The following is a 453,203-nucleotide window of genomic DNA, read 5'->3' as shown; positions in this document are numbered from 1 at the left end:
AATTTAGGAAAGTATGAGGATTGTGTTTTTCATTTCCTGATCGCGTCGGAACTAATAGGACTAGTTGTAGGAACAATCCCACGCAAGCACATTGGTAATGTTTGTATGTATTTTCCATGTGTACCCCATTTCCGTGGAGGTCTGGTATGCAGACAGCTGTTACCTCTAGATGAGTTTTGTACATTTGTCTGTATTACAGGTTCTTGTGCTGGGAAATTACTTTTGATATAAACCCCGTCACCTGTGCTGCCATCCGTGCCGACATCTTGGCAAAGAAAGATAGTTTCTTACTCCAGCATGAACAGGGAAAGGGCACGACTGCCTGGAACCATTTTGCCAGTGCACTGACATTTCACCAACGCCCAAAGTGGACCAGAAAGGACAGGTTTTTTTTTTTAAAAAGTATGCCTACGATGGGATTCCTAAACCTCCATTTAATTAATCACCTAATTTAAAAGAAGCCTAAAGGCTCTGAGGCCCAAACCTGGCTATATCATCCCTTTGGCTGCATTTGTACTGGTGAATAAAATGTGCCAGGGGCCCCAGAAGGACTCCCAGCCTCAGCCCCAAGCTGTCACCCCCGAAGCAGGGCGGCCACCCCAAACTATCTCCTGGGACCGGCCCCTGCAACCCTTGTGTTGTGCCCGAGTGCAATTCGGGAGGCTGCTCGCAGGCCTCGGCCAAAACCCTTCCAAGCGTCACGCCAATGGATTAACAGAGGCAGTAGCAGTTTCACAGATCGTGTGCCAGTGTTGGGGCCTGTTCTCTGCCCAGTTTAATTTATGCGTGCAGATGTTACTGCCTGTGTTCAGACCTGAGATTCTGGGCCATATATAAGGAGGTAAAGAAGATACATCGGGATGTTGGGACAGAAGAGGTGGTATAAACAAATGCCAAGGGCAAATGAATAGTTAAATTCAAAGACGGATGAGAGAATACTATTTTTTAATCATCTTCTATAACTTCCAGAATGACACTGATTCTGACCCTATGAGCAAGGCAATTAAAATCAATGGATATACTAGATGGTCAAAACCCAGTATGAATAGCATAATTAGTTACTCAGGGTGTCTGATTTCCTTTTTTGTGTAAGAGAATGTGATTTTGATCTGCAATGAAATATCTTATAATGTATTATAGTGCATTTTCTCCAAGCTGAGAGACTATTTGATGGTGCAGTTCATTATTTTATGGCCATGGTAATCCAACTGAAACTGTGGGTTTCTGTGTGGCAAGTCAGAAACGGTAGGTTGCTGGTGCTTCTCGGTAATGTTTGGGTCTGTAGATGTTCTGTGAGGCATTGCCGGTTGTTACTGTTCAAAATTGCTGAGAAACTTTTGTTAAGCACATTATGGGTAGTCGTAACTGAGATCTGCGGTCCCAGGTACAGTTCTAGGGGCAGGTATGTGCAGAGTTTTCCGTCTTGCTTCGGGAGAAAGGGGTGAGTATTTGCCTCTGCTGCATTGCCCCCGTGTTGTCATCTTAGTCATGGGAAAGAACCATTCATTAGTGGGTCTCAAAAGCCCTGATGGCTTTCCCAGAGGGATGCTCTTGGGACTCAGGGTTTGAGGCAGGAATTGCAGAACCGGTGAGGGCACCCCCCGGCTCTGCCTCCAGAGTCCTCAGTCCAGAAAACATCCTGCGATCTGGGCCTGGACAGGCCAAACCTGCCGTCCTTTCCAAAAGCGACGGTGTCTGACCCACCAAACCTGCCGTCCTTTCCAACAGTGACGGTGTCTGACCCACACGTGAAGGAGCCCGCTGAGGAAACCCCTCGGCGGGCTCCATCCCGCTCTCCTCTGGCAGGTTTTCCACAGGGCTGGGGGGCAGCAACCTGGCCCTGTGTTTTCAATAGTAAAGTTATGTGGGGAATGTGTTAGGGGTTTCATGTTTCAGTGTAGGTTGTGGGTTGTGCGGCAATGAAGGGGTAGAATCCAGGCTGGCTACTGATCCTAAGTACGCGCTTCCAGATTTGGCTGTGTTTTAGCTTTTCTGAAAACGAAAGCGTTGTTTATACACATGTTGTTGTTTAAGAGAGCTCAACGAGCAATTCTGTTATCCCGGCTGTATTTTTGTTGGTGCGGCGACAAAGCGAGCGCGATTAGCGCTGGGGGCTTTGGCTTTCTGCGCCCTGACGGGAGCGAGCCTTTTAGAGAGAGCGAGGGAAGAGGCACACTCACACGCCTGCACTACTTACCGGCACGGTACGAAAAGACCCGAAAGCCACTTTCGCCAGGTCAACCTCCCACCCCTCCGCGACCACAACCGCGGGGCCACGGCGGGAGGTCGGTGGGCGCTGTCCGGGGCCGGCGGACCCCCGCGGCTCGCCCCCTCCTCGCCCGGCGAGGATGCCCGGGGAGGGCGGACGGAGGTGGTGCCGGGGCTGGGCGTGGGGAGGCAGCGCCGGGGAGAGAGAGGGAGGTGATGCGGGGGAAGCGGCCGGGAACTCCAGCTCGGCGCTGCCGCCCGCCTCCCCCGGCGCGGCCCCGCTCCTCCGCCCGCCCCTCGCCCGCCCGCCCGCCGGGAGCGGCTCCAGCGGGGCCGGGGCAAGTTTGGCCGTCTCCGGCCGCGCCATGGGCTTCGACCCGTCTCGCTTCGCGGCTCCGGTGGCGGCGGAGCTGCAGTGCAAGCTGTGCGGGCGAGTGCTGGAGGAACCGCTGTCCACGCCGTGCGGGCACGTCTTCTGCGCCGGCTGCCTGCTGCCCTGGGCGGCTCGGCGGCGGCTCTGCCCGCTGCGGTGCCGGCCGCTGGCGGTCGCCGACCTGCGCCCCGTCCTGCCCCTCCGTAGCCTCGTCCAGAAGCTGGAGGTCAAGTGCGACTACAGCCCGCGGGGCTGCGGCCGCACCGTGCGCCTGCGGGAGCTGCCCGCCCACCTCGCGGCGTGCCGCTACGGGCCGCCGCCGAGCCGTCCCGCCGAGCCGGAGCCGCGGAGCGCGGTCCCCCTCCCCGGCCGCTCGGGGGGAGGAGGCGGCGGTCCCGCGGGGCGGCCGGCCGGAGGGCATCGCTGCCTGCGGGGGCTGCGGAGCGGCGGCGGCGGCGGCCCGGAGCCGGGTACCGAGGTGAAGAGGGAGGCTCTGCGCTGGAGCAGGAGGGAGAAGTCGCTGCTGGCGCAGCTCTCGGCGCTGCAGAACGAGGTGCAGCTGACGGCGCGGCGGTACCAGGCGAAGTTCGGCCAGTACGTGAGCCACATCAGCAGCATCACCCGGGACCTGGCGGGCAGCCAGCCCGGCAAGGTGAGCGCGGCCGCGGAGGCCAGCGGGGCGGCAACCCCCCCCCCCCCCACGCCTCCACTCCAGCGATGCTCTCCCCGGACCTGCTTTTCGCCGTGCCCAACTTGGGAGCCACCGGCCGAGGTGACGGTGCGAGCGGTGTCCCCCGGGGGAGGGGGTAGGAGCCGGCAAGTCACCCCCGAGTCCCCGGCGGGACCCAGCCTGATCCCCCCCCTCTCCGCCCCCGCCGCGCATCCCCCGGGCGGTGCGAGCCGCTTCTGCCCGGGGTGATGGAGCCACCAGCCCCGACGGCGACCGCGCTCCTTGTCGGTCCCTCTTTCGGCGGCCGAAACATCGAGGGCGGCTGGGCGCTTGCTTGGCCGGAGAGGATGGGGAGGGGAAGGGGTGGCAGCCGGTGAGCGGGTCCCGGTTCCTCCGGGGGGGGTGTTCGCATTCCGCTCCCCCCCCTCCCCCCGCCTCGCAGGGACCCGGCTGCCCTGCCTGCTCGGTTTGCTGCAGTTGGGACAGAGCTGAGGGGCAATGGAGCTGGCTTTTAACTCCTCTTTGAGGAGCCGGGAAGTTGTCTTAAAAAAACCTGGAGCGTAAAATTATTGTGAACTTCGGGAACGATGGTGGAAGGACCGCAAAGTCTCTCTCGTTTGGTAGAATGGAGTAACAGTTGACGCTGTCGATAGCAGAGACCGGTGCGGTGCTTCGCTCTCTCCTCAGGTCTGATGGCATTGCTCAGATAGGGACTCGCCTCCTTTAGGCTAAATAAACCATCCGAGAGCACTGGTGAGCTGGCTTAACTCGCTAAGGGAGCTGATTTTTTTTTTTTTTTTTTTGAGCGTTAACTCCTGGCTGTAAGATTGCTGTGCTGGCTGTGGCACTGATGGTTGCAGCCGTGGTGAGGAGCGTTTTAATGCAACGAATTTTTCTTCTTACCCAAATCTTCACGGACCCTTGGGAAGCAAAATCCCAAGTGGAAAAGGTCTGAGCAGCCAAACTTGCTCCTGAAGCAATGTAGCGTGCTGGGCATCTGACTGCTGCACTGGAAATGGGAAAGGGGATGCTGTTTGCAGGACACCTGCGTGCCTAGAAACATGGGTCTTCGTGGCACTGAGCAACTTTGTGTTTGGAGACTTGAATATTTAATCTTTTTCTCTTTTTTTTTTTTTTTTTCCTGATTTCCTTTGGCTAGCTAATGCATGAGGTGTAGGTTGCTGGCTCTGGGAGGTGTGCTCATACATCTGCTGCATCTCTTGGCAGATGGGGTAAGGTCATACGAAGAGGGGCAGCAGTGACTGTTAAGGAGCGTGGGGTGTGCGAGAAAAGCAGTGGCTGTAGAAGGGAGGAGAGAGATCTGGATTTTCAGTAAGGAGTTGGCAGGAGGTGTGGGGATGGACGTGGAGGCATCACTCCTCCTGGGCAGGAGCGGAGGATCTGCCATTTCTGAGCAGTGCCAGTAGGTGCTGCTGTGTGTACTGCTGCTCAGAAACCCCTTCTACAGATGGGACCAGGGTAGTGGAGAAAACAGGCGTTTGGAAGAAAAAGTATCGATAAAGTAAAAAATGTACTTCGTTAAAATCAAAGGTATCGTGCGGCACTAAAACATTTCACTGTCGCAGTTAATAAAACATGGACTTCAGCGTTAAGTGTTGTATTTTGAACGTTTAGAAAGATATACCTTATTTAGGTGTCAAATTTATGTTAACCAACTAATTTATAGAGACTGGCAAACACAAACACCGAACAGTGCTGGATGAATACAGATTTTTTTTTGTGGGGAGTATGGCCTCTGAAATGTAACTATGATCATATGTGAACAAGGTAAAATAAGCTAACTTGCTGTGCTAGACACTTGAAATATTTTTTTGCTCATAATTTTTTTTTTAGAAAATTATTTACCTGTTCACTGAAGGAAAAGGTTTCTCTCTCTTTTTCATTTTTAACTTTGACTCCATCACTGTTGTTGAAAGTTTGCTTCGTATCTTAAACCTTGTTTAGAAAAAACTACTTTTTTACAGGCATGGTTTTGGATTCTTTCTTTTGGGGAGAGAAGTGAAAGGTTGGGATGAAGAGTAGGGTTTCATTTTCTGTGTGTATCTTTCCTGAAAGTTGCTATGAAATGTGTACTGATATGACTTTGGAGTCTGAACATTGTAATGTGGTGTATTTTAACCTGTATGTTTCATGTCTGTAACATTGACGCACATAGGGGTTTTCAGCAGTGCTGAGGATTCCTCCCACCAAAAGCCTGCACTTTTTTCTGTTCAGCACTGAAGATAATTGGGTGTTACCTGTTACTTTTTAGTGGCATGTGACTTCTCCTTTGTTTTTTTTTTTCCACTGCAGAGTCTTTTGTTATCTTTTCAGCTTAATTTCCCTTTAAGCCTTATCTTATGTATTCTCCAGCTAAAAATCTTTTGTACATTAGTGCTTTCACTTAAGATCTTCTTTCTGAGAGTGTATTCTTAAACAATATTTCACCTCTTGCTTCTTAGGGAGGAGAACCCAAACCATTAACGATCATGCTACACCGAGAAAATGATACTTTGGGATTCAATATTATAGGAGGACGACCCAATCAGGTAACGAGAAAAGTAACTGTAGGTTATTTTGACCATGCTTTCTGTTACTATATACACTGTTAGTAATTAAAGAGTTACTTTCGATGACAGTAGGTATGGAATCAGCTCCGTACATAGAAGAACTGTATATTCTCAGGTGTTATTAGAGTAATTGTTTTGAAGACATAATCTTGTGAGAATTGGATTATTCTCATTTTTCAGGAAAGGTGTTCCCATTTTTTTTGCTTTAAAACTTAAGGCTGATCTGCACTTAGTTCCCGTTTGAGTAATATGTATTCATGCAAACTGTTCAATGGAAATCTCTGGGACTACTTATAAGAGTCATTGCTGCAGGATTAAGCCATTGGAATTTTTGGAAACAGCTTGCCCTTTTTTTTTTTCATTTAAAGGAGAGATGAAAATTTGCTTCTGTAGCTCAGATAGTTTAAGCACATGTGCAGCTCTCACATGCCTGCTTTCAATTTTTCTTTCTTTGTGAACTGAAACAGAGTTTTCATCGACCTTGTATCTTAAATCAATCTAGTCTCATCAGTCTAGGTTTAGAAAGTTCATTGGAAACCATAGAATATGCATAAGGATCGCTAACCCCCCTTAGAATATGCATAAGAATATGCCTTTTTTTTTTTTTTACTTCATCCTTCCAAAAGCATTAATCAGGACTGTCATTACATATGAAGGGTAAAGAAACCTGTTAAACTGGAAAATTAATAGTTGATTAAAAAAGGCTTGGTAATATGCACTGATCAGGTTCTTGCTACGTGGGAGAATTGTAACCTCCTACTATTATTGAGGAGGGGAATGGGACCCTGCATATTAGTTTGGCAATCTTCTGCTCTAAAGCTATATTTAGTGGTGCCAAAGAGTCTGTTCCCATTAGCCTAAGAGGTTCACTGTCTGCGCTGCAGAATTACTGCTCCCTGTGGGTAAATACGGAGACCAGCAGTTATCAGATGTTGGTGCTGTAAATCCAAAGCAAGAGTTTCTTCAATTTTTCTAGTGGAAGGATGAGACAACAGGTGGCTATAAGATAAAATACACGTGCTTTGATTATATCCATATTTTGAGTATACCAGTAACGAAGTCCAGACAATCTTTAGTTTGGATTGCAGTGTGACTTCTGTTATTTACAGCTGTAGGAAAACTGCAGGGAAAGGGGAGCGTGGTGTTCAGCTTTCTTGGGATGGCAGCTGAGCTTCTCTGAAGTACTTACATGCTGACAGTGCATACGGGAACAGTTTTTTATATTACAAACTGTTAGGGTTTTTGAATGAATATTCTGGAAGTTTAAGGAGTAAATGATAAGTATATGAAGGTTCATAGCACTGTCCGTGGAGAGAACTGCTGACCGGAGAGAAGGAAATGGTCATGGTCTTCCATTAACACTGATAGCTGGAGATGGAGAAGTTGGCAGAGCTGTCAGGCAGAGCTGGGTCTTGGGGTTTTTTGAGTCTTTGAAATTTAATTTGGAAATTCTGTTTTCTTTTGTTCTCGTCGTGATAAATGTGTATACCACAGACGTTTGACTGGCAGTTCCCAGATATCAGTATAAGGTCTCATTCAACATATCTGGAGCCAAAGGAGATAACAGGAAAACAGGATTGAGTTGACTCAAATAATGAAAATAAAAAACTCTCCTCAAAAACTTAAATAGTGGAACAGGAATTTTTTGGTAACCAGACAAAAAGAGTTCATGAAGGTGATCTGCACATTCGGGTTGTTCAGGGAAAAAGTGCCCTTGGGTGAAGCGTCGGCTCTTGCAGCGGAAGAGCAGAGCAGTGGTGTCATGACATTAGTCACCTACGTGGGAATGTGTTTCTTCACCACGCACTATTGGTGTTTTATAAAGTACAGCGTAGGTTTTTCCCATTGGAAAGCAGGTGACTCTTGGTGACCTGAGGAACGTACACCCATACTTTCCATTGGCTGTGTTTTGTTGCAGTCCATAATGGGCTTCCCCGCTGTTCGCCTTCTACCTGGAGGGAGGAGGAGAGGAAAGGAACGACTCACCACAAGCTTGTCTTTTATTTTGTCAGCAAGGGACTCATTGACTCATTTCACATGAGGTGATTCATTATTCTAATGGAGCAAGGCTGCTTTGATGCCTGCTTTTGTCCTGGGCCCCAGCTCTGGCTGGCTGGAAGGACTGTCCCGCAGAGCAGGCTGTGGGGGCTGTCCCCCCCAGCCTGAGGACACCAGGGCAAAGCCGGGCTGGAGGGAGGTGTGTGCTGCTGGCACGGCTTGGGGCTCCTGCGGTCACCCAACCCCAGGCTCAGCCAAAGGTCGGCTGCACCGACCATCTCGGTAGCTGCCCTCCGTCCCCTGCCGCGCTGGCGGTGGGCTGCCGGACCAGGTGCCGGAGCTCTGTGTGCCACGTGCTGCCTTTTTGGGTCTGGTGGATACCGGCACGTGCTACCGATGGGGACCACGAGCCAGACTGAAATATCCTTCTTCATACCGGGTCATACATTACTCTTGAAAAAGCCAGTGAAATGTCTTATGGAAAAAAATATGGGTTTATGTGGGCGATGGTACTGTAATCTAGCTTTTTGTTCTCTTAAGGGAAAACAAACTGTGTCCCTCCTGTGTTTTCATTAATGGCTATTATGCTTCTTTCATCAGGGTTTCATTTCTTACTGCTTAGATGGGAACTCGGTGGAGGTCTGTTTGTTCATAATTTCAAAATATTGCTGGAACTGTTAATAAGTTTCCCTTTTGCTTCTTACCTGACAGCTATGAATCTCTGTGACAAAAGGAAAAAAAAAAGGAGTTTATGAAATAGTAGTCTGAGTAACATCGTGTTGAGCAAATATTTGTTATCCTGAAATCTACCTGGGTTGAGTCTCCATAGGACAGTTGCCACAGACTGTAAAGCATGGTTTACAGTGGCTCCATTTTTTGTTATGCCTTTATCATTTCCATAATAGAAGAAATTATAAAACATTTTCCTCATGAGCATATAGGACCTAGACCTAGAAACCTGTACACACATGAATTGTGCTGTTGGCCAGGGATTCACCAGTCACAGAAGGAAAATAAGCATCATATAAACTGCTATACAAAGCATAAATCATCTGGAAAAAGATGCCTTCATTTATTGCTGTCTAGGTTATTATTTGTATGAACACTTAAAAATACTTCAGGTAGGCAGTGTCTGCTTGGCATCGTTTCTTTATTAATAATGATTTAGAACTATTTTAAACTATCATGTGATGAAGTAATTTTAGCGTGTGCAACAACATCAGGTGTATTGTTCCAGCTGTGGTAGATAACTTACCTGCTTTAAGTTTGACCTTCATGCGAGTTGTGCTTAGCAATGTGTAAAGATCAACTGGAAGCGGGTTCTCTTTTTGTCCACAGCTGTATGGATTTCACAGTTGAGCAAGTTCTCAATCTCCCATGTGAATAGGATTTATGAGGTTAACCAATTCCAACCAAATCCTATCACTGTTACATGCCAACTAACTAATGCCACTTTGTTCCTTGGAGCTTTATTTTCAAACGCGGAAAAAAAGTTTTCAAGCAGCAGTACTGCAGGAGCCCTTTCCCTCCTGAGAGAAGCACTTGTACATCCATTTTTATGAGTATCTTCCTCTGTGCATTTATGTACTAGTCACTGTCTGCTGTGAAGTCTGAGGTCTGCTTTAAATATTTTAGCTGGGATCTGATTACCATTGCACCCTGTGTCTCATTTAGACTAAAATAACCAGAAGTAAATGGATAATCTTATAAAAAATGCTGGAATAGTTCATTAATTCTGTCCTTTTGATTAATGACTAGTTTGTGTTAAGCAAGCAAGTTTAAAAAAAAAAATCCCAAGGAGCTTAATGCTTATTTAGAAAAGCAAGCTGCATATTTCAGGTGGATTTGCATTTTTCATTCCTGCTGATTTTAGTACCATCTCATTTCTTGTACTAATGTGGCCCTTTTTGCAACTTCCCTATTGCCTGGTACAGAACAATCAGGAGGAATCTGCTGAGGGAATTTATGTGTCAAAGATTTTGGAAAATGGACCTGCAGACAAAGCAGAAGGCCTGCAAATTCATGACAAGATTATTGAGGTAAGGAAAAAAAAAACCCCACCGGTGGATTAGTCTGTTATATTATCAGATTAATCAAGGATTTGATGGTTTTTACACTAAGTATGTTGTAATTTTCCTCTTTTGCTGTGTCTAAACATGATTCTTGTACATGGAACTGCTTGAATATTTCTCAGATATGAAGACACATGATGGATTTTTCCAACAACTAATAAACGTATTGGTCTTGGGCTTAAGCTGATTTAAGTGAGGCAAAGGTGTAGACACTGAAATAGCAACCAAGAGGGGCATTTTGTATTTCTTTTCATTAACTTGAGAAAGAAGGCAAATGACTCTATGGAAGTTCACAGGTTTAGTGAATTGATTTTGCCCTGGGTAGGGGGTATTACTGGTGTGACTCTGGGACACTGCAGAGAAGCTGTGCTGGGAAGCAGTGCCGTGAAACTTCTTAAACAATTAGAGAAAATACTTTCTGCTATATGAGCAAAAGTAGATCATCTCTTCTTCTCACCAGGACCAATATAGCTCTTTCCCAGTCATGTAATATGCTGGCATGGATATTTTAAAGTTTATTCCTGTGTTGTATGCAGTTTTTTCCTGTAAAATAACTGTAATTTTAAAATTATAGTTATAGGTTGCTGCCTAGCCTACATATGTAAGCATAATTAGCCCTCTAAGAAATCTCGAAGGAACAGTTTCAAACGGTCGCTGAAGTAGATTCCTTCGGGTGCTGTCAAAATGGCATTTCGCATCGCAGCTCTAATACAACTCTCTGAATGACAGCACGTACCAGTAGCTGCTGGGTTTGTTTAGGATACATCACTCCAGCCTTGGGTTTAGGGGAGGCTTAGAAGCATGGTGTGAACTTGCCAGTTGGACAGGGTTTTGAACAAAGACACATGAAACAAGTGGATTGGGAGACAAAAGCAGAGAGCTGCTGCTGGCTTCTTGCATTATTTCGCTGTTAAGGACTAGAAACGTAAGCCAAGAGCATTTGAGTGCTGGCGCTGCTCTTAATGTTGGGAGCCTAGACCAGTGTGCAAAATCAAATTATATTTTCTTGTAAAAGAAAGCTCACGCTGTTAGCTGGCAGATACATGTATCTCCAGTAGAAACCAAGCTGGCTGAGCGGAACTGAACTTGCAACATAACTCTTATCTCCGTAAGACATACAAAAAGCTTTCACATCCCATTTTTTTTGTAACAGCAGCCCTATGCTGAAAAAAATCTATTTTCTTCCGACATTACTATTTCGCATACCATGTTGTATTTTCTACAGACTGACCAGCTATATAGTTTTATGCATTTGCTCAACACTTCCTGCTTTATTTTATTGTTCTGTTATAGTACCTTGATTTTTAGGGCAAAATGGAGTGGTTTTGGAGGAAGGAAGAATAAAATCACAAACCAGCATTTATTAAACGTGAGGTCATTTCTCAAAATGCCACCATAATTGGTGCTTGATTTTTATTTCGTTGTAAAATTCTGGCTGTATAAGATCATACTGAGATTTAAATTGCTACTGAGAATGTACAGATTTCAGTTCTATGTGAAACTACAGATCAGTCTAGCATAAGTATTCATACAGCTCTGAATGGAGTACCATTTGCACCATATTAATGTACAACAGCTTTGTATATAATTTTTTGTATTCAGGGAAGCATTTAAAAATGTTCAGGGTTAGGCCAAATATTCTACCAAATGTTTCAGTGTTTCAAAATTTGTTAGACTAAAATAAAAAGAGGAGGAGAAATGGTTAACATTAAGACTTTCTAAATGAAATGCAAAAAAGTAATTATTCCTCCATGCTAGATATAGGAAGCAGCTGGAGGTAAAAGGTTGAATTTTTGCTTGCCCATACATAGCTATCGAAGTCTTCTTGCACCAGTATGCCCTGCCAGCACTGCTGCGGTTTGTTGTGAAGGATCGGTATGAAAGCTTTTGCTGTGAGGAAATAAGTCGGATGGTGCAACTGTTTCAAAAATGTTGGCAGATACACAGAATATGAGCTTTGGTGAAAAGTTGATAGGAAGTGGGACTTCTTATTATTGCTTGCTTTTCACTCATTTGGTGATCTGATCTAATGGGTGATGTTTATGAGACCATTTTTCAATAATCAAGAGCAGAAGGGACTGATGTTGTTCGAAGAGCTTTTAATAGCTTCAGTCAGTTTTTTGGCAATGTGATGCCCGGGGTGTTTCTAGCAATGCGTAGCTAATGGGATAATGGACAGAACTATCCCATTAAATCAGGAGAAAATCTGTTCTCAAGGCGTGTTGCTAAATAAAGAAGGTAATTTGTTTCAGTGCTTTATCAGATGTTTAACAAATGTTAACTGCATGTGGTTGACTACAGTGAGTTGTGCACATTTCAGATGACCATCTCGTGGGTAACCTAGTGCAGCAAATGGATTTCACAGTCCTATGGCATTGGCAGCTGGGATTGGGAGCCAAGCCTGGCAGACATAAGTAGTGCTGCCTTTTACTTTATATACGTCATTACCTGTGGCACCAACTTTGCCAAATAATTGTTACGGTATTTGAAAGGGTGCCAAGGGAAGAAATCAGATTTCTTTCATAAGGTTATTTATGCTAAGTGTAACAACGCCACACAAATGACTTGAGTACCTGGAGGGTTTTGAGATCAACATGCCCGGAATATGGGCCGTAGAGCCTTTTTGACACCTTCATCTGAAAAGGGCTGATGTTTATTTGGGCTTTACCCTCACGCGAGGGTATTTTGTGCTTGAGGACCTGAAAGCTGAGGTGAGGTGGGTGAGGGTGACAGGGCGAGGTGAAGGGCGACAGCCCCAGGGACTCTGTGTGAGGGGCTGCAGCTCTTCACAGGGTACGGTCACAGGGCCCTCGCCGATCGTTTTCACTGTTCCGCTGAGGAACAGGAGATTTCAGGCATAGCTTTACCCTCTTTATTCAAAGTTAACTCCTCTGTGAGAAGAGACTTGTTTATGGCCTGTAAAGCTGGCTTGGGACAGTGATGTGCACAAGCAGCATTTTGGCGATGTGTACTTTCAGGAACCCTGTTACAAGCCAAAAATGATCATTATTTGTTCATCAAGGAGAAACTCTTCCTCATGAATTACTTCTATGTAGCAGGTTCCTCCAGATGTCATGGTCTTCTGCTGCTTTCAGAAGTTTTTATCCAGAAATCTAGCTCCCTAATTTAACACAGTGCAGCATGTGTTCCGGGACTAAACACTGATCACATGCTATAAAAAGCATCTCATAAAACTGGATGCAGCATCAATATCTGTGACTCCCAACATGAAAGCCTTGGATATGAGCAGTGGTATAAAGCTGCCAGACCTCTAACTTTTAGATCTCTGTCTTCTTCCTTTCCACCCTGCCTGTGAATTCCGAGAGGAGGAGGCAAGCAGCAAGCCATGCACAGGACTGTCTATTAGTCTGTGCTGGTTCAAAGAATTCTGGTTGCTGCTGGGAGAAAGTACAAAGTATGTTTAGAACGGTTCACAGTTCTATAGCTATGCATCATTTCATCTCCCCCTCACTTCATGCAAATCCTTCCTACTGAATAAGTTCACTGCTCATCTTTGCTAATGCTAATAGGCTCCTCAAGGCAGCATAAACCAGCTATGATCCTTGGCAATGTTGCTGATACACAGAAGTGTTTTACCTGCTGCTTTTTAAAATAGATATTTATAGTTCTGAGCAGTAACCCTGGAAGTAGCTCTTTCTGTATGGAGGAAAAATTTACTCTCTCAGTTTGCAGTCAGTTCAACTTCACACCAGAATGGCACCACGTTGGCCAGAGCTCCAAGTACACTAGTTAATGCCTAGTTAACAAGCCATTCAGAACTAGTTCTTTATACTTGATTTGGGTTGTTCTTTATAAAATATTAAATTTTACGGAAATTGGTATGTCATCTCCTCTGGTTTTGAGCCTGACTTTAGAAAAAAACAGTGACCGATTTTCTCAAGTCCTCTTTCATTCTGTAAGTCACAGTGTCTTGCAAAATACCATTGCATTACTGAAGTGGGATATGCTGATTTTATCTTTTTACTTCAGCATTGTACATAAAATACATGACCAGGACAGAATTTGCAGTCCCGCAAAAAAAAAAAAAAACCAAACGCAAGCAATATTTCATCAATTTGAGGAAAAAGAGCTACTGTTAATTCACATTGCCTAGGAGACAAAGCCCTGTAGTCACAGCTGAACCTTCTGTAGTAGGTTTGCCAAATAATAAAACAGCAGTGAAAAAACTTGTGTGCAGGTAAAAGGGGCTTAGGCTGAATACCAGAATATTCATTTGAGGAACTGCGAGCACGTCATCGTCTGGAAGGATCAAGTGTTTTTCTGTTCCTTGCACTGCAAGGCAAAGGCTTCTGTTCTTTTACTCTCAAGTGAAATGAGGATATTGGCCCTTTTGCATTTTAGTCAGTTGATTCTCATTAATTTGATGGCTAAGAAGCAGGCATGATGGAGAAGAGAGGAAAGAAAAACATTTTTAGTCTGGGATCTTTAAGTCTTTTTGAAAAATGAGATGGATGCATATGTATCGTGACTGTGTATTTTGTTTATGCAGCCTGAGCTTCATAAGTATGTAATAAATAAGGCTTCATCCCTTATTCCATGTTTCCCTTTGTTCTTTTCACTTTTTTGGAGAGTACACACACAATGGCTTTCAAGCGCATGTCGGCAAAGCCAGTTCCAATAAAGATGAAGTCTTGAGGCTTATCCTGGCAGAAGTAACTTACATCTGCAAAGCGCCTACACAGAAACTTTTTTAACTATTGCCAGACTGCTGACTGTGCTGTGTGTCAGCCTTGTGATGTTTTATCTTCTGCATGTTTCTGTCATTACACTCACTATGTTGCTTAAGCAAAATCTTTGATACTAGTCATGTTTATTTGGCTAAGAATCTCCACTGTCAGATTGTGGCTGTAGAAGTAGTGAGCTTAAAAACTGTCTTCCTGGGATCAGAGCTAGAAGATTTGGGATGGCTTTGAACCAAAGCTGCACATGATGTGGCCAGTAAGATCTGGGTGGTGGCTCAGGAAACTTTTATATAGCTAATTTTAGTGGTGTGGATTTCAGTGTATCTAAATATGCCCAAAGTAGCCTTAGGTACATTAAGTTCTCTTAAATCCTTAACAAATTCATAATGTTATGTTGCAGGTAACCAGGTCTGGCACCTGCATTCATTAGATAACTCCTAATTAGTCTGAAAGATCCCTGGCTTAATAAATTAGTTATACCGTAGGCTTAGAAATGTCTGTAGCCTCTTTTCACCTCTCCCTCACCTGTTGAGATACAGGTTTTTTGACACCTAATTTCTTTCATCTGTCTGCAGAAACTTTAAAAAAGTCAGGTGCGACCAGGTCTGTACATAACTTCATTTGAACAGGAGCTACTGCCCCCACCGACTTTTTTACTTAACAGAAAGTCTTGGAGTGCTTCTGCAAGAAGTGAGCCATCTGGGTTGTGGTCTCTGCCCTGCCTGCAAAGGATTGAGCTTACCTATCCAGGTGATTGCCCTCCTTACCAGGGCAGAGGCTATCCTGTGTGAGACCAGCCTCCACCCATCCTCATCCTCTTCAAAGTGAGCTAGGTGCCAGCAAGCATTTGAGAGTCAGGACTATCCAGCGATAACCTGCTGTGAAATACATGCTGGCTGCAGGGAGCTGTATCTGGAATACCGGTCCTGCCCTTTTCTAGGTAAGCGCTTATGCCAATACATGAGAGTTTTCCTCTTTCTTGCAGTTTTGCGTCTTAGATGACGCTTTCTTGAATGATACTTGCATTTCTGACTTCATAGTATCTTGACTTTGAGAGGGGAGGTAGCAAATGCTGTTAACCAGGATATCCTCTAGCTAGGATACTTCCCTAGATACGAAAGATGGGGTTCCCTGACTGAATAAGTACCAGTAGCTGGGGTTTTCCTCCTCCTGGTCTTTGCTCTAGCTACTGTGTTATCTAAAAGGTGTTTACTGCTCCTGATGCCCGCTCTCAGAAGGCTGTGCAGGAGGGATCAGGTGTAGGTGGAGGAGCTTAGCATTCAGTGTACTGGCTGTGCTAGAAGCCGATGTGTGGGCACCCTGGAATGCCTGGATTTTGTACTTCGTTACCTGAGTTCCCAAATATCGGTAGCCTAAATTTGACTGGACTCGCTATAGGTCTTTAGAGGTGCCTGCGTTCCTCTCTATTCACTGATCTAAAATGCAAATGTTGTGTATAGGAAAACAGGTTATGTTCCTTCTAAAAAGCACTTAAAATTCCAGCAATTTACTGTCTGTGTTTAAAAAGAGAACATGAGACTTTTGTTTATACGTGACCTAAAATTTCTGTATTTTTTGTGGTGAAATATGTTAGAGAATGGACTACTGAAATAATTACACTTTCATATATAATATTTTCTTGCAAATCTTAGTAAGACTTCACAAAATACTTTCTATCTGAAAGAGAAGGGAGAAATAAACCAAAACAATATTTAAGAAAAGGAGAAGTTGGTGTCAGTAGGGTAATAGTGAATAATGACTGTCGTGGTTTAACCCCAGCCAGCAACTAAACACCACGCAGCCGCTCACTCACTCCCCCCCACCCAGTGGGATGGGGGAGAAAATCGGGAAAAGAAGCAAAACCCGTGGGTTGAGATAAGAACGGTTTAATAGAACAGAAAAGAAGAAACTAATAATGATAATGATAACGCTAGTAAAATGACAACAGCAATAATGAAAGGATTGGAACGTACAAATGATGCGCAGTGCAATTGCTCACCACCCGCCGACCGACACCCAGCCAGTCCCCGAGCAGCGAATCCCTGCCCCCCACTTCCCCGTTCCTATACTGGATGGGGCGTCACATGGTATGGAATACACCGTTGGCCAGTTTGGGTCAGGTGCCCTGGCTGTGTCCTGTGCCAACTTCTTGTGCCCCTCCAGCTTTCTCACTGGCTGGGCATGAGAAGCTGAAAAATCCTTGACATTAGTCTAAACACTACTGAGCAACAACTGAAAACATCAGTGTTATCAACATTCTTCGCTCTGAACTCAAAACATAGCACTGTACCAGCTACTAGGAAGACAGTTAACTCTATCCCAGCTGAAACCAGGACAATGACTTACGGTTTTGTGATCAGAAATTCAGTATTTGATCCCTTAGTTGATTGAATGGAGTCTTATGTTCATAAAAAGGCAAAATATTATTTTGATACTTGTGTAAAGCAGCATCATGAAAAATTCTAAAATGCCTTGGATTTTAAGAAGTGATTCATTTTTTTTTAATCTGAAGTATAAACTGAGAAGTTTCTATCTGCTGAGAACTTGCTGTGGACCCAGCTCTAGAGAGGTGCAAGCCTGTAAGAGGGTGTCCCAGCTGTGTTCGTTTTGGGCTTGCTCTCACAGACAAACCAGGCATGTGTGCAAGTATAACGCTACCTTGTTTTTGTGGAAATACGTGTGCTCACAGTGCTTTCATCTAAAAAAAGTGGAACTGCCAGACATGTGGTTGGAATATGACCACCAGACCAGCTCTCCAACTGGTTTATTTGCAGAATTGGTATATTCAAGAGATAAGGCGGTATCATCCTTTTCAGCAAATCTCTTCGGCTTGCGAGTCATAGCTCTTTTGAGATGCAGCTAGCTGGTGTACTGCACATTTGTATGTGCCTGGATGCTCCTCTGTGAGGGGCTCCCAGTAAGCAAAGCAAAGGAGATACTGGGGTGGCTGGAACAGGGCACAAGGCAGATGGGGCAGAAGGAGCAGTGTGGGAGTATTTCTGAAATGTGACCCAGCGTGAAAGGAGTCAAGAGAGCAAGCTAAGTGGAAGTGATGAAAATCATCTTTTACAATGGGTTTTTATGCTACTTCTACCATGTTGGGTATTTGTCTATGTGGCTTAGGTTAGGCATGATAGGCTTTGGGATCTTGCATGCATGTGAGTGTGCGTAACCCCCTCTCTCCAACGAGATATTTGTGTTTTACTCTGACTGTGGTGGATCTCCACAGCAGCTGGATCACTGTAGGAGCAGAAGGGGAAGAGTGAAGGAGAGTACGCAAGGAAGAAGAAAAATGGAGGAACTGAGCTTTACAATTAAATAGTACAAAGCACCGATCTTATGTTTCCACAGGAGTGCTTTCCAGTGCTTGCCCATAAAGAGGCAGTGTGGGAGAAATGGAGGGGATGTAGGAATAGGGGTAACTGAATTGTGGAATAGCATCATCTGTGCACACTGCCATGAACCCTGATAGGGAAATAAGGTGGAACGGTACTGGAGCAGAACTATGATAACTGTATTGTGTCTGCAGAGTGGGGCAGTAGCCAAATTGGCAAGTCAGCGGTGCTGTTAGGTAGGAAGGATTCTGGTTAACCTGTGGAAGAGCTGACTAACATAAGAACCTGCAAGATCCCATAAATGGTGTTGCTACCATGCACCACAGATCCTTAGGCACCATGTGAAGGTCTGATCACACCCATCTCCTCCGTAAAGTGTCTAATCTCACCCCTGAGGGATAACGTGTTAGAAACTTGGCAAGCTGAAACTCAGCATCTTCCTAGATGCCCTGTTTGAGCTTGTCTTTGCTGCATGTCATCTTTCTGTTCCTTCCCATGTTGTTTTTATTTTTTTTTTTTTTTAAGCTTTAAGGTAAACCTTGCAAAACAATGGAACTTTAGCACACTTCCATCTCACCTGGCAGCAGGAGCAATGCAGTTTTATATGCAGCTGAGGTAGTAGGTTTGGAGGAAATTTTTTGTTTATATGAGGTTTTAGAGGTGTTCATAAGCACTTTCAGGAATGCATTAAACTACTTGACTAACATCTGTCAAATGCTGCTGCTTTCATCCCCTTCCCAGGAAGAGAAGGGCATGTGCAGGGGAGTGTTTTATTTAGGAATTTTTCAGATAATTACATACACACATATTTACATGTTGGTGTCTGTTTATGTTAGGGAAGACAAGGTCATAGAAAAGTGTCTTTATGTTTGTTGTTGAAGGTGACAAGGTTTTGTGATGGTGATCCTTGCTCTTTGGTCTTTGCTCTTGGACATGATTTTGGGTCGGCCCTGAAAAAAGTGCTTTCTCTTCCATTGACAAGCTGAATCTCCATGACAGTTGGGCTGCAGGTGTGATTGTGTATCACTGCCTTGGTCTTGGACCAAGTCTGTCTTATAGATATGGTGGACTTGATGGTTGGTATGGAGCTGAACTATCCTAACCTGGTGAACTCCGGAAGGTTTGAGAGGAGAGGCATTTTCTGATGACTTTCCTTAACCTTGTCAACTATGTAGTGAATAGAAGAAGTCAGAAGCTTCAGAGACCACTTCACGATGCCTCAGGGGGAGCTAACCCTTTGAGGCTCATATGATGAAGACTAGTGGGAATAATTGATGGTAAGCCCAGCTATGGAACGCTCTGATAAAGTCTGAGACCATGCTGAGTTTGTTGCTTAGAAGTGAAGGATGTGCGAGAAGCTGCACGTCCCACAGCACATGCTGCTGGCACCCCAGAAGCTCTTGGCGTTTTCAGAAAGTGAAAAGAGCCTTCTTCAGCCTTTCATGAAGGTTGTTCTTTATTGTGGTTGAGACAACTTCACAGTTAGAGAAGATGACAGCTTACATATGTTGTGTGAATGCAGTGTTTTATCCTCTTAAGTCACCAAATTGATTGTTGCAATCCAAGGATATATGCTCCAAGAGCTTTGATCTCTTCTGCCCTTTTTCTTAATTGGCTGATTATATTTGTAAGGAGTAGCTAATCACTGTTCTCTATAATTGGAGGCTGAGTGAAAAAAGCCATTAGTGTCTGCCAGCGCAGAAATGCTCAAAATGAAGTCATCATTCATGGCTTCACTTAAAAAAATTAATAACCTAATTTTTAAGAAGCTGTGAAATGCAGCAGTGTGCTGAATGGGAGAACGCTCCTCCTTAGCACTTGTGAATAGGTGTAGTCAGAAGCATGTACAGCATTGTGCTTTCCAAATGCTTTGAAAATTGAAGTGATAATGTAAAAAAAGTTGTTGTTTGGAAACTGCTTCTCTCCAAAATGCAAAATTCTGCAGCATTTAAAACCATACTGTAATTGAAAAACTAATTTTCAAATTGGCAAGAGCAGATGTGGTCTTTTCAAACCACCATCAAAGACTATGCTAAGTAAAATCAAATATACTAAGTTAAGTACATTTGTTGCTAATACACAGATGTTTTAGTAAATGGATGTCTTGTTTGGAATTGCAAATCTAATGTAATTTTACGACTTTTTATGTAGACCCAACTTGATTGAATCACTGCTGCTGCAGGAAAGGAGTGCAGAATGACTCAACACTGTTTCTTTATTCAAATAATTTTGGAAGGCATTTTCTTTATGAAATATTGTTGACAAAATAAGTCATGGCTGCTGTGTTTATTTACATAGTAAGTTCATGTTATGTTATTTACAGGATATGATTTACATAATATTTTCTTTAGGAATATGTTTGTCTTTTCAAGTAGCAAGACTGGGAAATAGAGAGGGGGAAATTACAGAAAAAAATTCATTCATAACTGTTGACATCCTGCTGTTTTCTACTTGTTTTTAACTATGAAAACCTTATTTGAACATCAGTGTATTCCACACACCCATCAAATAATTTAGCTTCTTTAAAATCGGATAAATTATGAGGCTGTGTGTCTAGAAGTGGTCATCTAATGTAGGAGAAGGTCCAAAATAGGTTGATGTAGAACATGAGGGGTTTTTTTCCCTTCATCTCTCTTTTCCTGACCCTTTGGAGCATCCAACATTTGAGGGACCCGGTGGCTCAGAGCTTGCCCATCTGTTTCTAAGTACAGTCTTTCAATCTTGCATTTGATTCTTTAAGCATGCTGCTCAAGTGGGTTAATATCTGAAGTCCTTCCAGCAGCTCGCAGGAAGAAGGCATGCTATTTTAAACGGAAGGGATTTGCTGTCTTGCATGAATTAAAACATCTGGATCCCTACACTTCTCTGTTACAGGCTGATTGAGTTGGGCTAGTCTTTGGCACATGGCAAGTATGGAGCCATATGGTCTTCGTGCTGTCAGCAAGCCTTTTCAGCACATACCTTTGCCTGCCCCCCCAGCCTTCTTGGAATGGTAGCTGCTACTGTGGCCCAAAAGATAAATATTCCAGGAGCTTTCAGGCTGTCGTGCCCTACTTGAATGGATTAATTGCATTTTTGAGTGGTGTAACATCCAGCAGTCTGGAGCAGAAAGCTGAATCCTTCACTTCCCCTGCAGTGCTCAGAGCCCCGATCCAAACTGGGCACCTCGTGCTCTGCCAGGTGTGTAGCAGCACTTTCTGACTTGCACTTTGGGTCCCTTGCATCTTGCTTTCTTAATGTCTCCATGAAATCTCTGTGCTCAGCACAACTGTTTTTTAGCATGCTCTAGACGTGTGGTTAAATGGAAAACTGGCTGTTTTGAGAAGTTTCTTAGCAGAAATTTACTTTCTAGTGACCAAAAGAATGGTGTTAAAGTCATAATGCACTTGCTAGCATGTGTTTTTCTTTCTTTTTTTTTTTGAGTGGCGAGCAGGAACCTTTCCTTATGAGAATAAGTGTGATATTTTCTAAAAATATAGGGATTCTTCCTTGTTTTCAAATATTCAAAATACTTTAAAATTTATTTTTTAGATAAGTGTCTAATTATTTCTCTATTTTTCATTTTTATTTAGAAAAAGAGTAGGAAGAGCGTGAGGGACTAGGAAGAACATTTGTATTTTTTCAATATAAAAAGAACCTGTGCAAAACAAAAATGGTTTGTATAATTTTTTGTAAAGAACTCTTACTATTCCTAGAATTTCTCATTAAATAAATGTCGACCACTGTTTTCAGCCTTCTTTTCTGGGTCATTTAAGTACCGTACCCTTGTACGAGGAGTGTGGGGTTTTTGTATTTTTTCCCTCCTCCCTGCTATGAGGTAATGGAAATCTAAAGAATCGGTATTCATCACTTAATCCAGAGGTTTTATCTTTTAATTAACATAAACCATGGACAATATTATAAAGATTAAAGAACACGTTGACATTTCAGAACACAATTCAGAGAGTGAACTGCTCAGAAAGTGCTGTTAATGTCTTAACTTAGCAGAGCAACTTAAGACTAAAGTTTTAATCTGATTGCTTAAACTTGTGTCTTATGTTAGTCAGAGTTCCACAGCCCATTATGGCTCTTCTGCCAATGTCATTAACAAGTACTTTGTGGAGTTCCAGTATAAAATGAAGAACCACATGTGTACATTAGTGACTTCTTTCTATGTGTGTTGCTTTGCATTTGTCTCTTTCTCTTTTGTGTTGTGCTTGCTGTGATTTTTAAGTTCTGTAGTTCAAGGAGCTACCTCTGTGTGTACTTTGAAGCACGTCTCATACAGGAAACAGTTTATACTAGCTATTAAACTTATTAATTTGAAAGCCAGCATGTTACTTGTTAGCATGGTGAGTTAACTGCTCTGCTTTGAATTCTCAAATCTGCTTGGCCATAGTTATCAGTTTCCTTTTTAATTTAAAAATTTGGGGACAACTTGTTGGGCTCGTCTCAGAAGACCTAAGTTCTGCCTACAGCCCTTGGGCCACTATTTACTACTGATTGGCTTTGCAGCGGGGTTGTGGTCCTTCCCTCCCAATGAGGTTGTTAGAATGGCAGCCTTCAGGTTTTCTTGCAGTAGAGATCTACAATTACTTTTGAAGTTAAAGAAACAGGAGAAAAAAAAATTGAATTGACAATGTTGGAGAGTATTTTCAATGAGATAAACATTGATGAATTGTAAGCCATTAGGTTAGTTGGAAATTCCTGTATATTTTAACTTAAATCTTTTATCAGAAGAAAAATAGTTCCATCGCTTGTTTTCTAAACACAGTCAAATAAGAATGTTAAATGCCTATGCTTCATCTGGTTACCCTAGTCTCTTAATCAGTTGGGACAGAGGCACAGGCAGAGGGCAGTTTGAGTTATTTTAGCCACTATGTACAAGATGCCTTTTCATCTGAAGTTTCCTGTCTGTTTTCATTTATATACTTTAAAAACAAAAAGTAGCCCCTCCTGCTTTCTTAACCCGAATTGCTGCTTAGTGTACAAGTACCAGCATCTTCTCTGTCATCTCAAAGTCCTTGTTGTCTGGCTATGCTACCTTGAGTTATTAAAGATCTGTTCTGGGAGGAGAAGCCTAAACTCCATACCCAGTTGCTAAGGTTTTCCTTTGATTCAGCCACTTAGAGATGAAATGAGACCTTAGAGGCTAATGGAGCAGATAGAGAAACATGTGCTAGACTACCACAAAATCGTGGAGTCCAGTTATAAATTGCATGCACCGTCATCGATGTTGCTGTTTCTGATGAGTGAGCTGAGTTTTCCCTAAGTTCATATATTGTACGTTTTATAAGTGACTGGCCAAACCGTGATGAATCCATGTTATTAAGTAGGAGAACAATAACAGGTCATGTTAACAAGCCTGTGCCAAGCCATCTGCCTGACGTTTACTTTTTTGAGTACTGATCATGTGTTCAACAGGGTACAAAGCCTGAAAACAGAAATGCCGATCTAAAAATAGTGTCGGAGAATCTAGAGCACACAGGACACTTAAGATGAGATTCGTCTTGCCTAATGCTAAATGTCTTAATGTTTTCTCATTCTGTAAGTATTGAAGATGAGTTAGGCACCTATTTTTAGCAAAGGTGATTAGTTCAGGCTAAAATATTTAACTTGGTGACATCTGAGTTAGGATGAGATTCTCTGACCCCTCAAAGAAGAAAGTGGTAGTGATGCATCTTAAACTCTTCGGAAGTTTCATGTGAACCAACTTCTTTTTATTGTTTTTTTTAGTGCTTTTGAAGTTAGATTGTTGGGATAAAAGGCCCCTTTGTACAGAGTTCTTCACTGTAAAGCCAGAACAAAGCTTACTGAATCTTGTGTCATCCAAGAACGAATAAATTTAAAGAGGAAAGAATGTAACTTGTTTCATTCACCTTCTTGCATTATGTTTCACATAGGTCTGATATTCCATTCTTCTGGAATTACATATTTCACTAATCTAAATGGGAGCTTGAATGTACAAGGAATCAGTTTCCTTGTTCATAATATGTAAAATGCCAGCTTAAGTATGAGAAGAGAAATTCAGGTACGAAACAGGGCTTGGAATCCACCTGCTGTGCTGTGGTACTCCTATTTGAGATGGCCTGCTCCAGCTCCATAGTCTTAATGACTCTCTCAATGTTATATTTTTCATTAAACAAACAAAACAAAACAGGCATACAACAACAAGATCAAGCCTTATTCCATGTTCCAGATATTTCAATTGCTAAATTTTGAACATTGTTACTGAAAATCTGGCAGGAGTTAGCATGAGAAAAGATGGAACTTGAATGTAAGCCCTGCCTATTTAGAGACTAGCTTTGAAATAATTTAACACATGGTTTCATGTCATATCCAGTCTCGTTAATCTCTGTATCTTTGGGACTGGAATAAAGTAAACCCAAGCGTTAGAAGGCCATCAGTATCCCATAAGAGGCTGGTCAGTGTACCACTGGTTTAGCTAACTCTGCTGTAGTGGAAGAAATGATGTGAACAGCTCTGTCAGCTGAGCGCACTCCTACATCTCAGCTTTGACTGTTCTCTGCACCTTTTTAGAAGTCAACAAACTCTGATTTTGGCAGTTTCGGGAGGAATCTGAGTAGCTGTTCGTGGAACCTTGGTGATGGGATTTAGCGAGCAAAGATGCAGGTGTGTGTTTGACATGGTACAGAGCGCCAGCCATCCAAGCAGCGGAGTGATGCTTCGTTTTTCAGCAGTCTTCAGAGGGATGGAGTTTGTTGAGAGAAACAGACCGTACAAAGACTGAGAGACTGGTGACATTCTTTTGGCAAGAGAACAATATGAATTATCTCATTGCTCCAAGTAAGAAATTCCAGTCTACGCTTTTGTTGCTGTTTGGTTTAGTGTGTTGTATGGAAATCTCAGGTACACAAGCGAAGGAAGGCAGTGTCTTTTATCAAACTAAGACAGTTGTAAAAGGTAAGCAGGCTTTGGGCAAAAGGTGCTTTCATTAAATCTGGCATAGAAGGATTTATTTTATATATATATCTTTAATATAAGTTTTTGGGTTTGGTTTTTTGGTTTTTTTTAGGTTTTTTTTTGTTTTGTTTCCTCAAAACCAGGACTGAGAAATTAAGAGAGGTGGGCGTTGTTTCCTGCAAGATGTCTTTTTTTCCTGTTCTTAGTCATCTTTTTTGATACGAGTTTATTCTGGTGCTTCATGGTTGGGTGTTTCCACTCAATTTCAACAAGCATATTTGCACAGTGGATGAGCATATCAGGTTTTAGGATGCACACATGTGAGATGCATTGATTCTGAGGGTGCCTCTGTGGGGAGGCATTAAAAGCTACAGTTGGAAAGATATGTTGGCTGTAGAAATACCTTGAAATCTTTTTTTGGTTGGTTTTTTTTTTTTTTTGTATTTTGGGGTGTTTTTTAGATTTGTTTTTCAGTCTCTATTTGGTGTTTATTGGTCTATGGCACACTTGTGTCTGGTTCTGCATTTGGTGAAATTTGGGAGATGGGGTGTTGTTTAAATGCTAACAGGGGACTTCTTTTTCAAAGTTTTGTGTATAAGTAGTTGGCTAGCTCTTAGAAAGCTGTTGCACTTTTTCCTACATCAGATGAGTATAGAAAAGTGCTTCTGTCAAAAAAAAAAACAAAACAAAAACCCAAAAAACCACCAAACCTAAAACAAACCACACCCCAAACCGAAAAACCTCACTCCTGTCCAAGTATACTGTGTGTATATATATAGTCTGTATATGAAAATATAAATATAGAATTTAAAAAGAGGCAAATAGAATGGTCCTGTATCCCTTCTATATAGGACTGTAGTGAATCAGTTGTTGCTATTAGTAGTCAACTGGCATTGAGAGGCTACAGAGAAAACAGGGAACACTATTACAGCAGATTCCCAAACACCAGTGTAAAGTATAATCCTTGCCTCATGAATTAACAGTCTAAATAAATGAGTCAGACTAAAAGAAAGTGACAAACACTTAATGTTCAGTATGGTGGTTTTCAAAAGCCCTTTTAAGTCCCAGATTTCTTAAAATATTCTTTAGTGGAAAGGTTTGTAACATTTTATTTGATACAGTGAAGATATTAATGGGCTAGGAGGTAAGGCGCAAAGGGATACTGTAAAAGGAACATCTGAAGTTTTATCTATTAAACAGACTTTTCCAGTCTTTTTTTTTTTTTTTTTTTTTTTAACATGGTTTTTGAACTGTGCATTCTGGATATCATTTAACTTTCCCTTGCAACGGTTTTCCAACTTCAGCTATTATATGACCATAAAGCTGTGCTTTTGGGATGAGATTTAAAATTTCTTTTTATAATTTGTGAGCTGTGTCTTCCTGTGTTCAGAAGGCAGCTACCATAGTTTCTCAAACTACTGCTTTACATGTGAGGATTTGGAAGTGATTATGCTATAAAAGATGCTGTGAGGAGCAAACTAGAGTCTCTTCTCTCATGGCTTGAAACTGTAATCACTTCAGAGATAAATTTTTTTCAAATGCAAATTGTTTCTATGAATACTACAGTACAGCCTTCGGTCTCTCAAGGCACTGTAAAGTATGTTTGTAGTAAGAAAGATCATTCATCAAGGTGAAGAAAGTGAATGACAACTGCTTTTTCCTCCCTTCTGTGTCATGCAGTTCAGAGCGATGCTGTTAAGGAATGGGGGGGGAGGGAAGGACAGACTTGGGTGCACATGCTCCTTCCTGCAGCAGTGCTTTAAGAAGCTGTGAGCTTTTTAAACCGATTTGTAGAATTCTGGTGAATCAAAATTTTTTTGCTCAAAACTGGGATAGTAGTGTGATGGTTGATTCTTTTCTTTTTGTGGATAACCAAGGGACTGGCTCTGAACGGGCAGTGATTATTGTCCACATTAAGACCGAACAGTGAACACAGGGGGGTTCTTTTTCTTTCTTTTTATTTATTTTAATTTTTTTGCAGCTGACTCAGCCAGCATCTAGAAGAGTCGCTAACAGTAAAAGTTGATTGTATTAAATTTGATGAGACATGATAGCAATAATAGCTCTGTACCTAGGTTCTGAGGCTGTCTGCTGCTTTTGTTAATGCTGGGGCATGCTGTGGCAATTAGGACTTGGTACGGCAAAGTGAATATAGCCATATGGCTGTGGTTATTGTGCCAGCTCCCAGAAGATCTTACAGGAGTGAACAGTGTCTTGTCTTTGTCCTGGTTCCCCGTCCTCTCCTCTTCTCCCATTTGTCCTGCCAAGGAAAGGGTAGCATCCACGATGTGCACCAGTGTGGCAGATGACAGCACCAGCACGTTATGGTATGCTGCTGTCTGTGACTAGGTAAGTCACTGTGTGGTTTTATTCCTGTAGGGAAAACAAAAAGACCTCTGGCCTTCAGAAGTCATCAACTGGGCAGACAAATTTGATATTAACTGAAATTAAATTACTGTGCTTGTCAGCACACACAGGTGGTGTGTGGATCTGTGTGATGTGTTCTCTATTCATAAATGGCTTCTCTGAAGAAGCTGCTGTTGATTAGGCTCAGTAATAGTATAGACAAACCTGAAGTGTATGCTTGAGCAGTCTAAACCAAAGCTGTTCTTAATATGCCTTGTTGAAAGATGGGAATCCCTGACGATCAGTGTCCAACTAGTCAACTGGGAGCTGCACCCAATAAAGCCAGATTTCGGGGCTGTGCCAAGCCCATTTACAGAGAGCACATGTATTTTTCTAAGGTTCCAGGTCAGTATTGATCTTAGAAAAGTTTGACTGGAGTGTCTGTAAATTTTGGTGTTTGGGACTTGTATAGAGGAACAAACTACAGTAAAGTCAGCTGCAAGTGTGTATCTTGAGGTAGATTAGACACACTTTAACATTTTTTAAGTATTTCATTTGATATATCCATAATGATCTCTGAATATAGAACAAATGCGTGTATATATAAAGCTTTCCAAAATCACCTTGATCTGATGAAGCTCAGTCTGGCATAAGTCTTTGCACTTATTTTTAAAGTTTATGAAAAAAATGTTTCTGTCTCAATTTGCATAATAGGTCAAAGGTGTTCTGGTTGTTTTCTGGTTTGTGGGGTTTGGGTTTTTTTGTTTGTTTGTTTGTTTTCTAAAAAAGAGCAGTCGGTAGTTTTTTTCTCTCAAATAACATTGTTCAGTTAAATACCAATGTTCAATACTAAATGAAAGCCTTGAGTAAATGCAAAAAATCAACTTGTGTGTTGATTCAGATAGATATTACTGCAGCCGTATGACTTGAGTCACAGCTGGGAAATACATTTTGCAACAGTTGAGAATAAAACCTATCTCAGTAGAAAACAAAGCAAAAAAGAAATACTTGTGTGTCCTACTGGTTTTAGTGCTGTTTATCCAAGAAATCCAGTTTAGATAAGTGAGTTTTTTTCCAAATTTAATCATCTTTCCGAACAGTTAAGTGTCAAAAATATATTGCTGTCCCTGACAGGCCAATAATCGTTGCTCTACACACTGGCATAGTGCTTGTAAACCAGATAAAAATGTTGTTTCAGTATGCTGCATCTTTACTATGCCAAATGTAGCTCAAGACTGTCGTATTTTTCAGGATACAACCTTTTTCTGCCCTTAGAATTGTATTTATTTATTAGAGGCCGTGTCTAGCTCTTTTTCTGCCACCTGCTCCAGCAGAGACCTGGGGTAAGTTCTGGACGGAGAAACACCCCACTGGCCTCAGGAGCTAAGGGGAAGGTGGTGGAGGAGCTCGTGGCCTGGGAGAGGAGGGGAGGTGCTGAAATATTGCAGTAGGTGTGGGGAGCCTGCAATAGAGGAGAACTAGTGGGAGAAGTAGGGTGTTGAAATGGAAGAAGCTGGGGTATTTTGGAGCGGGTGGCTATTAGGGTGAACTTTAGAATGTGGGATGAGTGGGAAAAACTGGGGTAGAAGAACCTGGGGAATCAAAATGGCTTCTGACGACCCCCTTTTTTTTGGAAGGTACTGTATTAAACATATTTTTTTGAGGTTCACTTTCAAATATGTTTTGATGCCTTTCTGTACACTGGTGAATTTCCATCTTTCACAACTGTTAGTTAGACAGTTAATACCTGAGTTAAAGGCACATTGTTTGATACTCTGAAGTTGCAGACTTTGTTAAATAAACATGATTTTGCCTGGAAGTATTTTATTACCTTTTTTCCTTAACAATAGAACGATCCATCTGTAGGGTCACATTTGGCTGTCTTTGCAGAGAAGCATGCTACATATTTTTTCCCTTTCCACAATGCTCACAATTTGCAGGAGGAAAAAAGATTCAGACTTTCCTGTTTGTGAGACAAGGAAGGTATTGCTGAGGAGATAAGATTTTGGAAGATCTTTTGGCTAATGCAATATGAAAAAGTCATAGAAATGTATGTGCTTTTTCTTCCTTGTCTGTCTGTGTTTTAACCCAGCAAAAATGTGCTTGCTTAGTTGTTTTAATTTGTCATCATAAGGTGCAAGTGATCTCATACGTGAGCTAAATCAACAACTTCACTTGCCTCAAGTTGACTCAAAGCATTGTAAAAACTCTCAAGCACAGTGTACTGCATAAAGAGTAGTTTCGGTGAAATGCAACTTTTAAACAAATGTGTGTGTATCAGGAACTCAGTTCATTGCTTACAGTTGTACTGGAAAGAGACAACTGGTTGTATTCACGTCGGCTCTGCAGGGCTTGTCAGAATCTAAGTATCTTGGGACAACGGTTGGCAAAGCCAATAAACCGGTGAAGTCAGCGAGAACTGAAGTAAATAGGCTAAAACTCTGGACAGAACATTTTTCCTTCTTACTTCATACTTTTATCTGAAATCTTACTTTAGGAAATATTTCTCACTTGATTTTGAGAATAGAGAAAACGGTTTCAGTATTTTCCTGTAAAATCCTGCTGAAAATATTTTGAAAACTTTGCTTCCTTCTTGCACGGCTGTAATAGGTTCTGTTTTTCATGTAATGCTCAGGTCACTGCATGTTGATGTCAGTTAGTTGAATTAAAGAAATAGTGATGCTTTTATTGTATCTCCCTTTATCTCCTGGAAATTAACTCTCTATTTCTCCGCCATGCTGCTCATGCATCTCGCACCTTTTCTCGTGTTCTTGGTGCAGAAGCCTTCAGATCCGAGTCGGTGGCTGCAATCATCTGAAAGCAATCAGTCTCCTCTGTTCTTACTTTTTCACGTATTTTTTGCTGCTGTTTGATAATGCTGTTCAAGAAAATATTAGAAGTCAAGGGCCAGGTGACTGAAGCCATGAGCTGCTGTCGGTAAGAAGGGGAAAGTGGTCGTGCTCCTGTCTAAAGAGCAGGGAAGGAGGTGGTAGCAGGGAATGTGCTTCGTGGATTGGAGAAGAGCCGGGCAGTCTCCGCTTTTGTTATCTGCACCTTTTATGTAGTTAATTAATGAGTTTAATTCTTGTCATTTGCTTATCTTCTGTGAGCTTAATTGCTTGGCAAAGACTTTGTTTTACTGTGTATTAACTGCTGTCAGAGTTTTGCATTGAGAACATGACATTTATTAATGTTTTACATTATTGTTTTCTCCCCGGTCTCATAAGCTGAGTCGAAGCACAAGAAGTGGAAAAGGCTTCACAGCAATGCCAGGTGGAGGGTCTTGGTTAGTTCCTGATAATGTTTGAGTCACACTTAGTATAGAGGTAGGTTGGTGAGCAGCTGGTAGAGTCTGTGTCCTGTAAACTAATTCAGAGATGCTTCCTCGGAGGGAAACTCAGCTGACAGGGATCTGTGCCCAAACAGTTGGAGCTGAAAGGTGGTGGTTTTTTTCCATGTTGACTTTGAAATAGTAAATGTCCAGCTTATCCAGGAAAATAAATCTAAGGAAGACTTATCAGCATTGCAGACACCTGGATCTTCTTAATGACAATCCATAAGATCTCACTGATTACAATCATAATTTAAAATACATGAAAAAGACCAAAGTATTATGGTTTAAACTGATTTTGTGCTTGCTCTCTAAATTCCCGTGCAAAACAGTGAAGTCGGAATCACAGCCAAGGGCAGATAACAGTGCCTTCAGGTCATCACAACCCTCATGAATGCAAGAGTTACTATCTCCTAGTTTATAAAGCTGGGAAGTGCTGAAATGCAATAAGCTAGAGCTGAGATGAAAGCTATCCAACGTGCAGGAGCTGTGAAATGTGAAACTGAGGTCTGCCGCCTTATATGTGGGACTGAAGACCCTGCCATCCTTGAAGCCTCTGGGATGTCCGACCCTCATGGTAGGGGTTTTCGTATCATCTCCTTCAGCTGTTGGGAGGTCTGTTAGTTTTACGTTAGGGACTGTTTGTGTGCTCTAACCCAAGGAGAGAAGGTTTGCTACTGTGTCTAGGTTTGTCTGTTAGCCAGGAAAAACTATCACAGTGTTAGAGGCCAACTCAAACCACAGTCATGTCGTTTGCTCTGGTTCCCCGAGTAGGAGCCTTGCCTTACAGCAAGACTTCCCTTGATTTTCTTACTGGGCTGGATCAATGGCTAATAAATAACACTCTGAAATAGAGAAGAGCCACGGCTACTCCCCATTGACAAGCTGGGTATTTTATTAGTGATTCTGTCCACAGAATGCTAGCTGTTCAAAATAGTCACACAACCTCCTTGCTATACCTGGAGAGATGCATTAAGAAACAGAGGACATCAACAAGCCAAGGACTGTTCATTAGGGATAGGCTCTGCCTTGTTTTTCCTCGATGCTGTGTTATGCACTGCTGCTTAAAGCAACAGTATATTGTATCCTCAGAGGCTACTGCTTAGACTTATACAAATATTTGCAATAGTGGTGGAGATGATTCTATAAAAACTGTTCTTGGCTGGTTGGAGACTTCAAAATTTGAGCTCCCAATAGTGCCTTTGTCTGGGGCAGGCTTGAGAGTGTGTTGGGTGGGACTGATTCTGCTTGAGAAATATGAGGCTAATGTGTAATTTTTGTCGTCTTCCTTGTAGTTCCAACAACTGAGAAACTGCTCTGCAATACGGAGATTATAATGGGTCTCAGCAGAGAGTTGGAAGAACGCAGTCTGGAACTAGTAGTGTATAACTTCAAGTTCAGGGGTAGGAAATAAATTTAAATATGCAGGTTCTGCATTTTACGGAGGGTAAGAGTGCTTCTGAATACCTTTGCAGTTCAGTGCCTTCATACTGTGACCTTGTACAGTGAGTAACGTTATTTTATATAAACTTTTTTGCTATACTAGAAGACTTGTAAAAAAGACTTTTAAAAATCAAAAATAGTGTCCTCTCCTTACTTCTAATAAAAGTCACTTAACTCTAGAGTGATTATTACATGAAGCATTAGCTGCCTTGTGATAAAATGGGAAATGGCCATAGTAGTACATTTTATTCATTCTGTTTCCTCCTCCTGAATGATTAAATGCTTTATTGATGAATGAATTTGCCCTTTCAGCAGAAGGTATTTATACTATGAATAATTCTATTGCCATTAGAAAATTCCAAAGGAAATATTTCTGCAGACATTGCTGTTGATTTTTATTTTTTTAGAAATAAAATATGAAACATTAGAGTTGTAAGTATATGTTTGGGGTTTTTTTTATTTTAGAAGCTTTGTTGAATTCAGAGACTCTTTTTGAAAATGGCAAATGTGGAAAAAACATATAATTACTTTCTCCTTCAGAAAAATAGTGTGCATAATTATTTGAATGCATGTATTTATATACACATGCAAGCTGTATTGTGTACCTTAGTCTTTCATACCTGACTTTCATGTAGACTAGCCTGCTCAGTGGGAAGTCTGCTGAGGTCTGTGTGGTTTCACACTGGGTGCTGAGCATTGCAGGTGACGGACCTGTAGGATTTGCCTGTAGGTGTGAAGTACCCCGTGTAGTGGTTGTGGCGGTGTAAAAAGCTTCCAGGAACAGCTGCCGCCATGCTCCAGGGCAGCACCCAGTGCCATCAGCAGCATTGCCATTAGATTGCATCAATCTGGGGTTGCTCCCAAGGGACTTGTGTACAGAGAGAGAAAATCAAGGTGTACAGAACCATGGTTTTACATATGTAACCATAAAAGGAAGGCTGAGGAACACCATGATGAAACTAGTGTGAAAGCAGATGGGAGACTGATAAAAGGATGTAAAAATGGAGAAACTCAGCTAATGCACAATGAAATACTGTTTAAATTGTAGTGCCCTCATGATTAGTGTCCTCTGATTTCATGTGCTGTGCAGCAGCTGTGAGAACCAAATGATGATGGCTCTTTCCTCTGGCCTCCCATGCCCAGGCGTGGAGTACGGCTCACCTGCTAAATCTACTCACGGAAATGCTGAAACTGCTCGGGAGGCAGTACTATAACTTACGCTGTCCTACGACTGTGCTACTGATTAAGTGCTGCTGATCTTCGTGTCGGATCAGAGCTTTCGCTCCGTGTATTTTGTCCTTAAAGAATACAGATGGTTTTCAGCAGCAGGATCTACAGGCCATGGTGCACGGCTCTAATTCATCAAGATCATGACTTGAGCATAATGCAGCCATGCCTCCCTACCTCCTCTTTTTCGATTTACTTTATTCAATAATGCTAGCTGCCGGTGATGTTTAATGATGTTTAATTACTGTTTGTTGATCCTGTCAGGAAGTTTCCTTGGGCTGGTGCAGACATTTCTAATCCAACTGTTTAATATTGGCTCATGGCTGATTATAATTTTGAAAATATTGTAAGAGCATGGGAAATCCAGATAATAACACTTAATAATAGTTTTAACGCTTAATCAAGCTGAGCATTTTCATTTACATATATTACCTGAAAAGCTAATGTAGGCCAGCACTGATTGGCAATGACAAGGGTTAGTTTCAGGTCCCAGAGGTCCTTTGAAAATTATGAAACAATTGACTTCTCTGGGTGTGGACATCCAAAAATTTGGGAGGCAAAGCTATGCTGTTTAGTCACTCAGTGAATCAGATTTACCTGTTGATAAGAACTGGGTTAATGAATGTGTTTTAAAAAAAAGAACTTTTTGGAGAGCAAGGAGAACTAATGCTGGTGAGGCAAGACCAATTCCCTGTTGACCTCAGCTGCCTCCCCTCCTGCTCCATCAGCCTGCCATGTCTGAACCCTTCATTGGGTTTACTGGGGCAGTACCCGCAGCATCTAATCTTTATGGTTTGCCTGCAATTACTCCTCATTTACAGGTTGTTGTACAACATAGAAGAGTCCCACTGTCTGGCGGGTTGATTTGTTGCACCTGGAAAGGGCTGTCAGTTGTTGGGACTATGCAGTTTATCCCACCTTTAAATAGTTGGTGTTGTTTTTCAGAGGAGGCCCCAGAGTGCTCATCTCCAAGGCTGTGCAGTCAGCTGCTGCCTGCTGCCCTTAGCCTTGCCTGTGGTAGAAGCACATAGTGGTTTTGGACTTGGACAAATGCTGTAGCAATTCCCAAGATCCACGCCAGTGCTTAGCCACAAACAGAAGATGTCTTGAATGATTTTTGTTTCTTTCTCCATGTTTAAAAAGCAAACCAAAAGCTTCCTGGAGTCCATCTGTATTTTCACTACTGGTGCTGCAAAATACTGCAAGAGTGCTGTAGGGTACATCCAGATTGACTTGCTTATCCTAGCTATAATGGGTACAGGTGCGTTGCCTGTATGCTTTGCAATATGGCGATCATATTTATGTTTATACCAACTTTAAAATTTAGGTAGCCTTAACAGATATGCTTCCCAACTTTCACAGCTCATGCACATAAAGAAAACCTGTTTAGGCCTGGGTAATTATTGGCTGATTCACCAGCCAATACTGACAAAATAACTGTTCCAGTCTTTAGTTCTGTAGGAAAATACACATGTATTTATGCAGTATATGTATGGGGTACGCTTATGGGTATGTTATGTAGAATCATAGAATAGTTTGGGTTGGAAGGAACCTTTAAAGGTCATCTAGTCCAACCCCCCTGCCATGAGCAGGGACATCTTCAACTCGATCAGGTTGCTCAGAGCCCCGTCCAGCCTGACCTTGAACGTTGCCACGGATGGGGCATCTACAGCCTCCCTGGGCAACCTGTGCCAGTGTTTCACCACCCTCATCATAAAAAATTTCTTCCTTGTATCTAGTCTAAATCTACCCTCTTTTAGTTTAAAACCATTATGCCTTGTCCTATCACTACAGGCCCTGGTAAAAAGTCTGTCCTCATCTTTCTTAGAAGCCCCCTTTAAGTACTGAAGGGCTGCAATAAGGTCTCTCCAGAGCCTTCTCTTCTCCAGGCTGAACAACCCCAACTCTCTCAGCCTGTCCTCACAGGAGAGGTGCTCCAGCCCTCTGATCATTTTTGTGGCCTCCTCTGGACCTTCTCCAACAGGTCCACGTCTCCTGTGCTGAGGACCCCAGAGCTGAACGCAGTACTGCAGGTGGGGTCTCACCAGAGCAGAGCAGAGGGGCAGAATCCCCTCCCTCGATCTGCTGGCCACCCTTCTTTTGGTGCAGCCCAGGATACGGTGGCTTTCTGGGCTGTGAGCACACATTGTTGGCTCATGACCAGTTTTTCATCCATCAACACCCCCAAGTCCTTCTCGGCAGGGCTGCTCTCAATCCCTTCATCCCCCAGCCTGTATTGATAGCAGGGGTTGCCCCGACCCAGGTGCAGGACCTTGCACTTGGCCTTGTTGAACCTCATGAGGTTCACATGGGCCCACTTCTCGAGCTTGTCCAGGTCCCTCTGGATGGTGTCTCGGCCCTCAGGCGTGTCAACCGCACCACTCAGCTTGGTGTCATCTGTGAGCTCACTGAGGGTGCACTCGATCCTACTGCCTATGTCACTGACGAAGATATTAAACAGTACTGGTCCCAATACGGACCCCTGTGGGCGTCCATATGTATGTATAGTATATTATAGAATGTGTGTATATATATTTACATTCATAGATCTCAGTAAAATCACTGAAAACCACGCAACATAAAACATGTCAATTTTTATTGGTTAAATTCTGGCCTTTAAATGAGAACAAGAGTTTTGATGCTGACTGCAGCTGCTCTGAGACTTCACTCTGTGCTTAGTATCCTGTTTGTTGGTATACCTCTAATCTTGTACATACACGTGCATAGCTTCTAAAATGAGGTAAGTGTAATTACAATATTAGGACATGAACAATCTCAGTGTTAAATATTTCTGTAAAATTTTTTGCAAAATGTGGGCCCCATGCATTATTACAAATGATCTTGTAATGATACAGTACCTTAAAAGTAGAAAGATGAAGGTTAAGAAGAAGGGGAAACGTAGGATTGGTCTTTTTTTTTTTGCTTTTACTAGATTTGTAATGAAGTAAAAGCTTCCATTCACAGGCAAGCATGTATGTCTGTTCTTTCCATTTGGAAACAGCAATATCTAATACTTTCTCCTGTGTACTGGAAGACTGGAAGTGTTGTAGACTTTCCTCAGCTTTCACTTGAAGTATATGTTTTTATATCCTGTACCTTTTCTTCTTGGTCAGCTTATCCGGAATTTCAACTTAGTAGATATTAATAAAAATAGTAAAGATTTCTGGAAGTTCAAAAAAACCCACAACCAAACCAAACCACCTCTTCAATATTTGAATCTGAATATATTTTATCCTTCATAGTTGTTTCTTAAAGTCATTGAGCAAAATAGGGCAGAAAAGAGCTGGTATATTTAAGGTAAAGAAACCCAGACAATAATAGTACATAGAAAAATCTCTTCAGGTCCTCTTTGCTGATCAGAAAGAAAGAAAAATTGATGCAATTCTTTATTTTTAATGTGATTTTTACAAATTTCATTTGTGATGAATTTTGATAAGCTTCTACCTGTTGTGATTAAGCCCTACCTCTCTATACTAACCATTACAGTGAGAGAAACAATTTTTATTAAAATACTTGAAAAACAAGTTGCTATCAACCTATTATGTGTAGGTACCATTCATAACATGTTTGTTGACTTTTATGATTGCAACTTCGTTAAATGATTTATAATGTTATGAAACATTCAGAAGGCTATTAATGGCACTTCTGTCTTGTAAAATGAGCCAAAAATCATACGTCTGAAATTTGTTTTCTTTTTTTATAAATGTTGTGAGAATAGACAATAGCCTGGACCAAAGCAATAATACAGCATGGAGCCAGACAGACTGAATCCTGTATTTGAGGGTAATACGAAAGGTTATTATCCACCCTTTCCTTAATCTTCCTGTACCAGAGAGCACAGATAAGGCGTTTTCAAGCTCTTTTCAATCTATTGAACAGTGGCAGCCATTCATCAGGATCTTGCCATTTACTTGTCACAATAATGATCTTGCAATGCAGTAAGGAAATTCATAGTTTGATGCTTTTGCTTTTTGGTTAACTTTAATTAACTGTGCCAGATTGCTGGGTCAAAAGTTTGACTGGCTGACTGCATGCTTTTTTTTATAAACATTTTGAAAACGTAAGATAACACACAAAAAAATCAGAATGGCATTATCTGAGTAGCTTGGTAAATTTTCTGATAATGCAACAAAAGGAATATGCTGGAATGACATCTTGTAGATGCCTGCACATAAGAATGTGGTTTGAGTTAAGCTCCTAATTAACACAAAAACGAAGTCATTTGTTTTTCCTCCTGAAATATCTTTGCTTGCATCCAAATAAGTGTGCAGGCTGCCTTTACCTGGTACATGAAAGTTTCCATTTCATGACTTGTTTGTAGGAATAAGCCTTTGTGGACAGCAGAGAAGCCTAAAAACTGCTTCTTTTAAAGTACTCCTTAGCCTCAAGTCCTTCAAAGAAAATACTCTTTCACTGTGCATCCAGTGACCCTCTGGAATAGTTAGTGACATGTTTCAGACTGAAATAATTGCTACTAGAGTCGATATCTCAGAGTTTGTTTTCTCATATTGGAATGGACAAAGGATCTAAAGACACACTAAAAATATTATTTGAAAATTCATTTGCTTGACAAAACAACTTCCAGCAATTTCCAGATCATTACATTTAAATTGACAGGTGTGATTGTAACCAGTCTGAAAGGAGAGCATGGGTTATTCCTGTTCATGTCAGTGGTGGTTGAATTTGTGTTTTGAAATGCAAAATTTGGTCTTTGGTGCACATCTGTATTTTGAGGAAAAACATGCTATCCCTGTAGTAAGTAATATGAAATGTTTCCCAGTAATCCTGCTGTTAAAGGAAGCAGGATGACTGGGTTTTAGTAAGTGAAGTCTGTGGAGAGTTTGGATTTTCTTTCGCTGTGTATGCGGTGTCAAACACTACCTGGGAAGTTACAGCTAGCATTTTCTGGGCCTGAAGTTGCAAATCAGAATCTCCGATTCTCTCCTTGTCACTATTTCCCATTTTTCACCTACAGCATTTCTGGAGAAAGGAAGCTGCTATGAACACTCCTGCCTGTCCCAAGACAACTTTATCATGAATGGACAGAAAATGTTTTACAATTTTCTGTCTAAAAGTCAAATGAGTTATCTCTCTACTAGAGTCTGCTTGTGTTGGAGATGGCAGCAGTATTTCCTCTGTTCCTTGACTTTGCCTTTGATCAGTGGGTTTAGGGGAGCATTTTTTTGGTAGGCTAGAAAGATAAATTTTCTTCAAACTCAGTATTAAACTGGCGCTTCTAGGGTGGAGGAAGCATAGTCTTGGAAATCACCCATTATAGACAAAACATAAGTAACTCATAAATATGAGGATTAGTCACAATTGGATTCAAATTCTAGTTTGGACAGCACCATATTGGTCCAAACCCATTTTTTGTCTGCGTTTTTCCCTTGGGTGCTAAATTCTTTCCAGTTTCCCCACACTACATTGTTGTGTTGAGCCATTTAATCTGTTGTCCAATGAAGATTTTCAAGTTCTACACCTAACTGTAAAACTCTTAACATGCAAACACCAAAGGCTTTGACTAGAATATAGCCAAAATTTCATTCCAGCATTTTTCAAAACCGTCATTATAAACTAGTTGTTAGTACGTTTATTTTCACTTGGTATAAATGAAACAGAAATCCATAGATCAATGGAGCAAAATACCCGCAAAGACTGTAAACCCCACTGTCAGCCTCTTCCCAGTAGAAGCTGGGAGAGTGTACTGGGGAAGGTATGCATTTGCTCTGCTCTGACCTTCTTCCCTTGGCTATGGATACTCATCAGCTGCAGAAAGGACCTTGCGCTTAATGGACTTTTGGCTTTAGTCAGCGTAGTTCTTATGGGAACATTTTGTGTTTGGTGGGGTTTTGGTCAAATCACGCTCGTTAGCAGTCAAAGTCCCACTGCTGCCTGGGGTGTATCTGCACAAGAGCCTGACATCCTCCTCCAACAGCCTGGCTTCCTGCTCCAGCTCTGCCTCGACCGTGCGAGCATATTCAAACCCAAATGTCTGTTTTTGTATTGTAACCCTACGATAACCTTGAAACAAATCGTTTTTCTGTAGGCCACTGTTTCCAGTGCCAAAGAATTAAATTTTCCTAGTTAACCTCACAGGATGTCTAGGCGGGTGGTTTTTTGTTTTAAGTTGGGTAAAAAAAATACCATTTTCTCTGTTGGAGTATTACTGAAAGTGTTAAAAAAATGTTTTTGTGTTCTTTCCTTATCTGGCATGTTTGATAAAGACTGCTTTTTAAGACTTGCTGGTGAAGACATCATCCTCTTCTGATGGTTTCGTTTTGGTTTTGGTTTTTTGGTTTTTTGGTTTTTTTTTTCTGGGTGAAGTTCCTGTTTTGTGTGGTGTCTGTTTGTGTAATGTTTTAGTAGTGTCCAAGGCCTGTTTCAGATAAACTAGGCACAGTGACTTCCTTCAGTTGGGAAGGATACACACAAATTATACTTCACATTCTGCTGAGCCAAATGTGCCACTACAATATGTTTTAAAATGTGATTGCTCTTTAACTTACTTCTAAAAACGTGACTGCAGAGAGTGGTATTAAAGTGGACTATTTGGTCAACATGTAAAGGGAATTTTGCCTGGTGATAGCTGGAGAATGGTGAGCAGTGACAAAGATTTCATTATGTATAACACTTGTTGAGTCTTGAAGCAAACCTTGAAAGAACCCCAATGGTTTTCGTTCCACGTTTGCTGACTTCAGCACTCTCATTAAGGGTGATCTTTCACTGATACCATTGACAAAAACTATTGGCGAAGGAGAAAAGCCAAAGGGACTGCCATCCTGCAGCACTAGCCATTGTGAAGGATGCATTGGGAAAGTTTGTGAACGCCCAGCATCTGTACAAGCAATGCATTTTGCTTGCGTAGCCAGCCTCCTGTTGACTCACTTATGGGGAGTGATAGCAGAAGAGTAATGGCACTGATTAGCAACGAGGCTGATGTTACTTAGTGTCTTGGACAGGAGTATAATTTATCTCTAAATACAAAAATCCTGGAAAGCAGTTTATAAATTATGCCCTCAGATTCATTGAAAATGTCATCTCTCTCTATTCTAAAAAACATAAGTGTTTATGATTTATTATTCTCCCAGTTCATGGTTAAAAAATGTATGTATATGCTTTAGTGAAATGTGAGTATTAAGATCTGGATGGATGGCAGGATGTCTTTATTACAGAACTAAGAGCATCAGCGTCTGTACTGGCATATCTGAGCTGTAATGTCATGTCGATTAATGTATGAAAAGTTGGACTGATGGGAAAGTGCATAGCGAGTAGAAACAGTAAAATATAATTAAGAGGAGACAGGCAAGTGGGGGTTTTAGGGGTGCATACCCTAGCTCACCAGACTGTTATGGTGAACATCTTATTAGAGAGCATTGCTTTCTATAGGCTTTCAGAATGGCTCAGTAGCCAAACACATTATCAGATTTATGATGTTTCCTGCAGTTAGAAAACAACATATTGCCGTATTCTAAGCAATAATGAATAGTAGTCTACATAAGTTAAAGTATTCTTCAGCTTTCTTTTCCTAACATAACATCTGGTGATTATATGTTTTTAAAAAGCAGAAGAGAACACTTACTATGTGGAACTGTCATGAAGATAAATTAAGTCTGCCTCTACCTCCATTGAAACTCAGGCTAAACTCTACTTGCCTTCAGCTTGGAAGGGACCAGTTAAAAAAAGAGAAAAAACAAGCAACAAACCAACAAAAAACAAACAAACAAAAAAACCAACCCCCCCCCAAAAAACCCCAAACCAACACCCCCCACCCCCCCCAGCCTCTTGAAAATTTTGATTGGTTCAGGGCTCTATTTTGCAGTTCATAGAATCTACTGAAATCAGAGGTGGTTATTTAACCCTATGACAGATGGAGCCAGGATGTCCGTATCATCAAAGAGAGGAAAAATGAATTGTGAGTGAGCACAGAAGTCAGTAAATATGAGAGTAATTGGAGTGAGCATGCTGAGAGGATAAGGAAGGATACATTGCTGTCAGGTTTTTTTCAGCCATCAGCTTTGAAGCCAGCTACTGGTCTGTGGAAGTGACCTCTCCAGCCTAAGCTGAAAGAGGTTAGAGGGTTATATAAACACACAGGTCTATATAAACCTTTCAGGGACACCTATCCAGAGTGTTTTTCATGATGGCAGGACAGATGTGCTTCTTGCAGAGGATGAACTGGATGATCTGAATTTGTCTTTACTTCTGGGGGTATTTTACAGCTTGACCTTGGTTGGGAGCTGGAGTTTTCAATATACTTTGAGGGTTTCCTCTGGCTTCTGTTATTAAGATCAGGAAAAAAGAGGCTTGATTAAATATATAATTAAATTCTGCATCTTTGAAATGCTGAATGTTACTCATTATTGGAAACATGAGGCAGTTAAGACAGCGGTGGACTGGACTCAGGCTGTCAGGCTATAATATCCTTTTAACTATTGGAGATGGAGCTTAAAACTAATTACCTAGTCTGTAATACTCCCATTACAAAGCTGTTCCAGAACCTTGTTTGTGTGGTAGTCATAGATGGTCTATCAGTTTCCAAAGTAAGTGATTTTATAGCCATTACTGTCAGCATTAGCCTTTAGCTTAAGTGACTCCTGTCTTTCAGTTTGTTGCTGCAAAGTGTTTTTTAGCCCTTGGAGTTTTTGTTTTGTTAGGTACATCAAACAAGGCAAGTTCTTTTGTTTTTCTGGCAAAATTGAGAACTGGGTCTGAGTATGTCTAGGCAAGGAAATTGGGCTAGGATAAAGCATAGCAATGAATTAGAGCAGGAACTAGAACAAGCTGAATGAGATGTACTGGGAACTGTCTTGTGGGTAGTTAGTAAAGGCTCTTGTATCATCTACTCAACCTCCTTCCTTTCTGGCGTTTGGAATAGACAGAAGATTGTGAGTCTTTCCATTACATGGATGTCAGTAACTATCCGTGAAACCTCCCGGTAGAGTGTGTTTCTCTTTCCCTCCTGCTAATTCTGTGGAGCTCAACAACCTCCAATTGTCCTCAGTTAGACTAAGTGCAAAATATTAGTGTAGTGAATCTAAAACTCACTGTTGATGGTCCCTGTGACATGTGATACCAGATGGTGGAATTTGGAGTTGGGTGGGCTTCAGCTTCTTTTTCAACTTCTAGTATATAATTTTATACATTGATTATACTGAGAAAAGGAGACTGCGGAAGGAAGTTGAAAACTCAAGTGGCCAGGAGTTAAGGAAATGTCAGACTTCTAAGTTTTGTGCATGAACATACAGCATGATTTGGCCTTCCGTTATAGGACTACAGCTGTGGGATTTGGGAGGAAAGGGGTTGTCTTTTTTCTCTCTTTTCAGATGGCAGTGGTTTGCAGAATTGGACAGAACATGCTAGATTTCATTTTCCTTTGATATTAGAGGACTACTGAATTGGAGCTCTTTTTTTTTTTTTTTTTTTTTTTTTTTTTTTGAGCAGTTGGTCTGTGTGTGTCCCTTTGAATATTTTTTGCTTGTAAGTTTGTACCACATCTTGAGATGGCATAAAATAGATCTGGAGAAGCATAAGAGGGTAGCTGACATTACTTAATCAAATTACCAAAGCTGTTATTTGATGGATTGCATCCTAACCTGGCTTTCAGTTTTTCAGTTTAAGTTGTCTGCTTCCAGGCATCATCTTCAGTTTGTTGGGAAATTGGTTTAATGTTGCTTTGGAGAGCACAGGGGACCTGGGGAACGCTGGTCAGAGGTGAAGACGTGGTGTACACCATCAGCAGGTGTCGGGCAGCCTCCTGGAGCCCTGCCTTAGAGTTGCCTGCACCTTTTCCGTTACAGCAAGTTAGCCAGCTCGCCTGCCTTTGCTTACAAGAGCTGTGTGAGTAGATGGCTGTGTTTGTAGAGAAGGAGTAGGCAAGTTGCCTAAAGAGATCTGGTAAAGGAGGAAGAAGATTCTGGCAGCAGGTGAGAGGTTAGGCTACCTGGAAATGCTTGCTAAGGAAAAGGTTTTTTCCCCTCCCTATCCTGGCACATTAACAACACGCGGTGGCTGTATGCTGTCCCTGTCCATATCCTCTGTCCCTCCCAGTATAAGCATGCATTTAGGAGAATGGGTCCCCTCCCAGGCCTCTGCCCTCCTGGTCTGAGGACTAGAGGTGCTAACCGGGGCTCAGCAGACAGTCAGGCTCTTGGTCCTGCAGCTGGATTTCAGCTGCTCATTTGTGCTTGTTTGCCTGCTGCTAACAGTATCTCGAATAGCACAGGAACATTGCCTAAAATCACAGCTTCCATGTTAAATTAAAATTGATTACTGATTCAAGAGCTAGTTAAAAGAAGGGGGAAAAAATCAGCTAGAAGGCTTGGCTGAACTACATGGCTTTCATATAGATAGCTTTGCTCCTGATGAGCTGAAAAAATAGTTCCCCTTAAGGTAGGGCTTGAGGGTTTTATTTTTCAACTGTTAATCTTGAACCTTTAAAGTTAGCCTGAAAGAATGTGTTTATTTTTCTTGTAGAACTTGAAATGTCCTGTACTAAATAAACATATTGAACTCGAGGCCACTTCATATCGTGAGCTTGAATTATCAGCAGAGCAGTATGAAAGATCTCCGTTCCTGTCCTGATAACAGTGATAGATGCAAGAGACCCTAAAGAAATCTATCTTCTTCTTTTTGTCAAAGAAACAAGAGTGCCCCAGGTCAATTCTGGAAGTTAAAAACAAAGCAAAAAGCAATTAACTATTCATTACTTGTGCGTGAAAAAATAATTTGTGATTTTTTAAATTTATTTTTTTTTGGCAGAAGAAAAATGAATTTGAAAACAATGCTTAGAATACAGGACCAGTTGCCATGTGTTATATTTACTGTTTCGAGTGAGCAAGCTCAAGGGGAATATAAACAACTTCTTGTTTTTTGTGCATGTCTGTATGAGTATAGTTATTTCACAGAAAGATTTATTGCCATGTAATCTTCCATGAATCATCATAGGTTTGTAAAAATAAAATTAAATAAGTGAGAAGGTTTGACTGCCAGAAAAGCAGTGAAGTGAGGACCTGGCTATTGAATTCATTACCATTTGAACTGGAAGATTTCTTAATAAAATATCTAGTGTATCTTTTAAATTCTATGCAAAGTTGTTGGTTTTATACCCACAGTAACATTTTGCAAAAGGCTAAAAATCCAGCCAAGTAATGCGTAAGCTGACAACATCTGTTTATGCATGACAGCAGGAGCACTACTGAACTCTTGTAATGAGTTTTCCTCTCTCCTTACCATGCCATAAGCCACTTCTTGCTTTTTGGTGTTCAGTGTAACTGCAGAATTTATTCCCAACATCTATTGTATTTCAGTTTCAAATAAGAGGTTTTGAACACTGAAGAATAAGTAGCAGCATCTGTTTGACCTCATTCATGATATAATTTCCATTTCATGCATCTCTCAAAGGATCAAAATGTCAGGAAAGCAAAAAGTGTATTAAGACCAATCAAATAACACATAGCTGTGCTGAACTCGTTAAAAAGCTAGAAGTGCTTGTAAAGGAAATGTACCCTTGAAGTGATTTGCTGCTGTCTGGTATATGTTTAACTATACCCCTTTCAAGATCATTTCTTTACCTCTGTTAAATGGATTTTATCACAGCTAACCACTACAAAAAATTGAGGGGTTTATGAAAATGAGATATGATATCTGGCTTTCAAGGATCAGGTGAGACCACACCTTTTGAATTTACAGAACTAATAACTCACATAGGGAAACACTGATAGAAGGCAAGCATGCAAAGACATGTTTAGGTTTAAGGGTATGGATGGCATTTGAACTCTAAATGTTTCCCACCAACTGAGCTGGATACAACCTCTACTCAGCCGAAATGTTGTAAAGTAAGACTAAAGATGGCCCAAAGTAACTAATTCTACTTCATGTTTCAACTCAGCAGACAGTTTCTGCATCTCACCTGCGGAGACCAGCCGCTCCGCAGCAATAGCTTGCAGTTGCCTGACTGTACCAGAGGAAGGGCATGAATAAATCCAGTGTAAGCGATGAGTGATTTTAGAGCCCTTGAGCTTGCTGCTAGAGCCCTTTAGCTTGCTGTGGACAGTGCTGTTACCTGGCAGGTTTAATTGCCTATTTAATGGCAATCTCTCCCCCACCCCCCTTAATTGCACCTTCTACAATCTTCTTTTATGATGATCTTGAAGGCCAGACATCTGTTGTTAAATAGAAGAGCTCAAATGGAGCTATTCTGAGATGCAGGTAAAAATATCAATGTTATTCTGGTCCTACAAGACTGCATTTGAATTATTCTTTCCAATGTTGGAAGAGATGTCCTTTGAGAGCCTGACGTGGATTAGTGCTGGGGATCTGCCCTCAAAGAGAAGAGAGGCTCCGTGTCTTGCAGTGTCTGAGGGTGCTTTGCCAAATATTCGTCAGTTTAGTGTTGCAGTCCCTACTAATACGTATTTATTTCACATTTGGCAACTGTGAGGGGAGAAAAAAGCATCCTGGACTCATAAAGCTTAAATAGCTTTAGCAGCATGAAAAAGTCAGGAGAATTTAAATTCCTGAAACACTACTACCTCTTCAGAAGCTCTGCCATTGTAATAAAGATTACTCTGTCAGGGAATCCTGGATATTGCATTCATGGATCTTTTAAGTCAGTGCTGCAGCTGTGTCTGAGGAACTCTTTCTGAAAGTGAAATGAAGTCCTTTTTTGTCCTAGGTATATCATAGAGATCTGTCATTCTCATTTCCCAGAGACTTGCAAGAACAACTTTCCCTGCTGACACAAAACTTTTACTTCCTAGAGCCTTCATTTTTTTTGAGGGTAGCTGAATTGGAAACCTTGTGCCTATAATACAGTTGTAGTCGTGCTGAGTAGCGGGTGCCCAAGAAGGGAGAGCAGCTTCCTTAGGTGCAACGTGCTGTAGAGGACACCTTCATAGAGCTTCCATTAATCTGGGCAGCACATACCAACTGGAATTGCAACCAACAGACAAATCTCTTGGATACTGTTGTGGCATGTGCATTACATAAATACGCCGCTAATAAATTGGGTGTGGGGAGAATACATTTCTGATTTCAAGGGGAGGGAGGGGGCATGGGTATGGGTTATTTGACGTAGAAGCAATGTGCTAATGAGGCGCTAAAATCTCCGTAGGCTCTACCCCCTCTCTTTACTAGAAAATTCATGCCTGTGGCAGTAATTTGAGTGATCCTGGGATCTTAGCCTGAAAGTGAGCTGCCTTTTCCTGTTCTCTCATTGCTGGCTGTATTTGTGTGCCCTTTGCCACAAGGGAGGGTGAGATGTCCTACTATGTCTTGGCTCTTTTCATAAATTTGCTTCATATTTGGATGTTTTCAAAGTATTTTGCTACTTTTGCAACTTTTTCATAAGTCAGTGGCTAATTCCTCTTCAGCTTTTGCTTGTATGGGTAATCAGTTTCTTGATACACCCATAGAAAAGGCTGAGTTTATATCTTTGGGAGTTGATCGCTGACCCCCCCCCCCCCCTTTTTTTTTTTCCTCAGGACTAATCCAGTTCTTTAATGAGTTGCCAGAGGATGTTTTAGGCACTCCTTGTGCCAATTTCTAATAACACACTGTTCTTTACTTGCAACAGCAAGTATGCCTATCTTTGTTAGTCATGAAAAAGTTAGAAGCATCCTAGCAATTAATTCCTACTAATACACATCCGGCCTCTCCACCTTATTGCAGCACTCAGGGCATGCATATTCAGCCTAAATACTGTACAAGCTGCAAAAAGACACTAAGACATTTATAATATAGTAGCATAGTTATTACCAAAACCTGTCTAGAAATATGAGGGGGGGGCTTGTAGCATTGTAAACATAACAAAATTCATGTACCAATATTTACTTTAGCATTGTAGAGGTTTAGAGAACAATCCTGTTCTCTACAGCTTCTTGTGCTGTTGTTCCTGTATTGCCTGGATATTCCTACATGAACAAGATGAGAGGCAATCAAAAGATTTCTATATCAAGAAAGGAAGGATGGCCAATAATGCAACATGAGTTGCAACATGGAATTGATCCATGCTCCTATCTGTCAGTATTATGCAGTCATGAATCTATCAACTGATTTTCAACTCCTGAAGTAATGAGTTAAAAAATATTTCGCCATTGTTAAAAATAAGACAGAATCTTTTCTTTATTACTTTTTGTTGAGTTTTGGGGGATTCAAACAAAATTTCTTGCTGTATTGCTGATCAAAAAAGGAGGTGAAGGTCAAAATCTTCGGCATGCAGCATAGCAGTCAAAAGTGAAGAGTTTCTGCACTGTGGTCAAAAGAGCTTACAGCTTGGCTTTTAGGTACCACAATGCAGAGGAGTAAAGGTTGGAATTCAAAAAGAATTTGTAATAATGAAAGTACTAGAGTGTATAGGAATCCATGTAGTCAGCAGTGACATAGCACTTGTGTGTGCTTCTGATACTAAGCCTCTCTTAACGTCAGGGAGAACACTTTCTTCTGTTTGCTCTGTTCCTGTTGCAGAAATTCCTAGTTTAGTTTTTCTTACTTACTCCCGCTAGCGACATTTGCTAAATGGGTAATGCAGCCTGCTCATTTTTCATCCTTGTGTTGAATTTTTCTGTGCTGTAAAAATTTCCGGGTAAAGACAGCAGCGTGTTGTCGCTCAACAGCCACAGAAAGTGCTTTCCAACCTGGGACAAAAGTTGGTGTCCATGATTTGTCATTACTTTTGAAAATTAAGAGATATTGATTGGTGCTTGAACAGGCTGCTGCGGTAGGAGCTTTAGTGGAGTGTCCACCAGGACTTTGACCCTGCCCTGCACCCACCCCCCACTGCTGTGGTTTCTTTTAATACCTGTTGCTTCACTCTGTCTTCTAAAATGCCAGCACTGTAATGTTATTTTATGTAGTTTTCTGACCTCATACTGGAAAAATCTATTAATCTCCTCGTTATTATTATGCCCCGCCAGCTGCTAGCTCACTGCAATTTAGGCTATTGCTAAACCCTGCTGCTTTACACTCCCTCTGGACTCTTTTGTCTTGTTGTTGACCACTTCTTCTAAAGGTGCTGGCTTCTTTCCCACTCCGCCCTATTTGAGCTGCCTGTCATCAATCCTCCTTGTTAGTCTTATGGCTAGTAGCGTAGGTATATTTTGACTTTTTAAAAAGAACAATTGCTACTCCTACATTGGAAGTTAAGATTGGAAAATCTGTAGAGCGTCTGTAGTCCACGTAATGCTTTTGTGTTGATTTTGTGATTCAGTTTCTGCTGTGATACGCAGCAGCACCTCCGACGTGATGGGGATTCCACGGCTAGGTGCATAAAGCAGTGTTTCTGCCAGTTCATCAGCAAGGAGCCACCTTCTCTCTATATTCTTACAAGATCTTCCTGGCAGGTTTTCAACAGCCACTAGTTAAACAGCTAAATTTTTACTGACCATCGTATAGGAATGATGAGAGAGTACCCCAAGATGTGGACAAAGAAAGAGGAGTTCCTGGAGCTGTGGGAACGGTTTTCACTGTCTTGCCCTCTTTAAGGTCTGCAGTTTGACTGTGTGTGCTGGCAGAGCCCAGCAGGTGATCCCAGCTGGGATATGTCTGCTCATGGTACCCTCCTTGTGGCACAAAAATACCTGATGGTATTTTTCCTTCTCTCTTCTGTTTGTGGGAGCTGGGACATGCCTGCCTTCCAGCCACTTGTTGGGATTTTCTGCTTTTTGTTAGTTTGTTGTGGGGGAGATTTTTTTAACACGAAGATGCCCAAATAATGCCAATTGCTTCGGGCAAGGTATGGCATTTTTGGTGTCAGAGCAGGACACAACGGAGAGACTCTCTTGGTGTACAGTATGTTACTTGTGGTAAAGACTTGATTCCCCCCCCCCCCCCCCCAGGCATTTTCAGCTACGTTTGGCTGTGTGTGGGGGGGCAACCTCAAGGGGGATTAATAAAACCCTTCATCCAGGTGGGTGTGGGTAGGCACTGTATCAGTAGTGCGCGTGAGAGCCAGTCGTGATGACAGCCCCCTTCCCTGTGAGACCGAGGTCAAGATGACCATCAGGCAGGTGTCACACCATGGGGGACACGGTCTCTTCTGTGACCGTGGCCAATGGAGCCGCTGCCGGGTGAGCGGGAAAGGCTGGAGCCGGGCTCCTCGTGATGGATGTGCTTGGGCAGTTGGAGAGCAGCAGGGAGGGCTGCGGGGGACGTGCATCCCTTGGGGAGATGCTCCCTTCTATTCTGCACATAATATTAGCTGCTTCCATACAGCACAGGATTCAAAATAGTTTTGGAAATAACTTTTCTTTGTGAAATAATTCATCTGGCCGCAGGAGCATGTCATACTTCTTTCCTCCCGCACATGCCACGCTGGTCTGCGGCTGCGTTTCGGATGCCGATGGCTGTGGGATGGGAGACTCGCCCTTGGCCCAGACTGGGACATGGCAGGAGCGCTCGGTCAGGATCTGACCCCTGCCCCTTGCTGGGTGATGTCTGTATGGGCATGTTTTCACTTTGGGTCATTAAATGCATGCAGTGGCCTGAGACGCAGAGTGTTGGAGGCTCTTCTGCTCTTGCTTTCTGGCTGTTATCCATAGGGATTTTCAGACTAGCCCTTTGGTCTAACACTGCTCTGATACTTTAGAAGGAAATCTGACATGGAAATCTCTGATTTTTCTCATGGCCTTTTTGACCTTTCAGGTTATTTTATCTTGAACTAGTCCCTGTCTCCTGAGGGTTTCCTCACCCACCCCTGTTATTGTCCATTGCTCAGTGTTAACCCTACTCCCTCCCTACCTTCCTTCTCACGCTCTCACAAAAAGCTTAATGAATTTTAGAAAAAACAAGGATTTCTTAAACACTCTGATAATTTTCATCTCGTGACTTTCTCTTTTTCCTTTAAAGCCTTTTTCAATGATAGAGGTGATCACACAAAGAAGTTCTCGTTACTCGCAGCGACCTGCTTTTTCCGAAATCTTACTGAACCGCTCAAATATTGTTCCCCAGAACAATATAGCAATAAATCTCTGACTTCAGCACCTACCAGGCAAAAATCTCATTGTATTTGAATGAAATAACAAAAGGTCCTTGCGTGACAGGTCGGTGTTTTTCTCCTGGCAGAGTCTGGAAGCAGGCAAACAGGATGCCGGGGCTCTCTTTCTTCCGCGATGCGAAATGAAGTTCTTGGGCTTTTCATGAGAGTAAAAGCTGTCTCACAAGTTTCATTCTTCCCCAGCAGCCTTCTGAGGAGCATTGCTGCTTCAAGCTGGGGACATGGAGGAGCCGCAGCTCCAGGCTGTGCCTGGGAAGCATCCCCGTTGAGTTGCACGTCTCCAACCAAAATGGCTTTTTCTCTCCACCTGCGAAGGGCCGCTGGTTGGCCTCCGTGAGCCTTGCTGGTCAGGACAAGGGGAGGGAGACAAAATGATGTGCTGTACAGCAGAAATGCCCCTACTTTTAGGGGGCAGGCAGGCAGGAGCTGCTCCGCTCAACCTGCGTCTACTTGGAACAAATAAGGTGCGTGTTGGGCTTTGTGTAACCTGGGTCACGTCATCTGGCAAGTAAACAGCTGAGCTGAGCATTCAGGTTTTCTGCAACTCAGTCCTGTGCTTTAATCGCTGTTCATCACTGTTCCTTTCATTACTGGCCAAAACTGTAGCTTAATTCCCTGTTGCAGTATTTCTAGCTCAATTTTAATAACTTTGTGTTCCCCTGTGAGTGTGAATCAATGGCATTGTAGAGGCTTTGAGGCTCTTGCTACAGTCATCTTAAAGCTTAAGTGATTATCCTTGCTGCTATAACTAGATATGTTTTTAATCATATATTGAGCAATGTGCCCAAGTCCTCCACATACGTGCTGAGACCTATATGTGATACAATGCTGCTCCCCGTAGTAACTCCAGAACAGCCCTGTACTAACTCCAGGACAGCGGTTGTGTGGGCCCTGGTGAAAGCCTTTGGAAAACAGCAGGCTCAGGAACAGGTCTTCTCCATCTTGTCCTCTCTCACCCTCGGCTTGCTAGCAGCACCGTAGCTTCTGCCCGGATATCTTTTTCAGTATTCAAACCTGGATGGTTTGTGAAGTTCTGGTTCTTTTCCTCATTGCTGAGCTAATTCACAGGGATAGATATGCAAATAAGACCTGATTAAGAAGAAAGTAATGCTTGCTACTGCTTTATTTAATAGAAGTCTTTAAGGATCAGGGGCTATTTACAGTATAGCGAGGCTCTTGTGGCTTTACTTTTTTTTAAGAAAACAGTGTGTAATGAGAGTTTTGCTCACTGAAAATGTAATTCCAACATGATTAACTCACAGAGAGTTAATCTTACTGTAATTAAAATGTACTGTTGGTTTTTTTGAAACCAAAGTCATTTTGCAATTAATAGCATTGACCTCTACATATGTGCAGGTTAAATGAAGGAGAAAAGCACCATAACCAGTGTAAAGAAATGGAAAAGAAGCATGGATCCTTTAGAGGGAGAAACAGTAACTCTTGCGCTTGCAGAAACTCATTGGGGAAGTGCTTGTTTTGCAACCCAGGGCAGAAGGCAGGCTGCAGCTCACAAGGTTAGAGAGCTTGTACAGTCACTGGATATTTCAACTGCATGAGGGGCTGGCACCGATCCATTTGCTGAAAGATTTTACAGATGTCAGCTAGGCAGGACTGTTGTTTTAGGCAGCCAGTGTGAAGCAGGAAATGACCTGTGTGGAGCAGGCAGTTAACGAAGAAAGATGTGAGCGAGTTGCACCTCTCAGGGACAGCTGAAGGCATGTCGTTCTGAAAATTAACCTTATATCCTTCAAGTTCAACAGATCATCGCATCTGGTGTTTGCAGATGATACAGCTGAATTCTTGCTAAAACCCTCTGAAAGTTGTCGTAAGTGTAACTGTAAGCTGGCTAGGAAAGGCTGGATGATGTCATAGCGTTTTGATGATACAGAATTCTTTCTGCAGAGACAGAGATGAGATACGTCTGCATGTTTTGTGTTGTACTCATGGTGTAGGAAAAGTTGCGCTGTGATACTATTAGTCTTTGACTAGACTTGGCACAACTTTTACAAACTCGGAAAATATTGTTCCATATGTGTATATAAATGCTTCACGATGGAGCAGGGAAAATACAATTTGTATGTGTAGCAATTTATATAAAATGGGTTAAAATAGCCTTAAGCAAGGGTAGATCCAGTATTAAATTAATCACTACCCCTTTAGACATTCTTATTTGTTATTTTATACTGTCAAGTACCTAGAGGTGATGAAGGTAAGTTGTGTTAATGAGTGCAATGTGCACTTTTTTGATGACTGAAGTGGGCTATAACACACTTGATAAGCAATAATTAGCTAAAGATGCCAATAGATGGAATAAAGTGTGTATTCTGACAGAAAGGCAGAGCATAAACAAAGCAGAGACCACCATGTTACTGCAAGGGTGGTGTGTGTCTCTATTCAGAGTAAAAGAATTTTGAGAAATGTAGCATAAGTGATTAATAGAGCATAAAACGATCCTCTGCAAGGTGATTTATATAATGTCAGAGGTACCTGTAAGCTGGATTTCATACTGCTGTTCATTGGGTAATGGTCAGGAAGTGTTTATATGTCACCGTTTAAATACAGAAGATGTGTTTTACTCATGCACTTTCTGGGAATGTTTTGAAACACTTGTTTTAGGTCATATTGAAGTAAAAATGGTGTTTTGCTGTAGGCTTTTTTACTGTTTTGCATTTCCATGGCAGATGGCAAATCTCCCTTTGATCACTTGACACCCGTAGAAGTGATCTGCTCCAGAAGAACGGATGAGATGGTAGAATCTCTGTCGTATTTAGAACGCAACACAGGGAAATCTTACCTTTGTTCGTCAACAGTTTGCTGATAAGAAAAGCTACTAGTAGTGAGAGCATCAGGGCCATAAAAACTTTTCTGTCACGTGGAATCCATAAAGCAATGTCAATTGCTTTAACTGACAGATTTGCTGAGTTTGCTGGTCTGACACAGTCTTCAGTGCAATCCTTTTGCATTCTCTCATGTTGCATCATTTAAGCGGAACTAGTGGTACAATTTTCATACCAATTTTGTTTGTGTTTTTTCTTTTTTCTGTCCTTTTTTGCCCTTTTTTGCCTTACAGGAAAGAGAGACGTGATCTAAGTTAAAAGTTAAAATTCCTATTTAAAATATATTCAGAAGTTCAGAATACTAATTTGCAAAATGGGAAGGCTATCTAAATGACTTCCTATCAAGCAGGTAGCAAGTTTTATGCCTTCTTGATTCAGTAATCTGAAGTAAACAAGGTATGTGCTACTCCACCTGCATGAATTTATTGGATTTAGCAAATGTATCTTCAACAGTTGGCCATGCTCTCTGTACCAGCTTTATGGGTGCTCCCAGACTTCAGTAACTGCTTTTTGGGACAACCTCACATGCTGCTTCCTCCTCCTGTAAGGCTTCACTTGGCTGAAGTGTGTCTATCTGATCACTAGCTGAATGCCCCGGTTAGTTTTTTTGTTGCTGGGCCTTTGTTCCTGAATTTGTTTTGTTTCCTTAGATACAGGGCCCCACAAGGTCAGGATCTGCACACCATGGTGGCAGCTGCTAGAGCTTGGCTTATTATCAGTGCTCTTACCTACGCTGTGTATTTTCAGAATAATGGCAGTCGATTAGTTATAGATATGTCCTGTTAAATAGCTTGAGGAAATGCACCCTGTGTGGCTTTAACTCAGAAACCATAATGATAAGTTTTCTCTTTTATGAGTGCTAGAAGTATGCAATGAAGACAGCAATAAATTAAGCTTTGTTAGCTTACAATTTATTTTATTAGTCATTCATTTTTATTAACTTATTTTACGCACTTACTGTAGGAAAAATGTTGTGGTCCAAATGCATTATGAGCAATTTAGAGAGTATTGTTAGTCCAGAATTGTTAAGCAGTCTGAATTCATAAGGATCCTTTCTTGGCTGAATTGTGTGGTTGGGTTGGGGTTTTTTGTTTCTTTTTTTTTTTTCCTTTTCTTTTTCTTTACACATTTTCAGATGAGACTTGCTCTTAAATCTCAGAAGCAAGTAGACCCTATGGTAGCAATTTTTTTCCAACTGTATGAAAGAAGTAACAGCACACTTGTGTCTTTTGTATCATGTGGGATTCTATCCACATCAAGGGGCCCTGTTTGTCACCATAGTTTCGTATCTCTGAAGTTCAAAGGGAAATGCAGTTAATCAAATCCCAGACCCCTGGCTTAGATCTGCTGTGTTTGATTTCCATCAGTATTCATGGTTATGTCATTTCAGTGGCATAGTGTTTCTTCCAGCTATTGCATATTTCCCCAATATTCAGTAACCACAATGCCAGTGAAGGTCAGCAGATGAGCTTTCCCTTATGTTGCCTAAATTGGGAAAACAAATATGGGAAAGGGTTTCTCTCACTGGAATTGGAACTTGCAAGAATATATTATATTAATTATACCTAATTTTATAACCTTAATTATGGTATTTGTCTTTTATTAATTTTTATTGAGACATTCATGGCTATGGTTTTGTAGATGCAGGCGAAGTAGTTTAAGAAGCCAGAGTTCGGTGCCCCTTTGGGCAGTAAGCCTTATGGCCCCATGGTTGGGAAGCAGGAACTCGACTTAGCTGTCAGGCTAGATTTAAATGACAGACTCCCTGCATGTTTTCAGTTCCATTACAGAATGTTATTACAGTTATAAAGCAGTGCAAAATCCAAAATGTGTATTTTCAAAAAGTGTTACTGAGCTCAAAAATATAATACTCAAATTATATTTCTGTGTATGCTTATTTTTCTGATTCAAAAATCTGATCCCTGTGTTTGCAGTATTATAGACCACATACACATTTACTGTTTTTATTCATGTGTGTCTTCCTCTCTGGACTAATGGTTTTGTGCTCAGGAACGTTTGATTCGGTCTTTTTTTTTTTTTTTTTTTTTTTTCCTTCTGAATTTACTTCTAATATGTCATTCCACATATGCATAACAGCACGTCTGAAATTCCTGGAGCGATTGGAGGGTTAAGCCATGGCCCACATAAACAAACATGCTGCCTCTTCAGTCTCATGGCTGTAAGTCATTTTGTCAGTTGTCTTATCTGCTATCTATCTGAACTCACTTGCTCTTTCTAGCAGATGTTGCCAGAACAAGGGCTGATATTCATGACCAGAAATTGAAGCTGACAAAATTTGTAAAGAAGCAGCAACACAAACCAGGATAAGCCACTATAATTTGCTGTATTTGTCAATACTGCGTTAGAAGGAGGTATTTTGCAGCCTGGTGACATGGATGATAAATGACTGTTCGCTGCATTGTACCACATAATCTTGATGAACTGACACGTCATTGGGAATTTGTATCCTCAGGGCAAGCCGCTGAGGAAAACAAAGTTGTTGAATGAAAGTGCTCTAGACAGTCAAGACAGTCAAGTCTTTTCATATGTAATTTGAAGGTGTACTAAAAGCGCTGACAAAACCAGAATGATAAAGTGACTGCTGTGTCTCAGTATTTGCATTTGATGGGTGTGTCTAGAAAGAGTTATTTCCAAGAGTGTCTGAAGGTGGGACTAATTACTGCTGTTATGCTAACTGATTTCATCATGGAAAAGCTAAGGATAGGAATTCACAGCCAAGTCATTTGAAGTCATTACTGCAAACAGGAGATAACCTATATTAAGAAGCTGCAATGTGTAATGGTACGGTGCTGTTGGAACCCAGCAACAGTCCACCTGATCTTCTGGCTCCTCTTTAGCAATGAGACATACGTGGTGTAAGGTTGCTTTTGTTGGCATGTATTAGCAGGCAATTTTTTTTTTTCAGTGCATCAATTTTGTTCATTAGTATTTTTATTAATATTGTCAGAATTATTGTAATTCTGGTATAGCCAGGAACACCATCGCCTGTAGAAGTATCTGGGTTAATTTAATCAGCATATGCTCATTGGTGCTTGCCAGCTTGGAAAAAACCAGCTTGGTTTATCAAGTGAATCCCGCAATGTTAAGCAGAACAGATTTTCTTGAGTTATTGCCATTGGCTTTCAAGCTCAGACGTCCACAGCAACTTGAAAGTTTTCTACCTATGCTGAGAAAATGTTAGCAGACATATCTTTTGGAGAAGGTTGAGGGTGTTCCTCAGGGTAGCAGAGGGAGTTTATCTTCTGCTGTGGCTACCAGCTCTGAAGGTTAACCTGAGATAGCGCAAAGTTGCTAAAGATTCAGGTGTGTGTTGCCCATATGATGCTTTGTTGAGAAAAGCAGTCCTTTCTCTCGTGAAGAATATTTTCTATAAACTTTATAACTAAATCAAAAACTTGAGAAAATGTTAATTGCATCAGAGGGAAATGGAAAGCCTTTTTTTCCTGTCTTCTGATTTAGTAAAGGTATAGGAGTTTTGACTACAGATTTTATGGGTTCTCCCCAAATACCTAGCTGTTTAGCTCTTTGAACCACAGGGTCAAAGCCTGCCTGCAGCTACTTTTTTTTCCCCTTCTTTGCAATGCCTCCAGCAGCACTTCAGAATATGCAGCCCACATTAAAAAAAAAAAAAAAAAAAAAAAAATCATCTCCTTGCTCGTGGCTGGTCAGGTAATCATTGAACCTGTGCATCTTTGTCTCATGAGAATACCAAGCACCTTCTCTTCTCAAAAAAGACAGACTCTAAATCTATCATGTTGACTTCAACTTTTACCAGAAGAAAACATTAATAGAAAGCTGATGTAGGAAATACTGGAGCATGCAGACCTTGAATAATGTTAGCGCTTTCAGGGATAATAAATACATTAACACTTCTTCATTGGCAATAACAAAACATACCTGCTCAGGCACATCACAGCCTGTGAGCCCTAGAGCACCTTTCCTGGACGATTAAGCATATTGAGTGTGGAGAGACTTACATTGGTAGTCACTATTTTTTCCATCAAATGTGTGTGTCTGCTTTCTCTTTCTTCCTTCATGTTTCATTGGGACAAAGACAAAAAAATGTTATAAAAAATCTGAGGAAACTTAAGGCTACTAAAAAAACCAACTCCTCTCTATTAAAAAATGGACTTTGAAAGCTTCTTCACTGTTGTGTCATGTGTGCCCACTTCATGTGAATGAATCTGCTGAAACAAGATTTCCCCACATAGGAAATCTATGCATGTTTGGGTTACTTGCTGAAATGCATGAGAACTGTCTGAATGCAACTCTTATTATGGTTTTTCACAATAGACTGTAACTTGGTGGAAGTGAATTTGCATCTTCTTTCTATGTTTTTCTCTATGCAGCAGTTGCTGAACTTCAGAGTAGTCTGTGCCTTTCTGTAAGAAGCAGCTGTAATAGTTTGGGAAATTAGGAATATTTTTCTTAATTATTAAGGTTGTCTCTGACTTTAATTAGCTAAGACTGTATTGGTGGGGAAAAAATAGCCTTACATACTGTAAAACACAGGAAAAGCTCTTACTACTTATTATTGTAATCTATTGGAACTGAAGTCATAGTTAGTGCTCTTGGGCTGGGCAGTGTTCAAATAAAGAGCAAAAAGATAGTTTCAGCTGTAGCTTGCAATTCAGGTATAAGCCAAATTAAGGGGGGGAAAAAGGTTGGAGCACAATGAAATAGGTCATCATCATAGGCTAGATATTTAAATTCTGTTGTTTGGTTTGTTCTTTTTTTTTTTTTTTTTTAAAGTTGCTTTACTGTTGCAAAGGAGAGTTTTAAAGAGGGACTTAAGAAAAACCCAACTGCAACAGGGTTGAAGAAACTCTTCTGATGCAAAAAGAAAAGAGAAAGCACATCACCTATCTGGAAATACAGCAAACGGGGAAATGAGGCTGATGCCATGGTTAGTTAGAAGCATCTTGTTTGATGCAAAACAAGTCTTTGCAAAAAAGGTAGTTCACAAAGCCAAAGGAACAGGCTTGGAAAGTTTTATTTTCAGCCACATTCTGAGTGGACATAAACAGGGAAAGGTTGAAATTACTGCTCTGTTGTCTCTCTTCCCCCCCCCCCCCCCCCCCCTTTTCCCCCTCTCTGCTCTTCGATAGCACACTGGAGGTGGGATTTGGCTGAAAGAGGTCAAATGGGAATGAAAGAGAAAAAGGAGACAGAGGGATGGGAAGGGAGAAGAACACGATAAATAAAAAGTGAAGAAGGTAGGTAAGAATTTGTTACAATTATTTGAAAAAAAAAGTTATGTAGTTATGTGGGAAAAGTAGAGAAAGGGTCAGGGCACTTCGTATATGTGTGCTGTAAATGGAAGGCTGGAATAGTACATGTAAACGTGCTGTAAATGGAAGAAAGCAGGTGAGAAAGCGTGTGCCTTGAGTTTCACATGAAAAGAGTGAGAGTGGGGCCAGAGCCCCCGTAGGTCAGAGAGTCTGCGCTCATTTTGGCATATACTTGTTGACACTTCCAGAGTTTTAAGAGCTTTTGCTCCTACAAGCTGGCTTTGAGGCAATAAAAACTATTTGTTTATGCTTTTAAACATTAAAGTCAAGAAGGTGTTATAAGTTTGTAAAATTTTGCAGCTTCAGAAGCAAGCATTTAAAGATGGAAATATGTCTAGAAAAGACTTCCTTCAAAGCTACGTGATTGCCAACAGCTTCTACCGCTTCTCCCCACCTCACAAATATGCACAGATTTTTTTTTTATTTATTTTTTTTATTTATTACCTGGCAACTCTTTACAGGTATATAACTTCTTCTGGCTCTCTTTTCTTTTCCTGTCATTTATCTTTCATTACCTGATGATGTAGCTTTGCATCTTTGACTGTCTGAGACTTGCAAGAATCGTTGCCAGAATCACGTTGCTCCTTCCTGTTTGGATCCGTTTAAATGATTTCTTTTAGCTCCTTGGAATCGCATGACTGGAATATAATTCGTGATGTCTAACATTCACCTGTCCTGTAAAGACTCTCCAGGCTCATCCTCTGATTGAACAAATAGTCTTTCCCCTTCTCCAGTTAGAAAATGGTGGCTGAGGTGAAACCAAATCAGAGGCTTGCTCCCAACCAGACTAAGTGTTTCTTCTGAAGCACCCTCTTAAGTCATCACCTGGTTTATATACAGGGATGCTGAAGCAATCCATGAGGTCAGGCTGGTTGGGGTTTTTTTGTTTGTTTTTTTTTTCTTTTTTCTTAGTAGCACCATTAGATATGGATCTCAAAATGAGGTGGAAGAAGTGGAGGAATGCATTTCTAACAGGAGAAGACGAATGCAACCTGAACAAAATCTCGGAGATGGTATCTCCCACCCACATAGGGTACAATTAGTAGTCTATTTGAGCACCTAGTTGTTCTGTGGAGTAATTGCTTTTTCTGATAGAGGTTGGTGAAGAGAAGTGTGAATTGCTAGTCATGCAATCAAATTAACCTTCAGGGTTTGGGGTTTTTTTGCTGAGTTACAGTTTCCATCCTTAAGGCATTAGAGTGCTTGAGATAAAACATCCAGTCCTTCCCTGTCCTTCTTGTTAGTACTTGGGAAATCTGTTCACCTTGCTTTAAACTGAAATTAACTATAAACCTACAGGAATTTTTTTTACTAGTGCCAGCAAATGCTTAACATGCAGTACCTTCAAATAAGTTTCTGGTGTGCAACAAGAGCTTTCAGGGGGCTTAATTCCTTTAGATTAGCTGGACACATCTAGAGCTGGATTTGTGTGAGCAGTGGTATATAGACGTGGGGTCTATGAAAGACATACGCGATGATGTGGTAGGCTCTCACTGAAAGTGGCAGCTGCTGTTTTAAGGGTACGGGTCATTTGATTGTGTTGGTTGCCTTACCAGAGATGTGGAGGTGAAGTACTACTTTTCATCTTCAGTGTGAATCAACAGCCCTTTGGGATTTTCTGGTTCCGCTGAAGCCAGCTGCTCAGGTGAACCACCCCCCATATGGCACTTGAGTCATCCCAAACCTGAACCAGATTCCACAGTAATCCATAATGGTTTCAAAAGTTCTCCCTTCAGTTTGAAAGAAACTTGAAGTATTATTAAAAGATGAACAGTCTGCTGCTTAGAAATAAAGACAAAAGGTGCTATAGCCAAAAGCGCCCAGAGGAAAAATACTCTCTTGATCCATTTACTTTATTTGCCAGTACTTCTCATGTCATGTGTTCCACCATTTCCCCTGGAGTTAGACAGCTTCCTCTACTGTTTGCAGAATAAACATTTCTGCTTCCTATTGATCTGTAAAAGACCTATGCAATCGTTTCTCCCCCCCCCCTTTTTTTTTTAAAAGAATAACAAGAAGGCTGAAAGACAGAAGCATCATCTGCAAGCCACTCTTGACACAGAAGCCCCTGCAGAATCCTTCTCGATTACTAATCCTTTAAGACAAAGATAACACTTATTCTGAGACTTGTGTAACAAATAAAAAGATCAGAGCTATGTATTTTTCTAAATTGTTTTGAAATTTCTCTTTTGCCTTATAGTGGCTGTTGTCAGAGACCTTTCTGCAGCCTTTCTAGCAGGTCATTGAACCTTCCCCGCTTTGTTATGCACTTCTCTGTCGTAGCCACAGGATTGTCACATTGGTTAGCGTTGCTATGCGTCTGCCTCCTTGTTTTTTCTTTTCTTTTTTATTTTTTTTTTTTTAACACTTCCCCACCCTCTATGGAGTTTGTACCAAAGAATAACTTTGATATTGGCGTCTCTCCCTTTATACTTCCAGTTGATAATGAGCAGTCTATTTTGAGGTTTGAGGCAGGATTTCAAAAATTTTTCTTTAAAAGCTGATCGAGTGTTGTGCCTCTATGTGTTTTAGAGTTCCCTCTTTCTTACGGAGTTTGCTGTTCTCAGTCTCAAACATACTTTGAAGATAACTTTATAAATGCCAACTTTCAGTTCATAATCTTTTCTTCACACAAATTGTTCTTCTGTGCTTGACAACATTTTCTTTCAGCCTTTGAATATTCCTGAATAGATACCTGTCACCTAGTAAAGTTTTGTTGCTTCATTAATTAATTTCCAGTCCTCCTCATTTTTCTTACGGAGAATAGTAATTTTTACCTCTTCTTTGTGTGGGTTTTTTTTTAGTTTTTTTTAAAAATACTTATCACCATAACCTGTTTTCTGTTAGTCAGCTGGCTTATTTAGTTAAACTTCAGTCATTTAGAAACTGTTCCATTAGTTTTAGTCGAAGTTACAACTTTGAGAGAAGGACAAAGGAAGAAACAGCCTTCCTGAAATGCACTTTTCTTTGGGTAAGTATATTTCTGAGCACTTGAATATGCAAATATATATCATCTTCAGTACTTTAGTCTTTGTTTCTGCCCTAATCAGATAGTCAGATGCTGGGTGGTCTGGGTGTAAAAATCGCTTCTGTTCCTGAGCGCAAGTGCCAGAAGTCGTTATGTTCAGGAGCATTGGTTAGACCCAGTTTCATGGGTGAAAATGTCATAGCCAGTTTAGTGGATTTCTCTTTCATTTTAGTTTGTGTTAAATATAATAGCTCAAATCTTGGTTCAACCAGCACAGGACAAGAATTGTTACTTGAAATTACCTAGCTTTTCTGGAGATGTTTAACCTTTGTAAGCTTTGGAGAACAAATCCCAAAGCGAGTGGTTAGGGCTTTCGCTAGAAAACTCTGTTCTGTGGTACACTGGTTGGATATTATCAGAAAGGCTTATTTGTTTTGTTTGTTTGTATATATATATATATGTGTGTGTTTTCAGACTTAATTAACTTGCGCCTCATTATAAGAACAAAAGAAGAAAATGTAATTTTCTTCAATATCATCAAAATCAAATAACTCTTGAAGCAAATGAGATGTGATTACTCAAACATCTTTAATCCATAGTTTTTGCTACAACTTGTTTTAGCTTCATGATGTAGATCTAAGCTGGTCTCTTGTTCTTCTGCTGTTGGATGCTGACACTTGTCTGTATTTTGCTTATACTTAATGAATTTAGCAACCCAGAAATGCCTTTTGTCTCTTTTTTCCTTGAACTCCCTTTATCCTTCTCCCAAGAAGATTGTACAGTAATGTTTAGAGATTCAAGTCTCCGTTTTCTTCATGTTCACCAGGTCTTATTCCTCACACTTTAAAGATAAATAGTTTTAATTTACAAACGTTGATTCTGGTGGTTTTAAGGATAAAGCTAGGCAGCTACAAGATGATAGATGCTGTGCTTAAACTTGTGCACTCCTGCTTTTTTAATATGTTAAATATTGCATTAAACTGAAATTTATTCACTGTTTATTGGTTGGTATTTTTTTTAATTGGTGAAATACACATTGTATATTTAGCATTTTGAGAACGAAGATAATTAAAAATTATCACTGGAGCAGCATTAAAATGTCTGAAAAACAACAACAAAAACCCCTCACCTTTTACTTAAAGGAGCATGTGTATTTTGAAGAGTTGCGGAGGTTTGGAGAACCTGTGTGTGTATCTTATTAGATATAAAGTCATATTAGATTATTTGATATAAGGTCAGTGTGGATACCCCTTTTGTGGCCACTGCTGTGCAGCCTCCAAGGGCTGACTTCTGCAGGGGTGGGCCGTGTCTCTAAATGTACCAAATCGGTCCTCGGCACTGACGCAGACCTGCCGAGCCCCAGGGAGAGAGGTTGCCTGTCTTCACTTAACCTGAACTGCGTGACGCTCTCTGCCGCTCTTCTGTGCTCAGGGTGGCTGCCCCATCCGCATCCACCACAAGATCTTTGGATAATATGGAGTGAGGAAAGTGCTTAGTGAAGAAAGTGTTTGGTTTATATTTGTGTAACACAAATCTCTTACTGCTCTGTAGGATGGGATGCCTCCAAGGTGGTCAGTTCCTTCTCCCTTCTAACCAAGGCGGCTGCACTTGGGCTTAAGGGAGTGCGTGTGCATTTCTTTATTAAAATGCGTGAAGATTTTTTTTTTCTTTGAGCCACACTACGGTATTTTAAATTGGGTATTTAGTCTGGAAATAGTGAAATCTTCAGTTCAATTATTTTATAAGCTCTAAGAATAGAATATCTTCAAATAGCTATGTAGTGTAAATCCATATGTCCTTTGTTTACTTTGGATGTCAAGTTTGGGTATGTTTAGATCTCTTCTACAAAGTTGTCTTTTTTTGGAAAATGTAGTTGTTTCCCATCTGGAAGAGATACGCACTTTCATTTCAGGGGAGAAAAAAGAAAAGGGCAGGCAGTCGTGCTGGCTGATAAAGGAGGACAGCGGTGGAGTCGGCAATTTTAGCGTCCAGTTCTGGGTAGGTAATTGAGTGCAAAAGTAGAGTTGGAGTCTCTTGATGAAATTTTCTTGAAAAATCCTTTGCTGGCTCAGCTTCTACTTTAGTATTTTATAACCAGCTTTCTGACTCTAGGTTTCAAATTCAGCTTGCAGTCTGAGACTATTTTAAAACCTGAAGGTGCAGTACATGTTACTTCATTTTGCAACTGAATACAGTAAAATGAATAGGTTGACAATTAAAATTTTGCAAATCTAAAAAGATAGTTAAACAAGAGTGGAAACAAAACAGCCTTAATTTTCCCATTCCTAGTGCAACCATATTTACTTCTTAAAGACTTTTAACAGCAAAAACATGATTGTGCAGTTGTGCAGGTAATCCATTAGAGGGCAATCTAATATTGCTCTGTTTGGAAAGAAGTCATCGGTGAGAAGAGGAGACGGAGAGTAGTGGGTAGACAACAGGTACAAGCTTGATAAGGTTGAACTTTAGTTTTCTATTTGAAACTAAGCTGTTTTAATTGCAGAATGTATGTTAGCTCAGTAGTAGAACAAGGAAAATAATTTGAACAAAGAAACTTATTTGTTCTTGTTATGACGTGTAAGTAAATATAATGGATTTGCATGTTATAATAGAACCTCCTTAGAATCTGCCTAGTTTAGGGAAGTGGCAGAAGGATTTGGAAAAGCAAATTCCATCTCCTCCCTCTAAGTTTACTTAGCATCTGGTTATGGCCAAATTGCTTGGGCAAGAATTTTGTAACCTTTTTGAGGAAAAGCTAAGCACGTAAATTCTCTTTAAATAAGCAACTTAAGGCAAAAATTCTATTGAAATCAGAGCACTTAATATGTGTTTTTAAGAACTTGGACGTTACTACCTTTATTCTCTCAGATTTTAGAAAGGTAGTAAATCATAAAACCTCAGAATGATGTTTCCAATTTTAACACTTAAACAAAATACTATCCCATAAACATACTGCTATGAATGTAGTGTCACTGCCTGCACTGTGGAAGGAAGTGGTTTGTAAACTTCATTCGTCTTGATCTTTCTGCAATCTCCTGTTAAGTGCTGGAAGTGTGAGAAGGTGTGCCAGCAAAAACACTGCTTTATATTTTCTCTATTTCTGAAGTATGTGTTAGCAACCGCTGCTGAAAAGAGAACACTGACTTGGCTCAGCTTTTGGTTTGACATGATGTGGTGCCTCTTATGCTGAGATAGGCAAACAAACTTTATATTTCATATTTTATTATGTTACATTTTTGTTCCTTGACAGGTAGGAAAGCAATTTACTTAATTAAGTCAATGGATTGGGAAGGTTCCTATATAGGGTTCAAAAGTGCAGATGTGATTACCAGACTTCAAAGGCAGTTCTGGAGAAGTTTTAGGCTGATAAATTTCCTAAGTGTGAATGGGAATATTTAAAGTGATTTGCAAGGCATCCATTACGATGGAGCAGGCCATGGAGAAAGTATGGCACTCACAGTGGTGTACCGATCAATGATAATTGTATCATTTCATATTTCAAGGAAATCTTTTATATTGTATATTAATAAAGATAGTCAGTTTGTGTAATGCTTAAACGCATTGTTTTCCATTTGGAAATTCAGCAAAAATAATCTAACTATGCCTACAAATTTAAAACTTTTTTTTATTATGAAATTTTCCTTTGCAAATATGAAACAAACTGGTAGTAGTGATTAGTATTACTGTAAGATGAAACGCAGTATAATATGTTCATTTCTGCAGCAAGCGGTGCTTATTCCCTGCGGAGTGAGACTGCAGAGCTGCTTTATTTTGCTCTGAAGTACTGAAATGGAGCTGGGACATCCATCCAAAACCAATGCTTGAATGATCCAGTCTTTTATTAATTGTACACAGATGAGGAACTCTGGCTTTCCTTTTTCGTTTTTTTTTTTTTTTTTTTTTAGTCCTTTTTTTCCAGAGCTGCACAGAGCCAGCATATATAAATAGCCCTAAAGCTATTCACTTTCTCATCAGTACTATTTTTATCAGTGGCCTCTGGTTAGTGCTGGTTCCATTATGAAAATGTTTGCATGTGTTTCCCAGAGTGTCTACACACTCTGGAAAGGAATATGCAGCTCTAGAGTGTTGCCTTGTAAATATGGCTAAATATCACACCTAAAGGTAAAAAAAGGTGCTTTTTTCTTAACACCACCACCCCCCCCCTTGCGGGACTACTGCACGGGAGTGCTTTCTCTGAAGATTTTGTCAGCTTCCCTTCCCAGTGGACAGCAAAGTCTAGCAAAGTGCTCTGAACTGCAGATGGACCTGCTGTGTCTGACGGTGTCACACCTTTGCTTGCTGGAGGTTTGGGAGAGGGACCGGGTCCCTCGGGAGTTCAGAGCACAGGTGGGAGAGCAGAGCTCTGGTTCTCAGGGTGGAGGGTCCCCTGCAGAGGGTGGGTTTTGTGCAGCTTTTTACTTTTTTTTTTTTTAATAGATGGAGCACAGGGGAACAAAAGAAAAATATCTGTTTTGAGCATTCAGTTGGCTGTTCACAAAAGATCCATGTAACAGAGAATTTTGCCTTAGATTTTTATTTACCTAGAGACTTTTTACAAGGTGTGACTAGCTGTTTTTTATGTGATGCACAGAATCTCATCTTAACAAGATAAACAACATTAATAGCCTACTCAGCTTTTACAGTGGAAAATGCTGTTGTTGGTCGGCTTTCAGGGGTTTCGAGTATGATTGATGAGACAGGTTCAAGTAACTGAAAGTTAAAAATCTACTTTGTAAAACCTGTCAGTCATTTGTTTTATGATGCCTTTTCATTTTCATGAGCCCAGGTAATACTGAGTTGTGAGCAGTATTTAATGGCTGCTGGTGACAGGGAACTTGGCGGAGCACAAGGCTGATCCCACCACTGCCTGCCTTGAGTGAGGCTCCAGAACTTTCCTCTGATACAAATCAGAAGCACAGGCAGAGCAAGTAATCCAGAAGGTGGAGTTAGCTCTGTTTCACTCTAATTCGGTAGTTAGCAATTACTCCGTGAGAGTGATGATATCGTGAGATATCAAGAAGGAACTATATATTCATTGCATATCATATTACCTGTGCCAAATGTCCTGGTCTGAAATAATTCCAAGTGGGTGGCCTCCTTGGTGTGCTACTGGGGCCACCCCTGGGAATGGTTTTCTGAAAAAGTGGCTTTCCCAGCTGATGAGGAACTGGGGGTGGGGAGGGGAAATCTGTGGGTGAATGACTGGCTCAGGCCCCGACTGGATTGATTGTACTGGCATAGATGGTTATCATGTTTAATTGTTTTAGATAGCTGTGGTGGTAATTGTTGCTTACAAGTCTTGGAAAAAAATAATTATATAAAATCAAAGCCACATCATATGGGAAACAACTGAGTTCTCACAGGAGAACACCACCAGCTTATTATTTAAAGTAAGAAAATTGTGTAATACATACAGCAGACTTTTTTTTCTTTTCAGTTATTCCCTTCTTCCCCACCCTTTTTCCTCAAAACAACTAAAGGAGGGGAGGGGGGAAAGCAATTCTTGAAAAATGCTCTCATGCTTGCTAAGTTTAGCAAGCCTGATTTTCCACCCCCTTCTCTCTCCTGGGGATTATGGAGTGGGAAGATGCAAATTTGATAGTTGAGTAGTTTCTATAAAGAGTCCCCATCGCTTTGCTTGGAGGTCTCCACTGATTCCAAAATTGGAAAATGCATGGGGAAGCGTACAGTTGTTCAGGTTCCTGGTCTGTGATAAAACAAATTGAGTGTGCAACAGATGGTGACAACCTAGCTAAAAGATTAGTCGCTACCTATGACAGTCCACTGTAGAGACTTTGTCAGTATAGTAGGAGGTGGAAGAAACTATGCTTCTCTAATTACAGAGACACCAATTTCATAGGTGTACTTTTTTCCTTTTTTTTTTTCATGGTTGAAGGTCATTAAAATGACTCAGGGTAATGTTTTCAGGCTACTAACTGGTTAATGATCTGTTGGTGTGAAAACTTACCTCCCTCCTCACATTGGTAAGGTGGCTGCTTCATCTAAATTTTAAAATGGTTACAACCAATTCATTAAGGTTTGAAGCAGAGCTACTGCATACTCACCACCTACAACAGTGAAGGGAGGTTGTAACCACCAAATTTTGTTGCTACGCATGCTGCCTTCTGCAAGACAGATTGCAGTTGCAAGATCAAGGGGTCTGACTCTTGGAGATCATCTGAAAATTGTACAATTTAAGCACCACAGAAGTTAATAATGTTAATGCTGTACATGTGGTCTCTGTCAAATAAGTTTCATTAGCATTTCCAGTGTAATTCAAAGACCAAAAAAAAAAAGTGCTTTTTGCCTTTTGAGAATGGCTTCATGGGAGGGAGTGCTACTTAAAGGGTTTCTTCTCGAAGGACCCACAGCAGAGGTTCTGGGTTGGTGGCAGTTGTTGCTTGGGGACAGCCCAGTCTGTGCTCCTGAACGTGCTCTGTCTTCTGCTGCATGTCCTGCTAGATGGGCGTATGTGATGTTCTGTATGTCACCTGGGCTACGGAGTGCATGTCTCCTCCTGCCATGAGACCTCGGAGCTAGGTAATGCACATCGTAAAACCTTTGATTCTAAAATGATCTGTATCTTTGCCAACTGAAGGAAGGAGGAGAATGACTTGAATGTCTGTCGTCTTGTTTTGAAACTTGCTCAGTTCAGGCTTTTCATTCTTGTTTCTGTAGGTCGGCATTGGCCCTGCTTTCCTATGTATGGGTAGGTGCGGGAATGGAATGAATGTTACTCATCATCATCTGGCTTGTGCGCATCTTGTCTAAAAAGGCAGTTGTTTGGTGATTGTAATGTATTGCAGGTGAACAGTGATGAGGGCAGAGAAATAAATACATAAATATGTCTATGTATCGGACTAGACAACTGAATACCAAGATTCTATAAGAGATTGTTGTCCTTTTTTTCTTCTTTTTTGTTTTGTTTTCCTTGAATGCTTAAAAGGTTTCCAGTTGTTTCAATGTTTGGAGCTTCTATTTATTTTTTTGGAGAAATCTGCTTGTGTTTCAAGTCTGATTGCTTGGTAAGATATAATGACATAAAGACTTATCTAAAACTAACTTTTTACTGTTTCTCAAGTCAGTATCATTTAGTCGTTAGCTTGTCTTATAAATAATTCATTCGTGTTAACATTCAGCTGTATACAGCAATATGTTAATTTCTGTATCATTTGCAACCGCGCATCCAAAGGATGGCGAGATGCAGATTAAAACGAAGGATTCCAAACATATATTATAGTCTGTGTTGACACAAGCTATTTACTGCGTTAAGAGCAATGTGGCAGTACTGATGGAGGTTACCTAACATTACTTTGCCATTTCCAATGAAATTCTAGGTCACCCTATTCTCTGAGTGCTGCAGAGAAAAGGGTACGATATTTAGACAGATCAAGCCAGTGGAGCACAGAGTATATGAAAAAGATGGTAATATATAACCAGTTCTTTCTCAGCAGTGGTAGGAAAACTGCCAAGCTTCTAGGCAGTTTACACTGTGGCTTCTGTTTTAGTTTTCTCAGTTGAATAAATTAATGAGTGGTCAGCATTTTTCTGAAATGTACTTCTATCATCCTGTTTGATCATGTATTTGATTATCTTACAGAGCCAAAGAGAATGTTTGTGATACCTAAGTAAGTCTGTAGAAGTTAATAATAACCATTAATGAATAGCATTAAAGACGTTTTTTCTGAAATATGTTGAATGTCATTCTCCCTGCTTCCATGGTAAGAAATAGAAACTACACTGAGTCTTTTAAGCCTTTGCTTCAGCCAGTGGTAATAATTCAATTAAAAAAATGGGAACTCTGGCAATCCTTGCAGTAACATTTACTTAATTGGCTCTTGGGTGCAGCCACCACTAAAAAGCTGGAACATTGTAAAGGACTTCACTGTGCTTCTAAATAATTGGTTTCTCCTCTCTCAAAAATGTAAAGGCTTTTCAACCTGTGTGGTTTTGTTTTGTTTTTTTTTTTTTTGTATTTATGCTATACCAATTAGAGCCTTACCCCTTTGGCCCTTCACTTCCTTTTTCTCATTCCGAACCAGCATCTGTTTTTTCACATTCTCCTAGTTTGACTCTGAATACCATTCAGCTGGGATTGATCCCATTTACCGACTGCAGCCTGGAACCCAGATCGGTGCTCACCTGCAGCCATTGTGATTAATGAACATAAATCAGGGGTGACACACTCCTGGTTGCAGCTGGAATGCAGGTTGTGACCGGAGATGTGGAAGGGTAGGCTTTGCTGTCTCTGCTCCAGTTGCATTGGAAACAAATGGACATAAAACACATACTCTGAGCCAAGTTTTGCAGCCGAATGCATCAGATGAGTGTATGTGAAGCACTAATGTTCATCAGTTTGTATTGCTTAGAAGAAATAGAAGTATGTTTGAAAGGTTATTTTAGGAACTTGGATCAGCTGTCTTTCCATTTTTGCTGGGGACTGTGGAAGGTTGAAGGTGAAATGAGTTCTGTTCAAATGCTAGTGTATATAATGGTGGGACAAAACCATGGGATATAATCTGATTTCTCTTTAAGAAGGGCTCTACTGGGCTTACTTTTCCTCTCGTGACTGATATTAAACATGGATTGATGGAATACTTATGGCAACATTGTTCCAGGGTTTTGTAGACTGAAGGTCATCTTACACTAAAGACTACACGCATTATGATTTTTTACAGCTGAGCTTTGTCTGTATGGCTCTCCTAGCTAAGAATTTAAGCTCATTATTTTGCAGTAAGATTGTTTGCTTCCTGACACTATAACCTGATTTACAATGAATGCTATTAGTAGTCTGTTCTTTCTTAATGAATATAATCAGGCTGAAGACACATGGAACACAATTGACAAATGCCATGTATTGATTTTAAGCCTGACCTGATTGACGTACTAGAAGAATAACCAACTTGCCAATAATAGGCTATTTGTCTAGCAAAATAAGTGTTAAATCTTGGCAACTATTTGAAATTGCTTCAAGGGTCACCGCTCTAAGTGCCTCTTAAAGCAGATCACTTACAAAAATCTATGCATCCCCTTATCGCTCATATGCACATCTGCAAGCATATAAAGGAACTGTTACAATACACAGAATGAGAGCGAGTGTAGAAGAAAGCATATCTCCATCATAAAACCAGGAATTATCACTGAGTTCTGGGACCATCCTCTTGGAAAGACCTATTTCACTTTCAATATGCAAAATTCATTTGATACAAAAAAAGTTTCTACTTTTCATTGATTTCATATGAGACTTTACTACAAGTCGTGTTTCTTTAACGACTGAAATAATATTTTCTTAGGAATTTAATTTTATATAGTCTCTTGGGGTTTTTTCCCCTGTTTTAAATCAGTAGCTATCATTAATTGCATCTATTGGAAAAGAGCGGCGACATTTACAGAGTGCAGAGGCTCTGCTGCAGCTCCTACCTATGATACTGTCTCCCATAGCTGATTTGGGTTTTCTGCAGTTGTTTCTGTGATGATGGTCCGTGCTTTGCTGACTCAGAATCCCTGCTGCTGAGAGGGTTAATTAATTTGGGGTCTTCTGAAACAGCTGAGGGGCAGAGGGAGGCTGCCCAAAGGGCTATGGGCAGGGGAGACTGATGCCCCAGACTGGGCTGAAATGGGGTCCTGGGCCATGGGGGGGGGTGTCAGGGCTGGTCAGACCCCCTGGTGCCCTCAGGGCCTGGCGAGGTACGCTTACCGTAGCCTGTTAACCGTGTGGATGAATCTTGGTGTACGCTAGAGGCTCACATATAGCCGATGTATTAAAAAGTCTCTGTGGGAAATACGTTGTGCGCCGTGGTTCTTGTTTTGATTATTTCTGACTTGTCATAAAGGGTCCTGCTTGCAGTTCAAAGGGCAGGAAATTCAATAATTTAAGATAAATCAGTGGAAGTGTGATACTCTGGAGGTTTTTTTGTTTGTTTCAAGAATTAATGTGATCAGTTTGACTTGAGTGGCATGGGCCACCCAACTAAGTGAAGTTACAATTATTTCCTGGTCTGTTTTTATACTGAACATACTTGCAGACTGTATTTCTTCATTGCTTTGAGCTTTATCTGTAAAGTTGCTCTTTTTTCCCCTATGATGTGTTTTTCTGTAGGTGCCTTTTTTTTTTTTTTTTTTTTTTTTTGGTACCCTGTTGCTGCCTGCTTGCTGGTGGCACTTCGAACTGCGGTTTGAATTAACACTGACACAAACACAGGAGCTTGGAACTTGCACAACTTCAGCATATTCCTTTTGAAATACGTTTAAACTGCTGTATTGCACTTAGAGTTTTGTGTAATTTTTAAGCTTGGTGTTTAAGCAGTCTGTGTCCTTTAAGGCAGCATGCGAGAGGGAAGCACTTCATGGTTAGATGTGTCACTTCTCACATTAAATGTAAAACTGAATGGGGGACTCCAGTGGCAATTAGATCAGCAGCTTTCTCTGGACCAGAGGCATCATCTCCCATGTTCTGGCCAGATTCCAGCTCGAGCAATTGTACTCTGCTCAGCTACTTATTTCCACTGGCTCCAATATTTGAGTCTGCTTTGCTTTTTAAACTGCTATTGTGTTACTCCCCAGTGCAGCTAAACTTTTTTTTTTTCCTTTAGTTGGCAGCCTTTCTTAGTGGATATGAAGTAATCACTATGAATAAACCTGTTTATAGTAGATTTGTTAAGTGGCTGGGGTTCCTTGGTAGTCGGGTTATTTGTAACGTATTATGTGTATTCATATTATTTCCTCTTGTAGGATTACATAGGAGCGTGCATATTTACAGGCATGGCCCATGATATTTAATGGTGCATTTTCTGAATAGACTCTAGTGTTTTGAGAAGTGTTAGAAATAACAGGACTATTTTGACATCGTGCCTTCCCTGATGTAGGCAGAAAGATTTGTGTACCTTCTGGAGGCTTTTCTTAAGTTGTAAAGAACCTATGTATGCTCAGTCAGTCAAGTGGGGACTCTGGTGTCACCTTGTTTAAATGACGTGTTGCATTCTTCACTGATTATAAATTGTACTGTTGCTGTTGCAATGGGGAAAAGTTTGTGTTTGGTTTGGGTGGGTTTTTTTTTAATCTTAAACTATTTTTTGTAACGTGGAAAGTACTAAGCCAACAGTTTTTAACAGATCAGCATGCACAGGTAGTGCTTTTTTTCCACATTGTGGTTTTAGCAAGTTTGTTAAAACTGCTTACCTTCGCTTTGTGCTCCTCTCTGCCTCGCCTAGCCAACTTTCTGATTGCAAAATACTCCTGGACAAGTATTTTGCATATTGGCGTGCTCCTTCCTCTCGGGGTGACCCACCTTGCTCCTCATCCTCGGCACCTCTCAGGGCAGTAAGGCAGGACGTATAACCCCACTGCAGTGACTGCAGTGCTGTGACATCCATGGATATCCCGGAGCTTTCTCCACGTGGTTATCTTAGGGTGGCATGTGTGTTATCTTGCCAGCTAAAAGTTACAGCTGTCTTCAGCGCAGTGTGGAAGCATCTGTCGTGAATTGGCTTGTGGACGTGCAGCACTGAATGAATTAAATCCTTAGCTATCCGGGACTCCACACCTTTAGCTGCGCATCTGGTTGGAGTACGCTGCAGTGGTCCTCTGGGAAACGAGCCAGAAACTAAGTTATTTAAGATTATTACAGTGGTGCTAATGATTTTGCAACCTGGTTGGTATGGGATTTAGGTAGCTGTAGTGGAGTTGCCTCACTCCTGGCACTAGAGGTGATCCAAATTTACTGTCTTCAAAGATGTAAGGGTATTTCCTAGTTTTGTTTCCATGCTTCCCCACCCCTTTCTTTACAGAAAAGTTTCTTGAACTTGTTTACTTGACATTTGCTTGAAAAGAATGAGAAGGCTCAGATTCTTGTGAAATCTCCTGAATGCAGCAGCTGGGGTTTTAACTGAAACAAAACCCATCCCCTAACCCTCCAAAATACCAGAACGCTTGGAATAAGATTCTAAAAATAAGGAAACTGTTGAAAGTTATGAAGTGACAGTTTATCACCAAATCTTTCTGGATTACTGGCATATTGAAATGTTTCTTTTATTATTCAAATAACGAACAAATTCAATTATGCAAGAATTAACGTGACTGATAAAATTTACAGTGTTGATATTATTAGAAGAAATTATTATGGTATTATATAAAATGATGCATACACTAGAGGAGATCCTGGCAAACAAATACACCTTCAAAACATATACAATACTATGTATTTCACAAATGACCTGTGTGATGTGTGGAGTGATTTGCGCATTTTTCATACCTTTACGTGGTGTCCTTGGATTTTAAAAAGTATGTAATTGCGTATGTGGTGATAAATGGGTTAAAGAGATGCAGCAAGCTGCCTGTTCCCAGCAGATGGCAGGATATCCTCGTCTATCCCACCCAGCCACATGTTGGGTGCAGCCCAGGCTGCCTTGTGTGCATTTTGGCTTTTGATACATTATCTCATTAATGCGGTATACTTCCAACCTGGGCAGGTGCCTCTAAGGCTATGGAGTACTCCTGTACATTGCTTTTGGGCAACTTTTATGAAGATTGACCTTACTTGGGACTACTCTGAGTCAGAAACCTTTGTACCAGGGTGAGAGGAAGCATTTGGGAGCAGATGGTGCCCAGGTCCCTTGGGTGGAGGAAGGGTGCTCTGTACAGGAGGGTGGTAATAAGCTTGCCAGGTCCGTCTTGGCTGTGCCAAGTCACCCAGGATGGTTGTGAGATGGAAGAGTTTCCGCTGCTCCAGATGCTGCTGAGACTTTCAGAGAAACTAAGGCCAGGTTGCGGCGGGGCTGCGTCCATGCTCGGCACTGGGCAGGCAGCGCTCGTTAAAGGAAATCAATTTCCCTTTTAACAATTTAAGGAACTCAATGAGTGTGAGGTACAAATTCCTCTTCATGCGGGAGAGAGCATGTTATTTTTAGAAAGACCATTGAGTAGAAGGTGGATGTTAGTTAGATATTTTAGTCTGCTGCTAGGATTTTAAGGCAAACAACCCTTCATCTGCTCCAGAGCTAATTATGTTAATGGTCGCGTAGATCTAAAAGCTGTGGCCGTATGTCAGGCATAGGCCTCTCGCACAGAATATCTGTGTGCAGATAAAAGGGCATCTTATGAACGCTGTGTGCACACCACAGATGAAAGTAGCACACTTTCTGTTGGGTTTGTGCTGTGATCTTTCAGTAAATATTAGTAACGTATTTTAATGAAGTAGCAGAGAACTGACTTGCATTTTGTATTGATAATAGTTGTTTCAAGTTAAAACAGAATAGTATAAAGTATATGGAATAGTAAGATTTAAACCTTCCAAAAGAGAGCATAGTTTATGAACTGCAGAGTTTTGGGGTTCGTGAGAGCTGGTATTTTTTAAGGTGATAATTTAGATGACTGTGCTCATCTGTTCTGTGTGTTATGGTATTAACCAATAGTGGGAGGAAAAAAACCCACAACTGTCATGATACCCTAGTATCTGTAGGGCTATCCCTGTTAACTACGTTCTGTGGAAGGCACTAGAAGTGTTAACATCAGGTCAAGACTCCTGTAAAACAATTTAATAACAAGCAAATAGTTCAGCTTATATCTATCAGTATAGATGGTGCTTTTGTGAATAATTGAACGGGTTTGAGGGCAGGGTGGTGTATTTTCAGTTTTCGCAATATTTTTAGTGAGGTGGTTTTACTCAGGGCTGATGAGCAGTGGTGGAGGGGGCCATGTGTGCTCTATGCTCACGTTACCTCCAGCTGAGAGAGGAAGAAATGGACCACAGCCAGCCAGAGAAGTCAAAATAACCCTCGCTTCCTTTCAGCCCCACCTGCATCTGTAGTTGTGTTACTCAGCAGCACCCATATCAGCTCCTGTAGAAATTAACCTCACCTTGATCTAGGAAATGAAATTCATCTTAGGGAGCCGCTCTGTTAGCAGAAATCTACCTTTGAAGGAAAAATTATGAATACCACTTTCTACCTTTTGATGGCTTTTTTTTTATCCTTTGTACTGTTTCATCCCTCAGTGCTCCCCGATTCTGGTAGCACAGATTTTTTCCATAGCCTCCTCCAAATATTAAACCACAAAAAATTAAGCAATGAAGGTGAAATGATAGCTGTGAGTGAGGACGATCTATGCAGCCCTTTTGTTTTGCCTCTGTTGAGGTGAACATGTCAACAGCTGTCAGCAATAATGCTTAGTCCTCCTACAGCAACGTGATGGATTGATATGTGTACCAAAATATGTTAGAAATTGAAATAAAATATGCATTTTTTCATAATTTATCAGCATTATGATGGCACAAAAAAGCCAGTCTTATGAATAATACAGAGCTCTGCAGCGGGCATTATGTTCCGTAGGTAATAAATGCAATGTCTCTCCTAGACTACCAGGAGAGTTGTAAAGCAGAATGCATTAGTTCTGCTTTGTGATAATAAATCATTTTAGTTTGTCAGAAGGCTCTGGCTAACTTTTACTCCTGAGGTACGAAAGAATGCAGTGCCATACGGCTCTGGATGGCTTCTGAAGTGTTTAGGCTGGTTTTGAATCTCCTGGGTAATGTTTTGAGTGAGCGATATGGTTAGATAACAAGTGGCAGTATTTTTCGGGTATCGATGTTGCGATGCCTCCTGTTGTTTTATTGCCTAGAGTGGCTGATTTCGTCCTAATTGGAACTGTAGCTCTTCTCTGATGTTTTGTGTCTCTATTTGCAATATGGCTCTGTGTCTCTCTGAAGAGCTGTGCAAGAATGCTGAGTGGCAAGCTGCTCCGCTGCTTGGGCATCTTTTGGAGGGGGCAAAGAATTCAATTACACTTTTGTTCTCATTTTACACGCCTAAGCCTGGGTTTAGGCAGTCACTGTAAAAAGCTACCTTTCCTTCATCTTCTCTGCATATCGGCCGATCCGATTGTTGCTGCAAACAGCCCAGATGATGGCAACACAGAGTAGGTAGAAGCAGACCTGGACTGATTATGCAAGATTAGAGAAACAACTACTTGCGTAAACTTCACTAAAATATGCAAGTTATCTCAAGTTCGTTAATTTCAGTTTAATTTTCAGAGTCTTATGTGTTGTGGTGTTCTTAGGAAAGATAGGCGAGTCTTTCTAATCCGTGTTTTCCTAATTTGCACAATTTGTTATTTAGATTTAAAAAGATGGAGTCTTCCCACTTTCTAGCCAAGATTTAACAGCAGAAAGTATAGTGAAATGTCATTAATAAGTTTTATCGTCTGTACAAAATATGCTACAGTGTATGTACAGCATGTCTTGAGGCATCATCAGAAAAAAATTAAGCTACATTTATCTAAACTGACTAATATTATGTGGAGTGTTACTGTAGCCTCTCTTTTATTTTTGTATGCTTCCTACTTAAAGAAACCTTTATGAATTACTGACTGTGTTTTTTTGTTGTATTTACAAAATTTTAATGGACTTTAATATCCCAAGCGATTAGAAGACTGGTCCTGTGTTTCTGGGTATAGCTTGCAGTGTTTTTGTAGAGGTTGATACATATGAGGAACCTGAGACACCCTGAATAAAGTTAGCCCACCAGTTCTTGGAGATGTTCGCTTCTGCCGTCGGCACTCTCTGACCACCGCCTCCTTTCCCTTTTCTTGTCTTTGGTGAGGGGGAGCGAGATCTTCCATCTTCAGACTGTAATGTGCTTTGGCAATGGCGGTGCTGGGCTTTTAGAGTTGCCTGTTCCACTTTTTGTCATCGTTGGATGTGTCCTTTCATGGAATATGATTCTCCATTGCATAGTTTTCTCTGGAGACGTTGGTACCAAACCCAAAGAATGGTTTTACATACCGTTGCTGCTGCTGCATGCCTGGGATGCTGCGGGGGGGGCAGTGGCACTTCAGGTTGACCCAGTTGTTTGTTTGGTCCTGTGTCTGGTGCCACACCGGCACTGTCACCACTCAGTTGTCAGTGGAGACAACAGGGAGCTTCTGCACGGGCTGCACAGAGCATCAGTTCCTTCTGCTGCCCGTAGAAATGCAGGAGGGGCAAGGAGCTGCTCGTGTTTACGTGGAGACTTCGTGACTCTCTTTGCCTTGCCCATCACAGACCGGGTGCTTCCCTGATCCAGGGTGCATCTGTGTACGTGGTGTACTCCTCAACATACGTGACGTGTAGCTGAGCGCGTAGGAGTAGCTCGGCTCTCTTCTCCTGTGATGGGTTAACCCTGGCTGGATGCCAGGTGCCCACCAGAGCCGTTCTATCACTCCCCCTCCTTCTCAGCTGGACAGGGGAGAGAAAATATAACAAAGAGCTTCTGGGTCGAGATAAGGATAGGAAAGATCACTCACCAATTACCGTCACGGGCAAAACAGACTCAGTTTGGGGAAAAATTAACTTGATTTATTACAAATCAACTGGAGTAGGGTAATGAGAAATAAAACCAAATCTCAGAACACCTTCCCTCCACCCCTCCCTTCTTCCCAGGCACAACTTCACTCCCGGATTCTCTACCACCCCCCCAGCAGCACAGGGGGACGGGGATGGGGTTTACGGTCAGTTCATCACACGTTATTTTCTGCCGCTTCATCCTCCTCAGGGGCAGGACTCATCACGCTCTTCCCCTGCTCCAGCATGGGGTCCCACCCATGGGAGACAGTCCTCCACGAACTTCTCCAACGTGGGTCCTTCCCACGGGCTGCAGTTCTTCACGAACTGCTCCAGCATGGGTGCTTTCCATGGTGTGCAGTCCTTCAGGCACAGACTGCTCCAGTGTGGGCCCCCCACGGGGTCACAAGTCCTGCCAGAAAATCTGCTCCGTGGGCTCCTCTCTCCACAGATCCGCAGGTCCTGCCAGGAGCCTGCTCCAGCGCGGGGTTCCCACGGGGTCACAGCCTCCTTCGGGAACCCACCTGCTCCGGCGTGGGGTCCTCCCCAGGCTGCAGGTGGATATCTGCTCCACCGTGGACCTCCATGGACTGCAGGGGGACAGCCTGCCTCACCATGGTCTTCCCCACGGGCTGCAGGGGAATCTCTGCTCCGGCGCCTGGAGCATCTCCTCCCCCTCCTTCTTCACTGACCTTGGTGTCCGCAGGGTTGTTTCTCTTACATGTTCTCACTCCTCTCTCCGGCTGCCGAATACCGCCGTCCCAACTTTTTTTCCTTCTTAAAAATGTTATCACAGAGGCGTTACCACTATCGCTGATTGGCTTGGCCTTGGCCGGCGGCGGGTCCGTCTTAGAGCTGGCTGGTATGGGCTCTCTCGAACACAGGGGAAGCTTCCAGCAGCTTCTTACAGAAGCCACCCCTGTAACCCCCCCCGCTACCAAAACCTTGCCACACAAAACCAATACATCTCCACGAAGAACGGCGTCTCCCAGGTTTTCTTCTGTGGGTTGGTACAATTGAACGTGCTGCTCTGTATTCTGGCCTGTCTACTGAAATTACATTGCCCAGTCCTCAGCTAAAGTTTTCGCCAGAAGATTTTGTGGCTCTTGACTTACATCCCTTTAGAATAATTGTTCTGTTCTTACAGAGCTCTGGATGGTGTAATTTGTCTCATATTTATGGTAGTTGATCTGTAAACCTTCCGGCGTCAAATAATTTAGTGATATTTTACTCTGGAATTGTTCACAGAAAGTATTGTGTACGTTAAAGAACAGCAATATCTTTAAAAAGATTCTTTTGCAAATTGAAGTTTTAATGTGATTACTCAGTGTTGTGACTAATGGGCTTTCTCTTGTTTAGAAGTTAAATAATAATAAGCAGTTCCATTAGTGTATTTAACAAACAACAGTGCACTTTGTCTTACAGAAAAGCAAACAAAATGTGTGTGTGTGGGGGTGTTGCTTGTTTTAAAGCAGTGGTGTGCTATAACTTTCTTTGCTTTTCACCCTTTTCAGTCTGGCAGTGTGTTCTTATTTTTGTATTTTTCTCAAGTTACCCCACAGCCGCTGGCTGTGCACCACAGTTCTACACTGCAATTTTATTTGGTTTTTAGGAGCCATGTGCCTAAACTGAAGTTCTTAGTTCTAAATGTTCAGTGTAATTTTCACAGGAGAACCTGACGGAATCAATGAAATGTTGTAGTCAGTCCTGTCTGATAACGGGAAATGAAGAATTTGCAGAACAAGCTTTGTTAGCTCTTGGTGTGTAGAGCTTCCTCTGAAAATAAAGGGAAGCTGATGCAGAGAAGAATGGAACGACATTGCAAATCTTAGTGATTATATCAATAACTGTCAATCATCATTTCTCCCTACTTGGGAAACTATCCCTGAAGCCTCAAGACTCTCTGAACAATTATCTCTCTTATTTTGATTTATCCTCAGTCCAAATAAACAGCAATTTCCTTGTTACTGGAAATGGGAATTGATGGAAGAAAGCTCTGTTTGGGGTGGTTAAAAGAACTGCTTGGGCCAAGTCTCTGTCTCTTCCATGCAGCAGTCTGGTGTGCTCAGTCCAGCGTGCAAAGGCGCTTGGTGGCAGAGCCCGTATGTCTGGTGGCAATACTGAGATCCTACCTGCACATGTGTGTTCACTGCACGATCACAGCATCACTGAGCTGGCTTTGAAGCATTCGTTCCCTTCCTTAGAAACTTTTGCCACAGTATTTTGCTTGACGGTTTCTGATTTTCCTTTTCAGGATACCTTTTAATGCTTTCTGTATAGCTAACGCATTTTGAAGTCTTTGGTTATGGCTGTGGGCTTTTGGTGAAACAGGAACTGATCTTTCAAATCCGGCTGACTTTATCGTAATGCATCACAAAGTGTAAGAAATGCTTCATCCCTGCCAGAAAGAAGTTGCTTTGGAAATTACAGGAGAATGTGACATAGACTATTTGATCTAATGGCTGAATGTGCTTTCAACAAAACGTGGTGTAGACTCTGTTCTTTGATCTCATTTGTCCTCTTAAAACTCATTTCTCTAGTGTTTCATGTCTGTCTGTTCATTCTGTGTGTCATGCAAAGTAATGCAGTGCTGCAAAAATGAAGCCAGTAGCACAAGTTTTAATGCTGAAAACTGAAGCTGCAGAGCATTATCGCCTGTGAACAGCCTTATCACAGACAGCCCTGTTCTTACAGGTGCTCTGTAAAGCTGTTACGGAGGATAAAACACCCAGAATCTTCAGATCAGAGTTTGAAGAGTTTGGCACTTGGACGCATTTGGTTTTTCCCGACGTCTGTATGCCATTTCAGCTTGCCTTCGTCAGACAGTAAATACTCTACTTGCTGTACGTAGTCTTCACAATAAAACGCAATGTGAGAGGGAAGGAAGAAGCACAAATGAAAACAGGGTCTTTCTGTATGTCTCCCTAAGACATCAAGTGTACTTGCTGTCACTGATGAGATTTTTGATTCCAGTAACCGCCTTGATGCATTAACCTGCAGAAGCTCCCTTGAAAGCAGAAGAAATAACACCTCCTCAAATTTAAGAATGTCGTAGCATCAGGATAAGTGCTGCCTGGTGGAAAGTTGAGGAGAGGGGTTCAAAGCAAACATCCAAATACACGCTAAACTCTTACGAGTATATGGTCTGATGTAAATGGGAGAAATAACTAAAATCTTACTCACTAAAGGTTTCTCTTTATGCTTTGTGGGTGAGGGGAGAAGGAAGAGGCACCAGGCAAGGGGGCTGGATACAAGGAGCTAGATTAGATGGTGTGAGGTGAAAGGGAATAACAGCTTTAAGTCAAAGTGAGGAAGACAGACGACCAGGAGCAGATACATAAAGGCAATAAGGAGCAGTAAGAAACAAGAGGGAAATGAGGAGGGTGCAGACCACATGTGAGACGTGGGATCTGGGCTGAGCTCCATTACACTGGGGTCTGCTGCACTCTCCTGCTCAGTGTTGCACAAAGGACGTTGAGACAGGTTCACACACATGTGGAGCTTTCTTCACAGGACCCATAGCTGATGAGACACGCTAGCTCTTACCAATGAAAGTTACTTTGGGCAAAAATGGAAAGAGAAAAGAGAAAGAAAATTCTGCCCAGTGGCCAGCTGCACAGAGCAGAGACAGGGTCCTTGGGTCAGCATCTTCCCCTCTTGGGAAGGGTACAGAGCAGGAGTTAAGAGGCTTATGCAGTAACAGTGGATAATTTTGACTTTTTCAGAGACTAACAGCAATTCAAAAGACACAGCCTAAGCTTCTTGGCTCTAATGAGGAGATTTCTGTTAGCAACCCTGTGTATCAGCTCAGCAGAGCTGTAGTGAGGTGGGTACTGGTCTCTTCTATCAAGTAACTAGTGATAGAATGAGAGGAAATGGCCTCAAGTTGCACCAGAGGAGGTTTAGATTGGATATTAGGAAAAATTTCTTTACCGAAAGGGTTGTCAGGCATTGGAACAGGCTACTTAGGGAAGCGGTGGAGTCACCATCCCTGGAGGTGTTCAAAGAACATGAAGACAAGGCACTTCAGGACATGGTTTAGTGGGTATGACGGTGTTGGGTTGACTGTTGGACTTGATGATCTTGGAGGTCTTTTCCAACCTAAATGATTCTATGATTCTATGAATTTGGGTGCTTCATGTGCCCTTTTTTCTCCGTGGCCTGATGCCGCAGCAGAGCTTAATTCCCCCATGATGCAGGACAGTCCGACATCATCCCCCAATGCTGACGTCCTGTCTGAATTTCTGGAGGTGAAAACGCTTCCCATCTTCCTCACTGTGATGTGGTATCACTCCTGAGGGCTTCCTCCCTGTCTGGGGTTCTAGGAGAAGTTTATTCTCCACATGGCTATCGTTCAGGTAAATATTTGCTATTTAAACTTGATTTCAGAGTAATTTTATGGAAATAAGTCTGTCTATAGACATGATTTAAAAAAGTTTCAGAGTAATTTCAGAGCATAACAAGAATGATGAATACAGAACTTTAATGGTACAAAGTCTGCCTCCCAACTTACCTTTCTCTTAGCTTGGATGTAAGTCTGGGCTCTGACAATGACAAATCCCTGCTTCTGCCTTACTGCTATTTATTTTCCTTTGGTCAGAGTTGTTTGGTTTCTGACTTTTTTTTTTTTTTTCCCCCTTGAAATTTTTGTGCTTAAGCTTTCCATACGAATTATTTGATATGACTATTTGCATGAGGAAAAGTACCTAAAACTGTAAAACACAAATGCAGAAATAGATATGCAGCACAATGTGTCACAACAGTACTCTTTCATAAACACTTGCTTTGCAGTGGAGTAGAGGGATCATACATGAGTAAAAGAAATACTTCCTAATCCCTAAACACTTCTAAATCTTCAGCAGGAGCTTGGTGAAGATTCTGTGTAGCAACATATAATTAGAGTCAAACTTTTAAAATAGGAAGTCCATGGGCTACTTCCCAAATTACACATATGCTTGCAAGACTGCATTTGGGTCTATTCTTTCGATGGTGTTTGCAAACAGCTATTTAAAGGTTTAACCTCTTTTATGTGCAAATATACCAATACTTAAACACTTAGCTGCTTTCATCTGCAAGCTAATGCATAGCTTACAGCCCACACTGAGTCTGTTCCAAGTGGTGATGGTGGTACAGAGAAATGGCTCCACCGCGTTCAAGACGGTTCTTAAAATTCTTGTTTGTTACAGTATTTTGGGTTCAAACTCTGAATACAAACAACAGACTTGATTAGTTTTTAAAAATGTTGTATTTGCTCTGCTGTTAGGTTACCACCTCCTTCTTTTCTTGCTGCTGTATCCAGCCTATTTATGAAGGCAAGTGAATTAAATCACTACACAACTGGAGTATATATTTGGATTTCACTCTGAAGTGACTTGCAACACCTGATGGTTTCTGGCTGATAGGTAAAAGAAGGTCAATGTACAGGGAAAAACAAAAAGTAAATTTTGGCTTTGAGTTTTCTGGATTCCAGTGCAGATGGAGCCTTCTGGGGAAAAAAATTAATGGTATCTTTATATGCTCTCTGCTATAATTCATTCTTCGCATGTTGCTTAATGCTTCTTGTAAAGAGTCATTAATTGCCCTCAGTCCTCTTTTCAAATACATGAGTTAAAAACCTCTGTTCTTCCATCTTTTTTGGTAAAGCCACTTTTAAAGTCTTCAGAATTATTTCAAGATATGTAAATGTATCGTATCACCTTGCCATGCAGCTTTGTAATTAACTTCTGCAGCCAGTTGTTTTGTTCCTTTTTTCTCCTAGTTCCAATTCCTCTGTATTCTCTTGCTCTGAATTCTCCCAACTCCTGCAGCACTGCCTTTGTGAAAACACAGTGACCCAACAGAGTCACAGCTAGTATTGTGTGTAAGTAGGGGGCAACGGGAGTTTCTTAAAGCTTTTCATAATGTGAGACCCATAGTGGTGGAGCATTATTGTTTAGGTATGTTTTGTGTTTTGATAATAGAACTTTCTTTGGCTAAAAACCAGAGTATTTTGACCTAAATGTCTGTGCAAGTACGTTTAAGCAACTCTGTGCCCAAGGGATTCATTCTTTGTAGTTTACACAGTGTGGAGATCTGGAAATGAAGAATGGCAGAAAGCATTGTTACAAAAAGGACAATTTTCCACTTAAAACATGTGACAAGTATAGACTAGACTTGTTTTCATTTCCTGTACCCATCAAAACATCACTTAACTATTGTTTGTATTAGAGAAATGCACTGTCAAAGTGCCTTTTCACTTAAGACTTGAATACATTTTATATTTTCATGTGAAAAAAAGACTATACCATGGCGCTTACTATAGGTGTAAGAACCATTCATTCTAAATCATTTGATGCTATCTGGTGATAGCTCCAGTGTGGATGTAGGCTGCTGAAAGGGTTCAACTAGCTCTTCTGTTTAAACTTCCCTGTTGTCCTATTATCCAACCTGTTCTTCTGTTAGGAGCTCATTTGAGCTCTCATGACATTTCAGTATCTGCCAGGCCTGCAGCTGTTGAAGTTGGACTCATAATGGCAGGAGTTCAAAGTTAGAGAATTAATTCTGTAGGAAAAAAATTCTAACAGTGCTGAGCATGGAGAGGGAGCAGTCATTTGGTGGATCTATTACTAATGCCCACATGACCAATGTGGACATTTCTGCTTAGCCTGGTCCAGCACAACTGTTTCAGTTCAAAAGGTTCAGTTCTGCAAGGCAGCCAGAGCCTTAAGTGCCCACCTCCTCTGTGCAGAGATGGGGCCGCGTTCTTTGTTCTTTGTCTTGAAAGATCTTGGGAGTAAAGCTCTGCACACCCAAGTTTCAGCTCCAAAGAGTTAAATGAGATAACCACATAGATGATTTCTGGGAATGTAATTAATAAAAAGAATGCATAATTTTGAAGGTCATGGTCTCTGGCTTTTTTTTTTTTTTTAAACTATACCTGTTAGCAGTATTTATCTGATTATTTGTTGTTCTGTTGGATTTGCAACTGAACTATGCATAAGGTCAGCAGTTTTTATTGTTAAAGACCATTTAGGATCTCTTATTTATTGATATCTTGCATAATTTATATTTTCCATTTCCAGGTAGTAATAACACAATGTAATAGATAGTATTGGTTCCTAATGTACTGAATGGGGAAGCTGTGCAGAACAATGGGTTGATATTATGTTAGTAAATGTAATGACTGGATGTGTATCTTCCTTTAATCGTTGAGCTGTTTGTTGTGACCCACTGCTGACCTCTTTAAGAACAATTTCCTTTTCATACACAAACAGATAGCTGGCCTAATACCTTTCCTAGGTAATTATGCTGCATGTAGGCAGTGTCCATGCCAGGCAAATCAATGAATTGCGACTTGACCTGTTTCACTAGTTTCCAAAACCAGCAATCAGTTTCTAGTGGTGTTTTACAATTGAAATGGTTCTGTAACTGGAATAGGAGCCCTAGAAGACCTCTAATTAAAATAAAAATCTATTATACACACCTTGTTATATGCAGCATTTGCCTTGGGAAAAACACCAACAGGTTTCCAGTTTTCACAGTGATCATTATGATTTCTTTGAAAATGACCCCATAGAAAGAGTCCTTCAGCCAGGTGCCATATGAAGAATATGGAGGGGGGGAACCAACAAAAAAACCTCAGAAGCTGTGAAAAGTCCCCATGGGCCCATACCTTAATTTCAGAAGATATTTTCAGAAATCTCTATAGTTTCTCAGCTAGTGGCCATTAAAAAATTGTATTGAATATGTTTTGTCTCAAATACTTTGACAAATTCTTGCCATCCACATTAGTAGTCCTGTTGACTTGATTTTGTCCAAACTGATGCATTTTGAACCATTGCTTCTTGCTAATCTTCTGTAACCATTTTCAGGAAGTCTCAGAGAAGAAGGGAAATATCTTCTCCAGACAAAACATTCAAAATGGTGCAGGTTACCAGACAGTCTGCTTTTCTTGGTACTGAGAAGGGAAGGTTTGGTGAAAACTAATTTTTAATACATTGAAATGCCTGAAGGACTGTGGTTTATTTGGACTATTTTGTGCCTGCTTTTAAACATTGGTTTTCTGCTCACCCATGAAGTGGATGAATCTTGAAAACACGTTTCTTCCCTTCCTGTTTCTGATGGAAGAAGGACATTCAGAAGGAAATGGCTGTTGTGACATTTCCAGTTCTGAAACCTCCTGTCAAAGCTGGGAGAGAAAAGCACTCCCATCTGCATTAACATCCCGCTTGAAGGAAGATATGTCTTGCGCATTCATGTCCTGCTGCTTCAGTATCAGTATTTCTGTAGATCAGGCAAACAGAGTGATGACAAAGCCACACACATGCAAGAAACATAGTGCTACAGCTAAGATGATTGTTATTATTCATGTGTCTTTTGGATTAGCTCATTCTTTCTTCATGGCCATTGCAGCATCTGACTAGGGTCCTGCATGCTGGAATACATCCAATTTGTTGGCATGTTTGTAATGTGTCCTCTCGCTGTTTGTTTGGTTTTTTTTTTTGTCTGCCTTGTGTTCAGTTTCACTGTGTTAAGTGTATGGTCACAACTTGTGACAAGGTGTAAGGAATGCCATTTTTTTCCTCTCTGGTCTTCTATAGCCAGCTGATCGTGTCTGGATTTTGTGTCCGTGTGGTTCTTGGCTGTACCTGCTCAACCAGGATTTGGTGGGCAGAATGGGGAAAACTGGCCACCAACTGTCAAAACTACTGACCAAATAATGTCCCCTTCCCCCAAGATCCAAAAGGTAATCATATTCACAGCAAGAGGTAAAACACAGGATGCTGAACATGGATTTACAGTGGTTTAGCTGAACTAGTTTATTTAAACTGTTAAGAATCTGTCTGTAGGTGAAGCCGTCCTAAAATGGAACATTTTACTTCATATTTGGAGGAGTTTGCCTTTCCATCTGCTCCTATTTAATTTGAAAACTGGTCCCTGCGTGCATTGAGAAATCATTACGTGATTACGTGCCTTCAGCTTGTACTTTCGGTTTCACTGATGCTGACATTAAGCAGATAGAACTGACACTTTTCTTTTTCCATTTATGTACTGGTGGTTGGCTAGATGGATGTTTTTGCTTTTGTGTACTATGCAAATTTTTGCACCAAGAAATTCACAACTAACTTAAGGTAGGTCGCTCATTTTCATGAAAAGTAGGATCTCTTTGCAACTTACTGGCTGCTACGGGGCCAAACTTACTGTCATACAGTGAAAGACAGTGCTGCTTCAGTTCTTCTATTCTTCTGTTCTTTATTCTGTTCTTTAAATTTATTTCTGTGCTTACAGGGGTTCCTTATTAGTATTAAAACTGTCTTAGTAGTAAAACTACTGTGGTGTATAAAATACTACATATTAGCCTGGTTTAAATCAAAATATGAACAACCTCCAAATCTTGCCCTTGTTTAACTGGACTGTTTTAGAACTCCACAATCAGTTAAGTCATACCTTTTGGTTAAATTGGCATAACATTGCATACAGAAGAATGTTAATACCCTCTTACAATTTCTTCATAAAACATTAAAGCAATCAGGATGGTAAGTGTGAAGAGAATGCAGAAGAAAAGTGCAATTATCCTCTCCTGTGAATTTATTCACAAAGTAAATCTGACCTTGTGGATTGACCCATGTCTTTACTCTGCAAATTCTGTCTGATAGCCTAGAACAAAGGCAGCCAGTGAGTATTGGGCATGTGAAGCGAGTTGTCTCAGGACTGTAGCAGCCTTCTGAAGATCGTCAGCTTGTTTGACAGTTGTGTGTGTCACTTCACTTGTATACACTGTCTGCATTTCTTCAGTTGTGCTCGCTGCTTAATCTGAAACTTAGAAGTTAATTCTGTCCATGGAAATGTTGGCCACCCTTTCTCTGCAATGCAGCTGTGGATTACTGTAAATTCAGATTGGTGGCTTAATAGAAAATTTGCTCTCTTTTAAGGCTGAGATTAATTTTTAAGGGTTTGACTTTGTACATGTGTCTATACCAGTGTATGTGTGTGATTTTCAAATATTATAAAGCCATGGTGCATTGCAGAGAATGATCAAAATTACCCATATAATTATTCCTTTGTATCTTACAGTTAATGAATTATCTGCATCACATCTGTCAGTACACTTACAGGAAAACCTTCATTTCTTAATCGGAGTTTGTTTTCTATATCATTAATGTTGTTTGCCACTCTTTTACCATCTTCAATATTCTCTACTAAGACAGCAGACAGCTGATTGTTGTTTTTGTCAGGTCTCTACTTCTGCTCTCCTCTTACTATCACCTCGAATGAAAGCTTTCAAACTCTGTATTGATTAAAGCAACTGAAGCTTGAATTAAGTCCAACTTTTGCTAATACCCTGCCAAGTACTTAACCAAGACAATCTAGAGATCGCTTTATAAGTCAAATTGTATTGTTGAAAACGTATGGGACTGAAATGTCATCTCTTGTTGACTATAACTATACGCAAAGCAAAATCATGAATCTTTACTAGATCTAGGTTATCCTTTGGGGTATTAACAAGTATGCTATGGTGTTGGATCAGGCCAAGTCATATTCCAAGTTCAACAAAAAATTAAAGAAAGTGAAGACAGCATTACACCGTAAATGCACATAGTTAAGGGTATATGTGAGTATGGCAGAGGACTCAGCTGGATTTTAAGTACATGAACTGTCTGTCTGATGACCTATATTCTCATTTTTAAGCTGCATTTAACTCTTTATGAAACTAATATTACTTGATATTGACCTTGGAATGTAATTTTGAAATACTATGGGACACATTTCAAATGTAAATCTAACATTTACCTATTTGCTTCTATCACTGAAGGAGCTGACGGGACAGCAGAACTGCACAGGGTCACTTTGAGTAGTCGTGCTTAAAATGTTAACCCAATCAGTTCTCCAGCAGCCAGCCCATGAAATTGTATGACAAAACCACTTAAAACATTGAAAGAGAATGAAGTGCACTTTTAAAATACAGTATATTTTTTTTACCTCTGTAGGAAGGGAGGTCACGTTTTTTTTTCTATGATCTTGATTTCAGAATACAAAGTGTCTGGTTTGATGGATGAAGCATGTGGGTGCAGAGATCTGCTCATAAAAAGCATGTTGAAGGCAGAACCTAGCTGAGCTGCATGTATGAACAGCATTACTTTCTGTACATAATCTCTCCAGTGAAAGTCAGTATGACTTCAAATCCAAAACCAGTGCCCCAAAATAATAGTGATATGACTGAAAGCAGGAGCAGCTGGAGACAGGGACAAAGGCAGGTTGTTTGGATGAAAACTTTCCCAATTTTACACACGGATTTGAAACATTTTTCATAGGGGGAAAAGAAAATAAACCTCAAATGTGTGTCATAAAAGCTCCAGAGAATTAGCCCTAAAAATCACCTTTTAAATTATGTTTCATCATATTTCACTGAAGGTAACAATCAGCTAGAGGTTTATTGATTTATTGTCCAATTTCAGCTAAGTCAGAAAATAGTGGGATATTGTGGCAGCTGTCATAAATGCATGAAGTCCTTTTCCTCAGTTCCTTGTTCTTCAGTATGTATCAGTACTCCATTTTAAAACTGCCCTGATGGGGAAAAGCCCTCTCCCTCCTTCCCTGTAAAGAAGAATGTTCCTCTGGCAGGTGAGCTGCTGCTCTTCACATCTGGCTAGCACAAGGTCAGTCTTCTGAGCTGTTTGTTCAGAGTACGTTTTTATCCATCACAGAACAGATAAACACCTTAACGTTTTACTGTCAACATATTTATTATCTGAATGCCAGAATTTAACATGGATATTTTTGTCTGAAAAAAATAAACAGTGCAATGCATGAACATTTCATCATAAGCTTTAACATAAATTTTATGGAAGAGTTCCTTCTAGAAGCTCTGATCTGATACCCCTAAAATGAAAGCCTTTTGTTTAAGTGTAAAGTGAGTAGAGAAATGCTGCAAGCTTCATTTAATTTCCTTGCTGACTTTATACTTAATCACTGTTGAAGGATTTTTGTGTATTTTCTTTGATCCTGCCGTCAAGTCTATTCATTAATTCTTAATGCAGACCAAACCCAGAACTCACTTTATCTTCCAGCTAGATTTAACAAGTTGCCATTGTGCCTTCTGGTATGCTCTTCTGCCTAGAAAGTGACCCTCTGCAGCTAAAATGGAATACTGAAGCAGCGGTAATTTGAAGATGCACATACAAATGTGACTTGCTTGTTTTTCACTGGCTTGCGGGGGGGGAAAGAAAGAAATTACGATAACGATGGTGACACATATCCAACATTAATGAAAGCCCAGTCTAAGACAGCCATAGATACGTGACACTGTTCTTCCTTTTGTGAAATGCTAGGATATGAAAGCCCAGAAGAGGCCTCAAGAATTTCTCATTCAGGTCTCTGTTCCAAGGTAGGATTAGACACATCACCATCCTTGACAGATACTAGCCAGTCTGGAAAACCTCCTGTGATGATATTTTCCTAATCTCACTAAACTAAAAAGCATTGGAAAGAGTTGTTATTATACGTATGGGTTTGTTGTTTGGGTTTTTTTGTTTCCCCCCCCCGCTCAGTCCCCTCTCACCGATGCAGATTAAGATGATGGCAGCTTGTTCTATGATCAGTGAACACAGAAAACAATTAATGGTCACCTGTCTGTAACAATTTCCTATATTGTAAGGCTATTACTGTCTCTCTTCTTTTTCTGGTAAAATGCTGTCACCCCAGACTTGCTGTAGTGTTGATGTCTAGCCAGTTGTTCCCAATACATTTGTTTGCACGTGCGTTGTCCAGTTCATCAAGGTAGTTCTGATTTTTAAAGTTGTTCTTAAAATTGCATAAAATTTTGTTCAACTCGGTAACATCTGCAGGTTTTATACGCATACAAACTATTCTTTTGTCCAAGCCATTCATGAAAATGGCAGATTTTCCAGGATGTGAGACAAATCCTTGCAGATCTCCTTGATACCTTTTCTCAGCTTGATGAAGAACAACTGATAACTGTCCTTTAAATTGTGTGCAATTCAATCTTGGCCATATTTCCCTCTTCTGCTTCTGAGAATGTCACGTGTGACAGCATCAACAGCTTTAGTGAAGTCAGGCTATATCACATCTACTGCCTGTCCCTTATCCACTAGACCAGTTGGTCTGTCAGTGAAGGAAATGAGATTGGTCCGACTGATTTCTTCTTGGAAAATCCATGTTGTCTGTTCCTTATCACATTATTATCCTTAAGGTCTTTAAAAATTGATTGTTTAATAATTTGTTTCAATATCTTTCCAGTTACGGAAAGTAGAGCGACTGCTTTTCACTCCTTTCTGACTGTTTTTTCTGTTTGTAAGGACAGGTGCTGTGTTTGCCCTCCTGTCTCAAAGTTCTTCATTCTCCGTAAATTCTCAATGAACTTCAGTTGGTTCATTATATACTGTGCAGTGGCCACCACGAGGTCTGGCCAACCTGAGAACATCAAACTTACTAACATATTCTTTGACATCTCCCCCCCCCCCCCCCCCGTCCCCCCCCCATGCCAATACAAAATCTGTACAGGTATGTTGGTTTTTTCTTCTTTTGTGCCAATGATTTGCTGCTTCTTTTGAAGGGCGTGTGTGTGTGTTTTAAAAAGAGATTGTATTATGGTCTGTTAGAACTGTTACATTGAAGATGCTCTACTTGGATGCACTGTGAATTGCTACTGAGATAAAAGTAAAACTGGCTGTAAATCAAGCTTTCAAACAAGTTTAAGTTCTGTTGAGCCATCCTTCATTTTGCATGGCTTCACAAGCTGAATCGAGGCATTATTGTTTTGAAATGTGTTTAAACTAGGCTCCCTGTAAAGCCTGTAAGGCAACAGCCATCCCTGCCAGAGCACTGTAGTTGGGGTAAACAGAATAATCTCCAGAGATGCCCATCTCTTTCCACAGACTAGCTGTGAAGCCTAGATAAGTATGTTGGTTACGTAGGCACCTATATGATAAAGGTTAGACTGGAGGAATGCAGATGTTTAGGACAGGCGTTTAATGGCACTTTGGTACTGAGAGATGCAGATAGGTGCATCTGCGATGCCTGTTTATTTCTTTATGTGTCAAAGGACTTTAAAGCTCTGTCTGTTAGATTTCTGTGAGCCCCACTATGACTGTATTGGTGAAGCAAACAGGGCTATGGCCTGAGCAATGTGCCATGATTGTGTATGCCATTTATTTATTGACTACTACGTCACTGTTATATAGCACAGTTTTGGTCTATGCCAACCAGCATTCTTGCAGACCGTCTTGCTCATGTGTCCTGGTTTCAGCTGGGATAGAGTTAACTGTCTTCCTAGTAGCTGGTACAGTGCTATGTTTTGAGTTCAGTATGCGAAGAATGTTGATAACACTGATGTCTTCAGTTGTTGCTCAGTAGTGTTTAGACTAATGTCAAGGATTTTTCAGCTTCTCATGCCCAGCCAGCGATAAAGCTGGAGGGGCACAAGAAGTTGGCACAGGACACAGCCAGGGCACCTGACCCAAACTGGCCAACAGTGTATTCCATACCATGTGATGTCCCATCTAGTATAGGAACGGGGAAGTGGGGGGCAGGGATTCGCCGCTCGGGGACTGGCTGGGTGTCGGTCGGCGGGTGGTGAGCAATTGCACTGCGCATCATTTGTACATTCCAATCCTTTCATTATTGCTGTTGTCATTTTATTAGTGTTATCATTATCATTATTAGTTTCTTCTTTTCTGTTCTATTAAACCATTCTTATCTCAACCCACGGGTTTTGCTTCTTTTCCCGATTTTCTCCCCCATCCCACTGGGTGGGGGGGGAGTGAGTGAGCGGCTGCGTGGTGTTTAGTTGCTGGCTAGGGTTAAACCACGACATCATGAAATACAGCTTGGTCCAAACAGGCATGGTGAATGAAACCACTATTCTGGGGATGGAAAAAGTACAGTTGTTTGGATCTGAGCTGAGCCATCCATGCCCCTTGCAATAAAGAGGAGAAGCGAGTCGGGTTGTGTCTGGCGTTTTGTTTTGGGTTTTTGGTTGTTTGGTTGGTTTTTTGGTGGTTTGGTTTTTTTTTTGTGGTTTTGTTTCAGGGTGGGTTTTTTGAGTGTGCTTCAGATATAGCCAGCGAGGTTGGGTCTTGGATCCGTCTGCTGTTCATGCACGTTTGTGACAAAGGGTAGTATTTACAATGTTGTACAACTAAATAAGTACCTTTGTGATATTAATTATATCCTCATGATACAGAATGGCTGATCTGCTCTGTGAAATACCTCTGTATAAAAATCCTGACCTGTAAAACATGCTAATAGCTTAGAACATAGTCATTTACTAATTTCTAGCTATATTATTACTGCAAAGTAATAAAAAGAAGGAAAAGACACGAAAGATACTTATTACTTTGCATTTCTCCATGGAAAATCAGTTTAAAAGTTACTGTTAAATGAGAAGAAAGAAAATGGAAAAAAAAAGTGTGGCATCGGCAATATTTAATTTAATTTAATATAATAATGTAGCACAAAAGATCAGTGGTCAGTGAAACCTCTTTGTAACTTGCTCTTTTTAAAGGTACGTATTCAATCTTTACTAGGCCTTCCAGCCTTGCAGAGAAGCATTGGGCTGGAAGGGAATGTTGCTCCATTTGAAACAGCTATCTACAGAGTGTAAGTACATTATAACTGCATTGATAGTTCCATTATCACAGCGTGACTCTATCAGACTCGGTGAGGTTGCTAAGTAATCAGTCAATTGCTGGTCTTTCTTAAGAAGTAGGGTTCTGAAAAATAAAAGGAATGCTGTATGGAAAAGTATTGCTTTTGGTGTTTATTTCCAGTGGTGGAACTTATTTTAGTAAAATACTGGCATATTTTATTCAGAGATGGAACTGCATGGCAAATCCACACTTACAATATTGATGTTTTAATGTGAAGCCCTGCCATACTGAATAGCGCTAATGTACAAGGTCACTTCGAGATGCAAAAGAAAAATGGATAAGAAGAAAATAGAGATGCAAATCTGATGGGCATGAGAGAATGATATCTATCACATTTGAAACAGGTCATCTGTAGCAATAAACTGCTAGTTTCAAAACTGATACCCTTACAGATATAATGATGGTTCAGAAAATAGCCACCATATCAGACAGAAGTCAGATTGCCTATTACAGCTATAGCCGGATCACCTTTACAATTGCCTGTTGCAAGGTGTCATTAAAAAGATTAGTTGAATCGTTGGGCAATCTGAACACTGATGCCAACATGTGAAAAATCCAGTCTAGAGCCATTTTATTTCCTCTGAAGCATTTCTGGCATTAATATCGCCAGACATTTGCTGTTTGGAAACTTGGCTTTCAAAGCTGTCCGGTAAATCTTAATTTCAGAAGTTTTTAATAGAAATTTTAAAGCATTATTTTGAGAAGAACTTGATCATTGAGTCTTAAGGCAACAGAAAAAAACCTGGTAAATCTATTGGGCCTACTCTTGCTGCCTTAATTCCATATACACAAGTACAATGTACACTGAAAGAGCTAGCCAAGTGTGGCAAAAGGATCAGGAAATAACTGACAAAGAAAAATCTTAGAGGAATATTATTTAGAATATTGACTATTCCAGCTGATAGAACATCTTTAAAATAAACTTAACTCTTTATTTGCTTATATACACTCTTCTGGGAGAGCCTAAAGCTACACTTGCTAGCAGATACTACTTATGGTACAAGGGGATGAAGATTTCTGTGGCCTTGTCTCAAAATATCTTAGTAGATCAACTTATTCCACAGTCTGTCCAAGCTACAGTAATATCTGTTCATATTACATATTTGCATTGGATATTCACCAAGTGAAATTGATCATCGTAGTTTCTCTCTACAGTGGGTAGCTAGAGAGCAACTCCTCTAGAAGATGTGTCAGAGCAGCTAAGTTTAGCTCCTTCTCATTGACTTTTTTAGGGAGACCCAGGAGGCACATCCTCTAAAAGCAAAATTGCTGAGGCATGCTCCCTGTCCATTAGAGCAGTGGGTACGTGATGTTGTCTGGGTCTGAGTGAAAAGGAAGCTTTGTTTGCCATTTCAGAAATAATGGTTATTCCTAGAGTGGGTTACGGGAATGGGTTCTTTGGACTTGTTTTTGTTATGTTTTTATAGCATTTGAGTGTGGACTTTTGGAGCAGAGCTGTAATTCAGATTTTGGATTCAGAACTGCAATGTTGCCACAACTGATAGTGAGAACCCAGTTTTGAGCAGTCTTGGTGCACCTTTATCAAGACAGAGAGGTGTATGAACAGCTCTGCCTTTCCTTCTCGGACTACACGTAACCTTCTCAGAACCCCGCTCTGGTATCCTTGTGAGGAAGAAGTGACAGGAGATACAGCCGTGGCACACTGAGAAGTTGAGGGTATGGTGTAGCACCATGTACATGTTTTGTGCAAAGAAGTTCCTGGAGAATCCAAGGTACTTCTGAGTCTTGAGCTCCTTCCCATAGTCCAAGAGCGGGCTTGTGAAGAACATGAGTGTGTGTAGTAAATGTGCTTTTTGGAGTAGGTGACATTTGTATCTGTGCATTTATTTATTTATCTGTGGATCTGATGGCATATGCTGGAACTTGTGTGGAGAACACTAAATTAATAACAGCCAGGTGTGTGATCCCTCTAAGTATCCCTGCAAGGATATTTAGGGGCCTCGTATTCTTAGACAAACACCAAATTAATCACAGTGCTAAACTAAAAGTGAAGCCCATACAAAATTTACTACATTTTTTTCATCATTTTAAAAAACGCCCAAAAAACATCAGTGTGCAGTATTGATAGTGGTAGCTTTGTTTACACATGTGGTCTAAGTTAATAGTGTATATCTATTTTTAATACAGTTCTACAGTAGTGTTTACTGCTTTAAAAAGAAAGGAAAACAAAATGAAATTAAAAATCGCTGCTGGAATCCGTAAAGATAAATGTTGCAATATGGTACCATTTTCAGGGGAGGTGAGTATAAGGATCAACCTTTAAATCCATTTAAGAGTTGATGAGAAATATGCATATCAGACAACATTGTTATTACTACTGCATAAAATTTGGCAGAGAACCTGATGCATGTTTCCTGTATAAAAACAGTTCACTGCTGTGCAGTTCAGAGCATTTGGCTGTTGTATAGGAGGTGCTTTTAAAATAAGGAAGGGTTCAGATTGTTGCCTTCTCTCTATGTTTTTTTTTTGGTTTGCATCTTTGGTTAGAATCAAGTTGTCCATGTGTGAAAAGAAGGTTTTGGGAGGATGGTGTCACTTCTAAATTCATTAATAAGTAATGATGCATTGATATTTTATGAATAATACTTCCCAGTAAATTTTCAGTACAGTATAAGGGAATTGCATATTCAAGCATATTATTTTTAGGCAAGAGGTTTAGCAGCCTCCACTTATAATGGCTTAAAGATTTGTTGTTGTAAGATTTTTTTTTTTTTTTTTTTTTGTAGCAGATGCTCTAAGTTCTAATAGTTTACAGCCATATGGTAAAGTAGTGAACAAAATGTGCTGCAACTTTCTGTTCGTGTTAAGCAGCTGTCCTGTAGTGTTTTAATATCAAATAAGCCTCAAACGTAGAAGAGGAGTTTTTCCTCATTATTGCTTATGGTAAAAATGGCCTCAGAATGTCAATCTCCACCCTTGTGTACTCAAATACTCTGAATGTAAATATGTATATTATTTCCTTGCAGAGTGTCATTTTGAACTCTGTCTGTCCTTGTTCTCACATGTTTATTTTATCACAATGAGAGAATCCTCTGCTAGACAACTTACAGAAATTATTTTTTCTACTTCCATGGCCATAACAGTGAAATAAGCAAACCGACATTTGCATTTCTCATTTGCTGCAATATAAAGTTTTGATCCACCCTCCAGGCATCTGCCCTTTGGGTTGGGCTGAAGACATTTCAAGAATCTGCTATAAAAAAAATAGACTTGTAAGACTCTGCAATGAAACACAGAGGCTTCAGTGCCCTGTCTGGAAGACAGAGAATTTCACAATTTATTGTCAGTTTTTCTAATTGTATTGAAAATGCAATTATACACAATGATACAGAACACATTAAAATATGCTGTTTATTGCAAAGCAGCATCCTAAAAAATACAAATTCGCCTTCATTCATGGCACAAAAGTCTCTATGGCTGCATCATCAGTACTGGGCAAGTGTTTTGAGGAATTTTGCATGTGTTAAAACCCAGGCAGCTGAAAAGAATAATGAATGAGTTGGAGAAGGTAGGCCAGGGAATTTTGGTTTTCCCCTGTCATAGTACAAAAGCAAAGGAATGTCAGAAGGCAGGAAATTCAAGATGAAGATATGAATTTTTTTTTCATGCACTGTGTATTTTAGCTCTGGAACCTCTTTCTTAGGAAATTGTGAAAACCGAGAGTTTAACAAAATTCCACACTTCATTTGTTATTTAAGTCGCTATCCAAAATACCCAAGGTTGCTACTAATTATGACAATATACACTTGTGGAAGGTGTATTTAAACTACGTGCTATGTTCTTTACTCCAACTATTGACATATATCAGCATAAGACCAGATGTGGCAATGACTTATCAGCCATACTGCGATGCTCTTGGAAGACCTCTTTAAAACATCTAGTGCTGTCCCCTAGTAGAGACAGGGAGCAAATTTAGGAGGATGATGAGGTTGCTCCACATGACAGTCTTTATTTCATTTGTGGGTGAATGGGCAACTGCAAGCTTGCATAAGACAATGAGAGTGTTACTCCAAATCCATTCAGAAATCCCTTTTTGCTAATAATGTCAAAAAAATTGCTACCATGAATGGTTGCCTTGTAAGATGTATATAGACTTAGAAACTAATTTGCTAAAGATTATCAACTATACGTGATTTAGAGTTGAGTATGACCACCTGCCTACCTTTTCTAGTTCTCTAAGCCATTAAGTTTCCTATAAATAGTTGTAAAATACAAGGAACTGTGTTTGTCATGTCATCTTATATATACTTTAGAAACAAAGTACATTAACATAAAATATGCTATTTTTAGACTGCATGTATATAATTCATCATGGGTAGAGTTGGGGTTTTTTAAAGGTTTAGTAATTTAACTCACAGGAGGGCAGAGGTGGAGTCTTAAATTCAACGGGAGTTCCAATTCTTAAAAAGATTTCCTTAGCACCTCTGCAGCAAAAGAGCAACCACATTCTACTTTTAGATTTATCCATAGTAAGGATAGAAACTCTACTCTGTATGTAACCTTTTAGTGGATTGTTACCATGAATGTGTTTAGTAAAACACATGTAAAAAGCATGTAAAAAGAGATGAAAGGTCTGGTCAGAAATTTTAGCTGGCAGGCATTTTTAACACTGCATGGGTTCATTTACTGTTGCTGTCTTGCAGGTACTTAGCATTTATAGACATCATACCCTTGTAATTGAACTTGCATGAATCATTTATTTACTACGCTGCACTTACGGGTAATATATGTCAAGGGAATTCATTTTTTATTACAGCTGATGTAGCCATTATGATGTCATAATATATATAAGGGTAGAGATATAGCTTGAGCAGAACTTCTGTCTCTTAAATCTGTGAAACTCAGCACTGTCTACATTTCTGTTTTGGAAGCAGAAGTGCAAGACTCGGTGGTGTAGCACTCTGCCAACCCTTGACAACAGCTTTCTGGTCAGGATAAAGAAATATTTTATCTAGATATGGCAGTGATAATATCTGCATTTAACTCTGTATTTAAAAAAAAAAAAAAAAGACAAAATGTGGGAATTTGCCAAGTAAGAGTAACATACACTGTTTTCCTGTAGGAGTTTAAAAGACAGCATGTGTCTTTTAAGGTTCAATTCTAAGAACTGACTTTAAGGAAAAATACAAAAAACATATGCATTATGTTCATTAGAGTAACTGAGCTGAATTGCCTGATTTCAAGTCTAATCTTTTGTTTTCATTGGGGATATCACAAAATATCTCATTTCTATAGCTGCTTCCTAGCTGGCTGCTCTGCCAGGTCTGGACAGAGTAAGCGAGCTGGTACACAATGCCTACCGAAAGCTTCCCCCATCAAGACATTCCTAATTCTTGCGATCTTCATGTCTTAGAAGTTCCAGTGTCTGAGTGAAGGAGGGGGATGCGTGAGTTCCTCTGCACTGTGATATGAGTGGAAAGTCGCTTGCTATAGACAAAAAGCAGCTTGTTGGTCAAGTTTAATGAAATGGAAAATGTTCAATAGATCACCTCTACGCTTTTATCTGTGGTACTATCAAGCAAATGCTGTGATACGTAATTAGAAGATGGAGAGTGGTCACTTCAGAAAATAAAGACCTTTGCCAGCCTGTACCTATAGCTAGAATAGTTCAGGTATCATTTTGTGGACATAATGGACACAGCTACATATTTAAAAGCAAACCACTGAAGTAGGAGCAACTTGTTTTTAGAAGGAAGCATACAATGGGTTTTTAGAGATAAAAACTGGCTTTTGAATACAGAGTGTCTTCTGATGCTTTTTACAGTCCAAGAGGGATGGGCTCATGCAGGAGGAGTGAAAGGTTTGGTGCTGAAGAGTAATATATTTATGTTAGCCAAATCTCCAAAGAAGCGTTTCCTTAAATACAGCACATAAATCTCTAAGAATGCTTTGAGAAGCTTATTTCTGAGTTGTAATATCTCTGGTCAGAATGCCTTTTTCTGAGTAGCCTAGTGCTATGTTAATTGCTTAGTCGGATGCATCCTTTCAGCACTCGGACTAGACTGCCAGGAAAAAACCTGCCTGATTTCCATTAGTCTTTGTCTTGTGGAGAACTGGATTTCCTAGGTTAGGGTTTGCTGACTCAAATTTTAAAAATTATTTCTAGACAGGCATACAAGAAAATGTAAATAAGAGCTGTCATAAATAAAATAATTTGAATAATCCTAGCTTAGAAGTCCATCTCTTTTTAGGAGAAAGCTTGCTGCTCTGTTTAGTTGTTTATGTGGTAGTCTATATTTCAGCAAAATTTAGAGCTCATTAGGAGCAACAGTTCAATTTAAAACAGAGAGAGAAGTTCTGTACCTGTGTTCTTAACAATCTACGATGTTCACACCAGTGTACAGGGTGTCTAGGCTGGGTGTTGTTACACAGAGTATCTAGCTCACTGTGCGTAGAGCGGTGGCATCCTAATGTTTGTTGTAAGCCTATAGTTGTCTGATATCTATTTTTATAAAACCTTACATACTCGCTACTAAATAGTAGCAAAAGTGTTATAAGCTTTATATATACGCGTAACAGAGTTGTGGAGCAAGTCTAATAGCTGAATCTCCTGAACACTGCTTATGTTGATTACGTTACATTCCTGAGATGCATCTTCTCGGTAAAAACAGTAGGTTTTGAATCAGAAACTGAGTCAGACAACCCTTTTGGAAAGTTTTGATGAACAATTTTACAAAATTCTAAGTATCTGGAGACAGTCTAGTAAGAAAAAATGTCAGAAAACCTTAGATTTGGAAGAAACTGCTAGGCCTTTCACTTATTTGTTATACATATTGCCAGAGCTTCACCACAATAATTTGAAATAAAAGAAAGATTTTTAGTGCTATTTTAAAAGTGAAAATTCTAAAGAATCTTTCCACTGTGCTTTTTTTCAGTAATATGTTATTTAACCTACTAGGTAGAATAATAATTTATGAGAAAGGAATTAATACATCATCTGAGAAGCTGAGCTCAGATACGTACTTACTTGATTTCTGTAGCAATCAAATCAGGTACCTAAGATACTTTATAACCATTATTTAGTTCCCAGTTCAGGTTTGATGATTTTTCACTCCTATTTATATGGCAGTTAACTATGCTAAAGATCCCCTGCCAATGTGTCTAAAGAAAAAAAAAAAATACAAAGCAGTTTTTCTCCAGAGGAAGGCTAAACCCATCTAAAATTGAAAACAGATCAATCAAGCGGTTCATCAATAAATATATACCATCTTCTGCAGTGCTACATGTGACCTGAGGCTTTGGGAAGCATGAGCTCACTCTGAGGTAGACAGCCAAAGCACAGTTGAGTTATATTATCTTTTTAAAAGCGAAGATTGTCTTCTAATTTATTGAGGCAAGAGATAATTAATTCTCAGATTCAATACAGGGAGCCAAAGAATTAGATTCCATGTTTCCATCCCTAAATATGGCTTAAAATTAGAAGTTGAGAAAGCAAGAGGCTGTATAACAAAGTAAAACCGAATGCTGGGGATCATCAGACTTACACTCAAAAGTTCGTGGAGAAACCAGTCTGCAGATGGTCTCTAACTCTCATGTTACCAAAAAATTTACAAAAAATAAAATCTCTCATTCCAATTTTGTTCCACCCTCTAGGGGGGAAGCAGGAGCATCATTTTTCTTTTTCTTCCTTCCTTTCAGTCATCTTATGGGGAACTGCAACCTTTTAGGTGATGATACTGCCAAACTGTGTTTCCACATAGCTGAAGATCTTGACTGCAGAACAGTGCAGCTCTTACGGCTGTGAACCTCACATTTTTTCTTTTCATCTGTCTTATCTTTTTGAGTGCATCAATGCCATTGCATACCAGGTTTCTATGATGGTATGTTTTATCAGCTTAATGGGATAGATTGCAGTGCAGGCCCTCTAAATCTCCAGCCTAAAGGTAATTCTCTTCCTCCTGCTGCCATCCTTTTCTGTAAGGTAAGAATATGCCTTTACAAGAATAAAGAGGTTGTTTCTTATTTGTCAGAACAGAAGAGAGACAACTAGCAGATCTATGTTAAACATGCAGTTCTTATTTCACATTTAGAAGCTTTTAAAAAGCACACTATTACAGTCTTTTAGAGGCTTTTGTTGCACATGGTGGCCTTCCTGACTGTAGGTTTTCTTTACGCAACACTGACTGCATGTTTTCTGTGTTACCTGTATTGCATTTTGATGGAGCAACTGGATGAGGGACAAAACAGGACTCAGACTGGACTGGATAAGCAAGGTCAGTAATTCAGGGAAGTCATTTGCAGCATTGCTAGAAAACCCTAGAACAGCAAATTGTCTTCTACATATAGACCCAGATTAGTTGTGCTTTGTTTTCCTGGGATCAGGGCTCCCTCTTGCCTCTTCTTTTGGCCTTCGTGTTGATGTGAAGTGTTGGAGTAACAATGTGCCCACAAATTTCTCTCTCTCTAAATGGATAACTGGCTGGTTGGCAAGTGCGAACAGGTAATCTGAAAAAAATTATGCAAAATCTCATCATTTCACTCTAATTTGAAAGGTGTCTTCAAATAATCTGTGTAGCCTGGATGGTTAATATGATTCTGAATTGAGCTTTCTGTGTAGGAACTGAAGTTTCATTGGACTTGTGCATGTTAAGTGCATGTAAATTCTCCTCCCTCTCCTCCATTTTTAATTAAACATCCAATCTTGTTTTCAGCAGTCAATTCTCTGTGTAGTTTATGGTACTAAATTATATCAATAGTCATTGTTTGGTTGTGCAATAAGCTATTGTTAATTGGCATTTCCTCTTTAATAGACTCTGTTAAGAATTATGTTAAAATAATTGCTGCCAGAAAGCACAGTACAGAACTCTTAATTACTGGCTAACAGTTCTGTCCTTCAGATCCTTCCTCCAAGCTATGCTTTCACAGAGCATGTGCTTTTAATTTGAATTCAGCTCCATAAAACTCAGGAGAATCTATTGTCTATCAAAGCCAAACTCATAATAACAAAGGATTTGTCACAGCAGATCAGACCTCAGGTCTCTGTAGTCTGGTGCCATGCCTCTGGCAGTGGCTATTTCTTGATATTTTAAAAGAAGGTAAATCTCTTCCCAAATCACTAATGCATCTTATCCATTTGTGTGACACTGCACATTTCTTTCTAAACCTTGCAGTTCATTGTCTTACACCCTGAAGCATGAGATTTGATTACCCTTATTATCTTAGCTTGCATAGCTACAAATGTTATTAGCAGTCATAAAATTATTCAGTTCTTTTTAAAAATGTAGCTATGGTTTTTATCTCAATGACCTGATCTGGCAGCCAGTTCCATTGACTATGTAAAAGAAATGTTTCTTTATATTGTTTCTGTGTTTACCGTTCTTTCATTTAAAACTCCTTTTATTTTATGTGATAGAGAAAAGAGAGGAACCTGATCAGATTTTAATATATCCATCCTGATTATGAATACCTGTATGAAATTCTCTTTAAGTTGCATATCATTTCGGGTGCTATAAAGTTCTGAACTTTGTTATTTCTTTTATTCCCTAGTATTTCTTGGTTCAGCCTTAGAACCAATCAATTATTTTTCTGTGATCTCCCCCCCGTTGTAGCTGTTAACTGGACACACTAATGGACACTAACATTTACCTGTTGTATGATCTGAGGCCTATATTTTTTAATTTTATATCCCTCTACTGCTTTTCATAGCCAAAATTCTTTTGTTGTTTTTGGTGCAAAGAAATTTGTAAGAGAAAAAGAATACGTATTTTGTCTTCTGAAAAATTTTCTTTCTAAGTTAATGACTGTAGAATAATTATAAACTTAAAACAACTGAAATTGATGGTCCTTCAGTCTTTTCAACAGATCTTTTGTGTCTGGTAATCAGTATGTGATACACTGTGGGAATTATGTAGACTGTTTATGGACTTTCTTTCTAATTTGCATCACCTTGTGTCTGTTTAAGCCAAATTTAGTCAGTCATTGTGACAGATGCTTTCTCTTACATATTTACTAGAAAATAAAAAAAGGGTAGTCGCCATACTTGGTATATCCAGAAGCAAATTGAATGACTGCTTGTTATATAGCATATCTGCAAAAAACTTGCCCCCTTTTCATTTTTTCACTTTGAAAAAACTACTTCACAGTCCCATAGCATGCAGTGAGATCTGCTTCCTCATGTTTAGCCTCGTTTTTCCTAATTAACTTTCATTTTGCTGCTTGTAGTATCATTGTAATTCTTCAGCTATTTGAAGATAGTCATTGTAAAACTTACCAGTATTTACTTAAAAAACCGAATAAACTCGCGCCGCCACAGTTCCTAACTTGCTGTGCAGTTCCATTTCCAAGTCATTAATAAATAGCGCTCATCTCAACAGCAGCCCCAGGAGCATTCACTCTTACATTTTCTTCATTTTGAGGGGCAGCCATTTGCCATTACTCATTGTTGCCTATCACTTAACAATTCTTGAATCAATTCCAGGACTCTGTCCGTTGCCCCACAGTTATTTATTTTCCTGAATAGTCTGTGACGGAGGGTGCTTATGGAAAGCCCGTTGAAAACTCATGGAAATTAAGTAGCTTGGGTCATTTAAGCTACCGTTTCAGCAACTGTTTCAAAAAGAGCTCAGGAAGCCTATCTTTGTTTGTTTGTTTGTTCTGAAAATAACTCCGGTCATACCGTGTACCACCAATGTCAATGTGAGGTTGAGCTCCCCCCAGGTGTGGGCATATGCCCTTGGGCTAGTGGCCAGCCTGTGGCCTTGCCCGGCCCCTGCGGGGCGCCCGGCGCTGTCCGTGGTGCTGAAGGTCTCTGCGAGGGGAGCAGCGTCCAGACCCCCCCGGGTGTCCCAGGAAGGTGGGTGCGGGTTGTGGTCACGCCTAACATTCGGGGGTCCTGCTCAAGCTTACCAGAGAGAAATGTGCAGGCTTAGTGTTCAGGCTGGCAGAAAGCTGGGTTAGTAGCCGGATGGTGCTTGAAGTTCAGCAAAGGTACCCATCAGCAGCGAGGCAGTTACAAAGGAGGTGAGGTTGAGATGAAGGCTGTTAACCAGACAGTTACTCATGCAGATAGTCACTCGTGGGGATGCAAATACTGAATATAGGATAATTCTGCCTTGGATCAGATTCGGGTTCTAAGAAATTCTGTATATTTAAGTTATTCATTTTAAAAACATGGCAGTGGGTCTTACGAAAATAAAAATCAACTTGATAGATGTCCTTCTAAATGCAGATGAACTGATTATTTGCTGATATTTTTCAATGTAAAACTCCAGCACCATTGCTGTCTTATCTTTGAATCAGTCTTACTGCCAAAACTGATGGCTAGAACAATAGAGATCGCTCTGGAGCAGGAACTTCTCTCAGAATCCAGGTCTTATCACGGCTTTAACTGGCAAAGACTGCTATTCATACTGTCACTCACTGATGGTACATAATGGATGGTGTCTGCCTTGCACGCCATAGATAACTCACCAGATTAGGAGTCGGATTTAATTCCACACACTCAGCTGACCCCCAAACCACCCAATCTCCCCAAACAAAACAAAAAATCCAACAACAGCAGAAGATAAATCATTGATGATTTAGGATGTCTGAATGTATGACTTCCTTTTTCACACCGATAGTCATTGGGAATGTTGGTATACCCACTTTTGATTAAGGCTGTTTCCCCATAAAAATTATGACAATGTAATCGTATCTATAATTTTCCTACAAGCAAGTAGCATACAAAACCACAGTCTGTGTGCACTTGCAGTGATTATTTTTTTATTAACATGAAATAATTATTCCTGATTTTATTCCCTTTGTATGTGTGAAATGTGCCATAAATTAACAAAATACATGTATGTATTCACTGCCAGTAGTGCATGGTATTTAATGGTTTATGATTTTTCATGAGTAGGCCTGTAGAGATAGTCTGAAGGTGGTGTCAAGAGTACAACATGCTTTATAGGACACTGACAGGGAAAGTTATGCAGACAATAATAGCTGCCATTCGATCACCATCATAATTTTTCGAATTGTTGTTGCTTAACTGATGCAAGATACACTTAAAATGAATAACAGGCTCTTCTTCTTGTTTATACCTTTAAATAAATAACAAATCATGTTCCCTTTGAAAATTTTTTTTTTTGTCTATAAAAGGATTGAAACAATGTAGGACATTTAAGGAGAGAAAGTCCTTCAGTATGCGATTCAGAGCTTCCCTTCTGAGTCATTGGTATTTATTTAATTTTTTTTTCATCAGGAAACTAATTGCAAAAGAGCTCCAGGGACACCATTTTTTTAAGACCAGGGAGACAGAATCTTCCCAGTCCTTTTTCTTGTCCTGGGAATTGAAGTGTGGGCTGAGAGAGGCTGCATGTAGCTCTCCTTCCAGCTGGGCAGAAGAAGAGGGTCTGTTGTGATATGCAGCCTTTATTCCCTGCACCTGCCTCAACCTACCAGCTACTAGAAGAAAAGCAAAATATACTGCAGTCTCTATTTAGTTGCAGTAAATTACTTCCTTCCTCTGTCACAGTAATGGAAAGAATTCTTTATCTGAATCGCAGTTCCTTCCTAGGACTCATCTTGGACTGATGCTATGGACTGCTTGTTGTATGTTTTGAGTAAAAGAGGCTTATGTTCTCTGTTAATTGAGATTGAAGCTATAGGACCTTCATCCAGCAATAAAAACAGTGTATATGTACATTATCTAGCTAAAAGCTTTAATACTTCATATCTTTAAAAATGATCAAAAATGGGTTTTATGTGACATGCAAATGATAAAGGGGCATTTCAGGTACATGTTTAATAGTTCCCCATTGATCTTGTCAAGTAAGTAATTGCTCTACAGCTAAATAATACATATTTTTTTCTTCTCTGTGTTCAGTTTAACCAGTGTTTAATTTAACCAGTACAGTGGTGTCCTGCTTGGTCAGAATGTTGCGTGGCTATTCCTACACACACATATATATTTTTTTTGTCCTGTTAAATGCACATTTTATCTACAGGAGTTTAAATGAAATTTCACTTGCAATTAGTTCCAGTGTGCCTCACCCACAGGAGCACAAACCTCAGCCTTTCCCAGGAGTTACACTGAAGCCTGTTGGGGGAGGATGGCTGCAGCTCATCCTTTTTTTGCTAAAAAACAAAGAGGTTATGCTGGTTTTGGCTGAGGTACGGTTAATTTTCTTCATAGTAGCTAGTATGGGGCTATGCTTTGGATTTGTGCTGAAAACCGTGTCGATAACCCAGGGATGTTTCCGTCACTGCTGAGCAGTGCTTACCCAGAGCCAAGGGCTTCTCTGCTTCTCCCCCCACCCCACCAGCGAGGAGGCTGGGGGGACACAAGGGGTTGGGAGGGGACACAGCCGGGACAGCTGACCCCAACTGACCCAAGGGAGATCCCAGACCATAGGACGTCATGCTCAGCATATAGAGCTGGGGGAAGAAGAAGGAAGGGGGGACGTTGGGAGCGATGGCGTTTGTCTTCCCCAGTCCCCGTTAGGTGTGATGGAGCCCTGCTGTCCTGGGGATGGCTGAACTCCTGCCTGCCCATGGGGAGTGGGGAATGGATTCCTTGCTTTGCTTTGCTTGAGTGCATGGCTTTTGCTTTCCCTATTAAACTTTCTTTATCTCAACCCACGAGTTTTCTCACTTTTACCCTTCTGATTCTCTCCCCCATCCCACTGTGGGGGGGGAAGTGAGCGAGCAGCTGTGAGGGGTTTAGTTGCTGGCTGGGGTTAAACCATGACAGAGGTGTTGTCTTTGTACACTAATTTGGGCAGCCATGGCTCCCTCTCGGCTCCTCTGTTGCTTTGACAAAGGCAGCTGGAATTCTGTTTTCTGTTTCAGGCTGCTCTAAATTCTATCTCCCAGTGTTATATTATAGCATATTTTTTCCGAAATGTTGCATCATAGTATTTCCACAAAACTGTTCTGATCAGAAACACTAAGCCTTGGTTCACTCCCTCCTGTTGTTTCCCCGGGGTCACGGTGGCTTTGAGACAGGGTTGTGGCAGTGCAGGGCTTGTTTGTCAAAGAGGGTAGTATGGTCTTAAACTTGCCTTGAACTCACAGTTTTTAACTTCTTCTCTTTTTTTGGTGTTATTTGAGACCTGTGCCTAACAATGTGTGCAGTACAAGGTGGGTGAAATACCAAGCTGTTTAGACTGGACAGCAGCGTACCCTTCACTCTTGAAAGCCTATGGTTTGATCTAGGAGGCATTCTAGATGTTTCTAAGGCTATCATACACTGCTGAAGGCAGCAAAATACTTAACAGAGTAATAACATAAATTGGCAGTGGTGGGGGAGGGTGATGAGTGCTTTGGTAACGACTTGCAACAACTCATTCTTTGGCATGTCTGACTTGAGAAGGGCTGTCTTCCTCCTCATTATCAATACTGAGAAAAATATCCTCATTGCTTCACTGCAGCCTTCTCAAGCTGGGAGTGCTGAAGATCAAGTAGTCTGGGCGTGTTGTGCTGGAGCATGCAATCGGTATGCAGAGTTCAGCGAACCTTTTAATTGTAAATGGTGTATTCATTTTCACCTTTGTAATAAAGGTCTGTCTTCTACTTCTCATTCATTCTTTGATTTTTTTTTTTTGTTCTTCTTTGGGTTTCTCTGGCACTCCTAAGCTCTCCCTGATAAATCTTTTTACACAGAGAATTCATTCTTTCCAGTGGTGGCGGTGCAGTGAGTTGCGCAGTGTACCCACTAATTGTTCCAGGGGATCCTAGACAAGATGCAGTTTTGATTTGGTGATGATTTTTAAATTTTTTTAATGTCAAAAAAATGTATTTGCTTTTTTTCTGTTTTGAAAACAATGGGAGGTTGTTACTATGCAAACAGTAAATGTCCTTGTTAAAGAAATGCTAGTGGATGTGTTTCTCAAATTGTGACTACATTTAATGCAAAAGTATTAAAATACATGTTTCTGTGTCTGCCCTTAATGTGATCAGTAAATGAAGGGGAGGAAAAAAACAACTCTTCTGGATATTAAACTGGTTTCAAGCTTTCTTTATTTTTATATAAACTAAAATTGTAATAAGATGAGCTAACTACATCATTAAAGACATCTACTGGAGAGAAGGTAAAACAACTCGGAGAGAATGAAAAGAACAGGGCTGTTCAGCCAGGACCTTTACAATTAACTGAACATATTTCTAAGTACCAGGCATTACTTTTTGAAAGAAATAGTTTTATTCTAAGCTTTTTCTGAAAGGCTGTTATATACAGATATATAAAAAAAATATATATATACACATAACATACACACCAAGGGTAGTCTCCCTAGGTTCTTTCTTGCTTTGAAGATGGGAGTTGCATTAAAATAAAAATTCCATTCGGGTTATTATCTCCCCAGCTGTCTGTGCAGACCATGGGGTTGGCCTGAGAATATTCTCATTACATGTGCTGAAGCAGTTAGTCAGTGATTGATGCTATATTAATTCACAGCACAGACACTTTGCCTTTGTTACCGAACATTAGACAAATTAGTTCTTACAAATTCACATCCCGGCCCCACTGCATCTAAGCTCACCCCTCCGGCTGGTTAGTATTGCTAATAACCTTCATTCAGAGTGAACCGAAGCATTAGGAAGGAGGAGTTTGCTAAAAGAAGGGGCAGAAAACGGGCAGCAGCCGCTGGGTCTAACAATATATTGCCGGGCTCTAGTCGTTTGCTGGCACAGCTCAGCACGGTAATGACAAATGATCTTTTCATTGTCAGACCCCCCAAATTAATTTTCCCTCCTACTTTTCATGAGGCCACATCCATCACGTAGATTGCGTTAAACGTACTTTTGACAGGACAGAGAAAGATGAGTAGTAAAATAATTTGATTCTAGTAGCTTCTTATCTGGGGAAGTAAACCAATGGGATGATACCTGTAAAGGTAAATATTTCTGTAAATTTTCCTGAGATAAATCTGCATTAAGATTTTTTACAACATCTGGGCATAGGGTGAAGCACAAACGAATGTGCGAAAAAGCAGTGGAAGGAAGGTGGAGGAACATCTTAGCTGTTCCTACTAACCTGGGAGTTAAGTCCTGCTTTGTACAGAGGGCATGGCAGCTGAAATAGAGTGCGTACAATTTATGTTTGTAATATTATGGAGAGAATAAAATTGCTATTTTTTTTATTATCTTCTTTGAAGTTAATTAGTCAGAGATGGTTTTCAAGTATGCTTTTATAACTCCTCATTAAGTTTTTGCTGTACATTGTCTCTTTTTGGCTGTTTAGAAAGATGTAGAAAATTATGTTGTATGGAGGATAACCAAGAGATTTGTCAAGGTCAGGAGAAGCACTAGAGCACAAGGAGGCAGGGGAATCCCAGCACAATCTAGTTGTCTGAAATATTCTGCTTCTGGCTGGATTAAGTCACATTAATTGAGCGTAAAAGCAGAGTGTTTAGCGCTTAGAGTGCGATTGGAGTTGCTCTAAGGATTCTTGTGCAACAAAATGCAGAAAGTATGCTTACTGCAAACTTGTCTCTAATATTTTCAGTATGCGATTGTCCCTCTGTGTTTTGCTTGTGTGTGTTTAAAATAGCTTAACGAATTGAACTGCTGTCTGGCCGCAGATCATATTCAGCGCAAGATGCCTTACTGTTAGCCTAGGTTCTGCACAGATCTAGGACTGCTTGGCCTCTCTTCATGCCGACCAGCACTGGCCTTTGTTAAAGTCATCCCAAATGTCTTCCATATTGCATTGGCACTTCCTTCATCCATGTGGTCCAAACATTTATGAACACTTTCACGTTTTTCAGCTGGTTTCCTGATCTATTGCTGACATACCACGTAGTAGAGCTGCTTGTTATTCCCCTGGAACCCCGCTGCTCATTTTCGCTAGTCTGATGCTGATTGCGCGTGAGCCACACAGTTTCAAGTGTGGTGCAAATGTGAATTAAATACACAGATGCACTTTTCTTCAGGGAAATACCGTTCCCAGGTTGCACTGTTTCACTCATCTCTTGCCACTTCTGCTCCTATACCCGAATATATCACTTTGGAATTCTTTGGTGTTTAGTATAGCGCTTTGGAGATAACATACTTCAGCAAATTTTATATAAAAATGTTGACATAATTCATATTTTAGCAATTAACTTGACACTGAGTATTATTAACACTTGTAGACAGTCTTTGTGTCTCTGGTAAATCTTCCGTGCTTCTTTTCAATAATGGCATCTGTGCTGCAAGGGAGGTGGAAAAAGATGGAGTAGAAAAGTTCCCATGATCTGTACAGGTTGTCTATTAATCAGTCGATTGCTTAGAAAACAGAATCTTTGAACTTTTAATGTTATAGGAATAGCTTCTAATTTTTGTTCAGGTACATTTGGAAGGATTGTATTTGTTATGAAGACCATTGTATTTAATGCATCGTTAAAAAAGTATGCATATTACAATACATATTTATGATAGAGATCAAAAACATTTTTTGTTCTATTTTCCTTCAAAGTTATAGGAAAAAAACCTGTCATATTGTCATAGACCAACAAGTATTTCAGCTTTATTTCTCTATTGCATTAGTCTTTCGCTGGTGACAGCTAGATAATACCACATTAGTGAATGGAAAACATATGTTTACCTTTATGCATAGCCACAGTATTAAACAATAAGGCTGTGAAGCCAAGGAAATAGAAATGAAAATAGCTTCCAGGCAAAATTAATAAAAGGGTGGCAAAGCAGAATTAGAGTGAGTTGCTCACTTGCTCTAAAGGTCATTGCCCATCTTCTTGCCAGAAAAGATATAGGGCAGAAGTGATTGCTGCAAAACTTGTCTTTCTTTTATGGAGAGGGGGTTGGTGGGTTTTTTTTTGTGGTGGGAGGAAGCATTCTGATGTCTGTCTTGGAGTTCTCCTGTTTACCTTTTTATGTAATTAGGCAGACCAGATTGGTATTTAGTCTTGTTCTGACAACAGTAAATTAGGCTTAACTCTTTAATTACAACGAGAAGGAAATCACCTTTCTGATATCCTTCAATTAGCTCAAACAGCTGTTAAGTTATAATTAAAATTTCACATGGATCATTTGAGGTTTTGGAATGTTTCCATTTAATATAAAAAAACATTTGCATATATGCATTTGCTTTTCAACAACCTTTTCTAATCTGTCAGTGCTATACCAGGAATACTGATATTATATTAAGCAATATCTTTCTGGCTTTATGAATAGACAGCTGGTTCTAGGAAAATGAAAAATGGAAATAGAAGAAGGTAAACAGAAAATATCAAAGCTCCAAGGTGCACTGGACCTCACTCAAAAATAAACTTCCTTTCTTCCCAATCATCTTTCTCTTTTCTCGTGCTCTTTGAGATTCTAATATCATCTTTAAAACAAGGAGCAATACTGTTTGGAGATGAGCAATAACCTAAACACCTATACTCATTCTTCTATCGCAACCTCTTGCACATTTTAAGGACCCAGACCTGTAGATATTTTAATTTAAATAACTGTGAAGAAATATTGCACATCCTAAAGAGAATTGTATTCTGATCTTAAACAGCAAAAAATCCTAAAATACTACATTTTACTCAATGGGTAGAAGTTTGCTTTTGTAGTAGCTCTTGCTGCTGTCTGCATCTAGGTGCTCAGCCGGTGGCGAGGACCTCAGCAGTGTGCAGAAGTGGATTATATCAACAGTGGGAAACACTGCTAAAACCTTGCAACAAAACATTTTGCGTGTTTGAAAGTGAAACACAAAAGTGAAACACAGTTTCACCAGAAACTGAATTGGACTACTCAGCATGGTAAGATAAGAAGCGGTCTCTGTACAATTTGTTGCTTCTAAATTACATAGAACAGTAAGTTCAGAGAACATCACAGGTGGGAGATTTGCCAAGTGTGAGAAAAATTGAAAGAACATCATATGTTAGATAGCTTTTTGTGATGCTCTTTTTTTTTTCTCCAGTCTCACTGCTTCACTAGTGGTCTAGTTTATCATGACTTGAAGATACTTTACCACATTCTGAATTTGGGGTCTACAAGGCCCTCATTGAGTCAGTCATCACAGTCAGTTTCCTAAAGAATGTGTTTTTTACTATTTCACATCTGGTATTGGTTTGTCTGTGTGTCTTTATATGTTTTTCACTCTAATTTCTGCTATTTTCACCAAATAATTCAAGAATTAAAGCTAAGTTTTGTTCTTTTGTATGTGTGTGTGTTGGGGATGGGAGGGTTTAACAAAGTTATCTTTGCTTTTTTTTTTATTTTCCTGGATGGAAGCGAACTTCTTTTATGTGGCTTTTCCTGAGCCTGGTTATTTGAAACAGTGGAAGTTCAGGGGTCTGGCAATATGCGTGATAGCTTGCAGAATTCAGTTTTCTTGTGCACTTTGACAAGGTAAAAGCACACACAAATCTAAAAGGATGGAATTACCATAACATTTATTCCTTTAGTCAATCTCATCTCCTGTTTTCTTCATTTATTTCTTTCTCTTCCTGTATCTAATGCTGAGATTAGTTTTGTCTTAATTTTCTTTGGAAGTATTATCGTACCATGGGGTGCTATTAAGAATTACATACTAAAAATATATTGATGGCTTAGGCCAAGTCATACACCATCAAGAACTTCCACTTTACCAGAGACAAGGAAAATTTTGAAGTCTTGCTTCTAGAAATTGTGCAGTGTGATTTCAAACTGATATTTTATCAATTTTATGAACCAGTTGAGTCATTAAATCAATGGCTTTTTAATCTTCAATTTTTTAATATGGGAGGATGGTGGTCTGTTCTTCTGTGTCTCTGTTGTACTTCTATTTGCATTACAACTTTGGTGTCTTCTTTAGAGTGCCACATTTAGCCAATGTGATTTTTGGCTATTAAAAAGCTCCCAGATTGGATCTTCTAAACCTGTTATTTCTGTTATTTTAGGAGTGTCCGTCTCTCAAAATACATTACTCGAATACTTAATTTTCAAGATTGTATATCAGGTTTTTAAATTTCTGCATATGCAAGATTTTCTTAAACTCCTGGGTTTGTGGGAGCTCTGCAGAGGTGTATATGTAAGTGTGTAGATCACTCTCTCAAGCTGAGTTGAGGTAGCTGTAGTACACTTTTGGGGAGTGTAGAGGAAGTGTGTGAGTAGTTTCAATGGTATTTTCACCTCATGGGAAGAGGTTTTTGCTTTTTGGAGGATATCTGTCACCTTTACTGATATTATGAATTCTTGCTCTACGTTTTTTACCTTTTCTGTGGATTGACTGACTTATTTCAGAGCTATTGAAAGGTCCATGGAAAATGACAATGTGTCATTTGGAGTGGCTGCTTTTATGAGCTTTTGCAGTTAATTTTCAAACTTGGACATAGGCTACTGTGTGTTTAACTACTCAGGTAAAGGAGGGAAGCTGAACTTGGATATAACTGCAGGTGTCTTATCTTAAAATGCAGAGTTTCTTTGGTACGAGTTGTGAAAAGCACATACCTGAATTAGAAATGGGCGCATTATTATGCGGTTACCAGCTGTTATTTTTGGAGGATGGAAAAAAACCCCAAGAGTAAAGGCTGAGAGAACATGTATTCAATGAGGCATGAAGCCTTAGCACCCAGCTTTTTGTTTCATTTATCTGTAGCTCAGTAAGCTTAGGTATGGGCAGACATAGCAAGCACAGTAAAAATTTTGCTTGGATTTTCTTTGGGTTTTTTTTGCCCTGGGAGCAATGACATTTTACATGAACTGCAAGGATTGCGTTGCTAAGTTTACAGACATCTGCTTTCTTAAGTATTCCTTAGAAACTCTTGAGTTGACTTAGTTCTTTAAGTTTTGTCATTTTTGCTCTATTAAACAGTAGATTTTTATGTCACCTGGGTGTTTCTCCAGAGCTTGTACCACATAAACTCCTGTGGACGAGGATGTTGCTGTCGTTTGCCTAAATCAACTTAATAGGGCAATGTTGTTACAGATGTGCAGGGTGGCGCGTAGGCAAAGCCTCCTATTATTGACTGCTTAACAGAAAGCAACAAGGTGCTGGTTTTCATATGGAAAGAGACTCAGCATTATGTTCCTGGATTTAGATTTTTGATGTTGGTGCACAACATAATACTTTAACACTTGCATATCATCAGTTTTATCATAGTATAACACAATTATGACAAATGGCATTAAGCTAGAGTAACACAGTGGAAAGTCAAATGAGATGTATTTTGTCTTATTTAGTACAAAACATGAGCATTTAAAAATACATTTATCAGTGTAATTAAGGGGCATGCACTGGGACCTTGACTTAAGTCCTAAGCAGGAGATAGTTGAAAATGGTCTGCATGTATATTGTGTGATTAAAGATTTTTAAATAGACTTTGATTACATCTCAAACCCAGTAAAGATCACGAGTGAGTGTAAAACTGCGTATCTTCATTTTCCAGTGCCTACATTGCATTGATTAGCAATACCATTTGCAATGTGCCACACAAACTGATGCAGCTAAATTGACGGAAAGGAGAAAACAGCATTAGCTAGCATCTTGCCATGTTCCACAAGACAAACTTTTACATTTTTGATGTCCAAAGGCTTAAAATATTTTAATAGAACCCAGGCTTGTAATAAAATTTGAAAGCCAGGCATAAGTAATTATGTCTTATATTTACGTTAAGTCATTGAAAATGCTAATAAAACATATTTGTGGGTTTTCCCTTTTATGAATATAACAATAAAACAAAATCATTGCACAAGTCCCCCACTAGCTTTAAAACCCTAAAAGAGGAGGTTCATCAGTGTCTTGATATCAATCTTGTTTGTTGTGAATTGTGGCCATTTTTTGCAATAAAATTTGTTTTGGTGGAAGAAATGGATGTGCAAGCCTGGCTTTATTAGTGTGACTAAATATTGTGGAACTAAAGCAAGGAAATTCTTGCGTACTGTCACAATTTGGGTCTACATGGATCATAAACTCCTCTACGTATATTTTACTCGCAGACTTCAAATGGCATTATCTCATCACAGAGAGGGGAACAAGGAATACACTTAAATTTAGAAATTGTTCTCATTACTGAATGTCAGATAAAGGTGAAGCTTTTAAATAGGAGTGTCCCTGATTTACTACCTTTAATGCGCACAGGAAGGGATGCGCAAAGCACATCATTAGTGTGACAGGGTGAAAGGGGCAACATGTTTCTTCTGTTACAATGGAAAGAGGATGAATCTGGCACAGCTCTGATGTCAGAACCTCCATCACCTTTCTCACAGATGATGTAGATTTTAATTGTACTCCGGGCTGATTCACATCGCACCAGCTCCTACGTGACATTGAGATAGATGAAGCCATTTGTTGGCATTATCAGAGCCAGCTGTGTGCTTGGCTGCAGCTACAGTAGGCATTATATCTCATGCATAATCCTCTCATTGAGAGAGGATCACAAGCATCTGAACCATATGGCAAATAATTTTATTATGATCAAAAAAAGGACTCCTGAAGCTAGTTAAACAGAAGAGTCCTTGAAATTCAATCAGAAGAGGTTTTTATTTTCATGTAGCATTATCATCTTAAATTAATTTTTAGCTCTGCCATCATCTGTGAAATACAGGAATTTTATTTTTCCCCCAAAGTAAGAAATTCGTGTCGTAATTACAAGAAACGGCAAGCAGAATTGCATAGCTTGATTTTTTTTGATGTCTGAAGAGTGCCTTGTAGGTGTTAATGTCTTTTTTCACTAATTACACACTCATATCACTCAGAAGCCCAAATAGGAAGTGCCTGAAATTATAAAAGCTGGGGAAGGGGAGAGAATCGCACAGATTAAGCATGGGAGTGCTGTGTTGATGTCTTAATACCTCGCTTCCTGAGGGCTGCTACCATTTCCTAGGGATGAAAACATAACAGCCGTAGTAAGAGCCTATAAGTCATTGTTCTTTACATTTAAAAAAAAAAAAAAAAAAAAGAAAATCATGTTTTAATTAAGTCAATGCAAATGGGTGATGAGGAAGAAGAGAGAGGCTTCAGCTCTGCACAGAGTTACTGCCAGGCAGCTGGGAGGGGATATGGGCATTGGAGACAACAGCAGCCAACCTTCTTAGTCTAGGAATGAGCAACAGCAACTCTTATCAGGATGAAGGTATTTCTCAGAGTCCTGGTCCTGTTTCCTTTTGAGTATGCAAGGAAAAAATCTTACTGATATCTCTGGCCACCCCTGGACACACCAGCCATCGTACTGAAAGGCAGCCAGAGCAGGTACCAGCTCAGGACAGGGGTCCATGGCTGCTGGAGGATGCTGTGTTAATGGGGAGGCAGTGGCTGCTGTTTCAGAGATACAAAGGCAGAAAGCGATAACACGAATCGCGCCGCATGTGAATAGACTGCTTGCCTACTGGAAAAGACGCATGCTATTGAGGACTTGGCCCTGGGGACACAAGCTGTTTCCATGGGGCATCTGGTAATAATGCACATGGCCTATCAGCAACTTTCATGCTGCAAACTTATGGAACATAAATAAAGGCTCACCAGAGCCAAATGGCAACAGCTGCCTTATCTGGAGGATACCTTTTTTATTTGGTACTTTATTGACAAATAATAAAGCCTTTAATTGGGCTGTGGGAGGAATATAGCCATGTAATTTACAGGACCTTTAATTTTCTAGTGCTGCATGCCTGAAGCAGATTGGGGTTGTTATCGCAGTCTCGTGAGTTAAGCAGAGGTCCTGGCTGAACCGCTGAAGTACCGTGACATGTGCATCCTTATTCTTGCGTTTAAGAAGTGCTTGTGTGTGTCTTGGGGGAGGAAGAGGAACAAGGGGAGGAACCCCTGTTCTGCAATAAAGTGGTGATGAAGAATTTGCGACTTCAGTTACTAAAATGAGAGTCAGCGAAAAATCCCTGGCCCAGCTATCGCTCTGGAGGCTTCTCCTGCAAACCGCCCATCACTCTCAGCAGGATGCGAAGCAGAGCTGTGCTTGCTGAGCGGGCTAACAGGGAAGGATTGCCTTTGCTGCAGCAGCTGCTGAACTGAGACTTTCTGGATCATGAATGTATGTAAATATGTCCAACTGTTTGCCCTTCACACATCTTTGGCAAGTTTGGAGTAAAAAATGCTCCATTAGTTTGCTTGCCTATTACCACAGCAGATGCTGTTAAGAGCACTGAGATGTGTTTCTAGGTGAGCCTTCCTGTCTAAAATAGGATAAAGAAATAAAGGCTAGAGGGGTCCCAGATAGCATCTCAAAATGGATATAAAGCAAGATTTGGCAGCAGGGCATGCCACAGCATCCACTGCAAAGACACGGGGGTGGGTAGCTCTTCAGTCCATTAAGCAAAGCAGAAAATGGTTGTGGCTTCTCTGCGTTTGTTCCTTTCTGAACTCTCTCTCCAGCAGAATACCAGCTATTTTGGAGAGTTTGTACAGGTTTGATTCCTGACTGTATCTGCTGAGTGGCTAAAACAGCTGCATTCGGATACCAAGCTGTACTTCACAGGGATTTTCACTGGCAATGAAGATTGTGTATAAATAATGGATGAAGAAGGGTGACAGGACCTGAACACTTGGGGCTTGACAGATTATCTTGTGATGTATTACAATTAGATATGCTTCAGTGTCACTTCATTTATTCAACTAGTAAGGGTGCGTAACTCTTAGATCCATTTGGAGGTGGATTTATTAAGAGCCTTAGTCATGTCCTCTCGAAGTTTGGAATTGATTTTTGAACATCCTTAGCAGCTTTCTAAATCACTTTGCTCTTAACATGTATGTGATTTTTTTTTTCCTCACCTTTTTTAAGTACTTGGGATTTTATTAGCACATATAATAGGTGAGTTTGTTCATTTTTTTAAAATCTGTGGTTTGTTTCCTTTGCTTAAGGGAGGTAGTTGCAAGAGGAGAGACCATGTTGTCAATTAGCTGGCCAATGGATCAAATTAGCCTTTGGGAAGGAGTTGTCCAGGTTGGTTTGTACAAGAAACGGGTAGATAATAAACTCCAGCCACCTTACGCTAAACGGTTATTACCTAGGGTTGGGACATCTAGTGAATAAGAAATAGGACTGGCAAAAATGTTGTATGCCTTTTTGCTTTTTAAATAGTGGTAATGAAAAAGCCTGGCATGGAAAGCTGCAGAATAAAATGCTGCAGGAAATGCGAGAGCTCAGATCTGACTTTGTTGCAAATGGAGCCTCTCAGACTGTTGGGTTAAAGCACAAAAGTGATTAGTGTTACGACTGCTATAACTTTCTAACCTACGTGAATTCTTTAACCCTGTTTTTTTCAAGGTGTGTTTCTCTCTAGCATAAATGTAGATGGAGAACAATTTGCCTCAAATACTAGTGGCGTAGGTGTGCCCAGCCTTTCCAGGCTGCTGTAGGCAGGACCTTTTTTTCTTTGAAGTCACCATTTAGAAAACAAACTGTATTTGTCTGCTTTGAGTATTTCTTGGCAAAGGGAGCGGGTGTAGGACAGCAGGTGGCCACAGAACCCAGCAGAAGCTACAATCCTCCAGATAATCAACAACGTCCCCGTCCCCCCCCCGCTGCCTCCCGTCCCAGCACGTGCCAACCAACAAACATGTTTCTCACTCCATAGCAACCTCCTCGTTCTTCAGATAGGAACTTAACATGGTTTGGGGATAAATTACGCTCATAGCAAAGCTGATCCAAGCCAACAAGGTTTCAGAGCATTTGCTCATTCTTGTAAAAGCTGATGATAATTGATGGATGACCTGCTTGCAGGACCCTGACAGGCTGGTTGCCTGCCCTTTGCACTCTGCCAGTTCAAGCCTTACAAGTGTGAAATAGCCAATTACTGGAATACCTATTGAAAGTAATAGGCCAATGAGCAAATTGCTACTGTGGGACGCGGTGGTGGTGTAGGTGGAAGAACGCCAAGATAAAGTTCTGCTCTGAGCAGCTGCTCCCACCGCAGCTTGGTAATGCTATTGGATGACCAAGTGATGAGAGAAAGGTATTTCCCCATTCGAACTGCAAGTGTCCTGCCTTGTATTGACTTAAAGTTTATGATGCATGATACCGTCTTCTTACCCAGATCCTAATTTGCAGAAATAAATCCTCCTTTTAAAAGGTAGTTAAATAGGTAATAGGGATAGTCATGGCCATAGATTTTGTGCAAAAGCATTAAATACAATTTTTGCTTGGAATGAAAAGTCATATAGTGTGCAGAGTGTTAATACTTGCCAGCCATTTGCTATTGACAGAACAATTTATCTTGATAAAGAACAGTGAAAAATTCCAATCTATTCACTGACATCACATTATCAGCAGTAATATATGACTGCATCTAAATATAAGGTTCAGATCTGATACAGCTGAGGGGTTTCTGGTAATTTTCCTGTAAATATATTGTGTACTGGACAATGAAAAAATGTCGCTTTTACCATGTAATTGGATGACCTATTTTTATGTGAGATTTGAAGTTTTACTGTGTTTAATGGGATAGACCATAATGTTTCCTTTTTGGGTAACCTGTTTCTTTTTATAAGACTTTAGCAATAAAATGGGTATTACTGGGTTTGACAGAGCAGAAATAGCAGACAAAGAAAGATAGAAGCTTAAATATTAGTCTGGTGAAAGAAAGGTTCTGTGACCACAGAAACTTGCCGCAGCGGGGAGGGGGGAAGCCTGTGAGAAAATAATTGTTGTGAAAATGTCTGCTATCAGTAGTTAGCTTAATGTAGGTAGTATGTCTTCTTTTTGCCAGGATAGGAATGCTCATGGGTAACTTTTAGGCATGTGGTTCTTAGCTTTCTTAGTAAAAAGATACGATTCATAATTTTAAATCATATTAAGAACCTGGCTTATTTAATTCAAAATATGTTAGAAAGAAAAGTGGCAAGTAGCTTTGGAGGAGGAATTTCAAAACTGGTTGGCAAATTCTTTTATGCAGTCCATGATTCTGTAATCAGAAAGCAACCATTGTGTAAAGGCCAGAAGTGTAAATGAAGGCAGTGCCAGTGCTCTGTATAATCCATTTTTTCAGTTGCCAGTCACTTGTTTGGTGCTGAAAAGAGAAATGACAAATGACATCTTGCTGTTTGCTTTGAATCTCCTATTAACAATTACCAAGTCCATTTTAGATGGAAAGAATAGAAGATTGATTCATTCGATATTAAACAGGGATCAGCCTCAAGGATAAGATTATCATTTCAATCAGGGCAAAGCATCAAAAAAAGTATGAGCTAAAGACACAGGCATTTTGATCATGATTGCTTTATTACCTTTAAATAACATGGCATGTTTTTACACTGTACTTAAAACTCTGAGGGGAAGCCTATTATCCATTTGTATTTTTCACACTGTATTTTCTCCTGAGCATATCTGATTGTAAAACCCCTCTGTGTGGCACTCTGCATGAGGAAGAGAGCCTCTCTGCTTATCTCCTGGAAAGATAGTAGATTTAACTCACCTTGCGAAGATTTCCACCAGAGGCATTTGTACCTTTCTGAGGTTCGAAAAAAATTATTAGGCATGTGCTAGGCAGAGAATTAAAGTTTCTAATGACTGGAGCAGTGAAAAAGCTTGCTAAGGAAGACCATATCTGAATAGTTCATTTCCATTTTAAGGAACAAGACGGGTGCAGGAGTGTCTACTAAATTTTTGTTCGTGGACTCTCTGCATAGCTAAAGATTTTGTATACTTCAGCAGACTCGGGACAGTTAGCCCCACCATGGTTCCCGGGAGAAAGGGAAAATGTTATTAATTTCTCCCTCCTCTCTTTCTTCAACCCTAGAAGGTCTAGTATTTTGCTTTCCAAATACTTGGCTACCCTGGGAGGAGAAAGAGTCTGGTATTACACCCCAAATCATTTGTCCTTCCGCAATAACTGTACCTGCTGAGTGCTGTTTTATTGAGCAAGGCTGATATCTCCAAATTAGAGCAATTATTCTGCCATTCCCTGGTTTGTTAACTCCTCTCTGTTGCTCCTCTGAGAAGTTATGAGGAGGAGCGGGAGGTATCACACTTGCCTGGCTGCAGATCTAGCGGTGAATAGAGACTCACATGGGGCAGGTTGTCTACCCAGCCGTGAGAGTAGGGCTTGCTGTCACCGAGGGCATCTATTCCTCAGGAATTGATGGCCTGGCTCTCAGCAGGAAGAGCTTCCTATTCTCCTCTGGCAAATGGGTAGTTGGAGTACTCTGGGGATTTAAGGGCTTTTGCTCTATATCCTCCTGCTTCTCCATTTGTTAAAACTGTGTGGCCATTCAGTGTCAATGGTGTGACATTCAAGCAAGGGAATAAAGGCTGATCCATGTTAGTAGTCCTGTTTGGTGTTAAGGGTAGAGAGGGAGGATCTCAAGAACTGTTCCGGCTGCTTGAGATCTTTTTGTTGGGGACCCTATAATCAGTTTTAATTTTTTTAGCTTCTTGACCCAGGCCAGAAAAATGGGCTATGTACCCCTCCACTGAACGTCCAGGTATGGCAAAGGAGAGGCAGTTCCTTTTTCCTGGTAAAACTCTGTGTCACCTTCAATGAAAAGGCTTTTACGTGTGTCAGGGAGCGAGTTCTGCCATAAATCTGTCTGAGGAGATCACGAGGTACAGGCAAAATGCTGCAACCAATCCTGCAGGAAAAAAGGTGAAGGATCCCCTGGGCATTTTTGACCTGAGGAGGATGATGGACACTGAAGCTATTAGACATGGATAAATGAGGAATATCTGGAGTTGTGCATTTATGTGCCTTTAAGGACTTAATCCTGAAGTAGTAGTGGTAGTCCTGTGCTGGTTTTGCCTGCCATATTATAGTATTTTCTCTCTTCCCTTTCCTGGGTTTTTATACATTTCATCCAACTTTGACTTGACTTGTGTCAGGCAATTTTACTCGAAAGATGAAAATATCCCAAAAGGCGGAAGCAGATACATCGTCATTGTGTCCTTATTTCGTCATCTTTCACCAAAACTGTCCATTTAATTTTGTAACCTGTGAAACTGTGGCATTGCAGTGGAGTTTTGGCTGTGTGGTCTAGGAGAGCTTCCCAGTAGGTCGTCTTGGCACAACACGGGAGTTGCAAAGTGGTGAATCAGACTTCTCGTTTTCAACACATGGATTGACCGCACAAATATCCCCCTTATTTTGTAGGTTGTCCATTGCGAGTACACGTATCTCATGCATGTTGCGCCTGGGCTGTCAGCTTCTCCCCTGCCTTCTGTTAGTGTAGCACCACAGTGGCACGTTAATGAGAAGCAACCACTTATGTGTGAAGAAGTAGTATGCTGACGGCTTACTAACAAGCGTACTTCAAGCTGCGGCAAAAGAGTCACCCCGTGCCGCTGATGCCTAGCGCGTCATGTTTTACAGGAACACAGCACGGGGCAACTTTTCTTTCTGTTGCTGGAAGGCGTTTCTTTGCAAGGAAGCCTAGGCAGGGCAGTACAGTGTCACTCGGAGGCTGCGGCCGTGGTGGTGGCTACGGGGACAGTGCCCCGCTGCAACGCCGGCGCTGACTCCTCATCTTGCTGGAGGGTGCTCCTTTGGCACCCTGTGTTTTTGAGGAGCGTGTCTGTCACTTGTGGTTTGCCCTTGCAGGCACTGTAGAGCCTATTACCAGGCCAGCATCTCTTAATTTCGAGCATCCAGTTGTAAGGCTCTAGTATAGCGTGTTGGCCAAAGGCAGTTCAGCAAGGAAATGGAGAGAGAAAAAGTGTGAGCGCAAGGTGCTTTGCTTGGGTTGCACTGGAGACCAGGCAGTCACTAGGGCACGTGGCTGCCTCTGAGGAGGGAACCGTACCACCAGACTCTCTTGCATCTCTTCTGTCTGCAGCCTGAAGAGCCTTTGTGACTTTGGGAGGAAACAAGTTGCTTTCCATCAGGGAAACAGGTTTAAATTGGGATGCTTGTAACACTGATTTGGATTGCTCTTCTCTTCCAGTGATTCACCTAATAAGCTCACTAATGAAAGATGACGTTCATGATTTTTGGCATTGGGGCAATATTCTGTTCAAACCTACTTCAGCTGTCGTTTAGGCTGGTTAAAAAAAAAACCAATCAATCAAAACCAAAATCCAACATTTTGTATTAGTTTATGGTAATTAATGATACTATGCTGAAATAAATTAATTTTTTCTGATTACCCCTTTTAGCAGTGGATTTCTTGTGCTGAGATAATTTTCAGCTACTGTGTATTGGTTGATGGAATCAATTGGATAGAAACAGGAGGAATAATTTGGGATGATCAGCTACTGCTAAATTGCTGCCTGCCTTAAGTTTTTTTTAAGCTACCAAAAGCTTAAGAAGCACCATGAAATATAAATTGGGGGGGGGGGGGGGGAAGTAACCTGAAAAAACTGTTAATGCTTGTGAATTTTAACAGTCTCATTCCAGACATGATGTGATGAAGTAGTTGAGCACATGAGTAACATGATGTGATGAAGTAGTTGAGCACATGAGTAACATGATGTGGTGAAGTAGTTGAGCACATGAGTAACAAAGTAGTGGAGATATTTGGACTGAGGGCATGAGGATTTAGTCCTAGCCAAACAAAAAGCTACTTTAAATGTCTTGATTAATCTAAATCTATGTAGACTGAGTCAAAAAATACAAGCTGTATTTGTATCTTGCCTTTCACCCCAATGGCTTACAAACTGCCTTTCAGTCTGTGTAGGTGAACTGATCACTCTCAAACTACTGCACTATAGCTGTTCTAGGGGTTTTCGTTTTAATATTCTGGGAGGAGAATGGAAGCTCAACTCCTCTATGCAAAAATCAGAGGCAAGTTTTCAGTGTTTGAAATAGAAAGATAGTAGTTTATGAAAAATAAGTGGATGTTGCTATGACGTGAATTTGCACCAATCATTTGCTAATGGTGACAAACACGGATTTTTGCACTCCTATATAACAAGCATGCCCAATTAGCTGCTTTCATTCACCATCACTTCATTTCAAACACTCAATTTTGACTTCTGTGTGAGAAGTGTCTCACACACTTCTGTTCATTTGGCTCTTCCTCTCAGCCACAACTAATTTGACCATAGTTGCGTTTACTCTCGTTCTGTATTTTGCCTATATTTTTTCATTTCACTCAGTTCCCTTGCATATTTGTGGGTTTGGTTTTTTTTCCTCTTTGTGGTGTTGGGGACTTTCCCCAGTGTAGTACTGCTACTTAGGACATTAACAGGGAGTTTCATTCCTTTTCCCAATACAAATAAAGATGTCACTTTTAAAAAAGTGGATAAAATCCCACAATACTTACACTTCTTCTATTGCTTGCTTTGTTTTGCTTTCATGTCTTTTTACCTTCATCCAGTCTTTTCACTGCATGGTCTTCAGGCCATTTTCAAAATATTTTCCATTTTTTTCACACCAATGTCAGAAGTGGAGAAGGTGTGCGTGGGTCCAGCTCCTCCTGGCCCAGCACAAACAGGCCAGGCGGATGATTTCCTCCTCTTCCTTCCAGCCTTTTTGTCAGCACGGTCGCAAATCCTGCGATGAGGGTCCCCTAGATAAGCAAGAATGACAAAATGATTAGGCTTTATGCTGTATATAGAATTAGAGCAGGTGTTCATCAGCTGTGCCATGGCTGACAGACTGCTGTATCTTTGAATAGAAAGCCTGTCTCCACTTACAAGTATTTGTTAATTTTTAATGAAATTAATTACAAACAGTCACTTGATACAGGATGATATAATTTCATATTTGTTTGTGTATGCATTCAGATATGTATCACCCCTTACGTCAGTACTTGGCAACTGCCATCTTGTAAGGAGAAAACTGCTCTTCTATGAGGTTTTTCAAAGAAGAATGAAACCTGAAAGAAACGCTTCCTTTTGCATGCAATGAAATACTGTCCCAGTTAGGTAAAGCAGTGTTTTCATAAAAAGACTATCTAAATGTGGCAATTAACTTGGGAAATCTTTGCACCCCCAAAAAAGTTTAAATTCGTTAAGCATTTCAGGATGAAATAAAGCTGAAGTCTGTATTCGGTAGCCTGAACCTAAAAGTGGCCTTTTGCAAAAGATAATGCCAACAGCAGCTGACCGTGCCGCTAATGGGGTTGGTTTGACTGCCTTTAGGACTGAAGTGACCTTTTCGGAAACTTTCAAGCAAGTATGTGAGCGTCTCCTCTAACTCCAGTAGTGTCTGCATGTATGTTATAGTTACCTTTACCTTTACAACTCGCTGGAACCTAGCAATCTTGCACATCTTGCCTAAACAAAAGACGACGGTTCAAGAGCTAATATACATATCAGAGGTTTGATTCCTTCTGGAATCAAAGGGAGAAGAGAGGCTTGCAGTAGGAGTTGCACAAGGAGGAAAATTAATCTGGTGAGTGGTTAACCAGGCCTTTTCTTTTAACAGAGCCCTTTATTTGGAAGAGCTGGGCATGATATATCATTGAAGTACAACAGAAGGTACGGAGTAATAAAGAATTAAAAAAGATTGAAGAAATCCAGTAATTCAGCAGTTTGCACATTAGTTACAAAATAAGGGCAGTAAATGTTGAATGGATGACTGACATTAAAAGCCCTCTTTACGGTCCAAAGTTAATTTGAATATCGTTAATTTACAGTTGACAAATTGTGTCTTTTTAGCATTGGTAATCCAACCATTTATTAAACTGTAAAAGCAATGGTAATTAAGTATTACTGCCCAGCAGTGCTACTATGGTTAGTTACAGCGGGGGCGGGTGTGGAATAACTTGTCTTACGATGTTGGGGAGAATACAAACGTTGGCTCTGCTAGGGAGGAAGCTGGGAGAGGCATGGTGCTGCCCCGTGGTCCTTGCCAGCTGCGGCATCTTCTTCCTTTGCTTTTACCTGCTGAATCCTTTTGCAGTGAAGTGAGGGAGGGATGCGGGGGGGGACACAGGGGAACAGGGTGGGTGCTCTGTCTTTTGCTTGCTGCTGAATGGAGCATAAAAAACACGTCCGACGCCGCTGATTCCCCTTCATCCCTCTGCTGCCAAAGGGCGAGGAAGCAGGGAGGTCTCTCTGGTCATCCTGCCTTGGCTCTTCATTCAGCCAACGCTCAAAGGAGGTCAGAAACAAACCCCGAGGGACACTCGCTTCCCTTCCCCACGCTACCACCCCAAATTATGTCAGCCTCTGACAGGCGGCATCCCCAGCCATGGAGGCACGGTCTCGCCCAGGCATCCCGCGCTACTTTTCTTACACAAGCAGCAATGCGACCTCCCGCCAGCGTGTCGCCCTGCCTTCCTGTAAATTCGGTCTCCCTTGTGAAAGTGAAGTATTTGGAGCACAGTCGCAGAGCGTGAAACCTCCTGGGGCTGGAGGACGGGGGAGGCGAAGGGAAGGATTTGCGGACGCGTGTGAGCCTGTCGAAGGAGCTGCTGTGCCAGGATGCTGCTGGCCACGTGGCGAGCGTGCGTTGTCTGAGCTGGCAGCACCGCGAACGCGTCCTCTCACCGAAGTACTTGGGTTTAGCACTGCGTTACTTGACATAGCGCTGAACCTGACCCACAAAGCTCACGTTTTTTCCAAAAGGTTCTCAAAAGTGTAGTATTTTTGTGATGAGTATTAAGCGTCTTTCTGGGTGTCAGCTTTCTGGAGGAGTTTCAGGTCAGGGCTTGGCTGAACGCACGGGGAGACCTGCGCCCGAGGGTCCCCCTGCACCCCCCCCCCCCATGCTGCAACCGCTCTTCCAGCCACTGCGGCTCGGGGGGGGGAACAAATGTTTGGTTTGCTATCAACAAGCGTACTGGCAGGAACGACCATCCTCCTGCTTGTTTACGAGGACTCTCGTTCACTGAGCTGCTTTGTTTGACCCCAAGCATAATTCCTTAAATAGAAATAAAAATTCCGATGTTAACCTGGGTAGTAAAGTAAGTTTTGTAAGTGGCATTTATGTCTTCTCCTAACGATTACCCATGGGCTTCATGTGCAGTTTAAAGTGTCAGGGATCAGTATTGTAATTTCCATCCCTTTCATGCTAGCGCAGAGGTCCCTGTCTCTCATTAAAATTCTCAGCTTGTCTGCTGCATATTTCTTATACCTCCACCTGTTATGTCACCCAGACTTCTGATAGAAACTTATTTGGATAATGTCTGCAAGCAAAGAATTTTCCCCGAAAAGGTTGAAGATGGAGACACTCTGTCAGGACCTGACAGGTGTAAATTTCTTAATGTATGAGGAGTATATGAAAATACAAATCATCACTGAGCGCCAGCCTGAAGCAGACTGAAAAGCTGTCAGAAGCAATTTTCAAAAAGTATGAGTTATTTGGTTCTCTTCCAGGAGGAACAGCTCCACAGGCATAAATTCGTGAATGGTACTTGACAATCTTAACAAGTCCTCCTCTCCCAGCATTGAGCGTGTGACAGAGATGCAATAGGGACTGTGCGCTCTCCTCTCTCCTCCAGCTGTGGAGGAGCTGATGTGATAATCAGGGGCTGGATCCTGCTTTCCTGAACTTGAGGCATTCCTCCACCGAAGCAAACTTCAAGGAACTGATTAATCTGACAGAGCCACGTTGGAGCTGATTATTTGCCAAAAGACGTTTTATAGATCCTCTTTGTTTCCATTTACGGAGAGCAGTGATAGGAAAGAAAATAGCAGATGCCTTGTGACAGGCACTTTGGCTATTTTGTATGCCCCTTGGTTTTATACATTTTTACTCTGGGCATGTGGAAAGATCATTGCTAACTGGATGGGCCTATTCACTGGTGTATGGAAATGGACTTTAAGAAGGGTTGTGCGTGATTGGCAAATCAGTTCTAATTGAATAAATGTCAAGGTCAAAACAAACAAGTGATGAAGATGAGAAAGCCCTGGAGTGGTATCTGCTTCAAATCATATTAAAGGCTGTTCAGTAGCAAAGTGCTTCAGGGGGACTATGCGAAATTAAAGAGCAATGAAGTTGCTGCACAGTATTAAACCAGAAATATCTGTTTCCTCAGCTGAAATTGAAAGCTGGTGCTTAGAAAACGTCCTGACTGAGGTGGCAAAATTCATTTCTCTCTAGCCTGTGCGTGGACGAGGACAGATGGGGTGGCAGGTTTCTGACAGGTAGGAAGGCATGTGGCACTCCCCGCTTAACGCTCTGCACTGGGGGACAGTGGAGTGCCACGGTGGCCTTGTGCCCCCGCTCCGATCGCAGCAAACTGGATACGATTAATATGATGAACATCTTATCGTGGTGGTTGTGGACATATATCTAATAACAAAAGCTTGTTACAATATCATTTGTAACTACAGTCCCAAATCCTAAAAGAAAACTGTGTAAGGATCTAGATTTGTTTTTTTAAAGTCATCGTGAAACTTGCATGTAAACAGGCTACGGGAGACATCCAAAGTTTTTTCTGACTCTCTTACCTCATTAATTTTCACCGATGACTGAGGCTCCCTTGTAAACTAGAAATGTAGGTGAATATAAAGAAGTATGGTGCAGAGCCCAACAAACTCCTTTTGTCAATGTGATTTGCTTTAAACTAAGCGTCATGTGCCACAGTACGTCAATAAGTGCAGACTGTGTGTTTTTCAATGTCAAGTCTAAATATTATAAAATATCGATACAGCAGCTGCCTTAAATCATTGCAGAGAGGGGACGAGCGAACACTGATTTGTTTCAGGTAGAATATAAATTGTCAGTTTAAAGAAGTATTGGAAGGTTGTTTACTGAGTTACCACTGTATTTTTTAAGCAACTAATTGTTGTGGTCTGATTTCAAAGTCATTTAGGTGCTTGGAGATATGCTTAAAGTTCAGGAGGAACTGGTCAGATACTTAAAAAACTTAGAGTATGTTTCTGAACCTTTAAGTACCTGAACTTCTTGCAAAGATTAGCTTTCTGGTATCCAAAGGGCGATTCTTTTTTCATACCTTTATTCTCCAGGTTTTGTTTTGGATCCTGGAGGGGGCCATCTACTTAAAGTCACAATACCAAGATCAAATTATTTAAGTGTGAAGAATATCAGCCAAGTAATGTCTCATTAGTGGTTGATGTTAACAATAAACCATGCTGCTGTCTTTGGGGCTTTTCCAGCCAAAGTAGAAGAGCTACTTTATATAATTTTGTTGCAGTGGTGGCAAGTATGTGAAAAGACCCATCTGCTTCATGTGAATGAAATCAGTCATACATCTGTTGTTACAGGGTAGTGAGATGACCAGTTCAATCTTGACTTAACTGGTTTTAATTTATTATTCTGAAGCCAGTTAATCATTTGGGTACCTGTGTCCATATGAGAAAATGAGATGAGTTTTCAGGCATCCAATGATCTGGCTTTAGGATTCTGCTTGACATTATTTTTATCTTTAGACAAAATGTTGAAAATGAAATGTCATCACTGAATTTCTGTATGGCTGTCAAGGCCAGGTGAGGTGCCACAGAAGTAGAACGTATCAGCTGTTACGAAAGTATCGAACGCTTTTAAACGATTACTGTGAAATGCAAACGCCAACACAACTGTGTAGTCATCCAGAAGGTAAGAAACAAAACAGATGTAGGTGACTTATTTTAAGGTATTTTTGCTGTGTGCACTCACGTGTCCTGGTGCATTGAATGCAAACTGCCCTGGGGCACCTTCTGAACCATCCGAGCAGCTCCTTACCCGCTCGTGAAGGACTAGTAGGATTTGTTATTCTTGTGCAGCATTTGCCATTGCACATTGTAATGAGCTTAGTTTCAAAAAATGTACCTGATGACAGGTATAAACTTGATTTTGAAAGTCTTCGTGTTGGCGCTCTTGTGTGGCACTGTAGCACGGCGAGGGAAAGCTGCTCACCCGAGTAACAATTTGTGAGATTGGTCTCCCCTCTCTCATAGCAATATTTGGCCTTCCTTAGTCAGAAGCTACTTGTTGCAAGCGTGATGTGGAGAAAAGATTGCCAAGTCTTAATAGTTTAGATATTATTATATTGTTCAAAGTAGTTTATAGTTTCCAAGCTAGCTGTAAGCTGTTCCACCTATCTTGTTCCTGTTTTCAGATGTTTTCATGCCTAATTTGATCACAAAGGAAAGCTCTGTTTGTTTATCAAATATGTGACAATGACTGCTGATCTTACTGTATCTTTGAAGGTAATTTCTACCACTGTAACAAGTCAGAATCAAAATGACTAATCAGTTACAAGCCAGTCCTCATTGACTTGCACTAAATTATTTTCATTTGGCAGATAAAATAGCCACTTTTCCACCCTTAATTAGAATTTGGTCTAATAGGATTGACAAGTCAAGCTGGGGGGAAAATGCCCTGCTTAATTGCTTTTAGAATGGAGTAATTTTTTTAACAGCAGATTGAATTTCCTATTTGTGTTATAGGAAAAATCTGCCTGGTGAGCAAATGTATTCTTTTTGTTTTTAAAGCTTGCTGGGATTGCCCATAGCAAAATAAGCTTAACTAGTGTTATCTTTAAACAAGTGTGTTTGTACAGTATTCCATTGTACTAAGACTGTAATCAGGATTTTAGAATGGAAGGGGTTGAGGGAAGTAGCCTTTCACTTCATTCACTTTTCAGTGTCATCATCAAATGAGATCACTTCAAGCAACTTTCAGTGAAGCAAAAAAGGGATATTCCTTAGCACCCCTTTTCCCAACATAGCAGCGTTAATTTTTTTTCCACTTACGGCTTCAGGAACGTACTGAATCTCTCTTTTGAAAGCTGTTCTCTATACATTTTTTTCTCTACTAACTTGGCCAAGCATAATCAAATTACTATTTTCTTTCACATCCTTGAAAATCTCACTCCTAAAAACTTTGCCAAGTGGGGGACAGTCGGTGTGTATCCAGCCAGCTCCAGTAACATCCTTCATGCTTCCTTTGGCCCATGAAGTGGACCCTGAAGTGCTCATCAAAACAGAAGAGATGGAGATGGAGATGGAGATGCGATCATTCAGCTGAAAAGGATGCATCTAATGGCATAATACTGCACCACCATGACGTAGCTGTGAGGACCTGCCTGGCCCATAGACACAATTGATATCATCTGGCTTTTCTCAGATTTCTCATGCAAATACAAACCCAGTATCAAATGCATAGAATTTTTAACTGGAAGAAAAGGCAACAAGTGTTTTGGCAAAATCCTCTCTCCTTCTTTCTTCCCAAACAGATTTTCAAAACGCGTCCCTTCTGAAGACATTTAAATGGCTAGATGGTTGAAGGTACAGGTAATGCCTACAAAGCCCTTCATCTGCAGGTCACAGGTTTGAATTCAAACCCAGCTGGTAGTGACTGAGCATTATTATGATGACACAGCTGTTCAACGGTCTATCTAAAACAAGCTGGTAGTTTCAGTCCAGTTCCTACTGGGCAGGTGTTTGCATCATTAAAATCACACCACTTCATTCAATAACCTTGTTGGCAGTGTCAGCAAAGAGGCCAAGGACAGAGTGAATGTGGGGCCTGGGTAGGTTCTCCTCAAGGAGAATCAGAGCTTTGGCTACTTTAGGATTGACGTATAGTGATGAGTAACAGAGAAACACAAGCTATCACTGACTTCACTGAACTTGTTCTAGACATAAAATAGGAGTTCTCCACCTTACCATAGCATCTCAGCCAACTATTTCTTAAAGATTTCAATTCTTCTTAAGAATTTCTTATTTCATATGAATTCTGTTTTTCATACTGTCTTATACACTATCAAAAGAAAGAACTCAAACTGCAGTTAAAGAAAAAACAAATTGGAAAAGAGCAAAAACTGTGAAGCCTTTGTATAAGCATATTTTTTGGGGGGGGGGATCTCCAGGGAAATAGTCATTGCTTTATTGATTTATGCCACAAAAATTGTCCAAGAGACTACAGCATTGAAACAAAACTCTATGTAGAATTGACCTAACTATTAGCTTTAACCACAAGCAGTGCGGGCACCTCGCAGCCAGTGTCCCAGAAAGCAGGGGATCAGCTCCAGTATTTTTAGCTACAATTAAACAGAACTGTGGCAAGCTGCTCATCAGGGTATCCTGATGGAAAACCCTTCCAAATATTTATAGACTCTGTGACATTTGCCCTTTGGGTTCATGTAGCAGGGAGTATGCTGCTTCTGTCTTGATGAGCACCTCAGGGTCCAGCCATTCATGGGCCAAAGGAAGCATGAAGGATGTTACTGGAGCTGGCTGGATACACACCGACTATCCCCACTTGGCAAAGTTTTTAGGAGTGAGATTTTCAAGGATGTGAAAGAAAATAGTAATTTGATTATGCTTGGCCAAGTTAGTAGAGAAAAAATGTATAGAGAACAGCTTTCGAAAGAGAGATTCGGTGTGTTCCTGAAGCTGTAAGTGGAAAAAAAATTACACTGCTATGTTGGGAAAAGGGGTGCTAAGGAATATCCCTTTTTTGCTTCACTGAAAGTTGCTTGAAGTGATCTCATTTGATGATGACACTGAAAAGTGAATGAACTTCCCTCGATGATCACATCTCCATCTCTCTGTTTAAAAAGAAGAGTGTGTTGACATACTGTCTTTGTTTCATATAGATCCTGAATCTGCAGTTTTGTAGCAGCTTTCCAGTCCCTATTGTGCATTTAACTTAGATTTAACAGAAACCACAGAATGGTTTTGTAATGGATATTATCTGTGCCCCTGGTCCCTGAAATGCCTTTTGGATGGGCTAATATCAGCAAAATTTTAGTGGGTAGTCAGGGAATTATATAGAAAACATGTAATTGGACCTCATGAGAAATTGTTGACTAATACCCTTCTGATGGTGCCTTGGTATCATCTATGGCTGAGTAATCTGTGTAAAGCGATTTGCATCACAGCCGAGTTAGCGTCAAGGGTATACTTTGGACAGAAGGCACAGTTTAGAAATTAGGATCTCCATTTTTTTTTTTCCATGTGAAAATACACTACATATGCTCCCTGTTTTTCTCAGGGACTATCACACAGCCCTAAAACATTTACAGCTTTGCTTGTGCTAGAAGGAGGGGATGAGAGGAGAGGAAATAAGACAGTGGGGGCTGGTGGCAGTGTGAAGCTGCAGCTCTCCATGTGCTTTCAGTGCCTTGTTTATTGCTTCGTGCAGCACAGCCTAGATGAGACTCATCAAGAGCCAACTCTAATTGAAGCTGTCCTATAAAAGTGCTGTTATGAGCAGATGTGGCGTACCAGGAATATATTTTTTTTAATGCACTAAAAAATATTTTAAGACCTAAAATATTTCTGGCCAGAAACAAGATACTCGGCGCAGACCGAACATTTAAGCTTCATCGCAGAAACTTATCTCAATTTTCGCACTCCATTCCTGGTCCTCAGTTTCTCCTGGGGATCTGGTCATTACTTGCCCCCATTAATGCTGTGTGCTTTAAAAGGTTTTATTTGGTGTGCTTTTCCATCTTGACATAAAACACACCTTTTGGGATAGATTTTTATTGGAGATTGGAGGAAAGAAGTCTGTCACGTGGTAAATATATCAGGGAATATTTGGGCACATTTTTAACTTATATTTTCACAATGGGGCTTCTTTCAGCTTTCCCAGGTGTACTTTTCCACCTTCAGGCGTGATAACTAGATGCCTGTTGAAAATACAGTTACATTCCATAACCCTTTTCCCTCCTACATATCGCAACTCAAACGATGCTGCTCATCTCCACTCAGCATGGGAACAAAGTACAGAAAAATTCATCGTGGCCTGTGCAGGGTGAAAAAAGGTGGTAACTGTGTACGGTGAAGAGCAGTTACCAACCTGGGCAGCAAAACTCAAGCACATGAGCCTTCCTGGCTGCAGGTTTGTGGTACCTCGCTGCAACCGGCCAGAGCTGCTCAGGCTGTCCTTTGATAATTCCCTCTTCTGTCATTATCTTGCTGGAAAACTGACCAGTGAATGAAAACATGGGCGAGTCAGTTTAAGTGCAATAACCTATTATTGCCCATAATTTTGGATTCACATTTAATTATTTTTTTGACTGAAGCAGCTTGCTTTGGGCCTCAGAAGCTCGAAAGAGAGGTGTTTTCTAGAATGATCAGAAAAGTTGAGCAAATGTGGTGACACTTGGAGAAGGTGGGTAGCTGAGTTTTATTTTAGGCTATTCAGGCTATGTCCTGCTAGTAGAAAAAGGACTTACGAAAAACCCCAAGAGTCATGACTTGAAGGTGAAGAAGGACTATAATTGAATGAAAAGTTTAAGCAGGTATTCCAGAGGTGTAACTCTTCTCTGTGCTTTGCTTTTTGTTTGATCTAAGCCTTTGCAACCTCCCTGCTGTGTTGTTTTGATGTGGAGTTGTGGTTCTGTGCTCCTTAGAGAGCATTACTTGTGAATTCCTCCCTGGCAAGGAGGCCGCCACGGTGCAGGGGCAAAGAGGGGAGCTGATCTGGGGAAAGGGGGAGCAAGCATAACTGTGCTTTGGACTGTGAAGTTACCCGTGAATGAAGAAACCATTCTGTACCAAACCCTAATTTATTACAATTAAAAAACAAACAAACAAACAAAAAAAAGACATAAAGGAGAAGCTCACTGTATCCCTGCAACAGAAGTGACATGTTGGCAAGAAATTATTTAACCTTTAGCTGTGCAAGGCGATGGCTGATTGGTGAGCATGCTTCCTCCCAGGCTTTCAGTTGTGGGTCCTGATGCAGAACTTGTGTTCCCCATGGATTCGGCACTATCAGACCTATTACTTTATCTTATGAGGATCAACATTATCTTGGGCAAAAGCATCCTGGCCTGCCACCAGCAGGGTACTCTCCTGGAGGGCTGATGGCTGGCGGCGGTGCTGTGCCCTGGTTGGCGCTGGAGCAGCTGGCTGGAAGTGTGGATCGGGGAGGCGTTGAGGTGATGCTGCTGGATAGGGCTGGGGAGGATGAGGTAGGAAGCTAGGAGCTATTTTGTAGCTGAATTCTGAGCAAAGACTTCTTTGTCATAAGCGCTGTCAAACAGCCTTGTTGCTACGGCAACGCCGGCTAGATAACCCATTTGGGAAAATACTTGTAGGACCTAACACTCTATCATCTGTCATTCAATAATTTCACGTTCATAATAACTAGGAAATCAACGGCCCTCCTCCGAGACAGTTTGCTGAAAGGGTAAGCGCGCCGCTGCCAGGGCACAGCCCAGCCTTGTCTCGGCTGGCTGGGAGGCTCGCGCCCACCATGGAGCGCGGGGCATCGCCGCTCACTTGCGTGGACCCGCTCAAAGATTAAAGGCGGGTTGAGGTTCGTGATCTAATTGAACCGTGCTGTTGACACCTATATGAGAGAGAAGCAACTGGCATATAAAGCAGTTGTTATAGTGTGAGAAAACAAAGGTTTAGGTAGAATTAGCATTTCATATTTTAAAATACCAAGGGAAACTATGTGCTCAAGTTATCACGTGGCCAGCGTGAACAAATTCAGTAACTTAAAGGCATTTTTTTTCTTATCTTGGCTTTCTAATTAAACTGCTGTCCTGGTTTCAGCTGGGATAGAGTTAACTGTCTTCCTAGTAGCTGGTACAGTGCTATGTTTTGAGTTCAGAGCGAAGAATGTTGATAACACTGATGTTTTCATTTGTTGCTCAGTAGTGTTTAGACTAATGTCAAGGATTTTTCAGCTTCTCATGCCCAGCCAGTGAGAAAGCTGGAGGGGCACAAGAAGTTGGCACAGGACACAGCCAGGGCACCTGACCCAAACTGGCCAACGGTGTATTCCATACCATGTGACGTCCCATCCAGTACAGAAACGGGGAAGTGGGGGGCAGGGATTCGCCGCTCGGGGGACTGGCTGGGTGTCGGTCGGCGGGTGGTGAGCAATTGCACTGCGTATCATTTGTACATTCCAATCCTTTCATTATTGCTGTTGTCATTTTATTAGTGTTATCATTATCATTATTAGTTTCTTCTTTTCTGTTCTATTAAACCGTTCTTATCTCAACCCACGGGTTTTGCTTCTTCTCCCGATTTTCTCCCCCATCCCACTGGGTGGGGGGGAGTGAGTGAGCGGCTGCGTGGTGTTTAGTTGCTGGCTGGGGTTAAACCACGACAACTGCTTATCATCATAAAGGCTGTGTTACCTGCATGTTATGTACTGAATATAAAGCAATCATGGAACAGTAATTAAAATTCTTAAACATGCACCCGTTGACTTTACATACAATTAGTTTACTGCAGTGTGTCATTTATTAATAGCGCAAGTTTTCAGAACTGAGCCTCTGGTTGGCTATGCAGGGAAAGATGTGTTTAGTAATTACTTTGGCAATGTTTATCTCTTTTGAAAAAAATACGCTAATACATATCTCTGGAAAGTAATACTGTAAATAAAAAACATGTTAAATTGAGACTTGGGGAGAGAGGAGGTGTCCTTGCTGGCTGGGGTATTACAGACGTGAAGAAAAGGTAATTCTTATCACTCTATTAACAGTATTCGAAAGATGCTTATTCTCATAATTCACAACAGGAGTTTCTTTTTCCTTTTAAAAATTCTTTTGGAGCATAAGATAAGGTGGCTCTTTTCCAGCTGACTGTTTCAGCATGTTTTAGGTCCAATTAGCAGACAGTGCGGGGCAGACGCACACAGGGCCACGGGCCAAAGCTTTGGAAACAGTCGTCTTCTTTGTGCTGGGGAATGTGGTGAGTACTCAGGTCAGTTTTTATGGTTTTCTGTGAAGAGGACGTGCCTTTTGAAGGGAAATTTGTGGTTCAATCTGGAAATGTAGTAGTCGGTAGTCATGTGAAATTATGCCTTAGGTATTAGTATGGGAAATGAGAAGGCATTGCGGTCCTCCTTGTTTTGTACCCTGAGGTCAAACTGAGAGCTTCCAGGGTGGTGACTTGAAGCTCTTTGTTATGTGGTGTCCTGCTGTGGTTTCTTGAGGTAAGCATTTGCTTCTGCAGCTTTTGAAAACTTGTGATTACAGCACATCCAATTACAGGCTCAGTGTGGGCTTTCTGTGTAAAATGTTTTCAGTTGTTCAAAACAGCAGAAATACTTGCAGGTCCTAATTCCTGGCTCTGAGTTGTGTTAGCTAAGTCTCAGAAGCAGGGTGTATTTCATTCGTCCACTTGCAGTTTAAGTTTAGAGTGGCTTGGATTCCTGTATTATGTCAGGTTTGGAAAAATAATTTCCTGGAATAGATCTGTTCGAAAGTGGGAGAAGAAACCTATTCTTTTGATGTTCTCCAACGTATTGGGTTCAGAGAAGAAGACAGAGGTTCGGGAGGGTGCCGGAGTTGAAGATGTCACAGCCCAGCTGTGGAGAAACCTAGAACTCAGTTCAAGCAGAAGGGGAGTTGAGATTTCATTGAGAGGGACCTGATGAATAAGGACTCCCTGAAGGAAATAGATTTAAGGAGATGTATGAACGAGATCCCAGAAGAAGTTTGGCATAGAAGAAATAGAATAGTTATCCCCAAATTATAGAGCTTCATAAATAGCAGTAGAGAGGTGCAAGTGGAAAAGTTGAGTTGGATGTGTTAAGAAAGGGCTGTGGGAGCAAGGGCAATGATAGGAGAGAGTGGCAGATGAGCTTTTAATGTCTGCTGAGTCTCTGGTGGCAAAGGTGTGCACCTTGAATGGGAAGCGATTAAAAATACGTTATCTCGGCAAAACTACTCAAAATGGAAGTATTCAATCAACAGCAGGCAGGATTGACAATAGTCAAGCTGTGATGTGGCTCAACCTTTCAGGGGCATTTTTTGATTCCATATGGAAAAACAATCTGGACCATTTGGAGAAGGCACCAAAGGGCTTAGCAATAGACCCACCATTGAAGACAACTGAGAAACTGTACTCAAGAAAAGTACAGCAAGATAACAAGCTAAGAAGGAATAAGAGTAGATGGCTGGAGAGGAAACAAGTAGGTGCTTGAAGTGGCACAAGTAACTTTTCACACCACATCCACGTGGCAATCCTTGTAGCTGTCAGTTTTGTATAGGAAGTAATCTTCTCACCTGCGTGACGAAATGACAAAGTCTTATTTCTTCGCGTGCACGGCTGCTAGGTACCTCCTGCGTGTGCACTGCGGGGGCAATGCTCCCACAGCCTCTCCGGTTACCTCCATTCACACAGGGGCGTTTGGCAAGGGAAAGGCTGTCTTGTGTGGGCAAATGAACGTGTTCTGCTGCGTTATTAGTTGGCGACTTTTATTCAGATTGTTAAAGAAATGCAGGGAAGCAGTATGAAAGTTCGTTTATTTGCCTTTATGCGTGGAATCGGCACCTTCCATGACTTCCTGTGGGGATTCTTATATTTACCTTGTGTGGACTTGAAGGAAGGCGTTGTAGAGATATGGATGCATTTATTATTTATTGGTTAGGTCTTGCGCTTTCCCCCAGCATTTGTCAGTAACTGCTATTTTCTGTCACCCACTGGAAGATGGAAAGGATGAGAATTTGCAAGAGTGCCGAGGGAGCATGAACTCTGACTGCCTCTTCCATACTTAATGCAAGTGGATAAATACACAACATCAGTTCACAATGCTGGCGCTCACTTCGGCCGTGCGAGTCCTCCTTCCCTCTCTTCCTTCCCCACCTCTCCTAATAGAAGAGGAAAGCCAGGAGAAGTTGTAACGTGACTTTCCCTGTGTGTCAAAAGGGTAGATATTGCCTCCCATGGTGCTGCTTTGATGAATGTATTTTTAGTCAGGGGTTAGATCAGTAAAGCTTGCGCTGGACAGTGTGAAACAGTATTGATCAGACTGACTTCTGCAGCAGGGTGAAAGACAAAAAAAATCAATTAAACCTGTGACCCAGGCATCTTGGTTTATTTTGCTGTGTGCAGAAAAGCAGGCGTGCAGCTGTTGCTTGCTTTAACGCCCGAAATAAGGTAGAGAAGAGCTGGGAAGGAGCAGGCCACGATGGCAAAAGCAGCATACAGCAGTCGGGGCCTGTCTGGAGTCGTGAATGGGGAAATGAACGTAGAGTTGTGGCAGGGCACGGAATTTAAGCTGGGCACAGGACACAAGAAAATACGGAGCAGGATATGCAAAAGTAAAATCTCACCATACAGTAATGGAAGGAGAGGAGAAAATCAGATAAAACTGCATAGGTTTGTGTTGCCGGCTGGAAGCTAGTGCGAATTTTGTTACGTGTGTTCTCTGCAGGTTATTGTAAGAGCTACCTTCAAAAAGGTTTTTTTGTTTAAAATTGGGTTTAATGTCATACTATTTTGTTTCTTTGCAAGGTGTACAAAGGTCTCGAAATGTTTTTGTTATCCCAAACAATTGCTGAAATTCATTAGATGCCATCCTCTGGTGTGTTACTGCTCTGCCATCACCTGCTTGGTGCTGGGTAGCTCCCTCCCCACCGAGCTCCTTGGTGCTTTCTACACTGGTACTGAATTTTGAAAAATTATTTGTCACACTTCATTATTATGCATTGCTAGATTTCTGTGTTATTCACACATTTGTAAAATGGTGGTAGCATTACCTGACTTTGTGAGGTACTTTGATATCTCAGTATGAAAAATTCTGTGTGAAACTTGACTTCTATTGTTATGTAAATAGTTTACTGCCACGTAGATTATTTTTTTTTGTACAAGTTAAATCGAATGATTTTAAAATAATCTGTTTTACTTGCTCAGAATTGTTTGCTCTTCTGCTCATGCCTGAAGGAATAAAAAGTATTTTCAAACAGAAAATAGACCTTTATATAAATTGGTCTCCTCTTCACCAATAGTACAGAGGGTTTAGACAAACTAGCTGAGGATGATGGTTTTTCAAGATCTTTGCTTCTCATCCTTATTTTATCACTTAACTTGCCATTAGGATAGCATGTGTTTGGAAGAAGCACCTAAATGATTAATTTTACCAGTTGAATTGTACCTTTTGTGAAATGTTTATATGGTGAACTACAGTAAGAAGTAGAAAGATGACACAAGCGCCTTCCACAGTCCTTCCTAGACATACGGAAACCTGAACATTTCACATGCTGATTTTGATGTGGTCATAGCTGTGTCTGCACCCTGTCACCTCGTGATCAATATACATACTGCTTGTAACTTAAAAGAAGGAAGACACTCTGTAATCAGAGAAATTAACAACTGAATGAGAGATTGTGGTCAGCCGGTGCCCCCTTTGAGGTCAACGAGAACACAGCTATGTTTATGAGTTTTGCTGAGAAAGCCAGGAGAAGCTAATTTAATTTGAATTTCTGACACGTTTCCAGGAGGAGTAATCAGTGAAGTTGTCAGGATTACCACGCAAGACTTGCATATTTTCTGCAGCAAGGATGAGCCCATCCTGATTTAGGTTCTGAATACCTTGCATCAGGAATGTACCCACACATTTTACTCACTCTAAGGTTTTGGTCTTTGTGCAGGAGAGCTCTTGGGTGCATGCTTATGTCTTGTTGACAGAACTAGCTGTTAAGGATGCTTTACTAAATTCTTACAGGGGTTTGCTCTGTTTCTTTAAATGTATCACTGATTTTCTGCCTTAGGAGTTCCAAACACCATTTTGGGTGAGACGTATTGCTGAAAATATGGGGGTTTTCCCATGATTTTTATTCCAACGAAAAGTGGGAGTGTTTCTTAAAAAGACCCTGTTCTTACATGATAACCCAGTTCTGAGGGATGCGTAGCATCCAGACTTCTGGGTAGCTAAAATACTTGACTTTTTAGTTCACATTTCTAGCTTGAGACAGGACTCACTCTTGTTTTCCCTGAGCTGACAACATTGTTGCTCACTGCATGATAAAGTATGTTTCCTAATTTATTTGACCATCACTATTTGGATCCCTGAAGCATTACAGTAAATCCCAAACGTGTCTGCTGACGGGGAGGAGAACAACCTTACAGCTTGTGGCTAGTCACTCCAGTGACACGGCAAGGTCACTCTCGAAGGCAGTAACTTTTGGAGAAGACCACAGTGGGACAGAGAAATGTGTCTTGTTACATGCAGGTAGCATTTAACAGTAGAAAAATTGTTGTCTTTTGCTAGAAGTCAATGACTCTTTCAGAAAACTTGTGATTCAGGAGCTGGGGGAAGGAAGGCATTGTTTGCCAGAGCAACCTTAACATCCCCTTACAGTATGTCTGTCAGCTGTGCGAGGGCTAATTTATCATGTAAAGTGTATGCTACTTATGTCACATTTTACTGTCTGTTCATTTGTTTTGATAATCAAGATCTTGACAGATTTGTCCCACGTGGTAGGATTTATAGTAAGGATTTTCTTATCACTGAATTAAGTTGATACATCTAATCCTAGTGTCCTGCACAAGAACTGAATAGAAATGAAAGAGATTCAGACTAAATGTGAAGGTCTTGCAGACAAAACACACCCACCCACCCCCCAATCCATTACTCTCCTTGATTTTTTTCTCCCCCCCCCCCCCCCCCCCGCCCCATGATTTGTTTCATATCTCTACAGGAGCAATCACAGAGAAGAGAATAAGCATTGACTTTGAGAAGGTTAAATATTTCCCCTTCTGTTAAAAGATCTTTCTGTTTTATACGGTGAGAAGTGTAATTCTGTAAAAATGAAACACAAGTGAGTTTTGGAAATGTGCTGCTTTTCCCTCCAGTGTACACGCTCACATACTTACTGCCTGTAGTTTGAAACCTGATAAGTAAATTCATTTTTCACAGATGTCACTTCTGCCCCTGTGGTAAATGAAAGCATCTTTCTCTCCTGTCTGAAGACAACAAGTTGAAAATGTGGGGGCTGACTTCTTATGGACAAGTAGAAACGTGGACAGATTTAGCCACATGAGATGCCTACCTGGCCTGAAGCCCATTGTTTTCCTTTTGAGGTTAAATGATTCGGTAGTACTGAAATTGTCTCCGGAGAATATGAGATTAGGTTTATCTATTTTTGTATTACAGCAGAGTGCTTTGGCCTGAGTGGGTAAGTGGATGGGTAGGTGCGGGGGCACAGAGAAGGTACGTGTCTGTCTGTGAGCATCTTTAAACTCTTACAAGTGTAAGTACAGGATCTGGCTTACTGGAGGAGCTGACAACGGTTGTGCAAGTGGCCTTGAACTTTTTGAGATAGAGAACTCCAAACAGTAGCTCCTAAAATATCTATCCTGCAAGGATATAATTTTATTTTATTATTATTTTTAAGAAATAGCATTGTTCACTTTTGGTAAAGTATAAGGGTACCAATGGCACTTGCTGCACTGTTGGACAAAGGAAGGTGGACATTTCCTAGTAAGTAAATACATTCAGATAAATCACAGAATAACGGAATGGTTTGGGTTGGAAGAGGCCTTTAAGGATCATCCTTTTCCCAGCCCTAGGACTGGAGAGAACATCAGTGGAGAATTACAAAGCAGAGATTCTTTGAGCAGGAGACTTCTGTTTCATTTCTCATCGTATTTCTCTGTCCTAGACTCTGCTTTATCTTTATTTATGACTGATATTGACAACCGAAATACACTAGGGAGCTCGGGTGTGTATTTCAAGAGGAGCATATTTTGGAATCCAAAATGCAAAACTTCAGGGAGATAATGTTTTCACTGCATGAAAGTTTAATTGGGAAGGATTTTCATCTCTGCTGAATTGCACTGGTGTTGCTGCTATTTCATCTATTAATACTTACCGGTGAGGAAGGTGCTAAGGGGTTCATCTTCAGAACACACTGGGGGTTTTTAACTGCTTCAGTCTTGGTACAGTGAATGAGCCCCACGCCTCTACAATTCCTGCTTCCCACCTGAAAGTTTCTTTTAAGTGATTTTGGTGTTTGTAGGGTTTCAGATGGTTTTTGTGCCAAATACTAGTTAAGCGCTTGGCTTTCATTTGCACCATTCTTTGACTGTACTGCGACTGAATGCTTTTCCTCTGCTGTACATTGTCCTTTGGCTATTTTAGGAAGCTGTCTTCAAAAAGTCGTTTTAATGCCACTGTCCAGAGGGCTCAGACAGACCAGAAGTCCCTCCATGCTGCCGAAACGCTGAAGTGGAGCGCGGGGGGGCAGCGGCGGAGCAGAGGCTGGGCGGCAGAGGTGTCCCTGCGGTCGGGGCAGCAAGGGCCAGGCAGGCACCCACCCCTGGAAACCGCTGGCGTGTGACAAATCTCCCCTCTGAAGCTGACAAGCTCTTGCGTTTGACTTTTTATTCCAGGAGGAAAGAGCGGATTTCAGACTAAGGATCTGAAATTTCCTTCAGAGATAAAGCAGGATTTGCTATGCTAATTTCTTTTCCACAGGACATCAAAATAGAAGAAAAAAAGGCATCGTTAATCGGATTTCATTTGTCTGCATCCGTGTGGCTCTGCAGGAGTTTTTTCACTCTCTCTATCATTTTGCTTCCTCACTCCTTATACCTGAGTTCAGACCTGGTGTTGCTGTTTCACGATGCCCTGGGTGAGCACTGCAGGGAGCTGGGGTTTGGGGAGGGGGGGGGATGCATGCTGGCGAGGCTGAGGTCCGGCGTGCCGCAGGGGCTTGGGGCACCCCAACGCCAGCGGACCAGCTGGCACGGGGTCCCAGCGGTGCCAGCACCCGGCTCTGCCCAGGCAGCCAGCCGGGTCAGCGTCCAGCAGACCCACGCACCTCCCCGACAGCTGGCAGGGTAACAAAACACCAGCAATTTTCAGAGAAAGAGACATCTAATAACATTAATTTTCTTCTGGAGCAGACGGTAAGGTAACTAAAGCCAGGTTGTTTGGGCTTCATTGGGATTTTTACCTAATGATCTTCTAGAAAGCAGGTGCACTGGCAGTGATTTTAAGCTTTAGAAAGCCCAAACAGTGTACAAAGTAAACCTTTGACGCTGTGGGGATTTCATAGAAGGGGGAGCCACATTAGTTTTAGATCATTACAAAGCATTTGCTGACTACAACAGAATTAATGGCGCTTTTATGGTAGTCAGCTAATGACTGTCAACAAACAGAGTTGATTTCAGTTCAAATTGTAATTTTAAATCAAACTAGCCAGCTGTCAGACATGAGAGTGGTGTGGATGGTTCCTCCTGCAGTATCGTGTGGTGCCGCTCCTGCATCCATCATTCTATCAGGTGTGTGTGGGGAGCCAGATTTGAGATTCAATCACATACACCACCTAATACTAATTTTAGGGTGATGAAGTCACGATAAGTTACACAAAACCAAACAACTCGCCTCTGCCTCACTACTCCTTTGAAGACTTACGTCATTTCTATGCTGCAAAATTATTTTTTACTATAGTAACATGAACTTCTGACAGTTATATTACAACATCTTTATGCTTTGGCAAAGGAGGAAAGCAGCTGCTTTTATGGTCTGATTTGGTACAAGTCTCCTTTTGAGCTTCAATACCGTGAAAATCCATTCAAGGCCATGAAAACTTCCTTAATCCCGGGGTGTTTTCCTAGGGCATGGTAGGCCATTTATATGAGGAAAGACAGAGTAATCTATTATATTGTATGTATCCCTCAACAGTTCTTCCAGATTGTCAATTGTATGAGCTTTGAAACTGAACAGTTAAGTGTCTGTATTGGTAAATATGTCTCTATAATGGTAGTGCATTATTCATGACAGGCTACTCCTCTCAGCATCTTTACCTCACTTCTGAAATACTCTGATGTGCCAAAACTACGCTTGTAGATTAATCCAAATAATGGTACTTAAGCTGGAAGGCAACCGAAAAGGAAATAGTCCGATCGACCTCTAGCTAGTATATTTTAGCCACTCTGGGATGAAGACATGTTCAACCATCACCCTGGCCTGAGTATATCTCTTGTTTAGTTTTTCTAATCCCTCAAATTGCTGTGATTGTCATTTTTAGCAAGGGACTTTTTCAAGTCCTGAGTAATTTTTCTTTTGTACTTTTATACTGATTAGCACACCATGAGTATTACTTAAAACTTTTAATTAAGAAACCACACAAGACATTTTAATTACATTTGAGTGCTGGAGACTGCAAGGGTGGCCCTAGCAGGAGAACTTGGATGGGTGTAAGAGCCCTCCATAATACATTCTTTGAAAAGCTCTGAAAAGTCTTAGAAGGTTCATTGAATTAATGCTCTTGCAAGATAGGTGTTACTTATTTTATAAGAATGTTAAAAGGAAGAGCTTTTCTAATGATGCAGGTATCAGAGGAAAGAACAGAGCCAAGGAGTCCTCACCACTGCTCTCATCCTCTGAACCAGTTCCTGCTGCTTCAGCATTTGAATCAGAGTTTTGTACTGTGAGCTTAGTTTCTCACTGAGGCGTTTCATTGATATTTGCCTTTGTTTGGTCTGGGCCTGAAGTTGGCATGTAGTATCTTAGTTCCAGATGGTCCTTCTTTCCCACACAGATATAAAAAAAAAAGGTCAGATTTAATCTTCAGGTGTGGAGAAAAATTCCAATTTTTTTTTTTTTTTTTTTTTAAACAGATGTAGCTTGAAAATCTTTGAAAGCAGTGAGGACAATAATAAAGTCTACTTCTATAAATATGTTTGAAGTCCAAAGTCGTTATGCGATCATTAATAAAGCCTTGTAATGCGGTTGGACTATATGGTGTATTACCAGCTAACGTTAGCTAAGGAACTTTCAGTATAGTACATATTCTAGCTTTTTGTGCAAGAACTGGTAAATTTGGAGCTTTAGAATTGAATTAGTAAAGGGATCATATTGCCAATATTAGATTTCTGAAGAGGTCAACAACAAAACACAGGCAAGCATCAGCAAGGGGATGCATGGTGAGAAATCTTGTTGTTGTACTCTCTCTCATAGCTCCCAGGAGTCAGTGAATTATGGGCTTCCTAAGCAGGCAGATGACTACTGACAGTTATCTGTCGTAAAGTTGTCTAATACCTTTTTGAACCCTTTTTCCTGCTTTTTTGCTTCCAGTGAGTTTTGGTAATGAGTTCCACAGTCAAATTACTTGGAAAAAAAATCCAGACTTCCTTTTATTGCTTTAAATGTATTGTCTGATTATTTCATTTTGTATTGTGAGAAGGAATGGCTTCCATACGAGTAAAAAAAAAATATAGATTAAGATGAAAGATGCAGGGAAAGTGAACTATTACACATCTGTGTTTCTCATCTATTCTTCATAGGTCTTCCGTTTCCATTAAGTGATTTAGAGATGGAAAGACCAGGACTGCTGGCTGTATTCAAATGTGGGTATTGCTGGAGTTTGTGCAGCTTCATGACGATGGTTTCTGCTCCGTTGTCAGTCTTTTCCTAAAATTCCTCACATTCTGCTTGACTTCTTACTGTGGTTAAGCATTGAACCTATAGTTCAAGGAAACTATCCACAACTCCATATCTGTTCTCTGAGTAGAAATAACTACCTTAGAGACTCTGGGTATTTTAGCAACGTTTCCTAAGTGCATTATTTAATGTTTATTGACGTGGGACTTCGTATCCCAGTTTATCTATAATCAGAGGTTTTTTTCCACAACTCTGTTCAGCCATTTTAGGTTCGGCTCTCCTGAATAAAATTTTGTCATTTCCTTTAAATCCTTTCAAGCTCATTTATGAGTAATTCTACTCTGTACACTCCATAGTGTTGAAACTCTCTAGTGCAGTAAAGAGCTATCGATCTGGTTTCACATGAGATCACATGGTTAAAAAAAAGTAAAGATGTGTCAGATAGTTTCCTTATAATTAACTGACGAGGCAGAGAAAGCCAAGAGAAAGTCTAGTTTCTTTTAGAATTTGTGAACCCCAAGTCCTTAGTTTAGAGAAGACTCTTAGGGCCAGCATTGGCCAATTTTCTCAATTTAACTGACACCATCCATTTGATGTCTTTATGTATTCCCAAGGCCTTAAAGTTCAGTATAGACATTATCTGGTGTTCTGCAACACTTCTGTAATTCATTATGGCAGCAGTTTAAGAAACAATAAGGAAGCCACTTGGAGTAAAAAACCTGAGAAAAGAATATCCTGGATGAAACTTTGCAAAAAGAGAAAAAAAGGTATCTTAGTCTGAAGTTTGGCCAGTAGACCTGGAAAAGGAATGGTACTTTTCCCAAAGAAAGCTAGCCAGACCATTCACATGGGAGTGGTAGATAAACAGAGGTTCATTAGATTTTTTTTTTTTTTCCCATGTGTAGGAAAAAAGGGACGAGTAGCTCTTGTGTTGTAAGCAATCATGGCAGAGAAGGTGCCTTACGTGCTTGCTTTCTATTTCTCTCTAGACATGTATTTACATTTTGGACCAGGAATCTCATAGATCTGTGTTAATTTAACCACGGATGGCAAAAAAAAAAAAAAAAAATCAATAGACTGGACTTGTGTCGTATGATATTGTAGGTGCTCCCTACCTTCCAGGAGGCATCTGAGCCTAATGGAAGATTTCACACACGAAGCCCATTTCATTTACAATCAGGTAGACCTGGATAGTCTTCAGATAAACTACAATCCTTCTGGGAAATACAGAACATGGGAATTCCATGTCCTGTCTTTTCTCCTACCACCGTTATTCTTGCTGTGACTTTGAGCAGTGCGCAAAGTCTCAGTGGCTGTGCTAAAGGATATGAGTTTAAGCAAGTGTCTTTCCTATGGATGTAAATTAATGTTCCTGCAAATGTTGCATTTTATTGTAGATACACATTTTTATGTTTTTTAATCATGCATTTTGTAAATATGTTCTGATGTCTGTGGAAAACGTGTAGTGCATTTTTACCTTGAGATAGGTTTTCATTATCTTTTGTACAGAGTGTGGTTAAATTTTCCGGTTTTTTATATTTGCAAAAATCCATTTTAATGGAGCCTAGGCCCATTTCAATGAATCCGTACTTCCATACTTTGCACCTTCATTTAGCCTACTGCGTAATATACATTATGTTATTTTAGAGTTCAAGCTGGTTAGCTTGTATGCAAATTCTGAGTCTTTGGGTTACATTTACTGAAGGTTTTTAAGTTTTTCTCTGCAATCATAGGGCTGGAAAATTCCTTGTTTTTCTAATATGCAAACTGACTATGCATACAATCACCTGATTTTCCAGCAGGTGGGGCTTTACGAAAAACACTAATTGTCATGATGAACTAAAAGATCTGGCCAGACTGAGGTCAAGCCTTAAGAGTTCAAGCCTTTGTTTAGGACAGGGGGGATAAGCAAAGGGTTTCTCCAACTCCCTTTTTCTTATGATATTTTTGGTTTACAGGTATGCAGCTCTAAGACTATAAATTGCATTGCCATCTATTCTGTGAGCTAAATTTCTGGTAAATCTTCCAAATTTATAGAGTAAATGCAGTGTGGTTGGTAAATTCAGGAGGAGAGTGTCCATTCAAGGGATGCAAAGGAAACTTGGAATTCTGCATTTGCCTCGCTGGGTTTCACCACTGAGTTTGGACCAACAACTTCATTATCCTCACTTAAAAGCAATGTTATATTTTATTATATGTTTTTTAGCTGTGTGATAAAGAAGACAGAAAGGAGTGAGCGGCCTTTAATTTGTACTGTCATTGCCTTGAATTTTTTTCAGTGATCAACTTTCAAGCATGGGTGCTTATAATTAGATGCTTCTATATCTCAATGAGGAAACTATATACCAAATGTGTAAGTCATCTCCTAGATACTTAAAATGAATTAGGGGATCTAAACAAGGGCACCTTGTTTGAAAATGTTAACAGAAATTTTGCTGTAACTCTCCTGAAATTAAACTCTATCCCTTTGCATTATTGCATTCCTGGTTTGACTATAAATTATGATTTTAGTCTTTATGGTAACATTAAATTGTAGGTGATGAACATGGAGAACTCCACAATCAAGAAAAGCATTGAATTATTCAAATATCTTTGAATTACATGTAGAATAAGAATTACTTGATTATATTTTAGTACCTTTTTGGTCCCTTTAGCTACAAATTTGATGCTGGAGGTGGATTAAGAGGGGGGAGAGAAGGAAGGAAAGAAAAAGATTGTTTTCTCCCCAACATCAAATTCAACTTGACGAAAGCACATCCTATGTTTCATTTTAGTCATTAGTTCAATCAAGTTTTGCCTTGAATGTCATTCTGTGCTGTACAAAGTTTGGTATTTTGACCTCATGTAAAATCAAAGCAGGATGTTTAGATGGTGCTCAAGAACCTGGAAGTACACCTATCCTTCTCAAATAAATCTGTTCAGCGCTGCAGACTGTGGCCATTAGTGGCTGCAGAAGCAGAAGACGGAACCCTTTTACTCTCTGTATGGGCAGAGGGCAGGCACTTGATAAATGAACGGAGAAGCCTATGTCGGCTTCAGAGAAGGAAACAAAAGAACCAGAGGAAGAGCAATGAAAAAAGAGACTGTCAGGGGAAACTGCTGAAAGATTAACTCTAGTTTTCCATTGCTTATTTTCTCTGTTGGTTTTTGTTGTTGTTGTTGTTTGTTTGTTTCTTGTACCTATACAACTGGATTCCTGTAGTAATATATCCTCCCCCCCCCCCCCCCCCTTTTTTAAAGACTAATTTTAAGGGACTATCAAAAATATAGCAGGGTAAATCAGGTCTCCTTTTACAAATGTAGTTTAGCTTTCAGACTGTGTACGTGTCAGAGGGAGAAGTTGTGTCAGTGGAAGGAAGGAACACTTTCATCGAAAGATGGCATGGTTGTCCTTGGATGACTGTTGTCTAGTTCATTGATCTGACTTTCTTAAGTTCAGAATTTACACATCTGAGAATCCTTCTGCACCTCACAATATAGAAACCTTCAAAGATTGAGTTGATGTTTGCTTCATGGGTTTAAACCTCTCAGCATGAACAGCATTTCATGGGAGTGTGGAAGAGGAGAACAGAGGTTTATTCTTTCTAACAATGATGAACCCGCCTCTGTGGTTCGGCCTTGAAACCCTTGGACTTTGGGAAGCTCAGAACCAAACTTACCTGCTCAGGTTCTTCCACCAAATAAAAATTAATCTTGCTGTTGTGCCTCAGGACAGTGCTGGAAGCCGATACGAGAAGAGCTTGCTCTGTTAATGGTCATTATTTAATTCTTCCTGACTCTGCTTATTTATTAAAGGAGATGAAATTTAATTAAGATTTAGTCTCAACCTATCTGTAATTTTACATAGAGGTTCTAGGAAACTTTACTAATATGCAGACTTCACAGTAACGTTCCCGTTTTTCCTGTAGGTTTCTCTGCTTGGCTTTCATCCCAGCTGTTGGTAAAATTAAGGCCCAGAAAATCGGATTATTACATCCCAAGGGGCAGGACTGATAAGCAGCATGTGATTGTTGATCTGCTTGCCTACCCGGTGTTGGTGGTGTTTGAGGTGCTGCTAGATGCAAAGCCAATTTGTTAACAATTAGTGCTCATTAGAATAATTTCCTGTCATCGATTTTAAATGTTTGACAAAGCACTTTTAGGAAACTGTACCCCTGCCCCCCCCCCCCCCCCCCCCCCCAAAAAATAGTAGCTGTACATCACTGCTTAGTAATTACAACTCTTTAGGGCCCAGTGTCAATCTTAACTAACTGGTTTCATTGGTTTCCAAGTAATTATTTCTGCTTTGGATCCCCACCTGCTATCCCCTCCAGATTAAAGATGCTTGGAAACAAGGACATAGTTCTTGATTAGCAGAGTTGCTGAGAAAGGAGTGATAAAACAAAACCAACTTTTTTTCTGTCTTGGTTTGTCCTGGCTTGGGTATCTTGCATAACTACCAATGGATTACATGATATACAATATAGGAATTAATGTCAGCCTGGAATTAAGTGTGATTTCCATTGGCCTTAATATTTAACATGTGGGTTTAATTTTAAATGCATCCTTGCCTTTATACACACATTGAGAATTGTGGACCCATTAAAATCTAATTTACAAATGGTAAAATTAGATATAATGGCATGTTATAATAAAAGCTTTGATATCTAGGAGTCCAAGAGGGTATATCTGTTGCGTTTCTTAGAAATTGGGGCTATAATTACTATTAATCTGTTTTACACACCAGAAGAGACTTGAACATGAGATTATTTAATAAATAGTACAATGTGAGTATATATGCAAAAAGCACCAGATCAGGCACGCCTGCATTTCCACATATACTGGATACGTATGATGAGTTGTTATAGACACATGCCTTTTATGAGTACACTGGAATTTTGGCTACATTTGGCAATGTCAAAGGTGAAGCTAGCAGTATAGCCATCTGGGTTAATTTTCTCTTCTTCCTTCTTTGCTTTAAATTTTTAGCAACATCAGCTCAGGTTTCACAAGCACTCTCCTAAAACGCTTGCCGATATTCTTAAATATATTCCGTGATCCCTGTTGCACAAGGTGGAGACCTAACATAAGACTTGACTTGTGCTTTCCCACCCCCATTCATTAATTAGTCTCCCAATTACTGTAAAACTTAAGGCAAGTGCGGGTGAAATACATGAGGCTTAGTCCCTCTAACCTTAATAAACAGAGATGGTATTGACACAAGTGAATTTTGTTTAACCACAGTACATTTGCTTCTTAATTAGTGAAATTCATCTGTCATCAGCAGCAGCTATGACACCCCTCCCCGCTAACACATTCTGTCATAAATAATCAATGAGAGGCTATTAATATTCATGAGTGAGAATCTGTGTAGTCATGTGCACTGATGCAGAGACAGGGGGAGTGTTGCCATGAACTGAGTCGAAACTCTGTGTGTGTATACGTGAGTGTAAGATAGTTAGGGAAAGGGAAGAAGAGCATGCTGCTACACACTGCCCTGCCTTGTGCTTCCAGCTAACAGTGGCGTGCCTGTGTTTCAGGGCTGGAGTGACTGATGAAAAACAGTAGTCAAGTCTGGAGGGTGATTCCCTGTCAGTGCATTTGCCTTTCAGTGCTGGGGAAATTAGAGGCTTTGCTCTTGTGTTGCTTATTAGGATGGGCTGCAATCTGTGCACTTTTCAGAAGAGAGAGGAGCACTACAAACTGCTCTATGAAGTTTCACAGGTGAGTGCAGAGGATATTACTAGCATCTCCAGAGTAAAAATGGGTGTTCTTTACAGAGAGTAAGTAGAGATGCTTTTGTTTTGCTGTGCCTTTTTTTTTTTCCTTTGCAAAATTGCTAAGTTGTTTTGAGGGGGGGGTGGGGGTGGTAATTATTAGTATTTTGGGTGCCTGTTGTTTTCTGCTTGTTTGCCACTCCCCCTTCAGATGACTTCCTGTGGGATTCTTTTAACATTTTTGTGCATCTTCTGCCAAGATGTCAGTCATATAGCAGCAGTCTCACTGAACCGTATCGGTGATGTTTTAAGGGAGCCCTCGGCTTTGGTAATAAGACTGATTTCAGATAAGTTGCACTGCTGCCTCTGAAAGCGTTAGGTCTGTCATCTCAGGTATTTCTAAGTTAAGGAACAAAGTTTTTATGGCATGTCTGTGGTGGCCAAGAAGTATGTTAAATTTCGAGATTAATTTATTAAAATTGAAATGATTCTGAAACGTGCTTGTCACCTTTAAACAGGTACTGAGTACAACAGGGTTTCCACGGGTGAGGTGTGCTGCTTGTTCTTTCATTGTGTGTGTGTTAATTCTGTTTACTACTAGACAAAGATCTTAATCCCATCTAGATATTTTGGTGTCTCTTTCAGCATCATAGCAGTGTGAGTAGCAGTGTGCTGCTACCGTGGTCCCAGCTCCTTCAGAATAAGACGAGAAAAGATGAAACAAGCACTTACCATAATAGCCCCTAATTTTTGCTTGGATCCTATTGAATCAGTATTTGATTTGCAGCTTTTTGTTTGTTTTTTCCTCTTGGCGCAGCAGACCCTCACATACTAAAGTTTAGTGCCTTTCATCATCTGTTCTCTCCCTCTCTATAATTTGTCCTGGCTTTGACACATTGCTGTTGACGGAGGCTGAACGCTTGCAGTTTTGGACTGCGCTGCTGCTGACAGGCAGCGCGGAGGAGAAAAAAACAGCTTACGGTGTTGGTGGTCTATTGGCACAGCAGCAGCTAAGTGCCCATTGCCGACTGGTTCCCTCTGAGTTCCTCCTGACGTGATTCATTTCACAGTGGGCTAATTACAAAGTGGATTCTCTACACATGAAGCAGCCTCCTCAGTTGCGGTGTTAATGCACATTTTCATGGTAATGTGATCAGAGCCTCATTAGCCAGTTTCCAAAATGATCCTCTGCATTAATTAAATATAAAAATGACTCTTTTTATCGCCATAGAGAGGAAGAAGAAGATTAACATTGTTAATTAGTACTGGGGGCAACACCTCTGCATCATTTTTTACCACTGAACCAGCAGGTGTATTCAATCCTAAAAGAGTGTCCGTTTGCAGGTAACCTGCCCGTTGCCTTGCCTGGTGAAGACGGTCTCTAGGTGGAACACTTCCCTTTAGTCATAATACCATCGTTGTGTTTTCGTGCAGCAATAGCACAGGGAAAAGCATAGCAGCACATTTTTTTCTCTTCCCTTTCCCCCTCCCCAGCTCTGGATTGCCAAACTGATGGGAAAGTATAAAATGGTGAGACTGGAGCAGGTCGGTGTCTGCTTTTCTGTGCCAGGGAATAAGAAATGCAGGTTGTGCTATGAAGGGGATTAGACATTTCTTAAAGGGCTGCGTGCGTGTAGGGGAAAAAGAGGCTGTGCCTGGTTTAGAGCGAATGCATTTTCAAAATATTCCTTGCAGTAATGTTGCATAGTAATAAATGCTATTGAAATGGTCAGCAAACCCAAAGGTGGGGGTTTTAAGAGATTCTAGAGGAATTCTTCCCTTTACCTGTTATCTCCTCTGCTGTTGAGTTGGAGCGTCTGTGGCTGTGAACAACCAAGGTGCAAAATGAACGAAGGCTTTCACTTTTTACTCTGGTACTTGCCAGATAAAGTGTAATCCCTGGGAGGATCTGAGCGAGTTTCCTTGGGGAGTTGAAATGCAGTGAGCCTGGTGCTGCATCTTGTGCTGTTAGGGAAATGTCACCGATAAGGTGCAGGAGGAGAGCAGAGAAATGACTTAGTGTGCTCGCTGCCAGATCCTGTGTTCATCTGTAAACTCATCCCTATCTTTGTTTCCGTGTATGCAGGTCAGAGCCCAAAGGATACTGAGCATGTTTTTAACCAGGTGCTACAGTAGAGATCAGGTAGTATCTCGCACCATAACTCCTTCTGTGTACAATACTGATTTGCTGCTATGGGGGGGAGCAGCAGTAGAATACGATAAATTAAATTAAGCTGAGGCAGGCATTACTACTTGATTTGCAAATCCCTTTTTAACTCTCCAGTCCTGTAATTCCTATACCACAGCCTTGGATCTTTCATCTGCATGATTTCTGGAGAGCTTGGGACAAGTTAGCCTGTCAGGGACATGAACTGACTGAGGATGAGCTGTGGCTCACTAGCATATGTGGATCAGATAGATTAATTTATATTCATATAAGGAAGCAATCCTAGCCTCATCTCTCACCTTTCCCGCACTAGGCTACCTGATCCTGTGGGTGGTCTGTGCACTCATGTACTTAAAAATACAGTAAACAAAGGAAAGCATGTTTGCAGAGGAAAACCATGCAAGTGCTTACAGTGAGGCATGTTTTCTGCTACTGTTTGTAGTGAGGTCAGATTCAGCACTGGAGAGCTTTTTGTTGTAGAGCTGCTGGGAAATGAAGACACTGTTAGAATATGTATAATTCCTCGCTTTTTCCCCCACCCCCTTCCTCCAGGCTCGTTTGCCTTTCACTGAGATAGCAGTTTGGAGACCACGGAGGCCCCCTCCAAAACCAGCATTTGCTTGCGTGAGGGAGACTTTTATTTTGATAACCGTCTCTTGCATGTGCACATTGGGATTAAAACAAAAAGTCAAATAGTCATGTTTTAAGAATGAAAGCTTTTGAGATACCACTACACATTGATGAAGGACCCTTGTGCTTCTGAGTGCCTCTTCACCTGTTCTCAGGACATGAGGATGGCTCAGCTTTGCTTCTTGACTTCACCGTGAGAAGGTATCAGGCGCAGCACCCCCCCAAATCCCCTTCTCCATATGCCTACCAGTGGAGAAATGGAAGATGTCTCAATTTGAAATTTATGGCCCTACATGCTACTTTGTGGGGCACTTTATTATTTCCTGTGTGCTGTATAAGCAGGATTGAGCTAATGAGCGTGCAGCCAGGAAGTCTATGCCGAGTCACTTAGAGAAGGTGGGACCTGGTGTGTGCTCATGTCCATTAGTAGCAGACCTCTGCCATTCTCCGCTGATTTTTTTCTTGTGCTGTTGGGGTGAAAGAAGTGAGCTTAAGTCATTTGTTAGCTGCATGATGAGGACTCTTCCTGTTTAGCGGAAAGGGTAAGAGAAATATGGCCAGGATTGGAGGGAATGAAACTGAAACACCATCTGATCAATTGTCAGCAGTGATCTTCAGCAGCCTTGTGTGAGACTCAAGGAAATGCAAATTTTTCAGAGAATTCTCTGGATATCATATGGAAATCATTTCCGTTTGCTGGAATTTTTATGCTTTGTTTTCAAAATGTGCAGTTAACCCAGAGAAAAAGAGGGGAGAGAGAGAGAGAGAACACAGTACTTCTGGAGGTCAACTAAAGACCAGTGTGAACTTCTTTCTTGAGTTACCTGTTAAGAAGCAGTCCTGGCTCAGGTGGGCTCAGAATCGAAAGGGAGAAAGAAGAGCTAGAAGGGTAAGCAGAAGCAATCTGGGATGGCTCACAAAGTCAGTGGCAGAGCTGGGATTAAAACTAGAAGGTTGCACATTTATATTTTACATTTGACCTCAGTTGATAGTAGAGCCTGCTTGCAGTGTTTTTAAGTCCTCTGAAGACTGATTATGCAGTTTGCTTCTCATGTTGGTTTCCATAATTAGCATAAAGCTCAAATTTTCACCAGTTCAGAGTTCTGATTTTATGTTCATTTTGATATCCCCTAGGGTACTTGAAGTCCTGAGTTCTAGTGGTACACCTCTTGAATTTCAAAGGTGTTCACAAGAGAGACATCAAGCCTGCCCATTGAAACAGCAGAGGCACTTCTGTATTTTTCAGGAGATGCTGCTTATAGCTGGCATTGGAATAGGAGAGAAGACTGGGGACCGAGCAGTGTTCCCTGTCACTGGCACCTGCTTTCTCTGGTCTTGGTGAAGTTTGGGTTTATTCAAAGGATTAAATAGACTAGATGATGTGATGCTCATTTTCCTTCTGAACCAACCTCCAGCCACTAGCATACATTTTTGGTACTTATGCCATGTGAGGTATTTACATGACAACTCCTCGGTGCGGTGTTTGCCATTAGCTCTTATTCTTTTCTGGAGATACCTGCGGGCAGCTTTTGCGTCATCTTTGTTTGCTGGGTATCAGTGCCACCTCCAAATGCTCCTCATGAATTTCACCAGCAATGGGAAAGTACTATCTTGTGCTGCATGCATCAGCACAAACACATTTTTGGGTCCATTTCTATCTAAGTTCCATTTTTAATAGAAATTCCGTGGCAGGACACTTTTACCTCTGCAGAACATGAAAGGAGAAAATTCTAAATTCAATTGTCTGGAAATTAGTTGAATTATCTGAGTTGAATTAAATCAGTAGCAAAAGTAGATCTGGTTTGATCTTACTGCATTTCCTAGCTTTTCCTTCTTGCTCCTCTAAATTTTTAAACAAAACAATTGGGAACCCCCTGATTCGTATTTTTTCTAAGAAGCTCTTCTGAATACTGTTTTATCTGTTTGAGAAGTGCAGAAATTAATTTTGAGGTGTTGAAGAAGTCAACAAACTTGTAGGAGTACTGTTTCCTCTCAGTTTAACTGAACAATTTTAGAGCTCTGCTCTATGTAGTTCCCCTCAAAGCTGCAGTCTCGTATTAGTAGAGCAATGTATTTATGCTAAAAAATATAATCAAGTAAAGCTTGTCATGTTTCTAGCCACGTCCTAGAAACTTGCTTGGAATTTCCTTAAAGAACCTCTGCTGCACTGAAAAGACTTTAAAAACTGACTTCTCCTACAGATAAGAGACGGTCTTTGTGGTTAGCAGACACAGCTTTCGTGGTTCTTCTGTTTCCTTGCTTATTTACTTTACACTGATAATTGAGCAGCATTCATCCAAATAACTAATGCCATTGCCATAGCGTTTCTATAGGCTGTACTCAAAGAGACACCAGTGTTGGGGCATTGCTAACAAGTGAGCTCTCGCTCTTGGTGGAGGAGCTCACCATCCCACACTGGGTACTGGTCCGTGGACCTAGGGAGCGTTGGCCACCCAGCGGTAACCGTCCCCAGAGCCCTGGGCACCCACGCCTCTGCTCTGTGCTTTGAGTCACCACATGCCAATTGCTTAAAAGAGAAGATATGTCTGAAAGGCCACCTCTTGTCTGGATTGAGTCTCTCACCACAGAGCTGTGTTTAGGTGGGAAGGCTCCCTGAGGAGTCCTTGGAGGATTGTGCCATGGGGATTTGGGTCTGGGGACATGTAGGCTGCTTAAAATAACCAGCTCTGGCCGCCCGGATGGATGGTGGCTGTGGAGAAGACACCCATGCATACAAGTAGGCATGTAAGGAAGTCGTCATCTCATTTCCTAAACCCCTTAGCAGGATTTTGGGGATCATTCTTTTGAATATGACACCTGAATTCTATGCTAAGTACCTAAGTGATATTTTGGATCTCACGCCAACTGCCTTTGATAAAATGCTTTTTTTTTCCTGATAAAATCCAGGAAACTCTGAAGTGTTGCCACTGACTTCACTGGGGCCAGACTTTCATTTTCTGTCCTTGTTTACTGTCTTGTAAAAGGCATATAGTTCCTGCGCATACCTCAAGAGTAAGAATAAAGAAAGAGCCCTGAGATAAGAAAGCAGACAATGGTATGTGAGATAAGAATTCAGGGGATGGGTACAACAGAGGCAGCTATAAAAAGCTGCACCAAGATTATATCAGTAATCTGCAGGGATATGCAATGCCATGAAAACTAAAAAAGTGGTTGAGGTACTGAATAGCATGATTTTCTCTGTCATTTTGCTGTTCCTGGCATCTTGAATTTAACAGTGGGGATTAAGGATTCTTCTAATGATCAACTTTTTATACATTTTTTACAGAGGTATCCTTTCTTGAGGCTTGCTTCCTGATGTGGTTTGGTATGGATATAATCCTCAGGCCTAATGCAAAACGTATCTTTATGTGAGTCTTATACATCAGCGATGGGATGTGATCTTGCTACACTGAGCATTCACAAACTGGTAACTGCTGAAGAAGTGTATTTTAGGGGTTCAGTATTTTTGTTTTGTGGTTCATTGAAGGGGAGTGCATTAAAATGTCAGCCAAACACTCTGCCAAGTGTATGTCAAGAGTTAATTGTGAGTAGGTTGTTTCACCAGTTTGCTCTCAAGAGCTAAGAGCTTAATGGAGACATGTACAGCAGGGCTTGCTGATAACCAGCAGTTCTTCCACCCCTAGGGATTTGGCGAGGTCTCATAAAAATAATTAAAAAAAAAGAAGCTGAAAAATGCTTAGATCTTTGCCTTTAGGGCTATTTAACTTCAGAGTGCGTTTAACCTGTTATTTTAAAGGACATGAGCTTCTTGTAATAGTACTTGCTTTTCTGTCTACCCCATAACTTTGAACCCACTGGATAGGTTCAACCACAAAGGCTTTTCTCACCTTCTAGGTTCATGCAAAGTAGTTTGATGATACTATTAGGAAGATCTTTTTGTTTTGTTTCATTTTGGTTTTTTTTCAGGAGCAAGAGGATTTCCTAGTTTGCAAACGTCACCTCAGAATATCAAGACATGAAAGAATTTAAAAATTTAGATGTGGATTATTCTTTATACACTTACTTCGTGGTTGCAGTGAGGATAGTTACTTGCTATTTTGTGTGTGTAATAAGCTTGTCATTTGTTTTACTTTGGTCAATAATTGTAACAAAAATCAGTCTGTTAAGAGAGGATATTAGATCAGTAACTGTTAAAAGGTTATCTATAATTCTTTTATCATAAACAGCGGGTCAGAAGGATGCTTTTATGCCATGGACTGAACCTAGAAATGGAATTGCAGTGTCTTCATATAATGCACTGCAAACTCTCTCTTATAGTTGTTTGTATTTTAGTTTAAAATACTGGTGTGGACACGCAGAGGACAGTGTGGCTATTTGGCTATAATAGGATAATGTAAACTTGCATGACCCTCACTGTTGTGGGTTTTTATTGTTTCACTCTGAGGAAGTTAGGAAATTCTACATATCCTTCTTCTCTCAGGTGGAAAAAATAATTCATTCCTTTTCCTCCAGGACGAACGTTGGGGTTTTTTTTGGTTTTTTGTCTGTTCTTTTGTTTGGTTTTTTTTTTAACCAACAGAAGTAAACCCTGATAATCAGCAAAGTGAAGCCAAACAAAGATTCGTTTTCCTTTGTTTTGTGGTCTGATTGTGTACAGTAGCAGTTTATTCCCTAGAGGTTTTAGCCATGAAGTTTAACCTCTGAAACAACATAAGCACAGTGGAACGAGTAATCTGCTAAACTATCATGTCATATGTAGAATTCCTGTGCTTCATGTGTATTAATGTCAGAGTTGAACCTGAGAGGGCTCAATTTGCGAAAGACTACAAGCATCTTTAATTTGTCTAGATACAACTTAGTTTTTGTGTTCTTCACCCAGCTGGAGAATTTATTCTGTTTTGTTTCATATCTCTTAGTGTTTGGGGGGGTTGTGGTGTTTCGTTTGGGTTTTTTTTTTTCCTAGCGCCTGGAATCATACTGTTTTCAAAAAAACACTTTTCATTAAAAGTAGCCTCACTTACAATCAATGAGGAAAGTTTGCAAATATCAATCAGGTTTAGTTTACAGTTTAGGAAATTTAAAAGGAATTGGGATGAACTTGAAAAATAATGTTTAGAAACAGTCTAAATTCTTGAGCGTTTGGTCGTCTTCTGCATGTCTAGGGTAGGCATCATTGCCTGAGAGGTGAGGCTGAGACCCACCCATGTGGGGCCAGCAGCTGTGCATGGCCCTAAGGAGGAGGAAGATGTTTGCCTCTGGACTTTCAGGGCTTGTCCACAGACATCAGTGCCAACAGGAGCCAGCCGTGGCTGTGTCAGCACGTCACGGCGTGCTTGAGACCCTGGCCAGTTTCTGGCTAGGACGGCAGGTTCTGCCCCTGCATCCGCAGCCATGCCTTCAGGGACCGTCCCGCTTGCAAATGTCAGCGCAGCTTCTGTGTCCATGTGCAGCGAACTGGTGAGGCTCCTGGGAAAGATCCACAGACTTACTAGGTGTTCAATTGCCTTCTGATGTCAGAAAGAAAAATGAACTGCAGTGCCAGGACCTGTGTCCTGAGGACCAAGGGGAGTACGGGAATGGGTGAACTTTGCTAAATCCTTATGAGCGCTGAACAGCTGAAATAATCCGAGAAAAGGATTATCTTTGGTTACCTGTGATATAACAGAACAATTGACTGACCTATTTAATATGTTTGATTGTATTTGTAATGTGCTTTTTGCATATTATAGTGATGGATTTGCAGGGAAAGCTGCTCAGGGAGTAATCATTATTCAGGCCTTCGACTTCCTCATGGCTAGAATGTGAAATATTCAGATTCCTCATGATATCTGTGGGCATATGAACTGCCAGCTCAAAACAAATTTTAGTGGCAAGAAAAGATGGAAGAAAGGGTCAATTATTAGTTAGAGTTCAGCATTTGGAATGCTTTCTCAGAGGTCAGGGTTACTAAAAGTGGGGGTGGTATCTCTCATTGCAACATGGTTTTATGCATTTTTTTAATTTAATTCGTCATGTAGTCTACTAATACAATCAGGAAAGACACAGATCCATAAGTTTCTAAATGGGGAATTCCAGAAACTGTGTGTGGTGTCTGTATTGTTTTTCACTGAGGAATATAATTCCATCAAAATCAAAATGCTTTATAGAAAAATATTTCATCAAAATGTGGTCTTAGAGGAAAAACATGGGAAAGAAATTTCCAGAAATGTCTGAATATTATTTATATATCATCATAGTGAAATATTTAGGTTGACTAACTTTTGAAACATCTTATATTCAGTAGTTTTTAAACTGGTGTGTTATTTCATATAGTATGACATTTGGAAGCCAAAAGTGAGTCAAGTGTTATTTTATCTTAAAATGTTTTGTGCTTTCCAGAGCTGCGTGTACCATTTATGAAATTGCAGACCTTCTTCTGACATGGAATTTCCATCCTTTCTGGATTTCCCATTCTGAGATATGTGACTTACTGTGGGAAATTCCTCCCTATGTATAATCTTCTTTACCAGCGTACACTTCATATATAGATTTTGTTAGGGAGCAGTCTTGTATCTTGTGGGAGAGAAGGAAAGTATATATAGGAAGAAGCGTTTGTATAAACAGCTTCCAACAAGGTACTTGTCAGAAAAAGAAAGCACCATCACCTTCACAGTGTATGTTGTGATGCCAGAGAGGGATGTTGCCCTGTTTAAGAGAATTTGCCAAAAGCTGGCTTTTTGCTTTCTGGGTATCAGATGCCACTGGATGGGTGATTGTGGCATATTGAGGCATAGGGCCTATTTATTGTGGCAGCAGGGCTTGGAAGTCTGGCTCTAATTCTTTCTCTCCTGGGTATATTTGAAGAGGTCCTGGTTTCTCTTTTCCCTTTCTGGTATAAAGTTCTGTATTATTTAAAGCTTTAAAGATTAACTGTAGCCATCTTGGTAAATGGCTAATGAAGAAACCGGAATGGTATTGTCTAATAATGATGATGGTGATCACAATAAGCATTGTAAAATGCTAGATCGATCCAGTTAGCAATTATTGGTAAAGTTATAACACAAGTGGATCATTGCAGTAGAGTATAGATCTGCCTGCATTTCCCAACAGCTCTGGAGTCCCATGCTTCCTCAAAGTCCAGAAAGGGTTTGGTTCGGCTTGTTGGATGACTGCTTTTTCCTTTGCTGTACACTAAAGGTCAGTTTTGATAGGAATTTCCTTTGCAATTTCCCCAGAACCTCTTCTCAGATAACTAATGGGGCATGTTGCTTTTTAATTCATATGTTTTATTGTACTGTGCAAATTAGAAGCTTTTTAGTATGGAGCAATTTCTAATTACTAATTTATTGGTATTGCTTTCTTCAGGCACTAGTAAAAATAGGGGATTTTTGCTATTTGTTCATCAGTAGTGGAGTCCTGTTGCTGTCGATGAGTTCAGCATAGGTATAGTGTCTCCTCACTCCTATAAGCGTAATATATTTCAAATCTCAGCTGTGAATCTTACTAAACCTTTTAAAACCTTCTTGATGAAGTAGTTTTAAGTTCTCAATACAGGAGGTTGTTCCCATTTATCTCTAAATGACCTCTTTGTCCCCAGATTTACGTATTTCCTTGAATTAAAAATGTCATTTGGTCATGTTCAGTAGGAGAATGTCTTTGAAAGTCTGACCTGTGGGAACATGATTAATAGTGACAGGGGAAGGATTTTGCCCAGTGAGAATACCAAATCATGTAGCACTGTAGTTTCACTTACTAAATATTGTCCAGGCTCTATTGTTGAACCGTATGCTGCCAGTGTCACTTTGTCAGGATGTTTTCTGTCCTGTGACTAGTAGCTTCAAATGTACTCATCCATCTTCTTGTCCCATTACATTTCATGTGACTGATGTTCTGCACCCATTAAAATTGATGGGAAAGAACAAAGAAAAAAAAAATGTGCCCTTCAACTGATTATGCTTTTGAAAGAGCAAATGAGACTCTACTGCTATCTGGAGTAAATTGAACAGTTATTTCTGTTTTTAACTCTATTACTTAATATTTATTAATCCTTATTAACAGTAGGTCCCTTATTTTGTTATTTCAATGTTATATTGAGAGCAGTAAGTTTATGTCAATATTTTCTCCTTTAATTTTGTGACAATAAGTGAACATACAGACTCTTTTAGATGTATCATCTGCCTCTGGTAATCTTGCCCATGAGATATTGCTAGCATGCCTGAATATCCTCTCAGGGAGAGATGGAGGCATGTTTGACAAGCCCAGGCCTTTCCTCTGAGGAAAGACCCACAGAGCTTTGCTCGGCCACAGCTCCTGTGCGCTGGGAGAGCGCTTGTGTGGGGTGTCACAAGGTTCTGCTTGGTGGTAAGTGCTTGCTCACCTTACTCTAAGATTTTCAGGGCAATTAATGGGAGACTAGAAATATAAGAGCCTTTGTAGTATCGCCTTTATCTTTATTTCATGGATACAGATGGTTTCCCAAAGTGCTAGTCCAATGTTTCAGAGTTAGACGAGGGCCATTAGCCAGCTGAATGGAGAGAATAGATGTCATGTTTACTGACAACCAAAGACAAAACACAGAGGAAAATCAAAAGAGAAGGCTCCTGAGTGATCGGTATGTCTGATTATTTATAGCTTATATGACAGCCTTCTCAATGCAGCAGCCAACCATTCTTTCCCATTTGTGCATAGTAATGAGACTGTCATTTCTTTTTTTCAAGTTTGGGCTTTGACCATGGGCACTTGCGTGCCCCAAAAATGCAACATAATGGGCCCCTTTAGGCTCTCTGATGTTCTTGTAGAAACTTCAGTAAGTGCTGAATGCAGCTGTTCACTTCCCTAGCTGTACTTGTATGCATTAAAGCTTACTTCCATGCAAAGTTCAAATATATTCTGGGTTTGTAAAAGTCTGTGGCAGGAATTTGGGTTTCTTAGACTTTGTCTTGAAGTTAATGCTTTGTCTTGGCAGTTCAGGCTTAGTTGGTGCTCTGTCTGAAGTCCCCAAAGTGTGTTTGGCTTGGAGGCTGGGAAATGCTGCAGAGACCCCTGAGTCTTGAAAGACTGTTTCCTATACCATTATCTACAATTATTTGAGACTGCTGGTGGGCTTGAAGGCCTGTTGTTTTGTCCAACATTTTTCTCAGGCTGCAGATGGTGTACTATGAAGTGGATAATATTCTTATGCTGGCAGTAGATTCACTTGCGTTATTATTTATCCATGTTTTAAAGACAATTGTTCACATCTGTAATTTGTGAAGTGGAGCTTGATTAAGATTAAAATAGGCAAATAAGACTTTAAGAACCTTAATTTAGTAATTTCTCTGTGAGCTCTCCTGCTCTCTTTAGTTGCTTACTTGACTTCTAGCTGAGAGTGGATTCATTAAAGGAACATTCTTACAGATAATGAACTGCTGAGATGAGTGGAAGTTAGGCAAAAAATGCAAGGAACCTTTAGTCAGGTCCTACTTGTGCAGGACAGCTTGTCGTGGTTTAACCATACCAGCTACTAGGAAGAAAATTAACTCTATCCCAGCTGAAACCAGGGCACAGCTCCGGACTATTCAAGCATATTGTCACCCTTAACATTAGAGGCACTTGAGCAAATAACCCCAGGATAATCAGGGGTATAAACTTTATGTGCAGGGATATATTGCTACTCTTTTACTCTGTGCTAAAATGAGTTGAGGGAAAGGGACTGGTGGCAGAATGCACCCTGTATTTTATTTAGGACAAAAGTATGCAACAGATAGCTGATGCTTTGAAATTTCCACCCCTGTAATGGTAATTCTTTCCCATGCATATGTCTTCAGTGGGATATGAAAAAGGTGGGAAGTGGGATAGAAACCTCGGCTTACCCTTCTGGATTGCAATGACTGCAGCAGCTGCTGGGAATAGGTCCCAACAAATAAATTCTGTTGCCAAAGAAAACCACTTCTTAGCGCTATGCAGAAAGGTCATCATTCAAATAATAGTGCTGTTAATTTATAGCGTGACTTGAGAAGGGATAGGTCTCAGCCTCCCATCTTCCCATACCTCAGGAGACTTTAGTTGGAAGCTACCTTAAGCCTCAGGTTACAGATTTTCAGAAAAGCTGTTGTTCCCATGTTTTTGCTTTGGAAGACACTGAGAATTGCTTAGCTTTTTGTTGTGAGGAAAATCTGAATGCAAGAGGAGGGATGAGAAAATTGGATTTCCTTTTATTGCACAGGAACACTGTAAAACACTGACAGGGTATTTACTCCTGTCTCTTTCTTCTAATTTGATTCTCCGACTACCATATCAATCTTTGTTCATTGGTGAAACAAAATTATAAAGTATCATAGGTGTTGCTGCTTGTACCTCAGCAACAACTAGAAGATGGGAAAGAATGAAAGATCTGAGCCATTCTATAAGATTTATTTGCAAATCTGTCCACAATGAAATGCGCCGGGTGTACAAAGTGTTGTGAGATGGCTCCTCAAGCCATTTCAACCAACAGGTCTTTATGATTCCTATTTTTCTTCCTCTAGTGAGACATTTTCTATGTATGGCATGGATGCGTTCAATACTAGTAAGTATTGAATTCTGATTGACTAGCTTGCTTTCCACTCCTCAGCACATGTATAGTCATTTGAATAATACAAATTGCACTGGCATTACTAATATATACAGCAATGTAGAGTAAAACTTTACTGCCTGCAGTTAAAATACTGTGAATATTGTTCCAGTGATAGGCTGGTGGTTTGTTGTTTTTTTTTTTTTTTTCCTAGTGGACAGTTATGTCTTTTACCTTGCTATTAAAGAAGCAAATATAGCATTGCACCAGGGAAGTTCGCCTTGCCTCCCCGTACTGGCATGGGTTTTGTTCAGCCCACACAGAAGGAAGAGAGGATCGTGCTGGCCTCAGCTGAGCAGGACGTGCTACCAGTTGCAGTAACACGCTCTCACAGTTTTTCTTCTGGGATCTGAGGATGATGCATAAGCAAGTTAGTCTCATGGTCACGTTTGTAGAATAGGGCTGTATTGGTCGTCCCTTTCCAGGTAGGTAGCTGTAGGCAGAGTGAAGTTAAAGATACGCGGCCAAAGTTTCAGGTGTTGTGAGATGTTTTTCCCTCTGTTATTTCAGGCATCTGTAGAAGTGTGCTTATGGAAAACAATACGCGGTATTAAACCTTTAAGTAAGGACACTTCTATACTTTTAAGTGTAGCGGAGATTTGTATTTACAGCAGGAAATAGTCGTGCTTCCTATGGATTGGCATTATGTTGGGCCCATTTGGAGAGCAGAGGCAGAATTCATCTCCAGAGAGTTCCTAGCATGCTGCTGGAAGCCCAAGGTACTATGTGTTTCCTGTTCTTAGAAACAGGCCTGTAGTTTTTAATCTATTTAGCATTCACAGAGCACCTGACACACCAAGATCTTTGTTAAGTGCATTATAGGCTGTGTAAATAAGTTAGGAAGAAAATAGTGTATTAGGGATAATCCACTGACTAAAATTACAGGGCGGCATTTTTGCTAGGACCTCTGTGAAAGTAAATTCATGGGAAATACTTCAAATCTCTCTGTGAGAAGAGCGTTAATTTGTATTTCATTCACAAACAGCTTCTAGAAAATACAACGTGACGCAGATAAATAAAGTCATCAGAATAAGATGATGCTAAAAATTCATAAATATGTTTACACTTGCGAGTGGCAAATGTTACAGCTTTCAGAGCTGAGAGTATACTCAGGAATATTGTCCATATGCCTCTATTGGCTGACAAAGTAATGCAGCTTGCGTTACTCTAAATGAACATTCAGAGATTGGAAACTTGCCGTTGTTTGAGAATTTAGATCTTACGTGCACCTGTCTACAGAGTATAAACTTCTGATTATCCTTTACAAATGTTTTAGCTCTAAGAAGCGTTTTCTTAAATTATGGATACTTAGCTGTTTCCACATTTGCAGCTAAATAGTTGCAGTAGCGGTAGCGTGGATAGTATGGACATAACAGGGGTTAGATTTTCTTCATTTTTGTGAACTGTTATAAAAAAATCCCAAAGTTTAGAGCTGTGGCTCTTTATCCAAGAGTATAAATCATTTTACAGAGCAGGAAACTTCAATTAAATATTACTTTTTATGCCTTGATATATGTAACTGATTGATACTGGGGGACTGAGAAAGCAAAGTCCTCCGTCACCTGTATCCAGGAATGTGGAGAGAATTCACATTAAATTAACATTAGCTTAAGAAAAATGAAACTTCTGAGCCAATTACAGTTTACTGTTTAGACTAAAGCAAAAAAAATGACCTTTGTTACAGAATATGTGACTTGAACAGGCAGTTCCATATAAACTTGAGAAGTTGCAAATGTCCTGCACTTGAGTGATGGTGTGCGTGTGATCTTAGTTCTGCTTCATTAGCCCCTAGTGAATGAGTGGTAAATTTTTCCTATTTATACATCTTCTGTCAGGGGATCATAACCATAGCCTGACTAGTGCATGTTTTCACTGCAGCAATTTCATTTATATATTTTGTGCAGCTTTGATGAATAGTTTATATTCCACTTGAATAAATTTTTCTTCTTTTCAAATATTCAGGTAGGTATTAGCAGTGGTTAATTATGCACTCAGTACCTTTTGTAATAGAACTATCTGTCATTATGGCAAGCTTTTACGTTGTATTTGAGGGATTCAGTCTTCTCAGTAAAATACTGCTTTTGCAGTATGCATGGGAACGATCAATTCTATTTTCTGCTGATTTGATAATTTTCTACTAAAATTTAATCTTCTGTGCTATGGAGTTTGTGGCCAATCGAAAGATTTTTCCCTCTGCTAATAGAATATCTAATGCTTCAGCTTTTTACTTCCCATTTCTGTAAGTATGTGTTTAGATTTTTCTGCACTATGATACATTTATGTCCCCTTTTAAGGGTAAGAAATGTGCAGCTAGGTTATGTTTTCTGTGTCATTCACTAATTCAGCATACCAGGGATATAAACAACAATTCCTTTTTCCTAGATATTTCACCAGCGGTGATGTTTTGTTAGGTAAGCCACTGGACACATTACAGACATGATGAATGTTGTATAGGTTGCTGAGTAGTTTGTTCTACTCAGTCTTTTTTTATACAGATGAAAATTATGTTGTTGATCTTGGATACAGTAAGTTTCGCATGATCCTATACCTCTGTATCATTGCCTTTCCTGCTTTCAGCTTTTGTCCAGGATTTTTGAAGGCCCTATCAGGAGTTAGATACTTGTCACAATTGAACTTCAAGCAATTTCGGCAACTTTCTTAGTGTTCTATAGACCCTTCGGTCTTAAACCTTGTTAGATGGAGCCAACCAAATTTAAGTGGAAAGTGGTATCTTTGAGCAAGCTTTCCCAAAATGCTCCGCCAGTCCTATCGCACCACAGCCACCTGTAGGGATGAAGCATGTCATTTCTCCAGCTCCTGGCAGCTGACTGAAGGTGCCAGCAGGCATTTGGCACTTTTTTTCTGATCATGGTCTATCAGTCCTAGAGGAAGAGCACGAAAAAATGTCTGAGCTTTGGATGGCCATATACTCAGTGGTGAATTTTACATCATTGGTAAAAGACGAGGGAGGGAGAGGAAAGCAACTTGGTAAATGACAGTTACTAAAAATACGTAGCAGATTAACACAGGCATGACTTAAGGGCTATCTTTTTTTATTGTTATTGTAAATGCCTGGATTCTCTGCTACATTAGAACTGCTCTCCTAATCAAAATGAGATAAGATCATAAATGGGAACAAACTTGATAACAACAACAGATGTTATCAAAGTCTAGGAGCAGCTTTTGGAAACTGGTTGCTGATTCCTTACTATTGGCTACACATAGAATCATAGGATCATTTAGGTTGGAAAAGACCTTTAAGATCATCGAGTCCAACCATTAACCTATCACTGCCAAGTCCACCATTAAACCATGTCCCTAAGCACCACATCTACATGGCTTTTAAATACCTCCAGGGGTGGTGACTCTACCACTTCCCTGGGCAGCCTGGTCCAATGCTTGACAACCCTTTCGCTGAAGAAATTTTTCCTAATATCCAGTCTAAACCTCCCCTGGTGCAACTTGAGGCCATTTCCTCTCATCCTATCACTAGTTACTTGACAGAAGAGACCAGCACCCACCTCGCTACAACCTCCTTTCAGGTAGTTGTAGAGAGCGATAAGGTCTCCCCTCAGCCTCCTTTTCTCCAGGCTAAACAACCCCAGTTCCCTCAGCCACTCCTCATAGGACTTGGGCTCTAGACCCTTCACCAGCTTGGTTGCTCTTCTTTGGACACGCTCCAGCACCTCCATGTCTTTCCTGTAGTGAGGGGCCCAAAACCGAACACAGGACTCGAGGTGCGGCCTCACCAGTGCCGAGTACAGGGGGACGATCGCTTCCCTGCTTCTGCTGGCCACACTATTTCTGATACAGACCAGGATGCCATTGGCCGCCTTGGCCACCTGGGCACACTGCTGGCTCATATTCAGCCGGCTGTCGACCAGCACACCCAGGTCCTTTTCTGCCGGGCAGCTTTCCAGCCACTCTTCCCCAAGCCTGTAGCGCTGCATGGGGTTGTTGTGACCCAAATGCAGGACCCAGCACTAAATCTCATCCAGTTGGCCTCAGCCCATCGATCCAGCCTATCCAGATCCCTCTGTAGAGCCTTCCTACCCTCAAAGCAGTTCAACACTCCTGTCCAACTTGGTGTTGTCTGCAAACTTAGTAAGTGGGAACTCCATCCCCTCATCCAGATTATTGATAAAGATATTAAACAGAACTGGCCCCAACACTGAGCTCTGGGGAACACCACTTGTGACCAGCCACCAACTGGATTTAACCATTCACCACAACTCTTTGGGCCCGGCCATCCAGCCAGTTTTTTTACCCAGCGAAGAATATGCCTGTCCAAGCCATGAGCAGCCATTTTCTCTGGGAGAATGCTGTAGGAAATAGTGTCAAAGGCTTTACTGAAGTCTAGGTAGACAACATCCACAGCCTTTCCCTCATCCACTAAGCGGGTCACCTTGTCATAGAAGGAGATCAGGTTAGTGAAGCAGGACCTGCCTTTCATAAACCCATGCTGACTGGGCCTGATCACCTGGTTGTCCTGTACGTGCCACGTGATGGCACTCAAGATGATCTGCTCCATAACCTTCCCCAGCACCGAGGTCAGACTGACAGGCCTGTAGTTCCCCAGATCCTCCTTCCAGCCCTTCTTGTAGATGGGCATCACATTTGCTAACCACCAGTCACCTGGGACCTCCCTGGTTAGCCAGGACTGCTGATAAATGATGGAAAGCGGCTTGGTGAGCACTTCCACCAGCTCCCTCAGTACCCTTGGGTGGATCCCATTTGGCCCCATAGACTTGTGTGTGTCTAAGAAAGTGGTGTAGCAGGTCACTAACCTTTTCCCCTTGGATTATGGGGGCCTCATTCTGCTCCCTGTCTTCCAGCTTAGGGGGCTGGCTACCCGGAGAGCAACTGGTCTTACTATTAAAGACTGAGGCAAAGAAAGCATTAAGTACCTCATCCTTTTCCTCATCCTTTGTCGCTATTTTTCCCCCTGAAATTCAACCTTGTAAAGAATAAGATAGATGAACAGCTGTGTCTACATTTTTTTTCTGATGTAGCAGAATTCTTCACCATCTTGGCCGTGCAAGTGCCATGGCTTGCTCATCAGGCCAAACACTCTCATGGGATGGGATGTGCAGTGAGGTCTAAGGAAATAAGTGGAAATAAGAGTCAGTTGGAAATTCTTGTATGCAAGGAAAAATTTCTTTGATTGTTACCATTGCAAGGCCTCTTTCTAATGGTGCATAACAAACCCACATCTGACCTATTGAATTTCCAAAATCTTCACTTGAAATATAGGAAATTCACAGGTAAGTTTAATAGAAGTCAGTATAAACCTTTGATATGTTAATAATTTTAATTACCCATTGATGAGAACTCTTGCTCCATTAGTGCAAAACAGATTGAAGATTCAGCAAGGTGAGAGGGCTCCTGAAAACTGGAGAGAACAGATGACTGGAAGCGTGAGAGTTTCCGTTGAAAATTGTCTGTCCCACGGTGTTAAATATCTGCTATTTTCTTTGTCACACTAATAAGTTCCTAGTATTCTGTTCCTCTTTTAGCCTTTGGCTTCTAGAAATCTTTATGTACTGTTTTTTTCCAAAAAAATATTTACAGGAACCTTGCACTTAGTTCATGAAGTATCTAATAGGTACATTGCAGAGGTTGTGTAATAGTAGTACTCTAGGTCTATTACCCTAACTAGAGTATCAAAGCACCTATCAGTCTCATAGAGTAATCTTGATCTGAGACAAGGAAGCAAAGGAGAAAAAGGTATACAAAAAAGTTTTGCTCAAGGTCACACAGAGTGCCAAGAACATGAAATTAGAGCTTCTACCCTCTTCAACACCCCACCTCCCCCCGCCCCCAACGATAACAACAACTCTGCTGAAGATAAACAGAAAAAATACAATTGGAGTTATTTGGGGATTATGACTCGTGGTGTTACAGCAGTTCTTCGGGTAGGGAAGATGTCTCTTGCTTATGTTTTCATGGAAGGCTAGGTACATGTGTAAAAATAATTATGCTTGGATCAGCATATTTGCAGGTTAACAATCAACTGCTGATTATCTGCTGATTCTTGCAAAACAGAAAATCTGTTCTTATACAAACATTAATTATGGAATATCTGACAGAATCATTCCAAACTGGTTTAATTATACACAGTTTTTATACCCTGTTTAACTGCATTTTACACTGAAGAAAGATCCAGACCAGTCCTCTTACTAAAGCTCTTTTTACATCTTTACATTTGCTTTAGAGGTTAAACTGACTGGATGGTTCTGGATGCTTCACCGTTGTGGTAGACAATTTTTTGAGTAGCTCGCCAGCCTCTATTAATTACCATATTGGGATGAGCCTCCTGTATCACATCAAATGGATTGCATCTATTACATCCAATGAAATTGGTGTGTGGCGGTTATTGATGGGGCCTCAACCATCCCAGTTTTATTAAGACCATTTTTACACCTAGGTTACAAGCTAACAGTGCCATTATCTCTGCCCAAAATCCCTTGGCAGTTAGTACCGCTAGCAGCAGTAGAAATTACAGAGGGATTAATCTCTGGCTCCAGCCCTCAAAAGCTTTTCTCCGGAGGTACAGAATGATATGTTGAACTGTGTTAAGCAGTGAAAGATTTAATGAAAAAAAAGCCCCGAGTGCCTGCCTGCATCAGAGTCAGCGTCTGTCCCTTTCCAAACTTGTCAATACTGTTTTCTGTCTGTGCAGGCCTGCTGGGCTGCCGAGATACGCACGATGGCTTGGGCTGTTTTGTGGCGGTAGTTGTTTTTAAAAGCCCGACCCTGCAGGAGGTTGCTCGGAGCAGTCGATTTTGGAGGAAAATGAGGAGATGGGGTAGAAGGAGGGAATTACAGATCTCTCGAGAGTCCCTTTCATTGCAAATCATTCTTCCAGCTGTGGGAGAGGGTCTGGCATCGTGAGCAGAGCAGGGGGAGACGGATCCCGCAGATGAGGACAAAGAGCGACACTGGGCACAAAAGGGTGAGGGAGAGGAGAGGGGACGCGGTGACTTGGCAGGTCACTCCCGCAGCGCCCTGCTCGGCCTGATAAGGGTGGGTTTTACAGCGGGGATGCTGCCACGGACACACCTCCGTGCGTACTGCAGAGGCACCGGGGTTTGGGGAAGGAACGATAAGGAACACAATGAATAACTAACAAAGCTCATTTGATGAATGCAGTCATTTGCATTACAGTGCCAAATAGCTTTGCTCCTGGTGGCTGAGTGTCATACCCAGCTACAAATATTATTAGTATCGTTTCAATAACATCTAAGGGTGACAGTAGACAGGGTGGGGGGAGAGGTTGTTAGGAAGTTTCAAAGTTTGCAGAAGAAAAGGCAGCCTAGAGAACAGTGAGCCGAGCGTCCCTCGCTTTTTTTTGGTTTAGGGAAGTTATGGCACGATTGCTAAAATAGGCTGCTTTGAATTTTGAAGAGTGCATACAAGTAAAGGAAAAATAGAAGAAAAGGCATGGTAATTGGTGATAGCTTCTATGCATAGGTAATGCCCATAGGTGCAGCATCTACATGTCAGCAGAGCAATCCTCATGACTTTCTTGAAGATGCAATATAAAATGTTAGCACCAATCAGAGATTTCATTGTGTCTGGTTTTTTGGTTTTTTTCACTTCCATTCACGATGTTTTCCAGTGAAATATAAATGGATGCATTTTGTGCTATGTTTTGTTCTTCATGCCTCATTCCCCGGGGGGGGGCGGAAATCATTACTTTTAATGACAGAGAGATCATACAGGTAAAGCATATTTCAATCTTTAGCCTAGCACAAGCAAAGAATATAAAAATCCATGACCCAGAGGCAACTGCAGGCTTCAGCTTCAACTCAAGTTATGATCTACCACCAGATCCCTGACCTGTATCATCTGCTTTTACAATGCAAAAAAACTACAGGACATACAGGACTTGTACAATGTATCTGAACGTTAGTTGCAGAATTAGTATCCATTTACAATGCATGGTCTTGATCTCAGACAGAGAAGCCAAGAACACCCTTAATTTAATAAATAACCTTTGCCTTCAGTGTCCTTTTTCCTTCCTAGTGTTTATTTCCCTGGTTGTTTTTCCTTGGACGTTAAATGGCCTGAACTCATGCGTATTGCACTACTTATGTGTCTGTGGTTCACGTGTGTTTATATGCTCTGTTTTTCCACTAGCCAATAATATCTAGTGGCAATATAGAAAATGTATGTGCTAAGTGTGAGAAGGTGGAAAGGTGGTGAATATTAGCAAAGTACCTGTGTCACTCTTACAAGAGGGCTTTAATCTCTTGTTCTCTTTGGGGTACTTCCTTGCTGGAATTACTTCTCAGAAATTACAGAGAGAGTCAATGGAAGTCGAGAGACAAGAGAACCACACTTGAAGAGAGCTAAAAAACATTAAGAGCCTCAGACCTAAGAAGTTTGGGGATTTCATCATTCCTAAGAAAGCCAGCGATTGAGACTATTCCTAGCAACACGTGAGACAGAAACATGTTTGCACAGCCTGATGGAATGGCCAAGGTTTATGTTAGCAAGGGCCCCATCAGACTGTGGGCAACCTACAGCAGTGACTAATCCTTTGCTGACTTGGGGATCAACATAATCATTTTCTGATTCAGGTTTTACTGTTGTATGATCATGTTTTGTTATTGCTGCTGTAAAAGTTAGTTAATAATTTTCTCTACCTCTCTTGCAGTTGTGAAATAAAGATACAGAAGAGGAAGGGGGGTTTGGGGTTTGGTTTTTTGGTTTGCTTTTTTTTTTTCTGTCAGTGAGCGTGTAGATTATGTTTTGGATGTTCAGTTAACGTGTGTAAGATATGATCCGAATTCAAGCTAAATCAGTTTTGAAGTTTGGTAGGTATTGATCAGCCTACAGAAATACTTAAAGGAGGTAACTGCTGTAGAATTTCAGTATCTTGTAAAGGAAATCCGAAGCCTCTGTAAGAAAGCAGAATAGTCTTTAAGCCAGTACTTTGTAACAGTGTTATGTCTTCAGATTTTTGCAAGTGCATCTTGCATATGCTTTGATTGCAGTGAGTGTCCCAATCCCAACTGGGAGCACATTAAGGAAATAATAACAAAGCAACCAGAAAAATCTGAGCTATCCCAATCCTTTAAGAAACCTTTTAGCTTTGACATAGTTCAGCAAAAAGTTCATTCATTAGTAGGAAGCATTTTGGTTAAAAACCTGACTTCACAATTTCTGTTTCCAGAAGTAATAAAAGGAACTTCTTAATTGACAAAACCTTTTCCCCACTGAGGTGCTGACTTTCCGATCCATCGCGGCGTCAGAGGGTTATTGGCTGGAGTCTGAGGAGCCTGACTTCCAGTTGCCATTATTCATGTGAGCTGTGACAAGTTGTATGCTTTCTGCCTTTAAAAGCCTGTAGTGTGTGTAGATTTATTTCCAATTAAATAAATACAATTACGCATGATTTCTGAAAGTGTGTTCAGAAGCAGAAAGTTTGCCCTCAAAGAGGAAAGAGTATTTATTTAAAGCATTAATGGCAAGATAGGATCAACTCATTAATCTGAAGAGGCTTAACCTGCTGGTAAGCTGGCTGGGGAGGAAATCCCAGTTGTACACTGGTTCAGCGCAACTGGGGCTGTGATTCCTGATGGGGCCTTGTGCTGTCTCCAAAATGTGAATGTAACTATAACGACATAACAAAGCTGTGAGATTGCATCTGAACAGCACGTCACCTCTTTCCTTCCATTGCTGTAACTTACTCACAGGCTGTACTGGGACTCTCCTAGAGCTGAAAATGCTAAATGCATAGAGGCAGTTTTTTATTTTGGAGATTTGTTGAGTGATAAGTGGTTTACAGTGTTTTTTCAAGTAAAACATCATTCTTACAGTTTTCCAAGGCACTCTACTACTGGAGGGTAATCCATTGTCACTACCTTCAGTTTTCATTCTCACCTCTGTGTGAATGTCCTTTTGTAATTTAGTCTCTTGCCAGTGTCAAACCAAAATTGAGGCATTCTTGCTTATTAATGTGTTATGAATATACTACACTGCCAACAGAGCTTAATCTCTCAGATTGACTCCTAGTCATCTTTCAGAAGTGTACAGAAAGCGAAAATGGGCCACTTGAAACATTTTAACCTGATTGGAAAAAAAAATCTTTTTTTCTCCTTATCCTTGCAGCTCCCTGGTTAAAATTGTGTAGACTGCTGAGCTGAATATGGAAGCACAAAGCGTTGTTCAGATGACCACCCATCACTTCGTGCTTATTGATAGGCTTTGAAGGAGAGTGCTGTGTGACTGACAGATGCAAAGCAGCACGTGCTCTGCTTTAAATTTGGCATTGTCAAAATAGCGAAGTACTCTTGGAGCAAGCCCGTTACTGCTAGGGATATGAAGCATGGCTCAGTGTGTAAAGCATCATAATTTACGTGAGGGGGGGAAAACAGGGGAGGGAGAAAGAGAGAATAAATACGCAAGTAACTGAGAATTACAGGGCTGAAGTCGTACCTAAGGGTTGACAGGAAAGTGAAGCTCAAGAGGTTTGTTATCCTTAGGGACGGGAGAGGTCTGTTTTTTTGAAGGTACATAGAGGAGTATCTCTTCTCCATGCCTGTGAAGGGTGAGATAATAAATAACGTGCTTAAACTGCAACAATGTAGGTTTGGGTTTGAGTCCAAGAAAAACCTTACAGGAGTAAGAAGGATGGCTTGGAGCTGCTAGCAGGCATCTGTTAGTAGCAGGTTTTGAGAACAGATTAAATAAACTCCTCTCAGGTAAATCCTTGAGACAGGGTGGATTAGGTGATCATCTGAGGTCTGTCTAGGCCTATTTTGCAATGATTTTACATCGTGTGCGCATGTGTGTGTGTGCTGTGCTCATGTGTATGTGTGAGGAAGGAGAAAAAGAAGAGGAGAAATGATGATTTTTACTTCATAGGGAGCTTGCAAAATATTCCTCAGCTCTCTGATCCCTTTCTCCAATTGCATATATTATAGGAGCAAATGAAAAAATGGACAGTTTTTTAAATTTTAGTGAGCTGTATCTTCATTTGGTATTCTGTAAAGCAGCGTAGAAGCGTGACGAGAAAAAGTGCAGTATAGCATCCCTTGGAGGTGGAAAGGGAATTGGAAAGCAGTAAATATATGGCTTCGTTTATATGATTATGCTTATTCAACCTGGGCAGCAAATTCTTCCGATAGGGCAGAACTTGAGGACACTGGCTTTCATCTGGCCGAACTGCGCGTGGCCTAGAGCCAGTGACAGGCAGGGAGGTGACCAAGCCCCAGACAGTCCCATCCCATGGCTCATAGGAAGCCCTGTGATCTCCCATCTGGCTGCAGCGGGACATGGCAGTCAGCTCCTCGGGCAGGGACTGCTGCCCTGGGGCTGTGGGTGCAGCGTGCTCTGGCTGCCCTTCTCCCCGCTCGCCCGGGAGCACCCGCCTGCAGCAGGGAGCAAACACGTTGGTGTCTACGTGACCTTACAGAAGACAACTCTATACGTTTCCCATCTGAAACTTGACTAAGGGCATCTGGCCCTAGGTTTTCTGTGTCAGGATGATCCTACTTGTTTGACTGTTGTCCTGGTTTTGGCTGGGATAGAGTTAATTTTCTTTCTAGTAGCTGGTATAGTGTTATGTCTTGGATTCAGTATGAGAAGAACGTTGATAACACACTGATGTTTTCAGTTGTTGCTAAGTAATGTATAGTCTAAAGTCAAGGACTTCTCAGCTTCTCCTGCCCAGCCAGCAAGAAGGCTGGAGGGGCACAAGAAGTTGGGAGGGGACACAGCCAGGACAGCTGACCCAAACTGGCCAAAGAGGTATTCCAGACCATGTGATGTCATGTCCAGTATATAAACTGGGGGGAGTTGCCTGGAGGGGCAGATCGCTGCTCGAGAACTAACTGGGCATCGGTTGGGGAGTGGTGAGCAATTGCATTGCCCATCACTTGTTTTGTATATTCCAGTTCTTTTATTATTATTATTGTCATTTTATTATTGTTATTATTTTCTTCCTTTCTGTCCTATTAAACTGTCTTTATCTTAACCCACGAGTTTTACTTTTTTTTGATTCTCTCCCCTATCCCACTGGGTGGGGGGGAAGCGAGAGAGCGGCTGCATGGTGCTTAGCTGCTGGCTGGGGTTAAACCATGACAATCACGAGCAGCACATTGTTGAAGAGTCGATTTGTCAGAAAAGAGGGATCTCAGTTAATCATTTTACAGTTGTCGTAGTCCATCGGTGGTCTGTATTACCTCAGGGATAGAATCCACTAAAAAGGTCACACATTTCAGTAGGACTCTTCTCCCTGCCAGTGGACCATAGCTATTAAGTTTTGGTGATCATGGTGCAGCAGTAAAATACTATTTTTATGTAGCAGCTGACTGAGATTTCACTTGCAACTGTTTTAAATGAATGGGTCTTCTTTTTGCAAAATATTTTATATAAGGTAGTTTTTTCCCCACCTGCTGGGTGTCATTTATTCCGTTGCACAAGTGAGTATGTTAATGCTGCGGTTTGAAGGGAAGACAACAGCCTAATTGCTTGTCTTATTAGCCCACTGGAAATAATGGAAGACTATAGCATTGAATTGCCATTTAGCTACCATAGCCCTGAGTCTACATAGAGCATGGCATAGCAGACTTAAATCATTTATTAACTCCTTAACAACATATATTTAATCAGTTTTCTGGTGCTTCAGACCTTGCAATCGATAAATGCCTTTTACTTCTTTGCCCTTAATTAGTGTATGTTTGTCGAGATTGGCTGATTTGTAAGCCGCAAATGGTACAGGGTAGTAAATTCTTTACATCATTAAACGGGACAGTTGTGAATTTTTGTCAGGATACCCTTGTAAGAGAAAACAAAATGAGTCTCACTGCTTGACATGAATCCAGTGACTTTTTTGTTTGTTTTTGCTAAACCAGTGAGTGAATTATCAAGACTAAAACTTGCAAGGGAGAAATGTCTTGTAATAAGGCAGGGTTCACAGGTATCATCGTACTTTTGTTTCTCCATGTTTGTAATTAAAAACCTGGGGTGTTGGAGCAGTCATCCATTCATACAGAAGACTCTACACAGGTGTAGAGTTTCTTAAGGTAGTGCCCACGTTTGCATTAGAAATGATGTCCACTGAGGTCTGAGACATGGTTCCTTATTTGGATCAGGCAGGAGCATTTGATAAAACCACACGTGAGCAGACAGATCTCTTACCAAGATCTAATTATGCAATTTTAGTCAAATCTGCAACAGATGCCCTTCTGCTTACCTATTGTTGAAGCCATTTGGTACCACTCTAAAATTACGCTGACACCAGGCAGGAAGGCCCTTTGTATTCCCCACTGAATCAGATGCCTTGGGTGCTAATTTAATAACTTCACAGTCCCGGGAACCAAAGGCAAGTTTGCAGCACATACGCGTGCACCTCTCCCTACGAGGTGAGCTGGCTGCCATGAGGAAGAAGATGCATTTGTTTACGTCAGCGGTATATGAGAGGGGAATTGACAAGCAGGAGCACCTTAATGGCTTCAAACTACCTATTAATGATTGTGGCGCTGGTGCCTGCCTGGCAGCCTCAGTCTCCAATTAAGCATCTGCTGGAGCTGGAAGCAGAGCTCTTAATTGGAAGGAAACAGATTCAAAGCAGGTTGCATTTTCTGCCAAGACAGATTTATCAGCGAAGCCATGCCTTAATCCATTGTATCTCTTTTCCCACCCCCACCTGGCTTTTCTCTCCATGTTCCCTACGGCTGCGGGCGCAGCCCTAGAGCAGGGCAGGTAGCGGATGGATGCTCAGCACCTCGGGGAGGTTTGGTTCTTCCCTAACCTTTCGCTGACCTGGGGCCCGGTGATGGATGCTGTCCTAATTGCTGACTTTTCTTCCCCCAGACCCTTCACGGCATGCATACGCCCATTAAGATATATTGTCTAGTACACATTCAGGAGATCTGTTTGCAGCTATCTTTTACATAGAACTGATTGTTTAATTGCAGATTAAAGATTAATGCAAGTATAATGATTCCATGAGGACACTTCAGACAAAAGCATCCTGCATCAGGCAGCCTGCATCCATTTTTCAATTTGGCCATAAATTTGGCTGGGAATTAAATAGTAAGTAGCCGTGATTGCAACACTGGTGTCTGAAGGCACTCATGGGAATGAAAAAAATGAACAGGCTCTCGCACAAAGCATGTTTCATTATGGTCATTAGTGGACAGATCCTCAGCAGGGACTGAAGGTGAAATTGTCTACAAGAAATGTTGGCACATGTCTGATGAAATTGAAATAGTAAGGAAGCGAGTATAAAAATGTTCAGGTCGCAGAGCCTACAGATGACAAACTTATTTTCTCTGAGCTGTGGGCATAAGCCACAGGAGGTGCAGACATGGAGAGACCCCTGGTACGCATTCCAGCATAGCTGTATCTTATCTTTTACAGAGTATGAGCGTATTGGGGGAAATGTTTACAATGTCATGAATGCATAATTGTGTGTGTTATTTATGTACCAGGAGTTACTACAATTCATTATCCCAGTAATTTTGATGAATTATCACAGTTTTGCTTTCTGTTATGTTTTTCAGGTAAGGGCCCTTTTATTTTCCTTACAATGCCCAGCTGGCTGGTAAGTCGTTTATTTCTCTTCATTTCTCTTCCCTCGCGTGACATGCTGTGAACAGAATCGTAGACTAGTTAGGTTGGAGGGGACGGCTGGAGGCCGTCGGGTCCAGCCCCCTCCCAGAGCAGGGACACTTTTGGGCAGGTCACTCAGGGCCATCTCCAAGGACGGAGACTACCCAGCCTCCCTGAGGAACCTGTCCCAGTGTCTCACCACCCTCGTGGCAAAGCATTTTTCCTGCTGTCTGACTGGGATTTCCCTTGGTTTGGCTTGTGTCCCATCCTGCTGCTGTGCATCGCTGGGAAGAGCCTGGCTTTGTCCGATCTGTACCTCCCTACGAGGCTGTCGGACCCATCACTAAGGTCTCCCTTAGCCTTCTCACAGTGCTGGAACCTGTCTGGTGAGATGGGCCTGAGTTTCAGGCTTCTGGGTATAGAACAAAGCACTGAAGTTACAAATTATTTCAGCTCAGTTTGGTTAAAACAGCTTTCTGGGGACTCCCCGATGTCTTGCGTAGCTTTTGGAAACCTTAGCAGCAGCCACTGATTTTGAGTGATAAAACCTCCTATTTCTTCTGTGTAAATAGAGTTTTCAGTATAATTGATGCTATTTTGAGACTAACTGGCAATCCTAAAGTTAAAATTGTTCTTCTTCTGAAAAAGTAATATATTATGATAAAATATTTCCCCTTTCTTCAAGTAACTAAAGGAATCCACTTGGGCTTTACTGAAAAGTAACTAAAGAAATCCATTTGGGGATTACTGAAGTGTGTTTGACTCAGCTTGCTAGGCTTTCAGTGTAATTAGAATAAAAGTGGTGATATCTTTAAAGACGCTCAGTGTTTTGGGTTTTGTTTGTTTTCCATTAGTTGTAGAGTCAGGGGCATTTGTTGAATAATAAGGTCCAGTTGCTCCAGTGTTTAGCAGCTTTGTTGCCTTTTGTTGCATCCTTGAAGTTGCAGTTATTTCTATAACTCGTTAAAGGGGTACTCATAGTCTCAAAAACAGAGATATGATTTAACATCAGTAGTAAGTTACAGAATGAGATGATGACATAAATAATATGCTGATTAAGCAAATTTCACAGTCTTATTGTCAATCTGTGTTCCTCCTTCTGTTTTTTTTTTTCTGTTTGTTTTGTTTATATACTGATATGCAAACTCTTCTAGGCACAGACTGTTGGTGATGCATTCAGATGAAGACAGGACAGCACTTTCCTGATAAATCCACCACATTTTATAGCTGCTAACATGATAATATAATTAATAATGCTAATCTGTTTTACTTTCTGAACGTGTCGGTGGAAATCTACCTGCACGTGCACACGTCCCTGTGTGTGTATGAAAAAGCAGATACTTTTGGGCAGTAGTGTCTGAGTGGCAATGCAAAGCCCTATGTTTTGCTGCATTCCCTGAGAATAGCGTAAAAGCCAAGGCGGTTGTAGCCGCCCACTGTTATCTTACTATCTGTAGCATCAAGAGGGAATCGTGCTTGATTCCTCCTTTAACCCATTTCACAATTTTTGGTAGGGATCTCCTCACCGAGCCCCTGCCTGCCTGCCCAGCCACATGCCTTGTTGGCAGACCTCCAGCTCATCCTGCTTTTAGCAGACTGGTCTGTTCCTGCCTGCAGGATGCTCCACTGTACAAATCCTTCCCTTTCAAAAGCCGAAAGGGCCACTTAGCTCAAGCTGCATCTACTTAACCAGCCCATACAAATCAACTTGGATACAGAAGTGATGATCATGACTAGGGTAAGGCAAGATAAATTAGTACTACCTAGCGCTTCCTCAAAACCCTTCAAAGATCAGGCAAGGAGGACTTTATCAGCAGAGAGGATGGCTGGCTCAGTGCTGGGGAGGCTTCTGTTATGGTTTTACTTGTTCCGGTGAAGGCTTGATTTCAAGGCTTCTTGTATTTTGATATTCCCAGCAGCCTTGGTGTGGTCTTTTCTTGGCACTGGCAGTCCCAGTATTGACAGCTCCAGCTGTCACCAGTGAGCCTGGCTCTTGCTCATGCACTAGCAGAACAAGTAGCGAAACAGTCACACTTGCCTAAATCGTTGCTGGGACTACAGCATACATATTTATTCTGAGTTTAAAAAAGCTTTCAAGTCCAGGAGGAAGTATGTTACTTCCATAAGGACAAAGCCCTGAAGCATCTGGGAAGACCATGAAATTAGAGGAATTTCTGTGACAGAGGTGTATAGATACTGCTGTTCTGTAAACCGTAGAAGCCTTCATAACAATGCATACGACAATAAGGGCTCCATCTCTGTAGTGGGATCCACACTGGCACTTATTTGAAGACTCAGAGGTAAGGTATAATAGAAAGAAGGGTGTCTTGCATTGAAGAGACTGGTATGTGAGTTGAAAGAATGTGAGGCACGCTGTGCCTGGGTTATGCTCTGGAGAAAATAAACAGTAAAATGCAAATGGATATACTGTGATGAGTTTCTAAGCAATCAACATTGTGCCCTAGATAAATAAGAGATTTGTGACTTCTGCTAGATTTGGTTAATGCTGGTCTTCACAGACCGAAACCTGACGTGGTTTGGTGGGGAATAAAAATGACTGGTCCTTGTGAGTTCATGTCAAAGTTTGTATTTCAGGTATTCACCAACTCACTGTCGGTCAACCAGGTTAGAGACTTGTCTTTGTAATTGGAAATTAGAAAGCCAGCTACTTCATTTGGAGTATTAGCCTTGTTCTTTGATGTCCTACACATTCCCTTTTCTATATAGAGATGACGGTTCTGGTAAAACTTTAGGGACTAACTAGGTCTACCCCAAATTTGGTGGCTTATTCTGTGGTTAAAAGTTAGCTCACTCTTTAGTAGAGCAAAGTAAGGCAGCAGGCAAAGAAAACTCTCCTCTAATACATGAAGTAATGCCCATGGCATGAAGAATAGGGCCTAGATCCAGCGAACTATTTAGGATCTTGAGTATTTTTTAAACTCCACATTTTCTGTTTCTTTAAGGAATTGGGAGCCTTTGAACCAGCATCCAAGTGTTTTCCTTCTGGGGAAGGAATAAGGACTCTGTTTGCTAAATAAGCTAGAATGAAATGTAGGAAGTCCTTGTGAAATCAGAAGCAGATTAATGTCAAAATATAGCTCAGCAGAGCTACAGTTTCTCAGGTACTGTGTGATCTACCTGACCTGATCAATAAAATTTATTTCTTTATATTATTCACTTGTCTTTGCTGAATTAGGGCACTGTGATGTGTAATACTAGATAACATCACTGCGTTTTTCAAGGATTCTGTGTTTATCAAAGTTGCTGGAGTAAAATGCTTTAAAAGGAACAAAAAGGCAATCTGTTACCATACTCACCAATTTTTTATGATGAACTTCTTCAGAGATGTAAGTATTTTGTAGGATAAACTTATTAGCAGTCTCTGTTTTGGCAGCTGAGAAAATAATGCATGAGAAGGTGCTCTTCTTCAAAAGACCACCAGCTCTTTGAATATATTGCTCTTTTGGTTTTCAGAAGGTAGCCTTACTATAAATAAGTTAGTGCCATGCTTCTGGTAGTGAATTCAGAAAGAGGAAGAGAGAAAGAGAAGATTATTCACCCTGGGCATGTTTTATTTGTCTATGTGATTTATTATAAGGTTTTAACGATTCATAGTTGTTAGTAATCTGTTTGTAATTGATCAATAATTCAAGTAGCATAGGGCACAGGCTGTTCCAGTAAGTGTCCGGGCCTTTACAACAATCACCTTGTATAGATGCGCAAATACAACCCTGATAAAGGCTGTTTGCATGGAAGTGCTAGTACTTCAGGTACAGTGATGCTGCACTTGGCAATAGATAACTCCAGTGATGCATAGACAGGGCGAGCTGTTAGTGCTGTGAGCAGGCAGAGGAAGGCATCTATCTTGTTTCATACAGAACACAAGACTCGCTGAACTAGTTTCAGAAATATCAGTACTCTTTTCCATCCCATTGTTTCTTCAAGAAGCTGGTTTGAATATCCAGGGTGAGCTTTCTATTATTACTAGGGTATTTCTTTTGTACTGAGCCAACAGTGAGATTTTATAGAGCAAGCCATCAATCATGGTCCAGCATTGCTTCAAGATAATTTACTTAGGATGGATTATTAAAGAAAGATTAAGGACGTGTTAAAATAGTTTATTTTATATTAATAGCACTCCTGAAAGATGTGTGGTCATTCCAAGGTGCTCCCATAGGCTATTTATATGAAACAAATGAACTCTGCATAGTACATCGTTACGATCGAACATCTGGAGTTATGGAGGTCATGGAGGGAGTTCCAGCATGTTAGCTGGGGAGAAGGAGACTGAGTTAGGACACAAAGGTGCATAAATGGAAACATGAAAAAGGTGTGAAACAGAAACAGCTGCGGTTATTCTGTTTCTTGGAATCAGGATGTGGAAGGGGAAATCTTCACGAAGAGAACTGAGGAGAGAAATTGTATTTTTGCAGCAGGAGACACAACATGAGCAGTCCTGCTCTGGGTGGACTGTGCTGGGTGGGAGAGAGCGAAAACAATATAGGCCAACAATGTGCTCGCTTTGGCTGTGGATCAAATCTTTCCAAGCAGGCTGTTCTTTCAGCAGCAGCCTTCATACTCTGCAGGAACTGAAGGAAATACTTGCTTTTCCATTGGTGGCGTTAAGAATATATTGATGAGTGAGGAGCCACGGAATGGGTAAGAGTAGCTAAAAGATTAGCCGTCTAGGAGACCCTGCCAGGGTATCAACATGTAAACATTTAAATGGGATGGTTTTCACTGTCTAGAAAGTGAAACCACTTTAGCCGTGGTTTTCTCCCAGATATACGTCTCCCTTACTGCTCTAAATCAATTTCTCAAGTCACAGGAAGCAGGACATGACTCCAGTCTGGAATCGGTGCTGCTGAGAGCAAATTCCCTCTTCACACACAAGTTTCCCGTGACCTCTTGGTCCAGTAAATTCCCCTTGTGATGCATGCGATCTCAGAGAGAGACCGGGAAAGCCAGTTCCCCGCTCCAGGAAGGCCTTTGTGAGACTTCTGGCAGTTTTTAATTTGTCATGTGTTGCGTGTAATCAAAACAGAAATTGCTCAGATGCTGAAAGATTGGTACCTGATGAGATTGTGACAGGAAATACTTCTAGCTCTGATCTGGTGTTTGCAATGTGTGAGGGAGAGAAATCTGTTCTTGTGGGGTCTTTTATTCACTCTGCTTTCAAGAGCTGGAGCAATCTGTCTTTCTGCTTATTTAATGAATGTGATGTCAACAGCGATAATGTGTTAAATAATATAGAATGAGTTGTAAACAAAGCAGGATTTGAATCTTCCAAATATACCACAACCAAAATTAATTGGCCAACCTCAGGGGAAACTGTAGTGCTGAACCTTCTTCTTGGGCTTTGTTTCCTTTTTTATGAGCAGTAAATTAGTTTCAGTTTTGAAACTTGCTGAAATATTACCAGTTTTGCTGTCTCACTTTGAGAAATAGCTCACGCTTTCTCTCAAGAAAGAAAAGGGGGGAGGACCCCCATGGCTGTCAGAGGCATAAAGCCAGATCCTGAGCTCAGTATCAGTCTGAAACGAGACTGGAAGCGGTCCTGTGTGAACAGTGATAGTATTCAAATTAAGCCATTAAAACACTGGAAGGTGATCTTAATTAGCAAATGTCTGCATCTAGTTAGCAAAATGTAAGTGAAAGTAAGACCACTTGAGTGAAAACTTCTGGTGGCTTGTTAGTGAAGCTATTTTTATTTTATGATACTCTTGCTGGATTTTTTCACTATATATTTTCCTCTCCGTGGGGGCTAATGCCCAGTTACCCCCTAGACAAAACACTAGTTCATTGCGGTCAGCATCCAAGCTGTCAAGAAATGAATGAAGCTTGAATGGGATTCATCTGCCCTATTTCAGCCATGTGCCTGGACTTGGGAAAAACAGGGTAAGAAACAGGCACCATCAGAGAGCAGCCAACCTCTTCCTTAGCAGAGATAAAATGGATCAGATGCATTGGCTTGAAGCTGCCCTCTTCCCCACTTTGACTTCAAAGGAAGCCTGCAGCCGCTAGACATATACCTTTGGATATCTAAAAGGCAGCTGAGGTGGATGCTATCTCGTGTTTGTATGGTAGTATAAGCCCGTGGTGGAATAAACCCGCCAGTCCTCCCAGGCAGGGTGGACACAGTGGCCCGAGGGAGCCTCTTTCCCCTCGATGCCTCTCCTGTGCTTATTTATTTGAGCTAAACCCTGCTATTGTCTTAATTATGACCACCGAGACCTGGCCTCGTGTTGAAATGTTTGTCTGCTTTTCTGCCTGCATGGGCACATTTATCCTCTGTTTGTGCTGCTGTGTTTCTGTTTTGCCGCTCTGAAGCAACTGCAGGGAAGAAAGAAGGGAGAATGGGAAAGTTTCTGTTGTATTTTACATTAATCTGGGGGTTTATCTATCCTGACTGTCATTGGAGAAAAAAAATGATCTTACCTCCTAGAACTCCTGAAGTCTTCAGAGGAAGACAGAAGGCACCCTTTGCTTTTAATTGTTTTCATTTTATTTTATATGAACAGTGACTTTTACCATGGAACAGTAGGCAATCTGTAAGATTAGTCCGAAAGGTGAGGCAGACCTCAAACAAAGGAAATATGAAAGCCCTCTCCGGGTTGGGTTTTTTTGTGGTTTTTTTCAGATTCTTGCTGTGCCTCAGGCTTGCAAAAGAGTGCAGAAACCCTAACACCTCACTTTCTCAGATGACAGTGGAGGCAACAAAAAGCTGTTTTTTTCTTTTGAGAGTTTAGGTGCAACACATAGAACTGATGTATGACATGCTGTTCCTTTGTAAAAGTACCGAGAATATTAAAATACTCCCATTACCAGTGCTTAGCCTCAAGCTTCCTTTAATGATCCTACCACATCTTGTAAGAGCTAGAACTAAATTGAGAATGTAACTTCAGAAGGTAGCTACACAGTGACAATTAATGGTTCTTGTCAAAGTCCTGTGCAGTCAGTATCCATGAATTATGACATCTAACCACTAGCCCTTTTAATCTCCACTAAGGGTTTTCGGGTTTCTTATTAAAGCATCAATCTGTGGCTCTGATGTGTCCCCTCAAAAGAAAAAATAAACAACTAATCAAGTAGACAGTGTTCTTTGTGGTTTAATTCAAAGGCTGCTGTTGTACATATATTGCATTTATATGCTAATATCAGTTCATCAGACGTTTAGATGTGTATTCTTTTCATCTATATTTTGTGTCCTCGTTATTATGTCAGTCTGCTGTTGAACTTTCCCCGTTCTCCATTCAGAGAAAGTGGCTAATACAATCAGCTAAGCAGATGAAAGAGTTATGGGGATAGGAGTTGGATCCTGCTGTTCTTGCTTTACTCACCGATAAAAGTCGTGCAACTTTGGAAAAAAAAAAAAAAAGTAAAATAACTCTTAACAATAATGCGAATAGCAAAAAGAACTTATAAGTGGTCCATAACAAGAATGAACAAGCTTTGCCTTTCTCTACAGGGTTTCTTTTTTAATGTACTGTGTCTGATCCTTGTGCCTTATATAATTTAGAGAATAACTATAGATGTGCTTGAAACTTGTGAGAGTAAGAGCTGAGACACATTTATTCCTGGATTTGGTTTGAAGAAGCAAGGCTAGCACTTTGTTTCCCCTGCTCTCCAACACTGCCTCACGAGTAGCTTGTCATTTTTCTGTGATGTATACTCTTCCTCCATTTTAGCTTGCGGTCCTGCCATTTTCCATCTAAATGTTACCATCTAGACCAGTTCACACCAGCCAACCCTCTGGCTTGCAACACTGACCCAAGGGATACTATGTGATTCAATCCAATATACCAGCCAGGCCGTTGCCACTAGGGTGGGAGATAGCAAGGGCTGGAAGCAGATCTTCCTCTGAAATGTGGTGTGCCCTGCATTTTGAGTATCACTTCGTCTTGATCAAAGCCCTGTCATGGCAGGTTTGAAGTCTGGGATATTTAGCGTGGTTTTCCCAAGTGTGACTCATTCTAAAAAAAGGTGCAGCAAATCCCTTGTCTCTTCTCCTTGACTGAAAAACGGGCTCACTGGGGCCCTGAGAGGGGGCAGGTAAAATTGAGTTGAAATCTCTTTCCCCAGTGCACGACTGTCATGAAGTCACAGCAGATACTCTGGTTGTTTTAATCCCTTTCCTTTCTGTTTCCTCTTCACCCTCATCCTTCTCCAGCAACATGATGGTACTTCTAGCCTCGACTGACATTACTGGATATGCTGGTGATTAATTCTGGAGGCTTTCCAGGCCTGCGTTCATATTTCATTAGTATTTAATTTTTTTTTAAGGTGGCAAAAGATTGATTATGCCCAGTAGTTTCAATAGTGAGCTTCTGTCTTTGGCAGAGGACGTTTGGGTGATGGACGCAAGCTTCCATGAGCAAGACTTCTGCATAATAGCTGGTGCTAAAAAGCTAACACTTCCTGAGTAGAAAATCTGCAAAGAGTTTGACCTTCAAACATATCCTAAAGAGCTTTTAAATTCCTCATGAGTTCAGGAAGCTCAGTTCAGCGCTAAATCCAGAAGATCCAAAGCACCTTTGTGATGTGTCTGCTTGTCCAATTTATCTGAGCAGGTACATTCCTAAACTAAGACAGGAAATTGCTCAGAATCAGGCTTTCACATGGGATTTATAGTCCTAGTCATACACCAATGGAAAAAAATGCATTGATACACCAGAATGGAAAAGATGAATCCTTTCTTAAAAAGTAAAACATGGAAACTCTTTTGCATAGATAAGTGCAGATGAAAGCATTTCACCCTTCAGTTCCTGAAATAATTTTAGCATCCTAATTAGAGGATTAATTATCTCTGTATACTTCATTCAAGTCTTGCTGTTATTTTCCCTATTCTTAATTGGTGATGTTGTTTGACATTACCTTGTGCTAATGTAGTCAGTAATATTTTAGAATTAGTTAAATCCAGCTTTAACTGGTATTGTTCTGTAATAGCAACAGATTGATTTTGATTTTTTTAAAATTTTTTTTTTCCACTTCTTTTTCACAGAAACTCCACTTTTGGAGTTGTAGGGAAACAATAGCTAATTTTTGATCCATTTTAATGATGGATCCAATCTCCATCAATCAATAAGAAACATTTACTATGATAACTTATTCTGCAAATGAAATACAATCTGTTATGTAAGTGGACCTGCAAAACAGGAAGTTCTGCCTCTGAGACAGACGAATGTCACTCATACCCAAAATCATGAACTAGATAGAGAAGTTTGGGCATATTATATTATTTTCTCATAATCCATGCCTGACTAAGGTAACCCTTCAGTGTTCCAACCTGCTGATTCCTTGTTCTTCTGTCTTTCTGGGTTCTTACTCCTTGCTTACACAACCCATTGCTCTATATGTGCTAACTACCCTTTTGTTAGCCTTTGTATAATTAATACAGCTCAGTTTAAATCAGAGCAACTGCTGCAGTCCTCATTTCATTTAAAGTTGCTGTGTCTGTTTTCGATGAGAAGAAAGGCTTGCCTGGCTAAATTCCATCTATATTCCCCAGGTCTCTTGGGCTGTCATTCAGTGATGTAGTAAATGCAGCTTTACGGTTCATAAATACAAGAGAGCAAGATCTGTGACTGCATTGCACTCATCATTGATTGGGTTAAAATTCATCTTCCAGTTTTGTTGAAAAAATGTTGATTGGCTAATTTTCTTCCAGCAGGCTTATGCTTAATACCAAATCAGATATCATCTGTCTGCACCATTCTAACTTTATGCTGGTTCAACAGTTGTCTGTTCTCCTACAGTGTCATGTAATTGGCCTTGTACCATAAACTTGCTATCATGCACTCTGGCAATACATCAGAAATGTGATTATAACGCAGGGTGATACAACTGTACATATATTTAGGATCAGCAAATTGTGGAACCACTGCATGACCTTTTCTTGTATGAGATATATTATCATGTTCTACGTACTTTACCCTGATGTCTTTAGATAATAGTAGCAATAACACCATGACTAACTTTGTGTTGTGTGTCATTGAAACAGAAATGCTCTGTTATTAGATCATTTATTGAAAACAATGGAGGTGAGATCAAGTCCAACTCCATCTCTTTCAGTAGAAATGAGATACTGCATATTCTGATGTTTTCAAAGCCACCTGTTTTGTTCTGACTTTTTTTTTTTTTTTTTAATGTACAGTTGCTCTGGTACCTTCTTAAAGCAGATCCTGAAGGTATGCATCAGCACTAGGACATATGAAGCAGCATTTGATCATTTTTGCTCATCAATCAGATTGCCATTTCTATTGTTTTGATGCACTTTTATTTTCACTGAGTTTGAGGTAGAGAATCTACTCAGAGCAGAAGAGATGAATGATTTCTGCTGTGATAATACCTATGAAAACAAGAGCAATCCAAATGTTTTAATGGTTCCATTTATTAAGCACACCACTTTCTAGTCTCCTTCCCCATGAAATATGCAGCGTGAAGAAATTGTGTAAAAGAATAGAAGGCAAAGCTCAAGGACATACATAGTAAGTGTTACATATGAAGATTTCTGCCATTTCAGGATGTGGAATATGAAATGTTAGTGATACCATGTGTAGGTGAACATACTACCTCATCTATCTTTATTGCTGCTCTTACATGCACAGTTGTTGATCAACACAGCTGATTTTGACTACTTTAAATATCACCTTTATCTTTTGATCGCTGCTGCCTAAGGTATTACACCTTGGCAGCAAGTGGCTTGCTGTGGAAGATTCACAGGTGGAAATGAAGGGGTTTATACCTCAGATTCCGTGGTTATAGCATGATTTGTTCTATTCCAGCATATGTCTACTACAAAGCAGTTTCTTCTCTTTACTGTTTATAGAACAAACTGCCTGAGTAAGGCTAGCGTATACATAAGCTGACATCTTCTAAAAAGAAGGCTGCATGGAAAATACTAGGAAAGCTTGCCATCAAAATGGAGCCCAAATACAAATTGTTGACTTGTGCTTTTTTCTGCATATTCTTGGTGCACTTAACCAACATATGTATTTATGTCTTTATTCCAAAGGTATTCAGTATCATATAATTTGAGGATGTCTTGAAAAATAGTGATGATATGTTGGGCAATGGAAAGTGTGCCAAATGAAGTGCAACTAGCAACAGCAAGGTCCAACAGAATGAAGGAGCTTGTGGCTGAATACTGAGAATGGTTTGCTATTAGGGAATGCTAGTTAAGGCGTAAATATGCAGAGTAAGCCCCTTTGTAATTAGAGTAGTTTTCAGAATCCTGTTCCAGAGACATTTTTGCATGGGCAAGAACAAAGCTGATGGTTTAGCTGAGCGTGATTAGGACCTGTTTGCTAACTATAACTCTTGGAAGGCAACGAGGGAGTTTTGTAGTTAAATGCATTTCCCACCTTTCCTGAAAGGAGAAGGCCATTTAAATCACTATACCTTTGCAGACAAGGTACAGCTCAGATGTAAAGATGACTTCAGAGCCAATGTTTCAACACTTTGACTAGAGTGCTTAAGTTTTTTGGTGTCCTGTTGAAAGAGCAGGCCATGAAGATGAAGTCCTTGGGAAAGAAAGACTTCCAGAAATCTGTCTGCTGCTAACTTACAGCTTTAAGTCTGTGCAACATGCTGAAGAAGATAGTATTTTCTTCATATATATCATGAGTATCAGGAAGAGCAGGTTTTGATTCCTAGACATGAAAAGGAGAGAATATACATGTAATAGATGCACAGAAAGTAGAAGAGAAGACAGTGTAAGAGAACTGCAGTGTTAGGTTTTCCTACAGGAAAAGTGCTTACAGCTAGTCTTCCCTGTAATGTTACAAAATCTATGCAGATCAGCTGTACTTGTGTGTGTTTAAAGAAAAGCAAGGATCTGTAAATTTACTGTAGTCCAATCATAATGACCAGAGCTTGCAGTGTATGTATATACGTATAATATAAATGAAGCATCCATTTCTGCTTCAACACTAATTCCCAATAAGCTGGCATTCATCAGTTTGCCAATTTATTTGTATCAGAAGGGTGCATCAGACTGATAATTTCCTACTCAGTCTCTTGTGTTAACTGAAAAAAAAAGTTAGAAAGTATTTTTACTGTTACAAATGCATGAAATATTTCAATGCAGATAAAATGCTTTGCATTCTGATCTAACTAAGCAAGCAGAGTCAAAGCTGTTATTTATATTAGAACATTAGATATTTTAGGAGCAGAAGATGCATCGTGTTAGATTAATGTAGCTGTTTTATTTGAATTTGCATCTACCCAGTAAAGGAGCGCAGATAATTCAGTGCGGGACCACATGAAAAACATGTTACAGCAGCACAACTGGGAATTTGTGTCATATAAATGAAAGGAAGTGTGTAGTAGAAAAGATGCTGTAGCAGCTCTTTGCTTTCACTGTGTGAGTAGATGGATGAGTATTTCTGTGACTCCCGAAGCTGGAAGGTTTATGTTGCATTAATGGGAGTGTTTTCATCTGGTTGCATGGATCAAATCCAGCATTTGGCCGGGATGGCTGGAGCTGGAAATCTGCCAGCTATTATACTCTACTATTTAGAAACAAAGTGAAAAAGGCTTTTTTTCAGGTTCTCTGTGCAACTGACATTTTTAAAAGATGATCTGTAAAATTCGCTGAGCTCCTGGGAGGGAACGTGGGAATGGATTGCCAAAAGTAGCTGGCCTCGCATGCTCACTCTTAATAGCATTTCCCATTGCCGTTGCTGGAAGCAGGCTACCTAGATGGAGGTGGTTGGTCTGAGCCGGTGGGACATTTCTTGCATTCTCTCTATGGTTCACTGGAGAAGTCAGGTTCATTCAAACCTCCTGTCACTTTAGATTTTGGGGCATCTTTTTCAGAGATTGTTGTTATGACATGACATTTAAAGCTGATTTCAAAATAGCCTTACATATATAAAAGGAAAACAACCTGCTCTCTGAAGGTTGGCCTTGCAATGATCTCTTTTCAGCATGGATCTTCTGTACGTATGGCATTCTGCAAATTATATATTCTGTTTCACAGAATTACTATATTTATTACCAGAGGAAAATAGATTATTAATTACAGCCAAAGGCTGCTTTGATTAAATATACAATTAATTAGCTATGCTAAGCCCATCCCAAAGCTCCCAATATTTTCAGCTGGATGGTTTTTCTAGTACTTTTAATTAAAATTGTTCTAAAAAGCCACAAGTTAGCTGCCTGTGCACTTAAGCTGAAGTTAGCTCTTCAGTGTTTTGCTGGTTTCTGTACACCATCTAATTAATCTGTAGTGATTAAATGTACATAAAATCATCTGAAATACAAGGTAATTTGTGCAGATATGGAACAGCAGAGAGCTTTTACTAGTCCTTGGCATAATTGTTTTATCTTTGGAAAATAATTTTGAAAGGCCACAGATGATAATTGTTTTGACAAAGCAAATGTGGAAAACAGTGTACCAACCCGACACAGTAAAAAAAGCAGCAGCAGAGACTTACAGAAATGGGCGTGTTTGCTTTTCAGTGTGCAGCTTGTCTTTGTTTCTGGAGGTGCAGGCTCCTTGTCGGCTGTCCTCAAAGTTTGGGAATCTCACCTAAATTCCTCTGTGCTGTCTGGCAGTTTGCATCCCTTTCCTGTTTTGATGAACTGACTGTTGCATGGCTAGGAGGTGGCTTAGAGCTATGTTTTCCTTCATGATTTATGAATAAAGTTAGGGTGGAGTTTTCCAATGGGACCAAGAAAGCAAAGAGCTCCTACAAAAATCCACAGGTTTTGTTTTTCTGCGTGCCATCAGTACTCTTGAAATCTCTCTTTCTCGTTACTGCTGAACTATTTTCAGCGGAGATCTCTGAGAAATTAGTTTGTAGATCGTGAAACTTTCCTTAAAGGGAACAGGGTGTTTGCCTTTCGGAGCCCAAATTCTCGGGGGTTTTGGCAGCTCCATGCATGTGTGTGGGCGCGCATGGGGGTAGCAGACCCTTTATGTCACGTTAGTGAAAAATTAAAGAAATAAAGACTGGGGTTGGGTCAGGGCTGGAGCACGTGTTGTTCCAGAGACTGGAAAGGCAGCCCTACAGATCATGGCGATGAGCAAGGAGGGGATTAGAGCACACGTGTCCCAGCGCACTTTGCTCAGGGAGGTGCCTCGTCTTGTGTCCCTCACCGGCATTTGTCCTTTTCCTCTAGTGGCAGCAGAGCTACCCAGAGCACACTAACTTATGGCCCTGTGGTTAGAGCAAAGTCCCGTAAAGGTTTGAGCCCTCCAGACTGTGGAGGGCCTTGGATTCAGATCGTCTGTTTCCTGGTGGACACTCCGGCTGTGAGGCTATCAATTTATCAGACCCGTGAGCCTCAAGTGTTGTGGTCACTTGCCACAAGGTGTGTGATCACAGGGTAATGTTCTGTTGCTCTGTTGGGTTTTTTTAATTCTCATTTGTTGCCTTTTGTCTTTTTGGTTTTTGTGTGGTTCCCCGTGAACGAGATGGGGCAAAGTTGCAAGTGATTTTTTAATGGTAAAAATATTTATTAACAAAAAGGTCAGAGAGAGACTACAGAGGAGGGTCGTAGAGGCAGCATGGAAGGAAATTTGATTTTGTAGCTGAAGGTGGAGACAAGCAGTGCAAAGGTAATCTCCAATGTCCTCCATTGGAACTTTACAATTATACCATTCTGCAATATAAGCTGCTCTTCTATCTTACTCCCTCTTTTTCCTTCTCCTCCTGAAGGCAGCAAAATTCCTCTGGACGGCTTGATGAAGTTCCTACAGGGCAAGGAACATAAGATCCAATATAAGGAAGAGCTGTGCATCGTAACAAAATGATATGTACTGTCTCCAGAAGTACTGCCTCTCATTAGGCTTCATACCTTTTTGCTCTTTTTTACCCACCGTTAATTCCTTTTGCCAAAAAGAAAGCACACCTTTGTTTGGAGTAATATTAGTGTTCAGAAAGCTCATCCTAAATATGCCACAGGAGAAGCAGCAGGTTGATGTTTGAGTTCCTAGCTGGATGCTGGATCATCCCTGTCATGTCTCTGCACAGATAGTTTGTCATAGCACAGTCCGTGTCCTAATCTCATGTTTTTAATGTATATGAGCCGCCAGCTTTTAATGGTACATTAGCTTAATTTGTACTTGGCAAAAACAATGTTCCAGTTTTGCACATCTTGGTCTATAAATATCTTTCTACTTCAGGCAACAATATTCTGGCCTCCCATCAAATATGCCTCTAACTTTTTTCACAAAACTTTTTTTTTTTTTTTTTTCAAATTAAGATTAATTTTACATGTCACAAGCCTTGTTTTACATGTGTGTTCCAGGGGGCTAGTTAGTGTATACAACAACATACATTCTAGCTTTTTCTATTTATCCTGAGGACTTCTCCAGTCCATTCTTTTGACACAGAAGGGGATTTCTGAATGTGTCAAAATGTCCTGTGAACGATGGTTTAAAAGCCTTTCTCAGGCCACTTGACAAAGAACAGACTCCAAGCACAAACAGGCATATGCTGCATGTCGCAAGTTGAAAGCAAACCAACACGGTAGTGTCCTGACCCAGCCGTATCCACGTGCTACAGCGTGAAAGTGCGCAGAGACTCCAGTTTTGTGATTAACTCTGCCTGTATCCGCTGTGTTACCAAAGCCGAGAGTCCGAAACCGGAGGGCAGAGCCGTTTCTGGTGCCAGCAGTGTGCCAGCCTGCTGCAGCGGGAACATGCCGGCGGCAGAGCTGAACAGAGCCATGCGAAGCGCTCCCAGCTGGGAGTTGTTCTTTGCAGCCGTCCTATTTTCCAGGAGCTGTACCTACAAGCCGTTTACATCTGTATCTGCCAACTGGTGTCCAGACCTTAAATGGAGTCCTTCAGATGTCAGATAGATTGGAAATGCAGATGCTCTGGCACAAGAACTGTCCTATTTCTGCTAACGCTGTTCCGTGGTTCCCCTCTCGGTAACGCATCCAATACCAGTCTTAAACACTGGTGACATTTGGCGATACATGAACGAGAGTCAAATGTCAGTCATAACTTTTGCCTGTTATTGCTTTGTGCTGTTGCTGCAGGTTTTATCAAACTTCAACATCTGTCCTTATTACAATTTGCTTTGCGAGTGTGCTCTTTTTTGAGGTTCAGAAGTGCTTTGCAAACATGAACTCAGCCACGTAGTGTTTCTGAGGTGTAGTGCACCAAGCAGGCATCATGCTTGGAGATGGGGCTCTGCGTATATGGCAAAAAAAAAAAAAATCTTATGTTCTATATATTAAAAAAAAAACAAACCCAATGGTTTATTATTTAAGTCAGACAAGAACTCTACTGTTTTACCTTCAGTGTAACAACAGGCAGAAAAAAAGTCAAAATATAGTCAAGTTAAGTGGCTGTGCAAAGATGACAGGGCCAAGCCAGTGACAAAGGCAGACCATGGACATTCTTAGTCCTGTACTGTCCAACTCAGGGGTCTGCTTCCAGTTTTTGTAACATAACTTTTAAATGAAAAACCACTCATTGTCTGAGTGCAAGAGCTGGCACAATACATATCTCCATCATAGCTGGTCTGGGCTTCAGGATAAATACCTCACACCTTTACAGCCTCTTTCAAACCCAGCTCATTACGATCTTTTGTGTAAATCCTTCTAAATTCACAGATAATTGACAAGACAGGCTCTGAGGGGCTTACAGCCAACTATGTTAGTGAAGCTGCTTTAGGAAGTCCAATGGCTGAGAAGCCTAACATATTATGGGAGAAAAATAAATGACTGCCCATGCACAGCAACAGCTACACTAAATGAAATACCTCAGTTGTTTTCTATTTTATTTTTTCACAAAATACCCAAAGGCAATAATCCACTTTCTGGATTAACAGCCTGTAAAATATTACTCTCAAAAAATAAAACCATCTTTGAGCTAACTTATGGCAACACAGAAGGCATCAAGAAGCAGTGGAGTCTCCGCTGTGTTGTACTTGTGTAACTTGAAGCCATGCTGAGTGAACGCTTTTTTCTGCTTCTGTAAGACATGGGAAGAATAATTTCTGTCCAAGACTATAAATCAGACCTCATCCTGGGAAATATGTTTACAACACCCTTAAATACTGCTATCTATTAATTGAGATGTTCTCCTTGGATTACCAAAGCCATAATAAAATACATTTATATTTTTTCAGCATTTAAAAAATCTGTTCTCTTCCTGTCTTCACCCATTTTATTTTAATGCCTGATTTTTTTGTCTCTAAATTCTCCAAAACTGAGGTCATGCCATTTGGTAAACTAAAAGGATGTTCACACATCATCCAAGGTGCTGAAATTTATAACCGGCTGATTTGTCTAGACTCCCTGTTGTCATTGGAGAGAGGTGGCCATTTCCAGAGGGTGATTCAGCTTACTCGTAGCTACAGTTTACATCTCTGTCTCGCCCGCTCCTCCCATCCCTTGTCCTTGACTATAGAAGGAGAATAGTTGGTTAAATTAGGTATCTACATTTGATGGTTCTCCCATGCTGTATATTTCAAATTAAAACTAACAGGTTTTTTTTCCTGCATAAATTATGTGAGTAATACTTGCACAGTAGCTCAAGACCTGGCTTGGATAAGTATTTGCAGCTATGCACCTAGATAACCCTACTTACCCTCTGTGTATGGAAAATCCTTATTTCTATATCTCTCCAGGATTTTTTTTCCCCATATATCCCCAGTTTTAATGTCTTCTGGAATTTGCGAAGAGGCAGATGTACCACTGCTTCCCTTTTCTTCTAGACACGTGTTTTGGATTTAAGTGTGAGTGGATGAGGTTGGTCTCCCAGACAGAAAGTCAACGTGGTCAACTGTTGGCTAGGTGAGCAGTTTGTCTGGTTGCTCTGCAATTTGGTCTAGGTGATACCACCTAAGTTACCTGAAGGCTGGTCTTCCCTAAAGCTTACAAAAACTGCTGTTAGGTTGGTGGAACCGGTAACTTTCACCCATTGACCAGCAGCTGGTCCATGTCTTCAGATGGACATGCAGAAGATTAATGGTCAGAATAGGTAGCTATGGGTTTTGTGTGAAAGTTAGATGATACAAGGGGAATACAGATTTTAATTCAGCTTGTGTCAGATTTGATTGTAGAATCTGAAGAGCTGCTGAAGCATGTTACTGGCAGTATTATAGATGAAACTGAGACGAAAGTGAATGCTGGACATTTGCTTCTTATTCTCATGCTGTCAATGTTTCGTGATACCAAAGGATGTCCAAAGTGTAGGCTTTTGGATTTTGTTATGGTGAAGCACAAGTCTCTCTATTTTTAAGGTTAAGCGTGCTTATGTGGGAAACTCTTAAGGACTCTGAAATTCAGTTTGAATTTTCCTGATAGTTGGTGTGCCCCGTAGAAGATGATTTGAAGGTTAGTGTCCCAAATTTAAGGTCACTCGAGGCTTCTGAGGTGTATTCCCATAGAAAGGTAAATTTTCTTAACACCAAAAGGTCACATTACATTTTTGTGTGTGTTCAGGAATCAGAGCTCAGTTTTGATTGTGTTGCGTATGCTTCATCCACTCGATGCCCTATCTTACGCAGGAGATGTCTACTGCTTTGTGGCAAAACTGAAAACAGCATAAATAGTTATTCTTGCAATATAAACATGAGCCTAGTGTAGGTCTGCATCAGAGGTGTTTAACTGGAAATGTGAGGTGTTTAGTAGTAAAGAGCAATGGCTGTCTTCCTCTCCAACCTGAAGACCTGGTTGGCTCTACTGTACACCAACTGTGCCTTGTGTCCAGGTAGTTGCATGAAATACAACCTAAGGAGATGGGTCATTTTATCAGTCTGCCCCTTCTAAAGATTTTCTTCCTTTTGGGGAGATACAATCTGCATCAAGCAGAAAAGTTTAAAAACCTCTCAGAAGGAGTTGCACAGGTACGTGTTTTAAGTGGAGGGGAAAAGCACCTGAAGAGTGAAGGGGTAGGAGAGGGGATTTGAGTGGAACACGGACAACATGGAGGGAGAAGGCAATTGCCTGTAGTGTAAATAACCCTAACATTTTAATAAAGATGATTTCTGAAGTGGGTTTTTTCAGTGATCCAATTTTTAGCACAGCCCCCAGAGGTAGTTATACTGGCATAACTGTGAGGCAAGGAACACCAATGTTGAGAGAAGTAGTAGCCAGCATGAATAGGGCAATTTGTTAAACTAGTTTAGTATGCAGGAGATGGTGGAATAAAATTAAATGTTGTACCTATGCTTAGGATCATCGTGGGATTTGCTAGCCTTCAAGTTCAGCATACACAGTGTGGAAGGTGTTAAAGTACAACTTGAAGAAAAGGATGATTACAGATAGGGGAGGCAAAGGGTAAGTGGGATACAATGAATTGCAGACTAAGCAGGGGTAAATGGTTACAAAGCCAGGCTAACCTGATAGACTTTGATTAGCAAATGCCTTATCTTGACAAAAAGTATGTGGTAGGTCCTCTTTATCTGCACTTCAGATAAACAAAAATATCTGATGTGGTATTATACAGGAAAATAGTAGCTAAAGTGGAACAGAAATGGTTAGATAAGTGGTCGTAAGGATGATACGGAGTTGAGTCTGGAGGAATATCTATCTACATGTAGTGTTAAAAAGGAAAGTGAAAGGCTAGAGAGAGGTTACTGGTGGAGCTCCAGAAGGGTTTGTCTTTGCAGTGATCTTGTTTAATACTTTTATTAGTGACCTTTCCAGAAATATCAGCAAATTTCACCTACCAATTCCTAATGACATGTCTAATGTCTTCTAAAATACCAACAGCTTCAGCAGGACTGGGAGGTTTACCTGGGAACACTGGGATGGGAAAGGAGGAGGGCAGGAGGGAAGAAGGCTAAATATTGAGGGAAGAAGGTGGAAGAAAAAAAGAGAAACGCTGTAATGAGTCATGGTTTAGGAAAGTACAATAATCAGAATATAATATAAGGAGAAGAGAGCCAGAGATTGTGACTAGACCTGTCATTTCTCTCATTTGCTCCACTACCAGGAGGTTTCTGAACACAGCTGTTGTGCCCATTTGACTGGGATGGAGGAGGTGTTTCAGAAAAGTAGCCTTCATCTACCCACACTAGCTCCTTAACTCCAACCCTACTTAATAACTGGTTAGATGATACTTAATTACTTCAGATTATAACTTCAGAAAGCGGTGTATAACTTCTTGTGTTCCAAACTGTTCAGTAACCTGATGGAAAGACTCCCTTGCAGAGTGAAAGACATAATTTCATACTCATGCTGAGTTCAGCTTTCCCAATTTCTAAGCAAATGACTTATTCGTTAGGCTACTGTGTCAATATGCAGCTGCTACTGTCCCCAGTCCTTATTATCGTCATTTTTTTTAAGGGAAAGTCTTGTGTTCCATTGGTTTCGTTACTTTTAAAGAAGTCTGGCTGACTAGCCTGGGCCTGGAGTAAAAGGGAAGACCTGCTGGGGAAAAATGGCTGCTTAACTACCAGGCTTCAATGGCAGCTCCAGAAGTGCCTTTTGAGTTTGCTTCCAGCCTGTTGTGCACGATGCCTCTTCACTTGCCCCGTAGACCACGTGCATCTCCTGCTTTACAGCTTCTGAGGGGCTCTGTGCCTCCTCCTACCCAAACAACGGTGGGTGAAACGAGGATACTGAATCCCTTTTGGTACTCATGCACCTGATCCGCTGATCACACACGAGGGTGTCAGATGGGACAGCATTGCCCTCTCTGGGATCACAGTATCACAAGCTGCTCCAAGTAATCCCTCTCTCGCTCGATAGAGCTGTGAGATGTACTGGATGTGATGGCTTGCCTGCAGCTCGTTTCCACTGACTGTGGCAGGTATCAGGGGGAAGCTGGAGATTAAGATTTCATGGCTGGGTACCTGACTTCGCCGTTCCTGGGTTTTCCTAAGGCTGAGTTTTAGGAAAGGGAAAAAAAATGCATGTTCTGGATATGTATAAGATAGCAGTGGCTACCTTAACCGTGTTATAGCGAGAATTCTGCACTGACAGCTGAGCGTGATGGTATTTCCATTTGGTATTAATGAAAGCACTCGAGGCCGGTATGCAAATTCTTTCCCACAAAAATCGTCTTCTCTGAGAATCTCCATTAAGAGCAGATTTGTCTCCTATGTATGTAAATACTGAATTTTCACAGAATTTGAAACCTGCAGTCCCTTTTCTCAGACATTTTGCTTGTTGTCTAACAGAATATCAATAATTAACTGAAAAGTAGGCACAGTGAGAAACAAAACCATGAATATTAACTTGGCAGGTTTATTTTTAAATCGTCTGCCTGAAAAGCTACCTGTGCCATTCCTGGCTGGAATCTCACCCAACGTTTCCCGTCTCTTGTACAAATAGTAATCAAAGAATTTTCTTTATACTGAGATCTTAGAGGCAGAACTGAAACGCAGCGGACAAAATGGTTTGTGCTTGGAACAAAGAACGGTGCTATGAGGGTTGGAGACCTGCAGTTGGGTGGTTTACTCTCAGATGTGGAAGCTGGCCAAATTTCCCTGGTGGCCTAGCCTTTCTGCCACGGTTCCATGTCAGCGAGCGGGCCCAACAAGTGTCAGGACGAATTCAAATCTCAGAATTGATTGCCGGGAATGATTTATGCCTGTCTGCCTCTCCTTGGGTGGGGAAGGTTTGTTTAAATTTTGCCTTGCCATTTTGAACTGGCTTCAGACATTTCTCAATTTATTGGAAGTCTCTGCTTTTCAGCTGCAGTTCTTTTCTCCAATAACTTTATGCTATGACATTTTACTTGACTAGCTTGTAAAGCCAGCCTACCCTGAAAGTTTAAAGGAACCTGGCTTTCTTTAAGAATATCAGCAGTAACATGAAAGCTACTCTCAAGTCCTACATGATGTGGATTTTGAAACAGGAGCCAATTTGATTTTAAATTTAAGGGGAAAAATATGCTTTTCTCCAGCTGAGCCTTTCTAAAACATACCTTTTCAACAAGTGAGCTGAGAAGACATCCTTGAATCCAGGTACATCTGAGCTGTAAGAACATCTAGAATTAGGTCCCGGTTGAAATTTGCACTTTGCTACAATATACCCATCCAGTTACAAGCCTATGCTGCTCCTCCCTGCCTGCCTCCTATTTAAAGTACAAATACAAATTTTACAAGCTTTGATGTTGCAACATCATATTTTGGTTTCTGTGAGAATAGAATAGAATAGAATAGAATAGAAAATTTCAGTTGGAAGGGACCTACAATGATCATCTAGTCCAACTGCCTTACCACTTCAAGGCTGACCAAAAGTTAAAGCATGTCATTAAGGGCATTGTCCAAATGCCTCTTGAACACTGACGGGCTTGGGGCATCGACCACCTCTCTAGGAAGACTGTTCCAGTGTTTGACCACCCTCTCGGTAAAGAAATGCTTCCAACCAGCTGGTTATCCTGTGTTTGATGCCCCCCAGGATGGGGTTTGCCCTCTTGGCTCCCCGGGCACACACTGCTGGCTCACGTTGAGCCTGCTGCCGACCAGCACCCCCAGATCCCTTTCTGCAGGGCTGCTCGCCAGCCACTCCTCTCCCAATTTATACCTGTGCCCAGCATAGAAATTTTACGTTTTGCTGCAGTTTCTTGCCTCCCGCTGAAGAAGGTTGCAGAAGTTAGTGTAAATAAACACTACAAGGTAGAAGTCATGGTAACGTGGCATATATGACATCTTAAAATCTGTCTGTGAGGTTTAATTAAGAAGTTCCATTGAGAAGTGTTACCTTTCAGTGTTGTTGATTGTGGTGAAATGACTTCAATTGCTCAGGAACTTTGTTTTTACAAACACTATGCTCTTTGTAAAGCTTATTAAAAGCATTTCTAGGTAGTCAGCTGTTACCCAGTCATTCTTTTAGAAGCACATATATAACTTATATCTCCCTTTATAAAACAATCCCGTGTATATAATTTGTATATTGCCAGCAGGAATTTATGCACACCTAACACTTATCTTTTAATATATAATGTAAAAAATAAAAAGTGCTTTATTTCTTCTTTTACTGGTATCTACCTTTTTCTTTTATGAAATGTCTTATAAATTAAAAAACCACATTTTTAAAAGGACTTTATTGCCAAGACAAAACAAAGATGACATTGCCCTTGTCTTGATATCCCACAGTGTGCCATGGTTAAAGTATTTTCATTGTCTAGGCCATAAACTTTATTTTCAAGCGTGTCTATTTTAATTCATGTCCCCTTATAATTCATTGTCTAAATTCTCAGCACAGATGTATAATCATTGTTTTTACTGCAGCAATATCTAGAAGGCCCTCCTTACTTTGGGGCTCTGTGGTGCTTGGTACTGTATAACCAAAAAGACACAGTCCTTGTGCCTAGGCATTTTTTTCTAAATGCATAAGTATAGGAGGTATAAAGTGTGGATTGCAGTATTTTCTTCAGTGTTTTAACTAAATTGTTCATGCTGCTTTTCCGTAAGACAACCAAAAGCCTGTCAAATAATCTCATTACGTATTAAAGGATAACAGTGTTGCTCCAAACAGAAAGAATTACTCTGTTCCTGATGTTAAAAGGTCTTTTCTGCTCTGTGTGCTAAACTGCACCATCTGATGTCGGTGCACGGCAATTGAAAGCAGCAAGAACTGCCCACATGTATCCAAAGGCCAGGTTTTTCTCTGAATAGTTAACACAGAGATTCTTCAAAACCTGCTTGGATTTCCGTGATATTTGTAGAATTGCAAGGTAATGGTACAAATCTGATTCATGCAACATGTTCAGCGGCCAGTCAACAGCACAGCCTTGGCTACCAGCCGTGTGTAAGCTCCCTGGCGTATTTTTCAGCCATTTGGTCCTTATTAACAGCCTTGCCGTGCCTTGGAGAGCTGGAACGGCAGCTCTGACAGAGTCTTGCCATACACCCGGAATTGCCTGGGAAAAGGAAACTGATGAGCGTTGTGTGAACTTCCTCGGTAATTGCCCTTTGCTGATTTATTGAGAGTCCATCACAGGAATGAGCCGGCTACTTCATGCTCTCCTGAAGCCAGTATGGAGCGGCTTCACGTGTAGAGTTTGTGCAGGGAAAGGTTCCCTTTGCAAATGTTACGTACTAAAGCCTTACAGGAGTGGCCACTGCTGCTGACGCTGCAGAGACCAAACCCAAGAAGATAAAGGAAGTCAAAGGAGCAAGAGAAAGATAAGGGAGGGAAGCCAGTGAGGCAAATGGAATAAAACAACGGAAGGAAGTGGTGAGGGAAGGCAGAGAGATGGAGAGAGGAAGGAGAGAGACACTCCAGAAGGAAGAACAGACATAGAAACACTGGCACAGAAATAGCAGCTGTAATTGATTTTCAGACAGGAAGGAGCTGCAGCTCTTACTTCTGAAGACATGTACGCACCCATGGTGGTGTGTAAATAAGATAGAATTAAGCTGGTCCTAATATTTACATCCCTTACCATTTTTCCTGCTAAGAAGGAATTTGGCAATTAAACTTTAGAAACAACAACTTAAAATATTTCTGTGTCAGTGCAGTAAGCCATCACTCAGTAGAAAAATAAAGTAATCCTACATGACTAAATAGTCCTTAAAGGAGGATCAAAGTAGGAGAGAAGCAAAAGGCAAGAAACAGACACAAATAATATGTTTCATAAGATCCCTTTTCTATGCATCTACATGTAGTTTCTTCTGTGTTCATTGCATGTAACTAAATGTGTACAAACATGCTATCGTTAATATTACCTGCTCTCTTGATGTTCAAATAAAAATTGTTGTGAGGCTTTCCTAAGAGCTACTGGGAACTTTCTGGTACAAAAGCATCCGATGGACTTTTGAATGGCAGGTAAGGCCCCACTGCTTGCCTTGTTTGATCAAATGAGTGGTTCCTCTGAATTTCTGTTTTCTTCTTCTTTGAAAAAGAGATCAAGGAAGTTGCCATATGCCATGTTCCGGAGGCAGGATGAAGTTAAACTTCATTGTAATCTATTGCTGTGTCAGCCCCCATGGTTGAGCAAATCTAAATACATGTGAACTTGTCAAAAGTATTTTTTAAATGTTTAGTCCTGTAAAAAGTTGGAAGGAGTTTTTGCAAGTACTATTATGCCCCCCAAAATTGCCAATATGCTTCTTCTGGAGTAAAGCCATGAAAATCAATGGAGAACAACAGTGTCAAATTAGTGTTAAGGCAGCATGAGAGAAGAATGGAAGAATAATGAAAGGGACCCTCCAAGTTTTATGTCAAGAGAGGAGGAGCCTTTTCTATTCCTTCAAGATGAAAATTAAACCAGACGCACAGTGAGAAACGCATGTTAAAGTAGAGCAAGTCTGTTGTATGTTCGTTAAAGGAAAGCAAGCGCAGGTGCTTTTAGTGAGCACTAACCTTAGCATTTTGTGTGGTTGGCACCCCAGCAGGACATCGGGTTGGGCTAGATGTGTGGCAGCACATGGGAACTGGCCAGGGTTTCAGTCAGGGTCGGGACCAGGCTCAGCGCTCTGATGTTGTGTTTAACATCACTGCTGTTTTGCAGTATGAAATGCTGGCACGTGGAGCACCCTCTTGGCCAAGGCAAAACTCTACTTACCAGAGAGGCTGGAGGCAATGTGCTGTTGGCTGCTCTTCTCTGCAGCTTTCGAAAAGCCAGCCCAGTGCGCTGGTGCTTGCTGGTGGACATGCTGGCAGAAACGCGCTCCCTTGCTGGGGCGAGGGTTGCTGCGCGCAGGGGAAGGAGGTTCCTGGTGCTGGCACCGCAGTTGGGAGCGGGGCGACGAGACCTGGCCAGCTGCATGTACTGCCACAGCTGGCTGTCCTGCTCCAGCACAGCTGGAACGGGCGGGAGTTAGTCCTCAGCTCCGGGAGAGCTCTAGCTCTTGCTGTGCTACCTTAAATTGCATTGAAAAATAAAAAATAAAGTCTGCCTTGTGCTTAACTACACACCTTAAATGGGGAATTTTAATAATGTGCCAACAGCAGCAGTTTGGAGTATCTTACTGAGGAAAAGGTCACTATGCCCATAAGTTATCCTAGCATTTGATCAGTGGACTCTTTTCCAAAGACTTTAAGTCTCATTATTCACTGCTTATAAAGTCACTTGAGATATAAAAAGTCTTTTTATAGTAATGAAAGAACTCCCACAATTAGCCAGAAGGCAGCCATCTATCTTTTTAAACTACTCTGTTCGGAGGAGACCAGGAGTTTCAGGCGTCTGTACATGGATGAATTGTTATGACAGTGATAAGTGTAACATTCATGAGGCGATGCCAGCCGTGGCTGAGTTCATGGAAGGCTGGGGGTTTTTAGAGGTGAAAGAGAGACTTTTTTTGTTAGTGAAATGTAGAATATGATTCCCTGAAAAGAAGGAAAGTGACTACACGTTATTTAGAGAGTCCTGAAATCTGCCATTCAGCCTCTTCCATTATTCTTTGGGAACTGCAGATGATTAAAGAAGGTCGTTAATTTGATATCCTAAAACTTTAATGGCAACTACCTTTTGAAGCACCTCTTCCCTGAGAAAAATACATACCCTGGAAGAGAAATTGGAGACGGAGCTTGTGGCAGAGCAGAGACACTGTGAAGTTCACAGGAGAATACAGCATTCAGTGCAGGGGCTTAGAGATAAAAATTATTTGTTCTGAGCATACGCGCTGGCCTTTGGTTGTATTTTTCCCCACTGTCAAAGGGTTGCTGTATGTAGTAGATCTCATGAGAGATTTATATAATGTCCTCTCCACAAATAGAAAAAGTTTGCCATGATTAATGTAATAAATGATGGTCTAATTATATCAAGAAGTAATTCAACGTATTTTATGCATGCCACAGCTAGTTTAGTCTTTATTGCCCTCAGGCAGAATCTTAATATCATCAGAAAAACTGTTTGTCAATATTAAAAGCAATTTACATAGTAAATACACGCCGGCCTTGTTACATTACCATCTGGGTTAGCTGAGCATTCATGTGGGTTCCAGGAGGTGCTGGTGAAGGCAGACCTCACGAGCAGTCGGACTGTCCAGCTGTCACTGTGGGAGGATGACAAGTGCTGGCGTTCCCAGCCCGCGGGAGAGGGACAGGTTCAGTGAGAGGGCAGCGGGAGGTCTTCGTGGAGAAGGCTTCGGGAAAGGAAAGGTGGAGGGCGCTGGAATCGGCGGCCATGAGAGGAAGGAGGTCCCTGGGGAGCAAAGCAGGGTCCGCACTGCAAGGAGAAGGCAGAGTGAGAAGAGCAGACAGCCTGAGAGAGGAGGGAAGAGAGAGACCAGAGGTAGCAAAGCAAGGGAGAGGAGAGCGAGGCTGGGAATACCAGCTGGAAGAGGATACAAGAAAGATGGCCATAGCAACTAGTAACAGGTCTGCCAGGCAGACTGAGGGAGTCAGAAAAGGAGAATAACAGCTGCTCACAAATGCACGTCTACCAGCACTTGTCTCCAGGCAGCTCACTATGAAACTAATGCAGTGATTCTTAAATTTATTTGGTGTTTTCATTTCACTCAGGAACCAAGAGAATTGCAGATAATGGTACATTCTCTCTTTCAAAACTCAAGTGAATCTTTTCTTGTTGCTGTGCTTTCTGAACAGTGCTTTCCAAGCTGGGCTTTCTGAGCTGTTCTGATGTTGCTGAACATCAGCGCTAAAGGACTCGAAAGGGTCTTTCTGAGATGTGCATTGCTCCAACACCCAGTGAGGAGGTGGAGGGGGTAGTAACAGATTTAACTCTCTCCAGTTACACATAACTCTCTCCAGTTATGCAGACTGCCAGGCCTCATGTTATGAAGTACAGGAATTCAGGTCGCGTTTTGGCCACAGATTAGAACTGCTAACTCAGTAGTGCTTTTAAACTTGTTGGAGTGGGCATAGTTATCCTGGAGGTGTGAATTGTAGCATCCAAGTGTTTTTCTGAAATATATCCCAAGGTGAGGGCCCAGATCCACAAAGAGACTTTACGCATGGAAATGTCAGGTGTCTGCCAGGGTGGACTTTTCCGTACACTATCAGAGGAGATTGAAATGCTCAAAGGTATTTGTGGTGAATGATGGTTGTGCCTACCCCAGCCAGCTGGAAGCAGGCTATAGGTATGCGTCTAAACCACCATCCTTTTCCTATACTCAATACCTTAAATGCAATTATGCAGTCAGTAGATTTGGGATTTAAAACCCCCAACCTCCTCCTAAAGGTGGGGGTGATCTTCAGTGATTTCTTTGCTTACAATGGACTTGACCTTTCTTTCAAAATACAGAGCACAGTTCTGCACACAAAGTTTTGGGAGACACTTCTTGTAGTAGCAGTTTTGTTTTAGTTAGAGATGACTGGCTAGAGAAAGCAAAATCATGGAAAAAAAGATATTAAACTAGAGGTTGTATTTGTTGGAGAACCAAAGTTGCACAAGCACTTCTGTATTAGTTAACTTGCTCACTGGTTTGCTGTAGTTTACTGCAGTTGTGATGAGAACTATTTCTCCATTCCCTGTACCTCTACCTGGGGCACTTTTTCCTATTCAGTTTAAAAATCTTTTGAATTTCCTAGGATAGCTTTTTAGACAATACTTCCAGGCAGTGTCCAGCTCCTTGCTGGGGTCTTTTGGGGATGTGTCATGTCCTTCATAGAGAGGAGTTGCAGCTGTCAGACCTGCCCACAGATGCACTGATCGCAGCGGACAACTCTGACAAAATGAAGAATCGTCTTGAGGTCAATTGAAAGAAGGGTGCTTTTTTCTGACAGCTGCTGTTTAGATAATCAAAATTGCTGAGAAGTCACTGGGTTGTCTCCCTCTGGAAGGAAGCATTACAGAGTGGAAATACGTATATATCTATGTTTTCCCACTTTTTGTAGCATTTTTTTTTGTCTTGCTTAGATTAAGGCTTAGCCATAGGATTTTCAGCCACAACAGATTTCTGCTAAATACTGGGAAATAGAAGTGGTACTGGTTACGCATAGGAAGATGCACAGAAGGCTGCAGTACTGGGTATTGCCTGGGTCTATTCAGTATTGTTGAACCAGCTACACAAACTATCAAGCAGGACAAACCTCACCTCTACAGGTAATGCAGATACAATTCTCATTACAAGCCTGTGGTTCAGCCTGAGGGAAGCAGCCAGAGCCCACGCTTTCAGCAGCTTGTGTAGCTTTTAGGAGGGATGACAAGATTTTGCGATCAGGGCAACAAAGGATCAAATGGGAACAAGCGTCGCTTAACTCATCTGGCTAAGGAAGAGGAAATGTCATTAACCAGCATAATAAAAGTTGTCCCTTTACTGAACTTGCGTGAACCCTGACTGAGATAGTGGTATTGGGTAATGGCTGAATTTGCTACCTTTCAGATTAACTTGCTAAAGAAATGCAGCTTAGTACTGAACTGTAACCTAAAAGGTCAGCGTGTTGAATGCCCTTTCTGTAGATGAGGTATCACATTTGCGTTAGCAGAGGAGTTGCAGTGTCCTCTCCAGCATGCGTGTCACTGGTAGCTCACATGTCCTGTGCCCCCCTGTCCTGCCCGGAGAGCTTCACAGCTGGTGGCTCTCAGCGGTAGAAGTTTTCTAGAGTCCGTACCTGCCAAAAGCTGCAAGTCTGGGAGGAAGGTGGTGTGTTTTTGTTCTTTTTCTGTGGCTTGCAGTTAGGGAGGGCTTGAATTCCTGCCCTAAAGAAGTATTGGTCAAACTAAGAGGCAGTGTTTGCTCCATTGTGCCAGTTTGCCATGCAAGGATGCACTCGAGGTGTGGTAGCGTGGATGTATTTAGTGTGAGGGATTGGAGGTGAAGAGACTGCTGTGATGAGAGCAGATTTAGCACCTGTCAGGTCAGAGGCATCTTCTGTATGGGTGTTGAAATCTCCTAGGACAGTGAGCCTTGCGTGAACTCCATCACCACGTCAGACAGCATCTCTATCATTTCGCTGGGAAACCCTTATGTCTGGACATCTCTGCTCTAGCAGAACACTCCGGTTATTCTTCCCTTTGCCTTTACTGATTAAGCGGAGGGTCTCCTCCTCAGCAGAGCTGATCTTAAATTTCAACTTGTATATGCTGGGTATTTGCTGAGGATAAGAGGTTATCTCATCAGCTGCTAACGTGACACCGTTTGTGATGGTTGCATTCACATGACTACACATCTTTTTTCCTTTTTTTTTCCCTTTTTCCTTTTTCTCTTAATATGGAGGAAGTAAAGACTACAGGAAACATATCAATATTTCTGGCCATCTTCATTCAAAGATTCTGGCCAGTGTTAAAAGAAATTATTAAGAGCAGAAGAGTGTTAGAAGACAGGGCCCAAAAGAAATTATCAAGAGCAGAAAAGTGTTAGAAGCATTTCTCAGTCACAGGCACTTAAATCCTGGAAGCAGTCTTCATCAAAGGACTGATTTTTCTTTTTTTTTTTTAGAACTCCAAGCATGAGGATAACCTAACAAACATTTGTCACTGTTTTGTTATTTAGTCACTGTTTTGTTATTTAGTCCTGTCCCTCCTTCCTTCTCTGCTGTCCACCTCTGTGTGAGTGGGAATAAGCATCTGTACAGTGGTGCTGGCATTAGAAGTGGCAGTTGGCCAATGTCAGTTGATTTGTGCATGAAAGACAAAGCCCGTTTGCTTATTTATTTTCTGACACTGATGAAGTTTTGCATGTGGCTGGATTTAGAGCAAGAATCCAAAGGAGATGGCCAGGATCCAGGCAGTGGCCACCAGTCACTCTGGGGGAGATGTTGACAAGTGGCCCAGACTTTGCAGTGTGTCCAAAAGCGGGGGGAGAGTGTTCATTAAACAGAAGCTTAATCACACAGGGCAGGAGGATGGTTTACATGAGAAAAGATATATTCTTTACTTAACATTCACAACTTGCTTGTGGATTAATTAGCCCATCTGCTACAACAAATGTATTCCCATGTCTTTGTGTTGACTGTTAAAAGTGACTGATTTCTCTATCCACCTAAAATAGTACCCTGGATTCCACTGAAAGTAACCTTTCTGAGGCAAGGAATTTATTTAATCATCCACTAAGAACCTGTAAGTGGCTTGCTGTAAATAAGTGCTCAGCTGTCTACGGCTCCCAGGGTAACTATATGTGAGTGTTGAGGGATAATGCAGGAGGCAGAAAACCCTTAAAGAAGCTACGTGAAGAGAGCGTCCAACCCCATCTGTAGTATTGGCTTTAGGTTTTAAAATAAATTCTCTCTTCCCGGCCCCAAGTGGGCAGGACAGCTGCCAGCATAGAGGAATTCAGCTATAGATTTTCTTCTGAGAAAGACGGCATTCATAAATTAGGTCACCTTTATGCAGATCGACAAAGTGTGTTGATGAACTTCAAGTGACAATTTAAACAAGTATTGGATGTCCGAAGTCCTTGTATTTCACAAGAAACCAACGTAAAGGATGGAATGTTTTTAAAGTCTTTAAATTAAATAGACATTTAAATGAAAATAGAGGTCAGCTATAGGTTCCCAGGATAAATGAAAATGTGTATCTTTTGTGATTTTTCACACTCATGTGATTTTAAAACATTATTATTCTTTAGAAATAAAATTTGCATGTAAATGGCATTGTTGTGAATTTATGTCTATTTCCTCAGAATAAGTGATAAGTATTGACTGATGTGAATAAACAGAGCTTCTGGTTTTCCAAAAAAATCTAATAATGTATTTTGTATGCTATCCAAATATCTTTTTGCCTTGCTGATGTGGGTCTGTGATAAAATGGTCAGCTTGTGCCAAAAACCATGTGGTTCAGCTGGGATACAGAAGGATTGTGCATTTTATACTTAAATATGGGAAAAAAATTATACAGTGCTATGTGGTATTTATTCCCAAGCATTTGCTTTTAGGAGAAACACAGTATAGTTATCTGAAACTTAAAAAGTATTGAAAGGGTTTTGGGCGGCAGGAAGATAATTTTTCTGTTCCTAGGGCCTTAGGAGGGAGAGTTACTCAGAGGGCCTATAGGACGCTCTTGTTACACAAACTGCAGAAACTGTGGAAAATTGTGTTAGTGGGACTGTAGAAAATCTGAGTTAGAAGCAAGAATGAAGCAGAGGCTGGAACTGAAGAGCGACTAGAAGACCCAGGCTTGAAGCTTTATCTCTAACTGCCTCTATTAGATGGGGCTGAGTCAGAATCCCCTGGCAGTACAACTTGTGCTATGGGAGAGGGTTTGCAGAAGCTGACTGCTTGGGAAAATTTCTTTTATTTTCTTATAACATAACTTGTTCTTTGACTGTTCTGGCTCTTCCTTTTATATACCATTGATATTTTTCCATGTAACTTAGATTAAAGTAACCCAAGGTTTTAATTTGATGGATGGTAATTTAAACAATAAAATCTTAACATGGAATCTTAACATTTTTTACTTCAGTCATCAGAGAAGCCATACATATGTATTAAACTTAGGGTGCAAAGCTAGCTGCTGTTCATATTATGTGATCACAGTCTAGGCTGCAGTGGTATGGTACTTCTGGGGTTCCCAGGCATTCAGCACAGGGAGATTTGAATTGTTTTGTGTATAGAAATCTGTTCAAATAATTTCTAGCCTTCTCATCACTACACAGAGCATCAGGGCTAGCTAGAAGGATCAACTGACCTTTGCATTGGTGGTTACGCTACGGTGTGGTTATTTTGAATGTCCTCATGAATAATGTGGCCGTGAAAGTGCTGCTGCTTTGAAAGTTGTGTTAGAGGAAAGCTGGTTCTACCTCGTACTTGAGCACATACTCTGAAAATGTATTAAGTTGACATATACATGTAATTAATAGTCAATGGTATCATAGCCATCCACATAAATAGACAGGACTGTGGTTATGCGTGTTGCCTCAAATACAACCTTTTTAATTGCAAATGCTTCTCCTGACAGACTTAAAGATGTTACTGAAGGCTGCTGAATAGCACTTTTGAGTTTGCTGGCGTTGTTCTTGTTCACGTGTTTTTCCTTTTTGACAAGAAAGTTCCAAGAATTTCTTGAATGAAAGAGTGATGCGGCAAGGAAATTTTAGTTTCAATCAGTACTTGCGGGCATTGGGGAAAAGTCAGTTATAGAGTCTGTCCTGTTTCTGGGGAGGGTTTAGACTTAGTTCGGTAAGCAGAAGTTTTATGACTTCATTGTCTATACAACAAAGTTAATTTGGGCATGAACTTGCAGTAGAATCCTATTTCTGATTTGCTGCCAGTGTAGAGATTTTCCCAGGGATATACATTTTAATCAGGTTTTGGTACCCTTCAGATATTCACATTTCTTACTAGAAAACTCTGCCTTTCTACCCCAGCACAGGATCATCTCATCTCCACAGTAGCTCACAACAGTTAGGTCCTGTGCAGCAGTCTACAGCAGTCCCATTGCTCTGGAAACAGCAGAATGGTATTTTCTGTGTAAGGATGTTGCACAGCTCCAGTGTCCAAGGGCTTAGCTACTGACTGCCATTGACAAATTAGCCCTCACATTTTGTAGCAGGCTGATACTTGGGAATTTTGCCCTAAACACCTGAATTCATATGAATTTAGCATCATCCAGCCTTGCAGTTACCTTTTTTAATACCCTAAGGCCTCATCTAGACTGGGAGGAATTTGCTGCTTTGCCTGTAGCAGAGAGGAACCTTGCCACAGTCTTTTAGTTTTGCCAAGCTATGCTGCATTTGCAGCATAATTTTCTCTGGTTTATTACTTGTCTGTTTGTGGCAAATTATTTCTTCAGTTTGTTTGATTTAGATTTCTCTTTCCTTAAAAGAGCAGCAGCTGACTGTTAGTGAAATCTTCCTATCTTTGGTCTTAATGATTGTATAATGGCCAGAGCAGATAACTGACAAAACATTGAAAATTGGCCTTGTTTCCTTTTAGACATCAGAGACATGTTTATTGACATCTGCATTAATAACAATGCTGTGCCAGAAATCCTTTAAAACAGTTGCATACCACGGAAAAATGCTGAAATTGAAAATTAAAGGCAGCCCTCCTTTTTTATTTGTGTTTTATGAGGTGAATAAAATAGCATGAGAGAAATAATTTTAAATGTCCTTTTTAAATACTGTAGTTTCTTTGCTGTGTTCAGATTCCATTGGGACAGTTATGGAAGAGTTCAAACCATTTCTAATTTCTAGCAAAGATTAAAAAATTTATTTCTCCTCCCAGCTTTCTCTTCCCTCTTGCATGGATGCCAAAATACGGTCCAGTCAATGTCAGCACTTGGCGTGATGTACTACACAAATAATTCATCCCCCTCTATTTTACACCCACATTTTTATACTGCCTTTTCTCTTGTGAATAAGCTTTGGTATATTTTTCTGGTTTTCTCTAGGTCAATGGAAAGGACCTCTCCAAGGCCACTCACGAAGAGGCAGTGGAAGCTTTTCGCAACGCCAAGGAGCCTATCGTAGTTCAGGTTTTACGACGAGCCCCAATTAGCAAAGCTCATGGTAGCTCTCAGGATGTTCGCCTTGTGGATGCCAGCACTCAGACTGACATCACTTTCGAGCACATTATGGCTCTGGCCAAACTAAGGCCTTGCACACCACCGGTTCCTGATATCTGCCCTTTTCTACTTTCAGACAGGTATGGCTTATCTTCTCCTGTTTACCTTTGGGATTGAGGCATTGCAGTGGTAGCCTTGTAGCCTTCTTTTGAAAAAGTCTCAGGAACACTTTAAATAAATTAGAAATGTCATTGATAACCACTGTCCCATTCAGGCTTCAGTGACGGTTTTCCTAAACTCTGCTCATGGATTAGAGCTACAGGAAGGAATCTTGGCCATGTTTACTTTGTGTTCATCTGTTTGTTCTTCCAAAGCTAAGCCCTAGTCAAGAAGAAAAACACTTCTGTGTTCCAAACTATCAAAAAGGCTTCTTCAAACCTAGAAAGACCTGTCTTGTTGCTTTCTGGTCCTCCGAAGTTCTTACTAAAAAAACAAGGAAACAAATTATTTAATTTAAAGGTCCCCTTATCAAAAGCAAAGCAATTCCAAAAATAAAGAGATCAAACGTACAATTTCACCTGTCATATGGCAAATTATATGAATTAAATTATCCCTCAGTTGAATTCTTTGAAAGTGAATTGAATGCAAATACCAGCAGGCGGTGCTTATACAAAAATAGGTTGTAGGCTTCTTTCTCTTTGGACTCCACCTCATGAGCAACATCATCTAGTGGCTGACCCTTGCCATCTGTCTGTAGCCGGCAAAGCTGTGATAGCCCTAGAGATTTTCCACTGACTTCCTGGCATGCCGTGCATCTCTGCAGAATTGATGCTAATGGAGAACATACCACTTTTGACTTTGATGTAGCCCCATTTTTAGGTGTTCTAGGTAAGCTGGGTAGATGATTATCTCAGAGGTAACTTGCCAGCCAAATGCTGGATTGAGCCTACCTCTTATTGCTGCATGGCCAGGAACGTAATATGTGTATATTTTTAAGTTGTTACTGGATATTACTAAACTGTGTGCTACTGTGATTGAAGTTCCCATGCCCTCAGCATGGGGAAAAGTTTCCTACCTCTGCTAAAGTAGATCCACAATGGGTGCTGTGTGGTTGGGATCCAGCCTTGGATCTAAGGCTGTACCTAAGTGCACATTGTAAAGACCTCATTCTTTGTGCCCCAAGCCCATTTAACAGTGCAGTTTTCTGACATTTTTAAGTGTGCAATTACTCAAATGCACTTCACCACCCTGTTATCACTTTAACAGAAGAGGATAATGCAAGTTGTTTTGTGTGAGTTCTTGAACAATTTGTGAGCCTGGTGTAGGTTGTAGATTGTGGATGTTCAAGACTTTATAACCAGGTAATTAGTGAGTTGCCCCCGGCCATGACACAACACGTGAATCTGGAGGTAGGTACCTTTATGAGCATGAGGAATCCCAAATTGTCACATTTAAGCAGTTTGGCCCAAAACAGCCCCTTTTAAGAAATCACTCTGTGTAAATCTGACAGAAGATGAACCCAGCAAAATGAACTCAGCCAGAGTATGAGCTTTTCAAAAGAAAACAGCCTGTGCTACTTCTTGGTACAGTTCCTTTCAGGCTGTTAGGCCATTCAGAGTAGCATTCCAGAGATGAGAAAACTACAGAGAAGTGGGGGGGGTTTATCACTTTTTAATTTAAAAAAACCCCTATTGTCTCATCTACTGTTGTTGTACTGCTTTGTTCCACATAGTTGCCATTCTCTTCACCCGGTGGAGCATGAATTTTATGAAGGTAATGAGTATCTTTCCAGCCTGCCTGCTGATGCAGATAGAGCAGAGGACTTTGAGTATGAGGTAAGATCACTGGCACACTGCAGCCTCTCTTTCTGTTATTACAGATATGGTATTTGCAGAGCTGATAGCAGGCTCCTCTGAGAAATATAAGAGTGGGAATACTTATTAAAAAATCTGCACCAAAAACTATTTTATTTTATACCTGCGTAATGTCACAGGCTTTACTGGGGTTAGGCTAAACACATGAAATATGAAAGCAGAATTCTACAGTGGGTGGCTACATACAAGTCCAGGAGGCTTATTAAACATGTTCCCTCTTTGTGCAGTGGAGACTGTAACTCAAATGCTTTGCTTTTGCAGTTTTAACACTTTAAAGCAAGCCTTTCCAAAATTAAAAATGGTAACTGGAAGCTTAATTGCTTTTTCCCCCCCCTAATTTTAAGAATTAATTGGCCTTGTATCTCATGCCTTAGGGATCAGTCTTCCAGATACTTGGGTGTGTACTTGAGTGTAAGATCAGGCTACAGCTTTGAAAATGAATATAAGTTCTATTACTTGCTCTTTGATATTTGACATTGTAAGTATTGTAATTATAAGAAATTGTGCTCTGTACCACAAACCTCCCTTTGCTGTTAATGCATTGTACTCTCCAGTGACAACGGTGGATGCATTTCTGAGTCACTAGAAAATCATGATGTGAGGCTTCCTAAAATGATAACGTGATTGGTGATGTTGCTCTTCATTAGATTTTCATTTCAATGTCTAAATCGTCTTCTTGTTGGCCAGTCACTAGCTTTTCATGTTTTCCACTATCATCCAGTAACAAAATATTTGTAGGGACAGGCATAAGAAGCAGATGGTTCTTTTTATTATTAAACAGTGCTGAGTCTTTGTGTAAGTTCAAGTTACTGTATTTTAAATAAGAGTGATTATAAATAATTAAATATCTTTAATACAAGGTTAAAAATATCCTATCCTCCTGTTTGCTCTACCTTAAGAAACCTTTTTAAAGGTTTCATATAACTGGTTGACATTTGGAAATGAAATGAATGGCAAAAGCTTTGGCAAATATGCAGTGTGTTCACTTTTATCATGTCTTTAGCAGCTAAGATGCTCTATTGCAAGTTCAGCCCATTGTTCTTTTCTTCTAGCAGCCCGGGGAATCTGAAGTTCTTCCCCAAGGAAGCAGAAAAATCAAATAACATCTACTTAGTGAATCTCAATCAGAACAAGCAAACTTTTATTTGAACTACTCAAAAAATCATTGCTAGGGATTAGTGAAATCATTATTTCTTCCCACTTGGGTTTTGGTGTGATATCTCACAGCACAAGAGTCTCAGAGCTTAAGTTCTGTTTTGACTCCCCATGTATAATATAATATTAAATTTCTCTGTCAAATGTGTTTGTTGATGGTACTTCTTCCTTAAATGTAATAGAAACTATTTTTCTAGTAATATTTAAATAAATTAGTAATATAAGCATCCAGAAAGAATATTAAAAAAAGGGTTAGATAAAAATAATTTTCACCATTTAATCAGAATGTCAGTGACATATTAAAATGCTAACAGTTTTTAAAGAGTCTACCTGGTGGAATCAAGTCCTCTTTATGACCATTATTAATCCCTAGTAATAGCTGGCATAAGTGTTGTGACAACAGCAAATGCTTGGGCAGGTTCTAAGTTGCCTGTAATCTCTACTAATCACACCATCGTAGTCATTAATTTGCTGTCAGCTGCGATTCAGTTGCCCAAGGCAAATTCACTGAGTGACTGAAACAGTGTGTTTCATGTGAAATTTAATAGGGAAGGAACTGTCTATCTTCCTTTGAGAAGAATGCTTTCTACTAAATAGGAAGGTTTTGAAGGAGAAAGAACATCTCAGAGCCTTTAACTAACAGAGCTCTAAACATGAAAGACATTCCCAAAATTTAAGCCTGTATGGCAATGTTATGATTGAGGTTACTCATTGGTTTATGTTATTTCAGGTCCTCATAAGACATACTTAAGCTCCCTTGCTGTAACTAGGTAGCTGGAAAAATTGAGAGCATTGGCCTCAGAGATATGTATCTCCATCCCCAAAAAAGTCTCATAAAGGACAGAGTTAAAAGGGATTTACTGGCTGCTGTTGCCGATCCAGGGGAAGCAGCAGGACAGTGAGCGGAGCAGAGGCTATGGTCCAATGCTGTCAAGGTCTCTACAACAGTATTGGCTTAGGTGTACCCTGCTGTGGCCACTCAGTCCCACCCTTGCCCTGATGTTTTCTGGCCCCTCAGTTATGCCAGCGTTACTTTTTGTGAAACAGATGTGAGAAGTAATCCAAATTTTTTTTTTTAAATAGATTTTTAGAAGGGTTGTTTTTAACCTAGCCCAGCTGCCCGATCTAATTTCCAGCATAGCTCCACAAGTTGCAGTGCTGTGGCAGCATCATCAGGGAAGGAAAAAATGCTCAAGCACTTGGGAAGACAACAACTTATAAAATCAGCATTGTCCATCCCCCATCTAAGGGTGAAAGCAGCAAGAAGAGAGGGTGTAGAAGCTCTGCTCATGCCACCCTGCGGGCTTCAGGCTGGGTGGAAGAAGCACAGAGCCTTCTCTGTCTCCCACCGTTTGATTTCTCCTGGGTTTAGGGGAAAGAGGTTTACTGTTACTACTGTGCTTTCTGTAGAAGGAGGATTGTATCAGTGCTCCCTGATTTTATCATTGTTTTTTTTTCCTCATAACAACTTTCTGGTGTGAACATTAGCTAATCACACACAGCAAAAAACCTACCTGGTGGCAGGTGTATAGTCCCATTTCCAAACTGCACATTAGCGTTCCTGTCGTACTAAAAGGATACAGATAAGCGGCTCACAGGTCTCCATGGCAAACTTAATAAATGGATTCAAAGCCAAACCTGGAGATTTCAGAAAGGGATTGAAACAAGATAGTGAGCAGAAAAAGAACTAGAGCAACACCTCGTTATTTCCTAGAAATGGTTTGTAAGTGAAGAATTCATCAGTTCTGAGACACAAATGCAAAAGACTCAGCCAAATTAGGAAGTAAGGAAATAAGATGACTAGCAACTGAGGTGCTGTAAACAAGAATGTTTTCCAAGAAGGGGAATGTCTTGGAAAGCTTTGATCAGCTTGGAACTTGCTTACAGATATGTGCTGACGTTTAAGTACGTGAGTTACCACCATAAGAAACAAACAGGAGGATCACATAGGATAGCCAGCACTGGGGATATGGACTTATACTTGCCAGTGGTTTTGGTAGGATTAGACACTTACAAGGCTCTTCTATTCCATTTGTAAACTAAAAAAACCCAGTGGGTTGTGCTGAGATTGTTGCAGCGCAATAAACTCAAGTATGAGCCAATCGTCTTGGAAGGATGAACTCCCTGGGAGGCTCATTAGGCACCACACAGTACCATGCTTTAAACAAATGGCTGGGAAGGTGACGAAGCTGGGGCATTGCTGATAGCCAACTTGAGCATCCTTATGTTGCTGCTGCAAAACTTGTCCTAAAAGGAATCCGAATTGTTGGTAGATACTGAGACAGGGGTCAGAGGCAGCATCAGTCAGTGTTGGCAGAAAGAGATCAAAAGATTTGCAATTCTGACATAGCCAGATACCCATGAGGACTTTTAAGATAAAGCAGGAATTGACCGATTTGTAAATGCTCAGTTGGAATTGGAGTCAATATCAGTGAAAGAGAGCCGAAGATATTCAGAACAAACGCACCCAGTCTGGCTGTGAGTGGCTGTTGTGCTGCTGGAATTACATCATGTGATGTTAGAGTGTACATCACGCTCTCTGGTACCAATGAGGTGAAAGGACTAAAAGCATCACAGCCCCCAGTAAATCTGTGTTAAACATGGCTCTAAAATTTGTCCTTGTATGAAGAACAGAGACTACTGGTGCTAGAGAGGAGTAAATCAGCTAATGGGCATGCACTTCTTTAATACTATTTCTGAACCTACTATCCAGGAGGAAGAAACATCATATACTTGGTTTGGAATGTTGGCAGTAATACAGAAATTAAAGAGACAGTCACTTAAATGGTGGAAGAGTGAAAAAATAGGTTAAAAAAACCCCCAAAGAATGTTGTAAAGACAAAGCTGAACAAAAGAAAGCATCACTGATGTCTGGCCCTACATATTCAGTCTGAGGAGACTGCCTTTCAATAAGAGGGGCAGAAGAAAATAATATGTTACAAGCAGGCAGTGTCGTTTAGTCAACAGGTCCTTATCCAAGGGCAGAGACCTTCATACCGTCTATGTACTGAAGTAGCTTTTGAGCAAAAGCAAAACAGGAAGTGATTGGTTTCTGCTGTGAGAGCCAATATCTCTGGGGAATTACAGCTTTTAAAGTCTCGTATATGTGAGATAGGAAAAGATTCTTATTTCTGGCTGAATGCTTCTTAGAAACAGCAAAAGTAGACATTCTTGAGAAGAAATAGCAGTGGGTCGAGGTAACTGTGTTGTTGCATATATGAGGAAGAGTAGGCTAAAGTTTGCTCTCAGAATCGAGGGGTTTTTTTGGGGGGGAGATTGGGTGTTAGTTGATGTAGATGTGCAAAGGAGACCAGCATAATTGCCTAAAAGACTTTCCAGCTCTGATTGTTCTCATTTTTAAGCAAAGGCACAAGTAATTGCTTCAGCCCAATGACATAGCTTGCAGGAGCCTGGAAGACCACATCAACGGTCCCCCATGCCAGGATTAGCATTTTCAGAACAAAAAAGGCAGAATGGCAGCCATTGTGTTAGCCTGCCTGTGTCTGATGACTCCAGTTTTAATGCGTGCAACTGCTAGTGCTGATAGATTAGGGCGGTGTTAAGACCAGTACCTGGGAGAAGTTGCTAAGGGTTGAGTTGGCCCTATATGAAATTATGAGGTACTCTGATGCTCTTCACTTAAGGTCTTAGAAACCATTGAGCTTCTTTATTTTATTTATTTGCTCAGAAGTTGGTGCATGTCACTAAATCAACAGACAACCACGAGGCATGTGCAGGTGAAATCTTTCTGTGGTCAGTTTTTGTGAAGCCTTTTGTGTCCAGACAATGAAAGGATCAGAGGTCCTGCAGGAAACAGCAGCCACAGAAGAGCATAGTATTTTGAGAAAAAGCCATGTGAGATTTTTCCCCCCTGATGCCTCTGTGAAACTTCGAGCGTGAGCTAGAAACTACACACCTGCCGTTTTGATTCCTTCTATGCTCTGGAAAATAGAATTTCTGGAAATTAGAAGATTAATATGAAAGTTGCTTTACTCCATCATTAGTATCTTCTCCTAAGTGGAGCAACCCATAGTGCTCTGAAGGTTGGTTAATACCTCAGGGCAAAAGTTAATACTCTTGAGTTCATGTTCTGCTTTGTAGACCCAAGAGACAGATTTTCAGTCAGAATAAGGAAATAAATGTGTGTGTGTGCATGTTGAATGTAAGTGCTAATTTATGGCTATGCACAGCCATTCATTTAAATGTTTTGAGAAGTATTTGCACTCATAAATCTGTTAACTGTAAATGTAGATTAGTCCTTTAAGTTTACCACTGACATGATCCAAACCCACTGAAATTGCTAAGGTTTCCTATTGACCTGAGCATTTCTGGATCAGATGCTGTCGGCTGTTTTCACAAATGACTAAAAATGGGCCTTGAAAGAGAAAAGCTAGAAAACTTTGGGAATTGGCCACAAGTAAGGTTTTGTGTAGACGTCTTCTCACTGAACACTTAAAACTCCCACAGGAGAGATTTTATCCTGTTCTCTTCATTTCTCTTACCGTATCTGAGCATTGCAGCAGATGCAATGCAGCGGTAACACATTAGTTTACTTTTCCAGTAACACTCATCCCATCATGATGAGGGAAGGTATTTTAGACGCAAATTCAAATTTCCCATTTCTGTGACATAACGCTTTTGAAGTGATTGATTTTATTGGTATTTTTTCCTTAGAACAAAAGGAGTAATTTTGTTCAGGTTAGCAGTCTGAGTGAGGCTGTTTCTCTGAAAAAAGTTACTCGAACGCATGAGTGTTTGTGGGTTGAGGCCCTCATGGGCCAGTAAAGTGTGGTCTCTGGTGACTTTCTGAAAGGCCCGCCATTGCTGTAATAGGCCAAGAGAGACCTGTCTGCCTTGTGAATTCGTATTTAAGGCCTTTTCAACACATGGATTATAGAACCAGTAAACCAAACAGCTCTGTCTATCTTGTAAATACATATTTAGGGCCTTTTTAACATGAGGATTACTGAGCTGATAGCCTGTAACAGCTCCCTTCAGAGCTGTGATAGCCTGCAAACACCCCTGCGTGAGCATTACAGGCGCTTGCGGCAATGCAGTTGGAGCTCCTGCTTCAATTGCTAACACCTGAATAAACAGTTTTTGTGGAAGCAGCTTCTGTGCACACACTGCCAGCACTTCCGATCGCTGCCATCAGGCTCTTTTGTTTTGTTACCTGATGAGTGTTTCTGTGCAACGAAGCTAAGCCAGAAGATGGATATGTAACCGTCAAAATGGAAAACGTTTCTTAGAGAAGAGGTTTTCTAGAAATTCCTTACACGTAGCATGGAATTTCTCTGCATAGCTATTAAGTCATGTTTTTTATTTAATAGTATAAAGGGGGGAGAGAGAGAAACCTTGTTTTGGCAGGGATCGCTCAAGCCAAGTTCCAGCCATGTTCAGGCAGGATGACAGCGATGTGAAGGGGCAGAACCACTATAATATCTTTGTGACTTGCTATCAGGTTGTGCTTGTTTCTTCTGTATTTTCTACTGCGATGGGATTTCTTTCCTGAAGTTCTTAAAACTTGGGATGAATCAAAAAAAAGCCTTTAGCAAATAAAAGGCAGTTTTTGAATTCAGCAGCCACTAAATGTAATTTAAAAGAGGTTTCAAGAAATACAGATCCTAATAGAGATGTGGGTGTTGCAGTGTAGAAGAGCTGAAATGGTGGACAAGCTTGTGTCTTTCCATTGTCATCAGACCTGACTGGTGTGGTCAGGGGAGCGTGAAAAGGCTTGCTGGTAAGTGTGGTGTAGATTTTCAATAGAAAAGCAGATACTTCTCACCACGTGCCTTACCTTATGCAGCTGCTGTTGTGGTGGAGGGACTGATCTGACAGCTCAGAGTGGGCGTAGGTAAACCGGGACTTACTGTATTATGTTTATTTTCTGACCATCAGTTAGTAACTGCCTAGTGGTTATGGCTGAATCGTGGATGCCCCATGGTATAGAGACATTTTACTGACACCATTATTCTGATTTTTTGTGGCAATTCTTAATATTATATAGCATCTGCTGTTAAGAAGTATCATGAAGGAAGTGAACAGGTATGTATGTGCCAGCGATCTGTGGTCTTGGTTGCTTAGGAGAGTCTTTCTGGTTTGTGGGGTCATGGGGTGGTTGGTTTTTTTTCCATTCCTACCTGTCGTATCATACAAATCCAGAGAAAATAAAGGGACTGTATTTTAAAGCTATTAATTGAAAAGCTTGTGAGGAAGTCTCCTGGACAAGTAAATAGATTATTGGTGTTGTTTCACTTGGGCCTGAGAAAACAGTCCAGTGATCGGGGCTTCTAAAACCCTTCATTGAGATTTTTTCCTTTTAACTCAAAAGGAGTTCTGAGCTGCTAACACCTGGCCTGTGATCCCGCTGACTGTCACTACGGACTAAAAATGGAAAAGGTCACAGTTAAAATGGAGAAGTGACACTGGAATATTTTTTTTGTTGTACTTCTTTGAATAACACTGTAATAATTAAAAGAAGACTCTTTTGGCATACTACAGCACAAGATTATGTACTTCACTGGCTTTTTTATTTTTAAAACACCTGAGGATTTAAGTCAGCATAATTTACACATAGACAATAATAAATATGTAATTTGTCCCTGTGGCCAGTCGTACACTGTAAATGAGCAAAGGAGTGGTAAAAGGAGCAGTCCTTTCCTTTTACTTTTTCATCTGTCTTTTAAGAATTGAAGTCACTTTTCAAGTATAAATTCATTAGACTTAACACCATTCCACTGAGGTTCTTCAGTGTTACGATGTCCCGTATTGCTACAGGAATTCGCAAGCGGGTGAACTAAGGACAGTCGTATTGAGAGACTTGCCAAGTCAGTCAGTGACAGAACTGGCAGTGAAACCCAGGAGCCTTTATTGTAATGCATCTCTTTTTTGGCCATTAAATCTCTCTTCTTCCTTGCTAGTCATTGGATCATTAAGATGGAAGAGGATGTCAGGGTAGTTTCTGCCACAGTTGTTTGTTAATTTTGAGTGTGTTACCGTATGTCATCACAAAATTCTGACATTTAAAGCAGATGAAGTTGCTGTCATCTCACCTCCCCTAAGTAATGAATATCCCAATTTAGGGATTTGAATTGTGTCCACAACTATAGAGGATCATGAGAGAGTGGGGAGAAAAAGACACAAAACTGACATGGGCAAATTTATCAAAGTTATTACCATTTATTGTGTTTTAAAACAGGAGGAAAATATATCAAGTCAGTGATATTCATTTTGTTTCATGATTTCATAAAACAAACACATGGTTACTCCTCACTTCACCTGAAAGCTAATAAAAATTCTTCCTTGTTGTCAGAGCTTATGTTTTTACAGGAAAATGAAGAAAAGTGAGCTTAGTTCAGCAGCACTTTATTGTTGGGCAACATTACAACATATGGTATGTGTTTTTCACTCAGCAAAGGAAGGGAAAGGTGCTGGCAATATTTTCATATTTATGGAAATCTGTGGCGTATAAATCTTCTGTTTTGGAGAAATGCTTTGTTTAGATGGTTTTTATACTATTATACCACATGCCTCCATATATGGTTTACAGTGAAAATGTTTGTAAGGGTTTTATTAATGCTATTTTTCATATGCCTTCTGCTTGAAAGTTTGTGTAGTCTGTCTTGGAGACACGGGATTTAGCTATACAGACAAAAGATGGGAGAAAATAATTCCTTTTACGTATTCTTTTAAAAATAACCTAAGTCACATTAACAGCTTATTGTAATGTCACTATTTTAAAGCTCAGTATCCTAGGAAATTCAAGAGCACAGGAAGCAAGGGACAAATCCCCCTAGCAAGAAGGAACATTTACAAGAAAATGGACTTTAAACAAGGTTTCAATATTATGCATGCTGGGCCTTCAGAGGAGAAATCAGAAAAGCAGGAGAGGTCTTTTCTCTGGAAGTTTGCTTTTTTTATTTAATGAGGCAGCTCTTCAAAGAGAATGTGATAGTCATTCCTGGAGGGCATGGTTTGGTGAGCAGGAATACAGGTGAAACTGTATTGTGCATCAAAAAAGCAGATGATGAGTTTGCTTTGTATTTCATCTCATGATTTCATCAATCTATACAAGTATGTGTTTGGGGGTGGAGGACATTTCCATGTGCAACAGAAGTTTGAACAGCTGAAACTCAGCATGGATATGGTGCCCATAGACCTCATTTTGGTGCCAGGAAAATAAAAACATGTTTTAAAAGTCATTGCCTATCGCTTCATGTGCTTGATTTATAGGCACATGTATGTGATTAAAATTTGCATATTTTAACTATACATATTTTAATATGTACGTATCTCAAAGTAAACAAGAGCATGGATGGGGTGGAATTTTAGTGTTTAGTGCTTTCTAAGAATTTCTAATTTTATAAGCTCAACTTTAAATTTAGCTTTTTCATAGCATTTTGTCTTTACTGTGTCTGAAGGGCGTAAACTGAATTACAGGAAGGTATATTTCTCACAGCTGTCTAAAATTGAAAAATTAAGTTTTCAACTTGATTTTAATTAATATTCCAAAATAGCCTTCACACAGTTGTAGATCAAGGGTGTCCAAACGTGTGGAATTGTAACTGGTTAGGAGTTTGAATCTACAGCTACATGTTCTGCTGTCCAGATAAATGCTCACTGCAGCAGATGTTGGCACATCTGTTATGCCTCCCCATTTCGATTGGCTGCCTGGGTGTTTAGAAAGTGCTGATGAGGCAGATAAATCTTCTGACACGTTTCAGGCCCAAAGCAGGCAGGCAGCAGTAATAATGATGTTTACAGAGCCAAGTGCTGGGCAGTAACATTTTGAAATACAGCAAAAAATAAAGTATGATTTTACCTGCAATAGGTGAAATCTGTTGTAAAAAGTGAAAGCTAATTATGCCAAGTGATTTTCAGCTGATTTGAACTGCAGCTATGACAGCCCATAAACCTCTGAACTTTGTGTATCTAAGGTTCATTGGCTAGAAAAAGGCACTTGCTACAGTTTAGAAGGAGCTCTAAGCTATGAAGGGGCTCTTTAATAAACTTAGGAGAGTTGGGAATCAGGTTTAGAAACAGCTGCAGCATATGTGTTTTTTGGAAGGGGAATAGCTATCTTCTGGGGGCTTGAAGTTCCTGATCTTATCAGAATTCTTACTTCCAATAGGTTTTCCTCCACCCTTTGAAGCATGTCAGATTTAAATGTTTTTATACCATTAGAGTCAGGAAAACTCCAGACTTTGGGATCTTCTCCTGAGAAGGTCCATGGTGTATCAAAGAGGACATTCGTGGACAGAGAAGGGTGTATCTGACAGTCTCAAGTGAGGAGACTGGTTTCCAAGTACATAGAGCTTTTGCAGCTGTTGGATCCCTTCCAGACCTTAATCTCCAGCACAATGAATGGCAAACAGAAATGTAGAAGTCACTGTAAAGATTTTGGCACTGCTGTCATGTGCTCATATTGTCCCATTCCATCCAGTAGACGTCACCACTAAATTGTCCAAGTTGCTTTCAAATACCACTATTTGAGGCAAGTCCATAAATTGCAGAGAGAGCCTATCATAGAGGGGCAAAGAAGTCAATGCTCATTATATAGCTGATATAGTTATAGTTGGTTATGTTTTATAGTATGCAGTCTACAACATCTCTGGACAGCTCTCCCAGTGTTTGACTACCCTCATGGTAAGAAGCACTTCCCTAAATATCTAACTGGAATTTCCTGAGTAGCAACTCATGTCTGTTGTCTTGTGTGGCTGTCACAGTGCACCTCCATGAGGAGTCTGGTTCTGACTTCTCTGGACCCTTGTATTTGGTACTTGAAGGAAGCAATAAAATCTCCTTTTTAAGAAGATACTTCTCCCAGCCTCCCCTCATAGGAGATGTGCTCCAGCCCCTAATTAGTTAATAGACTTCTAGCCAGACGTGGAGTGCCGTATTCCTACCTGATAACCAAGAGAAGGTTCATTCTTACATTTTATGTCAAAGCCATTTTCACTGGAAAACAGTTTAGGGAGCAAATTCTGGAAAGCCCCAAAACCAAAAAAATGGGACTGGTAAAGTTTGAGGGATTTCTCCTCCCCACCCCTTAAATGGCACAGACCAGTGATTCCTTAGCTTTATCTCTTATTTTTCTATGTTGAAAGCCAAAGAGTTTCAATATGGGGGTCAGGATAGGAGCTTTAATGAAAAGTCAGAATTTTTTTCTTCAAATACATGTAATAATAAATTCCTTTCTTTTATTTTTTGTCAAAATTGTCCAAAAGCAAAGGAATCCATTGGAATACAGAGGCTGTTAGCCAATTTGACAGTTTAGTATTCACAGACTACTCCAGTCTGCTTATCTCATTTTACCATAAGGTTCAGTTTCTGCCTTGTCTGTGCTATTCCCACCTACTTTGTTCAATGAGAACAAAGTGAGAATGTAGAATCTAGGATTAGTGAAAAAGAAACCCTTCGCTGCATGTCATCAGCTAGTTAATTATACTTTAAACTTTTCTCGTATCCTTGCAACTTCACACTTACATTGAGTGAAGGACCAAAAGTGAGGACCAAAGCTGACTGCTGAGAAATACTATATATAAGCAGTTCATCGTGGATCTCTCTGCTCAGAAAGCAAGAATTCATGGTTTTCTCAAGTGCAGAGCATACCAGAAGGGGTGTTGGGTCTCAAGCAGGTGAAAACATATATGCATATATAACATAAGAAAATATATGTATATAGTTAAGTACTTCTAATAAATTAGCATTCATACTGCACCATGGGGAAAGAACAGAAATAAAGAGAATGAATAGGGAGGTAGAAGAATTAGGGAGCAAAGTAAGACCATGGCTTGTTTGAAATAACAAAGTATGCTGAGGATATTTTACTTTCCAGTAAGTGTGATCATCCAGACAATAGGAGGAAAAAATGGGTTTTAATAGCGTTTAGGGTACTTTAAGTTTAATACTTCCCATAAGGGTTGATTTTTTGATTTATCTTTCTGACAGGGATCTGAAGATTTGGTATTATGCCTGCTAGCTAAGGGGGAAAACTCAGGTTCGAGTGGATGTTTGTGACTTCCTGGAGGATATACTGTTAGCTGTTGAGCCTTTTGCAGCCAGGAAGCCTGTAATCTGTAAAGGGTTTTTTTTCCCCCCTCTTTGAGTTCCTTAGGAGATATGCTCACTGTAAAGTCCACCATGTGTCTTTAAGCTCAAGACTTAAAATACCCTTTAAAAGCAAGTCAGAAAGGCCACACCAAGCCTGCGAGGCCCACAGAATTAAAAGTTATGTTTATCTCGTCCCCATATGCTTAGACCCTTCCTCCCACTGCAACACGAAATTTGTTCATAGCACAGTGAGCAAAGGTTTCTCACATTCGTAGTCCAGCTCCGTCGTTCATCCAGCCCAACCAGTTCCCCCATCTGCTCCGCGACTGCTATCCGTCCCCCTGTCCTCACCCATTGAGAGTCTCAGCTGACACTTGGGTGTCTTCCTCCTCCCACTCGCAGCCATCAGGCTGTTACTGATCATCACACATCAGACTGCTGAATATGCACTGGCAGGCTTGCCATGCCTTAAGTTATTCCATTGTTTGATTTCCTACATAGAAGTCTAGCGTGCACCAAAAATTTTCTCTCCAGGGCTGCAGGGAGAGGATGAATTCCCGTATCCAATGGAGCTTCTTTATTATCAAAAGATTCGTCAGCTACGGGGCCAAATTCTGCTCCCACAGTTGCAAGGTGGTATTTTATTAATAGGTGCCTATATGTCAGCGTATTAATTCTGTTTTTTTCTGCTACTACGTTTTTCTTTTTTTTTTTTTTTCTTTTTTTAACACTGGTATCATTGTCTACAGCATCCTGCTGTCCCAGAGCATTCTTTGTCTGGACACAAAGCAGCATGTGGCTCTAAGTGTAGCTATAAAGCAGTGATCAGCAGGAAAGTGATCTCGTTTTTAAATATTTCTCATTCTATGTTGTATTTGCTTTTGGATTATGCATTTGAGAAATGCTTGCTGATATTTTTCCTTTCTGCTTTGATGTAAACAAATCTTGTGTCAGAGATTCTTAAATCTAAACCAGACTTTAAAAAACGAGGATTAAATGAGACTTTAGCCTATAAGGTAGAGCCCCCACCCCTTGGACAGAGCATTGTTTTTCCCCACCATGTGGAATGGAGATAACCCTCTGTTTCTTTGTGGTAAGCTACCAACCAAATCCATTCTGGCAAATCTGACACCCAATGTGATTTGTCCTTTTCGATGCTGTTTATGAGAAGTCAGGACAGTCTTCTGTCAAAATTGATAAGTGAGAAGACAGTGGGGAATGCAATTTTATTTGTAACAGCACAGCTGCCAGCAGTTCCAGCTTGTTTACATCTAGGCTGGCTCAGTCTTGCTCCATAGCTTTTCTATTTCCATCCAAATAGCCCCCAAGTACATTGTGGATGTGCCTGTCTATGTAAAATCTGCGTAACAGAGCATACCGGGAATGTTAGAGAGGGGAAAAAAGAACTGATTTCTTTAGGTTATTTTCACAACTCGAGCATGTCAGTCACTTCAAAAGCGAAATCTTGAACTCTACCAAATCTCCATAGGCATTTACAGAATGGGTTCTAAAACTGAACTATAATCTGCTAAAATCCTGTGATGCTTGTTACCTTCCATGGTGAACGTACCAGAGGAGTTAAGAGCTTTGCTTTTCTGATGGAAGCATTCTTTTTCTGGTGGAATTGGCCAGTGTCTGTAAATTAAATCCACTACAGGCATTTAAATACAAGGTTTTTTGCTGTGAAAAGAATGCAGTAGGACCCTGCAGTGACCTCTGAAGGGGAGGGCAGTTTCATTGCACTCTGCTTCACACTGAATACTTCTGCTACGTAGCCTACAATTAGCCTGTGTTCCGTAGACATTAACATATTTCCTGGAAAATCCTTTTGGCAAGAGAGCATAACTCCTGATGGCATTAGGATAGTTCTCAGGTCTAGGAAGCCTTTGTTTGCCTGTGGTATTACTTGCCTTCAGTCCGGCAGTCCCAGAATCCCAGGCGGTGTTGATCTTTTTTTATAGGTACACTTAAGAAAGGTACAGTGGTAGGTGTTTCCTCCATATAGTCTCTCCTGTGAGCTGTTTCTTTACAGTAGCCCACCCTAAACGTGCAGTTATCATGGAGGTAAAGTGAGAGAGGGGGTTTATGTTTGACTGATCTAGCTTAGGACAGACGAGGTTTTCTAGCAAACTGAAAATTCTTGTTTCCTTTTGCCATTTCTGTTTTTGCAGTTATTAATCAATAATTAGTCTTCTACATGGTTTGTCATTAAAAGGTAGAGTCCAGAGGTGGCTGTAAATGTCAGTGCTCTGGTTCTGTGAATTGTGGGGTCATCTGACACTTTTTCTTTCTCATTATAAGTGTATATCCTATCACTGTGTTTTCAAGAGTTGCAATCATGCTCTTAAATGAATTGTTTGGTGATTGCCAGGGGAGACTCTCTGCAGTGTAACCGGCCTGCGCGGCATGCACTTACACACAGATATATACGCACTGTATGTACCTATATACTCATATACATAAATTTACACACACATACTACCTCCCCTCCTCACACAGAGATACATATACACTCAAGTAGACAACTAAATATTTAACGCCCACCCCAAGCCTGAAAACAAAATATCTACCTTCAAATTAAATGACTTTGTTAAGTGTACATTGGAGGCACCACAGACTCTCTTCATCTAGAGATAGGTAGCCCATAGGAAAAAAAAAAAAAATCATTATATTTGAAATAGATTGGCGTGATGACTTCTACTGATGCTAGGATTTACACATCTTTTTTCTGAGTTTCCTCAAATTACTTCTGGTCATTGTTAAAGACGTGACTGCTAAACAAAGCCTAGCTAAGAGAGTTGGAAACATGATTTGGGTAAGGTGAAATGTGATACTTGTTTGAAACACCAAGCGTCTGTTTTAAGTGTGTAGTCTTACCCATTGTACATACCCTGATCATTTGTACGTGACAGTCACAACTCCTACTGCTTGGTACCAATTCAGAGGTGAAATAAGTGGTGTTATAAAAGGAAGTCTAAAGAACACCATTCATTCTGCTGATGATGCTTTTTTGTTGCAAACCCAGGCCATTGTTTCCCCTGTTTTACAAGCATTTGCAACGTATGCTTTTATGTAATGTATAATACCATTCTTATCACTTCTGAATTTGAGATGAATTTTTCTTTTTAGTAGCTCCACTGATAGCTCTCTACCCTCCTAGGACTTCATTAGATTGAACTGTTCCTGTAATAAGAGTGAAGGGATAGCTCTGGTTCTGTTTGTATTATTTTTTTTTATTTCATGAGCAGAATTACTTGCCAGTGATGACAAGTGTGTGATATTATGAAGATTAAATATTATTGAAGGTAGCAATGTAAATGACCAGTGATTTGGCAGCCTGGAAAAGGTATGTCCTTTGAGCAGCCAAAATTCAGCTATGCATATAAACTGAAAGTTGATCTCACCCATAAAGATGCAGAAACAAGATGATACTGAAGAGTGAATCTTAATTTTAAGGTGTGTGTAGTCCCCATAGTCCCCATGCATTTCTGTTTGATGCTTCAGAAGGGTGACACTAGCTCAGATGGATGAGGACTTTTTTTTCAGTATAACCAGTTTATTAAAATAAGTCAGACCTTAATGTACTTTCTCAGTTAATTCTTCATTGAGCTATTCTGTAAGTACTCTGTTCTTGGCCTTTTGTGCTTTATTCATTCAGTTAATCGTTCTGTCAATTATAACATTAGTGGGATGAACATTAAAACAGCTTCTCAGCTATTACTACAGGTAAAAAGGAAAAGCAAAGATAAACGTAACTACTCTGTTCTTATTTTGCTTTATTATTTTGGTTTTGTTTTCTCTTTTTCTTAAAATTCACGGTAAGTACTACACACTCCTCCACCTTGGATCATCAGGTATTGGGTCCACTCATTGCATTCAATAAGACTTGATTTCTTCCAAAAGTGCAGTCAAGGCTACAGCACAAAATAACTAGCCTGGCATAAAGGCGCTGCTTTACAAGTGCTGGTGAAAGAAACTGAGGAAAACAAGGACATAATCACAAAACCTGTCAGCTAAACCTTGGTGTATTTTAGCATTTGCAAACATTTAGGTCATCCCAGCTATGAGGTAAATTGTGTAAAGAGTTTGGAGCTCTGCCTGATAATGGTCCGTAAAGGGGTAGAACATAAAAGTGTTTCAGCCTACACCTGGGGTTGTTTCAGAGTATGTACATAGCCACTTATTTAGTGATGGGCAGTAATTCACTAATTGGTGATAACTGCATTGTTCTGGGTGGCTATGAAGATAACAACCCCCCCCCCCTTGATGTTGCAATAATAGCAACTAGTAACAATTCGTAATCTAGTTTTGATCCAAAAGGTACTAATAATCATCCTATGGTACAGAAAAATTGCTGAACCCAGAGAGACCTCCACAGACTGGCTCCCTCTGAATTCTTTTGCCTTAGAACACATTACATTACTGTGGGCTTTGTAGATGCAATTTGTCAGCCACCTTAGAGACTTGAGCCAAGATACAGCTCTTTTGTACCTTTTAGGGTGAAGATAAAGCATATCTGAATTGCATTGTTTGTTTCACCACACAAGGACTTTTCCAGACTGGCAGCTTTTTATCTTTCTTCTGGTGAAGTAGGACTCCTTCTCCAGTACTCTGTGGTGACTTCCTTTTCTAAAAGCTGTATGTGTACTGTTGAGTTGGCTCCTAATTTAAAACCTGGCCATTTCATACTTGTAAATAGCAAAACTTCCCTTCTCCTTTCTGTCTTTTTTTTCCCCATTCAGGAGTGTTGTTTGAAGGGGAGAGGGAAGAAAGCACAGTGTTTTGGTTTTACAGGCTGGACTGTACTGATATATAACCAGCACGAAAAGCTGACATTCTTTTCCTCTAGGATAATGGAGACAGGATAGATGCTAGTTAATGCTAAGAAATGAAATAGTTAACTGTATCATAAACAGAACAGGTTTAGGATGCTCTATCTTGCCATGTCACAAAAATACAAACCCTGAACTATGAATCACAGGTTCTGTTACACTGGAAAGTAACGCTAATTAAAATTAATTTGGTATTTGACTATGTCTCGACAGTGAGATGATTTTCTCATTGTAATGAGGACTTAACTGTTAACTGAAATGATCACACACTGTCCATTTAGGAAAAATACTGTTGTGTTTTGATTCCATGCTGTCCCTTCTAATGGTGTTACCAGAGTTCATGGGACCCATTACTCTGATATACCGTACGGGTGAAGGGAACTCAATAGCTATTACGATTTTGATAGTCTCTCTTGGTCCTTTTAGTGGTGTGCAACAATTGCTATAAAGGCAGATGGGGAATATTGGAAGGATGTAGAGTATTTATAATATTTCTACAGTGCCTTTCAAACACTCCGTAATCATTTATTCTTTTATGTCCTGCCACTTTGGTGGTGTTTCCATTGTTTTCTGCTTATAGATAAAGAAAACAAGTCACAAAATGTTACATAAGGTGACTGCACCAAAGCAGTTACAACCGAACAGGGAATAGGGACTTAAAGGCAGAAGACTTCTGGAAACCTGCTAAAAAAATGCCTTATGAGGCAATATCTCACTGATTTTTTTCAAAATTATGATAAATTTGAGAAGGTAGGGAAATTTCCCTTCCTCACTATAGAGCATCATCCAGGGAAGAATCTCAACCATATGCTCAGTAATGTAAAATAAACCCAGTAATTTTTCAAAAAATTTACAATTCTTGATCTTGCAACCAGTTACTTGTATCAATGAGTTCATCCTCTGTCATTTGTGATGGTAACCTTTTTTTAAGGTTTCCTTATTAAAGGCTTCCATTCTGGAAATGGGTCGGCGTGTTTCTGTACACAAATAAATTGCAAAGGGGATCAGCAAGTTTCCTTGTCAGCACAGTCTCAGGAGACTCCCAGTCCTAAGACAACATGTTTGGACATGAGGTAGCCAAGTATAGAGTTTACCTTTGTCATGCTATAGAATGGCGTTGAATAATTGATTAACTTTTATTAGTTATACTGGTCTACATTACATAGAGAAAACTAGTCTTATTGCATTTCACAGCTAGTAAGTCATGAGTTGACAAAAATGAAAAATGGACATAGAATGAGCCAAGACAATGTTATAGTGTCCAGCAACTGGACTGTAAACCCTTTAGAGCTGAGGCAGTGTTTTTCTCCTTAAACCTCCATTGCACTAGAGCAGCCCAAGAGTTACACTTCCGTGGAAAGAATTCGATCAATGTCTTCGCTAATTCTGTGAATATAGTAGGTCAAATTCAACAAAAATAATATTATCATCCCAGAGACCATCAGGGATTTCCTGAACCTGCTTACTCCCTGGCAATTCCCGGGCAAGGGACACATCAGATCTCAAGTTTATTCTGAGTTTCAAAGCCACCCAGTTGCCTTCAAATACTGGGGGTTCTTGTATGGGCTTTGAGACTCTCCTACCTTGGGAAGAGGGTAGCTTGCTGTTCACCCCAACTAATTTGTATTGAGCTCTAATTTCTTGTTTACCTTATTTCCCACCAGTACAAAAATTTCTTCTCATCACCCAGAAGCGTGAGAATGCAAGACAAACAAAAGATCAGAGGATGAGGGAAAGGAAGGAGAACAAAGTGGCAGTAATAAAAGGTTATTTTGGTAGTGCCTGACTGTACACATGATTCATAGGTAGTGAAGCAGTCACTTTAGTAAATGGGACTTCCTGCTCTACCAGGCAGTAATTTCTTTACAGATTTCTATAGGTGAGATAACAGAATGGTTTATAAGGTGAGAGTAGAAGGAAGGTGATGCAGGGGCTGTGTGGATGCGGGCACTTATGGAGAATGGAAATGTTTGGGGGGAAATGGAGAAAAGTGTGAGTGAGGCTGCTGTCTGAATATGAGTGAAGGGTCACTTAGGGAAAGAGTGAACTGAGAAGGGCTTTGAAGATAAGGACAGAAGGATTGTATTGGTGGAGAGGTGCGATGGTTCGAATGGAGGTGAGAGAGGCTGACAGGCAGTGATGAGACAGGGGCAGAGCTCAGCCACGCTATAAATGGGTTGAACAGTGTTGGACAGGGAGTAGCTAATCCTGACAGAAAGTGGGGGGAGGATTCAAAGGTGTGCATGGCTTAGTAGAGACCAATCGCAGAGTGGTCAACAAAGAAAAATGGGGCAGAGTAAGCTTTCCATGTGTGCAGTTATTCCAGCACAGGGTCATCACATGAATAAGTCTTGTCAACATCTTCTGGGTGCAGTGAGAAAAAACTTTACCAACTTCCCTCTTAGGCTGTAACCTGTTTTCCAGTGTGTGGAGGGAAAATGTGAACAGTTCAGATCTCTTTTCGCCCCAAAAAACTGTTTAAGAATGGTCACCGAAGTGCTCATGGGCTGTTTTCTAACAGACCATCAGCTTTACTCTTTGTAATCTAGCTTTTAGTAGAAAGACCTACTATAACTGCAAACTGATGCAAACTTTTCCAAGGTCTCTTTTAATAGCCCTTAACCTCTTTTCAGCAATTCTGGAAAGCCAACAGCCCAGTTGGTGACATTTATAATCTACTTCTCTAGCACTTGAGAGAAATGACAGTATTAACCTAGCCTTCCCTCCCCAAAGAGGTGACAGCTCCTTGTTTGATCTTATGCCTCCTGAGGCTGACAGCCTGTAAACTGGTTTTCCATCATTGACGCGAATGACGGCCTTTAACTGGGAGCCAGAGGCTACAGGCACTACTCCATCACTTTAGAGGATGACCAGTATAACCAGTTTTCAGTCCTTCAGGAGCACGACCTGCACCTCTTGGCTGTCTTTTCTATGTTTGAAGAAATGACCTACCTTGGAAACTTGCATCCCAGTCTTTCAAGACAGGATAGTCTTTATTCTAATTTCCATGTCTATCTTTTAACCAAATAATTTATGGCACAACACTTTAAAGTATTGTCTTCACTGTGGCAATGCACTGAATTATTGTTCTGCCCACACAAAGAAAAGAAGCAGCAAGTCAAAGATTTAGCAATTTGGCATTGAATTCTGTCACTTGGCAGCAGAAAACTCTTCGTGTTGAGAGGCGGCTGCCCCCAGAGTGCCCAAAAGAGGGGGAGGCTGTCATCTCCCATCTCCTCTCCTTCCACCATCTGTCTGTCAGCACACTTCATGAATCTCCAAATATTGTTTCGCACAGATTTTTAAAATGCTGAATTTTGAAGACTGTCAGTTCAGTCCCTACATGCATACACACAAAACCCAAAGAGAAGGCAACTGTATGCATGCGTGCATGTGTGTGTGCATGTGTGCATGTATCTAAAGGGATTTCAGAGAAGGAAATTACATTCTTAGAAATTCATTACTGCTGCCAAACTTATTGTTTCTTCTGTTAAAGACCAGTTGGGAAAAAAAAACCCTAAAAAGTGTCTGTCGCAAAAGGCAATGTTCAATGCATTTGACCGTGATGGTCAAGGTTCTTTAGTGTCTCAGTTGCTGTTCTTCTGTTGAAGTTGTTTCAGATGTGCTTGTTATATAGAGTTAAAGATCAGGCTTGTGAGCTTTTGCTCTGAGAGATGATTTAATATTTTATTCAAAGTGTTTTTAAATTTTCCAAAGAAGTTTTGTCAACCCTGATTTGTTTGAATGTGACCAGGATGTATCATGTTTGCTGTAAAAAAGATGATGCCGTGAGGTTAGTAGTGCAGATGTGCCGTGGGAAAAAGGCAGTTATCTGGAATGACTTCCAATGCAAAGTAAGAGACCTCATCCAACTTCTCCCTCATGCTGAATGAGATACTACTTGAATATGTACTTGAGTCTAGGCTGAAAAGCATGAAATGTTTATTGGGCCTTCAACACTAAGTACCGCTATCTCAGTTGTAGGTATCTACAGCTTCTAGTGGCTACAGCCATGCGCAGTCATCAGACTATGCCTCGTACAGTCATTTAGGAAAGAGGTAGTCCCAAGAAGACCAAGTACAGATCTCAGCTTCAAGCTCTGTTACTGGGCGGAGAAACGAAAGCTGTGGCAACTCAAGCACTATGCGCAGCCAGGGCTGGTGTATCCCAGTCACTGGTATTTGTCATCAGCTGGTGCCCAGAGACAGTTTTAGCAATCCTCTTGGACTCCCAGGATGGACCCTCTAGGGTCGTCCTCATTTTCCTTTGCTCTTTCATGCCCTGAACGGTTAAATTATTCTGCTCATTGAGCCAGCGCACTGAAAGGATTCAGTTTGTTTGCAGCCTGAAACATTGGTACAGCTTTGTAGCAACATTTTGAGAAAAGTCATCCACAAGAACTTCAAGTTCATTCCCGATCGAAGAAATTATGTTCAGAGCAGTCCTTGGGGCCCCTGTCCAGCCTCAGCGCGGGGAGACGGGAGGTTGTGCCGGCAGGACAATGAAAGTCAATGGATTTCAGCTTGTGCACAGCTCCTCATTTGCCTTGATTTAAAGGTCCCAGTCTCAGTCCTTTATGGTGTATTTAGGCTTCCTTATAGGCCTCCAAGGGACCACAAGCTTCTTTATTCCTTAAAAGTATACCTTGTTGCTGTAATTGAAGCCGTTTTGTTACTGTAATTTCTCCCTAATATTACAGCTCTAGTCAAGTGTTCTTTCCCTCTGGAGGCATCAATTATTATGGGGTTTGAATAGGCCTCCTTCCAGTACATATACTTTTGCTCCCAATGCCAAAATCAGGTCACTGCGATTCTCTTCCCTAATAAAACATGGTCCAGTGTTTCTTCTTTCAAACCCCACGTATAATGTGTACTGGCGACTATTCCACTTCTCACCACCCTATTTAAAACTCCTGCTGTATTTAAGAAAAACTAAAGAATACTACAGGTTTCATGGTATTTTCCACATTTCCTTAGTTTCCATTAAGATGTTGAATGTCCAAAGTCCAGGGAGAAGTTTATAGGGTTTATGCAGGTACTGAACCCATGTAGATGTGAATGTTGGTGAGGGAGCAGGGGAGGAAGCCATAGCAGTGCACTTCGTGAAGGATGTTCAGCTGAAATGAAAATGGTGTGGGGTTCATCGGCTAACCCATGTGTGTGAACTGCAGGTTTTTCTATAAGTTGTGGTATTTTGACAGCTGGTCCCAAGTCAATGGGACTCACTCAGTAGTGAGTCCTCACTGCTGTGCGCCCTGCGCCTGTTTATGGATTAATCTGCATGACATCTCTGGGGATGGGGAGGAGCAAGCTCTGTACCACAGACTGAAAACTGAAGCGTGGGTTTGTCTCTCCTTTTTTTGTGCAGCCATGAGAAGCAGAAACTCTTAAGCTCTAAATGTCACCTGCAAAGTCCCTTTAAATACATATATCAACTACAGTTTCCCATTTGCACCCAAGCTAATACTCTGTGTTATTGGATTCATCGTGCTTTATTACAAGTATTTGTTTCACAGTGTTCAAACCAAGTGCAGCTTTGCATTTTAGTGAGTGATTCCCCCATGAAACCCTAAAGACGCTTAACTCAGATGGGTGTATGTAGTAGTTATCGCTGCGCCATCTGCCCTAAAACTTGCACTTTTCATGAGATGCCACTGCTGGGACATCTGGCACTAAAAATATGTTTTCTGCATCATCTCACAATTGAGGAGGATGCCACGGCTGTTCAGCTCCACAGGAGATTCCTTGAAGCATCCTTCTGTTATCTAATAGCTTCTGCAATGAAGCTATGGCACTAAACTGGCCAGGGAAGGAGTTATGCTATTAAGGGAAGGCTGTGTTTTTGCTTTATGGCTTGGATTGCTGTTAGAAGGGAGTGGCACTTGTGTGATGGATTGATTGATGTGTAGCCAGTCTGTCTTATATCCTATAAATCAATAGTTGATGTGATAGTACTAAAATGCCTATGTAATATACTGTAAGTCATCTTCTATTATCCAAAAGCAAAAAACCTGCAAAATCGATGCACAGCCGTATTTCTCAAAGTTTGGCATGTCTTACTGAACTGTTTCTGTATAGCTTGAACCTGCAATATACTGGGATTTCCTTCTTAATTTACAGAATATTTTCCCCCTTAAAGCTGCACACAAAATATTGTGTCTCAAGACTGGACCGTATGAGTAGGTCATACAGTATGAGTATGTCCTACGGTATGAGTATGTCAGCAGCTTGGTGCTCCCTTGTGCTATACAATTTTTTTCCACCCTTGGCAAAAGCCACCACACGAGCCTGTGTGTTTTCTTGTAGGAGGTGGAGCTGTGCCGCATTAGCAGCCAGGAGAAGCTGGGGCTGACTGTCTGTTACAGAACTGATGATGAGGAGGACACGGGGATCTATGTCAGCGAGGTAAGGACGTGGCAATGGGGAGGAGCATGGGAGATGCTCGTGGTGGAGGGCTGAACTTGCCAGGGAACGTAAGAGCAAGTGCTCTGAGACCAGAGTGTAGAAGTGTCGGCTGTCAGCCAGCACGTGTCACTTTCAATTCGTTTAGATTATCAGTTTAAATTATGTTGCCCAAGTAGTGTAATTATTACTAGTGAGCTTCTTTAATGTGAATGCTTTTAACTACAACTTCATCGTTAGGGAAGTACAAAGCAGTCTGAGCATGGTCTGAATTTTGAAAGAAGTCTGCCCTTATAATAGAAATCAGGCAGAGTTTTTAAGGAGAAAAGCACCTTCTCCACACCCTGCTTGCATTCTCCCCCTGCCACAGCCTCGGTAATCATAACAGTGGATAATCATTATTTTACGTTTTGTTACAGTTGTGGTACACACCGACATACCACAGGTGGGTGGAGAGAATAGCTTGGGAGAGGAATATGTTGGAAAGACTAACAATATTTTTTGCCAGACAAAAAACAGAATACTGGATACTGAGATGGGACGAACCCTCAGGTTTTCATTGGCTTCACCAGCAAAACATGGCATCCAGTACATATCACAGGGTGCTAGTGTTTCACAGGTTCAGCCCACAAGACTTCCAGGAACACTAGCTCCCTTTCAGTCTCCAGCCATTCAGAGAGGGTTGTTTTTCTGGGTAAAGCGAACTCTTGTGAGTCCAAGGTCACTGGTGATTGTCCTGCATGAACCGCGTTTCCAATTTCTCACTTTTGTGGCACATTGAACCAAATTTGGACACTAGGAAAAGGTTCTTCACTGAGAGGGTGGTCAGTCGCTGGAACAGGCTCCCCAGGGAAGTGGTCACGGCACCAAGCCTGTCAGGGTTCAAGGAGCATCTGGATGATGCTCTTAGTCATATGGCTTAGTTTTAAGTAGTCCTATGAGGAGCAGGGAGTTGGACTCCATGATCCTGCAAGCTTGAGATATTCTATGATTCTGTGATTCTAAATCCTGAGCGAAGCTCATGGACAGAGGCAATCAGTAGAGAGAATTCTTCTACATATCAGTGAACGGGGATGAAGGCAAGATTGCACGTTCGCAGGCCAGCAGCAATGTCAAAGAAGCAGAAAAGCACAGCCTTGGAACAAGAGTGAGGAATTAATATAAGACTACCCAAGAATAAGTCTTCCACCAGTTGTATAAACGCTGCTGTTAAAGTCTGTTTGACCTTGTGAGGACAAAGAAAGTGCAGGAATCTCTTTAATACACTCCAGGGTTATATCTGAAATGTGCTGGGTTTCCTACATGGCAGAAATTTCTCAGACCTTTTATAGTGAATGTAATTATATTGTCTTTCGTACTTGATTAAGCACTTCAGAATCATTTTTTTTTTCTGTGACAATGCACAAGAAGGAAATAATATCTAACAGCTGTAGAGGATGTAACCTGCAAACCAAATGCTCAACACAAATGTTTGGTTTGAAAAAATAGCTTATGGCATGATGAGGCAAAATAAATGATTTAAGATAACCATCAAGTGAAAGGTGATAGATCGAATTGCCCTGCAATGAACAGTAGGTCATTGCTCAGGGATGAGCTATAGTGACTTTGATAAACTGTTAATGGAGCCCTAAACATCTATTTAGGTTAAACTAACTTAAAATTAACTGACTCAGACCAGGAACAACATACAATACCTGTGAGTGATCTATACAATATAGATCCTTTGGGGTTTTTTGCTGTTTCCTTGCAAGCTGCAAAATTCCAGAGGAAGTAACAGATTGATAACTGAGATAATCATTTAATAGTAAATGTTTCCATGAAAGAAAAATAAACCTGCTCTTTTCCCAAAGACAGGCCCATTTGTATAGAGGTATCAACTGCTGCAGAAGCACCTCAGTCCATAGTGAACTTCCAGAGAAGAGGGAGTCTGTCATTAATTCTTAGTGCTCTGACAGCTGAAGGTTAATGCCTGACAGTGGCATAAGAAAGTATTAATCTGAAAATCATATGCTCCCAACCCTTTCTGTCTTTAGGCTTTTATCTGAAACAAGCTCATGTGATTATTTAAAAACTGTTGAGTTCATATGACTCTAAAGGAAACTTCAGATTGTCTGTGTACAGAGTAAAAATGGTACTTTTACAAATTGTGCAATTACATGGCTGTTACCATTTCCAGTAAAAATCTTTCCATGTTCAGTTACTGGATGTTGTCCTGTGCAGGTTGATCCAAACAGCATTGCTGCCAGAGATGGCCGGATCCGTGAAGGAGACCGCATTTTGCAAGTATGTGACAATAGACTCTTCCTTAAACTCTTTCTTCAGACAAATGTGCAGTGCCGTGTTCTCTGTGGACTGTTAATGAGGGAAGGTAGTTCTCTTTGTTGCTGTGATCGATGAGAAAATCCATGTCTGTCTGTTTTTTAACACAATAGCCGGGAGCTAGAGTGCGTGTACTGAAAAATGAGAATGACTAACTCGTTCTGGCTCATGCCCTTATGTCCCATGTCTTTTTTTGCCATATTTATTAGCAAATCTCATTTCCCCTATGTTCATCTCAGTGTCAAATTCTAAACAGGGATTCTGCAGACATAAATATGGGTGTCACAGACTTGCTGATCATTCACTGATCGCATAAATTTGGGTAAAACTCACTTGTGCTGAGCATATATGGTAAGAGTTTTCATACAAAAAATGTGCTGTTAGTGAAGGATGATATTGAACGTACCTGAGGAGGGGGTTCATTAGGCTTTTGTTAATATTTTCTTTCCTCCACCAATAAAACATTGGTTTTCTGAGTTCCTTTTCTAATCCACCATCTTGGCTTCTTTTTCCCCCTTTGTTTCTGTTGATCCGCTCATTTAAAGAGCTGCCCCACAGATAGGTTTGTGTGATACAGCATAGCCCCTGTGGGTACGGGTGGCCGGCTGCTGGCTCGGGAGGAGGGCAGTGTACCTCTACAAAGAGGGAAGTAGCTAGAATAGCAGTGGATTTCCATTTTCAACTGGCAGTGAATAGCACATTTTTTGCCCTAGTGACAAAATCGCAAAACAGCTACCAAAAATCAGTAGATTGGAAACTCTTTGCTGTACTGTAGCATTTTAGTTCTGGTTCCCAGTCGATGACCCTTGCATTTTAACCTTTTCTCACTGGAGCCCCAGAAGTAGCTCCTGGTGATGACAGGTTGCTTTTCTGTAACACGTTCCATAATTGCCCTTCATTAATTTAGGCACGTGAGCTTTCACGTTGTCACAAGATCAGCCTCTTCCTTCCCTCCAGTATTTTCATTTCTGCAGGAAATGTCTTTGCTGAAATGTGTACCTATATCTCTTACCCTGGTATCAGCTTTGGGAGTCTAGCTAACACAACAGGATCTACGAGCTGGCTTACCAAGTGGCCCATCTTTTGGAGGGGAAATAATAAGTTACATTTTAATGTCAGGGCTCACTCAGGGGCTGCTGGTTTATTCTCTGTGTGGTTGGGAACGTGAAAACCTTCACAGGACTGATGGTGTTCCCCCCCCAGAAGACCCAGACGCCATGGTGCGAGGGCAGTGAGCTCCTTGGTGGTACTGGGAGTGATGGGACCACATCGTGGGGTGCGGCTAGGAGAGGAAAAGTCAGTGCACTGCCTTCTGCGTCTTTCTGTAAAATACCTACTGAAGAAAGCAAACAGGATATAATGACATTTTTAACTTTGAAAAATCAGAAAAAAACCTAGTTTATTTGACAGAGTAGAAACAACTTTCATTCCTACTCTGTGCGTTTCAAAATAAGGTAATAGAGGGTAGGTCCATTTTCTGCTCCTTTCCTTGCTTTCTAAAATTTCTGAGCGAAGTGGAGAGCCAACAGCAGTTCAGACAAATGTTCTCCAGTTCCTAATGAAATTCATTTCGATTGTGAGTAAAGACTCGAGGGGCGAGAGAAAAGCATAGGTAATTCTGCCGTCCTTTTGTAGACTGGAGCATTACTTTAATGTCAGTGCTGATATATAGCTATGAGTTTGACCATTAAAGTTAACACCCAGAGAGTTACGTGGGGTTTACTTTCATATCTGAAAACACATTGACCCTCTATCTGCTCTTATTGATGAGATAACTCAGAGAAATAGAAGGTGACAGTGCCATTACGGGGGGATTACTCTGAGGCTGGGTGCGAGCCGGATCCTTGAGCGTGGGGAGGTTTTCTGTGGGTGGCGGATGGCATTGGTTAAGGCTGGGAGGGACGCGCTGCTTTGTGTATTTCTCGCAAAATTAGGGCAGATTTCCTCACATTTTTGAGGCTGAAACAGTCCCCTTCTCATTCTCACAAACCTCACACCTCTCCCATCACCTTCGCAGTCCCCTTAAGCACCTGAGAACAGCCTGAGTATTTTACATGAAATGTTACAAAGTCAAGGGAAAGGTTTGATAAGGATGGTGCCTAAACTCCTGCTGTTTTTAACGGCGAACCTCCAGGCTGATGAGTGCTCCCCGTGGGAGCGAGATGCCGTGGGGCAGGCTGAAGTCTCTGCTTTTCGGGTTAGGGCAGCTCTGCGTTATCAAATGGTCATCTGGTCTCCCACAGACCACTGCTATCCCTTAATGTAAGCTTTGAAGGGTCTCAGGCATTTTACTTATTGCTGGTTAGATAATGAGGGTACACACTGGGCTTTTCTTTGATCTGAATTAAAGCTGTGTTTTCAAGTCAAGGCTTTCAGGCCAAACATACATGGAGAAATGCAACTTCCTCTTTACTTTTCAATCAATCAGGAAGTTCCCTCTGCTTTGAAATCAAACCCTTACAAAATTTTATTTCCCCCAAATATTCAGATCCCTCTGTCTTCCAGTTTTGTTTTCACCCATTTTCAAATAGACCAAGTTTTTTTTTTTGTTGCTACAATGAGAATAATCCACTTCTTGTGCTGTGAACTGGACAAAACCAAATACGTATGGAAAATAAGATTTCTATTTGATTCCCTCAATAAAGGGTTTGGACAATGCAAAAAGTGTTTGTTACCATGTAGTCATGGACGTGGCTGGTTTAGTGAGGTGACAGATAGGAGGAAGGTAGCGAGAAAAGCACATTCGCATTGGAGAACCACTTTTATTTTGATAAGGGGGATACATATGTTTTGTGTGGTTCTGGATACTAAGCTGTCCACACAAATATGAAATGATTAAATGGAGCGGCAATAAGCAGTGGCCTGTAAGTATTGCCTGGTGAGAGATAATACTGTAGCTCTCTAATTGGCTCACTACCAGCATACAGTGTGACTGATTTCATCTGTAGCATTACCAGTCTTGCTTCCACCAGCACTATTATCTCAGAGTGACACTTCCATTACTCTGAACGGAGAAAGATGAACGTCACCTGTCAAGGGCTGGTTAATTGTGTTGCTAGATGTATGTTACCAGGGCGCAGGTTGGACATTTATGAACATAACTGCTTCCTCTGATGTCCACCATCCTTCAACGATCGATACAGCTCTTACAGTAAGCGCATAATTGAGTGAAGGCACTTACCACTGAGGGGCTGAAGATGAGCCCGTTGCGCGAGTTTCATTGTCCATACATTCAGCACAAATGAGCTGATATCTGCCCTTTATTGTGTGTTGCTTTGTGGAAATAGAAACTAATGTGCCACTTTCATTTGTTTTCTAGATAAATGGCCAAGAGGTCCAGAATCGGGAAGAGGCAGTGGCATTGCTCTCCAGCGAAGAATGCAAGAAAATTGTGTTGCTGGTCGCAAGACCGGAGATGCAGGTTAGACTAAATAGGTGCACTGAGCCAGAACCTGGGTTATACTGTACATTCACTGTCACTGTAAGTAATGAACTGCTGAGAAATAGGAATGTCAAAGTTCTTGACAAAAGGAGGAAACAGATAATTGCTGAGCTTTGACCCTGTTTAACCAACAAAGAAAATAACATGGTGTTACTAGGGCTTGTTTTCCCCAAACTAAGCAATTGCTTTGCAGCACGCAGAGTAAGTAGGTATACAAATCAGGCTGGCAGCACTAGTATGACATTAGTAAAATATGAAGTAGAACTTGAAAACTATGTATTACTCATTAGATGGTTCTATTTGTTCTGGGGGTAAATTTCCCATACTTACCTCACTCATTTATAGGAACTTACACAAAGCTGTAGTTGGCCATCAGTGATGTCTCTTTTTATCCTATGCGCTTATAAGCAGGCATGTAAACTATTCATTTATGTACCAATTATGGGACTTTCACTACAATACCATTCAGCAAACCTGGATCTAATTGTTTTCAAAGCAACTTGGCCACAAAAATGTGCTTGTATCTTGGGAGGTGCATTTTCAAAAGCTTTTAGAAACATTTCTATGGTTTTAAACATAAAACGATGCCAATGCCAAGAATCTTGCCATGCCAAGAATTTTTTATATCATTGCAGGGGGCATATGTTAGGTTGATCATCAGACTAAAGGAAAGGTAGAGTGGAAGGAGAATACTGTTTGTACTTCCCTTTATATTCTGTTTATAGGCCATTGCAAAGCAAAAGACAATATATTGTCACTGTTCTCTCCATCTGCCAACAATTCAGAGTTGGTTATGTTGCCATTTGTCTCTCATGCTATTGATCTCATATTCTCAGTCTCGCTAGCTGCATGCTTTGTATAAATTAAATTGAGTAAGTGTAATTCAGTGCCACTTGGAATCTCTACTTGCATACGGTAGTTATAAAAGATTCACAGTTTCAGCATTCATTTCCTTTATGTTTTTCAGGAATCTAAACATTTCCCATAAAACCAGTGACACAGTACAGCAAAAAAAGCCATGTGTCAGTTTGTATTGCAAAATTGTAGCCCTCACTGGAAGTTGCAGAAGTTTTGAAAGAGTTGTTTCAATATTATTCTTACTATTTTTCACTGGGATTTTGTTTTTCAGTAGGGAACAGAAACCCACCCACTTATAAAATACATGCCCAGGGAAAGTTCATTCCCTGTATTTGTTTAGACTAGTCAACATGAAAAAGTTACATCAATATGAGATAAGGGGTTCCTTGGCTGTACCAATATAGCTTCCCATGTGGATGCTCCTTTCAAATTATAGAAGTGTGTTTTGGTTTGGGTTGGGGCTTTGGTGTTGGTTTTTTTGTTTATGTGTTTTAAGAACATATCCGTACAAAACTGAAGAAAAAGCCATAGTATGTCAGAAATCAAGCTGTCCACAAACTGGTTTCTGCTAGTTGTGTTGCTTTGACTCTGGTAAAAGACAGCAGGATTAAGCAGGCTTTTATTTCTAGATAGAAGATGGTAATGGCAGTATTGTAATCTTGAAGGGTGACTGCTGAGCACATTCATTTGGTAACAGGGAAGAAAACCTTCTCTGACCATTTATTTGCGCAGTGAATACCGATGAATAATTAAGTTTTGAAACAGAGCACCGGAGGAGCACACAGCCTTTGTTTAATATGTAAACAAATGGCACAGGCATGTGCGTTCATATGCGTGTATGTGCACACAGTGTATGTAGTGCACATGTATACTAAGCCATATACTATTTTTATTCTAAAAGCTGTAACAGAAGCATTCCCATTAGTTAGGTACTGGGTCTGCCACAATCAAAGCAGAAGATTTGCCCAAGTGAGATTCATCTTCCATCCTCCAGCTTTGTTAATCTCTGCAGTTCCCTGAAATGAGGGAAGTTCAACTGCGTCCTTTATGGTAGAGGAAGGCTGTGTTTGTGCTTTCCTTGAGAAAAAAAAGCAAACAAGACAAGTAAACAAAACTAGTGGCCAGTACCAGATGTTTCAGAGAATGGTTTGAAAGTCCCATTAAGGACAAACATAAAAATTACGTGTCCTCAAGAAAAAAAGCCTCCTTCTAATCCCAAACTGTTAGAGGCTGTCTTTGCCAAGGGAAATGGCAAAAGGCTTAATGTTCTTTATAAGAGGAAAGAGTTCATTGGCACGGGCAAAAACACATCAGAGCTTGTGACGGAAACAGTGGTTTCCTGCCAGTATTCAGTCAGAAGTACCACAGAGCATCAATCCCTCCTTGTGCGGCTTTGAACTACTACCTGCTGGTTTGGTGTAACATTTCTGACCGGCATCTGTGGCCAGACCTCTCCTGGCTTTGAGGCAGTGGTACTTCTGCTGGTGGTGTTGGCCTGTGTCACATTGCTCTTGCTGTCTTGGGACATGAATAGTTGGCATTCTTGTAATTGTCTAATGCCGAGACTTTTACCTTTTAGCATCTTTTTGTCAGCTTCTTCCTCTTGTTTCCTTCACCAGCAACAAAACAATCAGTGTTTCCTTCTGCCACGATCTTGTCGTTATAGCCAGGATTGCCACTGACCAATATTTTCCTTTTCGATGCAGCATGCTATCCAGCAAGAGATTACAGATACAAATGGGTGTGTGCCACATGCACTCATGTGCGCAATGAACAAAATGGGAAGAATAGCTTTTTAGGCCGGGGTGCCTGTTTTATCAGTTTAGAAAGATGTGAAGGGTGCAAAGTGGGTGCGGGAAGAGGATATACTCACTTGACAGAAAACGTAGCATCCCCTCCTGTCCTTTTTTCAACACTGTCTTCACCAAATGTCAAAGTATTGTTTTACACTTGGGGGAAAAAAAAACCAAACAGATAAGCCTTGCTTCCAGGCACACAGCGAGAACAAAAATAACCTCCCTTCAAGTCACCGCATCTTTCTGTCACCCTACTCTGTTTGTTTGTTTACCTGGAAGATCAATGGGAAAACGGTGACAGAAACACAACATAAGGTTTCTATTGAGGTGGCAGCAGCAGGGCACAGCGCTGGGACAGAGGTTGTTAGAGGAAAGAGCCCAGTTGCCTCCTGGCCCTATTAGTAACGTTGCGGCTCTTTCAGTGCGGGGGCTCTCGGCGGTAATGAACATGACAGCTTCAGGATTATGTGCTGCGCCTTTCATACCTTTTGAAAGGAAATAATGTCTGTGCTGTGCAGTCTCCTTCATTACGAGAGAAAATCAGTCATACTGTTTCAAGAAAGGATAAAAGGCATAAGAGTCCCATTTTTTTTATCCTTCTTTTTCTTCTTCTGCTTTTGAGACACGAACTCCTACTGCCTGGCTTTCTGAAGAGAATCATTAGGATAAAAAGGACTAGTCAAGCATTGCCATTTGGGTTTACCCTGTTTTAGCATGTGTCCTTGCTAAGATAATATAATGTACTAATGTATTCTTTGCAGCTGGAGGAAGGGTGGCTGGATGATGAAAGGAATGAATTCTTAGAGGAGTTAAACTTGGAAATGTTGGAAGAGCAGCATAATGAAGCGATGCAGTACACAGCGAACGAGGTGGAGCAGGTAGGACTGCTACTAAACGCATCATTTGAAATTTTGCTAGGTATACTTTTTTATTAAGAGAGAATAAAACAGTACACTGTAAAATGGAGTCAAAGGCTTCGGTAGAATTCTTTAAAATGCTGTGAACTCTGGCACACTGTAGGTAAGGAAAAGGAGAACAATAGGTGCTTAGGCCCAGTATGACAAGACAGCAGACAATTTAGGAGGCTATGATAAGTGCAGATTTCTCATTTTCTCTGAACTCTCAGAATAATATTGCTTTCCTTTTTTAATTCTGAAGTGTTTGGCGTTTATGTTGTTATATTTTATTTCAAGGAGGTTTTCTTAATGAATTGCATCAGTGTAGCACCTAGAGCTCCAAGCTGGGATAGGTGCCCCTCTTGTTGTGTGCATGCAAGGTATGAACCAGCCCTTGCAGCAGAGAGCTTGCAAAACAAGATGGAAGAGATGTTTAAAATAAACAACAGGTGTTTTGGTAATACAAGTGTATTTTTCTTATACCGACAGCACACAGCTCGGCATTTGTTTTGTTAATGGAGACAAATAAGCATATTGTTAGCATAGTCTCAGCTTGCTGCTATCCCGACTTTTACCTGCCCATATGTGCTGTAAGCTGTGTGACTGTGGCAAAGAGGCATGTGCACCCCCAGCCATACAGTTTTGTCAAGGGACGGGTCTTCTCAGTTGTACTTCATTGTGGAAGGCATAAGTGACCTTATCCACTCCTGGATCAGATGATCTGTCAGCATGCACACCTGTGCACAGCCAAAGAAATAAAATCCAGCTCCATCTCCTGGCTTCTGCATATATGCAGCTGGGGAGAAACTGTTTTTCCACCCACAGAAATCTGTGATTTACAATATTTTCCCCATTCTGAATTGCTCGAAAGCAGAGCCTGAGGCATTTTTCTTTGAAGCAAAGAGGGGGAGAAAGACTATGCGAGCCTTCCTTCTTCTGGAAACCCGGGAGCTTATTTGGCTAACAGGAGACCTGGCTTCAAGTACCTCACCGCTTGGTCCACATTGGGGGCCTGAACGTGCATCTAGCCTCTTTCCTCCCCACCTCCCTTCCAGCCTCGAGGCTGGGCTGTCGACTAGGTGATAGCTCCTATTAAAGCTCTTCACTGTACATAAATTAAGTATTCATTGGGACAGAGACACTGACAGAATAATTAAGTCAATTATCTGGAATATGATAGATCAGATTACAAATCCTTGATCTTATAAGCATTTAGTTATTTACACAATGTGAAATAACTGCAGGGTCAGAGGTGAAGGAGGCCTTGTAACAGGATTTATAGTAGCCTTTTAGTTACGACCCTCTTTTGCAGGCAGTGAGCCAAGCCTCAGTTTCCCAGGTTAAATGTGCTAACTGCTGCACTGCTAGCTACTTTGAACTGATATTTGGCATCTTGTCTATTTTTTTGACCACAAATTTTATCTTGGATAGCAAAAGATTTCCTGTCAGAAAGAACACTTGTTCTTTGCAAAGCAATTCCCTTTGCACAGTGACATTTTCACACAAACACCCACTTCTGGTAGAAATTCTTGATCAGGTCTATCTACAAACCCCTCCTAGCCCCTCTCACGACGTGTTGGGACCTCTGAAATTACTTCACAGTTGTGACCTTCCACTCCCGAGTTCTTGTCAAACTTTGGCTTTTTCACTGAATTTGGGTTGCGGAGAATGTTAATTATTGAACAGTGATGTTCTGTGAAGTGATTTCACAGAACCCATTGAGATTGTTTATTCCCCACTGGGATTTTATACTATGGATAATTTTTTTTCCCCTACTGAAATTTTATATTACTGTAGAAGAGAGCTACACTTGAAAAAATTATGGTCACTTGTGCTCTGTCGGTGTCTGACGTTGGGTTGCATGAAGTAATTCTAGGACAGCCAGACATTTCTTTGCCCTTCTGAAGAGTAATCGAATCAACCAAATGCAGCTTGGTGTGTAATGGGGCGTCAGTAATTTGTGACAGCTGCTGTCTCTCTAGGCTCTATGTAGTGACTCAGCAAGTCGGAAAACTGGTTCTTTACTCCTTGTTAGGCTGGGAAACCTAGCAGTTTCCTGAGGTGAATCACATAATCCTTTGCAGCAATGAAACCGCTTTCATTGCAGCTGCCAGTGGCCAAGCTGAGTATCTTCAAGCTCCCCAGCTGGCCGTGGAGATTTCGCTCCAATGCCAGCCTTGATTTTTGTGAACCAAAACACGGTCCTTTGGCTTCATAATCATCTGTCATCATGAATCTTGTGAGCTGCAGGATTGAATGCACACTATAGCAGAACATCCTTCCAAATATGAGTCTGTTTTACAGAATGCCATTTTAACATTTAGTGTGACCTGTCACAGAAAAAAATGGTACAGTTTGTAATAGAAGAATCAAGTAGATAGTCATGTCTTTTCTGTATGTTTTTGAGCCACTCTATAGAATTCAATCAAGAATTGTATCTTCTCTGTATAGAATAGTCCAATAAACCTCAAGGAAAGATGTAATTCTCCATTTTTTAGAACTCATTGTATTCCTTCCCCTTTACAACTTTGTGGTTCATTGTGCAGCAGAGATAACTTTCAGACAAATACCATACATTTGCCATGCAGAAATTCTTTTTGGTATCATGGAATATATCAAAACCTATTAAGAAGAGAAAGAATCAGATAAAAAAATTTCATTCTAGTTCATTCAAAGCTGAAGTACAGTGAAAATACCTGGGGGAAATTCTTTTTTGAGAGAGGCCTGTTTTAAAAGAACAGCATTGTTTGCAGAAGAGCATGTTCCCTTTTAGTGCACCAGTGAAATCAATCCCAATCTTCCCTCGTGGCTGGAATACCTCATGGTTAGCCTGCCACTGGAGATTCCTCTCGCTGTGGTCAGTCATCCTCTCGCTGTCAGAGACTGACCGGAGAGCCCAGCGGCTCTGTTTATTAAACCCTTTGACTGAATCTCACTGCCTTCAGACTTTAGTAGCAGTCTGGGTTTTGCATCCCAATATACATTGTAAATTGTAAAATGAGAATAGAACAGTGCCTGAATTCCTCCAAGATTAGCCACTTTATAGGCATCAATGCTTGCTGGAGCTGAAATGCAAAATCTTTTGAGGTTCATTTATTGCTTGATTGTACGCACCGCCAGGTTTGCCTTCTCATTATCTGAGTTCTCACTGCAAAGATGAGGCCTAAGGAGCCCTTTGGTATTTGAAACAGAAGTAATTGTAGAAGAGATTGACAACATACGTTTGAAAACAAACACTTTGTTTGGAATAGATAATAGATAACACTGACAAAAGCAACGCACTGACAATGGAGACTCTCTCTTGTTTTTCAGAAGGGACTTAACCTGGAATTAGGCTTGCTACCTTTCAAAATAAAATTAAAACAATCTCATGCTGTAAAAGACTGCTCGGTCTGCACATGTTTAGGAGCTCTGGCAAGCATGACAAGTCCAGGACAGAAATGCCACGGGCTACCTTACTTGAATCGCAGTCGATTTTTTAAAAAATGTATCTCAAAAACATGCAGTACAATAAATATCTGTATTACTTTTCATTTTCTTAATTGACTTAGCTGCAAATATCCACATACTGAGGAAAGATTTAATGTGATATGGATGTCTGCTTTAGGTTGAGAAGAATCTGATTGTACAGGGACTTGTTTCTTCCTGACAGGGAGGGGAACCCAAAGTGACTACCTGACATTCAAGTGCCTGTACTATAGACACTTATATTTGGTCAAATCAATCCCACTCATCTGATTTCTGCTAGGCTGGAAAGATGGATTTTGCTTTGTTTACATCTTTTGTGTGTGTGTATTAATTATGGATAGTGTAACTTGAGTAGATGGCAGCGTATTATTTTCACTCAGTCTAAATCAAGTGGAAGTTGAAGGAGCAAAGTTTAAATTGTTGATAAAAGCAGTGTGGAAAACAAGAGCCACTAATTCTGAAAGTGTTGATTGCATGGGCCTGAACCGTAAAGTCTGTTTCCAACACCTATACAAATAGATACGTTAAGGGATTTTTCCACAAGTGCTCAAATATATGCCTTGGTGGTGTGGCACAATGCTGGAGACATCAGAGGAAGCTCCTGTAAGCTGTATAACTGTGCTAACACATCATGGATAAGCCACCCTCTTTAGGGGGTTAAGATGGACAGAAGTTGTGCTATGTCATCACCCTCAGGGTCAGAGAGCAGATCCCGGCCCTCCTCATTTGCTAGTGTGAATGGAGCCCTACATTTGGGACAGGCACCCAAATTCGTGGCTGTTCTGCAGCACGGCCCTCCCAGTGTCTGGTGGAGATGTTCTCCCTTGTGTCAGTAGTAAATATTTCCCAGAGCAGTAAGAAACATGGGGTGCACAGTTCAGTCGCTGGGGTGCAGTGTAGGTGACCCAGACTGGAGTCACTTCTCTGCTGAAAGGTTTTGGGGCAGAGGAGGTCGATACAAGCTGGAGGAGCTCCAAAGCAGGTGAGAGAAGGGACCAGGATAGCTTACGTAGTGGCACTCACCTGGAGGAGGTAAACTAGAAAAATATGAAATTACACCTAAATCTCCAGCATTCCTGTGAATACCCTGGCTGCTTGGCTGGTTGGGGTGCTCTTCTTTCTGGTTACTCTTGGTTTTCATAAAGAATTCTCTAGACATTGGGGGTTTTCCTCAGTGTAAAATATGACATTTTGGAACTCTTAAAAAACAGGTGATGTGGGAAAACATTGCATTCCCACTGCTTCTCCAGCTACTCCTGAAAACAGAACTAAAGTGTTGCAGCCACTTTGGAAAAATGTAACAAGAGCCTTAATAAAAAATTTTCCAATATACTGTATACACCTTCACAGCAATGCATAAGCCGAGGAAAGAAAGAATAGATGAATGATAATTATAGAACAATTCTACAATAGTTAGTTATTTAGAGTGTAATTGGTACTACCCTTCATATTGCTTTTTCCTGTGACAACAAGATACCATTGGTTTTTAGGTGGATAAGTAGAAAGATCTGAGAGGATCTTACATGGGGAAAATACATACCACTGAATTTTTAAAACTTCCAGAATTTTCATGAAAGTCTGCCTTTGTCCCTTGCAGTTTCAAAATCTAGTTTGTAGAAAATTCTGACCCAACAACATCAAGAAACATTGAACCTTTGCATGATACCTTGGATAACACTGAATACATTCTGTCCTATGGCATTTAAATTCAAGGGGTGAGTTTCTCCCCATTTGGGGAGAGTGAGAGATAGTAATTGGCACATTGCCATTGTGGCTGCCAAAGCTATCTGAGAATTATGCATTTATTGTGCATTTTGTTATCAGCTGCACTTTGTATGTGCAAAAGGATGAGCGTAAAATGTATGCTACAATTTTAAAGAGAAGATTTTCTTTGCAGGTCTTGTCTGACAACAAATTGCTAAAACATCTTTTCAGAATTGTTTAACTGGTCTTGTCACAGACACTGAATTCTCCTGGTGTGTTTCTTTCAATATTTATTTTATTCCACTATTATATTGCATTTGGGGGGTGGAGGTTATTTTTGGTTTTCTGAGACTAGGCCATTATTTTTTTCCTAACAATTGACGAGAGGAAACCAGATGAAGGGGGTATGATCATGAGGTGCGCATGAAGAGAGGAGAAAGGATGAGATAGGAGACACATTTTCATCCTGTTTTACTGTCTGTCAAAGCAGAGAACAAGGGAATTATGACAGTGGCCTCTTTCTTTGAGTTTGTTTCCTTTCACTGGGTGCACTGTACCTTTTTTCTCCCTTGATTATTACTCCCGTTATACATAATTATGCAATTATACCTCCTAAAAGAGAAATGGTGTTTGGTTGGTACTAGGTACACTTAGATATTTGGCTAACAGGCCATACAAATTGCACACTGCCTCATTCTTTGCTTATCCAGTTTGAAAAATAAAAAGTGCCTGTCTCTTCAGAGAGGTATTATCTCGCATTCTTTGAGAATATAAATAGGTTGGGAATATAAATAAGTTGGGAATATAAATAGGTTAGGTACAGTGAGTGGAGTGTGAATTAAAAAACAAGAGCCTAAAAGCTTGACATTATGTCCATGGCGAGCACTCAGTGTTGTTCTACACTTAATGGTAAAAGGGTGGTTTTATTTCTAAGGAACATAAACTCTAAGTAGGGAACAAAAATGGTCTCCAGGGATGCAATGGAGAGAGGTCTACTTGAGCAAAATCCTAGAATTCAAAATGAAGAGTCTTTCAGAAAAAGACGACTGAAAACAAGAAGTGTGAGAGGGGGCCGTGGAGGGTCTAGTGGAGCAGGCTAGTCCTCCGTAGGCTTCAACCCTGCCCGCCTCCATGGAGCAAACAAGGAGTTCACTTGTTAAAAAAAAGCAGTATCTTTTTGCACCCTCTTAGATGGTACTAGTCATTGTTTGATTGGCTGCTTGCTCTATTTTTTTGAAGTGATACCAGTACTGAAGCTTTTTCCCAAGTTTGAGAAGATTTCAGCTCCGTCAGTCTCTGGCCATAATCCAGAATCAAAAACAGTGCACCATCTGGTGATCATTATCTTTAAGCGCTGCAAAGAGATGGCTTAGCTAGAGAGGGAAATATTTCTTTCCGGACTTTAGAAGATATGTCACTAGTGCTGTAATTCATCTATTCCACTCGGTATGGCCACTGCAGCATGACTCTCAGAAATGTTTAAAAGCTATGAGCAGTAGGAGTGCTGTTTGGTGATCTGTTTTAATTCAGCTTAAATCAGATCCCAGCTGTTTAAGCAAAACAGAGCTGGAAAATATTCTCATGTAATACGGTCTGCATTTGATAATCATTTTGGTTTGCTCACTTTTTTTAGCCAAAGAAACATGAAGAGGAGGATGGCACTACAGACACTGCAACCTCATCATCCAACAATCATGAGAAGGACAGTGGGGTGGGACCTACAGATGAAAGTCTGCGTAATGACGAGAGCTCGGAGCAAGAAAACGCACCTGAGGAGCAGAACAGCACTACCCTGCAGAGCAAACGGGAGCTGGGCCACAGCCAAGATACGTTGGGAAGTGTAGAGCTCCAGTGCAATGAAAGCTTTGTGTCTGGGGAATACATTGAATCGGATTTCATAGGAAACCCAGAGGAGGAATGTGAGAGGTTTCGGCAGCTGTTGGAACTGAAGTGCAAGATTCGAAACCACGGGGAGTATGACCTGTATTACTCGAGCAGCATGATAGAGTGCAACAGGAGAGAGCAAGATGGAGTGGAGCATGAGCTGCAGCTACTCAATGAGGAACTGAGGAACATTGAACTTGAATGTCAGAATATTATGCAAGCTCATCGGCTCCAAAAGGTGAGGGATCAGTATGGAGACATTTGGGCTTTGCATGACGAAGGGTTCAGGAATTACAACACCAGCATAGATGTACAAAGAGGCAAACTGGATGACATCATGGAGCACCCAGAGAAGTCTGACAAGGACAGCTCCAGCGCCTACAACACGGCTGAAAGTTGCAGGAGCACTCCGCTGACAGTGGAGCGATCCCCCGATAACTCTCTCCAGAGGATGATCAGCATAACCAACAGGAAAAACCTGAGGAGCACAGTTGTGGCTAATCAGTCATCCTCAGGACAAAGCAACAGGGAGACAACCTCAGCCAAAACCAAACCCACTGAGCAAAACGGTGCTGCTGAGAATGCGGTGCTGGCATCAGAAAGCAGCAAATTCACAGACCAGGAAAAGCAGAGCAGCGAGCACATTCCCTACCTGTCTCCATATCACAGCTCTTCGTACAGGTACGGGAATATACCTGCTCATGCAAAGCATTATCAAAGCTATATGCAACTGATCCAGCAGAAGTCTGCTGTGGAGTACGCCCAGAGCCAGCTCAGCCTGGTGAGCATGTGCAAAGACTCGCAGAAGTGTGCGGAGCCCAAGATGGAATGGAAAGTGAAAATAAGGAGTGATGGGACAAGGTACATCACAAAGAGACCAGTTCGAGACAGAATCCTGAAGGAACGTGCCTTAAAAATTAAAGAGGAGCGCAGTGGGATGACGACAGATGATGATACGATGAGCGAGATGAAGATGGGTCGCTACTGGAGCAAAGAAGAGCGGAAGCAGCATTTGGTGCGAGCTAAGGAGCAGAGGAGGCGGCGGGAGTTCATGATGAGGAGCAGGCTGGAGTGTCTTAAGGAAAGTCCACAGAGTGGCAGCGAGGGCAAAAAGGAAATTAACATTATTGAACTGAGTCACAAAAAGATGATGAAAAAGAGAAACAAGAAAATCTTGGACAACTGGATGACAATCCAAGAACTGATGACACACGGTGCTAAATCTCCAGATGGCACAAGAGTGCACAATGCCTTTTTGTCAGTTACTACCGTATGAACGCAACTTCTTTCAGAGAGTATACTACCAGTTTAGGTAGAGTACGATTGCCTCGTTCAATGTGGCATTTTTATATATTTCGTGACTGTTCATAGTTTGACCTTTTTTGTAAGCAAAATTACCTGGTAATTTTTCATTTGTTTTTCATATAACGGTACCTTCTTTATCTGGCAGTCTTTCTTTATCCTGCAATATATTCATATTATTCATTTGTAGAAAAAAAAAAAAAAGAAAAAGAAAAGCAAAACAAAAAAAGTGGAGAAGCCAATTAATTTCTTAACCTAATACATAGCCTGTAAGTTAAGATCTGGATTTATTTCTCTAGTTTTCATTTTTTCTACTTTAGTAACAATACAATACCAAACCAAAACGCTTTATACTGTATCCTTGGCTTAACAAGTTTTAACATTTTACATCTTAGATTGCATCTGTTTATAAATCATATGCCACATCCCATCGTATAGATAAGAATGACATTTTTCCAACTACACATTGTACAGTACATTTAATCTGTAAATTGCAACTGTATTTGTCCAAGTAAAGTGTAGGTGGGCAATTCTCCTGTGTTATGTAGTGGCATTGGTCATGTAGCTGGGCAGTATGTGATAATTGTGAAGATGAAAGAGAAATAAATTATTGCTTATCTTTAAGAAAAAAAAAGTCAAGAGTTCTTTGATTTAAATTGAGCATTTGCCTTTAAAGTATGAGTCATTTCACTATGCATGATATTTACAGCATATAAAGATTTCAAAAACATGGGGGACAATTCCATAAACTAGTTCTTATGAATTAGCATTTCATTTTGCAGAATGTATAGCAGTGAGTGGGTCTCTCTGGCTTTTTCTTACCTGCTATTACTATTTGGTTGCTTGATTCATTGATACATTACTGTGTTGTATGCTGTCAGGTAACCACTGTGTGTCCTTTCCCTGGTTGAGCTTGATATTTGTTCTACACACAGAAACCATAAACAAAGCATCTACCTAACTTGAGCCAAATCTCGTGCAAGAAAAACTAGCAGTGGCTGTCGCTGACATTTTCATAGAAGGTGAGTTAAGGAAAAATAGAGAATGAAAAGCAACTAAATGACGTAAGGGTTTAACTTTATTGTTGAGGACCATCCAAGTCTTTTAGAAGAGCCCCAGTGGGAGCTGGCTGGGGTTCAGGAGCGAGGGCAACTTGCTGTCTGGGTGCCTGATGGAGTCCTTGTCTCTCCACGCAGCAGAGGCACCTCAGCTGCCACTGGGGCATCTTCTGAGCTGCTGCTGCTGCTGGCAGTGCAGTGATGAGTTACGGCAAGCTGAAATGACTGCTCTTGGGCAGTCAGCGGGGTTGAAGACTTTGCCTAGACTTTGCCCATTTTTGTTGTCCCTGCGCATGACTCCCAGCAGTTCCTAACTGATGGGAGTGCTTTTGATAGCAGGATTAGGTGCTGAAGTCACTTGGCATCAGGCTTTAAAAGATATGCTTAAAGATGCAGAAAGGCACATTACGGTATTTCCAAATTATCTAATTCTGGAAATCAGTCATTTGTTTTCTAACCACTTTTGGCACCAGTAGGCATTGGCAGTGCTCTCTGCATATCCAGGCATGTAAATACCGTAAGAACACTGCTCCCCAAGTGCTTAAGAAAATTATGCCACTACAGTTCACAGTTTGATAATCAGAAAATTCTCCCCACCAGACTCAGGGAAACATCATGTTAAATCCTCGCTAAACATACAGCTGTTCATGTGCAATGAAAAATACTTCCACTGTTTCCCATTAAATTAGAAAAAGTCTGGCATCCAAGGCCAGAAAGGATCACAGGGTGATACAGTATTGCTTCAAGGGGCTACTACCAGATTGTCCCTCCAGCTGAGCCAGGGAATTGTCTTTGACCAACCTAAGTCATCTAGAAAGGTACACATTCTTCTTCTGGAGACATCAAAGCACAGCGATTTGGCTGTTTCCCTCGTTGCATTCCAGTGATCACACTTGTAAAAACAGGTCTCATTCCTAATCAGACTTCAGCTGCCATCAGCTCCAGATAACAGCTACTGTTGTGCCTTTCCCTTAGACACAGTGCTTACTATTTTCTTCCCATTATTAAATCATGACTCAGAGCTCCTCTCAAACTATTACGACACCCAAATTCAGAGGACAACATGAATCTTCAGAAAATGTAGTATCATTATTTCATCACTGAGAAATAAAAGCAGGACAATCCATGTCTAATTAGAGAAAAGACCTAACTGGATGGGGTGGGGGAATTAAGTAATAAAGAATAATTAGAGAAACAAATAAACAATATTTGTAGTGACAATATATTAATAGGCTGTAAATGGAAATGCATCCAAATCTGAGATCTGTCAAAATCTAGTGAGAGACGAAGAGAAGACTGAGAGGTGATACAGTAATACTGCTGGTGGCACACCGTGACGTGGTTTCTAGCTCGGCACACACCTGCCAGAGCCTAGCCACCTTCTCCCTCCTTCTTCACCTGCTGGAATCGGCACATCCCTGCCCAATCCTTCATCCGGGGGATTTCCACCAGCCCATGGTTTTCTTAACTACAGTTATTAAGGGACATTTCCTTTCTTCCCTAAGCAGTCTTTGGGAGAAGCAGTGTTGTGTTTTGCCCTGATGAAATGCCTCGAGTGTGGAAAACAAAGACGCGACCCCAGAGCAGGGCTGCGAGGCCACCCGGGTGGTGATGCGGAGGGGCTGAAGGGCAGGCGAGTGTTTTACTGCTCACTGCTCTCAGCTGGTTTCTCTGCAGGGCAGGACCCGGCATTGCGCTCCTTCATCCCAGCAGCTCTTTATCAGCAAAATCCAAGGCTGAAATCCCACATGCCGTTTATTCCTGCATATACTTTTTTCCAAATGTCATAATTTTTAATGAGGAAAATAACATTTTAGCACCAAGGCAAATTAAAAGAGGAGAAACAAAATACATTTCATGTTGTCATAAATCCTTAAAGATAAAAGACTTGTTTGTTGTGAGAACTATTTTTTTTTTCATATGAAGGAACATAAAAATAAAAATGCTTTCCAACTGGAACAAGACCAGATCTTGCTTAAGAGGATTGCTTGCAGTTCTGGGATAAAGAGCAAAAGGCAGGGAAGAGGAGCTGCATAGGTGTGTTATGGCCATGTCACTGCTGGGGAAGGAGTTAATGTCCCACTTGTCCTTCCCCCAACCCTGGTACCCAGCTGAGACCAGTGGGAGGTAATTTTTCCTATGAAGCCGGCAAGATTGCCTTGTAAAAAGAGTTATCTTGTATCACTTGACAACTGTATTGCCAGCTGATTTAGGAGCATTGCTCACCATAAATAAGGTTAAAATCTGTGGGATCCCTGGATCTTCCTCTCCGATGTAAGTATTCTTAAAGGGAAAATGGTATTTTTGGTATGATCTTGACAATAAACTAAACCTACTGCATCAGATTATTATGTTTTTCAAAAGAAGGAAACTGATGACACTATCTGAATTGAACAAGAGCAATCAGAGATGAAATCTAGTCTGTGCTCGATGCATTGCCCTGTAAGAGGGCTACGAGGATCTCAGAAGAGATGATACAGCAACTTTAACATTATGCTTTCTGAACTTGTGGGGATTGAATTATTCATTAATATCATGACGCCTGACTTTTTATTTAACTAATGTTCATTTCCAACCCCCATTTCTTGGTACAAATTATAGAACAGCACCCTTGGTGCATGACATGGCTTCGGTGCTAAAATATTTCCTGACTCAAGCCTGGAATTACTCCAGGTTTTGTTTTACTTGGGTTCTTAACCTTTAAGCTGCTAATCACAAACATGTATGTGCTAAGTGTTCTATTAATATCCATCTTATGGACCTACTGTTTTTTCAGAGCATTAAATGCTCTTGAGGAACCAGGATGAAATGAATGTGATGGGGGCGGGCATTTGGCTAAAGCAAAACAGAGCAGCTGTCATAAACTTGGTGGTGTTACTCTATGAGAGAGGCCGTTTGGCTAATGCCTGCTGGAAGAGAAAGGATATTGCAGAGGGATCGTGAGCAAGTTTGTTTTTTTTTCTTTAAATGCCTTTGCTCTGAAGCACGTTTCTTTGTTTAAAGAAGAGCATTCCCCTTGGATGGCTATATGCTGCATTTGTGAGGCTAAGCACTTTGCTCCACTTTTTAGTTACAGGTAACTGCATCATGTATAGATTTTGCCCAGGTTTTCAGATGTCATTAATCTTGCCTTAATGTCAACTCCTACACGGACAGCTGACTGGTTTTGGATGGTGCCTCTGAGATGAGGCACAACCTGGGGTTTTGGGATGCATGTGGCAAGGCAGCCAGCCCCAGCATAGTGCTTGGGCCCTTCTCGAGAGCAAGCGGGTTCCTGTCCTCCTGGGCAAAGGGTCCAGCTCTTGTTGCAAGAGCCTTCAGCTATGTGCACCTTCTCCTGCTCCTGGCAGTTAAGGATCTTGACTTCTCTGAACCAACTCATCTGGTTCTGAGCCAGGAAAAATGGCATTTGTGTAGTGGTTCAAAACATTGATACCAGTGAGGTTAAGAAGTGAAATTATTTTGTTGTAAAGATTGCTTAGATGGTGAAGACTACTTGACAAACAGAAACTGTTTGGGCAGTGAGCCACGTTAGACACATACACCTTTTGGGCTTGTGGGGTTTTTTACAAAGAAGAAGAAGTAGCTCAAAGGAAGGGATTGTCTCGTATACCATTGTCAGTGTTACAGCTGTGGGTAGTGGGGCTGAGCTACAGGCATGATGTTGACTACTGATATGAACTGTAAAGTAAAACTGACAGTTGAGTTACATCCAGATGTATGTGCTGCTTTTCACACTCACTAGACCATGGGGAGGGGGAGAGCACAGGATCAAGTCCTCACTCATGTCAATATTCCCTGCTGAAAGCTGCTTTCTTGAGTAAAAGTACAAAGATGTACCAAAACAGTATCCTCTGGCACCCCAAAATCCAGAAGTGACAGTGTCATCCAGGAGATCGGGGTGTCCCAGCACGACGTGTTCTGGGATATACTCAGGGACCAGGGAAGGGCCATCAGCAATGTTTCACACAGGCCTTCTCCCACTCCAGACTAGTTCATGGTGTAGGTATGAGCTTCTAACTTTTCTTTTTTGCATTTGGATTTTAAATTTAGTTTAAAATTCTGATTTCCTGGATCTGTAAGCTCATGTTGGACTTTTAAGTTTCCTTCCTTCCTGCCTTCTTTCTTTCTTTCTTTGTTCCTTTCTTTTCTTTTTTCTTTTTCTTTCTTTCTTTTCTTTCTTTCTTTCTTTTTCTTTCTTTCCTTCTTTTTCTGTTTTTCTTTCTCTCTTTCTTTCTCTCTCTTTTCCTCTTTCTTTTAGAAGCAAGACTTTTCTGAACTTGAAAGGTAATAAATACTGGAGGGGGGATTTCACTAAAAGAAGCCATTTTTTTCTCACAGATATCAACACAAATGCAAACTCTTGTCATTGTAGCTGTAGGTTTCCATCTCTGGTCAATTTTAGGTGATTTGGTTCTTTTGGTACGTTTCTTATGCCGCTTGAAGCTCATTCTGCTGAAGTGCCGCAAATGTCTTTGGTGACGTCTCTGTACAAAGTGCATTTTTAAGCCTTGGAGGAAAGGAAGACCTTTTAAAACATATGGTCCCTTGTTTGTGAGACACACAGTAACATACAAAATGCATAGTAACCCAAATGCTTTTATAATGAAGAGACTTGCTACAAACAGTAAATTGTCTATAGATGTATACACAAAGGAACATTTCACTTTCTGTTGAATTTCAAGGACCTCCATTGCCCAAAACTCAATTTGAGAAGACATTGGTTCTACTCTTTTGTATATTTTAAACAATTCAGTTCCTAATGTTAAATGCTAAAGGGGATTAGGAAAGTCTGTTTTGGCCTAGGAACAAAACAGTAAGCGTCAAATATTGCAACAATGTCTTATGTCGATCATTTATTGAGATCAGGTGTTCGTCATCAAGCCTCATAGCTTTAATTCCTTCTCTTACTTCACTTGGAAACATCTGCACTGCAATAAGCATTGGACATACTGTGGTATTTGTTCTCCCAATACATTCCCGATAGAGTTTAATTTATTGCTGAGCACTGGGAGCAAATCAAAGCTGATGTCTGGCTCCAGTGACAAAAAATTAAGAGAACAGAGAATTTTAAGTGTGAAGTGAATATAGGAAACTCTCATCCTGACAGTGGATAAGAAGCCAAAAGAAGAAAATTAAAATTGCATGATGAAAGATGAAAAGGTTGAAGTCACTGTTTTGACTGCTGGACCTTGCAGGAAAGATATCTGAAGAAAGAATGAAATAGAAAGTTAAGCGGGCAAATATCATGTAAAATTTACCACAGATCAAAATATTACTTTTTTTGCACATCAAAGGCAGCCTTCTTATTTTCATAGGTTATTTAACCCCACTGGCAATCTCTGCAATGCATAAATATTTTTGATGGCACGCAAAGTGTCTTCTCAATGGTGTATAGACACTATATAGTGAGCAGGTTGAACAGTATAAATATTCATGTCAGCAAAGATGCTGTCAAACTCCTGACTTGATGTGATATCAAAAATTAAAATATAAAAACGATATTCTGTTTTGTCGCCTCCTTTTTCTCCCCAACTTTAGCACCTGGCTGCATGGTCAGGGGTAAAGAAATGCACCTGGAAGATTGTGTTTTGGTTCAGATACAGGGAATTCAAATGAAAGCTCCTCAAATTCGACAGTTTAATTTACTTCTCTTAAGCTCTTTAATACCAAACTTATCAGTTCTCTCTGTTAGGCATTAACTTGTTAAATGAGTCTTAATTATACATAAGCAGATGGAGATTTGAATTAAAATTACCTTACACTCGAGTGGCTTTAGTTCATTATAACATATCTTCCTCTTAATCATTTAGGCAGTCTCATCATCTTTCATACAGAAAGTTATTAAAGTATTCCAATTTCCATATTTCTTCAGATACATCCACTATTAAATGGCACGTAATGCACATTAGTTGGTGACTTATACCATGCAATAGTTAGTGAATTATTCATGTCAGTAACAATTTTTAGACATTTATGTCATCTGTATCATTTTATTTTAAAGGATTTATATTTACAGAATGTCTCATATTTTACCTCATCTCAGTTTTCAGTGCAAGGTTGACTGCCTCACCATTTTGCTGGCGTGAAAAGGAATAATGTCCACTCTAGTTTTTTGCACTCCCATTAACTGAGGAATCAAAGTGGATCCAAACTGGCTCCCAAGTCCAAACAAGTGGATGTTTACTGGGAGCCTTGGAAATGTTTGGGAAAGAGATACAATTTCTAAAGGAAATCACAGTTATTCTCCTTTTCTTTTGTCTTGCTTTGGCACTATCATCATCTCTGGATTCTCCAAAACCAAGAAGACACTCCTCAGGATTTGCCTGGCCTCCAAAATTACGAGAAGGTTTTGCCTAAAGAGAGAAAATTATTGAAAGCTTTTGCAGGCTTCAGTGGACGTCACCTCACCTAACTGTAATGACCTCAAAGTTGGGATACTAGTTAAATTAGTCATCTAGGTTAAGAGTTTAAGTTGGCTCCAGGAATAGAGAGAAGACAATTCCAAAAGACAGCTGATTTCCCTCTTTAGGAAAGGTGTCCTGTGGAGGACACTTGTCCAGCTAATTCAGACCGGGCTTCTAACTTTTACACAGCTTTAGCAGAATGAAAAAAGTCTGTCTTAAAGTATGTTAATGCCTTTCAAAAAAGGCAATGGACAACAGATAACTGGGTATGAAAAAACTCTTTTCTTCCCCTGTTTTTAAAGATTCCTGAATGCATATGCTAAGAGCGTCATGTGTCTTTTCTAGACAGAGAGCAACACCAAGCAATTTAATCAACCGCTGCTATGTACCTCCTGGGTAAAATCAGGAAAGAATTGGACAAAAAGTGGCATTTTCGTTCCAGTAAGCAATTTACAGCCATTCACAAAGGAAAGACCAGTGGGATTTTTCAAAGACAAAAGCATCCACTATTCCCTGCTAAAGGCAGCAGACGATTCTCAGCATCCCTTTAGCTAATATATTAACCAGGTATCTTCAGTGTCAAATAATGGGTCTATAACACAGAAATAACTGTGTTAGCTGGATGATAGAGAATGACAGCTCAGCCAAAAGGCTGAGTCTGCACTGGCAAATGCTGCAGCTATCATCAGGCAGTGGGACAGGTCTACAAGCAGCTTTTGCAGAAATAGGATACTGCCATTTACATGAGCATGTTTCAAAGGAAAGGGGACTCACTGCATCCTGGGAGCCTCAGCAAGACACTTGGCCCACACGGCCATTTCACTCCCCAGCTCCTCTGGAAGCCTTGATACACTTTAGGATGTGGATTTATCATGGTTAATCTCAATGAATTCCAGTTCTGCTTCCTTGAGAAAGAAAGGATGCTGCTGCTTGCCTTGCAGGAGGTTTATGAGAAAAAATCACCAACGCTTGTGATGCCCTGAGGAGCTGGGGATCTTGTCTAAGGGCATTCTGTGAATTCAATGTGAGGAGTTTCCTGCACTTGTCAAAAAAAACTGCAAAACCTAGCTTGAATTTACAGCTTATTTGAATTTTCTGTTGTTTTCTTCACATCCCCACAAGAACTCTAAGGATTAGTAGCGTAAAGGTGAGCAGAAAAGCTCACATGAGTTGTGAAACTAAATGTTCCTCCACTGAGATCTAAGTGCTCTAAGTAATAAGCCGCAAGTGACCTGCAGTTCTCATTACCAAATCATCTGGTAGGAGCCTGTTTTCTCCTCTTGAAGCATTTCAGAAAATTTTAAGGAACTGGAAAGTTGCAAAAGCGCTGGGTTTCCTCTCCTGAAGGGCAGAGTGAGAGAGTGTGTCTGTGTGTGAACACGCGTGTGTGTGTGTTAGGAGTAGGGTGGAGGTGTAATATCTCAGGAAGAAGGCATTAGGGAAGCCAAGTGAAGCAGTTCCTGCTTTTCTGCTTATCCAAAGACCATGCCAAGGATGTGCTAAAGCTTAGGGCACCATGTTCTGCACATGTGCTTTTTCAGGTAAAAAGCCATAAAAATATAAACCGCTCTACAGAGTGTTCCTAGGTTGCTCACCACATGCCCCTAAAGACTTCATGCTTTGGACAGAGTGGCTATGCATCTGAATGTCTGGAAGAAAGTGTGCTTAAGCTAGGGTATATCTTTAAAGTCATTAATGCTTCTGGTGGCTGGTGCTGCAGGGCCTGTTTTCTTGAAGACTCTTTCTGTCTAAACACAAAAGCTTGTGTTCAAATATCAAGTCAAACAAGCAAGGGGCGTAATCTCTGATGTGGCAAGTTTAGGAAGCTCAAGATAGGTCCATAATGCCTGTTTTACAGCCTATCCAAAAAGCTGCTTCCCGTGTTGCTTTGTATAATGCATAGCAAGTCTCGATTATTTATGTCCATGCTGTATGCAGTGATATGCATGTATGCTACTAGGATTTTTGGGGACATCCCTCAGGTTGATAGCACCCATGGAAGGGCCTTGCAAGGACCTGGTCTGTGGTGGGACACAAGCTTTTGAGAACTGTCAGGCAGAAGGAAAAAGGAAAAAAGGGAAAGGAAAGGAAAGGAAAGGAAAGGAAAGGAAAGGAAAGGAAAGGAAAGGAAAGGAAAGGAAAGGAAAGGAAAGGAAAGGAAAGGAAAGGAAAGGAAAGGAAAGGAAAGGAAAGGAAAGGAAAGGAAAGGAAAGGAAAGGAAAGGAAAGGAAAGGAAAGGAAAGGAAAGGAAAGGAAAGGAAAGGAAGAGAAAAGAAAAAAGAAAAAGGGACCTAAAACCATCATCTAGTCCAACTGCATGACCAATGCAGGGCTGACCAAAAGCATGTTATTAAGGATGTTGTCCAAATGCCTCTTAAATGCTGACAGGCTTGGAGCATTGACCACCTCTCTAGGAAGCCTGTGCCAGGGTTTGACCACCCTCACAGTAAAGAAATGCTTCCTCATGTCCAGTCTGAACCCCTTCTGGCGCAGCTTTGAACGATTCCCACACGTCCTATCACTGGATCCCAGGGAGAAGAGCTCAGCACTTCCCTCTCCACGTCCCCTCCTCAGGAAGCTGTAGAGAGCCATGAGGTCTCCCCTCAGCCTCCTTTTCTCCAAACTAGATGAGCCCAAAGTCCTCAGCCGCTCCTCACAGGACATTCCTTCCAGCCCTGTCACCAGCTTTGTTGCCCTCCTTTGGATGCATTTGAGTACCTTCACATCCTTCTTAAATGGTGGGGCCCAGAACTACAGACAGTACTCAAGGTGAGGCCGCACCAATGCTGAATACAGCGGGATGATCACCTCTTTTGACTGTGTTTGATGCCCCCCAGGATGGGGTTTGCCCTCTTGGCTCCCAGGGCACACACTGCTGGCTCACGTTGAGCCTGCTGCCGACCAGCACCCCCAGATCCCTTTCTGCAGGGCTGCTCACCAGCCACTCCTCTCCTTCAGCAAGATGCCACAGCACAGAGCTGTTCAGTTGTGAACATGGCAGTGAAACAGAATTGAAACACGAAACTCCTTAAGAACATGGCCTAAGAGCTTTTGATGTGTGACAGCCATGCAGAGAGACAGGGAAAGCCCGCCAGGAACTGCTAAGGTCAGGGCATGAGGAGTAAGAAGGAGATCCATGGATGTGGAGGAGCAGTGGATGCTGTGATGGCCCCTGTCCCTCACGGTGATGCTGAAGAATAAATGTCGTGCAGTGTCTTGCAGCTGAAGGATGGAAGCAGTAATTCCAGCACTTCTGCATGAAGAAAGTGATTTCTTGTATCCTCTGCCATGAAGTTGGCCTGCACGGCTTAGTATCAAAATGCCAGTTTATAGGAGGTTGTACCTGTAGAGAAGCAGCACTGCTTATCATTATGAGCTTAATGATAGCATAGACTCTGTGGTGGGTTAACCCTGGCTGGATGCCAGGTGCCCACCAAAGCTGTTCTATCACTCCCCCCCCCCCCCGCCTCAGCTGGACAAGGGAGAGAAAATATAACAAAGGGCTCGTGGGTCGAGATAAGGACAGGGAGAGATCACTCAGCGATTAACATCATGGGCAAAACAGACTCGACTTGGGGAAAATTAATTTAATTTATTACCAGTCAAGTTGGAGAAAGGTAATGAGAAATTAAACCAGATCTTAAAACTACCTTCCCCCACCCCTCCTTTCTTCCCAGGCTCAACTTCACTCCTGATTTTTCTCTACCTCCACCCTGCCAGCGGCGCAGGGGGACAGGGAATGGGGGTTGGGGTCAGTTCCTCACCCGTTGTCTCTGCAGCAACTTCCTCCTCAGGGGGAGGACTCCTCACTCGTCCCCTGCCCCACCGTTGGGTCCCTCCCACGGGAGACAGTCCTCCATGAACTTCTCCAACATGAGTCCTTTCCACGGACTGCAGTTCTTCACGAACTGCTCCAGCGTGGGTCCCTTCCATGGGCTGCAGTCCTTCAGGAGCACACTGCTCCAGCATGGGTTCCCCGCAGGGTCACAAGTCCTGCCAGAAAAAAACCTGCTCCAGCGTGGGCTCCTGTCTCCATGGGGCCGCAGGTCCTGCCAGGAGCCTGCTCCGGTGCAGGCTTCCCACGGGGTCACAGCCTCCTTCGGGAACCCACCTGCTCCAGGCTGCAGGGGAATCTCTGCTCCGGCGCCTGGAGCACCTCCTCCCCTCCTTCTGCACTGACCTGGGGGTCTGCGGGGTTGTTTCTCTTACATCTTCTCACTCCTCTCCCCAGCTGCCATATCTGTGCCCCCTGCAACTTTTTTTCCTTCTTAAATGTGTTATCACAGAGGTACTAGTACTGTCGCTGATGGGCTCAGCCTTGGCCAGTGGTGGGTCCATCTTAGAGCCGGCTGGCATTGGCTCTGTCGGACATGGGGGAAGCTTCCAGCAGCTTCTCACTGAAGCCACCCCTGTAACCTCCCCGCTACCAAAACCTTGCCACACAAACCCAATACAATTCACAACCCCCTGCACAGTCTTGCAACCACATCAGCTCCTCACCATGCCACAGTAGGACCTGCTGTAATTGCAGTACCATTTTCTGCTGGTGAGAAAATGCTTTTGATGATAACAAAATTCTGGGGAATATGACAGCACATTGAAGTCCCCGTGATGCTTGAACTGAGGAGGCTGTTAATTCATATAGGACATTCTGTGCCTGGTTAGCGTTGTGGACTTTGTTAGGCACGGCAATGCATTGATGAATTTGTTTCAGGTCAAACCTAACACTCTGGGACTATCAGTAGTTTTGGGCTGTCAGCTGTCACTCCCTCAGGCTGTGCAAACCGCTTGCTTCTGACAAAACGGCTGCCTGCTATGTGGATCCAAACCCATGCTTAAACAAGTACAGAATTTTGTTAACTTCTTAAATACACTCAAGGAAAAAACTTAAAAGTAGTGTAATCTGACTTTTCAACCACCAGTGGAAAGTAAAAATGTGACCTTGCTTATCGTGTATGGTCTAGAAAATGTTAAGATATAGAATGTCAAAGATAAATCCTATAAATACATGGCTTTTATGGCCATTGGCAAAAGTATTATCCAAGGCAAAATGCGCTTCATTAGCGAAACCCCTGTACAATATGGGGAGGGATGTTGTTGTATTTATTTATACTCACCTTGATGGGTGAGCCATCAAGGACACTAATCCAGGAAAGAGGAGAGAAGAAGCTGCCCTCACAGCAGGAGGATCTTTTCATTAGCCCATTGACAGTGCAGCAGAGAGCTGGACAAAAGGTCCCCTCTGCTTGCAGAGGAAGACCAGTGAAGCTGGCTGCATGCTTTTTGTCATCCAGTCATACACCTACAAGGGTGCCTGGACCTGTAGAGGTCCAGTGGATTGGGCCTCAACAGAGCAGCTTAGTCAGCAGAGAGAGCTCAACTAGATTTGTGACTGTCTGAGAATACTGTGATAGGAGCCATATAATTTCCTTAGACAGTGTTTTCCCCCCATCCTCTGTTTAACTTCTTCATGCATGACCTGGCAAGTGTGCCTGAGCGCACCCTCAGCTCGTCTGAACTGACACAAAACTGGGAAGAGTGCTTCACACGCCAGCCGGTTGTGCTGTCGTTCAGAGGGACATGGGCAGGCTGGAGAAATGGGCCGACAGGCATCTCCCGAAGGTCAACAAAGGGAAATGCCAAGCTCTGCCCCTGGGAAGGAATAACCCCATGCCCTGAAAAAGCAACCTGGGTTTCCTAGTGGACACCAAGTTGAACAGGAGCCAGCGATCTGCCCTGACCACATCAGTGGAGAGTGCTGTGTCCAGTCCTGGGCTCCCCCACCCCAGACAGACATGGACATACTGGACTGGGTCTAGTGAAGGGCCACAAACCTGATGAAGGGACTGGAGCACCTGTCATAAGAGGAGAGGATGAGGCAGCTCAGCCTGGGAAGAGAAGGCTCAGGGGAATCTAATCAATGTGTATAAATACCTGATGGGGGGAGTAAAGAAGATGGAGCCAGACCCCTCTCAGGGGAGCTCTGCAACAGAATAACAGGCAGTGACCAAAAACTGAAATACAGGAAAATCTGTTTAAACAGAAAAAAAAAAGCTTTTTATGATGTGTGTGGAATCAAACACTGGCACAGGTTGCCCAGAGATGTTGGGTAGTCTCCAACCTTGGAGATAGTCAAAACCTGACTGAACACATCCCTGAGCAACCTGCTCTAGCTGATCCCACTTTGAGCAGGGTGTTGGACAAGGTGATCTCCAGAGGTGCCTTCCAGCCTCAGGGATTCTGTGGTTCTGTGATCAATGATAAATTACAAGCACAAAGTTTGCGAGTTCAGGGGAAGACAATGAGAGCCAGTCAGTCCCGTGGGCTGTATAATTCATCAAGTGCTTTGGCTCCTGGCTGCAGCCCACAGACGCGGAGCTCTTGGCACATTTTATGTATGAAATCCAGCCCATTCCTTTCAAATGATGAAATTCAGCAGTATCCTAAAGGATACCAGCAGCACTGTTCCAGAGCATCTGACCTCGCCAACAAGCAAAGCCCATCTTCTACCAGTCCACACCTCCATGAGGGCGGTTGGATTAAGTGCCCAAACCCACAGCCCTGGGGTTTCTGGAACAAAACAATGTGTTTTCGGTTGTTGGGGTTTTTTTTCCCCACAGGCAACCTGCAGCCTGTATGTGAATGTAATATTAACTTCTAATTGCATCATATTAGCAGTTTGACATTGCAACTTACTAATGCTTGTTTTTCCGGGATGTAGTGTAGAAATATAATCATATTAACACTCTGAAAGCAAACACAGAGGTGGTATAAATTGTTAATGCAATCTTCTTTTAAGCAGCTTGTTTGAACAGTGCATTGGTGTGTGAGAAAATGCCAGCCTTTCAGTCTTTCCAAATAGTGCAGTGCTTGCAGTCCGCTGCAGAATAAACATATACATTCTGTTTAAGGTAACAGATGTTCATTTGCTGTATGTTCCCATGAGCACCCAATCTTTCGCCTGCATTCTGCTACCATTTGTCTGAGACCCACCTGTGAGCCAGCACAGCAGTTTCTTAGACACGAGGTTGCCTCGCTGACATGTCATGTACAAAAATGGTGGGTTTTGTTGACGTATATTCCTGTAAGTCTTTCTCTGTTTTTCCTTCCTATGAGTGGGACCATTAATTCTTCTGACTTGCATCATCAGACTGAAAATGGCAGCCTCTGTGCAGAAATGCTGCAAAGCTGTTTGGATTCTTCAGACGCTGAAATCAGCCTTTAAACCAACTAATTAAGTTTTCTGCTTGCTGCCATTGAAAGCCTCAGTCAGATATAATTAAAACTGAGCAGCAGATGACAGCGGTGGCATTTGTCAGAATCATCCAGTGGTTCAAATACCAGTTCTGACAGAAATGTCAGACTGATAACACTCCCGTCTTCCCCATGCATACCAGGAAAAACAGGAAGAACTTCTTTATTATAAATGCCTGACTGATAACCTTTATGAATCCCAGAACACCAAATGCAACACGCAAAATTTCATTATCCTAAGAGAGGATGCTCATTTCCCATGAAGTAGACCCTACAGCTCCTTGGGATTCCTTGTAGTGTCTGTGGCTTTTGGGACACCCTTTCAGAAATTCAAAGAGGAAGAAAGCCCTGATCCCGAAGTATGGGTGATTCCAGCCTCGCAGACAGCTAAACTGGAAGAGATTCCTTAGAGAGTTAATGAGCTGAAACCAAATCAACATATTCCTCATCTACAAAGGGCAAAGTCGTAACACGGCTGTGTAAGCTATCCTTGAGCTGTACAGAAAGGTGAGAAGACAGAGTCCTTTCCCTACAGAGTTTGAATTGAACTGTTATTGCTAAAGATAGCAGAACAGCAGAGTGAACAGCAGAGTAAACAACAGAGACAGCTGAGAACAAATGAATAAGGAAAAATTACTTTTGGAAACATTTTGAGATTACATTTGCTGCAGCTTCATACACAGGTTTTCCCTATTTTGTCTCATCAGTTTTGCCAGCACATTTATAATACGCTCTTCCTGCCACTCTGTCTTTCTTGCTTGAGAGTTTGGGTGTTTTCTTCTTTTTTCTTTTTTTTTTTTCTTGTTTTAACTAAATGGAGAGCAAAAAGGAGAACGTGTCGGAAAGGGAATCAGTGGCACTTTGAAGCAGCAGCGGTGCTGATGTCGTCTCAAAGTCCCTCGGCTCTACTCTTGCCTGTAGCAATAGCGTGTTGTCTGTGCGTTGGCCAGAAAGCAGCCCTCCTCACAGCAAACCGAAGGGGAGGGTGCTGGCCAGTTGTATTTGTGGAGGTGAACCTGATCATTTACTCTTCCACCTAACTACTCTGTCTTATCATCAGTCATACCTCCTGGCCATTATCAGTCCTGAGGCCATGCTTTGCCCTAACTATCCTGAGACATTTTCCTGCTGGGGATGTGCAAAGATTTCTTTTTGTATGGCTGGTGAGCAGGTTCCTATCCCATCTACCCACGGGGTACTTGCATTGCATTATTACCTTAGCTTTGCAGTAGTTTAGATTTGCAGATGATGGTCTGTGATCTGATCAGGATCGGCGTTTCTTTTTTGCTGTTGATCTCAGCAGACCACATCACGCCGTACCGTGCACTGAATGCAAGGGCACCATCTTCTGTCTGAGCTCTTTCCTTTGTAGCAAGTAATCAAAGAACATTTACGCTTTCCTTTCTGTTGACCTTTATTAGATAAGTGGGCACCTTAATCGGGATGTTTTGAGATGAGAGTGAAGTCTGGAAGGATTCTATTCTGGGATGTAAAGGTCTCAGGGATCACCCTTAGTATTTGTGGCAGAACTGCATTGAAATTAACATATTACAACAGATTGTGTCAGGCTGGATTGCAAACTTTTCTGAAGCAGGGTGAGCAGAAAGGTCATATTCCTCATCAGCTCATATATCAGGCTGCATGAGGGTATCCGAAGAGGTTAAATTCTTCTTCCAGGAAATAAAATCAGTGTTTCCCATTTTCAGGTCCCAGCTGTGCCTCTGAATTTCCATTTACTTTGAGCAAGGCAGCTAGCTTCATTACATAGGCATATTATTTTGGTTTCAGAAAGGGTCCTTGTTTAAATTATAACATGCCATTAGCAAAGGTCCTTTTGTGGTGACTGCAGTTAATACAGAGCTCTTTCCGTCTTGCTCACCTACACACCAGCGCATATTGTGCCCTTTGTATTCTGTCAACTGGAGGACCCGTAGAATGATCTCTTGTCCCCAAAACTGATTTAACACCTCTCACTATTATGCAAATAAAATGGGAAAAATAGTTTCCTGATTTCTTTCGACGGGCTGAAGCTGGCAGCTCAGGACTGCTTACACAGGTCGCGGCGTATAATGGGAAATGCCTACACATCAGTGCCTGTCAAGCCGCACAATAGGAGAGCAGCCAAGCACTGTGGCACCCGTCCCCACTCAGAGCCAGGATAATGGCATTGCAGCTCAAGTGGAAGGATGAGCTTGCCCCAGCTTCATGCTTCAGCGTGCTATCAAAGTGATAGGCTATTTTCCATTGGTGGTTGGAAAGTCTTTTTATTTTATTAATCCTCTTGTCAAGGAACAAAACCGGAGTTTTCTCTTCTGTTAAACACTGCCGCAAAATCTCACAGCTCCTAGGGGCTTTGTTTGGGCGCACACTGCCTTTGGGCAAGCCAGGTAAATACAAGAGCTCCGCTTTCGTTGTGCGTGCCTTTGCCGCCGCATGCCTGGGCCGGTGAGCAGTGTCAGCAAGCCAAAAATGCCAGGCCACTGTTTTGGAGATGCAGCCTGCTCTTGTGGAAAGAGAGGTGGCCAGCTTAACTCGTGCAAGGGACATGCGTGAACATCTGCCATGCTTCATGGCACGGTGAACAATGAGGGGTTATCACCAAAAAGCCAACGAGTTCTTTTCAGAAGATATCTTCTCTCTAGGACATGTCCACAGAACTACAGTCCAATCCTAGATAAAATACTGCATTTAAATATTTTTTTCTTTTTCATTTCATTTTGTCTCTATCCCTTTTTTCTTCTTTTTTTTTTTTTTACAAAAGCATGCTGTCTTTCAATTAACATAGTAATGACCTATTGTCACCTGTTACCATGCTAATCCTGAGCTGGTGTGAAATTACTTTATAATAAACACTATGGAGTTCTGACTTTCAATTAATTTTTCACATGCTGTGCTAAATCAGATTAACTGTACCCCACCCTTTTGACCACAGACATAATTCCTTCCTTATAATGAAATAGAGGATTAATTTATATGAAGCATATCTATACACATTTGCAAATAAATGTAAAGATAGACTTTGTACCATATTTGCATTGCTCGCTGTGCCAGGTTGAATACAGACTTTCTGAGATTATTAGTTTTTGTGTTCACTGGGGTGGTGAAGGATATTGCTGGGTTTTTTTTTTTAATTATTATTATTTTCACTAAATGTCTACAACTAAGAATGGGTAAATAAATGGAGTACTAAGAGATTGGTACCTTCCACAGGGAATTACACATAAAGCTGTACAGCATTATGATGAACTGAAAAAAAAGTAAACACTGCAAAATTAACCTGATCACCATTAATTTACTAAATTGCCTGTCATCCTTCTTGGATGTACATATTTACAACCTGACCAAATATAATAAATGCAGCTGTTTGGTCTTTTTAATAGTCATTAGCATTATGAAGATGGACGATAGCTTAAGCAAGTCTTCCAAACCCTGTATACCAGTATGGGGAAACTGTATAAGGCAAGTTTTTTAAAACATGTTCATCTCCAGTGCAGAAAAAGCTTTCAAAAACTCCTTCTGATTCTGGTAACTTCAAAGATGCAGTAGACTACTACCTACTGTGCTATTTTTGTAATCAAAAAGTAATACAAACCCAGAGTTGACCCTTGTTGTTTGTCCACACGCTCTTTTTCTCTCTATAGCATAATTTTGAAGCCCAAGGGTGCAGAATTGTTGCAGATATGAATTTTCCCCTTGGAAAAGTAACAAAGATGAAAATGGGGTATTTCTGGAGGTTCATGGATGCCTGTATCTGTCTGTGCTAGTTGCTCCTTGGATTCAATGCAGCGTGCTTACCTGGTCCCAAATCTGAAGGTTTCCAGCCAGTCACTTGAAGCAATTTAGCTCCTTGAGAATCATGTGAACAAACTGTCTGGCCAAAACCCATTCCAGCCAGTTGTTGGTTTTTTTAACTTGCTGCGCTGAACTTGAGAGTTCAGAGCTAGGCTGGAGCACCCCGCACCCGGCTGGATGGCTCTGGACGGACCCGCTGGCTCCTTGCGTCCGACCTGATGTGCCGGAGCAGCACCGGGACTATGCCAGAGGTTCAGGTTTACCTCCCACCCACAAGTTTTCATTTCTGAAGCAGCCTGTGGACCACCTTTTGCTGATCCAGCAGCTAATCCAGGGGAAAAAGGTCAGGCGCACGCTATGCATTAGCTAGGGTGAATTTACTGGCCAGTGGTGTACCTTTGAGACAGCAAGTGATTGACTTCAGGCGGACGAGCCCATCTCACAGAGTCTTTCCAAGAAAAGCCCCAACCTCCCCCACCACAGGAGCAGATGGTTTTTACAGATTGCCCAAACTGCGTTTGAAAAAGATGGCCACTGGGAAAGCAAGCACAGCCTGGCCACTTACCCTCTGCAGACAGGCTCGGCAGCCGTGGCTCCTGCCCAGGGAGCAGGAACCTTGGCTGCTAGGCTACTACTGTATCATTCAGGCCCTAAGGAATGTAGAAAAACCATGCCCAACTCTTCTTTGGAACAGGAACTGATTTAAATGTGAGCAATGCTTTTTTTAGTAAGTTTTAGACTTACAAGAACAGGACTAGCTGAGATTAAAGATACTTTTCATTTGTCTTTACTATTGCTTCTTTGAAATAATAGCACCGCTGTACACAAGGAAAAAGCCATCGCGTATTCAGTGTTTATTGGCTTAATACTGAAATTTCAATGCATTCTTTTTTATTGCTTTTCTCATACTATTTGTGAAGTCCAAGTGTACAATAATAAAACAGAAAACAATAGGCCTACCTAGAAGGATAAGAAACAGAAAAATGACCTGCAGGGTGCGAGAGCCGGGTATTCTTGTCACCGTGGTGCAGGTTGTATGAATAAAGTGAATATACTGGTATTAGCATTTGGAGTAATACATTCCAGGAACAACAAAGTGAGCTAAACCTAGTTAGATCAGGTCAAACAAGCACAGTCTCCGCAAGGGGATTAAGGTGGTCGGAAGAAACATCAAATTATTTTATCATTTTTCCTTAGGACTTTCTATTGCACATCTGTAATGAAAGGTCTTATCTCTGCCTTTTATTATGTAGCTTTTTAACTGTACGTATGATCTGACTTGGACTGATTCCAGCTTTGTTATTGAAAAATCTGCTTTCAAATGCAAAAATAAAAACACTGAAGTAATAGCTGTTACTTTGTGTACAGTGACAGTACTAAATGAATAAGTCATTAATAGCTTTTTTATTATTTCAAAACATTTTACCAAACGTCCATAAAAAAACTTCCCCATTACCACCACTTCCACCCAACTGCAACTAGCATATCACTGCATATATAAACTGATTACAAGCCTTAGCCACATTACTATAATCTGTCACACACACATATTTCTTTCAACCATCTTCTTTCCTTTGAAGGAAGCAAAGAGAGGAGAGATCACATAAAATGCTCCTGTCATTATTGCCTGGAGAGGAGAAATGCCTTCAGCTACCCAATTACGGTATTCCAGTCAGCAAAGCTCACTCCAGTTTCCCCATCAGATGTTAAAGTATTGACAGCTCCTGTCTACTCATGCACTGCAAATCAACATGTCCAAAAAGTAAATTGGGATGTAACAGTAGTCCCCTTCCCCTCACCATGTAAAATAGGTCACCAGCTCTCTTCTCTCATTGTGTTGCCCTTTTGCTTTAGTAGAAGTAGGACATTAATGAAGGTGTGGGGGGGAAAGTAAAAGTAACAGACTGCATTTCAGTTTGAAGGGGTCAGTGAGTGCTGATGATCTTCCTTCCTACGCGTGCCTACTTTCTACATCTTTGATCGTGTGATATGATGTGATGGAAACTGGTGATCCAGGAGCTGCAGTGCTCAGCACCAGGCAGAAACAATGATGGGCAGCGAGATCTGCGTTCCACCATGCCACATTCACCTACTATAAAAGTGGAGGATTTGCTTAACACATATATGGGCCCTTTTGACGAACTAGGAATGCCATCAAGTCACCACCAGAGTCTACTGCAGATTTATAATTGCTGTGGTTCCTGCGCCTGCCTGGCCCTGGGCTCCGCTCTGTCCGTTTTGGAAACAAGCTCCATGCAGAGAGGTGAGGGCACATAACAAGGGACCTGTCTTCTAGCCATGCAACATGGAGAGGAGAAGTTAAAAATCTCAGCTGCTGTGGACAAAGGAGAAAAGAGAGGGTGGGGGGGGAAACCCTGAGGCTAAGTAAAAGAAGAGGTTAAAAATACAGAGACATCAGTAATCTAGCTTGTTGGGTGTCCTGGTTTCAGCTGGGATAGAGTTAACTGTCTTCCTAGTAGCTGGTACAGTGCTATGTTTTGAGTTCAGTATGCGAAGAATGTTGATAACACTGATGTTTTCAGTTGTTGCTCAGTAGTGTTTAGACTACTGTCAAGGATTTTTCAGCTTCTCATGCCCAGCCAGTGAGAAAGCTGGAGGGGCACAAGAAGTTGGCACAGGACACAGCCAGGGCACCTGACCCAAACTGGCCAACGGTGTATTCCATACCATGTGACGTCCCATCCAGTATAGGAACGGGGAAGCGGGGGGCAGGGATTCGCCGCTCGGGGACTGGCTGGGTGTCGGTCGGCGGGTGGTGAGCAATTGCACTGCGCATCATTTGTACATTCCAATCCTTTCATTATTGCTGTTGTCATTTTATTAGTGTTATCATTATCATTATTAGCTTCTTCTTTTCTGTTCTATTAAACCGTTCTTATCTCAACCCATGGGTTTTGCTTCTTTTCCCGATTTTCTCCCCCATCCCACTGGGTGGGGGGGAGTGAGTGAGCGGCTGCGTGGTGTTTAGTTGGTGGCTGGGGTTAAACCACGACAGTCCTTTTTGGCGCCCAACGTGGGGCACGAAGGGTTGAGATAACGACAAACCTGACCAGAGCTTGTTAAAACAGATTTGTTATAAGCATTCATTATATCGGTCTAATAGTCGCTGGTCATTATGTTGATTTATGTGTTCTTAGAGTTGTTGCTCTGGTTTTTAAAGTTCTGTTATGTATCACCTCGCTTGCTGTATGTAGTCCCTCTTCTGCTGCTTATCATCTGTGGGAGGTGGATTAAGGTTTTCGCTTTGATGTATTGTATAACACTGGTTTATGGTATGATAAAGTCGTCGGCTGTGGGATTAATCCGGTACTTGCACCCAGCACTGTCACCTTTATACTGTGGAAGCCATCTGTGGGAAACTATTAATAATTATACCATTTACCTTTCCTCCTTGGAAAACCAGTCTATGGGTGGGATACCTTTCTTCCCCTCTCCTTTCTCCTTCAGTCCAGTTACAATGGTGTTTGAGAATTTTGAAAAATTTGAATACTCTTGGGATGTTGGGACCAGCACGGTCCTAGCCCTACTGCTAGGAATTAGCATGCTTCTGAATGTGGTTCAGCTCTCGTTTAAGGTTAAACAACTATTTAAGAAAATCACCCAGAGATCTGCCCCAAGGCTGGATAATTATGAGTGGCAGGGTGTGTGGGGTAGTATGGGCAAGTACCTAGAAAAGTGGGCACCTGCAATGTTTTGGAAATTCACCCCTGAACAAGTGCAGAATCCAGAAGAACTAGTAAAATATTTGGAAAAGGTATGCTGTCACCCCGGCAGCTCCAGAGAGATACAAATTACTGCAACGTGCTGGGGCCTGGCCCATGCCTATCGAGCCCTGTTCAACACCACTCAGTACCCTCAAGGGGAAGAGAAGGTCTCTGGACCTAACAACAAAACGATGAGCACTGCGGTCACTCAAACCTCGGCAACAGGCACTGCGGCCCCTCCAGCCCCGGCGACGAGCACTGTGGCTACCCAAACCTCAGCGACAGGCACTGCAGCCCCTCCAGCCTCGGCAATGAGCACGGCAGCTACCCAAACCTCGGCAACGGGCACTGAGGTCCCTCCAGCCCCAGCAACGAGCACAGCAGCTACCCAAACCTTGGCAACAGGCACTGCGGTTATCCAAGACCCGGCGAGCGGTACTGCAACTGAACCAGCGGACCAACCTGCACCAGTATCAGTTGCCCCCGTACAGAAAAAGAAATATACAAAAAAATCAGTTCGCTTAGCGAAGGATGAAGGCGAACCAGGGTCATCACGGGAACAGGAGGAAGAGGCAGAACCAGAGGTAATAACCCGGTCCCTATCCTTGAGTGAGCTGCGGGATATGTGAAAAGATTTTGGCCGCCGTATAGGTGAGCATATTATCACCTGGCTCCTCCGATGCTGGGACAATGGGGCTAATAGCTTGGAATTAGAAGGTAGGGAAGCCAAGCAGCTGGGATCGCTTGCCAGGGAAGGTGGCATTGACAAGGCAATTGGAAGAGGGACACAAGCCATCAGCCTCTGGAGGCGACTCCTGTCAAGTGTGAAGGAAAGGTACCCCTTTAAGGAAGATGTTATATGTCAATCAAGCAAGTGGACAACCATGGAAAAAGGTATCCAATATCTGAGGGAATTAGCTGTGCTAGAGACAGTTCATCATGATCCGGACAACCCACAATTACCCAAAGATCCAGACGAAGTCCAATGTACATGACCCATGTGGCGGAAGTTTGTACGGAGCGCACCATCGTCCTATGCCAACTCACTGGCAATAATGACCTGGAAAGACGAAGAGGCACCGGCAGTGGATGAAGTGGCTCGCCAACTCCGTCAATACGAAGAAAATCTCTCCTCCTCCCTACAAGCCTGCATTTCGGCTGTGGAGAAGCTGTCCGAGGATTTCCAGCAATTCAAAGAGGAGATGTCCTGTTGCCCACCTGTAAGGACCAATGTCTCAGCTATTAGGAGGGAGCGCTTCTCTGCCCAAGAGAGAGAATATAGAAGGTACACACCGCGAGGTGCCCTGTGGTTTTACTTATGTGATCATGGAGAGGACATGAGGAAATGGGATGGAAAACCTACCTCGGTCCTAAATGCACGGGTACGTGAGCTGCGAGGAAAAAACACCACAAAAGGGGATTCTACCAGGAAAAATGCCGCTCCGGTTTCCAAACAGAGTAGAAGGGCTGATCTTATTTCTGATCCTCTTGAAGGGACTTCTGAGCCAATTTTACGAGAAGTGAATACTGGATACTCTGACCAGAATTAGAGGGGCCCTGCCTCCAGCCAGGTGGAGGAAAGGGATAACCGGGTCTATTGGACTGTGTGGATTCGATGGCCTGGCACGTTAGACCCACAGGAGTATAAGGCTCTAGTAGACACCGGCGCACAGTGTACTTTAATGCCATCAAGTTATGAAGGGGCAGAACCCATTTCTATTTCTGGTGTGACAGGGGGATCCCAAGAGTTAACTGTATTGGAAGCTGAAGTAAGCCTAACTGGGAATGAATGGCAGAAACACCCCATTGTGACTGGTCCAGAGGCTCCGTGCATCCTTGGCATAGACTATCTCAGGAGAGGGTATTTTAAGGACCCAAAGGGGTATCGATGGGCTTTTGGTATAGCTGCCTTGGAGACGGAGGGCACGGAACAGCTGTCTACCCTGCCTGGTCTCTCTCAAGACCCTTCGATTGTGGGGTTGCTGAGGGTTGAAGAACAACAAGTACCAATTGCTACCACGATGGTGCACCGGCGCCAATATCGCACCAACCGAGACTCTCTGATTCCCATCCACAAGTTGATTCGCCAACTGGAGAGCCAAGGAGTGATCAGCAAAACTCGCTTACCTTTTAATAGTCCCATATGGCCCGTGCGAAAGTCTAATGGGGAGTGGAGACTAACAGTTGACTATCGCGGCCTGAATGAAGTTACGCCACCGCTGAGTGCTGCCGTTCCAGATATGCTAGAACTTCAATACGAACTAGAGTCAAAGGCAGCCAAGTGGTATGCTACAATTGACATTGCTAATGCGTTTTTCTCAATCCCTCTGGCAGCAGAGTGTCGTCCACAATTTGCCTTTACTTGGAGGGGTGTCCAGTACACTTGGAATCGATTGTCCCAGGGGTGGAAACACAGCCCCACCATTTGCCATGGACTAATCCAGACTGCACTGGAAAAAGGTGAAGCTCCGGAACACCTGCAATACATTGATGACATCATCGTATGGGGCAACACGGCAGAAGAAGTCTTTGAGAAAGGGAAGAAAATAATCCAAATCCTTCTGAAAGCCGGTTTTGCCATAAAAGAAAGTAAGGTCAAGGGACCTGCACGGGAGATCCAGTTTTTAGGAATAAAATGGCAAGATGGACGTCGTCAGATCCCAATGGATGTGATTAACAAAATAGCAGCTATGTCTCCACCAACTAATAAAAAGGAAACACAGGCCTTCTTAGGTGTCGTGGGGTTTTGGAGAATGCATATTCCAAATTACAGTCTGATTGTAAGCCCTCTCTATCAAGTGACCCGAAAGAAGAATGATTTTCAATGGGGCCCTGAGCAACAACAAGCCTTTGAACAAATTAAACGGGAGATTGTTCACGCAGTAGCCCTTGGACCAGTCCGGACAGGACAAGATGTTAAAAATGTGCTCTATACTGCAGCTGGGGAGAATGGCCCTACCTGGAGCCTCTGGCAGAAAGCACCTGGGGAGACCTGAGGCCGACCCCTGGGGTTTTGGAGTCGAGGATATCGGGGATCCGAAGCTCACTATACTCCAACTGAAAAAGAGATATTGGCAGCATATGAAGGAGTTCAAGCTGCCTCAGAAGTGGTTGGTACTGAAACACAGCTCCTCTTAGCACCCCAACTGCCAGTGCTGGGCTGGATGTTCAAAGGGAGGGTCTCCTCTACACATCACGCGACTGATGCCACGTGGAGTAAGTGGATTGCACTGATCACACAACGGGCTCACATAGGAAACCCCAGTCGCCCAGGAATTTTGGAAGTGATCACGGACTGGCCAGAAGGCAAAGATTTTGGAATGTCGCCAGAGGAGGAGGTGGCACGTGCTGAAGAGGCCCCGCTGTATAATAAACTGCCAGAAAATGAGAGGCAATATGCCCTGTTCACTGATGGGTCCTGTCGCATCGTGGGAAAGCATCGGAGGTGGAAAGCTGCCGTATGGAGTCCTACACGACAAGTTGCAGAAACTGCTGAAGGAGAAGGTGAATCGAGTCAGTTTGCAGAGGTTAAAGCCATCCAGCTAGCATTAGATATTGCTGAAAGAGAAAAGTGGCCAGTGCTCTATCTCTATACTGACTCATGGATGGTGGCAAATGCCCTGTGGGGGTGGCTACAGCAATGGAAGAAGAGCAACTGGCAGCGCAGAGGTAAACCCATCTGGGCTGCCGCACTGTGGCAAGATATTGCATCCCGGCTAGAGAATCTGGTTGTAAAAGTACGTCATGTAGATGCTCACATACCCAAGAGTCGGGCCACTGAAGAACATCAAAACAACCAACAGGTGGATCAGGCTGCCAAGATTGAAGTGGCTCAGGTGGACCTGGACTGGCAACATAAGGGTGAGCTATTTATGGCTCGGTGGGCCCATGATGCTTCAGGCCATCAGGGAAGAGATGCAACATATAGATGGGCTCGTGACCGAGGGGTGGACTTGACCATGGACACTATTGCACAGGTTATCCACGAATGTGAAACATGTGCTGCAGTTAAGCAAGCCAAGCGGTTAAAGCCCCTGTGGTGTGGAGGGCGATGGCTGAAATATAAATATGGAGAAGCCTGGCAGATTGACTATATCACACTCCCACAAACTCGCCAAGGCAAGCACTATGTGCTCACGATGGTGGAAGCAACCACTGGATGGCTGGAAACATATTCTGTGCCCCATGCCACCGCCCGGAACACTATCCTGGGCCTAGAAAAGCAAGTCTTGTGGCGACATGGCACCCCAGAACGAATTGAGTCAGACAACGGGACTCATTTCCAAAACAACCTCATAGACACCTGGGCCAAAGAGCATGGCATTGAGTGGGTGTATCATATCCCCTATCATGCACCAGCCTCTGGGAAAATTGAGCGATACAATGGACTGTTAAAGACTACATTGAGAGCAATGGGGGGTTGGAACTTTCAAACATTGGGATACACATTTAGCAAAAGCCACCTGGTTAGTCAACACCAGAGGATCTGCCAATCGGGGTGGCCCTGCCCAGTCGGAATTTTTACATACTGTAGAAGGGGATAAAGTCCCTGTAGTGCACATAAAAAATATGTTAGGGAAGACAGTCTGGGTTACTCCTGCCTCAAGCAAAGGTAAACCCATTCGTGGGATTGCTTTTGCTCAAGGGCCTGGGTGCACTTGGTGGGTGATGCGAAAAGACGGGGAATTCCGATGTGTGCCTCAAGGGGATTTAATTTTGGGTGAGAACAGCCAGAATTAAACTGTATATTAGTTGCTATATAACCCTGCTACTGTATGTTATCCTTACTATAATTATGTGCTATATCCATAGTACTATAGTAAGAATCACTTAGATCAAGCAAGAAAAGAACTGTGATAAAACTGAGCAAAGCGCAGTAGTGATGGAACCAGAACTGACTCCAGCATGCAACAATGCAACGGTGCACACCATCCTCCTGCTGCGCCAAATGTCACCTGCTTGTCACACTGCACTGAAGCCCAATTCTGCTCTACCGACTGAGAGGACTTTGCACCATCCCTCCTGCCCAGAAAGACTGGTATGACAGATGGAGCCCAGAGTCGGAAACTAAATGAACTCAATGAACATTTTATGAACATGACCCATGAACTAAAGGAATGATATCTCTGTGTGTGTATACATATATATATATCATTGCTCATATGTCTTAAAGGAATGGAAAGGTGATGATTGATCAGGATGTAACTAAAGGTATGGGAACTGTGCATGACGTCAATGGTATAGAATAAGGGGTGGATACTGTCCTGGTTTCAGCTGGGATAGAGTTAACTGTCTTCCTAGTAGCTGGTACAGTGCTGTGTTTTGAGTTCAGTATGTGAAGAATGTTGATAACACTGATGTTTTCAGTTGTTGCTCAGTAGTGTTTAGACTACTGTCAAGGATTTTTCAGCTTCTCATGCCCAGCCAGCGAGAAAGCTGGAGGGGCACAAGAAGTTGGCACAGGACACAGCCAGGGCACCTGACCCAAACTGGCCAACGGTGTATTCCATACCATGTGACGTCCCATCCAGTATAGGAACGGGGAAGCGGGGGGCAGGGATTCGCCGCTCGGGGACTGGCTGGGTGTCGGTCGGCGGGTGGTGAGCAATTGCACTGCGCATCATTTGTACATTCCAATCCTTTCATTATTGCTGTTGTCATTTTATTAGTGTTATCATTATCATTATTAGCTTCTTCTTTTCTGTTCTATTAAACCGTTCTTATCTCAACCCACGGGTTTTGCTTCTTTTCCCGATTTTCTCCCCCATCCCACTGGGTGGGGGGGAGTGAGTGAGCGGCTGCGTGGTGTTTAGTTGGTGGCTGGGGTTAAACCACGACATTGGGGCAAAAAAGAGAAAGCATTGTGCTTTCAGAGAGGATACGGTCATGGGTTTTGCTGATGATGGGTAAAGACAAGTTTCTGAGTTTCAATTGTCATGCAGTGCTGCTGCTCTGGGCAACTGGGTAATGTGAAGCATCACTATAGCTCACACAAAAGTGTCCAAAAAGTCACCTAAAAATAACCTTCAAACAGTAGGAAAGGAGGAAGCATCTTCCTGAATAGTCCTCAACTGCAGTTCGTAAAACCCATGAAAAAGGAGAGATACCATTGTACAGTCTCCTGGTGGGTGTTGTATTGTTGGAACAAATCAAATTTTCACTGGGAATATGCAAGTGAAGCAGGAACTGGCTGAACACAGGATCCTTTCCCAGATATCCACAGATAAGTAAGTTTGTCATTAATGACATGCCAGTGAATATAAAAACATCCTCCCAAACCAGGAGTTGCTGTCAGATGGTATGCTTCAACAACTGGAGAATCAGTTCATTACAAGCTGTAGGAAATGAATGTGTTTTCTCCTCTCCAGCTCAACACCCAGGACAGACATAATTCAAGTGGCAATTTTTGTGCTCAGGACGTTTGAATATAAAAGCGGCTATTCCACTGACACCATCGATGAAGAAGAGCGCAGGGGAACAGGTATCTTAAATGAGTTCAAGAAGTAGGTCATTAACAAGAAAGTAACGATGATAGAATTGGTTTCTGCAACAACAGATGGAAGCACAGGTATAACTGGATCCAAAGCTTCATTGCTCATAATCATCAGCGAGCACTCTGTGGAAACATGAATGACTTTAAACATTATGGGAGCAGTGGTAAAAAAAAAAAAACCAACCCACCTCCGTTAACTCCATTTGAGTCAGAGGCCTTTGTGTTTCAAAGGCTGCTCGATTAAGCTGCTGCAGCTTGTAATGATCTAATTTTGCACACTGAGATGAATGAGATATATGAGCAAAGGTATGGTTTTGCTGGGGCTTTTCCTCTGCTTAAGATCAGAAGTCTTCAAATCCGGAAATGAAAACTCTCTTATGATCCTTCTGAAAAGGTGAGTTTACTCTTCATTTCTCATTTCTGAGTGACCTAGCTACAAGGCAAATGAACATAAAAGTTGCCAGAAAATGGGAGAATATTACTGAGATGCTTCGTGCAGTGAGTTCATTCAAAGCTGACTGAATGAATAACTTGGAAAGAAAATATTACAGTGTTTCATGGCCGTGTGAGGAATCTTGGAGGACTGTGAAGGCAACAGTAAATGGACATGCCAAGAGGAATCATGACTGTTTCACACAGACTGGTAGGACAGCCCTGGCTCTGGCTCCCCTTGAGGCCGGCCGCGGCCTGGCTACACAGTGTTTTGCCAAGGCCCGTGATCTCTGCTGGGGTCTCTGTGTAATTGCAATAATTAATTGCACCTCCAAGAACAAGGGAAGCTTTGTTGGGACCAGGTCAGAAAGAGGATGCTCTCCTTGCCCTTCAGAGGCCAAAGAAGTCCAGGTAATCAACGCAGGTGGCTCACGGTGCAATGTTATCACCTGACATATTGGCAGGTTTTGAGTTTCTACCCCATGGAAAGTTAAGTTCAAATACTCTGATTTAGGTTCAATAGGGGAGCCAGGGTGGGAGGTTAAGAAGTGTGTCCCAGGTGCCATTATGGGGCAGAGAATAGACCTCTATAACTCAGTGGCGTCTTGTGTTTTGTTTTCGTGTACTCTCCCAGTGACACCAGTGGAGGACAAGAAGTCTCTGGCAGGTCAGTTTGCCTGAGGTGCAGCTTTGCTACAAACAAATCTCCTGGCCTTTATGGCGAGATAATCTGCTGCAGATGGAAGCGCAGCAACAAGCCCTTCCTTCTCCAGCAGTACCTTCTGCATTGATTTCCTGACTCCCGCTTTGCTCTCCTGCACTGGAGAGCTACATTTCTACAGGAATGTTTTTCCCTGAGAAAACCCTTTGGGGAATAACTCAGCATTTTTCAACCAAGTTGAGGTTACCCGTTTTGCATTGCTGTCTTTCTGCTGCAAATACCTTTTCAACTGCTCTGCTTTTCATTTTCTTACTTTCAGGAGATGGTGAATTCTTAAAATATGGATGCTCTGTATAGAAGTAATATTTGAAGCAGTTTGAGCAATGCATCTAAAATGAATTAGAATTTTAGATGCTTACGTATTTTTTCTGGGAATGATATGTGCAATTTAAAAGAACTTTCCCATCTCTGATGTTTTCGTGTGCTGTATCACATGCAGTGGTCCAGTATTTCCTGGCAGAAAAGCTACGTTTGTCCACTTCTAGAACCCACAAGTAGAGAAGTTTTAGATCAGTTCTCTGTGCGCTGTTGAAAACCGGAAAACTACACAATTACTGTAACAAAAAATAATCTAACAAGGAAACTAACCGTTTTTAATTTAATGGAAGAATTTACATCTGCTAATGTGCCATTTAATGTGCTGTGTAATACAATTCTGCATTCCTAATTGATGCAAACTTTACTTGCGCTCTATCAAATGTCTCATTGGTTGCATTTCAAATGTCTCCCCGAGTCTTTAATTATATTCCTGTGCCAGGGAAAAAAAAGAGAAAAAGAAAAAAGAGGAAAAGAAATTGGAACTAATTCCTGTTAAGTTGTCTAAAGTGAAATAACCACAACCGTAGGCATAATTTGAAATCCCCAGAACCTGAAAGAAAAACTCCTGCTGAGTTCAGTGGGCATTGGCTCAGACCTTGTGTAAACACTGTTGCAGCCATACCTGTGCTCCACAAGCTTTGTAAAAACAGGTGGAGGGAGTCCAACGTATTTTGGAATGCATTGGCCTGAGGGCAATGCTACAAATGCCATAAACATCTGATATTCCCTTCATAGATGTCTCTGGCCTCATGACAAACAAACTCAGCCTTTGAGGAAGCAGGGAGAAGAAACATAGACAGCATGCTTACAAAATATATTAAGGCTGTTTAGATGAAAGACTGAAGTAACTGAGCTGTTCGTAGCTGTGAGCAAGATGATTAGATACTGTCAGTTTTAGCAGGAATTTTTTCGTACGGTTTTTCTAGCATACAGCATTCTCAGTGAAACGGCTCTCAAGCAATAGGATTTTCAAAAGGCTTATGCTGAATGCAGCATGATGCATTTTGACTTTGAAACAGGTTGTATTAGTATATATAGATTTGCCTTTTGTGAGCTGAGATATTCCAGTTGTCAGTAAAAAGTGAGTAGGAATCCTTTGTTCCCTCGTGGTGTATTGTGTTACTGCTAGCACCTGACAAGTGTCTCTTGTACTGGACATCAAAATAGGTGCTTATGATGGTATGAGTACTATCAAAACATAGTTCAGTTTACCTGTACTATGAAGCATCCAAATAGATAGGCAAAGCTTGTGGAGACATTTATTTCTCCAAAAAGAAAGGCCCATGCCAAAGTTAGCCTTAATTTCACACAGTACGTTCCCTTGCAGGAATTCTAACCTGAAATGAGGAATTCCCATCCTTGTGGGCAGTTTTGCTGAAATAGAGATCCTACACAGCATATTCTGCAATCTGCAAGCCCTACTCTTCCTTTGACCTTCAGTGGCAGGAAGTTTGTCAGCTGTAGGAGCAGCTGTACCTCATATTTATGTCCAAAAATGGTGATTTTAAAGCAGCTGTTTTCCCAAATGATGTTCTTCTTTCTGAATCCCAGCTTCTATACACCGTGAAAACAAATGCATTGTGGCAGCAGAAATATGCAACATTTTGCTGGCGGTTTTGATAAAGTCTCTGGTAGAAGAGGCACCGCCGGTCTTCTGCTGAAGAATGAGTCTTGCTGTCTGTAAATAAGAAGCCATTCCAAGGAAGGGATGAAAACTAATGGTGGTTAAACTCTGAGAGGGAAACTGTAACCTTCACAGAGGCTTTCTTTCCAGCTGTGTTCAAAGGCACTGTAATGACTTCAGAGAACTGCAGTGACTCATTTTAGATGATGACTACATAACTATTCATTTACACTTAATGAGTTTATTCCACCAGGTATAGGACAAATTCTAAACAAATAACGCCACTGAATCATACACATCAATAAATTTGAGCGCTAAACTGATTCTGGGTAACAAAGGTAATGATAAATAGAGAGGAAGAAAAGCCGCCTCCAATTAATGAAAATGCCCTTTGTATTTTCTAATAGCTCAAACATTAATTTGAAAATGGCTTTCTCTGCAATAATTTACAGACAAGCACTTCATAATGGGGAAACAATTCAAATTTATGTGCACTCGAACGATGATGATCTGATTAACTTATTAAATTCTTGTTGATTCTACAGTCCAGATGAAGTGTACCATTCTTCATGGGTTTCATACCTTGCAGTTTTAAGTTCTCACATTATCAGACTTCAGGCTTCAGTTGCTACTGAAGGTCTTTTCTCTGGGACGTCCTCTGGTGCAGAGTGGACAGAACCAAGATCCCAGGGATTGATTTCATTTGTCTCTTTCCATTAATTTCGAAGATATGTTCTCTTCTACCTTGGAGGAGCACTTGATTAAATTTAGCACTAGAATTCACATAGTCCTCAGCTGCTGTGGAGTGTAATTGAAACGGTGTGAAATATTAGAGACACACAATTCAAGTTAAAGCTGATTCAGTCAGGGGATAGCCATGCTGGATTTAAGTTCAAGAAGCTTAGCTTGAACCCTGTCAAGCTTACTGTCCTTCAAAGGAAACGAGTTAGCTTTTGAAGCAAGAGGAGATAAAAATTATCCATGGGAAAAGACAAAAGAACACAGTCAAATCAGTCTGCCAAACCTAGTGTCCAGTGGCTTTAAACAATGGGCAGTAATACCAATTTATCTGTAATGTATTTGTCAGTTAGAGCTACCCCAGCTTTAATCATCATCCCCTTGTATTTTTTGTGCACCCTAGATAATTCCACGGACAGTAAAGAATTGTTCAGACCCTCAGATGTTGTGCAGAAAAGACAGCTGAGATGCCACACGCTAGCATAAATTATTTTAAATATGAATGTAGCTATCATCTCCAGCATCCCTTTCACAATAAAAGAGAGGCTTCTGGTGGTTACGCAGTGTGTCATGTTAAATAGTGCAACCTAGTGTAACTGGTATTGAGTAAACATGAGCCCTGAACCAACTAGCCCTTCATTTACCGCTCTGCTTCACGGCTAACTTTACCACTTAGTCCCTGTCCTGCTTTGTCCTTGGGCCGCTCCAGCCTTTCAGGGTGGTATCAGTAGAGTCCACCCTTGTTCAGTCAGGAGATGGGCTTGAAGTGTAACTATACATTTTTGGGGGTGACTTAAGTGTCGTGGCTCTCTCCTGCACACCCCCCTGGAGCTGTAATTGCTGGCTAATACTGTGTTTACCCATGCTCAATAAAGAGAGAATTCTTTAGAATCATCCAACTATTTTAGCCTGCCATAGTCAAAACTTAAACTTCTTCCTCCAAAACAGCCCTGAGTCTTGTCCAGTATCTGCAAATTCCAAATAAACCCAGTTTGTTTAATGAAGGGGAACATAAATCTTTGTCTTTCATTGAACACTTACCTTGCTTTTGTTCAGTGCAACGTTCCAGCTTTTTCTAGTGACTTTATTTACCAGGTAGCGTTATGAACCCCATGCTTTAAGTCTGTAATCTCATTTCCTGCTTCTAATCATTCTTACAGCCACTGACCCAGAGACTCTAGGACTCCCCCTCACCCTCCAAAGAAAAAAAAAAAAAAACCTCTCATTCTGGAGACCAGGATCAGAAGTCTGGATCAGTCCTTTTTATCTGAGTATAGTTTAAATAAAAAGAAGTTCAGTTTGACAGAAGCGTCTGCAGAGATCCAGCTTAACTTACAAAAGAAGAGTCACTAGCTGTGCTCCCTAGGGCTCATCTGCACAAGGACACCCAGAAGAGGTTAGGTGCATGAATCAAATTTGTAAAGTCAGCATTCATACACCGAGTATCTTTGAGGATTAAGCCACAGACAGTTAAGGACATTTTATTTCTGAGCAAAAGCAGCTACATGGCAGTTTAATGTGCTGTAGCTTACTCACGTTGTCTTCACACCTTTCATTGACTCACTTCAACTTTCCTGACCATTTCTCTCTTGTCAGTTTGCCCACCTGTTCTTTAAAAAATAGGGCCTTTGTGGCTGAGGCAAAAGAGGATTTTGGCTTGCTATATTAACACTCTTGCCATAGCAAAAAGAGAAATTCCTGCCTGAATAATACAGAGATTTACTCTCTGTTTCAGGCAGGAAGATTCTTCTAAGTGCACCCCACGAAGCACAGGTGGAAACTGTCTGCACCAAATGAATGAAGTAAAGCCAAGTTAGATGCCATGAGCACAGACCACCTCTCTGATGTCTCACAAAACCTACGTATAGGGGAGACCATGATCCCACCTGTCTAAATATATCACCACCATTAGTGTTCTTCCCGGCAGCCTGAGACTAGGTTAATCGTGGCTCAGCTTTTTAGTCTAGTGATCAGTGACACTGTATTTTCAGCATGATGCTGATTTTTTTCTCTGTTTTCCCAGCACCAAAGAAAGGCAGACACCTTTCTTCAGTGACTGCATCCATGCTCCTCTGTATTCCCCTGCACTGCTAGGAAATCTTGCTCAAAGGTAGTCCAGCAAAATTTTATCCCAGTCAGTAAAATGAGTTCATGCTTTGTACATGTAGAACTCCAAAATACCCAACTATGTGAGATGGGAAGGCTTGGTCAAATGAGTCTGCTTCTTGGCTCAAATCTTGTAATACAGGTTGCAGCCCAAAGCACATTTTTATGACCACATTACAGTGTTAGAAAAGATCCTGTGGCCTCTGGAAAATACAGTAACTATGACAGAAGTGCTGTCACAGTCTTAACTAAAGCAGTATAAATGCATAAATAGAAGGGACAAGGTGGAGGCCTTCAGGGCATTCCCCGAAAATAGTAACAGGTCTCTAACTAGATATTTAAAGTGAATTTTCCCCTAATGGGAAACTAGTTGTCATGCCAGCCAGATGACAAAAGGGCAGTATCCCCTCACCAGCTGATTGAAATTATCACACAAAGAAAGAAGCCAATTTTCCTTTTTTAATCCAGGTTGCAAGCATAAATCTCTGTTTTCCCAGAAAACTCCCTATAGAGAGACCTCTGTTCACTTCTTTCCTCGGCAGTCCCCGGTGAGTTTTACTTCTGACGGTCAGTGCAGGGCACACGCCATGCTTTTGCTGAACGCAGCGCAGCAGCCATGGGGCCAGTGGCGAGTCTGGGACAGACGTCAGTGGTCGATAAAGTCATATAACACTTTTGCGTGGCTAAATGCGGGCCACCGGTCTTGCCCCGGTGACCGTAACAGGTGATTATTAAAAGGATTGCTGTAAATATGATTTAAAAACCTGGACAGTGCTACAGGCCCCTAATGATCATTAAAACGCTCCACTATCCCGTTAATTTTAATGCTCTAATCAGATTTTGATTAGGTAGATTGCTAAGCCTCCGTTATGCGGTAGTGCGTCTCGCACGACGGAGGATGTCCCCTGCACGCAGCCCGGGCGTCATCAGGAGCTAAGGCTGTGTCTGCAGGCTGTAAATTAACTGTTGCAGCAGCCTGAATCACTTATTTAGTACTTCAGGAGCCATATGTCAATGTATATCAAAATAGCAATATATCAACAACTGTCTGAGGTGAAGGACGTGAGATAAAAAAGAAAATGGGATTATTCTCTAAAAAAAAAAAAAAAAGGATTGGGCAACTATCAAGTTGCTGATGAGCAGCTTCAGAAGCCATTGTTTGCATGCCAGCGTTTGCTAAAATTAGTCCTGGTCACCTTGTAGGCAAGGGGAGGGAGAAGGAGCGATGGACCCGGGTGCAGCACGGAGACCCCTCAGCTGCAGCAGCTTGAGCTGGCCCTTGGTTTGGCCTTGTGCCATGTCATTGAGAGGTAATTAGTTCAGGGTCATTTAAAACATGCTCATTTGACCAAATGCAGCACATACCTAATCCAAATGAGGAGGATTTACATCAGCCTTACCGTTTGTATTGAGGTTGACTCTAGCTGTAATGGGAGCTATATATTTAGAGCTGCCCCCAGAAAGGTTTACTCTGTCATGTACTGCCTGATAAACAACAGAATGAGATTTTGATACCACATGAAATGAAGAAAGAGGGAAAAGAGATGAGGAATGTCACTTGATGGACACTGATAGGTATTTATTCACCATGACCTAATTCACTGCTCGTTTCTGGAGCCCAGGGCAATGAATAACATATTAAGTGATATTAATGTGAAATATGGTTTCTGCTCCAACAGCAATCTTAGGAAATAAACTGCCATTATATGTAGAAAACATACACAACCCTTCCCTTTTTTTCCAGAACCCTTTTCACAGTTGCAGACTATAGCAATATGGTTAGCTACATTAATTCTAGTATTATTACCAACCCCAAAGCCCAGGACTTTTCTAGTTACCCTGCCAAGCAACCCTATTCCTCTAATTCCATTTCCTTCTGTTCCCGAGTACGCTTCAGCCCCTTTTTAATGTATGAATGAAGTAGGAATGCGGCTCACATTTTTACGTCTATCAGCACTTTTAAAGATATTAACCAAAGCTGTTTATCCCCTCTCTCTGTAGCAAAGCAGAAGCTTGGAAACATCTCTCTATTTTCTAAAATCCAGGAAACAGGAGTGCATGTTCACAGGTGTATTTGATGTAATGTTTTATATCAACATGCTCATTTCTTTCATGAGGAAAGCACTAAGTAGAAGAATCAGCAAAAAAAACAGGCATGCAACATGATACAAAATTGCTGTAATAGTATTTATGTTCTTTTAAGTACATTCCCATGAAGTATAAATCAAGATAAGGCTGAGATTGTACTCCTGCCCCTCTTTAGGGGAAGAAGAAATGCAAATATTCTATACATTAAAATTCATTTCTGGGCACTCTTAGAAACATATGCATCATACAGAGGGGTTTTTTATGATATGAATGACTTTTATCTTGTAGCTGAAAATAAAAACATTTGTACTAAAATAAGGGAAAATGTGTGCATTAACAGAGGGAAACTTCCCACTCTGTACAAATGAACAAACAAACAAATAAATCCTAACAGTTTAATGCCTGTTAAACACGAAGGCAACGTTCACTGTAGTTTTGCTAAGTGCCAGATGTGTACCTGAGGTGTAAAAAGGTTGCAAAACATCAGCATTTTAAATAAAATCTCACTATAGTTCTTAATGACTTTCTGATATTTTTTTTAAACAGGCTTTCTTAATCTGGCAGGCTGAGTTAAACCTGACTGTATTCTGTATCAGCCCCACTAAAGGATGAGGAGCAGTACTCAGCTGGCTTCAGTTAAAGATTGCCCAAATTCATCTCACCTAACCGTAAGGTTTTAGGATAGGAGCCTGCTTACCCAACGGTCCCTGTATGCTCAGTGGGGAGAGATGAGCCTCTCGCAAGGTTGAATCAGGTCCTCTCCATCAACTGCATGGTCTCTGCTGGGATCCTGGTCCCTCGTGGCATAGCTGGGCTAGATCCCCACAGGCAGCTGCAAAGAGACCTGGACAAATGAGTATGGTCTCCCCCCAAGTCCTGGCTTTCTCTGGAGGAAATCTTGGAGGCATGGGAAGGCAGAGAGCTACACCACACACCCAGAGATCTTGCGTGAATTGTGGGGTGCACCATAAAGCTCATCTGTACTGCCATGTAGATCCAGACTGAAGATGAGGTGGTGGGGTGCAGTTTGTTTAAATCAGAGTAAGGGTACCTAAGACCTGTTTTAGCTCCAGATCCATGCCTGACCCATCTACGTGTCCTTACCAGCAGCTCCATTTGCAAAACATGTCCCTGCTCATCACCATAAAGTCCTGAGGGCACGAAACTATGAGCACCTTGCACTGACACCTGCGCAGGAGTTGGGTCCCATCACTGTTCAGGCAAAATGCAGTGGTGGTGGCATTTGTCCTTTGCACAGGGCCTTAGTGAGTAGAAAAACACACTTGAACATCACCCCAGGCATAAAGACACTAGATATGGCCATGATGGTGTTCCAACTCAGGCTACAAAATTGTGCTCAAAACTATGGGATGTGGGGAAAAGTAACGGAAGTGCTCGATATGACATAAAAATGAGGAAACATTAAAAGATTTACTTTTGAGGTTGAAAAATACCCATGCTAAAAGCAAGTCAGTTTAGAATAGCAATTCTTACGGAGACAGAAAATACAAAGAACCTTTGGAAATAATTAAACACTGTAATTGTAGATTATCTTTGCTTAATAAAGAGAAAGGTTAGGCACCTCCAGAGCTTTAGAAGACTGTTCTGTCATTATGTCGCAATTGATCGGAATTTAATTGTTCCACTTGAGGATTGTTTGCCTCCTCTCCACATGATTATATCCTTTTGGCTCACAAATCAAAACTAGTTATCAGCAACGGTTACTAATTTCTCTTAGAGAGAGAGTTTTCCTTTGAGTTCTTGTACTGAGGCACTAGTCTTGATTAACTTTCTTCTATAATTTACAGAAGATGGCTGGTTTAAGTCTCAATTTTACCTAATTTATGTATTGTTTACCACAGGCTAAGGGTTTAATCCATTTCAGAGGCACAAAACCCCTCTTAAATTTAAAAATTAAAAATCCCTTCCTTTCTCAGGAAAGGTAACTTGGTTCTAAGAATACAAGAGGTCTCTAGCTAAAAGCCAGAAGTTGGAAGTGAGGTAGATGTCCCTGGATAGCTCTAAAAATCTTGATGTTCAGACTTGGAATCAGCTGCAATCCACATGCCACTATAGCCTCAGGCAGTGACATTCATCATTCTTATTCCAATGGTCACAAAGGGAGCAGGATATCAGCTGTATTGATCATCCAAATTCTCCTGACATTCATTATGAATTTTTGGGGGGGCTTGAGTTGGAAAGGGTAGTTATACAGTAAAGTGATAGTAAAGTAGCAAGGAGGTAGAAGTAAGCAAAAGATAGTAAAGATAGCAAAGTATAATGGTATGGAGTGATACAGTAAAGGGGAAGATGTGGAAATAGTTTTCATTTTTTATATCTTCCCAGTATAGCATATTTTTCTAATGCATCATCACATTTTCTACTTTTTTAAAATAACTTGATATGCATCATCTGGCTATAGGAGTGCATAAACTGATTGGAATTATCAGATTCGTTTTAGTTGCTGTGTGTGACATGACCAAAAGTGTCCATGAGGTCCTCCGAGGGAGATTCAGAAGACCTCACAATAATGAAAGTCTGTCTTCCCTCCAAAGACTGCAGAAGAACTGGAGGGCTTTCTGCCACATCGTGCCAAGTGCAACAGAAATTGCTGTACTCTTACTGAGGCTGGACTTAGTAGCCTAAAGTACCAGTTTACCAGCCAACTGAATCAACATTTGGATATGTAATATCACGGACTGACCCTACTTGCACTCTGAGTTACTCAGGTTTCCAGCTCAGGTTTGGGAGCTGTTTCAATAAGTGAGCATAGGACTGTATTTGAAATAATGAATCTTGGAGTGGAGATAGTCTTAGCTGTGAAATTGTTTTCATCTGGCCATACAGCAAAATATATGTTCAGCCTTGCAGAAAATTTAAGCTAAAAAAAATAGCAGCTTCTCAAAGATAGATGTCTGGCTCCTAAATCAATGAAAGGTAGCTTTGAAAATAGCTTCAAAATGCTAAAGCAACAAAGGGCATAACTTCAGTATGTAACTTTCTCAGAATCAGGATTCCAAACTGTCGTGGTTTAACCCCAGCCACCAACTAAACACCACGCAGCCGCTCACTCACTCCCCCCCACCCAGTGGGATGGGGGAGAAAATCGGGAAAAGAAGCAAAACCCGTGGGTTGAGATAAGAACGGTTTAATAGAACTGAAAAAGAAGAAGCTAATAATGATAATGATAACACTCATAAAATGACAACAGCAATAATGAAAGGATTGGAATGTACAAATGATGCGCAGTGCAATTGCTCACCACCCACCGACCGACACCCAGCCAGTCCCCGAGCGGCGAATCCCTGCCCCCACTTCCCCGTTCCTATACTAGATGGGACGTCACATGGTATGGAATACACCGTTGGCCAGTTTGGGTCAGGTGCCCTGGCTGTGTCCTGTGCCAACTTCTTGTGCCCCTCCAGCTTTCTCACTGGCTGGGCATGAGAAGCTGAAAAATCCTTGACAGTAGTCTAAACACTACTGAGCAACAACTGAAAACATCAGTGTTATCAACATTCTTCACATACTGAACTCAAAACACAGCACTGTACCAGCTACTAGGAAGACAGTTAACTCTATCCCAGCTGAAACCAGGACACAAACCATTTAAATATCAATAGTTTTTCCTGCATTCCAGTATTTCAGCTAAAAGTCTGGGTATATAAGTGTGTGCACGTGGCATGTACATTGTACATTTTTATTTACATTGTCTTTAAAACGAGAATCATTACATGCCAGATTTCAATGGCAAATACAAGACTCCTGCAATCACACAGAAAGCAACCACCTCTATGTTTGCTTGAGAATAGGGTTACCTTTGTTGTCATGATCTTCATTTTCCCCCGTTTCTATCGTGCTTTTTAGCATAACACAAGCCTAGAAATGCTCCTGTGCTTGCCAACTGGTGGCCAGCCATGAGAGCCGATTTAAGCAGTTAGCAAAATCCCCCATCTGGTATCTGGACTTCCAATGTATGTCCTGCACATTAGCACAGCTGAGGCTCCAGCTGAGACCCTCACAGCATTTCCACCAGGTGAGCCAAAAAACTAAGCCAGGAGGAGCTTTACTAAACTTGTCTCAGCTGGAAGCTGGTTTCTGCAATATTTTTCAGTGTTATTAAATTAGTTCATTCTATTCAGAGATTCAGATGCTATTTTAGAACAGTTTTACTCTTTTCCCCAGGCAACCTGTTTTTTATTATGAGCTATTTTTGTATGAATCTTGTTCTGCAGATTCCTTGGAAGGAAAAATGGTCTCTGAGCTTAAGGGTGCTCAGTGCCATTCACTGATTTATCAAGTGAATTTGGCATCACACTTTTTTTCTCTTGCTCAAATCTCATGTTGCTCCCTGAAAGCTTCGTTAAAAAGATCAATGCCCAGGGATCATAGCACCTGTATTCTTTATGGAATACATTGCGTGGTTAAAGATTTTTGAAATATGCTCCTTTTTTTCTGAAATTATCTTATTATTGGCTCTCGAGTATTTTCCCTGGCTGAAGAGAGATGGTGATAATATCTGTCATGAACATCTGAAATGTCTCTTTGGATCACCAGACCATCTCCAGTCTCATCTCTTTATTTTCAATGCAGTCTATAGCCAGATGCTTATGTTACTTCTAGGCCTAATTCCTCCCACCTGATTTTAGAAACATAAAAGTAGCTTCAGAGTCTAATTTAAAAGCATTTTCAATGGGATGGATAAACACCCTCATTTAAGTTTGGGGTTTCTTTGTTAGCTCCTGTCAAAATTTTTTGAACCCACTGCTAATTTTGAGCCAAATCAAGGGACAATTACATGCCAGAGAGATCTGATCTGATGACTGTGTAGAGGAAAGGGCTTTATTAAGCCAAGCACTGAGGGAAGACAGAGAGAGTTCAGCCCTGATGGTTATATTTGGCCTGCCTAGCAGCCAAAAGACTGCCAGCTGTCCATGCACTTGTCCAGTGACACCCTGGACATGGGCGCAGCATGTTCCAGCCTCTGCCTGTCCAGCAAGCAAAGGACATTTAGTAGAAGACACGGGAGATATCAACATCTGCGTGCAGGTGCAAGGCACGTAGATTTGGGGTTAAGGGTACTCTGAGCAGCTGAATGTGGTATGGCTCAGAGCTGGACACACTGGGGGACATTTTGGGGTCACAGGACAAAGCTAAGTATTGAACGGTTAATTCAACTTATAGATAAGAAGAAACTTTTTTACTATGAGGGTGGCGAAACTCTGGTTGCCCAGAGAGGCTGTGGAGTCTTCATCCCTGGAGGTATTCAAAACCAAACTGGACATGGCCCTGAGCAACCTCTACTTGACTGTGCTTGGGCAGGGGGGTTGGACTGGAGACACCCAGAGGTCCTTCCAATCTCTGCGGTTCTGTGACTCCGTGAAGCACAGGGCACATGGGAGCGAGTGTAACGTATTCAAGTAGGGATGCCAGGAACGTGGGACATGCTGGAGGGTATTGCTGAAGGGCGTAAAGGACATGGAAGGTAGCTGGGGAAACGCGGGAGGCTGTTATTGGGGGGGTTGTTAGGGTACTCTGGGGCTGTAAGTGAAGTAGAAGGACGATAAGAGTACCATGGGGATTGCAGTGTGGATGGGACTTGAAATACTGCAAAGGGGACATAACAGATGTTGGCAGTGGGATTCATAAGAACCTGGGGAGATGGGTTTATTACTGGAGAAGATAAGGAATATAGAGGATCCCTAGGAAACACGGCTTGATTAGTTCCACAGTTCCTGAGAGGCTTGCTATGCTTCATCATGTTTTCATTTCTTCAAATGTTTTCAGCACTTTTATGCAGAATCTTGGCTGCTGGTTTTGGCAGGTTTTTGTTGGTTTTTTTCTCCTTAATTTTTGCTTTAATGTCATGCATCTTGGTGAGACCATTTTTCACTTTCTTGAGTTAATTGTAGACAAGAGGTGGAACCTGCTTACCATGTGTAACTTTATTATGTATTCTTTCTTTCTGCACACTACTCTTTGATACGAATTACTTTGTTGGGCTCTTTTATTGTGGTTACAGCGTGCTAATGCACTTCTAGCATGCCATAGGAGTCATTCATATCAGAAGAGTTTAGCTTTGATCATGCTTTTCCTGTTATCCTTGTTGATTACCACTATTTGCATATTACTTGATTCCCCAGGTTTGTGATCTGTCGTTTGGTCTGGTTCCATCCTCTTGTGTCTCTCCAGGTTCCTTGTTTGCTTTGCTTTCCTGCTTTGCTCTGCTTTGGTGTAAGAGATGTTTTGAAACTAGTTAGTTTCAAAGGCAAAGGTTTGTTTTACACATTTGCTTTTTTAACTTTTGGCAGTTTTAATTTATTTCATTACAAATGAGACTTTGATATTCACTAGAGATCATGTGGTGAATTGTTTACTATTAAATGCCTGGTTGAAGTAAGAAGTATAATAATATGTCAGTGCTTCAAGGAGTGAGTCCTGAGAAAATCAGGAAAGCAGTTTGTTCAGCATCAGGGTTTGAGCAGGGCCAAGTGTGCTCCCACATGCATTTTCTGGACAGCTATCATACTTCTGTCTGCATGAAAGTTTGCTGTCAGCTTTCTAAGCTTGTACAGTGAGAATGTCCTAGTTTTTATGGTGTTAGGGACAGTGAAGGTCATTTCAACTATCTGCCTGTGTCTCCTCTGTAAAGACATACATTCACTACTCTGTTTTGTAATTTCCATGACGCTCCTCATTTTGTTAGCTGCCTATGAAACTGCACATTGGGTAAATGAGGTGTTGATACACGGGAAGTAAAGATATATCCAAATATGAATAAGTAATAGTGCAAGTTCTTTGTCTGTGGTTGCCATCTTCCTCTAGTCTATTCCTCATTGCTGAGTTGATTCATCCATTTGGCTGTATTAACACTTCTCAAATTTGCTTCTCACTGTGCTGCATCTGCATGCTCTCAGGCTCATATCTCCTTCTCTTTGATATTTCACCTTGAGTTGGCTGCCATCCTAATGCCCATATCAAACTTAGCATCTCCAGAACTGAATTTTCAAGGCTGCCCCTGAAGCCCTCTCTGCTCCCCTCACCTCCAGCACTGTCAGTGACAAGACTTTCTCTCTCCTCTCTGGGAGATGACTTCTTCGCCTCTCTGACGTCTGTTCTTCCAGATCAGCCAAAATGTCACCGTCACAACCTCCTGTTGCCTCACCTCTGGGTCTCTTCCCTGGGTCCCGAGAGTATATCAAATTCAAAATCCTTGCTTTCAAGTCCCTATATAAAGTTTCCACTTTTAGAGTTGCCCATAAACACTTTTCACTATCCCTTTCCTCGTTCCAGTGATATTTCTCAATGTGATTATTCGTTTACTGTATAGCTGAATCTGCTTAGCTGCAGAGGGTGGATTAGGTTTTCTACACTTTATTTTCTTTCCTTATGCTCACCTATGGCCATGACTATTCAGTGGGGTGAAAAGTAAGGCGGGCATAAGCACAGCACCAACCATGCCCTGCTCCTTTTTTCTTTACCTTGTGAAACAGTATTTCAGCTGCTGCTCTGACTCAAATCATCTGTCATGTGATTGGGATGAGTTAGTGAGATAGATCCAGTCTGACTGAGAAGCCCACAGGCGCTCAGGCTCTGCCCTTCCAGAAAGTCATAGGCTGGGAACCCTATGTCCCATTATAGATTTGTATATAACCTGTGCGGGTGGTGAGAAAATGAGGGTCATGTCACAACTCCCCCTCCTTATTTTCCTCCACGATTCTTTTTTTTATTATCTTTGCAAAATTGGTTTCTCCATCCTACACATTCATCCTACCTAGGTTGTTCCTAAAAGTTTACATCCAGAGTGGTAAATACTGAAAGTATCTGTTCTGCATTAACTGAAGATGCATTTAAACTTTTCTACTACCAGTTGGCTTAAACTAAACTAGTCTGTAATGTGGGTTGCTCCTCTCCCTTCCTGGGCATCCTCCCGTGTTCTGTGGGTCCTGCAGATCTACAAGATCTTCCGAGGCCATCAACATGGTGGTGCCTGTCATTTCTCTGTGTGGCTGATCAAGAGATTTTACAGGACGGTCCCATGATACGAAATATCTTGAATCAGTCTTTACCACTGCCAGACCACAAATCCTACTGCCTTCTATATATATCAGTGATGGAGATAATGAGGGCACTGAATCAGTTTTAATTTGGCAGACACACTTTGTGCATGCACGCACTCTCTCCCCCTTTTTGTGACTGATCACCATTTTAAATATAATGTTGTACATGACCCCACAGAACTAGGGGTGGGAAGAACTTAAAGACCTGTGGATGTATATACATATGCTTATAACATATATATGTAGTGTGTATATATATATAGTGTGTATGTATAACGTGTATATATTTATATATGTGTACATACACAGACACACACAAACACAAACACACAGGCCAAGAATATATGCAGGAATCTTTAAATAATCCTATATTATGGATGCAAAGTGACACTTTGAGGCACAAAATTCCAGTTTACTTGTTTATACTTATAAAGTACTCACATGAAATGATACATAGAGCCATAAATCCTATTATTAGAGCGTTTCACTCTGGTTTTGTTATTTCTGTAATTTTCGAGGCTTTCTCCTGAGCCAGTGGGATATCATTTCTTAATAATACAATAATATCTTTCCTCAAGCATGAAGTACCCCATGTTCATTTTTGCAGCTTTATTTCTGCTGGAGTCAGGTAGAATAAGGAACCTGGTGCCTTTCTCTTTAGCAAACGCTCACAGTGCACACAGTGAAGCGTTGCATTTTTGGAAGCAATGAGAAATATTTCAAGTAATCTGTGTAGGCATTATCTTTCCCGAGGTGGCAGTTTAACATTTTTGTGAGAAACAAAGATAGCCCTTTTCTGGAGCCAGAGACTAGGCCTGAGAGTGTAATCTCAGTACCAAGCTGAGCTGAACAAGTGATTTACACCTTTTGACTCACTTATGTTACTAACACCTGAATAAAACATGCTTAATTATTTCTGAAATAAAAGGCCTCCCTGCACATTTTTCACAATTTGGATGACTCCTACATATCATCAAATGTTTGAAAAAAATCAAAATATGATTTTTTTATATGTTAAAGGGTTTATACAGATAGTTAGTTATTGTAATTGAGATGTGGTCATAAAACTGAAACAAAATTACCAAAATAATTTACTGGTTTGCAAGAAATGTTTACTAGTAACATGAGCTGAGAATTTTCCATGCACAATGGATCTAATTCCTTTTCAGAGAAGTTTTGCAGTATAAATTTTGAAGATACAAATATCAGATGTGCTAACATGAGCCCACATCTTTTCAATGAGAATTAAATGTACAGATTTCTCTGAGAAGCTGGGGCCTCCATGTTCTCTTTTGGAGAACAAATTTTTAACAAGTAGGTCCCTGGGGCCAGGGAAAAATTTTGGAGGAACCATGGGAAAATGGGGAAAAAAGAAAACTAGGGAAAAAAAAGAGAAAGTGGAACTGGTGTTGGGCACAGGGCAAATTAAGGAGAGCCTGTTGACTGGGGCCTTCAATTTGCAACGCAGTCTGTATTTCCAGAGAAAACTTATTAGACTTATCCCCATATTCAAACAGATTGAAAAATTATGTTTTCTGCTCCTGAGTGTTTCCCATAATGTGGTATTGTGCAACTGAAACTGCCACCATCTTCATGCTTATCATCCCTTTTTTTTTTTTGTGAAAACTGCAGCATCAGCACTTTGCAAGACTGGGTCATGAGATGTGAAAATTGCTGCTTCATTTCAACACTTTTACTACTTTTTTATATAATCTAATAGTGTGTTATAGTAATAGCATTCCCTGTTGAGTAAGCACAATAGTTTGCCATTTGCCTACTTTCTGTATTTTTCTGTACCTGGCAAGCAAGCAAAATCCATGAATTTTACTAGTTCTTAATAAATACTCAGCAGTGATGTGAAGCAGCAGGGGAGATGCAAAAGGAATAATAATTCTATTAAATGAAAAAGAGTAGGATTAAGCCAGTTCATTTATGTTCAGGAAGGAGAAGGAATATGCTTACATATGATAAAAATAAACTGATGAAATTTCTAATATTTATAGAACATTTCTCCGAAGTCATTTCGATGTGAATAACAAATTGCCTTTAATCTTCCCATCTGAGCCAGGCTTACCTTCAAGCCTGCACTCTCACCCCATTTCTTTTGTGGGACCTCCTCCCAGTTTCTGCAGGGGGGAGAAGGCAGGGAATTAGGGGCTCTCCCACCCTTGCGGCTGGAAAGGCGTCAATACAAATTACTTACTCCCCAGTCTAGTTCATTATATTTCTGGAGCTACAGCGGGGAAGCATTTCTTATAAAAATCCCGCTTGAAGGGAGAGCTGCATGCTGCCAGCATGACCCTGAACACTCCTATGGGCCAAACAGCAAACGCCACTCTCGGGCAATTGCTCACCTGAGGAGCACTGCACGGCTGCACCGAAGAACCACTAGGCACAGTGAAAAGATTTACATTTCATCCACGGTTTAACAATAAAGACTAATATCCCCCTCCCTGTCGAGCAGAACCGGTCACCAGTTGTTTCGATACCAGCATCGCTGTTGTTGGGTCATTTTTGGGAAGCCAGAAGCGTGTAGTAGATGGCAAAGTGATCCAGCCCACAGTTAGTGTTAGGACTAGTGGAGCGCTGCAGCAAACCTGTAAGAAGAGGTTGGATATTCTGGATCCACAGCTCACGTCATAGCCATTCGCCTCTCTTTTGCCACTCTTTCAGATGCTGATGGTTGTATAATACCTACCCCCCTCTGTAGCCAGCGTAAAAATTTGTTGTTTTGCACTGTTTTCCTCCAAAACATTAATCTGCTGTTCCGCTCATCAGCACACAGTTATTTCAGTAGGAAAAGGGCTACCTATAGGCATTTGGCTGCAAGTTTTGTTATTTGCTTTTGGCTAAAAAGCATTCCAGTGCTGACTGGAAGGCAAATGCTCAGGAGGAGGAATTCCTTTCTGCTCTGGCACCAGCTGCCCTGGCCATACCACTCTCCTTTTCCCCATGCTTAGCTCATGCCTGGTCAGCACTGGTGCCTGTGCAAATCCTTGTCCTTCTCTAGCCCACCAACCTTTCTTTGTTACATCTTTTCCGTGGTAACAGCCTGAGCACATGCAAAACCTGGTCTTGCTGGATCTTCTCTGGCATATTCGGAGACTGCCTAATCCCTGTTTTAACACTTTTTATTGTGTTTGCATGTTGGATTGTCAACACGGCCGAGAGCATGGAGCAATTGTCGTCCTCATGGGTCCCCAGTTAAGCCCATGGACTGTTAACCTGATGATCAGAGCTGTTATTTCCTCACCAATGCACACACAAACCTGGGATGGGCAGGAGACAAACCTGTGTAGGGGTGTAGGCGTTACCAGAGGGAAGAAAAAAAAAAAAAGAAAGGGAAGATTTGGAGACAGGAATGGAGGAGGAAGAGAAGAATGCAGGGTTGCAGGTGAGTTTGGTGCAGCTTATAAGGCAGTTGGGTGTCACAGCCGGTCCTCCCATTGCACAACACCTCTGTGGGTGGTGACAGAGCCAGATAAACCTGGTCCATGGAGTTACAAGGAGGTCACCTTCCAGCCTCTATCTTTGCAAAAATTCTTCAGTGACACAAAGGAAATCTGGACAATGTTTTCTAGGATTATGTCATAGTTTATAAAGCAAAAAAGTTGTCTGGCTTCCAGAAAACCATACCGATGCCTCTGGTGTAGCATCTGATTACAAACATGGGACCATCCTCTGCAGGTGGCTACCCAAGCAAAACTGCACTGTCCTCACAGGGGAGGTACTGATATGCCCAACTAAGGCACCTGGAAATGGAGTCCACTGCAAATTAAGGCAAGAAGTTAAACTGGTCTTTTGGCATCAGGCTAATACGCTCCTGAGCAGCGAGGTTGCTGACATATCCCTGTGCTCTCGCAGCTACTGCGCACTCAGCTCACCTCTGCTTTCCACATCCCAGTGCCTCCCTTCAGCTTCCTTGCTGTTACATCACTGTTGGCCTCTTCAAGGAATAAAAGGATGAGAATTACTCATTTTTCATTTAAATTACCCTAAGGCAGCACAAGACATATCTGTGCTGAAACCTGAAATTTGTCTATTCATATACAGTTATGTTCAGGACCTACCACTGGCTATGTTTAGATGGTAGTTTGCATCTGCCCTCTAATTTCACTTTTTTAATTGCTTCACGCTCTCCATCAGTCTCTCATGGCTCATCATTTGCACATTTCTGTGACGCATTCCCCCGTTCTGCAAAAAGCTCGCTAAACAGAGGGGTGTGAGTCCAGCACCCCGCCGGGCTCTTCCGATGCCGACACCTGAAGTTGCCAAGGCTGAGCTCCTGGGAGGCTGTGCAACTGCCCGCCGCTCTGCCTTCAAGTTAGGCAGGAGTTACATCAAAGAGGCAGGAGATCCCCCTGGACTGTGCTTGCCAGCTGTCCAAAACTCCTTCCAGTTGGGCTGCGTTGCTAACTTACAGAGCTGAACAAGGCGTGGGAATAGATGGGGGTGACCCGTGGCAAGGGCAATTCATTCTTTCATTCAGAGACGGGGAAGACAAAATGCAGAACACAGCATGCTGTGTATGTACACTCCTAGAATATATAATTTGTCAAAATCATGTTCTTTTTAACACCTGATTAGGCTTCCTTGCCAGCCTGAGGCACTAGTAGTTCTTATGGTTAATCGGGACCCCTGGTGCCAGGGTAACTTCTCCTGTCCAGCAGCCCCACTCTCCCACTTAAATAAGGAGCGGAAAAAGCAGCCTGATTTTAAGAAGTCAGTTATTTTTACAGGATATCCCTGCTACCTTCTGGCAGAAAAGTGTGAAATACTGAGTGTGTTATGCTATGACTTTAGAGATTATTTAAACACCTTACGGAGACACCTTACAGAAAAATCTGTCGGTAACTAAGTCAATAATGTATAGGGATACATTTGGTATGTATAAATTTGGGTCAGAGTGTGAGGAAGGAAGATTTGGAAAAGAAGGTGAAGCAATGCAAAACCACCCTGGTTCAATCGTCTGCAGTCAAACAAAAGCACAATTTCTAGATCCACATTCGGTAATTTAAATCTGCTGACCTTTAATTCTCACTTTTAATCCATAAAACAATGTGAAATCCATATTTCAGGTAAATATGTGACCTTGTGCCAGAGTCAACTTGGTAAGCTAGAGACTGAGAGGATGTGGCAAGGGATGGTCTGTTAAATAAAGCTATGGTACGAAGGACATTCCCTTTAATACAAATATTTCACCTCTTGATATTTACTGTGCAGGCTGTGTCTGTGAAATCCTTCCCTTTGTGCACGGACTTTTTTTGCTCTTCACATTTTCATTTTTCTGTGTGCTCCTATTAAAATTCACGTCACACCATAGTTCGGTTCTACTGAAAAAAAAAAAATCCCATGATATTCTTTATCTGATACATTCCTGTGCGCAGTTTTGGTAGCACTTATCTCACCTCCATTGATATTGTTAAAGTTTCATACTAAGCCTTCACACTGTTCTGCTTTTGTGTAATCTTTATAGTAATAGGGCTAATTCAATAATATTCACACTGCCAAGTGAAGAAGCCCATAATGTAAAACCCAATTACCTTTTCTATTCCTTTTCTCAGTTGCTCTTCTGCTGTGCTTAGTCTTTTATCTTTTTCACTGTAAACAGGTAGCTTATTTAAATTTAATAGACACCACTGTCTTCCTCGTTTCCTTTTTTTTCCCTTGAACCTTCTAGACACTCTCATGAGATGTTCATTCACCTTTGTGTAATACAACATAGTAATAGTAATACAGGAAAAAAACGTAATGATTGCATGCAAGCTACAGTAAAGGCCTAATGAACACTGTGTTTATGAAGAATGTCGCTTGGATTCCTAACTGCACTTCGGTAAATTATACAAATTAAATATTCATTACTTTGTACTTCATTAGTTCACATTTGGAACACTTTTTCTTCATTATAATAGCCTGGGGTAAAGGGTTTTTTAATATGGTTTATTCTGTTATTTTTCAGAAACTCTTTAGTTACAATGTTAGAGGAAAGTTGTATTTATTCCACAACAGCCCAGAACATCGATATATTCCAGCGACTGAGTATTTTTCTCCCACAAGAATATTATGCAGGTTCACTGATTGTTAGAGTTCTTATTTCAATAACCAAAGTAACTAAATATTTAAACTGATTTTCGCAATAAGTTTGCTTACCGATCATACCCCAACTCCGAATGAATTGCAATTTCATTAGCACGAGCAATAGCTGACGAATGGCAAAGCACAAAGCATGTGTTCCGCGCTGTTGCTCGCTGTTGGCGCTGGTTGCGATACCTTCGAGCGGGTTGGTTTGGTGCAGGAGGCAGATGCTGCTTGCCAACCTTGAGAAAGTGGAGGGAGCTACAAGGGTGGTGGTGGCTGGGGGTCCAGTGGCCCTGGTCCCCCCCCGAGGGAAGGTGGCCATGGGATTGCCTCTGCCCCACAAGACCCTGGCCAGCACACAGAAGTTCTTCTTGCTGCTATTTGAAACATTGGAAGGATGTTAACTGAATGAAATCCCTTGAAAGGTTTAGGGCCTCTGATTTGCTTTCCTCACATGTTCCTTCATCCTCAGACACAGTATCTGGGGATGCAGTCCATCTCCAGACAGATATAGAAAGTGTCCTCACAAGCTGTGCAACACTTTAAGGCAGAAAAGCGTTTTCTGATTGTGTATGGGCAGTAAGCCATGTCAAACCTTGTTGTTCAGACTTGAAACTAGGGAAGCTGGCAATTTCAGCTGAATTTCAGTCACACTGTGGGAGAGGATTCATTAAAATATAATCTCAAAAAAGTTTGGTTTTAGCTTGTTGGTTTTCAGTGAGCACACAGTGGATAGGTGTAAAGGAGAGATCCCTGATCTGGTGATTAGTAACTACACAAAGGGAAATAATTTGCTCTGTAAGTCAGCTGCTGTATTGTTCCTTGCCAGAAGAAATAGTCTTTTAATTCTCTTTCCAAGTAGCCCTCGGCAGTAGGACGTGTTTGTACAGGTGATGGGATGGGGCGGATGTGCTGGCCTATCCATACTCAATCAGTAAGGCTGGGGAGTGCTGAGCTGCACATGTTGGATGCTTAAGACCCAATGTGGGGTCAAGTAGGGGTACAGCAGAGCTGGTGGTGGTTTGGGGAGATCTTCGTGAATCCAGGGTTGAAAACCACGGTTGATGTGACTTTGCTGAGGTTACACAGGGAACCCATGGAAGAACAGTGAAGAATTAGTGTCTTATGATTTCTTGTCCTCTCCATCAATAACACAAGTTTTTGTCCACTCTTCTACCAAAACACTATGTTGAAATAAAGTGCGATGCTTTTAGTCGCTGCTATAGGATGCAGTAAAATACCTGTGTTTAAATGAGGTTGTGACTGTTTTAGGTCTTTATCCTTCCCCAGCCAGGGGTACTGTGTACGTTTTGGCAAGCCAGCTATTCTTGTTGTGCCTCTGGCAGTGCAAGTGGAAAACTGGGGAGACAATAAGGCTTTGCTGAAAAGAAACAGGTGCATCTGTACTGGGTTAATAAATCAGAAACAGGGAAACATTAAATCTGAACAGTGTCCAGCTCTCTGTGTGCCTGCATTTTGCTGCATACTAATTCTCTCTTTTGTGAGAACCACATCAAACACAGATCAAGTTCTACCTCAGAGACTGCATGAAAATCAAATCACGTGTGGCTGTTGTTTTATGTGCTGAGAGCAGACATCTCCAGACCATGTTTAGAGCTTCAATAGGATGTGATAGAAGAAGTACAAATCAGGGATAGAAACCTTGTTACCAGTCACTGTTTCTTATACAGGTAGTTGTATTAGAAGCAATAAATAAGCACCACTTGAAAAGTTTAAGGCGATAGCCAAATATGGATCAGAAGAGCTGCACACTTGGCCCTTGAATTTTTTATTAAGCAGCTACATCAGCCACGAGATAGTTACTTCCAGTTTAGCTGCCCAGATTGCATTGTTAGGACCCAGCCCACTAGATCCATGTAGTCCAAAGCTTCTTTAGCTTCTTGCAAAAGGCTCCTTTTAAAAGATGTGTTACCACATTGTTAGCATCCTTTCACATTGTACACACACATGCAGACCTGCAGCCTAGGCAGAGCTCCCTCACCAGTCAGGAAATTCGGTTCCTCATCCCCTGTGTCCTATGCCTTAATGGACTGTAGCACTGTTACGTTCCTGGTTGCCTTTTCCTAGACCTTTTGCCCTCAGGACCAATGCCTATTGTCTCATTCACCGAGTAACTTCAGTGCAACTCTCTCCAAAATACGTCCCTGTTAGTCCCCAGTTAAGTGCTGTGCACCAGTTTTTGCTTTCACACACATCTCTGTGTGCTTACTGGGTTGAGGACTCTGGCACACGTTATCCTCCAATCTGTGTCCAGATTTGCCTCCCAACAGACCTATGTAGTTCGTTCTGATTCAGAGGCTGTAGATTAATTTCCAGGCACACAGTGCAATAACTAAGGGGTTCTGGTCCCTTCGGTGGAGTCAACAACGTTGACCATAGGGACATACTCCGGGTTCACAGTTCTTCACTTCAGGAAGATATGACACAAGCAACATGGGCACAGACACACATCTACACACAGAATTTGCGCATGCTTCCAAAACATGCTTCTTCTCAACTGAGCTCTTCTCACAGTGACTGGAGAGCAAGACTTCTCTTTTGCTTCAGCCACCCCTTCCACCTAGGGTCTCTCATCTAATGAGTCCTGCAGAGTCCTGGCCATGCTCCTGTGAGGCTCTTTGGGGAGGACATTTGTCTGAAGCGAGCAGATGGCTCACTTTACCTCCACTGGTGCCACAGGACTCATCAATGTCATGGTATGTTGGACACAGATTTCCCCAACAAAGCAGTAGCTAGTTCTGAACTTTGACTAAATATGACCAAACACCGCTTATGAAGATGGCTTCGCCTGTGGAAGAGGATTGTATGTTTAATGCAAGAAACACATAGGAACTATGCTTCTAAGCATAGTGTGCAAATTAGCAGGATCCCAATGTGTAAATAAGAACATCTGATGACACAAACATTAACATATGAAATTAATATCTTCTGCAAGGCACTTACACAGCTTGAGGCAAAACTGAGGATGGTTAACGAACCCCCTTGTGTGTATTATCCAACAAGATGACCTGTGTCATCAAATATTTTTATTATTAGCTGAGATTGCCTATGCTCTAGAATGCAGCTGTAATTGAGTGCTCCAGTTATGATTCCTATCGCAAGCTCTCCAAATAAAACAAAAGCCTAAACCAAAGCAGCATTTTTGATAGGGTAAATCATACACCTGACAGATCTAATACTACAGTTATAGCTCATCCCAGCTATGCACAACAATATGAATTCTGTGCTTACTTCACTATGCTTTTACCATGTTTGAAAATGATGTGGCCTAGGATAGACCTTGTACTTCATCACGAGCATTCAGGGGAGATGGGAATAATTTGTAACTAGCAGGCACAATGCTACGAACATGGCACAGCACCGTAAGCTGGAAGGGTTTCACTGTATTTGTTATTAAATGTCCTTGCATTGCTAATCATCAAATAAATAAATAAATATCATCAATATTGCAGAGCCATTTCAGGATGCAACAGCATAAAAAAATAGTGCTATGGTTTATAGCCATCTCATTGGTGACAGCTCATTTTACTGAAACAGAGCAGAGCATCCTGGCTTCCTGCATGTAACTCGTCCTTGAAGAATGTTAATGGTTCCTTGTTCAGTTTGGGGTAGTTTTAAAACCCCAGTAACAGTCATCTTTGTCAGTCTGTGTGGGAAGGAGATAGGAGAGAAGAAATTCACCTACCCGAACATGCAGGGTAGATGTTATTCAGAAAAGTCACAAAGCTGGGGGAGGAAAAAGATAGAAAAAAAGTAGCGCATGATTAAATAGTCTAAAAATGACCTGTGTTGGGTGATGCAGGAAGATTAAAAAATGGAGACAGAAGGGTACAGCCCCAAAAGACTTAGGATTGGCAGCATGCTGAGTGCCAGCCTCCAGGGTATGTTCCCACGTGCTGCTGGCAGGTCTCACCTCCCCACAGGCGACCAGCAGCGTGTGGCTGAGTCTTACTGGCATTCATGAAATCTAAAACGCTGCATGGGGACTTGCTTAACTTAGCCAATAGGTGTGCAAAAGGCAGGGTGCTTCTTAACCCTGACCTTCTCTGAGATGGAATGGATGTCAGGGAAACGCTCTGGGCTCTGCTGAGCCTTCTCCTTGAACGTGCATCTGTGCCAGCCTTGTCCTACCAAACCCAGGTGAAGGAAGTGGTCGCCTTTCCTTATGCAATAGCTCAGTACTTGGACCTATCCAGAGGAAAAGGGTAAGATCGGATATTTTTTTTTTGTCAACCAAAAAAACCTCACAACATTAGTAGCAAAGGCATGAGAGGTTCTGTACAGACAAATTCCATGAATCATTTATAAGGAAAAAGTTTTAGGAACTGAATACAGGGTTACTGCTGTCTCACTATATTGTACAGCTCTCCAACAAATGCAAAATGGAAATGCAGATACGAATCAATGAAGTTGTAAATACTGTACTGCAGTTACTATGTCTTTCTGTATAGATCTCATGAAAATATCTCAGTGCTTTTAGGTTGAATTTCATTTTGTTTCCTGAGACTATGACAACTACTTATAATACTGAGTAAAATAACACTTCAGTTATACCATTTCAGACACACAACAAATAAAACATAGTAATTATTCTTCTGTTTTTGCAAGCCCTTCTGACTAGGATTCTTGTAAAGTAATGATGGATCTCCCCATTTTTTTAATTTCTCTTCACTCCTAAAAAAACATTTCAAAGGCATAAATTAGATGAGGCCGGGACAGATTTGTAATATCTCATCCTTTCCTGGAAACAATAAGAAATCAGATAAGTCCCTCAAGCAGAGTGCATTAAAGGTGACAGAACAGAGATCTTGCAGAGACCTCATCAAACACAGACAATATTCAGCATTAATTCAGTGTCCATTTTGATTCGTTGCAGTTGGATGGGAAATGAGGCTTGAGTGACAACTTTATTTAGTAAGTCATAGGCTGCTGAAAATTTTATGAAATGATGCAACATACATGTAAAACAGAGGGGCTTTTTATTAGCAATGCTTGATAAGATACAGTGAAAATGTGAGTAATTTTCATTAGCTATTTGTCAATAAAAGGCACGGAAAATAAATTAGATTAAAACCCTGCTCTGCATAATTCTGCCTTTGTGTTTGCAGAAGCAACCTTATCACACTACCTTTTAATAATATGGAGCATCTATTGCAGCGTTTGTTGTTTTACCCCATTATGCCAGGAATACTAATTGTTCACTTCATTTTGTCTTCAGCCAAAGCTCCCGTTTGTGATTTGGAGCATTATCCTTTCCAATATTCTTACATCAGTGGTGCTTATGAAACATCTGGCGGTTTCATTGCTGTGGACACTATCTTAACCAAAGGTGCATTTACAGATGCAGACTTCCAACTTCTTTCAGAAAAGCCAGCGTGTGTGCAACAACTTGTGTCCTGTGCAAGGACAATCATATTGTACCTAGCGCTGAATTAAAACCAGCAGAGAGAGTCAGAAATAAAAAAGGTGAGGAGAGAGCACAGCCCCAGGGCACTATAATGAATATCATTCTCATGGAAGGTGTCATTACTGCTGGCATTTGAGATTGAAAATAGGAAGTTATATTAAACCTCTCTCATAATAATAGTAATAACAATCCTTTAGAATAATTTTTAAATTAACCTTATTAGTAAACTCATCTAGGTTTAGTTCTTTCCCTGATTCCCAGCAGAGGAATTCTTTAGAGGGCCAACGCCAGCTATGTGTTTCCTCCTCTTCTGACAGCTTTCCTTGAACTCTACATGGAAATCAATTTCCCCCCTCATTCTTCATACAGGCGGCAGCTTCTACATAGAAATATTCCTTTAAACAGAAGCCAATTAAAGGGCTGGCAAACTGTTTTCAGAAATGAAAGCTGCCTGTTCCAAAGCACTGAACACCAGAGCCAACTACAGAGAAAAAACCACCGAATTTCTTTTTCCAATTTAAAAGCAAACCTATCCTCGTGCAAGATACTTCTAAGTGATGTGGGGCAAAAGGAAGACAACATAGTTAAATATAGAAGAATAATAATTTTCCTTGGCTTTCTGTAGTAGCACACAAATATCTGTGAGCAATGCCCCAATGCTACCAGTGAGCAAGGCACTTAATAAAACTCAAACAACTGTCACACATAGGTTATAAGGTCATTTCTCACACATAAGATAAACTGGAAATCCATCGAAAGGATGGAATCTGAGAAAGTGTTATGAAGTTCACTGGAAAATAAAAAATGAGTTTCACATGTTATTTTATTTCTCAAGGGCATTTTGATAAACATATGCATACACAGGCAACACACAGCTTACACATGAAAAAGGAAAGAAATCAGTATCACAGGGATTTAAAACAGTAAGTGTCCTTTAATGGCATGTTATATTATTGTTGATTATATAAACGCAATAAAAATGTACAATTATGCAATGATGCAACTCGTGGTGCATGTCAGAGCTGTTTCCTGATTATATTTGAAATACCATAGGTAAGTTTGATTATTGCCTCATGGAAAATAAAACTGAAACATAGAGTTCAAGGTCAAAGGCCATACTGATTTAACTCCAGTTCCCTAAATGAAGCATCAAAATCCAAGCCCAGTGCAGTAAGTAGGTAGCTGAGTTTCAAGGATAAAGCTCTCCTGCAGCTCCGCGTGTGGCTGCCGCCCTTTGAGAGTCAGCGGAAGCTGCAGCTGTTCGGCATCTCTGAAAATCAAAATCTCCTGATTCACCCTTTAGGCAATCAAATTCAAGCCTCTTGTTCTAAATTAGACTCTTAAAATTTACTGGGCAGGGGGGATGACTGAATGAGTCAGGAGCAGCAAGCCTCCTGCTTTAACTGCAGACCGGCGGGCACGCAGACTGGCCTCCGTGCCGAGAGTCCCTCGGTACGCATTTTCCCAGGGGCTGCCTTTGGCTTCCAGTGACCTAGATCGTAACGACACTGCCCTGCTGGTAGCTGCCACCATCTAGCTCAACATATGAAGTCAATTTTTCACCAGACACTTTGGCTTCCTCTTTACTCTCGGCTGCCGTGGGAAGTGTTGCCCCTATTCATGATAAAGGCAAATATAGCTTTGGGCCTGGCTGTCTGGGATCCCACCTTCCACCTCATGATCTTCCATGGCAACTGGGGTCACGCGGAGTGCTGGCGCTAGCAATCCTCGTATTTCAGTGGCTCTTCTGCAGCAAGAGGGGCCCATCTGGTTGGAGACAACCTGAATTCAGGCACCTTTCCAGTGGCTGGGATGTGGGATGTGTCCTTTCTCCGAAATAGGGCAGGGGAGTTGGCGGGGATCTCCATTCTGACCGTCTTTCCCTCTTTTGCCTTTGAAAAGAGGCAGATCTGTGTGTATTTTATTGAATTGCACTGAGATAAGTCAATAGGGCACCTTTTGTGAATCTAAAAATAAATAAAATAAAAACTGCTTTTGAGAAGGCTATCAGAACTCCAGCCATGCATAGATCTGTCCCTAAATAATATTTGGCATGAAGTTACGCAGCGCTGACTTGAATCTGCTCAGAGGTGAGAGAAGGAGACCATCTTAACACATGGCGCTTGTTCTGCACCCCGGTGTAACCGGGCTGCCTCTGGTACAGGTCTGCCGGGCTCTCCTCCCCACGCTCCCGACTGAGGGTCACTGCAAACCCTGCTGCTGTATCGCACCTCACCGTAACACGTGGTCCTGGCTACGCAGTGCAGAATTCAATAAAGCAAAAGACTCTGTCAGAGAAAGACAAGAAAGATGGGCCCACCAGACACCCAAAAAACGGGAGATGCCGTAGGAGAGGGAGGAGCCCTCAGCCCCACTGCCCACAAGCTCCTGCTTATTCAGCTGCAAATGGAAGGCAGATGTCCACAGGAAAGCCAATTTCCTTCTAGGATGAGAAAGCACAATGTGACAAAACTTCCCAAGCGTTGTTTCAATGTGTAATGTATGTCTTCAGCAGTGCAAGTAACAGAGAGAGAGAGAGGGAGGGAAAAAAGGGACACAAGCGTGAAGAGACAGAGACCCATCTCTGTGATGCCCTTGGCCCCATACCTTGCCACAGCTGCTCCATGCCCCGCACCATTGATACCCGTAAAACCCTGGAGCGGAAATCAAAGAACAAGTAACCAGGGTTTTTTCAGCAGTATACCATTTCAGACACCCACATAAAATGCACGTTGCAAATGGTTGCCTGGATCAGTGAAGAGATCTTGCTGTGGTCTCCACCACCAACAGGGCAGAATGGGAACTTCCTGTGCCCTTGGGAGGTCCCGTTTTGATTAAACATCTGAGAAATATCCCAAAAGACTAATACGCTCAATCAATATGACATTGCTTCAGCTAACGAAATTCTTTTTAACATCCAACATCCTTTGAATCACGGATTAGAGAGGGCAGGTTAGTTCAGATTCTGAACTACATTTTAAATTACATAATTATCTAGTAACATCACTGTATATATATTAGAACATCTATTTTCAATGGAAAACCCTAACGTTCTTGAGATTCTATTTTAAAAACTGTAAGAACTGATAATTTTAATATTTTGAAATATTTTGAAAGCTTGAACAAGCTTTCAGGCCTGTTACTGTCATTCAAAGTCAACTGCATATTCTAACATAGGAAAATAAATGAATATACCATGTAATTATTGCTGTCATCTAAAAATCTTGAAGTTAAGACAGTCAAAAGCATAAGCACTTACATGACTGTGTTTATTGCTGGATTGTGGATATTTCATTGTCAGTAAAATATTTTTCTATCATACAAAACACGTACATTTCATTATATAAAACACATTTCTGAAGGAAACTTGATGAAGGCAAATTAATTAATAAATGATCCAGTCTTGATTTTCCTTGTTTATATTACTAAAAAAGCTTACCTGGGGTTTTGTTACCATACTAACTGTTCACATATTTAATATTTTTATTCCTTGTGTGACAATTAAAATGTTGTGGCTTGCTGGAATGTGTTAGATACTATACTGATACAACATTGTCAAAATTTTCACAAAAAGGTGTACACAAAACTCTTACATAAAAGCTTAAAAGGTCTCAGGGGTTTGGGATTGGGTTTCTTTTGGGGGGGGAAGGCGGGGGGAGAAAGTGTGCTTAAAAAAGGAAGAGAGACAGAGAGAAGACAATGAAGCTGAGCCCAGTTTTGCAGGTGCGGTGGGTGAGGGCATCGGAAGGCCATTTCCCATCACAGTGTTTATATCGTGTCACTGTTTCCTCGCGATCCCTTTTCCATCCGTTGTAGCCACCTGCCTCATGTTCGCTACCACCTCCTAGCTGTTCACTACTTCTTTCAAGTATGCATTATAATTCCTATTTCTTATAAAAACACGTTCACTGAGCTCCCATGAATGCAACCCAAATTCCTACACTGTCAAATGAAAAATACAACAGTGGTGTTATTTGTAAGTGTCTAACCCTTCTTGTTGTAGATTCATACAACAAATGCTGTTGTGTGTTGAATGTATTATGCTGATAGCTAATGAGACTGCCACAGGGAAAAAAGGGGGAGTTTTATCCCCAAATTATACGTGCATTTAAATTTCAGGAACTTTTCAGATGGGGTTGAGAACCAGGAATATTTGGCACTGTGCCTTACTTTTCAGCTGTGTGCATTCAGTAAAGGAAGTTTTATTTCTCTTTTTTTGTAAAATGCATATTCTAGAATGTAACAAAAAAAAAAAGTATATTTTTCCACATCTATATTACACAGTGGAACTCATGGACTCCCAGCATTTTGTACTACAGCTTCGGCTGCTAAACATGTTCTGAGATGAAATATAGGATATAAATCAGATTGGGATCCAGGTCTACTTTACATATTTGGAAGAACTGTAGAGAAAATGCTAGGAATTGAAGGGTTGATCTGACAACTCTTTTGGGGAAGCTCCCTGAAGAGGTGGAGGAAAAGGAAGAGGAAAACTCTTAGATGTCTAAATCAAAGGGATTTGGCTGCCTGAGAAAAGTAAATGTGAGCATACAGATTATTTTCATGAATTAAAATGACTAGAATATCCAATGCAAGCAGACCTGACTTGATCATGAGATCATTAAATTCAAACTTTTTGGCCCTTACATCAAATGAACTACAAAGAAGAAGCAGTCCCTTTTCCCTAATTATAGTTACATCATGTAGTGGGTTGACCCTGGCTGGATGCCAGGTGCCCACCAAAGCCGCTCAATCACTCCCCCTTCTCAGCTGGACAGGGGGAAGAAACTATAACAAAAGGCTCGTGGGTCAAAATAAGGACAGTTTAATAAAGTGAAAGCCAAGGTTGTGTGCGAAAGCAAAGAAAAACAAATGATATTATTCTCTACTTCCCATCAGCAGGCGATGTCTAGCCACTTCCTGGGAAGCAGGGCTTCAGAACGCGTAGTGGTTGCTCCGGAAGACAAAAATGCCCCCCCTCCATCTCCCTTTACTTAGCTTTTATATCTGAGCTGACATCATATGGTATGGAATATCTGTTTGGTTAGTTTAGGTCAGCTGTCCTGGTTATGTCCCCTCCCGAGATCTTGCCCTGCCCCAGCCTGCCATTGAGGGGGGGGCAAAAATGTTGGGGAGACAGCCTTGATGCTGTGCCAGCACTGCTCAGCAGCAGCCAAAACACTGGTGTGTTACCAACACCTTTCTAGCTACTGATGCAGAGCACAGTGCTATGAGGGCTGCTATGGGGAGTATTAACTCCATCTCAGCCAGACCCAATACACATCACAACTTGATCAGTTTTTTGTAGAACAATGTCAGTTAAAATTTACCACAAAAAGAAAAAAAAAAGTTATTCTCTCAAAAAATAATGCAAGTCTGTATCAGGGAATTGTACAGACCACAACTTGGCTGTCAGCCTAGACAGAATCTATAGATATATCCAATGCTTCTCATGGGAAAGTATTTTATGTCATGTCAAATTTCTGCTGGCCTTGTGCGAGGATGGAAGTACAATGCAGGAAGCACTGTACTTCGAATCTCATTCTTTTCACTGAGCTAGGGCAAAGACTAGTTCCCCAATAAACCACACTTCCCAGCTGGTTTGGACCCTATAGGACCATCGCTGGTCTAACAAACTCGGTTTTGTTTTGCACCAGATTCTTGCTGGACTTTCAGTCGGAGCAATGTCTCTTTGAGTCCTTGAAAACTGCAGTGAGCATGAACAATGAATGTTTATTTTAACAAGGAAAAGAATTACTTGCTCCATTTTTTCATACTGAAAAAATCTGGGGTCGGGGAGATTAAGAAAGGAAGAACAAAAGAATCATCAGAACAATAAGGTGATGAAGACATGATAAAATAGATAAAAACATGTAAATAGCAAACAGGTGAATTCTTACCTTAAACTTTTTCAGCAAAAGCAGTAGCAGGATGATCTGCTCATCACAGGAACCCAGTTCTGAAGCCTTTGTAGGACACTCACTCAGCTGAAATTCAAGGGACATCTCATCGTTGGTTCAGCCCCACAACAAGGATTTTGCTAGCATTGTGAAAGGCACCCGCAAGGTGGACGCTCTACATACACACTCATGCACATGTGCACAAATACACCCCCTCCTTTCCTCCACCCAAATTGCCAGTGTCCAAGGCCAAAGTCGCTTCTCTGTAGACCATGACTGAGGGATATTTGAGAAATGTCTTATGCAGGGTGGAGTTGACACAGCAGAAACACAAAGTCTCACAGGTCTCAGAGCTTTTGCAGCTCTTTCTTTTAAAAAGCTATCTCACCTTAATTCTGATCATTTCCCTTTCTTATATATGTTCGCCTTCAAATGCCTCTGATCAATGGCTTTTCCTCCAACAGTGGAGGCAGAAACTGTGAGGACTAGGAAAAGTACTGGGATACTAAGCATGACCAAGGACATCTATTTCTCACTATAGACTGATGCAAGAGGTTTGTAGGCATGGACCTGAGATATACTTTAATGCAGGTGGTAATAGGCACAAAGGAAACCACGCAAGAATATGAAGTAAAAATATCCTGCTTTGCTGCGTAGCTGAGTAAATACTCTCCTGATTAAAACAAATTTATCCTTATAACACTACAGTTTTCCATTATAAAACTAATTCCTCAGTGACTCAGTTTCCCCAGACGTCATATCAAGACTTTCAGTTTGCGTGTGAGACACGGCTAGTAAATATACCTGAGGAAAAAAGCATCCCTGGAGCACTAAATAGGCTATCAGGTCACCATTAGACTTAATTCTCACTTGTTCTTTCTCCTTTTCAGAATTTCACTTTAAAAGTTTATATCAGCTGACCAGATTTATTTTTTTTCAGCATAATCACTTAATTTATTTAATGTTTATGGTCATTAAGGCTTTTAGTGGAATAATTTTAAAATATGCTTTCGGGGTCACTTCGGCTCTATTAAGCTTTTTAAACAGATTAAATCCGGGGTGTCTGCTTTCTGAATACAAAAGCAGATCTTGCCTGTGAAGCCAAAACCAATTTAAAACATATGAAATACAGTAGAATTAATCTGTCCAGAACCAAAAGGAAGACTGTATTTATAGCAGCTGATTTATTTGTTTGATATACAGTATGTGCTCTGGTTTATAATTTTTAAGTTGTGTGAAAAGGGTCACATTATATATTACAAAAATAGCAAGGCAATGATTTACAAGACTTCACATTGTGCCTATTGACCTTCTCAATAAGAAAGGTTGGTGGTTGTAACAGCATTGAAAAATTAAACCCATGGGAGTCAATTTAATGTAGTATAAACTCTTTAACAACCAGCAAAATAGCCATATCAGCTGTTCCATCTGCAGATTATGTTTCAGTTGTAAAATGCAGTTTTTAATAAAAAGTGCACAAGCTTTCTTTATTCTACAAAGCATGTGTTTCCTCCTCCATGGAAGCAGCTGCTCCCTACCTTTCGTGTGGCAAGAATGGAAGTATTGTGTTATAACTGGTCCCCTCAGTGGGAGAAGAAAGAAAAGGAAGAAAGAAACTGCTTAACAGCAGTACAAGTCATTTTGTCCAGTTTCCTTCTGAAAATTAATCTCCAAGCTCTGAAGAAAAGATGTATATCTGTTTGTCCTTTGTTGGGGACAAATACATTAGCCTGTCCACAAGGAAAACAATATTAGCGCATGTACAGCTCGAAATAATCAATACCTAGACTTAACAATTGGGTAATGCTTCGTGTTAACACACTCACTGTGAAAATGAGAGGTTAAGGGCAAGATATCTCTTTTAATTATCAGAGCCGTGTGTCATGGACATTCCAGAAATAATGGTATCTGAACACATCTAAAGCATTGTCAGGTAAATGAAAGACAAAAACCATTCAAACTGTGATCTTCCTTATGATTTACCTCATTTTTTGCAGGATTATCTGGCTGCCCCGCTACCTTGCACAGATGGAAGCTGGCAAGCAATATAGAGTCTTTTCATATCTCGGTTTGTCATCCCTAGGATCCTCAGCTCATCCACTTTTTGCAAGGAATCAGACAAAAAGCAGCCTAGAGGTATGCAGAGATTCCTAAAGCTATGTATTAATAGCTGCTATCCTCTAAAACAAAACCAAACCTAACAACAAAATGATGCACCTAACTCAGCAGGTATTCTGATTTTGGCCTATACCTTAGGGGGACCTTCCGGAGAGAAAGTTAATGGCAGACGCACAATATTGGAGATATAACTAGCACCTTTTGACTGTTGGAAGAGTGCTGTGGTGTATTTTGGTTTTCTTGACAAAAGGGGGCTTTTTTACAGCTGCTACCGTAATGATTTGATGAAATGTGGAAGCTCGCTGAAGGTTCCTGCTTCACACTAGAATTTATTTTCCTGACTAAGGAAGCAAATGGCAAGACAGTTGAGGGCAAGAAGATTGGTGTTTGTGCAGAAGTGTACGAGAGATGTGAATAAGGGGATTTGCATAATGCACGCTGGTGGGAGTTCTTTTCCAATTTAGCTCGTCTACATGCGAAGTTCGTTATGGTATTTCCCTTATAACTTATGTCTCTTCCAGGATAGCTGAATAAAACAATTGATGGTGCAGCAGGAGACATCTGTTTTACATCTTCCTGTGAAGGATCACTAAACACTCTGTCTCTCATTCTCATTCCAGTTACATATTGTATATGAAAAGAACAGGTCTCTTCAGAGCGTGTTTTAAGTCATAGTTTGGTGTGCTATGTGCTGTAGCAATCTCCACACATGCATTTTAAGTCCTACTCAATCTGTTGATTATAATGCCCTGGAGAGATAAAATGGGTTAATATTTCAGCACTGTGCTAATTAATGGTTAACAATTTCATCAGAACATGATATTCCCATACTGATAGTAGATGAGCTGAAGGAATGGGGTTGATTGTATTAGCTTGTCAAAAAAAGATATAGACACAGTTACTGAAGCTTTGATAATGGTTAGAATTAAGGAAGTACCATAAAATAATAGATGTCTCTTGTGCATTTCCTGATTCTAAGATATTTGTTGGATGTGAGAAGACCCCATAAAAGACAGGTGAAACCATCTGTTACAGCCAGTCAGTGTTAGCAGCAGGAGAGCAGGCTGTCCTGTTGTTGGGACATAAGGAAAGCAAATCTAGATGAAAAAATTTCCCAGTTACTAAGGCTGCTTTTCAAAAACACACATACACTTGTTCTCCAAGGCTTCTGCTTTGCTTCATTATGGAAACCCAAGCGAAACAAACCTAAGGTAAAACGCTACCTAGGTGGACAGTGGGTTCAGCACCAGCTTTGCAGAGGTGTACGTGGCCATGTCAGAGAAAAGCTGAGGGGAAGCAGATGCTCAAGTTCTTCACCACACTGTTAAATAGTATTATAAGACACGGTTATCAAAGAAGCATTTTCCTTCTCCCTTCCCTGTTGTTTGCTCAGAATTTTCAAAGAAGCGTTGTAGTGGGTTGACCCTGGCTGGATGCCAGGTGCCCACCAAAGCCGCTCTATCACTCCCCCTTCTCAGCTGGACAGGGGGAAGAAACTATAACAAAAGGCTCGTGGGTCAAGATAAGGACAGTTTAATAAAGTGAAAGCCAAGGTTGTGTGCGAAAGCAAAGAAAAACAAATGATATTATTCTCTACTTCCCATCAGCAGGCGATGTCTAGCCACTTCCTGGGAAGCAGGGCTTCAGAACGCGTAGTGGTTGCTCCGGAAGACAAAAATGCCCCCCCTCCATCTCCCTTTACTTAGCTTTTATATCTGAGCTGACATCATATGGTATGGAATATCTGTTTGGTTAGTTTAGGTCAGCTGTCCTGGTTATGTCCCCTCCCGAGATCTTGCCCTGCCCCAGCCTGCCATTGAGGGGGGGGCAAAAATGTTGGGGAGACAGCCTTGATGCTGTGCCAGCACTGCTCAGCAGCAGCCAAAACACTGGTGTGTTACCAACACCTTTCTAGCTACTGATGCAGAGCACAGTGCTATGAGGGCTGCTATGGGGAGTATTAACTCCATCTCAGCCAGACCCAATACAAGTGTTCAAGGGGTATCTGAATCTTTGTAAAGCAGAATCAACCTGTAAATCAGTAACATTGTCTGGAGTCAAGTGGGCGATGAAAGAGATCCTATTTCTCATTTGATTTGAAAGGAATGTCTGAATGTGTCCAGTATCTCCAGAGGTAGGTTTATAACCTTTTGTACCCGAGTTCCCCAGGTTGCAAGCACTTGAATATAACTCCCCAAAACCTATCAGAAAGGCATCCCGAGCATTCAGTCTGAGCTGCTTAGGTCAAGGATTAAAGAGAAATAACAGGCAAAAGCAACTCCAGAAGAGAGTCATATTAAGGGTCCTTGTATTGCATACCATATGGCTTGTGGAGATAGATAGAGGATTTCTAATCTTTTACTGTCCTGTCACCACAGGAAGCTCATGCTGGACCTTCTGAAGTATCACAAACCACTGCAGACTAATAATCTTGTGGACGGTCACATAAGAAAGGTTCAATAATAAAGCAACCGGGACAGTATCTTGACATTTGTGATAATAAATATTATCAACATCAGCTAGAGTTCAGAGAAACACCTGCATTTCACATGTCAAAATTGTTAGTGAGAAGTATTGGAAAACCTTTTAGACTGACATTTTCCTGGGAGAGGTGATCAGCTCCATGACTCCTTGTGCCTTGGGCATAATTCAATATCATCTATACCCTTCGTCTCCTTGATCACAGAAATTAGAGCTGGAGAAGACTCCCAGGTCACCAGACTGCTATACATTTTCAAGCCTTTCCCAGTGCTCATTTAATGAGAGAAAAGTCCACGCAATGACACTTGTACCATTTCTTTCAGGAGACCGTTTCTCATCTTTAAGGGGCGGGGGGCAAACCCTTTTGCACGAGTCTTCAATAGCCCCTAACAGCAGCGTCTGGTAAAGTGCTGCTGTAATGAGAGCAGGAAGCAAATTCCATCTGCTTTACAATTTCCACTGGTGTAACTTAAGTGCACACAATGCAGGGTGACATAGAATCTGGCCCCTAGGATTTCACTTAAGAAAAGTGCTGTAGCAGTTAAAAGTCTCCATTTTTTTACTTTCTCTTTTTACTTCTGTTATAGATCCTCTCCACCTGTGAAGTCTAAAGCCCTTGCAGGAGCCGTAGTCATACACCAAATCGGCCACTGTGCAAAGAGAGAAAGGACTTGAGCCTGACCAGACCGAGGTATTTCCAAGAGCATAGCTCTGGTTTCTTCAAGGACTTTGCAAACCAATAAATAAAAGCTATAAATATACAGGAGTGGAAAATCAAATAGAAAAACCACTTTAGATCTACTAATAGCCATCTCTCAACCCAGAGCAGCAAACCTCCTACTATGGCTGAGGTAAAGAACTCAAAAAAAGAAGAAGGAAAAAAAAAGCTGATGCTTGACATTGTAGCCCATACACTGAGTGGGTTGAGCTCAATAAATGATATCATGTTTGTGTTCTCCAGCCTCTGCTATATTGCCCGTGTCCCTGAATCCATACACAATTCAGGTTATGGACATGGAAATCTCATTCAAACTTACCAAAGGCTTCAATTCTCCTAATTTCAAACCTACCTCTTTCTTATGGTTTTTGACACAAGCTGAACCAAATACCAGATATGGGCAGATGATCACAAGCAATTGAGTTTCCATGCCTAGTTTCCATAGGTTGCCATTTGTCATTGAGCTGCAGTAGCTGGCTGGCTGTGTGTACGTCCCCTAATACATAGGTGGAACAAAAAAGCATTAGCTTAAATCATTGCAAAGGTCACATTTGCCATTTTGTGTAAGTAGCATTGAGATGAGGCTCAGTAAAATAAAATATTTATTTCTAATACAAGCCACCTTCATAATTTCAGCTAACACGTTTTACTTCTCGCTTGTAACAGACAGGGAACATTCATGCAATTAGGTAGCGTAGCTTATCTGCCAGCTGGTAACTCCTTACACCTCAGTAATTTGGTTGCTAGCAATTGTCCCGTTATATCCATAGTCTGGAAAGAGCAGGAGGCAGGCTTCCTACAGACTGAATGGCATGAAACCTTCCCAAAAAGAGAGTACGGAGCATTTCTCACTCCTCTGTACTCTGACACATCATCCCAGCACAGCACTCTCACATAAGGACCGGCGTCACACACCAAGCAGGAGGGGTCGGCCGACACTGACAAGGCTTGCTCTCACGCAGCTTTACACCATGAACGCTAAGGCATGTCTGGTTTATTTATCTATACATCAGCGAGGGTATGCTAGGTAAGTAATTGGAGCCAAATAAAACCTGCTGGTTTTACAAATTGGGATTACTGGCTGAAGCTTTCTCATGTCACCTCTAAACACTGAGGCTGGTCCCAGGATAGCTTTAGTGATGATTACCAGGCTATAATACAAGCTGTCAAATCTGTTATAATCAGGGGTTAAAATAATGCACACTCTGTATTGAATAATTGCTATAAATGCCCTGAGGCGTAAAAATACTGTTTGAGATGTTGTAAATAATGTGGCTGGATTTAACTGCAATTTGATATGTCTATTCTGTTTTTTTCCATGTAGCCTGGCCCCAAGTGTCTTTTCAGGTCTGCTTTTCAGTCGATATTAGCCACAAAAGTAACAGTACCTCCATGTACAGTATACAAACCTCTGGGTCAATCTGAGGTCAAAGCTCAACTAAAGGAGGCAGTATGCAATAAATATAAATGGAGTATATTGCTATGATAAATAAAAGCGGTCTACATTAATGCGAACAAGCTTGACTGATAGTGAGTACATTTCCAAGACACAGGGTCAAGCTTGGTGCATCAGCGAGGCTGAAGGGTTGAATGAGATGCATTGCTGCAAGCAACTCTGAGACAAAAATCCCCAAATAGGCTATGATCTCACAGAGCAGACTTATCAATTATGGTAATAAAGTCATCCTGGCAGTAGACTTTCTGTTACCATTTTCAAATCTTTGCTGTCACTGTCAAAGGAAGTGCTATTTCTTTCCTGTTATAACTTTTTTCCACAAGAGTCTCAAATTGGTAGTATTTGTTTGGTTTCATCACTGAGGCTTGCTCTCCCATTTTATTCTTTCCTCTCTGCAATTTTTACTGTCAAGTAAATGTTCTTTAAAAAAACATGTGAGTTTTTTTATCTATAGTACACCAATATCTGAAGTTTGTGTTTAGAAGACACATCCTCTGGAAAAATACAGCAGGAGGCATTCCTCATGGGAACTTGCCTTTTTTTTTTAAGTTTCGTATGTAGTTTGTATGCAGTGGTGGGCTGAGTTCTGACAAGGACTAATTCCATATAGTGTAACTCTATGCAGACAGGGAGCAGTTCATCCACGAGCCTACCTGCTAGGCAGGTTTTCAGTGAGGCTCCCTGGAGTACTGTGAAAACAGAGCCACTCTGCAAAACACGGGCATAGTTTGTGCTCGAGTACTCAGGATCTTGCTGCAGGACTCAGCACTAAGCTGAGTAGCCAGAGTTGCTATCTGGGGGATTAGGGTGCAGAGAAGCACAGAGGGAAAAACCTCTTCATTGGACAAAGACTAGAAAATTAAAAAAAAAAAAAACAAAAAAAAACCAGCACCAGCCAAAAGATTCTGGATAAAGTGCTACAGAAAAGAGTGGGAGGCATAACTTGTACCATATCTGATTTCCTTTCCCATCATTTAATAGAGGTCTGGAGAATGAGGAAAGTGCGATGAAATGGTAAACAGCAACACACAAGTCTTCTGTATTTGGAGTGCAAATGACTAGTGACATAGGATGTTCCATTAAATGATGTCCATGAAAAGCAAGCACATAGTGAATCATCCATCCACACAGGCTTGCAATAAGAATGTTGCAGAACTCATCTCTGGGCTGATATTGCTGCTATTTAATGTAGTTTCTAGCAAGCCATTTATCATATTTATGGCTATATCTAACCCTTTTTACTATGTTCTTTTTTTCACGAGTTCTCCTAGAGAAAGGCTATTCCACAGCTTTATGAAGCTATGAACTGGAGAATAATGCATGACCTAAAGCAAATGGAGGTGAATGATGCCCACATTATACTGGTTATCCAGACCTGTCAAAGAACTGCCAATACATCAAACACTGTTGACCAACTTTGCCATGCCTATAGTTTCCAGAATAGGTAACAAAATGGAATCGAAGGTGTGCTTCAAAAGCTCCCATTATGTTATCCTGCATCAAGATTTACAGCAAATCTGAATATTTGCATCACTTTTTGAAAATGGAAATGTTGTCCTCATCTATGCACTGCAAATTCCTGGCTTTTCAACAACAGAATAGGAGCACTGCCTAACCCTTCTGAACAACCGTTTCCTCTGAGACCACACTTCAAAAAAATATGCAGAACTTATTAAAAATGTAGCTGGCTTTCAGACTTCTTAGTGTCTTCCAATAATTTGGATTGTTGAAAAAATACAAACACTAAGTAACAGCTGCTGGCCCACACACCATGTGAAAGAAAGAAAACCGTGTTTCTGTTGAGAGGTTTCTCAGGAGCTTCATACCATGCAAATCCTTCTGCTTCAGCTAAATCCCTGGAGTATGTAATCCTGATATAGTTAAACTGTTCTTGGATCATTCACTTCCCAAGAAGCTTACTTTGCTGCATGCTTGGTGTGCAATTATTTGTGGAGAAAGCCCTGTCCCTTTGCAAAGCAGAAAACAGCTCGTGGTAACTTGGTTGACACTTGATCTGCAATTTTGTTTTGGCAGAAGTAAAATTCAATGAAATATCACCTCTGAGGAAGTACAGAACATAACAAGAACTTAAGAATGCTTCTATTGGATCAGACCAAGTGCTCATATTCCCCAATATCCTGGATAAGCAGGGAAATATAATAGCAAGGGAAGAATACAGTGATGCTTCCTCATGTTCTTGAATTTCCTGAGCCTGAGCCACATCTCTGTGGTTAATTAATAGTCTTTCTTTCACTAATGTTTTCAGTTGCTTTTAGAACCCATTGGTATTTTGGCATCTGCTACATTTTGTGGCAATTAATTTCAGCAAAGAAATGAGCATCTTCAGTTCCCTTTAATGACTGCAAACTTAGAGAAAACTCGAACTTTTCTGGATTGGGTCCTTAGGCTTCCTGTGATTTTGTTTTCCTCTCCTTCATAATTTGGATATTGATACTTACTCATCTGTCTCACTGGCATGAGTCATTCTACCAGTTATTTTACTAACATTTGTTAGTGAGACCTGTTGATTCAATAACATGTGTTAATCTGCACTGAAGACATTTAGGCAAGGTGTTACTCATTTCTTGATTTTCTTTTTAATTAAAGCTTGTTCATGACAGCTAAAGTTGTGCAAACTTCTAATACATGTAACTGCATGCAAAATATTTCTTCATGCTGGCCAGTTTCCAAACGTTAATTCAATTGATGAGTCCTATATGTTAGCAGAGACAGAGTTAGCGGAAGATTATTTCTTTAAGTTATTATACAAACTGTATTTTGTTATTAGATGTTAAGCTTGTTGAAACACTGTTCTACCACCTATACCTTTCTGAGCTTCTGATATCTTTGTTCAACATACTTTTATTATTAGAGACTTGCAAGAATGTTGTCTTCATTATACCTCTCATCTAAATTTTATAGATGCACATGTTTCATACAGCTTAGTCAAAGATCCCACTGGAATCAAAAATACAATCAGGAAAAATGTTCTGAGTGGTGGACTGACAAATAATGAAAGGAAATAAGGGGATTACAAGAACATACTGAGAAAGAAAAAATTACAGTTCATTTCTCCCCAGGAAACTGTTGCTAAAGAACTAAAATGGGAAGGCTACTTCCTACTTCTTCATCTCTCCCTGTGAGTATGTACGATCTGCAGATTAGATCAGATGGTGTTAACTGCAGAGCTACTTCTTTGAGTTTAGCAGAAGATCCAAAGAAGGGATTTTCTTCCTACAGTCCCATAGCAACATCCCCTGATTTAGGCCACAAGGTGTTGGAGTGGAGTCAGGGTTAAGTGCTGAGAAGAGTTAGTTTTGTCCACAGAGGTGCCTAGAGCCAGCCAGTAGGAAAATGCTGAAAGCGATGCAGGGTAGAATTTGACTTGTACTAGGTAGTGTTGTGGGCAAAAAATAGCTTAAATACTGAATGTGGACAGGTAACACATGCATACATGTGTGTGAATGAATGCCCAAAACTGAACTTCTGAACTCTAAAGCAGAAGCCTGCTATTTGCTAGCTGCGGCTAGTAAGGGCTAGTCGTACATTTTAATAACACCTGAACTAAAAAGACATGACATGTCTTGAATACCACTATTCATAAAGAGACACGAGACAGGACCACCAGGTAGGGGTCTGATTACACACTGTGCTCCTGCGCACAGACTCTATTGGCTCCGGGAAAGAAGCAGCAACCCCAGAATGGCGATGAAGACCTTGGTTGGAGGAAAAATCCTGGAAGGAAGTGGGTGAAGATCCTGGAGATGGAGATGAATGCTAGGGGCACCCAGAGACCTTGGTGGGTGATGTCCATGAGTAGTGGCACAACAGAAACTGACCCGACACCCAACAGCAGTGATTGCCCTGTGGGAAAGGGAAGTCGAGGCCAAGTGAGTGTAATGCTGGGGGGAGCAAGTGAGGGTGAGACAGTCAGGTAGGGCAAAAGCTTGAGTCTTGCCAGCTCTTAAATAAACCCCACTATTCAGATCCACCGTCAGTTGCTGTTTACTGTGTCTTGCCTGTGACAGGTCAGCAGAGCACACACAGGTAAATGGAGAGCCCATGCAGAGTCAAGTCAGCTGGTAATTAGTGGGCAGTTTGGTAGGGCAACACCCTTTCAAATTAGTTCATGAAGAACAGGCTGCCTCTTACATTTTGTCCCTCTCTGAGGTTACAAACACCACACACAGGTGAAGAGGACCACATTTCATTATGCTGCCCATCATAGTGTCCTGCAGGTAGGTGTCACGAACAGGACCCTGGCCTGTCTCTGCCAGCACAGCTGGAAAGACAACGCAACGGCTGACTGCATCTTCCCTTTCCCGTAGGAACCTGCCACTCAGCGCAACCCAGGCTGTGGGACACAGGGTTAAACTCCCTCCTACTGCGTCTGATTCAGACCTACATCTCCCTGCTCCTGTATGCCTGCAGACATCTCCTGTCTGTAGAGAACAACTCCGCAGTCCTTATGAAATTTCTCAATTTGAAAAAAAAGAGACTTCAACATGTGAGAGCAAGGGAGAGAGGTAAAAAACCCAAAATGACTCAAGACATGTTATGTGCCAGCCAGTCCCGGGCTCCAGTCCTTGGTCTGTTCATTTTTTCTAGTGGCTGGAGCAGGGTCGTAACTTGCATTTCCCACCACTCAGGTAAGCAAAGGGCCTCCCCATGGTGCAGCTACCCTGACTTTCTGACCCAGGGAGTTTTGCACTCTTTGCTGAATGATGGAACGCTTTCATCAAGAGACTCTGAATATACCTTTTATATAACTCACATTAGCTTGTTGATAAGCATTTAGGTAGTGCCTCAGAAACTATATGAGAAATGAAGGCAGTGAGTCCCTAGCTGGAAGACGGCACACCTGGATCTCTCGTCTCCATTGCCGGCATGAATCCTCGTCATGGTTTCAAGAGCAGCATTGTACCCTCCCACATCAAAAGCCCTTTAGAAAGAAAAGGTTGCTGCCTTTTCATTTTTTATTGTGTCTAACCTGGGGAAGGGCGGGGGCACACAGTAAGCTTTTTTACGATTTGCCTGTTCGGTGCTTTCAGGAGATAGGATGGAGGATGCCATATTCTGAGTACTGCTTTGACCTGTGCCTGTCCTGGGATGCCTTAGAAGACATGACTTTGGGATAGGCACGTAAGAAAACCAAGGAGACATTATAATTCAAAAATTCAGTCACAGTTATTGAGGTACCTCTGACTCTCTTTAAATCTGCCTTGAATATTTTGTTCATAACTTCATATTTGTTGTATTACACTTCAATTTGTTTTGGGGGGTCAACCCAACCTTTATGGTAGTCAACATTTTATCAGTGGTGGTATTTTTCTTTACTTCTATGCCTTTGAATACCACGAGATTCTGTAAAACACCTCAGGAAACACCGACCTTCGCAGACGATTATTGGTGCCAACTTTCACATATCTATTAGCCTGACTGTAGTCCATTTAATGCATACTTCACTGATGCTGTGTGGTGGCATTAACTGTGCCTGGCAGTAATAAGGCAAGTGCCTCACAAAAGCCTGTTTCACCAGAATAGATGTATCAACCAAATTGATAATTCCCACACATGTAGTTGAGATTATTATGGAATCATATTTGTTGTCATAATTAACTGAATCCCATCCTGGTTTAGTAGTATTTTGTCTGGGACTCATTGCCTAGAGACTATTTGTGCTAGAGACACCTGGATAACCTCACAACTCTTTTAAGATCAGTTTGCTTCCAGCCTCCCAGGATTTTGCTGGTGCTCTGGGCAGAAATGTCTTGAAGTAATTCTTTGGAATTTTTAGGTATAAGTTATCCAGGCCTGCTGATTTGAAACGATTTATCCCCCGTACAAGGGTTGGGTTTTTTTAATATCTTTCTCAGCTCTTAACTGAGTAGTTCATCATCTTCATGTGAAAGAAGCACTTACTCTAGTTTCATTTTGAAAACAGAACAGGGATTTATTTATTGTACGCTGCTGCATTCCCTGTCTCATTATTAATGGCATTATCGTCTCTAGTAATGGGCTTGTATTATTGCTGGGATTTCATTTGTTCCTAATATACTTTCTAAAAGCTCCTTATTTTATGTTTCCCAGAGACAAATCCATGATGTTATTAGCCTCTCTTATCAATTATGTTCACTTCACAAATTATATTGATTCTTATCCATTTCTTTCTTTTTTCTTGTGTTACATTGTTGGATGTCCCCCATTTGTGACAGCTTCTTTCACTTCAGCCCTGCAATAGAAGGATCTAGGGCCAACGTTGCTTCTCTTTTGACTGTGGACTCACAGCTTTCTTGCCATAAAACAAACCTTCTTGAAGAAATATAAACTGTGTTTTACAGCAATGTTTTTTCTTCCAGTTAGTTCTGCTCTTTGACTCATTCAGAAATACCCAATGTGTATGTTCCAGATTGGATCTGCCCTACTTTTTGGTCTCAACGAATGTAATTGTCACAATTTTGGTCTCTATACAAGCACAGTCTTCTAGTCCAGTGATTAATTCACCTTCATCCTCCACAATAAAGCTGAAAATAAATTCACTTTGCAATGGCTTCTGAATTAGAATATTTTTAATTTTTTTTTTTTTTAGGAACTTTAATGATCTTGTACTACTGGTTGAAGGAAGCCCTTAGAGCACATGTCCCCGCACTAAGAGTCTCTACCATGTATCAGCCTTCCTTATTATTCTGCTTTAGCTTAATGCTCTCCTGCCTGTGCCATCTAGTCTTTATGCAAAAAAATGATTCCCCTATAGGTGTAAGAGTCAGATTATTACCTAAATCTTGGACAGTGGTGACAAACCTGTGGCGTGGATGGAGGAATGAGCAATGTTGCTGTAGCAGTAATGCAGTGCCCTTTCCTCTGTCCCCTTTCCCTACCCAGCCCCGCTCCTGAGAGGGGAGAGGGGTGCAGAGCCGCCTCTGAGGGGTGTCGGGGAAGGGAGAGGGGAAGGGAGCTTTGTCATTCCCCGGGAGTTTGTGTGCACACAGAATGAGGATCTCTGTAAATATCAAGCACTCCTAATTAGTAAATAATGCAATTAGCCTAAAAGCATTTAAAAATTAAGAGGCCTTATCTATTGCAAGACCTGTGAACTCAATTATCTATGGTTGGTCCACCTTTAGCTGAGGTCACTTTGTGTAGCTTCATGAGAAACCTTTAGAAGGCTTTCTAATGTCAAGATAATATGAAGTTTCCTTTTTAAACAGGTGATGGTTTATTTGTTGCATATAATCAGCATATAAATGCCAGTCTGGCATATTTATTTGTTTTATACCAGACCTTTGAGCAAAAGCTATTTGTGACTTGGAACCAAATGTTCTTCTTTGTCTTTGGCCTGAAGCAGGGGAATGTGATGATCTCGAAGTCCAAAATTACATCACTGTCATCTAGATCAGAATTTGGATGATGGTGAGTAAACAAATTATAACGTGTAAGTTAAGATCAGCACGTGACAGTATTGGCAGTGGCCTGGGCACATAGCCCATCCATTTTTCCCTGTAGCCTCGCTGCTTAAAAAATATTCCACACCGAGATTCAGCTGACTATAGTATTGGATTTAATACTGTCCTGCATTGTTAAGTGCTGCCTGTTGTTAAAATCAGCTTCATTTGGAAGTACAGAGATCAGGATCCCATTCCTGTAGGAGAAGGAAAACAAAAACCATTCAGCCTTTTTTTGTTCTAGCAGCTGTTTGTGGATACTGGACCCTGGTTACAATAAGCGGAGACAGGCGTGGTTTTCGTGTGCCTTGAACTAGCTGCTGATCCAAATACTACAGTATTAATGGAAATATTTCTGTAAATCTCAGTAGCTTTAGGTCAATCATATGGTCAAACTGTTTGAGTCTAACCTTTCATCCCTTTTCTACCTGTGGCAAAATGTCAGAAGATTATTGTCTTAAAGTAAGCAATACTCTATAATTGTTACCCCAGCTAAATCTATCTATCTCACATAATGATATTATACCAAAGCAAATAAAAGATGGTATTTTGTGGTAGCCGTGAGCAAAGAAGGGAGTGATCCAGGTCTCTAATGCTGATTCTTGCGGGATTTTTTCTGCTCTCTTCACATTGTAACCTCAAAAGTCCTCTCATCTCTATCAGTAGTGTTCGCCTTTGTAATCTTTAGGTATTGCATTAATTGCCATGTTGCATTAATTACCACTTTAACCATGAGCCTTCTCCTATATCCACGCATGGATAAAACTTAACCGTCTGCTGGCTTCTGGAAATAGCCAGCACCGAATAAAAGTGATCCATTAACTCATCGTAATTTCAGTCCCCAAACCAGGCTTGCGGGATGCAGATTAGTTCAAGAGATACTCGCTAACGCTGGAAGATGCATGTACAATTAAGTGTCTTCTTTATTCAATGGCTGTCTTCTTTTGTGTGGAATATAGCCCATTATCATTTATATGGGTATTTTATGTAGCTATACAGTTAGATGGAAGTGTAAGTATCCCCCTTCTTGCCCAGACTGTCTGTGACATCCCTTGTTTAAAGTATTTTCAAATGCTAATTAGGCTTTCACTGCCCCTGTCTTTAGTGTCTGCTAGAAGGCAGCTCCCATCCAGCAACCACCTTGAAGTTACCATAGATCTTGCTAATTATCTGTTTCCCCATAATTCCAATGGATAAGACCCTGTGCAATCTGTGACAAACGGTGCCTAAATTATGCAGTAAGTGCCCCTGGATCCTCTGACTTTCTAATGCAGCAAACTGGAAACACTGCATCTTCAGGTAAATTTTAAAAATTGAGATTATTATTGCATTCAATATAAAATGAATAATCCATGAAAGAAATCCCTTGCACTATTTGTCACAGTAAATTAAACTTGTTTTATCCTACACCTACATTTCTCCTCTGCTTCCGAAATGTACATGAAATGAAGAACTGAAGGGCAAGAAAATATTAGGGGCAACTGATAGCAGTTACACAGCTACAAGATAATTTGGGATTTGGGGCACCAAGGAAGCCCTGGGAAATGATTTGAGACTCAGGATTCAGAACTCAGCGTGAATGTCTCTGCTTAAAAGACAAGCTTGTAAAAAGCCTAGCTGGTTAACATGTTAAATGGCATGAGAGAAGTGCAATTTCAGTCTGTCTGCACATGGGAAAACAGTGCTGAGCTGCTCATAGCTGTGCTAAAGAGTATTTGGCAGAATATCACCTTCCAGAAAGCAACAGTTTTATGGCTAGATCCACACAAAGGGATCTTAAATGTTGCACTGCCTAAATTTTAGGATGGAAGGGTGTGTCTCAAGTAGTCAAGAGGCAAAACTAAAGAGAGGGTATGTCTTAAAGCTGGCCCTTCTCCTTACAGCGGCACAAGGACAGAGACGGGCCAAAACGCATCCTGACTCCGGGGGCCAGCCGGAGCCTTTGCCTGGGGGACTTTGGTTCCCACCCCAACTGCTTGAAAATAGGAATAGCGGTGCCCAGGGAACATGTCTACTATAGAGCTCTTAATCCAAGGCAATGCCGCTTCACTTCTGCTTGGTTTTGGGGGTCCTGTCTAATTGGTGAGCTCATGAGCTTTGTTTGTGGATCCAGATGGGCAAAGGGACGTGGGATGAGTCCCTTGCTGTTGAGTCCCCTCCAGGCAGTTTGCTGCCTTATTGAGGAAAATTTCTATCTATCTACTAGGTGGCAGATCACCCGAGATTTTTGAGGACTGAAACTCTAAAAGCCTTCAGGGCATCCCTTTGTGGGTCTATCTCTTAGACCTTCACTGTAATCCTAACCTGTGCCTGTACAGAGCCTGTACAGGGTAATTGCTAGCAATATTTGAATCCAGTTTTAGCTGGGGGAGAGGGAGACCATTAATTTGTTTCTTGAATGAAAACAAATTTGGCCACCGGAGGGTGATTCTGCAGTGCAGATTGCCAAGGGTACAGACATTAAACTATTGATTCATTATGCAAAGTGCAGGTTATTCTGGTACAGATGGTAAGAAGTTTTGATATAAGAGCTGCAGCTTTGATATTGCTTTTGTAATTCACTGATGTCTGCAGGATGAGCTGTTCCTGACCACTTCTCCTGTCTGCCCTTCACTTCAGGGGCACTGGGTGGGACTGGGATGCGCAGGACAGACTTCATTGCTTTTTTGTAGCACTGCGAAGATCCAGAGCAATGGCAAGGTTCTAGCTTGAAAATTGAGGTTTTATAGACCTGTCACTACAACTGTCTGTTAGGCATCCCTCAAATGATGTGTCAGACATATCATCCATAGGTGAGAAGAGCATTTCACAACTTCCAGGCATGAAGATGGCACAGCTCTCTAAACACATGTATCTCTTTGCAATGTAAAGCAGGTTAGACGTTTTCAAGTTGATTTCTTTCCCCTGTGTTGGAAGGATATCAAGGCCACTGAATTTCACCCAAACTGGTGTGCCACTTCCCCAGCTTCTCAGCTGAAAAGACAGACCAACATAGGAATCCACAGGCATTTCCACATACTGCCTCTCAACAAGTGTTTTGGCAGGCTGCTCTGAAAGCGGGTCGCAGACCCTCCAGGTCTCTAGAGCTTTCCAGGGAAGTTGGTGGACTCCCATATTCCTGGGACATTGTGTTCCTCAGCAAAAAATCTGGTGGGCAACAAGAATCCCTGGGAAAAGTCATGGCTGATGTCTCATGATCAGCCACCCCTGGCCGGCTGTCAGCCCTGTTTGACAGACCACTGGCTCCTTTCTGGCCCCATCCTGGCAGCAAGCTGGCTGCATGGAGAGCTTGGCTCCATGTCCCTCTGCCTGGCAGATTGCAGAAGAGCATGTTGCATTTTGGAGATACTGCAATGTCCCTGCTTGAAAAACATTCCTCTGTTGCCAAAATAAAAACACTAAAGATTTTTTGCTTCCACTAAGAATCTTAAATATAACATTTGGCTTTTTTGGGTTTTTTGGTTGGTTTTTTTTTTTGTGTTGATTACATGCAAAATACTCCAAACGTTTCCATTCTGGTTTTTGGCCTGCCCTCCAGGACCCACTGAGGAGATGTTTAGAGCCCAGCTACATCCATAGCTTAATTACGCTCTACTGGCATCAACTACATAAATAGAAAAAAGGATTGTTTTTCTTCAGACTGTCTTCTAGCACTCTTATGCTGTTGGAGCATTAGCTGATACAGGAACAGATGTACAAATCACCTGGGCTGTGTACCCATGTACTGGGGGCTTTTCCAAAGGGATGCATTACGATCCAGCTGCACTCACAGTCGGTGAGGCTTAACACTCCAAAAGCCTTTTGTTCTCCTCAGTTCTGCCCTACATTAAATATTTGAATTGAGGATGACTTACTCCTCTGCTTAAATTATATCTAAAATGGAGGACTACATCTTCTCTCCAAGTGAATAAAGAGAGACAGTGGAATTGTCTGAAGTAATACTCATGGTGAGAAGATCCACTTTTGCCATTCTAGCAGTTCACAGTATTATTGGCTTGTTCCTTTGTATTAAATCTTTTCCCATTTTTTCTGCTATAAAAATGTAATTTGCATCATGTCTTTTTCCCAGGAGGGAGATGCTAGAAACTCCTCAGGAGCTGATTAAGATTTTTCTCACTGAGTTCACATTTGTCTTGTAATGATTTGTGAGTAGCCTGACTTGTTTGAAATACTAATGCTAGAAGTTTGGTTTAATTGACTCAGCCCTCGATCTTCTATAAACTTCATGAATTCTTTCTTAATTTCTTTCATTACAATGGCCTGCACAAGAAGTGGATTAGCAATCATCATTAAAATGTCATTTATATTCTGCATGACTTCATTCTCCAAACCTCCTATATTTTATACCTGCAAGATGGAATTTTTGTGATAATTTCTGCAAAAGTGACAGGACCATTGCAAAAAGGAAGTATATGCTGAAGATACAAAGAGCTGTGTTTAACTTTGACTCCAGCCAAAGGGGTTTTGTAATGGAACCGCACCTATTGATCTAATACTTGTGATGTTTTCCCATCATCCATGCAATCCAGGACTGCTCTCTAAATCACTTAGTTCAGCTCCTTTTAAGACTTCCTTTGCATCACAGGACAATGGCATACCTTTCATACACTTACACCTCTTCATATGTTATCTGCTAATTAATGCCCTTGAAAACAGTTTCTCTGGTCTCCGCTAACTAATCAGGCAGCAGAGAGTCCAACCTATTAGCCAGCACATTGGTGAATATCTCAACATCAATATAGAACAAGCAGACAGTCCTATGAGAGGCAAAATCAAATTTGTCTTTGTTAAGTTTCAAGTCAATTAAAGTTGGGTTTCTATTGATTTTGAAATTTGCTGGGATTCCAGGAAACCAACTTAACAGGGTTGCAAGCCAAACTCTTACTCTATTTAATGCCTCAGTAAGGTTTTTCTTCCTGCTCATTTTAGTCTTCTACCATTTCCTCACATATTCCTTCACATTTATTTCTGTTAAGCTTTTCTAGCTGTTTTTCACCCAGGATCTGAATTCCTGCAATATGTCAGCTGTTAACCTTGGTGTGTAGCCTGAGCTTCTAAAACTTCTTTATCCATCCTATCAGTTTTGCCTAAATGGGAATAACCACTTGCAAATGAAACACACTTTGTGATTACGCCTCTGAAGTATACCCTGTTTAACACACCTCAAAATACCCCTGTAAATGTAGGAAATGGTGATTCCTTCTATTTTGCTGAAGGTAAATGATGGTAATGGAACCATTAGGATCAAGGAAGGATTTTAAGCTCCTAAAATCTAAGCTCTTCCTAGATTTAGGAAAAACTTATTCAAAACAATGCAAAGCTGAAATCCTAATAGTCTCTGTGTAAGTATTCCTTGGGTTAACTAAACTCTTTTTTTCTTATTTACACTAGTGTTCAGCTTCTTCATTCTTTACAGGACTAACTAGCTGGCATATAAGTCAGGTGTCCCACTGCCCAGCCCCTCAGAGGCATGACTTCGTAGATATTCTCAGACCATGCCTAACACATACCGAAAGAATTACATGTTTCACAAAATAAAGAGATCTTCTAAACTTTCTTTTATATCAGCAACACCAATAGGAAATCTTTGTGTGTATTGACCTAATGCCTGGCACATTCTTGCAGGAAAAGGGAAATCTGTCCAACTTCTCCTCCTGCCCGAGGGGATTCAGATCTCCTTCAGATCTCAGGTTGATTGGGCTAGAGAATCATCATAGAATCATAGAATGGTTTGGGTTGGAAGGTACCTTCCAGATCATCTCATTCTAACCCCTCCTGCCACAGGCAGGGAGACCTTCCACTAGATGAGGTTGCTCACAGCCCCATCCAACCTGGCCTTGAATGCTTCCAGGGATGGGACAGCCACAACTTCTCTGGGCAACCTCTCCCAGTGTCTCGCCAACCTCACAGTAAAGAACTTCTTCCTAATATCTAATCTAAATCTACCCTCCTTCAATTTAAAACTGTTACCACTTCTCCTATCACTACACTCCCAGTTAAAGAGTCCCTCCCCATCTTTCTCATAGGCCCCCTTTAAGTAATATCACTTGGAGAAGGCAGTTGTCATCATCGCATTCCAGGAAGCTCCTGGATTGCTTATCCCCTGCTGTGTTGTCCCTCCAACAGTTATCGGGGTGGTTGAAGTCCCCCATGAGGACCGGGGCTTGTGAACATGAGGCTGCTCCTATCTGTCTATAGAGGGCCTCATCTGCTCTGTCTTCCTGGTCGGGTGGCCTGTAGCAGACCCCCACTGTAATGTCACCTGTCCCTGCCCTCCCTTTCATCCTGACCCACAGGCTCTCAGTCGGCTCCTCATCCATCCCCAGGCAGAGCTCCATGCACTCCAGCTGGTCACTGACACAGAGGGTGGCACCCCCTCCTCATCTGCCCTGTCTGTCCTTCCTAAAGACCCTGTGTCCTTCCATTCCATCACTCCAGTTACAGGATCCATCCCACCATGTCTCCATGATGCCAATAAGATCAGAGCCCTGCAGGCGTGTGCATGTCTAACTCCTCTTGTTTATTTCCCATGCTAAGTGCATTTGCATAGAGGCATTTAAGTTGGGCCCCCAGTGAAGCTGACTTACTGGCTGGAATTCCTTTGTGCAGCTCTTCAGGTGGTCTTCTGCTGACCTGTGATCCTTCTCCAGGCTCTGGGCGTCTATTGCTGGCACTGGCATCAAACTGTTCGGAGTGGGATGGATTGAGGTTCCCCTCCCCTGGCAACTTTAGTTTAAAGCCCTCTTCACCAGCTTGGCAAGCCTATGACCGAAGAAAAAGAGAAAGAAGGAACACACCTGTATCTTAAAAGTACCTGCACTTCTTCAGGAGTGAAGGGACCAGCATTTTAACCCCTGCTGCTGGGACCATGACTTTTGAATAGAAAATTGAAAAGCAGTGCTGGGAACAGCGCTTCTAGGTTGGGAAAATTGGGGTTGGAATGCCTCAGGTCTCCTCATTTTGTGGGCAGATAAGGTTGGACATGATCACCACCTCTTCCTCTACTCTCAGCTGTCATACTTTTGCAGGGACAAGCCATGCTTGCTGCTATTGAAAAAAAGTGTGGGTATCTGTCATGAAGAGCTGGCTACAGGCTCCCAGGTAGCACAGAGGTAGGGAACTCACGTCCCAGTATGGCAGCATGGCACTCAGCTCCCTTACCTTCAGCAGAAAGCTTCTAGCTCAGCATCTTGGCTCTTTGGACTTGCCATTTTGTGGCACCTAAGTCCCCACTTGCTGAATGCTAGGCTTATTTCGGGTTCTCCCTTGATTTCTGGGCATCCTTTCTCTCTGATCAGTGCTTCCCCTCTTATTCTGCTGAACTCCATGCTCATTTTTTATAGAAACTAAAAGTGGGATATATCCTTTTTCACAGTTTAATGATTCCTGTTAAGTGGTCATGTTCTTTTCACTGGTATAGTGTGGTACATGGCATAGTGCAAAAGCCATGGGTGCTAGTGAAAGCCCATAGCTGGCTGCAATGTGTATGAGGTGCCCCACTTATATATACCAAGGAAATTCTCTCTGCCTCTCTCAAGAGTTCCTTTTGTGGGAATTTAACACTTTTTTGAAGAGTTCCTCCTTCTTTATGTCAGTCTGGCCTGGGATTTCTTTCAATCCAGTGTTATTTCTTCTCTCTCAATTCTCCAAATTATCTATTTTTTAGGTCCTTGCTTTCAAGCTCCTGAAATCTCTTATCTATATCAGTAACTGTATCTGAATGCTTGTTTAAGCCTGCCTCAACTTCAGTCACTCTACCTTTTATTGTAATTCCCTGAAAGAGGCTTGCATCAAAGCTTCCATTGATGTTAGCTCAGACAGTAATTCTCTACTGTCTGCCAATCTTCCTCTGTTGTACTTTGTTTGCAGCACGTTAGGCCTCCGGGATCTCCTGGGGTCCCAGTGCTTCTCTCTGGCTGCTTCCAAAGGCATTGGTAATATCAGAAGTGCACCTCTCTACAAGTGTGTTGGCATCAGGGATCACCAAATATTTTTCGGTGAGGCTTTGAGGTATTTTGCATTCTCTAAAAATCATTGAAAAGGGCACACCGATGGCTGCTTTGGATAACTACTACAGCCTTCAAGACATACCCATTGCTCTGAACAGCCGCTCCTATCCATTTTTTCTTTTAGATTTCTGAACTTTTCAGGTTTTAATAGAGGGTGAGTTCAGCCTCTGTGGTCCAGTTTGGGACACGTCACTCATGGTTGCACTCCCATGGCACTTCTACATGCAGATAATATAGAATTACTGAGGAAGGTGTATTGTCAGTCCTGACCCCACTTATTATGTAAAGTTGGCCACCCAGCCCCAGGTCTACAGGCTCAAGCTTCTCCTTTTGCCAAGAAGCAAATTCCCATGATTAAACTTATTTCTCATTTATGCCTTTCCTGCCATATGAATATGGAAAAATGCCTGGTCCTGCATTTTGCATTTCTTTGAAGATGGTCTGTGCCTTCATCCTTCCTCCTAGTTCTCATGCTTCTAATACAGAGTAGAAGAAATGCCGCCGCCTTCCTCCTCTGCCCTTTCTTCACTGTCTTCTACCACTGCAAAAGTCATTTATTAGCTCCTTGAAATTGTTGTACTCAGTCTGAAATTGTTCTCTCCTCAGCTTCTTTTCCTGCCAGTACCTACCCAGATTGAAACCAAACACCCCACCCAGTTATGAGGCTTCCTGATGTGCTTTCCCTAGCTAAAGTTAAAAGTATATATGTAGTTATCTAATGTTGCAGTGCTCAGGAAAACATGATGTAAAATGTGTAATTACGAGACTCTGAGGAGACAGGTGAATCCTAAATCCCATCTTCCTCTGGATTTTGCATGTCTCTGTGTGAACTACACACAGCTCACATGGGATTAATTTCCCAAAATGCTCATCTGGAGATAGATAGCCACAGTCTCCAAGAGCCCACCACAGAGCCTGCTGTTAAAACTGTGCCGAAAAACATCGCAGTTCTCATCTGCTATAAATCTGCCCTTTGGTGAACGTTACCCCTCGCACTGAAGCAACTCTGACACCAAGGGCAAAAAGCCCAGGAGGGCTCCCACGTAGGGCAGAGAAGCTGGTAACACGAGGAGCACCCCACACCGTGCTTTGGGTCAGAGCCCAGACTCGCACGAAAGTCTCAGCTCACGTTGTTTTTTGGACGGTTTGGTAGCTCAGCTGTGCGCTTCAGAAACACAGAAAAGTGGGCAACTATCTAAGTAGCGTCTGCTCTAGCAGCCCGTTTAGACCTGGTGGAAATACCACGTGTTTCATACCAACCCTGATGTTTATTGCTGCAAAGGCCCTTGCTTTCCCCTGAGCTTGGGTTTACAACAGTACTGCAATGAATCCTACAGCTCCCATGCTCCCCGTCACGGGAACTGTAGGGACAGCCTAAAAGAGAGAATTCTGCACAGGTGATATTACTCCCCTCTAAATTAAAACATGGAAACCTCTGTCACTTTCTCTGGAGATGAAGAAATCAATCAGCAGTCCTTGCCCTCCAAGAACAGGTACATATGAAACTGTTTCCTTTGCTTTAATCTAAAGGGATATTTGTACATTCTGCTCCTGGTTTTTTTGTTCAGTTCTCTCCTTGCCCACGATCTCATAACCGTGATTTAGGTGCTAATATGCTGCAGTGAGTTCCCATCCCCAGGCAGCTTCATCATCACCAAGCTGTGCAGGCTTAAACTCTTAACCTGTCATAATACCAAGATTAAGACTCGTCATACATTTGAACGGTTCGAAAGCCCATCTCTCCTTCACTACTGGACACTATCTCTCGCTCAGTGAAAGGCAAAATCAATTGCCCCCCACATGAAACAGAGGGAAGCCAAGTGGGCAGTTTCCATGGCATTTTACAGCATTATAGCCCAGGTCCCTGGCCGTGTTTCTTCTATGCTTCTAGTTTTGCTGTTCACAGCCTTCCTGGTCTTTGTGGATGAAACAGCATAATTTCCTTTTTCTCCTTCATGCTGCTGATAATTTGAAGTGATTTTAAATGACCATAAACTTGCATTGTAGTGACACACAGATCCTTATGACTTTTAGATCACGACGCAGCACTTCTTTGCATTACTCGTGTTAAAATCCGTAAGTCATAGTTCTTTCCAATACGTCATTTGTCATTTCTTAAGATAGCCCCATTTCTAACAGTAATCATAAGGATTGAATAAATACATAGCGTCTCATTTAAGAAGGTAAATGACGGTGAGTCATGAGACCATGAAAGCTCACTAGGAATGTTACGGGTAGCACAGGACCTGCTTGCAGAAAGGATTTCTTGCTTTGTGCTGTGCAGTCTCAGAGGGTGTATGCATGTGTGTGTTAGTTATCTCCTACTTGCCTGTACAGTAGAATAAAAGCAGTTGAACAGTAGTAAGCCTGGATTCTCACTGCCAGACAAAAGCTTAAATCAAAACAAAAGAGGAATGCTGTGGTTCTTCACTAAGCACAGACGGTAGATATGCTAAAATGGGGTATTTACAGGAGCCAGACAAAAATAACTTCATATGTAAAAAGCCTCTCCTTTTTTGCAGTTCATATCAGTCCGATTTCTATCTTGCCTTCAGTGATCAGGAAGAAAAGAGCTCCTATTGTTTAGTGACATTTCCGAATATTTATAGTTCTCTAGTAGTAACCTTTGTTTGGTAGATAGTGGAGTTTGCACAGCATGCTGAGTATGTCATTAAACATTTGCCTGAAGATCTGGGTGTTAGCATCAATGACAGAGTTTCCTAAACATGTCACATTTTCTTTGGCTGTCATGAAAAATTATAGCTACTGTGACTCACACTTTAATAGCAGCTATTTGTGATATTTTAACCTAATGTACAGCCTCAGAGGAGAAACAACAGACACAATAAAGCATCTGCCAGTGACTTGCTCAAACGAAGGGACTCCGAGCATTATTAGGATGCCAAATTAAAGAGAAAAGGCTCTTGTGTCAAATGCTAAAGGGTCTTGGTGTTTGTTAACTTCACTGTAATTTATGTCTTATCTCTGAAAGCATAAAAAGAGAAAGAAAAGAAACATTCCTTTCCTCTCTATTGTTTCTTTCTCTGTGCTTAGCTGCATAGTTCTTCTGATAGGAAGGGTTAAATACTTTTAAAAAAACATGATGAACCATTACACTTTTTATTTTTAACAATTAAAATACTTGATGGGAAAGATTACCTTCTAGTGTATCTTAGTAATGTTATTTTTTTCAATGTAGATTTTTTAAAGTAATACAAAAATTGAATGATATGGGTATTTTGGATGCCATATGGAAAAAAGATATTTGTGTTACATTTCTCCATCTTTTCTCTTAATCATCTTGCTCTTTTCTGTAAAAGAAAGCCAAAACCCAAATTATTCCAGGTGTCTGTAACAGGAAAACTGTTCTTTTCCTGCTCATCTGGATTCTTTCCCTGTTTTTGCCAAAACTTCTTGTGCCACCATTACATACATCAGGAAATTTATCTGTGCCCTAATTTGTCTGTATGTAAAAGGAGAATAGAAACACTTGTCTCTTTCCTAGTTAAATTCAGTCGTATCTGGAAGTGTTTTAAAAACTTGGAGGGAAGATGAAATAGTTGCAGAAATGATATGTTCTTGATTTATATAAATTCAGAGATTTATCCCATATGATTAGGATGACAATGCCAAAAGCCAAGCTCCAAAGGAAACACAAATAACTGCCACTGATAGCAGCCAGTTAACAGATTTTCCTGTGATGGAGCTCTTGAAGTCTGTTTTAAAAGCACAGATGAATACATCATTCTGGAGCAATATCATCAGCCACCTAGACCTCTTCGCCTTGGAGTAAAGGAGCCACTGTAGGATTTATAACAAAGGACCAAACTCTGCAGTCCCATGTGTGGCTTCACTGTATATCATTTTCTTTAAAGTATTTGTTTCCCCACAGGAAAAAAAAAATCCATGAAATGTGATGTTGTTTTTGCTTGTCCTCATGGACGTTCAGTAAATCAGGCCACATTACAGCAGCTATGTTCACATTTCAACATAAAACTGTGATAACACCTAAGCAGCTTTGTGAAATATGTTCTCAATAAACAGGACTGAAAAATAAAGTTGCTATCTGAATTAAAGAACAAAACAATCTTAAGGAAACGTAGATTCCCTTTTCAGACCTTATTGTCCAATATATTGTATCTGTTAGGCTGACATCTGCAAATTTATAAGATTTTATTGGAAATTTGTTGATTACACTCTTTAAGCAAGGCACCTAAGCAAGATTTGCAGGAAAGGAAAAGTCCAGCTGAGATCATCTTCCTAATTATCCGCAAACTGCATTTTCTTTTTTCATGGACTGCATTCACCCCTCTGAAACAAGTCTCATGTTTCTATCATCGGATGTGTTAGCACAAGTACATCCATCACTGTGTGCCTTACCTTTACATTGTAATGCAACTCTTGATCCTTCCGCTCAGAAACACCAACATGCATTTCTGCCTGCTAATGGTGTATCTGGATGAGTGCTATCATACATTACTTTTCATAAGAGGATTATGAAGACAGAACTGAAGTTTTTTATTATAGTTTGATCACAAGGAATGTGTGAACGTTGCATTTCTCTCCTCAAAATTTAAATGGAATTAGTTAGTAGAACTGAAGGATTGCAGCTGTCATATGTTGTTGTAAGATTATTCAGAGACAGAACTAACACTTGGAATCCTACTAAGATTATCCTTTCAAACCAAGATTGCAAAAAAGGAAAGAGTACAATCTAAGTGGCAGGTCTCTTCAGAACAGGTGTTTCAACACTTCGTAAAAAGAACAGGAATTTGGCACAACGTGGAGGTAAACTGAGTTGCTAGTGAAGGACAGAGAAAGGGGGAGAAGGAGGGAGGGAGGTTACAGAAGGAAAAGCAATCTACAACAAGGTGGAAGAAAGCATAAACCATCCTGATTTATATTTTTTCTCCACCCCCGCTGTTGATTGCTTTTCCTTCTAGAGACACATCTTTTCTCTTCTTCTACAAGGTGTGATGTGAACTGATTTACACTGCCTTTCCAACAGATAGTTAACCCACCCTCCTATTCAGGAAAAAACATTAAAAAATTAATAAACTTTACCTTGTTCAACTAGCTTTATTTGTCTTCACTGGCTGTTTTTTATTTCATGCCAATCAGCTATGTTGGTATTATATAAAACACCACTGAATTTGTTGCTATAACTAGTAATAATAAGAAGTATGCCGCACTGCCTTAAGTGAACCACACAGCAGTAGGCATTTGGAAAATGTCAGACATAAACGAGCCTTGGATTGTTTTGTGCTTAGCAGTACCATACAGGACTGACTATCGGCTGTGCAATGGGTAGAGCTGTGTAACGCATAGAGCTCCATTTTTTCCCTGTTTAACAACTCTGATGATATAAATTGCCATTCCTTTTTGCAGGAGCTGCTTAATGGGCAGAGGAGTGAAGAAGAGGCAAAAGACTCTCACAAAGCTGCCCCAGCCTTGCCCTCACACAGCGTTAGGGCAAGAGGGTGAAGGCGGCTACGTGAGCAAAACCACGTCCTTGCAGGCAACCATGCTGAGTCCCCTCCCGAAAGGACTGAAGCCAGCCTTGTGATCCACAGTGCAGCCAGGTGGGCAGAGGAAGCGCCCAGGTAGCCATGGCCTGGGTCTAGAATGAGCCAAACCCTGTAGGAGCTCATTTTTGCAAGCATGAGATTCACTTGCACGTTCGAAACACCGTCTTTTCTTTGTAACAGACAGTTTACATAACACTGCATATAAACACTTCAAAGATATAAGGAGTAGGGACTACTTGTGACATATGCGAGAAGGAAATTTCCAAACTTAAAGACAAAATGTTGCATTTGTTGGCAAATAATTCCTCAAGGATCACATCTGGAAAATGCTGCAAAGTAGGACAAAAAAGCATTCCTATATTTTCAACCGAGCTTTTCTGAGAAATCCTTTGGGTTTATAGTAACTTTTTAATACAACATCAACATTTGAGAAGCTCAGGTGTTATGAAATGCAAACCACGCTGAGTCACTGCTTCCAGTAGTGAATTCCAATCAGGATTAGTTCTACCCCCAAAACGGTCTCCCTTAGGGGTGCTCCTTGTGCTAACGAGGCCAGTGGGGTTCTTATTTCCCTTTTCACGTCATCTTTCCTGTGTAAGCAACCGTTTCCCATTCTCCACCAGCCCCTCTGAGGTTTCAGATCTGACGGTAGAGGACAGCAACCCGCAGCCCCTGGTTTTAGGGTGACAGAAACAGCAGTTTCCCATTCGCGCTGATGTGGCTGCTGGGCTGAAGTTCCTTTTAGGAGGAACCTGCCGCCCTGCCACTCTGGGCAGTGATGCGGTGGCTTTCCTGACTCTTTGCTGTCTGCTTCCAGACTGATGGCTGCCTTCCACTTGCTGAGCACTTGCAGACCACCTGCATTGGACCTCGCCGCTTTTCAATCTGCTGAGGGCTCATGTGTTTATATCAGAGCCTCTGCCTGTTGCTGGTGGTGGAAGAAAGGATCTGGATGGCTCTTGTTTCAGTCCCAGTAAGTACAGCAGCGTTTTTGCACATCACCTCCTGTGTCCTGTTGGCCTTTTAATGTGAGGTCCTTTGGGGCAGTAACTCTTTGTTACAGAGATTTAATAGAGCACCCAGTTGACAGAGCTGCACTGTCTGCTAGGGGCCTCCAGGAATACTAAGAGCTTGAGAGCAAGAATAGGATTTCGTGTCTGATGCTCATGTGGAAACAAAGACAGCTTTTCAAAGGTCTTTCTCTACAGCCTGCACCAAAGTGACCTGTCAGGGTTTCATCTCAGCTTGACATTTTGGCAGTGCTCTTCAGGTAAGAACTGAGAAGGTTGGATCTTGTCAGAACTTGACTTGAAAGGATTTTCAACAGTTCTGTTTCTTTTTCCCTTCTGGCAGGGAAAAAAAAATGTTTACATGTGGGAATCTCATGAAGCAGAAAATCCAGCTTTTAGACTGCATTCCCTCTTGGTGACAAAGGGCACAAGAGTGACTCAGTCCACATCATGGCCTCAACACCATTTGCATTTAGAAGAAGGGCTGCTCACCATCCCTGCAAGAACGTTGTGCCATTTCTCAGGCTGTCTTTATCTAGATGCTATATTTAAAAAAATGTTCAGTTCTGAGTCTGCCTAAAACTCATACCCCCGCCTTCTAGCACAAACAGCATATTTTTAATACAAAATAGACCCCTCATCTTTGCCCTTAGGTAAGTGATACAGTATGAAGTAAATAGGCAATATAACATTTCTTTTGTGTTCTATATTATAGCATAAGGTATCAGAAACAATACTCTGGCACAGTAGTACTGACACCTTTGCAAATGGTTTTGTGCTGGCTCACCCACCATATTTTCCTTCCATGGAAGAAAAATACTGCGAAGCCACTTAGGAGGAAATGAGTTCTGGAGGTAGTTAATCATTTGTGCAAGTGCAAGGTGTGGGATGGGAGATACGATTCACAGGCAGCAAACAGCAGCAAGACACTGAGAGAATGTGTATTCTGAGTGCTATTAATTTGCATTGAGTACACGGGGCTAGGAGAAGTGGTCTAGTTAATTAAACCATCTCACTGAAATGGATTCAAAATAGGTTTAGTTTAGCATTAAAATCAGCTTTAGCCTACATTCCACACGGGTTACATTGGGATAATTTATTCTACATCTGAAAAAGTTCAGATATAAATTATGCGGTACTGCTGGTTTTATAGAGCAGAGTTACTTGTGTAAACGTTCCTCAATATCTGCATGCTGTTCCTCTCATTTCACTCATTTGAAAATGTCAGCACAGACAAAAAATTAAGGGATGCGATTCATGAAAGGCTGATTGTTGCAATAGACAAAGGTGAAGTGACCCACTGGAAGTCTGTGGTAGCTTTTCACCTCCAGATATCTGGAACAAAAACACTGGAGTTTGATAACGTCTATTTATTCCTTTGTGTTCACCCAGTGAATCACAATGCAAGTCAGTAGGGTTAGCTCAGACTTACAATATTGGGAGCGATGTATGTCTACGTTGAAGAACACTGATGAGCCAGGTAGAGGAAGTCAGACTAAAATAACATCTGTTTGATCAGCACCTGTCTCTATTCACTTTTATTATCTTCATCACATTCCCCATACAATAAAATGAGTGTTATTCGCGTAGATAATACATAAGGGAGAGGAGTCCACTATGTACACAGATGGTAGGCCTTCATCTCAAATTAAAATTATCATCTTTTGGTAGCCCAAAATTTGTTTAAATGAAAGCAATAAAGCCCACAGGAGTGCAAGGAACAACCGTATTGTTGTATGGCTACCCCATTTTCTTCGACAATGAAAGATTATCTTTAATTTAAATATTTTTTTAATTTTAATTTCATCTGAGGTTTTACCATCTGTGTGTGCACTGAACTCCTCCCTGTGCTCTTAGCAAAGCTCTTAGTCTCTCAACTTGGGATCTAGAAATAAGACAGGCTGGAGAGATATTCAGCAGAACCAATCAAAATTGACTTTAAAAAAAAATTTTAATAACTGGAAAGTTAAAGAGCTATTCAATGTGAAGTTGTATACACTCAAGTTTTGTATTTTCTAATATATTCCACTAAAGAAGAATGAATACCAGAAATACACTAGAATACTTTGGCAATAATTCCACAAGGTGCTACAAATTGTAAAGAATATGGCTCACCAAAAGCATTACTGAGTACCTAAAAGCTTGAGCTCACGGTCAGATTTATGGTCAAGGGAATCATCATCTTTACAGTCCCCAGAACAGTTCTGCTATTGTCACCTGGGAGCATTTGGGAGAATAAGATTAATCTTGACAGGGTTTGTAGGACTGGCTCCTGAGAAACCATAGTCATAGAAGAAGGGAAGATGTCCAATCCACACAATTTTGTACTCATGGAGAGTCCCTGTATGAAAGTGTTTTCTCACTTCTGTTATTCAGTGTGTGAGGCAGTACAGGGACAAACAGGAATTAGGCTACTAATGTTAACAGTGCCTATTACAGAGGATTTGCATTATGTCCTATTCCCAAGGTTAACACCTGCAAGTGCAGGGAACAGTGGACACCCAGCAATTCATAGGAAATCAAAGTCTGAGATTTTTAGTAAGTATATAAATTTTTTGTCACTCCTTCCACACGTTGTAGTCATCCTGCCACCTAGCATTTCAGCTTACTTCATTTTCACCAGTTGTATTCCTACAACATACACTTTGAAATCAATATGGTGTGTAAATTGCAAACTAGCACAGTCATGGTATCAACACATCCAACAAGGTTCCTAAACAAGACATGACAAACCAATGCGTGAAAATGGGATACTGTGAACGAAATTGTCATTCAGATCAAAGAGATCGAAAAGAGGTGATCTATAAAACCATGATTTAAAATACATATTTTAAATTTCCATCTACCAGTCTCTTCCAAAAGCATGCATTGCTTTTCAATACACAGTTTCAACATACAATTTCAATGCACATAAAATTCCTACTAAGAAGCCATATACTAATAGGAGACAAGTAAATTCAGATGCAAGGTGGCTGACAGGCCACAAAATGCAAAACAAACAGAAAATAATCAACTAATTTGTCTCCCCTTGTGATGTTTCCCTCACATATAATAACTGGTCTTAGTATCCTGAAACAGACAGTAAATGGATACCTACAAAACTGACTGCAGATAGGTGAAGTGTCATTAATTAAGCAATAATACCCTTTGAAATCAGTCATTACCAGCAGTTTTTGGTTATGGGCCATTAATATTTTAACTAGCAAGTCATTAATAGTGGTAATAACCAATTCTAAGGGGATTATTGCTTGAATAAACTATTTTAATGGTTTTAAACCTTCTGAAAAGCTTGGTCTCTTTTAACTTTAAATCTGGCTCCCTTGGAATGCCTCTGCACGAAGAGCTATTTCTATTCACACAGAAATACAAGTGTTGCTACAAATACACAACACAATCTTGCATGGAATTTGTTCACAAAGTGTATGGCAAAAGGTCTCCCCTGCCTGTATTATTATATCTGTGATGTTGATTCTCAGTCATGGCTTCTCTCATCTGCCTGCTTTCTTTTCTGATGACTGCTCTATAGCTTGCCTTGATCAGGGAGTCCTGAGACAGTTCAGTCATAGCCTCTAATCCCATCTCTTGCATCAAGCTGTGGCTCTCTTTTGATTTAGCTAGGTACGTACAATTACTCTCAGATGAGCTTCTGAGGGGCAAAGAGATATAGTTTAGTCCAGGCAATATTATTTTTGTGCCTGTACACAGAGTAAGCCTAATATTTAGACTCTGTCCCTCTATATCTATTAAAATACTGGAATTTATTTTACAGATATCTCCCCAACAAGGTTAAATCATACAACTCAGGAGAAATAAGTTGACACAAAAATGTATATTTCATGAGAATAGTCCCAGGTCTATATCATCTTCACATGAATATAGCTAGAGATAGGAAAGACAGATAAGAAAGATAAGACATAAAGAGCCTCTTACCCCTCTGGAAAGCAGAGATCACTTTCCCTCAGGAGACACAGTATTTCCTAACTTTGATCCTATCAGGCTAGCTGGGAAGGAAATGGTATCTGGTTTATGACACTCCAGAATTCCCATCTCTAAGCCCCTACTGGAAATTTAACTTTCTAAGCAGTCAACCCTTTCCTGGGCTCAACAAATGTATCAAAAAGGCAACAGACAAAATCCTGGCCTCAATACTTGTATTGTAGGCTAGAGCAACAGGGTCCAAGACTGTCCAGAAAGCAGAACCAGGAGTAGGCAGACAGCATCATGGCAAAGTATATCAGATATTCTCATATTCTCTTTTTTTTTTTTTTCCCTCACCCTCATTAAATTATAGTCTGTCTTTATAAATGGCCATTTTCCCCAATATATTTACAGGAGTTAAGTCTTTGTAACAGTCATCCATTTCTAGAGACGTACAGCAATGCCACCTTTCAGATTTGACAATTGTTTTGAATTGTCAAGAACAATAACTGTTCTGGTGGGCAGGTTTTCTATCAAGGCTCCATCCCACAATATTTCAATACCCAATTGTTGGGCCTGACAATTTCTGAGGGTGGAATTGCTGCCAAACACAACCCAACAGCACCATGGGTGGGACTCTGCCGAGGACTCAGTCAAGTAATCTCAGTCACTTCAGCATCTCATAGTGGATGATTTCACACAAAAATGTGAGAATCCCTGTGGTCAATTCCACAACTACTGAATATACAACAAATTGGCATCATCTGCCCCCAAAGCACTGCTTGTGTGCATTATGAATACACTTGCCAAAAAAAAAACCAAAAGCATGAATTAACTGGTATATTGGATCTTTTGAAATAGAATTGACATTGAACACAACCAATGCAAATGTCTCTAATGGCCCTTTTTGTGCTTCCTCAGAAGCCCAGGTAATAGCAATGTCTGCCAGCAAATCCACAACTTTATTGAGTCCTGTCTTTAATGCTTCACTTCTTCCTACAGATACAGCAGTCACCCAGAGCTCACAGGAGAGCTCTGTTCCCAGCTTCTCCCCACTTGCTCCTTATTCCCAATGACCATAGTGTGCCTCTTTCTGATTCCCTCTCTAGCTGTCTTTTTTAAGCAAACTTTTTTCAGATAATAGCCGCATTTTCATACAGAAACAAATCAGCACATTCATAGATATCAGATGATGCATGAGAGGTTTGTAAATTAACAGATAACAATCACTATAGCTATGCAGTAATTATTACAATGGGGGGAAAGGGTGATTTAAGAGACTAGTAATAAGACAAGGAATCTCACTTTGGGACCATTAGTTACAATTCTGCCATGTCAACAGCGACCAAAGGACATTACCTTGTCCTGTTTGAACAAGCTGTTTGGTGGCTTGTGCTAAAGTACTGACAAAGTCAGTGATGATCTTACAGATTTAGAAATGGAAAAACCACAGAGTTTCTTTTCTGCTAGGAGATACTAAAGCTCATCCCATGCCCGTGCATCCATTTTTCTGCTTTATAAAAGGAACTACTTTATGGAAAAAAAGCCTTTGTTTTCAGGCCTAGAAACTTAATCACTGAGAAGGAGCTATGGGTTCTGGATCAATAAGTAGAAGGCTGTTCTTGGCATTTCCCATAGGACTGGCCATGGTTTCACTCCATGGTCCTATGCATGTCTCATGGGTATGCTAATCCAAGACTGAGCGAGCCATCATCATAAAGGGTAAATACAGGTGGCAATACAGCAAACATAACAAACTACAGGAGCGGGGAGCCTCACTGCGGAAGTTCGTTCCTTCAGGTTATGGTGGAGCTGGGAACACATAGGAGAAAATGTGTGAGGCTCCCAAAGCGATTGTACTAAACCCAAACCTGTTGCAGTGTGGGGACAGAAACCAGCAAAGAGAGGCCAGGGTAACAGTGAAGACTGGCTTCTCTCCTTTCTCTGTTTTTGCTGGGTAGAAGAGGGTCTTAGTTGCCATGGCTGCCAAGAACCAGTGATGCAACTCACTAAAACTAACTCTCACTGCTCAGAAAGATACAGATCTTATAGGTCGGGCAAAAATGAAGTCATTCCTTCTGTTATTTACCCCCTTTCTGGCCTTCTCCTCCAGAAGTATTCCCAAAATGGAGGTGGGACTTTAAAGCAGCAGATATTTCTGCGATGATTTACACCAGAGCTCCATCAGACACATACTTATATTTGCTGCCTCCCATGCACAGATCCCTGGGAAGAGGATGTAACTCTATGACAGATATTTGCAACCCACTCTGAAGTCTAGCCTCAGGAAGTCTTTTTCACCTCACCATATACATTAAGTTTAGTCAGAAAAAGCATTACACATTTGATGGGACAGGATCAGGATTTACCTCAAGAATAAAAAGGGTGGTAAGTAGGGATAAATAAGAAATCAGATTTGAAACGCATATGTGATATAGTAGCACCAATGAATCTTGTCCTATATCAATCTGCTCAAGGCCACCTTTGCACAGCAACACAACAGCAATGCTAAACATTAACCATCCCTGCAAGATACGTTGAGGTCTGCAGAGAAAAGTCATGTCTGTTGGTGCAGTGTATTCTCATTATGAGTTTCTCTGTTAGACTGCATAGGTGGGGCATTCAGTGCATAGTGGTGAAGTAAACAGAATTTCCAATTTTCTTTTTAGTTCACCTTTACAATGAAGCTGTCAACTGGAAATGAAAAAGGAAGGAGGCAATGAAGCAAGAATATTCAACCACAGCTGAGAAAGGAAAAAGTGAGGGTAAATGCCAGCTGCAGGTACAGAGGAAAAGAGAAGCACACTTATAAATATACCAATGAGAAAAAAAAAATAGGGAAGAAAGCAAGCAAGAAAAAGTTGGTTTAAAAAAAAAAACAGGCACAAAAATGCCTGAGAGACTGAAATATACTGTTGGGTTTTAATCTATTTTTCACAACAGAGTAACAGATAGAAAAGCTGAAGACCTACAAAGGCATGAGACTGTGCAAGCTTGTTATACTTTCTCCCAGTTGTGAGTATTTGGTTGATGTAACAGTCTGCAGCACAACTGGAGAGAGGCTGCGGGACTGAGTATTTTGGAGATGATGCCTAGAAGCCTGTCTGCTTGAACATGATTTGAATGTAATCTCTAAGTAAATTGTCTCTGTAAAAACTTCACTTACCAAAAAAGGGAAGAGATTACTTACTAAAAACTTGAGCTATGTTTGCTTTGCAAGAGCTAGCAGATAGATTCAAGTTAAAATTACTGCCTGTCCATGCTGCTGTCTGCAGGCCTCAAATTATTCTATACATTTATGACATAGACCCATTTTATAGAGAGAAAATGTAATTTGCTGAGGATGTGTGAGTAGGCTGGGGCTTAACAGAAAACTGGATGCATTTTGCTGAAGACGTAAACTAATGATCCATCTACCAGATCACCTGGCCTTTCTTGTTTGCTTCCATCACACTTTCTTCTTTCTTTTGTGGTTTCCACAGCTTTAAAATTGTCTGATCCTAATGCTGGTAACTGGAGCAGAAGCAGCTCTCACTGCTGCCTCGTACTTACATTACTTTATACTTATTGTCTCTTTTCCTCCTATCAATTATTGGCCTAAATATGTGGTGGTACATTTGTTGAGAGAAGAAGTTGTAAGTACCTATTAGCCTTGCATAAAGCCTTCTTGGAAAGAGACATCTTATACAAAAAAAAGAAAAAAAAAACCATATTCTTTTGCCATAGCCTATAGGAACTCTCTGAAGACAGTATCTGTAAAAAAAGCTTATTCTGCCAGTAAAGATCCACGTGTGCTTGGATTCTGTGCCACTTAGCAAGGTGACTTTTCAGCCACGTGCTGCCAAAACTAGTAAATGTAAGCAAAGTCACACACAAACAAGGAATTTCTACCACCCTGTTCACCTCCTGCTGTGGAGAAGTATCAAGATACTTATTCTGGAAGAATAAGCGTACAGAGGGTGTAAGGTACCCTCAACACGGTCTAGCTGAATCCACACTAAAAACAATCTTCTATACATAAGGCAGGAGGGGGGGGAAAGCACACACTTAGCAAAATCAATGAGGAGACAAAATCTTTTAAACTGTTAAACTGTCACTGATTTCAAGACCAGAGCTGCAGTACTGTGATCTAACACAAGCATTACATCAGAGCTGGGTAACAGACCTACGAGATTTAACTCATCACTACGTTTTGTGGTGTTTCCTAAACTTCTGGGTGTTTGAGGTACAGTCTGTATCACAGATGTGGATTTTGGTAAACCGGTTACATAGCGAGTTAACATGCAAACTAGATTTATGTAGAAGCACACAAAGGAACTGGAGCTGTTGAAAGGAGAGAGTGCTGCCAGACAGTGCAAGGCAGAGAGCTTGGGGTGCAGGGGAATGGGGTACGGATGTGAGGGGGGATGTGCAGAGCCACAGAGCCCTCTAGTAGGACCAATATTTACTTACCACCTTTATTAATAATCATGAACATGGCAGAATAAAACCATATTCATTAAATTTGCAGATGATGCTAAATTGGGAGATATTATACAAGTCAGGATCAAGAAATGTAATATAAAGCAGCTCAGAGAAACACAGGCTGAGAATAGCAAAATGAGATTCAGCTTGTAAAAATGCAAGCTAATGCATGCCACAGGGGAAGAATAACTTGGGCTGTGGGAAGCCACAAATTCAATAGAAGGCAAAAACCTCAAGGCGACAGTGGGCAACAAATTACACAGGAGCATTCCCGACAGGATGGGTGCAAAAGGGTAACACAATTGTGGGCTGCGCACGCAGAGGCACTGGCTCACCGACAGAGAGATTCAGGCCATTGGGTTTTATTCAGGATACCAATTTAGCTTCAAGACAAATATACGTGACATTCCCTTAACTCAGATGTATTTGTGAGGGGAAATTTCTACAGATAGCTTCTGGTGCGTAAATTGTCTCTGGTGTTTGGGATACAGAGTCTGAAGGCTGGCAAGGTGGAGTGAGCTCAGAGAACAACAACAGTGATTCAAGGATGGTAGAAAGTGACAAAGGACACTTACATCAGCTAACAGAGTATGACACAGTAGAAGGAAAGTCCTACAAATTCCTGGAAAAGGAGCAATCACATCCTGCAAAAGGAATCACGAGTAGTCCTGTTGTCATCTTGATTAAGATGCAAGAGCAAAAAATCATTATTTACTACTGTAGAGTAGTTGTAGCCTCTGAAAGAGTGGAAGATCTTACTTGTGGGATGCTTTTTGAGTAGGGGTGGCTAGCAAAATCACTCAGGAGAAGTAGTCCTGCACTGACAGAGAGGTGATGATGGAAAAAGCCTTTTCCTCGTTTGATATCTGTTACACTAAAGTTTAGAAGACCTGTGTTACAGCTGTGTATTCTGATATTTACTTCTGTGAAGCAAACAGGGATTCAGGGAAATAAAAACAAACAGCAGTAAAAGAAGAAAATTCTAAAAGATCAGCATCCAAGCACGGGAACAATGTTTAAAAAAACCAAAACCAAACCAAAACAAAACCAAAAAACTAATAGAGCCAGTGTTGTTAACTAAAACAAAAGTGAACTGACAACAATAATAAAAATAAAGATGTTGAATTGCTTCAGAGTTTATTTTGGAGGAAAACCAGAAAGCTGCGGGGAAGGATACACAGGGGAATGCAATCAAGGATGGATTAATATTCTACATGCCCAAAGGTTACATATGCCATCTCACAATAGATACGGCAAGAGTGAAAATGGCCACCAGGGATGAAAGGAAAATTACCAAAACAGGAGGGCATTTGGAATTATAATTTACCCTATATGAAGAACTACATGACAAAATCTAGAGGATACTTAATAAATGTTCAGGTCAGGAACATGGGTTAATACAGAATGCTGAATACAAAAATAGACAAGAATGTTTATGAACATCCTTTGGTTTCTAACCAAGCTAATTGGGTACATGACAACAAGAGAGCAAGATATTTTTTCCTGGACTTTCAAGTTTACTCAGGTCAAGAGTTTCAGTGAAGCTGGACAAATAGTGTGAAAAAAATTGTATCCATGAGTGAGTGTGTTCTTAATTTGTCTGACGCTATTTATGCCTTGCCTAAATATTTCTGCACTCCGAAGTACCTGGAAACATATCCCATGTTATGGAAAAATGTCCCCAAGCAAATCTTAGCTGGAAAAATTTATCATAAGCATTTTGTCTCAAATGTTCTTGAATAGAAGATTTGAAATTTTAATTTGAAAATCCAAACCATTAACATTTCTGGACTCAGTGGAATAAATATGGGAATCTCAAGGCTGATCCTGTATTATGCACGTGCTTACCTTTACGCCCAGCAAGTGGTCCCATTGCCTTCAGCTCCAAAGGCAATTCACTGGTGCTCCTGATGGTGTGTGAAACTGAGCTGAGGAATGCTTCTCTGTGGGCTCAGCGTAGGTCCCAGCCTGGCAGTGGGACTGCACTGGCTTGCTCTGTCCTGGGGCCGATTTCGCTGTAGGGTAGGGCCCTTCCACATGCAGCTCACAATCAAAAGCCGACCCTGGGGGAAAACAAATCAAGTTTTTACGTATTTTTCAGATAGTCAGAAGCAATTCAGGCCTGTTAAACAACTGAAAGAATTTCTGTAGAATTCATCAAATATGAATACAGTACATGACAATGAAGACATAACTGATTTCTAGAGCTTATTTCTTTTTCCCTACTGCTCTCTCTACAGACTAAGGCAGCAAAGAGCTGTAAGCTACAGGGCCTGATACCTTTTGTACATCCTTAGTGAAATATTCACTAAGCTCAGCCGGCTTTACCTGTGGAAAACCACTTAGATGAAGGGGGCTGCAGAGGTGTCAATGAGAGCACAATTTGAAGCCAGCGTGTTACACAGTCATCTCAAGGGGGCCAATTTGGCCTGCAGGTCTTTATTGCTGCTGATGATAGGTGAAATGGAGGGAAGGTAAGGCTGACAGTAAAAGCCCACAGTGAGTTCGCAGGAATGGCAGATACAATATCCATCTTTTTATTTGTAAGCTAGGTCTGTTTGATAAAAAGACAACAAACATGGAGCTATTTTTACAAAGTCTTTTTTTTTTTTTCAGAGCAGAGCTGAATTTAACTACAACTCATACAAAACTCCTGCCAAAATCTTCTCACAGTTTTCAGCTCCTGCAGAGGATCCTTCTGAAGCCAGGTTGCAACTTTCATCCTTCTGGCTATAGCCATGAGTCAGGATCAGTTATAACTGTGTGAGCTTTAGAGAGCCCGCTGCTCCTGCACTGGGATGTAATTTTAAATGGTTTATGGAGAAAAGATAACTGGGACTTATGAATCACTACTTTGATTAGAGGGCCATCCAAAACTTTAGCACTGAGGTAGGTCATGAGGTACTGGGGCAGGGTGGAAAGCACGTAGGAGAAGGCACTGCTAGAGGAGGTTGCTTCAAGATGGGGAAGAAGGCATAGAAGCAGGCTGATGTTCCTCTCCACACAAGTGGTACATGCTTATGCACATATCCTTTGTAGATAAATACTACCCTCCTGATTTTTCATCTAGGGGTTTATGGTATAGACACTTTAAGCTCAAATCCTACAGTATCAAAGCCCGGAGGATTCCCATACTCAGCTGTGTGCAAACCTGGACTCAGGCTCAGCACAGACCTCCTACACATCTCCCTTACTCTGCTCAGGACTCCGCTAGGAAGGACACTGAACTATTTGCTTTGCCTGCCATCAGCCACAAATCCTTTACCGGCAGGGCTGATAACAGTATTTGGAAGTGGGGAGGAGAAAGGCACAAGGTCCCAGGAGCAGTTCACTTGGCAAGTAAGTGTGCCCTTGGATATCCTATGAAGTACAATCTTTAGATGCTCCTAGACATTTCAGCGGAGAAGCTGTAGAGTCAGTTCCAGAGGTATTTCAGCTGGAAAGTCATAAAGTTTGAAATCTGGCCTTGGGATTCTCAGCGTAGATATGTAAAAATACTAAGTGCTAGTCTAGAGCTACGTCCTGGCTCAGAAAGTCACATTTTCCCTGACCACCCTTTAAAAAGTAGAGGACCTGGAAGTTACGACTTGGTAGACTCACTATCTTACCTCATCTTCTTTTCCACAGTTAAGCACAATTCACCATCCTCCACAGCAGAAAGGCAGGTTCCCATTAGCTTTAAGAGGATCAAGTGCTTTGAGACAGTCTGAAATTACCAAGAGTTCTCTTTATCATTCTAATCTTATGCATAAGTCTATGCACAATGCTCCAATTCAAGTGCAATTATTGATGCCATGTAAATATGACCTCTACACATTAACATAATTCCGTGAGGGACAAGTCCTAAGGAAGAAGGATGTAATACTAGTTTTTCAATTATTACTATTGCTGTTACTTTTGCTTTCCTTGTTACAATTATGATGATGAATATTACTTTTTTTTATTGATAGTCCTTATTGTATATATTTGGAAACAGGAAAAAATTACTGCCACGCACTCCATGTAAAAGTGCCAGAGGAGCTGTTGGAAATAATGATGTAAAAGTCTTTCTGTTTCTTGGGTGGTTTTTTTCCTTCGGCAACACTGGAACACATTGGATGGCACTTGCACCTATAGAAGTAGCTTATGGCTTATGCATTAAGATAATCCACTAAAACAGAGACAGCGGGAGGGAGAGGGTGAGAGAAGGAGAGAAAATCCTGTTCGTTCAAATTTGAAAGTTACTTCTTTCTTTTTACAACCTGACACACCAGAATAAATATCAATCACAGCTGCCTTTCTTTCCGGGCAGTTTTCTGCCTTAATGAAGCAGGTTCCTTACGACTTGCTATGACAATACCTCATTTTTACCCACTGTTCCACTGCTTTTTTGACTCCTTTGATTAAAAGGATCATGCTGCAGTGTCCCACGTGATAACTATATTAGTGGGGGTAAGTAACTGATCTATTACCACAGGATAACATAGTTTGAAGGCATTTTAATAGGAGCTGGCAGATTTCAATATTATTTGAGGGTCATAGAGTGTCTGACATTTCAATTTGTTATCAGGCCACTCATATCACTAGGGCAATCATTAAACATAGACTCTAATAAGGATTCTGCTATGTAGGGTCATTCATTATTGACAAGGAGGAGAGAAATAAATACCTTCCTAGGGGCAACCTCAGCATGTAATACAGTAAAAATCATACAGTCTGGAACCATATTTTCTAGGTTTGCTGGCAAATCAAGCATTACATTTTCAAATTAAACCAAATGAAAGACTACAGATAAAAACATTAATACTTAAATTCTGTCTTTACGTACTGTCAGAACACTCATTGTAATCACATATATATATATAAAAAATTGATAATTAGATCACAAGTTGGCTTATTTTACCACTATGATGGAAGCTAATAACCCAGTTGTGTCATCTTTGGCTTTATGAGGTCTGTACACTTGGGACAGACTTTGCATATTACAATTAATCATCATATATCATCTAGCTCCAATAGCTATTTAACAGATGAGCCATCCTCAGCTTTCAACTAGGTAGACCTGTGATTTAGCTTGGAAACAAAAGGACTAAATTCTTCGTAAAGGCTTATTCATGTTTCTCCCTTAGATTAATGCCTGGTTTATTGGGGATATGCTTTAAAGTTTTTTTAATTTCAGATTTTCCTTGAATAACCTTAAGCTCATACACATTTCACACATCTTTTAAAAATTATCTGTGTTGTGCTTTAAAACCAAATTGAGATACAGAAAAAGTAAAAAATAGTTTGGAAGAAGGCAAAAGATATTGTTAAAACCACAACTAAAATGATTTTGACAGAGCTATTTACTTCTGGAAATTTAGTTTGGGGAAAAATAAATTTTTATGAAACATTTTCTCAGTTTCTTGGGAATAAAAATAAATTACACAGAAAATAGGGGCATTAGGATGTACTCCAGCATTTGCTGAAGAAACAGCAGTGCTGCATTAGTGGGTGCAAACCAGAAAGAGCCTATTCCTGCAACTACATATTGTCTCAGGTAGTCCCATAGGCCTGATCCAGACCCCATTCAGAACAATAGAACTTCTACCCTGATTTCTGTATCAGAGGGATTGGGCCCAAAAGAGCAGTTTAAGAGAGAATCAAGCTCAAGAAAAAATGAGTTATTTTCATTTACTGTTAAAGCAAATGAACTGCAGCATCAGTGGTGATAATTAATTTACAAAATTTCTTCCAGGTTTAATAATATGTTATTAATAACTCAGGTAAAACAACATGTCTGCCACAACTCAGTAAGGTGATCCTGTCTTTTTAATTCACGAGAAGAGCTTTAATTGGATCAGAAGAGCAACCAGCAGACAAATAAATTGACAATATGATTTAATTCAGTTAGTGTAGTGAGAAGGAGTCTTTACTGACAGTTATCTATTCATCCTTACTTCATTCCTGGGTACCAGCTTAGTCAACTCCAACACAACAGCTTCTCTCCAGCTCATCTTTGGGAGTCCCCCACAAATAATCATTCAAATCTTAATGGTGCAGTGACTTGGTTCAGTGGAGCAAGTTGTTCTCATCAGGTTTCTGAGCTCCCTGATCAGGGAGAGTAACCTTCAGTAAGTCAAGCAAGAGATGCTGAACTAAGAAAGAGTTCTCCCTCCAAGCTGTCACAGGATATTCCAGGAGAGGCAGCAAGGGATGACTGCAGGCAAGGTGGCTTGGACACATCTAGAAGGTCTCCATGTGGAGACAAAAGGATGCTAAAGCATGAACGAGTAAGACAGAGTCCCTGGACTGAATGGAGTAAATCTTTAGGAAGAAACTCAGTTATACAGGGAGAAACTGAAAGACTAATTGACATCTGAGATGATTGTCCAACTTGAAATCTGAGAATCCTAACAACATTCAGATATGTGGAGGTACTTACATAAAATAGGATAATACTGGTAAATATGCTGCTGTCTTCTACAACCAGCCTATCACAAGCATACCTAATATTCAGCTCACGTTTCTGTATAACATTCTGCATTCTATCAGAGACTCATGTAATACTAGAACGTGAAGTTTTATGGTATTGATCATGATGTAAATTAGGTATTTGGTACCATGATGCATATGTTCCTTTAGTCACTGTTTTCTTCAAAATAGTTCACCATATGTCTAATGATTAGGGAACAACGGTTATATTGTCTGGGAAAAAAAAAAAAAAGTATTGTAGCATGATTATCATTGGAAATTTAGGCTTATCAGACCTGGACACCACAAAAAATTCATATTACAGGAAATTTTTCTTCATGTGAAATACACTGAAGATAGAGGCAGAAATTTCCATCATTACAGAATCACATAATCACAGAATAGTTGAGGTTGGAAGGGATCTCTGGAGATCATCTAGTCTAACCCATTTTATATATCTCCAAAGATAGAGACTCCATAACGTCTCTGAGCAACCTGTACCGATGTTTGACCACACTCACTGTAAAAAAGCTCCTTCTTACGTTGAAATGTAATTTCTTGTATTCCAATTTGTGCCTGTTGCCCCTTGTCCATTAACTGGGCACCACTGAGAACAGCCTGGCTCCATCTATTTACACACGCCCATCACGCAAATTATTCACTAAATAAGATGCCCCCCCCTTAACCTTCTCTTCCTTAGGCTGAACAGTCCCATCTCTCTCAGTCTTTCCTCATAGAAGAGATATTCCAGTCCCTTAATCATCTTCATGGCCCTTTGCCTGACTCTCTCCAGTAAGTCCATGTCTCTCCTGTACTGGAGAGCCCAGAACTGGACCCAGCACTCTTGGTGGGGCCTCACCAGTGCTGAGTAGAGGGGAAGGATCACCTCCCTCAATCTGTTGGCCACACTCCTTCTAAAGCAACCCAGGATACCCTTATCCTTCCATGCTGCAACAGTATATTGCTGGCTTATGTTCAATTTGGTGTCCGCTAGACCCCCCAGCTGCTTTTCAGCCAAGCTACTCTACAGCCAGTCTGCCCCCAGTCTATACTGGTGACTGGGGTTATTCTTCCCCAGGTGCAGGGCTTTGCATTTCCCTTTGTTGACCTTCAGGAGATGCCTGTTGGGCCATTTCTCCAGCCTGCCCATGTCCCTCTGAATGACAGCATAACCACCTGGTCTATCAAGCGCTCCTCTCAGCTTTGTACCATCTGCAAACATGCTGAAGACTCTGCGCCATCATCCAGGTCATTAATGAAGATGTTAAACAGTACTGATCCCCAAACCCACCCCAGGGTTTCACAACTAATGACTGGCCTCCAGCTGGACCTATGCAGCCGATCACAACTCTTTGGGCATGGCAGTTCAGCTAGTTTTCAACCCACCTCACTGTCCACTTACCCTGTCCGTACTTTTTCAGTTTGTCTGGGAGGATGTTATGGCAGACAGTGCTGAAAGCTTTACCAAAGTCAAGATAAACAACACCCACTGCTCTCCCCTCATCCACCAAGCCAGTAATCTCATCACAGAAAGCTATCAGGTTGGTCAGGCATGATTTCCTCTTCATAAAGGCATGCTGATTATTCCCAATCACCTCCTTGTCCTTCATGTATTCGGAAATGGTTTCCAGGATTATTTGCTCCATCACTTTAGTACAAGAAACTGTAAAAGAGAAAACATACACACTCACTTGAAAATGACTTGGAAAATGGGACAAAGTTGTGTTTGCAAAGACAGAGAAATATAAGAATGGTATTGTTAGTAGTTTTCTTGTCCTCGTCCCTTTAATGGCTGAAAGTCTCATGAACAAGTTTAAGAGGGAAGCCTGAAAAGTGTTTTTTGGATGCTATCTGACAGTACTCAGCCTGAAGGGAGCTGTTGCAGACACAGGAGGTTTGAAAGTCTGATAATGTCTCTTGCCAGTCAGAAGAGGTAGCATAACTATAGTCAGGTGAGTTCCCACATCTCAATGGGGCACAGAGAGAAAGGATAGATGAGGCAAAGATCAGGAGTCTGAGTCAATTTATGTTCAAAATCACCAGGAATGCTACATTGATTTTTCTGGAGGCAGGATCAGGCCCTTGATGTTTAATCTTCTTGTGTTCCTTTAAAGGAATATTGTATGAAATGTGGAACCGTTTTTGCAGTCATTAGATTATCTCCCATTTTCTATTTGGTTAGCCGAGAAATGATGATAATACAGAACATTCTCTGCTGAAGTGTGAATGCAGTTTCTATTAACATGGACAATCTAATGGTAGCACCCCACACTCGTTGGAGAGAATATATTTGTCTCTATGAAACATTAATCCAGAGGCACCATGCAAGGGGTAACTGTCAGATCTCAGCAATAAAAATGAGTAGAGCCTCTGCATTTTAGAAAAAAAGAAAGAATTCTGCAGAAATATTAATATAAATCTATGTGCCTAATTTAATTTACACAAATCAGAAGGAGAAGGAACAAGTAGTTAGCATTGTGGCATTAGCTGTCATCTGCAGAGCAATTATTGTTACAAAACATAAAAAAGGATTGGAGACTGTAAGATTTTTATATTAGCAGCTACTAATTTAGCAGTAAAAGCAACTTGCTTCAGAGCTGTTAGTTTCAGTTGAAAATACAGCACCTCTTCATGCTTGTTGGAGTTGTATTTATTTTGTTTAGATACTTCAAAAAGAGAAATTAGCTATTTTTATTCATACGTTTATATAGCATTTCCATAGTAGCTGCTCTTCTAAATCTCTAGAATCCCAACAATACCTAAACTAATAAACATCAATAGCATTGCACTATCAAAACTGTTAGTTTCATGCCCCATCCTACATTATTTTCTGTAACCTAACCCATCGCACTTCACTTCTCTTGGCCTTCCTTTACCTGTGCCTTTGCCTCTATTCTACCCCAGAACCTTTTTCAGTAGCAGAGATACTGCTACCTATACATTTCTGCACTCCATTGCTGGGGAAAGGAAGGGACTGAAAGTGGATTGTGCCTAATTTCCTGGTGTTATTTCCTCCAGCCAAGGGAACTCTTTTCCTTTCCGAGAACATGAGGGAGAAGAGCGGCACTACCACCCGGATGTGATCCATGAGATTTACAGGTCTAAGAAAAATGGATGAGAAAAATCAGTGCTGGGACAAGTGGTGATCCCAGGAGGGGTGATCTGAATGTCCTGGCACAGCATCCTCCACTGTGAGATGAGCTGTCTCACAGTAGTGTGTTTGTAAAGGGATAGAAATACCCCACAGCAGTCCAAAATGGCTTAACACAGTCAAGATATTTAAAGGCTTCATGGCCCTTCTTGATGTCTGTCTGCTTCTCTGATTCTGCTTGGTTTTTCTTCAAGTATAAACAACTATAGAAATACTCTAATCTCTTTATAATAATAGAGAAAATATTTATCGTATGTGCCCATTAACAATGCTACATATTTCACAAGACCATGAGGTAAAGCACAGTCTGTAAGAGAAATAACATAACCATAGCAGTTCAACAGTTAATCTTTTCTGATGTAAACAGGCAATCATCAAAGACGTTCTCAGGTAAAATCCCAGTTGACATGCAAAATATAGGAATGGCCCAAGCTGATCGAATGGATATTCAGCCTGGGACAGGTATTGAGATCGGTGCAGGTATGGTCTAAGAGGTCTGCACAGGCTCAGTGCCTGAATTAGCAGGGTCTGGGCACTTAACCAACACAAGTCAGTTCTCTCTGCTTCACCGCCAAAATGAATCAAACTGAATTGAATTAGGGCTGGTTTAATGCTGAATAAGAATGTCTATAATAGGGATCAATGCAGTTTAACAAACCCATTTTAACCAATACTATTAGTGCATTCAGATGTATTTTTCTAGCGCTTCCCACACAGTGGAGCTCTCAGGAAACGTTACTTCATGAAAACAGTTTAGACTCGACACCATCAGGGCATGGTTATGGAGGGTGGTTAAGTACAAAACTCTTCCAGATGAGTGGTGCACATTAAGGGCTGCTGCCCCAGTGTTACACATCTCTAACACATATTTCACTGCATCTGCAAAGCAGTCCTTTTGTATTTGAGAGAAATAAATCGGTGCAGGAGGTTACTATGCAGTAAAAAGCTTCCATCACACTCATTGCAGTGCCACAACTACCTGTGGTTGCTGGAGCTGGGATCAAAAACAGTGACATCTACTCTTCAGATTTTTTTCAATTCCCTCCGTCATCCCCACCCATCCAAAGGCAGTTTCTGGTGGTGCAAAGTCTGTCTCATCTGAGACAATGTGCAATTTGTTACTGTAGCAGTAGAGTAGATGTTGATGAGGACATGAAGCTGGTTCATAAACCATGCCTCTCCTCCCCTTTCAAAGCTTTACCTTGTGTCTGAGTTGCTGGTTCTTGGCAAAAAATGTGGAGAGGGAGAATTAGAAGTGTGGGAGAACTTCAAAAGATCATGTACTGAGCTCTAACATTAAAAAAAAAAAAAAAAAAAAAAAAGGCACAGAAAAGTCACTGCAAATAGAAGTCAGTAGGCATTTCTTATTCACAAGTGGGAGCATCATTTTGGGTATAACAATACCAAAATAACATGGAGTCAGTTTAGTTTTCTCTCCCTGAACAGCATTGGCACTTCTTGATTCTCCACATTAGCTCAGAAGTTAAATATCTCAAGGAAACATGATCAAATGAAGACTCTTACAGCAAATTTCTGTGGAGGTCAAGTAGGAGATCTGAATTCTGTTGGAGATGCATGGGAAAAAAGATACTGAGTGGCACGCAGAAACTGCTTTGACAACAGAAAAGACCTTTCAATGAACTACAACTATTCAGTATGCTCTAATAAAAAGACAGCTCCCTTTCTGCACAGTGTTCACCTGTGCATGCCATCCACTGGGAGCTCTAATGCACCCATCTATTTACCAGTCTTCTGCTGGTCAAAACGAATTTGTTTCTTCACTCATTTAATCACCAACCACCTTCCCATAACTAACTCTTTACTTATGAGCATGCTAACTAGGGCTGATCAGAGCTGTGAGTAGGAAATGAAATCTTGGTCTCCAATTGCCCTATTCATTATCCTCCTCAGCATTTACATTCTGCACAACATTAGGATGCTGCATATAATGTGATCATTTACTATGTGGCTGTGACTGCCAAATACAATGAATAAAATAGAGTCTTCTGAGAGAGTTATTCTACATACAAGAAAAACACAGCTTGTTTTAATGGGGTTTAAAAGTGATCAAGTGTAGTGCAATGTTTGCATAATACACAGTCTTTGTTATCACTCTTCTTTTATATATAGAATAAAGTTGGTTAGTATTTACATAAGTCAAACGATTCATGAAGAAACATACCCCTTCTCAAACCAGTGTGGGTCAGGACGTAATATTGTACCTAACTGCTTTGTTGTTAATAGATCCAGGGACAGGCAAAAAGAAGAAAGGTGTGTTTTTCCTCTCCTATTCAGCTAATTTTAGATATAAAAATATTATCAGACTCTAGGGATTGGGGAAACACAGAATTGTTGTGTTTTTTCCCAAAAACCAGCTGCTTTGATCCAGCCCAGGCAGGAGAGTGAAGGAAGCATTTGTCTGAAGCAGGAAATGAGATTTCAGAGGAGCTCTGGCTTTCCAGAAGGTTCCTCCTGCCTTCCCTTCCCTTCCCTTCCCTTCCCTTCCCTTCCCTTCCCTTCCCTTCCCTTCCCTTCCCTTCCCTTCCCTTCCCTTCCCTTCCCTTCCCTTCCCTTCCCTTCCCTTCCCTTCCCTTCCCTTCCCTTCCCTTCCCTTCCCTTCCCTCTTCCTCCTTGCATGGATTGTTGTCAAGCTTTAGGAACCTTAAAACCCAGGACTGATTGATGCTATATAGTTTTGCAAAAATGTGGTTTTTCTGAAGAGATCCTTTCACGTGTTAAGAGTACAGACAATGGGACACAGACATGAGACCACAGAGATAAAGCTCAGGTCAAAAAAGGTATTTGCAAAAGAGTCTGCAGTATTTCCCTGAACAGCTACTGGTTTTTTCTGCAATGCTCACCTGCAAAACTGAAAGTACACAGAGGAATGAATTATTTTCATGGGGAAAAAATGCACAATTAAGTTGCTTTTTATGTAAGTGATTTTCCATCTAAAAATTAGATATGAAATTACCAATGTCATATAAATGGTATAAGACTTATGAGAAATGTAGTTTTCACAGCCTAGTCAGAAGTACTCAGTCCTGTACATCATGTACATCTGAATTATTCATTCATTACCTGGCCTTTCATCAGAGGGTTTTTATGCTTTGGAAGCAGTTCCTGTACAGATCGCCTGTACAACTCCCGTACGTGTAGGAGAGGTTACACCCAGTGCCCACAGTTCAAAAGCAAGCAGAGGCTGCTTTGACACAGGCACTGCTCTTTTACAGTGAAGCTCCCGCTTCTTACTTGAATACAAAAGTCATGTAGGAATCTTTAAAATGTACAGGTTTTAATTAAAAAGTACTCTGCATTTTTGGGGAGAGAGTGAATGTACTCTCAGGGACTAATCTGCTAAGCTTTTTCTCAATAAATTTTTCAATTCCTTTGGCTACCTATGGACCTATGGATTACTGCAAAGCATATGTTGTATTGCCTGTGTAGTCACTGCATTGGTGATATTACCATTTTGAAGCACTTCAGATTATCATGGGTATGAAATGTGCTTTGTGGTAAATATAATTTCCAAATCCTATCCTGTTCCAGAACACCAAGTGCAAAACAGGTCACGGTTTAGTCAGTACTATTCAATACAAAATGATTGATACTGCAGTGATACTGCTAGCAGAGTTTCTGGGCACTACTGTAATACATATATTTAATGGGAAATAAAAATAATAAAGAATAACATTTCCATGTGGATCTTCTTTCAATATGGAGAAAAGATTAATCATGGGAAAGGGAAACTCTTGTTTCTGTGGAGATATGTAGTAGAATATGCTATAAAAAAGTGCTGTGGCAGGTCAGTAACCAAGGTCTTGTCTATGTGGAATATTTTTTTTCCATATAGCCTAAGATAAGGGCCTGATGTGATGTTGTTGTGTCAATAGAACAAATTCTCCCCTCACTCTTCTGGACGTGTTGGCAGTCTTACCCTGCTATAAGTTTCTTTTGACATGTCTGCTATTTGGGAAGGGGTTGAATCTCTTGCCCTCATGCAATGGTAAGAGAAGTTGAATTAAGAAAGCTTTGTTTGTATAATTATGAAATTAAAAGTGACACCACAGACCAGCACATCCTTTTCCAGATCTGGCTGGAGTGGTGAAAAAGAGTTCAACCACCCGATCTCCTCACTGCCCACCAGAAACAAGCCACTGCCTCCCCATGCACATACATCTGGTACCAGCGCAGTGTTTGTGTATCTGCCTAAGAACAGTCAGGTCCGTTAGCTCAAACTGTCAGCATACCACATTTACCTGACTGTCTTTGAAGCGGGTGAGGAAGCCTCGCCTGAGCCGTGGAAACACCAAAATGAGTGGTTATAAGAAGGGAGGGATGTTGCTGTCTCTAACTGGCCTAACAGTTTGTAATGGTAACACTAGTTGTGCCGAGACAGAAAAGTATGGAACCAAAGTTATCTCAGTGTGGATTCTTTTAGTACTAAGTTTCCCTGCAGAGACTCCTGGTTTATGAATTTGAAGTACTGATATAGCATATCATCACGTGCTGGCTGGTTTTGACTTTGCACATACTGGGGTAAACAGTACAATCATAGAATCATAGAATCATTTAGTTGGAAAAGACCTTCAAGATCATTGAGTCCAACTCTCATCCATGCCCACTAAACCATGTTATGGTTACATATTAACCAGGTGTGTTTTCTTGTTCCTTTCAGTGTACTTCCCTGCCACTGAAGGGATTGAAGAAAACACTACCTGAGCCCCCAATCCTTCCACTAATTGTCCCAGTGCCCTGAAGTCCCTTTTGATTGCCTTTGGATTTCTCTCTGCAATCTCATCACTGCCAACCTGCACAACTAGTAATGGGTAATAATCAGAGGTCCGAACCAGACCAGGGAGTTTCCTGGTAATGTCTTTTACCCGGGCCCCAGGGAGGCAGCAGACTTCCCTGTGGGATAGGTCAGGTCTGCATATCGGGCCCTCTGTCCCCCTCAGAAGGGAGTCACCTACGACAATTGCCCTCTTTTTTCTTTTTTCAGAGGATTTGAGAATGTGTGGGGTTGCCCGACTGGGCTTAGGCACCTCCCTAGATAGGGCTTCATCTACACCCTGATCTTCACTGGCCTGGTCCTCCAGTTCCAGAGCCCCATACCTGTTGAGTAGGGGCAACCGGGAAGGTGAGGGAGACCGGGAGCGGATTCTCCTGCCTCCCCGAGCAGGGACCTGTATCCATTCCCCTCCATCTCTTAGGTCCCCTCCTGCCTGGTGGCAAGAGGGCAGGGGAACCTCCGCTTCTTGCGGAGCCTCCATCTGCTGCCCCTGCCTCAGGGATGGTAGGGTGTGGTGTGAATGTGTGGTGTGTAGGGTGTGGGCCCACCAATCTATCTCCCTCTCACACTCCCTGATACTCCTCAACCTTTCCACTTCCTCCTTCAGCTCCACCACCAGGCTGAGCAGATCCTCCACCTGGTCACACTGCACACAAGAGGTGTCCCCGCTGCCCTCCGTCATCAGCGATAGACTCAGGCACTCCCTGCAGCCGGAGACCCGGACAGCCGCACGTTTACATGGGAGCTCCGTCTGCGTCGCCACATTTTTCCTAAAAACGGCTTTCACCGGAATGGCAACCATACCTGGGTCTCCTTCTGGGCTGATGCCGACCGCTTGAGTAGCCTTCTACAGCTGGGAAGAAGGGTGGGCTGTGCCACACCCTTTCTGATGTGCCACGCCCTTTCTGCCACACCACGCCCTGGTCACCACGCCCCTGGTCACCAGTGCTCCTCAGGGCCGTTTAAATCTCCCACGGTTGCCCCTGGTCATGCCCACACCATGTCAGCCTCTCTCGCAAGAGCCACCGTCTCTGGCCGGGTTCCTCCGCTCTTCCCCAGAGCTCCCAGGCCTTGGGAACCTCCCGGTCTGCCTCAATCCCGCGCTTAGCTGCCGATTTACCGTTGCCTCTGCTGGCCTCGCTGCTGACAGTAATGGTCTCCTGTACAGTGGAAGCTCTTGGAACATGAGCTACATATAACTCCACACTTGCTTCAGAAAAAGGCTAGATTTAAAATGATGTTGGTGTTCCATCTTTGACTCTAACATTTAGTTAGGCACTGCACAAGACTCAGAGCTGGGGAGGAGATGGAGAATTCAGTGATTTTTTTCTTTTCCCATGCATTTCTGGCTGCAATGCTTCAGTCACACTCCAGCTTTCCAGAACAATAATTTAATTTGCAAAAAGCCTGGAACAATACTGGATAATTAAACTTGAAGAGCCACCGTGCTCTGGACCCTCCCTAACACATGTGGAGTGGGGAGGGAGAGTGACTGCAACTCCAGGATTGGTGTCATCCTCCAAAGTTTAACCCAAAACATGCTCAGATTTAGAGGGGGAAAACATAAGGAATAACTTTAAGACACGGTCAACTGAATGCCTGTGCCTGCTCTCTAGTTCCATCCCCTGGAAATGCTCTTAAACTCTGACTGATTGAGGTCCGGAGGGGCTGGAGAGGAGCTCCTGCAGTGGGGAACACACGTCATCCGGGGCTGCTGCTAGCAAACACCCGCTCTGCGGCTGGTGGCACAGCGAAGGCAAAGGCTGCCTTACCAGAGGCAACAAACCTGTCTCAGAAGCAGACACTGTGTCACAAACATTTCTGTTTCTGCGCGGTGGTGTTGACACGTGAAAAAATCATTTGCAGTGACGGTATCCTGGCTTCGTTAACCCTGCCGGTAATAGCAGATGAGTATTTGCTTCTCCAGAGAGAGTCTGGAACAGTGCTGTGTTTCTTTTTCCTAAAAACCAACTTGTGTTTGCAATGGGGTGGATTATCCAGGCTCCTGGTCACAGCACCGACCCTGCAAAAGCCCACTCGTCTCATTGCTCATCCTCTGCGTAGGTTCAATAAATCTGTGCCTGCCTTTGGCTAATATGTCAGCCTGAGGTGCTCACCTCTTCCACAGCGAGGAGGTTTACTCCCCACCTCAGCAAGTAGTTATTGCACCTGACACATGTCACTCCAAGTGCAAAGATAAGCTGAAGCCCCTAATCCTCACACCCTCACAATTTGCTCCTAATTCTTAATGAATACTGTTCTGGAAAATCACTCCACATCATTCTCTTTAACAAGAAAGAAATTTTCAAAATTTACTTTATTGACTGTTCTGTAGATTTTGGGGCCGTAACATTGTAGCAATAACTACCCCAGTTTCTCCCAAGTTGTTTTTTGTATGGACTTCCCTGCCTATGATTTTTTTAGACTCCCACATCTGTCTCCCGTAGAAAGCAAGGATATTTCTGCAGAGCAGTTTGTCAGCTTATATTGTCTGGAATAATAAATATCTGTGATGGTGGGCCTCAGATACATGGATCTAAACAAATGGGCAATTCTTAGTTAAACTGTAAGAAACCATCGGTCCTTGCATAGTGACAGAGAGTGGTAACTCAGCCAGTCAGTCAAGACCTGAGAGAAAGGACAAGTAAGACGGGTACCCACTGCCAAAAGAAGCCCCCTTTGCACAGACATCCAAACCTGAGCTGGATGTATCACCAGGCAATATGTTGTAATTATAGACAGACAGATTATCTATTACCAGAAATCTTTTTATCACATATCCTGACTCCATGGCAAAATCAGCAAGGGGTCACTCAACTCACTCCCTGGCTTTGACTTGGCAGCCAGGAAGGTGGAATTAAATGGGAAGTCACTTTAATGAATTTGTGGCAGTATCAATGGGATCAGCAGAATAAGAAGGTAGGAGTGGTGCAGGAGATCATAACTAGGGGAGGCAGGGATGAGAGAGGAAGGCAAAGCAATTAATCTGCGTGCCATGAAAAGGAATGATTCTAATTAGTTCCATACTGGTGCCACACTCAGAAGAGAACTGAGCCCTGGGTTGGGGAAGCAGCAGTGATGGTGAGTGCAGGACTGGCACTGGGTACTGAGAGAGGCGAGTGGAAAACGTTCTGCCTTGCAGGCGATCAAAAGCAGATCCTGCCTTCATCATTTGTTCTCCGCATCGGCTGGTAAATCTCTTTTTGTTGTTTTACTTACAAGCAGGGCTAATCTCATGTAGATATAGCTAGATATAGATATAGGTATAGATATATACATATAGATATAGATATAGACGATTCAGACGTAGATATAGATACAGACATAGGTATACGTGTACCTATAGGAACAGGTATAGATAGACACAGATACAGATAGATACAGCCACAGGTACAGCTACAGATATAGCCCTGCCCTGCTCCCCCACGCAGCACCCTGACATGCTATCAGCAATAGCAATTAGATTAGCACCCGAGAGGGTAGCCTTCTGGGAGCAATAAAGGGAAAAATAAAGCAAAAAGTGGTTAAACACCACAGGTAAATTGGGGTTAGGCCTGCCTGGGGGGTTGGATGAGCAGACCACAGAACCAGAGAGCCAGGAAAAGACCGAAGCTGCTGTTCTCCTCAGTTCATCCCTCCCGTGTTTTCTTCCCGCGTTTTCACCTTCCCTTTTCTCTTTTGCTCTGTGATGGTGTGATTTCACGTTCTGCAGTGAAATGGCTGATTGCAGACATGCCTTGGGAGAAGTAGCAGAGACTTCTTTTCTGAAATGACAAAGAACCTATGAAGATCTGTGAAGCATTGGGAACAAATGCCACTCCTGCTTTTTGTAGTGTGTAAACACACAAGCTTGACTGCGGGTCTTTCTCTTATTGACCTTGTGATCTTTCTCCAATGCCTTTATATCTCTTTTTCTCTCCTGTACCTTCTGCCTCTTGGAAAAGATTTATTGGCAGTTGAAACTTTCATTATAAATATATTTGAAAAATTAAATGATTGTCGGTGGCAAAGGTTAGGAGTTCTTCTTTAAATATTACATGAATTCACATGTGGTTAGAAATAGATAAAGAGATAGCAGGACTCTTTAACACTGCATGCAAGCAGCTTACCTTAGCCCATTCTAATTGCTTTCTTTCGTCCTGCTCGCTCTGATTGCTCTCCAAACACGTACACACAGAACATGGAACAGATTGCAAAGTCTGCTTTTGGGGACAAAACAGTCTAGTTAGAGGCCCCCTGGCCTTGAGAGGGATTTAGGGACTTAGGCTCAGGGCTGTGCCTACCCACACAAGCACCTCAGCCCATTGCATCTAGTGACAGGAGCATCAGGAGGGCTCTCCAGGGTCCAACACGTGGCATCTCTTCAGGCCCGCTTCTTCACAGGTGTCCCCACGGTCTCACTCTGCCGCCGTCTCGCTGCTCGGGACAGCTTGCCAGCATCCTTCTCCCGCCTCCCTCCGTGCAGGCAGACTGCTCGGGGCTAGCACAACTAATTCAGAGTCAGCTTTAACCGCTTCTCTCCAAACAGAGGGGTTTAGCGTTTTTTTCTCTTACGTGGAAATAAATGTAAAGTTTCCGGATCCTCGGCTGAGTGCAGTCTTACGTTAGGGAAACCTTGCGCTTAGTGACTGTGGAAAACTTTGACTTTCACTGAAGACATGGTAGTAGCTGGTGTGTCACCTCCCAGGTGAGGATGGAGCAGCAAGTTCCCAATTGCCTCTTGGTGATTTCACCTAAAACTGAGGAACACACGTTGGTAAGACTTACCTCAAAGAGGGGAAGAGATTGGACTCCAGCACCAAGCAGCAGTACGACGGAAAACAACGCAAGTGGCCAGGTCCCTTCCCCAAGCAGGCAGGACCTGCCCTTCTCACCTCTTTGAAACAAGAGCATTTCGAGTCCTGAACGCTGACGGACAGTCGGTGCTGGCTAGCTGTGAGGAGACCAGTTTGAGCCCTTGTCCTCCAAAACCACGCACAAAGGCTCTGAGCTCATTACACGCACTCAAGTTCCTGCGGCTTAGCCAGATGCTGCACGTCCACTGAGCAATGATATACGACTGGATGCACACTCTTAGGCCGCTGCAGCTGCAAAGTAACATGCACAAACTTAAAATCGCCACAAAATGAAACGGGGAAAGTCAAACCTCATCATTTCAAAATTCTCCCACCAAAAAGAAAGGCTAGAAATGGATGGGTTGTCACAGACTGTTTCAGTGGAAATGAAACTGGTCTCTCAGAGAAGACTGTTCATCAACGTGGTTTTGGCCAGTTCTGTCAAAACAGGCTTTGACAAAAAATGTTCTGCGTTTTTTTTTTACCCAAAGGCAAATGAAAGAGATAAATCTATGGCGCTCTGACACTTGTGTCTGCCGGATAACTTCTAATGATTTGTTTGCTCCATCTGGCAAGAACTTAAAAGGTTTATTGTGTGATCGCAAATAATATCTAGTGATATTCTTAAGTTGTCATTTAAAATTAGGCCATTACAGCTGAACCTACTGCTGTATGACCAAATACAAAGAAAAATACCAGATATGGAATAAGCAGCCTGAAAAAATAACCAGGTGGCAAGAAAATTACAACTTTGAAATGCACGGAACAGGAAGAAAGCTCTGAACACTTAGTCAGTTATTTAATTAGAGCTTCAAAATTTCCTAAATTAGAAAAAATAGCATCTGTGCTTACTTTTTGCCTTTACCTTTCGAAGAGTAAGAACATGTCATTTTAAAAGAAGAAAACATTTCCCAATACAATATAACTTTTTCATTTTTCAATATTGGTAATAATAACAATGTGTTTATTTTTCTAAAGAACACAAACCAATGAAATTTCTGTGCTGAACAAAAAAGCACCATATCCAGGAAAGTCTCAAAAGGGCAACTTGGCTTCATAATCAAATACCAAAATGATTTTGAAAAATCTAATAATCTATCATCTCCCAGCAATAAATAATACATCCAGCAAACACAAACTTAGAAGGAAAAAAGTACTCAATCACAGTAATAGTTCTCTTGCTGCCCACTATATCAAATTACCTTTTCCTTTTCAAAACAATATATTTTCCCAATCCCATTTATTCCTGTAGCCTCTGGGCCAGGTTCTGATCTTAGATACACTGTTCAAATCCAGAGTAACTAAACTGAAATCATTCCTTTCAAGTGGGACATTTTCTCTGGGTTAAATAGGAATTATTGACCAATGGAGCTGCACAAATATATTACACAGAGGTAATTTTTGTGTTTCAAAGCATGAACTCTCTGTACTGAATGCACCACTTAACATTGACTTAACTGAGCGTTTGCCTAGCCAGACCAATTGTAATACCTTTCTAAATGCTGCCTTTCTTCATGTAGCATACAGATTATTGGTTTTTTCCTTTTTGGTTTCAATGCTATTTAAATACAGAAAAGTGAGACTGAAAGGAAGGGTCCTGTGAAAAGATAAACTCTGTGCAAATAATTGCGTCCTTCCTTCCCAGACAGACAAATCTCTGAATCATCCAGTAGCCTTCAAAACCCCACCTGATCTGAATGGTCACCAGAAGTCCACCACTACCATTTCTACCACCAAGCACGCTGTCCTGCCATGGTAACGTGCCTCCAGCTGGCCTAGGAGGTGGTGGTGGTGGTCTCCTCCTGCCAACAGCACTGGGTGCTCTGCTAACGCACTGGTTCATACTTCTCCTGCTCTCACAGGATTAAGAGGCGCATTGTAGAAACCTCACAGCCTCTCTGGGTAACGTGTTCAGTGCTGCAATGTTCTCCTGATGTTTTTCCTAATGTCCAGACTGAACCTCGTGAGCTGTGATTTGTGGCCACTGCCCCGTATTATATCGTTAGCTATTTCATGAGAAAAGTTTGCATCCATCAGCTTTGAAACTGGCTTTAAGTTGTTGCCGGCAGCTGCTGGGTTGCTCCAAGGCCTCTTCTCGCCAGACTTGATAAGCCCAGCAAAACCTCCCGAGGAAAGAGCTAAGGCGACACTGTGAGATGGCAGTAGGTGAAAAGATGGAATACGTGTCTCGCAGGGTCTGGAGATGGAAAGCTCCGAGGAGCGGAAAATATGCAGTGTTCACTAGAGCAAAAGTACATTAAGTATGTTAAATCCGCATGCTTTTGGTGCAAAAGAAAATAACTGATATTTATTCTAACAATGCATCTCCTGCTGCTGCCAGCCTTCTTCCTTCAAACGAGTTCTCCTCTCCTTGCAACCTTCAGGCTTAAAAATGAACCAAAGAGGGAGAAGACAATGTGGAGGGGGAAGGGTGTTTGTTGAATGAATTGAAGGCAGCATCCAAACCTAGTTCTGATTACAAGCGTCAAGCCTTTTCTGAAATATCTCAGAAGAGTGGAAGTCTGGACAGATTTATGGGTGTGCATACTCCACTGGTTTTTATTTTGGAGGTGTATATATATGAGCAAAGATTAAAAGCCAAAACAAATGTCTAAATCATCGTATATTGGTGATACAGTGGGATAAATACAGCCCAGACCTCAAGATTCTAAGTAATGCTGATTGTAAAAGATAATTTCATCTTTGCATTCACCTCACTGAGACTCGGGGAAAAAAATGCCTTAAGAATTATGAGAACAATTTCATCTTTACTATTACCTCCTCTCAATTCTTAAAGTGTTCATTTTCTATTTTGATGTGGATCACATTAAAACAGACAATGCATTATGGACTTGAAAGTGTTTTTATTTAATACAAGATACCAACAGAAGGTGGTCATATTGCATGCCAAAAATCAGAACTTCCTGAAATGGTAATACCACCCCCCTAAAAAGCAGTACCAGTAGTAAAAATACTGCCTTCCGTTATCAGAGTCCCTCCCATCTGACAGGTCCCAAACTGGTACACGTACAGGAATCATTTCACCATTATTAAAATACAGCTGTGATTACTATATTGCTATATTTGCAACATACTGCCACGGAGTCTTTTTGAGGAGAATGTCGGAAACTAATTTAGAAAATTGTGATTATGAAAAGTAATGTTAAGGCACACCACTTGTAAAGCCAAGGAGAAACTTACATCAGCAGATTTATAAAAAGTGGTCCTTTAGTGACCACAAATAGTGGGGAACATATTTTACATCTCCTCCAATTGACATAGATTGGATTCATGTATATACAGAATATCCAAAGTCTGAGGCATCCCTTGTATGAATTATAGACATAAATAAAATCAGTCAATAACATCCCTCTATCCAGAGAATTAACCCTATAAAATCTGACTTTTTAATCTACTCTTTGCTGACAAACAAAGATTTAGTGTGCCCATGTGCATTTTAAGCAACTTGATTGGTCAGCCAACATATGTACCAACATGTGCAGGGAGTACCAGCACAAGTTTGGCTGGATTTTGTGCAGTTGCATCATACAACAAAAGCACAAAAAAAGATGATTCTGCAGCTAGTCAGTATCTGGAGGGCACGTCAATGATTATATTTGCGATTGCACTAGGACCTCAACAAATATTCCTGAACTTTTCCCCAACCCCAGCGGAAATGCCAAGAATTGATAACATCCAATTTATGACTTCAGCAATTGCCATCAGTGTTTGTTTCCTGCAATCTGGCAGGCACTGTATATCCTTTACAAATAACAGTTGTATCTGACTAATCTCCACGTGACTGTGCTGAAATAGTTCTGACCTGATCACATGCCTGTTCATGCATAACTGAAATACTTAAACCAAAGGCCCTTCTTGTAGGCTGTGATGCCTATACAGCAAGATCTGGCAGAATCTTTAGACCTTTGCATGTTCTCTCCATATAACTGAAGTTTAAAGAAAAGATTCTCAAAGGTCCTGGAGTTTGTTTCTTCCCTCAGGATGTGCCCAGTAGAGCTATCGGTTAAGTACTCTCCCTTGTTTCCTACGATAACACTGATGTACATTTGTAAAATCAGTGGAGTTATATTAGCAAATGCCTGATGTGAGAGGATTGAAAAACATGTACAGAGGAGATTTGGATTTGGTTCTGCTAATCCTGCTTCAGACTGGGGAGCTTGAGAACGTGATGTGATCCATTTTTAAGAGTTAGCAATATTTTCTAGATCTAATGCATTTCCGAACTCTCTGAAATGTACAGGCTCTTGTATCAACACAAGTGGACATCAGTAGAGTCCACGCTTATATAAATTTGTTATTTGGATTCTTTATTATTTAAAAGTGATCTCAGTCAAAGAAAAAGCCACTTCACTTGCTTGATCTAGAGTTTTATGCAAGTAGAAATGGTAAGCAGAAAGTTTCCTCGTTAGGAGTCTAATGCTGTTCTAGTGCTGATTACGGAACATGAAAGACACACTCTACCTACCTTGCTCAGGATAATAAATCACTAAATTGGAAGCTTCAGTTACCTTACACATTTTGATAACAACATTACTAGAATTAGCAGCTTATCTGCCTCACCAGGAGATTGTTAAAAACAGAAGCTGCAGCAACAAGAAAAAAAGTAAAAAAAGATGGAGAGAGACCTATTTTTACGGCCAAACCTGGTTGTATTTCTTATGTTTGACAGTAAGGCAGTAATTGTGCTTTCTCTTGTTCTCCTGCAAAATTATACAACCCTTTTTGAAACAATGGAAGAAATTCTATCCATTATTGTCTGCTTGTTCAGGTTTCATGCATAATTAAAGCTGGACAAAGGCAGCCTCTGATCAGACAGTAACAAGCAGAATCGAAGAGTCCAGCAGCAACCTGGTGCTGATAAACAGGAATTCTGAAGGGCTGATAAGCAGAGAGCCATTGTTATCCAGGAGAGGATTTACTAGCCGCTGCTTGGTTTGTTTGCTGGCTTCAGGGCAGGATCATCTTCTGTAAAAAATATTGAGTTTTAATTGCTCTTCAGTATGCCTGGGTTCAACGAGTCTTGAAGCCAGTCAGGTTTCCATCAGTTTCAGTGGGATTGAGATCGCACTGGAGATGTGAGAAAAACCCTACATCTTTCCTCTTTCCAACCCTGCCTTTGTGCAGCATTCAAGTGAATTTGAAGTCTGCTCCAAACAGATCTTTGCTTTGCTTTTTCACCTTCTGCCCTTAAAAAAGGGTATAGATTTGAATTTTACCACTTCTGTGCAAAAATGGGAAACAGTATGCAGTAAAAAAGATGTCTCCGAAGCTGTTAAGAAGTGCAAGTAAAATGAGAAGGGATCCTACTCTCAGTCTGGCTGTGTGAAACCAAAGCAGGATTTAGAAGCTCCTACAAAAATAACTCCTGCTGGCTCTGTACGCTGAAGTATGAGGAAGCTAGTGAGCAAGGTGACATTTTCCCCCAGACTTTACAGAAGCAGCAGCTATTCTGGGAGCAATGCGGTATCTCTCTCAGCTGATGCGCATCTCCTGGCAGCATACAAAGCAGTTAGATCAGCGTAGCTACGGATGCCATCGATGTGCTGCCCCAATCTTAGACAATGTCTTTTCCCTTAGTAAACAACAGCATTGTTGCATGAAGAACCTGCATATTCCGCATGTATATTCCTAGTATCCAGTGTGCTCCTGCAGCCCTTGCAACTGTCCTCAGCCTAAGACGGACGTCACCTTCTGGGCCCTGGAACAGGGGAGAGAACAGGGTTAGGCAACTCAAATAATAGCAGGGTTACTGCTGATGTTGATGCTCATAAGAATGTCTCACATGGCTGATACACTGCACTGGATGTGGAAGAACTGAAGCCACAGGGCAGGACAAATTGCCTTGTAAGACATTTACACCCAATAGATGTTGATGGGCTGATGTGTACACCTAAACTGCATGCAGAAATACTATGCTTTCAAGGGAACACTGTGCCCTTTCCAAGTATCTCAAAAAAGTACCCTACAAGCGGTCAAATGAGCAAAGAGCAGGTTCCGGAGAAAGGCACAGGGAGAGCCAAAGCAGAGTTTGGTTGTGCCCTGGGCACGTAAACTCCCTTTGAAGTCCCTGGAGATCTAGCCAGGAGAGCCTGGGAGCCCAGAGAGCAATTCAGTCTGCCCCAAGGCAGACACCCAAGGCTGGGTTCAGGGGCCACATAACAGGAACCCACGCCAAGAGAGCCTCTCTAACTCCCTTTCTTGTGCTGGCCAGGACTCTCTCGGTTACCTGTACCTAATGTCTCGTGGGGTCTGAGATGCCCTGGGTCATCCCTGCTCTCCAGAGGTGTGGGTCGCCAGCAGGCACTGGGTCACAGATGCCATCCTGTGCAGATGCCTGTGGTACCCCGGGGCATCTCAAGAAGATGTCTGTGATTAGGCAGTTGAATGGACTCATCTTTTAGAAATGGAACGCCCAGAAAAGCAACAGAGAAGCAGCATTTTGTAAGGAGTTTTATTCAGTGCTGGTCTCAGGTACATACCCAAAAAGGACCTCGTGCAGCTAACGTTGTCTTTGTAGGGGCGGCAGTGATAAGAGCACAAATGCAGCTCATTTACAAAAACTGACTTAATGAAATCCCTTGGGACTTCACCTCACGATTGGATGGAGTGGGGAAAGCTTGAAAACCAGACATCTGCCAGACTCAGGAGGCCACAAGATCTTGACCTTAATGTTCCCTACCACAGGTGCTATCTGTCTTCCAGTCAAACATCTGAAGGAAAGGAATCAAAGATCTCTGAACATTAGCTCCACAGACCAGAGTTAGGACGAGGCTGACATACCATAGGTTCCTTTGGAGGGGTGGGGGATTGCCAAGGCAAAGGTTGAAGTTAATCATCTTTTAAGTGATTATATTTAAATGTCTTTGTTTGGGGGGTCTGGCTCTCTGGAACACTCATAAAAGTCTGATTGATTACTCTTGCCATCTCCGATTACAAAATTTCCCCACAGTTTTAAATCAACCTGGGGTAGCAAGGGCTTGGAAGTTTACTAGAAAACTGTAAAATAAAATTCATTTTTTACCTTGCTGCAAAGACATGTGAATAAATCTAACGGATCGATGACAGCTCATAAACTATAGGAGATACCCAATTCATTAAATATTGCTAACTATTAACATTTGTAACAGCAGGATGTAACGTACATGCATACCTAATCTCTGGTGGTCAACATATGGTGTGTGAGTAGTTACAATGCAAGCCCAAATTATGCAGCATGCTCCCTTGTGCATTAGGACATTTATCCAGAAAAAAGTATTTTTAAATAGTTTTCTACTCCTCTTTAACTTTATAGTCATTGAACATTAATGGCTGGATGAAAATCAAAATTTAGGATTAAAATATAAAACCAAAATACATTTCAAAGGTTTTAGGTCTGTGTTCTGAAATATTTCCTCTTTTTTGTGATCATTAAAAATACTTCCTGGAGCTCATTTCACACAGCTCAGTGTTCTGTAGGCTCCATTCTGGTTTGTTAAAATACAAATTCCCAGTCTATGGAGTGAAATTTTATAATCTGCCTTAGAAGCTTTTCTTCAGCTTGAGGACTCATGTGAGTAAAGCAAGAAGGATTTGGCAATATTTTCATTTTGAAGTAAACCTACTTGGGGGAAATTTGTTTTTAATATAGCTTTATTTCTATTTCTGAGTTGTCTACTATCCAATACAGATTTCTTAAATAGCATTGTTATTCTCTGTTATTATATATTTTTATTATATTAATGCCTAAAGACCTTTCTAAGAATTGCAATCCTATTGTAGTAGTTGATGAATAAATAGAAGAAAAGATAATGCATGCCCTGGAGGCCTCACAGTTGATAAATATTTGCTTAGTTGCTTAGAGAAATAATTTTCTGCACATGGCTTGTTTGAATCTATTCATTTCAGCTGTCCACTGCAAGGGTTGCTCTGTGTCCTGCGTCACAGCCTACTTATTTTGTTCCCTAACTGGATGACAAACTTTTTAAGCAATCGAAAGATGAATGGTGAACAGTAAATAGTACATTTCCTAGAGGAATTTTTGGGCAAATGACCACCTGTGATAAAAGCGGTGAAACACTGAAGACTCATAAATATTCACACAAACAGTTGACAGTTCTCCAAATGTTTGCAAATTAGTAACATGTCTCTACAAATAACGATGACACCATACATATACTGGAAAAAAAATTAGAATATATAGACATCGTGTTCAACTGAGCATGCTTCCAGGTGCTTTCTGTTTACAAGACCTCCTCCCTTTTGAATAATTTTTTCATCTACTATGAAGAAATATTGTCAAATACACCACTTTCAAACACTTTTCTGAAACCAGCGGCAGCACACTTGGCTTGAGATAGGGTTTCCCAGTGACACCACACATTTCCAACAGAGTATCAAGCACGAGAGATATGGCAGGGCAGCATCATTATAGAGATCTCCCATAGAGATGGTCTGGAATGGAAATTCTTCTCAGGAGGGCAATAATTCCAAGAATGTTATCGTAAACCTGCTGACATCCATTGCTATTAAGGAGAAACATGCAGTAGAATTGCTGCCCCTTCTAGAGACATCTGTACACAGATAGCCATTTTTTCTGAACATGTCCAGAAAACAACAGTAGCCAACACAGACCCTTGTGTATCCAAGCAATTAAACCCACTGCAATTAGAAATAGGCCATTTAAGATAATAGCATTTTTCAGAGATGAAGAAAAGCCACAGGTGGTAAATCGTACACTCAAAAGATTTGCTAAACACACCAGAAGACCAAAGATTTGTAATTGCATACTTCGTTTTTTGAACAATGGGGACGTAAACACATCTTCTTCAAGAGAACTCAACAACAAAAAAGGCAAATACTCTGAGATGCCAGTGTAACACAAACCCATTTCTGAATAGAGTGATTCAGCTGAAGTTATAAACAGTACAAAAGAGGAAATATCTTGTGAGTCTACAACAATGCATTACTAATTACGACAAAACAGAATTAGTTCAGTGAAAAAGAATCTTCTAAAATGTTTCTAAAAAGAGAGGAAAAAATTGAAAAGCAAAATGTTAGCTCTTTTACTTCCAGCTCAGAAGCAGAAACATTGCTTACTATTTATATGGCACCACAAAAGTGCATGGCTTCTTTTCTGTGATATATAAGCAATTTCCCATTTTGAAGACCTCACAGTCTAAGCATCAGATTTGTCAAATGCTACCATCAGTCACCAAGTTTAGTATCCTGAATACTCCCTTTCTGAAACTAACCTTTAACTCACCTACTGCTCCTGTTCTGCTAGTGAAAAAAAAGACACAGAGCATTGTCAGACTGATGCTGTGATTTCACAACAGACACCACTCTGTGCTAGAAATTAAATAATCAATACTGTTCCCAAAGATAGAAGTTAGATTGTCCCATCGGGCTGTGGAAACATATAGCAATCACATTATAGCCTAAAATATTAATTGCTTATTTAATGAGCCCTTCAGTAATATTTATTGTTAAAGGTACTAGGAGAGCCTTTTTCTCCCCTTACATATTACTGGGAGCTTCTTAGCACTTTCATTTTGTGGCCCCAGTGTTACCAGAGTGACAAAACCTCTGGTGTATTTCTGAAACAAAACCCTGATGAAAGTGCTGCTGGACAGGGAGAGTGACTCTCCTGTGCTTTACAGAAAATGAAAATGGGATTTTCCAGTGCACTACCAACATGGAAGATCCCAGTTCAACCTGTTAGCTGCATCAGAAGATGCTGGAAGCTTACAAAATGAGGAGGATAAACAAACAGCTAAATGAGTAGAAATTCTTGAAAGTGAAAAAAAATCAAAAGAACTGAAGGTCGCTGTCGATCAGCTATTACTTAAATTTTATAGATTAACATGACACTGGAAGCTAATTTACTGCATAGAAGGGAAGAGTTGCATCTGCAAGCTTTGGCTGACTGTTACCAGTCCCCCTCTTCCCAGGGCTCTTTGGAGTTTTTTCCAGTGCTATTCATACCTTCTTTATCTGCATTTAATCTTCTTTTTTTTTTTCTTTTCCAAATGAAGTTTCTAATAATTGTCTTTGGGAAGGCCTGGTAATCGACATCTTGAAGAAGGACCATTCATGGACATGAGGACATGTAGCCCAGGGGAGCTGAAAAACAAGCCACCTGAGCAAGGATTTGAATTCAGTTCGCTTACAAAGAAACGCTGATATTATCTACTTCTTGAAAAGACTTTTCTGTGCAGACCAGAAAGTGGAGGAAGTAGAAAGCCTTCTGACTACTAAATGTTTCCCATTTATCGTGGTTTCTGTGATATCCTGGCAGAGATTGATTTATAAAGCCAGTGGTCCTTCGTAGTTGCTAGGAGACAGTGCTCTGCACTCCATCTGCACACGAGGGGATGCGCAGCCAGAAAGTGTGGTTTCTAATGGAGTAATTCTTCTGACTTCAACCCTGCACAGAGAAATTTCAGTGCGTGCCTTCCCCAGAACAACATAAGCAAGTATTAGTCCTGTGTGCATATATTGTGGCTTAAACTAAGCTCAGCTAAACTGAGCTCTTAATACCTTTTTTCCCAGGTCCAATGACCACGTTCCAAATGCAGAATTTACTCATTTTAGAAATTTAGGAAAGCCAGGGATAAGCTGGGAAAGACTTCTTGGCTCATACATCCAGTCCTTTGATATTTCTGGCCACCTACATAATCCTCTTCTTACATTTTACCAAGCTCCATCTTTTAAAAAGAGAGGATTTTGTCCACTACAAACTGCACTGGGAAATAGTAGCCCTCTTTTAATCTCTAGTGTAAATTTATTCCTGGGCTTTTGTGTGGGGGTCACACAGTCCTTTAAGCTAAACAGCTTTCTCCCTCTTGGTTTTACCACCTCAACGCATTTATAGGCAGTAATCCTATCTCCTCCGAGTCTGTTTTTTGTTTGGCTAACCAAACCCAACAAAAGCCTCTTACTTTTGTATGGTAAGCTCTCTTTTCCTGTCATATTGTGATGCAGCACTTTTCTGCGCTTTGTTTGAATTTTTCTTTCTTGAATGTAGGTGACCAAAAATGTGCATAGTGATTCCAAGTAACATATTACAGTGCTTCCTGCTCTCTACTGGACATACTTCTCCTGCTACTGCCTACTATATGATTTTTTTTTTTCATACCGATGGCTCAGAGACATCCTGTGACTGACAAATAGAAATCCATCTTTTTCTTCCTTTTTTTCTTCCCATTTTCAATGGGTAGCAACCATTCTTGTTATTGGTTCTTAAAAGCATAACCTTGGATTTTGTTCTAGTTCATCTAATCCCACCCTATTACTGTGGGCCACAAGTTAACCAGATTCCTACTGAATTTACCCTGTTGATAGGGGTGGGTGCTTCCTTTATTTGTATCTTCAACAAATTTAATTAGTGCGCATCCAATTCTTGATCACCAATAAGAACATTATTTGGAATCTCGCTCAAGAGCACTAGTTTCCCTTTCAGCAGAATCCATCACTGTGTGCCCTTTGGACAGTTCCTTGTATTAATTCTCGTCTCACAGAATACCTAGCAATTACATGAAATATTTTACTGAAGAACAGGTAGGCTACAGCTACTGTGTTACTATGTTTTCCTTGGCTAAAAAAAAAATCAGTTATTGAAGAAGCCTGAAACTTGGTCCCCTTCAGTAAGTTGATACTGTATTTTAGAACATCTTCTATTACTCCCCAAGTCTTTCATTTTCCCTAAAATCTTGCACATCAGAATGGCTGTTCTATGGTTGCTAGGTTTGCCCCTTAACACCTTTTTCTATCTGAAGGCATCACACTTACTAGCCTTTATTCAGATGGGCATATCATCTTGATGAGTTCTGATCCAACCTTTGTGGGGCCATTTCCATTTTTCATAAACCTATTCCCCATAAACAGTCCTGCTATCGCATCTGTGTTCCACCTGCTTGTCTTCAGAGGCAGAGGCACCCCTAAAGTAGCTTTAAACAGCATCCTTATTTTTTTTCTACTTCTTTATTCTTTATGACAGAGGAATCTTCTGATTTCTCAAGGTCTAAATTATCCCAAATGTTCGCAATTCATATTCTAATCTTTCACCTTCAGTCCTCCAAGTTCTGGTTTGATTCTTGAAGATTCTTTGGCAAATCCCAATAGCTTATTTAGTAGAATTATTTGTCCAGCGAGGTCTAGAGTTCTCTTGCCTGAGAATACAAATTTCAGACCAGCACTCTACCCCAATTCAGTGCCATTACTCTTCAGTCTGCTTTGCTATGATGTAGTCTGCCCTTTTACAGTTAAAAGCCTTAACTACCAACTTGTCTTTGTATATACTGCCATTTCATTTAAATTGAAATTTGGTCAGCACTGTCATCACTTGATAGCATATTATTTTCTCTACTACTTTCCCTATAATATCTTTGCTACTTGTCCATCACCAACTTAAAATACTATAATCTCTTAGCAGTTCCACAGCTCCTTGGAAAAGGAGGTTTTTCAGCTTCCACTTTGAGAAATTACTGGATTCTACTGTGGATGGAGCATCCGTTTTCCACTCTATGACTGTGAAATTTAAAGTCTCCCATAATGATACAATCACCTAGTAGCTTATCTCTCTCATGACACTAAAGCAATCTCAAGTCCAATGTTCATTGTAGAGCCCAATCCCTTTCCCACTACAGTCTCTTTCAGAATCCTTTCCTAACACATTTTGACACAAACTGATCCTCTCCTATCCATACTATTAATTAACATTTCTTTACTGCCAGCCATATTCTTAACATATAATGCTACCACATTATCTTAACAATTCCTTCTGCATTCCTTTCACAGTGTGCACCCTGCAGTACTTGCACTCCAGTTGCAATTAGTATTCTATCATGTTTCTGTTATCCCTCTAATATCCTGTTTCATGTCATGCACCAATAAGCCTAATTCTTCCATCTTCATGTGCACATTGCTTTGTTGCATCTGTTATTGCCACCTGACTTCACCTGGTTTCCTAGCTAGGTTAAGTACAGTATTTGCACTGATTTATTGTCTATCCAGTCACTGGGGTTTGGGGGTGTTTTTTCCCCTGTGTTTTCTGCTATCTGATATTCCTTTATCTTTGATACATCCTCACTGACTTGATTTTACTTTCTTTGTATTGAAAGAAGGTGATGGTAGTATAGCTGTCTCCCCAGTTTCCCTTCTTCCCATGCACTGTCTTCTGCATTTTAAAGCTCTTCCCATCTATCATGGCAGACTTTGTCTTAGGAAAGTCATGTTCCAAGGACTGAGGTGGAACAGATCCCTAGAAAAGACTCTTCTTCATGGGAAGGCCCCTTTCTTTAATATTCATTCTGCCCTTTGGCAGTAGATTACTACTACTTCTATTACTGTCCTTTTTTATTGTGGCGTGTCTTTTCCTTTTAAAACTTTAGTTGATAGTACATTAAAAACTCTGTTTTCCTTTCTCTCCTTTCTATCTATGTATTTATACCATGCTCATCACCTTAGGATCTGGCTTTATTTAGGCAACTAGAGTGTTTTATCAGAACATTAACAGCACTGCAAAATGCTTTTCTACATGGCCCTCATCTCAGACAAAAATAGAGTGCATTTTTTTGGGTGCTCCTTGGTGTATGACTCTATATTTCCCATAATAAATACCTATTTCAGTTACACTATAGATACAGGTACTTTACTGTAACTGGGGTGGTCTAAGGAGACAGGTGGGACAAGTTTGCAGGCTGAAATAAAATTGTTATTATGCCAGCTGGTACAGTTGGGAAAATTAATCAAGCTTTTCAGCATGAAGGCACATCTTAGAGTCACTTGGTGTCTGAACTGTTAAAAATGTTAATAGATCTTAGTGTCTAAATGGCCCTTGAAGGTAGAGGAATACTACCCTCCTCTTATATTTCACATTTAAGTGACCTGACTGAGTCACAAGGAAGCCTCTATAGTAGATTGAGAACCAGAATCAAGTGATCTGGGCCTAAAATATGTGCCATTCTTGATGACACTATTAATGATATCCGTAAAGAGCAAAATGGAGAAGAAACATGACTTACTATGGAAAAGTCATTCAAGAGTATGAACAGTTACTATAGGAAAACAACTCTAGAATGTCTGCCCACTGCCGTATAGACATCCATGATTTCAAAAAAAAATATGCAAAAAAGGGACGATGTAATCCAAAGACCTTCCAGAACAATATGGAAAGAACGAAGGAACATGGATTCACACCCAGCTGTCACCTCCAAACATGGTGCTTAACCATGCACTGAATACAACCTTGTGGAAGCAGAATGGCAAACAAAGGACCCTATGAATAGCAGAGGGAACGCACAGGATAACAACAGGAGGAAGGCCCTGGCCTAAACAGCAGCCAGTTTACACTTCTCTCCAGCTTTTCACATTTTGTCAAGGGGATGGTCAGTAGCTCCCATCCCACCAGTTTTGATCTAAGAATTAAATGACCTTGCAGGGTGAAGGAAATGGGATGATGCCCGGTAGCATTACGTTCAAGATAGCACATGTAACTGATGTATATAATGGCTAATAACAAGAATTATGGTAATAACATGAACATACAAGCTGGAAACAACTCGGAAGAAAGGCCAAGTTTATCAGAGAATGAGTAAGAGCTGACACTGTCAGGAAAGGAAATGCAATTTTAGATAGACCAGGGGAGTATCTCGGTAGAGACAAGGCAGCATGAGTGTCACTACCCAGAGCACTGGGAAGACGTACCCAGCCTGTTGTGTCCCCTTTCAGGGCTCTCAGACAGGAGCAGGTACAGATCATAATCAGGGGAACACAGAGCCAACAGCTTGTCTGGTAAGTTTGGGAAAATAAAAGCTGAGAGAAGATATCATGCCTCTCTATAAACATGTCCGATAAGTAAGCACTAGGGAAAGGAAGAGCTATTTAGTCTAAAAGCCAGTACTGGCACAAGTACGAACAGACCCAAACTGACCATGAATACATTTACTCTGGGAATTAGAAGAAGGTTTCCAATGCCTAGGGCGGTGGGGTTCTGAAACAGCCACTGAGAAGGCCATTGGGATGAAAACCCCTAAGTCCCTTCAAGCTGAGATAGGTCAGTTTATCAACAGTGATCTCATGTCACCATTCAAGAGAACAGAAACTTGACTCAGTGCCCCACAAGGCCAGCCCCAGTCCTATGTTCCTTCCTAAATAATAATACCTAGTAATTAAACAACATTGTCTCTTCAAAAACTGACCACTTACTTAAGTAACCTGTCAACCAATGCTATGATGTCTTCTTGGAAGAGGACGTGCTATGGCGGGGAGCTTGAGCAGCTGACTCCTGCACCTCATCTTGCAGAAAGCATTAAACATAAGGTGTTATGATGAAAAAAAGTTGTAAGCCACATATTGGCTTATATTTAGAAGTATCTGTGTAACAGCAAGCACATGCCCGTTACCCCTAGGAACTATTCTAAATAAAGATAAACTTAACCATATGTTTACAAGAACTTCAGGCTGTAAGATCCTCAGGGCAGGGAGTCTGCCTCTACACTCATTGTTTTTAACGCAAAGTACACATCTATACAAGTAACCACAATTTTAGACTGCTACTGTTGGTAGCCAGTTGAAGTTACTTCATTAACCTCAGATGTGGAAGCAATTACTAGCAGGTACTCAGACCTTTTTGAACAGTGAGACATCTGAAATACTGTGCCTGGGTCCTATTTCTTACATCCACAGCAGGGGTGTAAATGTTCACAGGCATTTAAGCATCACTTAAGCAACAGCAATAAAGACCCTGAGCATTTTGTGAGAATTAATGACTGCCTGAGAGTGTTAATAGCCTGAGGTGGAACTCTGGGCCATTAACCCCAACTGGTCATTAAACTTCAGGAGAGGTCCAAGGCTGAGGTCATTATGACAGTTATGAATTTGGGGGGGGGAAGGTGTATTTATATATGTTGATTTAACACTATTTCAACCATATGGTTGTAGATCAAAGCTACAGATAGGCTAAAGAAACTACAAACCTTTAGATGCTGGTAACAACTGTCAACCCTTCTTCACCTCAACGGAAAAGACTGAAAGTGTCAACACATCAGAGAATTCCCAGCCAGGTTGGAAACATTTTCAGCATTTGTAAAACATTCACAAAAGCAGGCAGGTAGTTCCAAAACTTTCATAAAATAAACCCCTGAGAATCAATCCAGACTGCTCCCTTAGGGCCACAGACCCTGATACGTATAAGCCCAGATACGAGGTGGGGGCAGGAAGATGAGGTGCCTATAGACAGCAAAAGGGGTAAAATTCACTCAGATCCAGGGTCTAGCTCCTCTTGAAGTCCCAGATGAACCTTGATGGTACTAAATACAGAGGCCACCTCCCAGCCTCTGCACAGATACCTAGTTTACACAGTCTGTGCATTTCTGGCGGTGCGCAGCTTTGCCACACAACGTCAGAGAAAGGACGAGGGGTTGGCGTGCTGCCGAGGGTCAGCAGTGACACCAGCTGGGGGGTTGCCCACCTCCTGGGATGCTGCGGATCAGAGGACACCAGAGAAGAGCAGGACACCCTGAGCACAAAGCTCAGGGCTCGAGCACCTCGTGCAGAAAGGACACGTAACCAAGAGCATCCAGATATTCCTTACACAAATGGGGGAGTTAAGGGAGGTGAAAATGCCTTGACTTGTAGGAAGTATCCAAGGGTTTCATGCGGCAACGGAGCTACTGTAATGCCTAGATGCCTTTTGGAGAGCAGCCCTGCTCCCTGTTTGCTTTTCCTCCACCTCCTGCCTTCGTGGCCCTGCCTGTTCTTGTCACCTCAATAAGCCCATTCAGCCTCACTAAACTGGCACAGACCTGGAGGGCAGGGGAGACTGTCTCTTTTCTTGTCTCTTTGTTTGGGAATGAGTGGGAGAGCACAGCCTGCAACCAAGAAATGGGGATGGAGGGACACCAGCCATTTAGATTGACTCACCCTAAGTAAGTGATACACGGTTTCCCACAGCCGGGAAGAAGTACTCAGCTACGATGATTTGAAAAGCTTATCAAACAGGGCAGAAAAGGCCCACAGGGAAGTCTGGCCCTGTGACAGACAATGGCAAAATTCCTACCGGTTTCGCTGGAGACAGGAGCTCACCACAGACGTTCTTTGCCACATCTTGCACAAGATTTCCAGCTAATTTCTAGTGAAGAACTGAAGAGTACTAAAAAGTTTTAGAAAGACAAATACTAAAAAAGAGCTAAGTAAACATATTACTCTCAGTTGTTTGGAACAATTAAAATGTAAAGACAAGTAGCATTTCAGATACACACATAGGTACTAAAAAGAAAAGCTGCTCACAATATATCTAATTCCCCAACTGTTTTGCCACAGCAGGATTAGATACCAGGCATAAAGTAGTGTGCTGGCAAGGAGCCAGAGCATTCCTGGATCGCACATATGTTAGATGTGCCTGGCATTTATTACAACGGTGCAAGAGCACCTCTATAGTCAAGGGTCAGCGAGTATTTCCATTATAAACAAAGAAGTTAAGGTTCTAATAGCTTGCTTGTTTCAAAAGTCTCAGTAAAGAATTGCAAAAAAAAATGTGTAGAGAAAAGCCTGATGAAAAATGCTATCAGACAATTTTATTTCAGAGATCTTCCAACCCCAATTTTTCCAGAGCCTGGGAAAAAAATAGCCTGTAATATTGTTTTTTAAAGCTTTTAGTTTGCTGGCAGTTCTGGAGGCAGTGCATGTTTTTTTCATCTGTGGATCTGATCCAGAGTTGGGGGATCGTTACGATCTCTGCCCTTGGGGTTCCCCTCTTATACAGGAATCACGAAGCACAGCAGCACATTTAGAGCAGGAGGTTATGGCTCGCACTTTCTGTAAAGGGACTGGCAAAGGTTAATACACCTGCTAGACACATCCTGCTAGACAAACATTATTTTGCCTTCACAGGTCAGCAAGCTACCTCCTTATCAACCGCATTTTAAACCGAGATTGTACAACGCCATGGCAAGCCCACCCAGCCATGGGCAAATGAATATTAATGTCCTCGGCTGCTTCTAATAAAATCAACACGCCTTGCGTGAGCCACCATGGCCTCAGGCCCACCCCAGCACGTCAGACCCTGCGCCGGGGTCAGCAACCCAACCGGAGCTCTGTATGGGAGTGCGGAGCAATGTTAGTTACTCATTAGACGGCCTCCAGCCTGTTCTGTGCCAAAGGCTCGTTAGAAGTGGGACTTGCAAAGCACAACTATTTGTTCGTGTTGAACAAACGATTTTTGGTGCGTGCTACTTGCCCCAAAGGTAACAGGTACCTGAGATGATACCTGTGCCTTGATTTTAGTGGAAGTAATCTGTTACTTTCAGCTAAAAACTGAACACAGAAGAGCCTCACAGCATACTTCAGCCAGACGTGGCTGTGGTGACGACTTTGAAACTGCTGTGGCACCTGCCTGTTTGAAGGCACTAACCAGGATTTTATCGTTTACCTTCCTGTTTTCCCCTAAAATGTTAACCCAAATTATTACTAGGAATACAAACAATACCATCACCCTACTCACAGAAGAGTGGTTTGTAAAATAGACTCTTGCCTTTGACGTAAAACCAGATATACTGTTCTTGCAGATCCAGCATCGTGCCGCTCAAAAGCCATGCTTTCTGGGATATTTATGATCAGATCTAAAGTACTGGCACATCCAATTAAATGATGGGAATCCATATTTTAGAATGAGCCAAGACCGAGGACAGTTTAAAGAATGAGGACAGTTACGGTGCAGCCTCTTCTATTAGCAAGAGTATGCACCAGTTTCACCTGTGTTACAGGCCATTGCCTTCTGAAGGGCAGGTTTTTAGAACATGTTAGTTAGGTGTGGTTAGCAAGAACCATTGCACACCTTTAAATCCTAGCTGAGACAGTGCAAGCACATGCTCCCTCAGGACTCATCATGGCAGAAGAGAAGGAATGGGTTTGAAAGTCCCCATATGCCCAGCAGAGTCTCATCGTGAAGAAAAGCTATAGATAATGGCCTGTGGTTTGCAGTTATCTACTCCTAGTTCTTTACAATCAGGGGAATGCCACATATACCACAAGCTGAGTGCAAGATGAAGCAATTAAACCAGATCCTTAAAAGGAGTCTGAGTATACTTTGCTTGGAGCCATCCATTACAACAAGCAATATATCAGACACCCTTCATTATCTGGAATCTGTCCTGCAGGTACTGGAATTTCTCCCGCTTGCTTTATATTGGGCAAGAAGCTGAATTTTTCCCTATAGTCCCATACAAAGGATCTTACACCGGTTCCCACTGAGAGTCATAAGCATACGCCGAGAGACCAGAATCTGAACTTTGAGTAAGATTTATTAATAGGTTCAGGCATTCTAGCTAAGTGTAACAGAGAGTGACCTCATGGGGATAACTAACTACTGCTTACAGCAACTCTCCCATTTCTGTTAGCTAGTATCAACTTCTGGTTATCTTTTACCTGGACAATATTGTTAACAGCATATCTTTGGATTCGTAACAGTGTAAGAAGCCACCAGAATGGTCAAAGAGATATTTATAGCATGCTTGCTTTACTTTGGTCTCCCGCACTGCCTCCGATACAGCACTCGTTCCCCCTTTATGTTGGAGTCTCTGACCAAAATCCAGTGGCAGAGTCTGAGGCTGTGACAATCCCTCTGGAGAGTCAGTTTGATTTCCCTGTGTGACCTCTCTGTGTTGTAATAAATGTAAAGATTCAGAATCTAAATCAGAGGAAATCCTATTGTACCAGGACTAAAGCTGGCAAGGTCCAAGACGTTGATTGACCTGTAGTTTGGGACCTTTTTCAGTAGATTCTTCAAAAAGAAGAATATCTATTTGCCATGAAAATACTACTCCTTCCCCCAGCTTTTGTGTGTTTTGTGTCTAGGACTAAATTCTCTCTGATGAGATTTATATTCATGCACTAAGAAACATCTGTTTTCCTTAGCAACTGTAAATTTCATAATAACTGCCCTGCTACCAGCCATAATTTAAAGATCCCGCTTAGTCCATTTCCTATTGAACATGCCTTGGTTTCCCTTCCCTATTTTAGCTGCGTGCTGCTGGAAGTACAGGAAGGTCTCATGCAAACTCCAAGTTGGTATATTTAGGAGAGCTTTAGATTGAAAGAAATGGAACAGCCTTTACTTTCCTCTCTTCCTTGGTTTTCATAATTATTCTTTCCATGACAGTTCCCATCCTCAGATCAGGATTATCTTGGTTCTTTGGGTGCAACTCTAGTCCTTAATCTTCCTTCCGCATTGGTGCATGGGTGGGAGCATGTGCGTGCACGTCTAATTGAAGAAGGCTTCCCCATGAAAGCACCATCGCGGAGCTGGAGCGCGCACATGCGCAAGTCTGAGTGTTGGCTCCCCGTGCTCCCCCGCTTCAGGAGCACATCCTTCGAGGATCAGCTTCAGCAACACGGAGTGAAAGTTGCTCTGCTTTGGAGATGAAAGTTCACGTGTGGTGCCCAGGCTGTGCGCTGCTGATTGTTGCTTAGCAATGAAACGCGCGGCACGTGGTGATGGTGCAAAGATACCAGAGCATTTTTTTAAAAAGGAAAAAGAAAAGGGATAAGAAGGTCAGACTTATAATGGCTAGATAAATGGGAACATTATCAGATGCAGCAGCTAGAGAGGAGGTCGTACTCTCCCAGCCTGTCTATGAAATCTTCTTTCCTCATTTACTTTCAACACTTTTGAGGGAGAAAAGAGGAGGCAAATTCAAAGTGTTTTGTCCCCATTCCTGCCTCACTGTTAGCAATCCCATTCCATTTTAGCACATTGGAATAGGATCTTCTTTTTTTTTTTCAAAGTAGGGTTGCTCCTGGGTTAAAGGGAAAAAGGCAAAGAATCTGCCACATTACATTGAAATAATGGATTTAGAAAGAAAAACATTTATTAGTGTAGGTGAAAACACAGATATTATTTTCAGGCTAGAGCGAGGCATCCCATTAATAATGATTTAGCATGGATCCCAGAGGCAGCTAAATAGAACAGGAAGGCCAGGCTGAGCTAGGCAAGCGGCTTATGATTACAGTTACACTCCAGCCTCAGTGGAAAAAAAATTAAAGAAAGAGAACTGACATCCTTCACAAAGCGGAGTACAGAAGAAATATGACTTGTAGCCTTTTGTTAATACAGTATCAACTTTAATTGAACCTCCAGGCTTTGATTCAAGTCAATATATCTGGAGCTTCCTGGAACAATAAATCTTGATGTTAACCACAGTAGAGGTCAATCTCTGTCTAATATATGCTTTGTAATGCATTTAAAGTAGAGGTATAGTATGTAGATGGTGAATTATTCATACACACAAACTATTAATGAATAAGTCAATATAGGAACAAGATTTGGGACCTTTAATATTAGAAAGAGAAATTCGCTCTGCAGGAACACAGGTTCCCAACGATAGTCTAACACTGTGCTCACCTGTGTACTCATGCTATTTATTTCTACCAACCTCATCTGAGCCCATTTCTAGACTGAAAATTCGCATTCAGAGACTTGGGAGTTTGGGAACGTGCCTCCCCCACGTTGAACACGACCTCCGGGAATGAGCCGAGATCCCTGCACACCTTGGAGCAATCTTTGGTTCCCAGAGCTGCCCTGCCTGGGGGTACACCACGACCCCTGGCATGGCACCCGCTTGCGCAACCTCAGTCCTCGCATCCCCCAGGCAGCGGAGCTGAAGCTGCGGATGCTTTCCTCCTGCCCGCCAGCCCTGGGAGGGGAGAAGGCAGACCCAAGGACAGCAGGCACCATAGCTGTCAGAGGGGAGGCTCAGTTCAGATCCTGCAACTTATCTGAGTCTACTGGGCTCACAAATCATAGATATGCCACAAACCATGGTGCCAATGGGCATAGCCACATGGCTCATCAGATCTGAGTGGGACTGTCTCAGGGGAGACGGGGACTATGTGGTCGTGGGCGAAGTTGAGCCTCCGGTGAATGAGTTGTCATTTTATAATGTAGCCTGGTGCCTCAGCATAGCAAACCATTAGCAGCAAAATTGAAGTTAATATAAAAGAGCATGGCTACAATTAAACATTTTGAAAGCAAAGAAAGCCTTCCCATTTCCCTTCCAACTCCTCTATGATACACAGCCGTTCCAGTCAGTCCCTGCTCATACGTACTGCTAGAGAACATTACACAGAAATCTCTGCCCCCCTCTCCCATGAGAAGAAATAGCACTGAAGCCAAATAAAAGTTGTAGTGTTTAAACTATGGTGCAGGAAAAGAAAAAGCGAGGAAAAACAGTAAGATACCACTTTAAACAACATGTTACTTGAGAAAGCCAGTCACAGTTGATGAGTACAGAAGACATGGGCCAGCCTGTGGCTCTTGGCTGCAAGAAGAAATGCGTTACAACACGTGCAACAGGAACAAGAGATCTGCTTTAAATGAGATATGTCTCCTTTCATTCCTCAGTGAGCATGTATCTTTTCCAATAACATTCAAGGAAGTCAGTAAGCACATCAATAAGAGAATGTGGCAGTGTTTGCCAAGTGTCATTCAGATGTGAGAGAGATTTAACCATTTAGCACAACTCCCTTGCCCCGTTCAGTCATTGGACTTGCTTGTTACAGCTGCCAGATCTTGAACAAATGTCTTGACAGAAACATCTCCACTGGTACCACTGTCAAGTCAGTGAGAGTGCCTCATCAAAGTAGAAATAAAATTATGGATGCAAACTTCATTTCTCAAATGGCAAGAACTTGCCACGGTGAATAGCAGCTGCAAAACTCCAGTTCTCGGGCCTTTGCTAGATTTAAATAATCTTTAATAATTTCACCTGAATACAAATCCTAACTATTCATTTAGGCTGCCTCAGGTTTTGTAACATAATCTGATTTTTCCGTAATGCGATCTGACCCACTACCTATGTGAAAACTCAGTGGTGGACAAAAACTACAGAGATCAAACAGAAGAGGTGTCTCTGCTTTGGTTCCTTGGGAAAAGTATTTTGCCAAACCCTACCATTTCCCTGCTCTTTGGTATGTTGGGCCACTGAACCGGCAGCAGAGGTCTGCTTACAGCTTCCTGCAAGTGTCTGTCCCTGTCATCCTTTGGTCACTGAAAGCAGTTTCCAAACAGAGGAGCTTTGATCTCCTCCTCTTCCCTCTCCAAAAAGTTTCTGTCAAAAGCTCCTGCAACCTTCAGCTTGAAGAATAAAGGATTTGTCTGGGTTCTGGGGCACAGTGTGATGTTGTTCATGACAGTATCTTACTTGTTTCTGTGTAAGAGCCACCTGATCACAGTTGTCTAGAAGAGTAAAATATGTAGAAAGTGTTGGAAAACTTATATAAGATAAAGATCTGGGTCTGCTGCCTATTCTGCTCCCTTCAGCTGCATTCTAGACACAGCTTTTATATGCCGAGCCTTTCTGGGTTAATTATTCTTCCTGAAAGTGCTGGGGAGCAAAAACACTGCTGTGTATCAGCAACCAGACTTCTCTGCATGTCAAGCATAGATGTTCTCTGGTAACACGTCTTCTTGATATATGTAGCCACAACAAAGAGAAACATAACCCTTCAAGCAATTCAACACATTCAATATTTGAACGTCGCATTTCAAGAATTTGTTGTACTTATTTTCCTCTTTTAGAAAAAAAAGAGAGGAAGAGGATTGTGTAGCTAAAGTTTTGACACAGCACAGACCACCTTCCACCCTGATTACACACCAGCTGCCCTACTCAGTACCCCTAAAACTAAACGATTGTCAGTGTCAGCTTCCCACTTCCGAAGTTTTCAGTATCATCTCCAATGATCCTGAAAGCTCCACGGAGGAAAAAAAAAAACCTCTTCCTTCACATGAGTGATTTTCTTATTCCTTAAAAATCCTTTTATCAATAATTCTTGACAAAACAGTCATTATCAGCAGTCTAGTGTCTTTTCTCAAGGTATTTAGAGCTAACAAGATTTGCCACAGCCTGTTAATGCTCTCACTAGCCAGCCATTATCCAGACTAACCACCAGCTTCACGGTTAATATTGTTACTGAAATGTGGAACTTGAATTTTTAGCCTTTTGACTTATGGCACTGGTGTATTTGATAAACTCATAATTAATAGGTTAAAATGAGAGAGGCAGGAAGTGCTTGCTGTTTCAGGCATGAAGCAGATGTTTAAAAGCATCCTGTGTTTCTGGGAATATTGGAGCATAGGTCTGCAGAGATCACACAGATTATTGAGTCAAGTCCCCAGCAATCAAAGACAATATGGAATAACTGTTCAGTCCATAGAAAATGTATAGGACTATAGAAAGCTCAGGTCCTTCTAGGTCTGCTGTTCCTGGAACATCTGTCTCACAAAGCCCTGCTCACCTGTGACAACATATTAGTTCTCAGCACTCTGTATCAAACTAAAGACTAAAAGACCAGAAGCGTCTAAATGCACCAAAGGTAAATACAAGGAAAGATCACTGATACAAGAAATATCCGAAGTGCCAAAAGAAGGTCTCTAATCATCCCATGAAGTACACTGCAGCTGATGAGCAGAAGAGTGTGCAAAACAAGCAAGACAAATTGCTAACCATCGCAAGCAAGCTGGTAACTTTTTTTCTGAATACTGTTAATGTAATGACAACTCCACCTCAAAATACTCTCTCAAAGGCTTTCAGGAGTCAAATATAAAGGGATTTGCCTTTGAAGATTAGCACCGCTGCTAATCTTGAGGGATTTGGAAAGTCACTCCATATTAAAATTAGACCGAATTAGGCATCCTACCCTCTGGAAGGCTTTGAAAGACCCACATTGAAAATCCTCAGCTCCCTATTTAATCAATTGAGAGAGGCAATGGCTATGCCCAAGCAAATCATCTACCGTCCCAGCCTGACCTCCGCGTCTCTCCTCTGGTTGAGTTAGGGTCTGGCAGCCCCAGGTAGCAGGCTCTCTGATGGAGATATGCTTCATCTCCTGGATGAAGCATGATGCTGACCCTGTACTTCTAGCTCTTGATTTATTTGTGCATGTTTATCCATGTGAGAATATGGTTATGTATACAATCTCCACTGGAGTAATAAGAACTAGGGTCCTCTTGAGGAGTGCTAAGGCATTTGACCTTTAGGTCACTAGTTGGAATTTAATCCAATCTGGTAGTTATTGAAAATTGGTAGTGTCCAATGGCTTTACTGTGGCCTGCTGGCATGTGAAATGAGCTGATGGTTTCCCAGGCCAGATCCTGTTGGTGAGGCTTGTGGAGCCCTGGAAGTAGCTTTGCCTTTGGTAGTCTGAGCAGACCTGCTAAAACAGTAGAGGTTTGAAATCAGTGAACTTTTCCTTCTCCAACTCACTCTGGAAAAAGAGACATGCTAGCTGGCTCTTTCAGGGAAATTTAATTTTTTCGAAAAAGCTAGCTGCAATATCCTGTCAATGGGTTTGCAGAGCAACTTGCAGAGCAACACTTCCAAATGGGAACAATGCTTGTGAAACCGTGGTTACATGCTAGTGACAGCTTGGGGCTTTGAAAGGAGATTGTAAGCTCCCGAGCTCAGAGTTTTGTTTCACTGAGAAATTAGTAGGATGGCAGGGTTCTGGCACATGCCCGCTGGTACCGTCCTCCGTGTCCCTTGCTCTTTGTTCGGCAATTTCTGTTGACCACTGCCCCCAGCTGAGCTGACCTAGCTCAGGCTGTTTGCTCTCAGTTGGATACAAGGACTGAAGAAACCAGTGAAGCTTTTTCTAGGCATTGCAGACAGGCTCTTACCTCTGCTCATGCATTTTATTTGATTGTGTCATGCAGTCCCTCATAGCATTTCCACCTCTCCCATTGCAGAGAAGAATTAGTTTCCCAGCTGCCTGTGCCAAGCAGCCCGCTGACAGACACAGGTCAGTGGGTGAGATAACTAGCTACCCCTTGCTGAGACGGAGGGAAAGAGAAAGATCTGATGAGGAGCTATGCATATGTATCTATATGCCAGGCACATTATGTCACTCAGTAGGTTTCCTACTCTAGCTCCTGAGCCTCTCTTTTCCATTTTGCTGGCATCTTCCTCTGTCGTTTCCATACGTCTTGCCTGGAGGTTTGCTGCATAAATGTTTTTACAAAAGGGTTGTTAGAAATGCTACAATTGCTAATCTAACACTACAGAGCAGCAATGGGCATTTTGTTGAATGTGTCTTTTCCACCTCTTGACCAGAAAGAAGACCTCTGCATTCCTACATTGCTGAAAAATGATGCACATTCTCCTCTTGCTCTTCTCCACAGTGTTCCTTTAGCCTAATTCCTCCCAATAACTACAACTACCACTTTTCAGAATTTGCTGTTGTCCTGAACTTTCCTTCCTTGGATTTGCGGTGACTGTGACAGCACTTCTGCCCCCACCAGTCTGAAAAAAACTTGTGCCATCCTCAGAAAGCAGATATCAGGCCACTTCCACTGGCCTCACAGGTCCGATTTTTTCTTGCCTCCAGAGAATTATAAATGAAGAGTCTTCCTTTCCTACCACAAGCCTCATTATTATTAGTATTACAGAACTGTTCAGCCTGTGATGGGATTGTGTCCATCTACGTATAAAAACAGGATCCCATAACTTAAATGACCTGCTTTACTAATCACAGTGAGCTCAGCCAGTGATTACAAGACTCTCTAGGAGTCTGTGCACAGCTTCTGAGGAGCTTGCGAAAGGCAATCAAGAAAAACTAATTTCTACATGCTGCAGAAGGAGCTTTATATGTGAAATGTCTACAAAGTTCCACACCTCTAATGAGTTTGCACCTCTAAAGAACTGAAAACCACTGCAGGAGGCAAAGGGAAAAACATGACACAGAAGGGAAGAGTGATGCCTGCTCACAGATATTTTCGATATCTCCTGTGCTGAGGATTAATTTCCAATCATATCATAGTCCATCCAGGATTTAGTAATGAAAATTAGCTACTCAGTGCCATCTCACAAACTCCCACCTAGGATTTAACTCCTTTTTAAACAAGACTGCAAAGACCCAAGCAGAAAATCTCCAGAGCAATCCTGCAGCCACCATCCTCAGATTTCACTCAAGCCACCATGAAAAGGTCTTGTGCTTTGGGTGGAATATTGTTTTACCCAGGTCACTCTTCTCTACTGTGATTCAGTCAAGACACGGTTAACTCTCCTTTGGGCAAAGCCCTCAATGAACACTCCTGTTTCTTTGTTACTAAACAAAACCTGTCTGATAGTGGTAAAGTATTTGTGGAGACAGTTACCTGCAAATAGTCGACAGCTGAGTGCATTAACAGGGATCAACAAATAGCTGCTGACCTGTTCTGGTTTTCAGGCTGAACACAACTCTTCAAATTCTGCAGTTCTTTGCCGTACTGTAACTCTGGACCTTGGAAGAACTGTAATCAGGGTGCGCTTAATATATATATTCTTTGGGGTTTTTTGTTGTTGATGTTACTTTCCCTGTAATATCCCAAAGCAAAAAGAGGAAAAAGCATATCTAATTTAAAAGATAAGCAGAACCTGAGATGACCCTGATAGCACAGGTGAATGATGCAAAAAGCTTCTTCACCACCTCCTTCATCCTCAGACCAGGCTACCCACAAAGTGCTTTTGATTTTGGGGGTCTCTAGATTCTTCAACCTTTCTGGACACCCAAAACATTTCAGTGGTAAAATGTCCACTCCTGCCTTAACTGGAAGACTACGTATTTCCTAACAGATACGTGGCTAGAGCTGGTGATCCATGTATGGGCCTCATGTTCCATATGGCACTTCACTTCACTGAAAATAGTTCAATTTGTTAATATCATCTGCTTAGCAGTTTACATGTTAAACTCCTAGATATTGTATGTTATTTTTCAGACAGATTAAACACAGTTAGCAAGAGTCTTCAGAAAAGCCTAAGCTACAATGTCAAATGGAAAATTATTTATTAGAGTAAAAGATGGACATTAATATGAGATTTCTGTATTGCATACCTAACTAGCTGAAGGAGACATGATACTGTTTGTAAAGGAAAATGAACTCCTGGGCTGGATAGAATTTTATGCATGAACAAGGCACAGAAAAAAAAGTACACAGTGCTAAAATTTGCTGAGGCATCCTTTGCAGAAAAGGTCCAGAGTGCAGTGCCATACTGCAGGGACTGTGTAACCTTGAAGACTTAAGTAATAGAGGGAATTTAATAATTGACACAAAAGGTCACGCCTGTAAAGATATTCTATTACAGAAAAAGTTTCTGTTAAAAGCTGGGAGCACCCCTATTAGAAATAAGAGGGAAGGAGTATACCTGGCTATACTAGGTAAATGCATGGTGACTGTGAAGTGCCAGTATATTATGGCAATAAAAGGACACTAGAGGAATCTGAGGCTACATCAGTATTTCCAGCAAGGTCAAGCTCCAGGAAGGGAAATTCATCCTGATGGGCTCACCAGTGCAAAGGTGATCAAAGGACGGAAAGCCCATCTTCTGATAGGTTGTGAAGAAGCCTGGCCGTGGCAGTCTGCTATTGAAAGGCTGAGAGGTGACATGACTCTTCTTTGTAAATCCTTCAGAGAGAAACAAGAATTATTTCCACAGACGCAAGGCTGACCCAGGGACAATGGGTACATACTGGCCTGAATAAACTTCATACAGAAATTAAAACACTTCTAAGTATGAGATGAGTGGATTTCTGATATCACCTCTGAGTAAAAGTAATGGAGATAACAAACATCTCGGCTATTTTTAAGATGCAATGATCGGTTCTACAGCAGGATTATTCAGAGCTTTGTAAGGTCAATGATAAGAGGGGGTTAGGCTCAACACCAAATGTTCACTTGAATACTCTGCCCTTTGTTCTATACATCATGGTACCTGATAATGATTGCTGTCTCCTGCTGCCTTCACTCCTGTTGCGCTCGGAGCACTCTGCAGAACTAACCCTGTCCTCAAGTCAGGGCTGAGAGAGTTTCATCAGCTCTGATTTCCCACCACAGCTATGTTCCACCAGAGATACGGAGGCACCGAGAGAGAAGAATAGTCAGAGCCACAAAAAAATGAGTTTTTGTAGGACTGGATCAGGAGCATGGAAATCATCTCCGTTAGTGTTTAGCTCAGATCACGAACACGTCTTTGAAGTGAGTCTCCCAACTGCCCCTGCTTAAATGTACCTGACTTTGTGCACAGCTATCACACACAAGCATGAACTGGATTTATTTCAGATGAAACTAAACCAGAGGATGCACTCGAGAAGCACACGTGATGCTCTCCAAACGCTTACCAGTGTTCAGTCCTCGAGACCAGAAGAGCCTGATCCAAACTGATCTGCAGCAAAGCTCCAAAATGTAAACAGCGTGGATGTTGGTTCCGCAGCACCAACCGATTTGCTTTATGGATCTCTTCCTGTTGTGCCACAGTACGTGCTTATGTAGATGAAGCCGCTATATTGTTATGAGACAAAAATGATCATGTCCCTCAGAATACAGGAAATCAATGTAAAACTCATTTCTTTGGTCTTTTCTTAGGAGTTCTTCACTATGTCTGCTCCAAATTTCCTGCAAAGTGTTAAGCAAAGTACTTACTATCCAGTCAATTGAAAATTGTTCTTTTTCATTTTCTTTCTTGGGAAGAGTTTAGATAAGAAAGCCCGATGCAGCATGTAAACAGGGACTGCAAGGGAACAGACTTTTCTTAAATGCTTTTCAAAATCCTCCTCTGGAAACCTCAAGGACATATGTGACTTTCAGGTCAGTTTGCAGTCTAGCCTGAGGTCACGTTCACAGATCTGCTGGTTTGATCCACAAAAGCTCTTACCAGACAACGTTGTCTGATTTCTGCTGTTTCCTATTTCTGCTTCTAACTGTCCTTCTCTTGGAACTGGAAAACCAGAAAAAAAAAGACCGTTCTGTTTTATACGCTGTTGGTTTGGAAATTCAGAGATATTCTCCCCGGTATCAGACAGTTTCTGACTGCAGGCTCTGATCTTCCAGCTGATAGGGTCTGAAATTAGGCTGAATCCTATAAAGCACAAAATGGGCAAATGTATTTACCCTGGATCATTTGTTATTTCTGCCTGATGCTGTGGAATCTCCAGCAGATGACTGCACAGTATGCATTGCTGAATTATGCAGATAACAGATGAATTTTAGGGTAGTGGCTGCCTTAAGCAAACACTATCTTGCTATTGTGAATTTAATATTACAACTATTTTGGCACTTTTCTCTGTTTCATCTGCTTATTTTAAAAACAGCGGTATTTGTTTGCAATGGCATTGTAATACCCTCATAATCTTAAACCATAATGCCAATAAACCACCACTGACATTGTAATGGCTCACATTACCATATCATTATAGATGTAAAAGTCAGTCCCATATACTTCCTACAACATCAGTATTGGTAAGGCAGCCATTAAGATGTCAGTGGTAGAGCAGAGAATTGCCATTATAAGCTTAGTCAAGATAATAAAACATTGCTAAAGGTAGCTACAGGGCCATGCTCAGCAGCTGTTTCCAAGTATAAACCTCTCAGCAGTTTAAAAATAAATTTTAAATTAGCCAAATGCTCAAATCCACATTAAGAACTGATGTTTATGTCAGCAAAAAAAAAGTCCTATTTAAGACTGTCAGAGGTTGGGGTTTTCTTTAATGCCTATTGTGAAAAGGCATCTTTTAAAAAAATATTTCAGCATACTTTAAATCACTGAATAATTGAGGGACAAAAACTGTGCTCCTCCTTTAGCTGTAAATGTCCTTTGTTGCCAGCAATGAAAATGCCCTGCTTAAAATGAGAACACACCCAGGTTGTATACAAGATTTCACCTACTACAGCTGAATCCAGTGGTGAAATACTTTGCACATAGGAGTTTATATTCTATAGCATATGCAATTGGTTATATTCAGGCCTTTCATTGCCATTAGTATAATTCGAAGTCATATCAGATTAAACTTTTGCATCAGATTTTTTGAAGCAATACAATACCGAGGGGACTAATGAGAAGTAGTTAATATTCTGGCAAAAGGGAAAAGTTATGTTAATTTGGAAAATATAGAGGATTCAGACTGGCAAGCACAAATGGGAGTAACAGAACACAATGCACACAGCAAGCCAAATATACTAAAATAAGAGCATTCACTGCAATAGCAGCTTACGTTCATGGACATTGCATTCATGAATGTGTTGAGATTACACAAACAATCATGCTGCTGGATTTCTTTATATCTTGTACATAAAAATCAGAGGTGACTCTTCTTAAGTGAATTTTAACCATCATAAAATTCAGATAATATATAAGAAAAACGTAACTGGAGACTTTCCTTCCTCTCCATTTATTAACTGCTCTTCAGGAGGAGGCGGTGGAGCCCTCACCTGTATTGCTCATCCTGTATGGAAGCAGGAGACGCCTTGGATTCACTGACACTTCTTAGGGGAATAAGTGCTTGACAGGGCAAAGATGTTCTTGAAATTGGCCCTTCATCTGACAATATGCAATAAGGTAGTGTGGAGCACCATTAATACACAACTCCACTTCTACAAAAGATTACGTTGTCGAATGGGGAGTTTGACAAAGCCAAATTTTTAACAGTCTATAAAAAACCAGCAAAGACAACGGAAACTGTGTTGGAAACACCTTATTTCTTCCAAATTATTTTTCCTAAAATCACTGCGGAACTTGAATGACTGATATTCAAATGCCTGTTTGGATTTGTTGGTTTTCCAGTGATAAGGCAAGTCTGTGAGGGCAGAGGAGATAACAGAAGTAATTTTGACTCTTTCACTCAGGTGATGTAATCTTTGTGCTTTATGAAAGCATGTTGTAACTATTGTTCTCAATATTATTGATATTCTATGCAGGGGGTATCGTCCTCTCTTCAGATTCATGGTAGTTATGACCTTATTTCAGCATGTAAGAATGGAAGGTGATGGTCTTTGATTATGCCTATATATGCAGCTGTGTATGTGACTATCTGTATGGTCATATAGGCTGCTGAATGTACATTTAGGTAAAAAAGCAAAAAGAGATCAGGCGTAATTATTTGTCTATAAGAAGATGTTGTGGTTTAAGCCCAGACAGCAGCTAAGCACCACGCAGCCACTTGCTCACTTCCCCCCCACCCAGTGGGATGGGGGAGAGAATTGGAAGAAAAAAGGTAAAACTTGTGGGTTGAGATAAGAACAGTTGAACAGAACAGAAAGGAGGAAACTAATAACGATAATAATAACAATAATAAAATGACAATAATAATAAAAGAACTGGAATATACACAATGCAATTGCTCACCACCTGCCGATTGATGCTCAGTTAGTCCCCGAGTGGCGATCCACCCTGCCCCCACTCCCCCCAGTTTATATACTGGGCATGACATCACATGGTCTGGAATACCCCTTTGGCCAGTTTGGGTCAGCTGTCCTGGCTGTGTCCCCTCCCAACTTCTTGTGCCCCTCCAGCCTTCTTGCTCGCTGGGCAAAAGCTGAGAAATCCTTGACTTAGTCTAAACGCTGCTCAGCAACAACTGAAAACATCAGTGTGTTATCAACATTCTTCTCGTACATAACACTATACCAGCTACTAGAAAGAAAATTAACTCTATCCCAGCTGAAACCAGGACAGAAGAGCAAGAGTTGTATTGCTCAGACCTTTAAATGCACTACTTTATTTTTATTATCTTGGAAATAAAACCAAAATTGTCATTTACATATGGTGCTTAAAGTAACTTACACACACACTATTCTCTCTCAACACCAAACATCTACAGCTTTATCACTATTGAATTAACAAGTTTCTAATTCCAAGCAGTCCCACCACTGGAGACATTTCAGCATATGCTTTTCCTCCCTCAGTCAGAGATCTTCTTTAGACACAGAGGGCTTTACACAATGCATTGCGAAGGACAGTTAACCACTGAAGGTCAAACAGATTCAAACACAGGGTCAGACTCTTCCATGTCATCCCTCCAAAAGAGAAAATGGTGAGACACTTTTCACCATTACCTGTTTTGCAAATGGTGTAAAACTTAACACCACCAAGTTCAGGTTTCTGCAGATACTAGGCATAAAACCTCTATTTATAAATTGCCTTCTCTGATGATAATCTTATGAAAGCCAAGCATTCTTTTAAAAATTCATAAAATTTGAGAGAACTCCAAAAATATGAAGAAGAGGGGTTTTTGCATCTTTGACAGGTGGAAGATAAGTACTTTGGAAAGAGGCTGCTTTTTAAAGTATTACTAAATTTTATGTATGAACAGAATAAACTCTCTGGTGTCTCTTAGAAAGTTCTGGCATAACTTTTAGCTATGTTTCATTAGATGGCTGAATGCTCGGGAAATATTCCCCCAAAGTTCTAATGCTTGGATAACTGTGGTCATTTCCCAAGGTAGTTAAAAGCATTTAGGACCTTTCAGGAGACATTGTGCTGAAACGGTGCTAAATTTTGGAGAAGGTGCTCAGTAGATGAATCTGCCCTGCCAGCTCTGGGGCGGCACAGCATCTTCCTGTTTGTGAAATCTGAGGATGATGAAGGTTTCTGTGGGTCACCAATGGACTTAGTTGAGAGGAGATACTTGAAATGGCTCTTGGAAGAAAAATCAGTATAGCTGAGTAAGGTTATAGCAACAATACAGAGCACCAAGTTCATCTGTACTTCTGTTGCTGGCATTCATCCTGTAGTGGCAAAGGGTCCCTTCCCTTCCCTCCCCAAATGTCTTCATAGCTATTTTTTTAACTAGGCAGGATTTTATCAGCTTTTCCACTCTTTAAACATTGTCAGTTAGTGCTAGCCAGACTTCACAGTTAATTGTATTCTAATCTACCCAATTAGTCCCCTATTCCCATAAAGACTTACACATGTGGTTAATTTAAAGTTTAACACAAGTGTGAAACTATTCTGTGCCTGAGCCTGCCTGCTTCTGATGAGTGAAAAACCAAATGCTTTTCTTCATCAAATCCCTCCTCAAGAGCCACAGCTTTCTCTTAGCCTTTCATCATTAATCTCAGTTCTAGTGTTATGCACTCTCACCCATGCCTGATTATTAAACATAATAAAATGAAGTGAAAAACAAATCCAAAATAAAAGCCAAAGTGAATCAAATTACCTGATGGCCATGCTTTGTAAATAATGGCTTTTTCATGAAACAAATTCCCTTTCTTTTGCTTTCTGTTGTTTCCTTTCCTCTTTCACCCCCTGTGTGACCCTTCTTAGCCAATGTCATAATTCATCGTGTTGTCTATCTTGTAAGCATCCTAGGGCAGGGACCTTGCCATCTCAGTGGTCTGCACAGCACCATGCACCTCCAGAAGACTGTGTAAGTATTAGCGCACACACATTCACATTCAATGAAATCAAAAGCCCTATTTTTTCTGAATCAATAACTGGCTCTTTCTGGGTACAAACCAGCAGTAATTCACGGCCATGAGCTTTTGAAAAGTGCTTTCAAATGGGACTTTCTTGAGCAGTATGAAAAATAGGTGCAAACAAATGAAGGTACAGCACAGCTAGTAAAGCAATGGTTTTCTGCATGAGCTGTGTTTATTGACTTCCACCCACAAGGAAAAATGCTGTCACCTGCTGCCCCTCAACCTGCTCCCAACGATGGTAAACTCTCTTTGGAAAAGAGTTTTCCTGACTGGCCTTTCCAAACTTTTAGATTCTCTTAGCCTATCATTTCTCCCTTTCTCTGCCATCCCCTTAATGGTGTAAAACATTACAAAAATGCTAATAAAATAATTGTAAAAATTAGAAAGTGAGAGATTTACAGTACTTCTCTGCAACCTGTTTCTCCTTCCTCCTGCTTGTGCCTCATGACACAAACCTCAACTGCAAGACCGCGCTTTGATTTTTTACAAAACCCCTACAACTTCTGGCAGCCAAGAAGAAGGGGTCTTACAGAGCAATCAACCAGTGAGTGCAGACGAGGTGTTGACGGCAAGGATCATACCTGCATCACAGGATGTCTAGCATGACCAGACTAATGAATAAACTACACCCCTTTTAGGCAAGCTGTATATTCTTTCTTGCCTTGATTCACTATTATTCTCTGCACTGCATGGACCCAGGCTCCTCTGGAAAAAAAACCTGCCTCTGACTGTGCATTGTTACCCTAAGCAGCTAGGCAATTTTCAAGGGTTTGGTAGGTTGTTTCTGTTAGAAGCAGAAGAAATTAAAGAGGGAAACAGATATTTGTCTGGTCTAAGTCTCTTTAGCAGGAAAAAACAAGATCATTGTCCTGTTTCTATGAATACATGCAGGATCAAATATCTGTTCCAGCCCTCTTTCCACTCTGCAATGTGTCCCCTAAATATCACTGTTAATTTTATACCAGGGTCATGTAGTGTTTTACCAGCTGGCTCTAATTAGTCTTTTTTTCTATGCAGGGGCACTTTTTACGCTGGGTATAGGGGGGTCCCTCCATCCCTATCCCTGCCATAGCCTTGCAACCATTGGTAAACTCCTTCTGTGCCTCACTTTCCCCTGGCACTGAGCAGGGACAGCCCCTGCCACAGCCCACCGGAGCTGGAAGTACATGGCATCTCCGTATCAGTCCTTGGCAGGACTTTCCTGCTGTTCCCAAAGTTACTTGGACAGGCACAAGGTAACTCAGGCAGGAGAAGCAGCGCGTGGGACAACGTGCGAAAGTCCCAGCCCCTTGGCTGTCCTGTGCTTGTGCTGGTGAAGCGAGCGGTGGGAATTTATTGTACAACTGTGTGCTTCCACCCTTCTTGATGCTAAAGCGGAATGAAGCAGGTCTTTCATATTGATCAAGTTAAGTAAATGTGTTACAGAGCTGTTGTGCACTTGCGTGTCTGGGCAGTAGACCCCAGGGGAGGTTTCACCAGCTACCTAAGCTCACAGAGACGGCCACAAAGCACCTGCAAAGCAGCACACGAGAGAAAATTAGAAGGCTTTTCACAACATAATGGCCATTTGTTCTGGTTTTGAACGTACAAGAACTAAATAGTCTCATCTTCTTAGTATTATCTTTGCCATGAGTGATCTGTATTGTTCTTATGTTGTAGTGTATTGTTCTCTCAAGCCTCCATTACATGCACAGACACATTCACAAAAGTCTGCTACAAAATTTTCTGTTGAGAAAATTGGGCACATCAACTAAAAACCCTGGAACAACCACCGTTTCTATGTATAAAGCATACGTGTTTTTTCCCCCTTCTCTCATACACCCATTTCCCTGAAACAGTAAACTGTAAAACTGAAAATGCTCTTGAAAGCATGGCTCCCATAGATCAGACTGTCAGCTGTAGATGGTAGTTATTTTCTGGAAGTTCTAGCTGGGAAGAATTTGAGGGACTAAAGAGATTGTTGCATTTGCTGGCCTTCCAGACTTAGGGGAACACCTACACAGTAGCTTCATCTGACTAGCCAGAAATCTGGCAACCCCAGGGTCTGCCAGATTAACGACATGTGCGGTACACAGATGGTTTATGCACATGCAGTAAGTATGATGTGAAGTGGAAGTGTCAGAATAGCTATGCACAGATTTAGTCTGTGAAACCCCACAGACATACAGCAGCCTCACCTGAGATCCCCTGGCTCAATGCCTGTGCCAGGTTTGAAGGTAGCATTGGGCTCTGGGGTACAACAATATTGTCTCCTCTATTTATTCCACCCAGAAACAAGATCAATTTTGCTATTTATTCTGAATTATTAAGGCTTCAGTAAGGCTTTGCTCACTCCCAGCATAATACAATTAAACATCATGTCATACTGTAATAGGTCTGCCCTGAATGAAGTTAACTTGCTTCATAGCAGCCCGTATGGTGCTGAGTTTTGGATTTGTGGCTAAAAAAAGTGTCCAGAATGCACCAATGTTTTGGCTATTGCTGAGCAGTGCTTGCAGAGCATCAAGGCTTTCTGTCTTTCTCACTCTGCCCTCTTGTCACCCTGCAATGAGTAGGCTGGGGATGGGCAAGAAGTTGGGAAGGGACACAGCTGGGACAGCAGACCCCAACTGCCCAAAGGGATGCTCTGTACCATATGACATCATGCTCAGCAATAAAACTGGGTTAGAGGAAGAAGGAGGTTGGGGGGCTTTGGCTTCCAAGGCAAGATGTTGCTCAGAGGCTGGCTGGGCATCAGTCTGCTGGTGGGAGGTGATGAGGGATTGCCTTTGCATCTCTTGGCTTTGCCTCTTTTTTTCACTTATTAAACTGTCTTTATCTTGACCTACAAGTTTTCTTGCTTTTGCTCTTCCTATTCTCTCCCCTGCCCTGTGGGGAAGAGGGGGGGTGAGTGAGCAGCGGTGTGGGTGCTTCGCTGCTGGCCAGGGCGAGCCCACGACACACACCCGTGCGTGCACAGGCAGCGTGTTGAGTGGGGCAACGCAGCTTGTATCAGTAACCTTACTTCTCACAATTCAGGTGCGCTTGCCTGTGCGATCATCAGCCCAGACTTGTACTTGCTTTAACAGCTGGATTGCCTCCTTCTTTACCCAGCAGCCCTTGTATTTACTGACGCACATATTTAACTGCTGAAATTGTTCACTGCCCTGTCCCTCACAAGCATGTCATTGCCCTGCTACCATCTACGTGCCCTAGCTTATACTTATTCACTGTTTTCCTTGCCCTTCCTCCTAATGACCCCTCAGGATCTCACATGCATGTCCTGCTTGTCCAGGTGCCTGGCCCCAGGACCCGCTCCTCACAAGGGACCTGGTTCCCACCATCCTACCCCACAGTCCTTCTCCCCGGAGCCAAGCATCATCACTGGGTGCAGAGAGGCAACGCTCCTGCTCACCTTCCTGTGCTCAGGAACCCAACTGAAAGCACACGTTAAGTGACTTACCTGTAGGTCCGTGACCTACCAGCCATCATAATTTTATCGCTAGTTTAAAATCTTAGTTCTTCAAGGCGTTGATCAAAAGTGAATTCCTTATTTCTGTAGGATAAGCAAGTTTATAGCACTCTGGGGTTGGGGGGGGTATTCTGAGCAGGTAACCAAGTGAGTCTGAATAGCTCCAGTGCCAGAAGATGACTGCTTTTAAGGCATGTATTTGTTTACTTTTATAGCTTCCAGAATTTTTAAGCCCATCTCATTTTCTTCATGATCTGAATCATGAAATTAGTTTTTATTCAAGATGCTGTCCAGGATCAGTCAAAATGTAGTCTACCAGGACATTTCTGCTGAAACTCTTTGTTTCAGCAGCATTGAACATACCAGCTCTTTTTAGAATGAAATTCAGCCTCTCTGAAGGCAGCAGGAGTTTTGTCATTGATTCCAATGGTATAGCTTTCTGCCTTTTCATATAAAAGAATCACTTACTGTAGAGAGGAACTGAGATGCTGAGGCTTGGGTTTGGATCCTGACTGATCTCTAAATCCCTTGTGCAATCACCCAGGCAGCTGAGCTCTACTGCAAGTCCAGGAACAAGGATGAATTCCACTCACCCCCAGAAGAGAACAAGGATAAAGCAAATGTTTGGAGGATTTAAAGTCTTTAGGGACCAGAACGGTTCATTCCTCTCATTTCCCTTAACTGCTATTGTAAAGGTTTCCTTCACTGTGAGGCTGATCCAATTGCCATTGAATGTCACTAGCAAAACTGCAAGTGACTTGTAAGCCAGAATACACTGAAAGGTTATTAATGTTATTATTACACTATATAGAAATGAATTCTGAAGAACTTTTTGAAAGAGATGTGTTCTCTCTGTACCGTCACCTAGCCTGAAGAAGTTCCAGCTTTCAGCGAAACACACAGAATGACAGCTTCAGAAGTGTCCCATTTTAAGGGACATAATTTTTGCCTTCACTGTGCCTGTTAATACTCCCCAACTTCAATCAGCTTTGCACATACCCTTCTGGTGACAAAAGTGGTCCTACACCAATAAACCACCACGGAGACAGCTTAGTGACAGAATGTAGGAGAAGTTCGCCCTTACTAATTAAACCTACATTTTCAATGTTAGGGTCTTGCTGCAGCACCAAGTACATCATAGCACTGTCTGGGGAAAAAGAAAAAACGCAAAGAAAAGTATTTCATTGGAATTTGCCAAAAAATCCCCCAGCATTAAAATTTTTCATAGAATCACTCAAAACCAACAAATTACTGGAGGTTTGAAGGGCATGTGTTCTTGGACAATGGTGCTGGTGCATTGCATGCTGGCAGTCAGTGTGTTAGGGCAACTGTTCTGTAACTTTCCCTGCGTAATGTCAGTTCAGCGTACAAGAAGAAAAAGATTTTTGAAGAACATTTTTTAAGTTACTGCTGCTCGGAGACTGCAGAGTAGGAAACTAGCATTGCAAATAGAGAGACCACACTGCTGGAGATCCTTTCCATCATGACTTCCAGCATGATCTTCCCCCACCCTATACACTTACTGTTCATCTCTTCTCTTTTGCTAATTTGCCTGCCAGCCTGAGAGTCACAAAAATTTCAATTACACTCTTTTGAAACATGTGCATACACAGATTTTTTCATTTCTTCTTGCTGGACAATGAAGTTCTCTTCCTAAGCTAAGTACACACAAGCCTTTTCCCTCTGGGTAAGTGTCCTCATGTGTGACAGAGAGGTCAGAAATCTTATCACTCAACCTTCTAACCCTTGCATTGCACCAAAAGGACGGTCAGCAATCTTTTTGACAGCGGATTAAGAAGTTAAGAAGCTTAACTAGAGAGTCTCAGAACATAACTTTCAGTGCCCTGCTAGTATGCTTTGAAACGGATCTCAGTGTACCTTTTCAATTATATATTTTTAAAAATTCAATACACATGGAGTGGTCTGTTTGCCCTTTCCTTTCACAAACATGTTTACCTTCTGCTAATGGGAGTAGCAGAGGCATGAACAACATCTGGGTTGTAGGCACTAGGAATCTTCAGAGTCCTCAGTGCTCTCAGCTGCGTTACTCACAGTTTTAGCACACTGCCAACAAAAACTCAGAGAATATTTCCACTTCATTCTGCACTTCTGCTTTGGAGGTGTAATGAACCTTCTTTCAGTCAAAGCCAAATATTTTACTGTGGATGCAAATTTTTGCTAATGAATGAATAGCAGACATACATTTTTCATTTGATATAGACATGCACTTAAGGTTGTCATTTAAAAAATGTATATTCATATAGCCATTTAAAAATAACTGGCACTATTGTCATAATTATCTTTTCATATGTTCAGCAGTGCCAGGAATTAACTAGGAATGTAAATGTAATCAAGCTACCGCACTTTCAATAAATAAGGCAACTTCTATATCTCTATTGTGCTGGGAATGATCTGTGGTTTGCTCTTAAAGAAGGGGAGTCTTTTCCCAGCTAACAAGAGTGTTGGTTCACTGGTGTACCACGCTGTACTGAGTCTGCTGAAAGTCATGGGGTAGATTAGCTCCAAAAAAAGGCATCCAGCTCCAACTGTGGGAAGAAAAACGAGTATTTGTGTGTGTCCTCTCTCTTAGATGTGGGGAGTGGAGGATTGTCTGGAAATAGCGTGCAAGAATGGATTTCTTGGGGGAGGTACTAAGCAGGTTCTTAAACTCCCCCGTTAGCTCAAATGCTCTGTATGTTCCTACATCACACAACATAATTGCAGCCTTCTATCTATATATCCCTTTCCCCGACCTCCCCGCTTCAGCCTCCACCTGTCAGATGAGGGACACTTTTGCTAACGGTCTATGTATTTTAAGAAAAAGCCCTCAAAGTCATGTGCACAATAGGAAACGTGATATATGATCAAAACACTCACCGTAACTTGGTTATTTCACTTTGGTCTTGCCCCAGCTCCTACCTCTCCTCACATCTCTCACAGTGCCTTTTGCTGCTCACAGATTCTCACCTCCTTGGAGGAGCAAGTGGCTTTAGTGAACAAACATATGACCATAGGTCCTCTCCAAAACCCTAAGACCGCTTACTGGCAAAAAGATATCAGAAATACAAAAGGTGAATTGCACAAAGGTAATAAGATATTTTTTCCTCAGGCCGTGTCAGAAAAATGCAAATATTTTCTTTCAAAATCTATTCAGTGCTCTCACGAAATGCCCAGTTGAGAACCCTATTGTCCTTCAGAAAAGGCGTAAGACAACCAAGATTTGGGCAAACAGAGAAAACATGCTACAGAATGACTCGCTTTGGGGTTGAAACGGCAATTTACTCTCTGGAGGCGTTTAGGTACTCTCTATTTCTGCTGCGAGAAGGGGATCCGTCAGCAGCCACGTGAGCAGCTCTCCACGAGAAAAGGGCCGATATAACTCACTCATTAAACCCAGGCCACCAGACACCTGTCAGTAACAGCCTTCGGACCCGAACAGGACTGGATGCTGTGCTGGATTTTAACCAGTGGCCTGAGGGTAGAAGCACCTGCGCGTCCTGGTATTAGGTATTATTTCTCACGGATTTGACAGGGAGACCGCTCTCTGTTCTGGCATACTGAAAAGCAAAGACCACGCTAGAGGTTTAACCCTTGAATACAGCCCACGGGGGTCTAAAGACCCAAGGCACTTGATTAGGTTGGGCTCGCAAGCAAGCTCAAGTCATACAAATCATTGCAAGGAGAAAGTTAATGCAAACGGGTAAGTCCCTTATTATGAAGACACTGATCCCTGTCAGAGAGTTCCAGATCACCACTGATTAAATTGTTCTTTTTTTTTTTGTCGGCAGGTTTTGCTTTTTCAGGTGTATTCACTACCTCTCCCACAGCTCCCAGCGGACATCCCCAGGGTCACTGGCAGGTGATGGGAAGACTCAGCCAGGAGGAAGGCAGCTGGAGACAGATGCCAGAGGTCCTCATAAATCCCTCCCTCCAATTTCAGGCACCGAATGTTTTCATGAGGGATTTTTGTTTACGCTTGAGAAAAACTGCACCACCTGAACCAGAGGCTTCCACTCAGATTTTTTTTTCTTTGTGCCCACAGCATGGAGGCTGCTTTCATGCACCCCTGCACCTCCCACTGTCAATCAGCCCTGGAAGTAGAGCTGAACATAATGAACACGACTTCCCCACTGCCATCTCTCTGTATCAGGAAGAGGAGGAATGTATCACATGATGACAGCCGAGATAAATATGGGCAGATTTTTCAAACTGAATCCTGTGCTTTTGAGATTAAGACACTGGCAGTAAAGAACCTCTTCTCAATGCTGCCATACACAAAAATGGTACGGGGATGATACCTGTCTCTTAAGAAAAAAAAGAAATGCAAGTAAACTAGAAATACTGACTCCACAAGAGAGTCTCTTGTTTGGTAAAAAAAAGCCTAGAGAAATAGTGACGAGTACAGTATCTTACTTCCTTTAAACTTAGTGCTGGTGCAGTGACAAGACACAATATCATTAATATTATTTCCCTTTAATGGTTTTGGATCATTAGTTGTCATCATAGTTGATTACAGTAACTAGCTATGCACTTAAATGTATGTAACTGGAAGCACGATCAGTAAATTTAACTTACTGATTCCCTAATGGCTTCATTTACGTCTTCAGCTTGGTGAAATCAGTAGTAACAGGCAGGACTCGGTTTAAAGCCCGTCCACGTCAGCTCAGGAGTGGTTCCTTGGTCTCCAGGAAATTTGAGTCAGATCCACGCAGCATGTCCATTTACAGATGTATAAACATTTTACTAAGAAATGAAAACTCATTTCTCAAAGATGTCTTGGTGGATACATATGTGTCTATGTGCCATGGGGGTGTATATACAAGAATTATATTTTGTATGTATCAGCCATTAATTTTACTTTCTTAAAGAGGTATGAACATAAAAAAAACGTTTCAATGGCTGAGTTCATGTGTGTGCATAAAACAAATTGCTGGCAGTGTAATAGAAATTATGATAAGGTGTGTTTCCACATGTAATGGTGTATAGTATAAATTTTATGATTATGCTTTCTGGCACATAAATAATACAAATTCTCCAAAGGGCCCTTGTGGATATCACCTGATACTTCTCTGGTTTTGTAGCTTGCAGACTGCTATTGGTTTTGTGCTACCGCTGTAAAAACAGAAAACACTACAGGAGCTGCTTTACCCTTTTTACTATTTTGTCTTTTGTACTAAACAGACTTTAGTAACAGAGAGTGTGTGCAGCACCATTCTGCTCCCCGCTCTTGAGAATGAACAAAAGGCATCATATTTTGTCACTTTTTTTTCAGTGACAAGGTTCTTAGAACTGCTCTTTGTCCAGAAGTATAGCACTAAAAATGTAGCAGTTCTTTAAATAAAAAGTTTTCCACAGATTATCACTACTGAAGAAATTGAATCCTGCTTGATATTCAGTATATATTTTCTCCTGACAGTTTTATGGTACAATTAAATTTCATACTTTCTTTTCTACCACTCTGAATATGCATTAGAAAACCAAGCATCATAATTCTAAGCCAATTGGCTTGATTTGCTTGTTTAAATTCAGCTATTGCTTCTTTCTGTGCATTTCAAAGAAAGGCCATGGGTTGTAACAGTGTATTTAGAATCAACACAGCACATGGTCACCAAAGGTCTAGCTTGCATCAAAATGGTATTTCTAAACTCAAGTTATGCGCTTTACATGAAAAATGAAATAATGTAATTCTAAAATGGTTTATTGGAGTAACAAACTGTAGAGAAACAATACAGCTAATGGAGGGTTAGGGAGAGAGGCAGATTATGGAACTCATTGTGTATTAGTTGAAAATTATACTGATATTTAGATGGACTTAATAACTTAATAAGGCTCATTTGAATGCAAAAGAATGAACATTGAGTCGATATTAACTTTTAATGCTTGTCATTTTACATTAATTTATATTTTTAAATTATAGTTCATTTTTTTGCAATCAGACTGGCTAATTATACCTCAAACATGTAAATTTGACATGATGCCAACACCAAATTAAAAAAAATATTCAACAAAGTACTCGGTTATAAAGACCTATAATTCACTGAAACTGGATTCTGGCTGAGTTCCTCCAACCACACAAAGCATTATGCTTTGCACTACTAAAATAATTTGATTTCTCTGAGATGATTTCTTTAGTTTGTTTTACCAAGGAGACAATGCTAATGCACTCTATTTGTGTAACCTTTTCCTGATCATTGATTTGATCATTCTTGGAGAAATCCTTCATCAGCCTTGATATCTGCAGATGCAGTTTTCAAAGATTCCCTCATGATAAAAGCATCATTCACAAAAAAATACTTTTCTAGCACTGAAATGGTCTCAAATTGGGATCGTGAGCTCTGTTCCTAAAAAGTATATAGTATGTTATTCTTGTAAATCCTAAAGGTTTACTAACCTTCTAAAATCAAAATGCAAAACTAGTGCCTTACATTTTATATAACTGATTTCCTTCAGGGCAATTATTTCCCAACACATATTAAATAAAGTTACTGTGTCTAAGCATGCCAAATAGACAGGAGTTTATATGCTACTGGAGGATTAGTGCTTTCTTTTCTTAATTTACACTTCGGAGTTAGACTTTATTTCATTTCTTTTATCATGTTTCCAGAATTGAAATCATAAATTCCTCTGTCAACTCTGTACAGATAGTTTTTTAAGTGCTCATAATTCAGATATCTTTAAAAAACCAAAGTCTTGTAGCTTGAATGACCTTGGCCTTCATCAGATCGGGAGATACCGTGCGCAAAGCTTTGTATAAAGTAGAGATGTGTTGAGCTGATAACCCTGCTGCACCAGCCCTCCACCCCTTTGAAGGGATTTGTTTGTTCAGCGAGTATTTCTGCAATGGAACCTCACTATTTCATGAAATATTTTTTTGTTTGCATACGAGTGAGCAGATGAGATGATTAACATATATAACAAACTGAAAATCCTTACCCCTTCAGTAGGCCATTCGTTCTCCTCCTCCCACCTTTCCTTAGGGTCAGCGCTTTATTCATGTTGTCTTTCAGGACACAGATGGTGATGAAATCAGTAAGCTAAATTTTAACATGACAAATCTTCTCTCAAGCAAAACTCCAGTTGATTCAAGAGGGAAGTTTCTCCTAAATAGGAACTGAAAGTTGAACTGTGGCTTTTGGGGTAAAAAAATATACAGTTACTGCAAATAGCTAGATTAGGTGAAGTTTCTACCCCCGCTTCCCTTACTTCTGCAGAAATGTCGAAGCCAGTGTCTGCCCCTGGGTTTATGAAGTATTTTACACCACCATCATAATTCCTCCTCACTCAGCCGTACCTATAGCCATGCAAAGTCCCTAATGCACAAAATTGTAGGTAGTGTCTCCTGCAACGCTGAGAAAGAGGAGCAGAAATTCTCCGTTCTGCCTCACTATCAGGACTTTTGAGGACAGCTTTCCAGCAGCAGAATGTTACAGCGCTGCCCTCGGTAAGGCACTGCAGCGCTCAGGCAAACGCGCTACGAGGTTAGCGGTCCCACGAGTTCCCTGACTGCAGCCACAGAGCTCGAGGGGCAGCAGTTCGGTGGTGGGTTTCCATCACTGCCCACCAGGACAGCAGCAAAGCCATGGGCAGCCCGTAAGCTATTCCCTTTCCCACCGGTCGCAAAATTGTCGGTCTGTGGTAGGAGCTTGGTCTGCCTTATTTTCTCCAAAGTTTCTATGTGCGTAGATTGCCAAGCTCACAATTACACCCACAGTTAATTAATAATTACTGAACATCAGTCTTTGTAGCTGACAGCTGAATGTGGTTCCCCATCCCTGTCTGTCCAAGCCCATATTATCAAACTGCTTCTTATTTACATTGAGGCTTTCCATTTCCAGCATCATCTTTTATTGTTAGTTTACATCTGTCGCAGGCGGGAATGAGAGAAAGAAGAGGGGTTCGGATCACTTAAAGAATCACCTCCAATTGTATTAGCAATAGGAAAAATGATGTAATAGAAATCTATATAAAAGATTATATAGGATTCACAGAATCCTATTCACTTCACAGAATTCGATGGCAAGGTTCACCCTATTACTTAGTACATGGATGACATGGACTCAGGAAAATTAAGTTAGAACCAGACTAAACTTATGTATATAGAGACCGAAAACATAACAGGGTAAAAGGAAATATTACAAAGAAAAATCAAGTTAGAATTAATTTCTTGTGATTTGTGCAAAGATCAGGAATGTAAAAAGGTAGGGGACACCCTCCGGTTGAGTCAGGAGGTTCAGAGAAGACCCCCTTGCTTTCTAAACTCCTGTTGGAGTCTAGGTGCGGATGGATCGACTCCGAGTCCCAGACTTGGTCAACGGTTTATATCTAAAGGGATTATGAGTATAATAGCAGCCTAAAACTCATTCACAGTTGAATAAAATTCACGACAGTAATTTAAGTATAAATTTGAAAGTAATAACTTATAATATACTTGCTATATTATGCTTATTATAGACTATTCAGGTTAGTACACGTGCATGCATAAAGACACTAAGAGATACACATATAAGAGAGTAAAAGAGGCATACCTGTTAAAAATTCCCCTTGATGTCAGTGCAAAGATTCACGTTGAATGCTTCCGCATCCTCCTCAACAGGCCAAGAAGGGTCAAGCCTCAAGAAGCGGACAGAATCAGCCCAGGTCGTGTTGGCTTTTGGCGACACACCTCTGATTTTCGCAAACAGAAAAGTTTGGGAGCTCTGAGAGGTGTCCGGCTCAGAGAGAGATGCTGGTCACAGCCCGCTGCGGTCCGGGAGAGCTCAAAGGGTCTCACTTAGTACCGCTGTTTATAGGTGCCGGAGATAATTGACTTTTGTCATCAACAAATTGCTGGAATCCCAGCCCCGCTGGTACCACTTCACGTGCAGGTAAGGAAAGCTCCGAGGCTGTCTCAGAATAACTTAAAACATAGATATGGGATGCTCCAAGATTGTCAGGGGAGGACTGTAATAACGTCTCAAGGTCGTTATGAGAGAACTGGTTGCGGGTCGTTATGAGAACTGGTTATTTCTCCTCCCGTTCCCCACCCTACCGGGCAGCAGGAGTCCTTGAGACGCACAGCGTATCTCCCTTTCTTAGCCGTGTAAGAGCTCCTGGCACAGTCAAGGGTCGCTTAACCGCCCGACTCATCACACTTACGCCAAAGCCTAGCGAGACTTCCCGAGTTCATAAATCAGCCCAGAGAGGGGGAAAGAAATGCACCACCACAACATCCAAAATTATCAGGTCAGTTTTCTATCATAGTTTATCTTTTTGTAATGCTAAAGTCACAGCAATCTTTTTTTTTTTTTTTTTTTTTTTGTGGTGGGAAGGGAAGGAGAGATGAGAGGGGGTTTGGTTTTACTGACTGGTAGGGGTCTCCTTCAACAGAGATTATTCAAGCACCTGTATAAATGGCTCTGCTCTAGCATCTTTTATCGGCTCTCCAGTTGGACCCATGAAATGCACGTAATAACAGTTACAGAGCACCAAGAGGGTTTACTTGCCCTCGATACAAAGCAGTGGAAATAGAAGAATTCTGAAATTTGCAGACCATCCTTATGATAACTAAGAACACATCCTTTCAGCGGTTCAGAACTGATTTTCTTTTATTAAAGCATCTTCCATAATAGCTAGTGCATACTTACAATGCTAGTTACTTTCTTGCAATTATGTTATTCAGAAATAATTGGATTTCTGGGTTTAATTGGGCTCTAAATTAGCCAGAGCTTTCATAAAAGCTATTACAGAGATTTCTAATAGCAGCTTTTCCTGCTATTTAAGCACAGAGTATTTCAATAAGAGTGATTCACCAGTGTAAAAAGTCTTGGCTGCTGTGAACTCTAGCACAGGTTCAGATTAATTATGACAATTTAGGCACCATCCTTTTGTAATTAAACATTTGCTCAAAACATTACCCAGAGTGCACAACTGTGTCAGACAACTGGTTGCCCTTTATTTAGAAAGAGAACGATTTTGTTTTCCAGCTCTTTGGAGGATCAAGAAGCTTTACGGTAGGTGGGCTCCCGATGACGGAGTTCAGCGGCAGGGTCAGCATCTCTTTGCTCCCACCGGTGCAAACAGACAGCCCACTACCAGGAAAACCAGAGAAGGAAAAACGCAGTCGGGTATTTTGGGGAATATCCTGGGGCAGTTCCTTTGACTTTGCCGCAGATGACTGAGGGGCGATGACGAGGCGCTTCAGGGTAACAGACCTGGCCTTTGTGCTTTTTCCCCATTTTCTGCCGGTGGCACCGCTGCTCCGGTGCGGCAGCGCCTGTGATCCTCACAACCTTCACCATACCCTGCAGGCTAGGCTGTATTTTAGGCACCGCTTTGATTAAGGAAAAGTGTGTTACCTTATCCTACCAGACAAGGGAACTCCTGGACCATAATGAGGCCTTCCCTACTTATCTCCTGGCCCAGCGGGAGATAGGGGATAAGAACAGCAATTAATCAATTGACCACTGATTCCTGCCTACCGACTGGCCCCTGCATGCCATGTTTGATGCACTGACTGGTTCAGGGAGGCTGAAGTTTTGCTCAGTCCTTCCTCATTCAGTCTCAGGTAAAAAATGAAGCTTCTCCCAGACACAAGACTCAATATTAATTGTGTAATATTGGACTTGAGGATGGAGTGTGAGCTAGCATGTGAAAACTCAGGAAGGATTTGAGAAGGCAGACTGCTTGAGCTTTGTTTTTTAGAGAACAACTAAGTTAGCAAGTCTGTACTTGGTATTTTTTTGCTTTGGAAAATGGATAATCTAAGAAAATTTAAAACGGATTGTGGTGAATTTGCCTCATTCTCCAAAGCACCCACCCTTCTGAAGAAGCCCACCCCTCTCCAAAGGCTAGTGCCGAGGGAGACCAGCCCCGGGGGTGAGAGTTGGTCTTGTCATTACCTGCTTTGCTGGGAAAGTGGCAGCTGGTTATCTTCAGCACAAACGTGGTTGCTTGAAATGGCAGTATTTTTCCTGGACTAAATTAAAGGCAAAACCGTGAGAGCTTCTGATCGCATCATTTGCACTGTCCGTTCTTGGCTTTCAGGAGATATTTGCTCCCAGTAACGCTCTGCTCTGTTACTGGAACCGCTTTCCATGCAAAATGGATACATGTCACATGCAGGTTTTGCCTCCCACTCTAACTCGGCGCCTGAGAGAGCAGGTGGATCTGAGTGCCAGCGTTTTTTGTGGTTTTTTTCCAGCCATTCAGGCCCTCCACAGCATTCTTCTGGGGTACTTCTCTCTTCAGGAAAGCATCCTATATAGCTTTTCAAAAAGGCTTATGCTAAAAATTCAAATACATTTTAAAAATTATCACAGATAAAACAGAATACTCTTCTGCTGATTCATACGACTCTGAAAAGTGTTTGCTCATTTAACAAGGGGTGGGATTTAGCCACAGATTAAAACATGAGAATTTGGATGCCTACATGTACGTATCTAGATGTGAACTAGGTGGCCAAGCTTCCATCATATCTCTGCAGTTTTAGTCAATACAAACGAGCGCAAGGACAATTTAGTCCACTCTAATACAGACACTTTAGGGCTCAGCCCTGTACCCGAAGGCAGGCACTGGGTGCTACCTGAGCAGCCCTGGGGGATCCCGGCTGGCTTTTGGGTGTTCATCTTGGAGGGTTCGTACCTCCCAGGCTTCAAGTATCACAACTGCAGCCCCATGTCCAAGTCTGGGGCACTTCAAGTAGCTCAAGAATCCTACATTTGTGCAGCTGAATTGATATCAAGAAGTAAAAACATCGACATATCTTTGGACACTCAGGGACTTCATAGGGCACCATAAGGTATCACCATCAGTTTAATTCATTATATGACTATGAAGTCCAAACAATATCTGATCTGAAAGACATGACACAAATACAAAATTTACCAACATTAAATATGAAGTTTGAGACAATTCAGTTAAACTTTTTACTACTACTGAAAATTTTTCCTTTTCCTGCAAAATGCTAGAGACTTAGATGAGACTGCATTTGCTGGTGGAAAAGTCTCCTACTGACAGGAGCATACCCTTCGCAGTATACATCAGACAAATGGTGAGTGATAACATTTCAGTGTCTTGCAGCAGATGCCTTTTGGCTTTTGCCAAAATTTTTGTTACTTTTTTGATTTTGTTACTTATCTGTAACAGTCTGGAGGATTCTCTGAGATTTACTTCAAGGCTGAGAATGTTTTCTGGAAATTCATTTGCTAAATCACATTTTTTTCAGCTACATGAGAAAATTCAAGGTTCTTTTGTGTAAATAGTGGAAAATGGTAGCAAGGCATTGCATGGGTCAATTCTCAATCCTTTTCTAGTCAACAGGAGTTTTACAATTGGCTTCAACAGAAGCAAACTTAAACCTTCTAAATCAATATCCCAGTTTGCCACAGATTAAGTACAAATAGAACCTTGCTAAATTGTAAAAGGAATTTAGTGAATTTAGTCAATTCAGTAAGTTAAACGATAAAAAATGCAATCAGAAGAGATATCTTATTAAAAAGCATTATTTAAGTATATGAACTTCTTTTGGGGCCTGTTTCATATAAGCAAAGATTTATCAATATTCATCAATAATATATTCACCTACGATGACTGTGAATAATGTGATGTTTAATACTCCCTAAATTTTTTAGATAACCTTAGTGAAAAGTCATTAATTATAATATTTACCTGTTACTCGAAAAAGAACATGATATAAAATGACAACTCAATTTTCGTCTTTGACATTTCAAATACAACTAGGTCACATTAATCAATCAATAATGTGCTTATCATACACTGTGGTCAATTATACCCCAACTATCAGTGACAGTTTTCTGGCTTGCAATCTGGACACATATACTGTCATGACAACTACATGCTTTTTAGCCCTTTTGTATTTTACAACCAGTGCTATTGCTTAAGGCATATCATAAACGTGCGAAAAGGGCATCAGATACTTCATAATCCCAATTCCATTTCTGTGCTATTAGTGTATTTCCAAAGAATAAACTTTCAGTGCACTGAAATACAAGAAAAATAGGATAAGCTCCCCTTCTCTGAAGAGAAAGTTACACGTAAAATAAAACTGGCAGTACTACAAATAGAGCATTTGCATTTGCTGATTGCAAGGTTGCAATTATAGTTCACCATGTTAATGAAGTCATAAACTAGTTGAGCTTACTTCTTTGGTTTATTGCACCATGAGAACCTTTTTTGGGGGAGTTGTAGCCATATAAACTATAATTATTAATGATATCTCTGTGAAAGACATTATTAATACTGCTTGCCAGGACATTATTTATATTCTGGGCTATCTGTAAAGATGAGTCAGTATCTCCCAAATGAACTTTGACACAGTTTTAAATAGAACTTCTCACCTTCAGACAAATCATATAAATCTTAACCTTCCTGTTTTTATTAAAATTATTCTGAATGAATGATACAGTCATAAATCTTATGATAAAGTATTTCTCCATTGGAAAATGCTGGTTGGCCAGTGGTGAAATTGCTTATTTCAACAATACCTCACTCCACTTTCCCTCGAAAAATATTTTCTGATAAGGAACAACAGAGCATTTTAGATTTTTTTTGTAGGGGAATATTTCATCTTTCTTTTTAAAAAGAACTTCTTTCAAAATATTGAAAGTGAATTATTAACACAACATGAAGGAAAATTATGGGAGAAACAATTCCAAAATACTTTATCCAGAATTTTTATTTTAATTTCATTTCACATTAATGAAATCTGAAAACACTTTTTGATACAGTTGCTCAGAATAGGAATTTGTTTTAAATTGCAGAGTTTCCCATGAAATAGAATAGGCAGTTTTTATGAGGCCACAGGCTCAATCAGGGTAAGAGCATGAGCACTGACTGATGAACCTTCTCCCTCCTGCAGAGGTGATGGCTTCTGCAGTACTGTCCTCCACGATTTCCTGAAAACAGGAGAGAATATGACCTTCCCTATATGTATATCTCTATATCTATATATATCTTTTTCATCTTTCTTGGGCAAATTTCTGTTTGCTCCAACTGGCTCGTAGATGGAGCGCTGAGAAGAAAGGAGATGTGTGAGTTCTCAGCCCTTCCAAGTACGTGATGAGACACATTTCACATCTTCCTTCGTTAGTGCCAGCAGCAGAATATGGAAACAAGATGAGAGCAAATTTGAATATCAAAAGTCATTCTCTGGTTTACCCACTCTTAAAACCTGTCACATCACATTCCCAGCAGTAATTAGCTACCCTGTTCCAATTCAGAAGCAACAGTATCTCAGAGGTGGTTGAATGACCCTATCAGTTGCAAACTGTTTATTTATTCAGGATAAAAATAAGGGAAAAGGAAGAAAAAATGTTGTACACATCTAACAGTTCAATAATTGCTGTTTGCATGGTTTTATTGTTCTTACATCCTATTTTGATGCTCTTATACTCATTGGGACATTTAGAGGGTAATATAATAATAATTCATGAAATAAGAGAGTCTGATACGCAGTATTCCTAGTGGTGCATTTCATATCATATTAGCAATACAAAAACCGTAAAAAGCTGATGGTGGCAGTGGGTTCCCACTGAGACATACCCTATTACAGTAGTATCTATGTCAGCTTTTTCCTTTTTGATCACAGCTTTGACATTCAGTGACTACAGTGTTTTTCTTTTAAAAATCATATAGGTCTTTACTCAGGAGCCCAAATCATTTAGATGACATTCCTTCTCCTACATTAAAGCCAATTAATGAGAGGAGTATCCTTAGTGCAGCTAACTTCCATTGATGAAGACTGATGTACCAACATTATTTGTGTGTGCAGTCTGTAAAGAAAAAGTCCTTTCTTAACCCATAGCTTGAGACCTAGCTGGTGCTCCAACGGGACACGAGAGAGGCTGGCAAGCATTCCTACAGCAATTTGAAGGTACATTTCTTTTGCTCTCACAAACATTATGTGTGCTACCAGTGCACAAATATAATGAAAATCGCTAACAAAACCTGGCCTTTTGATATTTACTTGATTTAGTATACCCAAAACAAAGGTAGGCAAGATCCAGAAATTTTGAGCTATTCTTACAAAGCTAAGGTGAAAAGGTTGATGAGAGGGGTATGCTGATATATTGGTCCGCTCAAATAATTGGACTTGGTGAAAAATGGTCTTCCAATCCCCGGAAGAAAAATCTTAAGAGTTCAATATTTTTCTCATCAATTGTAAAACTCCCCCCCCATTAAGTCCGTGAGAACTTTGCCGTTGCCCAAAGTGTGGTTGGGCCGCCAGCCACAGTTCTTGCTCCGGGGGACAGAAAGCTTCCCGCATAAAGCCCTGTGTGATGGGTTAACCCTGGCTGGACGCCAGGTGCCCACCAGAGCCATTCTATCACTCCCCCTCCTTCTCAGCTGGACAGGGGAGAGAAAATATAACAAAGAGCTTGTGGGTCGAGATAAGGATAGGAAAGATCACTCACCAATTACCGTCACGGGCAAAACAGACTCAATTTTGGGGAAAATTAACTTGATTTATTACAAATCAACCGGAGTAGGGTAATGAGAAATAAAACCAAATCTCAGAACACCTTCCCTCCACCCCTCCCTTCTTCACGGGCACAACTTCACTCCCGGATTCTCTACCAACCCCCCAGCAGCACAGGGGGACGGGGATGGGGTTTACGGTCAGTTCATCACATGTTATTTTCTGCTGCTTCATCCTCCTCAGGGGCAGGACTCATCACACTCTTCCCCTGCTCCAGCATGGGGTCCCACCCACGGGAGACAGTCCTCCACGAACTTCTCCAACGTGGGTCCTTCCCACGGGCTGCAGTTCTTCATGAACTGCTCCAGCATGGGTCCCTTCCACGGTGTGCAGTCCTTCAGGCACAGACTGCTCCAGCGTGGGCCCCCCACGGGGTCACAAGTCCTGCCAGAAAACCTGCTCCGTGGGCTCCTCTCTCCACAGATCCGCAGGTCCTGCCAGGAGCCTGCTCCAGCGCGGGGTTCCCACGGGGTCACAGCCTCCTTCGGGAACCCACCTGCTCTGGCGTGGGGTCCTCCACGGGCTGCAGGTGGATATCTGCTCCACCGTGGACCTCCATGGACTGCAGGGGGACAGCCTGCCTCACCATGGTCTTCACCACGGGCTGCAGGGGAATCTCTGCTCCGGCGCCTGGAGCATCTCCTCCCCCTCCTTCTTCACTGACCTTGGTGTCCGCAGGATTGTTTCTCTTACATGTTCTCACTCCTCTCTCCGGCTGCCGAATACCTCCGTCCCAACTTTTTTTTTCTTCTTAAAAATGTTATCACAGAGGCGTTACCACTATCACTGCTTGGCTCGGCCTTGGCCGGCGGCGGGTCCGTCTTAGAGCCGGCTGGTATGGGCTCTCTCGAACACAGGGGAAGCTTCCAGCAGCTTCTTACAGAAGCCACCCCTGTAACCCCCCCCCCCCCCGCTACCAAAACCTTGCCACACAAAACCAATACACCCTGTTTTGATTTTAGCCCTGCCTTGAAAGGGAGACATCGTACGGTCATAGGAGCAAAGCGTAGGAGCGGGGCTTTGACAGGTAGGCAGTGCACAGTGGTATTGGCTCTGCCTTAGAATTGCCTTATTTTCCCCAACAACGTCTTTAAAATTTAATCATCCTGGATCTGCAAAATTATTGACTGTACTGTTGAATCTTCAGTTTCGTTTTTTTACACCATTGTCAGATTTTTATTATATTACCATCTCCCATCAGAGATCATCTTTGTTAGAGTAAACTGAAAATCACTGGTTATGACAAAAAAGAATTCCCATTAACAAGTCATCATCTAATCATATTAGGATCTCCGTATCCTATTATCAGCTTTCTTATGAAATACCATTTCTTAATGACAGGGATTTGACTAATACTGTGTGAACTCTGTTAACATAATTTGAAAGTTACTACCAAGTGTGTATTTATAGAATAAGGTGTCATCTTTTTCATGCCTGCACATAATTCTAGCTTGTGATTTGATCAGATGTGAACGTTGAAAGTTAATTTTCATCAAATCAACTGAGGAAGGAGGAATAGAGTTATCAGCACTTTGCACTGGATTAAAACGTATTGGCACTGAATTCGGTGGGGCCTCAAAAGGAGTTAGATTTCTCTTCCCTGTGTGCACATAATTTCTTTTGTGGGCGACAGAGGCAATCCATCCATTTAGCATTTTCTTTGAGGGCAACAGTACAGCTTGTATATGCGGTATCTCACACTGTAATTTCAGCTGGTTTCACTGAAGGCCCAGCAGTCCCAGTTTCGAACTGCACACAGTGAACTCGATGCCCAATTCATTTCTGCCACCTCCCTCACTCTGAAATGCCACCTTTCTTTCCCCACGTTCCCTCTGTTGCCAACCCAGACTGATCTTACCTTAACCTGAGCTGCCTAAGTCAGCTGTCCAGGCTCCCCAGAGTGTCAAAATTATACACTGGTGTAACATGTCACCTCATCAATATAAGTCTACACATGAAACCATGTGAAAATAGGGAAGAAATTTATCTCCCCCCAATTTTTTTGTTCCATATGGTTTGCTCCTTGTAGCTCTAATTCAGGGATAAAACACATGGCGTGATATGTATATATTTAATAGTTCACTTTCCACCAATCTGAAGATACATTTCTTAAGTAATAGCATGGGAAAAATGCTTTCCAAGCCAGAAAAGCAAATTTATTAATTTTTTTTCATAGTCTTGAAAAGACAGAAATAGACTTTGATCCGTTCCTCATTGACGATCTTCATACCACCCTTCTCCCCACCTTAAAAGAACAAAAAGCATCCATTTATTTTTAGAAAAGAAAATCTTCTATGGGAAATAGTCACTTTGGATCTATTTAAAAGACATAAAGTAGATATCAACTCACAGAAATAGAATTTTGCTTTATCTTTTCATGGGTAGACTGACTCCATGATTCTGAATGAAGAAAACCATTAATTAATTTGGGGCGGGGGGGTGTCAGTTTGAATTACAAAGGTGGAGATCCCTATCTGCAATACTATACATAGACTCACAGAACTTCAGAGAAAAATTTACTATCGGCAGGCTGCTCACAAGACAGCCTCACACTGGCAAAATGCTGAGCACTAAGGTCAGGGACTGTCCGTTCAGTTTGTGTTTGTACAGCATCTACCATGGGCTCAGATCAATGGCTGATGTTCTTAGACCTACTATCACATAAATAGCAATCCATTTTTATCAAGTACAATGCCACAGAGTGAAACAGGTAGTATCATAAATGACAGCAAATAGAGCAAAATTGTCAAAGTTAGTTAGTTACTATTGTGCTTCAGTATCATTATACCTTTGTTATGGAAATCCATGTAAGGGGATAATGCAAGCACAGTAACGTCGATGGAAGTCTTTACTTTGATTTCCACAAGCTCTGCATTATGCTTTTACTTCCTAATTTGCAACATCCGATAATCCACAATACAGCCCACAGAGTTATTAGTTTGAAGTAGTGAATCACCTACCTGATTGGTTTTAAGCCAATTTATATAGGCTCGTCTGTTTAAGCTGTTAATACTGTTGAAGATTACTATGGTATTACTGCAGTCTGCAATATTTCAAAGCTTACAGCACTGTTTCTCACCAAATCCTTGAAACAGATTTGACTTTTTCAACACCACTTCTCGTTGTCTAAGAGCTATCACTCATGAAACAAGACCCTGAAAGCCTGGGCTAACTGTGCTAAGTGTCAGAAAACAGCATTTAGTCTGCCGAAAGAGCTAATGCAGGAATTCAACTATTCAGCATAAAGTCAGAGAATACTTTTTTATTTCATCCAACTTCAGATGGCTGGATAAACAATTTGCTTAATTAAGCTGTGAAACTGTTTCCTTGATTTAGAGGTTCTCAGTTTCACTGAGTTCATTGCTTAAACTCAACCCGTATTTTCTTTTGCGATTCATTCATTTTGGTAAAGAATTACCCATTTGAAACAAATACTGGCTTTGCACACATGAAAAGAAACCCTTAATAAATGTAAGTCAGTGTTCTGCTCTAACTACACAGGGAAGACAGATTAGTGTTGTAAATTAACCCACAAACAGGCTTTATGCTTTCTTGCTCCTTAAAACAAAATCAGTGCATGGCTAAGTAAACCATCTCTGAAAATATGTAGCTCCAATTGCTCAGCCAGTACAGAATAGATTATTAATAATCCCCAGTCATGGTTTGAAAAGTTTAGTTAATGACAGTAGTCTGTGTGAGAAGAAAGGGAAGCAGAGCACCATCTGCTGTACAGCCGTGCAAATGTTTCAGAACAAAAATTGCAAAAAGCCCCAGTCCTACCTTAAGCTTTCCAAATAGTTACGACCCAGCGAAGGCCATCGTCATCCAACATTGCATGACCGTGAGCTTGAGATGGACACAGACGAAAATTAGAGAGAGACATGAAGAGCCAGGGTTCAGAGTTAGCCAGCAAAAGCTACAGGGAGGAAACGAAGTAAGGAGTGTTATTTCTTTGGAGGGATAGGCGTTGCTGTGATTTTTAGAAGTACAGAATTTGACTGCCTAGATGTACATACGCTACTATACCGACATCCTGTTGGGCACACTCGCTAGCTCGGGCTAAAGCACTGTTGTGAAAAAATGCCCAGAAGTTGCCTTAGTACGCCTACACCTCAGGAAAATTATTATGCTCAGGGGCCTCTGTCAGCATCTTTGTGCAATTCCTCATCATTTATAAGGGGCTGGTAGGCATTTGAAGATGAGCCTTTTGGGGGGCTTTTATTTGGGAAAGTTTAAGTTCTTTGTGGGGATCTCAAAAAGCACATTAGGCTTGGGCATGCCCGTCACACTCTGCAGAGGATGCAAGAGTTAGGAAAAGAGATGCCAGTGACTCCAGAAACACCCAGCAAGCCTGAGGGTAATCTGCCATCCAACACATCCAACATGAGCCATCGATGAGTACAAGAGTGATGGAAAGTGATCGATTTCTGCCGTGTGAATAGAAAAGAAAATTCACTTTTCAGACTACCAGCTGCCCAAATCAAAATCAAGACCATCACCCCTGTTAGGTGAGGAAAAGCTACTTCTTCTAAGGACTATAGAGTTCAAAGCCACCAACCCAAAGAACAAATAAGGAGTGGAGTGGCCCCTTCTTAGTCCTGAAGAGGATGAGGGTCTGTGCATAAGCCTGAAATCCCAACACATGCACCATCTGCCTTTTTCTGTCGCTCAGAAGAGCCACTGAGGCTCATTCACTAAATATTGGGCAATCCAAATGAGCACTAAAGATGCTATCCACAACAGCTCTAAGACCAAGAAGTGGTTGTGTAACTGAGTCACGAGCTTAGCAGGTGTTGCAGCCCTTGCATTTGCAAGAAAAGGCCCTAATGGGAACAAGAGCATCCTGGGGATTAGCACATGATTGTGCACACACTATTACCAAAGAGGCTTTGGTTCTCCGTTGTGGGAGAAGACTATTATAAAGATCAGGCATCTTCCCTGAGCTGCAAGACAGGGACGGGGAGCAGAATGAAGCCCCCATAATCCAAGGGGAAATTGTTAGCGACCTGCTACATCACTTAGATGCACACTTTAAAAGACGTGTAGACGTGGTGCTTAGGGACGTGGTTTAGTGGTGGACTTGGTAGTGTTAGGCTAACGGTTGGACTCGATGATCTTAAGAGTCTTTTCCAACCTAAATGATTCTATGATTCCATGAACAAAGGCTTGCTTACGGAACAAGATTGGGATTATCAGGGGCTGTTGCAAAGAGCTGCACAAAAAACCCCAACGTGACAGTGTGATACAAGTAAAGAAGGACTAATTATTCATTATAGCATCACAAGAGGATCGAGAATGAAGAGAAGAGGACAATCTGAGGAGCTTCTCAGGTGGACTGGTAACAATGAATTAAGTAAGTAGCATAAACAGAAGCTGGAAGCGGAGCAAACACACGTCCTGATTTCCCCACACACGCTCTCCCTTCTGCCTGGATACTCTCTCCAGACAGCAAAAGTGGAAATGGACTTTTTTCTCCACAGTTCTGTCAGGCAGCCCACAATAAAATGAGTGAATTTTGAGAAGGCACAGAAAAAAACCTCAGTAACTGATCAGGAAGGTCCTTAGGGAAATAAACTGCAGGAGGGGGTCAGGATATTACACACAAGTACAAAATATCCTAATGTAAAGTAAAGACATGAAGCATAGTAAGAGTCAGTTTGGTGCAATCATGCCTTCCTCAATGATCTCAAACACAAATAAGTGTACAAACAGTGGAAACCAGGTCAAATTATCAGGGATAATGGAATGTAAAAGAAAACAACAAAAATGTAACAACTAAATCAGAAAAGGATAAAGTCACAAAACAAGGAGTTTAAAAACCAAGAAAGCTGTCTATGGAAATACCTCAGCCAGAAGGGATGAAGAAAGGCTAATGAGTGGTGCTGAGAAAGATTAAATATCTAACACTTCTTTTTGATTCAGTCTTCACTTAAAAGGTCACCCAGGTGACACAACTAACACTACTGGCAAGGAGCTTGCAGGTGGAGTTCAGCTGCCAAACTCGCAGCCAACTTATCCACACACAATTAAGGCTTAAAACTGTACCAGGGCAGCTGAATATGATCTTTCTGGGTTTAAACAAAAGAAGGAAAACTCTTTTCTCTCTCACCATGTCAAGGGTTATTGGGAATCCGCCTGGGTTGTGAACAACGGGTGTCTGCACAGCTGTCCCTCAGTCTGGGTTAGTGAACTCCTCCTGCTCTAACAGATAAAAGAGACCAGACTGTTTTGTTTTATCCCAGCATAAGCCAAGAACAACTCTACTAGTAAAGCAGAACGTAAACCTGTAAATAACCAGTGCTAAGAAGATGGCACAAAATGTTCTGTCTTTTCTTAATGACTCATCATTTTACCATATTGCCTTTTATTTGACTGAACCTTTGGGATCCTGGCCTTAAGGGAAATCTTAATGCCAGCAAATCAGTAGTAACTCCATCAGAGGTTACAGCTATTCTAAAAAATAAAAGGGACCAGACCCTTCCTTTGTTCCTGGGAGTAACTGAAGTGGCACAGGCGAAGCCGGCTCCACTGCGTGCCACCCAGGGAAGTGCTGTGGGAACAGGCTCAAACCAAGCAGGGGGATGCTGTGCGAGTGTTCACAGGCTTGCTAATCAAATGCTCTTTAATTTGTGTAGACGTACGGTCAGTACAGCTGCAGCCAGATGGGCAGGGACTTCAGTCCAAGACTTTTACAGCTTGAGATCAGATTTTAAATTCTCATTTCCTGGGGAATTAATACAGTGAATCTCAGTCTTCCACGTGTACTTGTCTAACTGCTCTTTAATTTAGCACTGGTCCACCAAAAAAAGCATACACGACAGTACCAGTGATACTGGTTAGGGCTGACATTAGCACAGAGGCAGCAAAATTATCAGAGCACATTGTCAGAGCTCCTAAAACATTGAGCTGAAATTCCCTTGGGGATCATGGGAGAGAGCTTATGAAGTGTTGGAAAGAGGAGAGTAGTCAGCAGCGGTTCGGTTTTTCTGTCTGAAGCCGGGGAACGACTCATTATTAGTGCAGAGGCAGGAAATTCTTAGCCTCACCAGGGAACTTCAGGTGGCTCTTACTTGGTGGCAGCAGCTCAGGACCTTCAGGCTAGAAGAGCAACACCACATTAGCGGTACTCACAGCTTGTGGCTGTCCCAGGCAGGTCACGCTGGTCGCAGCGGAAAACTTCCCATCAGGGTGACCCGAGGGACAGGACAGAGGGTCTGGGGGTCATGCTGGGGCTGCAGCCACACACAGACCACGCTGGGGAAGCCACAGGCGTAGGGTGAAGCGGAGAGCACCGAGGATGCTGGCAGGGGAGGGATCACCTCCGAAAGTCCCAAGAGGAGCAGCCCACCATGGAAGTGGGTCCGTCAGCAGTACCCCAAGTCGGTCAGAAGGGACAAGGAAATACGCAGTTAAATCCAGAGAGAAGATTAAAAAGAGCGGCAGCCTAAGATACACAGTCATGGGGACACTAACAGCTGGATTCTACTTTACCAGTTAAGCTGTCAGTGGTTGTAGCCAAGATAACTAGATAAAAAGAAAACCACCGAAGGCAGGCAGATTTCACCCTAAAACTGAGACCCCAACATATGAAGGAAGCAGAACATTTCAGCACCCTTCTGTCTTTCCCCCTTCATAGGGTGCCTTTACAGGGTTCATTAAATCCAGGAGGGAATACAGGAAAAGCCAGTCTCCTTCCCTGGGGAAATGCAGCATTGTGAACTTTCACACCAGTCTGGGATGAAAACATCTGGATGAAAACTTTTTTTGCTTTTATTCAGGTAACCAAATCAAAACATCGTCATTTAGTTCATTCTACAGCTATAGAGGCTAGAGAGGGCTAGAAACTTATTTCTCATAGCTGTTGAATTGCCATTGTTTTCATTTTTCTTAGTTTGTATCACTTCACCGGAGTGACTGACCAGTTGAAACTGTACACCATTTTACCAAATGTTTTCAGAAAAACAACCCTGTGAAAACCTTCTTTAACAAAATGAAGGCTTTGTGCATCAAAAACATGCCCATGCTCCTTCTGTTTTACTCCAGACCACAGGAATGTCTTAATTTCAGGAAATAACAGAAACTAATGTTATATAAAATTAATGTGTTTTCTCAGAAAACTACTCAGTTTCAGACCAAGCAACCTCTCTTAAAAATATAGATGAAAAAGGAGTTCAAAGAACACAGCTTGTAGTAGTACTCCTAATATAACAAATTTAGAAAGCAAAACAAAAAGCCTGAGATAAACACACATCTGATGCTATTAAAGTTGCACTGTTGCACTCTCTTTCCCCTGAGATTCTGCTGAATCTAGGGCTCCTAGATGACTGTAAGCAGTAATGGTCTCTTAAAATTAAGACCAAATGTGAAAGAAATGCAAAGCAGTTCGTGAACTCTTCCTGTTCGTGGAACCAATTACATTATTAAAGACTGCCAAAACATTCTGTATTTTAATTGCTGTTCAAGATTTCACTGTGTCCTGAAAAATAAAATTCTGTTTCCTTTTCAATTAGTGCCCAAGAGATATTTAAGAACAGAACTGCATGAAAACAGCGAGAGTTACTAGAGGTTTTATTGAGAAGAGTGCCACTTAATTTCGTGGATTTCCCAAAAAAGCAGAACATCTAATTCTTTGCCTGTCCCACGTTCTGTACAATTCACAAATGCCCCCCATTGATTTTCAGTCTGCAGAGAGCAGGGTGAAGATAAACAATAACTTTATATAGAAAATATTGATTTAAAACATCGATTCAAAGCCCTAGGGTATCAAAAGATTAGTTACTTTTAAGGAAGATACTAAAGGTGACTTTCAGCTACTTCGCTATTGAAAAATGCAATGCAAATAAACCCTGCCATTCAAAGCAGCAAGATGCCAATGCAGAAGCTGTTAGAAAGCAAGCCAGTTTGACACACAACAGAAAAAGACCCAAGTAGGCATTGCCAGCAACTGTTTTAGTGATAAAATGTAAATACTACATCTTCCAGAGAAAAGAAAAAAACCCAACCCCTCAGTGTTTTATATTGTAATCTCCAGATGAAAAAGGAACAGTACAGAATAAAACTTCGTTGTGATGCGAGATCCCACAAGGATATCTTCAAGCGTATGATGGACCAGATAAATAGGACCATGGGGCTGCAATCTGGTGGGCATCACTGCCTCCTCCCAAAGTCACTGGGAGCTGGGGACCCTCAGTACCCACAGCCGTGATTTTCCAGGGTTCCACACCAACCCCCTCAACCCAGGACTGATGCTGGTCCCCTGCCTCACACTGGCACAGCCAGGTGGCCCACGCCGGGCGCTGCTGACAGAGCCGGGCTGGCTGGGTGATGCCAGCTTTGTCAACATTTTCCTTCTTCAGGCACAATCCGATGTCACAAAGAAATTCCACATTTCAGCTGCAAAGGGAATGTGCGACGAGAAGAAAAACGACCAGAAGAAAAGCAGCCTGTGGTAGAGTGGTAATCTCTTGTCAAAAAGTGCCTTTCCTTCAAGCACAGCAACCTCACAAGCATGTCCATCTCTTTCAGTAGAGTCCTTTAAATGATGGAAAAGGAAGATAGCTTATGCCTAAATGGATGTTCTTCACAGTCTATTTGCTGTTTATATTCACACTGCGCTAAGAGTACAACCATGATTAAACTCAGAGACCTTTAAACATCTTATTCGCCCTGCACATGGCATAATTCTCTCCCACATGGTATAAACCGGTGGGAGAACCTGCTAACATTGGCCCAAACATAAAAAACGCTGCAAGCAAGGTCAGAGAGGGGAGTGGGCAGACATTGAAGGTAATTATACGAAGTGCACTATGAAGATTATACAGTTACTTCTAAGAAACCTTCCTCTTGTCCTCCATCAACTGTCCACATGCAGGTCCATGCTGAGAACAGTGGTCCCGTGGTCATCGGAGCCCTCACCCACAAAACTGGGGAAAGCAAGATTGGACCAACCTCCTGCCTAAAAAATTTCAGCGGAAAGACTGTGGCCTAAACAGCACTCCATCTAGCAGCTTTACAAATCTGGAAGTAATTTTATGTACAGAGCCTGGGCCAGATTAGAAACATGAACTACACAAGCAGGTTTCACCTTTGCTGTATCACTGCAGGGCTTCATGTCACATGTGATTCAGGATGGCCTTAGGCACAACCTGCTAAAATCAAAGCCCTTTCAGCGACAGAAGCAATGACAACTCACTTTACAGGAGGGAGGAGTCCTAACCACTGAATTTTTAATACTCAGTGCATGTAATGTCCTCTGTTGGGGATCAGCAGGATTTGGGAAGAAACACAGAGGACAAACATCCTTCAGGACAAACAGTACTCGTACAACCATGGGTGGAGACTTTAACCTGAAACCTTATCCTAGAAAAATCCAGCATACGAGAGATTAGCCACAAGAGTCCTTTTCAGCTGTTTAACTCAAACCCTGAATTCAGATTTCACGGTGGTACAGGATTTCTAGATGCAAGAGCAGATGCCTTTAAGCAAATGTAATACAGAAGCACGGAAGAAAACCAAAGCTGTTTCCACAAGCAGGCATATAGACAAAAATGACTGCCAAAATAACTTTTACTAAGTTAATGGAAAGGTTCCAATTTTTTAGATTTTCCATATATCCTAAATTGACATGGTGAAGGTTTCCCTGAGGACAACAGATCCCTGCCCACACACTAAGCCCAAAACTTAGATCACGTTCTATCTATGTGCGCCAAACAGTGTCGGTCTTGCTATTGACACAGATATTTCTCACTGTGAGTGAACAAACCCACTCTAATTACCTGGACCATCCTGTTACCTTTCCACAATACGAAGATGGTTGAGTTCCAAGGACAAGACCTTAGAGATTGCTATGAAAAGGTAGAAACTGTGGTGACTGCATATAAGAAAGGAGGAGGTGGAGGAAAGAGAATGTTGTGGGCACACAGGGTAATTAGGATACTTAATTCCTCACCTTTTGTAATGCTTTCAGGCAGAGGTACTGGGTGGAGGTTTGTGTCAGCCTCACCCTGGAATCAGAAAAGCATCTGAGAGGTCTCAAAGACAAGTGCGGGCTAAAAAGACCTCAACCTCCCAGCTTACAGAGAAACTGATAGGAGGCTATCCCCACGTGGAAAATCATCTTTAGACTGTTGTGTCATTACCCACTGATGATCTGACGGTATAAAACCGAAGGTTGCCCAGAAGGTAATGACAGACAGGAAGGCTTGGATCCAGCCACGTGGTGTCCAGAGATTCGCTGTCTCAAAGAAAATACCCCAGAGTCACTGTTGAGTTGGATTTGCCATAAGCGTAAGGGAGAGCCTTCCACTCTGCTTGTATTTTGAGGACATTTATATGCAAACATTGATGTATGAGCAATCAAACATGCTGGGCATTTAGGTGACTGAAAGGGGGCCAGAGGAGCATGACTAGTAAGTCAAATGGCACTGTTTTTACTGATTTTTGCATTATTAAGAATTTTTCAGGATAAGGATGACTTCAAGTCATTAACTTCATTGTTGTCGTTTTGTTTTTCATTTAACGTTCTTTCAACTACTTAATAAATCCCTTATATGGCCTTTTCATTTACTCTCTTTCAACAAGCTGAAAAAGAGAGACAACGTTTATTTCCACAGCTTATTTGATACAAGCTTCTATTCAGCCCTGGATCACAAGACAGTAGGTGGGAAGTAGTGAATACTGTTTCCACAATGCTGAAAATAAATGCAGATCTTGAATGTGACAATTTGGCAGAGTTGTTCAAGCTGCTGTCTGCCAGCACTTAACGAGAGCACACAGAGCACAAGTGAAGAGAAAGAAACTTTTAGCAACTTCCTAATCGATTTTGTCGGGCTAGATGGATTCCTTCCAAGAAATGAAAGACAGAAGGGCCTTATAGCAGTCTCTGAAGTTCAAACTTTTTTATTTTAACCATGCAATACCTACATAAAGGCCTTCTTTTCTGATCAAAACGATACTGGCAAACTGAAACTGGCAGCCAGAATTTGAAATGCTGAAGAGCAGAAGTAGAGGTAACCATAATTCACGTATCAGCCAAAACTTTCAAATCGACAATATCCTACACATGCAATGTGCCGATGCTGTAACAGTCAGTTGACTGAAGTTAAATTGCTTTAGAATCATAGAATATATCAAGTTGCAAGGGACCCATTAAGGATTTTCAAGTCCAACACCCTGCTCCTTGCAAGACTACCTAAAACTAAATCATACAACTAAGAGCATCATCCATACACTCCTTGAACCCTGACAGGCTTGGTGCCGTGACCACTTCCCTGGGGAGCCTGTTCCTGTCACCAACCACCCTCTCAGCAAAGAACCTTTTCCTAATGTCCAATCTGAACTTCTTTGATCATTGTTAGATCACCTTTGAGGTTACTAGCAAGAGTAACTAACACAGAGTGGATTTTTAAGATATATTAGCTAGGAAAAAAAAATAAATTTAGAATGACGTTTGTACTTGCATCAGAAACCCTATTACAGGATGTTTTCCTGCTCAGTCAGGAAAGAGAACATGTGTCACTTACCATCTAGTGATTTCTCTTAGACTAACCACAGACCAACACTTAGTGATTAAATTATTCAAGCAATAATTTCAAAGAGATGTTTTTCAGAAAAACCAACATTCTCTCCTGGACATATTCACCAGTAGTTGGAATGGCAAAGAATAAATCTTAAATGGATCCAGCTTTGGCCGGGATTCACCTTAGCTCACATTAGGAGTCCGCATTGTGGCCCTTGCTTCTGAGCTAACTTCCTAGTCTCTATCAGTAGGGAAAACACAACTACTTTTAGAGTACAATTTATTTGATTTACGTTATATGTCCACCTTAGGATGAGATGAATCATGTTGCAGAATTCCGGAAATCCCTATTTTCCTCCTTTCATTTAAATGGTGGTCTACCATCAGTAGTTCAGAGAAGTTTGGTGCTATGAATCCAACATACGTCTTCAGTAAAGGAAATATAACATCTCCTCATGCATGCACTCCTTCGTTATGTAGCACCAAAGAATATTTGAAAAACAGTACCTGGCATACTGTGGAAATAACAGCCAAAAAACCTTCTCTTCCATTACAAAGTTATGAGTGTCAATATTATTGAAGTGAGAAAAAAGAATTGAGTGGTAGCTAAATTTTACATAGAAAGAACAGAAATAACTACAGGCTACTTCAGAAACTATACATAAGACCATTAGGAACAATTACATATTTCTGTATCAATACAACGTTGCAACTTAAAGGATTGCCATGTAAAAAGTAATCTTCTACAGGCCAGTTCAAGAACACTACAGACCAAAGTTAGGGCACTCTGATGGAAAGAACTCCAACTGTACCATTATTAGGATTAATTTCTTCACTGCAGCAAAAACGTTTGCAAGGAAAGAACATCTCCATTCCTCCAAAGCTCATCTGTTTATTTCCTAGTAATTTACTGAGATACCATAATTAGACTGTTAACTTTAAGGAGAAAATGAACTGCAAGACACAAACTCTGAAGCAGGTACTAGCCTGGCCAGCAAGGTTTCTCCTTGTTGCAGTCTGAAGGGAACAGGCGTCATGTACACCCTCTGAAGGGTTTAGTTTTCAACAATTTTAACAAAAGGCAATGGGCACAAACTGAAACACGGGAGGTTCCCTCTGAACATCAGGAAACACTTTTTCACTGTGAGGGTGACCAAGCACTGGCGCAGGTTGCCCAGGGAGGCTGTGGAGTCTCCATCCTGGGAGATACTCAAAAGCCGGCTGGACACGGTCCTGGGCAACCAGCTCTAGGTGGCCCTGCCTGAGCAGGGAGGTTGGACCAGATGACCTCCAGAGGTCCCTTCCAACCTCAACCCTTCTGTGATTTGTTAGAAATTCTAGGAGCTACTTTGCTTGCTACTAATTCCTAACCTGCATTTGGTCTCTGCTGCTTATGCTCTATTGCTTCTTATTCCATTTACCAGCTATTTTACATCCATGAAAAGTGGGTGCAGCATCTGCCAACACCAGTCATAGAATCATAGAATCATAGAATCATTTTGGTTGGAAAAGACCTTCAAGATCATCAAGTCCAACCATTAACCATGCCCTGGAGTACCCTGTCCACTCGCTTTTTGTATACCTCCAGGGATGGTGACTCAACCACTTCCCTGGGCAGCCCATTCCAATGTTTGACAACCCTCTCAGTAAAAAAATTTTTTCCTAATATCTAACCTAAACCTCCCTTGCCTCAACTTGAGGCCATTTCCTCTTGTCCTATCTCCAGCCACCTGACAGAAGAGACCAACACCCACCTCACTACAACCCCCTTTCAGGTAGTTGTAGTGAGCGATAAGGTCTCCCCTCAGCCTCCTCTTTTCTAGACTGAACAACCCCAGATCCCTCAGCCGCTCCTCATAAGACTTGTGCTCCAGGCCCCTCACCAACTCGGTTGCCCTTCTCTGGACATGCTCCAGCACCTCAGTGTCTTTCCTGTAGTGAGGGGCCCAAAACTGAACACAGGACTCGAGGTGCGGCCTCACCAGTGCCGAGTACAGGGGACAATCACCTCCCTGCTCCTGCTGGCCACACTATCTCTGATACAGGCCAGGATGCCGTTGGCCTTCTTGGCCACCTGGGCACACTGCTGGCTCACATTCAGCCAGCTGTCGAGCAGCACCCCCAGGTCCTTTTCTGCCGGGCAGCTTTCCAGCCACTCTTCCCCAAGCCTGTAGCTCTGCATGGGGTTGCCGTGACCAAAGTGCAGGACCCGGCACTTGGCCTTGTTGAACTTCATACGACTGGCCTCAGCCCATCGATCCAGCCTGTCCAGATCTCTTTGTAGAGCCTCCCTACCCTCAAGCAGATCGACCCTGCCTCCCAACTTGGTGTCGTCTGCAAACTTGCTGAGGGTGCACTCAATCCCCTCATCCAAATCACCAATAAAGATATTAAACAGAACAGGGCGTGCATTCAAGTCTCAGAAGTTACTTTTTCTCTGTCATGCCTATATTCAATTAGGATATTAAAACATTAGAAGCTGGGGGAGGGAGTGTTGTTCCTCCTTGTGTCTTTGTATTGATCATCCTACACATGTACAGGCAACTTTTTGCACAAAACAAAGACAATAAGGGGACATTCATTTTTTGTTTAATACCATATCACAGCCTCTCTGAACCTTGTAGCATGACCCCAGAGGGAAAAGGACTGGGGCATCTCCTCTTTTTGACAAGATGTCAGACTCCAACACATCTCCAAGACATTAGCTCTAAGATGATATTATGGCATTTGTGCTTACCAGTACGAGCCGACTTGAAAAGCAACACTTCTTCACACATGCACAATCCCCTTCATGTTTCCCTTCCTCCTGCACACTTAACTACAGCAGACTTGAAATCTGTTGATTCTCCTTGGAGAAATCTCCTATACCAAAGCTGGTTAGCCTGCTTCATATTCTGTGTGTGAACACACAAGGTCAAAGACTGGAAGCAAAGGCATTATCTTCTGGAACAGTTCATCAAAGTTGCACCAAACCTGGAGGTGAAAAGATGCGGAGAGTGACTGCAGATAAGCCAGCTTTGTCCAGTACTCCATCTGGCAGACAAGCGTCTTACAGAGCGCCACAAAAAAGATGATGCCAAGTGAGGTTTCAGCAAGATAAAAATAACAAAAGGTAAAAATTAGAAATTACTAAATTATGTAGGAATTACCATAATATTCATATTGTAAAATTGAGAAGTATTACATCTGGGGAAAAACAAATCCCTGCAGCTGATGGAATGAAGGACTACGAATACAATACTGCAATTTTTGGAATAAATTAAGAACAAAAGAAATAAAACTGATTTCACTACTAACGATAATGTTAATTGAATGCTTTTGCATTATCAACAAGTCTTCTGCGTTCAGAAATAAAATACATTTGCGTCACATGAGGATGTTGAAATATTTTCTCGCCCATTAGCAAACCAGAAGAAAGTTAAACAAACATTGACCCTATTTAAATATTTCAAAATCAGCAGATCTAGACAATTTACAGTAGGAAATCATGAAGGAATTTCCTGAAGGATGCTGCTGTTAATAGTTCCAATCAACCTTAACATTCCCAGAAAATTTGAGAAGTTAACCTAAATAATTCTAGTATTATTCAAAATACTAAGTTACTTGTAGTCAGACTACTATGAGACTATTCCCACATAAAAATTATTACAAAAGTTGCAACACAATTAACTGGAAGAGAATTAAAAAAAAAAATACTGCAATGAGAAGTAATGAATGTGGTTTCCATGAAAATAAAGCCTGTCAAACCAATCTGATATTTATTCCTGAATATATTTTTTTTGTGCCATGAAGTTGAAATTATGCTACGCAGAGAAAAAAAGAAACATCAAAGTCTTGCAAGATTAACTGGCCACTCTCAACAAATAAGCTTTGATAGAAAAGTGTTATCAAAGAGCTGTTTCCACTGATGTTATAAAGGACATAACATTATTAAAAGCTTTCATCGGTAATTTGGAAATAAATATAAAATCATGGCTGATGAAGTTGCAGACGATAATACCTGGAAAGATGATAAACAGTGATAATGACATCAGTTTTGCAGATGAATCTGCATTACTGTGGTGAAATGGCACCAGGCTGAGCTCATTTTAACAAAGACAAATGCCCCCACATCAAGGAACGTAGATCTTATCCCAGGAATGGAAAGTAAGCTAACACAAGCATTCAATGTAGAAATTCAGAAATGACTAGGAGAATTTTACCTATGTATTAAAATTACTAAGTCCTTAACTATGATGAAATCTTGTATACCAGGTGCCCATATTTTAAGGAGGGCTCTGGAAAATTGATGAAGGTAGAAAAAGAGTGGCACAAATCTTAAATGACACGTGTTTTAGTGAGAGAGAGTTCACGAGCTTCATTTGTTTGGCTTATCCAAAAGGAAACCGAGAAGTGATTTGATTACAAAATCTAAGTACCTCCATAAGGAGAAATTGCAGGATATTAAGGAGCTTTTTACCCCAGTGGAGAGAGGTATAAAAAGAATCAATGGCTGAAAGCTAAGGCCAGAAAAATTCAAATGAGATGTGAGGCACACACTCATCAGCATGAGAACGATGAACCACTGCAACAAACTGGCAAAGGGAAGTATTTTCCCTCTTCATACCTTCAAACCAGGACAGACATTTCTCTGAAAGGTATGATTTAGCTGGACACAAGTTATGCTTTAGTCAAATTATTGGGTTCAGTACAGAAGTAACAGGGAGAAATTTAATGGCTTGTGATATATGACAGATGAGACTAGATGAACTAACACACACCCCAAGGCTAAACTCTATTAATCAATTTATCGGTGCTTTATGCAGCCATCCATTGCTACGGTATCTGAGCACTTTCATATTAAATCAATAGCAATAGTGAAATCCCTTGTGGACTTCAAGGAGCTTCTGGAACTTTTGCTTTTAGGAGCAAAACTAATTAGGGGAAGATTTTTGAGGTTTTCTAGAGGAGGTCAGAAGGTCTGTATTTGTACTTCTTGATATAGACTGTACATTACTATATTTCTTTTGTGCTTATATAGTATTTTGAAGCAGTGAGCTACTGATTTCAGTCAGGCACAGTACTGCTAAATGGTTCTATTTAAGAAACACAGTTATGTTTGTCTCCTCTAATGCTTGCAAACGTGCCAGTGGGTACCACGGCAGAATTGTCTCTGAGCTCCACTTTCCAGTGCTGTTTAGAGTAATGCACACTCGCTTTGCTGACACCAAGAAAAAATGTTTGCATCCTCAGAGAGTCATAATTTATATGAAAATGAAGAGTAGCAGTAGGCTCAACGCACCATATAATCTATTTCTTAAAAGTTACATATTTGCAGAGACAACATACCACTCTAAGAGGATAACATGTCCATTCTACAACAATTCTCACTCCAAAGCAATTGTATTTTTACATCTGTTATTATAGACTTATGCTATAGGATGCGGTGTCCTCAAAATACATATATTTTGCAGAAAGGTATTAATTCAACCTTAGACTCAAAAAATGATAAAAATACAAAATATTTTTTGTACAGAAGTACAAAAGTTCTTTCCAATGTACTATTTGACAAACATACATTAACAAAGCAACTTCTAATTAATTTAGAGGCTGCTTGAGGTCTAACACACCAAAAATAGAGGAAATTTTCTACATGTTTCATTTTTCTTACAATGGCAACTGTTAACACTTTATTCGTCAAGCTAAATCAATTTTCATTAATTACACCCTATCCTTCTGGCCAAAGAAAGATCAAGGTAGACCAGCAGGATTACTGCAAAAATAAGATATTGATCTAGTTTTTAAGCAATACCCTACCATCACTTATTTTTGCTCAGTTTTATTCATTGTTTTGATGAACTAGTGAAGAAGGTACTTCTCAAAACCCTGTGTGTTTCAATGGGCTATTTGCAGCTGTTAATTTTTCAGCTAGAACAATTTTACACACTGTGCACTCTCTGTTGCATTCTGTAGTCCCCCTAAAGCTTTGTTTGGGCTTTTTGAAGACATAAGTCAATTTTCTCTCTTTGTACATGCGCAGAAAGAAGAGTCGACTGAAGATTGCTTTTCCCTCAGAGATTGTCCAGCACCTACAAGAACAGGGCAGAGACCAAGCCCCTCACCACACACCAGCTGCCCTGGCACTTGTCCTTTCCTCAGGCTGTTCTCCGAATCCCTGCTGAGCCTGGCTGCCTCAGCAGAATGTCTCAGATCACCTCTGTTTCATCGTAACAGCTTCATCGGGCAAGCTTTCTTCCTGAAAGCAAGCCTCCACCAAAAAGCCTTTATCTCTACAGAAAAATGAAGATGATTAAAATTTTGTAATAGTCCACACAAAGCTGAAAGAAAAACTAAGTTCATTCCCCGAGCTACAGCCAAGAAACACAGGGCACTGCTTAGGACCTGCTTTGGGTCAAGAACATGCTTACGTACCCAGTCATGTGCTCATCCATCAGCACTGTGGAGAAAGCAGCATGCCCACTCCAAGGTACACTTTTGGCTTGAAATGATAGCTTATCACAGCAAACAGCCCAGTTCTGAAAGCACACACCTGGTGGCAGAAGCAATATTGGCTAATGGGGGGCGGGGAGGTACCAGCCACCAAGATCCAGAAAGAGCATCATGAGAAGAACAGATGGAGTGACACCAACTCCTGGAAGAGACAAGCAGCAAGGAGACTGGAGGGGTCGTGGAGAAAGGAGGCAAGCCAGGAACAGCAAGCAGGAAAGATGAGTGCCCATGACAGGCAGTAAACCCCCAATACATCAAGTTTACCTACTAGACTAGTAAAAACATCAAATCAAAAGACAAATATAGTATATAACACACCCTGGGTAGCAAAAGCTGTTTTTATTTCTTGGGTTTAGATCTGCAATCCCAATTCACCTTGGATAACACTAACCATGGCATAAAAGCGTAAAATAAAACATAGCAGAATACTTTAAAATTTAAAAATAGGAGTAGCGGTGACTAGTCAGAAACTGCATGACATCATACTTCTAAAGTTTCACGATATCCAAGAGGCAAAGTGCAATGTCTCCCAGGCACCAGCTGCTCAGTAAGACACAGTAGGTTTGCATTATAAGGCTAAAACATCAGCTTTAATTAAATTTAAATTCCTAGTCTTAAATCAGGAGTTAAAACTGACTATATTGCTTTCATTTTCTTGGAAGCCTAAAAAACCCCATGCCCTAAATACTCATTAATTCAACCACAAAGACTTGCAGTTTAGGATAACTTCTACATCTACTTTTGTATTTCAAAGCAATTCATACGAATATTACAGACTGATTTAATGTGAATTGCTCTAGTAAAATGTGTACACAAATGACTGGCAGAACATTAAGATTCATAAGACATAGACATAAATGAAAAAAATGAACCTGTTGTACCCAGATTATAATTCTGAGAATGAGGATATGATATTAAATGACCCAAAGGATGAATAGGAGACAAAGCGACCTCCCAGAGTAGCAGAAAATGCATTAGGCTATTCTAATAAATTGTTCATCTCAGTTGGTTTAATAATTTAACACAAACTAGATAAAATAGAAAGGCCCTTTAGGAATACACGAAAAGCATTTTTAGAAATCAGTGTTCGATGCTAGCAATAAGTGAGGAAATGAAAGACAGCGCAATCTAGCAGCACTTCTCCAAGCAGTGAGGAAGCCACAGGTAAGTTCCACGTTCGCACTCCACGACCTCATACAAGTCTGAAGCACAGAAAAGATCACTAGCAAACTTCACAGTCCCTCTCTTTCCCTAGCAAAATTCTGTTTGGTTTCAAGGGGACATTTATTAAAGCAAACTCCCCAATTTTTTCTTTACTCTAAAAAGACAAAGAAATCAATAAATTATCTGTGGAAAATAGCACAGAGGGAAGAAAGGGGAATTTGAGTGAGAATATTAGTTCAACAGGTACCTTGAAAAGCAGTCAGAAGTCTTAAAGACTGTAGACTTAAGATTGATTATATTCTCACAGGCTTCTAATGGACTTACTTTGGGAACATACTATGCCTGTATTTTACAAGTTTGGCACTCTTAAAACACCAATAAACGATATCAAACCTGACGAGTCCTGCTCTTGCAGACCTGTTTTAATAAACAGTGCAAGGAAATGGTCTTGACTTATAATCTATAAGTAAGGCCCACGACCAGTGAAAGCATATCCCTAAACGAAGGTGTTAATGTGTCAGAAGCCATCCAGTTTCTTCTCCTCTGCCTTTCACCCAGATGCAGAAAGTTGGGGTTTGGTGGTTGGGTTTGTTTTTTTTTAAGCTGCTTGTAGATTTCTAAAGACAGCAGGGCAGGAACTAACAAGGCAACAGGAATAACTGCATCATTTCCCCTCCCCTTTCAGCATGACCTTTAGAAAAAACACTAAAACCAGTATCACTAAATAGCAGCAAGGGGACAGTTATTACTGGTTTCGAAGAGTTTACATAGGGGGATACAGAGGATCTACAGCAACGACTTACAGTTAAAGAGCTGCTGTTCCTTTCCTTGGAGTTCAAAGGAAACAAGGAATCGGTCTTTTAGGAGATACCTGGCCGGCCCTCCACATCAGGGGCTGACACTGGAAGTCAAATGATTTGACTGAACCAAGGATGCTAACCCTTATATCTACCAAATCAGAAATTAGGCTCAAGGATAGAACACTATTTCAAAATTGTTAATTATTTTTCAGAAATCTGTAGTTCTCTAAGCTGTTGTGAAAAATTCGGCATTCCTTGTTATCTCAGTATTTTACCCCTACAGGTCCAGTTGGAAACTAAAACAGGGAAATGAAATCCAAGATGGACATCTGAAAGTGGAAACGGACTAGGTCCCTGGTTTGTGCAACTAAGGTGGCACCCAGATATGGGATGAGTGCTTAAAATCCAGATCTAGGAAAAGTGACAGTCACCGCTTTGATTAAAGGAACCTGCAATCATATCGATCAAGTAGGCAGACAGCAGCCAAGCATCTATCATAAGTGAGGACAGGGATAATATTAATTGATTCAGGGAAGAAACTACCAGATGATCACTCAAGAAACATAATGACTTTCCTAAATGCTCAAAAATTCCTCCTACCTGAACATCATAAAATAGCAATCTGAAGGAAAAAAAAAAAAAAAAAAATCTCCAACCACCATAGGACTACAGGTCCTCCTTTAATTACAGGTCTCTGCAAAGAGACCTGTAATAATATCTCCCGTAATTTTTATAAGCATCCAAATGAAAGAAGAGCTTAGTGATTAGCTTTTAAAAGCAGTGCAGGGAAAAGGAGGAGGGGAGAAGAAAGAAGCCTTGTAGAAATTTGCTAGAAAATATACAGGAGGATGCACATTTCTAAGTTTAAATGAGGACTCTCTAAAGAACTGAATGCAGCTGTGCATAAAGCAACAGCAGAACTGAAGAGACACAACTGAACTTCAACGCAAGAATTTCTGATTACTTAATATTCCTTCAAGAAACTTAAAATTTTAATAGGCCCACAAAGGCTTAAAAATGCATTGGAGAATCGTAAATCTTAAATTTTATGACAACTTTGGAGGACAAGCTGTTCTTACACAGATTCACTAAGTGGTTACAAGAGAGAGATTTTGAGAACTACTTTAGAATGAGATTTTCTCCTCACTTCCTGAAGCAGAAAATTCACTATCACCTCTGCAAATATATTCTATTTTTAAACCTGAGTAATAGTTTCTAGTAGTCTACTAGGATTACAAAGCAACTGTGAGGCAACCTGCATTTCTGTAGAAAATTATCCTGCATTATTTAAGATTTGGCAGTTAAATACAGAAAGCAAGTTGTAAGTGTTTCTCTGTAGAGCTAAACCTGGATCAAACAACAGTTGTTTGGTTTTTTTTTTCCTAAGGGAACCTAAAGTGTGTACACTAGTGTTTAATTTTTAAAAATTTGACGGGCTGGGTTCATGCTTTGCCCGCTTGGGCAACCTAAGCAAATAAATTGGCGGTTATTTGTGCAAAACTTTGTAGGAATTTAAGTTATTCTTCTCAAATATATAGATATGTTCAGCTGGACAGAACTGAAGTAGCAAAAAAGAAACAGAACAGAAGATATCCAAAGAGATTAGAAACATGGGAGAAAAATCCTTAAGGTTCCTTTTGAACAATACAAGTTATGACATCACTTCTGAGTGTTTCTGTGCACAGGTATGCTCAGACTGACAGCAATGGCCACGTAAGACACATCCAAGAACTGTTCCAAGATCCACAGTGATGAGAAGCACCTTCCCATTACTTCATACTTCTACTGTCTATGCTACAAAAGAATCCACTTTCTGCTAGTAAAGAAAAAGCCATACCCTCATATTACAGTTCTCTGCAACTTATTTTAATACACAAAATTACTGGAGCTATTCCAAATGCCATCCATTCACAAAGGAGTGAAGTGGGCTGAGAAGCTATGATAATTACGGTCATCACATTAGATACCACAGGAGAGAATGTAAAAATAACAGCTATTCAAAATGGGTAATTTATTTTAAAAAAAAAAAAAAAAAAGGAAACACAAACAGCCTACACTTTCACTTAAATTATACAGGAATATTCTACTTAACCAGGTAAAAAAAAATAAAAAGTATATAGTCAGTAAATTAATATTGTTAAACCTGCTTGATAGCCGAAATTCTTTTTATTTGAAACAGAAACTAGAGAATGAAAAAGAACTTAAGACTTCTAAGAAATGGAAATTCTAGATATGTCCATGCGTTTGGAGACACCTTTATAAATCAGGTAGGAGAAACCAGAAGTCAGGTATTTTCCTACAGATAAGCTAAAAAAGTGGAAGACTGATTTTACCCCTCAGTTTCACCCCATTTAATCCACCACAAATACCATCACATTCATAAATGTGAGTAAATAAGCAGCGGTGCTTCATTCCTATTTTCACTCAAGAGAGCCTAATAATGCACACACAGATAATTCACTGCACCTTCAGCTTTGCCTTTTACATCTTCTGCTTCTAAACATTCCAAGCAGACCCAGACCCTTCCCTCCTCCCTCCTACCACTACACTGCAGTTACTTCCTTTTCCATGCTGTCTAGAGGGGAAGTATAATTTGGGAGGAGGAAAAGAAAGAAGACTGGCTTCTCAGTCATCCTGTTATGGAAAGCGCACAGATGGAAGTGTGGAAACCCTGTGTGGTTGGAGTATATCTAGTATGGAGAGAAACCTGGTACAAATTAACAAAAATGTTGACAATTCAGTTTTCCAAACAACATTTTGCCAGAAGTTTATAGCTTGACGAAACTTAGGTCAAAACCAGCAAAAGGCAACCCTGTATTGCTTTAAAATCTGTTTAAAATCAGAATAAGGAAAAATGAAAATATTTTTTTATTCTAAACCTCTCTTAACCTTTCTAAATTTAAATCAAAAGCTTACCAAAATCAATCCAACTGGCATTAAAGGTCACCTTCAGTCTAAATTTTGGCAAAACTACAAATAACTGGAAAGACATTTTCATAAGGCTTATACAGCCTTATTAACAGGCAGAGGTACAAGTACCATACATAAGGATGCTTCAGTCTCATTAAGGGATAGCTGGCTTTTCATACCACCTACGAAGAGAGATAGAATGTCATACAAATGAGATAACACACCTTCAAATAGATCGCTCTGCCATGATACTGTGATCCCTTTGAAGAGAGACAGAATAATGGTACTGTGATATAGACACAAATCAAGCATGATGAAGACAAATTTATCTTAATTGAACCTGAATGTACACTTCCTGATGTTTACATTTTTCTATGAAACTTTACACTTCTATTAGCATTAAATAATTTCATAACAAATAAATCAGTAAAAATGGGATTTCTAAAGTACTACAATTTGTCAGGTCCTATTTTGTTGGTTACTTGCTACGTCTGCAGAAAAAGCAATGTTTCTAAAACTAGACAGCAATAAAGATTCGCAGGCTAGATGTAAGTTTCTACACTTATATGCATATAACCTTACAAATCAGGTATTGAAATGTTTGGGAGTATAACTGGTTTCTATCACACTGCTTGGTTTTCCAGTCTTCTTACTGTCTCCAAATGTTTTCTTTGTAAGTCAGATTTGTTTTTAAAGGTAGGTCATCTTTCTAAATTTAAGACATAGGGATTACGGAACTAAAAATTTGTTCGAAACAGACAAATACTCTGGAGAGTTACTTAATGGAAGCTACTAAGCACTTGCTGTTTTTTAAGTTTTCTGAAATGTTCATGAGTGTTAC

At 41.3% G+C, this 453,203-nt stretch overlaps 1 protein-coding gene across 2 annotated transcripts; it reads left to right on the top strand.

Annotated features, from left to right (window-relative positions):
* Window positions 1-2,570: 2,570 nt before the first annotated feature.
* PDZRN4 (PDZ domain containing ring finger 4) lies at window positions 2,571-257,366 on the top strand. Of its 2 annotated transcripts, XM_052790608.1 has the most exons (10): window positions 2,571-3,233; window positions 5,714-5,800; window positions 9,754-9,858; window positions 213,662-213,915; window positions 215,508-215,610; window positions 238,994-239,092; window positions 241,310-241,372; window positions 244,728-244,829; window positions 248,266-248,382; window positions 255,206-257,366. In XM_052790608.1, exons 1-10 carry the CDS (start codon window positions 2,574-2,576, stop codon window positions 256,730-256,732), a joined length of 3,117 nt encoding a protein of 1,038 aa, XP_052646568.1. In that variant the 5' UTR covers window positions 2,571-2,573; the 3' UTR covers window positions 256,733-257,366. The 2 variants fall into 2 exon arrangements, with proteins under 2 accessions (XP_052646568.1, XP_052646569.1); XM_052790609.1 differs by lacking the exons at window positions 2,571-3,233; window positions 5,714-5,800; window positions 9,754-9,858 and adding an exon at window positions 151,411-151,670.
* The last annotated feature ends 195,837 nt before the right edge of the window (window positions 257,367-453,203 follow it).

Source organism: Harpia harpyja, chromosome 6, assembly GCF_026419915.1.
Source record: "Harpia harpyja isolate bHarHar1 chromosome 6, bHarHar1 primary haplotype, whole genome shotgun sequence".
NCBI lineage: Eukaryota > Metazoa > Chordata > Aves > Accipitriformes > Accipitridae > Harpia > Harpia harpyja.
This window is presented reverse-complemented; position numbering and strand designations above follow the sequence as displayed.

Coding starts and splice junctions, on each gene's coding strand:
- PDZRN4 (XM_052790608.1), top strand. CDS start 2,574: ATGGGCTTCGACCCGTCTCGCTTCGCGGCTCCGGTGGCGGCGGAGCTG. Junction 3,234..5,713: donor CGGGCAGCCAGCCCGGCAAG/GTGAGCGCGGCC, acceptor CTTGCTTCTTAG/GGAGGAGAACCCAAACCATT. Junction 239,093..241,309: donor CGGGGATCTATGTCAGCGAG/GTAAGGACGTGG, acceptor TGTCCTGTGCAG/GTTGATCCAAACAGCATTGC.